General features: G+C 38.8%; 4 protein-coding genes across 9 annotated transcripts; 2 read left to right on the top strand and 2 right to left on the bottom strand.

Annotated features, from left to right (window-relative positions):
• The first annotated feature begins 41,219 nt into the window (after positions 1-41,219).
• Positions 41,220-96,050, top strand: CAPZA2 (capping actin protein of muscle Z-line subunit alpha 2). Its single transcript, XM_061165303.1, has 10 exons — positions 41,220-41,421; positions 68,734-68,797; positions 73,921-73,972; positions 79,506-79,569; positions 83,705-83,911; positions 85,355-85,434; positions 88,772-88,850; positions 91,125-91,196; positions 93,872-93,934; positions 94,638-96,050. The coding sequence occupies exons 1-10, from the start codon at positions 41,383-41,385 to the stop codon at positions 94,776-94,778; spliced, it is 861 nt and encodes a 286-aa protein (XP_061021286.1). The 5' UTR covers positions 41,220-41,382; the 3' UTR covers positions 94,779-96,050.
• A 31,879-nt stretch (positions 96,051-127,929) lies between these two features.
• ST7 (suppression of tumorigenicity 7) lies at positions 127,930-437,353 on the top strand. Of its 4 annotated transcripts, XM_061165296.1 has the most exons (17): positions 127,930-128,157; positions 268,103-268,185; positions 279,003-279,162; positions 288,456-288,510; positions 289,131-289,246; positions 289,872-289,947; positions 292,051-292,119; positions 294,029-294,183; positions 296,619-296,716; positions 320,555-320,669; positions 345,121-345,193; positions 346,670-346,772; positions 362,838-362,988; positions 373,163-373,255; positions 375,954-376,093; positions 386,660-387,896; positions 436,879-437,353. In XM_061165296.1, exons 1-16 carry the CDS (start codon positions 128,007-128,009, stop codon positions 386,753-386,755), a joined length of 1,734 nt encoding a protein of 577 aa, XP_061021279.1. In that variant the 5' UTR covers positions 127,930-128,006; the 3' UTR covers positions 386,756-387,896; positions 436,879-437,353. The 4 variants fall into 4 exon arrangements, with proteins under 4 accessions (XP_061021279.1, XP_061021281.1, XP_061021278.1 ...); XM_061165298.1 differs by lacking the exon at positions 292,051-292,119 and having other exon boundaries at positions 127,932-128,157; XM_061165295.1 differs by lacking the exons at positions 386,660-387,896; positions 436,879-437,353 and adding an exon at positions 377,135-378,169 and having other exon boundaries at positions 127,934-128,157.
• WNT2 (Wnt family member 2) lies at positions 419,572-468,096 on the bottom strand. 3 transcript variants are annotated; one of them, XM_061165300.1, is made up of 5 exons: positions 467,001-468,072; positions 464,669-464,895; positions 459,033-459,310; positions 442,560-442,824; positions 419,572-425,022 (listed from the first exon to the last, which is right to left on the bottom strand). In XM_061165300.1, the coding sequence occupies exons 1-5, from the start codon at positions 467,081-467,083 to the stop codon at positions 424,793-424,795; spliced, it is 1,083 nt and encodes a 360-aa protein (XP_061021283.1). In that variant the 5' UTR covers positions 467,084-468,072; the 3' UTR covers positions 419,572-424,792. The 3 variants fall into 3 exon arrangements, with proteins under 3 accessions (XP_061021283.1, XP_061021284.1, XP_061021285.1); XM_061165301.1 differs by lacking the exon at positions 419,572-425,022 and adding an exon at positions 437,630-441,460 and having other exon boundaries at positions 467,001-468,096; XM_061165302.1 differs by lacking the exon at positions 419,572-425,022 and adding an exon at positions 437,630-440,824 and having other exon boundaries at positions 467,001-468,075.
• Positions 468,097-495,237: 27,141 nt separating this feature from the next.
• On the bottom strand, positions 495,238-567,052 carry ASZ1 (ankyrin repeat, SAM and basic leucine zipper domain containing 1). The gene is made up of 13 exons (XM_061165299.1): positions 566,948-567,052; positions 566,422-566,521; positions 556,550-556,672; positions 554,598-554,709; positions 515,932-516,043; positions 515,255-515,389; positions 513,786-513,910; positions 511,880-511,955; positions 510,812-510,868; positions 509,531-509,640; positions 500,074-500,179; positions 499,141-499,254; positions 495,238-495,390 (listed from the first exon to the last, which is right to left on the bottom strand). Exons 1-13 carry the CDS (start codon positions 567,050-567,052, stop codon positions 495,238-495,240), a joined length of 1,428 nt encoding a protein of 475 aa, XP_061021282.1.
• Positions 567,053-576,716: the final 9,664 nt, after the last annotated feature.

The raw sequence follows: 576,716 nt of genomic DNA, 5'->3' as shown, positions 1-576,716 counted from the left end.
CTTCCTGATTATACTATAAAGCTACAGTTTTCAAGACAGTATGGTACTGGCACAAAAACAGAAATAAAGACCAATGGAACAAGATAAAAAGCCCAGAAATTATCAAAAAATGGGCATAGAAGGAACCTACCTCAACATAGTAAAGGCCATATATGATAAGCCTACACCAAACAGTACTGTATAATGAAATAACCCCATGCACCTATGGGTGTCTTATTTTTGACAAAGAAGCAAGAATATACAATGGGGCAAAGACAGCCTCTTCAATAAATGGTGTAAAAGAATGAAATTAGGACACTTCCTAACACCATACACAAAGATAAACTCAAAATGCATTAAAGACCTAAATGTAAGACCAGAAACTATAAAACTCTTAGAGGAAAACATAGGCAGAACACTCGATGACATGAATCAAAGAAAGATCCTCTATGACCCAGCTCCTAGAGTAACAGAAATAAAAATAAAAATAAACAAGTGGGACCCAATTAAACTTAAAAGCTTTTGCACAGCAAAGGAAACAATAAGCAAAGTGAAAAGACAGCCCTCCGAATGGGAGAAAATAATAGCAAATGAAACAACTGACAAAGGATTAATTTCCAAAATATACAATCAGCTCATACAACTCAATGCCAGAAAAGCAAATGACCCAATCAGAAAGTGGGAAAAAGACCTAAACAGACATTTCTCCAAAGAAGACATACAGATGGCTAACAAACACATGAAAAGATGCTCAACATCACTCATTCTTAGAGAAATGCAAATCAAAACTACAATGAGATATCACCTCACACAGGTCAGAATGGCTATCATCAAAAAGTGTACAAACAATAAATACTGGAGAGGGTGTGGAGAAAAGGGGACGCTCTTGCACTGTCAGTGGGGATGTAAATTGATACAGCCACAATTGAAGACGGTATGGAGATTCCTTAAAAACTAGGAATAAAACCACCATATGACCCAGCAATCCCACTCCTAGGCATATTCCCTGAGGAAACCAAAAGTGAAAAAGACACATGTATCCCATTGTTCATTGCAGCATTATTTACAATAGCTAGAACATGGAAGCAACGTAGATGCCCATCAACAGATGAATGGATAAAGAAGTTGTGGTACATATACACAATGGAATATTACTCAGCCATAAAAAAGGAACACAATTTGAGTCAGTTCTAATGAGGTGTATGAACCTAGAATTTATCATACAGAGTGAAGTGAGTCAGAAAAAGAACAATAAATATCATATTCTAATGCACATATATGGAATCCAGAAAAAATGGTTCTGAAGAATTTATTTACAGGGCAGCAATGGAGAAACAGACATAGAGAATAGACTTATGGGCATGGGGAGAGGGGAGGAGAGGGTGAGATGTATAGGAAGAGTAACATGGAAACTTATATTACCATATGTAAAATAGATAGCCAGTGGGATTTGCTGTCTGGCTCAGGAAACTCAAACAGGGCCTCTGTATCAACCTAGAGGGGTGGGATGGGAGGGAGGTTCAAGAGGGAGGGGACATATGTATACCTATGGCTGATTCATGTTGAGGTTTGACAGAAAACAACAAAATTCTGTGAAGCAATTATCCTTCAATAAAAAAATAAATTAAAAAATTAAAATTAAAAAAAATTTTAAAGCACCTGTTAAGGTTTCTTCTGTGCAAAATTCTCATTACTCTGTTGACTGTATTAGTCTGTCAGACTTTCAAAGAGAAAGCAGTTCCCAAGAGGTAAAAAGAGTAAGAAACAGGAAGCTATTGACAGAAAAGGAATTCTGAAAAGGGAGGAACAGAACTGGATGCAAAATTCAATCTACTTTTGAGTAAAGCAGGCCTCAATTTTTATGTAACAGATCTGGTGATGAAAATCTGAATATAAAGGAACCAGAGCAGTGGCTTTCCAATGTGATAAGAGTTAGGATCTGTTGACCTGAAACAGACTGCCAGATATTTCTCAGCAAAGAGGAGTTTGTTTGGCATCAGTTGTTCAGTTGCTCAGTCATCTCTGATTCCTTGCAACCCCATGGACTGCAGCAAGCCAGGCTTCCCTGTCCTTCACTATTTCCCAGAGTTTGCTCAAATTCATGTCCATTGAATTGGTGATGCCATCCAACCATCTCATCCTCCGTCACCCCCTTCTCCTCCTGCCTTCAATCTTTCCCAGCATCAGGGTCTTTTCCAGTGAGTTGGCTCTTAGCATCAGGTGGCCAAAGTATTGGAGCTTCAGCTTCAGTATCAGTCCTTCCAATGGCATCAGTAGAGAATTACAATTCTGCAACCATGGTGAGCCACAGGCAGGCTCCCACAGGGCAAGGGAAAAAGAAATCTTTTATAGAGGGAAAAGGCATTAGGGAGGTGTGTAGTAAACAAAGAGTCCATGGTTTTTCATTGACTGAGCCCTTGCCAGAAGAGAAGTCTTTCTTCTTGGGGCTTGCTGGGCCCTGCTGTTGTTGCAGGTCATGGGAACTCCCCCTTCTGGTTGCCCAGCTGTATTTAACTGAGGTTTCTCTTAATTCCTTTTTACAGATTAAGCCTCAAGAGTCTCTGGGGCTCAAGATGATTCTGTTTCCAAAGAAAATCATTCTTCGTGTTGTGCTAATCTTGCAGTGACAAAGACAGAATTCGTAAATTTTAATGACTTGCATAAGCATCAGAGATTAAAAGCAAATATAGAGTTCCTAGCTTGGAGTGGGCTTCATTTATAATGCCTTACATGGGACCTGACTGAATAAAACCATCTTACATTTGCATTTTCATTAAAAGTGTGAGAAAACCTTAAAAAAACAAGAACTCCACTTAAAATGTCAGAACCAGAAGAGAAACCCACAATAATGAAATGTTTTGCTTATGGGAGTTTAAGAAACAACATGATATACAAAACTGCCTGTACTTAGTACACCAGGGTCAATGAACCCCACATGTAACAGATTACAGATTTAAAATGGCAGGTACATTAGAAGGGATACCAAAACTGAATATCTAACATCCCTGAGGTAGAAAGGAGTGGGCAGTGTAGAAGCTGGAAGTGGAGAGATTATAGGCGGACCAGTGAAAAATTATTATTAGTAAATAAAGTCTCTTTACAGACACAGAATAGAGCAACTATTAAATTGGTTATCAAGATCAGCTGTTAACTGAAAATGTATTTATAAGGGCACATTCAAGGTTTTAAAAATGACTTTCAAAAGCTATAGCTAGCCTCCTAAAAAGAACATTAAGAGTAAATCTTTAATAGTGAATTGATGGTGACAATACTTACTGCCTAGAGCATACCTGAGTATATTCATTTTCTAAGGCTGCCATAACAAAGTACCACAAACTAGATGGCCTAAAACAACAGAAATTTATTCTCTCACAGTCAGGCAGCTAGAAATCTAAAATCATGTGTAGCCAGGGCTATGCCCTAAGGCTGAGTAGAAGCCTTTCTCATCTCTCTCTGTCTTCTAGTGGTGGCCATAAATCCCTGGTGTTCCTTGGTTTACAGCTACATCACTACAATGTCTGCCTCTGTCATCACACGGCATTCACCCCATGTGTCTCTTCACATGATGTTTTCCTTCTCTTCCAAACACAGCAATCATATTGGATTAGTATCTACCCTAATTACTTTATCTTAACTTGATTACATCTATAAAGACCTTATTTCCAAACAAAGTCACATTTACAGGTGCTGGGGATAGAACTTCCACATATCTTTTTGAGGGACACAATTCAGCCCACAAGACCCAGGATCCTTTCTCTTGATCCAGCTTCTGGTGATAATCTAAGATAGGTTAAGTCCTAAAATAAAATTGTCCCAACCTCTAAAATAAATATTCCAACCTCACTAATTCCAAATGAGACCTGACATCTGTCTTTCATCACAATCAATATTCTTTTGGTAATCTTATGAAACTAATCATATGGGCTCTGTTTCTAAAATACCTTTACCTTTGATTTACATATCATGTAAATAGATTAGTACTTTATACATTCATGTTTCTTTTGCTCCATCTATAGTTCCCTTACATGTGTCTATTCTTGTTTGTTAGCTCCCAGAAGGCAGTGACTAGTCAATGCTTTCTTCTCTCTTTCCTGGTAAGCTCTTTAGAGGGAGTCCTACAGCAGAGTTCTTTGGACCCCTAAAGATAAAATTCATACTTAGCAGCCTGGTGGGTTTGATTCTACATCGGGTAGGTTCACGTGCAGCCACACATTGTATTTGGAATCTTCTTTTACCTTCGAACTCGGACTTTGACCTAAGTGACCTAGGTACAATAACCCCTCTAAGTGAGTGAAATCGCTCAGTCGTGTCTGACTATTTGCGACCCCATGGACTGTAGCCTACCAGGCTTCTCCGTCCATGGAATTTTCCAGGCAAGAATACTGGAGTGGGTTACCATTTCCTTCTCCAGGAGATCTTCCCAACCCAGGGATTGAACCCAGGTCTCCCACATTGTAAGCAGACGCTTTACCGTCTGAGCCACCAGGGAAGTCCCCTCTACTCCCTTATAAAAATTTTTGTTTCAAAAATCCCATTGCCCTCCTTTTAATCTGTTTTCCCTAAACCTGTTCTCCCATGAATACATCAAGCATTTCTTTATATGACTAAACACCAAATATGGTCAAGTTCTCTCCACTGACACTCCTGTGGCCCAGACAAATTAAGAGATATAGTTGAAAATCTGCTTAAGTGGTCCAGGAATATTTTCATTGTCATCATTATCATACTCATTCCTGTCATCATTTACAAAGTACTTAACAAGTATTTTCTCACCAAAAGCCCTGTAAGACAGGTACTTTATCATCCTAATTTAATTTACAGACAAGGAAAACTAAAGTTCAAGAATTTTAAGTAACTCACCCAAGACCTACACAGCAGTAAGTGGCGGAGCACCAGATGTCATGGCGTCCAAGGAAGCTTACCTGCTTGAGGACATAGAGGACTTCAGGAGGCTCTTACCTAACTTCACCAACAAGTGGCTAGTAGCTAGGAGCCAGATAATATGTTGTGTTATAAAGAAAAGCTGTATGTATAGGAAGAAAAAATAAGTAGAATAGTATTGGCTGTAGGTTATAGAGGAGTTGACAACCTCCTGGTTAAGCAGGAAAGCTGTGCAAAATTAAGTTGAGAGAGGAAGAAAAATGAGGGACCTCTGAGGTCATGCTTCTCTTCCAGACAACTCTAATTTGCTCTGTTTCCTATTTGTTTTTGTTGTTGTTCTTTAGTTGCTCAGTCATATCCGACTCTTTGCAACCCCATGGACTGTAGCCTGCCAGGCTCTTCTGTCCATGGGATTTCCCAAGCAAGAATACCGGAATGGGTTGCCATTCCCTTCTCCAGGGGATCTTCCCAACTCAGAGATCAAAACCCTGTCTCCTGCATTAGCAGTTCACTTTTACTTCTGAGGATTAATTTAGAAACTAATTTCCCTAAAAATGTCATGAGTGAGCCAATACATAATAATGAGGAGAGAGGTGGGGAAAGAGTGAAAATAAAAATACTAAGTTTAAAATAATGTTAGTGCTACAGAAAATGGAAAGGAGAGAGGAGGAATGAAACTCGCTCAGTCGTGTCTCACTCTTTGCAACCCCATGGACTATACAGTTCATGGAATTCCCCAGGCTAGGATACTGGAGTGGGTAGCTGTTCCTTCTCCAGGGGATCTTCCCAACCCACGGATCAAACCCAGGTCTCCCATGTTGCAGGTATTCTTTACCAGATGAGCCACCGGGGAAGCCCGGAAAGGAGAGGAAATGAGGTAAAATGAAAATCTTTATAAAATCCCTATTAAAAAGAACCTAGAAAGGTTTCTTCCATGTAAACATTTACTCTCATTATTCTGCTGGCTGTGTTTGTCAGATTTCCAGAAAGAAAACAATGATATGTAAATTCCAAACATGTAAACCAAACAGTTTTCTGTTGCAAACAGAAGGCTATAGATTGTGTGTACTGCTCTGCATTCTCTTTGGAAGAGAAAAATATTTGTTAGTGTTTGTTTCTTTGTTATCAAAAACACAGCAGATCCTGATAGTAATTTTAGTAAATCAGTCATTTAAAGTATATATCAGTCTGCCCTCATTCTGGTCAATAAGACTACTTTTACTTTCTGTTTGAATACAAAAAATATATATATGCCATTTACTGATATATGGCTTCATTTTCAGAATCACTTTACATATGATAATGTTAAAAATACTATTAATATTTGCTGCATAAAGTCAAGAGGGATGGAATCAAATACTACTCTGTAACATTTACTAAAAATTTCATTTCAGGTGTAATTTTTTGTTTTGCTTTGTGCTTGTCCATTCTTCTTTTATTCCTTTCTTTTCCAAGAAATTTGTTTATACAATGAATTCAAAATATCTTAAGACAGAAGAGCTTCTGAGACTCTTTCTGCCAAGATCTGGCTTGATACAATCTTGACAGGTGAGAAGTTCACTTTGGTCTTTTACCCTTCTCATTTTTACCTCACTCTCTCTGTTTTTTTAATGAATTTCTCACCAAAGCTCTTGTTCTGTATATATGTTACTGTAATGAAGATATTTCAATTGTTTAAGTGAACTCTGGTAGATGCAGTGCTAAGCCTAGAAGAATAAACGTTGAGGATATTTAAATGGTTGAGATGATCAGGGAGATCTTTTTGGTGAGTGCAATTTTTGGTGTTCCTCCAATCCTGCCATGAAGGATTGTGCTATTCTACCTCCATTCCAGGCCTTGACTTGATTGCTCCTTTGACTTTAGGCAGGACTAAGTTAAACTTATCATATATATGCCTAGCAAGAAGTGGGCCTACTATCCATATTTCTAATCGTGATAACAGTAGTATATTTTTTTAAAAAAAGGAAAGAGAGACCCTGATCTGAGTTTGTTTCTTGAGTTTTTTTTTTTAATGTTAAAAAAATTTATCTCTTTATATTGGCTATGCTAGGCTTTTTGCTAGTGGCAGCAAGCAGGGAATGCTCTCTAGTTGCAGTGCAGGGGCTTCTCTTTGCGTTGGCATCTCTTGCTGCAGAGCATGTGCTCTAGGGCAGGTGGGCTTCAGTAGTTGTGGCACATGGGCTCAGTAGTCGCAGTTTCCAGGCTCTAGCGCACAGGCTCAGTAGCTGTGGCTCATGAGCTTAGTTGCCCTGCAGCATGTGGGATCTTCCCTGACTAGGGATTGATTCTATGTGTCCTGCATTGGCAGGTGAATTCTTTACCACTGAGCCAGGAGGGAAGCACCAACAGTATTATTTTTGAATTGTTATATTACATGTTTAAGACTTACAGAGAATAAAATAGTATCTATTCATCATGGCTGGTATATATTGAAACTTCCTAAATATCAAGACATCCTAGAATGTGAAGTCAAGTGGGCCTTAGAAAGCATCACTATGAACAAAGCTAGTGGAGGTGATGGAATTCCAGTTAAGCTATTTCAAATCCTGAAAGATGATGCTGTGAAAGTGCTGCACTCAATATGCCAGCTCATTTGGAAAACTCAGCAGTGGCCACAGGACTGGAAAAGGTCAGTTTTCATTCCAGTCCCTAAGAAAGGCAATCCCAAAGAATGCTCAAACTACCGCACAATTGCACTCATCTCACATGCTAGCAAAGTAATGCTCAAAATTCTCCAAGCCAGACATCAGCAATATGTGAACCATGAACTTCCAGATGTTCAAGCTGGTTTTAGAAAAGGCAGAGGAACCAGAGATCAAATTGCCAATATCCGCTGGATCATCAAGAAAGCAAGAGAGTTCCAGAAAAACATCTATTTCTGCTTTATTGACTACACCAAAGCCTTTGACTGTGTGGATCACAATAAACTGTGGAAAATTCTGAAAGAGATTGGAATACCAGACCACCTGACCTGCCTCTTGAGAAACCTGTATGCAGGTCAGGAAGCAACAGTTAGAACTGGACATGGAACAACAGACTGGTTCCAAATAGGAAAAGGAGTACGTCAACGCTGTATATTGTCACCCTGCTTATTTAACTTCTATGCAGAATACATCATGAGAAAGGCTGGGCTGGAAGAAGCACAAGCTGGAATCAAGATTGCCGGGAGAAATATCAATAACCTCAGATATGCAGATGACACCACCCTTATGGCAGAAAGTGAAGAGGAACTAAAAAGCCTCTTGATGAAAGTGAAAGAGGAGAGTGAAAAAGTTGGGTTAAAGCTCAACATTCAGAAAACTAAGATCATGGCATCTGGTCCCATCACCTCATGGGAAATAGATGGGGAGACAGGGGAAACAGTGTCAGACTTTATTTTTTTGGGCTCCAAAATCACTGCGGATGGTGACTGCAGCCATGAAATTAAAAGGTGCTTACTCCTTGGAAGGAAAGTTATGACCAACCTAGATAGCATATTAAAAAGCAGAGACAAAGGTCCGTCTGGTCAAGGCTATGGTTTTTCGAGTGGTCATGTATGGATGTGATAGTTGGACTGTGAAGAAAGCTGAGCACCGAAAAATTGATGCTTTTGAACTGTGGTGTTGGAGAAGACTCTTGAGAGTCCCTTGGACTGCAAGGAGATCCAACGAGTCTATCCTAAAGGAGATCAGTCCTGGGTGTTCATTGGAAGGACTGATGCTGAAGCTGAAACTCCAATACTTTGTCCACCTCATGCGAAGAGTTGACTCATTGGAAAAGACCCTGATGCTGGGAGGGATTGGGGGCAGGAGGAGAAGGGGACGACAGAGGATGAGATGGCTGGATGGCATCACTTACTCAATGGGCATGAGTTTGAGTAAACTCCGGGATTTGGTGATGGACAGGGAGGCCTGTTGTGCTGCAGTCCATGGGGTCGCAAAGAGTCGGACACGACTGAGCGACTGAACTGAACTGAACTGAAGTATCAACAATGTTCCAAGCATATGACTATTATTATCTCAGGTAATTCTCTCAAGAACCTTTTGAAGTAGAAATTAAGTTTACCATAGGAAATTGCTGATATTTGACTGCCTATAACCTATAAAAATGACAATTTCATATTTTAGAGTAATACTGTTACCCGATTTTACAGATGAGTAGACTGAGGCTTGTGAAGATTAAGGAATTTGCCTGAAATAAGTGATGGAGCCAAATATCTGAATCCAGGCAGTGTGAATTCAAAGCCCACAGTCTTAAAGATGACATAGTATATAACAGAATGCATTTGGACAAATATACACATTTTTACTTGTATAAAAATGCTCTGAAAACTGTTACATGTTCTTCATGCTCTTCATCAAGGATAGTTTCTCTTTTTGAATTAGTAATGCTTTTCCTTTTGATACCTGAATACTTAGAGCCAAAATTTTGAAGAAAACATCCCTATAATGAATTGTCCATTACTTTCCAAAAGATTCTACTCACCTAGTAATTAACCATTAGTCACTTTTCTGGCCTTTGTCACAGTAATTTTGAGGATTATCACAGGGCTCCACCAGCCTGGAAATGATTCATCCAGTCTGTGCAATTTGTTGGGTGGTTTGATTTGTAGGAGAGTGGGGGTTTAAGTAGATCAAACTTTAAGCCATAACCAAGATAGGGGAGACATGCATTACTGGTTACCACCTATGCAGGCAGCCTAGGAAGATTTTTGGCTTTGGGGTTTTTGTTTTTCTTTTTAATATGTATTTATGTGTTTGCCTGCAGCAGATATTAGTTGCAGCATGCAGGATCGTTAGTGTGGTATACAAACACTTAGTTGTGGCATGTGGGATCTAGTTCCCTTACCAGTAATAGAACCCATGCCCCCTGCATTGGGAGCACAGAGTCTTAGCCATTGGGCCACTGGGGAAGTCCTTGGCTTTGTTTTTTGGTTTTTTTCTTTTTTCTTTTTTTCAGATGAATATGAGATGATCACTGTCCCTGTTACCACTAAAATATACTCCTAATTCAGTGAAAAAACAAAAACCAGACAAGACCTTCTATGTGTGTTAGTCACTCAGTCATGTCTGACTCTTTGCGACCCCATGAACTGTAGCCCTCCAGGCTCCCCTGTCCATGGAATTCTCCAGGTAAGAGTACTGGAATGGGTTGCCATTCCCTTCTCCAGGGGACCTTGCCCACCCAGAGTTTGGGTCTCCTGCCTTGCAGGCAGATTCTCTACCATCTGAGCCACGAAGGAAGCCCCAAGACATCCTAAATATGGATAATTTGCTTGATCTTGAACATATTATTATTGAACATAGAATGCTAAAAAGTAGAGCAAGCTATAGAATAAAAGAGATGAACTGAAAGACTCTCAGGCTGAAGAAAGGAAGAGCCCATAGACCCACTGAGGAAATGACTGATTCATTTTCAGGATCTTTGGGTGAGGCAACTTCTTAGTGAAAAGAAGCAACTGAGAAAAGACATGTCTTGTTACATGCCTTATTATTTTCATTGCTGTTACATATGCTTTCTTGATCTCAATTTATCTTGATAAACAGAATAATCATTAAAAATAAAGCCACTTTATGCTAAATAAAATCATAATCATTTTGACATAAATAACTGGCACATGATGTACAACAGTGGTTTCCAGTTCTGTCTGCACACTGAACATTTAAAAATTACTTATTTCCCCTAAAATCAAATAATGCAGAATTTCTGAGGGTAGAGATAGGTATCTCTTCCCGAGTTATTGTATTGTGCAACCAACACTGAAGACCACTAGTCAACAAGAATATTTATTTCTATGGAAAAAAGAGAAACTGCAGAATTCAAAACTCTTTACAATTTCACTTATTTTCTATTCCATCCTACATTCAAATAGAAGCACAACCAATCAATATGATACCCCAAAAGGTATATTGATTCACAGGATTCATTTTCTTGTGATGAACAAATTTAGCTTAACTGCTAGCTAGGAAAAGCCAGCACTGACCATAGGATTCAGCCAACATAAAATAGAGAAAGCAGTAATCAAAATATATATATATATATCTGCACACCCAGCCCCCAGATCTTCTTTTCCAATACCACTCTTCAATTTAAAAAAAGAATTAGATCTTTTAGAGAAATGGCTGAGTCTGGGTCTGGGGCAGGAAATACACAAGATGTGGCTGGAGCATCTTCTAGTGATAAAAAGCAGGAAAACACCAAAACATGCACCCAGTAAGGAGGAATAAGGGAGTGGGCTGAAAGAGTTCCCAGTGAACAAAGCTGAAACAATCTGAGCAATAAAATAAAGTGGTATTGATTATAATCCAGAGTATTTTCTAATCTATAGATTGGTACTAACATAAATAATTGATTTACCCAATAAAGAAACTGGAGGAGAAAAGACAAATCTCTCATGCAGAAGAATTCCAAATAATTATATAACTACTTCTCCCTTGACGAGGTGGAAAATAACTCCCCACTCCCTGTGTGTGTTCAGAGCATCATGACTTCCTTCCAAAGGATACAGTTTGGAAAGTGACATGTATACAATGCTTTATAAATGTGTATAAATCACTGCACATATGTCACAAGTTGGGATCCCTGGGAAACAGCCTCTGAGATGGAGATTATCATGCCAGAGATTTATTTGGCAGTATCCTTGGAAAAAAACAACTGTGGAAGGGAATTGAAGGAAGTAGGGTGGACAGAGGAAGAAGTTGATCTGCAATGCAGTCTTAGTGGAGGTCTCAGCCAACCATCCAGGGAGTTTTGAAACAGAAATGTCCCTCCAGAGTTGTCCTGACTTGGGGGGAGGAGGCAGGTCTTTCTGTAACTACACTGAATAGTCATTGGATACAAGCCATCCTTGGGAGAAGGTCTTGACCTTGAGAGCAAAGCAGCTCTCTTCTACTAAGGCCATCCATGGGAGGTTGGTGGGGGCGGGTGGGGGGGGGGACAGCAAAATCTAAGGGCTTTTTACTGACCATGCTCCTAGCACCTGGGACCAGGCAGCACATCACAGTGTCTCCCACAACATGGTTTATGTGTGGTACTTTTCACAGTGAAAAAATATCTTAAAGAAAAGAAAATGGGCAAAGCAGGAAAGCCAGGCTGTAAAAGGGAAACATTTAGGAGTGTTGCAGAATCTTGGACAAGACAGGACAAAGTCAGGAACCTAATGTGATGAGGCAGGATGTGGAAGAAAACTGAACACTGAGTTAGGAATGTCCATCCATAGAGTAATAAGTGAGTTTTCCACTGGTAGAGGCAAAAAAGTGAATCGGATGTGACTGGGTAACATTACCCAGACTACCATGATTAACAAACAGTGGAATCAGCGGAGTGAGTTAGGTTGACAACTCCCAGGAAGTTAATGTTGCAAATTTGGCTTCTGCTTTGTCCCCATGAACTGTAAGGGACAAATGTGGATGAGAACTTTTATTCTGTGTCCAAGAAGATCTGTATTCCTTTGATTATACAACAGAAAGGGATCCAATATGGTAGTGATAGATATGTCAAGGATTCTAGTTTTGAAATAATGCTCATATGATAACAAGAAATCACTCTGTCTTCTACTGCCAATCATCTTGTCACAATAGATGTTATTTATTAGTCCCGTCACTATGAACCAGATACCATTTTAAAGTGCTTTATGAATATTGCATCATTCATTCCACACAACAGCTAAGTGGATAGGTGCTACAATTATTTTCATTTGATTGATAAGAAAACTAATCACTTACTCAGTGTCTCCAAGGGTGTAATAGGATGATTATTAGATTTAAGCAGCTTGGCCCCAGAGACCGTCTTCTGTCTGAACACGCAACTGCTTCCCAGAGATGGGAAGACATCAATGTAGGTGTTGCTGTTTGTTGTTCAGTTGCTAAGTTATGTCTGACTGTTTGCAGCCCCATGGACTACAGCATGCCAGGCTTCTGTGTCCTCCACTATCTCCTAGAGTTTACTCAAATCCATGTCCATTGAGTTGGTGATGCTATCTAACTCATCTTCTGCCACTCCCTTCTCCTTTTGCCTTCAATCTTTCCCAGCATCAGGGTCTTTTCCGATGAGTCAGCTCTTCACATCACTGGCTAAAGTATTGGGGCTTCAGCTTCATTTTCAGTCCTTCCAATGAATATTCAGGATTGATTTCCTTTAGGACTGACTGGTTTGATCTCCTTGCTGCCTAAGAGACTCTCAAGAGTCTTCTCTGAGAAGCACAATTCAAAAGCATCAATTCTTTGGTGCTCAGCCTTCTTTATGGTCCAACTCTCACGTCTGTACGTGACTACTGGAAAAACCATAGCTTTGACTATACAGACCTTTGCCAGCTAAGTGATGTCTCTGCTTTTTAATATGCTGTCTAGATTTGTCATACATTTCTGAGCAAGTGTCTTTTAATTTTATGGCTGCAGTCACTGTCCACAGTGATTTTGGAGCCCAAGAAAATAAAATCTGTCACTTCTTCCACTTTTTCTCCTATTTGCCATGAAGTGATGGGACCAGATGCTATGATCTCTGTTTAATGTTGAGTTTTAAACCAGCTTTTTCACTCTCTTCTTTCACCCTCACCAAGAGGCTCTTTAGTTCCTCTTTAGTTTCTGCCAATAGAGTGGTAACATCTGCATATCTGATGTTGTTGATATTTCTTCCATCAGTCTTGATTCCAGTTTGTGATTCATCCAGCCTAGCATTTTGCATGATATACTCTGCACATAAGAGGACTCAGTACTGATGAACCTATTTGCAGGGCAGGAATAGAGACTCAGACACAGGGAACAGACTTAGGGACACAACAGGGGAAGGAGAGGGTGGGATGAATGGAGAGAGTAGCTTTGAAATATATACATTACCATGTGTAAAACAGATAGCTAATGGGAAGTTGGTGTATAGTGTAGGGAGCTCAGCCTGGTGCTCTGTGATAACCTAGAGGGGTGGGATGGGGTAGGAGGTGGGAGAGAGGTTCAGGAGGGAGAGGACATGTGTATACTATGACTGATTTATGACGATGTATGGCAGAAACCAACACAACATTGTAAAACAATTATCCTCAAATTAAAAATGAATTAAAAAAAAAAAGAGTACTCAGGCTTCCCAGGTGGTGCAGTGGTAAAGAATCTACCTGCCAATGCAGGAGACAAAAGAGACATGGGTTCAACTCTGGGTTGAGGAGATCCCCTGGAGGAGGAAATGGCAACCCACTCCAGTATTCTTGCCTGGAAAATTACATGGACAGAGGAGCCTGGCAGATTATAGTCCATAGTCACAGAGTCAGACACGACTATGGCAAGGACTCTGAGGACCAGAGACAGCCTAACCCTGGCTCTCACTCTGATGCCACAGAAGCCTCCGGGAGCTCTACCCTAAGCCACAAACCCTGTTCTGTTCTGCTCCCATGAGCACAAAAATAAGAAATAATTATGATCATGACCTAAAGTTCTTATTTGAAAATGGATTTTAAGAGACTAAGTCATATAGTATCAGTAGACAGGAAAGAATGTTTTGAAGATTTCTCAGTTTCTTGGAGAGGCAGCAGAAACTGAGTGAAAAAGAAAGGGGAAGAAAATCTGTTCTCTGAATCATAAAATGTCAATACTGGGATAGGAACTTTTTGAGCTATCCCCATAAGAGTGTTTAAGAACCGGACTCTAGAGGCAGACTGGCTGGGTCCATGGCCTGACTCCACATTGAGTAATCAGGGAACCTGAGCGAGATCCTGAAACTCTGTGCTTGAAGCATGGAAAAGATGGCACCCACCTCACAGCACCACCATGAAAAGCTTATAGAGTTAACCCGGGTCGAGTGTTTAGAACTGGGCTTGAGCTGAGTTGTTCTAAGTACCTATGTGCTATTATTATCTCTTCCTGGGTAGCAGGGCATTGTTTGCCTTGACAATTCCATTCCGGTCTTTTTTTCTGCAGGAAATCAGGGTGTGGTTCTGAGATCAAAACCATTCAGAGTAACAAAGTGAGTAACCATTCTGTCTGGAAGGAAGGCAAGTATCCAAGGTAAAAGGCAGGCTATTTCTATTCTAATTCTAGAATAATCAGGCTAGTTCTAATATCTGGAAACACATCAAAGTTTATAATTTAAAAAACAGAAGACACAATCATATTCTTTGGCCCTCTGGTTCCTTATATGTGAAGTGTGGTGGGGCTTGTGGACTAAATTGGTGCCTCCCAAATTGGCTTCTGCAGAGTCCTGGTATTCCTCAGAGGCGTCAGAGGCCTCTAGGCGGTGTGAGCCATGCAGACGAGACCCCAGCTCCTACATCAGCGAGAGCAACTCCACTTGCATCTGTTTTACACGTGATTGTAACTGTAAGAACAAAACACCTGTAGAACCACAGTCCCTTGACTAAAAATATAATCAAGTTCTTCCCAGAATAAGAGCTTCAAACCTCTTTTTTTTTTTTTTGTAATTAAGGGAGCAGCCATTAAAATATTATACTCTTTTCTTTAATTCATAACAAATCCAAATGAGCATAATTTGGAAAGCAGCAGGGAGGGGAATGAAATTGAATTAATTCCTATGCTGAATATTCACGTTGTTGTTGTTCAGTCACCCAGTCATGTACGACTCTCTGTGACCCCATGGACTGCAGCAGGCCAGGCATCCCTGTCCCTCACCATCTCCCAGAGTTTGCCCAAATTCATGTTCATTACATCAGTGATGTCCAGCCATCTCATCCTCTGATGTCCTCTTCTGCCCTTGATCTTTCCCAGCATTAAGGACTTTTCCAATAAGTCGTCTCTTCTAATCAGATGACCAAAATACTGGAGTTTCAACTTCAGCATCAGTCCTTCCAATGAAATATTCAGGGTTGATCTCCCTTTAGATTGTCTGGTTTGATCTCCTTGCTGTCCAAGGAAGAGTATTAACATAGTGCCACAGAAAGGGAGATGCTTTATAAATTTAAGGCAGTTGGAAAATACTTTTATCCTGCTTAGGAATTTTGACAGCTCCGTGTCTGAGAAGTATTTTTCTCGTGGCAGATGTGTGTGGTTGGTCCAACAGGCAGGCCCACAAGGGATGACTTACACATTAGACACAGTAGGCACAATGCCTAGGGCCCATAGCACTTTTAGGGCCTCACCGAAATGTTTTCCTTTTCATCTCTCTTTTTTTTAACAAAAATCTTCATTTATGTTTGGCTGTGATGGGTCTTCTTTGCCATGTGAGGGCTTCCCCTAGTTGTGGCAAGCAGAGAATACTTTCTAGCTGTGGTGCTCGGGCTTCTCATTGCAGTGGCTTCTCTTGTTGTGGAGCACGGGCTCTAGAGCGGGCAGGCTTCAGTAGTTGCTGCTTGCAGGCTCAGTAGTTGTAGCGTCAGGCTTAGTTACCCTGTGGCATGTGCAATCTTCCAGGGCCAGGGATTGAACCAGGTCCCCTGCATTGGCAGGCAGATTCTTAACCACTGGACCACCAGGAAAGTCCTCATTTTCATTTCTTTTAAAATCAATAGAAAAATATATGTACATTATTATTGTTGATCTTACACAAGTAGACTGCCAGGTATTTCTCCAGTAAAGATGGGTTTATTCAGAATCAGCAGAGAATTGCAGTTTGGTGAGTCACATGCCAGTTTCCAGAAGGCAAGGGAAAGAAAGTGCTTTGTAGACAGGAAAAGGGAGCTGGGAAGGCTAGAGGAAACAAAGGGTCCCCAGCTTTTCATTGGCTGAGTCCTTCCCAGAAACAGAGGGGGCTTTCTTCTTCCTGTTGGACTCAGCTATGTCAAGGGTGTGAGAGCTCCCTCTTCTGGTTTCTCAACAGTATTTGAGGTTTCTGCTTACTCATTTTACATTATGTAATGTAAATTTAGCCTAGACAGTATTCATCTTTGTACCAATGATAAAATGTCAACATTTTTATGGAGGAAGGTGTCCACAAAGCAAACATGCGTGCAGCCCATTAATATCATAATACAGCCCTGATGCCAATAGCTCAGAGCAACAGGTCGCAAGGAGGACAAGATGTGTAGAGCCTCCGCCCAGCCCAGAGTCCCCTTGAAGGGCTAGATCCCCTTGTCATGGAACTCGATCATGGTGGCAGTCTTCCCTGTTTGTTCTGATGAATCCCTTGCCTAGCATGTTACGAGAACCTTCCTATTCAAACAGGAGTGGGAAATCAACAGGAATACCATCACCTGGGGACTTGTGAGAAACCAAAGCTCTCAAGTCCATACCAAGACCGAGTGCATCAGAACCTGCATCTTCACAACATTCTGAGTGAGTTATAAACACATTGAAATTTTTGAAGCACAGGACAAGGCCAGATGATTCAATTATAGGGAACAGAGGAATTCAGAGAGAAAAGTCTCACCCTGGAGCGAGATGAGCGTCTGAGAATCACCGGAGATTTCCTTAGTAGGAAAGGAGCGGCACAGGTAGAGGTAATTCTGAGGGCAGGGGAGCCGGGAAGGAAGGGGAGTGGAATTCAAGGGCATCTTTCAGAGGGGTTTTGCCTTTATGGTGCTTTCCCCACTGGACTCCGGAAAAGGCTCTTTAACTCCTGTCTGTGTGGAAAGTCAGAACACCTGACCATCCAGCATGTCGGTGCTTCAGTGGCTGAAGGCAAAGCACGGTAGAATCAACAGTTAACGTCACTGCATTCTCCTCGTTGACCTGGGCCCAGGAGAGGGCACCACATCTCACCAGGGCCTGTGCTCAGAGCTTCCTGAAGGTGACCGGTAGCAAAGGGAGCTGTGATTCAGGTGCAGTCAGAATCGAAACAAAAGATCAAGAGGCACCAAAGAACTGCTTCCCTCTAACCGTCTTAACAGGTATGTAAGACCAAAACGTCTGTTTTCCCACTGAGATCTAGACAAAGGGGAGGTAGACACTAGCCCGTAGGTTATACTAGGTTTCATCTAAGTTTTCTTCTTGAAGAAGTGGTTGCATTGTTTTAAAATGTTCAAAAGCTTTCTAAAAGGAATGAACTCAAATCCCCTCCAGCTATAACGTGGCCTTTTCCAGCCCTACTCCCCTCTGACTGGGAAGGTTTGGGAGCACTAGTCACCGCCTTCCGCTCTCCAGCTTCTGAAAGTGAAAGTCACTCAGTTGTATCTAACTCTTTGTGACTCCATGGACTATACAGTCTATGAAATTCTCTAGGTCAGAATACTGAAGTGGGTAACCTTTCCCTTCTCCAGGAGATCTTCCCAACCCAGGGATCGAACCCAGGTCTCCCGCATTGCAGGCAGATTTTTTATCAGCTGACCAGTTGAAAAATGTACACAGGGAGCCTGAAGATAATAAAAGGACAATACAGATTTTATCACTGGGGATGCTGAATAGTGAAATAAAAACAAATTTCCATACCCCTATAAGTGGCACTCCAATGCTGCTTGAAACCTCTTCAAGCCATCAACTCACCTCCATTAACGACTTTTAGAAACCAGCCAATCGGTTTTAATCCCTTTATCGAAAGTCAGCCAATCACAGACTCGCCTCAGTAGATACACCACAGCAGCAGCCAATCAACAGCCACAACCAAGTAACCAGACTTCCACAGACAATGTCTTCACTCTAAACGTCTGCAAAGCCACCAGTCTCCGAACTCTGTACTTACTGTGTAAAACACCAGCAGTCTGCTTGGAGAGACTGTGCCTCCTTTACTAGGATTAGCAATCAATTCACTTTTACAATTTTATTGTTTTATTACAATTTATTGCAATTTATTACAATGTTTTATTACAATTATTGAAGGAGAGTCACATCAGCCTTTGACACCTTTAACGTAAGAATTTGTAAGAATGCAATGTCCCCAACCAGTTGCAGGTAGAGAAGTTTAGCCAGCTAACTACATAGACAAAACAGCTGTAGCAGAGCCTAACATTCTTCCCAATGTGTGTATCAGCTAGAGGAAGAGAATGAAAACTTGGTTTTCACTGTCCAGGTGTCCTCTGAACTGTTTCTATTTCACCAAAACTTTTGGTTACTTCTCAGGTGAATGAGAACAGAAAAGAGGGTAAATGAGGGGATGAAGAGAGGAGGCAGAAATAGTACAGTAGGTTCCATAGATTGGAGCAAGTTCCATTCTGAGAGCCTGTTCATAAGTCCAGATTGTTCATAAGGCCAACAAAGTTAGTCTAGGTACCCAACTAACACAATCGGCTATATAGTACTGAACTATGATAGATTTATAATACTTTTCACACAAATAATACATAAAAGACAAACACAAAAATAAATAAAATGTTTTTAATCTTACCGTACAGTACCTTGAAAAGTACAGTAGTACAGTACAACGGTTGGCAAACAGGGGCTAGCACTGAGTGAACAGACAAGAAGAGTTATTGATTGGGTGAGGAGGTGGGAGATGGTACAGCTGAAGGATCATCAACAATGGGAGGTGGATGACAAGCTGTGATTTCACTCATGCTTTATGTTGATGGCACAGGTTCTGATTTCTTTCTGGATTCACTTCTATCTACCCTCTTGCTTCTGGACATCCTGGGCTTGAAATAAAGATACTGTACTACTGTAGTCTAGAGCACTGTACAGTGAAGTATACAAAAGCACAGCCTCCTGTAGACGATTCACACATGTGACAATGTATGCCAGACACACCCACTAACGTGACATGGGACAATCTATGGGACATGCAAATACACATTTGCATCTTTGAAAGTTCACAATTTGAAGGTTCCTATTTAGAGGACTTACTGTACTCCAAAGCTATTTCTTCCTGAGATTGGAGGCTAATCTCTTCACAGAAACAGGAAGAAGAGAGAATAAAATTTCCCCCTAAACATTCTCTGTATTAACAGCTTTGCAAACTGTTTACGGTCAGAAGATATAAATAAAATGATTGAGAAACACTTATAGAACAAAATAGTCTGAGAAAGACAATGCTATTGGGAATAAGATGGTGAGAAAAGATTTCATAGAGAAAATAGAATTTGAAGTGATCTGGGAAAGATGGATTAAATTCATCAAATGTGATCAGGTGTTTATCAAGCACAGCCTGTGTCAGGAAGTGGGTGCTGGGGTGTATAAACAAAGATAAGTAAGTCACTATCCCTTGAAAACTTACCATAAAAGAAAAAATAATTTGGGCTTCATTAAAATTAAGATTTCCTCATCATTAAAAGACACTATCATGAGAGTAAAAGGACAAGCCACAGACTGATGGAGATATTAGCAATGAATATATCTAACAACTACAAATGTACCTCCGTAAAGAATGAGTAAATAAATTGTTGTATGTTGACAAAATGGAATTTGTTGTTGTTGCTAAGTCGTGTCTAACTCTTTTGTGACCCCATGGACTATAACCTGCCAGGCTCCTTTCTCCATGGGATTTTCCAGGGAAGAGTACTGGAGTGGATTGCCATTTCCACTCCAGGGGAGATCCTGACCCTGGGGATTGAACGCAAGTCTCCTACATCTCCTGCATTGCAGGCAGATTATTTACCACTGAGCCACCAGGGAAGCCAAAAAGCACAATCATTAACAGTAAAAATGGGAAGGAAGAAATGACACTGGGGGACTCAAGGATGATGGGCAACAGAATTTGAATTTCCAACAGACTGAAGACACAAAGGCTACTACTGTACATCAGTTTCAAGATTTACATCTTTAGGACAGTATCAGTCACCACCACCACCGGGAACTTTGAAACAAGAAACCTTACTGAGCAACTGGGAAGGAACTTTTTTTTTTTCTGTTTTGGAGCACGTGATTTAGTAATTTATAATTGTTGTTGTTTAGTCGCTAAGTCAGGTCCGACTCTTTGCGACCCCGTGGACTGCAGCATGCCAGGCTTCCCCATCCACTGTCTACCGGAGTTTGCTTAAATTCATGTCCATTGAGTCAATGATGCCATCCAACCATCTCATCCTCTGTTGCTCCCTTCTCCTCTTGCCCTCAATCTTCCCCAGCATCAAGTCGTTTCCAATGATTCAGCTCTTTGCATCAGGTGGCCAAAGTATTGGAGCTTGAGCTTCAGCTTCAGCAACAGTCTTCCAATAAACATTCAGGATTGCTTTCCTTAGGATTGGTTGGTTTGACCTCCTTGCAGTCCAAGGGACTCTCAAGAGTCTTCTCCAGCACCACAATTTGAAAGTAACAATTCTTCAGCTCTCAGCCTCCTTTGTGGTCCAACTCTCACATTTGTACATGACCACTGGAAAAACCATAGCTTTGGCTATACAGACCTTTGTCGGCAAAGTTATGTCTCTGCTTTTTAATATGCCACCTAGGTTGGTCATAACTTTTCTTCCAAGGAGCAAGCATCTTTTAATTTCGTGGCTGCAGTCACCATCCTCAGTGATTTTGGAGCCCAAGAAAATATAGTCTGTCACCGTTTCCATTTTTTCCCCATCTATTTGCCATGAAGTGATGGGACCAGATGCCATGATCTTAGTTTTTTGAATATTGAGTTTTAAGTCAGTTTTTCACTCTCCTCTTTCACTTTCATCAAGAGGCTCTTTACTTCTTCTTTTCTTTCTGCCATTATGGTGTTATCATCTGCATATCTGAGGTTATTGATATTTCTCCCAGCAATCTTGATTCGAGCTTGAGCTTCATCCAGCTCGGCATTTTTCTTGACTAAAGTTAAATAAGCAGGGTGACAATACACAGCCTTGATGTACGCCTTTCCCAATTTTGAACCAGTCTGTTATTCCGTGTCCAGTTCTAACTGTTGCTTCTTGACCTGCATGCAGGTTTCTCAGTGACTAAACAACAACTGGCTACCAGGGTAACCAACCTTGTGACTGGGGAGTTGGAACTTTCAGCCCTACCTCTGGCAGGGCTGGAGATTGAGTTCGGTCACCATTGATCAATGATTTAATCAGTTGTGCCTAAGTATTGAAGCCTCCATTAAAAATCCAAAATTATGTCCGGGTTTGGAGAGCTTGTCGTTCTGGTGCACCAGAACACAACCACAGGCCTTGGTGCCAGGCCCCAAACCCCACAGGGACGGAGCTCTTTGTTGGGGCCTCAGCCTGGCTGTTGATTTGTATTCTTTAATACCCTTTGTAATGAATCAGTAATCTAATGAGTACGCTGGTTTCCTGAGTTATTCTACAAATTAGTCGAACCCCAGAAGAGGGTTATAGGAAGCTCTAATTTATAGCCAGTGAGTCAGAACCACAAATAAAAACCTCAAGTTGTAATTGGCATCTGAAGTTCAGGGTAGACTGAGTCCTTAACCTGTGGAATCTGATGCAATCTCTGGGTAGGTAGCGTCAGAACTGAGTTAAATGGTGGGACACCCAGCCATTGAAGAATTTACTGGTAGTGTGGAGAAATAACTCACTCGTTGAAATTGGTTGTCAGAATCATGGAGAGTAAGCCTAGGATATCCAGGAGGAAGTGTTTTATAAACAGGTGGAAATATAAATTTGAGAGAGAGCATAGGAGTTTTAGATAGACCCTGGAAAAAGGACTAGACCAGAAGTATGGGGAAGGCATTCAGGACTGGCTAAGGGGATGGTCAGAACTTTACCTGCAACTGGGACTACATGCCTTCCTTGGGACTGTTTTCCTAAATGAAGGAACATTTTCCCAGTTACGATTAATAAAATTTATAATATAACAAATACACATACATTTATTTGTGGAAATCAAGTAAGACTTTTTCTAGATCAATTGGTTTCACGCTTTTGTTTACAAAGAACTATTCTGGGTGACATTAAGAAAAAATATCTAATATGATTCTATTTTTTATTTGCTTGACACTTCGGTGTGTTCCCAGAGCCTTTGTCCTAGGGTGGTTTGTAAATGCTAAAAGAAGAATCTAAGTTTCTCAAGTTTATCTGATGAGAGAATTCTCTATTCTTGGAGCACTGATAACATCTCCTGGAACCAAGGTTTTGCTGAATCACTTGGAAATCACTGATCAAGATGAGGGTTCTAGATCTGCAGCAGAGTCAGTGAGGTGCTTCTGAAGTCAGATGCCTGCACTCTACCCAGGACCTGAAGAATCTGTCTTTAGCAGGCTCCCTCAGGTAATTCTAAATTGAAGTCAGCTTTGGAAACTGCTGGTCTAGATCCTTTCTAAGGCTTCTTATAAGACAAAATAAAATGTTTGGGAAAGGAGAATTTGGAAGAAGAAAAAGTTGTCAGAAATGTGTTTGGTACCAAACAAGCAAGATGAGGGACATCATTGAAAGTTGACTAAGACAAGGTCGAAATTACTTGGCATATTTGGTTCACATAAACTGAATTCTACCCATTTCTCCAATACTTTTGTTTCTCCAACACTCTTTTATCTGGTCACCCTTCCTCTTGTACAGAAAGCTATGAGAGAAAGTTGCTTAAAACTATTAGAGAATAAGCCAGAAGTGACCCATTTCTTCCCTTTGTATTTCTTTCTCTCTTCCTGCTCCCCATCCACTTGGCTGGCTCTTTTTCAACCATCAGACCTCAGCTCAAATGCCATTCCTCAGAGAAGTTAAGGAATGGGTCACCTGTGCAGACTCTTCTAGTTACATCTTGTTCCACTGTTTATTTTCCTTTTTGGCACTCTTAGAGAAAATTATTTTTTAAAAATAGACTCCAAAATAAAACTGGGTATTCTCTTAAATGCTTGACCAAATCCTTGATTTTAGTCATCATCTTGCTGCCAATGCCGCACCACCACCCTTCACTCTGTGTCTTGGATTTGTGTACAGACACCTTTCCCAAGACTTGGGCATGGATTTCTGGGTCTCTGGGATTTGTGTCAAGCTAGGGTTAAAGACTTTTTAGGCTGCTGGCACTTTGACTGCACTAGTTTCCTGTAACTACAGAGATTATGGTTTGCCTTCAGTCTCCCTTTTCTGTGAGCCACAGAGGGGAAAAAATAACCTCTGCCTTTTCCTCTTTCTGTTCAATCTTCCTTCCCCTCTGTAGCAATAGTGTCTCATACCCCAGGCTCCAGCCTCCTCCTACCCAGTCAAAGAAGGCCTCAGAAGGCCTTTCTTGTCTCCCAGTAGGCTCTGGACTCTAGTGAAAACAATTCTGAATTTGTAATTATATATATATATATATATATATATATATATATGGAGAGAGAGAGAGAGAGAGAAGTTCTGAGAACACAGAATCCCAGCTTCCTCAACCTTCTCTGTTTACCTCACAATCAGATTTTATATATAAGGATAAGCACCTTATATATAAAATATATATAATATATATAAATAATATAAAATATAATATATATAAAATGCAGAATAATTCTTATGAAATATAACCTCATTTGTGATTTGTAAGCATAGAAACACAATCTTTTGTTCCCATCTCAGATCCACTGAGTTTGCCTGCTTGATTTGTATACAAAATTGAGTTGCAGTAAATTCTTCCAAGCCTGTTCAGGCAAACTACTGGCTTGGTCCCCAGATCAGTACCCACTACACATCCAAACTGCAAGATACTTCACCTCAATGAAGCTATTGCCTTGATTTATAATGTTTAGTCTGGCACCAGTATGAGTTTCATAACTTTTTATTATGTTCTTACTTCACTCAGTTCGGTTCAGTTCAGTCACTCAGTTGTGTCCGACTCTTTGCAACCCCATGAACTGCAGCATGCCAGGCCTCCCTGTCCATCACCAACTCCCGGAGTTTACTCAAACTCATGTCCATCGAGTTGGTGATGCCATCCAACCATGTCATCTTTTGTCGTCCCCTTCTCCTCCTGCCTTCAATCTTTCCCAGCATCAGGGTCTTCTCCAATGAGTCCATTCTTCAAATCAGGTGGCCACAGTATTGGAGTTTCAGCTGCAACAACAGTCCTTCCAATGAACACCCAGGACTGATCTCCTTTAGGATGGACTGGTTGGATCTCCTTGTAGTCCAAGGGACTCTCAAGAATCTTCTCCAACACCACAGTTCAAAAGCATCCATTCTTCGGCGCTCAGCTTTCTTTATAGTCCAACTCTCACATCCATACATGACTACTGGAAAAACCATAGCCTTGATTAGACGGACCTTTGTTGGCAAAGTCTTACTTCACTAAAAATTAACAAAAATAAATTGAGTATTTTGCTTAAGTAAAAGATTGGAACATTTCAGGGTTTACACATCTCTAGTTATGTAAGTACTCAAGTATGTTTTTCTTTCTTTTGCAGTCATCACCATCTCCTCAAGAGAAGTAAATGTGAACCTCAAGGGCTCTCTTTAGTTCTAGGGTGGGATGGCTATGGGTAAGAGGAGATTAACTTGATTAAAATATGCCTTGCAATTTTGTACATTCTTTGGGCAGTCTTTACCTCCCACGAGTACTGGATTTAATTAGGAAACTCATCATATGAATTACTTTAGCAGAATGGTACTGTAAAATAAAAGACATACTACTACATTTTGAAGAATAGGCTAACCAGAAAGGGACTATGTAGTTGATTATTATCCAAGATGAAAATCATTGTTATCATTTATCAGTGAAAGGGAATTTTTAGATGTGATCATAATAGGGTTCCTAGGTTCCTAATATATATATATTATGTATATAATATGTATATTCCATTTATTTTATTTATCATACCAGTTGGTTTCTGTGGTTATGGAGGCCAAGAAGTCTCACAATCTGCTGATCTGCCAGGCGTAAGCCAGAGAACCAGGAAAGCCGATGGTGTAGTTATTCAGCCTGCATGCCTGAGAAGGGGAAGAGAGACAATGATTAAGTCTCTGAGTCTGAAAGCCCAAAGATCAGGAGCACCAATGTCTAAGGGCAGAAAAAGATGGATGTCTCAGCTTAATCAGAGAAAATGAATTTGCCCTTCTACTTTTTTGTTCTGTTCAATTCCTCAGTGAATTAGATGATGTCTGTCTGCACTGGAAAGGGGGATTTTTACTCATTCTACTGATTCAAATGCTAATGTCTTCCAGAGATACTTCACAGACATACCCAGAAATAATGTTTATCAGCTATCTGGCCAGAAAAAGCGCCCTAAGAGTAGACAGTGAGGCCACATGGAATGAGATCTTTTCCCCAGAAGAGATGACAGGTACTCCTTGCAAGCTTGAACTGGAGACACAGAGAGTATTAACCAATGGAACTGTGTGAAGGAGCAAAATCTTTGTGTAACCAGAAGCCCCTCAGGGAAGTGGAGGCCAGTAAGTGGCACTTATCTTCCAACCACATCCCCTCTGGCTTTTTTTTTTTTTTTTTTTGCTTTTTCAGACACCTAGGGTGGGAAGGAGTATGTCTAAATAATCTTTCATATCTTAATGAATAGTACCCATGTTCACCTAGTTGATCAAACCAGAAACCTCATTGTCACTTTTTTGACAATTCTCTTTCTTCACTCCCCAACTTTAATCCATCATCAAATGTTATGTCCTCTAAAATATCATTTGATATATATCTCTCCATCTTTACTACCTTTTCCCCTTTTCCTCCTAAGACTTTAGGTCTTTCCTGGACTTGGACAATAACCTTTTAACTAGCCTCCCCTCATCCACTTTTGCCATTTCCAACCCATGCTCCACATAGTATCTGGAGTAGGTAACTCCCCTACTAAAATTTTCATTGTCCTTAGAGAAAGTCCACAAGTTTTTTTTCATTGCTTAAAAGGCCCTCTGTGATCTGGCCCTTGTTCATCCCTCTAGCTTCATTCAGCACCATTTCCCCTGGTTTATATGGCTCTAGACACACAGCCCTTGTCTTTCATTTCCTCAAACCCACCAAATGTATCCAACATGTGTTTTCTTGGCCTGGAGATTCTTTCCTCAGTTCTTATCTTATCATTCCTCTTTACTCTTAAGGTATCAGTTTTATTGAATCAATAATTCAATAAATCAAAGTGTCTACTCTGACCCATGTTCTGTGCTAGGCATTGTGAATGCAATAGAAGGCAAGACAGAGCTGGATCCTATTCCACAAAGCTTATAATTTAGGTGAGGAAAGTGGGCACCAACAAATAGCATCCAGAGAAATGTAAAATAGCTCCATGGTGCTAGGAGATCCTATGATGGGGGATTTGACCTCGTCAGAAAGGTCAGAAGACAGAAAAAACAACTGAGTAGAAATCTGAAGAAGGATATCATTAAAGAAAAAAAAGGGGGGTTACAAGAAGAGCAAGTTGTACATGCAGAGAGGCCCAGTAGAAGAGTAATTGTGGGACTTACAAAGAGCCAAAAGAAAGCCAGTGTGGTGAAGCTGAGAGGAGGGAACTGTGCTAAGACATGAGCTAGAGGTGTCCAAGCATGTAAGACAGAGGCCGATGACTGCCACTCAGGGACTGGGCGGGTAATGTGAAATTGCAAGAGAGAGGCGCAGAACCTATGAGAAAATGAAGACTCTAAACCTTGCTTCTAACAGATTTGTATTTTGCAAAATGCAGTGTTTTGCAAAACTAAGAAAAATCAAAAACAAACTGGATAATATCCTCGTGTGGTAAGATATTACTCCCCTGCAACCAAAACAAGATGTGCTTTCCAGCTGCAGTGTAGTGAGTGGATGGGAAGTTCTAGGTGTGTTGATAAAGTTCATACATTTATCTAGTTCTTCCTCCCTGACAAAGCCTCACTAAAAGAAATTTTTTAAATTAATAAACATACAACAATGTGGAGGAAAAAAAGGAAAGGCTATAAAAGGCCAGGAATTTTGAGGCTGGAAAGCATGGGGACTATTGCAGCAGATTTAAGGACCTCAAAAAGCCAAATCCTAAACTAGTGACGGCAAAAACCAAGAATGAACCTCATTTGTACCCACAAAATCCTCAAGGGTCTGTGACTTTGATAGCTCCAAGCCCTTCTGAAAATGAGAAGGACTAGCTGAAGCCTATATAAGAATCAGGCAGATCCTTGGGTCCCCTCTCCTACTCAGCATTGCTCAACCACTGCCCCTTCCCCACCCTGGCAGAAGTCTAAAAGTTTATTCTCTGGAGAGGGTAAATTAAAGGGATTCTGAACTGGTGGATACCAAACATAGTTAAAGGTTAGGATATTATGCCAAAATTAGGAATTAAAGGAACTTCCGGATGGCAAAACACCCAGCCTTTTCCCTCTACTTGCCTTCTGGAATACTATAAGCCAGGCCTTTCCTCTCTGGCAGAAGATTAGAAGAGTCTGTTCTGGGGATTCTGACCAAAACAAGATGATCATTACAGAACAGCCCAATCAGATGTTCCTAAAATAAAACTAAACTAGTTAACATGAGCTGATAACAAATGAAAGAGAAACCTGGTAGTCAGGTTAGTCAGGGCTGTTATTTTAAAAAGTAGGGTAAAAAAGAAAAGATAAAACTAAACAGAAACAGAACACCAATCCAGGAAGTAGACTATTCAAATAACTAGAGTTGCAGGGAAAGTGGAAGAATGAAAATCTTCAATGAAATGATCTTAATAATTTCTCAGAACTGAAGGATATGACTTTCCAGATTGAAAGGACCCAAAAAGCCAGAATAAAATAGATGAGAATAGATCCACAAAAGTCAATTTTGTTGTGAAACTTCAGAACACTGAGCACAAAGAAAAAATCATAAACTGAAAAAAAAAAATCTAGAGACAACGGAGCAATACCTCCAAAAATTTGAATGAAAATGAATTCCAATCTAGAATTTTGTATAAAATTAAACTGTTCACTCAAACATGAGGATCAGGATAATGATGTTTTCAGGTGTAAAATTTTACCTCACGTGTGGTTTATACTTCTATATCCCTTTGCTTAGGAAGCTTCTGGACGATATGTTCTACAAATATGAAAATAAATCAAAAAAGAAAAATTATTGGATACAGAAAATAAGAAAGCTGACACAGACCTAACAGATTCAACACACAGTACTAAAGAAGTCTCAGGAGAAGGAAAAAGGGAGACACCAAAATGTTACCTAAGCACTTGAAAAAGAGGGACATATGTCCAGATTGGAGCACAGTGCGCCTCAAGAAATGGGACATGTTGAGAGAGCCATCAAGGTAAAAATGCCTACTGTAACCTGAGGGCTAAACGTGGAGGTGATCCTCTCAATAAGCTCTATGAAGTCAGGGACCATTTCTGTTCTGAGCATTGTTCCATCTCCAGTAACTAGTAAGTGCTGATATATAATAGAAGTATAATGAAAAATGTCTTGAAGAATTTGTGCATTATCAGCCTTGAGTACAATAAAGACAAGGCCAGAATATTAATGCCAGGTTGCTCATGTCACAGGGTATAATGTACTTTAATGACAATTCTTTATACTCATCCATCACTTTTTATCTTACAAAGTACCTTTTACACATCATTTCATTGTTTCACAATAAATCTTTGAATTAGATGAAGATATTAAGAGACTCACACAAGATCACTGGACTTCTTAACTTAAAAACAAAAACAAAAAACAGGGCTGAAACATGGGTATTCTAAACCGATACTCTTTCTTATAGTTCATAAGACCTTTTTGTCCACAATAATTACAGGGTAGGACAATGTCAAAGTAAAGTAAAGAAAATATCTTTTTTTTTTCCTTTTCTTTTCTTAAAGATGTTTTTGATGTAGACCATTTTTAAAGTTTTTATTAATTTGTTACAATATTGCTTCTGTTTTATGTTTTGGTTTTTTGGCCATGAGGCATATGGGATTTTAGCTCCCCAACCAGTGATCAAACCAGCAGCCCCTGCTTTAGAAAGCAAAGTCTTAACCACTGGACTGCCAGGGAAGTCCAGAGGGAAATATCTTTTTAATATTTTGTTTAAAAGAAAAGCTAAACATTCATGGCAATAGTTTAGATATTTATTATACTTATCACAGTGACTATGAATGAATACAATTCAGTTTCCATCAGACTATGAATTACAAATAGCAATGATTTATATGTTTATAAAGTATAAAATGGGCTTCACAGGTGGCTCAGTGGTAAAGAATCTGCCTGGCAGGGCAGAAGACACAAGAGATGCGGGTTCAGCCCCTGGGTTGGGAAGATCCCCCTGGAGGAGGAAATGGCAATCCACCCCAATATTCTTGTCTGAAAAATCCCACAGACAGAGGAGCCTGGCAGGCTATAGTCCTTAAACTCACAAAGAGTCGGACAAAACTGAGTGACTGAACATGCACAAAGTGTACAACACATACATATTTTTATCACAAAACACAATGAGGTAGATATCACTTTCGTTTCCCTTTTAAAAGGTGATAAAACTGAGGCTTAGAATTATTTCACTAATTGGCATAAATCACAGAAATATTTGCCCCATAAATTAAATACAGAAATATTAGACTGAAAATATGAAGCTTGCTTATAAAAAGAAATTACTCTCCCAAGATGTAGACATCCCTTTCTTCAATACTACTCAAAGCAGTACTGAGTAGTTTACTTATTCTATTATACTCTACTATACATTAGCCTCTTACTTTGTCTACCCTGTCAAATATTGTGAAATTAGGAAACTTTTCTAAGATAAGTCAACTCATCTAAGAAGTGGTTAGTATAAACTCATAGAAGCAATCACATGTATACATCTTTAGAGTATAGATTTTCTCTGGAAGCACTAAGACTTAGATTAAAAATCAATATTAATAGCTTAACATTGTAATATGCCTTATATTCACACTTTAACCATGAGATAGGCAGTGTAGCAGATTAAGAAATACAAACAGTAGAGTAGTATTCTCTATTTCCTCCTTTCGTCCATTGCTTTAATATGTTTTACATCCAATCTTATACATATAGGAAAACATTTCTCATTCATGCCAGTTATTTTGCACTCATCACATTGCATTGTAGGCTCATATTTTTGTAAGTCTAGCTTTCAAAACCAGAATGTAAGTTACTTTAGGATATGGATTATGTTCTATAATATAAAATTCTCTCTTGACTGCACCCCTTTGTTTTGCACAGTGTCTGACCCAAGTCAGGTGAGTTCCTGGCTTTGCTCTATTTCTCTCCATATTTAAAGTCACCTGCAAAATTAAATCTACTCTATTACCAGGGCTAATCTTACTGAGGCAAGAATCAATTAAAGTCTTTCCAAATCAATATTTTGGGGTTCATATTCAAGTGTTTCCAACCTTGGTGAGGTACTCTAAGTTTGATAACTGGCCTCCTACCCCTAAGTCTTGAGCTCCAAAGTGCCCTTGTATGCAAAACCTACCTTCTGTTCTATTGCTGTTCTCCTATTCCTAATAGAAAGCTTTCCATAATACCTCAGTCACTCCCAGGAAAGGCAGGAAAGGCAAGTTGAGATGGGATTTCTCCCTCAGGAGGAATCTGGATTGTAAATTATACCTCAGAGAAGTTCTGACCTGAGGCTTGGGAGCTGGGTTTTCATACACCATCATCTGAGAGCCATTGGTTGAGAGCTGATTCACGGCAGCCATGGTAGCCCAAGAGCCGTCCTGCAGAGAATGTTAGGTTCTGTGAAGTAGAGGTGAAAAACACTGGAGCACAGCCATAGTCAAAGTGATCCGAGGGGTACTTCCAATGTCTGCCACAGCTCAAGCCGTCAGAAGCAGCTCACCAGAGAAAAGTGCAGAAAGCTGAGTGCCCCACAGCCTGTAGCAGTGGCTGGGGATCACCCAACACCAACGTGCAATGGATGCAGCTAAAGTCACAGGAGAAAAAAGCCAGGTGGCATGAACACTGGGCCATCTGTCCCATGAGGGAGCATCAGGAAAGATGCCAGAGCGGCAGAATGAGACAGACAGAAGCAGAGGTGATAACGGCCAATGTCAAAAGACAGAGGAAGACCTCAGTGTCAATATTTCTGAATAGACATGAACCACTGTGGCACCTCCGAAGAACCAGGAGTTTGGGCAAGTACTCCTGCAGTTCTTTGGAGGCTTCTCTGGTGGCTCAGTTCATAAAGAATCTACTGCAATGCAGGAGACACGAGTACCTCCCTGGGTTGGAAAGATCCCCTAGAGAAGGAAATGGCAAACTACTCCAGTAATCGTGCCTGGGAAATCCCATGGACAGAGTAGCTTGCCGGGCTGCAGTCCTTGGGGTCACAACAGTTGGACGTGACTAAACCACCACTACCACAGAGCACAATGTTATTGTAGGTTGGTGTGGCTTGAGAAAACACAAACGACAAGCTTTTTTCTCTGCTATACTATTATTCTGCTATTACTGAGTCCAAATAAGGGTTAAAAATAGTATCAGACATTCAGGGAAAAAAATCAAACATTTTGGACCTATCCTTTTACTTACTACTAGCAAATCTATTCATTGTGTTTCTTCATTTTCCAGGTCAAGAGTCTGACTTAATTTTTACTCATGCCCCATAATTTACATTTGCCAAATAGGAGGAATTTTTTAAGTGAGAAATTAGTCTAATATTCTTTATTCATGTTGTTTTCAAAATCATGCAAGAAATCAGACTTATTAATTTGTTCCATAAACACTGTTTGAATTAGCTACCATATTAAGTGGATTAAAAAGATAAAAAAGAAACAGTCCTGTGTTGGGGAAAAAAAAAAGCATGGGAATGATGAAAACTAGATTCAGGCTAGCGGTTACTCATGGGAAGAAGAAATAGAATGGGATCTAGAAGGGGTAAAACATGTTTTTTCTTCATATATCTGACATCTTAATAATAATTAAGTAAATGTAAATAAATAAAAGCTTTAGTATTTTCTAAATACTAAAGTGGACTTCCCTGATGCCTCAGACTGGAAAGATTCTGCCTGCAAAGCAGGAGACCCGGGTTTAATACCTGGGTTGGGAAGATATCTTGGAGTAGGAAATGCCAACCCACTCCAGTATTCTTGCCTGGAGAGTCCCGTGGACAGAGGAGCCTGGGGGGCTACAGAGAGTCAGACACCACTGATACTTCCACTTTCAAATATTAAAGTAACCAATAGTTTAGACAACTATTTGACTTAGAACGTAATTACTTTGGCAATACACATGATTTCTAACATTTTTCTACTGCCATAAAGGAAATTATTTAAGAGCAGTTGTGTTGATCATGAGAGACTAACAACCAAATAACACCAACACTGGCAGTTTTTCTCAGAAGTGAGGTAAGCTGTATTTTTAAACTATGGATATTAGTTTTTCAGTGCAGAGATTAACTAAGAATACTAGTGAGTAGCCATTCCCTTTTCCAGGGGAAATTTCTGACTCAGGGATCAAACTCAGGTCTCTTGCATTGCTGGCAGATTCTTTACCATCTGAGCCACCAGGGAAGCCCCAGTATGGTGTTACATGAGTCTGTATCTGGTGCAAGTATCTAGCAGTTCCTAATTAATACTTACTGGATGTTTATCCTATTTTGATATCCTATCATATTTATGTGAGTATATATATAATATATATATGTAATTGTATATATAATATTATCTCCTCTGTACAAGGGATTTCTGGTCCCATCACTTCATGGCAAACAGATGGGGAATCAATGGAAATAGAGACAGACTTTATTTTCTTCGGCTCCAAAATCACCATGGACAGTGACTGCAGCCATGAAATTAGAATTGCTCCTTGGAAGAAAAGCTATGACCAACCTAGACAGCTTATTAAAAAGCAGAGACATTACCTTGCTGACAAAGATCTGTTTAGTCAAAGCTATGGTTTTTCCAGTAGTCATGTATGGATGTGAGAGTTGAAACATAAAGAAAGCTGAGCACTGAAGAACTGATGCTTTTGAACTGTGGTGTTGGAGAAGACTCTTGAGAGTCCCTTGGACTGCAAGGAGATCCAACCAGTCCATCCTAAAGAAGATCAATCCTGAATGTTCATTGGAAGGCCTGAGGCTGAAGCTGAAGCTCCAATACTTTGGCCACCTGATTCGAAGAGTGGACTCATTTGAAAAGACCCTGATGCTGGGAAAGATTGAAGGCAGGAGGAGAAGGGGACAACCAGAAGATGCGATGGTCGGCTGGCATCACCAACTTGATGGACATGAATTTGAGCAAGGTCTGGAAGTTGGTGATGCACAGGAAAGCCTGGCATGCTGCAGTCCATGGGATCACAAAGAGTCAGACATGACTGAGCGACTGAACTGAACTGATAATATTATGGGCTTCCTTGGTCACTCAGATGGAAAAGAATCTGCCTGCAATGCCAGAGACCAGGTTCAATCCCTGGATTGGGAAGATTCCCTGGAGAAGACTCCATTATTCTTGCTTGGAGAATTCCATGGGCAGAGGAGCCTGGTGAAGCCACAGCACATGAAGTCACAAAGAGTCAGACACAAATGAGTAAGTCACACACACACACACACACACACACACACACACACACACACACATCATATTAAGCTAAGAACTTGAGCTTGACCATCAGGACACTTGGATTCTAAAATAATATCAGCTAGATTGCAATTCTTATCTATTCATTTAATTTACCTAAGCTCAACTCAACGTAAAATGAAAGATTTGCATGAGATGTATCCTAAGGCTGATTCTATGAAATTAGGTAACTTCTGACTTTGACAAGCTTAAAATTAGTTTAGGGCATAGAGCTCATCCACAGGAAAATAGATTAAGAAGCATACAAGTAATTTAAAAACAAACACTAAAAACGGAAGAAATTTTTTTAAAATCAGCTTTTGGTGAAGTTAATTGGGAAGGTGAAGATTACACCACTAACAAGTAGAAGAAATGTGAGTTTATAAATTAAATGAGAGAAGGGTGTATGGGAAGAACATTTTTTTTCTTTTCTGTTCATCATAAAATAACTGATTATCAAGAATACCAGAGCATTTCTATTTGCAGACATGTAATGGTATTTCCATATATACACCTATTTTGTGTGATGGCTTGAAATCTTCCCAGAATTGCTAGAGTGTATGAATTTTATGATTACTTTTAATTGTATCAAAATTATGTATGGGTGATAATGGGAGGTTTTCAAAAGGATTATCAGAAACTATACATAATTGCTGATTGTGTCACTATCAGTTCAGTTCAGTTCAGTCGCTCAGTCATGTCCAACTCTTTGTGACCCCATGAATCACAGCACGCCAGGCGTCCCTGTCCATCACAAACTCCCGAAGTTTACTCAAACTCATGTCCATCGAGTCAGTGATGCCATCCAGCCATCTCATCCTCTGTCGTCCCCTTCTCCTCCTGCCCCCAATCCCTCCCAGCATCAGGGTCTTTTCCAATGAGTCAACTCTTCGCATGAGGTGGCCAAAGTATTGGAGTTTCAGCTTCAGCATCAGTCCTTCCAATGAACACCCAGGACTGATCTCCTTTAGGATGGACTGGTTGGATCTCCTTGCAGTCCAAGGGACTCTCAAGAGTCTTCTCCAACACCACAGTTCAAAAGCATCAATTCTTTAGCACTCAGCTTTCTTCACAGTTCAACTCTCACATCCATACATGACCACTGGAAAAACCATAGCCTTGACTAGACGGACCTTTGATGGCTATAGGGAACCTCGTTTAAAGTATCACCGAGTTTACAATTATCAACCTGCATGTGTGTGTGCTAAGTTGCTTCAGTCCTGTCTGACTCTTTGTGACCCTCTGGACTATAGCCCACTAGGCTCCTCTGTCCATGGGATTCTCCAGCCAAGAACACTGGAGTGGGTTGCCATGCCCTCTTCCAGAGTGATTATAAACATAGTATGACTCAAATTATTACAAAACATTACCAGATTTGGGAAAGGTTTCCAGAAGAAGAGAGCAGCCAATTAGTCAAGCAACACACTTTCTGAGTACCTGCTGTGTACAAATTATTGATGATAGGTGTTGCTGAATGAACAGAAACCAAAAAAAAAAAAAAGAAGAAGAAAACAGAAATACTGTTGATGAAGCAGGTTGTGGTGAATACAGGGGTGGTAGAGTAATCAACCTTCAGTAAATTTTATTTGATGGAGAGTGCCTCAGCTTTAGAGATGGAGAAGGATCTCAAGGTGGAAAGAACATGGGAGACATACTATGATGTTAGAATCTAATCTCAATTTAGTCACCTAGGTGCAACCTTGGGTGAGTATTTTTTCTCAGTTTTGTTCTCCTGTAAAATGGGATGTAATGCTGATACATGCCTTCCTTCAGGGGGCTGCAGTGAGAAATTGTGAAGAAATGATTTGTAAATTGTAAGAAGTAAACATATTCTTTATTTACATCCAGTAAATCCTTGACCAAACTGTGTGATATATTCTTTACCATGTCTTTTCACCATTTACCCTCAACAGGGCACTTGCTTTTTCCTGCATGTGTCAGCAAGGTTTCCCTTCCTGTTCTCTCCCCAAATGAACTATGAGCTTTTTAGTAGCATACCTTCTGTTTGCTTTCCATCGACAAGAAATGATGATTGGCACACCATGGCCTTTCAGTAAATTGTGTGTGCATGTGTGCTCAGTTGCTTCAGTCAAGTCTGACTTTTTGCGGCCCTATGGACTGTAGCCCACCAGGCTCCTCAGTCCATGGGATTCTCCAGGCAAGAATACTGGAGTGGGTTGTCATGCCCTCCTCCAGGGGATCTTCCCCACCCAGGGGTCAAACCGACGTCTTCTACGACTCCTGCATTGTAGGCAGATTCTTTATCTGCTGAGCCACCGGGGAAGCCCCCAGTAAATTACTTAATATTTAAGTTTTACATAGGAGCAATTATTTGAGCTCTTTAAGGTATTCTCAAATGTCATTTACATGCAGCTGTCATATTCATCTTGTTAGACATATTTCTGATGACGTCATGTCACTTCAAAAATTGCCAAGTGTCTCATTTTCTACTTAATGATGTCTTTTTTTAAAATATACTTTTAAAAATTGAAGTGTAGTTGATTTACTATGTTGCATTAGTTTCTGGTGTATTGTGAAGTGATTCAGTTACACACACACACAGATATGTGTGTGTATATATATATTCTTTTCCATTATGGTTTATTATAGGATATTGAATATAGTTCCTATGCTATTCAGTAAGACCTTGTTGCTTATTTATTTTATATATAGTGGTTTGTATCTGTCTACTAATCCCAAACTCCTAATTTATTACTCCTCCACTACTTTCCCTTTGGTAACCATAAGTTTTTTTTTTTTAATTTTTATTGAAGCATAGTTGATTTACAATATTGCACTAGTTTCAGGTATACAGCAAGGTTAATCAGTTATGTATATATCCACTCTGTTGTTTTTTTTTTAGATTCTTATCTCATTGAGGCCATCACAGAGTAGTGAGTAGAGTTCCCCATGCTATACAGCAGCTATTATCAGTTATCTATTTTATATATAGTAATGTGTATATGTCAATCCCGATTGCCCAGTTTATCCCTTCCCCCCTTGTCCCCTGGTAACCATAAGCTTGTTCTCTGTGTCTGTGAGTTTGTTTCTGTCTTGCTAATAAGTTCATTTGTGTCATAGTTTAGATTCCACATATTGTTGTTGTTGTTCAGTCATTCAGTCATGTCCGACTCTTTGTGACCCCATGGACTGCAGCACGCCAGACTTCCCAGTCCTTCACTGTCTACCGGCGTCTGCTGAAACTCATATCCATTAAGTCAATGATGCCATCCAACCATTACATCATCTGTCACCCATTTCTGCCCTCAGTCTTTCTCAGCATCAGGGTCTTTCCCAATGAGTCTGGTCTTCGCATCAGGTGGCCAAAGTATTGGAGCTTCAACTTCAGTCAGTCCTTCCAATGAGTATTCAAGGATGATTTCCTTTAGGATTGACTGGTTTGATCTCCTTGCTGTCCAAGGGACTCTAAAGAGTCTTCTCCAGCACTACATTTTGAAAGAATCAATTCCTCGGCGCTCAGCCTTCTTTATGGTCCAACTCTTACATCCATACATGACGAACGGAAAAACTCTACGGATCTTTGTCGACAAACTGATGTCTCTGCTTTTTAATGTACTGTCTTAGGTTTGTCATAGCTTTTCTTTCAAGGAGCAGACATCTTTTAACCTCATGACTGCAGTCACCATCCACAGTGATTTTGGAGCCCGAGAAAATAAAGGCTGTCACTATTTCCATTTTTTTCCCCATCTATTTGCCATGTAGTGGTGGGACCAGATGCCATGATCTTAGTTTTTTGAATGTTGAGTTTTAAGCCAGCTTTTCACTTTCCTCTTTCACTTTTATCAAGAGGCTCTTTAGTTCCTCTTCGCTTTCTGCCATTAGGGTGTATCATCAGCATATCTGAGATTATTGATATTTCTCCTGGAAATCTTGATTCCAGCTTATGAATCATCCAGCCCAGCATTTCTCATGATATACTCTGCATATAAGTTAAATAAGCAGGGTGACAATATACAGCCTTGACATACTCCTTTCCCAATTTTGAACCAGTGTGTTGTTTCATGTCCAATTCTAACTGTTGCTACTTGATCTGCATACAGGTTTCTCAGGAGGCAGGTTAGGTGGTCTGGTATTCCCATCTCTTTGAGAATTTTCCAGTTTGTTGTGATCCATACAGTCAAAGGTTTTAGCGTAGTAAATGAAGCAAAAGTAAATGGTTTTCTGGAATTCTCTTGCTTTTTCTGTGATCAAATGGATATTGGCAATTTGATCTCTGTTCTTTTCCTTTTCTAAATCCAGCTTGTACATCTGGAATTTCTCTGTTCACATACTGTTGAAGCCTAACTTGAAGGATTTTGAGCATTACCTTGCTAGCATATGAAGTAAGCTCAATTGTGTGATAGTTTGATCATTCTTTGGCATGGCTTTTCTTTGGGAATGGAATGAAAACTGACCTTTTCCAGTCCTGTGGCCACTGCTGAGTTTCCCAAATTTGCTGGCATATTGAGTGCAGCACTTTAACAGCATCATCTTTTAGGATTTGAAATAATACAGCTGGAATTCCATTAGCTCCACTACCTTTGTTCGTAGTAATATTTCCTAAGGCCCACTTGAATTCACACTCCCGAACATCTGGCTCTAGGTGAGTGACCACACCATTGGGGTTATCTGGGTTATTAAATCCTTTTTTGTACAGTTCTTCTGTGTATTCTTTCCACCTCTTGTTAACATCTTTTGCTTCTGTTAGGTCCAAACCATTTCTGTCCTTGCTTGTGCCCATCTTTGCATGAAATGTTCCCTTGGCATCTCTAATTTCTTGAAGAGATCTCTAGTCTTTCCCATTCTATTTTTTTCCTCTATTTCTTTGCTTTGTTCACATAGGAAAGCTTTCTTATCTCTCCTTGCTATTCTTGGGAATTCTGCATTCAGATGAATATATCTTTCCTTTTCTCCTTTCTCTTTCTCTTCTCTCCTTTTCTCAGCTCTTTGTAAAGCCTCCTCAGACAACTATTTTGCCTTGTTCCATTTCTTTCTTTTGGGGATGGTTTTGGTCACCACCTCCTGTACAATGTTATGAACCTCCATCCAGAGTTCTTCAGGCACTCTATCAGATCTAACCCTTTGAATCTATTTGTCACTTCCGCTGTATAATCATAAGGGATTTGATTTAGGTCATACGTGAATGGCCTACTGCTCTTCTGTACTTTCTTCAATGTAAGTCTGAATTTTGCAATAGGGAGCTCATGATCTGAGCCACAGTTAGCTCCAGGTCTTGTTTCTTCTGACTGGATAGAGCTTCTACATCTTCGGCTACAAAGAATATAATCCATCTGATTTCGGTATTTGCCGTCTGGTGATGGCCATGTGTGGAGTTGTCTCTTGTGTTGTTGAAAGTGGCTTTTTGCTATATCCAGTGAGTTCTTTTGGTGAAACTCCATTAGCCTTTGCCCTGCTTCCTTTTGTACTCCAAGGCCAAACTTGCCTGTTACTCCAGGTGTCTCTTGACTTCCTACTTTTGCATTCCAGATTCCACATATGATTGAAATTATATGGTATTTGTCTTTCTCTTTCTGACTTCCTTCACTTGGTATGATAATCTCTAGGTCCATCTATGTTGCCGCAGATGGCACTATTTCATTCTCTTTTATGTTTGCATAATATTCCATTGTATACATGTATCACATCTGGTGTATCCATTTATATGTCAATGGACATGTAGTTTGCTTCCATATCTTGGCTATTGTAAATAATTCTGCTGTGAACATTGGAGTACATGCATCTTTTTGAATTAGAGGTTTCTCTGGATATATGCCCAGGAGTGATATTGCTGGGTCATATGGCAACTCTATTTTTAATTTTTTGAGGGACCTCCATACTGTTTTCCATAGTTGCTGCACCAATTTCCATTCCCTTTAACAGTGTAAGGAGTTCCCTGTTCCCCACATCCTCTCTAGCATTTGTTATTTGTAGACTTTCAAGTGATGGTCATTCTGACCAGTGCATATGAGTTATACCTCATTGTAGACCTCAGTGTATACAATGAGTTATACCTCATTGTAGTTTTGATTTGCATTTCTCTAATAATTAGTGATGTTGAGCATCTTTTTATGTGCCTATTGGCCATGTGTATGTCTTCATTGCAGAAATGACATACATTTCATTTTTTTATTGTGTTGTTTGGTTTCTTGTTATTGATTTGTATGCCCTGTTTGTATATTTTGGAAATTAAGCCCTTGTCAGTTGCATAATTTGCAAATATTTTCTCCCAGCCTGTATTGAACATACTTTTTTATTGAGATATAATTGACTTGTAACATTGTGTTAGTTTTAGGTGTACAACATAATGATTAAAGTATTAATTCCTATCGAAACTCTAAGGCCTTGCTACTCAATCTGTGGTCTCCAGATGGGTAGCATTCACATTATCTGTGAGCTTGCTAAGAATACAGAGCCTGCAGCCCTATCCCAGACCTACTGAATCAGCAACTGCACTTTATAAAATTCCTAGCCAGTTTATATACACAGCTTTGACTACATCTTCATCTCTTTCCAAACTTAAAGATTCAGAAGTAGCTAATAAATTGACAGGCATCCAATAAAATTTGAAAACATAAGTAATTTTTTGATGTTGCTCAAATGTTCCACGGGAGAACACTTAAATTATATGTAATTCTATAAATTATACTCGCTTATCTGAAATTCAATTTTTTACTGGGCTTTCCCATATTTAATCAGGCATTCCCTATTCAGAAGGGTAGGATCTATGTTTAACATAACTGTGTATTGCGTTCGTTTAACGAAAAGACAACAAATTTCTTCAGAACTGAGGTTTCTTTGGGTTTTGCTTAACATTGTACATCTCCAGAGACCGCAGTACCCGCCATCCACCTCCCCCCCCCACCCCAATGCGCGCGCGTGCTCTCTCTCTCTCTCTCTCTCACACACACACACACACACACACATATACACACACACACATACACACACACACACAATAAAGGACCAACAGTCATTTCTTTAATGAATATATCCGAACATCTTCCAATTATGTACTGGGTTGTAAGTGCATATTTTAACTAAAGTCGAATATTTTTCTCGTCACACACACACAAAAGTGTTTAAAAGCTATTTGTGCACTTGTTCACATTTTAGCTGGCAGAGTTCAGGACTTGATGCGAACATAATCAAGGGCTCAAAATGTACTCGTCGCAGACTGGGTCCATATGGTCAACATGGGGAAAGAATTCTAAACTCAGGATGCTGACAAACCCGCAGCAGACGGCGGTAGGCAACGCCTCCCCACTCCCTGGCCGCGGAGACACCCGCGCACGCGCACAGCCGCCCTTCGGGCCCGTGGGCCGGGTGGAGGGAGGCGGGGCTCCCAGGGCGCGTGCGCGGGCGGCCTGGCTGTGAGCCCCTCCCTTGGCGGGGGCGCGCGGCGAGGAGGACCGCACGGAAAGGGGGAAGTCAGGTGCCCGCTACCGCCGCCGCCGCTACCGCGGTTTGTCGCCAGAAGAAAAATGGCGGATCTGGAGGAGCAGTTGTCTGATGAAGAGAAGGTAAGAGCCTCGGGGGCGGCGGAGCTAGTCGTTCGGGGAGCCAGTAGAGCCCCGCTGTATCGGCCCGGAGTCTGGCCGCCGGCGAAGGGCATTGGTCGCTGCCCTCGGCTGCCCTTCCTTCCCTTCTCCTCGCGGCGCCCGAGTGCCTGCCCCTGTCAGTCACCCGAGGCCGCGCGGGGGCAGGTCTCCGCCGGGCCTGCTCGCTCCGCTCCTTGTAGGGTGTGTGCTCCGAAAATAGGAAGCGCGAGCTGGGCGGCGGCGCTTGGCGCCACCGGCGGGGGCGGGGGGCGCCGAGGGCGGCGGCCGCCGGGGACCCTCTCCTGGCGCCTTGGCCGCGGGGCCCTGTGTCCGGGTCGGGAACTGCAGAAGGGTCTGGGTCCCGGCCTGGAGGCGGCCCAAGGACAGGACGCGGCCCGAAGGCCTGGCCGGGGTGAGGGCTGAGGGGGAAAATCGCTTAGGAAGCAGACCTTCACTTCTCTCTTCTACTCCCTCCTCCCAGTAGCAAAATGCTTCCTTTTCTAGGTTCTCTGGTTATTTTTTTCCCCTTTACCCGTGGAAGCCTTTTTTTTTTTCTTCCCCTTTTCTTTTTCGGCTTTAGCTGTAAGCTCTGCAGTTCCCATGTTCCCCTGGAGGCAGTGAAGTTGCTCACAAAAAGACACCCCCCTCCCCCAGTTGTTTGCTACCCGTGTCGGCAGCAGCCCTCCTGGGGGCCGATTTGGTGGCGCCCCATTGTACTGCTAGACTTCTTCGGAAAACGGGAGATTGTGCAACTCCTTTTACTGTATCTTAGATGCTGTGACAGCACTGGAACCAGATGAACTACTTAAGTTCTCAGGCATTTGAGGAAATCTGATCATTGAACTGGTTCTCTCGCGGTTTCATTTGGCCCCTGTGAGGTCCCACTCCCCAGTCTGTGTATTGAGGGGCAGGAGTACCCTACTAATTTTGAGTATATCCTGGGTAGATCCTTAATGTTTCTCAAACTCAGAAGTAACTGACATAAACTTTGAATAAGATAGAGTTTTCGAAGTGTCCATTCTTAATTTAGTAGGGCTCATTTTCTTAAGCTTCAAAGCAGTACTGTCATATATGAAACACACACGTACTGGTGTTTAAGAAATCTTGGTGTCAGCCTAAGGATATTTTCGGTTGGAACGTTCTGCTCCAAGTGTTTTTACATCCTGTGTTCTTGGACCGAAATGTCATGTTCTGTCTTCTTCCCTTTGTAAATGTGCAGCAGTCAGCCTCATCTTTAGTTTCGGGGGAAAAAGTTGTGTGTTTTTTTTTAACCTCTGTGCTCTTTGGTGAAAGTGATAATGAAACTACAAAGTGGGGAGAGCAACAAGGTTCTCCATAATTCACAGGCCTGTTAGGCAGATACTTATGTACATAGAAGTTGCTGCGCGGTATTCACCTGTGTAATATTGGTAAATAGCCATACATTGGTAACTGACAATGTAAGCAGGTGTGCATACACATTTAATATTAAGTAGTGCTAAAAAGTTTTTTTGCAAAGGGATTGTCATGTTGTTCTTTCTGCTGTTGGTAAGTGGTGATTAGTAGCTCAAGTGACTAGAAATCTAGCTGAGGAGAGAGTACTCAGTGTGGGAGTTAATATAGACCTGCCATGTGTTGTAAACGCCTAAAATAGCGAAGTTTTTTTCAAAATGAGATGACACGATTTCTTATTGTCCGGCGCTAAACTCCATAAAGTTGCGGGAATGAGGTGGGGGGGGTCTTATTCTTTACGCTTGCCCAACACCATGTTTTAAGAGTAAATGAATGAAAACTCGTTTGAAGGAATTTCATGGGTTTGTTTTTACTTAGAGTTTTGTAAGACTATTCTGAAGATATTTTACCTATAAATTTCTGATTACTTTTTTCGTGATTTAAGAAAAATATTAACTGTGTGATTAAATTCAAGGAACTGGTTAAGTGAAATTCTAACAGTCTTGTTTATTTGTTTAAATGTTCTTTTTAATCTGTTGGAGAAGGACCTTTCACATAGAATCGGAAATAGGTTTAAAGGTGATTTTTTTAAACTAATATTTGAATCATTTTACTTTTTTTGCACCTTGTTTGTAATTTTCAAGAATAAGGTTTTAATACTTCAGTGCTCTTGGAATTTCCATTACTGATTACAAAAAAAAGGAAGGGAAACTGTTAAGACATGCAGTACCATACTTTGTATATGCCTAACTCAGAAAATACTTTTAATTTGTTGTAAGTTTGAACTAGGTTTTATTACTACTATTTCACAAAATAATTAAAGTAAGTTTTGAAAAGCTTTAAGTTATTAACAGAAGGACATTTATGTAGGCAGTACAAATGCGGTATTTAAACCTTAGTTTGTCTGAATCAGAAGTTGATGCTCTTGTGACATTAGGCTTCCTTAACAATTGATGATAGAATCTGGACTTATAAGTTTTTTTTAGTTTGACAGCTTAATTTGAGAAAGGAGAAACAGTAGTTCTGTTTGGCTTTAATAGAAATTGTAAATAACTAAATGTTAAATAGTGTTGGGTTTTAATTTGTGTTTTGATCATTTTAGAACAAAGTTCATTTTTCTTTGACACATTTAAAAGTTTTATGCCGCTGGTATAGTTTCATATATACCTTGTGGTAGGAAGCATTTTAGAAATTAATCTAGAATAGTATCTTTGCTTTCTCAATCATGTACGGTTTCTTGAGGATACTATGAAATTAATAACTTTTTCTCCTTTGGCCACTAGGTTAATAGGGAAGAAAATTATTTGAAGAAGTACAGTGAAGTTCTTTGAAGTTATTTTCTGTGGTGTGTCCTATAGACCTTTTTACATAGTTACAGAAGCCCTAGCCCAGTTCCATGTTTCCATTCCTTGGTCAGCTACATTGTACAGAAAAGCATTCTTTGTGATTGAAATTATGTGAAATTGTGGCATAAGTCTCAAATGAAAAGAATTACTTCCAAACTGCTCTCTAAATGAGAAATCCTGAAAGTCACTCCAGGCTTTGGAAGACACCTTAGTTATTGACTCGAAAGGGTCTGCGGCCGCTAACCTCTCCCACCTTCCCCCAGTGAGTAGAGTGATCCACTCTGGTAGCTTCAACTTTTGTAACTTTGTAGATGTGTCCCAGGTACATAGCTCAGCCCTGCTTCTCTGCTTAGTACTGGTCACACATTTTTATCTGCTGGTCCTCCTCAGAGTAGAGATGCTCACAGTTAAGGAGATGCTCAGATGGAACCTGTCTAAAAATAAATTTATTAACCCCGCCCCCTTACCCAAAGCAGGGCCCATACCCATCTCTTCCTGCTCATTTTTCTCTCTATGACTGTTCTCATTATTCAAGTCCCAGGTTTTTAACTTCAGGTTTACTTTAACTATTTTCCTCTTTGTGCTCTCTGAACCTAACAGTCAGTTTCCAAACCTCATCTTTTCCATCAGAATATGTTCTATTCTAATTATTTCTTGCTTGAAAAAATTAATTCACTTATATTAATATTTTATTTATAACCCCTCAGTTGACCAGACCATTAACAATTTATGAATTACTGTTGTTTAGTAACAAATTTTTGTTGTATGAACAAAATGCAAATTGATTGTTCTGTGACTACACAGTTGAAGAAATAAATCTAAGAGAAGAAAAAGAGTTAGAAGAATGTCTCATGTCTGTTTTATTTGCCGCTGGTGGACTTTTATTATAAACTTTCTAGACAGATCCCTCTCTCTTCCTGCCATTTTTCTACTCCCCAACTTTTAGTTGCTGGATTCCTCCATTGCTTTTACAAGGAGGCCCAACTCTTGAAAATGGTGTTCGTGCCCTTGTATTCCATTCTAACCTAAATAGTTCTGACATTTCCAATATATACTGTTATTTAATCATGCTGTGACTTCAAAGAGACCCTCATGCTAATCCCCTTGTAGCACCTTGAGTAAATTGTTTCATTGCACAGTAACCTCTGTTTCCTCTAAAATGTGGGAATATAATAGAAGGTATATTCTCCATTAACATTCTGTAGGTGTGACTGTTGCCCGGCAGGTAAACACAATACATTTCACTTCTTTTTCTCTGCTCCTGACTGACCTGCTCTGAGAATTGGTACTGCTCCCCAGTTTCTCCCCTTTTTTGAAAAATGACATTACTCATCCTTCAAGATTTAGCTCAGCTCATTTGACTAGTTTTCTTTCTCCTGAAAGCTGTTTTCTCTTTCTTCTGAACCCTGTAACACGTCATTAGTATTAAATATAGTTTTGCATAGTTATTTGTTTACTTGGTTTTTTTCCTTATATTCTACTGGAATTCCTTAGTGCAGAAATAATGCCATCTTTAGCATCTGTATAATATATGTGATGAGTACAGGGGTTCAGTGAGTGAATGAACAAAGGAGTCACGAATTCACAGAATTAAGGAAAAAAACATTATTATGAAAAGTAGCAGCATATAAAGGCAGGGGTTAGAGGGAAAATCTAGTATGCCACATTTTTCACTTCTAAATAATGTGATAGATTGTAAAGATTAAGATAGTTAAATTCCGGGTGCTCTTTGAGGTGCAGGTGGTGATATTGGCTACATGCTAAGTATTACATGCTAAGTATTACACATGCTAAGTATTAGTATGCAGTTTACATACTTCTCCCTCAATCATAATTTGGCTTCAGAAGTTTTGTTTGTGTGTAAAAACAAGGTGAGCTGCCAGTATATCTCACCATGCTGGACTCAGTCTATCAGTCGTCTCTGACTCTTTGCGACCCCATGGACTGTAGCCTGCCAGGCTGCTCTGCCCATGGAATTCTCCAGGCAAGAATACTGGAGTGGGTTGCCATGCCCTTCTCCAGGGAATCTTCCCCACCCAGGGGTCCAACCTGCGTCTCCTATGTTGCAAGTGAATTCTTTACTGCTGATCCCCCGGGGAAGCCCCATATTTCGTCGTAATTCTTGTAAAGTCAGTATTGTTCTTATTAACTAAAAAAGTAAATCAACCAATAAGCTATTAATGTAGAAATTATGCATTCCTAATTCCATTCTGTAGGTGAATGAATCCTGTTATTGCACCAATAAAATGTAAAAATTCCTACAGCAAGCAGAAACTTGATAGTAGCTATAACATTCATGGAGTTTTTCAGACTTTGCACACTGAAGCAAATTTGTAGTACTTTTCCGTACATTGAGGAATCATTCCTACATAAATGTAGAGGTAGGAGAGTCATATACATAGAGTGTAGTCACATAAGAGTAGTCATATACATAGAGCCTTGCGTTTTATAAGGATTTTTTTTAAAAATTTTAATGTTATTTATTTACTTTTTGGCTGCACTGTGTGGCATACAGGATCTTAGTTCCTCAACCAAGGATCGAATCCAAGCCCCTTGTAGTGGAAGCATGGGATTTTAACAACTGGACTACCAGGGAAGTCCTGAGCATTGAGTTTTAGTGTAAGAACACAGTACATAAAAATTCAGACTTGGAGACTACCGAGTAGATTTTAAGGTTGAAAAGTATGATGGGAAAACTTGACTAGTGGTTCTGTGCTCTGACCTAAAAACTTAATTGCCTGAAGCAGTAATTTATTGCAAGAGACTCATATGTATCAAAGAAAATAGGGGTTTCATAAAACCACTTATAGTTGTCAAAAAAAGAATTTCATAAATTTTATTTTGAAGGATAGAGCTACAGTTTTCATATACCTTCTTTTAAGACACATGTTCTACTGTGAACCATGGATGAAAACTTTTCTTGCTCGTTTTATTTCAGATGTTGTACAGTGTTTCTACTGACAGTGAATGGAAATAATTTTTGTAAACTATCTTCATGTTCATTCATTTATCAAATATAGTAATACCATATTTCATTGGTTTCACAACTCATCATTTTCCATATTTTAAAATCTCTGAAATCAGGCTGCATTGTACAGTCGTGGCTTGTGAGACTGGTAGCATTTTTCCTTTTTTAGTGATCCATTAAATTATGCATCTTACATTGATTGTGAATCAGTGAAGCAAGGATATAATGCTATAAGAAACACACTGAAATCTAAACATGAAGACATTGGTGGTGGAGGCTTTGCATGGCCTCACTCATTCTTTGTATATCTAGTGTGGGTCAGCAGCAGAAGAGCCGTGATCAGTGAAGTCATATAGTTTCAGGCTCTTGGAGAATTTCGATCTAAATGTAGGCTTTCTGATATGGTTCCTACATACAATGGAATATTATTTAGCCATGAGACAGGATAGGATTTAGCCTGTCATCTGTGACAACAGGGATGGACCTTGAGCACCTTGTGCTAAGTGAAATAAGTGTAGATAAAGACAAGTACTGAATGTTATCACTTACACGTGGAATCTAAAAGAAGTTAAACCTGTTAAAACAATAAAAGGTGGTTATCAGGGAATGTAGGGTGGGGGAGTAAGATAAGGGTCCAAACTTCTGAGTAGTAAATAAACCATAGTGACTTGATCCTCAATATAATGACTATAGACAGTATTGTACTAAAATGATGTGAATAAATATTGCTTCAGTGGAAATCAAGGTATAGTATATAAATATATCCAAGTAACAGGCTGTACACCTTAAATCTGCAAAATAGAGCATATGAAATTTACCCCTGCCCTCAAAAAAAGTCTTAAGACTTTTTTTTTTTTTACCACTGTCCCCACAGCAGTGGGAAAGAAATGCAGTGAGTACCCTACTGGATTTTGAAGGTCTCTTCCCCCGCTCCTATCCCCCCTTCTCTTAAGAGACTTACTGCACTTCTGCTCAGATTTCCATTTTCTGAAGCAAGTCATATCTATAAACCTAATTTCAGAGGGAGCAGGGAAGAAGAGGAGAAATGCGGTACTTGTGAATAAATGAAACCATAGATTAAGTCTTATATTCACGGAAGGCTGGTGATGTGGTTGCCTGTTTAGTAGACACAATGTAAGACTATAGATAGATTCAGAGGTGAATCAGATGAATATAACATACATACTGCACAGAGTCAGAAAGCAGTAAGTTCTTGGAAATTCAGAAGATGAAAGAGTTATTTCTGCCTTGGAGGATAGTAGGCATCAGTTAGGGTACAAGCTCATGCCAGAGAGCACAACATAGGAAGAAAAACAGAAAAGTAGGAATGAGCAGGAAGTATGAGTTATATCTCAAGTATATTTTTAAGAAAGAAATGAAAAGACGAACTGTGCTGTTAAACAGCACGGATTTTCTCAGCCTCGGCACTGTTCACTTTTGGGCCAGGTAACTCTTTGTTATGGGCCTGTCCTATGCATTTTAGGATGTTTGGGCATCCTTGGCCCACATGATCACAAATGTTTCCTGTAGTTTGAAATTGCCCCTGGTTGAGAACCATGGGTCTAAACAGACTGGAGCTAGCTATTGAGACCAGTTGGGAAACTGACTTAAGTGTTAGGATGTGATTTAAAGTTGTTTTCACAAGACACAGAGGGAAAAAAGATAATGATGGCTAACATTTCAGGGTTGGAATCAACAAGACATGGTGAGTGTAGAGAAAGGAAAGAATCAGTGATAACTGTGAACATTAAAATCTGGTTGACTGAGGAGTGGAACCACCACTAAAAGCTAAAGAAAACAGGAGAGAAGATGCACAGCTTGGGCGAATAATAGTGATTTTGTTTGGGTTCTACTGAGTTTGAGGTGCTAGCAGAATGTCTCTGTAAACATACCTAGCAGATATGGAAACGTAGAAATGGAGTTTGGACTGGAGATCAAGCCCAGAGATTTTATGTATATTTGGAGATCCTCACTTTGTGGGTTCAAGAGAGATGAGAGTTCTCCTAAAAGGTTTTTAGGAGAACAAGTTCAGACATAGCAGAGGAGAGGACAGAAAGCATGTACTTTTGGATACTTTCATGTTAAGTCAGAAAGAGGAGAGAGACTGGAAGGTGAGGAGTGACCTTTGAAGTGGCACAGGGTAGGTGCTCCTCTCACAGAACCTGAGGGGAATTTCTAGAAGGAGCAGTGCAGTATTGTGAAGGGATTAAAAAGGAATACAGGATTGAGAAGAGCCTTTGGCTTTAAGAGAAATGGATGAGACACAAACTATCTATTATGTCCCAGTATCTACTGTATTAATTACTCAATTAATTGTCAGAGCAACCTTGTTATTATCCATATCTTGCATATGGTAAAGCTCGTGCAGATGAGGTAGACTGTTTTAAGTGGTGGGCATGAGATCATTAGTGACCTTTAAGAAAGCAGTTTACTAGCATTCTTGTCTTGTCTACATTGTACTTCAATAACCGGACTCATAGACATACCCTTTACATACCCTGGCCTATCTCTGTTCCCATAGTACTTTGTACATACCTTTGTTGTAACATTTACCAATTTTAGTAAGTGTCCTGATATTCTTATTTGCTATGTTCTTCAGGTGCAGGCCTTGTGTCTTATTTATCTTGGTAGTGGCAGTAAAGTGTATGGCATATATAGATCAGTGATGTAAACTCTGGCTGCACATTAGAATCATCTGGAGAATTTATAAACGAAGATGAATGCACAGACTTCACTCATGGGTGAGACCTGAGCATCTGTACTTTTTTCAAAAAGAGCTTCCCAGATGATTTGAAGATGTCACCAGGATTGAATTTCACTGTATTAGGTGCTCAGCAAATGTTGACTAAAGGATGAAAAGTGGAGACAGTAAGTATAAATAACTCTTTCTTCCTCCTGTGTTTGTCTTTTGATTAATTTTTAAGCTTTTAAAAATTGAAATATAGTTTATAATATTGTATTAGTTTGGGGTATACCATGGTGTGATACAGTATTTTTGTCACCACGATAAGTCTTGTCACCACACACAGTTATTACAGTATTATTCACTGTATTTCCTATGCTGCATATTATATCCCTGTAACTCATTTACTTTACAACTGGAAGTTTGTACATCTTTAATCTCCTCCGTTTAATTATATATCATTTGTGGAAAAAATTCAGTAGAGAAACCCAAGAGAAAGTAGAAAGAATAGATAGTACTTCATTTTTTCTGCTATTTCATTTTAGGGATACTTTTTTTTTTTTAAGATAGAAAAGATTTAGTAGTGTTTGTGGGCTGAGAGGAATGATTCAGAGGAGAGAAAGAAATTGAACATATAAGATAAACAGTAGTTTGTATAACTTTCTCAGTTCATGATAATACCTACTTTGGATTCACAGGTTTCTTAATATTTTAAATAAGTGGTAAAAACACATTAAAAGAACTAGATGTTGAATTCAGTGGATGACCTAGTTGTAGATTAAGTGATATGGGCCCTCTTTTTAATTAATTCAAAATGATTAATTATAAACGAAAAGGACTCAAGGAAAATTTATCAAAATAAATTACCTCTTACATATACTCAGTAAATGAGTCTATAACATGGACGTGCAATTGATAATCACTTGATCATAAACTATTTGAATAATGATAGAGTTTTTTAAAAACTATGTTTTTCTACTTTTACTTTACTTTTAGCTGTCAAAAAGGCATAGGAAGTTTTTAGAGAGTTATGGGAAATAATGTCAAGTAATTCTTGTAGTTGAAGTAGAAAAATTCATAATAGCTTTTTAAAATTTTACTGCTGGTCTCTAAGGCAGTGACCTTTTTTGGGGATCACATTCCTTGAGAATCAGATGAAACCTATGATCCTTTTCTTCAGAAGACTGAATGCCTCAAATTTTGCATATACAATCCCTTACAGACCAGTGGGTAACAATATCTGACAGCCAGTCACAGTCGCTTGGGGATATTTTCAGAAATAAGATTTCTAGGTCTCAGTCCTCTGAAGATTGATTCAGTAGGTCTGGAATGGAACATTAGAGCTCTCTCGCTCAGTCATGTCCAACTCTTTGCCATCCCATGGACTTTGGCCCACCAGGCTCCTCTGTCCATGGAATTTTCCAGGCAAGAATACTGTACGAGTTGCCATTTCCTTCTCCAGGGGATCTTCCCAACCCAGGGATTCAACCCTCATTTCTTACCGTCTCCTGCATTGGCATGCGGCTTCTTTACCACTGTGCTACCTGGGAATGGAACATGGAAATCTGTATTTTTTCAAAAACTTTGCCAGCAACTCTACTAGGCATCTAGATTTGGGAAATCTCTACCCTGTCTCTTGCCTTGATCAAGGAGGAAATGAGTATGTGGGGAAATGTCCAACATACAGAACTTAGAGGCGTTGTAGGTAGGGTTCTCAAACAAAATACAGGATGCTTAGCTAAGTTGAATTTAAGGTAATTTTTCATATAAGTATTTCCTATGCAGTTTACTTTGGAGCTCCTGTAGAGTGCAGGTCTGTTTGCCTCTAAATTTAATGGTTCTAGATAACTATTTTTTGTGGTGTGCATATGCTTTTCTGCACATGCACTGTCTGCTTTTTATACTTTTTATCTCCTTTTTCTCAATTGCTTAAATCTTTTTAAAATTTTTGTCAACTTAATATATAATTTATTTCTGCTTTGGAAACAGATATAAATGGAAGACTCCATTTCTTACTTAAGAATTAATGTTTTCCTCAGACAATCAGAAGTCTCCTGGATTTTGCCTTAGTGTTTGTAAAAATTTTGCCAATTCACAGTGCCCAGCAGAAGCATCAGAAAAATCTGGAGAACTCATAGACACAAGTTAACATTACTTATGCCAACAGCTTTTATAAATTTACCAATAGTTGATTGGCAACCCATGGTAAATTCCCCACTCTATTGTACTTTCCTGTTGTAGCTGGTGATCACAGAGTTGAAGTAGCACTGCCAGATGCTCACCTCTTCCAGTAACAGATGTATCTTAAAGAGGCAGTGTAGGCCTAGGGAATCTAATCACTTCTATCCATGGCTGCTGCTGCTGCTGCTAAGTCACTTCAGTCGTGTCCAGTGGCAGCCCACCAGGCTCCGCCGTTGCAGGGATTCTCCAGATAAGAACCCTGGAGTGGGTTGCCATTTCCTTCTCCAGTGCATGAAAGTGAAAAGTGAAAGATAAGTCACTTAGTCATGTCCAACTCTTTGCCACCCCATGGACTGCAGCCCAGTAGGCTCCTCTTGTCCATGGGCTTTAAGAGTACTGGAGTGGGTTGCCATTGCCTTCTCCTCTATCCATGGCATTTCACCATGAAGCTTGGCTTCACTTGAGAAGGGTGCTTTCTATACACTAATAGACTGACAGAGTCAAGGACTACAAAGCAGAAAGCCACGTATGGAGTTTATCAGCCCACTTACCCTTTCTTCTCCTTCCCTGAGAATTTTTTCCGGCTTATTCAGCAGTGTAGATAAGATGGTAGGTTTTAAGAGTATAGTCCTAAAACTACAGTCCAGGTAACACTCAGTGTAGTGTACTGTACTCATTGTATGATACTCAACGTGTTCTTAGAGATCACCCAAGACAGCAGTTCAGTATTCTGTTGATATTTGTCTAGATCATTAATCTATGCCCTACTCTTGCCAAGGGTTTTGATCACAGCTTCCTGTACCAAATGTGTTTATCTTCCATTTGTATCTGCTGCAGCATTGAGAGTACCACGGAATCAGAAATTCCTTTAGAAAAGTACGCCATCCTTGCTCCATGGGTTTAACCAGAAGTAGTCCTCTTTGTAAGCGTTGTGACTGATCTCGTTCCATCACTGTGGCAGTTTGGCTTCTACACATAGTGGTCCAACATAATGTGCAGGTGCCACATAATTCATCAGTATGATTTGTTTTGCTCATCACATAGTCTCTCAATCAAATTGAAAAATGTTCAGAGAAACATTTCTGTCTGTGGAATGCACTGCCCAATATGAGGGGCTTCAGCTCCTCTCGCCTGTAGCACATGAGGAATGCTTTGTGCAGGCAGCTTCCCAGCATTAACATAGCACTTCTTTCACTGTGAGACCCCTCTGGTCCTAGGTAACTATCTACTGACATTCACAAAAAGAAAGTAATGGCTGGTGGAGAGTAGTAGACAATTTCCTATAAGATTTATGAGAATGAATAGTATTTTTACTCAGTGGAGAAGATAGTATTCCCTCCTTTCTAGGGAAAGGCTTTGGTAAATTCTAAGAATAGTGGAATCAACTTTATTTGATATTGAAAGATGAATATCCTTACCTTTCCCTTGTCCGAATGATTTAATGCTTTACAACCATACTCCGTCCATTTTCTTTAGATATTTGTGAGGATCATGGTCCGAAGAAGTTTGAGCACATGGTAGAGTGTTCATTTTTGAGGAAGTTCATTTCACTTTCAGGCCTTCTGATTTGCTCTGTGGAAGACAATTTCTCACTATTTGTTTGTTTGTTTATTTATCTTGGACTGTGCTGGGTCTGCATTGCTGCATGGGCTTTTCTCTAGTTTTGGCAAGTGGAGGCTACTCTTTAGTTGCAGTGTGCAGGGTCCTCATTATGGTGGCTTCTGTTGCTGCGGAGCATGGGCTCTAGGGTGCCCTGGCTTCAGTAGTTGTGGAGCACAGGCTTAGTTGATCCATGGCATGTGTGATCTTCCCAGACCAGGGGTAGAACCCGTGTCACCTTCATTGGCAGGAGGATTCTTTACCACCGAGCCACCAGGGAAGCCCTATTTCTCATTATTTAATAAACTAACTTTATCTTCTTATTTCTGAACTAGCAAATAGTTTTCTGTAGGTCAAGGAGTAGAGAAGACTGGACGAGGTTGCCTAAAATTGTGAAAGAGCCTCTAATTCATCTTGCACTCCACTGGCCACATGCATAAGACTTTTCCCAATTACTCAGTCAACCAGTAGGGTTACAGTAATTCTGGAGATTTTGAAATGTTTAATCTACATCATCCAATAATGGAAAATTCTGATCTTTATTTTTATCTGAGAAGCCATGCAGCCATGCACTTGAAAGACGCTTGTTCCTTGGAAGAAAAGCTATGACCAACCTAGACAGCATATTAAAAAGCAGAGCCATTACTTTGCCAACAAAGGTCCATCTAGTCAAAGATATGCTTTTTCCAGTAATCATGTATGGATGTGAGAGTTGGACTATAAAGAAAGCTGAGGGCTGAAGAATTGATGCTTTTGAACTGTGGTGTTGGAGAAGACTCTGAGAGTCCCTTGGACTGTAAGGAGATCCAACCAGTCCATCCTGAAGGAGATAAGTCCTGGGTGTTCATTGGAAATAGTGATGCTGAAGCTGAAACTCCCAATACTGCGGCCACCTGATGCAAAGAACTGAGTCATTGGAAAAGAGCCTGATGCTGGGAAAGATTGAAGGTGGGAGAAGAAGGGGACAATAGAGGATGAGATGGTTGGATGGCATCACCAACTCAATGGACCTGAGTTTTAGTAAACTCTGGTAGTTGGTGATGGACAGAGAGGCCTGGCATGCTGTAGTCCATAGGGTTGCAAGAGTTGGACATGACTAAGCAACTGAACTGAACTGAGAAGTTTATTGATGTAAGCATGTAGTTATTCTTAAATAAAAATTCATGTCCTAGGAATTTTAGAGCTCTTTTTTTCAAGAGATTTGATTCCTATTTTTTTTTTATTCCTATAAAAGAACTTTGTTTTCTGCAGCCGTTGTCAGCCTGTTTTTAGTGTTGTAAGTATAACTGTCAAGCTTTCCTTTCCTTCAGATCCATGGAGGATGGAAAACTAGATAAGCATGCTTGTGAATTTATGTCTCAAATAAAAATAGAGAAGCTATATGAAGAATCTCATGCCCTTCTAATGTTGGAACTATATGTCAGCTTATTTGCTTGTTTAAAATATTGGGTTGGCCACAAAGTTCATTTGGGTTTTTCCTTATGATGTTACGGAAAAACCTGAATAAACTTTTGGGCTAGTCCAATATATTTTAAATAACTGAATTCCTTGCTTCTCAGTCCCCAATTAACATCTGAAATTCAAGCTTCCTAGAGAAGTGAGATCCTGTTTATCAGCCTCATCTTCACTCCATTGATGAGAGAGGGGTTCCTGCTATAGGCCTATAGGGATGGCTGAACACAACCCCTGACGTTGGAGAGATGAGATGGGTAGCAGTCTATTAATACATATACTCAATAGCCCAGGAGAAGAACGGGGACAGAGTGAATAAGCAGAGGCCATGGAGGCAAACTGCAGTATCAAGAGGCTAGAGTGATCCCTGGTTCCAGCAGGAGGGTGTGATTGACTAGTTTGAATAATTCCGCAGGCTGGCAGGGAACTGAAGCCCACTACCCAGGGGTAAGCAGGAACTGTGTCTGTTCCCTGTGATAAAGAGGGTCGTCTGGCTAGAAACCTTATCTGCAGGAGCAGATTGAGCATGGGAACTTGGGGTCAGGCTATTCAAGGTCCTCCCGTTTTTCCCCTAATGTCACGGCACACATAAAACTGGGCTTTAATTTTAGCCTTTATACTGCAGTTCTCAGTAGTAGTACTAATGTTTTATCAGAAGTATATGCTAATGACTGCTGTACTAAATACGTCAAGATGTTTTAATAGCATAATTTGATCTTTGAGTTTTTCTTTCTATGTGACCTTTTCTTCTGAAAATTTGCAAGGTTTAAGATATTTTACTGCTGTGTACAACTTAATCATAGTAGATAAAAGGTGGCCAAAACATATATGCAGTGATGTGGAAGCATGAGAGATGAGAGTTCTCATCTGAAAGAGAGAATGGAGTAGTGAGACTTCAGTACTGTGTATATGTGGGATGTTGTAGGAGCTAGGAAGTAGCATAAAAAGGTAATAGCTGTTAACTGAGTGCATGCTCTGTGCCAGGTGCTTTTCTAAATGCATTATCTTCACTGCAAGTGAGGGAACGGAGTTTAATATGTTTTTGGTCATGTAAGAGTCAGTGGAGCTATAGTCTGCATACATACAGTCTTATTTACGGTTTATGCTGTTAACAGTACATTTTACAACCTTCAGATTTAAAAAGGCCTTATATGTCATGCTGAAGACTTTAGACTTTACCTTGTTGGCAGTGGGCAACCATTACATAATTTAAACAGGAAAAAAAGCAATAGGAATTTTCATTGAAAAATACCAATCTGGTGGCAGAGTGGAAAATGACTTTTGGAGATAAGACTGGAGGCAAGGCAGTTGTAACAATCCAGAAAGTGACTGGGTCTGAATGAAATGGAATCAAACAAAAGGTTAGATTTGAGAGAGAGAGACACTCAATCATGTGACTGACTGTGGGAGAAAAGGAAAAGTGTAGCATGGTATCTGGGTGGTGCCAATAATTTCTATGAATAACAGAGGGAGTAGCTTTGGGTGAGACAAGTCTGAGATATCTTTGAGGCACTTAGTGGAGATTTCTAATAACTGAGTTATATTTAGAAATGTGGATCTTGATCTTGAAAGAGGTTGTAATAGGTATATAGGTTTTACAGCTGTTGTTATGTGTGGTAATCGAAGTAGTAGAAGTAGAAGAGATTGTCCAGATATTTGGGGTGTTTCTTCTGAACCATCATAGAAAGATTATGCTGTTTTGGGAGGCAGTTCCTAAAAGCCTTAGACTTCCTCTGAAGAAATCATTCAGATCCCAGTTCTCAATCTCTGGGGTTTTTTTTTTGTTGTTGTTGTTTTTCCATGAATTAAAGGTAGTAGCAGTTTTCTCAGAAGGTAACTGTAGATAATATTTTATCTTACAGACACAAGAGTTTTAAAAGGTTAAGAAATAATGATGTGTGTTATCTCCCTTAATTTGCCTATGAGAAATGGAGATTTACAGAAGTTAAATCAAAACGTGGGTGCAGACAAAAATCATTTGTCTTAGCTTAGATGAAAACCCACGGGTTAACTGTACATTGCTGTCACAGAACTAGAAACTAGCTTTTTCTTGCTGTTGCGCTGCTTTTTGAGTTGAGCAGAGTAGAAAGGGGAGGGATGAATTCCAGGGGAAGAGAAACAGTGTTGATGTGGAGAAGTGAATGTACTGCAGAAAACACAGAAATGCATGGGCATAAGCCACCGTTGTACCACTTTGATACATGTAATGTGAAAATGTCTGTATTCCAGAGCTAATTTTAAGAGTACTGAACTATACTATACTTTATTTTTGGGGGCTCCAAAATCACTGCAGATGGTGACTGCAGCCATGAAATTAAAAGACGCTTACTTCTTGGAAGGAAAGTTATGACCAACCTAGATAGCATATTAAAAAGCAGAGAGGTTACTTTGCCAACAAAGGTCTGTCTGGTCAAGGCTATGGTTTTTCCAGTGGTCATGTATGGATGTGAGAGTTGGACTGTGAAGAAAGCTGAGCACTGAAAAACTGATGCTTTTGAGCTATGGTGTTGGAGAAGACTCTTGAGAGTCCCTTGGACTGCAAGGAGATTCAACCACTCCATCCTGAAGGAGATCAGTCCTGGATGTTCATTGGAAGGACTGAGGCAGCTGAAGCTCCAATACTTTGGCCACCTCATTGTGAAGAGTTGACTCATTGGAAAAGACCCTGATGCTGGGAGGGATTGGGGGCAGGAGGAGAAGGGGATGACAGAGGATGAGATGGCTGGATGGCATCACCGACTCCATGGGCATGAGTTTGAGTAAACTCCGGGAGTTTGTGATGGACAGGGACGCCTGGCATGCTGTGATTCATGGGGTCGCAAAGAGTCGGACACGACTGAGCGACTGAACTGAACTATACTGATGCAAATGTATTTACTCCCTACACTGCTAATACTAATATTATTATTGATTCACCCAAGTTTACGTAGCTAATGAGTAGTAGAAATGAAAATCCAACTCACTCAGTGTGACTCCAAAGATCATATACTCTACTACTTCTTGTATTAGTGTAAGTTTTTATGGTTTTGAATGTATGTTATTTGAAAATTAACTGTCCACATTACAGAACTGCATTGGCAGTAACTCATAGAATGCTCTTTTGACGGAAATACTACATTCCCTGACCGTCCTAAACAAATGAGTTTATTCTTGCTTGTAAATTTATTCATCATGTAGTAACTACCTACCAAGTTTAGAATATAGGGTTGCCTGCTGATATTTTTAAATATTGAGACGTTCTCGAGGAAGTTACGTTTTTGCAGTTACTACCTAAATGCTGACAACTAAATTTATTAAACACTTTTCAGAAGGATCTTTGGAATTTATTAAAAATTACCATGTGTTTTTCATATCCCGGATTGGGGAAAAAAAAAGAAGTAACTCACATTGAAAAAAATAGTAAACTTTTCTTCTTTCTTTTATTTATTTGGTCCAGTGGGGAAGAGAAAAAAAATAGCAACAGGATGGTTTATTTATCTTTACGATAGTGTAATAAAAAATGAATCTCCATCCCACATCATACACAAAAGTCAATCTCAGGTGAATTAATGGCCTAAATGTAAAGAGCAAAACTTTAAAGTTATAAAAAATATTAGAGAAAATCCCTGCAATTTTAGAGAAGCAATTTTTCCCCCCACTCTCTAAATACTTCACTGTGTTTAGGACCGTGCAGTGATCAAAATCAAGAAATTTCATATTTATAACAGTATTAAATGTCCCATCTGCAGACCCTATTCAGATTTCACTAATCCCTGGTCCAGAATCTAATCCAGGATCATGTTGAATTTTGTTGTAGTGTCTCTCTGGTCTTTAATCTGTAACACCTCCTCAGCATTTTTTGTCCTTCATGAATTTACCACTTAGGAAGAGTGTAAAATTGTTACTTTGTGGACTCTACCTTGATTTCAGTTTGTTTGATGTTTCCTCATGATTAGATCTGCCAATGAATTTTTGGCAAGAACATAACAAGTGATGGTGTGTCCTCAGTACATCTTACTGGGAGGCACATAATGTCAGTTTTTACTCTTAAGATAACTTAGATCATTTGATAAAGGTGGTATGTAGCAAGTTTCTTCAATGCAAAGTTACTGTTTATCCCTTCTTAGTTAAGTATTGTGTAGAAAGATTCGCTCACATTTTATAAATTATCCTTTTAGACTGTTACCAACTAATTTTAGCATCTGTGGATGATAGTTGCCTGCAACAATTACTGTTGTTGCTCACCCCAGGTGATTTTCTAATTCAGTCATTACTTCTGCATTTATTAATTGAAATTCTGCTATAATGAAGAGCTTCCCTCCATTTGTTTATCCATTTCTTAATGTCAGTATGGACACAAGAATTCTTATTTTATTCTGTGGCTTTCCATCATTATTTAATTGGTTGCTTGAATTGTAGCCCATAAGAGAAGCAAAGTACCAAAAAGAAATTTAATAGTACTTTTGTGTTTAACAGTTGATGGGCAGAAATTATTTTTTCCTCAAGTAATGTGTACCAACATTTTGGGTGCTGTTTTGAATATACTACTCTGTCTTCTGCTTACCCTGGTGGCTCACTGGTAAAAAATCTGCCTGCCAGTGTGAGAGACACGGTTTCGATCCCTCTGTCAGGAAGATTCCCTGGAGAAGGAAATGGTAGCTTGCTCCAGTATTCTTGCCTGGGAAATCTCATGGACAGAGGAGCCTGGGGTGCTATAGTCCCTGGCGTCTCATAGTTGGACATGACTTAGCAACTAAACAGCAATAAGTAGCATTATAGTATCTGTTTTTTTCCCAAGAAGCACAAGAGTGGAACATACCATTTATGTTATGTTTCTTTTTTTGTATATTTTGTACAAAATAATGTTTGGATCCTAGAGAAAGCAAAGAAAAATATAGTTCTTCTAGCTTTTAGCTCTGTATTAAATTTTTAAAACTGTTCTCAATGTGATTATTATGAGGTATGCCTGTCAGCTGCCAGTCACTAACATAGATAAGAGAGAATCTCCCATCCAGCCAAACCTTCCCAACAAAACCAAGGCATTCTCCCTTCCCCAACCTAGAATTATAGTCTAAAAATATAGTGAAAGTACTAACTCCTGAATCCTACTCCAGTTTAGAAGGACTTGAACCAGAGATCAAATTGCCAACATCTGTTGGATCATCAAAAAAGCAAGAGAGTTCCAGAAAAACATCTACTTTTGGTTTATTGACTACACCAAAGCCTTTGACTGTGTGGCTCACAACAAACCGAAAATTTTTAAAGAGATGGGAATACCAGACCACCTGACCTGCCTTCTGAGAAATCTGTATGCAAGGCAAGAAGCAACAGTTAGAACTGGACAAGGAACAACAGTCTGGTTCCAAATCAGGAAAGAAGTATGTCAAGGCTGTATAACGTCACCCTGCTTATTTAATTTATATGCAGAGTACATCATGCAAAATGCTGGGCTGGATGAAGCACAAGCTAGAATCAAGATTGCCAAGAGAAATGTCAATAACCTCAGATATGCAGATGACACCACTCTTATGGCAGAAAGTGAAGAAGAACTAAAGAGCCTCTTGATGAAAGTGAAAGAGGAGAGTGAAAAAGTTGGCTTAAAACTCAACATTCAGAAAACTAAGATCATGGCATCCGGTCCCATCACTTTTTGGCAAATAGATGGGGAAACAATGGAAACAGTGAGAGACTTTATTTTGGGGGGCTCCAGAATCACTGCAGATGGTCACTGCAGCCATGACATTAAAAGACGCTTGTTCCTTGGAAGAAAAACTGTAACCAACCTAGACAGCATATTAAAAAATAGAGAGGTTACTTTGCCAACAAAAGTCTTGTCTAGTCAAAGCTGTGGTTCTCCCAGTAGTCATGTGTGGATGTGAGAGCTGGACCATAAAGAATGCTAAGCACCAAAGAATTGATGCTCTTGAACTGTGGTGTTGGAGAAGACTCTTGAGAGTCTCTTGGACTGCAAGGAGATCCAGCCAGTCCATCCTAAAGGAAATCAGTCCTGAATGTTCATTGGAAGGACTGATGCTGACGCTGAAGCTTCTGAAGCTCCAATACTTTGGCCACCTGTTGCAAAGTACTGACTCATTGGAAAAGACCCTGATGCTGGGAAAGATTGAGGGCAGAGGGGATGAGATGGTTGGATGGCATATCCCACTTGATGGACATGAATTTGAGCAAGGTCCGGGAGTTGGTGATGGACAGGGAAGCCTCCTGCTGCAGTCCATGGGGTTGCAAAGAATCGGACATGACTGACTGACTGAACTGAACTGACTTTGAATAATATCATGTGGAAGAAGATGATGGTTAATGTAGGAGATTTTGCTGTTGGCCTAGGAGTGTACCAGGGCTTGTCCAGAAAAACTGTAATATTCGCAGGTGTAGATTGAGTATAGCTCCATGTGTGTTAGAGAAACTTTGAGGAAGTTTGTGTTTGATTATTTTCAGACTTTAGTTCTACTCTTGAGACCTCTTCTTGTTAACTTGTATGACTTTTTTTTTCTTTCTTGGATTGGATGTGGGCTAGAATAAATAATTTTTCTTTAAAAGTTAGCTAGGAAAGATGGCTGTAGGGGAATGTTTAGTCTGTAGCAGTGCTTATAAAACCCTGATGATAAAACAGTTTCTCAGGAAGATAAGTGATCCTTTACTGTGGTGGACACATTTTATTTTCTTTAGCAGTTGAGAAATCCAAAAATCAGACCGTCTTTTGGAATTCACAAAGACCAGATGAAGATACTTCAGTTATAGCTGGTAAAGTCCAAGTTGTATTTTGGATTCTCAGTCGGCTCTCATGACTTCTAAATACTCAGTGGCACTTCTTTTGACCCACCATTCAGTTTGGTTATTGTGAGCTGTCTGTTAACTCTTTTTGGTTACTGTATGCATTTTATGCAATAACATGGGCAAATAAGTCTAAGATGAGAAAGTATAGAGCAGTTTTGCTTTCTTGGTAGAAAACCAAAATAGAACTGAATAAAAGTCTAAATGATATATATTTTTTATTGAAACAACTAAAATAAAACTCAACAATTAATCATTTCACTAAATATGCTATGTTGTGTATTATATATATGTATATATGTATAATATACTGCTTGCTATCAGTACTTTAATTTTGTCAGCTTATTGGTAGTGTATAAGTCTTTAGAGCTAGTAAAAACAATTTCTTCAAAATTCTAAAAGTTTCCAAAAGAAATATTTGATAAATTCATGAGCAGGTTACCACAATTTTAATTTGTTGCCTGTGGTAGTGATTAAGACTTTGTTTTTAATGCTTTCTTACATTTACCCCAATAGAAGAAAGAGGAATAAGGGAACAAAGGAAGTTAAGACATTTATATAGACATAGTAGATTCCAGTGTATGTTTAACATATGCTATCTTCCATTCCATATACCACCCATGCCTATTTAAAGTCACTTATTTTTTACATTTTGCCTTTTGATTTTAATAATACTTTTAAACAGTTTAGAAGAAAATAATTTGAAAACACATGAAATATATATTTTTAATTAGCATATAGAAGTGTGCCCTTCTGTTTTATGACTTTCAACATGTGTATAGATGCATGTACCTATTACCAGAATCAAGATATAAAGTGATTCCATCACCCCCCAAAACTGCCTCATTTTCTTCCTTTCCTTCACTTCTCCCATTGTGTTCACACCCACTTCTCCCAGCCCCTAGCAGCCATTAATCTGTTCTCCCTTGCTATAAAATATTGTTTATTTGAAAATATCTTATAAATGGAAACTTCTATCATTGCCGTGTAACCTTCTGAGACTGGTTTGTTTCATTCAGCACAAGGCTTTTGAGATTCATCCAAGTTGTTGCATGTATTGGTAATTTGTTCCTTTTCATTGCTGGTTAGTATTCCATTGCATAGATGCATTATCACTTACCCATTCACCCATATGTAGACATTTCAGTTGTGGATTGTTCCTGGTTTTGAGCAATTTTGCTTAGATTTTTATGGAAACACAGAGTTAAGATACCTGGAAGTGGGATTGTTGTGTCATGTGTGTTTAAAGAAATTGCTAACCTGTTTCCTATACCAGTTGTACCATTTTGCATTGCCAAAGCAATGTTTTAGAGCTCTAGTCATTTTGTATCCTCACCAGCACTTGGTATTGTCAGTCTTGTTTATTTTAGCCATTCTATTAGGTATATAATGGTGTTTCATGATTTTAATATTCATTTTCCTAGTAATTAATGATATTGCACATCCTTTTTTTGAGTTTATCTATCTTCTGTTATCTTCTTTGATGGAGTGTGTTCACGTCTTTTGTTTACCGTTTTCTTACTGTTGTATTTTGATAGTATATGTTCCAGATACAAATTGTTTATTGGATATGTGATTTGCTGATATTTTCTCCAGTTTATGGTGACTCAGATGGTAAAGAATCCACCTGCAATGCAGGAGACCAGGGTTCGATCCCCAGGTTCGGGAAGATCCCCTGGAGAAGGGAATGGCAACCCACTCCAGTATTCTTGCTTGGGGCATTCCATGAACAGAGGAGCCTGGCGGGGTACAGTCCATGGGGTGGCAAAGAGTCGGATATGACTGAGCGACTAACACACACTCTCCAATTTATAGCCTGTCTTTTCATTCTTTTGTTGTTGTTATTGTTCAGTAGCTCAGTTGTGTCTGACTCTTTGCAACCCCATGTATTGCAGCACGCTAGGCTTCTCTGTTCACCATCTCCCAGAGTTAGCTCAAACTCATGTCCATTGAGTCAGTCATGCCATCCAGTCATCTTGTCCTCTCTCATCCCCTTCTCCTCCTGCCTTCAGTCTTTCCCACCATCAGGGTGTTTTCCAATGAGTCTGCTCTTTGCACCAGGTGGCCAAAGTATTGGAGCTTCAGCTTCAACATCAGTTGCTTCAATGAATATTCAGGATTGTTTTCCTTTAGGATTGACTCCTTTGATCTCCTTGCAGTCCAAGGGACTGTCAAGAGTTTTCTCCAAAACCACAGTTTGAAAGCATCAATTCTTCTTTCGTTTTTTTAATGTCGATAACAGCGTAAGTTTTTAATTTCAGTAAGGTCCAGCTTGTCAGCTTTTTTTAATGGATTATGGTTTTAGTGTCACATCTAGTAACTTTTTGCCTAACCCCAGGTCATGAAGGTTTTTCTTCCATTTCCTTTTAATTTTTGTTAATTTCTATATTTTTCATTTAGAGCTATGATCCATTTTGAGGTAATTTTTTTTTGGTAAAGAGTGAGGTTGCAGTGTATTTTTTGCTCATGCATATCTAATTGTTTGGATATCATTTGTTGAAAAGATATTTTTCAACATTGAATTGCCTTTGTACCTTTGTCAAAAATCATTTGGCTATATACATGTGGGATATATTTTTTTGGCTGTCAGTTCTGTTCCATTCATTATCTATACCTTTGCCAATACCATGCTATCTTAATGACTGTAACTTTTTTTTAATACTTTTTATTAGTATATTTTTCTTTTTCATTGTGGTTTATTACAGGGTATTGTATATAGTTCCTTGTGTTCTGCAGTAAGACCTTGCTGTTTGTGCATCTTGTATATAGTAGTTTGCAACTCCTAATCCCAAACTCCCAATCCGTCCTTGGCCTGGTGCCCCCCAAGACATAAGTCTGTTCTCTGTATTTGGAGTCTGTTTTTGTTCGTAGGTATGTTCACTGGTGTCATATTTTAGATTCTATATATAAGTGATATTCTATGGTATTTGTCTTTCTGTCTTCCTTTCCTTAGTAGGGTAATCTCTAGGTCCGTTTGTGTTGCTACTGGTGACATTATTTCCTTCCTCCTTACGGCTGTGTGTGTGTGTGCCTCATCTTCTTTATCCATTCAGCTCTTGATGGATATTTAGCTGCTTCCATGTATTGGCTATTGTGAGTGGTGCTGCTATGACCTCTGTGGTATATGTATCATTTTCAGTTATAGTTTTGTTCAGATACATACCCGGGAGTAGGCTTGTGGTTCTTTGACAGCTCTATTAGTTTTTTTAAGGAACTTCTGTGCTGTTTTCCATAGTGGCTGCATCAATTTACAGTCCCACCAACAGTGTAGGAGGGTTCCCTTTTCTGCACGCCCTCTCCGCAGCATTTATTATTTGTAGATTTTTTTTAACAGTGGTCATTCTGACCTGTGAGGTGGTACCTCACTGTAATTTTGATTTGCATTTCTCTAATAATTAGCAATGTTGAGAATCTTTTCATGTGTCTATTGGTCATCTGTATGTCTTTCTTGGAGAAGTGTCTATTTAGGTTTTCTGCCCATTTTTTGATTCACTTGTTTTGTTGTTGAGTTGTATGAGATGTTTGCATTATATTTTGGAAACGAAGCCCTTATTGGTCACATCATTTGCAAATATTTTCTCCCAAATACGATGTTTTTTTGTTTTATTTATGATTTCCTTTGCTGTGCAAAAGCATAAAAGTTTGATTGGGTCCCATTTTTTATTTTTGCTTTTATTTCTTTTGGGAGACTGATTCATGAAAACGTTGGTAAGATTTAGGTTAGAGAATGTTTTGCCTATGTTCTCTTCTAGGAATTTTATGATATCATGTCTTATATTTAAATCTTTAAGCCATTTTGAGTTTATATGTGTTGTAAGCCATTTTGTGTTTTGATGTGAGCCAGTGTTCTAACTTCATTGATTTACATGTGGCTTTCCTAACACCACTTGGTGAAGAGACTGTCTTTTCTCCATTGTATATTCTTGCCTCCTTTGTCAAAGATCAATTGACTGAGGGATATGGGTTTATTTTGGGCTTTGTATTCTGTCCCATTGTGATCTGTATGTGACTGCAGCTTAGGTGGTGTGAACTCTCCAGCTTCGTTCTTTTTCAGAATTGTTTTGGCTGTTCTCTTTCATCTGCCATTATTACTTTGCGTTTATTACTGAAAGTGAAAGTTGCTCAGTGGTGTCCAACTCTTTGCAACCCCATGGACTATACAGTCCATGGATTTCTCCAGGCCAGAATACTGGAGTGGGTAGCCTTTCCCTTCTCCAGGGGATCTTCCCAACCCAGGGATCAAACCCAGGTCTTCCACACTGCAGGCAGATTCTTTACCAGCTGAGCCACAAGGGAAGCCCATTTATTATTGAGGGTGTGAATAATATTTTTTCCCTCTAATTTTCTAGCCAAAATCTTTTCTTTTATTTTAATACTTTGGTGGTGTTTATGGTTGTTCTGGACATCAGAATGATTTCTTGATCTTGCTTGCATTTAAGGGAAGCAGTATTAATACATAGCCAAAGTAATCTTCATTCATTGGATTCTTAAAATGTAGAAAATTAATAGTATAGGAAGCATTGGTGTTAGAATCAACTTGATATGTATCAAAGAAATTCTTCTTGGATTTTGAGTGGGCATTCATTGAATCTGTAGAATAGTTTGAGGAAAATTTGTTATTTTACAATAAGGAGACTTCCAATCCATGAACCCAGCATATCTGTTTATTTAGAGCTTCTTTGATTTCTTTCATCAGTTTCATGTAGTTCTCAGGATATTAGTCTTGCACATATTTTGTTAGATTTTTACCTAAGTTATAGGTTCTTGCTTGCTCCTCTTGCTTAGTCTTGTCCAACTCTTTGCAACCCCATGGACTGTAGCCTGCCAGGATCCTCTGTCCGTGGAATTTTCCAGGCAAGAATACTGAAGTGGGTTGTCATTTCCTCCTCCAAGAAAGTTCTTTAGGTCATTGAGTAGTTTTCTTTATTTGTTTAAGACTCCTTCGGATTTTTCATTGGAAAGAATCATGTTTGCAAGTAGAAAGTTTTATTTATGAAATTGCCTTTCATTCCTTTTTCTTACCTTATTGCACTAAGATCTCAGTATGATGTTAAATAGGAGGGATGAGAACAGACATTCTTGTCTTGTTCCTGATTTTAGGAGGGAGCTTTCAGTCTTTGACCACTAAGGATGATGTTAGCTAAAGGCTTTGTTGAAAATATCTTTTATCAGATTAAAAACACTGTCTTTTTAGTTTGCTAAGAATTTTTACCATTATTGGTTGTTGAATGTTATTAAATAATTTTCTGTTTCTATTGAGGTTGTTGTGGCTTTTCATCTTTAATCAGTTGATATCATGAATTACTATCGTTTATTTTCAAATATTGAAACAGCCCTAAATTTCCAGGATAAACTCCACTTGGTTGTGATGTGTTATCCTTTCTATATATAATTTAATTAAATTTGCTAATATTTTATTGAGAGGATTTTTGCATTTACCTTCAGCAGGGTTTTGGTCTTTGAGTTGTGTTTCTTATAGTATTTTAGTCTTTGGTATAAGATAATGCTGTTCTTTTTTAAAAAGTTGGAAGTTGTTTTCACTTCTGTTTTCTGAAGTAATTAGTATAGAATTCGTATTTCTTCCTAAAATACCTGTTAGAAGAAAACCTGATGTTTTTATTTGTTGAAATGCTTTTAACAATAAATTTGATTTCTTTACTTGATCTAGGACTATTTCTTTTTCCATTATTTTTAGTTTCCACAGCAGAGCAGTGACAAGTGGACAGTATGAAATAAGGCTTTTGTTTTTGCCAAGTGTGGTCCCTTAATTCAGTGACTACCTGAGTGGGTATTTTAAATATCACCTGGAAAGCTTCTCTCAGTAGTGTTTTCTGGGCCTCATTACCAGAATCTAATTCAGTTGGTTGGGTAGGGCTCATGAATGTACATTTCTGACAAGATCACTGATCAGCTTAGTTGAAGGCTATTGTATAGTGGTTGGGAAATTATTATAATTACTCATAATTTCTTCACTAAATGATAATACTGGGCTTGTCATCTAACCTTTCAAAATATATATATATATATATGTATTATGTATGTATTCATTAGTATTAATCTCTGTAATACAGCCTGTATTCTCTTGAAATACGCCTGTCAGTATACCTGTTGATGGCACTTTCCTGGTGGCTCAGACGGAAAAGAATCTGCCTGCAATGCAGGAGACCCAGGTTCAGTCCCCTGGAGAAGGGAATGGCAACCCACTCCAGTATTCTTGCCTGGAGAATTCCACAGACAGAGGAGCCTGGCGGGCTACAGTCCATGGGGTCACAAAGAGTCGGACACAACTGAGTGACTAACAGTTTCAATTTTCAGTTTCATACCTGTTGATATTTGTCTCTCACTTATTTTTGAGCTAAAATTTCCCAAGATTCATTCAGGTGTCATGTTCAAAACATTTTGAATTTATGCTTTCTTCCTTTCTACATTTTTCTTTTTACTAATTTGTGACTTTAAAGATAAGCACATCTGTGACTGTATAGACACATATATTTTTGTTGTTGTACCTAAGTGTTTCTTAATTCTTCATACATATAAATTTTCTTGATGGGTCGTTTTTTTACAGTTTAGTTTAAAAGAAAATTTTGCTTATAAGAAAATCTTTCTGTGTAGGCAGCTTTGAATCGTTAAATGCATTAGTTATATGTAATATGTATATTTTATCGGCATTCAGTTTATGCATTGTGGTTATATCAAATAATTAAAAGAGTAATAACCTTAGGGTGTTTGAGTGGAAAAAAAGTCAGTCTTTAAAATCTTAAGCCATTTTCAATAGAATTTTGAAGCAGTATAATTCCACATGGTTCTTTGGTTGTTTTAGCAGAGGCCTATGCTGTGTAACATTTATATCTTCCTTTCTGTTTCAGGTGCGTATAGCGGCCAAGTTCATCATTCATGCTCCTCCTGGAGAATTTAATGAAGTGTTTAATGGTGAGTGTTTAATTCATAACAGTAAGGCTTGATGTATCCAGTACTCATTCTTTAAAGAATAAATTATATAACCAGTAACTGAGCTAAAGAGAATGGGTAGAAAAATCTGTATTTTCTGAATTGCAATGAAAATTTTTGTCAATCTGCATTATGTAAGGTCTACAATATATTTATGACTTATGATTATTGTACCTGATAAATTTTAATCCTCTAAAAGAATAACATTAAATCATTTAAAAAGACAAGAAAAATTTAATTTTTACTATTCTTTGGAATTGTGTGATGCATTTTTTGTATTTCTTTTAAAGAAAAGCTTAGTAGATTAATAGGAACAGCCAAGAAAGGGAGAAACACTGTTTCACCATGCCTGTTTCACCTGCTTAGAAAATGATATCACGTGTAAAAAAATTTGTTGTTTAAATGATAGCTCATAAATCAGTTAACAGTATGCCTCTTTAAACCTCACACTATATGGCAGACAGTTTTATAATTGCTCACCCACAGATGAGAAATTTAAATATAACATAGTCTCCTGGTTGCTGTAAAAACTCTAAAATACTTCCTCTTTTAACGGAAAGAACAATGTGGATGAAACATTGAGACAGTCATGCAGAAAATGGCTTGTAGTGATCTTTATAACAAAACTTTTTTAAAACAGTTTTGAGAATAAGCTACCATAAGTACTTTTAAAAATGTGTTACTTCTATTTCATATATATTTATTTGGCCTTTACTATGTCTTAAAATTAAATTTATACATGGGTATTCAGTTTCATTTTTTAAACATTTTACTCCAGAGCAAGCTATTTAAACCTGTTTTTTAAGAAGTTTAATCATTCATTTTCATTCATAGCATAAGATACAATGGAATCTCACGTCAGAAAAGATTAGTTTTGAAAGTCAAAAAATGAGGCAAAAATTGTTGCTGTTGTGCAGTCAGTTGTGTTTGACTCTTAGCAACCCCATGGACTGCAGCCCAGCAGGCTTCCGTTTTCCTTCACCATCTCCCAGAGATGTGATGGACTCATGTCCATTGAGATGGTGTTGGCCATCCGACCATTTCGTCCTCTGTCATCCCCTTCTCCTTCTGCCTTCAATCTTTCCTAGCATCAGGGTCTTTTCCAATGAGTCAGGTCTTCACGTCGTGGCCGAAGTATTGGAGCTTCAACTTCAGCATCAGTCCCTCCATCCAATGAAAATTCAAGATTGATTTCCTTTAGGATTGACTGCTTTGATCTCCTTGCAGTCCAAGGGACTCAAGAGTCTTCTCAAACACCACAATTTGAAAGCATCACCACCACCTTCTATATGGTCTAACTCTCACATCCATACATGTCTGCTGGAAAAACCATAGCTTTGACTGTATAGACCTTTGTCAGCAAAGTGATGTCTCTGCTTTTTAATATGCTGTCTTAGGTTATCTTCCATGAAGCCAGGCGTCTTAATTTCATGGCTGCAATCACCATCTGTGATGATTTTGGAGCCCAAGAAAATAGTCTGTAACTGTTTTCCATTGTTTGCCCATCTATTTGCCATGAAGTGATAGGACCAGATGCCATGATCTTCATTTTTTGAATGTTGAGTTTTAAGTCAGCTTTTTCACTCTCCTCTTTCACCTTCATCAAGAGGCTCTTTAGTTCCTCTTTGCTTTCTGCCAGAAGGGTGGTGTCATTTGCATATCTGAGGTAATTGATACTTCTCTTGGCAATCTTGATTCCAGCTTGTGCTTCATCCAATCCGGCCTTTCACATAATGTACTCTGCAAACAAGGTGACAGTATACAGCCATATACTCCTTTCCCAACTTTGAACCAGTCCATTATTCATGTCTGGGTCTAACCATTGCTTCTTGTCCTGCATACAGGCTTCTCAGGAGACAGGTATGATGATCTGGTACTCCCATGTCTTTAAGAATTTTTCAGTTTGTTGTGATCCACACAGTCAAAGGCGTTAGCTTAGTCAGTGAAACAGAAGTAGATGGATGTTTCTCTGGAATTCCCTTGCTTTTTCTGTGATCCAGCAGATGTTGACAATTTGTTCTCTGGTTCCTCTGCTTTTTCTAAATCCAGCTCATATATCTGGAAGTTCTCAGTTCACATACTGCTGAAGCCTAGCTTGGAGGATTTTGAGCATGACCTTGCTGGCATGTGAAATGAGTGCAATTGTGTGGTAGTTAGAATATTTTTTGGCATTGCCCTTTTTTGAGATTGGAATGAAAACTGACCTTTTCCAGTTTTGTGGCCACTGCTGAGTTTTCCAAATTTGCTGGCATATTGAATGCAGCCCTTTAACAGCATCATCTTTTAGAATTTAAAATAGCTCAGCCATTTCAAATCCTAAAATACTCTAGAAAAACCCCCTAAATTATCCATAAACTGTATTAATGTATAATTTAGTACATAGCGTGACATATGGCAATTGTTACACATTTAAAAATTTTAACTACTGAGCTACACTCAGGAAGAATGGTAGTCTATATTGTGAAAAATCTGAAAGTTAAAATATTCTTCCTTTCAAGATAACTATAAAATCTAAAGCAATACGTTGGGAAATTGGGGAGAATTCAAAAATACTTCTGTTTCCTGTAGGGCTTAAATTCTGTTTTAATATTCAGCCTTTTTAATCTAAATACACGTTAATAAGTTTGATGGTTGGGACATTAAAGAAGACAGAGTCTCTTCTCCCTTGGGTCAAAATTGGTGTTTAACTTAAATTGATAATGGGGAAATTGCACTGAAGTCAGTGGCTCCCAAACTCCTGTACAATTTACAGAACCAGGAATAAATTATAATTCTGAGAGAAAGTTTTTCACTTACTGTTTTGAGTTAAATGCCTTACAAATGTGTTCATCAGAAAGACCCTTGAAGAATATATGAGTCCTAGAAATTGCTTTTGTAAGTCTCATTGGAACTTAATGTTGAGTTGATACATTCTGTGTTGAGGTTCAGTAGATTTGGACATTCAGGATAAGCCATACAGTAAGCCTGGCCTTGGGCTGTGGAATGTAAGTGGGGGATATAAGATATTATGTAGGTTTTAACTGAAGGAGTATTTTAGTGTTAAAAAGGAATTAAATATTTGAAGGGTCATATACATTTGATTATTTTTATGCTGTTTTTGTTGATAACATTAACATCAGAATAATTTCATGGAAGCCACAAAGGTTAGAAATGCAGAGTCATAATCTTGTCAAATTAGTGCTTCCCAAATGCTGTTTCCCAGATTGACTGTGTTAGAATCGTTACAACATAGATTTTTGGTCTTAGTTTTCAGGAACTGATGTGTTATCTGGGCAGGAGCTCTGAAATGTATACTGTTCTTTTGTTTTTTTTAGACTCCCACTCATCACCCATTGTTCTAATGTGTAGTCTGACTTGAAACCACATCCTTTAAGAGTAGTTTTTATTTTATTCAAATTCTTCTCTTTCTTTCATTGTATTCTACATATGATAAAAGTTTGAACTTTTTTTTTCCCAGAGTAAAGAAAACAGGATCAGTAGATTCTGCTTTTAAATTATTTTCCCATTTAAATGGGAGAAGAGACACTACCATGCAATACCACTGTTAATGCTTGTGCTTTAAATACTGAAGATACAGGAATCATGTGTCAAGTAGAATTGCCAGTTTACTTTGTGAGATAGGAATACCTATAATTTTAAATATCTTTGTTGTAGTTTTTCAGGCAGAAGCTTCCATTGTTTAAAATCAGTTAGTTTAGAAATCAAATTGGAGTTATATTAGTGGTTAGTCAAAGAGATTTTTTTAAAAACTTGTGACCTACTGCTGAAAAGAGGTATGTGAATAGGCAATATTTTTTCTTTTGAAATAACTTTATGTTTTTATTGATTCGTAGTCATTCTAAAATTTCTAAAGTGCAGAAGAGAATCTAGAATCACACAGAATTCTACCCTCTCTTCTCCACTGTTTGAATAAAATACTTTAAACATTTCGCAATTTAAATTTAGACTCATGTATATAACATTACATAAGTGTAGTACTATACATGATGAGTTTTGTCCTTCCTGTTTATTGAATATTTATTTCCATGTTGATAAATGCATATCTACATTATATCTACTAGAAGCCCAATTTTACACTATTTATAAGAACTATTGTCTGTGTTATATTTAACCAATTTCTAAAGTTATTTGTGTTATTTTCATTTAATGAAAAAAATTAGGATACTTTGTTATATGTATTTTTATGATAGCAATTATGTACAATAGCCAAGTGTATAGAGAAAATAATGAAAGAAAATACACCAAGACTAGAGTAGAATTTTGTTTGGTTTCTGGTGAAATTTTGTGATTTTTTTTTTCCCAACTAAAAGCTGTAGTTTTAGCTTTGTTTTAATGATTAATAGATACATGTCTGCATAGTTGAGTCTAAAATTAGGACAAAGTTAAGAATCAACAACCAGAATGAGATTACTCAATCAAGTAAAGTAGTTACCCATATCCAACTGAACACATTCATCTGTTGTTGAACATGAGATGTCTGAGAAACAAAATGCCTACATCTGTACAGTGTTCACAAACTGTTTCTTGTTTAATCACTTTTTCCATAAAGCAGATTCATTTGAGACTCATGGTAGTATTGTCACACTAACAGGCATAGTCCTCAATCTTTTGCATCCATAAGGCAGATTCATTTGAGACTCATGATAGTATTGTCACACTAACAGGCATAGTCCTCAGTCTTTTGCATCCATAAAGCAAATTAATTTGAGACTCATGATAGTATTGTCACATTAAGAGGCACAGTCCTCAATCTTTTTCAGGTCTGTTCACATCATCCTTTTGGTGTAGCTTATCTTCAGTTTATTCTTTGGAGACACAAAGAAGAAAGTTACAGGAATAGGTGGTTACAGTCTGCCTGCGTTTGAAATAACATTTTTATTTCGTTACATCTCCTATTTCCTTTCCAAAATCTTTTCTTTTCTTATTAATACCATGATGTGTTTCTGTGGTTATTTTGGTCATCACAGTAATATTTTGATCTTCTGTACATATTTTGTGGGGGTGGGTAGGAGGCTAATACATGACTGAAATAACTTAAATTCAGTCCATAGAAATTTCAAATATAGGAAAATAGTAATACTGAAAACATAATGTTTGTTTTGCAGATGTTCGGTTACTACTTAATAATGATAATCTTCTCAGGGAAGGAGCAGCCCAGTAAGTATTATGTATTACATTAACTTAACTAAAGTGAAATGGGAGAAACTTTTAAAGGGGTTTTAGGTACTAATCCTTGAAACAGATACTTGTACATCAAGTTCATATATATGTACTAGATTAGAAGAGAAATATTTTGACCACAGAGGGATATAGAGACACAACTATAACATGAAACTCTGTATTCATTGTGTGTGGCCTGTATACTTAATACTACATTTTGGCATTTGCACAGTTGGATAAAATATTTTAGAAACTTTGATTTTTGAAATTGTGACACTTTCAATTTTATGCAAGCTTAACTTTCTGTTAAATGATTGATCCTAATAGATATTTGAGAAGGACCGACTACTATATAGCACAGGGATCTATAGTCAGTATCTTATCATAACCTATAGTGGAAGATAATCTGAAAAAGAATGTATATGTTTGTATTCGTGAATCACTTTGCTGTACAGCTGAAATATTACAGATCAAGTGTACTTCAATTTAAAAGCTAGATTTTTGAGGGTTAGGAACTTATTTGTCCATAAATACCTAACATAGTATCTGAACCATGCTTACTTAATAAGCATTTACTAGATTTGTGAGTGATTCAAAGAATCACTAAGCAGTTCTAAATCTTAGTATGTCCTCTTTGGACCAATGACCACAATCATGACTTGCCACAACTATCTTAAGATTTTGGAGAAATAATTTGTTTTCTTTTCCTCTCCCACCTCCTTGAATAAGGCCTGTGGACCCATTTTTTAACTAACTTCTTTACTCATTTGAAAATGATGAAATTAAACTTTAAGATGCCTTACAAAGAGTGTTCAGTATCCATACAGCCACCTACTTTCATCTTAGAATACTACCCAGAATGTGAAATCTTGACTAATGGGGGAAATTTGCTCTAATTCTTTTTTTCTAAAGTTTGAAGGCTTTATCAATTAAATTTGTATTTTAAGAGTTAACTCTAATGAAGGTGGAAGTTCAGCAGACTTGCAGACATTTCTGATTTAAATTCCTATTATCTTTTCCCCACTTTTTAAATTGAAGTATACTTGATATACAATATTACATATGTTATAGGTATACAGCATAATGATTCACAGCTTTTTTTTTTTTTTTTTTTTTGATTCACAGCTTTTTAAAACTATATTCCATGAGTGATTACTACAAAATGCTGACTATATTCCCTGTTACACAATACATCCTTGTAGCTTATTTATTTTATACATAATAGTTTGTGCCTCTAATCACCTACCCTTTTCTTGCCCTACCTGCCTTCCCTCTCCCCACTAATAACCATGTTTGTTCTCCATATCTGTGAGTCTGTTTCTTTTTTGTTACATTCACTAGTTTGTCCTATTTTTAGATTATACGTGTAAGTGATACCATACAATACTTGTCTTCCTTTGACTTATTTCACTTAGCATAAATGCTCTCCATGTCCACCAATATTGTTGCAAGTGGCAAAATTTCATTATTTTTTATGGCTGAGTAGTATCCCATAGTACATAGTTACTACTACTTCTTTATCCATTCATCTGTTGGTGGACACTTAGGTTGCTTCCACAGCTTGGCAACTGTAAATAATTCTCCTATGAACATTGAGGTACAGGTATCCTTTTGAAGTAGTTTTTTTTCTTCTAATACAAACCAAGGAGTAGAATTGCTGGGTCATAGAGCAGTTCTGTCTTTAGTTTTTTGAGAAAGCTCCATATTGTTTTTCATGGTGGTTACACCAATTTACATTCCCACCAACAGTGTAGGGGGGTTCCCTTTTCTTCACATCCTTTCCAGCATTTGTTATTTATGTTCTTTTGGACACTAGCCATTCTGACAGGTGTGAAGTGATATCTCACTGTGGTTTTGATTCACATTTCCCTAATGATTAGTAATGTTGAGCATTTTTTCATATGCCTGTTGATCATCTGTATGTCCTTTTTGGAAGAATGTCTATTCAATTCTTCTGCCTATTTTTTAAGAATCAGGTGGTTTGTTTTTTTGTTTGTGATTTGTATCAACTTTTTATATATTCTGGATATTAATTCCTTATCAGTTATATATCATTTGAAAATATTTTTTCCTGTTCATTATTTGTCTTTTTGTTTTGTTGATGGTTTCCTGTGCTATGCAAAAAGTTTTAAGTTTAATTAGGTTCCTTTTGTTTACTTTGCTTTGGGAGATGGATCTAAAACTAGCTGCGATTTATATCAGAGTGTTGTCTATGTTTTCCTCTAGGCGTTTTATGATTTCCAGTCTTACAGTTGGGGCTTTAGAGTTTATTTTCATATATGGTATTAGAGAATGTTCAGATTTTATTGTTTTCCATGTCGCTATCCAGTTTTCCCACTTACTGAAGAGACTGTCTTTTCTCCATTGAATTTCTTGCCTTCTTTGTCATAGATTAATTGAATATAAGTATGTGGATTTATTTCTGGGTTCTCTGCTCTGTTCCATTGATCTGTAGAGACTTACTGAAGAGACTGTCTTTTCTCCATTGAATTTCTTGCCTTCTTTGTCATGGATTAATTGAACATAAGTATGTGGATTTATTTCTGGGTTCTCTGCTCTGTTCCATTGATCTGTATGTCTGTTTTTGTGTCAGCACCATACTGTTTTGATTACTGTAGCTCTGAATTAGATTGGCCCAAAGGTTCATTTGTGTTTTTCCTTAACATCTTACGGAACAACCCAAACAAGCCTTTGGACCAGCCCGGTAGCATAACTCTGAAATATGAGAGCATGGTTCTTCCAGGTCTGTTCTTCATTCTCAAGATTGTACAAGCTGCTAGGGGTCTTTTATGCCCTGTTATCTTTTAATAGCAATGTTTATATTTTATTTTTTATTGTGGGAAAAATATACCTAATATAAAATTTAACTTTTTAATGTTTCTTAAGCACACAATTCTTTGGCATCAAGTACATACACGTTTTGTATAACCATCACCATCATCCATTTCCAGAACTTTTTTTTAATTTCCCCAAAAGGAAACTCTACAATTTCCCATTCTCCCCTCCTCTTAGCCCCTGGGAATTATATTCTATTTTCTATATGAATTTGACTTCCCCAGATACCTCTTATAACTGGAATCATACAGTATTTGTCCTTTTGTAACTGGTTTTTTCTAGTTAACAGAATGTCTTCAAAGTTCTTCTGTATTGGAGCATGTTAAAATTTCCTTCCTTTTTAACACTTGCTGTGTGTGTGTGTCTTGTGGATAAAAAATGGATAAACATTTTGTTTTTCCATTCACCTGTCAATGAACATTTGGGTTGCTTCCACCCCTGTTAATGATTGACATGCTTGATAGAAATCAGTTTACTTGATATCTTTGACTTCAGTTATTAGTTTCTGAGTGAATGGCCTCTTATTCCTAAGTTCTTTAAACCTTCTAAATTATATATCCAAGTAAAATTAATTTTTCTTTCTTATAGCATATAGGATGTTGACAAAAGTCTTACAAAAATAAAGGAAATGTACATTGTTCATGACCTTTTAACAGCAGTACTTTTCAGAGTAATTGTTTCCTCTGAGTTCTTTGTGGTAAATAAATGTGGGTTGTTTCATGTAGGTGCAAAAATTAGTGGATTTTTTTTAAGTTAAGGAAATAAGAAACTTGATTTGTTGAAAGAAGTTTTTCCTGTGCAGAATAAAGTTTAATGAAGGTCACAAAAATATTCATAATTATATAAGTGGTATGAAATAGTCATACATTTGAATAAAGTATGATGAAAGCATTGAAATTTTATTTATCCAAAGTAGTATTTATCTGATGTTTGTTACTTTTAAATAAATTGAATTTCCTTGGAATGTGAGCTATATTTCTCTTTTGTTATAAACCAAATTTCAGGGACAGTCCTGGTCCATATTTTAAGAGGTATATACATTAAATGCCTGATATTCTAATCTTTTAAGATTAGTCCTTGAGGAAATCAGTACCTAGTGGTAAAAACAAAGTGTTTATAAGTATGACTTCAGAAAACATCAAAACTTTGAGTAGAAACATCAGTTTTTCTTGCATGTGGTTATAGTTGCAGTAAATGATTGCTAACTAGATGAATAAGAAGAGAAAGTATTGATTCTTTCTGTTGACTTCAGTTTTAATCTTTGTACAGAATTTCTCAAAACTCCTTATTCAAATTCATTTTGCAGATTTCTGAGGTTATCTGTAAAGTACAGAAATATACCTTAAACCATTGATTGACTTTAGAACTATATATTCTGATTTATACTGTCCTCTCTATGAAATAATTTTCAAACAAACATCGTGTTACCCCCGCCTCATTGTTCCCTTGATTCTGAATTACTTTTGAAGTATCTCCAAACCTGGTTTCATCCTCAAAAGTTAATGTATCACCTGTCCTTGAGACTGTCCAGAGCTATATAACGTAAGTTTGAAAAGCATTATAAAAACATTTAGAATGTAGCCCAGTGGCAGTTTCATCAGAGTAAGTGCATAGCCATCGTCCTGTTGCTGCTTCAATTTCATTTTTTTATATTGAATTTCTTTAAAACAAGCAGTCTCTTTCTCTGTACTTCTTTTCCACCTTCTGCCTTTTTCCTATTGCTTTAACTCTTTTAATTTTTTTTTAATTTAGTTTTGAGAAATTCCTGTCTTTTTGTAAGGGGAAGAAAACATGGGTTTTCTTAAAAAGTGGTTTTAATTGGACATCTTTGCTAAAAGGCATAAATTCAGTATATTTCATAGTAAAATTAGGCATACTGAAGACTTGGTACTCCTAAATCTAGAAAACTTCGAAATATCCAGAAATAGCCTTATATCTAACAGATGTATGAATGCCAGACTTTACTGTGATGATGAGACAAATAAACCTCTTAGGGATTTCCCAGTGGGGAGTAAGACATATTCAGTTTCTATCTAACTGAAGAAAGTATAGAGGCATATTGGAGCCCAATATCCAAGGCCTATGGAGCAGAAAGGAAGAAATTTAAAATTTCTATTTACAGATGATTTTTGAGCTGAGTTTAAATAATGAACAGAATTTGAACAATAGATAAGAGAAATTAGTGGAAATACATGGTGAAAAGTAAAAGATGTGAGTGACTCGTAGTAAAGGGCGTAAAAATATCTTAGCTACAGGAACAGGTGACTTAGAAATGGGTGATCGGGCTGTAGGGGCAGAGAAATTGTTGGTTTCACTATGTCTAACAGAGTGCTTAACACCTAAATATTTGCATGATGGAGAGGTAGGTAAATGGATGATGAGTGGGTAAATGGAGTGTTTTCTGAACTAGAAGGAACTTTGGAAGTCATCTAGTTCAAACCCCTCTTTTTGTGGATGTGATAAGTGAGGCCTATACTAGCTAAATATTGAGAGCTGGATGTCATTCATCAGTTTTTATAAAGCCATATCTATATAATATATACCTAATATAAGATCAATAGTGGAGAATTAACAGTTTTATTTAACTTGTCATGTGCAGTGCAGGAGACTTTTATTGACAAGTGAATTGTTTGTGATTTTTTTTTTAAGAGCATTAAATACATAATTTTAAATAACCGACCTTTTTCTTTTTTAGTGCATTTGCACAATATAACTTGGACCAGTTTACCCCAGTAAAAATTGAAGGTTATGAAGATCAGGTATGTACGTTTCACATAAACACAGAATCTGCTTTTCTTTATTTCACTTATAATGGTTAATGTATCCTGCAAGAATTGTAAAGTGGTATGTTTAAAAAAAATTTTTTTAAGTGTTTATTTTAACCATAGCCAATTGGCAAAGTAATTGAAAATGTAGTTTCTTTTGTTGAGACCAATAATGCAAAAAGTCCCTTTTAGAAATACTCAAATGTAATTTTTTTTTAAATGTAATTATTTTAAGCTTTTATAAGATAATTGCTTTAAATCTACCTTATTGTTTTTTATAGGGAAAAAATCAATCCTATGTTAATACAAAATCTAGAATATATAATAGTAAGATTTATGTCATAATTTGGTTACTCTGGAATTCTGCAGTTGTTCATGCAAGTAACTTAGCATTTAGTAATTATTAAATCTTTTCTTTCCAAAGTGCAAGTTGGAATTGCTAAGCAAGAAAAGCCACAAAAAGTCACTAGCATTCTAATTTTTTATTTTTTGGCTTAAAGTTACTAATAATTGGGCAGTAGTTGTATTCATATTATGCTTACATGAGGCACAATTTATATAAAAGATATGAAGAAGGAACTTGTAGATAAAGCACAACAGAAAGTAGTAACAGTCTCAGTGGCTAATTGAAGCTTGCATTTGGCATTATGCAATATGTGGTCCCCTAGTTACCTAGTTACAGGGGAAAAAGAGAGACTAAACAGAAGATGACTTATAACTGAAGGGAAAAAGTAAATCTGGATAGGTAGATAGGAAGACAAATAGATTTATGCATGGGTGTAAATACACACACGTATATTTAGAGGCTTATAGTGGGTTTCATTTTATAAAGCTGTTAAAATTTTTTTTCCCTTGGGAGATTTTAACTGTTATAAACAATACTGTGCTGAACATTATTATACCTCTGAACACACGGACCATCATTTTGTTTAGGTAAATCCCTAAAAGATTTGCTGGATCCAGGGAGTGCATCTTTTTAAAATGTTGGGTAGCTCCCAAATTCATTTTATGAACCTCTCATAATTTTAATACTTAAACCTAATAAATATAAAACAAAAAACGTACACTACACTAATTTCTCATATGACTGTAGATTTCAGAACTTTAAATATTGACAAACAGAATCCAGAAGTATATCAGAAGAATGATATGTCAAGACTAAATGGAATTTATTATGGAAAGTAGGAGTGGTTCCAAGACAATATATGGCTCTATCAGTTAGCCAACAAGTCTTACGATATATCAAAGGACAGTGAAAAGGGGTTTGAAAAATCCAGCAGCCAATCCTCATTACAAAAACCCTATGTAAAACAGAGGTGAAGAGAACCTCTTAAATATAATAGACTGTTTAACAAAAAGCAGTAGTAAATTACAAACACTAATGTGATTTTAGTTAAAATAGAAAACTATCTAGATATGTCAACTTGTCACCTTCATTATGTATCATCAATGGGCAGGTCACAAATGAGACAAGAGAATGAGAACTCTTAAGGCTTTTGAAGCAGAGAGAACTCTTAGGTGACATGATTTTTATATTTAGAAGTAGTGAGAAACTCTCATAAGTTAACCTCCCAACCAAAAGAATCTGTTAGACTTAAAAGAATTTTGTGAGATGGCTGAATTTAAGGTAAGTATACAAAATGCATTAACTTTCCTCTATTGTGGCAAGTAGGGACTTTACACTAGAAATAATTGGAGGGGGAGAGGTTTCATTTTAAATAGTGGTAATACTGAACATGGGACTTCCCTGGTGGCTCAGCGGTAAAGAATCTGCCTACCAATTCAGGAGACATGGGTTTGATCCCTGGGTTGGGAAGATCCCCTGGAGAAGGAAATAACCCACTCCAGTATTCTTGACTGGGGAATCCCATGGATAGAGAGGCCTTGTGGGCTACAGTCCATGGGGTTGCAAAGAGTCAGACATGACTTAGTGACCAAACAACAAATATTGAACATAAACCTTAACAGGAAGTGCATGGGATTGTGAAAAAAGTGATGGATATCTTCTTAAACATAAAATAGTTTCTGAGCAAATGGAAAAGCATAGTGAATTCCATTTTAAAGTAGAAAGTTAAATTATATAAAAACTAAAATATGAATTTAATGCAGTTTGATTCGAATCCTGATAGTTTTTTTAATTGGTCAAAATTTTCACAAACTTTATATGAAAACCATGCTTGAAAAAACACTTAGAAAAATGTTTCTTAAAGTGGCGAGAGACAGTTGTATCGCTTGATAGCAGAAGATGCTTTACAGCCAGTGTAAAGTCATATCAGAGTGGTATCGTGCAGACAAATAGATCAGGAGAGCAGCATATCAAGTTCAGAATTATAGGAATATTTGTATACATGACAAGGTTATAATTTGGACAGGTATATAATAAAGGGTATTGATACAACTGATTTCTATCAACTGTGTCTACCATGTACTTAAACCAGTCCTCTGTCACATAGAGTGTATAGAAATGAACATCAAATGGATTAAAAATTTGTAAAATGACTAGAATTTTCAGAGAAAAGCATCTACATGTGTAGTTTAAGGGCAAGGGAAACCACCTTAAGACTGGAAACCCAGAAATTGTAAAAGAAAAAGATGGGCATTTTGCGGCATATCAATTATTTTAACTGTAGAATAAAACAAATAACCGTAAATAAAGGAAACTTACAAGTTAATAAGAAAAAACCACTCAGATAAAAAATATTAAAAGGTATTTACTCACGGAAAAAAATGGGTCTACAAACTTAGAGATATTTAGATTCAGCCAGAGAAATACAATTAAAGTAATGAGATATATTTTATGCTCATCAGACTGAAGACAAGAACTCTGTGCTTGTTGATGGTGATAATATGAAGGGAAACATCCTCATTTATTGTTCTTAGAAATGTAGATTATCACAGCCATTTTCAGAAAGCAATCTAATTATGTGTTAAAATTAAAAATATACAAACTTTACCTACTGTTCTCACTGCTGAGAATCTAAGAGAAATAGAAGCATCCAATGGAAATAGAAACATTAGCAGGTTAGAATATATGTACAATAATACTTCAACATTTTTAATGTGCTTGATCCTCCCCCCAAAAAGATAACAGCCTGGAAATAAAGAGATGGTCCAACATAGTGGAATGGCAGAGTAAATTATGTTGTATCCGTATCAAGGGATAGTATGCAACCATTTAAAAGAATGGTGAGCAGTTTACCAGTTGACTTTGAAGGATTTCTATAAGTCATTGATGTTGAAAAGAACCACATGCAGAAAACTGTGTGTGCATTTTCATTCCATTCTCATAGAACAGTGACCAAATAAAACCCCTCCATGTGTGTCTGTGTATGTATTTATCTGAATCTGTGGAATAACATGACTGGAAAAAATTTAAAAGGGGTACCTCCTATGTTTGCATAATTTACTTCAGAGGGATGGGGGAGTCCTGATATAGGTATGGAGTCAAATATTGGGAGAGTTGCTTGGGAAAGAAAGAGTGAAATTTTTAAAAACAAAGCATAAAATACCAAATTTATGCATGTATGAAGAAATATATACATAAATAAAGAAATTACAATTTTTTTTTAAAATTCAGAAGTCAATTGAAAACAACTGTCAATGATAAGCTTACTGAAAACAATCAGCAGGCACTTCACGGTAGGTGAAATTGTGGCCCCAGAAGTAATGTAGGACACACTGAGGAGGATGCTAACTGGATTAAAATCATTCCTTTGTAGCCATTCTCATTAAAGGTTATTACCAGTTCCTCAGTTTTGGGGAACTGGAGACTGATAATAAAATTAGTAACCTGTTCGTAGGTCTCCAAAACCAAGCCAAACCTGACTCCAGCAGGATATTAGAAGATGAATTTTCCCCCCCAACTGGGTAGCTGAATGTTATACTGGGAGAAAATGAGATCCACTGATGTAAACTGAATAAGACCACCCTCACTGTCTTTATAGTCTAATTATTTGAAGTATTTTAGCTATGCCATATGGTTAGATCAGTTGCTTGGAGTAGAATTTTATAGTTTTAAAGAAAAAGCTTAAGGAATGTATATTAATATGACAGTGTATTTAAGTACTATTTTTTAAAGTTTTTTTTTTTTCCTTTTTTTTTTTCCCCAAAATTCATTGTATCATCGAAGGTACTGATAACAGAACATGGTGACCTGGGAAATGGAAAGTTTTTGGATCCAAAAAACAGAATCTCTTTCAAATTTGATCACTTAAGAAAGGAAGCAACTGATCCAAGACCACATGAAGCAGAAAATGCAATTGAATCATGGAGAACTTCAGTAGAAACTGCTCTACGAGCTTATGTAAAAGAACATTATCCGAATGGAGTCTGCACTGTGAGTCATCCAATGTGCACTTTTTTCTTTTGTCCTATGTAAATATGACAAGTGTTTTTGTAATATCTTGAAATTTATACTAACTTACAGAATAGACATTTAGTAACAATATTTCTTTTTTTGAAGTAAATACTTCTGAGAATGTTTACTAGTTTTTTCAAGAAACTTTAAATAGTAAATCTGTTGTAATCATTAAAAATGGAAAAATGGTTGTACCTTGAATTAAAGTCAAGTAGTAATTCTCATACGTTGGTTAGAGGAACATGATATGAGATTCTTTAATCTCATGTTCATGACTCATCTCCATCAGCTTACAGCAAACTTCTTTTCCTTAAATTACAAGATCTTAAATAAAATTATTGGAAGTAAAATCTTTTCCTTGTGTGTTTTATAACCAAATTTCTTATATTTTTAATGTGGTTTTTTTCATAGATTTAACCTGCTTTTTATTTTCAGGATAAAATAATGATATAGTAGGAGTACTTTTCTTTTCCTTCATAAAAGTGTACCTAGTATGCTTTTTAGTCCCCTGCATTTGTGCTTCTGTGATCTTGTCCATAACCAATGATCTTCTGAAATGCAAATCAAATTATGAAAATCTGCATAAAATTCTTCAAAGATTTTGCATTGCACTTCGGAAAGAGTCCAGACTTCTGGACATGGCTTTCAAGGCTCTGTGAACCTGGCCTCTGCCTACCAGTCTAAGAAGACTGTACATCTTGGTTAATACCTTCTGTCCCAACTTTGTTATTATTACCAATAGCCACCCCATTTCACTCTTAGAAGATGCCTGACTAGGAAAGAAATTCATATGGTTCCCTTAAGTATCTAACTCAGTAATTATTTGAAAAGTATAGCACCATGACCTGAAATACCGTACAGGTTCTTTCAGTTATAAGCATGTTGACTAGGATTCTTTTGGAAGAATAACACAAGGATAAGGTGGTATGGTTGAGTTAAAGTCCTCACTTGTCCCCGGGGGATTGAAAGACACAAATTATTCATTACTTTTAAAACAGTTGGCAAGAAATCAAATATTAAAACATCATCAACCCATTACAGGCATTCTCTTAGTGAACTTTCTCAGTTATAAGTAAATTAACTTTCTCGCTTCTGTCTCAGTACTTTTTTATTTTAAATGTCTAGAGAAATGACAACCCCTGAGATTGTGAAATGTTTTTGAACATATGAGGGTACAATTGGTTTTTTCCCAATAGGTTGTACTTCATCTGTTGTGTGCTATTTTATGTTTCACTAAGAATCTGTGATTCGATGTATAAGTACTTGTTTTCCTACCTACTATATTGGAGTGATGACCTACTTTGTATTCTTTTATATGTTCTTGCCACAGTTCTGTACAGTTTTCAATATTTTATAGATGTTTAAAGTTGGACATTCTGTGGACCTAAATTCACTCTTGTGTTTATTTTCTCTACCAATAAGGTATATGGTAAAAAAATAGATGGACAGCAAACCATTATTGCATGCATAGAAAGCCATCAGTTTCAAGCAAAAAACTTTTGGTAAGTTAAATTTTGTTTTGGGGAATTATGACCTTGCTTATATTCTTTGTAGTTCTTGCTTTGTTGATTGGGCTTATACCTTGTTTGTGTATTATTGACTAAGAACAGTACAGTATAAAACTTCAGCCTTTTGATATGAGAGAAATAACTGTTCTGTATTCCACCCAATCATTTAAAGGTAGCAGTAAATCTGTTGACACTCAGTGAAAAAAAGGTGGGAGAGGGAGGAGTAGTTTTTAGACTACCAAGCAGCATTCTAAGGGAACATGTGTGCCTATGACCAGACCAGTTGGCAGGCCCATATGTTCATCCTGAAAAGGGATTGTTCCTGAATGAGACTTAACATGGGGGAGGAAGACAGAGATACTTAATAAAGTGAAGGATGATCATTTTTGTGTGTGAACTTTAATGACGCTGAAGTAGATGTTTTCATATGGATTTCTTTGTGCCTGGTTGGCCAATATGAGAAAATAATGACATGTTTTGTACAGTGAGACGAATTACAATCATGCCTTATAATTTTTGTACAAATCATTTGATTATGCCTTGTAAAAGTCCAGCTCTCCAAAATACTGGTTTTCCCTACTCATCTTGAAAGTGAAAGTGAAGTTACTCAGTCATGTCCGAATCTCTGTGACTCTGTGGACTGTAGCCTACCAGGCACCTCTATCCATGGGATTTCCCAGGCAAGAATACTGGAGTGGGTTGTCATTTTCTTCTTCAGAGGATCTTCCAACCCAGGGATCGAACCCGGGTCTCCCGCATTATAGGCAGACGCTTTACCGTATGAGCCCCCAGGAAGTCCTATTCATATTAGACTTTTATTCATCAAGTTGTTGGGCCTTTTTATTCTTAGACAATCCTATTTCTGAGATCTTTCCTGTTTTAAAATTCTGTGGCTCTCCAAGACTTTAAGTTCGGAATTGAATGAAATCTTTACTCTTATCCCCATTTTTTGATAACACATGCTAAGCCCTTAAGAATAAGTATGGTTATAATATTTACCTGAAGTATTTTAGCCTTTGACTTGTTAGCCGAGTTGGTTGATGGTTTGTTAAGGGTACAATAGCATGTATCAGTAACCCCTGTGGACCAGTTTTATCCATGGTCCAAGGTTGCTCTACTGCTTAACCATCACAGAAATAAATGTAAGGTTACAGGAACATTTGGAGGAAAGCAGATCCGTTATCACTGAAGGAAAATCAATTCAATTTGTAGACATATGCCTTCTTGACAAGCTGAAGTTTCCTAGTTCTGTTGTATTAACTTACTTGTATGGCATTAATATAAATGTGTTTTGTCCATTTTGGGCCTAAAAATTTGTCGCATTGATTTACCAGTATCTTAAGAAATAGATCTTCACAAAATCGCTATTAATTTATGGTGTTTGTGCCAGGATACTTACAATGAAATCAATCTTGTTGAGATTTGGACTCATAACTCAGTTTTAGTTTAGAATATATTGAGAGATGTTATAGTAAAGTTACTAGTTTATAAATATAGTAAATTTACTAGTTTTCAGAAATACAGTTTGTGTCATCATATATAAAATGAAAATTATGTCCTTGAATTTTCTAGTCTGTTTCACTTCACATATCTAAATTTTTTTCTAAACTACTGTGAACATTATATTATTGAAGCTAAAATCACTTCCACTTTTTGGAAAAGATAATTTTGTATGACATTCTAAAGTACTAGACATCACATATCACAATATCCTCACTAAAATCTAAATATTTTGGTACAATGAAATTACTTCAGTTCACCTCAGATACAGATAGAATAAAGATCAGAAGAGTCTAGTCATGGACATTTCTTAGATTTCACTAGAGACATTCTTTTCTTGATCTCTACTGTTTTGGTAATGTCCAGCAGTATTGGGGGCTTAATAAATGTTTGTTGAATAAATTCACATTTGTAATTAAAGCATTAATAGAAGAGAAGGGAAGAATATAATCAAAGTCCAAGAAATCTTGACTATTCCGTTGATGAAAGGGTACTGTCTACACAGTGCAATATACTGTTACTGTGTATATATATAGTAATATATATATATAGTATATATGCATAGTATAGTATATATATATATAGTAATGCCTTTGGAAGGATCTTTTGAAACAGCTCTCAAAGTGGTACCATTGCTTGATTTGTAATTCCTTTTTTTTTTCCCTCTTCACAATCAGTGGTGATATGTGCATATTGCCATTATAAATCAGAATTGTGTATGCTTAGACCTCACTAGTTGTTGATACTAATACCTAGATAAGAGGAATAACCTCTTTTGGAATTGTGGAATAAAAATGAATAGATCTAAGTTCTTTTTCCAAAATGACTGAATTGAGTCACTCAAAATCAGAACATGTTACAAAGTTGTCTTTTATTTTGTAGAACACATGCTTTGTACTAATTATAGTACTTCTCAAATAAGTGTTGATTTTAGGTTTGAGAGTGCTATCACACTGTAGGTTTTTGTGATGGGTCAGATTTCAAGACTATTGAAGGGAACCCAGAAATAATTCTGTAGCAAAGCCAGTATAATGACCCATTAGCTCTGTAACTATTTACATATTGTTTAAAAAAAAAAAAAAACTGGTAAGTTTACATATCAGGATATGTCTTTAGCATGCAAACAGCAAATAGAACTTGAAAGCAAAGAAGTTGCTATGAAAAAGATGTCAGGAAAAAATAAAATCATTATCTGAGAGACAAAAATAAAATCATTATCTGAGAGACAAAAATAAATAACATGCTTGTTGCTTGTTTGTAATGTCACAGTTTCCTACCATTAATCTGTACTGATTTTTATACCAAATATCATTTTGAAATCTGTACCTTTTATGTGGAAACTAAATCTCAAATTAGAAAAGAAAAAAAATCTGATACTTATAACCCTTCTCCTTCCAAGTATCAAAATCTCCCTAAGAATGTTGAACTGTCATCCATTCTTTTAAAACTATGTACTTAGTATCATTCAGTGGATGGTAAACTTGTGAGAGCCCTTGATAATCTGAATATTTATTCAGTTTTTTCTTAATTAAGGCATAAGTGAGAAAATTGATGTAGTTTTGAACTGTATTTTAAGCCTTAGAATTCTGAAATTGCATCCATTATGTAGATCCTTATCAGTCAGGTGAAGATTAAATTAAATGTAGCTCATAACTAAACTTAACCTCTTGATTCTTTTGAATATTTCAGTGATTAAAAAAATGAATATACATCATCCATCCCCCACACTCTGTCATTATGTAGCGTAAATTTAAGTCTGGAATTTAAATAATTTAAAATTTATTCAAATATTTTCCCTACCTTATTTACAGCTGCTGTTTTTATTTTTAAGGAATGGTCGTTGGAGGTCAGAGTGGAAGTTTACAATCACTCCTTCAACCACTCAGGTGGTTGGCATCTTGAAAATTCAGGTATGAAATAAATTAGTTTGCTCATGTCTAGATGATTCTGAGCGGAGAAACAACTAACTCATGTATTTTCATAGTGCCCAGTAGCTATTTCTTCCCCAGGTCTTTGTTTACAGAGGCAATGGGGGAAAAAGTAGTGCTGATTTTATCTTTTAAATAACCTTGCAGTTCATTCCCTAGTCATCAGAAATCTGCAGGAGTAGTTGACCGATTCTAAACACAGCTAAGATTAGATCCGATCATTTGGGCTGCTCTTTATACAGTTTGTTCATCCAAGCATCTTCTGAGTTGAGTTGCGCTGTTCTTTAAAATTGGGGTGGAGTTGAATGAAGTATAATATTAATATATGTGTGTGTGTAGATGTATAAATATATATATTAATACATGTACATGTTATATATATCTTAAGTATCTTCTGTACTCATATTTCGCTTATGTGAAACCCACTAGAACTGACTCAATGTAAGCTCACATGTTTATGTAGAAGAAATCTGATAACTAAGAGGATTAGAATATAAATAGTATTAAATAAGTTACAGAGAGATACTGACTGGTCTCCTCTTGGTTCACTTATTTATTCGATAACATTTATTATATCACGAAACTGTCATGAAAGGTATTGTGCTAAGAGCCGTAAAGGAGTAAAGTTGGATCAAACACACTGCTCTATTATTTGACTCCAGAATATATTATTTCTAAGCTTATGTCCTATTACTTTTATGTCTTGATGTGACTGTCCCTTAAGGGCTAGAGAATAGAAATTATGAACATGGATTCTGAAACCACATTGCCTGAGTTTGAATCCCAGCTCTTATCAGTTGAGTAACATTGGGAAGTCATTTAAGCTTTTATTTCCTCATCAGCTAAGAAAAAAAAAAAAAGGAAGAAAAATAGTAGTAATGGAATAGCTCATACAGTTTGAAAATGAGTTAATATGGGCAAAGTGGTTAGAACAGAGCCAGGCATAAAGTGTTAATTAATGTTACCTGTTATTGTTGACATTATTCTTTCCTTCAGTCAGACCTCAAAAGCTCTCACCTGCATAATTTCTGAGATGGTGCCCCTGTTGGGCTAAAGCTTGTTAAGAATAAGGATTGTCTGGTTCTATCTTCAGCACTTAACATGATGCCTAGCATATAATGTTTACATGATTTTGTTAATTTGCTGGAGCCTTTGTCATCTCCTAATCCATTTTAGAGCTTCCCTGGTGGCTCAGATGGTAAAGAATCTGCCTGCAATGCAGGAGACCTGGGTTCAATCCCTGCATTGGGAAGATCACCTGTAGAAGGGAATGGCAACCCACTCCAGTAGTCGTGCCTGGAGAATGCGGTGGACAGAGGAGCTTGGCAGGCTGCAGTCCATGGGGTCACAGAGTCAGACACAACTGAGCAATTAATGCACACAATCTATTTTTTTACATTGCCATCAGAAAGATGATTTTTTTTAATTTAAATCTGGATATGTACTTGCCTCTTGAAACCATTTTAGTGGTACATTCACCTGCTAAATATTCCAGACAATACTGCATAGCATACACGGCCTACTGTTGACTTGTCCCCTACCTGTGTATTCTGTCAGCCACTCCTCTTCCTCCTCAAACTCACACATGCCAGTCCTAGGTACCTGTAGGCCTTTCTAAAGTATACTCTTCTCTAAGCTTAAGTTGCTTCATCTTCCCTAGTCCGTTATACTCATTTTACTAAACCCAAGAACAATGTCACCTCTTTTATGAAGTCCTTTTTTTAAGTTTCAGAGAGAGTCTGGAGTATTGCTAATATATTTTGTACATACCTCTTACTGTGTTGTGTTGAAATACAAGGTCAGGGATTGTCTTTTAAAAAGCTTTATGTTTCTGTAACCTCCTGTAGTAGCAGTCGTCTATATTTAATTAATGTTTATTGAATAAATTCATGTCTTTGGATTTGAGGGGTTAAATGGGTAGTGGAAATACACAGAAGATGACTGGTGTTGGGAGAGAACATTATGAGTTCAGTTTTGGAAATCAAGTTTAGATACTGGTAGAGCATCTGTGAGGTAAGGATGTCCTGCAGTCCAGTCAGTGGAGGGCTTGCCTGAGTAACTGCAGGAATTGCTGCCTAGTTCCTCACTAGCCTGAAGGCGGGAAGATACTCACTGAAGTTTAAAAGGTCAGGAGCTCAGCAGAGAAGACTGGGTTAGAGCCGAAATTGGTAGTCATCTGCATTGGTGTGATTGTTGAAGCCATGCGGATCTTGATAACTCCTGAAACGTGGTCACTGTAATTTCTTTTTCTAATAGGTTCATTATTATGAAGATGGTAATGTTCAACTAGTGAGTCATAAAGATATACAAGATTCCTTAACAGTGTCTGTAAGTAATTAATTCCAAAATAAAAGTTAAACAACCTAATACTTCTATCAAATCATAACAGTTTTGGAATTAACATTTAAAATAGTATTTCTACTGTAGATTTAAGTATTTTCGGATAGAGGAAAGATGGTAAGTACTTGGAAATTGGTACCTAACTTTTTTTTTTAAGCAGCTTTGTTTAAAGAGATACATTTCACCATTTAGTGCACCCATTTAAAGTATAAAATTTATTTATTTGTAGGTATATTAACAGGGTTGTACAACAGTCACCACAGTCTTATTTACAACATTTTCATCCTCCAAAAACCCAGTGTACCCATTAGCAGTTCCTGTTCCCTCCTACCAGCCCTTCCCCCAAGCCCCTCTCAACCCTAAGCCACAATGAATCTACTTTCTGACTCTATGGATTGTCCTATTCTGGACATTTTATATAAATGGAATCCTAAAATATGTGTTTTTTCATGATTGGCTTTTTTACCTAGCATGATATTTTCATGGTTCACCCTGTGAGAGATGTCAGTATTTCTGTCCATTTTATTGCCAAATAATAACCCATATACCATTATATATTTATCAGTTGATGGGCATGTGTCTTGTTTTTCAGTTTTTGTGCTGTGAACCTTCATGTACCATTTTTTGTGTAGAAATTGTTTTAATTTCTCTTCAGTATATACAGGGTGGTGGCTTTAGGTTGGTCAAGCCTTTTGAAGAACTGCCAGACTGCTTCCAAAGTGGCTGAACTAGCTCACTTCCTGTCAGTTGTAGTTTCTCCACATCCTCACCAAAATTTGTCTACCTGTTTTGTTACAGCTATCCTAGTTAGTATTAATCGTACCTTATTGTGATTTTTATTTATATTTCCCTGATGGATAATGATATTGGGCCTATTTTTGTGTATTTATTGGTCATTTGAATAGCTTCTTTGGAAAAATGTCTTTTCAGATCTTTTGTTTATTTTTTGATTAGTTATTTGTATTTTTTTGTTGTAATTGTTGCTTATGTATCCTGATACAAGTTGTGTGTCAGATATATGATGTACAGATACAGATTGACTGTCTTTTCACTTTCTTGGTAGTATCATTTGCAGAACAGAAGTAACTAGTTTTGATGGGGTTCAGTTTGTTTTTTCTTTTGTTACTTGTGCTTTTGGAATATTAGTAGAAACTATCACCTAACCCAGGATCATGAAGATTTACTCCAGTGTTTTCTTCTAAGAATTTTATGGTTTTAGCTCTTAAACTAAGGTCTGTGATCCTGTACTTAACTTTTAAGCCCTATGGTATTTTTTTCCCCTCTATTTGGATTAAGATTTAATGAAGTTTCTCTTGTTCAGCTTTCAAATTCTAGAAATTTTGAACTTAAGTTTTTTTTCTTGCAAAGTTCTTTCACACATTCTTTTCATTGCAGATACAACTATGTCTTTGTGGAATTTTTTTCTCCCCAGAGTAGTAATAATATAATACATTAATAATAACATTTCTGATAAACATTTGTATTGTATACCTAAAGCCATTCTTGTATTGTAAACATCAACTACTAATACTCAAAAATTTACAAATTTTTTTTAAGTTTAATTTTAAGAAAGCATTTAATATTAAGAAACATGTGAGACTATATTAGGCCAGATTCTGTCTGAAAAGAAATGAAAACTGTGGGATTTGGGGCTTTTCTTTCTTTTTTCTTTGCTTTTGTTGTTGTTTCAGTTTTTTGTTCACACTAAGGTGATTTCTGGTTTCTTGCTAAATGGTATTCCTGCAAAATTTGCCAGGAAAGATAATTACTGATGTCTGATTTTCTATAAGGCAGTCTCAATATAGTTCTGTGTCATGAGTATCTATGTAAAGTTACTTTTGTAGCAGGGTACTTGGTACTGTCTTCTTTGAGATTGAGTAAAAATTCTTCCTAAGAGAGATTTGTCTGCAAAATCATAGACTGGAGTTGTGCAAGATCTGGTTGTAGTAATTAAACTTGGCTAGTATGCCAGTTTGTGCTGCTTGTTTTAGGAATTACTTTTTTACTTCATCTTAGAGGATTTTCATTTGTTGTTTTATTGTTTTTGGATAGAAAAAATGTGCCCAATATATAAGTAATATATATAAAGAAGATATAGATAATTTTGTTAACATTTATTTATAAAAAAGTCTCACTTTCCATTAGCATTTACTATTAGGAAAAATACAAGGACACATTATATTGAAATGTTTTAAAAAATTTCCAGAAAATATTTAAACACTAAATTTAAAAATATGCTTTTTCTAATTGGTAATATTTTTTTAATGTATCATTATGGTGGTGAATATTGTTCAGTAAGTATTTGGCATATAGTCATTAATTAGAAATCTGTGACTAATTTCTTATCTGTAATGATTATCTATTGACATGTTTGTATTATAATTGAATTTTTCATCAGCATGCATTACTAAGATTTCACTTTCTTTAACCAGGGAACACTATAAACACACTCATTCTATAGATGTAAAATGTTTTTGCCTAATTGTCTTGGAATTTAGAATAGTTGATCTTACAGTATTTTTCCCTTTGTCATAATTTCTACCTGTGTTATTTAAATTGTACAAATCATTAACAGGACATCTATTGACATACCTATTTAAAAGTTAATAGTGATGTAGTTTTAAGTTACTATTTTATTTCTTTTGATTTTGTTTTTCATTCAGAATGAGGTGCAGACAGCAAAAGAATTTATAAAGATTGTAGAGGCTGCAGAAAATGAATACCAGGTATGAGTTTCAAAAATATTAAATAATCTATGTTTGCTTATAAATATTGGCACTGAAATTTTAATTTCAGTCATAAGCTTGAACTTTTTCATCATTTCACTATAATAAGATAGTCTTTTTTCATTTTAGTTCAAGTGAAGACTTGTGAAAATGTAGCAAAAACTCAGTTTTAGCCAACTGTAATTTCTGAGAACTGGTCAAAATAGACCCAAGATTTTAGATGGCTATTTTGTTTCTGACAAGAAATTCTAATATAGGAGGTATTTCCCAGAACAGTTAGATTATATGTGATCTGCTTAGATCGTAGTTCATTTTATACTCTGCTTTTTATAATACATCTTTATCAGCTTCTAAACTGCATTCTTGAATTTAAGCATTTATGTATTGGACATGTTTCCACTCCTTGCAAACAGTAATTTGTGAAATTGTTCTGAGAGAAATAGTAAAATAGATCCAAAATGAGAACACACAGAAAATTAATTTATAATTTCATTTTATTAAATTTAATTATTCAAAATGATTATAAGCTTTTTCTTTTAGCTGCTTTTAAATAGCTATTAAAACCATTTTGGGATTTTTACTTGACTTTTTAAAAACAATGAAACAGGCTTCTTAAATAAGGTGTTTCCTAAAATATCTATGTGTTTTCTACATTGTTCTGTTCCTTTTATTTCTTTAAACTTTTAACTACTGTTTTTCCTAGACTGCCATCAGTGAGAATTACCAGACGATGTCAGACACTACTTTCAAAGCCTTACGTCGACAGTTGCCAGTTACACGCACTAAGATTGATTGGAACAAGATCCTTAGTTACAAGATTGGAAAAGAGATGCAGAATGCATAAGATGAACATTGCATGACCGGATCATTTTAGTGTCTTTGCGTTAAAAAAAAAAATCATTGCAAAAGTATTCAAAACTGTCAAGCTACCCAGTCAGAGGGCTGTTGCCATTTAAAATCACTGTAATTAATTAGTTTGGTTAGAGCACAAAGCTTAGCTAATCAACCTTTTTTTAAAATTTCTTTTATTCAGAGAAGATTGAAAATCAGTTTAGTTTAAATGTCTTTTACTTTCTGTTATGTCTTTCTTTCTTACAATGAAGACATGATTCCTGTAGTTTAATGTCAAAAGTTTTTGAAGTGTTTGAAAAATGTTTTACACTGTAACCCTAAAGTTGTTGTCTTCTGGTCTATGAAGTGGGTAACTGTTGCTCTTTGCCCAGTCCTTTTTAATGGGGTCAATAATGGACATTCTAGTATAAGGTGGTTGATGGATTTAGCCATATATGCTGCTAAAGAAATTGTCTACCTTTCTCCCCTCACCTCTTTCATTTATGTAAGATTGAGATTAGAGGGAAAGCATTTTCTATATCAATTGTGTTTAAACCTTTCAAGAAGGTTATTTAGCTAGCTTAGTGTTTAACTGAACTTTTTTTAAACAAGGCCAAGGTCTAATGCTGTTTTGAGATTCTGAATTAAATGAAAATTCTTATTTCAGAAATGCATTTAATGCTTTTTTTTCCCTTGTGACAGTTATGCAAATTAGCTTGGATTCCATATGTCCCTGAGTTATTTTTATCATAAAGCCACAAATGTATTATAACAAGGCAAATTGTAATATATATAATCCTGAACTCATGACCATGTCTCAGTTTATTTTTTTCTTGGAGTGAAAAGTACTGAAATTCAATGTGACATTAAAATGAAAAATTTCGTATTTATTTGAGTATAAAAGTCACTTACCAGTGAATCATATACTATTTTAAAATACTTTCTTTGGATATTTGTGATTCTTTACTGGTTGTAAATTAGACAAGCTGGGAGTACATATGGTGTGCAGTGAGGTCTAAATTTTTCCATCTTCCTATGCATCATAAGCATGTTTGTAATATTTTAAAAAATACATTTACTGATGCTACAGGAATTTCAAGCCTGTGGTGAATGTTAGTATTTACTATAGGGAGGGTGGATTTGTGGTTTCATTGAATTGAGTTATTGCTTATTATACTCCAGTGGAATTCTTTCCTCACATACTCCTGTGGATGTCTGGGCCTGGAAATGTTTTTTTTAAAAACACCACTTTTATTATGTACAATAAAATATTTCATTAGCTTGAGTTGTATAGATTTTAAAAATTCTCTCAATGAAAGCATGTTGTTTAATTTCTTTTTAAAAAATCACAGTTGGGCTTTGAAAGCATTAAGAATATAAACATACATAAAATTATGACACTTCTGGTTAGATTGTTTTTTTCTAGCTTTAAAATACAAGTTTTCTCATATTGAGGTTCCAGAAGAAAATGAATTAATAGTGCTAATAATCTATTCCCTTTTTTAAAACACATTTTCAAAAGTCTAATAATGATTCTGAACTAAGCATTAGGTGAATTTTTAATTGATTAGCTTAATTATGTCAACTGGGCTATCATGAGTTTGTCATGCGCTGAAGGTTAATTATTTTGACTCTGTTCTATGGCCTAGAATGCTATGTTAAAAATATATGTAATTGTTTCTGAGGTGATGTTTTTGTAAAAGGTAATATTTATCGAAATAGAGCACAGTCTGAAATAACAGTTGTGTAATAGACTTAGTCTTTCATAGTCTAAGATTTGCATTTTATTAAAGTAGAAAAAGACTAGAAACACACAGTATCCTAAAACTCAGGGTTGTCTTTTTAGTAGGAGTCATAACTGAGTGACAGAACTGAACTGAATGCCTGCTTTGTTGAATAGGCCAAAGTGTGGAGGTAAAGGCAAAACTAGAACAATTATGCAGTAATGTGGTGGATAGAGAAAGCTGGCTTGGCCTAAGGTAGAGTAGGCTGTAAAGGTAGTGATTTCTGGTTATATGTCAAAGATAAAAGCATTTGGATTTGCCAGGATTGGTTGTAGATTGTGAGATAAAGGGAGATGGCAAGGACATTCAGGGTTTGAGAAACTACAGAAGATTCAGGGCCAGGGAGGGCTGGAAGCTTGGTTTTCAAGGGGGAAGTACCTTCTAGCAGTTAGATACTGGAGATAGGAGGTGAACAAATGCTCTAGACCAGAAGAACAGGAGAGCTGACAGACCTGTGAAACATAGTTGATAGCTAGGCAAAATGGAAGACTACTCAAGGTTAGTGATAGTGAATTTATAAGAAGACTGCAATTAAGGCAAGTGTTTTATCTTCAGCCATGTAAAGCCGCGTGAATGCAGGCCTAGCGTAGGTGAATTGGATTTAACAGAGGTTGCCACAGGAGTCTTACTGACCCGATGAAGAGGGTCAGTGTTGTAGAGATAGCCTGGGAACTTCAGCTAGGTAAACAGGGAAGGACAGATGTGAGAGGAGGAGAAAGAAAGTGAAAATGTGGCACCATCAATGGACCATAAGTCTGTTTAGAAAGAACAGTCTGGAAATGTAGGAAGTGAAGTTAGCATGATGTGTTTAAAGTTGAGAATTTGAGGAGTTACACTTAATCTGTTATGACAAGTATGATCAAGTATGATCAATCAGTCACTGACTGAGGTGAGAGAAGAGAGGAATTCAGGAACCGTGAAGTCTGTGCTTGCTGTGGATACTACAGCCAAGAATTACAGTAGAATTAGGTGTTCTGACGTGAGTGCTGTTTTCTCAGACTATCTAGATGTACATTTATAGTACATTTGATAGATAACTATGAGCTGTTTTCTCATTTGGGATTTTGGAAACTAAAATGGGGACACGAGCATTCAAAAGGTATCCTGGAAGTTCCGGTTCATTATAAATGTTCTTGGAAAGTGAAATTTGTAGGATAATAATTATGGACAATTATAGATATTTATGGGCTTCCTAGTGGCTCAGCAGGTAAAGAAACTGCCTGTAATGCAGGAGTCAACAGGAGAGGTAGTTTCAATCCCAGAGTGGGGAAGATCCCCTGGAGAAGGGCATGGCAACCCAATCCTGTGTTCTTGCATTGAAGAATCCCATGGACAGAGGAGCCTGGCAGTCCGTAGCGTCACAAAGAGTCGGACACAACTGAAATGACTGGGCACTCATGCACATAGATAATTGTATAGCATTTGAGTGGCCCTTCCTGTGATTAAAATCATTTTTGACTCTTAATCACACCAGAAGTCTTGGGGATAATGCAAGATCCTTTGAAAAGATCTTCCATACTGATCATCAGTTTATATCTTTGCCAGATACTGGTTATAAAATATAAAGACATACATTGCCAAACACAGGAGTTTGGTAGTGCATGTGTGCTCCTAAATTTCCTAAGAAGGTGTATTTCTGTTCACTTCTCTACAGATTATTTAAAAGCAGAATCACAATGTCTGTGCTGTTTGTCAGTTGTGTTTTGGAACAGCTTAACCGAATTTAAAAAAAAAAAAAAAATTTTTAAGGCAAGCCTCTTTGTATAAGCATCTTTTTTGACTTTCTGCATATTTTGCGAAAGCTTTATTTTAGGATTGGCTGGGAAATAGATGGGGAGACAGTGCAAACAGTGTCAGACTTTATTTTGGGGGGCTCCACAATCACTGCAGATGGTGACTGCAGCCATGAAATTAAAAGACGCTTACTCCTTGGAAGGAAAGTTATGACCAACCTAGATAGCATATTAAAAAGCAGAGACATTACTTTGCCAACAAAGGTCCGTCTGGTCAAGGCTATGGTTTTTCCATTGGTCATGTATGGATGTGAGAGTTGGACTGTGAAGAAAGCTGAGCGCCAAAAAATTGATGCTTTTGAACTATGGTGTTGGAGAAGACTCTTGAGAGTCCCTTGGACTGCAAGGAGATCCAACCAGTCCATCCTGAAGGAGATAAGCCCTGGGTGTTCATTGGAAGGACTGATGCTGAAGCTGAAGCTCCAATACTTTGGCCACCTCATGTGAAGAGTTGACTCAGTGGAAAAGATCCTGATGCTGGGAGGGATTGAGGGCAGGAGGAGAAGGGGACGACAGAGGATGAGATGGCTGGATGGCATCACCGACTTGATGGGCATGAGTTTGAGTAAACTCCAGGAGTTTGTGACGGACAGGGAGGACTGGCACGCTGCGATTCATGGGGTAAAGAGTCGGACACAAACGAGCGACTGAACTGAAGTCGTGCCAGCTGATAGAGAATATGCAAAATACTCACCAATTAAAATAACCAGCTAAACTTCTAAAAGGTCTTACTGGTATTAGAAATTAATATCAGTTCACTCATTACCCACTCCAGTATTCTTGGGCTTCCCTTGTGGCTCAGCTGGTAAAGAATCCACCTGCAATGCGGGAGACCTGAGTTCGATCCCTGGGTTGGGAAGATCCCCTGGAGAAAGGAACAGCTACCAACTCCTGTATTCTGGCCTGGAGAATTCCATGGACTGTATAGTCCATGGAGTTGCAAAGAGTTGAACATGACTGAGCAATTTTCACTTTCAAGATTAATCATGATGTGTTCAGAGGACTGTTCTAGGCAGTGCAGAGTCAGGATAATACAGAACTATTCCTTAAAGGAGCCTACAAGGTAGTCATGGGACTATAGCCATGTTTTCTAATTTTTTCACATCATAACCTCAATGGAAAATGGTGGTATTTTTAAGGCATTCTGGGAGAAACAGATGAGACTGCTTGCCAGCTGTCCTAAGGGTTATGGGGATCAGAATCTTTGTACACCTTGAGCCTATTTAGGAATATGTGTAAAATACTTGAAGATTGTTTACAAGATAAACTTCAAGCCTAACTTAACAAAGGTAGCTTTTAGAGGGATGTTAGGCCAAGGAAGTTGTCCTGGGAAGGATGAGTTGAAACTACTTCAGCCCAGTATTTTGATTAAGTGTGCATGTGGCTGGTAGGCAGGAAATCCTCTTGTATCTCATTGAAGTATCACAATACAGATAACAGCATATCAGTCTCACTGGTATATCACAGGTCAAATAGCATTACCCAGTTGAAAACAAAATCTGACTTTTTAAAAAATACATTTTGCAATACAAAATGAAGACAGCACAAGGGGTAAAATTTTAAATGTGTTCTTATAAAATTGGAGTATGACTAGTAAGATACTAAAGCATCTTTATCTCTAGTTTTGGTATAAGAAAATTGTACTAGTTAGTTTAATGTTAATTGTAATATGTAGCATTAAAAACTTAACCAGTTCTCTTTTTCTTTTTGTGGTGTGACTCTATCGGAGAACTTTTTTTTTTTTTTTGCTCACAAACTGACTAGAGAGCACATGGATGTCAAACCAGCCATTCATTCTAATAACAGATATTCACTATGTGAACTTAAAACTATCTAATTAATAGAAGCCTGTTAAGGAAACAAAGTTGGTTGGTATCTTTGAGGAGATGATTTCTTCAGGAGATTTATAAAATGCTCAGCTCTTAAACCAAGCAAATATTCAAGGAGTTCTCTTACTAGAAGATACCCCAGAAGCCTTACTGACTCAACAGTAAAAATCGCTGCCTTCCTCAGTGGCTTCAAGTTTTGGGCTGCTAACTTAGCCAAATCTGAACCCTGATGCAAGTCTCTTCCAGATTTCTACCTGAAAATGAGGCTTGCCCCTTGTTTTCCCAAAGAATGTTGAAGAGAAATATGAAGGAACTACAGATCTCTTAGAGATAGTTGACACTGAGACTTTAAGTCTTTTAGAATGCACAAGAAAATAATAGATCAATATTCAGGACACAAAGTATCTCAAAAGAGGAAAATGTAAAATTAAGGGGAAAAAAGGAAAAAATTTGGCTTATGTGCACCTATTTCCCCTTTGGGGGGCCTTTATGAAGGAGAAAGAAAAGAGAAAATGACAGAGACTTGCTTTGGCAAAATCTTAACGCCAGTCTAAATATCCAGTAACAGAGAACGATTAAAGATACTATGAATTGTTAACACTGAGATGGCATACAGCTTTTAAGAACTTACTAGCCAGAACTTCATATGCAACAAAATTATAAATACTGAGAGAAAAAAGCAAGTTCCAAAACGTAGAGTACAGATTTGAGTATAAATTGAAAACCTCTAAAACATGTATGTGTTTTGTGTATACCGTAAAAAGCTAAGTCAGGATAGTATATGTGTGGAGAGGAACATCAGAGAATGGCGTTGGGAAACAGTATTGAGAGATTGAGTTGTTATCTGTAAGATTTGTTTACCAAAATGGAGTGATAGGTATACAGGTCCTCATTACAGCATTACATGGATTTGTTTGTTTGTTTTGTCTGATATATTTTCTAATTTAAAATACTATACAACTTACATTGACACATTTGGAGCTTTAGGAAATGACTCAGTTTGAAGATAATAAAATGGCAAAGGTCAGAACTATAGAATCAACTGTATAGGAAGTGTATTAATACCTCTTTTAAAAGTCATTGAATCCATATTGTTTCATAGTGAATTTTATCAAACTTTCCATATTCAGATTATTTCTGTGTTTTAGAAGTAGATGGACCTCTATTTTATGAGCCTGGCATACCCTTAAATAAAAAAGCACCAAAAACGTTGATGAAACTTCCCTGTTTCCCTGTTAAGTTAAAAGCAAAATTCTTTAACACAATAATAAAAGCATACTTCATATGACCAAGTAGGACTTATCACTGGAATGCAGTGTTTCTTGATAGCAAATTTAGTAATGTAACTCACTACATTAACATATTAAAGGAGATGACACACATAATACTTTCAGTAAAAAAAATTTTTTAACCCAGTCCTGATTTTAAAGACAGCATTTCGAATCATTGAGGTCAAGATGAATTGTATTAGAACAATGGGATGGAAAGCTGGAAAAAACAAAGTTGAATTATATCCATACCCCAACAAGTTACACCAAGTTAAAACTGGGTCAAAGATACATTAGTACACGTTGCCATTAAAGTTCTTGAATAAATCATGGTAACCAGTTTCTAACTAGGAATAATACAGTATTAGAAGACAGATAAAACCTTCAGAATCCACATAAAATCAATGTATTTGATTTTATTAAAAAAAAAAAAAAGATTTTTCTGTAAACTTGAAATGCTCTAAGCAAAGTCAAAAGACAAACTACACACAGGAGAAACAATATCTGCAATTTATTTGACAGATGATTACTTTTATGGGCATGGATTTGAGTAAGCTCCGGGAGTTGGTGATGGACAGGGAGGCCTGGCGTGCTGCGATTCATGGGGTTGCAAAAAGTCTGACGCAACTGAACTGAACTGAACTTTTCCTAATGTCTAATGAGTATCTGCAACACAATAATTAAAGAGTCCGGTAGAATTGAAACCATTTACCTCAGATTGGGACTATAACCCACATGGCTGGGATTCAAATCCAGCCAAAACCTTGCTTAGGACTTGAACCCACGTGGCTGGGACTTGAACCCAGCCAAAACCCACAGTACCTGGTTTCAGGACCTAATGAAGCTCATGTTCTCGATGTCTCATGGCAGAAAGAATTCAGTGAGAGACAAAGTGATAGGTAAGAAGTGAATTTATTCAGATACAGAGAGAAGCACACTCAGTGTGGGCCATTGCAGAGGGCGAATCTGGTGGCAGTAAAATGTGGCAGTTTTTATAGGCTGGGTAATTTCATATGCTCATGAGTTGGAGGACTATTCCAACTACTTTGGGGAAGGGGCAGACATTTCCTGGATTTGAGCCACCACCCACTCCTTGATCTTTTAACAGGGCTTATTCATGGGGTCACAAAGAGTCGGACACGACTGAGCGACTGAACTGAACTGAACTGAACTAGAGCTGTCATGGCTCCTCTGGGTGTATCATTTCACTTGCTAATTCGGGATCAAGGTCTAGTCTTGTCTGCCACCTTGGTCCCATTTGATTCTAATCAGTTTATGTTGTGTCCTTGGGCTATATCATTCTTTCAAAAGTTGTGCCCTGTCCCTTTCCCTCCTGTTACAGAATGTTGAAAAGCAGATCCTCTGAAGTCTGAGTCCCTGACAGAGAGCCTTTGCAGTCTTGCTCAGCTTAATTGGAATTTACTAAGAAAGATGGTAGCTTCTTTAAGCCATTGCTGTTTGAGGCATTTTTAAAAGCCACTTCTGCTTCTCACTGTACACAGAGTTTGTTACCAGAAGTGGGATCCTCAAGACATGGCATTGGTTAGAGGCAGCGTACATCAACAGGGTTCTACTGATGTTTGAATACAGTGCAGTGTGCCCACTGTACTCTGTACTGCATTTATCACCTCTGCCTGCAGGCACCAAGTGCCAGAGACATCTTCTAATCTTAGTAAAAAACGGCTCCCTAGAAAAAGTATTGTTCCACTGGCTAGGGGGATTCCATAGGGCACAGATATTGCAAGCTAGAAAGCTGATGACCCTTGTTAGACCATGGCAAAATATTCAAATTCTTGCCTGTGAATACCTTGGAAGGTAGAATGACGTGGCTTTAATAATAGGCAAGATGACAGAGAAAATTGTGAATGGTGACCTGTGCCCTCAGGCTGAAGATAGCTCCTCTATAAGCTGGGTTGAAAGATAGAAGGAAGAGGTTAAGAGCTGTACTTCCTTAATCTCTCCCTCAACCTCTGAGATGCTTGTAGAGCCACACCCAATTGAATTTCTTGCAACATCAAATCTTGCAAGAATTGCCATGTACTAAATACCCAAAGATGTTGCCAAATCCACTGAATCTGATTGTCAGGATCATTCATTCTCTGACTTGTAATTTACAGATTGCAGTCCAAAGTGAGGACATCAACCAGATAAGGTTGAAGGCAGATAAAAAATAAGGATATTTATTGCCTTCTGTCCAAGCTTATTGTTTGAGAAGGTGTTTGGTTTTCTATTGCTGTGTAACAGCTTATCACAAAGTTAGCATCTAAAATAACAGTACAAGTTCACTATCTCAGTTTCCATGGGTCAGGAGTCCAGGTACCTGTTAGCTGGGTCCTCTCTTCAAGGGTCACCCTGGCTAAACTCAAGATGATGTCTGGGGCAGCAGTCTCACCCGAAACCTAAGGTCCTCTTCCAAGCTCATGTGGTTGGCAGGATTCAGTTCCTTGTGAACAGAGTTCAGGAATGAAGTAATTTATTATCCAAGCCAGAGTACTTTGAGCAGCTCTGAGGACATACCCCATGTCCAAGGGCAAAGGAGAAGCCCCAGCAAGATGGTAGAAGGGGTGAAATTGCATTTAGAATCAAACCCCAAACCCACCAGAGACGCTCAGAGGGTTCAAACAAACCTTGTGTGCACCAGGACCCAGGGACCCCACAGAGACTGAGAAAGAACTGTGTTTGAGTGTCTCCTGTGGAGGTACGGGTCAGCAGACTGGGTATGGCATAAGCCCTCTTGGAGGAGGTCACCATTAACCCCACCATAGAGCCACGAGAACTTACGAAGGACTGGGGAAACAGACTCTTGAAAGGCACAAACAAAACTTTGTGTGCACCAGGGCCCAGGAGAAAGGACCAGTGACCCCACAAGAGACTGACCCAGACTTGCCCGTGAGTGTCCAGAGTCTCCAGCAGAGGCGTGGGTCAGCGGTGACCTGCTGCAGGGTCGGGGGCACTGCATGTAGCAGTGCATGCAGGGGACCTTTTGAAGGAGCTCACCATTATCTTCATTACCTCCACCATAGTTTGGCTCCCAGGCAAATAATAGGGATGAACACAGCCCCACCCATCAACAGAAAGCTGGATTAAAGATTTACTGAGCATGGCCCTGCCCATCAGAACAGGACCCAGTCTCTCCCTCAGTCAGTCTCTCCCATCAGGAATCTTCCAGAAGCCTCTTATCCCTATCCATCAGAAGGCAGACAGACTGAAAACCACAGTCGCAGAAAACTAACCAATCTGATCACATGGACCACAGCCTTGTCTAACTCAATGAAACTATGAGCCATGACATGTAGGACCACCCAAGATGGACGGATCATGGTGGAGAGTTCTGATAAAACATGGTCCACTGGAGAAGGGCATGGCAAACCACTTCAGTATTCTTGCCTTGAGAACCCCATGAACAGTATGAAAGGCGAAGATAGGACACTGAAAGATGAACTCCCCAGGTTGGTAGATGCCCAATAACTCCAGAATAACTCCAGAAAGAATGAAGAGACAGAGCCAAAGCAAAAACACCCAGCTGTGGATTTGGCTGGTGATGGAAGTAAAGTCTGATGCTGTAAAGAGCAATATTGCATAGGAACCTGGAATGTTAGGTCCATGAATCAAGGCAAATTAGAAGTGGTCAACAGATGGAAAGAGTGAACATTGACATTTTAGGAATCAGTGAGCTAAAATGGACTGGAATGGTCAGATGACCATTATACCTACTACTGTCGGCAAGAATCCCTTAGAAGAAATGTCATAACCATCATAGTCAACAAAAGAGTCTGAAATGCGGCACTTGGATGCAATATCAAAAACGACAGAATGATCTCTCTTCGTTTCCAAGGCAAACCATTCAATATCACAGTAATCCAAGTCTGTGCCCCAACCAGTAACACTGAAGAAGCTGAAGTTGAACAGTTCTATGAAAAGACCTACAAGACCTTCTAGAACTAACACCCCAAAAAGATGTCCTTTTCATTATAGGGGACTGGAATGCAAAAGTAAGAAGTCAAGAAATACCTGGAGTAACAGGCAATTTGGGCTTGGAGAACCAGGGCAAAGGGTAATAGAGTTTTGCCAAGAGAACGCACTGGTCATATCAAACACCCTTTTCCAACAACATAAGAGAAGACTGTATACATGGACATCACCAGATGGTCAACACTAAAATCAAATTGATTATATTCTTTGCAGCCCAAGATGGAGAAGTCCCAAAAACAAGACCAGGAGCTGACTGTGGCTCAGATCATGAACTCCTTATTGCCAAATTCAGTCTTAAATTGAAGAAAGTAGGGAAAACCACTAGACCATTCAGGTGTGACCTAAATCAAATCCCTTAAGATTATACAGTGGAAGTGAGAAATAGATTCAAGGGAATAGATCTAACAGACAGAGTGCCTGAAGAACTATGGACGGAGGTTTGTGACATTGTACAGGAGGCAGCGATCAAGACCATCCCCAAGTAAAAGAAATGCAAAAAGGCAAAATGTTGTCTGAGGAGGCCTTACAAGTAATTGTGAAAAGAAGAGAAATGAAAGGCAAAGGGGAAAAGCAAAGATATACCCATTTGAATGAAGAGTTCCAAAGAATAGCAAGGATATATCATAAGAAAGCCTTCCTCAGTGATCAATGTAAAGAAATAGAGGAAAACAATAGAATGGGAAAGACTAGAGATCTCTTCAAGAAAATTAGAGATACCAAGGGAACATTTCATGCAAAGATGGGCACAATAAAGGACAGAAATGGTATGGACCTAACAGAAGCAGAAGATGTTAAGAAGAGGTGGCAAGAGTACAGAGAAGAACTATAAAAACAGATGTTCATGACCCAGATAATCACAATACTGTAATCACTCACCTAGAACCAGACATCCTGGAATGTGAAGTCAAGTGGGCCTTAGGAAGCATCACAACAAACAAAGCTAGTGGCAGTGATGGAATTCCAGGTGAGCTAGTTCAAATCCTAGAAGATGATGCTGTGAAAGTGTTGCACTCAATATGCCAGCACGTTTGGAAAACTCAGCAGTGGCCACAGGACTGGAAAAGGTCCATTTTCATTCCAATCCCAAAGAAAGGCAATGCCAAAGAATGCTCAAACTGCCACACAGTTGCACTCATCTCACACATTAGCAAAGTAATGCTCAAAATTCTCCAAGGTAGGCTTTAAAGTACGTGAACTGTGAACTTCTAGATGTTCAAGCTGGATTTAGAAAAGACAGAGGAACCAGAGATCAAATTACCAACATCCGCTGGATCATCGAAAAAGCAAGAGAGTTCCAGAAAAACATCTACTTCTGCTTTATTGACTATGCCAAAGCCTTTGACTGTGTGGATCACAACAAACTGTGGAAAATTCTTCAAGAGATGGGAATACCAGATTACCTGACCTGCCTCTTGAGAAATCTGGATGCAGGTCAGGAAGCAACATTTAGAACTGGACATGGAACAACAGACTGGTTCCAAAATAGGAAAGGAGTATGCCCAGGCTGTATCTTGTCACCCTGCTTATTTAACTTATATGCAGAGTACATCATGAGAAACGCTGGGCTGGGTGAAGCACAAGCTGGAATCAAGATTTCTGGGAGAAATATCAGTAACCTCAGAAATGCAGATGACACCACCCTTATGGCAGAAAGTGAAGAAGAACTAAAGAGCCTCTTGATGAAAGTGAAAGAGGAGAGTGAAAAAGTTGGCTTAAAGCTCAACATTCAGAAAACTAAGATCGTGGCATCCTGTCCCATCACTTCATGGCAAATAGATGGGGAAACAATGGAAACAGTGACAGACTTTAGTTTTGGGGACTCCAAAATCACTGCAGATGGTGAGTGCAGCCATGAAATTAAAAGACACTTGCTCCTTGGAAGAAAAGTTATGACCAACCTAGACAGCATATTAAAAAGCAGAGACATAACTTTGCTGACAAAGGTCAGTCTAGTCAAAGCTATGGTTTTTCCAGTAGTCATGTATGGATGTGAGAGTTGGACTATAAAGAAAGCTGAGTGCCAAAGAATTGATGCTTTTGAACTGTGGTGTTAGAGAAGACTCTTGAGAGTCCCTTGGACTGCAAGGAGATCCAACCAGTCCATACTAAAGGAAATCAGTCCTGAATATTCATTGGAAGGACTGATGCTGAAGCTGAAACTCCAGTACTTTGGTCACCTGATGTAGAGAACTGACTCATTGGAAAAGACCCTGATGCTGGGAAAGATTGAAGACGGAAGGAGAAGCGGATGACAGAGGATGAGGTGGTTGGATGGCATCACCGATTCACTGGACATGAGTTTGAGTGAACTCCGGGAGTTGGTGATGGACAGGGAGGCCTGGCGTGCTGCAGTCCATGGGGTCGCAAAGAGTTGGACACGACTGAGCGACTGAACTGAACAGAGTACTTTGAGAAAGGAAAACTTCAATAATTATATTGATAACATATGTAATCAGGTACTATTCTAGGCAAACTGCTGTATTTGAGCTTTGAAAGCAATGGAGCCCCAAATTGTAGCCAGGAAGGACTATGAACATTCTTGGGAAGAATGGGCAAGGACATCTTCCCAAAGAGCAAAATCATGGCCTTCCCATGGACTAACCTAGGAACAAATTCTGCAGCCAGCATAGAGTTGAAATTCCCACAGAGCGGTATCTGATACACAGTGACAATTAGTGATTGCCATTTTGTTCCATATTTGGATTGTGATTATTGGGTTCTGGTACGTCCATTTTACAGTGGGAGTGTTTGGTCATATAACATCTTTATGGTTTGCTGGACAGTGAGGAGATACATTTGCTTTTGATAAGGAGAACTGTCGACCCCGATGTCTTGGACTTTTACCTCACTGCAGTAATGGGATGATTATTTGGGGAGTCTCCCTTGGGGAGGGGTGAATATACTACTCTGTGGTAAATAGCATGTGTTTGCATAGGTTGAAGGGATAATCTGTGGCAGAAAAAGCTAGTTGTTCCCTAATCATTTTAGCGGCTCAGCTGCTCTTGCAAGATAAAGACTACTTTTCTCAGCTTTCCTAAGAGCGTGTACCTAAATGCTGGCTACCCGGAAAAACAAGTGTTACTTCTTGTAGGCTAACTGTGGGGAACTTACCTAGCGGTCTGAACCTATGTGCTTCCTACTCGTTTCCCTCTTGCTGTTGCCTGAAACTTCACTGCCTGCCTTTTGAGCCATCAGGTTCAAAATGGATCCAGGCACACATGGACCCGATTTGCTTGAAAGGGAAGAAACACTTTGGGTTTTCTGAGCTTAACTTTTGAGTGGGATGTTGCTGAAATTTTCACCAGCGACGGTTATGCTCGCAGTTCCCGAGGGAAACCAGTAGGTGTCACTGTTCTCATTCCAGGCAAAGGAAAGCTGTTGACAGAAATCAGGCCACAACGTGCTCTGACCACGTGGAGCCAGGGACTTGTCATGACTTGGCTGTTACTCAGCGGAAGGACACTACTTATTCTAGGAAAGAAATATTTCAGTTAGCATCTGAGGCAAGGGCACTTATGATGTGGAAATGTTTAGCAATAAATTAACAGTTTTGCCCACTAATGCTTCAAGGCAGAGTACAGCCTTTCCTAACTTTTTAAAGTCAAGGACTGCTTTGAAAATGAAGGAAACTAAGATACCTTTCTCAGAAAAGTGCATGTGTCTGCACATTCAGACTTCTCTCTCTCTCTCGGCTCTCTGTCAGCATACATAAACACTTCATACTATACAATTTAAGGGCGTTCATAGTCCTGGTAATCTAGTATTTCCTCATCTGAGTCCTATTCCAATATATTTTATAGGAAAAGTATTTTGTAAAACTCCACTATTGGAGTTAAATTATTATTTTGGGGGGTTAAATTATTTTTAATTTATTCAAATTAAAATTATTTTAAATCATAATTCATTCATTTAACAAAATTTTCTTCAACTCCTCCTAGTGCCCAACACTGTTTAGGTATTTGCCAGTGTGGCGGTCAGTTAAACAGTGAAGTCCTTACTAGTGGAGAGATGGGCACTAAGCAAGTAAATTAGAAAATACCAGTTAGTGATAAGTATATAAAGAAAACAAAACATATCTTAATAAGTTCACTTCTATTCCTGGTATTATCACCCTCACACAAACCATCTAGACTGTGGAAGCAGTCTATGGGTTTTTGCTTCTCTTATTTCTCATTGATCGTCTTCACTCTTGTGGCAAATACTTCTGGGTACCTATTCAGGTGCCTTTCTCTTTCCTCTTTTTCCTTCTCCTGTCCCTCTGTCCCGTCTTTTCTTTCTTCCTTCCTCCCTTCTTTCCTTATTTCCGCCACCCCCCCCCCCATTTTTTAAAAATTAATAGACCTCAGAGTATGTTGAGGGTGGCAGTATGCCTTGTTAACATGTGTATTTGCCCAGCTTCCTTTGCAGTCAAGGATGGACAAGTGATGAGAGGTGAACGGAAGTAGCTGGATAGGGCTTCAGGAAACGTTCTTTAAAGGAAACGACTCTTCGGATTCCCTCTTTGGCCTTTTGCCCTCTGCCCTTCTCCCTGAAATGTGGACCTGTTTCCTGGAGATGCTGCCGCTGTCTTGCAGTGATGGGAATAAAAGCTACACTCTGTACTGGAAACACAGCAGACCTTTAGAAGAAACAGGACTTTGATGACTTCCTGGAGCAGCTTTATAAGCCCTGGACTCTGAACTTCAAGCCGTGTGAGAAAAAGAATCCCCCTGTTTGGTTAAACCACTTTGTTAGATTGTCTGTTATATCAGCTGAACAGTCTTAATGAGAACAAACCTAAACCCCTCGCTCCTAGAATGGGACCAGTGTAGAGGGTTCTCAGTAGTTGTTTGTAGAATGGATGAGTCAAGTGCACATGCACCACTAAAACCTCAGGCAGCGGGGAGCTGTAAGGTAGTAGCGGGCTGACGCCAGGCTGCAGCCCTCATATCCTCGTCAACAGCTCTCCTGAGGCCGCATCAGCACAGTGTGGACACTGCCCCAGAAATTAAACAGTAGGGGACACTGTCCAGGTCACCCCACATGAAAGTAAATCATAAATGAATAGACTTCATTTAAAAGCTCTTGCAAAGTTCTTTAAAAACTCACAGATCTCCAAGAATATCCCAGTCTGAGAGCAAATGTCCAGAAGGGCACTGTGGCCCTGAGATTCAGTCACAAAGAGGAGGTCACATAACCCATGAACGGTGGGTGCCCCCTTATAGCATATTTTATTGGTAGCCATGATCAGTGATCAATGTAAAGAAATAGAGGAAAACAATAGAATGGGAAAGACTAGAGATCTCTTCAAGAAAATTAGAGATACCAAGGGAACATTTCATGCAAAGATGGGCACAATAAAGGACAGAAATGGTACGGACCTAACAGAAGCAGAAGATGTTAAGAAGAGGTGGCAAGAGTACAGAGAAGAACTATAAAAACAGATGTTCATGACCCAGATAATCACAATACTGTAATCACTCACCTAGAACCAGACATCCTGGAATGTGAAGTCAAGTGGGCCTTAGGAAGCATCACAACAAACAAAGCTAGTGGCAGTGATGGAATTCCAGGTGAGCTAGTTCAAATCCTAGAAGATGATGCTGTGAAAGTGTTGCACTCAATATGCCAGCACATTTGGAAAACTCAGCAGTGGCCACAGGACTGGAAAAGGTCCATTTTCATTCCAATCCCAAAGAAAGGCAATGCCAAAGAATGCTCAAACTGCCACACAGTTGCACTCATCTCACACATTAGCAAAGTAATGCTCAAAATTCTCCAAGGTAGGCTTTAAAGTACGTGAACTGTGAACTTCTAGATGTTCAAGCTGGATTTAGAAAAGACAGAGGAACCAGAGATCAAATTACCAACATCCGCTGGATCATCGAAAAAGCAAGAGAGTTCCAGAAAAACATCTACTTCTGCTTTATTGACTATGCCAAAGCCTTTGACTGTGTGGATCACAACAAACTGTGGAAAATTCTTCAAGAGATGGGAATACCAGATTACCTGACCTGCCTCTTGAGAAATCTGGATGCAGGTCAGGAAGCAACAGTTAGAACTGGACATGGAACAACAGACTGGTTCCAAAATAGGAAAGGAGTATGCCCAGGCTGTATCTTGTCACCCTGCTTATTTAACTTATATGCAGAGTACATCATGAGAAACGCTGGGCTGGGTGAAGCACAAGCTGGAATCAAGATTTCTGGGAGAAATATCAGTAACCTCAGAAATGCAGATGACACCACCCTTATGGCAGAAAGTGAAGAAGAACTAAAGAGCCTCTTGATGAAAGTGAAAGAGGAGAGTGAAAAAGTTGGCTTAAAGCTCAACATTCAGAAAACTAAGATCGTGGCATCCTGTCCCATCACTTCATGGCAAATAGATGGGGAAACAATGGAAACAGTGACAGACTTTAGTTTTGGGGACTCCAAAATCACTGCAGATGGTGAGTGCAGCCATGAAATTAAAAGACACTTGCTCCTTGGAAGAAAAGTTATGACCAACCTAGACAGCATATTAAAAAGCAGAGACATAACTTTGCTGACAAAGGTCAGTCTAGTCAAAGCTATGGTTTTTCCAGTAGTCATGTATGGATGTGAGAGTTGGACTATAAAGAAAGCTGAGCACCGAAGAATTGATGCTTTTGAACTGTGGTGTTAGAGAAGACTCTTGAGAGTCCCTTGGACTGCAAGGAGATCCAACCAGTCCATCCTAAAGGAAATCAGTCCTGAATATTCATTGGAAGGACTGATGCTGAAGCTGAAACTCCAGTTCTTTGGTCACCTGATGTAGAGAACTGACTCATTGGAAAAGACCCTGATGCTGGGGAAGATTGAAGACAGGAGGAGAAGGGGACAACAGAGGATGAGATGGTTGGATTTCATCACCCACTCAATGGACATGAGTTTGAGCAAGTTCCGGGAATTGGTGATGGACAGGGAAGCTTGGCATGCTGCAGTCCATGGGATCACAAGAGTTGGACACAACTGAATGACTGAACTGAACTGATTGGTAGCCATTAGCATGATTTGCTATCTTCTAGTTTTGTAATTTCAAGAGACAGAAGAAAGAAATAAAACATGCCCACATGTGCCTGCCCTTACTAAATGTCTTCAGTTCAGTTCAGTTCAGTTCAGTTCAGTCGCTGTCATGTCCAACTCTTTGTGACCCCATGAACTGCAGCATGCCAAGCCTCCCTGTCCATCACCAACTTGCGGAGTTCACCCAAACCCATGTCCATTGAGCTGGTGATGCTATCCAACCATCTCATCCTCTGTCATCCCCTTCTCCTCTTGCCCTCAATCTCTCCTAGCATCAGGGTCTTTTCAAATGAGTCAGCTCTTTGCATCCGGTGGCCAAAGTATTGGAGTTTCAGCTTCAGTATCAGCCCTTCCAATGAGTATTCAGGACTGATTTCCTTTAGGATGGACTGGTTCGATCTCCTTGCAGTCTAAGGGACTCTCAAGAGTCTCCTCCAACACCACAGTTCAAAAGCATCAATTCTTCTGCACTCAGCTTTCTTTATAGTCCAACTCTCACATCCATACATGACCACTGGAAAAACCATAGCCTTGACTAGACGGACTTTTGTTGGCAAAGTAACGTCTCTGCTTTTTAATATGCTGTCTAAGTTGGTTGTAACTTTCCTTCCAAGGCGTAAGCGTCTAAATGTCTTAGCAACTTGGAATTTCGGTGTCAGCATAGTTTAGTGCACAGGATAGAACTATACTCTTCTTTCAGTCATAGCTACCTGACAATTAGCACAGTCTATTTTATTTATTCACTCATAAAGCCCTATTCATCTGCAGTAAAACATAAAGCTGTTTTTGAATTCTAAATATAGGCCTTCAAGTGTACAGTTTATTTTTATTAGATACTCTTTAAAAGCAATTCTTTCCACCTCCTCAGGGCACCTATGAATATTTGCAAGAAACAGTACTCAAGTCACTCAGCAAGGTAAATCATTACCTTATGGAATTAAGCGAAAGAAAATTATTAAGGTGTATGGAAAGAGATTATTGTCTCTTTCCTCCCACTCCTACAGGGTGCAAGTTCTAGGATGCAAGCTCCAGAAGGGCAGAGATCTTTGTTTTGTTCACCAGTGTAGCCCACTGACCTACAACAATGACCAGCATTCAGTGATCCTTCATGATGAATGAGCGAAGAAACTGGACAGAAGGCAGCACAACTGCATACTGTGGAGACAACAGTCTATAAGGGACTGTTGTTTGAAATGCAATAGACTATTTCATCCACAGAACTGAATATATCCTATGGTAACTTACGAACTATGCAGAATTATCCCTGGAAGTATTTTCACAAACCTGCACATGTTGTATAGCTCAGTTTCACGCCATACTTATCCCTTTGCTGAGTTGCCCCTGTATTTCTACCTGTATGCCCTTTCTACAAGTCCACCCAGAGCTTCAGGCCTGGTCCAAAGGCTACTCCCTCCAAAAAAGCCTGCAAACTAATCTCTTTCCTTTTTTGAATTCTTATAGCATTTGATTTGTACTTGTCTTAAAAGATTCATCCTATTATAGTTATTTTGGGAAGATTTTAATGAACTATGACTCTATTTACCATCAGACCTGAAGCAACAACAACAAAAGGGACAAAACATATGAAACAACAATTTTCAAGATCTAAGAACTCAAGGCAATAATGGGCAGTGATCCCTCAATGGTTGAAAGACAAATGACCCCAGTCTGTGGCCTTCACAAAGTTCCCAGGTCACAGTGCATGGAAGGAAGACCAGTCCAGAGCCTGGCAGACCTCCTGAATTGAGGTGACATTGCTGAGAGTCTGGGGAGGCCAGGATAGCTAAGTGTCACAGGGAGGAGTGGTAGAGAGGAGAGACCTACACAGAAAGAAAACCCTGGAGATCCGCAGAGGGGTCCCTGCAAATACCCAGCCGAGTACTGTGCAGTGCATGTGTGGGGAGCGGAGCACCCTAGACTAAGCATTAGAGAAACCAGCACCCATGCTGACATGAGGCTAGGATACTGCCTATTCCCCTCAGCCAAACTGGAGGACCTCATAATTTACAGAACTTGGCTAGACTACTCACCAGAGTCCTTCTTCAGCACTGGGGAATAACTAGCTCTCAACTAAACACAGCTCTGGTCCCACTGAACAAATGTTAGAATCAAGACCCTAAAGGGTCAAGTTGTTTTTAAATAGCTTAACTGTATCCCAGAACAAACCTTAAGAACACAATTAAAAGTAAATTCACAATGTCTGGCATTCAGTGAAAACTTATGAGGCATGCAAAGAAGCAGGAAAAATGACCCATAATGAGGATTAAAATCAATCATTAAAACACCAGAGACTGACTCTTATGTTAGAGGAGCAGACAAGGACTTTAAAACAGTTGTTTTAACTGTACTCCATATGAAAATGCAAATTAAAGACACAGAAGATTTGATAAAGAGTGGACTCAAACTTTTAGGGATGGAAACTGTATTGTCTAGAATGAAAAATACACTGAATTTGCACTCAGTGGACTTGAAAGCATAGCAGTAGAAAATACCCAAAATGGAGCTAAAGTGAGAAAAAGTAACAGAGCCTCAGTGAGCTATGGAATAACTTCAGGTGACCAAAAGAGAGAAGAGAGAGGGATCAACAGCAATATTTGAGGAAGTAATGGCCACACATATTCCAAATTTGATGAAAACTGTAAACCTATAGATAAAAAAATCTCAATGAACCCTAAACCTAAGAAACATGAAGAAAATTACACCAGAGCACCTTATAACCAAGTTACTTAAAACCAGAGATAAAGAGAAAAATTTAAAAGCAGCCAAAGAAAAGACAGTGTTAAGTATGGTAAAAACAAAGATAAGGATGACATTCGGTTTCTCATTAAAAGCAGTGCAGTGAGAAGTTAGTAGAGAAACATCTTTAAAATACCGAAAGAAAAGCCTATCAACCTGTGATTCTATATCCAGTGCAAACATCTTTCAGAAAAGAAGAAAAAATAATAATTTTTTTCAGATGTAAAAAGTCAAAGCAGTTTATCACAAGCCAGCATGCATTACAAGAAATGTTAAAGGACTTTCTTCAGGATACCAGTTGAATATGTATATCTATACAAAGGAATGAATACCACTGGAAGTGAAGGCTACATGGATCAACACACAAGGATTTGGGGGTTTTGCCCTATTATTTAACTCTCTTTATTATTATTTTTTTTATTTAACTCTCTTTAAAAGATAGTTGACTATTTAAGCAAAAATGATGTAGTGTGGTGGGTTTACCATGACAAATTTATAACATACATGAAGTGAAATATGTCAGTAGCATTAATACAGAAGAAAAATATGTACTATTCTAAGATTCCTATATTTTATAAATGTCTTTGTAACAGTAGTATTTTTCCTGTTAGAGTATGATCCCTTTATCTTTGGATCCTAATTATTTGTCTTTCAAGATTATGTGGTATAAAAGAAGCTACCATACAGTGAATTGTCCTTTGCAGACAAGATTCCTCAATTCCTGTTTGTCTTCTAGGTGAGTGAATGGCAGGGAGAAGAGCTGACTACATGAGAGATGGGGGCTTTGCTTGTCTCAGGAGAATTACTGGGAAGGCTGTTTTCAATGAGCCCCTCTTCGAGCCAGTGAACACACTTGTTTGCTTATCTGGGTCTGCTACTTACCCTTAGGCTAAACTGCATTACCAATGGTCCTGGCAAACCCAAAATCTAAAACTGTGGAAATAAGAAAAATAGCAGACAGAAGCCATTAAAGAAATTAGCTAACTCATAAGGACCCCTATAACCAGCTCCTCAGGAAGGAAGAGGAAACTAACACTTATCCACATCCAGAAGTCACACAGAGGAACTCACTTAATCCTATGAGTGATGCATTGTTCCAGCTTGACAGATGAAATAATGGGGATTCAGAAAAGTAAAGTACCTTGTCCAAGATTACATAAAGGATAGAGTTTTACCTCCTTAAATAATCCTTGTACCTTTTAGATAAGATGAAAAACCAAAAGCAATATTTTAAAGTGAGGTTTTCTGAATTTTACTCAAAAGTCTATTATGTGTAATTACTTCAACTGGCTTATATATTCCTTTATAAAGCAAAAGTGAAACTATAAGATCTTCAGAAATGTTTAGAAATTCTTGAATTTTATGCATACTTTTTTTTTAAGCAACTTAGTAATGTCATGAAGAGAGTTACCATATTCAAGAAAGGCAAAATATTTTTTGAAGGCAGAAGTTCTCTTAAAAGGAAAACTCAAAGGAAATATCAGGATTAATGGAATGAAAATGATTAAACAGTAAATAGTATTATCTGTGATGTAGAAATACATCATATTTCTTTGTTAATTTGAAATGCTCTGTGATTGCTAATGACTTGAAGAGCTTTTTAAAGGACCAATGTTAAAAAAAAATCTAAACTGGCATTTGGTTAGAATAACCTAATTTCTTTTGTAGCCATAAGGTGAAACCAAGGATAATAGCTCTTTTTATTCATCTTTATTTTTAAATTGAAGTATAGTTGCTTTACAATGTTGTATTAATTTCTGCTATATAGCAGAGTGATCAGTTATACATATATATACACACATATGTGTGTATATACGTTATTTTTAATATTCTTTTCTATTATGGTTTATCATAGGATATTGAATATACTTTCCTGTGCTATACAGTAGCATTTTGTTGTTTAAATAGCCCTATATTGTAAACAGATTTCACATCTTCAGACTGTTGTTCACCATTCAAAAAGGAAGAACAAGAGTCTGCAGGGTGAATGTAATGGAGGTTGGATGGTGGCTGCCCCCTCCCTCCGCCAAAAGATATGTTCACATTAAATTCCTAGAACCTGCGGGTATTAATTTATTTGGAAAAATAGTCTTTGCAGATATAATTAAGATAAAGATCTTGAACTACGGAGATCATCTGGGGTTAACTGAGTATATCCTAAACCCAGTAACACATAAGCTCATAGGACAAAGGCAAAGGGTATTTAGCACAGACAAAACAGAAGGCAGAGGAGAAGACAATGAAAAGATGAAGAAGAGATGGAGTTATGCTGCCACAAACCAGCAAGAGCTAACGGGAGCTGGAAAAGGCAAGAAAGGATTCTCCACTAGAGCCTTTGGAAAGAGCAGAGCCCTACTGATGCCTGATTTCAGGCTTCTGGCCACGAGAACTGTCAGAGGGCAATTCTGTGTTGGTTTAAACCCACAAAGTTTGTGGTCATTTGTTGCAGCAGCAGCCTTAGAAAATTAATACACATAGGGTGTAGTTTAACCAGTAAAACTTGTTTCTGTGGAAGGTTGCTTCTCAGAGGGAGTTTTATTGACTCTTTCCTAGCCAGTGAATAAGTGCAAACTCTTGAGAATAAAATGTGATTTCCAAGGGATGAGGTGTCTTTTGATGATGAACAGTTAAGTACTGCCTGCAGTGCACAGTGACTTAAGTTTGCAAATTTTGGAATTTATCTAATGGACTGATGGAAAGTGTTGTTCTCTGAGCATTAAATTATTTTCTATTACAGTTTATGAGAAATTTAGGATGGAAACGTGTTCCTCTTATCAAGTCCACAGTCATATTTCCCCAGTTTCCCCCCACAATGTCTGTTACATAACTTTGAGTAAATTAATGGAAATGAAAATCTAGTTACGATGAAATTTAGGGAACTATCTGACCAGTAATACTCCTTATGCCACAGGTAAGGTTTATTTTAATCACAGGGCAGAACTCATAATGTATGTTGTACAATCATTTTAAACCATGCTAGAAAGTTAAAACTATGGTCATTTAGGATTTCATACAGTCAGGATGAGTGGAGTTTTTATGAACTGCTTTTGAAGAGAAACTGGGCAGCACATATCAAGGAACATGTTCTTAACTTTGACCACTGAATCCACCTCTGCAAATCTATCCCAACAAAATAACCTTAAATTAAAAAATTAACAGTTATAAATGCAGTGATATTCATTATGGAATTACTCAAAATAACAAAATATGAGTAAGTTTAGTCATGGAATGGTTTAAAGATTCTTTGTCATACGGAATATCATGCAATCATTAAAAATATGCTTTTGAAGACTAATAACATAGAGAAATCTTTTAATAATAATATGTAAGAGTAGTCTGCAACAATAAACTTAGAAGCTCATTAGAACAATGTAAACAGTATGCATGGAAAAACTAATTGAAGGAAGTATGCTACAAAGCTTACTAACAGAAGGTGTATAGGGTCATGAGTCTTCATTATTTTTGTCTAATTTTCTTAATTTCTGAATGTTACTGTTATTGTTCTGGCTCAAGTTGACCAAAGCCAGTTTGAGCATGTGCACTGGATTTTTTAATTGTTGATATCAATTGCTATGAATAGTCACATGTAAGCCATAAGTCTTCCCCATCTCCTTTCCTTATAGCTTCAACATCCTAGCTACCAGGTAGTATCTTAAGATGAAAGGAGGAAGTTAATTTTTTTTTTTTCACTGTTGGCCGAAGTTTGGAAACCATTTCTCTAAACCTACATATTCATGGACTAAATTTCATGTTGCTTCTACTTTATCATGATTCAGATCCCACTATATAGCTGCTGAATATCTGGATTTGGAGTTTCATTTACTTCAGGTTTATCCATCTATAATTTCTTGGAATTCAGGTGTCTTGTGAACTAGACTAACATGACAATCTTAATTTGCAGAGGAGAGAATAGACGGTTTCTCAAATTTGTGTCTTTCCAGTGTATTTTTATTAAACCTTTGCCTATTGCTGTTATTTGTTTTCCAGTCTTAGTAAACAATAACACAGATGAATAAAAAATTAGCCAAAAGAAACAGTAAGGTAAAGATTTTTTGGGGTTGACTGCTTGTTGTTTTTTTAATGTATACATGCTTTTAGCTATGATTTTTTTCATTGCAAATGCATAATATACACATATATTTATTTATTCTTACTTTGTATGCTGGAATTAAACTTATCAGCATATAATAAGGTTCTTCAAGGTGCTAGACTCCCAAGATATGCTGATGCCTGAGGACAATGAGAAGCATCATTTTATTTTACGGCTTTGATGTCTGGTATCTTTTAATAGCACTTGGAAGAGTAACTTTTTCAGTTGACATGAATTTTGTTTACATGTAAATGAATCAGTAGGAGAGCAGATTTTGAGAAAAGACAAGAGAAGAAAATGAAGGCACTAGGCAGCTGAGGAAGAGAGAAGGCCTGCTAGGAGGTGTGGAAAATAAACATCCTTCTACCTCCCAGTTTGCCTGGGGTAGGCCCTGCATCTTAGAATCTTACGACTTGAAAGAAAACTCAGAGGTCATTTCGCCCAGCTGTGACTGAGGGGATTCCCAGGACATAGGACTTTCAGTTTTAAAACTGGGAAAGTCCCAGCAAACCTTGTGCAACCTCCCACCTTCTGCAAGGATCCCTTCCTACATGACAAACAAAAGCTATCATTGTTCCCATTTTACAGATGAGGCTGCTGTCAGCCAAACATGTGGTGATCTCAGTGATGGGAAGCCAGCTAACTGGTCTGTTACAGGCTTCCTCCTCAAACAGAAGTATTTTACCATCATTTACATGCCTTGGTATTTTCTTATATGAAAATCACACAACACTTACATTTTTAAAGTCTAGAAAACCAACTTGAGATGTCAAAAATCAAGTAACCCTAGCCCCTCACTCTTCAGCTCAATATACATAATTGTTTTTTTTTTTTTCTTTTTTAATTTTTATTATTATTATTTTTTTTCCCCAGTGGGTTTTGTTACATAATTGTTTAAATTCAATTTAGCATTCAAGGTCTGTGTTAGACTCTGGAGGGTATCTGATAAAAAAAAAAAAAGAAAGACTGATGAATAAGTCTATAAAGAATACTTGGTTAAATGTATCTAAACATGATAGCCCAAGATAAGAGCTTCTGTTGGAATAAAAGTGTAATACATGTATATGAGAAATCCAAATGCAGATAATTAAATCTAGGCCAGGTCAAGTTATTTCCTACAGTGTGTCCAATCAGCCACACTTGACAAGTTAATTCAGATTGGTTTAATTATTTGTACATCGTTACCTCGAAGGGTGAATGACAAACTTTGATCAAAGAGAAAAAATTATACTATAAAAATAATATTATAAAGATAACTTTGAAGAGGAGGAAAAACTCAAGGGAAGCCACAGTTTCCATTATAACCCATATTCATTAACTGTCATTATTAATGAGGAGATAAATCCTGTTATAATTAAATGTGTATAAAGTGCTAAATTTAGCAACTGTGCAATAGCATTGCAACTCAGAATAAAAGGGATGCCTGGAATAAAAGGGAAGCCTGGAATAATTTTTTCAAGACAAAGAAGAGAGCTTAGAATTAATATTAGAAATACAATTAATTTCTCTGGGGCAGTCAAATGCATTACTTAATACCAGCCTTAAATGTGCTTTTAGATAAAAATAGTCTGAATTTTCTTTCCCCTCTTTTTAGATTAGGTTTCTACACAGGTCAAATACACCAGATGATTGTGAAATTTTCACTTTAATTTGCATGCCTTAGTTTCACATTAGAAATGAGAACAAAATGCAATGTAACTGACACAGTGTAAGGGAATACCTCTTGGTTAAAGAATGGAATTAATTATCAAAAATTAAAGAATAAATGCTCTGTGTCAGTAAAAATAAATTTAAGCTAATTCCATGACTATCACATTTTTCTTAATTCTACCAGTAATTCTATAACATTAGTTTAACCCAATTTCTAGATTTTTCTGAATGCAACAGATTGTTTAACTGAAGAGTCAGTTGCTTTGGAGGTTAATGCATGAACTTGAAATTTGAAGTCAAAAATCACAAAATAACATGCCATGCACTTAGCCAGCAAAGAGCATATTATTTTTGTACTTCTCTAGAAATTATTTTATATGATGGCTGTCACTAGTTCTGAGTATTTTTGAAAACTTGTAACTTTTAGCAAAGAGATGTGTAGATGTGATGTTGGTTCCTGAAATTCTAGCCAGTCAGGGGCCAAAAATATGCAGTTTCAAAATAAAATAATAAAATTGGAATAACCAATGATATTTTACATATAAAAAATTTCAGACAATGGATTTTAATTTTGATTAAAAGTGTTATTTAAAAAAAAACCCTTTTGAGTTTGAATATCAAGATTAAAAAGAAAATATATTGCTATCATTTCTGCACTATTTAAAGTGCAACTGAAAAACCAGCCCATCTTATAGTATCTTCCCAAGAGTAAAAATATTAGGTAGCATTGTAAAGAATAGAGTATTAAGATAAATAAGAAGTAGGAGTGTAATGTACAACATGATAATTATAATTAACACTCCTGTATATTATATACAAAAGTTGTTAAGAAAATAAATCCTAAGAATTATCATTGCACACAATTTTTTTTCCATTTCTTTAATTTTGTATCTATATGAAATGATGGATGTTCACTAAACCTTATGATAGCAATTTCAAGATGTATGTAAGTCAAATCATTATGCTATACTCCTTAAATTTATATAGTGCTTTTATGTCAGTTAAAGCTCAATTAAAACTGGAATAAAGTAAAACAGTAAAAATAGTCAGACTAAATAGAGTAGGTAATGTTACCTCTTATGATTGGTTAGTCTAGGAAACAAAGGATCAGACAACTTCAGAGGATTCCTTAATGTATGTTTCCATCTTATTTTTCTTGACTATATCTGATCTCTATTATCTCTCAGATTTTTTTTTTTTTTAATATCAGTTATCTTTTCCTGGTCTCCTCTTCTGATTATATTTCAACAGTGTAAAGGAGTAAACTCTGGGAGATGGTGAGGGACAAGGAAGCCTGGCATGCTGCAGTGCATGAGACTTGACAACTGAACAACAACAAAGAAGACTGTATTGGTTCTCTACTTCTTTCCAAAGGAATTTTATTTTCTGTTTTTCTTTGAAAACAGGGAGCCATTCTCCACTGGCTAGAGTAGGTTTTTAAGGTGAAGATAGGAATAGATTGTCTTCAGTTTCTTTATATAAGACTCTGTTCTATTTTGCATTCTTGTTATCAGAATTATTCTGTATATCAACAAAACTTATCTTATTAAAAGAGCTTCCCTGATAGCTCAGTTGGTAAAGAATCCACCTGTAATGCAGGAGACCCAGTTCCATTCCTGGGTTGAGAAGATCTGCTGGAGAAAGGATAGGCTACCCACTCCAGTATTCTTGGGCTTCCCTTGTGGCTCAGCTGGTAAAGAATCCACCTGCAATGAAGGAGACCTGGGTTCGATCCCTGGGTCAGGAAGATCCCCTGGAGAAGGGACAGGCTACCCACTCCAGTATTCTGGCCTGGAGAATTCCATGGACTATAGTCTATGGGTCACAAAGGGTCAGACACAATTGAGTGACTTTCACTTTCACTCTCTTTAAAATAAACTTGATTTTTAGAATAAATCAGGAAGGTTAAGGAATGTCACTGAGTATTGACATGTCTGTAAAAGGTTTTACATCAGTCAGTTCAATTCGGTCACTCAGTCATGTCCAACTCTTTGCGACCCCATGGACTGCAGCATGCCAGGCTTCCCTGTACATCACTACTGAAAGATGAACTCCCCAGGTTGATAGGTGCCCAATATGTTACTGGAAATCAGTGGAGAAATAGCTCCTGAAAGAATGAAGAGACGAGCCAAAGCAAAAACAACATCCAGTTGTGGATGTGACTGGTGATGCAAGTAAAGTCTGATGCTGTAAACAGCAATGTTGCATAGGAACCTGGAATGTTAGGTCCATGAATCAAGGCAAATTGGAAGTGGTCAAACAGGAGGTTTTGCATAGAAACTAATATATCTTTTTTAAGGGGGCAGGAGGAGAAGGGGATGACAGAGGATGAGATGGCTGGATGGTATCACCGACTCGATGGGCATGGGTTTGTGTAGACTCCGGGAGTTGGTGATGGACAGGGAGGCCTGGCGTGCTGAGATTCATGGGGTCGCAAAGAGTCGGACACAACTGAGCGACTGAACTGAACTGAACTGAACAAAAAGTAAATGTGATTGTAATTCATCACATAATATCTAAGTCTAGTCATTGTGAACTTTTCACTGTAAGATAATCATGTGTGTGTATATCAGTTTTATGGAAGTGCATCCTTCCTTAAATATGCAGTATTACATCTTGGGGAGAACTGGAGAATTCTTTTTCAACCATACAAGGATTATTTAAATTTTATCTCTTCAGTACTCTATGAGAAATTATGTTGTCTTAAAAGGTAGAAATGGCAAATTCCCTCTAAATCCGTATGTCTGTTTGACTGTCTCTCAAAACTAAACTAGGGTGAATTTGCATTTACTCAGTTCTAGGTAAATAGCTAAGTAAGGATAACCAGTTAGGATGATATTCATGAACATAGAATATTGACTAATTCATAAATTCAACCAATGAACATGGGTGAGATTAGAAGTTATTTCTTGCATTTAAACCTCAGATAAACTCTGAAAATCATTTACAAAGATATATTAAACTTATAACAAGGCATAAAATTATGACAGCCAATGTATGCATATATATTTCCAAACACCACTTACAAAACAATACAAGAAGCAACAGAGAAGTAATTTAAAAAAAAACTTTTTATTTGTTATTGTTATAGCCAATTATCAAACAATTTTATGATAGTTTCAGGTGAACTGGGAAGGGACATGGTCACACATACGTTTGTATCCATTCTCCTCCAAAACTCCCCTCCTGTCCAGGCAGCCATATAACATTGAGCAGAGTTCCATGTTCTATACAGTAGGTTCTTGTCTGCTATCCAGCTTACACATAGCAGGGTGTACATGTCCATCCCAAACTCCCCAACTATCCCTTCCCCCAATCCCCCCACCCAAACCCCTAAAACCATAAATTGGTTCTCCAAGTCTGTGAGTCACTGTTTTGTAAGTTCATTTGTATCATTTCTCTTTAGAGTCCACATATAAGCAATATCATACAATATTTCTCCTTCTAACAGAGAAGTAATTTTAAGTTCTTCCTTAACTTGGTTTCTTGGTTTCCTTTCCTTGGTTTCTCACTCAATTCAGATAGTTTAACAAAAATGTAAACCGATTTAAAGGAATTTAGTAATATGTTGTTATGGAATAATTCCCATAAATGGTCATTTAAATCCTATTATATAATCCACAGTTGGTTACACTTCAGAAACAAACTTTCAAGGAAGCTCACCATACGGTGGAAGACCAAATCTTAACTCTCATCCCTAAAGTAAATCCAAGTATAGTAGTCTTTGTAAGATTTGGAATTTCTTTTGATGTAATTGATTTTTTATTCCTTCATACAATATTCTGTAAATATTAATATTTATTGAGCAGGTACTGTGTGCCAGATACAGCACTATTTGTACTAAGAGGTAAAGAGGTCTAAAATAAAACAACAAATTACTTAACTCTAAAGGCCTCAGTTTGCAAACAGAGAGGCAAGACATCAACTAGGCTTTGTGCTAAGCATTTCTGGTAGGCATCTCATCGGGACATATGTAACAGGGGGCTTTGCAGGTGACTCAGTGGTAAAGAATCCTCTTGCCAAGCAGCAGATGTGGGTTCGATCCCTGGGTGGGGAAGATCCCTTGGAGAAGGAAATGGCAACCCACTCCAGTACTCTTGCCTGGGAAATCCCATGGACAGAGAAGAGGAACCTGGTAGGCTACAGTCCATGAGGTTGCAAAGAGTTGGATACAACTTAGCAACTACAGGACAACAAATGTAACAGATACACAGTATAGCCCTTTGTGCAGGTGAAGAAAGTGACTCAGGGAAAGTTACTAACTTGTAAACACACCCTATTGTTGGGTTGCAATTGGCAGGACCAGGAGTAAAGCCTGTCATTGCAAGGCTTTAAGCCTGTGCTTTTAGAGCCCGTGATAAGCTTTGTGGTGCTGCAAACTCAGGGAAGAGAGAACTATAGGGTGGGGAGGGAGCTGGTGTCACACAGGAGGTAATATTTTAAGTGCATCTCTAAATAAGTTGTGGCAAGGAGAGAAGGTTGAGGTGGGAAGGATAGCACAAATAAGTGTGCTCACAAATAAGTATGCTACAGGCAGGTCCTGTGGAGTAGCTCCAAAGAGAATAGTATGTTTTCCAAAATGCTGGTGGTAAGAAGAGTGTTTAGGGTGGGATATGAGGCTAAAGAGGTTGATAGGAGTGCCCTACAAAAGGCCTTGTGTACTATCTACAGTTTATCCTTTAGGACTGGAGCAGAAGGAGCCTCAGGTTTGTGCTTCAGAGGTAACTCTGTTAAAGAAATGTGGAAGAAGTTGGATTCAGTGGGTGGTGAGGCAGATGGTGGTGGTTGTTCTGGTGGTGGGGAAACTGGAGTCAAGGAGCCCAACTGACTTGTTCTCTGTGAGAGATGATCAGACTGTAGAAACTAAAAGCTATTGAAGGGGGAGACAGAAAAGTGACATATCTGACACATACCTTGATGTATTGATGCCCCCAATTAAATGTGAGGAGGAAAGGAGGTGAGGGAGGGGGAAGAGTCTAGATGATGTGATCCTCAGATTCCTGAATTAGTGAGCTCAGAGGGTGACACCCACTCCCTGATGGAACTTTAGAAAAGCAGTTAGTTGATGGTGAGGAAGTAATTAGTTCACTTTTGGATATGATGAGCTTGGGGTGACTGCGTGCCAGCCCACTGAGAGATATCAACCAATTAAGGGACATATCTCGGGTGTCACTATTTCATGAACGATCCCACTCAATAGCCACCCTTCACTCTTTATTCTTTCCCTGACTATCCTATCAGTAACCAAGTTATGTCAACGCTACCTCCTTGGTATGTAATTGCCACTTACATAAATCTTGGTCATTTGGATTAGTGTGTGCAATGCCAAATAACTGTGAACACCTTAACATTTCTACAAGGCCCTTCGCAGTCAGACACTCTCCAGTTTTATCCATTTTGACACCGCTCTGTGTAGAGCCTGCATTCCAGCCATACTGAAGCAGCTGCAGTTCCCAAGAGTTCTTGTTCTCAGTCAGTTCTGCATCCAACCACAAAGACATGTCTCCAACTCCAATCCCCATCTCTGGCTGCACACCAGGGAGAGGCAATGATGAGTAAGACAGACTGGCCCTCCCGGAGTGCCTAGCAGACAGTCAGAAAACTGGTTCAACTGAGTCATGTTTATGTCCATTCCTTGAGGTTCACTGAGCAAAAGCCAGACTCCAGGATAATCACTTAAATTAAATAATCCTATTGCAGGGAATCTGGTGGGTTACTTAATCATTACATAAAATAGATCTTTCATGCTCTCATGTTGTTTTATTCTACTGAGAATCCAGGCACCATTGTTAGATAAAAAATTGTTTTGTAAATGCTGCAATAAATATATATGAAAAGGTACGGGTGTATCAATTTCTCTTATCCTTTCCAGTATCTCACTGCTTTAGTAGATCAAATGTATCAGAGATACCAGTAGCTGGGAGTGAGGCTTGGAATTAGTGAAAATGTAGAAGTAGTTCTATTATGTAAGCCATAATACATAATATACATGTAAAAAGTTAAAGGAGCTTGTTTTATTATGGAGGAAATAACAAATAAGCAAAAAAAAAAAAAAAAAAAATTATAATAAAATGTTCTGCTGAATGCTCAGAATTTCAAAAATGTCTTGGCTGTAGATTGGATTACCTGCAACTGCATCATTACCATCCGATACATAGAAAGTGAAATTATTTATGGACAGAAACAGAAAATTTTATTTGGTGAAGACAACGTTTTACTCAGTACAGATAAAAAAAGTTTACAATTATTGTTTAAAGTAGCCAATTCAGAGTAAGCCAAAATTATCCCAGAGAACTGTTTATATTAAAAACAGGTTGAGAGTTTTTTGAACTGTCATCGCCCCCAAATTGGAAGATAAAGGCTCTTCTTATGAAGATTTCTTTCAAAACCCCTAGTATGGCTTCAGGGGAGACAAAAGAAAGGTAAATAGCGTGCAACCCACATATCCTTTAACAGAATGATTTATTTTTCAGGCCTACTAATCGGTGACAGGAATACATCTATTTTTTTCTAACTGCTCCGGGTTTAGTCATCCCTCTGAATCTAAATTCTGAGAGAAAGGAGAAAAACGTTGGTTTTAAGACCTCGGGCGCTAGCATTCATCATGCTGCAAATGAATTTCGGCTCCAGCTGAAGGTAAATTGCTCACTTTGTGCCTCAGTTTCTCTTATCCATATAATGGGGATTGTTGAAGGATTAGGTGAGATTGTACAGACAAAATAGGAAGCCCTCAACGTAAGTCAGTTACCATGAACATGTCAAAGGTTTCCCTGAGTACGCCACTTAGCTTTTCTTTTTAAATATTAGCATAATATAAATGGCATCAGAACGTGAGGGGCAGGAGCCACGTGATCCTTCCACGAAAGCCACTTGTAGGGGCCTTCAGAGAGTTAGCAATAAAGCTGGGAAAGAAAGGCCCGCGCGCCCGCGGCCCGCGCGCGATTTCCCGCCGCGCCCGAGTCCCCGGCGGCGGGCGGGCGGCCTCCGGGGGCGCCCGGGCCGCGGCGGCGGCGGCGGCGGCGCGAGCGGCGCCTCCGGGCCGGTGAATCATCCCGGCAGACACCGAGAGCCGCGGCAGCAGAGAGCAGCGCCGAAAAATGGCTGAAGCGGGCACGGGCTTTCTGGAGCAGCTCAAGTCCTGCATAGTTTGGTCTTGGACTTATCTCTGGACCGTATGGTTCTTCATCGTCCTCTTCCTGGTCTACATCCTGCGGGTGCCCTTGAAAATCAACGACAACTTGAGCACAGGTAAGGCCCGGGCAGCCGGGCCCGCGGCGCTCGCCCTTCCCCCGCCCCGGAAAGTTAGTGCAACTCGCGCGGGGCCGCGACTGGCGGGGGTGGCGGGGCGCGCGCTCGGGGACGCGCCGGCGCCCGCGCACCGGACGCCCGCGGCCAGCAGGCGAGGACTCGGCGCCTCAGCCTGGGGGGCCGGGCGGCGGGGTCGACGGGACGTGCGAGGGCGGCCGGCGGCCTTCCCGGCCCCGCGGCCCAGTGACCCTGCGGAGGAGGCGCCGCGCCGTGAGGCTGCCCGGGCCAGGAGGTTACCGCTCCTCCGCCTGAGGTGCTTGTCGGCGGGCGACTGAGGGGACGGAGGTCGGGAGCGAGGGAGTCCCCGCGGACGCCCCTCGGCTGTCTGCGCGTGAACCCCGAGGGTTCCTCAGAGTTGGAACGTGTCCTCCCTCACACGCTGTCTGCCGCCAGCGCCGAACATCCGAAGTGTAGTCGGACGAGGCGTCCCTCCCGACACCCGCGCCACTCCGCCGGTCGCGGAGCGCCCCCGTGAGGGTGCTACCCGTCGGCGAAGCCCCCCGAAGGCGTCGACCCCGCACCTGGGGCCGGGACTGCCGAGATTCGAGCGCGCCCCCCCCGCCAGAGTTGCGAGTTGCGGGGATAGCGGCGTCACTTATAGACGGGAGAGAGATTCTCGAAGGTACCATGAGGGCTATAGATGACGTGTCAGGTTGCCGGAGGGAATGTCACAGGGACAAAAGCAGAGACAGGAAATCTGGAATTTATGATTGTTAATGGTCTCAGCCCTTCTCTCTCTCCGTGTTCCCGTTTGCATAAGGCTTTGGTAACTAGTCTTGTTCAGGATCTTAGATAAAGCCCCACATGCTAAGAAGGGAGCCCCGCAGGTCTTGTATCCACGGTCGTAAGTGCCAAAGGTAATTAGAACAGGATCTTAAACTTGCAACCAGCCGACTGAATCATTAAAAAACAACCACAAAGAAAACACACACCAGCAGTAACACCCCAGAGACAAATCAAAAACACAAAGTATATTTTGCAGGAAGGGCTATAGTTCTTGAAATCTGGAAATACTTGTGGGAATCGTTAGAAAACTCTCTTCTTTTTTTTTAAAGTTGACAGTAATTTGGGAAATCCTTTCAGTCTTAACTGAATATATATGCATTCTGCTTAGTGTGTGATTTACATAATCAGAGAGTCGGGGTCTGGAAATGCATTTTCCTGTGTGGTGGTAACTACACTAAAATAATTTTTAGAACACGAGGTAATGTACACATTTTGTTAGGTACTTGTGCTTTTAAATGGAAATCTTGATTACTTTAACCTGAACTCATGTTCATATTTATATTTGTTCTGTAATATCCCTTGGGGTCTTATTCCTGGGATGCAGATGAATTCTGCACCGTAGAATCATCTTGCCATTTTTATAGTTGTTGTTCAGCCTTTGGATTCAGTTATCCTAGTGATAATGGCATTCTGACTTTTCATCTATTATGAGTGGCTGCTTATCACAATACTGTCTCCTTGCTTGTGGCAAATATATCTCTAAGATAAGTTCTAGTCCCAAAGTTTTGTTATTTTAAGAAGTTGCTTGAATATATATGGCAATGAAATCTTGTATTTGTTGGTAAGTGGTTTGATTTTTTTTTCTCCCAACGAATTCATTTTGAGGCTTAAAAAATGTGAACCTTTCTCATTTAATGCACATTTAAAATTTTAATTTCAGAACACACATTTGTTCAGTTCAGTTACTCAGTCTGTCCAACTCTTTGCGACCCCATGGACTGCAGCGCATCAGGCTTCCCTGTCCATCTCCAACTCCTGGAGCCTGCTTAAACTTATGTCTGTCAAGTTGGTGATGCCATCCAACCGTGTCATCCCCTGTCATCCGCTTCTCCTCCTGTCTTCAGTCTTTCCAGGCATCAGGGTCTTTGTAATACTTTGTAATACACATTTGTAATACTACATTTTCTTCGTTGTTCAGTCACTCAGTTGAGGCCCCATAGACTTTAGCATGCCACTATCCTCCTGGCATGCCTTTGTCCTCCACTGTCTCCCAGAGTTCGCTCAAATTCATGTCCATTGAGTTGGTGACACTGTCTAATCATCTCATCTTCTACTCCTCCTCCTTCCTTTGCCTTAAAGTAGTTTAAATAATCATCTGTGAGCGTATCTGTGTGCATGTGCCCATAAGTGCCATAAACCAGTGTTTTATACACCACAGGCAAGGAGCAAAATTGGGAAAAAGCAAAAATTTTAAGGAATAAAATTGTTAGGGCCTCTCCCAACAACTTTAAATCTTCTTCTCAAACTCCTTTGTTAATTTGTATTAGCATCGTTAACTCACTTAGGCTTATAAAAGATAGAGAAAACATGAAGGTGAAAAGACCATCTGCATTGAATCTCATTAGACACATGATGGAACCTGAGACCATTTAGCTCAGTGATGCTGGGCTTCTGTTTTCATTGTAGTTTTATGTAGTTTTAGTCATACAGGAAGGTAAAAGAGAAGCACCCAGAGACTCATCTCTCTCTGCTACTTCTGTGCGAAGGTGAAGGGAGAAGTCTCCTCCTATGTGAACTTGTCCTGCCAGGGAGATCTAAATGGGTTTTAAAGGGACTCATTTTGCTGTTCCTAGGCCCTGTGGTGTTTGCTTTTCTTGTGTTGATGAAGGTACATATCCCTGAAGAGGCAACAGAAGCTAGAGCTGCTTTTAGGAAGCTGTGGGTGGCCCAGGCCTCCTTCCTTAGGCAAGCTGATACCATTGGTTGATTTGTAAATATTGAAAAATCCTTGCATCTGTGGGATAAATTCCACTTGATCATGGTGTGTGATCCTTTTAATGTATTGTTAGATTCAGTTTGTTAGTATTTTGTTGAGGATTTTTGTGTCTATATTCATCTGTGATATTGGCCTGTAATTTCCTTTTTTGTGATATCTTTGTATGGTTTTGGTGTCAGGGTGATGTTGGCCTTATCGACTGAGTTTGGAAGTGTTCCTTACTCTGCAGTTTTTTTGGGAAGAGTTTGAGGCGAACAGGTGTTAACTCTTCTCTAAATGTTTGATTGAATTCACCTGTGATGTCATGGGGTCCTGACTTTTGTTTGCTTGAAGTTTTAAATCGTATAATGAAAAATGAATTTTAGGAAAGACAAAGGAGAAAACAAACATATTAGGAACACAGTGGTTAGCTTTGAAATTAATTTGTGACCACGTTCTGCCTTGAGTTGGATAGAAGAATGTTAAAGTAGTTCTATGATTTATTGAAAGTATAATGAACTTTTAATAAGATTTTTGAAAACCCCAAATTATATTGTTACTTGTCAGTTTTCAAGTGAATTAATTATCCTAAAGCAATGCTTTTCCAAAAGGACAGAACATTAATTGTAGTTAGGAGCAGTCATGCAGGATGTTATTTGAGAAAAAGCAGTAGCATAGATTAATGTTTAAAAAATAGCACTGTAACTTGCTATGTATTGTGGTGTTGATAGCACATTCTCATCTTCGCTATGTTCTGAGGTTTTTAGATGCTGAATTTGAAACACTTTGTGCCTTTTCTTAAATGTACACCTTTTGACATTTTTGTACCAAGAAGCTTAAGTGATTTTCCAGTTCTTTTTCTGTTTCTTGGAAAACAAGTTTTCAAAGATCTTTTAAATCCTATTGTATTCCTTTTGGAAAGCAAATATATTAGTCTAACCTAAGTTTGATTGTTTTGTTATAGAACTCTTTTTTGGTGTTAATTAAGATGATAAATACAGATGCAAAACTTTTACATTACTGAATGGAAATATACATAACTTAGGTGCAGTTCAGATTTGCATATTTTCATATTGGAAATAGTTGCTCTAAACTTAATTAACACTCTGGATTTCTTGTCCTGAGGGCCTTGTTGTAGTTTACTTAGGCTTTTTGCCCCTGATGTACCTATTGTCTAAAATGTTTTTTCCCACCTGTAAATCCCATCCATGTTTCAAGGACTAGCTTGAATGCTGCCTTCTGGTTCTCTCAACTGAATGTGATATTTCCTCTAGTTTTCATTGTACATTATCTGAGAGGCATGTTGACAGTTTTTACCTTGCATTAATTATGGTTGTGTATGTTTAATATATTTTGTTGGCCAAATATTTCTTTCAGGTTTTTCCATACGGTATTACAGTAATACCCAAACAAACTTTTTGGCCAATCTAGTATGTTTCAGTGTTTGTATATGTGTGTCTCTCTTTCTGTATACATACTAGACTACTAGACTCTGGTTCTTCGTTTTCCGCTGTACTTCCTTGCACATAGTGGTTCCTTAACATTCATTGCATGAATCAGTCTCAAAGTTGTGGTGTACTCAGTGAGTTGGGATTAGAACAATGAAATTGATCAAACACATCACTGGCTATGTGCCTTATTTAAGTTTATAGCTTTAGATAGAAGTTGGAAACCATCACAAAAATTTAAGAAATTCCATGGTGAGTCATACGTATCTAATCCATGGTGGTCCAATTTATGAACACATAAAAGGACAATTTTATGATTGTCAGCTTTGAGTTGAGGATAGATCCCAGACGTCTTAGTTGCCTTTACTTACTTTTGGAGACATTTCTCTCAGCCATAATGAAGCAATCTGAATGATGCTTTTTTTTTTTTTTTAAGACCCTTAGTTTCTGTACATGTTTAACGACAGCTTTATATTCCTTAAGATCCTTTCTAGCTCCAGAATTCTGCGTCAGTGCCTTGGGATAAATTTCATTGAGTGCAGAGTCTGTAACTGAGCAAATACATGGACTTGAAAGAGTTAGTCACTCAGTCGTGTCCAACTCGTTTTGATCCATGGACTGTAGCCTGCCAGGCTCCTCTGTCCATGGGATTCTCCAGGCAAGAACACTGGAGTGGGTAGCCATTCCCTTCTGCAGGGGATCTTCCCGAACCAGGGATTGAACCTGGGTCTCCCGTATTGCTGGAGAAGGCAATGGCAACCCACTCCAGTGTTCTTGCCTGGGGAATCCCAGGGATGGGGGAGCCTGGTGGGCTGCCGTCTATGGGGTCGCACAGGGTCGGACACAACTGAAGCAACTTAGCAGCAGCAGCAGCTCCCGTATTACAGGCAGATTCTTTACTATTTGAGCCACCAAGGAATTCTAATTCTTAGTAGATACAAGTCCAGATTTTATGTGTTTTCCTTCAGTGGCTTTCCATTTCACTAAAAATAAAATCAAAATATGTTATCCTGGCTTACAAAATCTGATGACATGACCCCTTCCTACCCCTCCTGTCTGAACTTTGCCACTTTCTTGAGGTCACTGTCTTCCAGATGGTTGTGATATTTTCTCATTCTTAAACTTGCTTTGCTTGTTCTCGCCTTGTGGCCTTTGCACTAGCTGTGTCCTCAACCTGGAATGTTTTCCTACTTGACTTTTATGCAGTCATGTTTATACTATTCACATCTCTGCTTAAATTCACTTCTTTTGAGAGGTTTTCCCTGATGATCCAATCCACAATGACCAGTCACTATAAATGTCACTGGATTTGGATTCTCTGTATATCACTTAGCCCTGTTTGCAATAGTTTTTACTTGTTTATTTGTTTATTGCATTCTCATAGTTTTCCTCCATGTGATTGTAAACTCCTTGAGAATAGGGACCTCATTTGTTGTTATGATTTGTCTGCTTTCCTGTGGGTCGTCAGGATCTTGAACAGTGAGTGTTTGGACCTAACATATGCTTAGTATGTATTTGCTGAATGGATGAAAATCAATGTCAGTTGGTTGTGGTGACTCAGAAGTAACACTGTCCTTTAGGAAATTATTTTGAAATATATGTGGTAATTTCTTATAAGATTTAGAATTGTGTTTACTGACTCTAAATTATAAAGATTACCTTGAAATGTTTACTGAAGTTCCAAAATTTTAATTCATTTTGATCCATTTTCTTAGGGGCAGAGTTTACAGAAGGTTATTCTGGTCCATACTGTAAAGTATGGCTGTGATGCGCAGCATACAGAACTTCCTTGACCAGCATCAAACCTGTGCCCACTGCAGTGGGAGCAGAGTCTTAACCACCGGACCACCAGTGAAGTCCTATAGTAAAGTAAATTTATATAAGAATGTTAGAAGCCCCAAAATTGACTACTTTGGAAGCCAATTTGTGTAACATAACTTGAAACTTCAAACAAAGGAATTTGCTGAGCTAAGTGCCTCATATTATCTATAAGGATGGAACTTGGGGTTCTACCTCCATGGAAGAAATACTTGTCTGTATGGAAGGATAGAGTAATAGAAGAAATATTTGATTGGGACACTCTTAAGAACAATATTGTCAGGCATTATGAAACTTCATAGAAACATAATTTGAAGTGATTAGAAACAATTAAGCATAATTAATTTAGCTCATATATTTGCATATTTCCCTTCTCTAACCATAGAAACCATTTCTAAGTTTATATGAGAAGCCAGAGTGAACATAGTGTTAGCATTACAGAAATTTGCCTTATTGCCAATTTTATTGAAATACTTTTTTCTCCATGAAGTATTGTATTTATGAAAGAGAGATATCATCTTTGATAAGATGAAAGGAACTTTGGATTTAGAAGATTTGAGTTCAAATTCCAGGTTGCCAATTGTTGGGAAACTTGGACAAATTACTTTGTAAGACTCTTTCCTCATTTGTAATATGAGAACAGAATAGAGAATAATCTCTATTTCATAGTTTTATTTTGAACTCTAAATGAGATCTTTAGCATTGAGTCTTGAGCATAGCACATAAAAATATTAGCAGCCATATATCATGTACCTGGTCCCAGTCCATTTCATTGACTCTGAACTGTGTTCATTCATTGGTTAATTCATTCATCCACTGGTTTGTTTATTCATTTACTTTGAGCAGCAGATGCCTGTAAAATTGAAGTTATTCTTGTTAATTATTATTTGGACACACAGTCTTGTGTCAGTTATACTTCTAGCTTCTGCAGTTATTTTGTGTGCTGAACAATGAAAATCCTCTAATATATTGCCTTATTCACTTGTGCTTCTAGATATATTTTGTTACCTTTGATTAAGGATGCTGCATGGTAGAAGTCACACCTTAAAAATAAGATTGAAAATCTGCTGGCTGAAACTAGGAAGGGGTGAGGGACCAACCTTTATTGAGTCCTTACGTGATCCAGGCCCTGTGCTGCTTGCTTTGTTATGGGTTGTTATGCTCCCTGGGCTTGACAACAAGTCTGGCTCTATCCCATATAAATAGCTATATAGTTGATATTCTCTTTGTATATGTGAAATGAAAAATGTTCAAACAGAACAAGTATTGCTATAATACTAGTTGTCCCATTAAAGGAAGCAACACAGGTGAACCCATTAGAAATGTATTTTGATGGGAAAGCAGCTTTATGAATGAGGATGAGAACTTGGTGGAAACTTTTGAAAGGGACTGTTTCTGGAGTATACTCAAAAGAGCTTGAGAAAAGGGATTATGAGTTTTTCATCTTTATATTTCCATCATATGTCATTGCTCATGATGATACATGGAAAGATGAATGCATGAATGACTCTGGGTGTTTTTGAGGCTTTCCAAGATCGATGGCACCAGTGGTCCTTTTCTTAGTTCATTTTACCACCTAAAGTTTTCTTTATCTTGGTTCGTGGGCATATTGCTAATACTCAGCACTCAAGACTGGATTTGTTATTTGGCTCACAGATGAAACTCAGAGATAGAAGGATTCTTATGAGGTAACTGGAGCAAGGGTTTGAAGACAAGGGAGGGAAAAGAGTGTTCTTGTGTCTTCAGAAGAGGTGAATGCCTGAAGTGGAAGTAATGGAAAAATTCAGAGCAGGAGTACACTAAAGGAAAGAAGGGTTAGTGTGGTATAAGTTTGATTAGGATAGCTTAGTGATTGTCTAGATGTGGAGCTGGAATGGGATTGACAAAAAGTGTGTACCTGGTCAAATGTCACAAGTTGTGTGACATTTTTTAAATACACTGTAATTGGCACAACCCTGGGCATTCTATGAATGTTTTGTGTGGCTTAGATAGCTGCATTTGGCTTTCCAGCTTGGTGCAGAATGGGAAGACAACTTCATATGAGATGGTAAAATGAATGAGAAAGTGCTTTGTAGATTGTAAACTACTATAGTCCAAGGCATTAATAGTAGGTTGTAAACTACTATAGTCCAAGGCATTAATAGTAGGTTGTTTCTTTAGAAGTCTCTATTCTCTAGGCTTTGTCTCTCACAGTGAAATGACAGGTTAAGATATATAGTGGGATCTCTTTTATCCTGGCTATTCTTTCTAGAGAATAATAAACTAGACATTTTTCCGAAGAGGAAATGCAGATGGCCAATAGGCACATGAAAAGATGCTCAACATCATTAATCATCAGGAAAATGCAAGTGAAAGCCACAATAAGGTATCATCTCACACCTGTCAGAATGGCTATCATCAAAAAGAACATAAATAAAAAATGTTGATGAGGACATGGAGAAAAGGGAACCCTCCTGCATTGTTGGTGGGAATGTAAATTGGTGCAGCCATTGTGAAAAACAGTATGGAGGTTTCTCAAAAAATTAAAAGTTAAAAAAAAAAAAAAATTAAAAGTAGAATCACCATGTGACCCAACGGTTCCACTTCTGGGTCTGTCCATGTGCACCCGTGGCTGATTCATGTCAGTGTATGGCAGAAACTACCACAATATTGTAATTAGCCTCCAATTAAAATAAAGTTTAAAAAAGATAATGTACCCCAATATTCATATCAGCCTTATTTACAGTTGCTAAGGTATGGAAGCTACCTAAGTGTCCATCAATGGTTGAATGGATAAACAGAAGTGGTATATATACAATATAATACTACTCAGCCATACAACAAATGAAATTTTGCCATTTGCAACAGCATGGGTGGACTTGGAAGGTAATATGCTAACTGAAATAAGTCAGAAAAGAAATATACTGTATTACATCACTTACATGTGGAACGTAAAAAAATACAGCAAACTAGTGATTATAATAAAAAAGAAGCAGGCTCATACAGAGAACAAACTAGTGGTTACCAGAGGGAAGGGGGAAGGGGCAATATAACGGTGGGAGAGTGGGAGGCACAAGTTTTTGGGTGTTAGATAGGCTCAAGGATATATCACTTAACAGTGGGGATGTAGCCAATATTTTGTAATAAATGTAAATGGAAAGTAACCTTTTAAAATTGTATTATAAATAAGTAAATTATTTAAAATATAAATTGAAAGAATACCAAAGACTTGCACTAAGCAGAACAATGAATTATTATTGGATTGTTTATAGCCACACTATTGAATATCTGTTTGTTGATAACAGGAAATAATATCTACCAACCTCCTTATTGTATGTGAGATGTCATTGTAAAGTTATCTAGAGAGGATTTTGTTTCCTGGTAGAGAGGGAATATATAATAATATTCATTTTTTGTGTTACAGCGGAGCAGGGCAGTTTCTCATGTGTTATTGTTAGTAGTCATTCAACTATGGCAAGCTTCCCTGAACTATCTCCTGTGCTAAAATAAGAAGCTGACAGGGTCATTTAGCTCTAGCAGTATGTCATATTAGCTATGGCTGGGGCCAGAGAGTCATTGTTTAATTGTAGTTACTAAATCTCTCAGCAAAATAAGGCAAAATTTATCTGTGGGAGTATTTGTTTTCCCTCTAAATTTTGAGAAATTGAAGGTGTTCTAGTAATAAATATACTTCATGTAGAATCCTACATTGGTTCCATAAGTTGACTTCCAAGTCTAATAAAGGATCTTGGTTAAGTGTTAGTCTTTCTGAAATTTTGAGGAAGCCTATAGATAACTTTAAAGGAATCTTTAGGTCAGTGAGTAAGGTCTTTTTTTTTTTTTTTTTTTTTTTTTAATAAAAAAGCTTAATTTAAAATAGCAAAAACAATTGACAAACTCTGAGGCAGAAAAATCTTTAAAAAAAAGAAGTGGCTTTATAAAAAATAAGCAATTTGAATCTGAATCTACATATGATCTAGAAGTACAGGGGCTTTTGTTTTGTTTCAAAGTCTGCTGTAATACCATTCTAAAATGCTATTTTATTTTGTTGTTGTTTAGTTGCTAAGTTGTGTACATCTCTTTTGTGACCTCCTGAACTGTAGCTTCTGAACACCAAGCTTCTGTCTATGGGATTTCCCAGGCAAGAATACTGGAGTGGGTTGCCATTTCCTTCTCCAGCTATTTCATTAGCAAGTAGGTATCCGCTGGATCATCGAAAAAGCAAGAGAGTTCCAGAAAAACATCTATTTCTGCTTTATTGACTACGCCAAAGCCTTCAACTGTGTGGATCACAACAAACTGTGGAAAATTCTGAAGGAGATGGGAATACCGGACCACCTGACCTGCCTCTTGAGAAACCTGTATGCAGGTCAGGAAGCAACAGTTAGAACTGGACATGGAACAACAGACTGATTCCAAATAGGAAAAGGAGTACGTCAAGGCTGTATATTGTCACCCTGCTTATTTAACTTATATGCAGAGTACATCATGAGAAACACTGGGCTGGAAGAAGCACAAGCTGGAATCAAGATTGCCGGGAGAAGTATCAATAACCTCAGATATGCAGATGACACCACCCTTATGGCAGAAAGTGAAGAGGAACTAAAAAGCCTCTTGATGAAAGTGAAAGAGGAGAGTGAAAAAGTTGGCTTAAAGCTTAACATTCAGAAAACTAAGATCATGGCATCTGGTCCCATCACCTCATGGGAAATAGACAGGGAGACAGTGGAAATAGTGTCAGACTTTAATTTTTTGGGCTCCAAAATGACTGTAGATGGTGACTGCAGCCATGAAATTAAAAGATGCTTACTCCTTGGAAGGAAAGTTATGACCAACCTAGATAGCATATTAAAAAGCAAAGACATTACTTTGCCAAAAAGATCTGTCTGGTCAAGGCTATGGTTTTTCCAGTGGCCATGTATGGATGTGAGAGTTGGACTGGGAAGAAAGCTGAGCACCGAAGAATTGATGCTTTTGAACTGTGGTGTTGGAGAAGACTCTTGAGAGTCCCTTGAACTGCAAGGAGATCCAACCAGTCCATCCTAAAGGAGATCAGTCCTGAGTGTTTATTAGAAGGACTGATGTTGAAGCTGAAACTCCATTACTTTGGCCACCTAATGCAGAGTTGACTCATTGGAAAAGACCCTGATGCTGGGAGGGATTGGGGGCAGGAGGAGAAGGGGACGACAGAGGATGAGATGGCTGGATGGCATCACCGACTCTATGGGCATGAGTTTGAGTACTCCGGGAGTTTGTGATGGACAGGGAGGCCTGGTGTGCTGCGATTCATGAGATTGCAAAGAGTCGGACACGACTGAGCAACTGAACTGAATAGTAGAATGCTTACAGTTCTCCCCCTTGTTAAGCTTTTCCAATTTCTAGTCTCCTTCTCTTGGAAATAAGAGAATGAAATTTACTTCCTTACCAAATTGATCTTTTCTTTTATTAGATAGGTGCTGTTTATTGGGCATTATTAGTAGAACTTAAAAAATAATGCTCTTGTGGTGTTTTGCAAGTTATTACACCCACTTTCCTCAATTGGTGACACACATTTAGATTTCCTGTAGTGTCACATAGTAAGAACTGGTGCGATCTAGTTTGTACTTTTCCCCTGGACATTGCTGTAAGGGAAAGAGAAATACTGTCTTCTATCATTGACTTGTTTTATTTAAAATAAAGCAAATTATACTTTCTCAGTTCAGACTCAGAGTACTTGACAGTATGGTTTAGAGGAAAACCATAGCTCTTTAGCAAAACCATAGCTCTTTGGCTCTTTTAGCAGAGAATGTTTTTTTATGGCACCCTTACATTTGAGAGATGAAGTATGAGAGGTTAAACTGCAGTTTTTAAATATTAGAAACTTGCTTCTCAATTGTTTTTTCTCCAAACTGAAAGTTGTATATACATTGTCATTCAATAAAAGCCTGAAATGTAAAAAAAAAAAAAAAAAAGTCATTATCTTAAGAATAATTCATTTTCTTTTACATAATTTGAACAATCAGTTTTTTCAAGGGAAAGTACATTAATGATGACAACATAACATCAATTAAGTCTGAGCAAATATATGCAGATGTAAATTAGTTTTAGCTATAAAAATATTCCTAAAAATGGTTTTTACACTAGCAGTTAAAAAATTTTTTTTATTGCTTGCTTACAGAAAGTGCAGCAATTTCTGGTAGATTTTAAAAACAGTTAAAGGAACTATAATTCTTTAAAATAATTACTTTTAGTTTTAACCATGAGAATATATTGATGGAGAAGAGTAATTCAAATATTTTAAAATTATAAGATAAGGAACATGTTACTCTTCAGGCTGGTGAGGATCGAAATTCAAAGCTTGTGTGAGAAACTGCCAAGAGGAAATAAAGATTTGCTTAGTCCAAAGAGAAAACTTAAATAATATTAATAATATTAGTAAGTACAATGATTGCAGGCTGGGACTAGCTGGGGAATGGAGTTGTAGCAATGGTCACAAGCAAGAGCTTTTCTCTACCATGTCTTGAGCATTATGACCATCTATTGTCTCATGTCTAGCTCACTTTCTAGTGAACAAACATGAGCTAGAAGTAAAATATAAAATACTTTTTAATGTATATAATTCTGTTTGTAACACCTGCGAAAACCAAAGAAGGTATAACAATATTTAGACATCAAGACAGTATTAATACATTACCTGCCTTTGTTATAATCATGTATTATTTTGATAAAATGTTATATTTCATTAAAAATATGCTATTGATATGTGAATGCTCTTGATACTTGGCTTACAGAAATCTCTTTTTAACACTGACTAGTGGCAGCTAGACTGTGTTAGTCCTTTCAAGTTGCTTTTCTTTTAAATAGTTTAGTTATAGTTCACATGCACTCCTAGGCAGGAAGTCCATTTGTCTTTGTGAAATGACATTATTTCCACTTTGGATTTTAGATGAAAACCCCTCTCTCCCAATTTGGGCACATTGCTTTCACCTCTTTTCTTAGAGGCACCAGAGAAGTAACGATTGCTTGCAACAATGTTGTGTGCCCACATTTAACCTGTCCTAGTTTTCTTACCTCAGGTTGCCGCAGATTATCCAAAATGAGATGGTAAAATTCTCAAATTAATGAGAAGTTAATGTAGCATGTGTTACTATTAGAAATAAGATGAGTGTTCCTAAATCAAACCACCTGTGATCAAACACTTTATGTGATAAAGTGTTGCAAAATATCAAGGGATTCACTTTGCTACTTATAGGTTAGCTTGCTCCTGATTACAAAGTAACTCAAATCTAAATGTTTCAGGTTATACTTGCCTACAGATGTCAGACTGAGGATATGTTAGGATGAATAAGTAGTAACAATTCTGAGCCCACAGGGTCCACCAGGGCCCCTGTGCCCCTTATGACTGTTGTTAATACCCACTCCTGCCCATGAGTGCTCCAGGGGGGTGCTGTTGTTACCTGGTGTTCAGGACTACTGTCCGTTCTTTCCTTCCCACTGGTACCCATTGTTGAGGACATTAAAGAGTGGCCTTGGTCAGGCAGCCTGCGTGTATGAATATATACAGTAGTTTGCACTTGCTAATCCCCACCTCCCAATTCACCCCTTCCCCACTCCCTGCTTCCTGGTGGTTTGTTCTCTATGTCTGCGAGTCTGTTTCTTTTTCATAGGTAAGTTCATTTGTGACATATCATTTGTAACCAAAGTCTGTACTTCACATACTTAAATTTCCTTAATTTTTACCAAATGTTCCTTTACTGTGTTCCAGGCTCCCATCCAGTATCCCACACTACAGTGCTGTCACATCTCTTTAGATTCTTTGGCTGTGACAGTGTTTCATTCTTCTGTTTTGATAATCTTGATAGTTTTGAGAAGCATTAGTTAGGAATTTTGTAGGCTGTCCCGCAACTGGGATATGTCAGGTATGTGTCTCATGATTTTTCTGGGATCATAGATTTGCGGAGGGAGAACCACAGAAGTAAAGTGCCACTTTCTTCACATATCAAGGGTACATGCTATTAATTTATCACTGTTGATATTAACCCTTCTCACCTGGCTGAGGTGGTCCAGTGTTTCTTGAGTTCTGCACTGTGAAGTGACTCCCTTCTCTCCTTCAAATACCATACTCTTAAAACCGAAGTCACTTTGCCCAGCCCATACTTCTACAGTGAAGAGTTTTGCTTTTCCTTGTGAAAATGAACAGAGACCACCTAAAAGAGAACAAGTAAAGGCTATTTATTCAGGGCTTCCCAGTTGGCGCTCGTGGTAAAGAACCTGCCTGCCCATAGAGGAGACATAAGAGACACAGGTTTGATCCCTGGGTCAGGAAGATCCCCTAGAGGAGGGCATGGCAACCCACTCCGGGATTCTTGCCTGGAGAGTCACACGGACAGAGGAGCCTGATGGGCGACAGTCCTTGGGGTGGCAGAGTTGGACATGACTGAAACAACTTAGCACATAGGCTATATATTGCAAATTACTCCTTTGAAAATGTGACTGGTATTACAGAATATGCTGATGTTGTGAGTTTCAGTAAATGGATTTCTGGGGCATTTCTCTGGGAAGATGGCTTATTGTCACTGCTCCATCTGAGAGTGCTTACAGGTGGGCTCCATTCAGGTGAGAGGGGTGGGGAGGAAGAAAGGTACCCACAACATATTTTTTTGCCAGGGAGGGGAAAGGCTCATGGGAAGGCTGGTTTGGGGCTCTGGGGTGTCCAGTTCTTCCTGTTGCCCTAACAACCCCTAGCTAAACAAACCCCTAGCTAAAACCTAGGGGTTTTATAAAGAACGCGGAAAGGAGGCAAGGCCTTCAAAGAGACAGCCAGTGAGGCACTCGTGGTTTCTCTGGGACTGAGAAGTCTTGGTGTTGACAAGCCAGGTCTGTTCTACAATAGTATGTGGACTATGTTTCTTCTTTCCTGCAGGAATAGCACTTTTTTTTTTTTTTTGACTGCACCATGCAGCATTGGGATCTTAATTCCCTGACCAGGAATTGAACTTGTGCTCCCTGTGGTAGAAGCACTGGACCGCTAGGGAAATCCCCAGCATAGCACATTCTTATGTGACCTGATACTCAAATGTTCAGGTCTTTTCTGTGCGATTCTTTCACTTTTCAGTGTGAGTTTTGGAAATCCCATGGCTTTGTTTTGGTACATCCCTAACCCAGCCCCCCCCTTCCCCCACGCATATCCCACTCTTTAAATACCTTTGGACAGTTGTCATCGTTGCAGCAAAATCGGGGCCAATGTGCCTGCCTAGCTTGGTCCTAGAGGGCTGATTTTAATCTGGGGTGTAGCTGACTGGGGCACTAAATCCTGAATGGTAATGAGATCTTAATCTCGAGGCCACAATTTCAGCCCACAGGGGGCTGGCAGTGCCAGAATTCTCTTTGACAGGCTAGTGGTTGGTGACGTGCTACATTCTTCAGCATCACTTATGTTAGGAAAGCAGGGAAAGCTTAATTTTTGGTGCCAAGGGCTTAGTTGAGTCATTCCTTGGCCCCTTCTGGCCATCCTCACATCCTTTGGTAAGACAGGTATGCTTACTGGCCACTGTCCATCTTCAAAGAGAGGAACAGTAGGTCAGGAAGGCTGGGCCACTGTACATGGAACAACACATTTTTTTTTTGCCAGGGAGGGGAAAGGCTGCTCCCTGATCTGTCAGTGTGAGCTTTTCTGATGTCTTCAGATCTGCTTTTTCTTGGAGGCTCAGCTTCCGCAGGGGCTAGTGAGGATGAATCCCAGTTCTGATGTCTTAGAAGCCAACATCTTCAAAGGCATCAGAGGAGACCAGAGATAGAATGGACCAGTTAGCTAGACTAGATCCTAGACTAGAATGTTGTGTAGGATTTTGAGTGGGGGAAGTTAAATGCTTTGCTATATGTTACGTGTATAGTTATTGCTGGCAGAGATGAGGGCACTGTCTTGTTATGGGTTTGTTTATCTGTGGCTATGCTAGGGCTTTGTTGCTGTGTGGGCTTCTCTGTAGTTGCAGTGAGTGAGGCTGCTCTGTAGCTGTGGCGCACAGCCTTCTCACTGTGGTAGCTTCTCTTGTTGTGGGACATGGACTCAGGGGCATTTGGACTTCAGCAGTTGTGGTTCCTGGGCTCTAGACATAGGCTCAGTAGTTGCGGGGCACAGGCTTAGCTTCTCCAAGGCTTGTGGGATCTTCCTGAAGCAGGGATCAAATGGGTGTCTCCTGATTGACAGGCAGATTCATTGCCACTGAGCCCCAAGGGAAGCCCCAAGGGCACTGCCTTGATGAAGGTCTCAGCAGGAGACATATCCTATGCTCAACCTGTTAGCTGAGAAGAATTTAATAAATTTGGGGGCAGGAAAATAATAAAGGAAAATTTATCAATAATGATAGTGCACTACTTTGGAGCTGGCAGCAGCGGGGAGTCATTGCCATCGGCAGGTCCACAGGAAGTAGCAGATACTGGAACCTGGAGAGATGGCTGTACAGAAGGCTGAGGTCTTTCTAGAGAGCAGGGGCCACTCTGACTCTGAGGTGAAGCTGTATGTTGGGAGCCAGGAAAGAATGTCCTCCCCCTCTTCCCTGCCCGCTCTTAATCCCTTGTTGGGGTCTCCCATTAGATGGATCAACTAGAAGTCAGAGGGTAGGGTAGAGAAGGTGGGAAGTAGAAGACGGGCAGATGGAAAATGCCTGACATAAGGTACTTTGCTCTACCTCCTTGGACCATTTTTTAAAAAGGGTTTCTTTTTCCTAACAAGAGGCATTTCTCAAGATTTTGTTTTTAGTCATCTTCTCTTCTTATGCTGTACCCTTGAGTAATCTCTTGTACATGAAACTCAGATGTCTTATTTCTTTTCAGACCCTGTCTCAGCTTCTAGGTTTGCATTTTCAGTGGCCTGTTGGATGTTTTCATTGAGATACAGATCACTTAGCCTTTCCTCACAGCAGAGCTCAGTTTCTCTTTCTCACTTTCAGGACTCATGATTATCTTTATCTGTTAATATTCTGTCCTTTACATGTGTCTAGTTGACAAATGCTGTCAAATTTTAGTGCCTCATGACTGCTCTTCAGTTCCTACTTCTGTCTTTATTTCAGCCTTTATAATCTTATTATGATAATCTCCCAACTGATCTTCCTGCATCTAATCTCTCCTAATCTATCCTGCATACTGGGATTTTGCTTTCAAATCCTTTAATGTCTTTCTGTTGTCTAGTAAATAAAATGGAGACACCTAAACCTGATATTCTAGGACTTCTTCCATTAACTCCAGTGAACCTTTCTGGTTTGATACTCACTACTATCCTTCATATTACATGCTCCACTCAGAATATACTTCATGTATCATATTTTCTTTATGCTAACTTATTAATTACTTTAAAAATTCCACACTTTTTTTCATTGTGAAGACCAGATGACACCTGTATGTTTACCTGACTCTAAATAGTTCCCCAAATCACCAATTCTAAGTGCCCCCTAAAATCTGTATATCCCATTGGCTGTTTTACCTCCTTGCCCTGTGCTTCCTGAGGACCTTGATCCTTCCTTTCAGAGTCTCACTCCTACTCACGGTACCTCCAGGCCCGTCAGCCCCTGAACTCTGGGGGCCTTCAGTCCTGTCCCCCACAGTGCGTGTTCCTTTAGAAGCTGAGCCCTTCTGTTTGATGTTGTTCACAAGGCACAACTGACACTCAGTATGATTCACTAGCACTCATGATTCACTTTTTTTAATTAAAATTTTTGTTTTAAAGAAGTCTCAAATTTATGGAGAAGTTGAAAGTCAGTACAGTTTTTTTTTTTTCTTCCACAATCACTAGAGAGGACATTGCTGATGTGATTCCCTACACTTTCCTTAGTATTCCCTACGAACAAGGGTGTTCTCCTTCATGACTATAGCAAAATCATCAAAATAATTGATTCTGCTAACCAATTTAATCAGAAATTGGCACAGTATTGCTATCTAGTTCTCAGGCCCTGTTCGAGTCTCACCGGTGGTTCCAGTAATGTGCTTTATGGCAAAATGATCATTTGCAATTGCATTTAATTGCTGCGTCTCTTTAGACTTCTTTAATCTTGAAGAGATCCTTAGTTTTTTCTTGACTACTGGGACCTGGATCCTTTCAATGACTACATGCTGGCTATTTGATAGAAAGTGCTTCAATCTAGGTTTGCCTAAATTGATTAAATTTAAGTAAATTCAGATTATATATGTATCTTGACCAGAATTTCACAGTAGCAACACTGTTTTTTTCACTATGTTCTGTCTGGTAGCTCATGATTTTTATTTGCCCTCTTACCGATGATGTTCATTTTGGTAATTTGAACCCTTGTGTCTGCAAGGATTTGCTACTGTAAGGTTATTCTTACTTCTTTTGTAGTTAGTAAGTATTTTGTGGAGAAGAGCTTTGAAAGTATATAAATTATTCCTCAGACTTTCAGTGTATTCATTTAGTTCCTCATGACAGTATAGACTCCTGGTTTCCTGTGTTATTCAGTGGGTTATAATTTGTTATTATCACTATTATTATTTTGATACTCAAGCTGTGAGCCCCTTCAATCTGTTCTGTATCCTTTTGACATGTCCCTGTCATTCCTTGAGATCTTGATTATTTTCTAAGATGTTCCAGTCTCAACTTGTACTTTACATGCTCTAGCCTTGGAATCAGCAGTTTCTCTAAGAATCCCCTTTTCATTTTAGCGGAGAAACATATTTAGACGCCAAGATCTGGGCCCGAGTTGTGCTTATTGATGCTGGGGTTTTACTGCTCCCAGTCCTCTCATGATAGAGCAGGGAATATATGTATATATGCATATATAGAGACAGGCACATTTATATGTGTGTATCTGTTTATTCCGTATCTCTCTTGAAATCATGAGTTCACATTGATACCTCTTTCTCATCCCTATAGGGTTCATTCCAGTTTTCTTTCTTTCTGTATTTGTTTCTTCACTGACAGTGAGGAACCGGGGTCCCAATATCCTCAATATACTTCCTGTTTGCTCAGCATATCTGTATGTACCCGCATCTCTTAACACTCCTTCTCACCTTCCTCTGACTCGGACACGCTTAGTTCTGAAACCACATGCTGACCAGTGCTCCGAGGCCCAGCTCGTCTTGTTTGGATTTTAACCCCCAGTCCCTCTACATTCCTCGCCACCCTGCCCAGGACAGTGTGTTCTTCTCACTGTTCAGCTCTGACCCCATATCGGGGGCCACCCCCTATTCTTATGCCCCCCTACGCTGCTTGGGCTCTGACCCCCTGAGCGGAGGTGCTCCCACGTTTGGATGCTCTCCTCACCCTGCTCTGGGCCACCATCATTGTGTGTTGCCACGCCAGCAGAGAGGCCTACCTTGCCTCGCACCCTCTGTGAGTTTTGCTGTTGTTTTTCAGTGGCTCAGTTGTGTCCAACTCTTTGCAACCCTATGGACTGCAGGACACCAGGCTTCCCTGTCCTTCACTATCTCCCGGAGTTTGTTCAAACTCATGTTCATTGAGTCAGTGATGCATCCAGCCATCTCATCCTCTGTCACTCCTTTCTCCTCCTGCCCTCAATCTTTCTCAGCATCAGGTTCCTTTCCCATGAGTCAGCTCTTCCCATCAGGTAGCTGAAGTACTGGAGCTTCAGTTTCAGCATCAGTCCTTCCAGTGAATATTCAGGGTTGATTTTCTTTAGGATTTGATTGACTGGTTTGATCTCTTTGCTGTCCAAGGGACTCTCAAGAGTCTTATTCACCACAGTTCAAAAGCATCAGTTCTTTGATGTTCAGCCTTCTTTATGGTCCAACTCTTATATCCATACATGACTACTGGAAAAACCATAGCTTTGAGTATATGGATCTTTGTTGGCAAAAGTAATGTTTCTGCTTTTTAATATAATGTCTAGGTTTGTCATAGCTTTTCTTTCCAGGAGCAAATGTCTTTTAATTTTGTGGCTATAGTCACCATCTACAGTGATTTTACAGCCCAAGAAAATAAAATCTGCTACAGTTTCCTGTGAGTTTAGGATGAAATTATTTAGGAAGAGAGAGAAAAGGTACAATCACATTTAAGGTTATCTACTCCCCTTCTTCTTTCATTTTTATTTTTCAAACAATTCAAATAATCTTAATCAATTATGGCAGACTTGTCATTTCAGTAGACCTGGCTCCAAAGTATTATCCTCTTCTGCCAGGTACCATCATCTATTTTTTATATATTTTCAATTTTTAAAATGGAAGTGATCTAAATCTGTGAAGATGTAAGGCCCTGGAGAACTGAACTTTGTTGCAAAGGGTATGTCTGCTGGAAAGCAGAAGTTTGAATTCAAACCCCAGTTTGCACATGTTTGTGTGTGTGAAAGAGAAAGGGTAGAGGGGAGAGGAAAGAGGGGAGGAGAGAGAGAGAAACATTTTGAAAGTTGTGATGAATAACAAATGAAAGCCTCTCTTGTGAAGGATCCAGTTTTTATGCAATAAAAACAAAATTCTGAGAAACTCCTCCTTTTTGCCCCAAACCAGGTTATGGATTAAGAAGCCCCTCCAGCTGTGCCAAAAGGACCCACTGGTCTGTCACTTTCTCTTCTAGACTATGATTTTTTCAAGGTCAGGACTGTAGGCTCTTTGAGAGCAGGTCGTATCTGCCTAGAAACTCTTGTGTCTCCAGCCCCAGCACTGTGCTCTGCTGTGTGGGAGGCATTCTGTCAATATTAGTTTGTGACACTGGTTTTACTTAGGCCTGACACCAAAGTCCATGAACTTTCCACTGCACTTCACTGTGTTCAGGACTAAGTGGGCTTTGTCCTCTTTGAGGTAGCAGTCTGATTAATCTCAAAGTCTGAGGGATTATCTGTCATCCCATAGCATGTCTCTCTTTTCTATGTTGGAGTCAGTTACATGTGGCCCAAACTAGTGCTCAGTGAGTTTGTATATACTTCATCTATTGTATTACTTTAATTTTCCTCCTAAGGATCCAGTTACAGTTAGAAGAGCAGTGGACGGGAAGATGACTTCATCACTTCTTTCTGTCGGACTTAAGAAGTTCTTTACTATATGAGGTTCAGCTTCCTCATTTGCACAGGGGAGACTTTAATAACTTCCTTACTGGGCTGTTGTGGGGATTAAACGAGATGTAGCATATGTAAATATGCCCAACACATCGCAGAGTGGGGCCTGAAGGCAGGCGTTCGTTCACTTCCTTCCACTTCAGATTGAAGAAAGTCATTCAAGAGTGTTAAAACAACTGAACCTGGACTGTCTGAATGACCATTTAGTTTTAATCTTTGTTCTTAAAACTGGTACTACTCTTGATTTAAGAGGCACATTGTTTAACAGAACTGGGTCCTAAACAGCGAATGTCTAATATTTAGATTTTGGGTAGTATTTTCATTTAGATCTGTGCATGCATGCTCAGTTGTGTCCATCTTTTTGTGACCTCTTGGACTGTAGCCTGCCAGGCTCCTCTGTCCATGGAATTTTCCAAGCAAGAATACTGGGTGGGTTGCCATTTCATCCTCCAGGGAATTTTCCCTACCCAGGGATCAAAGCTGCATCTCCTGCATTGGCAGGCAGATTCTTAACCACTGTGCCACCTGGAAAGCTACTCTTTAGATCTACTGTCAATGATCTCTTTATCTGGAGTAATTCTTTTTGCCACTAGATGGTGCTTGTCCATACATTTGTGAGGCTTTCCTGTATAAAGTTATTTTATTTGGGGGAAAAGACATCTTGTTACTTTTGAGACTTGTGTATGTGATATTGATACTCATGTTCAACTTGTTGATTAAATATTTTAAAGTTAAACTAGAGGTTGGGGCAAAAATCACTGAGAATTTAAAAGTTCCTTTAGATGATTCTATTTGTTTATATAATTCCCTAATTTAAACATACAACATTTATTAAACAAATAACGAGATGAGAGGCATTAGGTGAGTAAATATGGTATTCTTATTTTTGAGATGTACATAAACTTTGACCTAGGCTAATTCATGAATTAGTTATAAATATCAAAGTAATAAGCACTTTGTAGGCCTATGTATAATTCTCTTGATTTTTCAGTATCATCAGAAAGACTGAGGAAACAGTTCATCCTCAGATGTATTAGTAGCAGATAATTAGCATCATATTCAGCTCAGAATACTTGTCATTTGAAGGATGGTGATTGTTTTACAAATGTGAAGCATTTTCTGTATTGCTTTGTGATAAAATTCAGGAAACATTTGTCAAGCCTGCCTGTCATGAGGATACAGAAATGAGGAGATCCATGGCTCTTTCCTCTCATGAAGTCATGAATAACTAATTATGTTTGGCTGAGGTTAGCTGCTTTAATAGAGATTGTGTGGGATCAGAGGCAGGGATTATCAGAATTTGTGGTATAGGACTTTTTTAGATGAACCGCAGGGGGAATCCTGTTAGAGATTTCCTATTCATTGTGTTTTCCATGGATAACTGGACATAACCAGTTTGGGAATAAATATTTTCATCAGTGAAAGATAATTTTAACTTTCAGAATTTCTCAGATAACATAGAGGACAGTTCTGTTCATGTGTGGGTAGAGTCTGTTATAACTGAAAGTGGGATAACTTTGCTTTTTCATCATACCTGTACATAGAGTGGAATAGAGAGGACAGAGTTTGGTGACAGATTGGGAGTTGGTGGTGGTAAAGCCAAGTCAGTGAACTGACAGCTGGTGATTATATCCAGTAAGGGGTTTTAGTTGCAAGCAGCAGAAGCAGCCTGACCAATTTAAGGGAAAGTGAAAATGTTCATAATCTAATGAAAAGCTGAAGAATTAGATTTCAGAAAAGACAAAATATAGCACATCTCCAGGGATCTACGTATCAGGAACTAATGGATAGTTATCTCATATGCCACTGTTGAATGAATGAACATCAGCTACTTCAGTTTTTTGTTTTTGTTTTTAAAAAATACTACTAAATATCAGATTGCTTGGAGAGATTATCCATGTAGCCATCCCACTCGGCACCAAATGAAATGAGGACAGCTAGTTTGAGTGAAACGAGGAGCAGGTTTGGGGGGAAGACTCGTTTGGGGTGTGTTAACTTGGAAATATTCAGACATTCAAATGGGAGATATAAGGTAGGGAGTTGGATATTTGAGTCTGAAGATAGAGATTTTGGATACAGTTTATAGGTAGTATTTAAAGCCATGACGTTAGATAAGATTGTTGACAGAGTGAGTATAGAGAAGAGAAAAAGCTCTAGACTGATTCCTGGAGCTTTTCAATTCTCAGAGATTGGAACGAAAATGAGGAACCAGCAAAGGTGATCAAGAAGAATGTTTAAGGTCTTCTCTTGCAGCTGGGCCTTTTACTGAGAATTCATGTGCATGTTTTCATCCACTGAGCCCTTTAAAATAGTCCATATTCCCTCATCTCTAACCTCTTAGCCACCAATGTTTAGTATTACTCCCTTCAAGTCCTTGATCATCCAGCAGGACATTAGCCAGTGTCCAGAAATTTGTGTAAATTCTGAGCCTCAGCCTTCTCTTCTTACAGATGTGTCATTTGAAGTTCTGCCTGCCCAAAGCATCTCTCTTCTTCCTTATCCTCAGTCACTCCAGAGAAGGACTGTAAACTGTGAATGAGTGCTAGTGGGTTATGTGGAGCCATCTAAATAGGCTTAGTGTTTTTTGTCTGTATGCATCTTAGTGGTTCTGGGGAAGGAAACCATGGGCAGAAGTGCCTCACTGGGACCATGCATTCTCCTCAGACCTTTGGGCTTGCTGTAGCATCACTGGCCTGGCTGTTCAAGACTGTAGCAAGAAAACTGCTCCAACTTGGATTTTCTATGCTTCGTCTCATATTCTTGTTCCTGAAAACTGGCCCCTGCTTTGGTTCTTGACTCTACACCACCCTCTTGAATTTTGTATGTATTATTTCCCATAACATTGCTCTTGGCACTCAATTCTGCAGATTCATTACTGACCTTACTCCTTACTCAGACAGACCTCACAGGAAGCCTGTCACCCAGGGGCTTCTCTTGTTCCCACATCTGGAGTCAGTTTCTATCTAGTGTTGGGACACTCGCCCATCATGACCACACTCCTCTTTTCTTATTTTCCAAAATTCCAGAGCTAGTCCTGTTACTAAACATTATCCCTTTGCTGCTTTAGGAGTATTGGCTATTTAGCCCTTGTTCTGACCTTAAAAATTCAAAGTGCTGGAGGCATTTTTATAATTCTTTAAAAGGATTCATAAGTACTTTCCTAAATCAGCTCATTTCTTAACTTCATTGGTTGCTTTGATAAATCTAATAGAGTGTTTATTTGGGTATATTTGGGGTGATGTTGGTGGGAAGATTAGATTTCAAGTTTGCCCACTTGAGTAAAATTGAGTATTTATTGATATTTTTAAAAATAATACTGAAGAATATTTTCTAGTTTCATTAAATTGGTTCGTTTAAGGCCCACATTTTAGCTATTCACAGAAATTAATTTTTTACTATGTTTTTTTCTCAGTCTTTCAGCATATTTCCATGTACAGATTTCATGGTTTATTTTAATTTTTTTTGTAAAGCAACTTGATCCCTCTGGACAAATATATTTGTTCAAATACTATTATCAGTGCTAGAAGGCAGTCTTTAAAAAATGATTTTCCATTTTTGTCCTTTGTTGGTTAAAGTATTTGTGGTATACTTTATAGATGACAATTTTTTCCTCTTTACACTGTTAGAATCCGATGACCACTTTACTCACTAGCCTCAGTTATTTGAGCAGCTGCGATCACAGAGATCCCCGAAACCAAGAAATGAGGAAATTTGTTTTTATTGCCTCTGTTTCTTCCGTTTATCTTTTAGAAAGAGGTGATTTTGTTGTTTTTGTCACTGTTTTTTTCCTGTTGGAAATTTTCTCTTCACATATCTGGTAATATGTGGCTGATAGAAAGCTGTGTGTGTGTGTGTGTGTGTGTGTGTGTGTGTGTGTGTGTGTGTGTGTGTGTGATGTTTTCAGGAGTGGGGAAATTGGTGATTGTTTAATGTTGACTTCACTGTAAAAGTCAATCAGTAAGTGAAATGAGTAATTTCTCCTTTTACTTTCTTTTATCTGCAGTTTGGACAGCTTTCTTTCTGGTCTGGGTTTTTGACTTTGACTTTTGTTTAGCATGCTAGCAGTGTTTGTGCTTAAGAACCTCTTTTTTCTGAGGAGTCAGACTTGTTTTGTCCTGTTGTGTTCACATATGGGGAAACAGCCTTTTAAAAAAATTACAATTATCTAGGTTGTTATAATTGCACTAAAATAAGGAAGGAAGGTAGAAAATAGGTGGGTAGTTTTCTCTATGTCACATAAACTGCAGTTTATAAGCACAGGTTGAACTATGTGTTCTAGCTACAGTCCCTTAGATAGCTGCATGGTTCACACCCTCACTTTTTGAAGTTTCTATTCAAATATCACCTTTTCAGTTCAGTCTTCCTAGACCCTTGAAAATGGTAAATCTCTTACTTTACCTTTCTACATACCCATTCTACTTTCTGCCTCTATGAATTTGACTACTTGAAGCACCTAATATAAAGGGAATCATACAATATTTGTTCCTTTGTGACTGGTTTATTTCACTTAGCATAATGTCTTCAAGGTTCTAAATTTTTCTTTAGAAGCAAACAGATATGAGGATGTTCAGCAATTCCACTCCTGGGCATATATCCAGAAAAGATGAAAACTCTAGCTTGAAATATACATGCACCCCAATGTTTATAACAGCACTATTTGCAATAGCCAAGATATAGAAGCAACTCAGGTGTCCATCAACAGATGAATAGATAAAGAATATGTGGTATGTGTATATGTATATACACACACAATGGACTGTTACTCAGCCATAAAAAGGGTGAAATATTGTCATTTGCAACAACACAGGTAGAACTCGAGAATATTATATTAAGTGAGATAAGTCACATAGAGAAAGACTACTATGATATCACTTATATGTGGAATCTAAAAAAGTAATACACATGAACTTATTTACAAAACAGAAACAGACTCACAGCCATAGAAAACAAGTTTATGGTTACCAAAGGGGATAGGAAGGGAGGGATAAATTAGGAGTGTGGGATTAGCAGATACATACTACTATATATAAAATAGATAAAGAACAAGGATTTACTATATAGCATGGGAAACTGTATTCAGTCTGTAATAAACTATAATGGAAAAGAATGTGAAAAAGAATATATATAACTGAATCATTTTGCTATACACCTGAAACTAATAATATACGTAGTTGAAGCTAATATTACATTAGTTTCAACTATACTTCAGTTGAAAAATGGAGGATGTTTTGCACTTGATTAATATACTTAACTTTCTAGAATTTAAATACTTCTTTCCAAAAGTATGAAAGAAGCTTTCTAAAGATACAATTATTTGCCAAAAAATATAATGTCTAATTGATCAATGATTTTTGTAAATAATAAATAATAGAATCATTGACTAAAGGAAATAACTATAATAAAGATATTCTGATATTTATATTAGAATTTCCTAAATGAGAAGATATATTTACCTCCAAACAAAGAGAAACCGGTGGACACAGTGTTTTTAGATTAAGAGAAAATCCTTGGTGATATTTTTATACCAAAGACTATTAAACAAATTCATTAAGGCACTAGAAGGAGTACTTTGACATGAAGGAGATCTGACTTAGTGACCACCATAAAAAAGAAATAAATATATAGTTCTTGAGCATGAAGTGCTAGTAATAATTCTGTAGAGAAATTGATGCTGGAAATATATGTGATATCTTTTCTCCTTTTAGATAAATAATTAGAGATAGCATAATGTACTGGTCATCTTCTGTTTTCTCCTTCACATTCACTTTTTTACCCTCACCTTCTATCCTAGGAGGTGACTAATATAGACTTTTATAGTGAGATGTCTGGTTTCTGGTTGGGTTAGTCAATGGGAAGAAGCCTGGTAGGGAACTGGAGGACCTAGGGAGAGTGAGTTACCTGGCTGTGTCCCTCTGTAAAAGCCGCATTACCTCTATATGAATTTCACTGTCTATATGGTTTTCGCTTTCCTGGTTTTGCTAATTTCTTCTTGGCTCTTTCCATCTTGGGGATGGTAATGGTTCTAGGGAATGACACTATTCCTTATGATAATTCGACGCCCTTTCCACATCACTGTAAATAGTTCTTCTATTAATCTCTGCCTAAAGTATTCTGATCTTGGTGTGGTATCTTCTTCCTGCCACGGCCCTGCCTAATATACATAATGAAATTTAGTGGGTAGTTGGAAGAGAGGAAAGAACCACCATCCCAGGAGATCTGGATATTAGCCCTGGTCCTGAGTTGACTTGTGAGAAACTATAATCTCTTTTGGGCTTGCCTGGTGGCTAAGATGGTAAAGAATCTGCCTGCAAATGTGGGAGACCTGTGTTCAATCCCTGGGTCAGGAAGATCCCCTGGAGAAGGGAATGGCAACCCACTCCAATATTCTTGCCTGGAGAATTCCATCGACAGAGGAGCCTGCAGGCTATAGTCCATGGGGTCGCAAAGAGTTGGACATGAAAAAAAAAAAAAGAGTTGGCCGTGACTGAGTGACTGCACTACTGCTGCTGTCATCGCTTACCTTTGACAGGTCAGGAGTAGGAGTGTGCTTTGTAGGTGTCATGACTTTCCTTCCAAGGAGCAAGTGTCTTTTAATTTCATGTCTGCAATCACCACCTTCAGTGATTTTGGAGCCCAAGAAGATAAAATCTATCAGTGCTTCCACTTTTTCCCCTTCTATTTGCCATGAAGTGGTGGGACCAGATGCCATGCTCTTGGTTTTTTGAATGTTGAGTTTCAAGCCAGCCTTTTCATTCTCCTCTTTCACCCTCAGCAAGAGGCTCTTTTTCCTCTTCACTTTTACCTCCGTTTGCCAAGCAATCTGCTGCGTAAAGTCTCAGAGCCTGTCAGTTTGTAGAGGATCAGGGATGGAAATCAGGCATGCCGGTGCTGCACTGCCTTCCAAATTACTTTGAAATGCCCCCTCTTCCACCTTTTAGTGGTGGACGTATTAATAAACTTCAGTACACCAGAAGTTTTGGGAAACTTATTTATACAGAATTACAACAGAGTTACTTCTCTAATCTTAGAGTTTCCAATAGTGGAGAGGTAGAAAAATACATTTACAGTCTTACCACATGCTCTTTCAGGAATTTGCATACTAAACATTTTATATAGTTGTAGTGTATCCTCCCAGGCCCCTCCTTGGACTTAATTCCAAGTGTGGTAAGCGTGCAAACTACAAATCCTGTGAGCAAGAGCACCCAGGGACAGATAAAAGAGAAGATGAACCACCTCTGAATTTGGGAGGGAAAAATAGGAGCAAATCTATGCCTCTGTGGCTCCAAAGGGCTACACGGAGCCTTGTGGAGGGCATACTAGCCACCAGACAGTTGTGTTAATAAAACAAAATTGTGACCTTTAGTAGATGATGATTTGGAAAAGAAAGATTAGATGCTTTCCTAGTATTATTCCACTGGTTAGTGTCATCTCGTAGAACTGTTTGTGAATATTTTAAGAAAGCTGAACCATTCTGTAGCTACTAATCAACTTGGTCTAATATTGAAGTTTCTGTTTTTGATGTTGCCCATGTCTAGAATTTTGTTCCAAAAGCTTAACTGTTAAAAAGAGTTTGGATTTGAAGTATGATTACAGAAGTGTTTTCTATCACTGCCACTGAAGAATTCTATGCCTTTGCTGTGAATTCCCTTCAGAATGGCAGTGAGATACCCTGTCATATGCGTAGGAAGCTTCAGAGCAGTGCTTCTCAATAGAACTTTCTGTGACAGTGGAGATGATCTAAAATAAAGCATCTGTTGAACATATGTGACTGGTATTACTGAGGAACTGAATTTTTAATTTAAATTTAAATAGCCATAGTTAGCTAGTGGCTACCATATTGGATAGGAAGGCCTCAGAGGTAACTTTAATATTAGTATTTTTATAAGTGACCAAGAAACAAAGTGACCTTTGGGACTTTTTCAAGTTGCATGTTAAACATTCCTTCAGGGCTTAGTTCTATATCCAATATCATTTTCATTTGTATCTCCATTTAGTTCTGTAGCCTATCAAAATAATAAAGCTATTAAGAAAAGCTTATTCTGAGCTTTGTGCAACTTCAAATTGAAGATGGTAGGGAAATGCAGTGTTAGGGTTGGGAGGGCAGTGCTGTCCCAGAGCAGCCGTGTAGAAATGTGTGTGTGTGCTCTGCGTTGTCGCAGTGACTGGTTGTGGCTGGCCTTTAACGCCTGGGGGCCAGGGATGTTAACTGTAGTGTCATCCTGCTTAAAATACTCACAGTGCCCTCACTGAGAAGTACTGTTGGATCTTTTTGACGGTAAGAGTTATATTACAGTTGAGAAATCCTAGTGTCCAAAGGCTTATCTCTTCTCTGAAAAAACTCAGACAATTTTTCTCTGAAAAATTTGGAAGACATTCTCTAAAGCTTCTGGCTATGAGGTTTTTTCCTGTTCTGTAGCCTATGGTGTTGTGACTCTAGGAGTTCTTTTCAGCACCAACCAATTAATAGAACACTTAGATGTTGATGTTGGAAAACACTGAAGAGCCTTTTTGTCACTTGCTTAGCGCAGAAGCTGTGAAACTGGAACCTTATCCAGTGTGCGTAAAAATCCACAGGGCAGATTGAAAAAAATGTTCTGCTGCAAATGAACGGAAGCAACAGGAGGTCTAGTCATTGTCAGCTGAGTCCTCACCCAAACAGGGCGCACCTCACTCTGCTTTAAAGGACCTGTCAGCCAAACTACTTGTAGTATTATGTGGAGATATCCATATATTTATAGAATATATTTCCAGATTTAAAGGCCACTTTCTTCCTGTAAGAACAAAGTAGAAAACTTCCAATGCTAAGTGCAGTTGAATGGTTTTACTGCTGTTTTCTGTTATGGTCCCTGGAGCTCAGGTGTCTGTTTTCCTGGGAAGGAACCTTTCACTTGATAAATGAGCTGGAAAGAGAGGCTTTTATATCAGTGTAGTTACGGAAAGGACTGCTGCTGCTGCTGCTAAGTCGCTTTAGTCGTGTCCGACTCTGTGCGACCCCACAGACGGCAGCCCACCAGGCTCCCCCATCCCTGGGATTCTCCAGGCAAGAACACTGGAGTGGGTTGCCATTTCCTTCTCCAACAGAAAGGACTAGTGGTTGGTAAAGGTGATAAAATTGCAGGGATCAGGAAGTGATGCTTTCAGAAGCAATCCATGTAGGCTTGTTAACAGAGCCTACAAACCTTCAAGATTGTTTCTGGGCCAAGCTTGGCAAAAGGTGTGTCATGTAGAACTGTCATAGTAGCCAGAGACAATTTCTGATACATTCTTGTTTCTTGTTTTGCAGTGCTTTTTTCCCCCATTTCTTGTAACTATGGGTGGTAGATTCATCAGTTTTGGGGGTATATTGACTTTTCCTTATTTTCCCCTCAGTGCCATAGAAATGGCAGAATCCTTGTCTTATTCTAGCAGAACATAATCTGATTTAATCTTGCTTAAAGGCAAAATATAATTAAAAACATATGGAAACCTGAAAAGATGTCATGTTTAATAAACATACTTTCTTAAATATTGAAGTTTCACTAAGTAATTTTTGCTGAAGATCAATCAAGAAAGAATATTTTGGGGAGGAGATTTCAAATTTCTAATGCAATATTGTTGTTTTTATACAATATTTGGTTATGCTTATAAGCTTCTTAATTACCTTCAGTTGATAACATTATTAATGCAGCCTATTTCAAATTGACTTAGGTACATAGAATTTCTGCTAGTTCCCTAAGGGCCACAATGTGTGTGTGTGTGTGTGTGTGTGTGTGTGTGTTAAAGGTAGAATCCCTTCAATGAAAAAATTATGCAAATCAATAATAACAAAATCTTACTCTTTTTTCTACAGTGACAGATTAATTTACTGAATTAGTTTTTTAAGAATGTGCTTTTAAAAATGTTTCTCTGGAAGGAGTTCTAAATGGGTTGTCTATCACTCATAAATTGCTGCTATATTGATCGTGACACATGGAGAGTGTCTTTGCAGGGTGACTACAGTCTTTAGAGACCTCACTTTGATTTTCAGTGGTTTCTGCAAATTTAAGGTGAGGGTCTCTCAAAATGATATACATCATTATATATTTGTCTAATTTTTAAAGTGAGAAAACTGACTTTTATGGTATCCCATTTTAAATTCTGTTTAGGTTCTTTGTTCTCAAAGTTTCTTAACATTCGTGTGGATGAGTGTTGAATAGTATGCATCATGTCTCTTTGACAGAATAACTTGATTTGGGTGGAAAATGGTTATATTGGATATATAGTAAGAAAATTATTAAATTGAGGGAAAAACCCAGTGTCCTGAAAACAATCTCTTGGACAGTGATAATCAGAGATCTAGGGAGACAGTTAAAGGATTCTTTGACCTTGTTTTTGTATTATCCATTTGGCTCAGAATTTTACCATTTTGTCATGTTGCCCATGTTCCCTGAAGAGAAATGATGAAATATTCAACTTGTTGAATCTCTTAATTCAGAAATATGTTGAAAAGAAATGAACAGTGTATAGAAATTTTTAAAAGCTCTGGTAAGATTTAGAGCTTTTGATTGGCCCTTTTTTATGCCCTTTAAAAGAGTCCATTATAATTTTATAGCAAGATGGAGACAATGATTGTGATAATGTAATATATGACAGTTTCTATCATAGTATTTCAATGTCTCTGATACACATACTAAAGAACTCAATAAATGTAAGTTGTTGTCTTGTTTTTTCTTTCTTTTGTTGAAATGTAAAGCAGTCATTTTTTTGGACAATATTATATAATTTCTAAAGTTATATTTTTTGTCACAATTCAGACAAATACATTTTGTATTCTGCCAAAAAAGGGAAAAAAGCCTCAGTCCTCAGACATTAACTCCAAATTCAAAAGCAGCATGCCTCCTACGTACTTCCCCCTAATTTTTTGAGTGGATTTGGAGGACTGTGTAACCAAGTCCTGCTCTGTGCTCAGGGAGAAAAATGTAGAAGTTATAATTGCACTATCCCCCAAATGACCTCAATAATCTATTCATCTTTAAGAAATCTGTCGTTGAATATGCATTGATTCTAGTTGATGAGTATCTGAAAATAGGCTTTTGATTATAGAAATAAAACATTTTTCTTTTTTATGCATTTTAGAATGCTGATGTTTATGTCTGGTATTAAGAACTGTCTATGAGCCTTTATTTTTATCTTGCAATGTTTTAGCAATAAGTGCTTTACAGAACTTAAAAAGAGTACTTAATTTTTAAAAAAGTGTAAGTTAGTATAAATAGTTAAAAATATGACATTTTTCATGGACTATTTTGAATAGATTGACAAAATAGCCTAAAATGTCTCCCATTTTGTTTGATCACTATTATTCATTATGATGGCAGATTTTTTATGTTAGTAATTCATATTATATAAATATAAAATGTAATATTATTTTAACATTGTACAGAGTGGAAAATCTAAAATCTGTTGATTCTAAGTCTAGTCTTGGTTTTCAATCTACTTCACCTTCAGTTATCTCCTGTGGTGATGAATCACACATAGTCCTTGTTTTTCCTCTTTGTCTCTGCATTGGTTGTTATCATTAATATAAAAACATTTCCAGTTTTCATGATTAGTTATGTATATCAAATTTTTATAAAATGCTATAGAACATTACTGATAATCCCATAAGATTCAGTTCCTTGTTTGCGTATTATACTTCCTGCCTAAGTGCTGATGGGCTGTGGAAGCAATGACTAATATGAAGCACTGTTTTAAGATACGGTATGCTGAATTCCCAGACATAAATTTAAAAATAAATTATATTCGTGAAAAGTATGTAAGGCATGTTTCTGCTAAAAAAAGGTCCTGGGAAAAAAATCTGAGTTGAATCAAGGAGGTGGAGTACCAAGAATGATTCAAAGGACAGATATATATATATATATATTTTAATCTTTAAGGCATTTAACATATTCAAAAAGCTGATATATGAACAAATACGTAGATCATAAATAGAAATGTTTCAGACATGTTTCCCCGGAGAAGGCAATGGCAGCCCACTCCAGTACTCGTGCCTGGAAAATCCCACGGACGGAGGAGCCTGGTAGGCTGCAGTCCATGGGGTCGCTAAGAGTCGGCCACGACTGAGCGACTTAGCAGCAGCAGCAGCAGCAGACATGTTTCCCCGGTGGCACTAGTGGTCAAGAACTCATCTGCCAATGTAGGAGATGTAAGAGATGCAGATTTGATCCCTGGGTCCAGAAGATCCCCTGGAGGAGAGGGGACTCCAGTACTCTTGCCTAGAAAATCCCCATGGACGGAGGAGCCTGATGGACTACAGTACATAGGGTCGCAAACAGTCGGACACGACTGAAGCCACTTAGCATGCAAACACACACAATTAATTTAATTAATAATAATAAAGGACTTCCTTGGTGGTCCAGTGGTTAAAACTCTGTTCTCCCAATGCAGGGGACACAGATTTGATCCCTAGTCAGGTTACTAAGATCCTGCATGCTGCACAGCCTGGCCATTAAAAAAAAAAAAAAGAAAAAATAATACTAATTCCTGACATTTTACCATTTACAGAATGGTCTCGCATATGAAATATGGGTAATAGATTGCTGAGAGGCTCATATCTTTCATATCTGAGAAAACTTGAGGTACATTGTTGCCTAAAGTAGAATTCAAAATTGGATCTTGCTCTAATTCCAAGTAATTTTTCCAACTCATGTCTTTTTCATAGTTGATTTATAGCAGAGTTGATGCTATTTATAGCAGCATCCAATAAAATAAGGACAGTGCCTTTTTAAAGGACAGTGTCCATATTTGGCCTTCCCTAGTGGCTCAGAGGGTAAAGAATCTGTCTGCAATGCAGGAGACCTGGGTTCAGTCCCTGGGTTGGGAAGATCCCCTGGAGGAGTGCATGGCAACCCACTCCAGTATTCTTGCCTGTAGAATCCCCATGGACAGAGGAGCCTTGGGTTGTAAAGAGTTGGACATGACTGAGCGACTAAGCACAGCACAGCACAGTCCATATTTTATTGGAAATAGTGAAGTTTTCAAAGGAGGAAAGTTGTTACAAGTCTGTCACCCTTTTCTTTACATCTTTTAAAGTTTCAGAGTGAACTCTTTTCCTTTCCTATTTTTTTTTCTGTTTTTTTGTAAATACAAAGGGATGTAAATACAAGGGATGCTGCCTTCAGTTGGTAACAGTGTAATATAATTATATATTCTGAATGCTGTGTAAATTTACTGAGATTCAAGGAGTTGCTGTCTATTCAGGTTTGTCCACTTATTCACTCAAGTGGACATGAGCATTGCTAGGCACGGGAGTTAAGAGTGAAATTTTTATTCTTTATATGCTGTTTCATTCAAATTTAAAATTTAAACAAATTTTGAATAAATGCCATTTAACGTTATTTCCCTCCAAATTTAGTAATACGAATATATTTATTTTCACCAGTCCTTTATCATTCTTTTAGTAAGCCATTCTGACTTTGATTATATGTATAGTTCCTGGTGACTGCATTTAATCTTAATGTGTTTCGACTAGATGAATATAGTTCCATGTGCTTATATATATTCTTTTTCAGATTATTTTCCCTTATAGGTTATTATAAAACATTGAATATAGCTCCCTGTGCTATATAATAGATTCTTTTGTTTATTTTATATATGAAAGTATATCTGTTACTCCCGAACTCCTAATTTATCCCTTTCACCCTTTTCCCTTTGGTAACCATAAGTTTGTTATCTATGTCTGTGAGTCTATGTCTGTTTTGTAAATAAGTTCACTTGTATAATTTTTTAGGACTCCACATACAAGTAATATCATATAATATTTATGTTTTTCTGTCTGACTTCACTCAATCTGATAATCTCTAGGTCCATCCATGTTGCTGCAATGGCATTATTTCATCTCTTTTTATGGCTGAGTAATAGTCATAGATAGATAGATAGATAGATAAATAGAGAGATCTCACATCTTATTTATTTATTCATCTGCTGATGGGCATTTAGGTTGCTTCCATGTCTTGGCTATTGTGTATAGTGTATTGTAAACATGGGGGTACATGTATCTTTTCAAATTATAGTTTTCTCCAGATACATGCCCAGACGTGGGATTGCTGGATCATATGGTAACTCTATTTTAAGTTTTTTAAGGAACCTCCGTGTTCTTCATAGTAGCTGCACCAGTTTACATTCCCATCAAGAGTGTAGGAGAGTTCCTTTTTCTCCACACCCTCTCCAGAATTTATTTTTTGTAGACTTTTAATGATGACCATTATGACTGGTATAAGGTGATATATAGTTTTGGTTTGCCTTTCTCTAATAATTGATATTGAGCATCTTTTCATGTGCCAGTTGGCCATCTGTATGTCTTCTTTGGAGAAATGTCTGTTTAGGTCTTCTGCTCATTTTTCATCGGGTTATTTCTTTTGATACTGAGCTATATTAGATGTTTGTAGATTTTAGAAATTAAGCCCTTGTCAGTTGCATCATTTGCATATATTTTCTCCCCTTTAGGTTTTCTTTATTTTGTTGATGATTTCTTGTGCTGTGCAAAAACTTTTAAGTTTAATTAAGTCCCATTCATATATTTTTGCTTTTGTTTCCATAATTCTAGGAGACAGATAAAAATCTTTCTGTGATTTATGTCAAAGAGTGTTCTGCTTATGTTTTCTTCTAGGAGTTTTAGAGTAACCAGTCTTACATTTAGGTTTGTAATTAATTTTGAGTTTATTTTTGTATATGGTATTAAAGAATGTTTTACTTTCATTCTTTTACACATAGCTTTCCAGTTTTCCCAGCACCACTTATTGAAGAGACTGTCTTTTCTCCTTTGTATATTCTTGCCTCCTTTGTCATTTATTAATTGGTCATAAGTGCATGGATTTATATCTAAGCTTTCTATGTTGTTCCATTAATCTATGTGCCTGTTTTGTATGTGTGTATGTGCCAGTACCATACTATTTTGATTGCTGTAGCTTTGAGTATAATCTGGAATCAGAGAGTGTGGTTTCTCCAGCTCTGTTCTTTATCAAGATTATTTTGGCTGTTTGGAGTCTTTTGTGTTTCTATACAAGTTGAAAATTTTTTTGTTCTACTTTGTGAAAAATGCCACTGGTAGTTTGATAAGGATTGCTTTGAATCAATAGATTGCCTTGGGTAGTATGGTCATTTTAACATAGTGGTTCTCCCAGTACAAGAAATTGGTATATCTTTCCATCTGCTTGTGTCATCTTAAGTTTCTTTCCTCAGCATCTTACAGTTTTCTGAGATCTCTTGCCTTCTTGGTTAGGTTTATTTCTAGGTGTATTATTCTTTTTGATGCCATGGTGAATGAGATTGTGCCCTTAAATTCTCTTTCTGATAGACATTAGCATATGGAAACAGCAGATTTCTGTGTATTAGTTTTGTATCCTGCAACTTTGCCAAATTCATTGATAAGCTCTAGTAGTTTTCTGGTGGCATCTTTAGGATTTTCTATGTGTAGTATCATGCCATATGCAAACAGTGAGTTTTACTTCTTCCTTTCCAACTGAGATTCCATTTATTTCTTTATCTGATTGTGATGGTTAGGACTTCCAATACTATGTTGAATAAAAGTGCTGAGAATGGGCATCCTTGTCTTGTTCCTGATCTTAGAGGAAATGCTTTCAGCTCTTCACTGTTGAGTGTGTTAGCTGTGGGTTTGTCCTGTATGGCCTTTATTATTTGAGGTATGTTCCCTCTTTGCCCACTTTTTGGAATTTTTAAAGTCATAAATAGATGTTGAATTTTATCAAAAGCTTTTTCTGCCCCTATTTCAGAAGATCATTTGTTTTTTATTCTTCAGTTTGTTAACATGGTGTATCACATTGTTACACCATATCAAATCAATACATTGATTGATTCATAGATATTGAAAAGTCCTTATATCTGTGGGATAAATTCCACTTGATCATGATGTATGATCCTTTTACTGTATTGTTGGATTCAGTTTGCTAGTATATTGTTGAGAATTTTTACCTCTGTGTTCATTAGTGATATTGGCCTGTAATTTTCTTTTATCTTGTAATAACTATAATGGATGAGAATCTGAAAAAGAATATATGTACATTAAAAACCAAATCACTTTGGTGTACACCTGAAGCTCCCACCACATTGTAAATCAACTACAATTAAAAAGAAAAAGACTAATTGGACCTTTAACTGGTAGATTTTTACAGTTTTCAGGCTTTTAGGCTTACTTTACATATAAAAATGAAAATCCTTTTTTTCCCCCTGGGTTGAATGTTTTCCATGGTGAACTCATTCTGCTTTTGCAGCAATGACAAATCATATAAAGTAGAAAGTGAAAATCGTCAGTATTATACTGCCAAAGGAATCCATTGTATGCTTTTTTAAAGTGTCTTAAATTTTATTTAAAAATTTACTGAAAATTTTAAATTGTGGGAAAATTTACATATGTTAAATTTACCATCTTGATTAGTTTTTAAGTGTGCAGTTCAGTGGTGTTAAATACATTCACATTGTTGTGTAACCAATCTCCAGAACTTTTTCTTATCTCACTGAAGTGCTATGTCCATTACAATTCCCCTCTCCCCTCCTACCAGCCACTGCAACGACCCTTCTACTTTCTTTTTCTATGACTTTATCTACTATAGATATCCCATGTAAGTGGAATGATGCAATACTGTGTCTTTTTATGACTGACTTATTTCACTTGTTGTTAGATAATGTCCTCAAGATTCATCCATATTGTAGCATGTGTCAGAATTTCCTTCCTTTTTCTCACTGTATGCTTTTCAAAAAAAAAATCTAAAGTATTGCATATTATTCCTATTTTTTAAGCCTAACAACATATCGCAGGTATCTTCTCAAGAACATCAGTATTTATATACCATTGTGTATGTATCATTTCCATTGCTACCAAGAACAGTGTTCTTGTTCCACAGATGGGGAAAATAAGACCTGGAGGTGAGTGAGTACCTTTCAGTTTACAAGTAGCAATGGCAGGGACTAAAATTCAGTTTTGCTTGGTTCTAGAGGCAGTTGAAGCATGGTTTATATAGACAAAGGATGTGATTATTGTAGAAAAATGAAGCAGTTTTAAAGACAAATTTCTGTGGTAGCTAAAGGACCTGATGTGTGCTTTTATTAATGGAACTTGGATTTTATAGTTGCAGCAGACACAAATATGTGTCTCTGGAAGCATCTTCCAAGTATTATACTGCATTACATTTTCTCTTAAATCACTTATATCTGTGTTAAGAATGGGTATTTCTAAGGAGGCAGCAACTATGCTAATCAGAAGTGTATTTTCAATGGCCTTTTTAAAAGCCAGAAATAAAAGAGCAGAGAGAAAATTATCTGCTTCTCATCTGAAGGATAATGAAAAGTGAAAATCGCTGAAACTCTCAGTGAGTTACATCAGATGTCATAATTAATGTACATCAGATATCCTAATTATGTAATTGTATAATTACATAATTAATGTAAATAATTAATGTAGCTCTAAAAATTTTAGAGCTAGAAAAGTACCAAAATAATCTAAACCTACTTCTTAATTTCATAAAAATGAGGTGCTGTTGTGAAATAGCTACCCAAAGTAGTTGACTATGCACTAAGTCTTGAAATCTAAGTTTCTTATTTCTCAAGAATTCTCTTTCAGCTACTGTTGGTGAATGGGGTCAGATTTTTCCGTACCAAACTAGCTGTTATTTGTATTTTATACTCTGAGTGTACTTTGTACAAAGTTTCCTGGCTTATAGTATAATTGAGGTGATTTGGAGGTCTTAATGATTTCCATTTTTATATAATTTTTGAGGGCTATAGATGAACCTGGGTTGGAAATGTTTTTGTTACACTGTGAAAGTTGTTGACTTCTTACAAGTTAATTCAGCATTTATCACTAATTCTAACATGATGGACAGTGAACATGTAGTGTGGGCTGTCAAGACTAGGTGTTACTCATATCATTAAAATGAAGGGAATTGGAATAGAAGTTTTCTTGAATTTCCCACCTTGATCCATCAAGCTGTTGTTGATGGAATCCATTACCTTTGTGAATTTTGTTAATGGCAGAGACCTAACTGAAAATCACTTCTTTCAAAGAAAGGTCAAATTAACTATAGTAGAGATTATAGAACTGGGCTGGCAGACTATAGTCTGCGGGCCACCTGTTTCTTCAAGCTAACAATATTTTTAAAAAATATTTTAAGTGGTTAAAAAAACAAAAGAAAAAATATTTCATGATATATAAAAATTATAAAAAATTTAGTTCCACGGTCTATAAATAAAGTTTTATTGGAATAGACTACATATACTCATTTGTTGATATGTTGTTTATGGTTACTTTTGCACTAAAATGGCAGAATTGAGTAGCTGTGAGAGACTGGATGGTCCCATGGAATCTAAAATATTTCCTGTTTGGTTCTTTGTAGAAAGAGTGCTGGCCCCTGTTAAAACATCAAGGTTAGTTTATGTTTTGGAGTACATATGGAAATTTGTGACTTTCTTTGCTTACCAAAAACTCTAGCTGAGTAATGCTGCATTTTTTGAAGGATTCTCCACTGTGTGTTTTTTTTTTTTTTTTGTCTCTGGGACAACCCACAATAATCCATTTATGACTATTTTTCATGACTTCCTTTGCTTATTTTCCAGTGGTTCCTTTTGCCAGCCAGGTGAACAGACTGAAACCACACAGGTCTGTGGTTTTTCTAAAGAAGTTTTCTACAGGAGGATATGTTTGGCTTGGGCACCCCTCTGTTTGTTGTGGAAACCTGGATTTGCTTGTGATCTTTCCATTAGAGCTTTGATTCAAGCATATATAAAATGACCCTCACTTTCAAAGTATAAAATTAACAAATGCATTTATTGTTAGATCCATATTCATGGGAAGAAGATCTTAATCTTTCATGTTTTTACCAGCCATTTTTTTCCACCCTGCATCCCCCTCTCCTTTACCAGGCATTTTAATAATGTTAGCTATGTTTCTCATGACTCTTAACTCTATGTCAGTGTTAGTTGGTGGATTTCTCACTGGTTAACTTTAAACCTTTAAACTGATGTCTCTTTTTACAATACTGTTCTGACAGCATAAAAGCATCAGTGGTATTCCACCTCTTATAAAAGTTATTTTCCCCCTCTCTCCAGCTGTGGTTACTTGATATCAGTTTTTTTGGAGCTGATGAAAGCAGGGAGTGACCCTCCTACTTCATAAGAGGTCTGAGTTTTGCAGCTACTGAGAGCTTTGGATCTTGCCACCAATGACCTTATTCTTTTCAAATATAGCAGAGAAGTTGTCTATCTAGAAATAATCCCTATCTCAGGGTTTGGAGTTGGGTAAAGTAGATCTTCTGTCAGGTTTCACCTTGCCTTTGGTCATAATTGTGCTTTTGTGGTGGGTGAGGATGATTGTTAACTTTCTTGAAGAATATATAGCACTGGTCTTGGTCCATGGTATTGAGTTGAACAGTTCCTGTCCTGTTTTGTTATCTGGTTGGTGCTTGATGCTGCTGTGTCTTAGTTTATTAAACATTTTGAAGTATGGTGAGCACACTCATGCAAGGAGATGGGCTAATGCTTTTAGAATTTTCTTCAGTCAGAGAACCCTTTTTGCAGTGGAGTCTTCTCACATATGGGAGGGACTGTGTGATAATCATGCAGACCTGTAAGCAATGAAGGATGGCAGAACATGAAAAGGAAATACTGATTTTGCATATAGGGTTGTCGTTACCATCTTTCTAAATTCCGTATATATGTGTTATGTCGTATTCCGTATATATGTCGTTACCATCTTTCTAAATTCCGTTATATATATGCTGTAATGTTCTTTATCTTTCTGGCTTACTTCACTCTGTATAATGGGCTCCAGTTTCATCCATCTCATTAGAACTGGTTCAAATGAATTCTTTTTAACGGCTGAGTAATATTCCATGGTGTATATGTACCACAGCTTCCTTATCCATTCATCTGCTGATGGGCATCTAGGTTGCTTCCATGTCCTGGCTATTATAAACAGTGCTGCGATGAACATTGGTGTGCACATGTCTCTTTCAGATCTGGTTTCCTCAGTGTGTATACCCAGAAGTGGGATTGCTGGGTCATATGGCAGTTCTATTTCCAGTTTTTTAAGGAATCTCCACACTGTTTTCCATAGCGGCTGTACTAGTTTGCATTCCCACCAACAGTGTAAGAGGGTTCCCTTTTCTCCACACCCTCTCCAGCATTTATTGCTTGTAGACTTTTGGATAGCAGCCATCCTGACTGGCGTGTAATGGTACCTCATTGTGGTTTTGACTTGCATTTCTCTGATAATGAGTGATGTTCAGCATCTTTTCATGTGTTTGTTAGCCATCTGTATGTCTTCTTTGGAGAAATGTCTGTTTAGTTCTTTGGCTCATTTTTTGATTGGGTCATTTATTTTTCTGGAATTGAGCATAACCCTATATGCAAAACAGAAAAAGAGACACAGAAGTACAGAACAGACTTTTGAACTCCATGGGAGAAGGTGAGGGTGGGATGTTTCGAAAGAACAGCATGTATATTATCTATGGTGAAACAGATCACCAGCCCAGGTGGGATGCATGAGACAAGTGCTCGGGCCTGGTGCACTGGGAAGACCCAGAGGAATCGGGTGGAGAGGGAGGTGGGAGGGGGGATCGGGATGGGGAATACGTGTAACTCTATGGCTGATTCATATCAATGTATGACAAAACCTACTGAAATGTTGTGAAGTAATTAGCCTCCAACTAATAAAAAAAAAAAAAAAGAAAGAAATATTGAGGCTGATGCAAGCTGGAGTGTGTTGGTAGGAAGCATGGATAAGCAGTGACTTCTTAGGTAACCTTTGTTCTCCCTCAGAGTAGATGGAAATTGGAATGAGGCATACCGTTAAGGCATTTTCACTTAATGACTTGGTGAGGAGGATGCGAATAGAGACAGAAGGGAAAACCCCATCTTTTCATTTCTGGAATAACAGAGTGAGCATTTATAATCCAACCCTGGGCCTGGGGTTTTAAAATGTGTGATAAAGTGAGTTATTCTATCGGTTGGAAATATGATGTAAGATATTATGGTTCAATTATGGTAAATGGTATTCAGGTTTAAGAGGAAAGTGTAAAGTGGGAGCTCTGTTCCTTCTCTTTCTCTAAGGAGGAGAAGGGCTATGGGCTCACATAGCAGGAACTACTCCAGATAGGAAAGCCATGACGAGGAAAGCGAGGAGATCTCTGTTTCAACCCTGAGCTGTCATCTGTAGAAAGCTTGGCAATTCCTGTCCAGTCTGTCTCAGTCATGTTTTGGAAGGAAGGGTCACGTTCAGAAGCTTTATTGCTGGTACCCAGAGCTTGTTGTCCTAAGAGGTATGAACCACCAGACCATGAACTCACCAGTAAGCAAGGCCTTCAACTAGTTGTTTCTGTTGTGTTTCGTGAATGTTTGTATTTGTCTGCTCACCCCTATGCTGAGTTACTAGGACTTGTCTAGAGAGGAATAGTGTCTGAACGTTTGGATAAATTAGACATTCAATGTAAATGCCCTAGATTTCGACAATACCTGCTAGGTCGCTGGTTTCCTACCCTTAAGGTGGGGCTGTTCCCAACACCCTAGCACAGTGGAGGAGGGGGTGACGTGGGCTGGAGGAAAAGGAAGAGCTCCCTGCTGGAAGTCACTTCAGTTTGCTCATCCAGCTATAATTGGCTTAAAGTAGAATCCTGTATCGTTAGAATTGCACAGGGTTTTAGCGATCATTCAGTTCAACCTCCTCATTTTACCTATGAGGAAATAGGTAACACACATCTGTAAGTATTCCACAACTTTTCCAAACCAGAGAAGTAATGAGTAGCAGTGTTGATTCAACAGGTCTGTTTCAGTAATTTTACTTCTTCTGGCTTGGACCATGAAGGGATAGATTATAGCCCGAATCTGGGATGGGTTTGGGGATGCAGTGTGGGCAGCTCCTGAGTCAGGCAGTTGCACTTAGGACATTTGTCCCTCGGCTGTAGACTGGGAACAGATGACTTGCACAGAACCTGTGACTCCCATGACTTGTAAGTATGTTTTGGGGAGGACTGTGATGTAATTGTTTCTGTGTCTGAGGGGTGCATCTAGGCATACTAGTGAGTGAGTCTCCTTTGCTGAGGGTGAGATGAGGCTAGAGAACTCTTGGGGAGAAAGGCAGGAGGATCTAGCTGAAGGTGCTGTCCTCCTGAGTGAGCTTTGAAGTTACAGTCAGAGGAAACTGCTCAGCCTCTTTAGAGGCCAGCTAAGTCGTATCTTCTGTGACATTTGGAAACTGAAAAGTAGAGGGGGAAGGAGGGACTTAGTGGTTGCTGGGAGAGTGGGGTAGTACACAGTACAAGTCCTTTTACGGTTATAACTGTCTGCACTTGAGTACTTATTTCTGCTTAACTGGCTAGTGCAACTCTCATTTTAAGCTATCACAATGACTTTAAAAGATGTTTACTCCTTAGAAGGAAAGTTATGACCAACCTAGACAGCATATTAAAAAGCAGAGACATTACTTTGCTGACAAAGGTCAGTCTAGTCAAAGCTATGGTTTTTCCAGTAGTCATGTACGGATGTGAGAGTTGGACTATAAAGAAAGCTGAGCACCAAAGAATTGATGCTTTTGAACTGTGGTGTTGGAGGAGACTCTTGAGAGTCCCTTGGACTGCAAGGAGATTCAACCAGCCCATCCTCAAGGAGATCAGTCCTGAATGTTCACTGGAAGGACTGATGTTGAAGCTGAAACTCCAATACTTTGGCCACCTGATGCGAAGAGCTGACTCATTTGAAAAGACCCTTGTGCTGGGAAAGGTTGAGGGCAGGAGGAGAAGGGGACAACCGAGGATGAGGTGGTTGGATGGCATCCTGACTTAATTGACAAGGGTTTGGGTGGACTCTGGGAGTTGGTGATAGACAGGGAGGCCTGGCGTGCTGCAGTTCATGGGGTCGCAAAGAGTCGGACACGACTGAGCGACTGAACTAAACTGAATGACTTTAGACATTATCCCTTTCATTCTGTGTATCTGCTTTTCTGTGTGTTGGGATTGAATATAGACTATAAAGAGAGTTTTTATAAACTCTAAATTAAAATATTTGGCAAACTGCAGGACTGGTTTTAATGGAAAGAATGAACGTAGTTTTTGGAAATGATCTTTCTTGTTCTCCTTCCATTTATTGATCATCTATCTGTGGAGGTGGTATGTGTAGTGGAAGCACAAGAAATCTAAGTGAGGCTACTTGGGTTGAATCCTTGCTTTGTTATGTATGGTGTGTGACCTCGGTCAAGTTACACACCCTCCACACTTCAGTTTCCTCACCTATAACATGAGGATAATACCTCACAGGGTTATCGTATGGGTTAAGTAAGTTATTAATGCATGATTTAGAACAATGCCTGGCCACATTAAGTGCTGTTTGCATACTAGCTGTTGTCACAAACCAGATGTTGATCTAGGCCCTTTGTCACTTAGTTGAGATCAGAGAGATTTAAAAACTTGCTTCAGGTCATCCAGTTAAGGAATGACTTAAACCTTGTCTGTCTGACACAAAGCCTGGCTCTTAACCACTCTGCTGGCTTTCTGAGTGTGAATCACTTAACTGTGGACTGTAGGTTTTAGAGCCATCTACCCATCTATCTGTCTTCTACTTTCTAATTTGGATTTTTCATTATGTTCTTATTTGTGAATAAAATGCATTTCCTTAAAATATCTGTGATTTAAGAGTTATATAAAGGATAAAAATAATACAATTATTCTTAAAATAATGGTGCTCAAATCCATGCTGACTGTACTAAGTTGTGAAACGCTTAAAACGCCATTTCATGTGACATCTGATAATGGCTATCAGTATTTCCACATACTTGTAAGTTGTGTGGAAATTAAGACAGCTATTATTAGGAATTTTTAGCTTACCATTTTAAAACAATCAGAATGTTTTAGCCATTTGCGCATTTTAATTACCAGGAAAAAAGTATATCAAATTTTTATGGCTCATGGAAAGCTCCCCAGTCAGTACCCTAGATTGAGATAAAGAGAATTAAAGCCCCAGAAGACAGGGCTGCTTAGCAACAGTGACAGGTGAGGTTGATGGGAATTAACAGCTTTTGACTGTTAGCAGAATGGTGGTGTGATGGGATCTGCTTATGGTAATGAAGCATCGCCTAGATGGCTGAATGTAATGATGCTTTCTCATTCATTTCATAGAATTATAGATGATGTTGGGCTCAAAATGTTTAGATTTCTGTACTATATATATTTCTGATGTTATATTGAAAATTAGAATCATATTGTTTAGTATCATCAGCTTTGTAATTATCTTATGGAGAAACTTATTCCATGGAAAGAAAAGTAGCAAAATATCCCACTACAATAAAACCACTCAAAACATCAATACTTTTCTTTCCCAAAGTAGTTGCAAGTAGTAGTTGCAGTTGTAGTTGTAGTAGTTGCAATTACTATATTTATAAACTGGAAATTATCCAACCATTCAGGTTGCTGAAAAAAAAAAAAGACAGCTGATAAAAAATTTAAAAATTTGTATCTTGTCTCTGGGCAAGGTCTAAAGAATTGTGTCAAGATGAAGTAACCATTCTTAAGGTTTCTTTAGCCAGGACATATTCAAGATGAAAACAGTTGGTAATGAAGGAAAAGATGGCTCAGTGCATGTGGCAATGTGACATGAAAGATTACATCAGATGCAGTCTGTCACAGGAATGACCATATGTCCTTTTCATCTGATGTCTGTCTCAGGACTCAGACAAATGAGTTAAAGGTTTTAGATATGCTTTAAAGGATTGTTCTTTCATCACCTGTATTAGGTTTGTTTACAAATCAAATGTGTTTCAAATAGATCACATGTGCATACTATCAAAGGAATGAACATAATGACAAAAGACTATTTTTCCTAAAAATTTGGTTGCTGACTCCTTTCAGGTTATGCTGCTTGGTAACACTGAGTACTAGGATGAAGTACACATATTTTGAGTTCTTTTCATTTAGAGAAAGAAGGAAAATTTATTTTTTCCCTAGTTTTAAACTAATAATGGAGGAATGAAATGGGAAGAAAAATACTTCTTTTCTAAGAAAGACTTTTCTAAGGATGACTTTAAAAAAACAGGCAAAGGAGAGCAGAGCCATGACCGTTGCAACTTGAATAGAGATAAGCAGAAGTGTGTGTGTGCTCAATGTCACATGGCAGGAGGCTGTCCCCAGAGCAGTTTGCCTGTCCAGGGAGCTGTTTCATTTTGAGTCTGATAGAGTTTTACTTTGGAAAATACCCAGTTCCCTGCCTACTGCTTCTCTATGGATTATACAGGTAAAATTAAATTTTAAAATATTTTCCAGCCATGTAGAATTACTTTAAAAATATACTATTTTGAATTAGTATTTTTAAAAGTACATTGGTTATGTTTTTTAAATGAAGGTATTTAAAAAATTATTATGCATGAGTTTACTCCTGTTGTATGTTTTACTTTGTTGTATACAAATCATGATTAATTTAGCATACATATATACTTAAGGGAATTTGTCAGACATATGCTTGTTGTTTCATGTATTTTAGTTTGAGTCATACTCAAACAGACTTAAAATAAACAGCAACTTATATTTAATTCACATTTTGACCCTCTGGTCAAGAAGCTTTAGAGTACAGACATCTGAGTTCAGACTATGCCACAGAGAGAATAATATATACACACAGTCTACGGAGCCTGTAAAACATTTTTGACATTGTGGTGGTGGTTTTGTACATGTGTGTGGCCCCATCTTTTAGATGGAGTTGACATAGTGAAGTGAATTGGAGAATTTCAGTTTTTATCCTAAATTTCTGAGTGTAACTAGCCTCTTCTTTTTTTAAACTGATTAACCTTGTTCTTAGTTTCTAGTTTCACTGAGTGGTAAGTTGGTACAAGAGTAAAGTTAAGGTTAAGTTAACCGTGGGTGGTGGTTCTTGACGAGTAAGTAGGGGATTCCCTTAGATTGGATGGGGTGAAAGTGGGGTTGAGAGGTGAGGTGGTGATAAGGAGATAAGGGCATGGATCTTTGCTCAAAATTTGTGCAACTAGTTCAAAATTATATTTCCCTAAATTTGAACTTTTGGGTTATGGTGACACTTTTCTGACATAATCCTTATAAACTGAACAACAAAAACTTTAGAAGATTTTTCTACCAGGTCTGAGACCTATTTTCCGTACCCCAAATAATGACAGAATCCTAGTGTGCATTTAAATTAAGCACTTACATGTTCTTTATAAATGATCCCTTTTGCTCTATGGATAGGTCTTTGGCAAGATAACTAATTATGGTGAAAATCAAATTATTGTGAAATTGCTAATAAAATGCAAATTTTAGGTGCTTGCTATGTAAAGGACTTTTGTGGTGAATATTTTTTTGAAGCTAAAGCATTTAGAAGTAATTAATTATCCCAAATACCAAAATACATTTTTTCTATAAATCCATATTTCCTATTTTAGAGTTCTTTAAAGCAAATACAATAATAGTATCTCTCTCTCTCTCTCTGGATTTTGGATTTCTTTTCCTTTTGACTTTACTGTACCAGAATTTTGTGCCAGGACTCTGAAATAAAATATACTTATTTGTTAGAAGGCTTGCATGTATGTTAGAAGGCTCTATGTCTGTTTCTGTGTTGAAGCAGGAAGGGATACACTTTATAGACATACATAAAGAAATAAAATTTCTGAAGTCCTACCAGGGAGCTTCACTATACATATATTTTAAATTATAAATTTGTAAATTTTTTTGCCCAAAGAACAGAATCACTGATTTTTAAAATTTTTCTGTAGTTTATATATTGCCATTAAAGCACTTCTCTGTTGTTTTTTAAGTAATAACCCATACATGGTATTTTTTTCCATAGATGATATTTTAAAAGACACACAACTTTAACATGCTAAATAAGCATCAAGAGGAATACTAAGAAAATAAAACTTTAATGTGAACAAAGGATACAGCTCCAGAGGAACTCCAGATATGACACTTTTTAAATTGCTGTATATCCTCTTAAGAGAAAATGAGGTTTAAATTCTTACCAAATTAATAGAGATAATTAAATTAATTAAATTAGTTGTCTGATGTGGTGGGAAGCTATTTTGAGTGTTGTCTTCTACGGTCATTTTTAAAAAATATTTCCATATTTGCTAAAATAGATATGTTTGGTATATTAAATTTTGATGAGAAGAACACATGTTTTCAGCTCATGGGAGAGTGAATTCTTTTGCATTCGAAAATAGAATTTATTTTGCTGTCAGCACAGTTCAGCACAACCGCTTTTGTATTAATACTAATAAGAGCATCACAGCACTAGAGGGGTTAACTTCCAATAGAAAATTGAGTCTTGATTATTTAAGAATAGATTTATTTTGTTTTTCTGGAAAGTTCTTTCCCCCATGTGGTTTCCATGTTACCCATGTGGTTTCCTCTCAGTTTTTCAAGTCTCTGTTGAAAAGTCATCTTTTTAGGATGACATTACTTGACAGTTTTACCTAAAATAACCCTCCCGTTCAATCACTCCTCATCCTCTAATTCCTCTTATCTTTCTTTATAACACATACCCTCACTGAATATATTGCATATTTGTTTGTCTGCCTCACCCTCTGGAATATAAGCTCCATAGAGGAGGGAGTTTGTTAAATGGCTGTACCCATAGAGTGCAGGAACAGTAGGCTTTCAGGAAATAGTTGTTGAGTCAATTTATGATTCAGGTTTCTTCTAAAAATTACTATTGACCTACTTTAAGATTTTACTATCATTTTTCTCACAACATTCTAGTTTAACAATAATTATTTTGACCACTAAATTATTTTGAATGTTGATCTCTTCTTTCATTACTAATTTTATCCTGAAATTAACAGTACTCACTTTACTAATAGAAGGGCAGGGTAGCAGGCAGGCAAGGTCACAGGCAGGCATAATTGGACATAATTGATAATCCAAAGATCACTTTGGTTTTAGAGTATATTATGTGATTTTATGAAGGAGTGTGGAGGACATTAGTCAGTTTTATTCTTCCTTCATTTCCTTTCTTTACATTTTCCTCAGGTAGCATATTAAAATTTGTCTTCATTCTCTGAGCTCATGCTAGTTGCCCAGAGGAGAGAATGGGAGCAAACTAAAATTTCAAAATCTGTATTTTCAAAGATGGGTCTTCAACCATATGGATCCCAACCTTCCGGAGGTATTTAGAAATACCTCTGACATCTGAAGGTTATAGAGACCTTAACAGAAATTAGAGGCTATCATATGTGTCCAGGTTTGCGGCAGGTGAGACCTAATGTTTTTTAACATACTGACCCTGCTATGCTGTGCTTAGTCGCTCAGTCATGTCCAGCTCTTTTCGACCCCATGGACTGTAGCCTGCCAGGCTCCTCTGCCCATGGGGATTCTCCAGGCAAGAATACTGGAATGGGTTGCCATGCCCACCTCCAGGGGATCTTCCCAACCCAGGGATTGAATCCAGGTCTTCCACATTGCAGGCAGATTCTTTGTCAACTGAGCCCTAGGGAGGCCTGATCCTACTATAGTTATCTAAAAAGTAGATGTCTTGAAAAATAATGCAGACTTTAACTTACTGTTAGAAGTCTTTGCCAAGAAATAAATATAGGCACTCAGAAAATGTACTTACATATGCACATATACACTTTCACATATGAGCTGAAGAGAGGAGCTACATCAATGAGTTGGCAAGAAGTTGTTGTATATAGACTATGGAGAGTACATTTGTCACTCAATATCTGCAGGGGATGGTTTCAGACTACCTCCAACCCCAAATCTGCAGATGCTCAAATACCTTATATAAAAATTGTATAGTGTTTGCATATAATCTACACACATCCCCTCTGCATATTTTGAATCATCTCAAGATTACTTATAATACCTAATATGAGATAAATGCTATGTAAGTTGTAAGTACAATGTAAATGCAATGCAAATGCTATGTCAAAAATAGCATTTTTGACACACAAAACTGTGTCAAGTTCAAGTTTGCTTCTTGAACTTTCTGTAATATTTTTTTCCTGAATATTTTGATCCGTTGTTGGTTGAATCCACAGATGTGGAACTGGTTAATATGGAGGAATAACTATATCTGTTATCCACGAATCCTTTGCTTATTCTGCTTTTCCTTTTGCCTTTCTTGTGGCCACATCCACCCCCTTTTGTGTGACTATTCATGTGCAACATCTTGTATACAATTTAAAACAGATCTCATGTAAGATAATATTCTGGTTTCAACCCTTTTGAAGTGTATAGCCCTTTCCCACTTCCTACACCTGTATATACCAGGACCGTTATTGATACAGGCATACCTAGTCTTCTGAAGCTTCTTTTTGTTGCTCTTTGCAGAAATTGCATCCTTTTACAAATTGAAAGTTTTGGGGAACCCTGCACCAAGCAAGTTTGTCAGCACCATTTTTTCCTGACAAACTTGCTCACTCTCTGTCTCACATTTTGGTAATTCTCACAAACTTTTCATTTTTCATTTTCACAAATTTTCTTCTCAGAAATATTTCAAACTTTTTCATTGTGACATTTGTTATGATGGTGACCTGTGATCAGTGAGTGATCTTTGATGTTATTACTGCAACTCACTGAAGGCTAGGTGATGGTCAGCATTTTCTAGCAATTAAAGTATTTTAAAATTGACATTTTTTTAGACATAATGCTGTGGCAGACTTAATAGACTATAGTACAGTGTAAACATAACTTCTGTATACACTGGAACACCAGAAAGTTGTGTGACTTGCTTTACTGTGGTGGTCTGGGACAGAGCCTACAGTATCTTTGAGGTATACCTGTGTTCTCCACTGGTTGTTAACCTGGATTACTTATTTTGGGAAGGTTGCATTTTTCTTAATTTTTGCAATTTTCTCTCATTTTTAGTGTTTCTGGTGACATTTTTCTTTTAAGACCTTTCTTCTCCATATTTTCTATTGATTTTCATTTTCCTTTTATTTTAGTTGAATTCTTAAAATATAATTTTGGTAATTTTTTTTTTTTCAAGAGACATTATAGATGAGTAGTTAAGAGCATGTGTGTTGAAACCAGAGTGCCTGGGTTTGAATCCCAGCTTTTCATTTAGTAACCTGCATGAGCACCATCTATCAAATGTGGATAATAATGGTATCTACCTTGTAGGATTGTTACAAAGATTAAGTAAGCTGATATATGTGAAGTTTCCAAAATAATACCTGGCACATAGTAAACATGCAGTAAAAATTGGTTATTATTATCTTGTGTGTGTGTGTGTTTTTTCGGTCACTTCAGATGTGTCTGACTCTTTGTGATCCTGTGGACTGTAGCCCGCCAGGCTCCTCTGTCCATGGGATCCTCCAGGCAAGAATACTGGAGTGGGTTGCCATGCCCTCCTCCAGGGGATCTTCCCAACTCAGGGATCAAATCCACATCTTCAGCATCTCCTGCATTGCAGAAGGATTCTTCACCACTGAGCTACCAGGGAAGCCCTTATTATTATCTTTGTTAACGTTAACGTGTTAGTCACTCAGTCGTGTCTGACTCTTTGTAACCCCATGGATTGTAGCCCACCAGGCTCCTCTGTCTGTCCATGGAATTCCCCAGGCAAGAATACTGGAGTGGACCGCCTTGCCCTTCTTCGGGGGATCTTTCTGACCCAGAGATTGAACCTAAGTCTCCGGCATTGCAGACAGATTCTTTACCGTCTGAGCCACCAGGAAAGCCCCATTATTATCTTACCTACAATAAAACATTTGTTCTTATGTAGCATCATTGCAGTTTCTCCGCAATGATTTAGCGTTTTTGGAAAGATGAAGGTCAAATTACCTTTATGCACATCCATACAATGGACTGTTATGTAACCACTTAAAGATGAGGTGGATGTACATATACTGACTGAAAGAACTATTAACGATATTTTTAGATGGTAATTTGCAGTTCCACAATCATATAAGAATTTAGTGTTTAAAAGCTGTGTTATATAAAGACATGTCTATAAACTTTAGAAAGTATTAGAAAAAGTATATACCTTAGATAAATGAATGGAAAAGAAACTTGAGCTTTTGAACTTATTGTTTTATATAACTTTAACAATGGGATTATTGAAAAATAGCCACACTTTTTGTGCATTTCAATATTTTTTAAAATACTGGAACAAACGTTCTTTGCTTGTGTTGTATTGATATTCTAAGAAAAGCCTGTGCATTTATAGCTTTTAGAAAAAAGTAGATTTCTAAGAGTAAAGGTAATGCAGGTAATGAGTCAAGAGACAAAATAATAATATCTTCTTTGTCTTGGTGGATGAAAAATATGATTGTTAATCATATATGCCTACTTGCACACAGGATTACACAGATGTGTGTGCACAGCATTAACATTACTGAGTTACCCTGGAAAAATGACAGGAATTCTCATAGGGCAAAATAAAGAAAAATAAAGCAAAGAAAAATAGGATAGGAAAAATATGTGTACATACACATATTCCTAGAGTAGTGGTTTTCACACTTGAATAATAGTTGTAAAATAGCTAATAATGTATTCATTAACATTTGAGTGCTCACCGGGTGTCAAACAGTGTTTTAAGCCCTTATAGTGTTGTTTTGGAGAAGGAAATGGCAACCCACTCCAGTGTTCTTGCCTGGAGAATCCCAGGGATGGAGGAGCCTGGTGGGCTGCCGTCTGTGGGGTCGCACAGAGTCGGACACGAAAGAAGTGACTTAGCAGCAGCAGCAGCAGCAGTGTTGTTTTACTGTTACATTTGCTTGTGAATTTATATGCCAGGATGTGTGTGGAATAGTGTACATATTTTCACATACTTGTGATTGAGTGTACAACCCCTAATCTGTCAGTCTCCCCAAGCCTACTGAAAAAGCAATGAACTCTGGAGTTATTTTAAAAGGTAGGTTATTTTTCTCATTTCTCATATTCTTAATTCCCTTGAAAAGTTCTACTTGCTGCATAAAATCAAGAACCCTGATTTGCATATCTTTGTGGTTGGTTGCTATAAAGCCAATATTTAAATTTCTTTGAGGTTTCTTTTAGTTCGTGGTATCTCAGATGAAGATCTTGTCAGGAGGGTGAATATATATGTGAATATGTATGTGGCTCTTGGTCTTGTGCATTTTGTGACAAAGGAATTCCCCTTTGAATTGCCTGCTCCCCTGAAGCCCCTGGAGCCTCTGGCTCAAGCCGCGCAGTCGATCTGTGCAGTGTCTCTGACGTCACCAGTGTATGCATAAGCCCTGCTATTGTCTTACTGCTATAACTGGGCTGGGGATTGCAGTATCCGCTGTTGCTGCTGCTCCCAGTCTTGCCCCCGCTGCTACCTAGTCCTGCCTCCCTGCATCCCAGAAGAGCCACGTCGGCCTGCCTTTCCCTATTGGATTTTCAAAAGCAGCTCTTCGGTTTTTGGTGCTGTAGGAGACCTTGCTTTTCAATCACACGGGAGAACACTGAAGCTTGTAAGAGGAGAATCTGGCAGCTGGACACAGTTTGGACTGCATTGTCTGTCTTCATGACCTCTGCTGTGTAGCAGCTCATCTCTCCACTCTCACACGTACACTCTCCTCGATTTTTTTCTTTCTTCCTTCTTTCCTCCATTCTTCTAATTTTTTAAAAGCAGCCTCTGGAGCCAGCCATGTTTGGCACTGAGTCTTCATGTAAGTAAATGGATCTCACTTTGCTGTTTAGAAATCTGCTTGCTGTCATGGTTTCATTGGCTTGGAGTTCATATCACTTTGCCTTAGGTCATTACCAGCCTTTGTATTTTGACTCTAATTACAAAAAAAATTGGTCTCAGGAAAAGGACTTCCCCTTAACTGGGTTATTCATCCTTAAGGCCAGGGATGTCAGTGTGGTCAAAATCAGGCCTCCAAGAGGGAGGGAGGAAGACAGGAATCTAGGCAACCTCCCCAGAATGTGTTAATTGGTGGGATCAAGTCTGTCACTGATCTATTGTTGTGGTTCTGTAATGGTCCTTAAACCCTAAAATAGATACTGTGAGGATCTGACATGATAGTGTTTATTAAGAGAGTAAAAAAGGCTCACATTTTTTAATCTAAAAGGAGAAAGAGGTATCATTATATCTTCTTCCCATATTTTACAGAAACATAGGGGCAGACATTATATGTAGATAAATAAAAATTAAGCTTTTTTTAAAAAATGGATTTTTTTTTTTTTTTTTACACAATGGCTTCAATTTTGATTTGCTGGCTAGTGCCACAGTCCAGCAGCAGCATATCTGTCTTAAAACTTATACAATGAAATTGCTTTGGTGCAGAGCAGGCCCCGCACAAGGGGCTGGGCTGGATGGCACTTGTGGACAGCTATAATGGGTATTTGAAAAATGATGACCAGCCTAAGTAACGTGGATTATTTAATGTTGGATGTAGAATAGTATAACTTGTCAATGCAGTTATACAGGCTCTGCAGAATATTTTGTCATTATCCATAAGCAAAGGTGACAGTTCAGAATTTATAAAGAGACTGAACCTGCTGACCTAGGGCTTTAAACACTGGCAAGACACTGGCTTTGTGGGGAGAGAGGGTTAGGGCAGGAATTTAAGAAACACATTTCTTATGAATATATAATTCAGTCTCTCCTTTCTGGTTTTGGGTGATCAGTGTGATTATTTATGCATAGCTGATGATTATTCCAGAATAGCAGTATTTCAAGAGAGCTAATACTCCTCAGGTCTTCTGTTTCTTGATTGGCTATTTTAAAGGGTGGATTATTTTTGTTGTTTTACCTAGAAGCATCCCATTTCTGAAATTACCACAATGCCTTATCAAGGTCAAGATAGAATAACAATGAGATGTGATGTCCCATTCAGGATGTGATAGTTTTATTTTTTTTAATAATTTAAAAATGTTTTTGGAATTCACTTAAGTGATACATTTGGAATTATTGTCACCCAGGATTGGAAGCAGATTATTTAGTGGCAAAGACCTTCCAGTTTCATTTCAGTCATTGAATTTTGTTTAAGTAGGAATTTAGGTAGAGTAGATAGAAGTATTTACATCCTAAAGGAAAATTAGTCTTATTACTTTGTTTAGCTGAAAATGGAAGAAGTTGAAACTCAGTGTGGGAACCTTTGGGTTCTTGACATAGGAACTCTAACATTGTCTGGCCAGGTTTACCCAGCAGACAGCCTTTCTTGATCATTAAACCTCATCTTTTGATAATATCACCCATGTGCTATGATCTGTGTTTGAAAACTGCTGGTTGCTTTTGGTCTCCATAGCTACCAAATTACTGTACAGATAGAATGTCATTCAGAAGACAGAACATCATCATGTAGGCTTTTTTTTTTACTTTACTGAGTATTAAGTTTTGTTTCCTGCTTGTCACTAGAAGACCATAGATAGATCTGTATTGTCAGTGGCTGCAAAATGTTGAGAATGGACTGCCTTCTTTAGATAAGGAGATTCCTTAAATGTGTACTCAGAGTTGAGACAAGTGTATTTTCTTTGTGTTTTGAGGCATAGCTTTTCCAGGCCTTTAATTTCCATCTTTTGGAGGCTGTTTTATAGACTGAGACTATATTTAGAATATTAAGAAAAATAGTCACATTAGAAGTTATAGTTCGTTCAGAAGGGATCTTCTAAACCACCTGGCATATTTTTACTAAATTTTTACAGTAAATACTCGTTTAGCTATCTATTCTGTGTACAGTGCTATGCTAGATCCTGAAAAGGCTCATTTTTTTCCCTAACATATTCTGATTTCATAATTCTTATCCTTAATTTCTGGTTGCAGTACCTTAATTGTATTGGATGCTTTTACTTTTAAATTGAGGTATGGTTCACATACAATAAAATGCATAAATCAAAGTGTGGAACACATTGAATTTTTGCCTGTTTACACCTTGGAACTGCTACCCAGTTTGAGATACAGAACATTGCTTTTACTCCAGAAAGTTCTTTTGTCAATATTTCTTCCTAGTCAATATTTCTTGTCCCAGTATTACTTCTGTTCCTCACCAAAAGGTGATCACTATTCTGAATTCTGTTGATATTGTCACTTGTACATGGTTCTTTAAAATTTTCTTTCTCTGCTTTTAACTCTTTGCCTATAAGAGAAAGAAATGTCAATAGCAATTTCCATGCCTTCATTTTTCAAGTACTGGATTGAGTAAGTTGACTTCATGTTTCAGGTCAGGAATTTGAGGTAACCTAGGAATCACATTATAACATATTTAGTCTCACTGAAATCATATTACTTAATGTAAATGCCCAAGAAGCACCCCTCCTCCCCCCAACACACACACATTTTAAGAGCCTTAAAAATGACAAAAAAAACTTACCTGGAAAAGTAAAAAGTTTATCAGAGTTAAAACTTACATAGTTATGGCAACAGAATTAATAAATGCTCTGTCTGACCTCGCTTCAGTGAATATCTTCTTGATTCACTTTACAGAAGAACTCCAACAGTGTTGGAATCTCATTTTTTCTAACTTGGTGTATCTGAATCTCCCATAGTTATATAAATTGGCCCAAACTATTTTCAGGCTACTTTGAAATGAAAGTGTTCTATGTTATGTGTAGATTAATCATTAGGACAAAGCAAGAAGTATAACTTCTGTAATCTGTTACCATCTTGATGTATTTCACTGAGCTTTTTCCTTTACTGAAATTTCCCATGTCTAAAAATGGGAGTAGTAGGCCTGCCCTTTATCTGCTATGAGGAGATGCAATTTTAGTCTGGTCAAAGTAATTTAGGCTTAGGATGTAAGTACTAAAAGAAAGTTTTGTGAGGGGAGTGGTCATTTAAATGCATATGTTGAATGCTTGATTTAATGATAGTTCATATTTTAAAATCAATGGAATTCACAAAAATTAAAATTTCTTTTCCTTTTAAAATTTTATAACTAGAGAAAAAGTTCATCTTTTCTTTTTGTGGCGTAAGGGACACTGACTTTGTCCTGCTGCCATTTGGTTACATCCTTCATCATAAAGCCAGTTATTCTCCAAAGAGTAAGTACTTCAAATACATGGACATTTATTCAGTTAGTGTTTTTCTAGCTCAGTCCTCCTCCTGTCTCCCCTCCCGTGTTTAAGTTTTTTAGTCCTCAAGGGTACCATTTAAGATGTGCTGTGGTGGGAATTGTGCTGTTTTCTAATAAGTTAATGTATCTTTAAAAGCACCTACCTTATTAGTCCAGTGAAGAGAGCAACATCCTACCTTTTCAGAAACAGTATACCCTTGGGGCAAATAGTGTCATTTAATCCCTCCTCTCAACATTTTGTTGTAGTTGTAACATATTAGAAAGAACATCTACTGTATCTTGAAAGGGAAAGAGAAATTACCCAAATCCTAGCAGAGCAGTAGTATTTGGGAGTTTAGTGGTGATGGGGATATGGTGGACCTGTGTGTCAGATTGTCAGTTCTCTTTAGCTGTGGTATGACTGTCTTGCCAATCTTCCTTGCCATTTTCTGCATGCCCATCTCACCTTCAGTAGGCAGCTAGATGCTGGAAAGGATTTGGGGTATATGTGCTGCCCCATATGATTTTCTTTGATGCACACCAAAAGGGCAGCTGTTGCTTTTTATTTTCATTACTGATGAATGCATTAATTTGGAACTGACAGCTTCTCAGTTTTAATAGTGAGTGTGATATCATACTTCTAAGAACAATGTAATTATCTCAAATTTTGAGCCATTATGTGAGAGAGAGTAAAATGAATATACTCTAGCAATATTAGATCACCAAGAAACTGTATAATTAAACAGACAACTCTTTTACAAAAGAATAAATGAGTCACATTCCCTTTTTATGTATTTCAGGGCCATTCTTGACAACCAGTCATACGTGAGATTAAACTTGGGTCTATTGTTTTGGTGTAATTTCTGTAAATCAGTTGAGATGTTAACAGCAACTATGGTCTTTCAAAAATGGCTGTTCACAACTGGACTGTTCTGCAGTATAAGCCCTAGTTCTTATTAAATAATTGTATGACACTGCTGTTTTTGCTGTTAGTATGGTTGACATTTTAGTACTATATCCCTCCCTTTAGTAGTTTTTGTCATATGAAGCTAGGTAATTCAGAAAGAGTCATTTTCCTTTCCAAATCTTTAATTCAGCTGTTATTTAGCTGTATTGAATTTTAGATGCTTTCATCTTACTTGAAATACACATACTTAAATATACACACAAAAAATTACCTCTAACTCTATACTTAGAACATTAAAGAAAAAAAATTACATGACTTTAGATAAATAGAAAATGGCTAAAGTCACAATAAAGAAAAATAATTATGAATCACTGGAATTTACACTGGGACATGGTCATACAGGAGCTTGGGAAGTAAAGCTCATATAATACTTTTGACTTGTCATACTATATTATTGTCTTTTCTTTTCTTCTGACAATGTTAAGTCTGATGTGAAATTTCCTTTTGGGTTTCTTGCCTGTTAATAGTTGGCATCATAATTTTTAGAATCAAGGGAATATTTTAAACGAAATAAAGATAGGAATTTGGTTTTTTTCCCCCTGATTCTGCTAGTATGGGAATGGAATGAAAATACCCAGTGTTATAAAATGTTCAGAGTACTTATTTTCACTTGAGTACTGGTTTCCTTAATTGTTAGTCTGGTTTGTTCAGCAGAAATTACACATGAGTTTTCAGTGATCTGTTGTTTTCATTGTCACAATGGACCAGATTCATATCCTGTATAAACTGTGGGGAGTCTATGGGGAAAAATTACCATATATGGAAACTTTCCTCATAGAATCCCCATGGAGTTACACAGGATGTGAATAGAACTGTTATGGATTCTGGGTTGAATCCATATCAGTTACACTAATAATGTGTATTTTTAACGTTGAGTAGTCACCACATTAAATTATGTTCAAATACTATTACATGTTCAATACAAGACCATATGGAACATGAGAAAATAAATTATATGGTCAATTTTACATTTTTTGAAGTGTATTTATATCCCACTATTTTTTCCCTAATAAGTGTAAAACATTCGTTAACATGCTTCTTAGTGTGTCTTTAATTAGAAAATGCTAGTTTTGAATTATTTAAAAGCCCTGTAATGTCACATTTGCTGTGTGAGTAGTAAATTGTAATATTTTCTGTGTAGAGATTTTGCTTTTATTAGTAATGGATTCAGTTTATTGTGAACTGAGGGACCAAGATGTATGTTTAATGCATGTTGTAGAAATGGCAGCAGCCACGTGCCTGTTGCAGTGACTTAAGTGCAGAGACTCTGGTGCTCGATTGCCTGGATGCAAATCATGGATGTACCACGTTCTACCAGTGTTTGGCCATCTACCATCTAAGGTCTCCAGGCCCAAAGTGTGACTTCTCTGACAAACTCTTGAGTGTTAGGGGAATCTGCCTTTTTGGGCCAGGACATCTGCACCAGGGTAGGGCTTATTAAGGGTCACTGTGGAGATTGGACTCTGGCAGTGGGAAAGACTGGCTGAAGAAAGGGAAATGTCACTTTGTAAGACTGGGTGGAAGTTCCATCACGAGGATCTTTGAAGGTACGCAGTAGGAGATCTGAAGGGGAGAGACTACATGAAACTGATGAAATAGGTCAGGGTTGACAAATGCCCCATGTTTTTCACTACTAGTCACCGCTGCAGCAGCTATCACCCAGTGGTTACAGCACTTTTGTAGGATGGCTTTAAGCCACTAAGAGTTGAAATGTTTTCCTCTTAAAACACTTGTCTCTGCAAGTATTTTCCACATTAGTGTGAAAAATAATCACAAGAATAAATGTTTAAATAAACTTGAAAACAGTTATAGAGTTAAGAAGAAGGATTAAGAATCTTAAGTGTTCCAGTAGTATCCCTTTTGGTTTAAAATAAACATACCATTCTGTGTCACATTATGACTCTCTGGAATATCAAAATAATTCAGAGCCACTTCTGTCTTTTAAATGAAATTTACACCAGTTGAAGACATATCTCCAGAGTGTAGCAGCATACCTAACATATAGTAAGCACTCATTCTTTGAAATTTGAATCCACTGTAGTTTAAGGGAATATTGAAAATATGATGTATCGGCTTCATAGGGGATTGATATTCAGTTTAGTTAAAATTTTCAGGTTAAGGAGTTTATCACACATAACTGGCACATATTGGAAATATTGTCAGTGAACAACTCTTAGCTGTCACCCCTCAGGCAGGAGTAGGCAACAATATGGACTTCTATTACTAAGTCCAGATGTATTAGCAGTAAACTGCCATATACTGATACTTGACTATATAGTGACCTAACGACTACATTTCACCTAAGTTCACATATCAATTTAATATTATCAAGTAAAAATAAAGAGGAATTATAATCATCAATTCATTTACAGCATGAAAACTGAGAATTGTTTCTTTGCCAATCCTGATGTTATTTTAGAAATTAGAAAAATTATTTTCTACTTCTTTGTGAGAATTTCAGAATAAGATTCAGGCATATTGGCATATTTTGGGGGACTGTGAGTCTGATTGGAATGCATACAGATTGGGAAACCACAGTGGCTCCATTAGAGTATTATTTACCACTTCCTTCATCCATGGCTACTTCTAGAACACCTAGGCTTAGTGGAGACTTTAGTAGGATTTGACCTGTTGATATGCATGGATAGTCCAAGCATGGGCTTGACTCAGAAGTCTAGAATTTCTAACCTGAAACTTTCCTAGATTTGTTTTAATATAGTGCTTTTTCAGTTCTCTAATGCCATACAACAAACCACCCCAAAACACTGTAACTTGAAATAAGCATTTATTATTCTATTCAGTTCTATTTTATTCTATTCAAGTCTGTTTAGCTTGACTGATTGATTGGAGCTGCTGGTGGTGCTCATGTAGAGTCTGTGATGTGGTTGCAGTCAGATGTCTCTTGGCTGCAGTTATCTAAAGGCTCATCTGAGCTGGAGGTCCAGAATAGCTCTCTCACATGGATATCAGTTGAGGCTGGCTGTTGACTTAGGGCTCAGCTAAGGTTGTAGGCAGTAATACCTATATTTGGCTTCTCGATGAGGTTCAAGCTTCTCATATCATGATGCTAGGTTCTCAGAGAAAGCATCCTTTAGCAGAGTATCCAAGAGACCTAGGAGGAAGCTAAAAGGTTTCTTATAAGCTGATCTTGGAAGTCTTAGAAGTCACTTCCACTATATTGTATTGGCCGAGCAAGTCACTAAAATGAGCCCAGATTCAGAAGGAAGAGAATTAGATTAGACTTCTTGGTGAGGAAGCGGGAAGAGTGCATTTGTAGAAGAGCGAGTAGAATGAAAAATATTTTAGTGGTAATCTTTCAAAATATACTGTGTCATAAGTAGTTTCCAAACTCTACTCCATGAAATTGGTACTATGAGGATTTGTGTTAAACAAGGAGTCTGCAGACTTTTCCTATAGAGCCAGATAGTGAATATTTAACATTTGTGGACTGTTCAGTCTCTTTTGCAACTACTGAACTCTACCATTGTAGCACAAAAGCAGCCATAGACAACTAAGTGTGGCTGTGTTCCAATATAACTTTATTATGGATATGGAAATTTGAATTTTTATATAATTTCACATATCCAAAATATCTTTTTTTCAAACTCTTGAAAAATGTAAAAAAGAAAACATTTGTAGGTCAAGAACTGTACAAAACCAGGTGGTGGGCAAGCTCTGGCCCTTGGGTCTTAGTTTGCTGACCCCTGCTTTTACTATTTGATTTGAATTTCATTTTTAGTTGCTAAAAAACCTGAAAGAACAACAGATACATTCGCATACTAAAAATAACTAATTTTGATACATTGGGTACTGCTGATAAATGAACTCAGGTTCTTATTGGTTGACTTTATTATTAAATATTATAATTCAAACCTATAAATGTACATCTGTTTAACATATTGGGCTCTGGCATAATACTTTGTTTGAAAGAAGGTTGTGTTAAAGTGAGTGAAAGAAAAAAATAAAATCATAGGACATTTGAAGGCTTAATTTCTATTCTGTTCTCAAGAGTAACACTAGGAAAGAAAGACCGTGGAGAACTTCTGTTTGACTTAATTTCACAAATATTTATGGAGTATAGAGGAATTGCCCATGATAAGCAATAAGAGGGGAAAAAAACTTTCAAGAAATTTAAAGTTCAACTGGATATGGTGCAGTGAGGCAGTGAGAGGAGAACTGAGAGGGTTATAATATTGAAACTGTATGTTTCCCTTTCAGTTAAGTCAGTGTAAATTAGATTATTTTTGACACAGGTACCCATGAATCAAACTAAAAATTGGATGTCATTGGAATTGGCATTGTATAATATGGAGAGTATGACAAGAGAAACCAGCTTTTTCTTAAAATAATTTAATTGGTGAACAATATGTATATGATAAGATGTATCCATTTTTAAAAAATGGATCCATTTAAAATGTACAGTTTGATGAATTTTGAAAAATGTATACCTATGTATAACCATCATTATCAGTGCGATCCAGATACAGAACATATCCATCACCTCCCAAAGTTACCTTGTGCCACTTTAGTTAATCTCCATGTTTCTAGACTTTCACATAAATGAGGTCATACAATGTATTCTACTTTTGTGTATAACTTCTTTCATTTAGCATAATGTTTCAGTCATGTTGTTATGGCTGTTTGTACTTCGTCTCTTTTTATTACCAAGTAGTAGAAAAAATATATAATTGGCTCAGCCATTTGCCTGATGATACTGAATTGTTTCCTGTTTTTGGTTCTTATGAACAAAGCTGATGTAATTACTCATGTATAATTCCCTGTGTTGAAATATGTTTTCACTTTTCTTGGTTAGGAGTGTAGAAATGCAGTTGTTGACAAATCGCCAAGCTGTTTTCCAAAATGGTTATACTTTTTTGCATTCCCAGCAGCAATGTGTGGGAGTTCAATTGCTTCATATCTTGGCAATACTTAATATTGTCAATCTTTTAAATTTTAGCTAATTTATTGAGTGTGTAGTGATATATTATGAATTTAACTTGCATTTCTCTCATCAGTAAAAATGTTGAACATTTTTTCAAGTGCTTGTTGACTATTGATGTATCTTCATTGATGAAATGTCTGTTCAAATATTGATACTTTGCCTTATAATTGGGTATATTTTTTAAAAATCACAGCATCCGAGAAAGCCGTGCAATCCATTTTTTAAATTTGATTAAATAACTCACTGATCTATTTATTTTTGGCTGTGCTGTGTCTTCATTGCTGTGCAGGCTTTTCTCTAGTTGTGGCCCGTGGGCGCTGATCTAGTCATGGTACCTGGGCTTCTCCCTGCGGTGTCTTCTCTTCTTGCAGAGCGCAGGCTCTAGGGCCTGAGGGCTCCAGTAGCCGTGCATTGGTCTCAGCAGTTGTGGCTCCCAGTCTCTAGAACAGAGGCCCCGTAGTTGTGGCACATGGGCTTAGTTACTCTGCAGCATGTGGGATCTTCCTGGGTTACGGACAGACCCTGTGTCTACTGCACTGGCAAGCAGAATCTTATCCGCTGACTACCAGGGAAGCTCTATGATTGAGTTTTGAGAGTTCTTCATATATTTTGATATGATCTTTTAAAAGATATATGTCTTGACAGTATTTTCTTATAGTCTGTAGTTTTTTGTTTTCATACTGATGTTAAGTTTTTAATTTTGATAACATACAGTTGCTCAATTTCTTGTGTCCTGTATAAAATTTTCTGCCTACCCTAAGGTCATAAAATTTTTTTCCCTGTATTTTCTCCCAAATGTTTTATATGTTGTGCTTCTATGTTCTATGATCCATTGTCAGTAAATTTCTGTGTATGGTGTGAGGTAATGCTGGCCATTTACTTCTTTTTGCTTCCCCACCAAAATTCAGTTGTTCCAGCACCATTTCTTGAACAGACAGTCCTTTTCCCATTGAATTGGCAACTTTATCAAAAACCAACTGACCCTGTATTTCTATCCTATTTTATTCCAGAGATCTCTGTGTTTATCCTTAGGCCATGGTATTATAGTTTTAATTGCTACAGCTTTATTATTCCTTTTGATATCAAGTAATGTAAGCCCTCAGGTCTGTTCTTTATCAAAAATTTTTGGCTGTACTTGATTCTTTCATCCCACAGAAATTTTAAAATTTGCTTGTCAATTTCTACAGAAAGACCTCCTGGTATTTTGATTAAGAGTGTATAATTTAAAAGCAGTTTGGGGGAGTTGATAGTTTAACAATTTTTAGTTCTCCAATTCATGAACATGGTATATCTGCCCTTTCATTTGAGTCTTTTTTAACTTTTCTCAGCAATGATAAAATGAGTTATGAAATTCCAAGAGTTAGGTTTTCTTTTTTCCCCCACTGACAAAAGAATACTTATCTGGAGTAGAGTAACAATCTCGAATATGTTTCTAGGGAAAGCATTGTAAAATGTAAGTTGGTGGTATTAGTAAAATCTCATTAATTCAAATTTGAAGGACATGCTTGGATTTGTGAAAAGTCTTAAGTAGCCTGAAAAATGAGACTTTATTAAACCAACTGTTGCCATGTAGAAGTATTTTTGGAGATACGTTTTAACAAGTAGATAAGCAGAGTTGTATGTTTATGTAAAATGCTATTTTTATAGCACTTAAAGCATTTGCTTTCTCACCAAGATGAACTGCTTTCTTCCTTTGTTTGTTATCTTAGGAAATCACTTTCTTATATTTTAGAAGTGGTTTTACTCCCATTTTTACCTAAATATTCATGTTTGTTTAATTAGAAGGATCTGAACTTATGAATTTTTATATTTAGAAATAGAATCCCTCTTCTTATGAAACTGCTCCTGTAATCCTATTAAGTTACCATCCTTTTTAGGAGTCTATTAAATCTATGGATCCTTATGATTTCAAGAGAATTGAAGCCTAAAAATACATTCAGGATGGCATATCACCTTTAAAAATTAAACTGAATTCAAATTGATTTTATTAAGAATGTTTTCTAATTATTTGACATTAGTTGTGTTAAATCTTCAAACTTCATGAAGCCAGATTTGGTAGAGATTGAATTGATCTGACATAGCATATTATGTATATATGTTATAAATATGAATCTATAAACATTTATCTAATGCCTAAAGCAAGTAACATTAAACTCCACCCTTGTTTTAAGCAGTTTATAAAACAATAGTCCTGTGGGATGGGGGTTACAAGGGAGGCTCAAGGACGTGTATGTATATGTATACATATCACCAGATGGTCAATACAGAAACCAGATTGATTATATTCTTTGCAGCCCAAAGATGGATAAACTCTAAATAAGTCAGCAAAAACAAGACCCGGAGCTGACTGTGGCTCAGATCATGAGCTCCTTATTGCAAAATTCAGGCTTAAATTGAAGAAAGTAAGGAAAATCACTAGACCATTCAGGTATGACCTAAATCAAATCCCTTGTGTTTTTACAGTAGAGGTGACAAATAAATTCAAGGGATGAGATCTGGTAGATGTACTGCCTGAAGAACTATGGAAAGAGGTTCATAACACTAAAAGAGGAGGTGACCAAAGTCATCCCAAAGGGAAAAAACACACAAGAAGGCAAAATGGTTGTCTGAGAGGTCTTACACATAGCTGAGAAAAGAAGTGAAAGGCAAAAGAGAAAGGAAAAGATATACCCGACTGAATGCAGCATTCCAGAGGATAGGAAGGAGAGAGAAGAAAGCCTTAAAGTGAACAAGGCAAAGAAATAGAAGAAAACAATAGGATGGGAAAGACTAGAGATCTAGTCAAGAAAACTGAAGATACCAATGGAATGTTTTGTGCAAAGATGGGCACAATAAAGGACAGAAATGGCAAGGACCTAACAGAAGCAGAAAAGATTAAGAATAGGTGGTAAAAATACATGGAATTATGCAAAAATGGTCTTAATGACCTGGATAACAATGATGGTATGATCACTTACCTAGAGCCTGACATCCTTGAGTGTGAAGTCAAATGGGCCTTAGGAAACATTGAAAGTGAAAAAGAAAGTGAAAGTGAAGTTGCTCAGTTGTGTCCGACTCTTTGTGACCCTGTGGACTGTAGCCCAACAGGCTCCTCCGTCCGTGGGATTCTCTAGGCAAGAATACTGGAGTGGGTTGCCAGTTCCTTCTCAGGGGATCTTCCCAACCCAGGAATCAAACCCGGGTCTCCCACATTGCAGGCAGACACTTTAACCTCTGTGCCAGAACGAACAAAGCCAGTGGAGGTTTTCCAGTTGAGCTATTTCAAATCCTAAAAGGTGATGCTGTTAAAGTGCTGCACTCAATATGTCAGAATATTTGGAAAACTCAGCAGTGGCCACAGGAGTGGAAACAGTTTTCATTCCAATGCCAAAGAAGGGCAATGCCAAAGAATGTTCAAACTACCACACAATTGCACTCATTTCACATGCTAGCAAGGTAATGCTCAAAATTCCTCAAGCTAGTCTTCAACAGTGTGTGAACTGAGAACTTCCAGGTATGCAAGCTGGATTTAGAAAAGGCAGAGGAACCAGAGATCAAATTACCAACATCCATTGGATCTTAGAAAAAGTAAAGGAATTCCAGAAAAACATCTGCTTCATTGACTATGCTAAAACCTTTGATGGTGAGGATCACAACTGTGATCCTCACTATCCTAAAACCTTTGATGGTGGAAAATTCTTAAAAAGATGGGAATACCAGACCACCTTATCTGCCTCCTGTGAAACCTGTATGCAGGTAAAGAAGCAACAGTTAGAACCATGGAGCAATAGACTGGTTCACAATTGGGAAAGGAGCATGTCAGGCTGTATATTGTCACCCTGATTATTTAACTTATATGCAGAGTACATCATGCGAAATGCCGGGCTGGATGACTCATAAGCTAGAATTAAGATTGCCAGGAGAAATATCAACAACCTCAGATATGCAGATACCATTTTAATAGCAGAAAGCAAAGAGGAACTAAAGAGCCTCTTGATGAGGGTGATAGAGGAGAGTGAAAAAGCTGGCTCTAAATTCAACATTCAAAAAACCAAGATCATGGCATCTGGTTTCATTACTTCATGGCAAATAGGTGGGGATAAAGGGAAACAGTGGCAGATTTTATTTTCTTGAGCTCCGATATCATTGCGTATGGTGACTGCAACCACAAAATTTAAAGACACTTGCTCCTTGGGAGAAAAGCTATGACAGACCTAGATAGCATGTTAAAAAGCAGAGTTGTCTTTTGCAAACAAAAGTCCATCTAGTCAAAGCTGTGTTTTTTTTCAGTAGCCTTGTATGGATGTGAGAATTGGACCATAAAGAAGGCTGAATGCCAAAGAACTGATGCTTTTGAATTGTGGTGCTGGAGAACTCTTGAGAGTCCTATGGACAGCAAGGAGATCTCAAACCAGTTGATCCTAAAGGAAATCACCTGAATATTCACTGGAAATACTGATGCTGAAGCTGAAGCTCCAATATTTTGGCTACCTGATGCCAAGAGCCGACTCATTTGAAAAGACCCTGATGCTGGGAATGGTTGAGGGCAGGAGGAGAAGGGGATGACAGAGGATGAGGTGGTTGGATGGCATCACCAAATCAATGGAAATGCGTTTGAGCTAACTGTGAGAGATAGTGAAGGACAGCGAAGCCTGGCGTGCTGCAGTCCATGGGGTTGTAAAGAGTCTGACAACTTAGTAACTGAACAACAATAGCTGATTCACATTGTTGTACATTGGAAACAGAACATTGCAAAGCAATTATACTCCAATTAAAAAATAAATAACCCAACAGTCATGTAATAACTCCTTGTTAACTAGTGTAGTCTTTTGAAAACTATGGGGATAAATATATTTAATGGATTATGAATTAATCTGTACTGACATTCTCACCCTTTCTCTGAGTTAGTTCCAGATAACCCTACTTTGTTAATTATTTTTGGTGTTATTGTACAGCACAGTGTTTCAGAACCTGGGATTCGAGATATATAGACAAGGGTGCCTATTTTACTGTGTTGTTATAGGTATCATTCAGCCTTGGTTTGTTCATCTGTAAAATAGGTATAATAGGAAACCTCATGAGATTGTTATAATGCATAATGAAATAGGTCAGTAGGGGGGACAAGCCCTTAATAGCACATAAGCAAGCAGTAGTTTAATTATTTTTAAAGTTTTTCATACCAGAATTATGAAATTCTGAAGTTATCAGAATTATGAAATTATAGGTATTTTTCATACCAGAATACCTATATACATTTATATTGGTTATGAGATAGAATATAATTGAAGATAAAATGGCAGCATCAGATGCATAAAAGTTGAAAAAAATGAGAAAAAATAACTTGAAAAGAAAAAGTTATTATTTGGTCCCTGTCACCTGGCAGCCTGCATTCTCAGGGAACAAGATAAATTGTATATGTCCCCCATTCTCAGGGGACAAGATAAATTTATATATTATACATATATATATATATATACATACTTTATTTTCTCATGGACTTCTGTATTAGTCACCTTAACTTGTCTTCTTAGCTCCCCTTCTACTGTGCTAGGTGAATTTTTTGACTCTTAAAACAAATTGAGATTTAACTAACATACTATAAAATGTACAGATATTAAGTCTTCTATTCAATGAGTTTTGACAATTTTACATGAACCTATAAGCACCACCAAGCTTCAACAGTACATGAACCATGAACTTCCAGATGTTCAAGCTGGATTTAGAAAAGGCAGAGGAACCAGAGATCAAATTACCAACATCTGTTGGATCATCGAAAAAGCAAGAGAGTTCCAGAAAAACATCTACTTCTGCTTTATTGACTATGCCAAAGCCTTTGACTGTGTGGGTCACCACTAACTCTGGAAAATTCTTCAAGAGATGGGAATACCAGACCCCCTGACCTGCCTCCTGAGAAATTTGTTTGCAGGTCAAGAAGCAACAGTTAGAATTGGACGTGGAACAACAGACTGGCTCCAGATGGAGAAAGGAATATGTCAAGGCTGTATATTGTCACCCTGCTTATTTAACTTATATGCAGAGTACATTGTGAGAAATGCTGGACTGAATGAAGCACAAGCTGGAATCAAGATTGCTGGGAGAAATATCAATAACCTCAGATATGCAGATGACACCATGCTTATGGTGCAAAGCGAAGAAGAACTAAAGAGCCTCTTGATGAAAGTGAAAGAAGAGAGTGAAAAAGTTGGCTTAAAACTCAACATTCAGAAAACTGAGATCATGGCATCTGGTCCCATCACTTCGTGACAAGTAGATGGGGAGGGGAAACAGTGACAGACTTTATTTTTTGGGGGCTCCAAAATGACTGCAGCCATGAAATTAAAAGATGTTGGTTCTTGGAAGAAAAGTTATGACCAACCTAGACAGCGTTTTAAAAAGCAGAGACATTATTTTGCCAGCAAAGGTCCGTATAGTCAAAGCTATGCTTTTTCCAGTAGTCATGTATGGATGTGAGAGTTGGACTGTAGAAAAAGATGAGTGCCAAAGAGTTGATGCTTTTGAACTGTGGTGTTGGAGAAGACTCTTGAGAGTCCCTTGGACTGCACGGAGATCCAACCAGTCCATCCTAAAGGAAATCAGTCCTGAATATTCATTGGAAGGACTGATGCTGAAGCTGAAACTCCAATACTTGGGCCACCTGATGTGAAGAACTGACTCATTGGAAAAGACCCCGATGCTGGGAAAGATTGAAGGCAGGAGGAGAAGGGGATGACAGAGATTGAGATGGTTGGATGGCATCACCGACTCAATGGGCATGAGTTTGAGTAAACTCCGGAAGTTGGTGATGGACGGGGAGGCCTGGTGTGCTGCAGTCCATGGGGTTGCAGAGTCAGACACCACTGATTGACTGAACTGAACTGAACTGATAAGCACCATCCAAGTAAGATATAGAGCATTTCTCATTACTTCAGAAAGTTTTCTTGTGCCCTTCCCAAATGGTTTCCCTCTTCACTAGGCAGTCATTTTCTGATTTTTATAATTTAAGATTAGTTTTGTCTTGGACTTAGTATATGTGGAATTACACAATTTGTATTCCCTTGTGTCAGCTAGCTTGATCATTTTTTCTAGGGCCCAACACCTGTTCAAAACACTCTCAGTGATTCTTCTTTGCTTTTTGATCTAAATATAAACTTTTTGCCTGGGTGTCCAAGCTAGCCACCATATGGTTGCCACCTTCCTCTCCTGGCTTAACTCCCACTACTACTCTGCATTTATTATTTGCTTTTTCCTGAGTCCCTTTTCTCATGCAAGACCTTCTATTTGGCTCTTACCTCTGTTTCCAGCTATTCAAATCTTAATCATTTGAATGGATTCTTTGAAGTTCATATCAGGTACCAGTATTTATGAATTTTCCTGGTTCTCCTAATGTGATGGTTCTCAAGTGCTTTTTTCTCTCTTTTAAATCCCTCATCCCAAGATCATCATAGAAACCTCTTTTGCACACAGAACAATTATTCTCAACTTTTCAAACATCATTCTTCCCCTGTCCTCTGCCCCTCTAATCACTGCTCCCTACAAAATGCATCCCACATTTTTTGAATACCCTGTTGCACTTTTTAATTGAGGATGCATGGTTCCTGGTTTCTATGCTCTGAAATCTGACTGTGGGGGTTGAAATTCTCATTCTGCCAACTGTATAGCCCTGGGTGGATTAACTAACTTCTCTGCATCTAGTTTCTTCCTCTATAAGATGGACATATGTATTATATACTATGTCATGGGCTCTTGTGAGCTTTTAAATATCATTAAATGCTTATTACTTAGTAAAGACTCGGTAAGTGATACCTATTATTGCTAGGTATTATCATATTGGAGTCTTTATGTTATTGCTTCATACTATCAGTTGCATTGCATTTTCCCTGTGACTTGGGTGTATTCATCTTAGTGGCTACCAAACTAAACAATAATAGTAACTTATCCATTTAATAGTTTTTTGTACAAAAGTCAATGATGTGTTGGGAGATTTATTTATTTTTTTGCCTATAAGGACTTAAGGATCTATTCTCCACTCCTCCTCTTATAACTCTCTCTCTTTTTTAAGAACCTAATTTTATTTCAGGTTTTTTTTTTTTTTTTGGCCGTGTCACGTAGCATGTGGGATCTTAGTTCTTGGACCAGGGATTGAACCTGAGCCCCCCTGCATTGGAAGTGTGGAATCTTAACCACTGGACTTCCAGGGAAGTCCCTGGGAGAGTTATTTAAATACAGAACAGTAGTAGTTCTGGATTTTATGCTTACTTTGCCAAATCTCTGTACTTAGTTCATCTCATTTTTCAGCGTCTTGCTTATTAAACACAATGATATCAGTGTCCTTCTCTTTGTTAAGGAAAATGTAAATGGACTTCATGCCTTTGTAGTGGTACCATATGTTATCTTATCTCAACCTTGATATTTAAGGACAATCTTTAAATACAAATAATTATTCCCTAATATTTCTAGTTTATATGTTTGTGGTTTTTTTATATTTCCTTAAAGTCATGCATGTCTATAATTCTTTTTTTTTGTTTTGTTTCATGATATGAATGCTGCACATGCTTTGCATTGCTTATCTCTATTTAAATGGATTAATAGCATTCAATAAATTCTTCTTGATTATTAATTAGAAGGACAGAATTATCACTATTTAAGGAGGACTAGTAGGAAAATTAAAACCTGTAAGTTTACTTTGGGGCTTATTTTACTGAGTTTTATATTGGCACATATCAGAGATGTTCTTGTTTGTTTGCGTAAAGGGGAGCAGACAGCAGCATTACCCCTCTCTGCAAAATTTGTGCATATTATGAAAGACTTTTACTGTGGTGTTGCAGTATGCCTTGCTTCCCTTCAAGCTTTCATAAAGCAAATACAATCTGTGCTTACATTTGATTTCATGCAGAGTTAGTTTTTTATATATAAATACCTAGGTCCCTGAGTTCTTGGGTCTTCAGATGCTGGGTGTTCACCAGCTGCCACCTGACTATCATGCATTTGTTTTTAATATTAAATTGACCTTTTCCAGGCTCTCTCGTTGAGGAAGTTGGAGTCTGCATAACACCAGCTGTGTGTGGTGTCAGAATGGAACAATAACTCAGGGATACAGAGTATGCCTTGCCTTTGTTTCCTGAAATTGTGCCTTGATTCCTTTTGTCAGTAGAATATTTCAAATGAATGAAAGCAACATTTTCTATTTTTAGTTTTTGGGAGGAGGGATACACTTCTTTACAAAGCAAATAGTTGGCCTGAAAATTCAAATTTTATTTAGTACGTCTAATTTGCTTAAAGTAAAACACACACAGGAGAGATTTTAGCTGTCTTCACTGTCATGGTTGTCAGACCCTTTCTCTTCACATTAACTTGATTATTTAAAGTTATTTTTTAGACTTTTTTATTTTTAATAAAATATCTCCATTCTAACTCAGGCTGCCAGCATGAGAGCAGGTTTTTGTTTTTTTTTTTCCATGAATATTTTCAGGATTATTTTCTGACATTTTTAAGTAGATAAAAGTGGATAGTGTTTATGGAGTTAATATTTCCTTTCCTTTGGCATTAAATGTACTATTATTTGTAACTTCCAAAAACTAGGATTAGTCTAGTTTTTTTTTTTTTTTTCTTCTTTGCCTGAGTAAGTTCTTCATAGAACGGTTCTCAAAGAATTTGTTAGTTCAGAATCTAATATGAATCAATAAATATTTTCTGATAGCTAATTTGAACAACCAGATGATTGGGAATTCTTGAGAAGCATACAAAGAACTATATAGTTTCATGTGTGTTTTATAAATCATTCTGGTGATTTCTTAGGACATTGGCATTAAAAGCCAGAGGTACTGATTTTTCTTTTTCTGACCTCAACTGCATTTGTGGAGGTCCCAGGATGACAAGTAAAATAGTTCCTTTCAGTTTAGTAAATCTCTCTGGGAATTGTTTATGGTGATTTGGGAGGCTCATTCCATGCATTAAAACGTGACGTTCCTGCGTTTTATGTGAACTCCTTACTCCTGAAGTGTTAAAATTTCTGCCACTGAGCCACCTCCTTACTAGAGGCCTACTAGAGACATTATCAATGACTGGATGTCAGGCGACGTGATGTAGCATGTTTTGTTTTATCATTTCTTTTGTGTAGGGCTCTCCAAAACATCGTGTCTGGAATAAGGGGCAACTTATCATGAATCAGTAGAACCTGGAGAGGAAATTCCTCATTGAACTGACTCGACTTCTATTTAATTTTTTGCTTTTGAAAATTAGTAGTAGAAACAAAGCTAAATACCAACTGTGCGAGGTTTTATACTCTTAGTTTCCTTATCAGTCACTTTAAAAATGAGACATGATCATTTAAGCTGTGTGTTCAAACAACCTTGTTGAAAAGAAAAAGGAACTGGGGACAGAGCATTTAGGTAATAATTATATCTTTTCCTGGGGCAACCATATATCATATTCATACACTGCTGTGTTTGGCTGCCTATTTTGTATTCTGAAAAAGTAGTTGCATAATAATAAAATGTTCTACATGTAGTGGAAAGACCATGATTGCTTGAATCTCCCAATCCAATCTTCATTTTAAAATCCTGTCCTAGGGTTGGGAATAGACTTGATAACAGTGTCAGACTTTATTTTTTCATGCCGTTTTTCTAGCGCTTCAGTCTGAAGGTCCATTATATTCTTACAGAGTGCAGCAGATGACTTGGTAATAACCAGATTTAAAAGCTGTTGGTTGGACCCAGCATTCTGGCTCCAGGAACGCTGACAGTCCAAGCAGAGAGCCGCTCTGCCCCGGACAGCTGCCGTGGAAGCCGCAGGGGCAGCCAGTGCAATTTCCTGGGCCGTGTTTTGCGAGGCAGCCTTCCCCTTAAACACTGGCATTTTATGCTGGTGATTAGAAGAATTTGGCATTTGGGAGCAAGGTCCTGTGACCTTCTGTTTTGTATGAATATGCACAGCATTGCGTTTTTATGTTACACCCTTAATATACAGTCCAAACACAAAAGCTTCCTGAGGAGAGCCAATTTAAGGCCGAAGAGGAAAAGATTTTATGATGCTATTTAAACTGAACAAGGCTCTCAAGTGTAATGGATTAGAATGAAGTGTAAAACAAACAAGCCTGTGGTAAGACAGATCCAAAAAGGTTGAACCTAGCCTCTGACCATCACCTCTTGCATTGATTAGGCCTGATTTATCAATAGATAATTTCTTTCAGTCAAGATAATTGAAGTGCTTTGATCTTTTCAAATTCTGCTGTTGGAGATGGAGGGAATATTTTATTCAGTTTTCACGCAACTATTAATTAATTATCTGTTATCATGTTCAGCATACTGTGGTGCACTTAATTAAAGATTTTATTTTAATTGTTCGTGTTCTCTAAGGGCTTTTATTGCTAGCTCATACTTCTGAAATGTATGAGGGTGGGATCAAATGAGATTTGTTTTAATTACACAACAAATAGCATAACCTTGAATTTCATTTTTAGATAGAGATGAAATCCAATATATGACATTATAGTTTAGCTCATTGCTTCCCAGCATTTAAACTGTCTAGACAGTGGTAAATGGATGTTTTGAGAAATAATTTACTGTAGCAGATTCTGGAGAACATTAGTGTTAGTCTATAGAGGGGCTTCCCTAGTGGCTCAGATGGTAAAGAATCCACCTGCAATGCAGGAGACCCGGATTTGATCCCTGGGTCAGGAAGATCCCCTGAAGAAGGGAATGGCTACCCACTCCAGTGTTCTTGCTTGGAAAATTCCATGGACAGAGGAGCCTGGAAGGCTATATAGAGTCCATGGGGTTGCAAAGAGTTGGACATGACTAAGCGGAGATTAACACAACACTATGATTAGAAACAGGGCTTCCCTGGTGGCTCAGATGGTAAAGAACCCGCGTACAATGCGGGAGATCTGGGTTTGATCCCTGGGTTGGGAAGGTTGCCTGGAGGAGGGCATGGCAACCCGCTCCAGTATTTTTGCCTGGAGAATCCCCATGAACAGAGGTGCCTGGGAGGCTACAGTCCATGGGGTCGCAAAGAGTTGGACATGGCTGAGCGACAAAGGAGAGTGACCCCAGGCTGCCTTCAAATAGTTGTTTCAGATGTTTGTGCTCAGCATGTGGAGATGTTGAGGGGAGTTTTTGAAACAAAAACTCTTAAGTGCCTATTGTTTTTTAAGGGGGACAATTGGGGAAGGAGGAGGCTAGGCTTTCTATTACTACAACTTAAATGAAAAGTACCTGATAGATGTTAAGTGCTAAAAGAGTAGTCTAATATGACAACTTTTAAAAGAGATACTTCTAGGTAGATCTAATGTGTTAACTGTTCTGTAATTTGCCCAGAGTCCTCTTCATTGCCAATGATCAGTCCTAAGCTCATTGGGAAGGAGTCCCAGTTTACTGGGAGTGGCCAGAGATGGGCAGTTTCTACTGCTAAAAAAGGCTTTTTCACTTTGGTTCCTACATTGACCAATGTTTCAGTTCAGTTCAGTTCAGTCGTTCGGTCGTGTCTGACTCTTTGCGACCCCATGAATCGCAGCACATCAGGCCTCCCTGTCCATCACCAGCTCCTGGAGTTTACTCAAACTCATGCCCATTGAGTCGGTGATGCCATCCAGCCATCTCATCCTCTGTCGTCCCCTTCTCCTCCTGCCCCCAGTCCCTCCTAGCATTAGGGTCTTTTCCAATAAGTCAACTGTTTGCATCAGGTGGCCAAAGTGTTGGAGTTTCAGCCTCAGCATCAGTCCTTCCAATGAACACCCAGGACTGATCTCCTTTATGATGGACTGGTTGGATCTTCTTGCAGTCCAAGGGACTCTCAAGAGTCTTCTCCAACACCACAGTTCAAAAGCATCAATTTTTTGGTGCTCAGCTTTCTTCACAGTGCAACTCTCACATCCATACATGACCACTGGAAAAACCATAGCCTTGACCAGACGGACCTTTGTTGGCAAAGTAATGTCTTTGCTTTTTAATATGCTATCTAGGTTGGTCATAACTTCCTTCCAAGGAGTAAGTGTCTTTTAATTTCATGGCTGCAGTCACCATCTGCAGTGATTTTGGAGCCCCAAAAAATAAAGTCTGATACTGTTTACACTGTCTCCCCATCTATTTCCCATGAGGTGATGGGACCAGATGCCATGATCTTAGTTTTCTGAATGTTAAGCTTTAAGCCAACTTTTTCACTCTCCTCTTTCACTTTCATCAAGAGGCTTGTTAGTTCCTTTTCACTCTCTGCCATAAGGGTGGTGTCATCTGCATATCTGAGGTTATTGATATTTCTCCCAGCAATCTTGATTCCAGCTTGTGCTTCTTCCAGCCCAGCGTTTCTCATGATGTACTCTGCATATAAGTTAAATAAGCAAGGTGACAATATACAGCCTTGACGTACTCCTTTTCCTATTTGGAACCAGTCTGTTGTTCCATGTCCAGTTCTAACTGTTGCTTCCTGACCTGCATATATGTTTCTCAAGAGGTGGGTCAGGTGGTCTGGTATTCCCATCTCTTTCAGAATTTTCCACAGTTTCTTGTGATCCACACAGTCGAAGGCTTTGGCGTAGTCAATAAAGCAGAAATAGATGTTTTTCTGGAACTCTCTTGCTTTTTTGATGATCCAGTGGATGTTGGCAATTTGATCTCTGGTTCCTCTGCCTTTTCTAAAACCAGCTTGAACATCTTGAAGTTCATGGTTCACGTATTGTTGAAGCCTGGCTTGGAGAATTTTGAGAATTACTTTACTAGCGTGTGAGATGAGTGCAACTGTGCAGTAGTTTGAGCATTCTTTCGGAATGTGAAGTCAAGTGGGCCTTAGAAAGCATCGCTATAAACAAAGCTAGTGGATGTGATGGAATTACAGTTGAGCTATTTCATATCCTGAAAGATGATGCTGTGAAAGTGCTGCACTCAATATGCTAGCAAATTTGGAAAACTCAGCAGTGGCCACAGGACTGGAAAAGGTCAGTTTTCATTCCAGTCCCTAAGAAAGGCAATCCCAAAGAATGCTCAAACTACCGCACAGTTGCACTCATCTCACATGCTATTAAAGTAATACTCAAAATTCTCCACACCAGACCAAGATTAGTCCTTCTTATAAATAAGATTTTCCCCAGTGAGTATTGATTGAAACCTAATGACATTTTTATTTCTCAAGGCTAGGGTGAGAGCTATTTTAAAAACACAAAACCATTTAAATCTTTTTAGTATACATCTGCTGCTGTTATTGCTGTCACATCAGTCGTGTCCGACTCTCTGCGACCCCATAGACGGTAGACCACCAGGCTCCTCCGTCCCTGGGATTCTCCAGGCAAGAACAGTGGAGTGGGTTGCCATTTCCTTCTCCAGTGCATGAAGGTGAAAAGTGAAAGTCTAAAACAACATGTTATTTCCTTAGCACACCAAAGTTCATTTTCATTGTGGATATCTTAAATAATACAAATAATGAGAAAAGGGAGAGAGATGAAAAAGAAGGCCCTGAGTTCTGCAGCAAGGAGGACTTGGGATTGAATCTTGGTTCTACCCTTTACTGGGCAAATGATCTTTGGTAATCTTATAATGAAAGTGAAGTCGCTCCGTCGTGTCCAACTCTTTGGGACCCCATGGACTGCAGCCCACCAGGCTCCTCTGTCCATGGGATTTTCCAGGCAAGAATACTGGAGTGGGTTGCCATTTAATAGAGAACAATACCCAGCCCATGCTGAAAGGTTAATGAGATAGTAAATGCAAATAGCTTAAAAGAGTGCTCCACATGTAGTAAGTGTTGAATATGTACCTATACAAGTATAAATGCAAATAAATATGTATTGAGTACTTATAGATTGGTATACTGAGAGTTTTACAGTACAGATAAATCTATAGAAAGGTGTATGTATGTGTAAATTCTCGTGAACATCTTCAGCTTCTGTCTTTAAAGCAGAGTGCCCTGCTCAATAAATGGAAGGTTTTATGATTATCAATAAAATCCCCAAAATCCTCTCCCTTGGTAATAATTTCTCTTAATTTCTTTTTTTTTTTTTTTTTAAATTTTCATTATAGTTTATGCCACTTAATTATTAGGACAGTCTAGTAAATTTCTCTTAATTTCTTTTAACATAAAATAGTGAATGAGTGATATACCTATAAAAGGGTATCACTTTCTAGATACTTCTTTGCACCTACTTTTTAAAATTACAACTAGTTTATAAATATGTTGTCACAATGCCAAATTTAACAGCCATTCAGTTTATACATTTATTTATTAAATTTTTATTGGAGTATAGTTAATTTACAGTGTTGTGTTTCAGGTGTACGGCAAAGTGAATCAGTGGTTATGTGCATACATATATCCACTCTTTTTTAGATTCTAGCCATAGATTATTTTGTTGAAGGTTGAAACATTTTTAAACTAATCCTTTCTTTACTATTGTTATTGTGTGTGTTTTTTTTTTTTTAATTTTATCTCCTATAAATATGTGATAAGCATTCTTATGGTTAAATCTTGGCACATAGTGATTTTTTTTTCCCCTTTAGGATAAATTCCTAGAAGTAGAATTGGAGGACAAAAGGCATGCAAGAGTTTAAAACACTTACAGATTACTCTGGGAATTTGTTTTCCTTTGGTATATATTTTAAGATATTTTCGTGTAAAATCAAAAGTTATAAGGTTATGGAATATTTACTTCCTTTTGTATGATAAAAACTTTTAATCTTATTTTTAAAAATTTATGATTTTTGTGTAAGAGAAAAGTAGCTGCAGTGAACCGCTTCTCCCTGTGCAGGTCCCGGGGGGTCGTTGGGGTCCTTGGTTGGGTGGTGGTCCTGGAGCATCTGACGTGAGCTTAGTTTGGTGCAGTTGTCCCACCTCATAGACCATGTTGTCTATCCTGGCTTGTCATCCTGTAAAACTTATCTACCTTGGGAGCTAGAGAGCCCAAGAAGCTTCATTAGTTAGGGCTTGCTCAGGAAAACAGTTCATTTTAAGAAACTCGGACACTATCAGTTGGTAAGAATGTATCAGTATTTGCACTATGCACAGTAAACTCCCTCCCTGGGCAACACACTTAGAGCAAGTTGTTTCATAAGTCTCTAGGGAGTGGTCATAGGTAAACTATTTTAAAGGTTGGAGTCTTAATCTGCTGATCTGGTTCAGTTCTTTACCAATGGGCATTTGGATGTATCTGTTTGTCACTCCAGACTGTTGACAGGTGCCAGTTTCTTTTGGGAAGCCATCACTGGTATGAAAATTTTCCTGATATATTTAGACTTCCATATTTGCATTTAGTATAGCCTGTGCAATAATATCATTGCCAAAATGTCTACAGTTAACTCTGAATTAATCTAGTGTCTTGAGTAGTATTTTTCTTATTTTATTCTGTAAAACTTAGTTCATGGAATTATATACACACAGATGCACACACACCATCAAATCTTACTATTCCCATTTTTTTTTTCCTTTTCTCCTTTTTCTACTATGTACTCCACCCTTTTTTTCTGCATTGAGTTAGGGTTACCTTCAGTAAAAAGATACCTTCTGAAAATTCAAGGCTTTCTCTAGGAAAATCTGTAAGGACCAAATCTACTTTGTGGTATGAAGATTCTGAATATGAGCAAGAAAGCCTGGTTGATGTCTGTGCATGTGTACTAGCTAATTTCTATTTAAAGGGCTTAGAGATGTTTGATTCTGAAGTGCAGGATTGAATTTTTACCGCATATTCATTTTTTCTTCATGAGGATGGATGTGATTTTGGTAGGTGAGTGAGCAGATTGGGTATTCATTGCAAATCCTGCTGCTGCTGCTGGAGTGTTCTGCTTTTCTGCTTTTCTGCTGCAGTGAAGTCTGGGGATGTTCATGTGCCAAGGAATCATGGTGCGGCAACCAGTGAGAGCTATGAGACAGTGGTGTGGATACTTTTAAAGAATTGATATTAGCAAAGGGTGAAAGTCTGAAAAAGGAGTTGCTGCTGGGAGAATTAATGCTTGATTAACACTTGGTGCTCACTGGAATGTTTCCCTGTTTTCCATACATTTTCCTGTTATTTCTCTTGCATTATTACTACATATATGTATTCTTTTAATAAGATCACTTTTCTTACACGTATATTCCCCTTCTGTCTGCACACCTATGTTCCTATTTTCTTAAAATAGCTGTATAGGCTATTTCAGCAAAGCATATTTTGCTTTAAAGAAAGATAGGACTTTAAATGGAGAAGGAAATGGCAACCCACTCCAGTATTCTTGCTTGGAGAATCCCAGGGACAGAGGAGCCTGGTGGGCCACCGTCTATGGGGTCGCACAGAGTCGGACACAACTGACATGACTTAGCAGCAGGACTTTAAAGTCCCTTTCCCTAAATTGCATGCTCATACTTGTGATGAGCAGAATGATGGCCTCCAAAGACGTCTACATCCTAATTCCTGGAACCTGTGGCTCTATTATATTAAATGGTGATGGAAAATTAGTGTGTCAGTTGGAATTAAGGTTTTTAATGAGCTGACTATAAAATACAGATTATATCCTGAATTATCTAACTATTCCCAGTATGCTCACAAAAGTCCTTTAATGTAGAAGAGGAGGTAAAAGAAGAGGCCAGAGTAATGCAATGTGAGAACTCAGCCTGCTGTTGCTGGTTCTGAAGTTGGAGAAAGACGGCCGTGAGTCCAGGAACGTGGGTGGCCATACGTAAACTTCCAAAAGTACTCTTGTGTAACAAATGCATGCATATTTTTTCTTCCTTTTATTTTGCACAAATTGAAATTTTTTTAATCTGTACTTTTATATTCCTTGAGTTATTGCTTTTTAAATCAGGTATTGAAAAGATATGTGGGCTTCCCTGGTGGCTCAGTTGGTGAAGAATCTGCCTGCAATGCGGGAGACATGGGTTCAATCCCTGGGTTGAGAAGATCCTCTGGAGAAGAGCATGGCAACCCACTCTGGTATTCTTGCCTGGAGAATCCCCATGGACAGAGGTGCCTGGCTAGAGACTATTGTTTAGATCAGTTACATTAAAAAAAAAAAAAAAAAGCTTCATAGTTTTCCTTTATATGACTGAATAATAGTTTATTTAAATAGTCCTCTATTGATAGACTATTAGGATGTTTTCAGTTTTGGTTGTTACATTGTTGTCTTAAACCCCTGAGGTTTCTATAACAGAATACTATAGTGTAGGTGGCTTAGGGACAACAGAAATTTATTTCTCACAGTTCTGAAGGTTGGGAAGCCTAGGCGCTAAGATCAAGGTGCTAGCATGGTTGGATTCCAGTCCCTGCTTCTTGTTCATAGATGCCATCTTCTTGTTATGTCCTCATAGTGCAGAAGGGCAGAGGAGCTCTTTGGGGTCTCCTTGGGGTTAAGATTCATCCTGTGAATTTGGGGGTCACAGACATTCGGTCAATGGCATAAGTCTTTGTGAACATGCACAAGTATATTTTCAAGATAAATTCCTGAAGTGGAATGGATGAATAAGTTTATGAACTTAAAATTTTGATGGTTATTGCCAATTTAACTCTCTGAGGAGGCCATCCACGGTCTACTCTGTTTTATAGCCTCTCTCTGGGCTATAGTGTACCTTACCTTTTTAGTTGTGGTGAAGTGGAAAGTGCAAAACACTAAGAGGCAGAGATCAGACTCTCACTCTTTATTCCCTATTAAACACTATGTCAAACACTGTTTTCCTGATTTCTGGCTTCAGTTCTGCAAATGATCTGGGTCTTAAGGCCAGTGTGGTTCCATTGGCAGTGATGAGAATGGGACGGCAGTTGGAGTGCCCATGTCCTGCAGCCTAGTTCCTGTGGGATGACCGTGCGACTCTAGCAGGGGAAGGAATGGGGACACATGTCCAACCTTATCTTTTCTCTTATTTGGGATACTGATGGACGTAGAAATACAGTATTTAGCTAGTGTGCATGATTCCTAAGTTAGTTCTGTCTTGGAAATATGCAACCTGTCTCTAGAAGGGGCACAAGGCTTTGGCATATTAATTTTTCAAGACAAGATATTTGCCTCATAGCTGAAAAAATCATGTAGCACTTGAAGGGGCCATGACAGTGGGATATAGGACATTTTTTTCCAGGAGTCTTCCATAACACTTCGTGAAAAATGATATATAAACATACCTGCTCACCCCACTTTAATCAACTTAAAGTTTGTCTGAACAGACTTTAAAAAATGACAATTCTGCCACTTCCTAGCTCTGTGATGTTAGGATGATCACAGTTTTCTCACTTATAAAATGAGGATAATAGTACATTGGAAGCATGATCATTTTTGCAGCTATTACGGCTACTCTTTGTCAACCTGATGAGTGAAAATAATATCTCATTTAACTATTTCTTTAATTGTGAATGAATTTGAACATTGTTAAATATATACAACATTTTTTATTTCTGCATAATTGCTTATTTTGTGTTAAATAGGTTAACTGCTTTCCTGTCATCTGTTTTTCAAGTGATTTTTTTCAGTTTGTCATTTGTCTTTTGTCTTTATTCATGGTGTTCTTGTCTCATGCAGATATTTCAAATATTTGTGAAGTCAGTTTATATATGTGTGTGTGTGTGTGTATCTTTTTCTTTGTGTCTTGCCTACAAAGACCTTCCTTTCTATAAGATTTTTAAAAAATTATTAAAACCTCCCATATTTCCTTTTAGAACTTTTACACTTTTCTTTTTTTTTTTTTTTTACTTTAGAATCTTTGATCCACCAAGAGGTTTTTTTTCTCTTTTCAAGGAAACTTATGAAATTAAATATTAGAATGAAATTTGGCATAATCTTTGTGTTAAATATATAGTATGTTTTAACAGAGTGGTACTGCTCAGTATATATTTTTCCATTAATGATGATAACTAATGAATAATTCTTTTTTCTTTTGAAGGTTTCAGTATAATGATATAGGGGTGGGATAAGTAGTGTTTTAGACCATAATTACAACACAAAGCAAATCCCTTTTTGTTTTTAAGTTATTATAGTAATCAATAAAGAATTAGACATTCAACAATGAGTTGTTGAAGCATCATAAATCACGCTACTATAATCAATCTTCAGAACACCTTCTGTTATCTAAGTCTACTTTGTCATGTCTGATTATAGCAGTTTGGAAGTGAGAGTGTTAGTTGCTCTGTAGTGCCCCACTCTTTGCCACCCCATGGACTGTAGCCAGCCATGCTCCTCTCTCTATGGGATTCTTCAGGCAAGAATACTGCAGTGAGTTGCCATTCCCTTCTCCTCCTTCACCTTCATCAAGAGGCTCTTTAGTTCTTCTTTGCTTTTTGCTATTAAAGTGGAATCACCTGTGTATCTGGGGAAGGCATGAGTTTGAGACAAATTAACTTTTTACGTCAAGAAATATTTTTACTCCTATGTTATTTCTGTTGTAACTGCCTCATGTTCCCAGGTCAACAGGACTCAGAGGAGGTCAGGGAGTTTCTTGTGTTTAATTTCCTTTCGTCTACGAAGATTTGTTGAGTGGAGTCTAAAAGGGAGCCTTACATCATCTCCCAAGATGAGGAAGTGATTGTCTATACCATCATAATACATAAACATTGTTATTTATTGAAGTCCCTCAGAATATTCCATAAATGTTATTTCAGTTTTCAGATTTCAATATTAGTGCTATTATTTTTAAGTCCAAACTTGCAAAATAACACCACCGTATCCCTGTGAGATAGCAAATATTCCCATTCACTGTTGCAAGAGATTCCAATTGAGTATTAGCGTCTGCTTTGCCTGAGAATGAAGGTACCAGTCCTGTGTTTCTTAGCTTTCTAGCCTGTTTTCCTTAATTACATTTACATTTCTCATAGTCTGCATTTCTCAGGGTCAAAAAAGTTTTGAGAGGATAATAGAAAAGAATACATTCTTAGCAGCTCTGAGGAAAGCAGTTTAAAATGTTATATCTCTGGACTGCCTCGCTTGTTGTCATTATTTAGTTTTCACCCTGTGTTGTTCTTTGATATTGCACGACCCTGGGATGGGTACTTAATGCCTGCCTTTTCCTTTTCCTTCCCTCTCAGATGTCTTTTCACCTTGGCTTCATAAAGGAAAGAAAAGGGATTGTTACATTTTTGATTAAGGTATCTGATTGTTGTTGTTTAGTCGCTAAATTGTGTCTGACCTTTTTGTGACTCCATGGACTGTAGCCCACCAGGCTCCTCTGTCCATGAGATTTCCCAAGTAAGAATACTGGAGTGGGTTGCTATTCCCTTCTCCAGGGGATCTTCCTGATCAGAGATCGAACCCACATCTTCTGCATTGCAGTAGATTCTTTACTGCTGATCTACCAGGGAAGCCCACATACCTGACAGGATGTTTCATTTTAGGGGGAGAGGGAGAAGGAAATGGCAACCCGCTCCAGTATTCTTGCCTGGAGAATCCCATGGACAGAGGAGCCTGGTGGGTTATAGCCCAGGGGGTCACAAAGAGTCAGACACTTGGCACGTAAGGCATGAGGGAGGTGGAAGGAGAACAAGGGAAAGAAGAATCTTATCTTTCTAACAAAACAAATTGGATAACATCATTCATTTGCTTAAAAATCTGATAACCCATACCATTTGACAGCTTGACATATACCAGGCACCATTCAGGAGCTTTGTGTTCTTAATCCATTTAATTCCTAGGTAGCTTTTATCATTTCGCACAGGAGGAAATGAATTCAGAGAAGTTTTAAAGAAAGTTTCCATGGTCACACAGTGTGAGAACCAAGACTCAAGAAAGAACCCTGTGACTCTAAAGTTAGTGTTTGTTTATTCATCTATTTCTTATATCTCTAAATACCATTCATGTTCAGACATCTCTCAAATTTTTTATTTCTAGATCTCTTGACCTAGTCTGAACTGCTCTAGTCTAGACCTTTAGTCTGGTCTTGAGTTTTTCTCTGAACTCTAGACCAGTTCATCCAGTGGCCTAACTCAGCATCTCTGCTTGAGCAGCCCATACATACATCAAACTCTTGATTTTTAGTGCCTCATCCACCTCCTACTCATCCATTTATTTCCTTCTCAGATCCTGACTGCTCCATCCTTCTACTTGCTCAGGGCAGAAATTCCTGAAAGTCATCCATAACCCCTTTATTTCTTACATTCCACATGTACTCTGTTAAGAAGTCTGTTTGACTTTATCTTTAAAAATTACAGACACCATTTCTGCCTGGATTACTCAAAGGTCTCCTGGCTGGTGACCCTGCTTTCACTCTTGATTCCCAAGTATATTCTAAACACATTAGTATAGAGAGACTTTTTAGTCAAACTTCTTTTCTGCTCAAACCCTCCTGAAGCTTTCCTTCACCCTCATAGTTAAAACCCTACAGGATTTGGCCCTGGTATGACCAACCTAGATAGCATATTAAAAAGCAGAGACGTTACTTTGCCAACAAAGGTCCGTCTGGTCAGGGCTATGGTTTTTCCAGTGGTCATGTATGGATGTGAGAGTTGGACTGTGAAGAAAGCTGAGCACCGAAAAATTGATGCTTTTGAACTATGGTGTTGGAGAAGACTCTTGAGAGTCCCCTGGACTGCAAGGAGATCCAACCAGTCCATCCTAAAGGAGATCAGTCCTGGGTGTTCATTGGAAGGACTGATGCTGAAGCTGAAACTCCAACACTTTGGCCACCTCATGCGAAGAGTTGACTCGTTGGAAAAGACCCTGATGCTGGGAGGGATTGGGGGCAGGAGGAGAAGGGGACGACAGAGGATGAGATGGCTGGATAGCATCACCGACTTGATGGGCATGAGTTTGAGTAAACTCCGGGAGTTTGTGATGGACAGGGAGGCCTGGCGTGCTATGATTCATGGGGTTGCAAAGAGTCGGACACAACTGAGCGACTGAACTGAACTGAACTGAATTGAACACTCTGATCTGATCTCTTTTTAGGTTCCCTTTGCTGACATGCCCTAGCCACACAGGCCTTCTTGCTGTCCCCTGAACCACCAGGCTTCTGTAGGGTTTCTGCACTTCATGTTCCTTCTTCCTGGAATGACCGCCCCTCAGATATCTGCAGGGCTCACACCCATTTCTTCCAGTCTTCTCAGTGAGGCTGATGAAACAAAATTTATATTTTAAAGCAAGATAAGAAAAACTGAACATAGACTTCTGTCTGTGTGTTTGTTCAGGCCTCCATCCAGTGTGTAGCTGTGTTACACATTAACCAGAGATCCTCAAAGATGGGAATGCCGGCTTGAATGTTAAGAGCTATTTTTTCTTTTGACCCTACAGTGTCAGAACTTCTGTGACAGTAACTTTAAAAAAAAATAACTTTCTTTCCCAACTCTGTTGGGACTCATGGTGACTTGCTGCTTGCTTTGCATATTTACCTGGACTATGTATCCTTGGTGAACTTTTTATAAAATATCCGTGTGTCATATTGATGTACGATCTTATACCTGAAAAATGTATATGAGTGTGCCTTTGACTTCTAACAGGTGAAATAATTCTCACAGCTCTCTGAGAATCTACTTCCTGCGTTATAATCCTCAGTTTGGTTCAAATAAAATTCCTTTTTCTTCCACTGCACTTATAACCTTCTGAAAAGATTTTAAAATTTACTTGTTAATGTGTATTATCTATCTCCCCTTCCTGCTCTTTCACTCCCAATTGAAAGATCCACAAATGACAGGTTTTTGCTTTTTTTTTTTTTTTTGGTTTGCTTCGTTCGTTTTGTATGCCTAGCAATTATCTCAAGGCCTGGTACATTGTTAGTGATCAGTACAATGTGGGGAATAAACTTATTCACAAATGTGTCCAGCTCAGTGCTAACAGTGAGAAATACAGAGGCCTTCCCTGGCTCTCAAACTTTTAATTAATCCATTCTTTGAGGATTTCTGTGTGTGTGCTGAGTCGCTTCAGTTGTGTCTGACTCTTTGCGACACCATGGTCTGTAGCCCACCAGGCTCCTCTGTCCTTGGGACTCTGCAGGCAAGAATACTGGAGTGGGTTGTCATGCCCTCCTCCAGGGAATCTTCCTGACCCAGGGATTGAACCCATGTCTCTTACATCTCCTGCATTGGCAGGCGGGTTCTTTACCACTAGCGACACCTGGGAAGCCCAGAAAGAATCAAACTCATGTCTGTCTGTCTCCTCTTTTTCCTATGCTGCTCACAGCCTCTCCGACAGCTTCCCATCACCTGTGAGGTGAGCCCCGTTTCCCAAGCATGGCATATAGCACCCTTTCAGCCTACGTTCAGCCTGTGTGGCCAGCCTTAGTTTTTCTTTCTCTTCTGGGTCACTGCCAACTCCAGCTTCTGTTTATTATATTGATTGATTTGTGGATATTAAAGAATTCTTGCATTCCTGGGATAAAGCCCACTTGGTCATGATGTATGATTTTTTTAATATGTTGTTGGATTCTGTTTGCTAGAATTTTGTTAAGGATTTTTGCATCTATGTTCATCAGTGATACCAGCTTCTGTTTAAAAACTTGTTATTTACCTAATAGGCCATATGCTGTAGTTTCACACCTCTGCAAAATGTTTTTCACTAACTCAAATGCTTCTTCCCATTTCTACTTGGAGAATCTATGCTTGTCCTTGGAATCTCAGCTCTTGTGTTACTTCCTCTGTGAAGGTTTTTTTTTTTTTTAAACCTCAGTTGGGGAGGCAGTTGGTCACTGCACCCTGCTTCCCAGAATGCCACCTAGCATGTGGCTTACTTACTTATACTTTCACCATGTTCTGTTTAATCTCCAAGAATGGGGCTTTCTTCTCTTCTTTGCTTTGCCGATACCTAGTCCAGGGCCTATTCACAGAATATACAGTACACTAAGAAAACATTTCTTCCATCGCTTAATGATGATATGAGTTATAATGGATAATGCAGACATCTAAGGATTTTGAATTTAAAAACAGAAAACTGTCAGCTGTAATCTGAGAAAGTCTAGAAGACATCTCATAAATGCTCTGTGGATGAAGCATTCATTCGTCTGTTCACTGCCATAGAGTAGTTATTAAGTACAAGGAATTAATGGGTTCAGCACCTAGCCCTGCTGCTTGTGTCATGCTTAACCTCACTGAATTCCTTATCTCTCTAAACCTCCACCTAGTCTATGAAGTGGAGAATAATATTGGTGCCTACCGATAGTGTTGGTGGGAAGATTTAATTGCAATGAATATAAAGGGACTGCCATATATTCATTACTAAATACATAAATAAAGTGGCAGTAAAGCCTTCTGGAGGAGTTAATATTTGTACAGCATGATTTTAGATTTAAATTGCATTAAATAGATGTAGCAAAATGCTAAAGCAAAGACATCCGTTATTTACCCAAAAAAGCCACTTTTTTTGTTACTTTGTGTGTTCATCCTTCAGAATTATTTCTGACACTCATCTTTTTTTTCTGTATAGAGACCTCATTTGAGGTCATAAATTGAATATTTTAAACGTTTAAATGAAGAGAATTTAGAAACGGCTATTATAAACAGTTATAAGCTGAGAGTTGTATGTTTCATCAGAACCATTTAATTACAGCATGTGACAGTCTTAGTGTTGTTTATAAGATGGGCTAGGAAGAGGTTTTACCAAGTGGAGCATTTGATTGCAAGAATGGAATCTTTCCCAGAATGTATGGTGGTCCCAGTGATATTGTGTCCAGATGACAGAACTTTGTTTAGAGAGTATTCTATTAGAAATTTAAAACCATGCAAATGTGCATGTCCAGCTGCAATATGATTTTACATTGACTGATGTCGGGCACTTTATGCACTCTGTGCATTGTCAGAAAACTTCCTAAGCTGGCAATAATTAAAGGATTTGGATTAAATAGATGTAATGTGAAGTCTGACATCTGAGGGTATGTTAGCCAGCTCAATGCCAGGTGTTTGGAGGCTAAGGATGTTTTTTATGGTTATACGTCTCCATGGCAAATTTTTATTCTAGAAATTGGTGTGAGAGAATACACTGAGAAGATAAATGAAGACACGAAAAATGATTTAAGAAATCACCTTGGAAGTCAGGGGTTTATTTTCCCTGTCCCACTCTAATGTACTTGCAGAAATACCACCAGTACAGATGAAACAAAGTATTCTTTAATTCATTAAAACATATTGTGTTTAGCTGCTAGAGATCCAACAGATTACAAGACAGAAATAGCCCTTCCCTCATGAAGCTTATCAGTCCAGTTCAGTTCAGTCACTCAGTCGTGTCTGACTCTGTGACCCCATGGACTGCAGTACGCCAGGCTTCGCTGTCCATCACCAACTCTCGGAGCTTGCTTAAACTCATTGCAATTGAATCAGTGATGTCATCCTCTGTCGTCCCCTTCTCCTCCTGCTTTCAATCTTTCCCAGCATCAGGATCTTTTCAAATGAGTCAGTTCTTTGCATCAGATGACCAAAGTATTGGAGTTTCAGCTTCAGCATCAGTCCTTCCAACAACTATTCAGGACTGATTTCCTTTAGGATGGACTGGTTGGATCTCCTTGCAGTCCAAGGGACTCTCAAAAGTCTTCTCCAACACCACAGTTCAAAAGCATCAGTTCTTTGGTGCTCAGTTTTCTTTATGGTTCAACTCTTGTATCCATACATGACTATTGGAAAAAGCATAGCTTTGACTAGAGGACCTTTGCTGGCAAAGTAATGTCTCTGCTTTTTAATATGCTGTCTAGGTTTGTCATAGCTTTTCTTCCAAGGAGCAGGAGTCTTTTAATTGCATGGCTGCAGTCACCATCCCCATTGATCTTGGAACCCAAGAAAATAAAGTCTTTCACTGTTTCCATTGTTTCCCCATCTATTTGCCATGAAGTGATGGGACCGGATACTGTGATCTTAGTTTTCTGAATGTTGAGTTTTAAGCCAACTTTTTCACTCTCCTCTCTTCAATTTCATCAAGAGGCTCTTTAGTTCTTCCTCTCTTTCTGCCATAAAGATGGTGTCATCTGTGTATCCAAGGTAATTGATATTTCTCCAGGCAATCTTGATTCCAGCTTGTGCTTCGTCCAGCCCAACATTTCGCTTGATGTACTCTGCATATAAGTTAAATAAGCAGGGTAACAATATACAGCCTTGACGTACTCCTTTCCTGATTTGTTGTTCCATATCCAATTCTAACTGTTGCTTCTTGACCTGCATGAAGCTTTTAGTTTGATGAATAAAGCAGACAATAAATATTTGCCAAAGTGCCAAGATAATCAGGCTATTGCTACAGATAAGGCGGTCAGAGAAAGCTTTTCTGTTGACTTGAGAGGTGTGGTGCAGGATTCCAGGAAGTTAGCCTTGTGAAGAGTTCAGTGCGTACAAGGTTGTGACAGGGCAGAGAACCTGAGTCTTGTTGGTGCAGTAAAGGGGCCGGTGGAGCAGGAGTGGAAGTGGGAGGCTACTTAGGAGGCTGAGATGTAAAATAAGAAGCTGTGGTGGCCTGGATCAGGGTGGTCATGGTGACAGAGAGAGTAGATGGTGTGTACAGGATGTATCTGAAGGGTGGAACTAATGGGGTTTGTTGAATTGGGTGTGGGAGTGAGGTTAGATGCAGAAATCAAGGATGACTCCCAAGTTACTCACTCGAGGAACTGAATGGATGGGAGTGCCATTAACCAACACAGAAATCTATCTGAAAGAAATAGAGAACAAACAACAGAGGCAAAAGGAAGTATGAAGGTTGGCAGCTCTTAGTAGAGTCTAGCCACCCATATGTTTTTATTCCCATTCTCTTGCTCTGTACCAAAATAAAAGCTTTTCATCTGCTGTAGACTCTGAACACAGTGTAACCTGTGTGTCATCAATAATTTATGCAGCGTTCCCAGGTAAACGCACTAGTGTCCAAGGCCTTGTGATTCTGATCTGTTTTCTCAGAATATTTCACAGGGCAAATATGAAAGGGAAGGTTTAAAAACAAAAAAATTGCCATCTTTTATTAGTATGGCACAATTTAAAGGGCTATAATTAAATTTTGCCTATGGTAACTCATCTTTTCTTAGGTGTGTCTAAAGGTGATTGTTCTTCCAGGACCTGTTATACTAACACCTGTACTCTGTTTAAAGGGCCCCGAACAGCTTGATTGGTATGTCGTGCTTTCAGTTGATTTTTTTCCCAAGTAAATCACCAGAAAGACTTTTGGAGGTAAACTTTGTAACCTTCCACCTGACATTGGATGTAATATAGTTACATTTCCAGGGAAAGTAATTATTCTCATCTGTTCTTATTCTTTTAATAATAAATAACTTTTCTTGTTATAAAAAGTATCTTCAGTGAAGGTAATTTAGAAAGTACAGTAAGTTATACAGTCATTTATAATTTCGATACCAAGAGGCAATAGTTTTTCCAGCTTTTAAAAAAAATTTAATTGGTATGATGCTAAATATTCTGTGCAGTTTTGTATCATCCACTTTTTTTTTTTTTAAACACCTAACATCCTATTGTGACTTTCTATATCTTATTAAGTATTACTGAAAGACAACATCTTAAATGGCTGTGTACCATTCCATAGCGTGGAGCTATCATTTCCCTGTTGTTGAGTATTTAGATTATTTACCGTTCTTTGTAGGGAACTTTAAAATGAAGAGAAAAAGTCAGACAGTTTTTACAGAACACAAAGTTTTAACGACAGTTTTTATACAACACAGAGGTTTATCGAAAGAAGCACATCTTCTATTCAAAGAAAAAGTAGTTTGTAAAACTGTAAACTTCTCCAGGCAGCTTTAGAAGAATGCTTGGGGCATCTGAACAATAGCAGTAAAAAGCCCTAATCTCTGGGCTCTCTGCGCTTGCAGTGCTTTCCTGTGTCCCGGAGGTGCCAGAGATAAACAGGGTCTCCCTTTGCCAAGCTCCTCAGCATTGTTTCTCACTGACATCTTCTCCCTGGTCCTTTGGAATCTCTCTTTCCATTTGTAGCTGGCACCTCTGAATCTTGCCTGGCAGCACTGGAAGGCAAACCCTCTTATGACAGTTTTGGGCTACCAGTTGCATGGCTCCATCCTCAGCCCTGTCCTCCCCTGGGGCAGTCCCTACAGTCTCAGCAGGGTGCCTCCTTCTAGTTATCCACGAGGGAACCCAGTAGCTAGTATAGATTATAGCTAGTATAGATTACTGTATATTGTATTTTAAAACCTATGCACATACCCATTTGGGTATGAATTGCATCTGTTAAAACTATAAAATGAGACAGAAGAAGCCAATCAGTGAAAAAGAGGCATTGCTTGGTAATGTTGTTTCTCTCTGCTGACCTTTTCCATTATTGGAGTTATCAGTCAGGCTAGATCCTCAAGTGCCATAGTGCAAGGCTGTCAGTCCTTCAGGGATCAGAAACTGCTCTGCCCCACTGTCAACAACTGGGGTCACATGTAACGTGCGCATGCCTCATGTTAAAGGTGGTGATGGGTAGAGCTGGACTTGAAGTCTGCCTAGAAGGTGACAATTATTTTTGCATTTCCCTCCTCTTCTTAAGGGCTTCCCGGGTGGCTCAGAGGTAAAGAACCTGCCTGCCAATTCAGGAGACTCAGGTTTGATCCCTGGGTCAGAAAAATCCCCTGGAGAAGGAAATAGCAACCCACTCCAGTATTCTTGCCTGGAGAATCCCATGGACAGAGGAGCCTGGTGGGCTACAGTATATGGGATTGCAAAGAGTCAAACACGACTTAGCTACTAAACAACAGCAAACCTCTTCTTAAAAGGACATAGTGCTTCCCTGGAGGCTCAGTGGTAAGGAATTTGCCTGCCAATTCAGGAGAAGCAGGAGATGAGAGTTCAATCCCTGAGGCAGGAAGATTCCTTAGAGGAGGAAATAGCAACCCACTCCAGTATTCTTGCCTGGAGAATTCCATGGACAGAGGAGCCTGGTGGGCTATAGTCCATGGGGTTGTAAAACGATCGGACATGACTTAGCGACTAAACAACAACAACAATGAGCTAGAATATAAAAGAGTTTTGCCTTTGTCTGGTCATTCTTTTGTCACACTTGGTCTGTACTATAAATGTGCTGTCCTTCAACACTGAAATACAAAGGATCATAAGAGACTACTACCAGCAGCTCTATGCCAATAAAATGGACAACTTGGATGAAATGGACAAATTCTTAGAAAAGTATAACTTTCCAAAACTGAGCCAGGAAGAAATAGAAGATCTTAACAGACCCATCACAAGCAAGGAAATCGAAACTGTAATCAAAAATCTTCCAGCAAACAAAAGCCCAGGACCAGATGGCTTCACAGCTGAATTCTACCAAAAATTTAGAGAAGAGCTAACACCCATCTTACTCAAACTCTTCCAGAAAATTGCAGATGAAGGTAAGCTTCCAAACTTATTCTATGAGGCCACCATCACCCTAATTCCAAAACCAGACAAAGATGCCACAAAAAAAGAAAACTATAGGCCAATATCACTGATGAACATAGATGCAAAAATCCTTAACAAAATTCTAGCAAACAGAATCCAACAACATATTAAAAAAAATCATACACCATGACCAAGTGGGCTTTATCCCAGGAATGCAAGGATTCTTTAATATCCACAAATCAATCAATGTAATACACCACATTAACAAATTGAAAGATAAAAACCATATGATTATCTCAATAGATGCAGAGAAAGCCTTTGACAAAATTCAACACTCATTTATGATTAAAACTCTCCAAAAAGCAGGAATAGAAGGAACATACCTCAACATAATAAAAGCTATATATGACAAACCCACAGCAAGCATCACCCTCAATGGTGAAAAATTGAAAGCATTTCCCCTGAAATCAGGAACAAGACAAGGGTGCCCACTCTCACCACTACTATTCAACATAGTGTTGGAAGTTCTGGCCACAGCAATCAGAGCAGAAAAAGAAGTAAAAGGAATCCAGATAGGAAAAGAAGAAGTGAAACTCTCACTGTTTGCAGATGACATGATCCTCTACATAGAAAACCCTAAAGACTCTACCAGAAAATTACTAGAGCTAATCAATGAATATAGTAAAGTTGCAGGATATAAAATTAACACACAGAAATCCCTTGCATTCCTATACACTAATAATGAGAAAACAGAAAGAGAAATTAAGGAAACAATACCATTCACCATTGCAACAAAAAGAATAAAATACTTAGGAGTATATCTACCTAAAGAAACAAAAGACCTATACATAGAAAACTATAAAACACTGATGAAAGAAATCAAAGAGGACACAAACAGATGGAGAAACATACCGTGTTCATGGATTGGAAGAATCAATATTGTCAAAATGGCTATTCTACCCAAAGCTGTCTATAGATTCAATGCAATCCCTATCAAGCTACCAACGGTATTTTTCACAGAACTAGACCAAAGAATTTCACAATTTGTATGGAAATACAAAAAACCTCGAATAGCCAAAGTAATCTTGAGAAAGAAGGATGGAACTGGAGGAATCAACCTGCCTGACTTCAGACTCTACTACAAAGCCACAGTCATCAAGACAGTATGGTACTGGCACAAAGACAGAAATATAGATCAATAGAACAGAATAGAAAGCCCAGAGATAAATCCACGAACTTACGGACACCTTATCTTTGACAAAGGAGGCAAGGATATACAATGGAAAAAAGACAACCTCTTTAACAAGTGGTGCTGGGAAAACTGGTCAACCACTTGTAAAAGAATGAAACTAGAACACTTTCTAACACCATACACAAAAATAAACTCAAAATGGATTAAAGATCTAAATGTAAGACCAGAAACTATAAAACTCCTAGAGGAGAACATAGGCAAAACACTCTCCGACATAAACCACAGCAAGATCCTCTATGACCCACCTCCCAGAATATTGGAAATAAAAGCAAAACTAAACAAATGGGACCTAATGAAACTTAAAAGCTTTTGCACTACAAAGGAAACTATAAGTCAGGTGAAAAGACAGCCCTCAGATTGGGAGAAAATAATAGCAAATGAAGAAACAGACAAAGGATTAATCTCAAAAATATACAAGCAACTCTTGAAGCTCAATTCCAGAAAAATAAAAGACCCAATCAAAAAATGGGCCAAAGAACTAAACAGACATTTCTCCAAAGAATACATACAGATGGCTAACAAACACATGAAAAGATCCTCAACATCACTCATTATTAGAGAAATGCAAATCAAAACCACAATGAGGTACCATTACACGCCAGTCAGGATGGCTGCTATCCAAAAGTCTACAAGCAATAAATGCTGGAGAGGGTGTGGAGAAAAGGGAACCCTCTTACACTGTTGGTGGGAATGCAAACTAGTACAGCCGCTATGGAAAACAGTGTGGAGATTCCTTAAAAAACTGGAAATAGAACTGCCATATGACCCAGCAATCCCACTTCTGGGCATACACACTGAGGAAACCAGATCTGAAAGAGACACGTGCACCCCAATGTTCATCGCAGCACTGTTTATAATAGCCAGGACATGGAAGCAACCTAGATGCCCATCAGCAGATGAATGGATAAGGAAGCTGTGGTACATATACACCATGGAATATTACTCAGCCATTAAAAAGAATTCATTTGAACCAGTCCTAATGAGATGGATGAGACTGGAGCCCCTTATACAGAGTGAAGTAAGCCAGAAAGATAAAGATGATTACAGCATACTAACACATATATATGGAATTTAGAAAGATGGTAACGATAACCCTATATGCAAAACAGAAAAAGAGACACAGAAATACAGAACAGACTTTTGAACTCTGTGGGAGAAGGTGAGGGTGGGATATTTCAAAAGAACAGCATGTATACTATCTATGGTGAAACAGATCACCAGCCCAGGTGGGATGCATGAGACAAGTGCTCCGGCCTGGTGCACTGGGAAGACCCAGAGGAATCGGGTGGAGAGGGAGGTGGGAGCGGGGATCGGGATGGGGAATACGTGTAAATCCATGGCTGATTCATATCAATGTATGACAAAACCCACTGAAATGTTGTGAAGTGATTGGCCTCCAACTAATAAAAAAAAAAAAAAAGAAAGTGAGCAGCACAGAATCCTTCAGTTCACCTCTTAATATCCCTATGTTGACAAAGAGTAATTTTTCTTCTCTCTCTCTCTTTTTTTTTTAAATAAAATAGCAGCTTAAACTGCAAAAAAAAAAAAAAAAAAAAAATACTGTCCTTGAGGGCAGGGGAACATGTTGTGCTTTCTTTTTGTTTGATAATTTGGCAGATAAATCTTCATGGGAGAGGCATAAGATGGTTTAGCTTGCTAAGCTCTGTGTGAGCATTTTCTCAACACACTAATTGTCTAAAAAATCCCCACAGTATTTCTGATGGACATAGTTGCTATAGTTCTCTACTGGATATATCAGGGAAGGACAGCAGAGAAATAAATTCAGATTTTAGCAGTACATCCATCTCATATTCCTTTGCAGAGATGAAGAAATATGGGCTAGTTAAAAAGAAAAGCAGTTGGATTAGGAAGGTCTTATCTTTAGTGATGATGTGGTATAAGGAAGCCTAGACACGATTCACATTGGTCATGTGTTAACACCTCTTATTAGTCGTATGAATCTGGGATTTATAATCAGGTCTTTATAACATGCACCAACCACTACACTGTAGTTAACCTACCTACCTCCCATTTTGCTTAGTGGGGTAGTGGGGTTTTATTTATCTGATAAAATATTTGTATATCTGATAATTGATGTTCATATTTTAGTAAATTCCAAGTACCTTCCTGGTGCTCTTCTTTCTTTTTGTCCAAAATTGTGAGTAGGACTTTTTGTTCCAGCATAACAATCTAGGTGAGATGGGAATATTGATTTGTGCCAGGTGAAAAAGAGTTTCAGTGCATTTCTGAAGAGTATATTGCTTGCTCAGACTTGTGAGAATTATGCAAGATTAAATAGGATGAAAATAGAAGAACGTGTAAATTGGAAATAGCTTTGAGCATAAAAGGGAGTCTTTTACAGCAGTATCACTTGGGTGGATTCTGGTGGTATACTGCAGGGTCCTAACTTTGATCCCACCCATTTCAACACTGTATCAATAGCCGGAGTGAAGAAAATGGATACTGCTTATCAGCAACTTGTGGATGATCTAAAGCTGTAGATTTAGTTTTCATTGATTCCTTATGTTTTATTTTTTTCTAATGATTTGAAAGGTAAACTTAAAATCTAGTGATTTTAAATTGTGGCCAGTTTAAAACTTTTTATAAATATTCTTAGAGATATATTTCACTATTTATCTCATCATACTTATATATTCATTATTTTTTCAATTGAGGTATGATTGATGTATAACATTGTATTAGTTTTAGATGTATAGCATAATGGTTTGGTTTATGTCCAAATTCATTCACTCTTAGTATATCTGAAAGTGCCTTTCTTTTGCAATAGGAGTGATGGAAGACTGGTCTAGGACAAAACTAAAACAAGAACTTTAAATTCATTAGACCAGGGACTGTTTCTTCTACTTCTTTGTTTTTCATATAGTTCTCAACATTATGTTTTGGATGTAATTGATATTCTTTCCATAATGTTGCTTTGATGTGATTTTTAAAAAAATAAGTACTAAGCCTTAGGGAGTTGTAAGATATTGTTTACATGCTTTGAGTTAGGGCTCCTCCTAGTAGACTGTTTGAGTTATGTACTAACACATCTGTGCTTGATTATTTGGCATCAGAGGCCTAAACATAGTAAATATTAGCCCAATTGAAGACCTCTGACATCCACTAGTTATGTTATTTCAGACCCATAGTAAGCCATCAATTTGAATATAGTATATGGAACTTCTTTATTGGGAATTACTTTTCCTTTTGACAGAATGCTTTTGAAAAGAAGTGTGTAGTAGAAGAGTCGGGAGGCCTGACCTTTGTCACTATGCCATATGTGATGTCACTAGTCATATGCATGACTAGTCACAACATGACTTGTCACTTCTTGGGATCAAGTATTTGTGCTTGAGGGTAAAGTAAGAGGGTTAAAAATTTAGATCCCTTCGGACTCTTTTTCAAGTCCTGTTACCATCTGTGGAGTCTGGCAGCTACAGTAATCCTATCAAAGTAGGATGTTTTGCAGAACCCCAGTTGGTTTGAGGCAGTGCCTCTGACTCCTCTGACTTAGGGTAACAGCTGTTTCTTGTGTGTGGGCCACAGATCCTAGGATTTATGTAAGCTGTCATTGGAAAGCATGCTCATTTTTCATGAGTTTTTATTTTGAAATTCTTTATAAATTGTATTTGTGAGTGTCAGGAGTATCAGGAATGTTGCCTAACTTGTGAGTGAGTGACTGGAAACACATCTGCTTTTGCTTTTTGAGAATAGACTATTCTTTAACTCAGGTTATCTATCTAAATAAGACAGGCAAATCCATAACACATTTTCTTTTTGCAGAAGAGCAATTATTTCTCATGTAACTTGCATGATGGAATTTTTTTTGTTTTTATTTCCCACTAAAACAGAACCTTTCTTTAGCCTTATCTGTTTAGAAATTAATGATCAGTTTACATAACAAAGTTAATGTGGAAAATGTAAAATGTGTTCTACTCAATACCCTTTGCTGTACATCTTTTCTTTTGATTGTTAATGCAGAACTCTTTTTCATGAAGGAACATTGTACTTCTTTACTCAAAGGCTAAATTTCCTTTGATTTCATGGTTCAATGTGGTGAAATTGCGTATCAGAACCAAGTGCTAGTGTTTCCTGCCTCTGGTGAGCACTCTCTCTTCTGGCTTGCAGACAACCACTTTTTTGGTATATCCTTGCATGGCACATGCACACACACACACACACACAAAGAGAAAGCTCTCTGTTGTCTCTCCTTATTAGGGCACTGATTGCATCATGAAGGTTCTACTCTCATGACCTCATCTAAACCTAATTATCTCCAAATACTCTCACATTGGAGGTTAGAGTTTCAACATACAAATTTAGGGGGACACAGTTCTGTCCATAGCAAATGGTAATCTTGCCAACAGGACCCTATCTTATATTTTTTTAACCTTAAAGCAGAGAGCTCATTGCGCATGTACTGCCATGGAGATCAGAGTCATTATTGATTAATTAAAAGTGATAGCTTTTAATTTTTTACTCATTGTGATATGAAATTCAATCACACTTTCATAGTAGTCCATGGTATTTATTTAAAAGAGTTAGTCTCCTGTTAGAATGCTAAGCAGCAATAGATCAGTTCACTTGTTTATTTTTTTCCCTTTTCTAACATGTTTTAACTATGCTAAATTTTCTAAGATGCAATAAATCTGTGAGATTGCCTCAAAAGATGTAATACCACTAGTTTATGATTAAATCTAATTTGCATACTTTGAAAGAAAAAGTGACTGTTTATGTACTCCATACATCAAACATTGGATAGACTTCAGCATGAGAAATAAAGGAAGAAATCATACATCCTGAGCTTGGCCAGCACACCTTGTGGCCAACCTAGTGTATCTATTTTGTGCCAAAGTAATGGGTTAGTCCTGTCACTTCAGGTGGTAGTATTGGTGCCTCAGTCCTCCGCTTAAATAATCAGACACAGTGGAGCAAAAACTCCGAACTTTCAGTTTTTTCATCTCTCAAGAGGCAGAAAAGTTAAGAAATCCCTTGTTTTTTACTTTTGCTGACTCTCTCAGCAAGACTGGGAGCTGACCGTGGCTCAGATCATAAATTCCTTATTGCCAAATTCAGACTTAAATTGAAGAAAGTAGGGAAAACCACTAGACCATTCAGGTATGACCTAAATCAAATCCTTTACAATTATGTAGTAGAAGTGAGAAATAGATTTAAGGGACTAGATCTGATAGACAGAGTACCTGATAAACTATGGAGGGAGGTTTGTGACATCGTAGAGACAGGGATCAAGACCATCCCCAAGAAAAAGAAATGTGAAAGGCAAAATGGCTGTCTGAGGAGGCCTTCCAAATAGCTGTGAAAAGCAGAGAAGTAAAAAGCAAAGGAGAAAAGGAAAAATATACCCATTTGAATGCAGAGTTCCAAAGAATAGCAAGGAGAGAGAAGAAAGCCTTCCTCAGTGATCAATGCAAAGAAATGACTATGCCAAAGCGTTTGACTGTGTGGATCACCACAAACTGTGGAAAATTCTGAAGGAGACGGGAATATCAGACCACCTGACCAGCCTCCTGAGAAATCTGTATGCAGGTCAGGACACAACTGTTAGAACTGGACATGGAACAACAGACTGGTTCCAAATAGGGAAAGGAGTATATCAAGACTGTATATTGTCACCCTTCTTATTTAACTTATATGCAGAATACATCATGAGAAATGCTGGGCTGGATGCAGATGACAACACCTTTATGGCAGAAAGCGAAGAAGAACTAAAGAGCCTCTTGATGAAAGTGAAAGAGGAAAGTGAAAAAGTTGACTTAAAGCTCAACCTTCAGTAAACTAAGATCATGGCATCTGGTCCCATCACTTCATGGCAAATAGATGAGGAAACAATGGAAACAGTGTCAGACTTTATTTTGGGGGGCTCCAAAATCACTGCAGATGGTGACTGCAGTCATGAAATTAAAAGACGCTTACTCCTTAGAAGAAAAGTTATGACCAACCCAGACAGCATATTAAAAAGCAGAGACATTACTTTGCCAGCAAAGGTCCTTGTAGTCAAAGCTATGCTTTTTCCAGTAGTCATGTATGGAGAGTTAAACTATAAAGAAAGCTGAGCACTGAAGAGTTGATGCTTTTGAACTATGGTATTGGAGAAGACTCTTGATTGTCCCTTGGATTTCAAGGAGATCCAACCAATCCATCCTAAAGGAGATCAGTCCTGAATATTCATTGGAAGGACTGATATTGAAGCTGAAACTCCAATACTTGGGCCACCTGATGTGAAGGACTGACTCATTAGAAAAGACCCTGATGCTCAGAAAGATTGAGGGTGGGAGGAGAAGGGGATGACAGAGGATGAGATGGTTGAGTGGCATCACCGACTTGATGGACATGAGTTTGAGTAAGCTCCGGGAGTTGGTGATGGACAGGGAGGCCTGGCGTGCTGCCATCCATGGGGTCGAAAAGAGTCAGACACAGCTGAGTAATTGAACTGAACTGAACTGAACTGTTTTTGATTTGCTGATTCTCTCATTCATCTATATTTAATGATAGTTTGAAGGAGATTTTTTTTTAGTATACTGTGATAGGGGCATTGTCCTGTACATGGAAAAATATCTCAATCAGAATTCAAAATAACTGAAAATAGAATCTTGTATTTGCTTTTTAGTTTGTTTGCTTTCATTTTTTATTTCACTCAGTTCTCTTTTGAGGCTCTAGGCAGAATTAAATTAGAAAGAAAATCTGTGTGGTAAGGTTCTTTTTATAATATGACTGATGATTTTATGTAAATGATGAAATATAGTTCCAATTCTTTTCTTTTCTTTTGTTTTGCCTTAAACCAGAACAAAGATCAAATGTTTTCAGGATGATAAAACTTTTGTTTCTTTTTATTTTGTTTCCTTCAGTTGAGGGATAGTGGAGAAAGATTTTTATGCTTACATTTGTATAATTTTATCTACTGTTTTCTTGGTTTCTTCTCTTTTTCTATAGGAGCATAGTTTATTTGCTTCTAGGAAGGAGGCTGGATTTTAAAGAACACAGAAACTCATAAAATACTTGTGGACACTGTTATCCTCCTAGTGTCCCCTTCACCCAGCTGACATAATTTTATGCATATGTGTGCAATTTATAGCAATTTCCAACAGGCATTGTTTATATTAATCTGTATCAGTGTCTGTGTAGAGGATTTGAAGTTCAATAATTTTCAGAACGTTAAATCTCTATTCTTGGAAATCATTAGATTTCCTACTATTTATTCAATAATTAATACAGCTATGAAAACATAATATGGCATTTATTTAAAGATACTTTTTGTTTTGCTACTTTTGGCTTTTTAATATGCTATTTTATTAAGACATAAAATTCTTTTTTTCCTGTTTAAGATAAAAGTTTATGGGACAATATATATATGAGAAAGTGTTTCTTTTTTTCTCTTTTTCATTATCTGATTAAACATGTTGGTAAATAAATACATAACCCTTTGCTTTTGCTTTAATTAATGCTTTCTTGGAAGACTTTTAGGAAGAAATGTGATATAATTATAAGTGAGCAAAAACATTAATGAACTATCAAGGTAATTAAAAAACTACTTCCCTATATGCTTCTATCAGGGGCTTCCAGAAAAGTCTCAGAAGAATTTGCTTTCTTTTTTTTTTTTTACAATTGTTTAATTAACTTGAGAAAAATCCCAGGGGTACTCTTACTACAAGTATACTTCAGAGAAAGTGGGGACTCTAATGTGTACAGAGGTGTCTTCACCAGCAGGAAGACCAAAGTGTTGTGTTTTTCAGGTAAAATTTGGGTATAATTTATTTCAGCAGCAGTTTAAGCATGTAAACAAGATCATTGTGTCATTTACTTTGCCACATATTTCTTAAAACCAATCATTATATTAGTTGCTTCATAAACCTGTTTTATAGAAAATGTTCAGTGCTTTTCTCTATGTTCATACATTCCTTGGCCTGGACTTCTTTAGGGAAGAGTTTTCCTTATAGAACTTTCACTCCCCAGGCTGTGTCTTTGGGGAGTCTTTGACTTTTTATCTACAACAACTGTATGGTTTTCCCAGCAAGTAAGTGCTGTAGAACAATTAGATGGATTCCTGCTGTCTTCTCTACAAGCCCAAGTATTTTGGAGAAGTTTAGCATTTCTGAAGTGAAGCTTAGCACTCACTGAAACAAGACAAAACAAAAAACAACTTGGCCTTAAAGAGAAACAAATAACTAATCACAGTCTGTGCTTTGTTTGTTTGGGGTGTATCTCTTAAGCTGACTAACGCTTATCACTGCCTGACACTCTGCAGCACTTTCACATGTAAGTCAGTTAAGTCTTAGAGTACCTTATGTCTACCTGTGAGGTAGAACTGTTATTCTGATTATTCTGATAAGCCACAAAATTAAAAGACACTTGCTCCCTGGAAGAAAAGCTATGACAAACCTAGACAGCATATTAAAAAGCAGAGATATTACTTTGCCAACAAAGGTTCATCTAGTCAAGGCTATGGTTTTTCCAGTAGTCATGTATGGATGTGACAGTTGGAACATAAAGAAAGCTGAGTGCAGAAGAATTGATACATTTGAACTGTGGTGTTAGAGAAGACTCTTGAAAGTCCCTTGGACTACAAGGAGATCAAACCAATCAATCCTAAAGGAAATCAACCCTGCATATTCATTGGAAGGACTGATTCTGAAGCTGAAACTCCAATACTTTGGCCACCTGATTCCTAGAACTGACTTTGTTAGAAAAAACCCTGATGCTGGGAAGATTGAAGGCCAGAAAAGAAGGGGATAACAGAGGATAAGATGGATGGATGCCATCACTGACTTGATGGACATGAGTTTGAGTAAGCTCCGGGATTTGGTGATGGACAGGGAAGCCTGGCATGCTACAGTCCATGGGATTGCAAAGAGTCAGAGACAACTAAATGACTGAACTGAACTGAACTGAAGGAATTGAGGAGGAAGTCTGCCAAGACTGTGTCGCTGTTTGGCAGTGGAACTAACTAGGAATTTGAGGGCTTTTGGTTCAAGTCTGGTATGGTGTGCTTTCTTCTACATCATGTTCACTCTTCCTTTGGTGTTCTGTTCAGTGCCGGCTGCATGGGTAGCACTGAATGGAAGGGATTCTGCTGCAGATGCTTGTTTCATTTCTGTATGTCTCAGCGCTGCCTACGCTATTAGGATCTCTACCACAGTGGAATCCCAGGTCACCTTATCTCTTCCCTGGACAGCACACCAGTAGCCTTCTTCCTCTCAGAGCAGCCAGGGATCTTCGGAAATGTAATTTGGATCATGTCATACTTCTGCTTAAAAGCCTTCAGTGATTTTCCATTGTACATAGAATAAAATCCAAAATATTATTTTTGTCTATAAGAGCTGGAGCATTCTGGCTTCTGCTTATCTCTCTCTCACTTAAGTGTCAGCTGATCACACATAGTTCTTGGAAGGCCTCAAGCTCTTCCTTGCCTCAGGACCTTTGTACTTGTATTTTCCTTTGTCTGTTTTTCTTTAAGTCTTTTTGCCTTTAGCTGATCCTTCACATTTTAGCCCAAATGTCATTTTCTGAAGTGATACCTTCTACAGCTTCCCGACCTAAGCCCTCTTGTTTTATTTATATTCCTTCTCTCTCCAGTATTTATGCTTTGCTTTTATAGTTATTTAATAATTACTAACATTCAGGAAGTCCTTCCAATTTGCCAGCCACTGGGCACTTGCCTTTTACCCTATTTATAGATGAGGAAGTAAGACACTTTCCCAGATTACAGTAAATTGTGAACCAGGGTTTAAACCCAGCCTTCCTCCACAAGACTGTAAGCTCTGGGAGGGCAGGAACCATGTCTTTGGTTTATTATTTTCCCAGTGCCTGGCATAGGCCCTCAGCAAACACCTACTGAACAGACAAACCTGTGGAAATGACTTATTTATTTTTTTAATAATGCTTTGTGCTGTGCTTAGTCACTAAGTTGTGTCCAACTCTTTGCGACCCTATTAACTGTAGCTGGCCAGGCTCCTGTGTCCATGGGGGGACTCTCCAGGCAAGAATATTGGAGTGGGTTGCCATGCCCTCCTCCAGGGGATCTTCCCAACCCAGGGATTGAACCCAGGTCTCCTGCATTGTAGGTGGATTCTTTACCATCTGAGCCACCAGGGAAGTCTCTTAGTGTAGTTACAGTAAAATATATCCTTTTAAAGTATGCAATTCAGTGGTTTTTAGTATTTCTAGAGTTGTACAACCATCATCACCATCTGATTTTAGAATGTTTGCATCACCCCCAAAAGAAACTCTGTGTTTCCCTGTCCCCTCACTCCCTGGGAACCACTAATCTGCCTAATGTCTCTGGGGTTTCTTATTTTGGAAACCTCACATAAGTGGACTCATGCAACATAACAGTCTTTTGTGACTGGATTCTTTCGTTTTGCCTAATGTTTTCAAGGTCCATCCATGTGGTGGCATATTTCAGTGCTCTGTTCCTTTCTGCTGTTGAGTATTGGTCTTTTGTATGGAGATACCACATTTTCTATATCCATTCACCATTTGATGGGGATGTGGGTTACTGCTAGTTTCTGGCTTTAAAAATAATACTGCTGTGGGCATTTATGTACAAAGTTTTACAAGGACATCTCTTTTCAGTTCCTGTGGGTATATGCCTAGGAGTGGAACTGCTAGGTCTTGTGGTAAGTCCGTGTTTAACATTTTGAAGAATTGCCAAACTGTTTTCCAGAGTGGAACAATGACTAAGCCCTCTCAAAGAAAACCAGAGCTGGACAATAGTTAAAGCAGTAAAAACAGGGACTATTGCAGTAGGGTGAAAGAGATCTCAGTATAGAACTGGGATCAATTCTGATCACAACAGGGAAAAGTGGGGGTTCATTGTCAAGGAACAGGGTGGATGTGGGGATTGGTGGGTAGAAAATTACTAAGAGGGTAGGGCAGTTCTTTGCTAAACTGCTGTAAAAGGATTCTAAAAGAATTCTTGCTGAAGACTGACCAGAGTGATCAGTTATTGTTCTGAGGGGGTGGGGGAGGTGAGAAACTTGGCTAACTATTAAGGGTGATCAGATATCAAGGGTGGGAGATTCTAGTTAAACCTTTTTAATAAGATTCTCGCTAAAGTTGAGCGATGCAAAGACAGACATGCCAATGTGAGAGTCAAGGCCTAGTTGGGAGAAAGATTCAGAGGAGCCTGTTTAAAGTTAGATTGGTCAAAGAGAGACTCTTTGTCAGAGCCATAACAGATGATTCAGTATTACCCTTCCGGAGCTTTTCTTCAACTGTATTAGCAAGGAGGCTTCTAATCAATTCTCTTAAATTCCCTTCAACTCTAGCCAGTGACATTTCATTTAGCATCCAACAGATATTTATTGACATGATGTTGACTGAGCTGGGATACAGTTTTTGGAGTATTTTCTTGAAACTGGTAAAGCTGTTTTATTTTCTGTTTCATTCTTACAAATTAATATTTTTGTTTTTAGAAATATTTAGCAGGTCTGATAGCTTAGGCCTCTTTGGAAGTCTCATTTATGCTGTAAAGAGGGAAAAGCAACATCATATATTATCATGAGCTTCACAGTTTAAGACACTGGTTCCATTTAAAGTAAGTTGCTATTTCTTCCACAAATACACTTTTTAAGTGTGAATATCTTTTTTTCCTTCTTTTTCTTTTTTTTTTAATTATCTTTTCCTTTTATAGAAAACATTTTCTTTCTCTGCTTCCGAGTGGTGTCTCCAATCCTGTGCTAAATTGTTTTTATTACTACTATTATTTTATCCCACTTATTGAAATATTGTTGAGAGTAGGTTGTTTATAAATCAAGCAGCAACTGCAGGAATGATTTTAATCTTCACATAAACTGTTTTGTCCTCTGGTTTTTCTACTTTACCACTGTGCATCTGTAGTATGTCACGGATCGTCAGTTAATGCAGATTCAAATTTATTTTGAGAATTTAGCAATGCTCCTGAAAACAGTTGACTGTCTTAGGGAGCTGAGACCCTAGCACTGTTACTCACTCAGTTGGAAAAATGAAGGCTTCCTCTGAGTAACTCAAGCAGAGCTTCCTAACCTTCACTGAGGTTAACTGCTGCCTCCTCTGTGCAGTTAGTAGCTGATGTGTGCCAGCTCCCATTGTAGTGATTATCACTGCTTGGGTTACATTAATATTCATGGCGCATGCCTCTCACCTTACGTGGTGCTCATTCCCTGTGTCTTTGACTAATGTACCCTTTTGCATCTCATGTTGGCACGGGGAATCATGACTTTAGAGGATGTGAAGCAGAGAGCAGCTGGGGGAAGAATGAATACCCAGCACCCAGTGCCAGGATGAACATACTGATGCAGATATTCTGAGAAGAGATCTTTTGAGACGCTATAAGTAAAGGCCAAGTGGAACCAAAGCTGATCTTGCCCTGGCACATGCTAGTCGAGGAGACGCTTAGCTTTGTTCTGTTTTATGTCGCTCTTGGGTTGCCAGCTGCTTCAAGCCAGCTGTTTAGGCACAGTTAAACTAAGGGCCAGAAATCACCTTTATGATATTTGAAAATATGCCGGTAATTTCTAAAGCTTAGAAAGTTAGCAGTAGCATATGGATGAACGCTAAAAACTTAGAGATCTAAAAGGAAAATAGCTTATCTCTCCTATCTCTGCAGAATTATTTTTGCAGGGCTGGAGGAGAGGGGGAAATGGAGAGTTGTGGTTTAATGGGTATAAAGTTTCAGTTTTGCAAGATGAAAAGTTCTGGAGATTGCACAACAATGTACATATACTTAACATTATTGAGCATATCCTTAAAAATGATTAAGATGATAAATTTTTTTGTTATGCATATCTTACCACAATTGGAAAAAAAAGATATTTTTAGGACTCCACTCTTTAATAAAGATAAATTATATATTATACTCCTCTTCTGGAGAATTACAGGTATTCAGCATATGGAAGCTTTTGAGACATCCTGCACACAAAAAATTCTGCTTTAACCCAGTGTTTCTCAAATTGCCCCTCCCCCAGTTCAACTAACATCTCTTAATAGTCTATGGAAATTATATTTGAAGAAGTTCCATTTAGGAAGAGGTAATTTGAGGTCTTTTCCAGCTCAAAAATGTTATCATTCTACAGATGGCTAACAAACACATGAAAAGATGCTGAACATCACTCATTATCAGAGAAATGCAAATCAAAACCACAATGAGGTACCATTACACGCCAGTCAGGATGGCTGCTATCCAAAAGTCTACAAGCAATAAATGCTGGAGAGGGTGTGGAGAAAAGGGAACCCTCTTACACTGTTGGTGGGAATGCAAACTAGTACAGCCGCTATGGAAAACAGTGTGGAGATTCCTTAAAAAACTGGAAATAGAACTGCCATATGACCCAGCAATCCCACTTCTGGGCATACACACTGAGGAAACCAGATCTGAAAGAGACACGTGCACCCCAGTGTTCATCGCAGCACTGTTTATAATAGCCAGGACATGGAAGCAACCTAGATGCCCATCAGCAGATGAATGGATAAGGAAGCTGTGGTACATATACACCATGGAATATTACTCAGCCATTAAAAAGAATTCATTTGAACCAGTCCTAATGAGATGAATGAAACTGGAGCCCATTATACAGAGTGAAGTAAGCCAGAAAGATAAAGAACATTACAGCATACTAGCACATATATATGGAATTTAGAAAGATGGTAACGACAACCCTATGTGCAAAACAGAAAAAGAGACACAGAAATACAGAACAGACTTTTGAACTCTGTGGGAGAATGTGAGGGTGGGATGTTCAGAAGAACAGCATGTATATTATCTATGGTGAAACAGATCACCAGCCCAGGTGGGATGCATGAGACAAGTGCTCGGGGCTGGTGCACTGGGAAGACCCAGAGGAATCGGGTGGAGAGGGAGGTGGGAGGGGGGATCTGGATGGGGAATACGTGTAACTCTATGGCTGATTCATATCAATGTATGACAAAACCCACTGAAAAAATAAATAAATAAATAAAGGAAAAAAAATGTTATCATTCTTTAAAGACACCATATGATAATATGGACTATGTGAAAATAAGCCCTGGAAAACAAAGATTAATTTAGGGCTTCTCATTGTTTTCCATATTGTGACAAGCACAGGATGTAATGATATTTGAATGGTACATGTGGGTAAACAGACAAGGTGGCTCTGGGCTAGGAGCTCTGTAATCCAGTCAGCACACCAGTTGGGTGAAAATCTGGCAATAAGATCTTTAAAAAGTTATTATTGAACAAGCTACATGAAATATGCTCTTCAGATGTCAGGTTAGCCTGTGAAAGAAGCATTAGAGGCAGAACACATTGTACTCTGTGTTCCATTTACTTTTCATTGGCATCAATTTTCCACTTTAGGTAAATCAGAAACTCCTGATGGTCCGCATGGCTGTGTTTATTACTGGTCATTAGACATAACTGGAAATCTCCAGTGGGTATGTGAGAGTGAGCAGTGAGGGTTTTCTAGCAGGTTAATACCTTTCCACAGTTTGTTCAATATACCTAAGTGATTAATTCAGCAACCTCTTATTTAAAGTGAGAGCACATGTACTAATGGCATTAGCAGAGTAGTTCCCACTTAATGGGAAACGTTTTGTTTTCAACTTCTCATTTCCTAGAGAAATAATTATTTGGGGCAGTGATGTGGATTGGATGTGCTGGAGAATAGTATATTCTTATTAATGCATTTTTGTAAGAAATATGGTATAGATCAGTGAGGCCTTTTCCACTTAAAGCCTTTGAAGTCTTCCTTGTCTCTCACGCTTCACCCTATTCCCCTCAGTGATGTCATTCTGCAATATTATATCTTTTAAATGGCTTGCTTTAAGATCCTAGACTGAAGGAAAACCCAAGAGAATAGATTATATTTGAAAGTGACCAATATTACTGTTTAGTTAGTGTTTCTGTTTAGCTTACCTAGAAATGAAGATTAGTCACCATCTACCTAGTGATAGGTATTTTGATTGTGGAAACGCCAAATCCTCTCTTATTGCCTTTTTTGCCATAAAACGACTCTTACTATTGCCTTTATTCACTCTTGATTGTTTTCTCTAGGAACCCTACTGGAGAAAGTTCAAGTTTTAAAACTAAATATAAAATTGCATCCTTGCTTAGCGGCAGGGATCCATTGAGAAATCCCATTGACAACCTCTGCTGGGCTTTTAAAGCAGAATTTTAATTACCACCTATTGATTGAGCTTGGTTTGTCACTTCTTGGCATCTGGCTAGGCAGAGCTATTCTTTCTAGCTGAGCAAGGCAGGTGGATAGGTGCCAAAATGGGGAAAGAGATGTAGCCACTGCAACTGGCCAGCTTCAGGTGTGGATGAAGGAAGTGAAGTGTGTCAGATCGAGGGACCAAAGAGGGGCTTAGGCAGTAAGGGCACATGGTAGGCCACTGTGAGAGGGAATTTGAGACAAAGCAACAGGAGCACAGTAACTCAAAATTTCAGGCTTACCGTTTTCAGAAGTCCAGGCAGACTATGCTAGAACCCCACCCAGGGAGCATTGAGACTGAGCCTTTGTCTTTGAAGAATAGGACTGAAAAGGGGTGGGGTTTTAAGGAGGTTACTGGAATAAGACCCAGAAAAAGAGCAAAAGAAACTCAGCAAATAAAAATCAGAGAAATCAGTAGGATATTTAACCACACCCTGAGGCTTCACACAATGTAATGCTGTTGCAGCATTTAATTTTGCTTATTTATTTTAAAATAGAAGTACGGCTGATTTACTATCAATATACTGTGTTAATTTCAGGTATATAGCTATGTGATTCAGTTATACACATATATGTATACAGTTTCTTTTCCATTGGAGGTTATTACAAGATACTGAATATAGTTGCCTGTGCTGTGGGGCCTCCCTGGGGCTCAGACAGTGAAGAACCTGCCTGCAGCGCTGGAGACCCAGGTTTGGTTCCTGGGTCAGGAAGATCCCCTGGAGAACAGAAAGCCTACCCACTCTAGTATTCTTGCCTGGAGAACTCCAGGGACAGAAGAGCCTGGTGGGCTACAGTTCATGGGGTCACAAAAAGTTGGATCAGACTGAATGATTAACACACACACACAACTGTGCTGTACACCACATCCTTGTTACTTATCTATTTTATATGTAGTGGTGTGTATCTGTTAGTCCCATACTCCTAATTAATCCCTTCCTGCTGTTCCCCTTTGGTAACTGTGACTTTATTTTCTGTGTTTCTATTTTTGTGAGCCTACTTCTGTTTTGTAAATAGATTCACTTGTATTATTTTTAGATGCCATATATAAGTGATATCATATAATATTTGTGTTTCTCTATCTGACTTCACTTAGTATGATATTCTCCAGGTCTGTGTTGCTGCAAATGGCAATATTTCTGTCTTTTTTATGGCTGAGTACACACACACACACACACACACACACACACACAGAGCACAGCACATCTTTATCCATTCATCTGTTGATGGACATTTAAGTTCCTTCCATATCTCTGATCTTGTAAATAGTGCTGCTGTGAACATTGGATGCACGTATCTTTTCAAGCTAGTTTTCATTTTTTCTGGATCTATGCCCAAGAGTGGGATTGCTGGATTATATGCTATCTCTATTTTCAGTTTTTGAAGGAACCTCCATGCTGTTTTCTGTAGTGGCTAGACAAATTGACATTTCCATCAACAGTATAGGACAGTTTCCTTTTCTCCACATCCTCTCTAGCATTTATTATTTATAGACTTTTTAATGATGGTCATTCTGACCAGTGTGAGGTGATAAGTCATTGTGATTTTGATTTGCCTTTCTCTTATAATTAGTGAGGTTAGGCATCTTTTCATGTGCCTGTTGGCCATTTGTGTGTCTTCTTTGGAGAAATGTGTGTTTAGGTTTTCTACTCATTTTTGATTGGATTTTTTTCTAAATATTAAGCTATATGAGCTGTTGCAGTATTTTGGATATTTTGTCAGTCACATCATTTACAAATATCTTCTCCCATACCACAGGTTGTCTTTTTGTTTTGTTGATGGTTTCCTTTGTTGTGCAGAAGTTTTTAAGTTGGATTAGATCCCATTTGTTTATTTTTTCTGTTATTTCTATTGTTTTGGGATACAGACCTAAGAAAACATTGGTACAATTTTGTCAGAGTGTTTTGCTTATGTTCTTTTTTAGACGATTTATGATGTCATGTCTGGTTAAGGTTATTAAGTCATTTTGAGTTTATTTTTATCTTTGGTGTGAAGAAGTGTTCTAACTTCATTGGTTTACATTTAGCTGTCCGGCTTTCCCAACACCACTTGCTAAGGAGATAAGTCTTTTCTCTATTGTATATTCTTGCCTCCTTCATCAAAGATTAATTAACCATGGATGTATGGGCTTATTTCTGGGCTCTTTATTCTTTTGATGTATCTGATTCTATGTCAGTGCCATGCTTCTTTGATTATTATAGCTTTGCAGTATAATTTGGAGTCTGGGAGGGTTATATCCCCATCTTTGTTCTTTTTCATCAAGATTGCTTTGGCAATTCTGAGTCTTTAATGGTTGGTTCCATATATGTTTTAGGATTATTTATGGGGAAAGATTAGAGATCTCTTCAAGATTAGAGATACCAAGGGAACATTTCATGCAAAGATAGGTTCAATAAAGGACAGAAATGGTATGGACCTAACAGAAGCAGAAGATATGAAGAAGAGGTGGCAAGAATACACAGAAGAACTGTATAAAAAAGATCTTCACAACCCAGATAATCACAATGGTATGATCACTCAAACTTACCTAGACCCAGACATCCTGGAATGTGAAGTCAAGTGGGCCTCAGGAAGCATCACTACAAACAAAGCTTGTGGAGGTGATGGAATTCCAGTTGAGCTATTTCAAATCCTGAAAGATGATGCTGTGAAAGTGCTGCACTCACTATGCCAGCAAATTTGGAAAACTCAGCAGTGGCCACAGGACTGGAAAAGGTCAGTTTTCATTTCAATCCCAAAGAAAGGCAATGCCAAAGAATGCTCAAACTGCCATACAATTGCACTCATCTCACACGTTAGCAAAGTAATGCTCAAAATTCTCCAAGCCAGGCTTCAACAATATGTGAACTGTGAACTTCCAGATATTCAAGCTGGTTTTAGAAAAGGCAGAGGAACCAGAGATCAAATTGCCAACATCTGCTGGATCATCAAAAAAGCAAGAGAGTTCCAGAAAAACATCTATTTCTGCTTTATTGACTATGCCAAAGCCTTTGATTGTGTGGATTACAATAAACTGTGGAAAATTCTGAAAGAGATGGGAATACCAGACCACCTGACCTGCCTCTTGAGAAACCTGTATGCAGGTCAGGAAGCATGAGTTAGAACTGGACATGGAATAACAGACTGGTTCAAAATAGGAAAAGGAGTACATCAAGGCTGTATATTGTCACCCTGCTTATTCAAGTTATATGCAGAGTACATCATGAAAAATGCTGGTCTGGAAGAAGCACAAGCTGGAATCAAGATTGCCGGGAGAGATATCAATAACCTCAGATATGCAGATGACACCACTTGAAGAAAGTGAACGAGGAGACTGACAAAGTTGGCTTAAAGCTCAACATTCAGAAAACTAAGATCATGGCATCTGGTCCCATTACTTCATGGGAAATAGATGGGGAAACAGTGGAAAGAGTGACTGACTTTATTTATCTGGGCTCTAAAATCACTGCAGATGGTGATTGCAGCCATGAAATTAAAAGATGATTACTCCTTGGAAGGAAAGTTATGACCAACCTAGATAGCATATTAAAAAGCAGAGACATTACTTGTCAACAAAGGTCCGTCTAGTCAAGGCTATGGTTTTTCCAGTGGTCTTGTATGGATGTGAGAGTTGGACTATAAAGAAAGCTGAGTGCCAATGAATTGATGCTTTTGCAGCGTGGTGTTGGAGAAGACTCTTAAGAGTCCCTTGGACTGCACAGAGATCCAACCAGTCAATCCTAAAGGAGATCAGTCCTGGGTGTTCATTGGAAGGACTGATGTTGAAGCTGAAACTCTAATACTTTGGCCACCTGAAGCTGACCCATTCGAAAAGACCCTGATGCTGGGAAAGATTGAGGGCAGGAGGAGAAGGGGACGACAGAGGATGAGATGGTTGGATGGCATCACTGACTCAATGGACATAAGTTTGGGTGGAGTCCGGGAGTTGATGATGGACAAGGAGGCCTGGTATGCTGTGGTTCATGGGCTCTCACAGAGTCAGACTTGACCGAGCAACTGAACTGAACTGATTCTAATTATGTGAAAAATGTCAAGGGTGATTTAACTTAACATTCAAAAACTTAGATCATGGCATCTGGTCCCATCACTTCATGGCAATTAGATGGGGATACAATGGAAACAGTGAAAGACTTTATTTTCTTGGGTTCCAAGATCAATGGGGATGGTGACTGCAGCCATGCAATTAAAAGACTCTTGCTCCTTGGAAGGAAAGCTATGACAAATTTAGAGAGCATATTAAAAAGCTTTGCTGACATTACTTTGCCAAGAAAGGTCTGTATAATGAAACCTATGGTTTTCCCAGTAGTCATGTATGGATGTGAGAGTTGGACCATAAAGAAGGCTAAGCACCAAAGGATTTGTTGCTTTTGAACTGTGTTGTTGGAGAAGATTCCTTGGACTGCAAGGAGATCAAATCAGTCAATTCTAAAGGAAATCAACCCTGAATATTTGTTAGAATGACTGATGCTGAAGCTGAAGCTCCAATACTTTGGCTACCTGATTTGAAGAGCCGATTTGCTGGAAAAGACCCTGATGCTGGGAAAGACAGAAGGCAGGACAAGGGGACAACAGAAGATGAGATGGTTGGATGGCATCACCAATTCAATGGACACGAGGTTGAGGAAGCTCTTGGAGATGTTGAAGGACAGGGAAGCCTGGCATGCTACAGTCCATGGAGTTGCAAAGAGTCAGACACAGCTAAGTGACTGAACAACAAATTTAGCAAGGATGGTTTTAAGTTTGTAGATTTCTTTGGATAGTTTGGCCATTTTAAGAATATGGATTCTCCCACCCAAGTACTATCCAGGCTCGATCCTGCTTAGCTTCTTACATCAGACAAAATCAGACTTGTTCAGGGTGGTATGACTACAGATAAGAATATTGCTTCTTTCAATTCAAGAGCATGGCGTATCTTTCCATTTCTTTGAATCACCTTCAGTTTCCTTTATCATTGTTAGATAGTTCTCAGCGTATAGGTCTTTCATCTCTTTTGTTAGGTTTGTTCCTAGGTATTTTATTTTTTTGATGCAGTTTTAAATGAGGTTTTTTTCTTTTTTTGTCATACATTGATATGAATCAGCCATAGATTTACACGTATTCCCCATCCCGATCCCCCCTCCCACCTCCCTCTCCACCCGATTCCTCTGGGTCTTCCCAGTGCACCAGCCCCGAGCACTTGTCTCATGCATCCCACCTGGGCTGGTGATCTGTTTCACCATAGATAGTATACATGCTGTTCTTTTGAAATATCCCACCCTCACATTCTCCCACAGAGTTCAAAAGTCTGTTCTGTATTTCTGTGTCTCTTTTTCTGTTTTGCACATAGGGTTATCGTTACCATCTTTCTAAATTCCATATATATGTGCTAGTATGCTGTAATGTTCTTTATCTTTCTGGCTTACTTCACTCTGTATAAGGGGCTCCAGTTTCATTCATCTCATTAGAACTGATTCAAATGAATTCTTTTTAACGGCTGAGTAATATTCCATGGTGTGTATGTACCACAGCTTCCTTATCCATTCATCTGCTGATGGGCATCTAGGTTGCTTCCATGTCCTGGCTATTATAAACAGTGCTGCGATGAACATTGGGGTGCAGGTGTCTCTTTCAGATCTGGTTTCCTTAAATGAGGTTTTTTAAACTTTCTCTTTCTGATATTTCACTTAATGTAAAGAAATGCAACAAATTTATGTATATTAATTTTGTATCCTATTACCTTGCTGAATTCCTTTGTTAGTTCTAATAGTTTCTGTGTGGAGTCTTTAGGGTTTTCTGTATGGAGTATCATGTCATCTGCATCCTATTCTCTTCCAGTTTGGATACCTCTTATTTCTTTTTCTTATCTGATTGCTGTGGCTAGGATATTTCGGTACTGTGTTGAATAAAAGCGTTGATGGTAGATATCGTTGTCTTGTTCCAGAATTTAGTGGGAAGGCTTTCAGCTTTTCACAGTTGAATATTATATTTGCTTTGTGGATATACTATATTATGTGGATTTGTCATAAATGGCTTTTATTATGTTGAATATTTCAGTATTTTAAATGAATGAGATAGTGCTGGATGTTCTGAAATGGAAAACTAAGTGAAAATACAAATTATATTATATAACATGTATTTTGAGGGCAAAATGTACAATCCTAGCAAAAAGAACCTTGGGACATGGTAAGGCAGAACTCTGTTTAGATAAATGATAGAAAAACCTTATGCATACTTTATGGGGACAGATAAGTTGCTTGATTTTTGTTTTCATCTTTCTACCTACCTGAGAATGTCCAAAATTATTGAATAAAACTGCCTAAAGCAGCGAAACGTCACTGGTCCTCATGAAAACAAGGAACATATCATGGAGGGAATGAGTAGTATGTTAGTGTTTAGGGCACAAAATTCAGATCTAGACTAGCTGGGCTTAAATTTTGATTCTGCCACTGATTACTTGTATGACTTTAAGTGAGTCATTTAACTTCTCTGTGCCCATTTCCCCATCTGTAAAGTGGAAACAATGGTAGGACTTTATAGGGTAACTATGAGGATTAAAATAGCTAATATTTGTAAAATATATAGAACAGTGTCTGGCACATAATAAGCTCTATACAAATGTCTGTTAAGCAAATTAAAAAAACTTTCTCAACTTCCAGAATTAGTCAGAAACTGACTTCAGAATTAATTTTTCATTTCATGTAGGTATCTTTTCTTTAGGATATTAAATTTTTAAAAAAAGCATTGTTTGAAAGCACTGTGGGAAAAATACAGTTAAAATTCTTGTCAGCAGATTACTAGATTGGAATTTTGACCTTAATCCTTCTGAAATTAAGAAAAAAATCACATTAGTTACTTTCAACTAGTTTTTCTATGCATTTACACACTAATGGCTTTATAAGTAGATATTGTTACGTGCTTCTTATATACAGTTAATTTAGTATCTAGTTCAGATGGCTGGTCTTTGTTCCCTCATGAGTAGTGCTTTGGAAAAGTACCACACCCAAACTGTTTCTGGACTCCTTCCATATATACACAATGAGCTAGTCTGACAGAAGATAATGTGGTTCGTACATTGTGGATAGCCAGGCCTGACTGTTAACATGGGAAAGAAAAGCCGTTAGGTACACTGAGACTTCAAATAATGAGGTAGAGTAATGGGCTTTTGTTTTAATAAGGCTTTGAGAGATTAACCCCCTTAAACCTTTGTAATGCTCTCCAGTAGAGTTAGGAAAACCTGCGCTAGGTAATAAATAAGTAATGGTGTTCTAGATACGACCTTTCAAAATTTGGAAATCTGGCTCTTCCTAAGACAATGAGCTGTACTTAACTGACATTTTTGTTGCCCGTGAGTAGTGATGCTATGGTGAATTATGCTCTGTTTGCATTTGTAGTCTTTTGGTACAGTTGTACAGCTTGATAGAATTACTTCAAATTAATCAATATTACAGCTTAACTATGAAGCCGATGTAACAATTTGGGTTGTTATTGATTTTAACTGTAGTTCATTCTTCCTAGCTTAATTCCAAGAAAATGAACATTTGGAAATTATCCCTTGCTGAAGGTGATGCCAAGGGTATGCTGTTATAGGTTAGAATGATTCTTATCCCTTCCTGAGGATTTTTATGAAAAATAATGATGGCAATAATTACCGTAAAATGTATTGCAAATTTATTCAAATATTTTCTATCCTTTAAAATTTATAATGACTAGTATTCTTTATGCTGCTTAGGTATGTAAGCATCTATAGTTTAAAAGTTTGTGATTTATAATTTTGATTATATATCTTAAGCCCATTGAACTCATCATGGTGACAATTTTTACTTTACTCCATGGCATAAATCCTACTCACGGAAATAATGGAGTGGAGGTGAGTGGAGATAGATTGGAATGGAAGTTAGATAATGTAGAGACTGTGTTTCTTTGCTCCCAAATTAAGACATTTGGACTATGGGGAGACTGAGAAGTTGAGCCTTTCCATCATTCCTGGACATGAGGAAGAAGTCAGGGAAGGAAAGATGTATTTCTGTGCTTCCCTCTGTTGTGAGCTGCCTCCTGCACCCAGGCCTGTCTGGTGGGATGAGACCTGAGCCAGTGTGAAAAGAGATCTGAAGAAGGACATTCATCCTCTCATCTCCCAGGCCTTTTTTAGAGTTTTCTAGAACAGTTGCTCTGTGAATTGCAGGGGATTCTTATAATTGATTGCTATTATCATCCTTAGAAATACTGAGGGAATTTCAGAAGATCCCATTTAAAAAATGAATTATTATGCAAAGATACAGAAACTATCAGGATAAATTTGTGGTAAAATTGAAAGTAGATTTTTCACTTCCAGATTATCAATTCAGGATTTAGCTAATCCAGTATGTGTGTGTGTCTGTGCATATATAGCATATACATAAAACTCCTTTTCTTGTTATTCAGTCACTCAGTCGTGTCCAACTATTTGTGACCCCATGGACTGCAGCATGCCAGGTTTCCCTGTCCTTCACCGTCTCCCAGAGCTTGCTCAAACTCAGGTCCATTGACTCGGTGATACCATCCAACCATCTCATCCTCTGTCGTCCCCTTCTCCTGCCTTCAATCATTCCCAACATCAGGGTCTTGTCTAATGAGTCAGGTCTTTGCATTGGGTGGCCTAAGTATTGGAGTTTCAGCTTCAGCATCAGTCCTTCCAATGAATATTCAGGGTTGATTTCCTGTAGGATTGACTGGTTGGATCTCCTTGCAGTCTAAGGGACTCTCGAGAGTCTTCTCCAACACCACACTTCAAAAGCATCAATTCTTCGGTGCTCAGCTTTCTTTATAGTCCAACTTTCATATCCATACATGACTACTGGAAAAAGCATAGCTTTGGCTAGACAGACCTTTGTTGACAAAGTAAGGTCTCTGCTTTTTAATATGCTGTCTAGGTTTGTCATAGCTTTTCTTCTAAAGAATAAGTGTCTTTTAATTTCATGGCTGCAGTCACCATCTGCAGTGATTTTGGAGTCCAAGAAAATAAAGTCTGTCACTGTTTCCATTGTTTCCCCATCTGTTTGCCATGAAGTGATGGGACCCAAAAAGGAGTATTTCTTTTTGGATATTCTGAATCATTTATAAATATTGTCTTATTATTTTCTATAGCATCCTTGGAGAAGAGTAGAAGTATAAAATATACATGTATGACTAGGTATGGCTAGCACACCAATTTATTTAAGATCCTAAAGGACTTCTCTAGGGTCAGAGTCACATTTTGGGATCTAACAACTCTGCTTTTGTACTGTTGCAGATGTGTATTAAATGGGTATTATAAGGTAAGCCATAAAGGCTACAGATTAGATTTTCATGGAAGTTAACAATTTAGAGAATATATAGTAATAACAATAATAATTGCTATTATTATAGACAGCATTTAGCATTGCTGCATTTTAAGTAAATTTGAAAGAAATGCATGTTACAAAACTTGGATTTTTGTCAGATTCTAGTCAGTGAAAAGGGGTTAAGTATTGGTTTCTTAGAACTCTTTATTAGTGAATTAGCCTTTTTGTGATGTGACTTGCAAAGTTTGTGGTTTGTAGCTTAAATCTTGTGGTAGGTTTGCTAGTAGAGAATTGTCATTTATCCTTGAGTTGAAAAGGACTTTATAGTCGAAATCCCTCAATTTGTAGATGAGAAAAATTCCCTCAGAGACAGTAAGCTGTTTTGGCTCAAGAGAGAACAAACCTGATCCCATATTTTCTAGGAGGAGGTATTCCATTTGCGAGGAAGGCTTGAAGGACAGAAGGAAGAACTCTTAGTTGCAGCCGTGGTTAGGTAATAGTTTTATACAATGTTGACGCAGACGCCAAAGCATAGTTTGTAGTTCTTTAGTGTTGAGAAAGTGCAACTGGTGTGCAATGCTTTGTCACTCAGTCATGTCACACTCCTTGTGGCCCCATGGGCTGTGGCCTGCCAGGTTCCTCTGTCCATGGGATTCTCCAGGCAAGAATAATGGAGACGGTAGCCATTCCCTTCTCCAGCAGATCTTCCTGACCCAGGAACTGAATCTGGTCTCCTGCATTGCAGGGGAATTCTTTACCTGCTGAGCTACCAAGGGAGTATGCAACTGAGCATTTCAACAATTTAATTGTAGGATAGAAAAGGCAAGGATTTCAAAAAACAAAATCATTTTTTTTAATAATCTTAGTTTTAGAAACATTGCTGACTAGATGTTATGTTTTATTTTTCTTATTACAGTTCAGTTCAGTTCAGTCGCTAAGTCGTGTCTGCCTCTTTGTGACCCCATGAATTGCAGCACGCCAGGCCTCCCTGTCCATCACCAACTCCCGGAGTTTACTCAAACTCATGTCCATCGAGTCGGTGATGCCATCCAGCCATTTCATCCTCTGTCGTCCCCTTCTCCTCCTGCCCCCAATCCCTCCCAGCATCAGGGTCTTTTCCAACGAGTCAACTCTTCGTATGAGGTGGCCAAAGTACTCGAGTTTCAGCTTCAACATCAGTCCTTCCAATGAACACTCAGGACTGATCTCCTTTAGGATGGACTGGTTGGATCTCCTTGCAGTCCAAGGGACTCTCAAGAGAGTCTTCTCCAACACCACAGTTCAAAAGCATCAATTTTTCGGTGCTCAGCTTTCTTCACAGTCCAACTCTCACATCCATACATGACCACTAGAAAAACCATAGCCTTGACCAGACAGACCTTTGTTGGCAAAGTAATGTCTTTGCTTTTTAATATGCTATCTAGGTTGGTCATAACTTTCCTTCCAAGAAGTAAGCATCTTTTAATTTCATGGCTGCAGTCACCATCCGCAGTGATTTTGGAGCCCAAAAAAATAGTCTGACACTGTTTCTACTGTCTCCCCATCTATTTCTCATGAGGTGATGGGACTAGATGCCATGATCTTAGTTTTCTGAATGTTGAGCTTTAAGCCAACTTTTTCACTCTCCTCTTTCACTTTCATCAAGAGGCTTTTCAGTTCCTCTTCACTTTCTGCCATAAGGGTGGTGTCATCTGCATATCTGAGGTTATTGATATTTCTCCTGGCAATTTTGACTCCAGCTTGTGCTTCTTCCAGCCCAGCGTTTCTCATGCTTGTACTCTGCATATAAGTTAAATAAGCAGGGTGACAATATACAGCCTTGATGTACTCCTTTCCTTATTTGGAACCAGTCTGTTGTTCCATGTCCAGTTCTAACTGTTGCTTCCTGACCTGCATACAGGTTTCTCAAGAGGCAGGTCAGGTGGTCTGGTATTCCCATCTCTTGAAGAATTTCCTACAGTTTATTGTGATCCTCACAGTTGAAGGCTTTGGCATAGTCAATAAAGCAGAAATATGTGTATAATTTTTAAAGGTTACTTTCCATTTTCAGTCATTGCAAAGTTTTGAGTATATTCTCTGTGTTGTCAATACATCCTTGAGCCTGTCTTAGATCCACTGTTGTTACTGTTGTTGTTTCATTACTAAGTCATCTCTGACTCTTTTGAGTTTGTATCTATTGTGTTTCCCACCCCTATTCTGCCCCCTGTCCCCACCATGGGTAACCGCTGGTTTGTTTCCTGTGTCTCTGAGTCTGCTTCTTTTTTGTTATGTTCACTAGTTTGTTGTATTTTTTAAGATTCCACATATAAGTGATATCATACAGTACTTGTCTTTCTCTGTCTGACTTATTTCGCTTAGCATAGTGCCTTCCAAGTCCATCCTGCAATTTTGCAAATTTTGGTAAAATTTTTTTCGTTTTATGGCTGAGTAGTATTCCTTTGTGTGTGTGTGTGTGTGTATGTGTGTACACCACTTTATCCATTCATTCATCTGTTGATAGGCACTTAGCTTGCTTCCATATCATGACTATTATAAATAGTGCTGCTATGAACATGGGTGTGTGTATCTTTTCAAGTTAGAATTTTCATCTTTTCCAGATGTATGCCCGGGAGTGTGATTGCTGAATCATATGGTAGTTCTAGTTTTAGATTTTAGAGAACCCCCCATACTGTTTTCCATGGTGGCTGCACCAATTTACATTCCCACCAATAGTGTAGAGAGGGTTCCCTTTTCTTTACATCCTTGCCAACATATTATTTATGTACTTTTTGATGCTAGTCATTCTGACAGGTGTGAGGTGGTATCTCACTGTGGTGAGATAATTAAAATTTGCATTTCCCCGAAGATTAGTGATTTTGAGGAGCTTTTCATGTGCCTATCAGCCATCTGCATTTCCTCCTTGAAAAAAATGTCTGTTCAATTCTTCTGCTCATTTTTCCTGATTAGATGTATTAATTAATCCAGCCATCTGGGAACACAAATTAATTGTACTTACTGGGTTATAATATAAGTATTGTGAATCCAGGTTATCTTGTTACTTTTATTCTTTCTTAATGGCATTATTGTGCAGTTATCAGCTTATTACCATGCAGTAACTCACATTATTTAAACAACACTCCTTAAACCCTGGGATGAAGCATAGAAATTCACGCGTGCCCAGCTGGAGAAGTCTGAATGCCAGCTACATGGTAGCAAGATAGATGCTTTGCATCAGGGTCTTTCCTACTATTGTAAAGCTTGATAAAGAATAAACAAAAAAATGTCGTGGCTGTATGGATGCCTTTATGGGTGATAAAGTTTAAATTAGCATATGCAGGACATTCTAAGACAGTGAATGTCTACTCTTAGTTAATTGGTTGGGGTGAATTCTCTCTTATTGCTTCATTTGCTGTATAATTGGCTTTAGCTCAGCGATTGAGTCGCGGCACCAGCCCCCTGTGACACTGAAGGATGGTGGCAGTGCTTGCGTGGGTGGCCCTGCTCGGGGCATGGCAAATGAATTGCTGGCTTCCTGAATGCTCTCCTTCTCTGGCTTAGGAACAGTCTTTCATGTTCTTGAATAAATCTGTGTGCTGTTCATATGCAATTATAAATATACTGAAATAATTCCATAGAAGATTTTGTGACTAGCATTGTAATCATTAAAAGATGCTCAGTGTTCATCTTTATAAAACTGAAATTCAGATACATATAAACTTCTCCTATATAGTTCTCTTTGAAAACTTAATAAAAGTAGGAGCATTATGTTGTTGTTGCTCTTAATCTATCAACTTATCTTGAAATATCTTCTTTTAAACTAAAATAAATAGACATGTTCTTTAAAAAATACCCTTAAATAAGAAAATATCTTATTTGTCAAAATTAAAAAGTAGCATGTATTGATTGTGTTAAAAGCACGTTTGAGTGATTATCAGAATAATACATGCATATGTAAAAAATGTAAAACAATAATGTAAAAAGTACAAATTGCAAGTTCTCATAATCTTACTCTTCAAAGATAACTACTGCACCATATGGTTTTTAGTTTTATGTCATACTTTGAAAATCTCTTTTTCCACTGATTAAGAGAAAGAACACATATAGTAGAAAATTTCAAGTCTATAGTGAAGGAAAAAAAAAAATCACACATAATTGCATCACTCAGAGTTGAGCAATACTGGAATGTTTGTTTTCTATCCTTCAGCTTTTCTTTGCGTGCTCAGAAACTGTACTTATGTAACTACCAGATAGTAGATGTATAATCTATGAATTTTTTTTACAGAAAGTGTCAAACTATACAAACTTATATAATATGATTTTTAAACTAAAATGTGATGATCTTTTTTCCTAATGTGATTTTGTAGCATGAATTTTCATGGCTGCGTGGTATTCCGTCACAGTAATATGTAATATGTAGCCATTTCCTTTGTTGGATATTTAGTGGTTTTGATTTTGCTTTTATAATTAACATTACAAATTTATTTTCCTGAATATCCTTGAAGATAAATATGTGCAGAAACCCATGATTATTTCCTTAGGATCAACTCATAGGTGTATAGTGATTTAAAAAACAACGAAAATGTGCTCAATTCACATTACAAGCTCCAGGGATTGACAAGTGGTGACTAAGATCTCTTCATATTTTTAGAGTGATTTTAGCAAGTAAATTTGCAAATTCTAAATTTTAGGCTTTTAATTTATGTAGATAATCTTTTAGGTTCAAACATTCTGGGTTTAGGTAGTCACATCCTGTGTTTGCATAACCACTCCATTTGTGCAAGGGAAGCCTATTGTGTGTGTTTTAATATTTGTATTTGTATTTATATAACTGAATTTTACATCTGTTGAATGTTTATAATTATGACTATCACATCAAATTCCAAATCCAAAATGAAAACAGTCAAACATAGATTTTATGGATCAGTGACAAGTATAACAAGATTTCTTGGAGAGAAAGGATATGGTGATTTTCCAAGATGCTCTAAACTTCTTTTCTTGTTTTAGCAGATTTTACTCTAGGAGCAGAAAATAAATTATGTTTTTTGTTTTTTGTTTGTTTCAAGATAAAAATAATTATCATAACTTAAAAAATGTAAAAGAGTACTTCCTCAAGTGTTGACTCAATCGATATATGTTTCTATCAATATATGATTAGAATAACACTATAATTTTATTCAGGTAATAACCGTAATAATTACTATATAGAGATTAGGTGCCCAACTCAGCCCTCAGAGCTTCTTGCCACTCTTATTAACCTTCACTAAGGCCAGAATAATAATGTATATATGGCAGCCTTGAGTGCTTTGGTTTGAAATGTTTCTCAAATTATTCATTTTTTTGATGTTTTGGATGCAGGAAATATTTGGGCGTCTGTCTACAGTTTGTTAGACTTTCAGTGAATTTAAATTTCTTTTAGACTATGGCATTTTCATAGAAACTGTTTCAAGTGTGATTGTGCATAACCTGTAGCAAAAGTTTTAATAATTTTATCTATCTTCTTACTGCTATAGTTTATTTAAGACTTTTATACTTTACATGAAAATTCAGTACTTTATACTCTCAAGTAGGTTTTGTTTAGCTTAATTTTACTCTTTTAGAATTTGTGGTTTGCCAGAGGGAAGTGAGGAATTCAGATGTAATAGGAGTGATAATATAATAATGTGACTATAAAGTAATGAGTTTCATTTCTAGGTGGCTATATTTATCCAAGGGATTGATGTTGTCTAAAATGGTAAGTATGAAGACAGAACTAAAATTATTTTTGAAATATTTTCAGACTTGATATATCAGGGTTCTACTAGTAAAACAGAACCAGTGGTAGATTCCTCTGTGTGTGTGTGTGTGTGTGTGTGTACACATACATGCAGGGGTGGGGGTGAGGAGAGAGAAAGGGAGAAGTAGGGAGCTAGCTTACTTGATTATAGGCTGCCTAGGTGAGTCTAAACTCCTCAGGACAGGCTGGAACTGCCATCCACAGGCAGAATTTCTTCTTTGTCAAGGGAGACTTCAGTTCTGCCTGCTGATTGAATCAAGTCCATCTAGATCATCTAGGACAATCTTCTTAAAGTTAACTGCTTGTATACTTTAATCACATCTACAAAATACCTTTATAGCAATACTTAGATTGGTGTTTGATTAAATGACTGGAGATTGTAGCCTAGACAAGTTAACACATGCAAAATAATGTCTGATATCTGAATCAGTGCACAGGTCATATAAAAGAACCAGCTTCATAGTTTATCTATGAACTGGTAATCATAGTTTGTCTGTGATAAAAACCAAAAATACCAGCTTAACTAGCTAACTCAGGCACTAGTTTGGGCCATACAAAATTTTACATGTTACCAAAGATAAAATCTACCTTCAAAGTGCTAACATCTACCAGAGTTGAGATTGTTGAAAAGAAAGTACATCAAGCTACAATTACAATTTTTAAAAAGTTTGGAGGAATGGCAGCATTGTTGGAACACTGATGACTCCCCAACAGGATGTAAAGGGGCAAATGGTTATTTAAATTCATGTTTCTCAGACTGGGGTTCATGACTCCACTTCATTTTCTTCTGCCGTTAAGGGATACATCAATAGAAAATACCAGAGAAACACTTTTTATTTAATGTAGGCCAAGGGTCAGCAAACTGTTTCTGCCAAGGGCCAAATAGTGCGAATTTTCAGCTTTACAGGTTGTAGAGTCTGTCACAACTGTTCAGCTCGGCTCTTGTAGCGTGAAAGCAGCCAGAGGCCACACGTAAACTAATGAGCACAGATGGAAAGAAATGATCCGACCAGCCACTTTGGGTGAGGGCTGTTGTGCAGTCCCTCCAGTGGAAGATGCCCGTAGAACAGTGATGAAGTACTCAGCCTTCAGAGCCAGTCGCATCTGAATTTATGTCTTGGGTATGTCACTTTCTAGCTGTGTGACTTTGGATGAGCAAGTTGATTAATTGTTATATGTAAAAATGGGCAGAATAATAAGACTCTACGAGTCTTGTGAAGATCCCATAAACATTTTCTGCTAGTCAGATGTCAAGTTTCAGAGCCAATTGAAAACTTTTAGCCATTTAAAAATTATGATTATAAAAGTCTTTATAAATTCTCCACAGCTAGGACATACTCTATTTTTAAAAAAATCTGTTGAGAATAAAGATAAATTTTATGTTTTTACTTTGATCAAATGTATTAGGAGTGAATCAGTTTTAGACTGTCATTTTTTTCTGTTTCCTGGTTTTATTATTGAACATAAATACCTGTTCTCTATCATTTGGGTATTCCATCTTTGTAATGTTTGAGTCAGCAATAGTCATTATTCCTAAGAAAGAGGAAATAAGAGACACGTATGTAGCAATTATGTACAAGAAAAAGAAGAAGGGGAAAAGGACCAAAAAGGAAAAACAAAGGAGTACTTCAAGTCACTAATGCTCTGTGGCAAGAAGAGACAGCGTTTCCCTCTCATACTAAAATGAGGTAGACAGTTTAAGGTATTTTTAACCCCAGTACTCTGCAAGTGGGATTTTTTTTTTCCCTAAGTGTTCCCTTTCAACAGTTAGGTCCCTCACTTTCCCGTTTTGAGAAATTATTTGATTTTTTTCCTGCAGCTGTTGACTTGTTTCATGTTATACTCCCATCATTTTTAGATCTGGTTTTGTCTGTGATGCTCCCCAAAGAATTAAAAACTAGAGAAAATAAACATGAAAAAATTTTTGCTTAGCTAGTAATCAAAGAAATAACTCCCTACCTCTCCTTTTCTCCCTTTCTGCTTGCCTTCCTTTCTTCCTTCCTCTCTTACTCTATCTTTTTCTTTCTCTGTGTCTTCCCTCCATCTCTCCCTCTCCCTCCTTTCCTCTCTACTAATTTGGGAACACATAATGCTTAATTTGATGAGACAGATGCTCTCAAACACTGCTGGAGTGGAAAGCACCACAACCATTTTGGAGAGTAATTTGACAACTTGAATTGAGACTTTAAAATGCTTGTCACCTTTAGGTCATTAATATTACTTCTAGGAATCCATTCTAAGGAAATCATTAGAGATGCCTATCAAAGCAATAGTCACTTTCATTTTAATAGCATTGGTAACGTCAAAAAGTTTAGAAACAACCTAAATTGACAAAGCAGTTTATATAAATTATATATAAAAAAAAAAACTTTAGAAGTAAGTACTCTTACACAGCCCTTAAAATCATGTTTTCAAAAAATGTTTAATGCCATTGGAAAAAGTTCACACTGTAATTTTAAATGAAGGAGCATGAATGGTGCCTAATAAAGAATCAGAGAGAGGAGCCAGGTCTACCAATGTTCATATTTATGTCTTGACCGTGAGATGGTGCTGCCTCTTTCTCTGTGAAATATCTGATTCTGGATTTTCATCTTGACCTATAGTAATTTAGGCTTCCCTCATAGCTCAGTTGGTAAAGAATCTGCCTGCAATGCAGGAGATGCCGGTTCAGTTCCTAGGTTGGGAAGATCCTCTGGAGAAGGAAATGGCAACCCACTCCCGTATTCTTGCCTTGAAGAATCCCATGGACAGAGGACCCTGGCAGGCTACAGTCTATGGGGCTGCAGAGTCCGACATGACTAAGCAACTAAGCACAGAACATAGTAATTTATTTATTTATTTATTTTTAAATTAATTCATTTATTTTAATTGGAGGCTAATTACTTTACAATATTGTAGTGGTTTTTGCCATATATTGACATGAATCAGCCATGGGTGTACTACATGTGTCCCCCATCCTGAAACCCCCTCCCAAGAACATAGTAATTTAAATGGGCAATATACAGAATAAAACAGAAGGCAGAGCAGAAAGCATCAGAATTTGCAGATGTCATCTTTCATTGTCTTGTCTTGAGGGAAAGTCAAAGTCATTTAACATGAGGTTTGTGTGGTAATCAATGTCTCAGTAATCAGCCACCTTCACCCTCACCCTCAACTTAGGAAGTCACATCAGGGCCTGCGTGCCCCTGAGGCTAAGGTTTGGGGCAGTCCTTTGCTTTCAAATCCTAATGGGCTCCCTGAAACCAGTCTTAGGGTCTGGCTCTGGAGCAAGTGCCACAGTGCCCTTTCAAAAGAGACAGTAACTTTGAAACCTCAAACAGCAAATCTGAAACAGGCATTTCTGTTTTACCTCCCCAAATATGGTATCAGCTACCCCAAAGAAAGGTATGTGCCCAAGAGGAAAGATCACAGGCTTTGGGGTCTGGCAGAGTAATGTTCAAATCGCTCATAGCTGCATGTGCTTGGACGAGAATGGGGTAATAATATATTTTGTGGATCTGCGGTGGGGATCAAGTGATTAAAGATCTAAAATGTTTAAAATGTTTAACCTAAAACAGTGCCCGACACATAGTAGCCCTAGTACATCTCCTGAGTAAATATTAGTCAATCTTTCTCTCTACACTTTGTTGAACTAAGTATTTTAAAGTATGGCCTGATAAGAGACTTTTTTTTGTCCTCATAATAATGGTGTTAGACATCTTGCAGATAGTGATCTGATTTATACTAAAAGTGGCATTTTTGCAAATCACTTTCTGTACTTGCTTACTGAGTAGTTATGTTACATGTTGCTTTGTGCTTTAATCTCTACATCTGTCAGTTTGCATGATTTTATCTTAGCAATTATTCCTAAGAAAAACTTGGTCTGTGCAGGTTATCATTAGCAGTGCGATGTATGCTGGTTTTTCTTTTCTTTTTTTCCTCTCTCCTTTTTTTTTCAGGGGGAAGATTAATTTTTTTGTTTGTTTTTCAAAAAGTTTTGGAAAAATAGCCTTGAAAATTAATCATTTTCTTTGGTAATTAGAAAAAAAATCTATTTTATTTTGGCTGTGCTGAGTATTTATTGGGCTTCCCAGGTGGCTCAATGGGAAAGAATTCATATACAATGCAGGAGACGTGGGTTCAGTCCCTGGGTCAGAAGGATCCCCTGGGGGAAGAAATAGCCACCCACTCCAGTATTCTTGCCTGGAGAATCCTATGGACAGAGGAGCCTGGGGGGCTACAGTCCATGGGGTCGCAAAGAGTCAGACTCGCCTGAGCGACTGAGCACACACGCTCGGGCATTCATTGCTGTGCGGACTTCTCTCTAGTTGCGGAGAGTGGGGGCTGTTCTCTAGATGTGGTGCACGGGCTTCTCATTGTGGAGGCTTCTCTTGTGATGGAACACAGGCTCTGGGACATGCAAGTTTCAGTGGTTGTGACTCCCGGTCTCTAGAGCACAGGTTCAATAGCTGTGGCCCATGGGCTTAGTTGCTCCTTGGAATGTGGGACCTTCCTGGATCAGGGATTTGAACCTGTGTCTCCTGCATTGGCAAGTGGATTCTTTACCACTGAGCCATCAGGGAAGCCCCTGTTTTTTTCTTTTTAAATGTGGTAATTTTATACTAGTGTTGCTTGGCTTCCAAGTGGTAATACCCATTTATAGTACAGGTGGCCAGGGGTGCTCTCTAGTTTGTGGCACAGGATTTCTTGGTATGGGATTCACGGACTCATTCAGACTCAGGACAGTGACCTCATTAACCTTGGGTTTTAACCACTCCTGACCCACCTGTAGGTAAATGCTGGATCCTAAGGAATGAGGCATTAGACAATGCTAATTAAAACATGCACATTTCTCTCTTTCTTTCTTTTTATACTATAGATGAGTGGGTCACTCTCAGTGAGGGATGACAATGTCTGAAAACTATTTGAGATGATAAGAATAGATTTGGAAGGGAAAAAAGGCCATGCAACAGGCACTAGGAGCATTTGTATTAGGGACGGCATAGGGCGTCTGGAATTTAGATACATCTTTAAAAATATATTTTTTTTACAAAAAAAAAACTGGCTTAGTAGCATTTGAAAATACCAGTGTTCCAGTTTCTATTGACTGACACCTGTAGACGTTGATTCAAGCTGGTTTTGTTTGCAACTTAGTGCTCAGAATTTGCTGCCAGCCCTGGACCTGGGAAGATAATTTTAAGTGTCCTCTGGAATAATAGCTGATGCAAATATAATAATAATCTCTGCAATAATAATCTGATGCAAATGCAAAGCTGAAACTAGTTACTGGAATGGAAAATAATGAATCCAAAGGTTTATTGTGGACCTTTGGAGCTACTGAATACCAAAATATTGGTCTGGCTAGTGGTTTCCCCTGCGGCTTCTTTTCTCTGTGGGTTATGTGTCCTCACCAAAAAGGAAATAGCCCAACTTCGCTTCCAGCAGACCTTCTGTTGTGCGGCAGCTGTTCACTCAGAAGTAGATTAGTCATTGATTTGTGGAGAATATAATAAAAAGAAACACCTGACTTAATTTTCATTTTACTGCTCTGTGCCTATAGTTGCTTTTCTGGCCCAAACTGTGATCTTCATGTGAGCAAACTCTGAGTTAGCAGAGGGTTTCGAAACAGAGCACGGAAATTATTAGCAAGTACAAAAATCAGAATAAATAGAATAGAAAATAATTTATTTTTGTTTTGTCATTTAATCCCAACTGATAAAACAGGAATGCACATAAATGTAATTGTTAGGTTCAGAATCATGTCAATTAAAGTACTTCACACTGTTTTAATTATTCTTTCAGATGTATGTAAAAAGAAAAATCTGAGAGAAAGTAGACACATTTCTAATGATTAACTATATATCTTTAAAAGCTTGGTATAAAAATGAACCAGTATTGGATTTCTTAGGGGGGCTAATATCACTGCAGTAGAGTAAAGGTTTGAGTTTTATTCCTTCCTAGTTTACTGTTTTCTGTTTTCTGTACTTAAGTCACACTTAGTGATAAATGCTCTTCTTTCCTTTCCTGCCAGACTTCCTGTTGAAGTAGCCTGTGCCTGCTGCTGTAATTTCCTTACCGCTAACTCACTGTCTTTAATCACGTGCCATTTGACTTTGGCTCCATTTTGCCAACAGTCTCTAAACTCTTACTCTTTGTGTCACATTGTTAAGAGCCAAATCCCACTGAATTTACCTCTGCAACATCTGATATGCCCAACTGCCCACCCTCATGGTATTACAGGAGCTCTCTTCTGAAATAATTCCCAAAGCTCTACATTTTACACACTGCTTCATTACTACCAGACACACCTGTCTTGCTCACATCTTTGTTCATGAATGGTGAGTATGTTCTCACTGTCTTCTGTGTAAAGTCTGATTTTCTTGGCTTGGCATTTGAGTTAACATTCTCCCACTGCTTCTCCTCATCTACCTCGTACTCCAACCCAATTTCTTTGGGTGTGTTGTCATGTCTGTCTGGAGTCCTACACTATCTTTTTTCATCTCCAACCTCATGCTTTAAGCTTATCCTTCTTTCAAAGCCCAGAAAGAAGGCCATCTGATTCATTAAGTTTCTCTCATCCTTCTAGAGGAAAGTGATATTTTTATTCCTTTAAGTTTTGTCTGTACCTCTTTTCTGATATGTTTCATATTCTGTCCTGTGTTATTTGTGTGTAGGCATCTTATTTTCCTTTCTCTAGGTCAGTCTCATTATTTTTTAATTTCACGACCCCAGTGTCTAGTTCAGTGTCTTGTACTTTTTATAAGCCAAGTACATTTTGGATAAAAGAGTGAACTGACTAATATTAATAAGTATAGAGAACTTGCTGAAAGATGTTTTAGACTGTGTTTCCCTTACTCTTGTTAATGTTTGTCTTCCTTTCTTAGTTATTTCTGTGCATCTTAGGTTTATCAATTATCTATTCAGACTACTGGGTTGCCACAAATATTTTGAACACTTCTAGGTAGTATCTCTATTCTAGTCCTTTAGGTAATGAATTTTGCAGCATGTAATCTACTTAAATCAAACCATTAGGGCTTCTTTTTAAAAAAATAACTTCTAGTAAAGTAAGGGTGAGAAACTGATGACCAAATTTTTATCAAGATGATGGAAAAGTCTAAACACATTTTGCATGACTGATTCTGTAAGGAGCCTTTTGGAGTCCTCCATTGTGAACACAGGGATTTCCCTGGTAGCTCAGACGGTAAAGCATCTGCCTACAGTGTGGGAGACCCGGGTTCGATCCCTGGGTCAGGAAGATCCTTTGGAGAAGGAAGTGGCAACCCACTCCAGTGCTCTCGCCTGGAAAAATCCCATGGATAGAGGAGCCTGGTAGGCTATAGTCCATGGGGTCGCAAAGAGTCGGACACGACTGAGTGACTTCACTTTTATTGTGAACACAAGAACCACCAGGAGTGTTCTTATATTTACAATACTGATTTCAGCCATCTTATAGATGTGTATATTATAGCTCACTACAGTGATACTGGACCTTTCTAGAACTCAGCCATCCAGTCATTTCAACTCCTCAACCACCAAGCTATATATATATATATATATATATATATATATACATTTATATATGTATATATATACATTTTTTTTAAGCCAGTGTATATAGCACATACAGATGAGCATCAAAGAATTACCAATGGAAGATCACAGGTCTTATTTTACATAGTTCTAGTGCACATCCTTTGGCTTTGCTTAGCAGTCTTGTCAAAGGAACATTTGTTAATGCATATTCTATCTCCTACCATACAGGCCATGGGGTCGCAAAGAATCGGACATGACTGATGCGACTTAGCACGCACACATGTATCCTAGCCCAAGGCTGATTTAGGAGTACCAACTTTCTATTTCCAGAGTAATACTCAGATTAAGGATGGCCTGTTAATTTGTTTCCATGCCTGTTTCTTCCACAAAATGCAGAGCTCCTTGAAGATAAGAACTATGTATTATATATCTTTGTATCCCCAGCATTGTACAGTATTTGACATATATTGCATACTCGGTCGTGTCCAACTCTTTGTGACCCCATGGACTGTAGCCTGCCAAGCTCCTCTGTCCAGGGGATTTCCTAGACAAGAATACTGGAGTGGGTTGCCATTTCCTCCTCCAGGGGATCTTCCTACCCAGGGATCGAACCATGTCTTCTGTGTCTTCTGCATTGACAGGCGTATTCTTTACCACTGCAACACTTGGGAAGCCCTCTTGACATACATTAAATATCAGTATTTATTGAATGACCAAAGTTGATTACCTGCCTTTGAAGGAACTGTAGATTTTTAAGTAGCTTATTAAAAAGGAGAGAAAGCAGTTTGAAGCAGGCATACAATGACAACAAATAATAGTATGCCAGATGACAAAAATATTATGAGAAAGACTGAAAAAACACATTAGTCTCGGATCACTTCATTTTGGAGGGAAAGAACATAGGGTACTGAAAGGGCTTCTAGAAACATTGCTGAATGCTAGAACAGTACTCTAGTTTATGTTCACTTTGATGACTTACAGTCATCAAGTAAAGATTGAAATATTTTCTGAATATTTTGTTTAAAGATACAGTCAAGTATGTAATGCATTTTGGAAAGATTTCCTTATAAAATTGCCTTAAAAAAGAAAACTTCTGATTTTTATTAGGGTAGGTCCTTAACTAGGGCTTTCATGGTGACTCAGATGATAAACAATCTGTCTGCAATGAAAGATACCCAGGTTCACTCCTTGAGTCTGGAAAATCCAGGGAAGATCTCCTGGAGAAGGGAATGGCTACCCACTCCAGTACTTTTGCCTGGAGAAACCCATGAACAGAGGAGCCTGGCAGGCTACAGTCTATGGGGTCGCAAAGAGTCAGACCCACGACTGAGCAACTAATACATTCGTTTTTACTTTATCCAAAATAATTCATTACTGAGGGTTCTATATAGCCAAGGCCTTACCGTGTGAGGATAGCGTAAGTCTGTCTGGACTTTCTTGCTTTAGCAGTGAGCAGTAGTCATTCAATCTACCTAATAAGCATCTCACAATGTACAGGCACTCTGGGGACAGAAACGCACACACACATTCCCAGAAGAACAGGTCACAGCCATTAAAGAATTTCAGTTTTTCTAGACTTAGGAAATTTTTTTTTTTAAATCAGAAGTCCTGAGGAATGGTTGTTAATGACTTTATCACCTACCACTCTTCCCTTATGCTGTCCTGCAATGTTTATCAAACGTTGAGTAGCCCTGTGGACCAGGTTCTGTGCTGGGCGCTGGATGATGGAGACACAGTGACTGCTTGAGGTGAGAGGAGGCCTGGGCCTGGAGGACCATTTCTCCATTAGGCTTCTGTCTTGTTGCAGAAGTTTCTCCCGTTAGAGGCAATTATGTCTTTTTTTCTTCCTGATGTCAAACAGTTTATGAGAAATAAGAAAAGTCATAAATCTTCAACTCAAAATTAAAGCATGTTTTAAATAGCTAAAAATGTAAAAGACTTACACTAGCTGCTCTCCTGTTCTTGGCTATAGTCTCTCATCATGAGCCTGCTTGTAAATAAAAGGGAACAGGTAATCTGAGATCTCTCTTCTCTAGGTCCTTTGGGTTACCAAGGTTTATATGTGACTGGGCTTTGGACAGTCCTTCGTTGTTGACAGATGGACTCCCTCCAGCAAGGGACAAGGAGCCATGAAGGTTGAGCATTGCTTCAATGTAGTTTCTCCATCACAACTGAGGAAAGAAAGAATGTGCTCAGCTCCACTCCTCAGTAGAGCCAGACGCCTGATAAAGCAGAAACAGTATACCTGTAAAGTTGCCAATGCAATGTCAAGGGTAGAGGGAAGAGTTGACAGAATGATTTATGAGGGTTTCTTGCAATAAGAACATGTCTAAAAATATACTTCCATGCCTTTCTCCTCTCAAGGATAAATGCTACAGAATATATCCAGGGAATTGTGATACATAAAAGCCTGAGGCCTTGTCACAGCCTAGGGAGACCAGGGTGAAGGGCAAGGAGAGGGGAAGCAGAAACAGCAAACGAGAAAGCATGCTCCTCATGCTTTTAATCTTCTATTGAACTGACGTGGTTTTACAGATGTAAAACTGATTTTTTTTTTGAAACATGCAAATATTGTAAATTTAATATGTGGCCTATTTAAAAAAAACAGAAAACATTTACTGGGGTAAAATGAAGATACTTGGTTTCCAGATTTAAAAAAAATTTCCTTTGAGCTTCTACTTTAATATCAGTAGATCTGCAAAGACAGCCACAGATTAGCATGTGGAATAGCTTGCTCTCATGGAAGCGGAGTTTGAAGCTGCATTTTATTTATGAACAGTTGAGAAACAAGCTCTTGGAGCAGATAGAGTTGGCTTATCTTAACACCCTTTCTGGGCTCACTGCAGTTAGCCAGAGCTATTGGATATCCACATGGATTTCTTTGCCTTCTGTAATGGCTGCCTTCATACTCACCCTCAAGTTTACTTCCATCTCAAGCAGCGAGAATCCAGTTCAAAGGACCCTTCTGTTAACTGACTCTGTTTTGTAGGACATCCGTGTTTAGCATAAAGACAAATCACAGTGCAGGTGATCTATTTCTTGGGCTGTGGTCTGTACCACAGTGCTTGGCATACAGGAGGTGCTCAGTAAATGCTAGGTGACTACTGTTCCTACTTTTATTTATACGTTCAGCTCAGTCTCCTCTGCTTTCTATGCCATAGTAATAGAAGATGCCCAATCACAAAAGGAAGAGTAATATAAAAAACAACAATAATGTTATTTGATGACATCTACTGTGCTACGCAATTTATCTAAACTATCACATTGAGTTCTCACAACAACCCTGTAAGACACATAGTATTCTTATGTTGTAGATAATGAAACAGCTCCAGAATCATAGATTTTCAACTTGTATTGAAATAAATTTTACTTATATTTATTTTCTAAGAAAAGTAAGAATTCAGAGTTCCCTATTTCTTCAGTATTCTTTATCTACTCCCTGTATAAAGTCACTATAAAGAAGTCCTTGATAAATGATTTTGGAGAATACCAAAGAGTGGTAAACACCTTTAATTTTGAGAAGTACAATCTGAACTCATTTTCATTTGTCTCTGAGAATAGCCAATACAGCCCTAAGTAATCTCACTGGGTAACTCTTGATTCATCCGTCAGATGGGATGCTTACATTTGGCAGACATTTCTCTTGATCTCCTAATCCCTTTGAGTGCTGTGTGTCCTCCTAACTCCCTCGTGTGTTCTCTTAGTGGTTTACTTACCTCTCTCACCCCTTGGATTGTGAGTCCCTTGGAGGGGCTCTGCTCCTTGATCTATCCCCAGCACCCTGCCCAGGGTGACACTCGGCAAGTATGAACTGATTGTGAGGGGTGAGGAAAGGTCTGTTTCAGTCTGAGCCTCAGAGAAGCTCTGGGAGGGTGTCAGAATTTCCCAGGGCCACCACTGCTGCTGGTTTCAGTTCAGAGACCAAGTCTCCTGACCCCTCTCTCTTTCCCAGGCATGAAACTTTTACACAAAATCTCTCTCTCTCCGCCCCCCCCCCCCCCCCCCAATACAGCTTAAATAGATTTAGTTTCTTTAACCTTTCTTCCTAGGGACTTTAGTCCTAATCTTTTCAGTGATTGCTGATTGTCATAACTTTCGAATTCTTTCTACTTCACATGTCCTATTTTAGCAAGGCATTAAATGGCACAAGGGACAAAGCAGACCCATGTTTTTGGGTGTTGTAGATTTTATCACACTGCATATTCAGTTCTGTCTGGTCAGTACCTCCTAGTCTTTGATGCTGCCTTAACCTATTCGTTCAAAGGCTTGTATGAAGTAGAATATATCTTGAGGAGCGAAACACTCTTTAAGCGTTACGTGTTGAGGGTGTTCTCCAGGAGTATAGTTTGGGAATTGTTTGTGCTCTGAAGAATATGCGGGAAGACTCTTGCTGTCACAAGGGCAAGAAACAGGGCTGGCTCCTCACAGACAGGACCTCACAGGGCCACACACGTGACTCCTGAATAAGCCCTCTGGTATTCTAGTTCCCGGCTCACAGGGGTGATTCTTGACTTTCCACAGTTGACATGTTGCATTATCTTCTTACCTCCTCTCTTCTGTGATCCAGAGAGGTCACTGAGTCTTCAATTCATTTACCCACCCCTCCGACCTAGTTTCTTCTCAGACTTGTACTTAATTCCAGACTGTGCCAAGTTTTGACTTCCCTGGTGTCTCAGATGGTAGAGTCTGCCTGCAATGCAGGAGACCTGGGTTTGATCCCTGGGTTGGGAAGATCCCCTGGAGAAGGGCAAGGCAACCCACTCTGGTATTCTTGCCTGGAGAATCCCCATGGACAGAAGAACCTGGTGGACTACATCCATGGGGTCACTAAGAGTCAGACGCGACTAAAATTCAGCATCTTCAGAACGCCTGAAGAAACAGTCCCTGAGGCTGGCCACCCTTGAATAATTGATGCAATATTCTTTGAGTAGTGACCTGTTAGTGTGTCCAGCAAGGTCAGATGAAAAGCATTCTAACTAAGTTTTTAATTTTATGAGTTGATTCTTACCAAAGCTAGATTAGTCTTTACCATTTGTTTTGCCCGAGTCCCAGCAGCTGTGGAGATAGTATTCCTATATCTATAGATGTCAGGAAATATCCAGTTTATGTTTCAAACTATACTCCCCAAGGTTTTCTGTCTAATTTTTAGGTATTTCAGCAGGCCCTCCCTCATATTTTCAAAAATAATTTCTAGTGACTCTGATGAAAGTAGGCAAGGTATTCCTAGGTTTAAGACAGTCTGGTTTGCAATGCGCGGCTCTCATTTAACGGAGGAATATTTAACTAGACGCTTCCTTTCAGGGTGGCATCCTGCCTTCTCCCGCCACCCCTCTAGGCCCCCCCAATCCCCCCCCCACCGGGGGAATAGCAGTAAAATCATCCATCTTTTAGTATCTCTCCTTTAGAGCTTCCTCTCCCTTTCAGATGCACGACTGCTGCTTTCCTTTTGCTGTTTTATTCCTTCATGCTTCTCAGCTGTGTCCTCATGTGCACCCTTGATAACATGAGCCTGAGCTCTGGGGGCTGGATAACTGTGTTAGGGCTTTGCCCAGCCACCAGCTATGAAATAAGATAAATGATAATATTGCCCTCACAGAGTTGAAGTGAGCATTGAGTTCTCCAGTCTGTGAAACTGCTCTTGTAAACTTTAAATACATAGATAAATTCAAATGGCAAGTACTAATTATTGATATTTGTGCCCAGAATTGCCAAATGCCATGTCTTAATGTTACCCAGAATATCTAGTAAGACTATAATATTAGTAGGTTATTAAATGAACACCTTCCACTCTCTATAAATGCTTCTATCTCTACTTCTCTCATTCTCTGTCTGTTTCTTTTAGTACCCCCCTTTCTCTCTCCCAGCTCTGGTGTATATAACTGGATGTAGTAGCGAAGCATGCTTTAGTTGTTTCTGATGGTTGCTATATAATTTTAAGTAAAACTGAATGTATAGAATGTTTATTTTTCTCTCTTTTAAAAACTCACATAATTTTTTCACTTGTCAATTGGTTCTTCAATCTTTTATCTCTAGTGGATCAGTAATTTTTCAGTAGCCAATCTTTTTCTGTCCATTGCTTTATGCTTTTAGCTGGACTACCAAAGCACTTCACAATTCAGGCAGTGCTTTCCCTTTTTCTTTTAGAAATGGATTCCATTGAATTCTGTGTCCCCAGAAACTTACTGAAAAGTGTATGGTACAGATATGAATGTCCATAATTACAGAATAACAAAGTGAATGGTCGACCTATTTTGGTGACTTAAAAAAAAAGGAAATGTTGAATCATTCATAGTGTGAGGAGGGGAATTTTGAGACTTTTAGGCACCTCAGAATCAGACTGTCAATTACAAGCTTTAGGTTTATAATTAGAATTGTTTGATTTTTTTTTTTTAATGTTTTTAGAAATCTGCCTCCTTCTATTTAGACTGTTATGTAGAAGTGACAAACCACAGTTTTGTTTTTTTTTAATGGCCAAGTGCAAAACCACATTTCAACTGTACCTCTTTTGTCTTACAGCCCTAGGCCCATCCCTCCTTCTGTGCCTTCCTCTACTTCCCTGAAGGAGTCATATTGTGGCTTTTGACTGAGCACTTTGTTAGTCCAGATTTGTGATGGCAAATGATAGACCACGAGTCCCTCAAACCGGTTTGATTAAAGTAGGTGTTGGGGGAGGAGGGTTTGCTGAGACCAGGCCCATTGTCAGGAAAGATGGAATCAGTGCATCCTTCTACATCTCTGCCTTTGGGAAGGTCCACAAATATCTGGGAAGGCTGTGCTATTTCCCCAGGGCCTCAAAGCAGACCCTGTCCTTCGCTCACATGGCCCTCCTTTCTTCCTCCTGCCCACTTTGGTGTGGTTAACTCCTGCCTACTCTCCTGGACGTCTTCCTGACCCCCCAGACTGAGATGCATACCTTTTAGGTGTTTTCATAAAATTCTGTGCACAGGACCCTTCTATGCTCTTATCAAAACCGTCTGGTGATTGTTTGTTTACTTGTCTGTTCCCAGCTAGACTCTGGCCTTCTAGAGGGCGGGAGCTATGTCTGATTCATGCTTCCATTCTTTGTCCACAGTCTCATTCATAAGCAGAGAGAAGCGTTTGTTGAATGAGAGAGCATGGGATCTCTGTTCATGTTGGTGACTTTGCTTTCTGGGCTGAGCTCGGGACAAATGCCAAAGTCTTTTCCCCTAATGACATAAAAGTCCTACTTGTAATGTTCTTCATTGAAACAGGACTGGATATGATCCCCTTCCACAAACACTTCAGTTAAGAAATGTGAATATGCAAGCAAAAAACCATTTAGGTCAATTGTTGTTTGGTTTGCAAAGTTTTGTGCCATTTCTAGGTGTGAATAATGACTTAACATATACTTATAAAATGTGTAAGTGACCTTGCTTAGTGGGCAACCAGATCTGCTGTAGTATTGATTTGAACAGAGTGGCAGGAGCTAGTCTTACCACTGTACTTCCATTTTTATTGGTTTAGTTTTCATCTTTTCTCCACTGAATCTGATTACTTTGATGAGCAGTCTAACAACTTTATAAGTTAGTTGAAAAAACTGAATTAATATATGCTAACATTTCTTTTTCAGGGGTGATCATAGTATTAGGATCTTTAATAGATCTTTAATATAATTAATTTTAGTTTGTTTTAAGGTTGAACTACCACTTGTTGGCTCATCAAAAACTCTGATGTGTAGGTCCCACACATCAGATATGTTTTATATTAGGGCACCTTCCATTCCTCTTAACAGTTTAGTAACCAGCTTTGATTTGACTCTTCAGTGGCTATAAATTCATGAAAATTGTTCACAACGATAGTTTTCAAAACTGCTCTTTCTTTCTTGTATGTAGTTGTTTTAGGATATACAACTTGAACCTAGTATTCAGAGCCTGTGTGATGCTGAAACATTTTAATGGCACTTGGCTATGATTCTAATAACTCTTGTCATCAGAAACAAATGATTTCACCAGAAAGAAAAATGAGAGTTGGTTTTACTGATGATATACTGATGCATTCCCTGTTCTTCTCCCTCTTTCTTATTTTTCAGTGAGCATGTTTTTGAACACATTAACACCGAAGTTCTACGTGGCCCTAACAGGAACTTCCTCACTAATATCAGGGCTTATTTTGGTAAGTGGTGGAATTCTTCCTATTTAAAAATGTGCTGATTATTAATATATGTGTTATATATGTGCAGGAAAAAACTCTGCAAGAATACACAGCAGCAGCTTACAATGATTGCATGTCTGTGTATGTTGGGTGGGAGACCTGATAGAAGCCTTGCACTGTCCAGATTATGTTTTTAAAATATATATGAAAAGAATTTTTTTTTAAATTGTATGCTACTTTTGTTGAAGGGAAAACCAAAATGTAGGCAAAATGGAAAATAAAGGAAGATGTAATTCTGTGTCAAATTCTAATGTCTTAGATACTCTATAGCAAGTGTGACTCAGTTAAGCTAAAGTGTTTTTCCTTCATTACTGTTTTCAAAATGGATTATTGGACATAGTCAAGATCAGGAGAAATATAGCTCAGTTTCTTTAGATGTATTGACATAGGTGGCAGTGCTAAGCTTCCCCCCCTTCATCTCCTTTTCTTCTAAAATTTACATATATTTCCCTATTGCTTCCTTGAAAAAAGATCCCAAATAGGCAAAAAGCAGTATGATAATCATTTTCATTATCACATTGGTTCCCTTGCCTTATGCTCTAAAACAAATAGTGAAGTGTAATAAGTTATAATACTTACAGTAATTTTCTTTAAGTGACCTTAAAGGGAGCCATCTAAACTAGTGGAATCACTCTAATATAGTTAAATTTATTTTAAGAATCTTTGAGGATAAAGAGGTTTTAGAAAGTTTTTTCCCCCTCTGTACATAATGCTGTGATTACTATTAATTATAGAGACATGGGCAAGAAAAAAATACAATGAGGTAGCTACTAGTATTGTTTTCATTTTACTAATACCTAAGTTAGATAGGAAGTAACCTGCCTTAGATCACGTAGCTGGCAAGTGGTGGAGCAGGATTTCAACCCAGTCTGGCTTGCACCTGAGCCTGTGCTTTTATCGCTCATTTCACCACCTCTCTGGTTAAGTGTGTGTCTCAGACGTTAAAGAATCTGCCTGCAATGCAGGAGACCTGGTTTCAATCCCTGGGTCAGGAAGATCCCCCAGAGAAGGGATCAGCTACCCACTCCAGTGTTCTTGCCTGGAGAATCCCCATGGACAGAGGAGCCTGGCAGACAACAGTCCATGGGGTTGCAAAGAGTCAGACCCGACTGAGTGCCTTTCACTTTCACTGGTTCAGTTCTCAGCTGCTTTTCTAGCTTCTGAACAGTGGCAGGCCTGACTTTTGTTGCAGCGGTATCTCGGTGTGGGTTCACCAGCCTGTACAGTAATCACCAGCGTGAAGGTTGTTTCCTCTCACTCTGGTGTGTGTGCTTAGTTCAGTCGTGTCTGACTCGTTGCAACCCCCTGGACTGTGGTCCACCGGGCTCCTCTGTGCATGGGATTCTCCAGGCAAGAATACTGGAGTGAGTTGCCATTTCCTTCTCCAGAGGTTCACTCTGGTGAGCTAAGCCCAACAGTCATTTTCCCTTCTCATGTAGGGATGGTAACGTTCCATCCACCTGCTTCTCGCCTCTGAATAAAGGGGTTTCCTTGGACCATGACCACCTTTGCAGACCTAGGCTGGCGACGCTTTCTCCCTGTGTGTGGATTGCAGTTGCTGGTGCCTGATGCTCACTGCTGTGTTGTTTTATGATATATTTGCTTTGTTGCTGTCTTAGTAAGTAGAGGGTTCTCCTGACTGACATAAAGCTTTGTGCAAAGGAAATCCTCTGATGTGGGAAGATTTTGAAAGGCCTTCTCAAAAATGCTTGGTTTATACTGAGGTCAAAGTCACTACCATGTGTGGAAATAGCTCTCGTTTGCTTTAGGCTCCTGCTTTAGAGATTGTTGACACTGGGGCTATCGACTCTTGGGGACGCAGCTTTGCTCGCCCTTGAAATACACCCTGGGCTGAGGTTTCTCTTCAGCTACTGTTCCTTTCTGTCAAGTGCGTTTCATGGAGAGGCAGCATTGGAATAAAGGAGCAGGTGCTTTGCGAAATAGCCGTGTGCATAGAGTTGCATAGCGGTTTCCTGGCACCAGAGAGACAATTACCTAACTGCTCTTTCCTGAGCAATGTCAAGGGAGCCGGGGGATGAACACAGAAGCTGCGGGGCTGCCCCTGAGGAAATTTCTTGTTTGGGGACCTCAGGATTCCTATGCTGGAGGCTGAAGTTATCATCCAGTGTGATGTCTTAGGCAAAGAGAGCTAAACACAAACAAACAAAACCCCTACTATTTTTACCCTATGAAGGAAAACTCAATTAACTGAACAACATACATAGAAATAAGATGTGTTTGGCAAATGTTGCTTTCTTTTACACTAGTTTAAAAATAAATGAGAACTTAGCAGCATGTATTTTACTAGATGTCACTGCTATCTCTTAATTTTACAAGTTGAAAGCCAGCAATGAGTTTGTTACACCACCTACTTCTCACTCTTCCCTTACAGTTCCCAGGCCCATACCCCATCCAGGCACCTCTATCCTTGCTGAACTTCACGCTGCCCCTCTACCCACTTGTCACAATACTTCTCATCTCAGCCCAGTTCCAGCCACAGGAACTGCACCTGTTACCACAGTCCAAACCCACCAATGTAGTCTTTTATCTGCTCTAGGAAGGACAGGCCCAGTCTGCTTGACGTGGCCTCTGTGGGTGATGTTTATTTCTATGGAAAACATTTTTGGGTTTTATTTTTGCTTTTGAGAATGGAAAGGTAGATATGTGGAGAAAATGCTCCCCTTAATTTCTCAAAATGTTGGTAGAATGAGAAAATGCTGCCATACTGACATTTATAATATACCCCTGTATCCCCAATAATGTGTTAGACATGCTCCTATGCCTGCAGGTTATGCATATATGTTCAATAGAGGGATATGGGAAAAGGCAGTCAAAGCATAATTTTTAAAAATGAGAATCAAGAATAAAAAAGAAAGTTAAAATAGTAAATAAAAGAGTTAATTCAGGGATCCAGTGTAAAACAATAGTTTTCAGGAAGGTGAAAGAAGAGATAATAATTAGATAGGAATCAGTTGTAAATAAAGGCCCTTTTGTTGTGTTTTCGACTCTATGCCAGGTACTGTTTTAAGCACTTTGAATATATTATTTCATTTAATTCTAAGTGAATTCTAATATTAACTTTATTGAAATTCTAAGTGGTTGAATAGCCAGTGCCTCTATGCTGTTGAATATTTTTGTTGTTGTTCAGTCACTCAGTCATGTCCAACTCTTTGCAACACCATGGACTGCAGCACACCAGGCTTCCCTGTCCTTCACCGTCTCCTGGAGTTTGCTCAGACTCATGTCCATTGAGTTGGTGATGCCATCCAGCCATCTCATCCTTTGTCATCCCCTTCTCCTTCTGCCTTCAGTCTTTCCCAGCATCAGGGTCTTTTCCAATACGTCAACTCTTTGCATCAGATGGCCCAAGTATTGGAGCTTCAGCTTCAGCATCAGTCCTTTCAATGAATATTCAGGGTTGGTTTCCTGTAAGATTGGCTGGTTTGATCTTCTTGTAGTCCAAGGGGCTCTCAAGAGTCTTCTCCAGCACCACAGTTCAAAAGCATCAATTCTTTGGCACATGGTCATTTTTGTTGTCCAGCTCTCACATCCATACATGACTATTGGAAAAACCGTAGCTTTGACTATACACACCTTTGTAGGCAAAGTGATGTCTCTGCTTTTTAATATGCTGTCTACATTTGTCATAGCTTTTCTTCCAAGGAGGAAGTGTCTTTTAATTTCATGACTGCAGTTACCATCCACAAGTGATTTTGGAGCCCAGGAAAATTAACTCTGTCATTGTTTCCATTGTTTCCCCATCAATTTGCCATGAAGTGATGGGACCAGATCCCATGATTTTCGTTTTTTGAATGTGGAGTTTTAAGCCAGCTTGCTGAGCATAAACCGACACAAAATTTACGTAATTTTGCCAAGAATACATATAACAGACAGATGGTGGGATTTGAATTTGGATCTGTCTGACCATGCCCTCTGTCCCCTCCTGTTTAAAAGTAAGGGAGTGGGACTAGAAGATTGTTATGGCTCCTTTCAACTCTTTTTCATTCATCTAAAATCTTGACCTCCACTTGACTTGAAAATAATGCAGCTGCAGGGCTAGAGGAAGGAACCCTCAGAAGTCATCCAGTTTAAGTCAGTAAAAACCTAAGGAATAGGCATCCAGAAAACCTATGACTTGTCAGGTCACCTTGCTGGTAAGAGTATAAGGAAGATTAAATTTTCACTGCTTTTTCCCAGCATCATTGTGCATCTCATAAATGTGTTGAATAGGAAGATGGGTTGCAGCAGTGCCTAGTGGGTGATGTGTTCCTTTTAACAGACCCACAGAAGTGGACCAGGCAGATAAGAAAGCAAAATGAAGAAAAGGAAAAGAAAAAAGAAGGAAAAAGAAAGAGGGAGGCAGAGAGACTATAAACATCTCTGGAGGAAACTTTTTCCAATCAGCTGTGGCTTAGGTCAGATTTGGTTAGTCTAGAACATAAAGCATCATTTACCACAATTTATAATTTCATTTATGACATTTATGATCATATCCTCTCTGTGATGGAAGCATCATATAGGCTGAAAATATATCTGTGTAATGCCTTGCTAATTCTTAAATATGTGTTGAATGCACATAGATTCAGTGAGCAAATGAATTAACTGACTGTGTCTGGGAATTATCTGGGAGCTTGTTTAAAGTGATGGATTCTGAATACCACTCCAGACTAACCAAGTCAGAATCCCTGGAAGAAAGCTAGCCCCCAGGATTAGCTGACAGAGCTTTGGGCATCATGGCAAAGGCTCACATCTTCCAGTTGTCAGTGGTCGCTAGATGACTTTACCCCAGGACAGTGATCCTCTTGTTGAGGTTATAGTCATTAATGCTGCAATGCAGACACTGAGGTGGGGATGGATCACTGGCTGTTGACCTTGAAGAGAACCTCAGTTCTCTGTCTTTTTTATTTTCTTGAAGCCTTGGCAGTAGGAGGCCAGGAACGGAAGTGGAAGGACATGAAGACAAGTTCTTTACACATCCCCCTCAACTGGTTAGGGGAACAGATGGCTGCTGGAGCGATTGGCTGAGGTCAAGGAGGCAGAAGACCAAGTCCTGTACCATAGCTCTTCAGTATTTCTAAACAAAATAGGAAGGAGCCAGGAGTGTTTTAAAAAAAGAAAGAAAGAAAGAAAGAAAATTGTCATGAGGAATTGGGAGGGACTTTGAAACAGTTCGTGGTACAGAGAAAAGGGTCTACTTGAGAATTCTAACAGGAAACTTCTAAAAAGGTTTCAGATATTACCATAACACATGCCAATTGCCTTGGTTTATCTTCTTTAAGCCTAGAAGATTGCCTCTTGCCAAAAATCTGTTTACCACCAGATGTATTTCTGAAGACTTAGAGCAGGTGTCAATTTTGCAGTCTATTTGAGAGTAGACTGCCAGAGTTTCATATTTCCTTTTCAGTCTCTATCATAGCTGTATCTATCCTGTGATATCACCATCTACTTTAGTCCTTGGGAAACACATAACCAATTTCAGTCTGTGACATCTTTGTGTTTCCCATGGGTTTAATGGAATTGGTGTGGAATCATCATGGTGCTTCTCTGTGGAAATCTTGAAGCATTTAAAAAAAAATTTTTTTTAAAGCATTTTTGAGTAAGATAGGAAAGTCCCAATAAGTGAAGAGAAAGAAGTGTTATATATGTAAAACATGCAATTCAAGAAGAGAAGGTCTTAATGGATAGGAAGAATCTAGGCATCTTTAGGAAAGATTCAGCTTTTAGGTCTGCAAGACAGATGAAAGGTCCATATTTGTTTCCTCTTTGCCAGACTTTTGTTCCTTCCTTGCAGGTAAAAATGAGGTGTTTGCATCTTAGGCCAACTGCAAACCTGAATCTCCACTAGCCTGCAGCTGCAGGGCTCCTTGATCTGATAGTAATGGAGACTGTTACAAGGCCTAGAGAACTGGGTTCCTGACAAATGAGTCTTTGTTTTAAGTGTGATCTGGGCCCTGAGTATAGCAATGGCCCTTTGGTCCTACAAGGTATAGATCCAAACCATTGCTCTAAATCCTCACATTCCCAATTCCACCCCCGCTTCCCTTTTTCTCAGACGATAACCCTTATCTGCATCTCCACTGAGATCGCTGTCACCTACTTTTCATCCGTTTGCTGCCTTCTTCCCTGTGAGACGGCTCATCTCACGCTCTGCTTCCCAAATAGGATGTGTCTGTGCACTCATGCTGCCCATTCATCCTGTCTTAGAGGAAGAAATGGCAAGTTACCTTACTGAGGCAGGGTAAATGTTCTTCCTGGGCTCTTGGTGTCCTGCCTTTTGGTCACTTGTACTCTTTTGCACTTCAGTTTCTCTCGTTCCACTTGATTCTTTCCTTTCCAACAAATATGTGTAGGTCTCTCTTTTTTATAACTAACAGAATGAACACAAAATCTCTCATTGGTCCTGCTCTTTATTTAGACAGTATCCCACAAATCACCAGACCAACCCTTATCATCCATCCGTTCAACCTTTCAGCCGTCTCTCCATTCAGTTTTCAACCATCCATCCATCCATCCAACATTAACTGAGTGACTTTATTTTACACATTATATTACTGAGCCCCAGAGAATCAAGAGTACCAACTAAGGCACACAACTTGGCGTCTTGCAATATATTAGGGCCTTTACCTTTCAGCAGGATGGTAGGGTCGTATTTACTTCCCAAATGACAAATCTAATTGGTGCTTTTCAGTTCTCATCTTACTTGATCTGTATAGTTCTTGGTGTAGACAGATTACATTTTAAAAGACTATGAAATGTGTAAATTTATATTTTAATTTTATGTTTATTTGTCAGATTTAAAAACTGTTTTGTTCCACAATGGCAATTCCATTAAGCTACTAGCATGTCTAAGGGCTAATTTTAAAATCTAAATTTGTTTATGAGAGCTTTGCTGTCTACATTGTAGGTTTTGCACCAGGGAGAATAATTCAAAGTGACACCAGATATGTGCGTGTTAAATAACACCATCTGCCCATTTGGATCTGTGCAACTTTTTAAAAATACTGTGAGGTTCTGGCCCAAGCCTGCTGTGTTTCAGGATATCGGACAGATCATTGGTGCTAAGACCCCAGATTAGAGGTTTTGGTTTGAAGTTTAAGAAGGCTTTAAGTTCTGTCCCACTTCCTTTAGGTAGCTGTTCTTTTAATTCATATTGGAGTACCTGCCCCATGGTATTGTGGGCCCAGTGTAAAGGTCTGAACTGGGTAAGAAGCTCCATCTACAGCTGTAATAGGACAGGCTTGAGAAGACCCTGCCTTCCAAACAGCTGCGTGAATAACCCAGTCTTCACTAAAGTCTATTATTTTTGCGTTAGAGATACTGGGTGGAAGGTCTGTCTCCTATTATAATGCAAATACTCCCATTAATATGAAGCATTTATACCTTGGGATGTATTATCCAGTCCCGTTTGATAGACATCTGGATTACGTTTGATAGCTAAGAAGGCAAAGAGACAGTTGAATAGGAGGGCATTTGGAAGTGAAGATTTGAAAAGGAAAATGAGGGGTAAAATCTGTTAAAATGAGCAAGAGATTTATAAAAAGATGTCTTGTTTTAGGGCCCTAGTAAGATTAGTGGCACAAAAACTGAGGCTTCAGGTTAAATAGCGACTGAGTTAGCTTTGTGACTTTGGACTACCTTAACATGTAGCCCTCATGCATTCTAAATAAAACGGTTCATGGGCCTTGAGGGCTCCTTTTAGTGCTGGGGTTCTCTGATTCGACTAGATACACAGAGAAATCCTAGAGAGTCCCAAAGTGGGGTTTTGTGTGTGTGTGTGAGACGCACTGTGGGCCTGTGGCGTGGAGCGGTAGTGTCAGGGGCCCTGTCTGTGCTCTGTGACCCCGGAGCACAGCCTGTGCTTGTTACGGAGTGTTCAGTGCTGTGCTGCTGGATCAGTGAAGGCCTGGCAGGTGCCCAAGCAGCAGAATATAAAAAGCAGAGTCTTGGGGCAAAGAAAGCTCTTTCCCACAAGTGATTGAGAGCCATTGCCAGTTCTGTGACCGTTGTTCTGGGTCCTTTGGAGCCTTCCTTCCCTTCAATAAAGACAAAGCCAAAAATCTTTTTTTTTTTTTTTTTTTTGGGTGGTCAGGACCAAATGGTGAGCAGCCTCCTTTTTCACAATGATTACCAGGCCTTTCAGCCAACCATTTAGTAGCAGACAATATGCTGTATTAGCCTAAACTGTCGAGTAACAAGAGGGGTGTGTGAGCTGTGCTGCCTAGGGGAGGTATGCACAGCACCAGTGTGATAAATAATAGCTTTGCTGTTCTTTCGAGAACCAGCTATGCAGCAAGCACTGAACTAAGTCTTTTACATGGGGTTTGAATCTGCGTGATTTACATGAGTGTGAAATTAAGGACACTCAAGGATAAATAACAAATGTGATTTTCACTTTATAGTTGAGGAAACTGATATTAAAATAGATAAAATAACTCACTTGAGGTTACAAACTCCCTTCTGGATCTATGGTTCGTAAATTTACCATTCTTGAATGCTGTTCTTTCTTCAAACAACATCTCTTATTCCTCCTGTTCCTACATTATAGACTAGTCCTATCCCTTTTACATCATATTCTCCTTGTCTGTCCAGTCAGATTACTTAAATGTCTTAACATGTGAAAATTCATAGAGTCAGAAGGGGTAACTCCTTGGCATTAAATCAAGTGTCCTGTTACAGGATTGCAAACATTTGGTTTGATTGATAGTTCCTTCTGGTCATTTGTAGATGTTCTTTCTGTCTTTTAAAGGAATTTTTGGTAGAACAAAATAGAAATACCAATTTTTAAATGATAGCCCAAAGTCTATTACAAAGAACTTACTTTTCCCTTCTTTCATGCATTAAAAACTAATTAAGTCCTCTCTTTCGGGAGGCCAGTCTAGCTAAAGGTTTTGTCACTTTTGTTGATCTTTTCAAAGAACAAATTTTTGGCTTCATTGATTGTATATTACTTGTTTTTTGCATTCATTCATTAAGTATTTATCAAATCCTGGATATACAATCATGAGCAAAACATGTTTTCTACTCTCTCAAAACTCTTACTCTAGTGGGACATGTAGATATTAAATAAACGTCATAAATGCTGCCAAGAAGAAAAGCAGGGTGCTTTGAGAGAGGCAAGAGAAGCCGACTGTAGATCTGGTGACTAGGAAAGAGCTCTGAGGAGGTGGCATTTAGACTGAAATGAAGGGATGCGAGGCATCATCTTGTTTTTATGAAATAAGTAAGGATAAAGGTAATTAATTTTATGTATTTCCACATTCTCTATTATAAAAGTTGTTCCTAGGAGATTCTGGGATATAGTTGATTCTTAAATTTCTTCTCTGTAATGATTTGTGACTGCTTACGGAACAGATTCAAAATTAGACAGGGAGGCCAGGAAAGGATGTGGGGAGAGCAGCGTCAGACAGGGGTGGAAAGTGTTCAAGGGGAGGTGGGGCAGGTGGGAGGGGTTGGGGGAGATCGCTTGCTTTCCCCTTGCTTAGGAGTCCTGATTTCAGTCTAGTCATGTGAGCATCATTGTTTCTTTCCTCTTTTAATGAAAGTTATTTCTTTTCTTCTTTGCAAACAGCACATTATTGGTAGGCTTGTGAGCTAGCAAATGTTAAAGGTGTACAATAGATACTAGTGTTTATAAAGCACATCTCAGTTGGCAAACATTAGTGAATCTCTCAGCCGTTGGGTGTCAGAGGTCCATGAAATGGGATAACTATTACTCTTCCTATAAAGCTGGATTTCTCTAAGGAGATGCTGGGTTTTGTTTTTTGTTTTTTTTTAAATGGAATTTTGCTGTCTTAAAAGTCTTATGCAGGTATGACTTTATCAGAATATAAAATGCCAAATACTGGAATATTTCATAAGCCACACTTTTTTTTTTTTTTAAACTAAGCAGACTTTATTTTTATTATTATTTTTTTAACATTTTTTTTTTTTTTTTTATTAGTTGGAGGCCAATCACTTCACAACATTTCAGTGGGTTTTGTCATACATTGATATGAATCAGCCATGGATTTACACGTATTCCCCATCCCGATCCCCCCTCCCACCTCCCTCTCCACCCGATTCCTCTGGGTCTTCCCAGTGCACCAGGCCCGAGCACTTGTCTCATGCATCCCACCTGGGCTGGTGATCTGTTTCACCGTAGACAGTATATATGCTGTTCTTTTGAAACATCCCACCCTCACCTTCTCCCACAGAGTTCAAAAGTCTGTTCTGTATTTTTGTGTCTCTTTTTCTGTTTGCATATAGGGTTATCGTTACCATCTTTCTAAATTCCATATATATGTGTTAGTATGCTGTAATGTTCTTTATCTTTCTGGCTTACTTCACTCTGTATAAGGGGCTCCAGCTTCATCCATCTCATTAGGACTGGTTCAAATGAATTCTTTTTAATAAGCCACACTTTTAAAACTAGCTTCTTTGTATTTATTTCTGGAATTGTTTTTCAGCTATGGTGATTTTATTATCAATATTATATAAATTTGGAGGAAAGTAATAATGAGCAACTCTTAACAAAGTTTTTTTACCATGACTGTGTATATAAATTTTCCTTAAAAGCCAGTATTAAGTGGATAAAACAACACTGAGAAGTTAAAATGTAAATGGTATTTACTTTTGTTAAATTTCTTAATTTTTAGAATTAAACAATTTTTTAGGAATAAATATGTTTAAACCACTATTTAAGGTGGGTATAATTAGTAGATACAACATGTTTTATGAGTATGTACAAAATTATAGCTGGTAACAGGACCGTAATCATGCTTTCTATTTTTCTGTTCTAGATATTTGAATGGTGGTATTTTCGCAAGTATGGAACATCATTCATTGAACAAGTCTCAGTAAGCCACTTGCGCCCCCTTCTGGGAGGGGTTGACAACAATTCCTCCAACAATTCTAATTCCAGTAACGGGGACTCAGATTCCAACAGGCAAAGTGTCTCAGGTATGGAAAGTCCTTCAGTTTGCAATATTTACTTACGTTTACTACATTATTATGACTATAAGACAGAAAGAATATTATTATTTAAATATTAGACTTCAAAGAAAAATGCGATTTATTTTCCCAAGGAGTTGACAGCTTCTGCCAGAGAAGTTGAGTGTAAGCATCCCAGGTAAAGGAAATACGTATTTTGTTTAATTTGACTTTTTCTTCCCTGGTGGCTCAGTTGGTAAAGAAGCTGCCTGCAGTGCAGGGGACCTGGGTTCAATCCCTGGATTGGGCAGATTTCCCTGGAGAAGGAAATGGCAACACACTGCTGTATTCTTGCCTGGAGAATCCCATGAACAGAGGAGTCTGGTGGGCTACAGTCCGTGGGGTTGCAGAGTCAGACGCAGCTGAAGCACCTGCGCATGCATGCACGTGAGCTGCTTCTGTATTGCCAGTCCTGAGTTCCATCACAGTCCTTCCCCCGTCCTTTTTATTGTTTGAACATGCTGTGTTTTCTCACAATCCTCTGCCCAGAGGCCTGCTTGCCCTCTGTCTGTGCTTATTCATCTTTCACACGCACACGTTCTCAGTCACTTCCAACTCTTTGTGACCCCATGGGCTGTAACCCACCAGGCTCCCCTGTCCATGGGATTCTCCAGGCAAGAACACTGGAGTGGGTTGCCATTTCCTCCTCCAGGGAATCTTCCCGACCTAGGGATTGAACCCACGTCTCCTGCATTGGCAGTCAGATTCTTTACCACTGAGCCACACAACCCAACTCAAATGCTACCTCCAGGGAAACCTTCTCTTGAGAGACTGTGCACTCTCTCTCCACCTTTGTCGACTCGTAACATTTTTACTTTTAGCAACATTTATTAAATTATAATGAAATTTTTAACCTTATTGCTTAATCAAAGTATCTCTAGCATTTTGAATAGTCTCTAGTTTATCATTGAAACTCAGTAGATGAAAGAATGAGGACATACAAGACCTGTAATTTCTTCCCTCATAAAAGAAGAGGGATGAATATAATTTCCTACATTGGTCTCTTCATCAATTCAGTAAACATTTCCCAAATCTCTAATGTGAAACTGGCCTGGTTCATATGAATATTATGGTTTAAAAATAATGCCAGAGTCCTTGCCCCCATCAAACTCTTGTGTCTGTTGAAGGAAACAAAGTGTTCAGTGCTGTGATTATATGAGGGAAACATGCAACCCTACGGAGTACAAAGGAAGGGATCCCAGTCCGAACTGGGGGAAGAAGTTTGCTTCTTGAAGGAGATGGTACCAGTTCTGAGACTTGAAGGGTGAAGAGGAGATTAAAGAACTAAGTTAGATCTTTTTTTCTTTCCTCCCTAAAATAACTCAGTCCATATTTCATAACTGTCTAGGCAAGTGATAGACATCAGTGAGTGTTGTGTGTATGTGTGTGTGTGTGTATATATATGGAGAAGGAGATGGCAACCCACTCCAATATTCTTGCCTGGAAAATCCCATGAACAGAGGAACCTGGTGGGCTACAGTTCAGGGGGTTGCACAAGAGTCAGGCACGACTTGGGACTACACAACAACTACGTGTATGTGTGTGGGGGGGCTTCCCAGGTGGCTCTGGGTAAAGAACCTGCCTGCCAATGCTGGAGGTGCAGGAGGCTCGAGTTTGGTCCCTGGGTTGGGAAGACCCCCTGGAGGAGGGCCTGGCAACCCACTCCACTGTTCTTGTCAGTGAAATCTCATGGACAGAGGAGCCCAGTGGCCTGTAGTTCATGAGGTCACAGAGTCAGACATGAATGAGCCACTGGGCACACAGCACATACGCACGCGCACACACACACATACATATATATTTATGTATATATACTATACCTGATGTTGATTCAATGCTCTTTTATTAATAATATACCCTTTGCCAGCCCACCACGGTAATGGGCACCTCTATTTCACCTCTGTTTCATTCTAAAGGGTACATGTGTGAGAGATGGTACCACTGAGGTAACAAAATTGTCTGGGACTTTATAAACTCATTCATTTTGTGAAAGACACAGAAAGAGATCTGAGCAAAGTAAAATACTATGTTGGCCAACTATTCTTACACGGGTGGCATATTATTCTAATGAGGAATCTTGATCCTACAGTCATTATCACATAAGCAGTTGTGGATAATCACCATCACTCTTCATCTGTTGGAACCCTGCAGGTTAAATGTACTCTGTCTGACCCAAGTTACTGTAGTCTTCGGATGACACAGAACATTGTAGAAAATTAATAGATTGAACACAGAAAGCAGCCTCATTTATTGTGAATGTGTTTTTATTTTCATTAAAATTCTTTCTACCCAATTTAAATCTCTTGACATCATTCCTTCATGTGACAAAGAGTTTATATTCTCCTTATTGTCACTGTTACTTTGCTCTCTCTCTCTGTGGGTGCCTTGAACAAACCTTATGCATTATATAAATCTTGATGCTACTCTTAGCGCTTGTATAGAAGCTTTTAAAGGGAAAATTATAGTCCTTTATAAAAATACATTCTACAATAATGATCATGGAAATTCCCAGTTTTAATTGTACTGAGTTTTTAACCTCATTAAGATTGAGCTTTTGAGTATTATTATTAGTTCTCTTCCTCTAGTATTGGCTATGTCTACTACTATGCATTCAATATTTCTATTCATCTCCTGTAACAGTTACAGCATTTAAGATCTGATTTCATAACAGCATTCAAATAATTATATTTAGGAAAACAGAAATTAATTTGTCCTAGTGGTTTAGGGCTCCCTCAGCCCACTTCTCCTTGATATTTGAGTTTCTACTGTTTCACTAACTCAGCTCAACACACATGTATGTTGGTATGGAAATGCCAGGTAACATGGGACTAATACCATTTCTCACTTCTCTTTCCTTGTGGTGATTTTTATTTTTGAACAAGAAAAATGCTATTATATGAAAGTATGTTGTCTCTCTATAGCCCTACCCTTAATGATTGTCTACTTCATTGTCTTGGTTTCAGCTAAGTATAAAGGAAAAAGAAGATCCAAAGCTGAGAGTAATTAATATATTTTATTGAAATGGAGGAATTTGTTTCAAAATTTATACTGCCTTAATAATAATAAAATTACTATTGCTTTAATAAAAGAATCACCATAAGACATTTCTTGGCTGAATATTATAGGAAATAAACATGGCTAACCAAGTCCCATGGCAAAGGCAGTTAAATAGTATTCCTTATTTGAAAGAAATCATTCGGAAAGCTAAAACAGAGAATACTATTTATATAAACATTGGACTATATAAAAACTCATAGTATAGCTCTTTCCTTAAAGAATCATTTATTTTATTAAAAGCTGAAAGACCGGGCCTACCTAAGAATAATTTGCAGTGGAGAAATGGGAAATGATTGTTATAGGACAGACTGTTCATATGCTGTTTAACATTTGGATCTGTGTAAATTGGCCCAAGTGCAAATCCTCTCAAAATTTGTAGCGATCTTTATTTATGGACCAGAGCAGAAATGTATAATTAATAATTCAGCTTCTTAATCTAGCAAAATTTCTGATTGTTTGGCTTAGGTTAGCATTTGTGACATTTCACTTGTCTCAATTTATTTGGGAGCTAAATGGCTATTTTTGTCACAAATACACAATTTCTGATAAACCCTGCTGATGTATTTTCCATATCACCATGTTTTCTGTAGCCATTTTTAAAAATTCATTACATCTAATAGCATAATTAATAACCTGTGATCAGAATTATACAAAGGAAAGCTGAATATATTTATTCCTGTCTCCTCTTTCATGATTTGACATATGCTTTTGAATAAATTCAGATGGTTTACTTTCATCCTTTTTCCAAATGACCTAGCTGCACAAAACTACTTAGACACAACTAAGTCTCTAAGTGAGCACTGTCTCATGGAAATATAATGCTAACTATGAGTGTAATTTTTAGCATTTTTAATAATCATGAAAATAATAAAAATGTACAGTGAAATGTGTATTTTCTTTAACCAAATAAGTCTAAATATTTTCATTTTAACATGCATTCAATATAAAAATTATTAATGGCGTCCAGTGTGTATTTACACTTACTCTTGCTGCCATTGCTTAATTCATCCTAAGTTATGAACTGATGATGCATAGGGATTTAAAATGTGTTCACCTTCTCCCTATCTTAAGGGAAGGGATTCTCAGGGTCTAAGAACATTCTGAATTTGGGTTTATGGGAATATCTGTTTGATAATTTTCCCTGTTCTCAAATAAGATGCCACAAAGACAAAGTTTGCAGTGTTCACCTTCTTCCAGATATTTACAAAAGTGCAGGGTGCTCCATCACGTAAGTATTATCCTTGTCAAAGTCAAGTTTAAATTCTCTGAGACACGTTAATAGCCTCTTGCATAGAACTAGATCTTTAGACAAACTCTGGTTATAGTCATTTGGCATACTGTTGCAAGTCATCTCATTTTAATCTCACTTTATTTAAGATAAATATATATCATATCTTTTTTTGACCCTATGGACTGTAACCCGCCATTCTCCTCTGTCCACGGGATTCTCCAGACAAGAACACTGGATTGAGTTGCCATTTTCTTCTCCAGGGGGTTTTCCCAACCCAGGGATTGAACCTGTTTCTCTTGAGTTGGCAGGTGGATTCTTTACCACTGAGCCGCTAGGGAAGCCCATATCATATCCATTTTTATATAAAACTTTTACTAGGAATTTCACCTGGAATTCTCAATTAAGGTTCATTACATCACTAGAGGCAGTTCAAGCACTGGTTTAATACAGGTAACAAATTAAAGAAAAGCAATGGAGATGAAGAAACTCATAGATTGTAAATATATATCCTAAGACCAGGCCTTTCAGAGCTTGCATTTCAAATATATCCGTTAGTAAAATTTCAAGTTGCTATATGTCCAGGGCCTTTAGAATTGCTCTCTAATAGCCTCAATCAGGGGAAAGTCAGTTTATACTTGCCAAAATCTATTTAAGTGTTGAAAATTATTCTCTTAGGCAATGCTTATTACATCTTTTAAAGTCTTTTGCCATTAAAAATGTGTCTTCTAGGATAGATTAGCTCTCCAGTTGACTGGTGAAAATTCCTCAAAAACACGTTTGGCTCCTGGTGAATATCTACTTAATAAATATTTTACTGTCTTCATATTATTTGATAGAATTGATTGACTTAGATCAGAAATGACCAACCAGTGAGAAATGTATGAGAGACACAGAGGTTAGCCATTTTAGCAATATTCTTAAAGAAAGTTGTACACTGTCTTGAATAAAGCAGGTCAATAAAAATGATCTTAAAACTCATAATTATTTGTACCTTTTCTCATTCCATAAAAGAATTTGAAAGGGTAATATATTTGTTGAATTGGAAGCTACCTATATATTATTAATACTTTGTGCCTTTACTTCTAGTAATCTTTTCAAAATAATTATTTCAAAATGTTATGAAAACAGTTAAAGCTTAATTATTTAAGAAAATGGATATTTTGTTATTCTTAGTGATTGCTTAAGATGGACTTGTATTCACTGAGTATTCATTTCTGATATAGCAAAGCTAATAAATGCAGAATCACATGTTAGAAATTGACTAACTTGAGGTTATCTTGATTGTCATAATATATCTGATGGAACATTATTTAGAGCCCTTTTCTGTTGTACTTTGGAAATAAAATATTTTAAAGCATTATTTTCGAGTGCCTAATATTTTCCTAGAGGAGTTCCAAAACTGTTTCTCTAGTAGAAAATGTAATGGATGAAGTCACAGGATTTTTAAAATATGATGTTGCAGGGTAACAGATCTGTTGTATATTGTAGGTAATTGTTAGGCAGGCTGGATACCAGGCCTTAATCTCACTTACTTTTCCTTGGGGAAATTATGTAGCTTTTCTATGCTTTACCCTTTACTTATATAAAAAGGGACTACTCTGTGACCCTCCCTAGCTTATGTAAGGAATATAGATGACTTGAACTTTAAGCTTTTTTGTAGAAAGGCTTGTAGCTATGACAAAGTTGCTATTGCTGCTCTTTGTACTATAATGGTATTACTGTCATCATTACATTTTGGATCCAGGGATGAGGTGGTAAATTTTAGTATAGTACATCTTCCTAGACTATAAATTAGTTATATATTTGAAAGTCCTAGGAGTGAGGATTCTTTCTATGTCTATATTTTTAATTTTAGGATAAAAAAGTTTCCAGAGTTAAAAAAAAATTGGATATAGAAAAATATTTTCTTCCATATAATGATTAAAAGCCCTATGACTTTTGGTTTTTCCAAGAATTTAGTTCTCTTTTTACTTGAGGACTGTGATCAAGGGAAAGTCTACGGTTCTCTCAGTATATTTACTCCTTTTTTAAGAACTTCTTCATATGGATACCAGACAGTAGTTTGGTACCTTTTTCTTTTTCTACCAATGTATAAGTGTGTTTAGGTCATAAAATGTATCTTTTGTCGGGGGGGACCTAGGACTTCCTACAAGACTAAGGCATAATAGCCATTCTATTCGTGCTTAAACCCCTTAGTTCAGTGAGTGACTGGGGCGGGGCGGGGGCGCTTTCTGGGGGAATATAAAGAGGCAGGAAATAAGTATCCACTGAGATGGAAAGTTGTGCTAGGGAAAATTTATTTTTTTTGTATTATATGTTAAATACAAACCTTGTATCTTACTTATCTTAACTTGTATCTTTTATCTGCTGAAGACCTGAGTTTAATTTCTTGACTTAAATCTTCATATTATGATAATTTTGGCATTTACAACCTTTGTCTATGTCATGAAACCATCAGAAATTTATGGGGTATGTTCCCTAGAATGATTCCAGACAAAGAGAGTTTTTGTAGTAAAGATAAAATCATGAAACATAGCAGCAAAAAAGAAACGAATGTAGCTATAAGCTAATTTGAAGTGAAATTTTACATGTGTTCATATTAGACCTCTAGATTGCTTATTTCTTAAAAGAAAATTGTACCTTCTCTGCACCCTCAACTTGAAGGATACAGCTCATGAAAACATTTCTTACATATTTCTTCATCATGTTCATTCTCATTCAGAACATTTAACATCTGTTACAGTTGCTCAGACACTCATTTCTAAGTTTTAGAAGTAGCTGAAGAAACTGTATACAGACCATACGTATGACACTAATAGTAACGATGATTTTTTTTTTTAAGATCAGTACTCTTGAAGTCATAAAAACAATATTTCAAAATGTTTGCAGCACCCCCTGCTGGCTATACCTTGGCACTTCCTAAATAAAGATGGCATCTTTAAATACTGCTAAGTAAAGCTTTAATTATACACACCCTTTCTCTTTGGGGTTATTTTTATTTAGAAATAATTTCATTTGCATCCAATGCATAATAGAGTTAAAATTTTAATGAAAGATAATTTTCTTTATAATTTGTAAACTGATATTTGAATAGCACTTATCCTCCCAGGCAATATCATGTCTTTGATGGAGACAAAATTTTTGCCATAACTTTTTTACTGATATTTCAGATGAAATTTGTTAGGGGAGAGGCTTCTACAAATGTCCCTATTTATTGTAAATAATGTTAGAAATGACCATCATTGAATACAGATTTGTATGCCTGTTTATTATATATTAAATACAAACCTTGTAATATTCATGAAGCTTTCAGAAGATTTAAGAAGAGCATTTGGAATCTTAAAAGACATCATCTTAGGAGAGATTGGGAGGGGTGGGGACCTCAGAGCCATAGAAGCCATAAGTACTGAGATCATGGTTGTTTGGCTCACCAGTTGTTTCAAGCAATAATTTGAAGTACGTTAGTGACCCCACTAAGGAGCTTCATGTCTGGGAAAAAAGTCTTTGCTTAAGGGAAGTGTAATTTTCTAATTAGTGGCATACGAAATGACAGCCACCAAATTTCAGTTTCTCAAGAACAAAATTCAATAATGCCAAACTAACTGAGCAAAGATCATTTCTTAAATGGCAAGTTAAGCTAAGTGACAAAAAATTTAGGACCATTGTTTCCAAACATAAAGTAAATTTCAGGTGGGATCTTGCCCTAATTTAAAGATAAATTTATTTTTTAAAAAATAAGAACATGACTTCCTATTATGTGTACACCTTTCATTTGCTGTTTTTAAAAAATGTATTGAGATTGCACATGGTGTTCCCATAGTGCTTTATGTTTTCCTCCATTTTCACGCTGCATTGTAACCCATGGTTTATGCATTTGTTTCACCCACTGAGTGCTCAGTTAATGTATTCATATATTGGATGGATGGATAGATGAATGAATGCATGGATGGATGTTGAATGTAACAGGACTGAGGGTAGAGTCTTAATGAATCATTCATGGCCTTTAATATTCTTTCAATTTCTGCAATAATTGCTCACTTTTGTGTGTCTGTGTCTTTGGGTGTGTTTTTTTGGCTGACAGCACACATGGATTTTTAAATACTGTTAACTTATTTTATTTTCTAATAAAAAGTTATTCATCCAAAGAAATATTAATAGCATTCTGAATCAGTAGAAAGTCTTAATCATAGACTGTTTTAAAAGAATCACAGCTTATTAGTCACAGATTTACTATAACTCTCTCAAAAAGCTAATGGTTTACTTTTCTAAACTAAAGTCCTATGGTTCTGCCTGTGGTTCTTGTATAACAAAATGTATAATCTATTAGTACATGTTAGCATTATAATATTAGTATGATGATTAATTACCTGTTTCTGCATAAGTAAACCATGGTAAAGTATTTGTAAACAACTTTTTTCATAACATTTCTCCCTACAGTGATGGTAGCTTTAGTATTAATTTTCTTGCCACTCCTTTCCAGCAGTATAAAAGCAACATGGTGAATTATCACAAAATCAATATTAACATAGGCCCTAATTAAGAGCCTGAGGTTCTTTGCACATTGTACTCTGGAGCTTAAATGTAGCTTGTTACATAGGTAGACATTGTAAGATATATTTTAGAGTTGTAGAAAGTAGTTTTACCTCTAACTATCATTTAGAAATAAATTTATAGAATGTATTTTGATCTCTTGAAGTGACTATGGAAGTTATGAACTAGCTGATTTTGGCATTTGCCTTGATTTAACAAATGAGGAAACTTCAGTCCAGAGAGATTAAGTGAAACTTTCCGAAGTCCTGGTGCCTGAACTACATTTCCTGATTAACTACCCAGAGTTTTTCCACATTGCTTCCCATGTAGAAGATAGAAAATAAAATTATCTTATCAAATGGCCAGGAAGGGTGTTTTGCTGAATTAATTAGCTTGTAGTGTCTCTGAACTTCTGTGTAACATTTTCACATTCTCTTTGTTGCAGAATGCAAAGTATGGCGAAATCCACTTAATTTATTTAGGGGTGCTGAATATAATCGGTAAGCATTTTGACAGCTTGGAAAATTAATGGGTCTAGTTCAGAGAGCAAAGACAGCAGTAGATGTTTTTGCAGGTTCATTTAGGGGTCATTTAACAGTCTGTTTAGTACTTCCATTTTTTGATGCTCAAATATTTTGATTTTTCTGTTTTATAAATATTTTAGCTTTGAACTTAGGAAAACATACAAACCTGTTGTTTTTAGAGATTTTTCTATTAGTTATTTTTTTCAATATATATTATAAAGTCAAAATATTTTGTAGCTTACCTGGAACATGGTTATAAAGGTGCCCCAGAAATAATGTTAGAATTTAATTTTGTAGAGTAGGTAGGCAAATCAGAATTTTCATAGCTTTGGGGAAATCTCTATTCATAATACTAATTAGGGAAGGTTTTCACTAGCTAGTGCTACTAAAATTTTAAGACAAAAATGTAGCAGAATTTTAAAACTTTTTTCTGCTGATATACTTCCTAAAATGAGACTAGCATGATTATTTTGTTCTTAATATTGGCAGTAGTACTTAGTTAATGGGTTATAGTTCAACACCTATGCAGCTTAATATTTTGTAGGTCTTGCTTTCCTCTCTCAGAAGTGTCTGATCATCTTACTTCTCTTTTACAGGTACACTTGGGTGACTGGACGAGAGCCTCTGACTTACTATGACATGAATCTCTCTGCCCAGGACCACCAGACCTTCTTTACCTGTGACTCCGACCATCTGCGTCCTGCAGATGCAAGTATGGAAAATCCTTTAGATAGTTACTGAGTGGGAGGGCTTTTGGTTTGCTTTAGAGATCAAGGTTACTACTTCTAGAATGTCTGCTCTACAAAAACCCTGATGAATAAAATATTAAATTGGAGATTGACCAGTAAGACCCAGAAAGTTGCTACTTAAATAAAGCTTACTTTATTGGCTTCATTGCCATGAAGTGTTATTGTAGACATGAGTTCTCTCATTATAATTGAAAATGTTATTTTTAAAACATATACCAAAGTTGGATTTACTTACTTTTAAGAAGTATAGCTCTTATATGAAGCTAACTAAATCCTTGGTTGAGACAGAATGAATGGTCATGTCTCCCAGATTAAGAAATCTTAATTAAGTCTCTATGATTATAGACTATGGGTTAGTATATAAGATATTAGGTCTCTAGTTTTATGATCCTAAGAAAGATTTTATATCAGCTGTTGAAGGACAATGGAATAGCAAATTAGAATGTATTTGTGTGACTTTAGAGTTTTGGGCTAACCCACTTGGTAAGTGAACTTTTCTTTTGTAATTCAAGAGGAAAGCTATTAATTTAGCTCTTGTACTGAATCTTCCTGAGTATATTTGACTTCTTCTCTCTTTTTCTAAAATAGTAATGCAGAAAGCCTGGAGAGAGAGAAACCCCCAAGCTAGGATTTCTGCTGCCCACGAAGCCTTAGAGATAAATGAGTAAGTGGGGGAAATCTTGCTTTGCTGAATGTTTTCAGTTGCCATTCATGGGATACTTACACTAAACTATGTATTTGAACTTAAGGATTATTCTGGGGGCATTAATTTATTAAAAAAAAATTTAAAGGATATCCATGTGAAGGTAGTTTTAGTCATTTTAGAGAACAATTTAGTGGCTTTGCTATGGTCCTAAATTAAATCATTTAAGGGCTAGCTGTGGAATACTGTGTGGACATAAAATAAATACAGTGCTTTCATACCTAACACATTATGACAGGGACATTTTTCCAGACATACAATGCTCATTTGTGCCATCAGATTTTCTAAGTAGAACTTCTGCTGGGGGGAAAACATAGTAAAAACATAAAGTGAAGAAATTAACACTTTAAAAAATATTTCAAGATCAAGACAAGGAGGAAATGATGTCCTTAGTGTTGTTAAACATTCTGTGGGTCACCAAGGAAGGCTGGAAACTCTCGTCTGGAGATCTCAGAAAATGAGAGATTCTTAAAACTGGAGTCATAAAAGCTCAGGGTTGGCAGAGGCCTTAAAGGTCATGTAACTCAAACACCCATCTGGTGCTTGAATCACCTCAACACTCTCCCTGCCAAGTGGTCATTGTTAAACTATTTTATGATTTTTCTGAAGAAGGGTACAGAATCTTCAGAGGTCTTAGTGAAAAGATTCACTTGAGAGTTGGAAATCCTGCCAGTGTAACCTGTTGATCTATTTGGTTTCTGATTCTGTCATGCAACATATTTATTTTCCAGTTTCTTGTCATCTACAAATTTGATATGCCTGCTTTCTATGTGTCATCCATGTTTCTGATAAAAGTGGCAGGACCAGGGAAAGAGCCCTGTGACCCTACATATAGAAACCATTCTCTGGAGTCATGTTTTCATGAATCATCATTCTTTGGGTTTTTATTGTACAACCAATTACTAAGCCACCTAGTTACACCATGATTCAGCCTATATTTCTGCGTTTTGAGATACCAGTTGTAGCTATGGATCTTTAATGTGCAGTAAATCCATTAGAGTACATCAGGTTAACCAGCCTGATTTATTTATTCTTAGTGAATTTAAGCTAGCTTCCAGCATTCACTACTTTCTTTTTAAAATGCCTAGAAACTATCCCTTTAATAATCCATTAGAATATCTTTCCAAATCAGAACCAAATTGTTCTGTAGTTTGGGAAGCCTGCCTTCTTCCCCCTTTTGAACATTTTTACTATATTTGTCATTTCATCTTCTAGTACCTCTCCATTGTTTGTGATTCCTTAACAATCCGCAGAGAGCAATTCCGTGGGCTGCCTACAAGATCTGTTGGCTTTCTGGGATTTGCCCATGTAATTCATTTAGCATAGATCAGTTACGTGCTATCTTACATCTTTTTAATTCATTTTAGAGTTTAATTTCTTCTCCCTTTGTCAGCCTGACAATCATTCTTCCTGATGGAGAAACCAGGAAGAAAATAGGAGTTAGAGAGTTTTGTTTTCTCTTTATTATCTGTTGCTACTAACTATAAACTTTCCTCGTTTCGACGTTGTTGTGTTGTTTGTCTTTTTTGCTTATTTATATTGTCATGGTTTTGGAGAAGTTGGGGTGGTTACAGGGCCTTAAACATAATATGAAAACAGGGAATAGATGGTTGTTTTTAGCACTTTTCGTTTTGCTTTTATTTTGTTTTGCGAGCTTCAGCTAATGTGAAGTTGCAGCTCTCCTAACGTTATTCTTATAAGTTCATTTCACTCTCTTATAGCCCTTCATCACATGCCCTCTTTCCATCTTTTTTTACATGTCCTTTAAAAATATGATCTTGTCAGCGACCTCTGTGCAGCCATAGTGGTTGCTTGTCACCCCTCTTTTCTTCCTGAGAGGATCATTTGTGATTGCAGTTATGATTAGACATTTGGAAGCTGCCAACTCTCTTAAACCATTTGCCTTCTGCGTCTCATGCCATTGAATCATGCCTCTTTTCTTTGAATTTTTTGAAATCCACCTTACCTTCTTTTACTATCCTAAACTCTGAAATGACATAGTAACTCTCTCTGAATGTTCCTGTCAATTTTCATTTCACCAACTATTTTTTTCTTCTTGGTCAGAATTAGGTCCAGAGTTGAAGTTCCCCTAATTGCTTCCTCTACCATCTGGGAGATAAAATTGTTACCAAAGTAAGTCAAGAACCTCTTAAGTGCCCCCCTTCTAACCAAATGAGACGTCTTCTAGCAGATATCTGGATGGTTGACACCCCCATCACCATACTTTCTTGCTTCTGTATGTGTATTGTGTTGTGACAAAGACACATCATCTCTATCTTCCATTGAGCTGAGCAGTCTGTTCTGTCCCCACCAACCATTAGCACTTCTACTGCTCTTTCCTTTCTCCTTCACCCATAAACTCTTAGCATGTTTCTACCCCAGACTCATGAGTCTCCACATAGATGTATGTTTTCTTGGCCAGTAGTGCTACTCTGCCTCTCCTCCTAAGAGTGCTATTTGCAATATAAATAAACAAAGCAAGCAAGCTAGCCCCAACCTGTCTTGAGTTCCCAGCCCACCAACTATAATCTTATGGCTAATTCCTCTGATACTGTGTCTACCACTCAGTATTATAATCTCAATTTTCACTTTATAACCCTGGACCCATATTTATATGTCGGCACCTAAAACGTGAAGTATTGCTTCGTGATTGCCCAACCCACTTATTTTCTCCAGTGAATTACTGGGCAGTTTCAGCATCATAATTGTTCTCTCCAAGTCATATCTGCTGCCTTCCACAGTAATTGGTTTTACAACTGTTTTTTTTTCTGGGCATTTTTCCTCCCTACCTCACCACATTCAGTTTAAAGCCCTATTGATCAGTCCTGCCTGAATTTATAGGGATTGGCTAAAGAGTTACAAGACCCCTCCTCAAGGCTGAGATTAATGAGTAACCCCAAATCTCATATTAGTCATGAATTCAGCCTCCATTTCCTAGCTGGCTGTTGTAGTTTATGAATAGTAGAAGTAACATTTGGTTTCCCTTTCTGTTTTTCTCTCCTGTGGTCTGTTGAAGGCTCTGATAAATAGGGAAATGACCACGAGAGAGGCAGTGGAGAAAGCCAAGGGATATTACAGATCAGGACCTGTGTGGTCTGCTCTGGCCTCACCATTTCCTTATCACATTCCCTTTCTTTGGCAGTTGAGTTGTTGTTCTATGATTTGGAAGGTTTAAATTTTCAAGAGTCCCCCTTTTTCATTAGTTGACTATTTATCCTTTCTGACTTTCTACGTCAGAGGTTGTTGAAAGGATTAAATGAGATGATATGTGTTAAGTGCCTGGTACAGTCCTTAATATATACTAAGCATCAGGTGGTAGCTATTATTGTTGAAGGTATGAAATTTAACTCTTGGTTGCTACTGAGGCTGAATCAAATTTTGAGCTCTTCTGAAATAATTTCTACCTGTAGGTTCTTCTAGGCTTCTTCTCTGACATAGGAAACCAGTGCTAACTGTAATGAGATGCTGAAGCACTGCTTGTGAAACAACTTACTTGATTTAATGAATTTCTCATTCTGAATAAATCCTAAGACTAAAGAGAATCTGTGTGTAGTAAATAGAAGTAAGCTTTCTGGTATTTCTAACTTTGAGTGTCAGAAGGAGATGTTTAACAACAGCTATTACCATTGCCATCATTAGTTGACATTATTAAGCATGTACCACATGCTGGCTACTACTGTACTGAGCACTTTTCATGCATCACCTTACTTAACCTTCACAACAATGCTGTGAACAAGTAGATTCTGTGTTGTTCTCCATCAGGAAGGCAGAGTAATAACTTGCCCCAAGTGGCACACTAATCAGGGGCAGAGTCCATGTGTAAGCCCCATGCTCCTAACACCACTCATCCTCCCTTTCAAGCTAAAACATGGACGTTTCTTTTGTACCATTATTTTATGTCAACAACTGCAAACAGGGGTGCATGAACCAGTTGCCGCTCTGCATGTTTCGGCGTTAACTCCTGCCCTTCTGCATGCACTCCTATAGCTGTTACAATGTCCCTGGATTTGTAATTGATGACGGCTGTTATCTGCATGGACAGGTGTGCAACTGCTTATATTCTCTTGGCTGAAGAAGAAGCAACAACCATTGCTGAAGCAGAGAAGCTGTTTAAGCAGGCCCTGAAAGCTGGAGATGGCTGTTACCGGCGCTCTCAGCAGCTGCAGCACCATGGATCCCAGTATGAAGCCCAACACAGTAAGGTTTCCTCCATGCTGATGTGTTGGGGGATCAGAACTGCAACATGATTAATCAGAGCAAATTTTCAGGCCAGTTCAAAATATGATTCTCTGAGTTTAGTACAAATGTAGTTTTTGGCCTTTCTTTGTTTTTATTTTTCTTCTCCATAGAGCACAGTACATAATTAAATTATAGTTTCATTATTGTTCATGTTTTCTTTCTGCCCCATAGATATTTAACTCTAGAAATAAATGATAATAACCTTTAACGGTGAACCCTTTTTTTCTCCTCAGAATTCTTACACAGTTCTATATACCAGTTTCTTCTCTGCCCCATAATTTTGTCTTAGTTGGCAAACAGGACTTAAATTTGTGTTAATGCTATCAGAGGTTTATCTCATTGTGTCTTCTACAGCATGGATTGAAATAGGACAGCTAAGAATTTAACAGCGATTGGTGATTGTCTTAGTATTTAGCTATCGTTTAGGAAGCACTGTTGCTGGCTTCTAGGGAGGAAGAGTCCTAAATTCCTAATTATTTATCTTTTTTATGTTTAAAGTGATGACTTCCTATATTTAACACAACTCTTTAACACGAGACCTTTCATTTTAGTACACTAAACTGAGAGTCAGTGATGTTTGGGGGGAATGGTATAAAAACAAGATAACAAAGTCATTTCTGGAATTCCTTGAGCTCCTTGTCTTGTCAGTTTGTTGGTTGTTTAAGAAGAAATTTAGTGATCCTTGTGAGAGAGAATGTTTTCATTGTCTAACCAAACTTGGAAGTGTTTCTTGAAGATGATATTTCTCTCAACTCATGTCTCTCTCCTGCGTCTTGGAGAGTAGGAGTGTATCTCCTTCATATTTGAGATTATAAAATTAAGTTTTATTGTTAAGCCTGAATTTGGTGCAGAAACTGAGTGCATTAGTCCCTATGGCTAAAGTACAGTGAGATCTTTGCATTGTGGCCCATGTACCTGTAAATGTGTCCATATAACCCCTCAATGCACAGGTTTTTATTTTTATTCTGTAGTAGTGTATATGTTGTGGCTTAGACGGTAAAGAATCCACCTGCAATGTGGGAGACCTAGGTTCAATCCCTGGGTTGGGAAGAACCCCTGGAGGAGGGCATGGCAACCCACTTCAGTATTCTTGCCTGGAGAATCCCCAAGGACAGAGGAGCCTGGCGGGCAACAGTCCATGGGGTCGCAAAGAGTCAGACATGACTGAGCAACTAAGCACAGTGTATATGTTAATCAAGTCTCTAATCATCATGTCTCTCTCGCTTTTTTTTTTTAAAATATGTATAACAGTGACTTTTGTAGACATATATAGTAAATGTCTGTTTTGTGAACTAAATGAGGATTAATACATAAAATTACAAAATCTGTAATATAACTTGAGAAATTTTCTTTATTTCTTTTCTTCTGTAAATGAATCCTTTCAAACTGTTGCCCAAATCTATCCAAAAATATAATCACATCTTTAAAATAATTGGTAGGTATCTGGCAAATTTTCAACACACATCTTGTTCTCATTGTTTGAAACTTGAAATGTTAGGACTTTGGTCTTAACATCTTTTAATAGCTGCGTATTATACATATACTTAATCTATAACAGGTGTGTCATATTTTTCTAAAACATGGTAATTTTATTGAGGATTAAGTACATGCATGTTCTCACTGGTCTGAAAACATATCCAAAAAGACACATAATTAAATAAAGAGATTAAGATGAGAAGTTGTTAATGTGCTTTTTAAGAGCCATTTTGGTGACTATTATTACAACTATTTAGCTTGTCAATACTTTCTCTAACACTAGGGTAGTTTTTCATTTTGTTGCATAGTCTGTTGTCATATCTGGAATGTGTTATGTTGCCATCTGAAATTGACTGCTTTGGGGACCTGGAGATGATTATGATGTCACTAGTGTTAGGGAAAGAATAATATAAAACAGAAGTTCAAGATGAGGCTTCTCTAGACTTATTGTCAAGAAGGAAAGAAATAATAGTTCATCAGGATGCAACCTGAGATTCACCTCTTTGCATCTTCGCCAAAGGCATGCACACTAGAAGAATGTGGAATTTTTGCTTGTAAACCTCATGCAATGTGGATATGTCCATTTTCCCAGCACTTTGTGGCAGATGATTTTATTTATCGAATATTCAACATCCTAACTCAAAGGCATGGATTAATAATCAGTCACATGCTTTGACCTTGGAAGGCTAAGTACTTTGACTTCATTCTGTATACCTTCTGCTATTAACAAAGTTGTCAGTGCTCCTCCAGTAAGGAAAAATCAAAGAAGCAGACTGTTCTCTGAGGTTTTCCTTCAAGGGCATGGAAAATACGCCTCTGTATTTCTGTATTTTTATTTTTTCTTGCTGCTCAGCTGAAAGTTCTTTTTTTTTTTTTTTAATTTTTTAAGTTTTCATGTTTTATGTCTCCCTCTTCAGGACGAGACACCAATGTCTTGGTCTACATCAAAAGAAGACTAGCCATGTGTGCCAGAAGACTTGGGAGGACCAGAGAAGCAGTGAAAATGATGAGAGATGTGAGTGTGAAGTGGTGTTTGGGAGCAGTGGCAGGCACCTGACCTGGGGAAGGAGCAGTCCGCCGAGCGAGGCCATAGCAGATAGTAGCGCTGGTGGCCTGCCGCTCCCAGGGCGCCGGGGTCCTCTTCTCAGCACAGCTCGTCAGTGAGTGAGCTCCACAAGTTACTCAGCTTCTTTGTGCCCTGTTTCCTCATCCGTAAAATGGGGATAACAATAACTTTAGCAATAGCAACATACTAATAATAATGATTACTACTTAGGATCGTGGTGAAGATTAAATGAGATAATACATGCAAGGCTTTTAATAGAATGACTAGCCTGTTAAAGAAATATCCTTGTTATTAGACCTTTGGGGCTGTAGCCAGAAGCCAAGAATGAGATCAGCCATTTTAGCTAACTGACATTTTTTGTATTTAGTTGTTAGGACGATTTGAATAAACTATGGCTCAAATTGCTACTCTCAAATTTAATAACATTATGATCTAATCTTATTAGAGTCATTTCAAGCATTTTCCTAGGTTCTTGAATCAAGACATTTTATTAATAGTAGTCAACATAATAAGAGAGGAAATAGGTGAGAGTTTTAAAACAAAAGAGAACCAAAGGAGGTTATTATTATGTAACTTTAAATAAAAACAGTGGTTTTAAGGGAAACCAGTTGAGGGACTTTTACTTCCACTTTTTCTTTTTTTACAGTAAGAAATTCTTTTCATAAAGAAACAGACACCAGTGGGGATTGTATTTATAAACCATTTTCTTTTGAAAAACAGTCTCAGAAAGCCTTTGTCAACATTTCATTCCTTTACTGTCTTACTTAGGCATAGGTAAACTGCCCATTATAAAAATAAAAGAAACATGAGGGAAGATAAAAGTGGTGTCTTGCGCAGGTCTCAGCTTTTGGGTTGAGAGCAGGACTGTGTAAGCCCAGTGAGCCCTTTCTCAATTTGTCTCTGGACCGGTATTATTCATGTAAATTCTCAGTTACTCTTTGGCAGTGGGAGTCTGCACTTCAGGATCACCCCTGGTTGTTTCTGCAAAGTTACAGCATAATGGGATGACACAAGTGAGACCCATGCTTCTGGCTTGGGTTCTGGCTACTCCACTAAACAGCAGTACAGCCACCAGACCTGAAGAGAGGATCAGAGGAGGGAGATTCCAAAATAACTCTAACTTGACTGAAGGTGATAGATGTTTCTAGGCAAAGCCACTGCAAAGGGAGCCTCCCAGGATTAAATTCTTTTTGTTGAAGGAAGAACTGAAAGAATGTTTGTTATATAGTATAAGTGCTAAGTTTTAGAAAAGGCGATTTCTGTAGAGACATGACTTGCTCTCAAAGCTTTTTCACTTGTGGAAATTCCAGCCTTTAATATAGTGAAGAAACACTGCCAGTCCCTGAAAGAGCTGAGAATTTTATGAAGGATAGGGTATTTCTATGTGTGAAAGTGGCCCAGCTACATTAAACTGGCCCTGACACATTCAGCCTTTAACAAGGTGTTTTATATTTATTGCCTTTTCTCTTAACCTTAATTAGCCTGGGACAAGCATGCATGGAGGAACAGATTCTGGTGATTTTCTTTATTATATGCTTAAGCAACTTCATGGGAAAAACAAACTCAGATGATTTTAATTCCAGTTTTTTTCAATCAGCCTCATTCTGATTGTCATCATTTTTAGTATATACATATAAAATTTCACATGATTAAAACCAATACATCTATACTGTGGTTTAATTTTTGTTTAACATTATTTTATATTTGCAATTCCATTTAATGACATAGTCTACAAATAGATCTTGGGCAGGGGGAGGGGTAAATCTGGGATCCAATAAAATAAATGCTGGGCAGAGAGTAAAAAAACCTGCAAGTGAATTTCAGCTTCGTTCTTCATTAGCTTTGTGACTCAGGGCAGCTTTCTCCCCTTTCATGGGCTTTTCATTTGTCTTGTAAATCAGGGATAATGATTCTTGTCTAAAAGCATAATTGAGGGAGTGATGGGGAGAATGAAGTGACATAATGTGAAAACACCTGACATATAATAGATTCCCTTTTTTGCCCTACTTTTTCTCCATTATATAATTATGTCTTCAATTTGCTGAACTGTTCCTCTGATGAGCATTTTGAGATATTTCTGATTTCCTTTCCTTGAATGAATCAGTCTTTCTCTTTTTATATGTGTATAAATATATATATATATATATACACACGTGTATATCTATATTTATATGTATATGTTTCTTGGGTTCCTTTTCTTTAAAAAAAATCTGTCGTATTATTAGAATACCAATACATGTTGTCTTTTGACTGGGTTTCTGGAGCATCCAGTAGATATGGGCCCCAGTGTTGTAACAGTCCTGTGAAGGACACTGTCAGACATGGTAGAAATGTGTTTTGAAGAGAAATATCCAAAATACTCTTTCCTTCAGAAGCTCCTGGAACCTTAAGTGGAGGAGGGAAGATTGAGGCCCCTCTCTGGTAAAGCTGCAGCTGGCCCCAGCCCTGCAGGAGATAGTTGGTTGGTCCTGACTCCTCTTAGGTCACGGGTCGTGCATAGACAGGGGCTTCACTGAGGGGGTACTCCTTTAACAGCATATGCACATAAGCCGTCTTGCTGGAAAGCTTCCTTTGATAAAACAGCGCACTGGATTCCAGGTAGCCTGCTGATAAAGCCTGAGGGCAGAAGGACCTAAGTTTTCATTAAGACACAGCCATCCTACCCCATATGCATTAGTTGAAACTTTCCTAGAGCAGATTTTGAAGTGGAAACAGAAATGGTAGAGTCAAAATGCCTTCCATGTAGAAAGTAGACTCTTTAAAACATTTCTCTGGAAATCTCTTAAGAAAGGGAAAATTGTTAAAAACTGTTAATTAGTGATTTATCCTGAAAGAGAGTGAATGGATTTCTGGGAAGGCTAACTGTCGATGGCTGTGGATCCAAATATTGATCCTCCAAGTGAACTATTGATGAGAAAAGAAAACATAGGCTCCTTTATGTCAAAATTCATGGTTTCTTTTTTAAAAGCAAGACATTAATTATTTTTAACTCTCAGGATGTTTTCTCAAAAAACCCACTTTAATTAGCTTCCTTTTGCAGTCAAGAATACAAGAGCACCTTCCTTGTTGAAGAGTGTTTGGCAGCAAGCAGAGCTAAGAAAGCATGGTGGCTTTTGAACTTCACTATAAGGTGTTATTTAATATTCAAAATGAAAAGAGTTGTATTTTCTGCTTTCTTAACTTAAAAGTCTGTTTGCTTGTTTTCATTTAAAAGAATTTTGTCTCTCTTGTTAACATTTGGTATATAGCACAATTTATTTTCTCTTTTTAACTTTTACCAATGAGCTAACCTCAGGTTTTTCCTCTATCCTTCCCTGGTCCTGTTTGAGTTGATTGGAGATAGAATTCATGAGACTGACTGGTCTGGCCCCTAAGCCATGCTCCATCTGGCCCCTGGTATGGATGGGATTGCGTGCCTAGATAAGAGAACCTTCTCAAAGCTCATCTTACCCCAGGTCACTGAGTCTAGGGTAGGGTTTCCCAGCCTTGGCAATCTTGACATTTGAGGCCACCTGTCTTTGTTGTGTGCATCCTGTGCATTGTAGGATGGTCAGCAGCATCCCTGGCCTCTACCCACTAGATGCAGTAGTTGTCCTCTCGCTTGTTGCTTCCCCCAGCATCTTTAGACATTTGTCCCCCGTTAAGAACTGCTGATGTGGAGAATCCTGAAGTGAGTAGATGTATTTTGGGGCAGACATCAAATTTTTATTTACTTTGCTTATCTGTAGTCTGAGTTTCCCCTGTGGTAGGTACAAGCCTCTAAAGCATCCCTGGGATTAATCAGTTCCTACTAGAACCCTTGACTGACCTGGGACTGTGCTAGTCTGAGGAGATGAGTCTTAGATGGGACTCACTGAATAGGGATCTGAGGGGTGAAGAGTCAGTGAACTTAAAGATTTTGGTGGGGACCTAGTTGGGGGGGTAAGAGAGAGGCAAAATAAAGGCTAATGTGGGTAGTGTCTTCCTTGGTCCTTCCTTGGTCTAAATCATCATCTTCCTCTCTTCCCTAAAATGTATAGCTCCTTTGAAAGTTGACCGTAGGCTCTCAGACTTACCACCTGTTTCTCCTCCTTTCAGTAGTTTTCTACAGACCTCTGAGTCATTATCCCTGACTCTTGTTTCATCCTCTCTCTGCAGCTCTACCTCTTTTGCTATCCTGGCCTCTCATTTGACACAGGTCATCACAAGCTTATTAAAACATTTTATTTCTTTTAGGAAACCATGCTTCTTAGTCCTCATGAAGTCTCAGTCTTCCTGGCTAGTTTCTCCTCATCTTCCTAACTTCCCAAATTTGAAGTGTTTCCTGGCCTGTTCTAAGCCTTTTTGATTTCCATGTACGACTCTGGAAAATGACATTTAGACTCAGAGGTTTGAATGCTGATGAATTTATTTGCAGTGTTTATTATGTTCTAGGTATTATTTTAAGTGCTTTACAAATATAAATCACTTAATGCTCATAACAGCCCTTGATGTAGGTGCTTGTTCAAGGTTGCATAGCTAATGCATAGTTCTGAGAAGGTGATCTTCCAATCACCTGCAACAGTAATACCAGGGTGCTAGTTGAGTACCTACTTCATAGGATTGGTGTAAGAATTAAATGGAATAATTCCTGCAAGGCACTTGGCACAGGACTTCACAAAGAATAAGTACTCAGTTAGTGTTGCTATTCTTACCATTACTGCCTAAGGTATATTGTCAAGTGATAAGGAAAGGTGTAATAATAGATGTAGTTTGATTCCATTTTTTTCAATGAAAAATAGATGCTAGTATCAACCCATGGTTCTCAAGCTTTTTGGTCTCAGAGTCCTTTTAAAATTACTAAGGACCTCAAGACTTTTATTTGTGTGGGTTTATCTATTGATGTTTATCATTTCTGAAGCTAAAACTTATTTATGTTCTCAAAGAACCTGTTTCCAAGTAAGGTCACTTTCGTGGGAACCAAGGGTTAGGACTTCAATATAGTTTTTTGGAGTACGCAATTCAATCTATAGCACCAGGTTACAAATAAAAGCAAAACTCTCTGTCAATACTTTCATTCTTTCAAATTTCACCACCTATATCACATTTAGCTAAAGACATGTTTTTTTATGCTTTTGACCATGTTGAACCTTTTCTCAGTCTAGATGATAGGGTTATAACTGCTAAACATTCTTCTTTTGTTCTTAGTCAGGGTTCTTTATAAAAATTAGTGAGAGGAAACTGCAGTTACCTCATCCCTGGATTGTATCCTTCCTATATTTTCAGCCTCATTTCTGCAATTCCCAGTTGAGAACTGGAAGGTTTTCAGTTTTTTTCATGTAAGATCATATTGAGTATTACTATGCACCAGACACTTTGCTAAGAAGTTTACATATACCATCTCATTTAATTCACATACCATGGGTGTCCTATTAAACTGGAAGAATAATTTTTACTCACTGTAACAAGTCAAGAAATAAGGACGTTATTTTCTTTTCTCCACTCCTGCTATTCCATCTCACTAAGGTAACACACTCATGAGTCAGTGTACATCTTTACACCCCCTTTTCTTTGTGCCTATAAATTCATATCTGATCATGTAAGGATTTTGAACAGAGTTGATTTGTATCTTAACCAAGTTTCCATATGAGAATTAAGTCTTCTTGGGGATGTTCAGTTTTGAGCTTCTTCCCTAAGGGGTCTCCTCCACAAGTTTTGAGGTAATACAGTACCATTTTCCCTGACCTCTTCTTTTACAAGTATTTTATCCCTGTACTTTACTGTTCTCAATTTTTATCTCAAATCACTTATTGAGATGATCCCTTCATTAGGGAGAAATTAGGGCCAATGAGCAGAGAGAGACAGGTGTTTTGAGCCAAATTTTAATAACATACAAAAGGGATAAGTGAAGTTCATTAGATTTTGAGCTTCTTGAGTGCTGGTGTGGTCTTTAGTTTTCTCATGTGTCCCTCCCAGCACACTGCACAGTATCTTGTAGACAGACAATCAAGAAAATATTTGAGTCTGTGAATCGGAACTGTAGCATACAGATTCCCAGTTAGCACTTTGCACCTGTGACTTTTCTTTCCTATCCTTTGTTAAGACACCTCTTTGGTAATGGTTTAATTCTACCTTCCTTGGAAGTGGTAATGTTTATTTTTAAACTAATGTGAATTAAAGTGAGTTCTATTTAGAAAATTATTGTAGATGTTCATTATATATAACCCCTTTTAGGTCATTAGAGGTATCCTAGGGTGTAAGCAATTGACCTTTGGGGATTAATTTAATAGTATTAATAGCAAGAGGGTTCCCTTTAAATGATTTATGAAGAGAAGCACTTCTGGTGAAAGCACACTTTAGAAAATATAAACCTCTGGGACTAATCAGACTCTGGAATATTAAGGACTATTGATTTGTGTTTTTGTTTACTTATGGTTATGAAGAAAAATCTTCATGAAATTAAAGATTAAAAAAAATTGGTATGCCCTTCTCAAATTATTTAAAAAAATTAGAGAATATTCTGTAACAGAAATTCTGTTTTATTGCACAGGTAAAAAGATCTTTTCAGAAGAAAAATTTTAAATGAATGTTTTACCAGTTAATTTCTATTCCTTTTTCATCTCTTTTTCCTTATTCTTAAATGCTCTAATTTTATAAGGAATAAAGCTAAAGCATTTAAGGTCACATGATTTCCATTTTATCACTATATCCTTTTTTTCTTGAAATTTGTCTTGGATTATTATGAATAACTTGATCGATGAATTTATTTAGAAGATATTGATTGTTGAGAGAAGTCAAGTACCATTATGTGGACAGGAGGCATAGGAGTAGCATTTTAATAAGTTTAGGCAACCGAGTATCATTTGAGCACAGTTCCATTCAAGCTTTTACAGCAACCACATATATCATTGAACTAAAGACAAAGTGTGCAGCAAAATATGTTAATTCATAGTAAGTGTTCCTAAAGTGTTTGTTGTCATGTTTTCTAGATTCTATTTTTGCAATACTTACAAATAAAGAAAAAGTGAATTTTGAAAGCAAATGCTGTAAATAGTAACACACTGATCTTCAGAGTTTATATGACTTTGAAAACTTTATATGACCTTTGCTTTTTTATCATGATTTGTTTCTCTGGATTTGCCTGATTTATTGAGTTATCTTATTTAATAAGTTATTAGAATTAGTGATTATATAGAAAGGAAAGTTATTTAACTAATAAGCAAATAATAGATTTATTGTTTATTACCTTGTTGCATCAGTAGTGATGAAGCACAGTTTCATCAGCATTATACTCTATATTCACAGTGAAAAGCTGGTGACAGATAATCCCTGAGGCAGATGAGAGTGTTTTATTTATTTACACATGTCATACATGAAAGTTTTACTTGTAGCATAATAAATATATGGCTGATAAGCTAACTGTCAGTGTCAGGGTTTTTCATATATGTGGCCCACATATTTTCATGTGGAGAGTAGAATCCACTATTGAGCTGAGCCTTCAATATATATGCAATGTGAAAAAAAAGAGAAGTCAAGGATGTTTCCAAGGATTTTCCCATGGAAGAAGAGGAGTTCCTATTAGCTAAGATGTGGAAACCTGCAGGTTTGGGGAGGGGAAAGATTAGGAGTTCAGTTTTTAACATGCTGTATTTGAGAGAGCACCTTACTCATTTTTATCATATGGCATCTTGATCTTTTTGTGAATCATAACAAATCTTCACTTTGCTGAGGTAAGGAAACCATTTTATAGAGGAAACATAATGGGACCTCTGGGTTTGATGGAAGAATCTGCCTGTAATGCGGAAGACCTGGGTTTGATCACTGGGTTGGGAAAATCCCTAGGTTGGGAAGATCCCCTGGAGAAGGGAAAGGCTACCCACTCCAGCATTCTGGTCTAGAGAATTCCATGGACTGTATAGTCCATGGGGTCACAAAGAGTCAGACATGACTGAGCAACTTTCACTTCACTTCTAAAATATAGTTGATGAGGAACTCCAATTGTCATACCTTTCATTTAAGAAATCCCAGGAAAGTAAAACCTAGTTGATTTTAGAGAGACCAGGACCATCACAGTCTTGCAAAATATGTAATGCAGTATGTGTTTAATTTATATCTCTATAGATTTTCTTACCATTTTTACTCAATGTTATTTTTCAGGCCTATCTATTTTTACTTCTTATACCTCTGGTATATGTTTGCAAGTTCTAACTTCTGTGTTATATTGTCTCTTATACTCTTACTCTATTTTACTTATCCTTTCCTCAGTGAAGGCCCCCACATGGCCTCCAGTTTCACATTATCACAGCAGTGCCGCAGTGAACATCCTTATAGACATGTGAGAAGCCTTCACTGGGTGTGTAGCCAGGAGTGGATTGTTGGATGTTAGGCATATGCATATTGATTTTAGCATGTCCTGCCAGTACACTTCCCAGAATGGCTGCCTGTGATTGTTTAAATTCTCATCAGCAATACATGACTACGCCCATTTATCTCTGTACTAGGCTGTTTTAAGCACTATATATATGTTATATATATTTCAAATTCATTGCATATAGCTTTTTATAATGTTATTTCGTAATCTGAAAAATATTCTGTCTGTAGTTCCCTCCCTTTTCATTTTGTGTTCTCTTTGTCTTTTTTAACTTTTATTTTTGCTGATTAGTCTTGACAGAGGTGTGTCTTTTTTATAAAACTTTTCAAAAGAACTAGGATTTGGTTCTATTTATTTTGTCAACTTTTTGTCTTTATTCCAGTTTTTCTGGTCATTCTTGTACATTTCTGTTCCTCCTGCTTCTCTTCCTCCCCTCCCCCATTCCGTTTGTTGGCTCTTTACCAGTTTCTTTTGTTAAACACTTAGCTCCCTTTGATTCTAAGTAAGTATCTCTTTATTTCTTTATAATTTCATCTTATTCTGCATAGTATGTTTTTAGCCCCTAGTCGTTGATTCATAATCTTCTTTATATTATCTTTAGAGAACATAAATCATATGATATTGATTTGGGGAAAATTTAATGGAAGCCTCCTCTGAGGTCTAGTATATGGTCAGTTCATAAATGTTATATCTGTTTGAAAGGAGTATGTTTCTGTTGGTTACAAAAGTCTATGTGTTTACTAGTTTAAGTGTACTGCTAATCATGTTATTCACATCTGTATCTGAGCGTATTTTATTTGCTTGCTGTATCAGTTTTTGAGAGGTGTGTGATTGATTATTCATTTCTCATTGTGGTTATGTTATGTATCTCCTTTTTTCTATGTTTGATTAATTGTTGCTTTATATACATTGAGGCTATATTGTTAAATACATTTATGTTGGTAATTATTTTGTCTTACTGATTATTGAGTGTTATAATGCCCCTCTTTGTCCCTTTTACTTTTCTGCCTTGATTTTCTTTTTAACTTGGGTTAAGATGGACTGCTTTGGCTTATTTGGATTTGGATTTGCCTAATATATGTACTTACATATTTTATAATCAAGTTCTCTGTAACTTTTTGATAGACCATTTGGATCTGTAAAATGTTTTGCTGAATATCATCTTTATTCATATCTGACAGTTTTTTTATTTTGGTTCGTATGTTTTTCCCATTTGTGTTTATCATCATTATTATTCTGTTTAGAGTTATTTTTGCTGACATATTCTGTATGTCATACTTTCCCTCTTTGTTTCTTCTTTTCTATTGAATAGGTCTAGTGGTTCAATATTTAAAAATTCTGTTCTATTCTTGTTGTTGTTGTTGTTCAGTTGCTAAGTTGTGTCTGACTCTGCAATTCTATGGACTGCAGCATGCCAGGCTTCTTTCTCTGTCCTTCACTATCTCCCGAAGTTTGCTCAAACTCATGTCCATTGAGTCAGTGATGCCATCCGACCGTCTCATCCTCTGTCAGCCCCTTCTCCTCCTGACCTCATCCTTTCCCCAAATCAGGGTCTTTTCCAATATGTCAGCTCTTTGCATCAGGTGGCCAAAGTATTGGAGCTTCAGTTTCAGCATCAGTCTTTCCAATGAATATTCAAGATTGATTTCCTTTAGGATTGACTGGTTTGATCTTCTTGCAGTCCAAGGGACTTTCAAGAGTCTTCTCCAGCACCACAGTTTGAAAGCATCAATTCTTCATCACTCAGCCTTCTTTATGGTCCATTTCTCACATCCATATATGACTACAGGGAAAACCATAGCTTTGACTATATTATTCTTGTGGTCCCTACTAACTAAGGATCCATGCTTATATTTATGTTTCTTGATCAGCTATTAAGTTTATCAGTGCCTGTACCATTTTCCCAAATGATAATTTTCTTAGCCTGTACTTGCACCTTCTCTCATTCACACCTCAACCAGGGACTTTTGTAAACAGTTTCTCCCTCTGTGAGATGTACAGGGAGAACTGATGTCTGAGTCTCTGCTCTCTTGGCCATGCTGCTTCTGTCACCAGGAATCAGTGAAGCTGTTGACTTCTAGGGTGAACAGAGAGATGATTATTGAAAAAAGACATTTTGGCTGACCTGGGCCAGGGGGAACAGAAACCATGAAGCAGGCAAAGCCAGCAGTGCATGTGATGGCCAATGGGAGGCCAATGATCTGGGTCTTTTGCATTCCCTTTTTAAATAATCAATACATAAGCATTGAATATATCTCCTTTCTGGTCAATTGTCTGTCCTGCTTGCTAAGAGCAGATACTCCCATAGCCTTCTGCCTCGCCATGGGCTTAGAGATATTGCCTCTGTGACTCAGGAGTCCACTGGTACACAGGCTGCTTTCTGAGGTATGAGTCTGTCCACATAGAAGCTAGGACGAGCCGTTTAAAACATAGTCATTCTTTGGCTTAAAACCTTGTAGTGGTCTCTCATCTCATTCTTAACTTAAACTCCGTGAGTGGCTTAGAAGGCTCTACATTCTCCAGCCCTCCTTTCTGCTCTGTGCTCACTGTGCTCCAGCCACACAGGCCTTCTTCCTGTTTGCTGAGCGCGCCAGACTCACTGCCTCTTCAGGATCTTCACTTGCTGGAAGCCTTCCCTGGAATTCTCCTCTTCCAGTCTCATGACTGGCTCCCTCACCACTTCAGTTTCTGCTTAAACATCTCCTTCACAATCCCACCTTCTCTGTCCTCCCTCTCTGACTACTGTATTTAAACCCGCCTCTGCCTGCTTTGCCAGCATTCCTTAAAACCTTTCTTGGCTTCATTCATTCTCCTTAGAATGTGTACCACCTGATAGTCTCTCCATTTATTTATCTGCATATTTACTTTCCACCTTCACTAAAATGTCATTTTCAGGAAGGAAGGTTTTTTTTTTTTTTTTTTTTTAATGTTTACTACTGTACCCCAGGAGAGCAATGCTTGGCATGTAGAGCCTCTCAGTAACCAGTTGAAAAATGAGCCACTGAATGGAATGGATGTGGAATGAAAGAAATTGTATAATCAGGAAAACCTAGGAGCCCACAGGTTTTCAGCCTGAGCGGCTTCTTGATGGTCATAGCATTTATAGAAAGGAAGACAGATAGGAGAGGAACAGAGTTTCAGGGGAAAGCAGGGATTCTGTTTTGGCCACATTAAATTTGAAATGGCCTTTTTACCTCCAGGTAGAGATATCAGGAAATGGCAACCCATTCCAGTGTTCTTGCCTTGAGAATCCAAGGGATGGGGGAGCCTGGTGGGCTGCCATCTATGGGATCACACAGGGTCGGACACGACTGAAGTGACTTAGCAGCAGCAGCAGCAAGGATATCAGGAGGACAACTGGGTATGTGTCTGGAACTCGGGGGTGAAGAATTTGGGAGTTATCAACATATATGTAGGAGTTAAAACCCTGGTATTGCGTGAAATCATGTGTGCAGAGATGAACAAAGGTTCATCTCTATATGAAATCATGTAGACAGAGAAGAAGGTTAAGAAGTGAGCTCTGTGGTCTCCAGCGTTGATGGGTTGGGTTGAGGAGAAGCATCCAGTGGCTTCTGAGAAAGAGCACCTGGAAATGAATGAGATCAGTAGATGCTGGTCAAAGAGTTGCATAGATGAGACTCATCTAGATGTCACAGTCTGGAGTTTGGCTATGACCTTGGATTATTTAACTACAGGAGAGGGACAGTCTTTTCCTTAGAGATGGCAAAACAGTTGAGGATCTTGAATACTAGGTGGGATGTTTACACGGACTGTAATCATCTACATGGAGGGTAGGACTTGAGATTAAGAATAAGAGTTGGAGACAGGTGGCGTCAGAATCTTCAGTGTATGTCTGTCACCTGGTAGAAAACCCAGTCTGATGGTGGCAGGTGCTAGTGCTTTATGGTGTGCGCTTCAGAGGAGTAGGAAGTGGGCCCCAGGGCTGAGCAGTAACAATCTAGATGTGCTTTGGGGAACTAGGAGAAGCCAGCCTTGCATCCTGCTGGTGACACAAGCTTTGTCTGGGAAATTGACAGAAGCTGTGAACTCAGACTCATGTTCTGTAAATAGCTAATGGATGTGTTGGAAAATTTGTAAGTCATGGACTCAGGTTTCAAAAGGGTAGAGTAGAAAGATTTGGGGAGGAAGAAGAACACTGGAAGGCCAAAAGATTACAGAGTGGTGTGTGGATGACTGTCAGGGTTGGAGTACTGACCTGTTGCTATAAAAGCATTTCTGATAACTGTAAACTTTCAGCATGACCCTGTTGTGAAATGCCTGTCAGGATGACTATTTGTTCACTGTGCCTGAGATAACCAGATGAGTTAATCTTCTGACTAGAGTTATTTACCGTTACCTGTGTGGATGTGGAAGGGTGTCTGCCATACACAGTTATTGTGGTTTTGACATAAAAAGTCCTTTCTGGCAGTAACTGTTGGCCAGTATGTTTAGCTGCTCCTTGAGGCCACTCCTGGAACAGGAGAGCCACGTCATGTCATCACAGATGGAAGGATGTTTATTGTCTTATTTCCTGTTACCAGGCTTGTGTCCTACCTGTTTGAAATAGGCATCAAATTGTTCAGATTTGTTCATGATTTCAGGGCTAGGGCACAGCCCTATTTGAAGCAGTTTAAGATGATAAAGAAAATGTTTTACTCAATGTGTTCCCTCTCAGTTTTGAAGATCGGTATAGATTATTATTTACCCAAGACAGGATAAGGCTGACTTCTCTGCCCTCTTCTCCAGCTTCACCTTCAGGGTTCCTGAAACTGCAGTTTACCCTAGAGTTTAAAGTAAGGAGAAATTTTAGATGTATATTGACAAAATATTATAACATAGATGAAACAGTGTTACTCTCAAGATCCTTGCTTTTGGAAAGGAATGTTAGAGGTCTTGCATGCGTGTGCATGTGTGTGTGTGTGCATGTGCATGCTCAGTCATGTGTGACTCTTTGCAATCCCATGGACTGTAACCCGCCAGGCTCCTCTGTCCATGGAATTTTCCAGTCAAGAATACTGGCGTGGATTGCCATCTCCTCCTCCAGGGGATCTTCCCGACCCAGGGATCAAATCCGTCTCTCTTGCATCTCCTCCATTGGCAGGCAGATTCTTTACCAACTGGGCCACCAGAGTGAGGTGAAAAGCAAGAAGGTCACTAAGGAAGGTAGAGGTTGAGGAAGAGAATCTTTGAAGATTCCTAAATTATGACCAGGGCTGCCTTTGTTTTATCTTTAACTGATTGAGTAACAAATGGAAGAGAAAGTTGTATATTGAAAATATTTTTATTAGGATCTGTATAAATCCAAAGCTTGTCTCGTTCACTAGAAATTTTTAAGGAAAATTTCTTTCTCTGTAATGAACTGAGCATAATTCTGATAAGAAAAGTAGGTAATTAGATAACCTTCCATCCCTCTGAATGTTTGTGAGGGACAGGGTGGGCGGCAGTGGGGGGGGGGTGTCATACCAAGCTGTCATTGGATGATTCACCATCATCCCCACACAACTTCCACTTCCCTTTCCAGTTCTTGGTGATGAATATTTTTATATTATGTGCTCAGTTCAGTGAAGAAGTAGTTAACTAGTGATTTAACTAACTGTGAATATCATGCATTGGTCATATAACTTTGCAATAGATGCAATTTAGTATATTCTTTTAGATTCACTCTGAAAATGACATTTTCTTATTGATGTATGTTTATGCCTCTCAGGACTGCATTTTATAGAGATCTGTGTAACTGAAACTCTCAGGGGCCTCTGAGGACACTAGTAAACAATTGTTTTGCTTTCATGGCCCTCAGTGTTGGTAAAAATCAATGACAAAATAATAGGCATGCAATACAGAGTGTATTTTCTGTTTATGTCCTTATTTGAAACTGTAATTAAGCCATATCAAACTTGCAACTGTAAGAAAATAGTATCTGCTGTTTGAATATAATACAGGCCAAGTTCTATAAACTTTAATTAGGCCAAGCTTGCATTGACCTCAGTAGGAATCTGGCTAAGAATCTCTTTTAATTACCTCTGCCTTGAAATATGTAAGAATTTTCACATTGCTTTTCTCACTCAAAGAACAATGCATGGATAGCTAAACTACTAAAATGTTTAAATAGATACAAATCAAACTTGAAAAGTTTAAACTGTTGTTTTCATCCTGTAAGTCAGCTGAGAAAGAGCATACAGATTGTAGTTCTAAATTATGTCCATAGAGTATTTCAAATCCAGTAAATTAACTCTCCTTTTTTTTCCTCCTACTTGAGCTCATAAATGTTAACCTTAGAAGTGTCTCAAATTCTTTCATTGAAATAAAGTTGAACTGACAATAGCCAGATGATGTAAAATTGAAACTGAAATTCTATCCTTGGCCCATCCCGTGTTCTTCTCCCTAGGTATTAGAGGAATCATAGGAGAGTTAATGTTTTCATTGTACATGAACTGTAATATTTGGGCAAAACAGGGCATATAAATTTCTTACTGCCAGGAGAAAGCAATTACCAATGCAGGGAAGATAGCTGACAATAAACAAACAAAACTATACTAGATAGGAGTTTAAACATTTATGTAGAATGACTTAGCTTATAGAAAACAGGCCTTTGTAGTTATCATATGCCTTCATTTGAGTTTCTTAGTAGGAAGGCTAATTATGTCACCAAGCTATTTTTTGCACATTATTTTAAAATAAATAAATAAATCAAGATACGTTCTATTGTGCAGTTAAACCCCAAAAGGAAACTGTCGCACACAGCAAAACAAATAGCTCACTTTTCCAGCCCCAGCTTGTGTCTGGGTGCACTGTGAGCTGCATATTGTCCTTCTCTTGCAGATGAGAAAAGTCAGCTCACCTGGTGCCAGGTGAGCTGTATGGGCGCCAGGTCTGTGGTGACCCTGCTTTGGGATGTGCCGCCTCCCCGCACTGAGTTGTTTTCAGCAGCCCCCCTGCCATGCCCAGTGCCTTCTCCTTTACTTTGAAAACAGTGTGTCCTAGGAATCTTTGTGGTTCTGGAGAAGAAGCAGGAAGGAATTTTATGACAGAAGAGTTTTCTTGATAGGTGGTCTCATCTAAGTCTAACCCCAACCTCAACTCCAACCGCAGTCCCAGGACTAAGGGGATAGAGAGGGAAGGAACTTACAGTCATCTTAACTCTGAAGCATCCTTGAAGGTAAAACAATAATTCATATAGTTCTTCACACCACATCTGTCCATGGCCCTACTCTCTGGAACTCAGATGGAGGAGAACTGGGTCTCTAAGATGTGGTTCATCTGAGATTAGCTATCATTATCTTGTCATTATTATCAGATTCAAGTGCAGAACATTAAAATCTATTAGCTCAAGTTTTTTTTGTTGTTTGTTTTTTGAGGAAATTCTCTAAATGTTGTTTAATCAGACACTGTCCTTTTCTTAGATGCTAGCAATATTTTAAGGAGCTATAGTCAAACCCCCAACAGGAAGAAGTTATTTTGCTTCAAAAGGCAATTAGAAAATAGGAAAAAAATTAAAGTCTAAATGAGTAGTATGAAACTCCTGAGGAATTACAAATGTAAAGTACATCTAATGAGCTTCCTATGTTTGAGGAAGCGACTTTATATATAAAAGTTTAAATACATTGAAAAATAACCTCACTACTCATAATTAATTATAGTTAATAATAAATAGTAGTAAGTTAATAATTAAAACCTTTATCATAAAACAATATAAAGCTATAGACCCCCATGTGACTGCCGTTCACAACCATCCATCTCTCCTTAGGTACCAGGAACTTTGTTTGTTCAGTTAGTTTTCATATGTTTATATATAATATACCCATGAACAATATGTAGAATCATTTTGTGTGCATTAAAAGTTTTAATTGTTATACTCTACAGGCTGTTTCCTAGAGTATTTCTAGAGAACTCAAAGCTGCTTTATGTTTGTCTACATTAAGATATATTAAACATAATATATTATTCCTTTTTTCCTGCTGAATAGCATTTTGTCATGAGTATGCCTCATTTGATCTATCCATTCAGCATGTTTATACAGTGCTCCTCCTCCTGTGTGTGAATCCTCAGAAATGTGTATGAATGGTCTCTAGGAAACGGAGCTGGAAGAGGAAGTGTTGGGTTGTAGAGTAGGCCTTTTTCCATTTTACTATGGTCTGTCAAACCAGCTGTGTGTAAGAGATGTTCTATTTTTCAAATGTAATATCACTATGATACTCATTTTATGAAGACTTTTTGTTTTTTGAAGCTTATTCCTGTTAACCAGGGGCTGGCAACTTAAGGCCTGTGGCCAAATCTGATCTGTTTCTGTAAGTTGTTCCATTGAAACCTAGCCTCACTCGTTCATTTATGTACTGTCCATGGCAGCTCACATGTTGTACTGTCTTGAGTAGTCACAACACAGACCATATGGCTTCCAAAGCCCAAAGTCTTTACTCTCTGGATCTTTACAGAAGAAATTTTGCTGACTCCTGAAATTATAGTATTACCTACTGTCACTCTGTTTATTGTTTTGCTCTTTAAATTATCTAGTATTCAGCTACATAAATAAATATGATAATTTCAGAATATGAGAGAAGCAATGGAAAATGGTTGAGTGAGCTGGTTACAATAGATAGATGGTAGAGAGAGTCTGGGAAGATGCCATTTGAACCGAGACCCAGGAGATACGAAAACTGAGGCTCAGCGAGTAATATGTACAAAATCACACAGATAGTAAGAGGTGTAAGTGGGATTTAAGCTCAGGAATAACTCCAAATATAGAGGGCTCTTTCCTCTGTAATATAGCCATGTTCATATATTCAAACAAACACAATACCAAGCAAATAGGTAAGTGTTATAACAAAGAAGCATCAGCAAAATTGTTTAGTTCTCCTAGACTTGGCAGGCCAGAGACAAGGTTTTGATGTATTGAAATTTGGAATCGGTACTGATGACTAGGTTTGAATCATAGTCCCGGCACTGACTTGGCTGAGTCACTTAAATTTGCAGCCTTCATTGTTGTTTGGAGGGGTGGGGGCAGGCGGGAGCTGTCTGTAAACTGAGGAGGGTGTTTGGATGATCTCCACGGGCTCTTCTGGCTCTCACTTTCTATGATGCTGTGACTTTAGGAGGTGGCATTTGATCTAGGCTTTGGAGGGTGGGGTGATTTTGACAGGCTGCCTTGTAAATGAAGAGAAAAGGTATTCCAGGTGGTATGAAGAGTCTGAACAAAAACACAGTGGCTAGTAACTGTAGAAAGAATTCTACGGATGGTTATAATGGTCTGGTCTGACAAGGCTAGAGTTTAATCCTGAGAACACAGGGGAGGCAGGAGTCTGGCACTGAGCAGAGGGAGATCCTGAAAGTTATGCTTCAGAGCTGAGATGTTTTCCCTTGGAATTAGAGGATTTAAAAGGTCCTCCGCCTTGAGCATCCCTGCCCAGTGACCAGCCTCTCTCTTGCTATGAAATTTCAGTGATGGAGACTTCTATAGACCATCTGTTCGTTTTCTGACAACTCTAAGAAAATTCTTCCTTACCTGAGTCAAAGTGTATGAGTTCTAGCTATACCTTTTACAAGAGGCAGTTTATGCACAGTCATTGGAAGATTTTAAATGGTAGAGGAACATATATACATACATATATGAAAATATGCTTATACATATTCTTTTCTAGATTCTTTTTCATTATAGGCTATTACAAGATATCAAATATAGTTCCCTAGGCTATGCAGTAGGTCCTTGTTGTTTATCTGTTTTATAGTAGGTCCTTGTTGTATATCTTTTATATATAGTAGTGTGTATCTGTTAGTCCCAAACTCTTAATTTATCCGTCCTCCCTCCTTTCCCCTTTGGTTAATCACATGAGTCTGTTTTGTAAATAAGTTCATTTGTACCATTTTTTTATGTTCCACATGATATCATATGAAATTTGTCTTTCTCTGGTTGACTTGCTTTTCTTAATATGTTAATCTCTAGGTCCGTCCGTGTTTCTGCAAAGGACATTATTTCATTCTTTTTATTTCATGGCTGAGTAATATTCCATTGTATATATGTACCACATCTTCTTTATCCACTCATCTGATGACAGACACTTAAGTTGTTTCCACGTCTTGGCCATTGTAAATAGTGCTGCTATGAGCATGGAAAGTGAACTGAAAATGTTAATTGCTCAATTGTGTCCAACTCTTTGCAACGCTCTGAACTGTAGCCACCAGGCTCCTCGGTCCCTGGAATTCTCCAGGCAAGAATACTCGTTGCCATTCCCTTCTCCAGGAGATCTTCCTGACCCAGGGATCAAACCCAGGTCTCCTACATTGTAGGCAGATGCTTTACCATCTGAGTCACCAGGATGCGAACATGGGGGTGCATGTATTTTTTTGAATTAGTGTTTTCATCTCTTCTAGATCAATGCCCAGGAATGAGATTGCTGGATCTTGTTGGTAACCCTGTTTTTAGTTTTTGAAGGAACCTCCATGCTGATCTCCTTAGTGGCTGTACCAATTTACATTATCACCAACGATGTAGGAGGGTTTCTTTTTCTCTACAACTTCTCCAGCATTTATTATTTGTAGACGTTTTGAGGATGGCCATTCTGACTGGTGTGAGGTGATATCTCATTGTGGTTTTGATTAGCATTTCTCTCATAATAGCAATGTTGAGCATTTTTTCATGTGCTCATTAGCCATCTGTATCTTTGGAGAAATGTCAATTTAGGTCTTCTGCTCATATTTTGATTGGGTTGTTTATTTTTTTGATAATGAGCTGTATGAGCTCATTGTATAACTTAGGAATTAAGACCTTGTCAGTTGTGCCGTTTGCAAATATTTTTTCTCCCATTCCATATGTTGTCTTTTTGTTCTGTTGATGATTTCCTTTGCTGTGCAGAAATTTCTAAGTTCAAGATCCCATTTAAAAATTTTTGCTTTTATTTCTATTGCCTTGGCAGACTGACCTAAGAAGACTGCTATAATTTGTCAGAGAAGATTCTGCCTATATTTTCTTTTAGGAGTATTTTGTGTCATGTCCTATACTTAAGTCTTTAAGCCATTTTGAGTTTATTTTTGTATATGATGTGAGGGAGTGTCCTTGCTTCATTAATTTACATGTGGCTCTCCAGCTTTCCCAGCACCACTTGCTGAAGAGATTGTCTTTTCCCCATTGTGTACTTTTGCCTCCTTTGTTGAGGATTAATTGACCACAGCGGGGTAGATTTATTTCTGGGCTCTTTTCTGTTCTGTTCATCCATATATCTGCTTGTGTGCCAGTACCGTGCTATTTTGATTATTGTAGCCTTGTAGTATTGTCTGAGGTCTGGGAGGGTTAGACCTTCCACTTTGTTCTTTCTCAGATTGCCTTAGCAATTCTGAGTCGTTTGTGGTTCCATATAAATATTGGGATTTTTGTTCTTGTTCTCTGAAGAATTTCATGAAGGATTGCATAAAAATTATAGATTGCTTTGGTAATATGCCCATTTTAATAATATAAGTTCTTTTAATCCAAGAGCATGGGATTTTTTCCATTTCTTTGAGTCATCTTAAATTTCCTTTATCAATGTTTTATAGTTTTCAGAGAAGTCAATATTCTCAAAAAGAGTTTTTCCACCCCCATCTAAAGAATGTACATATATTTCTTTTAAAAATATTACAACTTATGGTAAATATGAAGGAAGCAATAAAAATCACCTTTAATCTCATTAACTAGAAAATAACTACTGGTAAAACATTTTGGTCTATTTCTAACCAAGTATGTCTCTATGCATAGATACCAAAGAAAAGCTTGATATTATTGTCAAGTTTTGTTCGTATCTTGCTTTTTCTAATGTAATGTCACATGTCTACATTTCCCAGGCCATGCCATTAATAATTATTTGATAATTTAGCTACTAATGACTATATATTGTAGTCCCAAAGATGACTATATCTTATTTTATGTAAATGTCTCATAATAGATAAATTTTTAAGTTGCTTGCATTTTTCATCACTGTAAATTATGTTGTAAAAAACAGTCTTGTTTGTCAGTTTGTATTCACATCTGCCTGTTCCCACACCAGTGGTTGCTTTTTAAGCAGGGTTGTGATGGACTCAAGTGTGTTTGTTTGAAAAATTGTTATGAAAGTAACGTGAAGAGTGGGTTGGAAAAAGTTGATTCCAGAAGTAGGCAGAGGAAAGATGCTGTTTGAGCAATTTAGGCCAAGTATAAGAGCATAAGCTAAATTATTGGTAGCAAGGTCAGAGAAAAGAGGAAGCGGTAATGTTTCTTAAAGTGTTTGTTTTATGTTTGTTTTTTTGCATGACAGAATTTTCTTTGAACTTGATGAAAGCTGGCTGCATTTCTTTTTTACATATTAATTCAGGGGTTTAAAGACCTCTAAGGATGTGGGTATAGTGGGCACGCCATAGAGATTCTTAATGCAGGGCTTAATGGTTCTTTTCCAAAATAGGAAATACCAAGGGGACGAACAGGTTTGAAGGGTTGGCTTTGGAAGGAGAAATTTATGAGCCTAGTGTTAGATGGATCGGGTAAAACTGTCAGGGAGAGAGCTTATGAATTGATGTAATGGCTTAGGAGAGAGGTCAGAGCAGAATATGAGGATGTGGGAGCCATGCCAACAAAAGTGGTGGTATTGAGACCCCGGACATGAAAGTGTCCTAGAGATCAGCGTGTTTATGCAAAGAATACTTGGGACATACCCAGGCAGACAGCTTACTCCTAAGTAGCAGAAAAGGGGGAAACTAGAGAAGGAGCTATAAGATGAGTATGAAGAAAACCAGAAGAAAATGGGATGGAGGAAGCCAAGAGAGACAAGAGTTTCAAGAAGTCATCAAACTGTCAAATGTTGCAGAGGTCAAGCAAGAAAAGGACTGGAGGGCGTCCACAGGAGCAATTTAAGTCACCTGGAAATGTGGGATGAGCAGATTCAGAGAAATTGTGGGGCTGAAAGCCAGATTGTAGCTTACGGTGAGGAGTGAAGGGAGCGGAGGGAGTAGAATACTCATGGCTCTTCTCTAAGAAAGCCTGTTGTGAAAGGCTGGAGAAGGTCTGGTGATAACTGGAGTGAGATGGGGCAGTGGAAGGTTCACTGTTTCTTCTTGTTTATATTCAGGAAGCAAAGCTAGATTTCCAAATTGTAATATGACTTTGGTTGCCTTTCCAACATTTGCTATTTGCTATGTTTAAAATTCTTTTATTGGTGATTGTTTTTTGGACATGATATGTTCTGTCCAAGCATCCAGTGAAAACATTGCTGCCCAACTCCTAGCATCTTCAAGTTCTATTTAAACAAGCCCAGACCTCCATGTTTGCTCATAGTTTCATTGGATCTTTTAAATGTATTTATTTATATTAATCAAAGAATAATTACTTTACAATATTGTGATGGCCTCTGCCATACGTCAGCATGAATTGGCCATAGCATACATGTGTTAGATTTTAATTAGATTCCCCTTTCAGTTTTTAAGCTTCAACATACTAGTTTTTGGAATTGCGGTTTTTAAATTACAGAATATGACTTGAGTCCTTGAAGTTTGACCTCTACCTAAAGAATTGATCAAAAATGGTTAATGTTTAAATGTTGCAGTTTAGTGAATGTCTTTATTGTATTGCCAAATGCTGAGTGATGGAGAGATTTAATTCTAACAAGCACTAATTAGAAAGAGAAAAAAATTTAAAAGTGATGTGAACCAGAATCAGAATAAACCAGACAAAGAATACTTTTATTGGTTGCAGAACATCAACAATGTATGATATAGTCTTATTCACTTCCTTTACTAGCAGTGGAAATACTGCAGGCTGTCTCTAGGGGGTTTAGACAGGCTTATTGAAGACATAATCATTTTGATAGGTGTTATTTGTTGGTAATATGATGCCTTGAAGCTGCAGAAAATTATTTGTTTTTAGAGATATGCTAAATGGTTCTTGGATTTTTTAAAAAGAAAACAATATGGCAAAGGTTTCTAACTTGGAAAAAGTGAATAGTCATTGCAGTGTTTCCACTGGTTTCTTGTTTAATAATAAATTTGTCTATTTTGAGGGGTATTATTTCTCTCAGCACAATTGCTTTAAATATGTTGACATCAAAAAAATAAGTATTACTTCTTTAGAGGTCACTGTGTTATAATAGAAAACACTTATCCATTTAGTAAATTAAATAGAGGGTATATATGTATACGGGCTTCCCTGGTGGCTCAGGCAGTAAAGAATCTGCCTGCAATGTGGGAGACCTGGGTTCGATCCCTGGGATTGGAAGATCCCCTGGAGGAAGGCATGGCAACCCACTCTAGTATTCTTGCCTGGAAAATCCCCATGGAGAGAGGAGCCTGGTGGACTATAGTCCATGGGGTCACAAAGAGTAGGATATGACTGAACGACTGTGTGTGAACACACACACACATATATGAATACATCACTACATACTTACACATGTATATATGTGCGTGTGTGACTTTGCTTTGTAAAGAACCTGGTTGTCTTTTCCTTAAGGTGAGATTTACTTTTCTTGAGGATAAGATTTTACTCTGAAATTCTTGGTCATGTCCTTTCTTCTTTCTCTTTGTTTTCCAATGAGATTCATTATCATAGCTTTTAACTGCCTTTGGACCTCTCTTCCTCCGGTTGCTGTCTAGAACCTGAGCCTTTCCTTTAATCGTTCCTTCACCATTCTAGCCTGTTCTCTTGCTCCTTGACTTTTCATTGAATCTAATTCAGTTTTCCCAGGCTAAATCTCATCGTTTGACATCTTTGCCACTGTCCTTGGGCTGCTGAGCCCTGAGCTGAAATTTGACAACAGTGCCAATTGAAGACTCTCTCAATCCGTGGTCTCCAGTCTGTTGGGGCCCAAGACAGCCTCTGTAATCCTTGATTGTTCCACACTTTCACCACCGTCTTCCTACTTCCTCCCTGTCACCTGTTCCCTCAGTCTTGAAAAATAATCTTGACTCCTGTTTTATTGAGACCAACAGGCAGGAACTCCTTAACATCATCTTCTTTTACTGCCATTCTTTATCACTACCTGCAAATTTTCTCAACACATGTCACCTTCTAGTTATTTTCCTACATTTTGTCTTTAACTTGGCTATCAGGCTGCTCAAAAGAGCAATGCCTTTTGTTTCTCCTTCTACCCTCTGGCTTCCATCCAGAACTGCTGTTAACACCTAGGAGACAGTTTTCCACCTTCACCTTATTTGGCCTTAAAGGCATTTTAACATTCAGTACTACCTCTAATCATCTTCCTCAGTGTTCATAAAACTCCTCACTTTTGGATTTTTCTCCCACCTTAGATTCTCACAAATTCAAAGTCGCTGTTCCCAAAATAGCATGAAAAAATTTAAGCGTTTAATGCTTTACAACATAATAATTGATGTGAATGCTTGTAATTTAGTATTAATTGTACTTCTAAAAATTATACTATACTTTATTTATATATAGTATATAAATAACTCAGTATTAGTTATACCTTAACAAATAAGAAACATTAATTTTTCCTTGGTTTCTTCTTTCCTAGTTAATGAAGGAGTTCCCTCTCCTGAGCATGTTCAACATCCATGAGAACCTTTTAGAGGCTCTCCTGGAACTACAAGCATATGCTGATGTTCAGGCAGTCTTAGCAAAGTATGACGGTAAGTCCTTGGGTACTTTTATCTACTTGAGTATTCCTCTCTTCTTGATGTATTTCAATGATTAGATGAGAAGGATCATTTCAAATAGCACAGCACTTTGATAACTATTGTGTTGGAGAATTTCTACCTGATTTCCATGGTCAGGAATCACTCAGAACCTCTGCAGGCAGCACATGCCCTGTGGGAACAGCACTGCCCCCCAACTGGTTGACTGTGACCACTACCTGTTGGTCATGTAGATCTTTGAAGCAATACAACAGCTGGGTTTTGTTATTGTTTAGCTGCTAAGTCGTGTTCGAATCTTTGCAACCCCATGGACTGTAGCCCACCAGACTCCTCTATCCATGGTATTTCTCAGGCAGGAATACCGAAATGAGTTGCCATTTCCTTCACCAAAAACAGCTCGTAGCTTCTGCTACAAACTTGTGACAGTTCAGTAATGTTTGAAGATGAAATCATGGCCCCTTCACCCCAGGTCTTCTCTTCTTTAGCAGAATAACTCCCATTTCTTCACATGAGAGCCTATGCAGTCCCTTTGCCATTCTATCCTACTCACCCATGAGCTTATTTTATTTTGCTTTTTCTTAATAAACCAGAAAAATAAGCTGATACCACCAGATATTTGAAAAATCTTCTACTCAATTGTCATTGTCTTTGAATTTACTATTTGATTAATTATACACAATTTTCTACATAGTTAGCTGCTAGAATCTCTGCAGAATTTCATACCATTCTGCCATGTTCCACTAACTCTCTCCCCAAAATAAATATATTTGTTTATAAAATGGATGTTAGGAAGTGATTGTTTATGTTACATGATTTTTTTTTTACTTTATAAAATATTCTTTATTAAGTAAGCATTTTTAGTGCATTTAAAGAATTATTGACATGTACACACTGCTACATTTAAAATAAAATGCCTTTCCATGAAAAAAGAAAGAATTATTCAGGTCAAAATTTCTAGCAATTCATCAAACATGTAGAGCAAACTATACTATTTGAGTCTTATTTTTGACATACAGTTCCTCAAAAGGTGTCTCTGAAATAGGTTAGAGTCGTTACCCACTGCAGCTGGAGGAACTGAGGCATCGTGAGACTGTTTTCGTTTTGCTTTATTGTTAATTCTTGCTCAGACTGATGGAAACTAAAAGCCCTCAGCCAGTGATGGCACCGCTTGGCCTGTGCAAACATGAGCACCCTGTGTAAGAAAATATATGCTACCTAGTATGGAACTGATTTTAGAAAGAGAGAAGAATGTGGCACGCTTTACAGTAAACAAAATAAAGACTGTTTGGCCTTCATGTCAGCTCACTTTGTTCTCTGTTTATATGCTGGAATCTCACTGTTGGGCTGACCTTGGGAGTCTAAGCCAGGAGACTGCCTTAGAGGCAGAATGCTCGTGGTACACTGAGGGCCTTTTGGTACCCGAGAAACCCAGCACGTGGATTCAGGTGGCCATGCACCGTCTACATACTACCTCAAAGCCAGCAGTGTCATGGCAAGGCTTCAGTGTTCTCATCCCGAGAGTCAGCCTGCACTCAGCCTGCTACATCAAGACGTGAGAAAAGGTTTAGCCAATAGAGCCTTTGGGATCTCAGGTCTCTCCTAAGGCCCCTTTCATGAAGATCTCAGTTCATTACAGAAATCATCAGCTTTGTGTTACAGACTGATTGTAAAATAAAGCAATGAACTCATTTGGAGCTTTCTGTCGTCTGTCTCTATCCCATTGCACAGTCTCCATGCCACAACAACCGAAAGCTGATTTATTAGATTCTGATAACATATGTTCACATTATTTGTTACAAGAGCCTGTCCCACCCTCCACTAAAACTTGGCTCTCACTTTGCTAAATTCCTTTGTTGCAAATGGACAAACTCACTATACCAAGGCCCTGTGTTGAGCTTTGTTTATGTTTGTACCTGGCAACAGAGATGATGTTCTTTCTCATTATTCATGGAAAAAGAGCCTCATTAGTGGCAGGACACATACTGTTGCTGAGATGCCTCGTTAGGGGTTTGGAGTTCAGCAGTGGTCAATAGGCTGCAGATGACCTAACCCCAGCTGAATCCTGGAGGGTGTTTTGGCTCAGACTTGGCTTAGGCCTGTGTCATTTACAGTAGAAATATAATGAAGTGGCTGCTGAAGTTCCTGTTCTCGAGGAGTGAGCTGCAGCCACACCAGACTATTAAAAACATGCCTCTTCTTCTCCCTGGACCAGAAAATGGGCTCTTTCCGGCTCATCCCTGCAGCTTTTCCTGGAGACACAGAGGACCTCGACCCAATTCTTATCCAATTTTCTTACTCTGTGTGAGGAAGTGCAAGCTTCAGAGGGCTTGGAGTACAGACAGCAATTGGGGCGCCCTGTTCTTCACCCTGGTTCTGATGTCATCATTGTAATCTGTGAGATGCTGGAGACAGCACTTTGAACCCCAGCCTCCCCATCCCTCACCATTGAGCCACACCCAGAGCAGCAGGATTAGATGTTATCTTTGCAAATCGGAATGCTCTGGTTGGGTAGCTGTTTCTTGGATGTTTTATGGGTAGAGCAATCCTTCTTTATTACATTTGCTAGGTGGCTGAATTTTTTTAAGTAGTATGAGGGGAAGTGACACAATGGGATTGGTGCCGCTTCTCTGACCTTTGCAAAAGGATTTAGAAATGTGGCAAAGCACAGGGGAAAAAACACAGCATGTTCTGAGGAAAGGAGGAAGGCGGCATATATTCCCTTTGCCTCATTCTTATTCTTCTTCACTTCTATTTTTTTTTGCTTTGACTTTTTGAAGTGACATTTACAAGTTCTTTTATAGGGAAGTCCTTTGGCAAGCCTGGATTCCAAGCAGGGATTACCAATTAACTGGTCACCCCTCCTTGTAAACTGCAATCTAATTTTTACTTTCCCCTTCAGATAGCTTTTGATCTCATATTATCCCAGCCATTAGTCTGAAATGCTGTCTGGCCATCCTCAGGAGTTTTCATGGTCTTCTGGTTTCAGTCTGTTAACCAACATTATGGATGAGCAATTTTTATCCAGGTGGTTGGTGTTGGTTTTGGAGGGTCCTTCATACAATGACTGAAAAAACAGCAGCAGCTAACATTGAGTTCTTATGATGTGTCATGGTCAGACATGATCCTAAGCTTGGCATGGATGGACTCATTTATTCTCGCCACGGCATATGAGGTAGATACTGTTATTAGCCCATTTTACAGCTGTGGTAACTGGTACAGAAAAGAGTTTAAGTAACTTGTTCAACTGAAGAGCCTAAGATGTCACACTAAAGCCATGGAGATATTATGTTGTGAGAGAAACTTAGAACAGCCTTTGTTCGATACGATGTGAATTCTACGAGGAAAGGAAAGCAGGAATAAACTGAGGTCGTCTGACCCCAGGCCCATGCTCTTAACCATCATCCTACTTCCACTGTCTCTGCTGTTGGCAGTATTTTTCATTGTTTCTGTTAACAATCTTCTTGCTGTTATCATTGGTTCCAATTTATTGAGAACCTACCATGTGCCAAGTGTATTATACACATTCCCTATAACCCTTACAATGTCCTTGCAAGAAGGTAGTTATTCTGTTTTAGCAGATGCAAAGTTGAGGCTTGTGAATTTAAGTAACTTTCAAAACCACATTCCTTTGAAAACTGCAAAACTGCAGAACTGAGATGCAAATTCAGGTCTAGCTGGCTTTAGGAGTCCATGTGTTTTTCATAAACGTAAGCCTCGTTGAAGTGACTTTCTTTTTCTCCCTCCTCTTATAAAGAATGAATTAGGCAGGCTGGAGCCATGGTGCAGAATTTCAGTGATGCCAAATTGTCTTTTAAGATTTTAAAAAAATTATTCCTTAAGAACTGGGCATATTTGTATTTATCTATCTTTCTGAAACCATCTCCAATCACCTTTTTCCTGATTTCGTTAGTCACAAAAGGGATTTGATGTATGGTGTTCATTCAATTTGTGATTTATCTTTTTTTTTTTCAGTCATACATTAGCTATAAAGAATTTTTTTTAAGATCATAAGGTCATTAGAACCTTCTATTCAAAGCCATTGAGAAAGTTGTTAACAGCTTTGGATTGCCTTTCAAAGACATTTATAGGCCACGTAGCTTGAAACTTGTCTGAAGATTAGGGTGGGAGTGAGGAAAAGAATTCACGCGTTTCTTATCCATTATCATTTGTGCATTTGAATTTTAGAAGACTCTCACAGAGCAAGTGAACATGAATATGAGTGCTCCCTTTGTGAGCGTTTCCTTTGGGAGTACCTAGCTCTGTCTCTAGTTAATAACTCCTGAGGATACCCAAGGCAGTCCTGGTGGTGGGGCAGAGGACTAGCCCTGGTGTCAGCCAGCTGAAACCAAGCCCAGCTCTGCCTTCCACTGGCTGAGTGAACTTAGTTCAGTTCTATTCAGTCTCTCAGTTGTGTCTGACTCTTTGTGACCCCATGGACTGCAGCACGCCAGGCTTCCCTGTCCATCACCAACACCCGGAGCTTGCTCAAACTCATGTCTGTTGAGTCAGTGATGCCATCCAACCATCTTGTCCTCTGCTATCCCCTTCTTCTCCTGCCTTCAATCTTTCCCAGCATCAGGGTCTTTTCCAATGAGTCCGCCCTTTGCATCAGGTGGCCAAAGTATTGGAACTTCAGGTTCAGCATCAGTCCTTCCAGTGAATGTTCAGGGTTAATCTACTTTAGGATAGACTGGTTTGATCTCCCTGTAGTCCCAGGGACTCTCAAGAGTCTTCTCCAACTTCACAGTTCAAAAGCATCAATTTTTAGGCACTCAGCTTACTTTATGGTCCAACTCTCACATCTCATGGATGTGAGGGTGAACTTAAGCAAATCACTTAACCTTCCAAACTTCCATTTCTTTCTCTGGAAATGGAATCAAGGCTTAGAAAGTCTAAGCAACTTGCCCAAGATCACATAGCTGGTAATTTGTTGTGAGGATTAAAGCAGTTAATCAATGGTGCCTCAGTAGTAAAGAATCCACCTGCCAATGCAGGAGATGCTGGTTCAATCCTTGGATTGGGAAGAACCCCTGGAGAAAGAAATGGCAACCCACTCCAGTATTCTTACTTGGGAAATCCCATGAACAGAGGAGTCAGGTGGGCTACAGTCCGTGGAGTCACAAAAGAGTCAGACATGCCTTAGCAACTAAACAACAGTGTTTAGAAAAATGTGGGGCACACAATAAGAATTCGGTAACTATTAACCACCATAAAAAGACAAGATGACCACTCCTGAACTTCACCACTGTTCTCAACCCATTTTGTTCAAATGGAAAACCGTATATAAAATGTCAATTAAAATGAGAGCATAAGAACCCTGTCTTGTGTCCCCCTAAAAAGTATTATGGCCTCTTGTTAAAATTAATTATACATCTAACAGGACATGTGAGCTGACTCATTGGAAAAGACCCTGTTGCTGGGAAAGATTGAAGGCAGGAGGAGAAGGGGACGACAGAGGATGAGATGGCTGGGTGGCATCACTGACTCAATGGACATGAGTTTGAGTGAACTCCGGGAGCTGGTGATGGACAGGGAAGCCTGGTGTTTTGCAGTCCGTGGAGTCACAAAGAGTCGGACATGACTGAGTGACTGAACAATAAAATAGGACATGTATGTAGATATTTAATAAGAATGGAAACACTTAGTTTTATCTCTAAAACAATTCTTAAACATTTGGAAAACTGAAAAATAAAAATTGCCCAAGATTTTCACTCCTGAGATAAAGACAGATCATTTCAGCCTCGGGGCAATTTGTACCAATGGAAATACAAATTCAAACTCTTCTGGATACTTACTGCATTACGGCATCTAATGATTGCCCTAAATTAGGGATCAGAAGCTTCCCTGTGAAGGACAGCTGGTCTTTTTATATAGTCACGAATGTTATATAAATGCAACAGCTATGTCAAGACCATTTTTACTGGTGCCATCAAGCCCATCCTAAATCTACATTCTTATTTACTATCTGGTAATGTACAGAAGAGTTTCCCTGGTGGCTCAGACGGTAAAGCATCTGCCTACAATGCGGGAGACCCAGGTTCAATCCCTGGGTCGGGAAGATCTCCTGGAGAAGGAAATGGCAACCCACTCCAGTACTCTTGCCTGGAAAATGGCAATGGGTGGAGGATCCTGGTAGGCTGCAGTCCATGGGGTCGCGAAGAGTCAGACACGACGGAGCGACTTCACTTCACAATGTGCAGAAGGAATACTTCTAAGTACAGGGCGTGTTTGTAACATTGGGGGAATATTTTCATCTCAGTAGATTGAAAGCAGAAATTCTAAAGAAAACATGAGGGACTCACTCTCTGCTGAGACCCTTCAGAGAGTAAACTTTCTGCTGATCATTGTTTTACAGAGTCAGCATGTAGTTATAAATAAAATTTTGTACACTTTGTTCATTGCCCAGGACCTTATAGTTAGAAAAAGTTACTCAGTGATCATCTCCATTCCTCTGAAGTGGTCACTGGATACCCTGTCTTTTGGCTAGGCTGTTTTTCACTTATATTTGTGGAATAAGTGAAATTTGAAATGCCAGAAGGACCACTGAAAAGAATTTGTATTGAGGCTGTCAGCATCAGACTGTCAGATTAGGCTGTCCAGACTTCCAAAATGGTGCTTTTCAGTCAAGTGTATCTACAGATGTGAGTTTTGATACCACAGGCACAAGCAGCTTCGGAGACATATCCACTGCAAAATTAGGTTGCATTCAAGAAAGAGGATTTGAAGTGCTGTCAGTCCCAAGTGACAGACTTTAAAACTAGTCCAGCTCCCTTCTTTGGCCTGGTTCTTATGGAAAAGATCAAGGATACCAGGCAAATGTTGAAGAGAATTTTTGTGTAAAAGATGGGCAGATAATCACATTGCTGCTTCAAAAAAGAAAATAATTATCCACCCCGACACCATGGACCATGGCTTCGGGCTGGTAAGCATAAGTCTCTGAGAATTGATGGCCCTGTATAGCTTTTCACTGAGTACCCTGCTGACTGGGAAACCAAGAAGTAGGTCTCATGAAGGCTGGGCCTTTGAGGTTATAAAGTGGTTGGCTGTCATATGATATGTGCAATGAGCAGGGCTTCTCACAGATGCTATTTCAGAGTAAAGACTGTATATGTGAAAAGTTTCTACAATTTCTGATGATCAAAGACATTTTATGAATGCATACGTCTATAATTCACAGAGTTGGCATAGGAACAAACCCTCTAAATTTATGCTGGCTTTAGTACTCCTTATGGCCCAGTTATCATAATTTACCAAGGTAACATTTCTCCTTACCTGGCCTTTGCTCTAAGTTACTAAGATCAATAGTGTTTTCTGATTGAATCATTGACTTCCCAGGTGGCACACCTTTTTGAGGTTCTTTTTATTTTATATCAGTCCTTTTTATTTCTTCAGTGAAGCTTTCTCCTTTAGTTGAAAGGGGATGACCTTAGATTAACTTTTTGAAGGTGGAACCAAACAACTTCATACTGTCTAGAATCCGCCCCCCCCAAATCTAAGAACAGAATTATGCATATCTGTTGTTGTTTTCTTTGCATCATATCATGAACAGGAGAAAACGGAGAAATCTTATTGAAGACAGTCACATGGAAGATAGAATCACATCATGGTACAGTAATAAGACATTATGGTCCACAAACAGAAAGGAGAAATGGGCTGTATTTTCATTAGTTTGTTTTTCACTTTTGTTTGTTCAGTTGGTCTGTTCATGGCTCCAGAAGAATCTGTCAAGGCCACATAAACTTCAACTGTATCAACTTGGTCTCTGACCAAGAGAAGTGATACTTGATACTCTGTAATCTTAGGTGGTTACAGGGAATAATTAGGTTAATTTTTTCAAATTAATTCAGCAAGGATCTAGCAAACCTTTACGCTGAAGATACTTTTAGGTGCTTCCAGATTTGAAGATGAATATGATTTATTCTGTGTTGCCAGGACGCTTTCAGTCTGTTGGAGAAAGAGGTTAAAAACAAAAAATCAACCCATAATGAATCAAGGTGGGGTGAATCTGTGCTCAGTGAATCAGTTTGAAACATGCTGCAGGGAGTACTGAGAAAGAAACTCTTTGAGAGCAAGCCCTGTGTCCTCTTCTTGGACACTGATGTGCTACGGTAGATGTTCAGAGCGTCTGTGGTGAATGATCGACTTGTTAGATGGAGCTGCACTGTGATCGTGCTCTTACTTGTGAGGTGCTTTGGGACTTACTCATCTACTGGCTGCTACCCTTGAAAACATTGTTTTAGAGTTTTCAGTGTGAAATTGACCCTCAACTGACCAATATCATACATAGGAAGAGTAATGATACTTTTAAAATTACATCTTGATTATTATTATAAATGAACAAAGGGAAATTAGGCAAAAAGATCATCACTGGAAAAAATTCTATACTATCTGAGGTTTTTGCCCCATGGGTTTTCTGAGACATCAAAATGACAGCTTTACTCATAATCACATAACTTTGTCCCAAGATTATTTCATTGAATTTCAAGTTTGTTAGTATGAGCCATTCATGACTTTAGAAAACTTAAGAGTCATCTTCCCTGAGATGACCTTTCTTTCTTTCTTTTTTTTTTTTTTCAGTAGCACCATTCTCATAAAGGGTACTTTGGAGTCAGAAGAGGCATGGTTTGCTTTCTTTGTTTCTGGACAAAAATTTCACTTTTGTTTAACCTTGCTTCAGCTTTTACTCTTGCTCTTCCTGCCCCACTTTCCCACTATACTGCTTTGTCAAATGGAGATCTAGATTTAGAGCACAATCCAATGTCATGCATTCTGCTGGAATGCTGTGCGTGCGTGCATGCTCAGCTGTGTCTGACTCTTCCAGCCCCAAGGACTGTAGCCAGCCAGGCTCCTCTGTTCATGGAATTGTAAGCAAAGATAAATGAAGTATACATGTTGAGAAATAACACATTTCTGACTCCCTCTTAAAGCACACACATCAATACAGATCACTTTTGGCTCCTGGAAGCTAAATTAGAAGTAAATGTTTGCATGTAGAAGGAAGGTGATATAAAGTGATTTAATATGTTACTATGTTAATTTAGGATTTTATTCAGGAAACACTGACCACCAACTATGTTTCAAACATTGTTTTGTACTGTGGGTAGGAAGTGATGAAGAAACACAGCTTTAACCCCTAAAGCACACCATGTGAATAGGAAAGGGAAATGAGAATGGACAGTTGATGTGAAGTGTAAAGACCGACAGAGTTTAACTCAAGATGGAAGGGACACCTCACCCACGGTGATGAGAGAAACCACCCCCGTGGAGGTGGGATCTGTGCTGAACTAAACAGTGAAGGTCCTGGAGGCAAAGAAAACACATCCAAACACATTTGGGGCAGGACTGACACAGCTTGTGTGGAGAACATTGTTTCCCACAGAGCAGACAGGTGGAGGAGGGCTGCAGCAGAAGATGCACTGGTGAGTTAAGCAGGAGCCAGACCTCAAAGAGCTTTGATTCTAGTTTGGATTTTATTCTAAAAACTATGGAGAGACCTGAAGGCAATTTCAGCAGAGGAAGGGCTTCAATCTGCCTGCAAAGTGAAGAGTGGCACAGTGAATTCAGACTCGGCCTAGTTTTGACTTGAGGTGGGTCGGGAGGTGAACACAGTGTGAAAGCCCTGAGACCTGGAGGAGTAGGATGCTGAACTCCTGTGGCAGAGCTTTCAGACTCTGCAAAGAAGCAGAATTCTATCCTTCAGGGAGACATTTGCTAGGTTCTCCAACCAAGAAGTGTAAACGAGTTATTAATAGAGTTTGGTTTTTCTTCCTTAAACAACAAATGGAAATCCCAGTGCAGAAACTTTTTATTTCATGGAATCAAAACTTTTAAACTATAAGCACTTAATTTCATTTGCTCTCTGGTGATCTCTTTCTTAACTCCAGGAAGTCAAGACCTATATAGATCAGGAAAACCCTTAGATAATCTGTTTTTCCAGGGGAATGTAACTAAGATGTTACATTAAGAGTCTAGCAGGATACATGTATCCTACCTACTTTCATCAATACCTACATACTTCTCGGTGATAGAATGACACAAGGAGGGAAAAAGGGAAATGTGAGGAAGAGGTGGAAGGTCTTTAGAGGGATCTTGCTTCCTGACACTTTAATTACAACTAATGTAGACAAAGTCAGAGTAATTAATACCTTGGATTTAATTCTTATCAAAAAGAAAGAACTTTCAGTTCAGTTCAGTTGTTCAGTCATGTCCAATTCTTTGCGACCCCATGGACTGTAGCACGCAAGGCTTCCCTGCCGTTCACCAACTCCCAGACCCTACTCAAACTCATGTCCATTGAGTCGGTGATGCAGTCCAGCCACTTCATCCTCTGTCGTCCCCGTCTCCTCCTGCCTTCAGTCTTTCCCAACATCAGGGTCTTTTCAAATGAGTCAGTTCTTCACATCAGGTGGCCAAAGTATTGGAGTTTCAACTTCAGCATCAGTCCTTCCAATGAATATTCACAACAGATTTCCTTTAGGATGGACTGGTTGGATCTCCTTGCTGTCCAAGGGACTCTCAAGAGTCTTCTCCAATACCACACACAGTTCAAAAGCATTAGTTCTTTGGTACTCAGCTTTCTTTATAGTCCAACTCTCACATCCATACATGACTACTGGAAAAACCATAGCTTTGACTAGATGGACCTTTGTTGGCAAAGTAATGTCTCTGCTTTTTAATGTATTGTCTAGGTTGGGCATAGCTTTTCTTCCAAGGAGCAAGTGTCTTTTAATTTCATGGCTGCAGTCACCATCTGCAGTAATTTTGGAGCCCCAAAAAATAAAGTCTGACACTGTTTTCACTGTTTCCCTATCTATTTGCCATGAAGTGATGGGACTGGATGCCATGATCTTAGTTTTCTGAATGTTGAACTTTAAGCCAACTTTTTCACTCTCCTCTTTCACTTTCATCAAGAGGCTTTTTAGTTCCTCTTCACTCTCTGCCATAAGGGTGGTGTCATCTGCATATCTGAGGTTATTGGTATTTCTCCCAGCAATCTTGATTCCAGCTTGTGTTTCTTCCAGCCCAGCGTTTCTCATGATGTACTCTGCCTATAAGTTAAATAAACAGGGTGACAATATACAGCCTTGACGTACTCCTTTTCCTATTTGGAACAGTCTGTTGTTCCATGTCCAGTTCTAACTGTTGCTTCCTGACCTGCATACAGGTTTCTCAAGAGGCAGGTCAGGTGGTCTGGTATTCCCATCTCTTTAAGAATTTTCCAGAGTTTGTTGTGATCTACACAGTCAAAGGCATTGGCATAGTCAATAAAGTAGAAGTAGATGTTTTTCTGGAACTCTCTTGCTTTTTCAATGTTCCAGCGGATGTTGACAATTTGATCTCTGGTTCCTCTGCCTTTTCTAAATCCAGCTTGAATATCTGGAAGTTCACGGTTCACATATTGCTGAAGCCTGGCTTGCAGAATTTTGAGCATTACTTTGCTAGTGTGTGAGATGAGTGCAATTGTGCAGTAGTTTGAGCATTGTTTGGCATTGCCTTTCTTAGGATTTGGAATGAAAACTGACCTTTTCCAGTCCTGTGGCCACTGCTGAACTTTCCAGATTTGCTGGCATATTGAATGAAGTACATTCACAGCATCATCTTTTAGAATTTGAAATAGCTCAACTGGAATTCCATCACCTCCACTAGCTTTGTTTATAGTGATGCTTCCTAAGGCCTACTTGACCTTGCATTCCAGGATGTCTGGCTCTAGTTGAGTGATCATACCATTGTGATTATCTGGGTTGTGAAGATCTTTTTTGTAGAGCTTGTCTCTGTATTCCTGTCACCTCTTCTTAATATCTTCTGCTTCTGTTAGGTCCATACCTTTTTTGTCCTTTATTGAGCCCATCTTTGCATGAACTGTTCCCTTGGTATCTCTAATTTTCTTGAAGAGATCTCTAGTCTTTCCCATTCTATTGTTTTCCTCTCTTTCTTTGCATTGATCGCTGAGGAAGGCTTTCTTATCTCTCCTTTCTATTCTTTGGAACTCTGCATTCAAATGGGTATATCTTTCCTTTTCTTCTCTGCCTGTCACTTCTTTTCTCACTTCAGTTCAGCTGAGTTGCTTAGTCGTGTTCGACTCTTTGCGACCCCATGAACTGCAGCACAACAGGCCTCCCTGTCCATTACCAACTCCAGGAGCCCACCCAAACTCATGTTCACTGAGTCGGTGATGCCATCCAACCATCTCATCCTCTGTCATCCCCTTCTTCTCCTGCCCTCAATCTTTCCTAGCATCAGTGTCTTTTCCAATGAGGCAGCTCTTCACATCAGGTGGCCAAAGTATTGGAGTTTCAGCTTCAACATCAGTCCTTCCAATGAACACCCAGGACTGATCTCCTTTAGGATGGACTGGTTGGACCTCCTTGCAGTCCAAGGGACTCTCAAGAGTCTTCTCCAACACCACAGTTCAAAAGCATCAATCCTTCTGTGCTCAGCTTTCTTTACAGTCCAACTGTCACATCCATACATGACTACTGGAAAAACCATAGCCTTGACTAGACAGACCTTTGTTAGCAAAGTAATGTCTCTGCTTTTTAATAATGCTGTCTAGTTTGGTCATAACTTTCCTTCCAGGGAGTAAGCATCTTTTAATTTCATGGCTGCAGTCACCATCTGCAGTTATTTCAGAGCCCCCCAAAATAAAATCAGCCACTGTTTCCCCATCTATTTCCCATAAAGTGATGGGACCAGATGCCATGATCTTAGTTTTCTGAATGTTGAGCTTTAAGCCAACTTCACTCCCCTCTTTCACTTTCATCAAGAGGCTCTTCTAGTCACAGCTATTTGTAAGGCCTCCTCAGACAACCAGTTTGCCTTTTTGTATTCCTTTTTCTTGGGGATGGTCTTGAATCCTGCCTCCTGTACAATGTCACGAACCTCCGTCCATAGTTCTTCAGGCACTCTATTAGATCTAATCTCTTGAATCTATTTGTCACTTCCACTGTATAATTGTAAGGGATTTGATTTAGGTCCTACCTGAATTGTCTAGTGGTTTTCCCTACTTTCTTGAATTTAAGTCTGAATTTGGCAATAAGGAGTTCATGATCTGAGCCACAGTCAGCTCCCAGTCTTGTTTTAGCTGACTGTATAGAACTTCTCCATCTTTGGCTGCAAATAATATAATCAGTCTGATTTCGGTGTTGACAATTTGGTAATGTCCATGTGTAGAGTCTCCTCTAAAATGTCAGTGTTCACTGTTGCCATCTCCTGTTTGACCACTTCCAGTTTGCCTTGATTCATGAACCTGACATTTCAGGTTCCTATGCAATATTGCTGTTTACAGCATTGGACCTTGCTTCCATCCCAGCCACAACCACAAAGGGGTGTTATTTTTGCTTTGACTCCGTCCGTTCATTCTTTCTGGAGTTGTTTCTCCACTGATCTCTAGTAGCACACTGGGCACCTACTGACTTGGGGAGTTCATCTTTTCGTGCCCTATCTTTTTGCCTTTTTATATTTTTCACAGGGTTCTCAAGGCAAGAATACTGAAGTGGTTTGCCATTTCCTTCTCCAGTGCACCATGTTTTGTAAGAACTCTCCACCATGACCCATTCATCTTGGGTGGCCCTACATGGCATGGCTCATAATTTCATTGAGTTAGACAAGTCTGTGGTTCAAGTGATCAGATATTTAGTTTTCTGTGCCTGTGGTTTTCAGTTTGTCTGTACTCTGATGGAGAAGGATAAGGGGCTTATGGAAGCTTCTTGAATGGAGAGGCTGACTGAGGGGGAGACTGGGTCTTGTTTTGATGGGTAAGGCCATGCTCAGTAAGTCTTTAATCCAGTTTTCTGTTGATGGGTGGGCCTGTGTTCCCTTCCTGTTATTTCAGTTCAGTTCAGTTCAGTCGATCAGTTGTGTCCGACTCTTTGCGACCCCATGAACTGCAGCACAACAGGCCTCCCTGCAGCACACCAAACTCCTGGAGTCTGCTCAAACTCATGCCCATCAAGGCGGTGATGCCATCCAGCCATCTCATCCTCTGTCATTCCCTTCTCCTCCTGCCCCCAATCCCTCGCAGCATCAGGGTCTTTTCCAATGAATCAACTCTTCACATGAGGTGGCCAAAGTATTGGAGTTTCAGCTTCAGCATCAGTCCTTCCAATGAATACCCAGGACTGATCTCCTTCAGGATGGATTGGTTGGATCTCCTTGCAGTTCAAGGGACTCTCAAGAGTTTTCTCCAACACCACAGTTCAAAAGCATTAATTCTTCAGCACTCAGCTTTCTTCACAGTCCAACTCCCACATCCATACATGACCACTGGAAAAACCATAGCCTTGACCAGACGGACCTTTGCTGGCAAAGTAATGTCTTTGCTTTTTAATATGCTATCTAGTTTGGTCATAACTTTCCTTCCAAGGAGTAAGTGTCTTTTAATTTCATGGCTGCAGTCACCATCTGCAGTGATTTTGGAGCCGCCAAAAATAAAGTCTGACACTGTTTCCACTGTCTCCCCATCTATTTCCCATAAAGTGATGGGACTAGATGCCATGATCTTAGTTTACTGAATGTTGAGCTTTAAGCCAACTTTTTCACTCTCCTCTTTCACTTTCATCAAGAGGCTTTTTAGTTCCTCTTCACTTTCTGCCATAAGGGTGGTGTCATCTGCATATCTGAGGTTATTGGTATTTCTCCCAGCAATCTTGATTCCAGCTTGTGCTTCTTCCAGCCTGGTGTTTCTCATGATGTACTCTGCATATAAGTTAAATAAACAGGGTGACAATATACAGCCTTGACATACTCCTTTTCCTATTTGGAACCAGTCTGTTGTTCCATGTCCAGTTCTAACTGTTGCTTCCTGACCTGCATACAGGTTTCTCAAGAGGCAGGTCAGGTGGTCTGGTATTCCCATCTCCTTCAGAATTTTCCACAGGTTATTGTGATCCACACAATCAAAGGCTTTGGCGTAGTCAGTAAAGCAGAAATAGATGTTTTTCTGAAACTCTCTTGCTTTTTCCATGATCCAGTGGATATTGGCAATTTGTTCTCTGGTTCCTCTGCCTTTTCTAAAACCACCTGGGGCTAAACTATGGAGGCAGCCTTGTCTAACTCAATGAAACTAAGCCATGCCATGTGGGGCCACCTGATATGGACTGGTCACAGTGGAGAGGTCTGACAGAATGTGGTCCACTGGAGAAGGGAATGGCAGACCACTTCAGTATTCTTGCCTTGAGAACCCCATGAACAGTATGAAAAGGCAAAAAGATGGGACACTGAAAGATGAACTCCCCAGGTTGGTAGGTACCCAATATGCTACTAGAGATCAGTGGAGAAATAACTCCAGAAAGAATGAAGGGATGGAGCCAAAGCAAAAACAACACCCCGTTGTGGATGGGACTGGTGATAGAAGCAAGATTTGATGCTGTATAGAGAAATACTGCATAGGAATTTGGAATGTCAGGTCCATGAATCAAGGCAAATTGGAAGTGGTCAAACAGGAGATGACAAGAGTGAACATCGACATTCTAGGAATCAGCGAACTAAGATCTTCACGACCCAGAAAATCACAATGGTGTGATCACTCAACTAGAGCCAGACATCCTGCAATGTGAAGTCAAGTGGGCCTTAGGAAGCATCACTACGAGCAAAGCTAGTGGAGGTGATGGAATTCCAGTTGAGCTATTTCAAATCCTGAAAGATGATGCTGTGAATGTACTGCACTCAATATGCCAGCAAATTTGGAAAACTCAGCAGCAGCCACAGGATTGGAGAAGGTCAGTTTTGTTTCAATCCCAAAGAAAGGCAATGCCAAACAATGCTCAAACTACTGCACAATTGCACTCATCTCACACGCTAGTAAAGTGATGCTCAAAATTCTGCAAGCCAGGCTTCAGCAGTATGTGAACCGCAAACTTTCAGATGTTCAAGCATGTTTTTAAAAAGGCAGAGGAACCAGAGATCAAATTGCTAACATCCGCTGGATCATGGAAAAAGCAAGAGAGTTTTAGAAAAACATCTATTTTTGCTTTATTGACTATGCCAGAGCCTTCGACTGTGTGGATCACAATAAACTGTGGAAAATTCTGAAAGAGATGGGAATACCAGACCACCTGACCTGCCTCTTGAGAAACCTGTATGCAGGTCAGGAAGCAACAGTTAGAACTGGACATGGAACAACAGACTGGTTCCAAATAGGAAAAGGAGTACGTCAAGGCTGTATATTGACACCCTACTTATTTAACTTATATGCAGAGTACATCATGAGAAACGCTGGGCTGGAAGAAGCACAAGCTGGAATCAAGATCACTGGGAGAAATACCAATAACCTCAGATATGCAGATGACACCACCCTTATGGCAGAAAGTGAAGAGGAACTAAAAAGCCTCTTGATGAAAGTGAAAGAGGAGAGTGAAAAAGTTGGCTTAAAGCTCAGCATTCAGTAAACTAAGATCATGGCATCTGGTCCCATCACTTTATGGGAAATAGATGGGGAGACAGTGGAAACAATGTCAGACTTAATTTTTTTGGGCTCCAAAATCACTGCAGATGGTGACTGCAGCCATTAAATTAAAAGACGCTTACTCCCTGGAAGGAAAGTTATGACCAAACTAGACAGTATATTAAAAAGCAAAGACATGACTTTGCCAACAAAGGGCCATCTGGTCAAGGCTATGGTTTTTCCAGTGGTCATGTATGGATGTGAGAGTTGGACTGTGAAGAAAGCTGAGTGCTGAAGAATTGATGCTTTTGAACTGTGGTGTTGGAGAAAACTCTTGAGAGTCCTTTGGATTGCAAGGAGGTCCAACCAGTCCATCCTAAAGGAGATCAGTCCTGGGTGTTCATTGGAAGGACTGATGTTGAAGCTGAAAGTCCAGTATTTTGGCCACCTGATGTGAAGAGCTGCCTCATTGGAAAAGACACTGATGCTAGGAAAAATTGAGGGCAGGAGAAGAAGGGGATGACAGAGGATGAGATGGTTAGATGGCATCACCGACTCAGTGAACATGAGTTTGGGTGGGCTCCTGGAGTTGGTGATGGACAGGGAGGCCTGTTGTGCTGCAGTTCATGGGGTCTCAAAGAGTCAGACACGACTGAGTGACTGAACTGAACTGAACCTCTGGCGGAGGTAACAAAGATAATGGTGACCTCCTTGAAAGTTCCCATGCTCACACTGCTGCACTCAGTGCCGCCGACCTGCAGCAGACCACCTGCCGACCCACGCCTCCGCTGGCGACTCCTGGACACTCATGGGCAAGTCTGGATCAGTCTCTCATGGGGTCACTGCTCCTTTATCCTGGTCCTGGTGTGCACAAGGTTCTGTTTGTGACCTCTAAGAATCTATTTCCCTATTCCTGTGTAAGTTCTGACAGCTATATGGTGGGGTTGATGGCGACCTCCTCCCAGAGGGCTTAAGCCATACGCGAGTTTGATGCACCCAGCTATACCCAAGTCTACTGCAGCCTGAGGCCCTGCTCCTATGGCAGTCCACTGCTGACCCGTCCTTCCGCAGGAGACACTCAAACCCAGTTCTGTCCCAGTCTCTGTGGGGTCTTTGGGTCCTGGTGTGCAGAAGGTTTGTTTGAGCCCTCTGAGCATCTCTGGCAGGTATGTTTGATTCTAAACACGATTTTGCCCCTCCTGTCAACTTGCTGGGACTTCTCCTTTGCCCTTGGACATGGGGTATCTCCTTAAAGTCTCTCCAGTGCGATGCAGTTTTACCTGTCGTAACTATTAATAAATAGTTGCAAATACAGGGTGATCTCTAGAATACCCTTTCTGGACTCTCTCCTTGGTATTGCTGTGGCCAGTATGTTTTTAAGTCAGACCTTGCTGACAGCATAGCACAGTTAACAAGCATGTGCTCTGGGGGAAGCTCATATTTGTTCCAGGTGTGTCGTGTTGTCATATTTCTTAACTGTTCTATCCCTCACTTTCCCCATCTGTAAAACAGGGCTAGCAGTAGGTCCTATCTTATAGGGTTGGTCTGAGGATTAATGTGTGTATGTGATTAACACCAGTGTCTCGGTCTTAAATAAGCCCTCAGTAAATGTTAGCTAGCAGTAATTTTGATGATGATAATAATCATATAGGAAGGAAGGTATACTTATGACGTGTATGGAGCAAAGCTGTAGGTGGATAGGTAGAGTTACAACTATGACTGATAGGCTGGAATGATATGCTGAAACCATTACTATTTAATAGTTTAGATTTTATCTTAAGATTTAAAATGTAATGGAGTCATATGTGGCAATCCTGCTCATAGATTCAAAAATTCTCCTGGCTGAAGTAATGGAAGACCTGGCTTTGGGTGAAATTGGTTCGGATAGAATGTGGAGTGAAGGTTTGTTGACCACATAATCTTAGGAACAAAGTGCTTCAGTTGCTAAACTTCAGGGCCATCCTTGCTGGTACCCAGAGACAGGGCAGTGGCCATGGGCTCCTCAGGCTGCCTGTTTCCTTGGCTCTGTACTGGTCAGGTTTCAGGGATCCAGAGGATTATTTACAGTTGTAAATCTCATATTTTGAAATCACCCATGGCTCTGTAATAAAAATAAGTGAGAAGTTCTGAATACTGTGTCTTCAGTTAAAGGGCTAGAAGTATTTATTCTGGAAAAGATTAGGTTTAGAGGAGATAATGTAACCATCTTAATAGTTGAAAGGTCAACTTGAGAAATAATCAGATTCTGTGTATTAAACTAAGAAGGAATTTTTAGATAAGGATGCATAGAGGGAATGGAGGGGCCAAAGTGATGAAAGGCAAGGGAGAGAAGACAGCTTCAGGATCATAGATTTGGCTTTTTTTTCCCCCCTCCTTTTTTTAATTGAGATATAAATTACATGCAGTAACATGCACAAGTCTTAAACATAGAGCTGGATGACTTTTCAGTTATGTATGAGTGAGTGAGTGAGTGAAGTTGCTCAGTCGTGTCCGACTCTGTGACCCCATGGACTGTAACCTGCCAGGCTCCTCACTCCATGGGATTCTCCACAAGAATACTGGAGTGGGTAGCCATTTTCAGGGGAGCTTCCTGACTCAGGGATCAAACCTGGGTCTCCCACTCTGCAGGCAGACTGTTTACCATCTGAGCCACCAGTTATGTATACACCTCTGTGATCACCACCCAGGATCATAGAATTTTCCATCACCTCAGAAAATTGCCCCTCCAACCCAGATGTAACCATTTTTCTGACTTATCTCACCATGTATTAGTTTTGCAAACTTCACACAACCTCTTTGAATTACTATCTACCAGTCATTTATCTGTCTTATGACTAAATTCCATCTCCAGTTATATATCCAAGAAAAATGAGGTTTTTTTAATTAAGAAAAAACATACATAAGAATGATAACAACAGCTTTCTATATAATAGTGAAAAACTGGAAAACAATCCAAATAGCCCTGAGCAAGAGAATAAACGTATTGTGGTATATTCACACAATGAAAAACTACTCAGCAGTAAAAAGGAATGAGATACTGATGTATGCTACATCCTTGCTACACGTGGGTGAACCTCAGAAATATCATTTGGAATGAAAGAAGCCTGACACGAAAGTGCATACGCTATGATTCTAATTCTGTGGAGTTCAAGACTGTAGCTTTTAATTAAAGTCTTTCATGTCTGTTTGATTTTACATGCCTAAGATGCTTAGAGAAAGTTCTTCCCTTTTCATAAAAGGATCTATATGAAGCACAAGATAGCAAAGAAGTGGAAGGAAAATTAACACCAGCAGTTCAGCTTTGCTTAAGTGAGAAACATCAGCATTCCTTCTTTCTATAATGAGTAATGGAAATATGTGATGTCTCATTATTTCCTTTCATTTCCTCCTTGGATTCTAATCCTTTAAGAGACTTTCTGGCAATAGTGGTAGCTACACACCATTTAGAAAGACAGAAAAGCACTGCATAGTTAGAGTCTCTTCATACAAATTGGACTTAGAATAATTTCGAGTCTCTTCCTCAAAATAAAATTTCTGAATAAATTATAAGAAGTATAGGAAAGCATCTTATTTGGTGTTATTTCCTGCTTCAAACTTCTGATACTACCATTTTCATCACTACTCTTAGTCACTCTGTTCCCCTTAGCATTATATTCATTTCCCTGATTGCAAAAGCATAAAATGATAGTAGGCAGACAAATTTATGGAGATAAAGAGCAGATTAGTGGTCACTGGGGGACAGGTATGGGTGAGAAGGGTACAAATAAAGAGCCAGCATAAGAGAATTCCTTTGGGAAAGTTGTATGTTTTGATAGTAGTGGTGGTTAGATGAATCTATCCTTGGGATGAAATCACATGGAACCACAAACTCAGGAATGTATGTAAAAAATGGTGAAAACTGAATGAGGTCTGTAATTGACTTCATAGTACTATACTAGTGTCAGTCTCTTGGTTTTTTATATCATTATACAGTTTTGTGAGTTGTTACCATTTGAGGGAAGCTGAGGGAAGCTTCACAGAACACTGTATACTATATTCACAACTCCCTATGACACTATAATTATTTCAAAATAATAATTTTCAAAATTATAATAGGCAGCAACCAGCAAGTCTCAGTCTTTTATTTTCCCTACAAAATGAAAAAGGCAGTGCTTATGGGGCAAGCAGCCCATAGTAATTAGCTTTCTCCTAAAGGTAGTGTATATGGTTTTTCTTAAAAACTGTGCCAAAACATGCAGTTCCTGCCTCTGATTTAGATGTTAGGCAGTTATTAGATCAAAATATGGTTAACAATTGCACACTGCAAAAGAATACACTAGCTTTTTAAAAGGCATGTAAATACATTTTCTAGATCTGCAGGGCTGACAGCACTTTGTGTAAGTTCTGCCTTTGTTTATGCTGTCTGTGTCTGGCTCTACCAATGTATTTGCCCATGAACTTGCTTCAGGCAGTTAGTAAAAAGAATCCTTCTATTTAGCATCATCATTATCTTTAAAAAATTTACTTATTACATGTACATCACAGGAAGTTTTGGAAATGCAGATAAGCAGTAGAAAATTATCTATAATCCCAGCACCCAGAAATAAAACTAAATATTTCATATGTATAATTCCAGGCTTTTTATCTCTCTGTATATAAATGCTTTTCTTAAAATATGTGAAATCATAATTTTTGTAAACTTGTTTTACTTATTGATGTGTACACAATAATGCAAAACTTCCCCAGCTCATTAAATACTTACCTACCGTACAACTTAATGACTGCCCAGAATTGCACCTTGTGGATGGTGTAGCACCTTACTCCTTCTCCTATGATTGGACATTTAGGCTGTTTGCAGTTTTATACTATTAGAAACAATGTCATGATCAACATCCTTAAGGTTAAATCTTCATGCACAATCATAAAAACGTCCCTTAAGATAAAGTCTTAGATGTAGAATTGCTGGGTAGGTAAAATGTTAAAGCATTTGATTTATATTGTCAGAAATAAGTGTCATTTGCAAAAATATGTTGTAAAAGAAAGCCTTGTTTGAACAAGATGCTTTATCTGAACGGATATTTAGGATCAGTTTCTTTATAATGATTCATCCCTCCTTAGAGACAGATTGCCATTACCAAATAGATGTCTTGCTTTGACAGAATTAAAAGAAAAGTATTGAAACTATGTAAGTAAGTTATGTAAGAATTGTTTACTAGTTTTTCATTTTTGTTTAACAGTGAAAGCAAATAGTATACTAACGAGATAACAAATGAAATAAACTTGCCACTAGTGGAAAATTGTGGTATTTATATTTTTCCTTCTCCCATTTGATACTGACTAAAATATATTTTTCTTTATTAAGTATTATGATCATGCACATATACTACAAACATCTTCACCTACAATGAAGGAATAAGGGTAAACATTTTTTAAATGGGGAAAATACCATGGTAGTTATAATGTTGCAGAGGTGTGAATGTCTTGTCTATAGGAGTGAAAGGGTTAAAGACTGCCTTTGATTAGATATCTCTAATACTCTGCTGGAACACCTCAATTATATATATGTTTCTTCATTTCCAACTAGGTGAATGTGTTCCTTTGCTTCAAAACAACCTGATCCTTCCCCCTGAGAAGCTAAATCCTTAGCCACAGGTTTTCTTTAGTTTTTCAAGTGAGGCTTCCTGTTGTGCTGCCACCTTCAAATAATTTTGACCATTATTTTCAGTTTCAGCTCCTTTCTAGTGCTAATCCTTTGTTCCCATTTCATAGAAAGGTGCTAGATTGACACAGAAGGAACACAGATCACTCTAGGAAGGGTGAAAACAGGGCTTGTGTGAGTGCTAAGTCGCTTCAGTTGTATCCAACTCTTTGTGACCCTATGAAATGTAGCCTGCCAGGTTCCTCTGTCCATGGGATTCTTCAGGCAAGAATGCTGGAGTGGGTTTCCATGCCCTCCTCTAGGGGATATTCCCAACTGACCCAGGGATTGAGCCCACTTCTCTTATGTCTTGTGCATTAGCAAGAGGGTTCTTCATGAGGGAAGCTCTAGGGCTTCCCTCATAGGTCAGCTGGTAAAGAGTCTACCTGCAATCCAGGAGACGCCGGTTCGATTCCTGGGTCTGGAAGATACGCTGGAGAAGGGATAGGCTACCCACTCCAGTATTCTTGGGCTTCCCTTGTGGCTCAGCTGGTAAAGAACCCACGTGCAATGCAGGAGACCTGGGTTCGATCCCTGGGTTGGGAAGATTCCCTGGAGACGGGAAAGGCTACCCACTCCAGTATTCTGGCCTGGAGAATTCCATGGACTATACAGTCCATGGGGTCACAAAGAGTCAGACACAACTGAGCGACTTTCACTTCACTCTCTACCACTAGCGCCACCTGGGAAGCCTGAAAACTGGGCTTGGATAATGTTTAAGTGAAAGGTCTAAACTTAAGAAAAAAAAGGTTTAAACTTTTAAGTAGAATATGTATTATCTGCAATTTTTTTTATTATCTTACAATAACAATCAATAAGTGGACCCTAGCAAACAAGACAATTGATTCCTGGACTGATTTCCCATACTGTTGTTGTTCAGTTGCTAAGTCCTGTCTGACTTTTTGTGACCCCAGGGACTGTGGCACACCAGGATCCTTTGTCCTTCACTACTGGGAAGTGATTAAATGATTAGATATTGGAAAAACAACAAGACAAATCCATGAGTGTCTGACCTTTTTTTTTCTTAGTCACAAGCACATTTTATACTGTGCTTATGGTGCTGAAGTTTTGTTTGAATATAACTTATGAGATCAGGATTTCAGAGACATCTGACCCTTTCAATTCTGTATTGGTATTTTCTCTGATTATTTGTATTTTATCAACGTCATTGAAATTTCCTTGAAAGAGAAATTCTTCATGCTGGAGTTGGTGGTAAATATTGGTTATTGAATGAGAGATTGTTTTTCTTTTATGAAATTATTTTCTCCTGCTGCTGTCTTTTGTTTAGTTATGGGCTTTCCTTTTCATTCCTACTTTAATGTCATACTTCTAAAGTTGAAAACAGCCCTACAAGAAACTTGAAGAGAATTCCAAGTGTTAAGAGTTCTTCTAACCTAGAGTGAATTTTGTAGCACCTTAGAATGGCATGTTTTTACCTGGTCTGAATTAAGAAAGTATTTCTGTGCCATAGTATAAATTACTATGAGTGTTTAAGAAATACAGTTCTGATACAAAATAAGATCATAATTTAAATATAAATCTGCCCCCCATAAAGGGACCACCCTCTTTGAGTTTAGCTACTCTTAGTTGCGCTCTGTGCTTTTTTCCCTGTAAATTGAATCTGGTACCCATCCTCACTCGTCCATCTGAAATTATCTATACAAACCAAAAGGACCTGTTCTTCTGGGCAACAGATTAGGCTTCATAATTTGAAAGGGGCTTTGTCATGGGTTTTTAATGAACAAAAATTGTATAGTTTTATAAAGATTTCATATGTATATATAAATGTATATAGCTTTATAAAGATTTTTCTTCTCATGGTTAACAAAAAAACTGAATATAAATTTCTTGAAGCTTAATGCAAAGGAAATCTGGTTTAAATTTAAACCAGATTTAAATTTTTAAAAAATAGTTTTTAAAATAAATTGATTTATCACTAAAATACTAATATTTTTTTAAAAATCCAGGTAATATTTTTTTCTTCACTTCAGTATTTCATATACCTCTTGAGAAATTTTATAAGTAACAAAGAGGTCCTATTTGCCTTTCTTGATATCAAGGCTATTCATGTAATATTTATTTTATGTGTTTATAGCTATTCTCTGCTTAACCTCAACATATGAAAATATACGTTTTAAAACAGAAGATGATTGCCAAACAGTGTGGTGGGCTTTAAACATGAATTACTTACAGAGAAATGAATTACCTTGTTTGTCACGTACCACCCAGATACATAAGAAACAGCTGTGTACTGCATACATTGATTGATATATTCTTAACTTATGCTTTATTAGGCTTATATGATTAAAATGCTGGTGTATTTAAAATTATTGCTGTTTGTTTCTACAAACATATAACGGCTCCTACTTTTCTTTTCTCTCTGACAGATATAAGCTTACCAAAGTCGGCAACAATATGCTACACAGCTGCCTTGCTCAAAGCAAGAGCTGTTTCTGACAAGTAAGTGGATAGTGACCTGGTGGTACTAGGTGTTGGTCTGGACCAAAGGAGACGTGTTGTGTCTGAGGGTTTCTCTGGAAGTTTTCCTTAGTCTATGAGACCCCTGCTTATGAGCATGCATTTTCCAAAACCTGCTGATCTTTCCTTTCACTACTAGAAGGAGGGAATGCATATCCCCAGGACTTGTAATGGTAAATGGGTCCCTAAAGAGGGATTTGTATGAAATTCCATGCCTCTGAGGTGACTTTTTTCCTTTTTTTTTTCTTTTTTTGCCAGACCACAGATACCAAAAGGCCTGCTTGAGACTTACACAAAAATGCCTTCTTTGATTCATTTTTTTTTTTTTTTTTTGCATATTCCTCTTCCTCCAGCAGTCCAGGATGGGGTAGTGGTCATAACAGATGTAATACAGTAAAAGGGGATGGTCATCCCCCATTCTTTATCTCAGCAATTCCAAACTGACTCCCCACCCAGGGTTCGTTTACCTTGAGTCACCATCTCGGTGGGACCTTGGCCCTTTTTATTCAGGCAGGTGACATGGCATAGAGAATTTCCATAAACCAGGTGACTGGCAGGTGAAAGAGAACAGATGGCTTAACTGGTTTTGAGTTCATAAACGCTTACATGTCCCAAATCCACTCCCTCTGGAGCATTGAAAAGCAGATACCAGGGAAAGAACACAGCCTCTGCTGTGTCAGACAGGTTTGCTGTTCAGTGTGTGTGCACTTCAAGACCGAAGTAATTTTCTTTCATTCTTTTTTATCCTGTAGATCGCCAGTACCTACTGCAACATCTTTTCTCCCTACACAGCGACTCCAGCTTGGGAGGGCAGGGCCAGGGTTGTCACAGCTTCCCCTGTGGTGTCTGCCTGCCAAGCACAGCTCTGGAGTTAGCCCTGGGTGTGAGGTGAGAAAGAGATTGCATGGTCTGGTTTTTTTCATTCACTCGGGCAGGTGTCTTGCCCGCAGTTTGGGCATGCACACGCCCCCTGCCGGAACGGCCCCCAGCAGGCTCACCTGCTGCTGAAGCTGCAAGACTTAACCCTCCATCGCAGCACTGACATGGGGTTGGGAGCCTCCTTTAAAATTCTCCCCAGTTCTGTTTTTAACCAAGTGCGCTCTTCTGTAACCTAGTTTTCTCTTTTTCCTACACTGTCCGCCCTTGTCAGTCCTCCCTCCTCCCCTGACCTAAGCAGGTACCTCCTAGAAAACTTAGATTAGCTATTTAGACAGAGAGACTTGACAGCTGAATTGAATTCCTTTCGCGATTAGACACAAGAACGCTTTCTGCTTCTGCTGGGGTTTTTGTTGGCCTCTGTCTGAAGGGTCTCTCAGAGGTCTGATGCAGTGGAGGTTTGGAGAGCTCATGCCTTTGGCTCGCTGTGGTTTTTCTGGGCCCTTGATGTGTGGATGCCTTTCTGGGTTAATGCCCAAGCAGTGGTCCCAACTGGATGGTGTTTGTCTTTCTGCTTTTCAGATTCTCTCCTGAGGCTGCTTCTCGGCGGGGGCTGAGCACAGCAGAGATGAATGCGGTAGAGGCCATTCATAGAGCTGTGGAATTCAATCCTCATGTGCCAAAAGTGAGTCGGTGGAATCCCCGTAGGAGCTCGTTATGAGAGCAGAGAGTATGTGGTGACCACAATGTCATGTCTTAAATACACCCAGTTCTAAAAAGACTGAATTGCAACCAATGAATTTTGGTTGAGGCCCTGCATAGGCTATGCTTATTGGCCTCATTTTTAGGCAAAAGCTACATTCAAGAGGCCTTGGGGCCCATTCTCGGGCTTCTTATAGTAAAGGTAAATTGATAGATCTAGCTTAGGCAAGCCAGGTCAGGAAGCCTGAAATTGGCAAAATATGGAGATCCCCAAGGATGTGCATTTGATAGGAATTGCACATCATCAGTTATGGTCTTACTTAGAACAAACTCAAGAAATGAACCTTGCTGTGAATAGCAGTGGTAAAAAAAATGACTAATATGAAATTCTGTGCCTCCATAAGTGAAGTGAAATAAAAGTCATGCAGTTGTGTCAGACTCTTTGTGACCCCATGGACTATGCAGTCCATGGAATTCTCCAGGCCAGAATATTGGAGTGATAGCTTTTCCCTTCCCCAGGGGATCTTCCCAACCCAGGGTTCAAACCCAGGTCTCCCGCATTGCAGGCAGATTCTCTACCAGCTGAGCACAAGGGAAGCCCAGGAGTACTGGAGTGGGTAGCCTAGCCCTTCTCAAAGCAGATCTTTCCCATCCAGGAATCAAACCAGGGTCTCTTGCATTGCAGGCAGAGTCTTTACCAACTGAGCTATCAGGAAAGCCCATGAGTAAATGATAATTAATCAGTATTGGCCAGCAAATAATGAGGAAAACCTCACAGTATGGAGTAGTTTCCTTATGACTTGTGACTGCTATTTTAATAGGAAATATTTGTCTTATTAAGCACAAGAGTGATCAATTTATAAATATGCAGTATTTCCCATGTATTTTTTTGTCAATTTGATTTTAAGGGAGACAAATCATGGCAGAGGATATTTCTATAATCTTTTATTCAGAAGGAGAGTGTGTGTTCATGAATTACCTGTATTTGAGTACCCGCTCCATGATAGGTTCATTGCTGAGGGCCATTTTCTGTTTCTGGATATTATAAAGCACATTTTGATCTCTAGGAAACCTCCTGTAGTTCACATCAGGTACAACGAGACCATTTTCTTGACAGAATGTGTAATGAAAATTTATGTTGGTGAAAAATGACGAAATAAGGCTGTTTTCTTGTTTTGTTGCAGTACTGTAGCAAAAGGGTGGGTTTGGGGTGTGTGTATGTGTGCCTGTGTGATGACTTATGGAGTTACCTGATTTAATTTACTTTGTTGATCTCCAGAATGACAGAGATAGGTGATCTCTATTATTCTTAAGGTTTAATTCAGATCATGGTCATCTTTTCACAAAACAGGAAATTGAAGAGGGGTGCACAGTGCCACATTTGCAGAAGGATATATTTATCCACTGGAGTTTCAGTAGATAATGAGCAGCGTAGTATTTGTAGACTTAGGTATTGTATATAGGGTGGTATAAAACATGTATCTATTTAATATCTTTTCAGATAAGTTAAAAATGTATTATCAAGTTTAATTAAAATGTAAAACTAATCATGAAAATATTATCCTGAATTACAGTAAACTTAGGTCATCGGTTAATATTTATTGAATGCCATTCTCTAACTACATAGCTATTTTATAAGCACACATAAGTCTCTTTTACGAACAGTATTGGGCAATTGAGTCCTAGATTCTGAGACAAAAACTTGGGTTCTAGTTCTGATTCTGTCATTCACTAGCTGTGGGATCTTGAGTTTAGCATCTCTGAACTCAAAGTTTTCCCTTGTCTTCCAAGTGAAGATAAAAATATAAGCCTCTCCTAAAAAAAAAGAATAATAAGCCTCTCCTATGTTCTGTGATAAAGATCAAGTGAGATAATATATTTGAAGTTCTTTGAAAATACTTGAGCGTACCATATGATTGTAAATCATTAAAATTATTGATATTTGGCTTATTGGCAACTCTTCAAGTATGGGACCTGAGTCTTAACTTTTTCAGTTATACCAGCCTAAGCCTTATCATCCTGAGACACAGGCTAGAAAACTGCAGCAATCCTTGGAACAATGCTTGTTGGTTAGACATAACTGAAGCTGTCATTTAATTCTAGATAATGGTCTTAAATGGTTGAGCGTCCAGAAGAGTAGTAAGAGCCCTAAGAAATGGTTTACAGCTGCCATGGAAGAATTTGACTCAGTCAACTAGTATTCTAGTTTCAAAATAGAAGTCTTATAAAAGTGAAAATAATTAGAACAAGTTGAGAATATTTGATTTCACTCTAGCGTCCAGTCATTAAATCAGTAGGGCATGGGAATAAAGTGCTTCTCCACCACTTTGCTTTGTTGATGATTGTGCTGAGGAGAAAACTTGTTTCCAGATCCTCCTCATTATTGATGTTTCTATGGGGAAAAAGCCCCCTGAATCACTGACCTCATGTGCAGTGAAGTGAAGTGAAGTCGCTCAGTCGTGTCCGACTCTTTGCGACCCAATGGACTGTAGCATACTGGGCTCCTCCGTCCATGGGATTTTCCAGGCAAGAGTACTGGAGTGGGTTGCCATTTCCTATGTGCAGAGTTAATCACAAACCTCTGGTACATGTGTACTTACGCAGACTGCTAGTAATATCTTTTATACATGTTCTGTTTGTTGGGACTATTTCCTAATACTTTAGTAGACATGCACACACAAATGTGCATGTGTGCACACATGCATATGTGTGTGTGTGTGTGGGGGGGTGCCTTTTCAGGCAGAGAATAGCCTTAATTCTAATGAGACATCAATGGAGGATGTAAACACTTAAGATTCTTTTAGTAAGAAGGGACTTTAAATGTCATGTGGGACACCTCCCAGATTTTAAGCTTAAATCTTTCATGATACTATGAAAGTTATGTTTATTATTGGTGTCTGTTAATGTTTACTATGTGGCAAGCACAGTGCTAACTGAACCACATATACCATCTCATTTATTTTTCATAATGACACTGTGATACTTTTATCCCTGCCACATAGAAGAGCGCACTACAGGTTTGGAGAGGTTAAGTAATCTGCTGTTGGTTATACCACAAGTAAATGACAGAGCCTGAACTGATTCTGGGTTATCCAGTGCTTAAACATCTCCCTCCACTGTCCGCCAGATCCCACCAGGTGGCAGACCAGCCTAGGCACGAACCTTCAAATGATGGCAGCCACATCCCTTCCCAAGGCACTCAATTCCTGTGGACAATCCACATTTCTTCAGGGTCTTAGTTACTTCCATAGTTTCTTTTTCTCTTTCACAAGAAGTTTTCAGTGGCCTACCCCTGGAATTTTCAGTATATACATGCTGTTTTACCCAATTATAGCCTACTTGGAAAGAGAAAAAATACCAACTATGATAACTATGAATTGCCTTCCATAGATTTCTAGTTTAGTTCCAACCCCAGTAAGAATAGTTAATATTTCAACTTCCAGTGATAAGTATTAGTTATTTACTCCAGGAGGGTTATTCCTAGGAACGCTCTTCACCTGCAAACATGAAGAATAGAGAGTACTGCTCCTAACCACACCACAGGACTGAGAAATAAATAACAATAGTACAAAGTTGTGGATTTCTGTTCTGAAGGGGAGCCTCAAAGTTGTTTGATTACAAACATGATTTCTAAAGCTTTAGATTGCAGCAGAGTATAAGGAGGAAGCACCCCATAGACTCATACTGCCATCAAATTGTGTTACTCCCTTCCCGAGGAAGTGCAGCTGTGTCTCCAGCCCTACAGAAGGTGTCAACTCCTTGGATAGTTCTTCAGGACTGCTTATGATCTAATCCAACTTGTCTTTTCATTTTTTCATAGTTCCTTCCAATAGGCCATCCTCCTCATCCTTCACCCCCACCGTTATAAATGACCACTGGGAAGTGTGTATCTCCCCATCCCAGAATCATTCTTCCCCTCTGGTCTCTCACTACAGCGCACTGATCATGTGCCTACTGGTCACCTCTTTGGAGTTTGATGAGGGGTCTTGGGATCTTAATCATGCTGGTGATTTTCAAGACCTGGGTACACAGTTCAAAAAGACAAAGCTTAAAGTCATTAGAGGAGTTTCCCATTCACTGTGCTTAAAATAGGGGTTTTGAATTTAAAGAGTTTCTCTGTTTTTTAAAGAAAATTTCACTCACGTTGTTGTTGTTCTGTCTCTCAGTTGTGTCCGACTCTGCAACCCCATGGACCGCAACACGCCAGGCTTCACTGTCCTTCACCATGTAATGCTGGACCAGTGAAGGGCCAGCTAGGTTCTATATCTTGTATTGTTACATTGTACTGCTATCTATTGTTTAATGGATTTTTAGCTTCAGTTGTTTTCTTCTGCTTTCCCTACAGATGTGCTTTCCCACCTGCCCTGTTCTTGCTCAGCCTGACAAGGAGGGGTACATTTCTATCAGTGATCCATTACTTTACACAGATTAAGTTAATGAGTGCTTATGTGCTCTTAGTATGCCACACCTCCATCTCAAGGCTCTCCCTGTGAAGAGACACATTTTTGGTTTGGAGCATGTTGCATTCACTCCTTCAGGGTGTTAAAGATAAATTTCACTTTGACAAGTGTCCAAAAAATGACTAAATTATTGGTTTAGTCAAGCTGCATTAGGTATGGTTTTTCCCTCCATAGTTGTATTATAATTTTTTAAATATATATTTGAGAAAAGAGTAAAGAAATCATTCGTAATCCCTTCATATCTAGTCACGGTGGTGCTGGTTTAGTCACTAAGTCATGTTTGACTCTTGCGACCCATGGACTGTAGCTCATCAGGCTTTTCTCTGTCCATGGGATTATCCAGGCAAGAAGACTAAAGTGGGTTGACATTTCTTTCTCCAGGGGATCTTCCCAACCCAAGGTTCGAACCCAGATCTCCTGCATTGTAGGTAGATTCTTTACCAACTGAGCCAGCAGGGAAGCCCCCATATCTAGAAGGAGTAAATACATCCCTAATTCCCAACCATATACTCCAACTGAACAGTCCCATGTTAATTTTCAAAAATATGAATATTCTGTGTGATTGTGATTCCTAAGTATTAAAAAAAATGCATAGAAAAAAGGCAGGAAGAAAACAGTCTTAAATAAAATCTTATGGTTGGGAATCAGGGTATGTTTACTCCTTCTTGGGGAGGATCATTAGATTTTCAGAGTTCTTTGACCTTAAAATGGTTATCCTCTAGCTTCACAGTAAAGTCCAAGACTTTAGCCACGTGCTTTCAAAAATTTAACAATATTTTCTGGATTATTTACTTCCTTTTTCATTATAAAAAGTATATAACATAAAATTTACCCTCTTAACAAAATTTTTAGTGTAAGCATAGTGTTGTTAACTATAAGCCCATTGTAGTACTGAAGATCTCTAGAATCTTTTCTTCTTCGTGACTGAAACTTTATGCCAATTGAACAGCAACTCATCATTTCTCCTTCCTCCCAGGTCCTGGTAACAATCATTCTACTTTCTGCTTCTATGCATTTTACTACTTTAGCTGCCTCATGCAGGTAGAATCATGTATTATCTGTCCTTCTGTGACTAGCTTTTCTCACTTTGCATGATGTCCTCCAAGTTCATCCATTTTGTTGCACAAGGCCGAATTTCCTACCTTTTTAAGACTGAACAATATTCCAGTATGGTATGTATGTGGGTTTATATGTACACACTACATTTTCTTTTTTTATGCATTCATTGATGGAAAATTAGATTGTTTCCACTTCTTTACTACTGTGAATCATGCTGCAGTGAACATGGGAGTGCAAATATCTCTTCAATTCTGTTTTCAGTTCTTTTAGATGAATCCCCAGAAGTGTGGCTGTTGGGTCATATTTTTTAGTTTTTGAGGGGTCTTCATATTGGCTGTCCCATTTTACATCCCTCCTCAACTGTGCACAGGAATTCTAGTTTCTTCACTTCCTTGCTAACACTTGTCATATTCAATTTTTTGATAGTGGCCAATGTAATATGTGTGAGGTGGTATCTCATTGCAGCTTTGATTTGCATTTTCCTGATGGTCTATGACGTTACCTTTTCATGTACCTGTTGATCATTGTATGTCTTCTTTGAAGAAATGGCTATTCAAGTCCTTTGCCGACTCTTAAATCCGGTCATTTTCACTGAGTTGGGGTTCCATTATTTATTTGGATATTAACTTCTTTTCAGATATGGTTTACAAATATTTTCTCCCATTTCATAGGTTGCCTCTTGTGTTGTTTCCTTGGCTATGCAGGAGCTTTTCATTTTAATGTAGTCCCACTTGTCAACTTTGCTTTTGTTGCCAGTGCTTTTGGTATCATATCCAAGCCATCATTGACAAGACCCTGTGTGTTTAAGTCTTAATGCCTTTTTAGTTGATTTTTGCCTATGGTGTAAAATACAGGTATAGTTTTATTCTTTTGCATGTGGATATCCACGCTTTCCAGCACCATTTGTTGAAGAGAATCATTTATTCTTTGTGTTCTCTAATTGTAGACATCAGTTTGAAGTCATCTCAACTAGTGAACGTCTTTGGGCATAAAGATTTTTTTGGTTTTTAAGATTATTAAATTTATCTTAGGATAAATTTACGTAATAAGAATGACTGAATAACATATAGAAGCATTCAGGGTTCTTGATATTTATTGCTGAATTGCTTACCAAAAAAATTATAGCAGTTTACACTCGCATCAGCTGGTGACTCTTACTTTTCCATTTTATCACACTCTCACCAGCATGGAGCAGTTTGTCTAAAACCAAAAAAAAAAAAAAAGAAGGAATATAGAAGTTATGATTTTTATTAAGTACAGACATGTAATTCTGTTCTTTTATTTTGTATTTCTTTGCCACTGCTAGTAACGTGGAACATCGTCAGCCATGTATGTTTCCTGTCTGAATTGTCAGGCCCAGTATGTAAAGTTCCTGTTATTACTGGGAAAATGTTAATTACAATGATGATGCAAGGGGTATGAACATAAGTAGGCAGACTCATCAAATATTATTGGAGGAGTTCAAAAGTGTTTGAAACAAGAGCTCCCACTTCCTGTCCACAAGACCAGAGGAAAGTATGGGAAGGAAGAGTTAATTAGCTCCCCGCCAGGTTTCTTTTTGATAAAATGGGGATAAGAATAAAGCCTTCATAAGGCTGATGAAAAGTAAGTGGAATTACACTGAGTAACTTGTTCAGAACATAGTAGGTGTGCAGTACGTGCTGGCCCTTTCATCACGTCTTCCCTTGTACCTTCAGCTGTTTCTGCACTTGCATGCTGGGCACAAGTACAGGCTGCTTAGAAACACACTTTAATGATACTTCTTAGACTGCCATAATCTGAAGAAGTATAGCCAGAGAGAGTAACAGTGGCGCTACAGTGCCCCGACCTGGAGTGCCCACAGGTTCTCCTCAGCCTCCTGACCTGGAAGAGGCTCTAGCACGTTCCGGCTGCAGCTGTTGTCTTCATGAATTTCTAGTTTGTAACTGCTGGCTAAGTCCTTCACTTGTGACTGATTAAGAGTTACCCATTTCTGACCTCTGCCTTGTACCCTTATTCTAGCACAGTCATTCCTACTTGCCACCACCAAAAAACTCCCAAACCAAACACCAACAAACTAATTAATAATGATTTATTATTTTTATAGCAATAAACAGTTTTTTTCCCTCCTATTACAATCTTATGTGAATCCTCAGTGAACAAAGTAATTAAAAGTAGAATCACTCTGGTTGAAACTGGGACGAGAAGGCTGGTAGCCCTGCAGCCCCAAGGCACCTCTTAATACAGTTTAAAAAATAACAGAAGCCTGGGAGCCATCCCCATCACCACAGGACAATCCCAAACTCGTGAGGTCCCACCCATAGAACAGGAGACCCCACACCCATTCTGAGCCCTGGGCGGGTTGGAGTACTTGGGTGCTGTGGGTGAAGCTGTTGAGGGAGAAATATCAAGAAAAATCACCAGGACCAAAGGGGAAAAACTTTCCTCTTCATCTAGCCCCAAATCCCAGTGCTGCTAAATCTCAGGCTTTTCTTCCTGGGCGCCCCCCAGGACCCTGAAGGGGGTGCATAGGCATCCTGAGGGTGCTGGCGGAAAGGGGCTTGCCACACTCCTGACCCTTAGTCAGCAACAGGGCAGCCTGGGCGCCTGCCACAGAACTTTGAGGTGAGGGTCTAGTTTTTAAATGACAAAAGGAGTATGCAAGGAAAGGCTTAAGAAAATGTAGAGGGAAGAATGAAGAATGTTATGACAGAAATGCACTCCCATTAAAAATTTGCATTTTTTTAAAAAGAAAAGTTCATCTCATGTTAATCTAAAATTTCATGGGGATTTCTAGAGATTTGTGGGGAAAAGCATCCTGGTAAATGTATATGCTAATGGTGTATCCATGGGACCTTGTTATAGTGATGGAAATTCTGTTTCTTGCAAACACTAATGTAATCCTCCCTTTATAGCTTAGTAAAGCTGATTGACAGAGTATAAAATTGCTTTTTAATCGAATTTAGGAAACAAAATGTGTCGTGGGTTTTAGCATTTAAAAGTGCTTGAAGCATGGAAGCAGAAACTCAGAATACCCTGGCAGATTGTCTATGATATTGTATGTCAATGGCACATTTCAGAAATATTATTATTTCAATATAAGTTTCTTTGACTTGAGTCATATTTTGTTCCAAAGCTTTTTTTGGATTAGAGAAAGGAGAATGTATTGTGGAAATAGGACCCAGGGAAAAATGAACACAAACCAGTTTTTAGCCACATTTCTCAAAAACAGAAAGTTTCTAAGAGGTCTTTCTCTTTAACAAAAAGCAGTGTAGCTGCTCCCACAGAGGACACTCTCACCGAGAGCCCCGCCTTCCCCCGCTCATCCTGTCTGATGTTTCCTCAGCCTCTGGTCCCACTGACCACTTTCTATATCGAGGTCATCTTGGCTCCGTGCCACCTTCTCCCTGTGCTGCCTCTCTGGGCTCTGCTGCTGCAGCACTTCCTCCCTGCCCTCCCTCAGGGTGGTCCTCAGTCCTCTCCTTTCCTTCTGGAAGCCCTCCTGGGAGACCTCGTGTACTCCTGCGTCTTCAGCCTCTCTGCTCCCCGCACAGCCAGACCAGCATGCCTTCACTCCTCCCTTCAGGCCATCACTCCAGAGGTGTTTTGTAGGCACTTCAGCTGTTTTTGTTTCCTTCCCACCACTAAGCCTCTTCCTTCTCTGGTGTCTTTATCTTAGCTGATGATCTCCCATTATGGTAGTTTCCTAAACTAGAAATATCTCAATCACCTTGAGTCCTTCTCTTATCCTTAGACTCAGCCAGGTGGCAAGTTCAGAGGAAGTCCCGCTCTTCAGTCTCATCGGCCCTCCCTTGGACAGGAGCTTTTTAAGACTTTGCTAACCTTAATCTGTTCCCTATCTGGTGCTGCTACACATGACTTGCCCGTTTCTTTATGGAGAAACTTTGGTACAAACTGTACCAACTCTCTTCCCAAGGCCTACTGCGGGGGTTTTCAGACTCTGCCCAGGAGCTATTGGAGTCTTCAGTCCTTCTTGGGTGCTTCCCTAAGATTCCCCCACAGCTTTGTTTTACATTAACTTCACATTCTGTGTTACGTTTCTTTTTTTCTTCAAAACAGAATTTTCAGGGTCTCACAGTTCGAAAACCACAGAATAACTCAGGGCAAAGGTTGTACTCTGGGGCAAATCACGCAAGGCCTTTTACATCCACGTTTCCTGCTTCACTCCCTGGAGAGTAGCATGAAACCTGAGTTCCAGGATAGGTTCCATCACACACAAATCGTGCAACCCTGGACAAGCTATTTAACTTCCCAAAGTGTCCGTTTTTTTCACCTGTAAAATAGGAATAATAGTATCAGCTCCCTCACACAGTTGTAAGGAGTACCTGAGATAAGTATGCTTGACATGTGTTAGCGCTTCATCAGAGTTGGCCATTCCCGTCAGCTTAGTACTCAAGCCCTTCAAGACGCAAACCCATTATGGCCTGTGATGCTTTGGCCCAGCCTTACAGTGGCTTCTGCCTCCCCTCATCTTTACAGTTAAACTCTTGTTTATTTAGTAAGACTGACTCATATTTTCCTCTTTCTGTGAAGCTGTCCCAGAGACAGTGTTCCTCATTTGCTTCCTTAGTACTAAGTATATGCCTCTTACTAAGACAGTCATCATGTTGAATTTTATTGTTTCTTTGTACATGTGTGCACACATGCATGTTTACACACACACACTCTCTCTCACTCTCACACTCCTACAAAGATTAGAGGTCACCAAGGTGGGGACCTGACCTGATCATGTCCATGCACTTGAGGTGACTTGTGGATGTGCCCATATCTGTGCCCCTGGGGTAGACTATAGGGTCCTCCCACATGTGTCATTGGAGAACACTGTGGCCCCTGCTATGGGCTTCCAAGGTGGCACAGAGCCTGCTTGCCAGTGCAAGAGCTGCAGGAGATCCGGGTTCCATCCCTGGGTCAGGAAGATCCCCTGGAGGAGGAAATGGCAACTCACTCTAGTATTCCTGGTCTGGAGAATCCCATGGACAGAGGAGCCTGGGGGGCTACAGTCCATAGGGTTGCAAAGAGTCAGATACAACTGGGCACGTATGCATAACAGTGACCACTGCTACATCTGTGCCCTTGGGGAACAGCACGCCCATAACTTTTCTTGGGATATACCGTGGACATGCTGTATTTTATGAATGAAGCAAAGTAGCTGATGAATAGATAAGTGAACCAGCAAGAAGCAGCGAGCTTGAGAAGAGGACACCTGGGTGGTACTATAGCTCACCCGGCTGAATTTGGCATTTCAGCTTTGCTTTGTGCTTGTCTTCACACTGGTCAGTTGATGACCCCTGGCAGCCAGTTCTCTTTAGCTGAACTGCTACTGCTATAAAATTGCCGAAGTGTTTTACCGAGAAACAGATTAAATCATCTGTGGGACATATATCCACAGGAAACACAACTTCCCTCCACAGTAATTTAAATACTTCATTTGTTTGTTGGTTAGCAAAAAATAGCTTTTATTTAATGAATACTCCTGTGCCAGGAACTGTGTGAATACTTTGCAAATATCATCCTATGTAGTGTACAGAAGTTAAAGCAGCAAGAGGGTATTGTTATTATTCTGTTTTAACAGATGAGCAAACTGAGTTTGAAAAAATTACATAACTTGTCCGAGGTCTTTTAGAATAGTGGAGACGGGATCCAAGCAGCAGTTTAAGGGAGCAGGGAGCAAATGAGCAGTGGAACGGGGCGAAGGACTGCCTGAGGCCCCACTGCAGCATGGTCAGAGCGAGCCGTGGTCCCTTTCAGGCATCTCTGTTCTATTCCAGCGTGTGTCTTGCTGACTCCAGGGAGTGGACATCACTGAAACTCAGAATATGCAGCATGGCTTCTCAGTCAGTCAGTCAGTCAGTTCAGTCGCTCAGTCGTGTCCGACTCTTTGCGACCCCATGAATCGCAGCACGCCAGGCCTCCCTGTCCATCACCAACTTCTGGAGTTTACTCAAACCCATGTCCATCGAGTCGGTGATGCCATCCAACCATCTCATCCTCTGTCATCCCCTTCTCCTCCTGCCCCCAATCCCTCCCAGCATCAGGGTCTTTTCCAATGAGTCAACTCTTTGCATGAGGTGGCCAAAGTACTGGAGTTTCAGCTTCAGCATCAGTCCTTCCACTGTAGCACTAGTTTATTCTCTGAGCCCTTTACTGATGTTTTTAACACATCATTTCTAAGCTTAATGCCTCTTTCAGAGCCAGTTGCACCAAACATGAAAAATTGATCCCCTGGTTATCTTGTTTGTTTGTGTGGTTTGCTTTTTATGTTTCTGATGCAAGTCTAAAAAATAGTTTTGTTATTATATACACACACACACATGCACATACATATATATGTAGAGAGAGAGAAAATATTAAAATGCTTATTACAGAAAACTTGGAAAGCATAGAAAAAGTGGAAAGATTAATCTCCATAAGATCAAGTATTTTCCACCATTAACATTCAATCTGTGACCTTCCAATGCTTTTAATTACTACATGTACATTTGTATTATCAAAATCACAATCTGTATGATACATTTGTTTTGTTCTTTCTTCATTTAGTGATATGTCATGAACATTTTCTCATGCTAATAAATATTCTTCCACTACCTGATTTTGGATGAGGAACATGATAGGCTTCATCTAAATGTATTGTAGTCTAATTAATTTGTTCTTTCTCATTTTCTTTAATCCCATGTTTTTGCCAGCTATTTTCATAGGACTTCTGCTGTTACCAGTGTTGAAAATCCAAAAAGGGAGTATGGACTGTTTGGCATTAATATCTGTGTGAAGGAAACATGTTGGAATCATGTTCACTCTAATTATTATAGAATTTTAAGACCTTAACAGAAGAGATCTGAGCAGTCACCTGGGGTAGCCTGTGACAGGGCACCTCCCTCCTACACCATTCCCGACAGGTGAACCAGCCTCTGCTCACAGACCTCCATAAGCAGACACCACTCAGCTCCTCTTCATCTGTGCTAATGTGTTATGTTCCTATCTTGAGCTTAGGAGCAAGATTCTGACACAAATAGATTTTGAAAAGTTGCTTCCGAAACCTTTAGAAGCATGTGCTTCAAGTGCAATGTGATTTGAGAATCTGGGAAGGAAGTCAGAGGCAGGATGGCAGGCAAGATAGCGCAGAATGCTGGCCTAGCTAATTGAAACCAAGGCACTGCTGCAGACAGGCAGGGAGTGTTCTCTGATTTGCAAGCTACAGTTATTCTAATTGATTTCTGCATAGTTGTGGATAGGGATCTGCCCTTTCCATTTATTCTTCTCTTGACAAGTAAGATGTGAAATGTTGTTCCATGCCTTTCTAATTTAAATGTTGCACATGTTGAGAACTAATCTTGCCAACCATTTTAAACCAGGCCAGAAACATAACACACTGTTGTTATTAGTCTTCATTATTTGGTTAGAGCCAACATTTTGTTTGAAACCATGCTGCAATATAAATCTCCTTTATAGACAAAACCTGCTTATGCCATAAAGTAGATGCAATGGGAAGGCAGCTGAGTTTTCTTGGTGAGCTGCACTCCTTCGTCTCATGAGGCTGTTAAGGCCAGGGATGCTCATTTTGAGAGACTTCTTGGGAAATGAGATTCATGTTCTTTGGGATCTTTTACCTGAGCTGAGACATATAACTAATCTAAGGTGGTGTGTGAAGAGTACACATACACAGAGATCAGAGGGAGTTAGAGGAGAAACAGAGCATTACCTCACAGCCCGCACTGGGGGCTGCGGACAGTGTCCTGGAAGCCACATGCACCACGTTCAGTCAACAGGCTGAGTAAACCAGCTGTCTCATACACTTGTGCACTACTGCTTTCCAGATATTATGTAGACACCCTGGTGGCCAGTAATATTTTTAAATGAATTCTTGTATTATTACTATTTATTGTAACTTTCTGCCTTATTGTGTATTTTTGATCAGTAGATTTGACACACATCTGTGAAATTTTTTCATGTTATAAATGGTTTCGATTACTTGAAGATTAGAAACTTCCATTGTTTGAATCAATGCTGTCCACTAGGACTTTCTTTTTTTTTTTTTTTTTTATTAGTTGGAGGCTAATTACTTCACAACATTTCAGTGGGTTGTTATCACGGAAATATCTCTGCCTTGTCCAGTAGTATAGTCACTAACTCCATACAGCATTTCAGGACTTGAAATATGGCTAGTGGGAACTGAGGAACTGAATTTTTAATTTAATTTTATTTTAATTAATAAATAGATACACATTAAATAGAGGATACCACATTGGACAACACAGATCTATTGTATCCCTTTGTAGATAATTTTCTAGAGGTCCTCCCTCCTTCCCCAAGTTCTTTCTGCCACACCCCTTCCTGGTTTGTTGAGGCTTCTACCCACTTGTGGGTGTCTACCAGGCCACTTCTTCTCAGGTGCTCCTATTCCTGAAGGTTCTTTAGCCCAAGAGAAGGGTTCTCTCACAGATGCTTAATGATATGATTTTGAAAGCCTTTCCTAATCATAGAAATGAAAAGGAATGGTAAGTTACACTTTTCTTTCAACCACCATCCAATCCTTAGGAATTTGAGGTTTCTATTTTCCTGGGATACATGAGATAGGGGTTTTCATATTTAGTTTGTTTCAAAGGTCATATAACATGATCTTTCTTTAAAAGTTGACTGCTTGGTAGGCCGTAAATAATTATTAGAAACTCAGAAATCAAAATCTTATTCTAGGGCACTCATTAAGCAAGAAATTTTCCCTTTCCTTTGCTCTCTTGATGATTATTGAGAGTGACCAGAAGGTCTTCCTTCTCTAACTTTGAAAAAATATCAATACAGCTCGGAGCATTTTATAAGTTATGACTCTTGGGACCTTCTAAGATCATCATGGCAGTGGCACCATATGATATAATAACTTCTGTTAAGGTAAAATCACAAGATGATAGCCAAATATCTCTGAATGTAAAATTCACCTTTGTATTTATATTATGATTGATATTTATTATAGATACAGTGCTAGTACAGTTAGTAGGTAATTCAAAATCATTATCTTTCCCAAAAGATGTGTGTTGTGCAGTGTTTTAAAGCAAGATGAAGGCAGAAAGCAATAACATGTAGAATTCAAAAAAGCATATGAACTCATACCCAGGGAGCTCTCATCAAACTAATGACCACCTTTCATGGACCAGCCTGGGAAGAGGTGTTTCCCTGGAGGAGGACCTTCAAACCCGCCCGCTCCACAAGGGTGAAGGTGCAGGCTGCTCTCTGCTGCCCTCGGTTGAGCCTTCTCACTTCCTGCTCTTCCTACTTTGAAGCTCTGAGTTCTCTTCAGATATCAGACCCAGAGCAAGGGAAGTTTCATTTGCTGAGCTCAGAGGCCAGAATATGTCCACCCGGCTCCTGCTGGGCAGTGTGCCCTGACACCGAACACGCCGAGAGGCAAGGAAGCTTAAGGCCACTGCACCCCCGGGCCCAGCGTGCACAGTGAGATGAGAGGGAGACGCTGATGGGTGTCTCGTGATCTCCGTTCTGTGTCTTTGGATTCTTCCACTCTTCACCCTCTCTCATAAATTTCCTCCAACACATGAATCCAGACAGTTGTTTCTGACATTAAAGTTGTGTTGGACTTCTCATAGCACCTCCATTCGCCGTGGTGGTGCTGTTTTCATGAAACACATGCCTCTGTGGCCTGCTAATCTCCTTTTGATAGGAGATACCTGGGTTGTTGCGACTGTGGTTGGCAGTTGGGTGTGTGTCTGTGTGCTGGGGACAGATCCCAAGGGGAGGCGGTGAGGAGTGGAGCATGGGGAACGCCAGCCAGCAAAGACCAGTGAGCTTTTGCAAATATAAAATACCAGCCTGAATTTGCTTCCCTTTCTATTCTGTAGTAAACACAAAGGAATACAGATGGAAACTTAGTCTTCTATGAGCCCCCAGGAAGAATATCTATCCTCTCCCTGTGCTCTTGAGGCCCCTGAAGTGTTTGAAAGGAGCCAGAGGAAGAACATGCTTTGGGGTCTATTCTGCTCCCTCCGTCTGGGCCTTCCTGTGCCCAGGCTGCCACCCCTCCTTCTCCAGCATCTGAGGAGCTACAGGTGACCCTTTCCACAGGACTCTGGCCTTCTCCGTGGTAGATCTGTGTAGGGAAACTAATGGGCAGTGCTCGGCATCCCTGTCTCTCTACTTCAGTTGGTTTAGACTTATGACTTCTTAACCTTCATGTGTTTGCTTCATGTATTTTCCTTCTGGTTACAAAATTATGCCAAATGATCGTATCTTCTAAATTTTCCTTTTTCTGCTTGAGTCTATATGTATATATTTCTTTGATTAGAATATCTTAGCCTGAAAGCCTCTGATCTTCACTGTAGGAAACTAGTACAAGGCTAATTATCTGTCAGCAAACTTTGGATTGCTAGATGTTTCCGTAATTGCCCTCAAATGTGGTATTGAGGTTGCAGGTTTGAGGAAACACTTATGAACAGTGGCTTTGGGGAAATTAACCTTCCATTTTCAATACTGAATTCCAAATTACTGTGTATTAACGCATCTGTCTCCTGCCTCTTTTAAAATTTCAGTACCTACTAGAAATGAAAAGCTTGATCCTGCCCCCAGAACACATCCTGAAGCGAGGGGACAGTGAAGCGATAGCATATGCGTTCTTCCATCTGGCTCACTGGAAGAGGGTGGAAGGAGCTTTGAATCTTCTCCATTGCACATGGGAAGGCAGTAAGTAATTTTCTTTCTTTGAAACATTTTGCTTTAAAAGCATCAAAACATGCTAAAGCTGTTTTTGCCCTGAGCATTTGTGATGAATGATGAAGATTTACATATCTATAGCTGTGCTCTGTGATATTCCATCACAGAGATGTGGTTAATTACTCAGGCTCTCTGGTTTCCCAGTGGTGGTGGGTGTTATTGTGGTGATGTTGCCTCTCCACCTCAAAAAGGCACGTTTACACAGCGGAGGGGTGGATCTGGGCTCCAGCAGTCATGCTGTGCTTAGGTGCTCAGTCGTGTCCGACTCTTTGCAACCTGCCAGGCTCCTCTGTCTATGGGAATTCTCCAGGCAAGAATACTGGACTGGGTTGCCATGCCCTCCTCCAGGGGATCTTCCCAACCCAGAGATCAGAGGAGCACTCTACTCCTGCAAACTCTCTTTGGAGACCCAGACAGCCCCTCGGCATCATGGGAGTCTTTGGCATGGAGCCAGGCCCCTTGCTGGGCTCTGATGACCCCTTCCAGATGGCCTTTCTGGGAGGGCTGGCTGAAGAGCCACAGTTATCCTCCAGGAGAGCTTGGTTGGCCAAACAAAAGGGAGCAGCAGTTATGCTTCAGGACAACTGGACCCTAGTATGGTGGCAGGGGTAGCCTTGTGTGTTGAGGAATAAGTGCCTGTTAGATGGATGTGGGGATACATTGATCTGAGCAGCTGCTGGCATCATTCTGTGTGAGAAGAAGTGGCTGCAATGGTGGGTGAGACATGCTCCCGGCCCCAGAGAAGCATCTCATTCAATTGGAAGGAGTAACCAGCAGCATCAGCAGCTGCTCAATGATTTTTCAGACGGGAGAGACCTATGGGGTGGAGCAGTCATGGGTAACCTTATGGGTCATATGAGATTTGAACCAAGCCTTGAAGAACTAGGACAGTTTTATAAGCAAGGACACTGTGAACAGTGCTAAGTGTGTGTGGGGGGGAGCTGTCAGGGAGAATGAAAAGGACTCAAGATTGTGAATTATTGAATATGTATATTGACACTGTTATCATAAATTTAAGCAAAACAAGCATAACATGTAGCACGGGTTTTTCCCCCTTCATGGGGGAAAAGAAATTTGAGTCTTCTGATAATTTTTCCTTAGTTCACCCCTATTCTGATCAGCCTCACAAGCAAAAGTCTTTTTAGTCCCTTTCACTGTTTATTTTTGTTCCTTCCATTTTCATTTTGCCAATCTTCTACTCTTCCCTTTTCCTGCCCTTCCCTAACCCAGCAGGAATCTAAACTGGTACAGGAAAGGGGCGGGAGCAGTCAAATGAGACAGAGTAAAAGTAACTTGACAGAGATAGGACTCAAGTTGATTGCAAGTTTTTTGTTTAGTTGTTTTGAAAATACTTTTTCAGAGAATTGTAGCCGGTCTAGTTAAATCATTTACTGTTTATAACTTGAGGGGTGGTGACTTGGTAGATATTTCTACACTCACTCTGTAAGTGTAATAACCTACTCCAAGTGTCCTGGTCCTGGTATCTGGATGTGTTAAGACAGCAGACTCTTGCTCAGGGTGTGTGTGGACACATGTACAGTTCTCTCTGGCTTGGGCTTATTGTTGCATTTATGGTGTTCTATACAGATGAGACAAAAGGAATTTTTATTTAAACATGAGAAAGAAAGAGATAAAGCCCAGCAAGACTGAACATGAGAGGCCTTACCTAGTATTAGTCATGGTAAAATTAAATGGACAAATTGGCTTACCAAGTAAGAACATATGTATAGATTCAGTTCAGGCGCTCAGTTGTGTCTGACTCTTTGTGACCCCATGGACTGCAGCACGCCAGGCCTCCCTACCCATCACCAACTCCCGGAGCTTACTCAGACTCATGTCCTTTGAGTTGGTAATATTATCCAACCATCTCATCCTCTGTTGTCCCCTTCTCCTCCCGGCCTCAATCTTTCCCAGCATCAAGGTCTTTTCAAATGAGTCAGTTCTTCACATCAGGTGGCCAAAGCATTGGAGTTTCAGCTTCAACATCAGTCCTTCCAATGAATATTCAGGACTGATTTCCTTTAGGATGGGACTGGTTGGATCTCCTTGCAGTCTAAGGGACTCTCAGGAGTCTCCTCCAACAGCACAGTTCAAAAGGATCAATTCATTGATACTCAGCTTTTTTTATAGTCCAACTCTCACATCCATACATGACTACTGGAAAAACTAAAGCTTTGACTAGACAGACCTTTGTTGGTAAAGTAATGTCTCTACTTTTTAATATGCTGTCTAGGTTGGTTATAACTTTTCTTCCAAGGAGCAAGTGTCTTTTAATTTCATGGCTGCAGTCACCATTGCAGTGATTTTGGAGCCCCCAAAAATAAAGTCTGTCACTGTTTCCATTGTTTCCCCATCAATTTGCCATGAAATGATGGGGCTGGATGCCATGATCTTAGTTTTCTGAATGTTGAGTTTTAAGCCAACTTTTTCACTCTCCTCTTTCACTTTCATCAAGAGGCTCTTTAGTTCTTCTTTGCTTTCTGCCATAAGGGTGATATCATCTGCATATCTGAGGTTATTGATATTTGTCCCTGCAATCTTGATTCCAGCTAGTGCTTCATCCAGCCCAGCGTTTCTCATGATGTACTCTGCATATAAGTTAAATAAGCAGGGTGACAACATACAGCCTTGACGTACTCCTTTTTAGATTTGGAACCAGTCTGTTGTTCCATGTCGTTCTTACTGTTGCTTGTTGACCTTCAATGTATGGATTGGTATCTTGGAAATATAGTAATAGAAGCTTATTGATTGGATCTGATTGATAAGATAGTTAGTCGTATAGAAAAGGTCAGAAGAGGGGTGGGGCAAGAAATGATAAAGACACAGTATTAGGAATGGCGTAACTGTAAAAATAAAAAATAATGAAAAAATTCTGTTTGGAAGTTAGTTACCCCATAAATCCAGATAACAATGGGGAGATGCTTTGGAAACAGTGGGAAGGACAGTGACATTGTGAGAGATGGGAAGTGACACAGTGATCCCCACATCAAGCAGTGAGGTACCATTGGGGGGGATGTAATTACCTCAAATTAGATGGGTGGAACACTTTATTAGAATAAAAAGAAATGGTGAGTTTTTAGACATAAAACAGCATGGCAGGGCAGTCAGGGACCTATATGGAAGGCAAACTCTGCATTTAATACTTATAGATAATTAAGAACCAAGCCAGGAAATTACACAGCTGTTCGGTTTTCAAAAAGAGAGTCATACCATTCAGTTTTAGAAAAGAGAACCATGAGAGTGCTTACCAGGTGCTGACTACCTTAGTAGTTAATTAAGGACCTTAGTAGAGGACCCCAAGAACCTTGAAAAGTGTTTGTGTAACAGTGTAATTCACAGAGGGTTTGCATTTCCATCATTTCATGGACTCCTGATAAAGTTCTGAGTCAGGCAGGACAAAGATGGCCATCTTAGATGTTCAAGAGAGAAGCAGGTTCATTGAAGTGAGCAACCTATTGAACGTCTGCAGGCACTGATGTTAGAATCAGGTTTACTGTGTCTTCACTGCTCTTTTCTGTAATGCCAGCTATTTAGGCCTTACCTGGATAGACTAAGTAGAAGAGGAGCAAGCCAGCTCTGAAACATTTCTTTAGAAGCCCTCAGTTTATACCACTACTTACATAAGACTGGGGTATTCCTATGCCCTTTCTAATGTTTTGAAAGCTTATCATTCTATATAAAATTATATTTTGTTATTAAATATTGGTTTAAACATTTAAAATACAGAATGAGCCCAATTTTATATAAAAAATACATTCTATGTATGAACAAAGGTAAAAGAGGTTAGAAATAGATATACCTTTAAGTAGATTTTTAAGTGATTTTTTTTCTTCATATTTGTATTTTTCAAACTTTCTACAACAACCATATATATTTTCTTCAAGCATAAATACTTATGTGTATATATGTACGTGTGTATATATGTATATACATGTATTTAAAAAACAATCTTTCATTACAAACAGTTTTGTCTTTGTTTAAAAAAAACAAAGCTATAAATCTGTCTTGAAATTTAGGAGAAAGAATTACCGCTCCAACTTCAGGCAGTTGTGTGCAATTGTTTGACAAGACTTCTAGATCTGTGTCCATTCTAAGTTAAGTGGCGGCATCAAAGCTCTGGATTTTAAATCAGAAGACTTGGACTGGAATTCTAGCTCAGCTACCCACTTACTGCTATTAACGTGCCCATTTTTTGAAAACTGTGAAGTGCTGATGACATTGAATGCCACCGCCCTATTCCAGGTTGGTGGGCTTCAGGGCAGTCGCTCCGAGGGCTGCTACGTGCAGGAAGCGCTCCTTTTCCCTCTCTGGAGGTCAGTGGGGCTCCCCTGGGCTGCCCATGCCCAAGCTCAGGAGGCTGCACTTCCTCCAGTTCACCACTGGGTGGCGCCTTTTGACATCTCCAGTCTCATAGTCTAGGTTTTCACCTTTAAATCATTTTTTTCTTCATTCTGAAATTTAAGACCATTCCCCAACTCCCTTCCACTTCCTCTTTTTCACTAGAAAGAGAATCCAGGGAGGAAGGTAACAGTACCTAATTTCACTAGGTTCCATGTTAAAAGTGAGTATTCTTTCAAAAATTCACTTTATCTTTTAAAAAAGAATTAGAAGCCTTACTTATGTCAATAGTGTTGGTTAGGGGTGGGGATGAAGTATAGTTTTCTTTGCTTTTTAATGAGTTTATTATGTTGGAGCATTAGTCATCTTGTGGAATTAAGTGAGTCTCCCACCAATCAGGCTGAAATAACTCACATTTTTGATAAAACCCCAAAGTCCAGCTGATGCATGGCAGAGATTGTTTGGGTTTGAAACATATGGTGGTTTGAAAAAAAAAACCTGAATCCTCAACCACAAATACATCAGCATTTCAAAGGTTTGTAAAATGTTTGATTCATCACTGTTCCAGCCCCTGAAATTACACAATGTGTTTCTCAAAGTTAAGATAATCAGGAAAGAGGAAAAGTTTTAATTTATTTAAGATTTAAAAACATATTCCTAAGTTCATTACACAACCGCCATATTATCTGAATTATATTTATTTTAAGCACTGTTGGTTCTGGTTATCTTCACAAACATGTACACACATGACTGCAAATATATGTTGAATATAAAAAACATACATGAATGAGGAAACTCATTTGAACTATGTCTTTAATTACAATGGTATTGCGCCTTATAGTGCCCTGTTTTAAATGGCACATCTTCTAATTTACCTGTATTAAATTCTGATGTGGCCTTATCTCCTTCCTGCCTTGATATTTTCAAGGCTCTGATTTGGCTGTATTTATTTTATAAAGTGAGGTAGTCTGCTGACTGCAACTGGAGAAGATTTAATTTTCAGGTTCCCTATATCAGAAGACTAGAATACCATGGGGTAAATCACTTAGCTTTTCTTTGTTTACATTTTCTTCCTCATTTGATCTTTATTTTCTTTTTCAAGATTTTTTTTCCCAAAAAATTCACTAAATAATGTATAAGATTTAACGGTGGTGTTTCTTAGGGGGATTAAGGCAAATCTTTCCTTTGAGAGGAGAAAATGGCCCATTGTTGAAGCAAAGGATGAGATTCTGATTCTAATTTATTCTCTTTGAACCTGATGGTAAATGCTACTGGCTGTAAGATGTGATCCTTGGGGCATTTCCTCTAATCAAACCTTTCCACCGAAAGCCTGGCACCTTTGGGACTGCTAAAAGAGAAATTCTCCCACCCTTCAGCCCATGGATCCAAGGCCAAATTTTATAATTTGGAAGAAAACAATGGCAGCTGAAGTCCCTGGCCATAACCAACTTATACTAGTAGCTGGACTCCAGATATTGTATGATGCTTCCCCACCTACTGCCCAGTAGAACCAGCTTGCTTCTTTCACTTATTCAGTTTTGAGCAACTGACCATAATTTGGATCCACTGGGGCTTTTAAAGGGAAAATTGTCTCTTCCCTACTGTGCATTAATTTATTCATTCCTTTATTCAGTGAACATTTATAGGTATTCTTTTGGGGATATCAAGATAAGTAAGACTCTGAAATGCTTTGGGAGAAACAATGTGTGTGTGTGTACACATATACTCACATACACGTGCACATGTATGTGTAACATATAGTGTGGGCAGGAGCAGTGCCATCATGGAAGCAGGAACAGAGCATTAGAGTGTTACAGGTCACCAACAAGTTAGTGACTCTGCTCCTTAACTCTAGAATTTTTCTTTGAAATTGGAATAGAACATTATGTAATCTAAGAGGAAAGTGGTTTTCCAAGGCCATATAACTAGATAGTGAAAAAATATAGATCAGAATCCAGAGTTTTGACTTCTGAATTTTTTTTGTTGTTGTTCCCAAAGCCTCACAAAAGACAGAGAGTTTTTATGGCCATTGCCAATGTTATAGTCAACAGAACGTAAAATGTAGGTTTTGATGATAATTTTCTATTCTATCATTTGTACTTCTAATTGTTCACAGATAAGCAGCATTTGTACTTACAAGCTAGAGTTTGACCTGATAGAGCAAGTAGGAGCTCGGGGTTGGTGGGAAGGGAAGGTAAAGAGAAAACTAACCTTCCCTGAGCAGTCAGGCACTATATGTAGACACCTTGAGCTCTGCTGTCACACGTAGGCCCTTTAACGGCCTCTCGAGATCCTTGGTGTTCTCATTTTTATGGACATGTAAAATGACCCACTGGACACAGAATAATGACCCACTTGAAGTCATACAGTTGTCAGCCTGGTCCAGTTTGGCTCGTCATGAGCTGTCACCTCCACTGCTACCCCATTAGGTATACTCTATCACAGGGGAACTTTCTCACTTGTTTTCATGATTATTGTCTCATCTGTTTCCCACCCTGACCAGTCAGCTCCATCAGTCCAGAAACAGGGTGTGCTTGGCTCACATTCCTGCTATACAAGGAAGATACTCACATTTTGACCATGTAGAGCTGGGATTCAAACTCAGTTCTTGGTATTGCAAACAATCTGTATAAAGTTCTCTGAGATCCTCTTTGAAAATTCATCATAGGCAAAGTATCAAACATTGCCTTCTATCCTTGCCTATATTGTGGATAGGATGAAAGGTCATTAGAATTCAGTGGGAAAATCGTGAGTTAACTTGTTCATGTATCCATCCTTGTGTCCATTCTTTGGTTCTCTTGATTCTTTATCCAGAATTGGTCAAGTCTCTGATGGGTGCAACACTGATATAGGCTTGAAACCTGTCTAGAAAATGTGTCTGGGTGAGGCCAGAAGGCAGTAGTGTAATGTCTCACACGTTATTGTGGAGGGCCTGCTGTGTTCACTAAGCAGTTCCCAGTTTCATTTTGCCTCTCCCACAAAGGCGCAGTGGAAACCAAGGTAGGGGAGGAGATGGCACAAAAGGAAAATGCAAGAATGCCACTGGGTTCCGTGTACTAACACTGAATAGTCCAGATTTTTTGTTTTTTTTTCTAAACAAATGCACGTACATTTTCATATATTTCTTCTGAAATGTATGGGTTTTTTTTTTTTTTGGATGGAAATATTTTAGGAGGTTTTTAGTCACTCATGAAATAGATCAAATTCATAAAACAGTTCAAATGACCTTTTTTTTCATTCTCACTTGCCCTGCTAAATCAGTGTGTTACTACTTGCACTTGCAAAAGTTCTGGCCATTCAGCTAAAGCCACAAGGTCCTTGTGGAGCAGTTATACGTATTTGCATTGAAAGGACCAGGAGGTGGGGGGTGCAGCTGGCACAGCTCATCTGGTGCCTCTTCCCGCTCTTTCTAGATCTCCAGTGCTTATCTCACATTTTGCTGGACCCCACCCAGAAGGGTGGATAAAGGATAGAATTGCAAACAGAAATTGTGTTTGCTTTTGTTTAGTGAAGCCAAAAGTCATAACATTATTTTATGAACTCGATGTAAATGACAACTGACATGAGAAAGAGAAATTTTAAGGGCACATAAGCATCCTTACTATCACGGGGCTTGGGGGCAGAGGATGGTACAGGAAGAGTGTGTGTGTATTCTTTGTTGAATCATATAATCAGTGTCTTTACCCTCTCCAGAAAGACCAGAACTGATTAGAAGGGAAAGAGGAACTTGATGCACAAAATTTGTATGCATGCCAAATACTGGAGTAAAAAGCATTTGGTATCTGATTGAAAAGACACCAACCAACCATTTGATTTCTATGGTTGAACACTCTCAAGATCTCGCACTCCTATATTTCATTTAAAAAATTGTTCCCTGAAGTGCAAACTGACTTCAGTTTTGAATAAAATTTAGCATTCAAATTTATAGCCACTTTGAAAACTGAGGGTTTATTTATATCATATGAACCTGGACAGATTCTTAATTACAGGAGCCCTAGTGCACATGAAAATCTGGATTAAAAAAAAAAAAAAAAAACCTTCCACATAGGTTTTTCTACATTTTTGGGATGCTTTCATAGCAGCCATCATTTATGGGAAATGGTATTAAAATCCTGCCATATTGCAGTTTAAATGCCCTGCTTCCCAGAAGAGAGTTTAGTGTATCCTATAAAGCACTAAGTGAGTTTTTCGTTTTTTTGGTTTTGTAATTTTTTCCCTTCTCTTGAAAGCCTAGTTCTACTGAGAGAAATGCTGGTTCCTCAAGTAATCTTTGTGTGTTAACAACTTGTGCAGGGAACCCCTCTCTTACTTGCTGTAATGGGCAAAAGTCATCTTGGTTTGCATGAAAGAGAAGGTCTGATTGAACTAGGGTGAGCCTTTCATTTTAAGAAGAGTTAAAGTCTGGGGTGTTTTTAATGTTTTAATCTCTGTTTAAGAGGTTTCTGTTACAAGAGGAAAATTGATAACATTTTTACCTCAGCCAACTGCCAGCAAACTGGCTCTGCTCTAATCCCACGTTGTAGTGATTTATATTCTCCGTGGCAACGTGCTGTAACCTCAGAGTGATAGCACTGTGGTGCAGATTGACTGCATTCCAAATGCTGGGATCACATACATAATGTTTTTACTTTTAAATAATATTCAGACACCAGAATAAATACCATATGTGCACTGATGCTGGTTACAATGGAACCTTGTCATGTCTCGTGAGGGAGAACATTCTTTGTTTCTGATTTCTGTTTGAAATAAGTATGCAAAAGACAAATATGTACATTGACAGCATTTTGAGAAGACTTTGGTAATTACACAGCTGAGGACATAGCTAGGAGTCCTTGAAATGCAGCATTTGAGGCTGAAAGGTTTGCTGTGTTGCCACCATCCCTCTTTGCCACACATGAAGGCAAGGATCGTAATTCGACATTCCCAGTGTAGGGTCTAGTTTTTTTATATTTCATATCTATGGCATGCTGTAGTTGCCGGACATCTGTGGAAGAAAAATTACCTCCTCGAGTACTGTTCATAGGAACAGTGAGACTAACATGCTGATGACATTGTAACAGGGAGAGTAACGCATGTGAAAATGGGAAGAGATGGATTGACTGGAAAGTCATAATTCAGTGTGAGACCTAATGTTATCTGATGCCCCAAAAGCAGAGCTTACGTGGCCTGACATCCTCAAAATACAGATACTCAATCTCTCCAGATCCATTTTTTCCCCCACATGATGTTGAAGATTTAAAAGTTTCATAAAGTTTAGAAATACCTCCCAAGTCATGCACTTTTAGATTCTTGTTTTTATCCATCTTGGTTGGAATTCTAATCCACCTAGACATATTTTTAAAATAGACATGCTAGAATGCCTTTCATATTTGTGCATCTGTGACATGCTCCCACAAGTCAGTCCACGTTGCTTCTTGGGGAAGCATTCCATCCAGGTTTGTGTTATTACTATCAGCTGAGCTATATTGAATTAGTGCTCATGACATTTTCATAATATTTTATAGCTGAGGAAACCGTGGGCATTGGAATTGATGGCTTTGCCTCCTCCTCTGCACCCCCATCCCCACCCAGTGTTGTGAGGTTTGTCCAGATATGTAGTGTGAGGTTAATGTGTGAGTCATTTGTCATAACACATCTCTGACAATTTCTCTGGCACATGCCTCAGAATTTGGGTAAGTCTCGCATCCTTTCTGAAAGTTACTTGTAGAAATGTTCACCATTATAAAAATGCTCAAAATGCTCTTCGTGAAGTTGAGATGTTATGAGACAAATATTGTGCCTCTAACATGTTGTCTCTCCTTTTCAGCTTTTCGGATGATCCCTTATCCCTTGGAAAAGGGGCATCTGTTTTATCCCTACCCCATCTGTACAGAGACAGCAGATCGCGAGCTGCTTCCATGTAAGTCTCCCCTCCGTATTCCTCTTCTGGGCTGGGGAGGGTGGTGTGCCGACAACGGGGATAGAAAGAGGTGGGAATGATAAATGTTTATGATGTTCCTTGTCTTCTATTACTCTTCTCCCAAACCCTGTCCTCATTTGATAGCATAAGCATTAAAGTGAGTTATGTGTGTAGGCTTGGCTTCTTGCTGCTCCACGTCTTTCCAGATTCATCAAAGGGAAAGACCCCTGGTGACTGAGGTTTAGATGAAGAGGCATCATGTCCTGGCCGGTCTGAGCACAGAGACCCTAGTTTGAGGCAGATGCCCCTTGCTGGGCCGATCCACTGTGCGGGGCTTGGCCTGGGCTCTCCCGCTGGTCAGAGGCAGTCTGCACACACTGGAGTCTAAAGGAGAAGCAGAGGAACTGCAAAACAGTCTGGCGGGGAGAGCAGGGCAGCATGAGGCTGCTGGCATTGCCACCAGAAACGGACCTGCGGGCCAGGTGGGCATGCTTCCTGCAGGGATGAGTGCTGTTGGCTGGCACGATTTCCCGCGGGCATCTCTTGGATGGCATGCAGTGAGCTGGGGGGGTGTGTGCAGGGCACACGGGCAGCCTCAGCCCAGTCCACAGCAGGCAGAGGGCAAACCCTACCCTCGAGGGCCTTACCAGCTGGCAGTTGGAGGGCCTGTACCGCACGTGGAAAGTATGATTTGGTTTACTGTAATCCAACATTGTTTTGACAATTCCAGCTAAATAGTTATTATCAAATTATACTGTGTGTAAGGAATTGTGTCCAGGCCCTTCATGTGGCCCTGCCTTAGGACATACTTTTCTCCCTCAGATAATAAGCTCCAAATTTTGACTATTCTCTCTTTCCTGTATGCTCTCCTGCCACTCCCACCCTGCACCAGCCCCAGTTCTATCACATCTCATAGCTCTAACATAGTTAGATGATTTGCCCAGAGGACCAGCTGAACTTTGGAGCCCTGGGTGCTTGTAAACTGTCCAATGGCCACATTTTTTGAGACAGTTTTAAATCTCCAAAATGGTGGGGTCCAGGTGCAAAATGAGCTGCCGTCTCAGGATGAAGGAGCAGAAGGCAGCTCTCTGCTTTCTTTGCTGTGCGATGACTTACCTCAGGAGCTGGCGGCCTCAGTGGTATGGTGTTCCTCACCATCTGCATTTACTGTGTCAAGGGGTTGGGTGCCTCACTCTGCATTAGATTTGCTTTCAGAAACAGGGTCTGTGATGGGCCCACACTTTTTCCTTTCAGCTCTCCCTTCAGGGAGATCCTTATTAGCATTTCTGATTTCTGGTAAGAAAGGCAGTTTTCTAAAAAGTACATTGTTTTAAAATGTTTTAATTGTGTTCAAACATGTTTCCATGGGGGATAGCTTCACTATTAGAACAAGATTATAGTTCTTAAAAGATAGTGTCTAGGAATAATCTTTACGGTCCTAGAATAGAAAATTATGACTCACGTTGATTTAATTGAACACAGTGGTTCAAGTCTGATTTCCCTTCACAGTCCCTGGGTGTTTCGGGTAACGATGAGAGGAACTTGTGGGTTCACATGTTCCCCGCGTTCAGCATATTAGTGGTGCGGCGTCCACAGTGGCCCTGAGCACACGTCCACCCAAGGAGAATCCGAACAGGATGACATCCCTGGGTTCAGGTTGAGGTGCTTGTTTGTGTTTGTCCCTCCCTGGCCCTCTACCCTCTCTTGTTTTGGGCTTAGAGTTGAAAGGTCGAGGAAAGGCTTGAGACCTTGGGTTTCCTGAGGAAGATGGAGACCCTTGGTCCTTTGGTTGGAATGGCAGTGTTGTTCATACACAGCCACACGGCTTCCTTCCGCGGGGCCAGCCTTTGGTGCTTTTCTCTCTGTGCAGGTCACTTGATTTAAAAGTTATGAAAAGCTCTAAAATCTCCCATCATTGATGGATGGATGGTCCTTCCTAAATGTCTCTCCCTCAGGGTGGTATCCTCCACTGATATAGTTAGATTGTACCAGGGAAAAATACAAGCTACACTAATATCTGGGCTTCCCAGGTGGTGCTAGAGGTGAAGAACTCGCTTGCTAATACAGGAGATGCGTGTTCGATTCCTCGGTTGGGAAGATCCCCTGGAGGAGGGAATGGCTACCCACTCCAGTATTCTTGCTTAGAGAATCTCATGGAGAGAGGAGCCTGGCGGGCTACAGTCCATGGTCACAAAGAATTAGACACGACTGAGTGACTTAGCATACACACATACACACTAGTATCTCCCTATGACAGTGATTTAAAGATTACAGGACAGTGACAACCTAGAGAGAAGAGTTTTTATTTCAGGATACTTGATTTTGGATTTTACACGTTTTGTTCAGTGAACATGTGTTTTATAATTTGAATAAAGTTCTGTTTGTGTTTCCTTTTGAGAAAGGAATACTGTGTATTAGGTGTAGATAGTGTCACTGTCCCTGCCCACGAACGTGTGACATCCCCATGTTAGCTCCATCATGCCCTGGATAGAGTCCTGAAGGGTAAATATGGACTTGGGAGAAGCACTAGGTCCCAGAGGCTGGCGGAGATGTTGGCACTCATTCATGCAAGGGCCCTACGTTTTTCCTTTCCAAAAGGCTTCAGCCAAAGCTCTGAAGAGTCCTTCCCACCTAAAGAAGTTCCCTGAGAGTGCATTTCACTGCAACTCTAACACTTCCCTTTTGTTCTTCTCCACAGCTTTCCATGAAGTCTCAGTTTACCCCAAAAAGGAGCTTCCCTTCTTTATTCTTTTTACTGCTGGATTGTGTTCCTTCACAGCCATGCTGGCCCTCCTGACACATCAGTTCCCGGAACTCATGGGGGTCTTTGCAAAAGCTGTGAGTATTTGCCAACGGGGAGGCCTCAGGCAGGCGGCAGGGAAAGTCATGAAAAGCAGCATAAGAGAAACGGGGGAGGGTTGTGTAAAAGTGAGTGTGCTTGTACTGATCCTTTGCTCACTGATACTTCATCAGTGGAATCAAAATGAGAAAGTGTAGCTTGTTTATTACTGCATGCCTTGCCTCAAAAAAATTCTCAGCAGTTCCCCCCAAAATGCGTGAGTTCTAAAAGAATTACATAAAGAATTAAAGAAATCCTAGCAAATGAAAAATATTTGGGAGGTTATTCAGTTTTATATAAATTGAATGACATTATTTCTAATCTTTAGGTATTGTAGGTCTTTCCTTCAAGAAGGATAGAATTTACATTTTCAAAGATGATTTAAATTTTAAAAGTTGTAATATCGACAAATTAAATTGTTTGGGGAATGAACTGAGAAGGTGTGAAGGGTATATAGTATTAATAAGTATAGAAATATAATGTTTAGAAATATCAGAATCCATTAAGACTCTTTAAAGAAGGTTATGGTATATGTGTAGCTGATTCACTTTGCTGTACAATAGAAACTAACAACACTGTAAAGCAACTATACTCCAACAAAAATTTTTAAAAAGAGATGCACTGAGACTATAATATATACACCAAATTGCAAACTTAGTCTTGGAAAAGAATATACAATATCTCATTAGTTACTGTACTGAATTCATGTTAAAATGGTTATTTTTAGATATATTGAGTTAAATAAAATGACTATTAAATTTTTTTCTAAAAAAAAAAGATGGTTATGGAGAAGAGCTTTAATAAGAAAAGTCATCTGCATTGACAACCAAGAACCAGTGTTTCCTTGATGAAAACTGACTATTTCCACCTGCACACACAGTGAGGATAAGTTTACTAATTTTGCCACAGAGGAGTTTCAAACAGAAGGAGTCAGAAAAAGAATACCAATTGTTTCCCTGGAACTCCATTCTGATTTCAAGGCAAGTGGAGTCAGAAAGGATGATTTCTAACTTGGCTGGGTTGATTTAATCCCTTTCCAGATGATTGACATTTTCTGCTCGGCAGAGTTCAGGGACTGGAATTGCGAGAGTATTTTCATGCGTGTTGAAGATGAACTGGAAATCCCACCGGCACCTCAGTCTCAACATTTCCAAAACTGAACTCATCACCCTCCTCCCCCACCACCAAAACTGCTCCTCCTCCCGTATCCCTGACCTCCGCCAGTGGCTCTGACATCCACCCAGTCACTCAAGCCAGAAACTCGGCAGCCCTCCCAGACTTCCTTCTCTCACCCCTTACATCCCATCTGTCTCTGTTTCCACAGTCTGTCGGATCTAACCTCCTGAGCCGCTCGGCGGTCAGTAGATGGAATTCACCTCTTATCGTCCTTCTTCCCCCATGACTGTCTCTTAGTTTAGATCTCTGTGATTTCTTGCAAGAGTCTTAACTGGCCTCCTTTTTTCCAGGCTTATCCTCTGCCAGGATTTCCTTTGTACTGACCCAAGAATGATGTTTTTTAGAAAATCTGAGCATGTCACTTCTGTGCTTGAATTTCCCCAATGGTTTCCCCCCAACATCAGGATAAAGTCACAGACCTTTAGCATGGCACACAAGGTCCTTTGTGATCTGGCCCTTTGCTTGCCTCTTCAGCTTGTCTCTCTCAACTCTTGCCAAGGCACTGCTCTTGGGCCACAGTGGATTTCTCACCATTCCCAGATGCAGCAGGCTCTTGTGCACCCCAGAGCTTTTGCACTTTCCGTTCGCACTGTGTGGAATGCCCTTCCCCATTCCCACCAGCACTTGTCCAGTCTACTAATGCCTCTTTATTCTTTTATACTCGGCTTTCCTTCTGAGTTCCTCCTAAGCTGAGTTAGACACCTTTCCTCTCTGACCCCACCCATGAATACCTATATTATTACATTATTGAACTGTATTATAATTGTTAAAATCTTGTCTGACCCCCTTTTAGAATGTGAGCTCCTTGCGAGCAGGACTGTGTCTTCCTCATCTTTGTATCCCCACAGCTTTGCCTTGCACATAGTAGGTTTTCAATAAATGATTATTAAATGAATAAATGGTAGTGGTTTCTGCAGAAAGAATCAGAGTAAAAACTCAGATACAGCTTAGCATTTCTTCTTTTATAATTATAATCATAGATGCTAAGAGTTGAAAGGGACCTTAAACAAAGCTTGATGGACATCACCTAGATGCATCTTGAATACTTTTAGCCATGGGGCACTCACCTATTCAACCTGGAAGCCTGTTCCATTATTGGATCACTCAGAACTCTTCCTTTTATTGGTCAAGTCTGCCTTCCTTTAATTTCTACTCATGTTCCTATTCTACTCTCCAAAACTATAGTGAACAACTCTACTTCCTCTTTGAAATTCTTGAGGCAGTTACTACATTCATGGCCACCTCTTACTTCTAACTTACTACCTTCTGTTTTCTCCAGACAGAATATCTTAAAGTTCCTTAACATGATATGATTCCTGAGCCCACTATCATCTAAACTTCTACTGTGGATACTCCCTAGTTTATGAGCCTATGCCATTCATTATTTATTATCCCATATTATCCCAAGCCAATCTCTGAATTAAAGTAGCTGCCAAAATTCTGGTAGATTAGAGTATAATGTAGTGAAATTTAAAATAAGAGTATATTCACAACATTAGACAATGTCATTGGCCCAGTATTCTTCCTTAAACTAATACACAGCTCTTGGTGGGAGTTTGGGATCAGGACAGTGATTCTTAACCTCTGGTGTGCACAGAATTCACCCGGCCCCACCACTGGGAGTTCAGAGTGTTGAGTGTTAGCACCCAGGAATCTGCGTTTTTAACAAGCTCCCTCCCCACCCACCACTCATTATGAAGATGGATGGGTTGAGGACTATTCCTTCAGAGAACACTGGCCTCATGAAAGCCAGCCTTCTAGCAGCCATCTGTGGATGCGTGGTGCAGTGTCAGAGCCATTGAGGTGACGACTTTCTAGGAACCAGTGGTTTCACCCTGGCCGCACCTTCAAATTATCTGGGAAGCTTAAAATTTACTGATGCCTGATCTTCCAACCCAGGGGACTCTGACTTAATTGGCCTGGGGTGCAGCCTGGGTATCTGAGTTTTCAGATGCTCCCCCTTGGTGATTTGGGTGTGCAACCCGGGCTGAGGACCACTGTATTATATGGAGTGACTGCCTGAAGCTGCATTAACCAGGGACAGGGCTAGAAGGAATGGCAGATAGTACATAGACTACAACTGGGCATTCCCTAGGTTAGGCTGCGTCACTGCCACAATATCGCAAAGATGTGTTCATTACAGATTAGACCAAGGGCCACTCTCCTCATTTAATGTTTCCAAAGCTTTAGTTTTGAGTCAGAGACCAAATGATTAAATAAAATATAAATTTGCCTTTACAGTCCTCTTATTTTATATGCTACCAAGGTGTGATAGTTTGGTCAGCTACTCACAGTTTTCAAATGTAGTTCAGATAAATTTGCTTTTAAACCTCTGCCTGGAGGATCACATTCATCTTCCCCTTCATTAAGGTTTAGCAGTTTCCAAAATGTCTGGAGAGATTTTGTGGGGAAGGAAGATGGATAGCCTGAAGGAGACAAGCCCCGTCTCCTTCCTCCTCCCCCCACCCCCTCCTCCCCGAGTCTTCGCCACATTTTCACTCTTGTCACCTCATCAGGCCCCTCGTGAAGACCCCCACAGGTTATCACAGCTGCCCTAAAGGCTGCCTGCAACCATTTGCAGCTTGTGAAAATGATTTTCTCAGCCCTCGCCTGAGATAATGTCCCTGGGATAATGACTTAGTAGATGGAGAGAGATTGTACTGCCACCCGCCAGGCTGCGTGCAGCTTGGGAACTCTCCAGCGTGTTTACATGTTGGTACGCAGCCAGTGAGGAAGCCCGCAGCCAAGGGTGAGCCACTGGAAAATAGTAAAATGAGAGGCTTCAACTGGCTCTCCCCGCCTAATCTAATCTACCTCAATGACTTAGAACTAACTCTTCCTAGAATGTTTGGTTACCAAGATAAGGTTGCTCATATAAATAAGTGATCGTTCCAAACCCAGCCCCTCGCAGAATGTGGGAAGGTCAGCATGCTGACCTCTTCTGCTTGAAGGGCCCTGTCTTTACTCCTCTGGTCTCTCTCCTTCCCTGAGATCCAGCCCCCTGACTTCTGACTCTCGTCTTCAACTTATAGGCCCTGACCTCTTTGAAGTCTGATATTGATTACAGTGAAATGTCAATTGTCTGATTGCAATAGGGCACCTGGAACTTATTCAGATAAGCAGAGGCTTTTCAAATGTTAATGAAGCATGTTGTGAGCCGTGACCTTCTTCTAAATGATGGTGTTTTGGGAAAAGGAGTATCAGGCAATTGAAGTGTCTCTCTCTTTTATTATTAGTTCAGTTGCTTTTTCTCACCACAAGACACTGATTAAATTACAGTGGGTGGGTTTTGGACCATGTATCTCTGCCCTCAGGACAGGAGTTTTGGACATTGAGATAGATGAGCTGTTCCAGGGTTGCCTGGTGTTGCTCATTCAGACTTAACTTTTCAGGCAATAACATTTCCCAAGTCTCTCAGTGAAACTGTTGTTTCTCCATGTGCATTGGTTGAGTTTTGGGCCAGAAAGTGTTGACTGATTTTCAAACTTGCAAAGAAATATAAATGAGCATCCCAAGGAAGTAAGGCATGTTCCACCAAACTTTTTTTTTTTTTTTGTAGTACCTCTTGATGAAAGCCACCGACCTTTGTCTAGCTACTAAGTGAAAAGAGCTTATTGGTTTCAGGCACCTTATTACATTGCTGCTTCTTCCCTATGGGTGAGGGATGGGGAAGAGGACATGAGGAGTGCTGCTGAGGAGGAAGGTACCCTAGTAACAAAGGGTGCGCATCCCAACTGGGTGAATGTGAGAGAACTAGGATCTCTAGGAAACAGTTCAAAGGATTCTTTTCTCAATTCTCCCAAGGATAGAACATCCTAGATACAAGGAAGAGCAGTTAATGATCACATACACGGGAGGTATCAGGACTTATTTCTCTTGTGGAACCTGGTTGAGAAGCACAGGTGTGGTCTAGACAGGTGTAGGGTTCATTGCATCTTGTGGCACAGTGTGGAAAGGGGTGCTGGCAGACCTCAAGCTGAGCAAGGCTTGCCACTGAATTTCCAGAGGCCCTCCTTTTATCCAAGTCAGGTCAGTGCCCAAAACAAAGCAAATAAACAGGCAAGCCTTTATTTTGAACCAGCCTTGTAACAGCATCTTCCTTCGTTCTTCTACCCATGCCGTGGCTCCCTGTGTCCCCACCACCCCCAGTTAGTTAGAAAGCCACCCAAAACTCAGACTTTGAGTGGTGTCTTTCATCTAACCACTCTGGCTCACGATAATGCATCAGTCATTCCTTCCCACCTCAGTCACAAATTTGGTGGTTATAAATCTGTTATTGGTCAGGTTTTCAGGATATGACAACTTCACCAGCAAAATGTTCATCGGGCCCCATCTTCCAACTCTTGCCAGGATGCCTGGGTCATCCAGACCAGTTTAGCACCTAGCTCCTCTTCATGGGACTACTACATACAGGCAAATATGTGTTATGGAGCCTTGACAGTCTCTGATTACAAACAAATACTATGTATGTATATTTTAAATTCTGCAGTGTTACTATGTTGGACTGATAGAGTCAGGAGACTTATTCCATATTACACTCTCAGAACTAGGATTTTACAGTCTCTTTCAGAGGCAGCGTGGACAGTAATTGTTTATTCCTGGGTCTGGGATCTCCCACAACTGCATCCAGCTCTGAACTGAGATGTGCAAGCCATCCAGTTATTAGGGTGAGCAAGCCATGTGGTGCTGAGCGCCCAGCCAAGGACAGTTTCAGAAAGCCAGGCATTGCCGTGCGTTAGCACCTACTGGAGTACAAAGCCATCCTTCCTTCACTCGAGAACTATTGAGGCTGCCTTATTCCTGTTTGCTTTTTTTTTGAAGATGTATACTAATTTGTTTTCACATGAGCATGGGTGGAAATTAGTTATTTTTGAAGGAAAAAAAATGCAGAAATAGATAATCATATATATATGTACATATATATATATTTTTTCAGCTTATTTTCCCTTATAGGTTGTTATGAAATATTGAGTATAGTACCCTGTGCTCCACAGTAGTCCTTATTGGTTATCTCTTTTATGCAGAGTAGTGTGTTGTATTCATCTCAAACTCCTAATTTATCCTCCCCCTTCCCCTTTGATAACCATAAGTTTTTTTCTATGTCTGTGGGGCTATTTATGCTTTGAATATAAGTTCATTTGTATCATTTTTTTTAGATTCTACATATAAGCGATATCATACGATATTTGTCTTCCTCTGTCTGGCCTACTTCACTTAGTAAGATAATTGCTAGGTCCATCCATGTTGTTGCAGATGACATTATTTCATTCTTTTTATGGCTCAGTAATATTCCATTGTGTAACTATTCCACTTCTTTATACACCCATCTGTCAATGGAAATTTAGGTTGCTTCCAGGTCTTGACTATTGGAAGTAGTGTTACAGTGAACATTGAGATGCACATAGCTTTTCAAATTATGGTTTTCTCGGAATACATGCCTAGGAGTGGGATTGCAGGATCATATGGTACCTCTATCTTTAATTTTAAAGAAATTTCTATACTGCTTTTCTGGAGAAGGTAATAATAATAATGATAATTCCTGCTGGCTCAGACGGTAAAGAATCTGCCTGCAATGCCTGAGACCTAGGTTCTATCCCTGGGTTGGGGAGATCCCCTGGAAAAGGGAATGGCTACCCACTCCAGTATTCTTGCTTAGAGAATTCCATGGACAGAGGAGCCTGGCAAGGTGCAGTCCAACGATCACACAGAGTCGGACACAACTGAAGCAACTTAGCATGCATACACACGTATTCCTCTCCATAGTTGCTGTACCAATTGACTTTCCCACCAACAGTGTAAAAAGGTACCTGTCTCTCCATACCCTCTCTGACATTTATTATTTGTAGACTTTTTGATGATAGCCATTCTGACTGGTATAAAATGATACTTCATTGAAGCTGTGATTTGCATTTCTCTAATAATTAGTGATGTTGAGCATCTTTTCATGTGCCTTTTGGCCATTTGTATGCCTTCTTTGGAGAAACATCTATTTAGATATTTTGCCCCCCCCCCCTTTTTTTGAGCTCTATGCACTGTTTGTATATTTTGGTCATTAATTCTTGTTGGTTGCATCATTTGCCAATATTTTCTCCCATTCTGTAGGTTGTATTTTTGTTCTGTTTATGGTTTCCTTTGCTGTGCAAAAGCTTTTAGTTTGATCAGGTCCCATTTGATTATTTTTATTTTCATTAATTACTGTAGGAGACAGATCCAAAAAGATATTGCTTTGATGTATGTCAAAGAGTATTCCACCTCTGTTTTCCTCAAAGATTTTTATAGCACTGTTTTTATATTTAGGTCTTTAATCCATTTTGAGTTTGCTTTTTGTGTATGATGTTAGAGTGTTCTAATTTCATTTATTTACATGTAATTGTTCAGTTTTCCCAGCACCATTTATTGAAGAGACTCTTTTCTCCATTGTATATTTTTTTAGTTAATTTATTTTAATTGGAGGCTAATTACTTTACAATATTGTAGTGGTTTTTGCCATACATTCACATGAATCAGCCATAGGTGTACATGTGTCCCCCACCCTGAACGCCCCTCCCCCCTCCCTCCCCATCCCATCCCTCAGGGTTGTCCAGGTGACCAGCCCTGAGCGCCCTGTGTCATGCTTTGAACCTGGACCGGCGATGTATTTCACATATGGCAATACACATGTTTCAGTGCTGTTCTCTCAAATCATCCCACCCTTGGTTTCTCCCAGAGTCCAAAAGTCTGTTCTTTATATCTGTGTCTCTTTTGCTGTCTCTCATATAGGGTCATTGTTACCATCTTTCTAAATTCCATGAAGTGAAGTGAAGTGAAGTTGCTCAGTCGTGTCCGACTCTTTGCGACCCCATGGACTGCAGCCTACCAGGCTCCTCTGTCCATGGGATTTTCCAGGCAAGGGTACTAGAGTGGGTTTCTATTTCCTTCTCCTTATATATGCGTTAATATATTGTATTGGTGTTTTTTTTTCTGACTTACTTCACTCTGTATAATAGGCTCCAGTTTCAGCCACCTCAGTAGAACTGATTCAAATGCTTTCTTTTTAAAAGCTGAGTAATATTCCATTGTGTATATGTACCACAGCTTTCTTATCCACTTGTCTGCCGATGGACATCTAGGTTGCTTCCATGTCCTGGCTATTATAAACAGTGCTGTGATGAACATTGGGGTGCACGTGTCTCTTTCAGTTCTGGTTTCCTCAGTGTGTATGCCCAGCAGTGGGATTGCTGGATCGTATGGCAGTTCTGTTTCCAGTTTTTTAAGGAATCTCTGCACTGTTCTCCACAGTGACTGTACTAGTTTGCATTCCCACCAACAGTGTAAGAGGGTTCCCTTTTCTCCGCATCCTCTCCAGAGGCTGCCTTATTCTTAAGTGCAAGTCCAAACTGACACTCAAGGCCCTCCCCAGCGCTCTTCCATTCACTTCTTAACACTCTTCCTCTATCCCTTCCAGCAAAACCGAACTGTTTATTATCTTTTGGTCTTCCTAGCTGCTTTGCTTTCCCATTTCTGTTCCAGCTGTTCGTTGAGCCTGGAGGCCCCCACTCCATCCACCGCCCCCACCCCCCGCCTTGCTCACGTTTCTTTCCTTACTATTCTTATCCCATCTCTGTTTTTTTCATACCCCAGCCATCCACTGGGGACTATTTTAGTCACGTCATTTTCAGCTTCTCCTGTTCCTTTCAACAGAATGGATTCTGTCCCTTTTTGACCTTCCCGGTGCTTTGCTTGTTCATCTGTCTTCTGCTGCATTATGGTCCACCTGGTACTGTTACTTTGCTGGGTACAGTTCTTAGTAGCTCCCTTCCCCCTCCCCCAGGCATTGACCTTTCTGACAGTGGGACTTTTGTCCTAGACACTTCTATATCTCACCCAGTACTTAAGTGCCTTACTTAGTAAATATATTCAATTGTTGTGAAAGAGGCAACATAGAGAAGACAACATAGAGAAAACTCTCGAGTTTTCATTACACAAATCTCACCCTTGATGATCCTGCCATAATGTGGTACAGGCCTTCCCAGTTTGTATTCTACTGGTTCTTTTTTGAAAAAAGAAGAAAAGATTTTGAGGTCAAGTAAATTTTGGAAACTTGCCTACCATACTTCTTTCCGAGGACCTGCAGTCCGTAGAACATGTGACCAGTAGAGGAGCCTGTTTTAACTTGATTAAATGCATATCTGCCAGTTTGGCCTCAGAACTATGCTTTCTACTCTGTGTATGGTCTCTTGTCTCACACTGCAGTTCTTGGGCAATTCTTGGTGGTGTAGACTGTGCTGTACTCTCTACAGGGGACTGGGACAAAGGACTCCACAGTATGAGGACCAGATTCCTTGGTTCTGAACAGAGAGCAAGGAATCCATCCAGATACCCATCTTATACCTGGCTGGGTTTAGGCACTTCGTCTGCAAGCTGCTGATGGCTTGTGGAAAGAGGCTGATTCTTCATGAGAATATAATAAGAACAGACTTGAAATCATGTTAAATGAGTCTTAGGTGAGGCACCTGGCTTTTTTAAAAGGCGCTTTTCAAGAATATTATTCTCTACGTGAAAGAAAGGAACTCAGTAACCAAATGAAAGAGATTCTGAAGGTCTCTTCAGAGGAGCATCTTTTTCACAAGGATGTGTGGTCCATGGAGTGGCTGGCCTGCTACCTTCGCCCAGGCTCCCATGGTGCTCACCGCTGAGCAGCTGTTTCAGAAAGAAGCATGGGCTGCAGGTGTTCGGGAGATCATAGGATCCCAGAGCAGCTCACAACCATCCCACAGACTGGACTTTTTGTTGTTGTTGCCTTTTCCACTTAAAGCTCTATAACTAGACAAGCAGGTGGAGGAGTTGTCGCCATGTTTTAGCTCTTCTGCTCACTCACCACCTGTCCTCTGTCCCTTTGGATGGCACTGGTCATCTCCATGGGCAGCCTCATATCCTGAAGACTAGTTGGAACGCCTCAGCTCTGAGGGCAGCTGTCCATGGAATGAAGGGCCTGTCAGCCAACATTTTTTCCCCTTGTCCATCAGGACTCGGGGTGGGGGTGATGGGGTTGGGGTCGGGGACAGAAACTGGAATGCAGGTTTGTCCATCAACCAGTATTTCCTACAAACATAAATATGTAATCATAGTGTTTGGGGACTTTTTATTATGCAGAGACTTAATACACAAGCATGGGTTGGAGAGGTTGGTTTTATAGTCTTGAACAAGATCTCTCCTGAGGGACTTCCCTGGTGGTTCAGTGGTTAAGAATCTGCCTTACATGCAGGGGACGTGGGCTCAGTCCCTAGTCAGGGAACTAAAATCCCATATGCCATGGAGCAACTAAGCCCACGTGCCACAACTGAGACCCGATGTAGTCAAAGAAAAAACCAGATCTCTCCTGACTGTGTGCTCTTCTGGTTTGTCCGCAGTTCCTCAGCACGTTGTTTGCCCCCTTAAACTTTGTCATGGAAAAAGTGGAGAGCATCCTGCCTTCCAGCCTGTGGCACCAGCTGACTCGGATCTAGGGGAGCCCACCCGTCCTCCCTGTCACCGCGCCCAGCAGGCGCCACCGTCTCCTTGTGCCAACTCCTCGCGGACCGCAAGAAAGCATGACTTTGAAAAAGGGAAGCCATTCCAGGATTTTAAAACCTTCATGAACTGTCTGTTCCATATTAAAAGCTGTTTTTGTTGTACAAAATTCACTGATGTTCAGTTCTATTATATTTTGCCTTCAGAAAAGAAAAAAAGTCAAAAATAAACTTTTGTGTATTGCAGCAACCAGTCGTGTCTCCCAACCCTAAAATCGTTGGTATCCAAATAAACCTATAGGTTACATTTAATTTGCTAATGCCCCCAAATCTGAATGCCACACGATGGTATTCTGAGCTGAGGGGACTCATTTCAGCAGGCCATTGGCACTCTTTGGCTTGGAAAATAGACTCTCTTTGGCTAAAAAGCACCATCTTTTCAGCTCCAAACTGTGTGCCCTCATAGGCCAAATATGCAAAGAAACTTCCAGCATGAATGACAGGAAGCATGAATGAAAAGTATGTGCCATCACAGGTTGTTCTGGTTCACAGACTCTACTCACAGAGTAGAGCTCAGCACTGTGGTTCAAGGAATCATTTTGGTTCAGCTTTCTGAAATTTGTTGTGAGAAGAAAACTTCTGATGAGAAGATGCTAACCCAATTGTCTATTGTAGAACCTGCCCACTTTTCAACATTGCCATTTTTAAAATATTTTCTCATAAGGGTAATTTCTGTTTTTATCATCTTTGCATTCTTGATGCGTGCATGTGAGCGTTCCTTGAGTGTTTTCGTGATCTGAACCAAAGTGGTCGTTTGTCTTCACCATCTTTGAAAGCCTTCTCCATGAGTCACACCTGCCGAGCATGCATCTGGCTTTACTTAAGCAAAAGAGAAAAATAAATAACCTTGACTCCTCTTCTGAAGTGAAAAGTACCTCTATTCAGAATCTCAATCTAGTGCTATATAAAAAGGACTGTCCTTTACATGGTTTGTTTTCCCTTTTGTTTAGAATCCTGAATCTTTCCCCATGAGCGTTACAGTAGGCAGAGTTGGGGAAAGCACCACACAACAGCCCCCTTGGCATTTGGACTTCCTGCAGCCTCCTGGTCTCCATCCAAGAGCAGAGTCAAGAGGCAGGTAATGTTTAGGTGCACAGGCCTTTTCATGCTTCGGGCAAGCTTTTTTCTCTACCTCCTTTGTGCAAAGCCACGGCAGGCATATGCAGTTGGCTCTTGCCCTATCTTAGAAGAAACTAAACCCTATATCCACATCAGTAGTGCTGCTCTTGGGGGCAGGGTTGTGTCTGCTTTGTTCACCGCTTTGCCTCTTCTTCCTCTGGCACAACTCTTGACCTGGAGTGATGCTTAAATGATCTGTTGGACAAATCAATGTAATTATGATAGGTACAGATAAACTTTTATTCATTTTCAGAGTAACGAGATTGGTTCCAGCAGAGAAGGACCAGGGAAGCCTTAGAATTATAATTTGGTGCTAAAAGAAAAAGTAGTAATTATTTCATGCAGTTACTTAACAGATGAGGAAACCAAGGTCGAAAGAGATTTCAACCTGTTCAAGTTGAGACTGGATTGCGATAAGCCTTAAGTGAAAGGTTCAAGAGCCTGTAGGTGATGGTAAGTGGAAATGGCCCAACACGAGTTGTTGTTAGAAACCCCAGTTGCAGGAAATACAGCAAAGAAATGTAGCACACAAGGATCTGAAAGCACCTTGTGAATTTGATAATTAGGACTTTAGAGCAGTTCCACAGAGAGGGGAGGCCAAAGTTAGACTTCGACGGGTAAGGGGAGTGAATGGGAGAGGCAAAGGTGGAGAAAAGATGGTGACAGAATAAAGATTGTGAGGGAATAAGAGGGAACAAGAGGGACTTTAGAGGAACGAGTCCATGGTCCAGGAGAGGAGCTAATCATGTGGGCTAACCCCTGTCTTCTGCCTCTCTCTTCAATACTCTGCTCAACTCTCAGGGCAACCATGACTCACTCTCACCATTCTGACCTCCTTGGGCCTGGACACCAGGAAGGTTGCTGTATTCCCAGTACCTGTCTTACATTGCTGCTGCTGAGGACAAACATTCAGGTCTTTTTAAGGGTTATATGCAAATCTGTGGAGAGGCAAAACCAGAGCAACCAGTATGTCAGAGCAATTTTTAAGATGATTGATTTTACACAGTTATTAAATTTCTTGCCTAAGCACCACATTTCCTGACTTCATAAGATGGCAACTGGAATTCAAGTTGCATTTCTGCCTTCTGCTTTTGTTTCTGTTTAAGGGGACATCAAAATCCATCCCGATGGGCTTTCCTCTATAAAGACACTTCCTCCCAGCAGGACAGTAAGTGTCCCATGAACTCAACTTATATGTGTTTTTTGGAATACAAATGCACACACTCTAAATATTAGCAAATTGGATCTAGCAAAATATACAAGATACAATGTGACCAAATGGAAAGGTTGCATTTTTTTTAACTTCTTTTATCAGTATTTAAATATAAATATCATTCTGTCTTTATAAAAGAATTGGGGAGCTTTCCATATCTTTATATGGCCCAGAATAATTAAATACCAACATTACCTGCTCTTCACCAATTAGATAAAACTCAGACATGAAACATCTAATTTTAGTGCTTTGTTAATGGTAGGTCCTTGATCATCATTTTACTACCTGTAATGGCGATTGGTCTATGCAAATAGTCTACTTTTTTTGTTTGCCTAATTTCATGTTTGCTAGGAAATTAATGCTTTCTCTAGGCATCAGATGTATTACCACGAAGTTACCCAGGTATATCTTTTATTGTATATTTAGTCTGTCCTGCATTTGTGGTAATTTCACTTTTCTCATTCCTAACTTTGTGTATTTTTCCTCTTTCTCTCTTTTTCTGCTCTTTAATCATCTTCTCAAAGTTTATCTTAAAGTTTTTGGATCTGTTGATGCATTCTTACTTTTTATCTTGTACTTTACTATTTCTTCCTGATTTTCCTAATTCCTTTAGATGAGTACTTGGTACATTTTTATATTATTTTAGGAAGGAGGTATTTAAGGCTATGAATTTTCCTCTAAACGTAGCTTTCTTGTTCCATAGATTTTGTTATTAAGCATTCTTCACCCTTTGCTAGAATTTTGTGTTTTGGTTTCTTTTATCCAAGAGGAATCATTTTGGGGACATTTTTCTAGTAATTAGTTCTCTATTACTGCCTTGAAGGGATTTATTTTTAATATTCCTCTGAAATAGCTAATCAAAATATCAAAGATGTTCAACTACTACCCCCAAATACAGTAGACACTGACACCTCATGTCCATGGACTACTTCTAAGTAAACTTTTGATCCCTGTTTCCAACATTTTAAAAAAAATTACATCTTGCTTCAGTGTAAACCTTCAGGGTGGTGTTAAAATATCTAAACCATGCTTATGTCTCTTCCACTGTTTCTGTTATTCTTATTCTCTCTGCCTCATGGCCATGCTCTTCACCACGCAAAACCAGGTTCCCATCACATATTTGTCTTCTGCTCTGCAGTCATGATAGCTCAGGCAGTACCAGGAATTGAAATGTAAAAGAAGGTGGTGGGGGCTAGACAAGGGCTTGAAGGAACTCGTCTTGAAGTTCTGGCTTTTGAGGGTCAAGAATGGCTGAGGTTAAGTGGGCATTGGCTGGAATGAGAACATCCAGGCAGAGGTGAATTAGCTCTCTATCAGGAATGCTTGGAGTGCTCAGGGTCTTCATCTTCATAATTTTGTCTCCTTCACTGTGAGTCTCCAGCAGGAGCAAAGAGCAGAACGGAAGCAGGTTTTCTTCCCCTCTTTCTCCAGCTTTTGTTTTGACCAGTTTGTCTCTTGTTTTGATCAATTCAAGTCCATTTCATAGTCCCTTCGATCCTCAGCCTTGAATCATGTGTGTGACCAATCTTAGGAAGAAAATCTCTGGAATCAAACTCCTCAAGTGACTGTCATCATTAGGCAAGCAAACTTCAAGTGAGTCTCTTTTTGTCCAGGGGAGGGGCAGTAGGTTTTGATTTTAGAGAATATGTAATACGTTCCTGAAGTCTGATGGCTCTTGGCTTCTGTGCATATGGCTGTCAGACCTGATGCGCCTCCCCCAAACAGGCTCCCCATGCAAGCTTTGCTGCCTCCTTTCTGAGTCTGGGTATGGCTTGCAGGCCCATAGGCCACCCCTTGGTGCCTCTCAGTTTCTCCACACTCCCTCAGGTTACCCAGTCTCTTCAGTGGAAGCATGTCCTTCCAAAGTCAGGGCACTTTCAGCTGCTTTTCTGATAGTTTTCTGGGGCACAGTACTACAGAATCTGGACTCCTGCTTGAAATAACAGAAGGGAGGATGCTAGGAGAAAATATGAATTAACATCTGAATGATAATCTGCTCTGTAAATCAAAGATAACCTCCTTCACATCCAGTATAAATTAGTTTCATTTGCTCTCTCATTCCTGTAAGTGTATTGAAATGTGAAGTGAAAGTGTTAGTCACTCAGTCATGTCTGACCCTTTGCAAATCCATGGACTATAGCCCGTCAGGCTCCTCTGTCCATGGAATTCTCCAGGTATGAATGCTAGAGTGGGTTGCCATTCCCTTCTCCAGGGGATCTTCCCAACCCAGGGATTGAACCCAGGTCTCCTGCATTGCAGGCAGATTCTCTACCATCTGAACTACCGGGAAAGCCCATATTGAAATGTATTGAAGACCTACTGTGTGCCAGGGGTAGAATCATGCTCTCCCCACTGCACCTTGAACTGCAGCTTTGATCACTGTGCATTATTTGTACGTTTACTTGCCTGTCTCATGCAAAGAAAACTTAAGTTTTATATTATACACAACCTTGGGATCTGGAACTGGCGATTCTGCATTCTAGAATATAAAAGCTCAATAAATGTGAGCAGGAAGATAGGACAGACAAGGTAGAGGAGAGAATGATGCTAAATCAGGAGTGAGTACCCTTTTATAGAAGTCCAGGGCAAAGATTATTAAAAGGAAATAAAATGTATTTATCCTGTTCTTGGGATAGCAGCTTAATGAGGAGCTTTTGTGAAAACTTTGCCCACTTATCATTATCTCTGGGACACATTACTTCTTCTTACTCTATGTTCCCCAAATAATCATTGTTCGTTTTTATGGTGTATCAGATACCGCATCAGGTCAGGGCCTCTTTGGGTCCCTCAAACCATGTGTGGAGTGGGTGCAGGTGTCCCGCCGCTGAGCAGCTGCTGAGTCAAGGAGCTGGGTTTGAGCCTCGGCACTGGGGGCCCCTGGTCTTGACGCTATGTGGCAACAGGGTAATTGCTTGCCTGCTTCTAATTGCCCACCCATCTGGTCTTTCCAGCCAGAGGCAGAGAATTCATTCACTGCCTTTAGGCCAGGGGGACACTGCCTGTCAAACATCCCAGAAAGAGGCAGATCCTGAACAGGTCTCTAAAGACAAAGTGGACTTCATGTTTTTCTTCACTTTTCAGCCATGTGTGTTATCATGGGAGGCAGGGAACAAAAGTTTCTAGAGTAGATGATATGAGTACAGACCCTCAGTGGATTTTGAGAAGCATTAGTTGGGTGAAATGCTCTCAACGATAACAGGACAGTTAACCATTCTCTTGGAAATTCAGTGTCATAAGCCCTGAGAATTCTCGTGATGAAGAAATCCATTTAACTCAGCATTTCTTCTCCTACTCATCAAATCATAGATCACCCTCCTCTTTCATGAAGAAGACTTATAAACATCTCACAGTATTCATTTTGGAAAACACTGGACAAGACCAGTGCTGAATAAGGATCCCACCGACAAGGCGTGTGCCCCTCAGGTGGGACGTGGTCATATATCCTGACCAGGTGGGACCTGCCTGGCAGATTTGGGGGAACTCAGGGTGCGTGCAGCCTCGAACCCCTGCCATGCTCCCTAGCTGGCATCAAGTGCTCCGTGTCCCCTCCTGAGTCTCCTTGGTTCTGGCCATGGGCCCCCAGGAGGGTCCTGGGTCCCTTTAACTGTCTCTGGATATCAACACAGCTGAAAAAAGGGGAGAGATTAAGGACTGGGGTAGATGTCGTAATTCAAGTGTTCTGTTTTCTCTCCAGTTATCTGAGAAAAACCCAGTGAGAGAGCCTGTTAAGAATTGGTTTTTTGGCCATGGTGACCAGTCAGTAACTGTCACTCTCTTGCGGTTCCCACAAAGTGTGATTTTTCAGCAACCCCACGGCCTATAGGTCTTATATCTAACAAATTATATTTTACATTATTTGTTTTAAAAGCTGGTTGGTGACAACTAACATTGTCCCTCTGCAATTAGAATCTGATGTCAGAGTGAGAAAAATCCCTTGTTCACTGGGAACTCCCATGTCACTCATTCTGAATTAATGGTATTTATTCTCCCTCGTTGTTTTATTCCTAAAAAATGGCTCCCCTGGTTACAGTGTTATGTTAAGCATATTACATGTGACTCCAAAATCAGTTCATATATTACAGCTCGGTATGCCCCTTGGGTATACACTTCTGAATAGCTCTCACTCCACAGTTACAGATCTGGATTAAATATGGTCTGCAGTAGTGGAGCCTGAGAGCGTTGTCTGTTCCTTCCTGGCTCCTTGTTTTTCCTGGAAGTTTTCTTCTCCTGTTATTTTATACTCCTCAGGGAAGATGTGCCTTCCAGTGGGAAAAGTATACCTGTGGAAGGTGGAAAGTATTTTTATCTAGAGTTTTCTGGAGAGGAGATTAGAAAGTGGTGGCTGTTTGGGACAGAAAGCTTGTGGCCTTCTGGATAGTTTGGAGCATGCGTGGCTGCACTGATTAAGGGAGGCAGGAGATGGTTGTGGCAGAATCCATCAAGACCACTGACAAAAATCCACAATATCTTTCCTTCTGCAACATAACATCAAAATGAGTTTTTGTTCTCTACAGTCATCAAGGCTTTGTCTTCTGAGGCAACCATGCTCTGAAGTGTCTGTATTGTAGTGTCATTTATAGACATTTACACTTTGGGGGATTTCACAGGATGTAATCTTCAATCACATCAATAAATCCACAATGACAATGTATTTTTACCCAAGCACAAAGTTCTCGTGAGCCACCAGCTTCTTTCTTTGCTCCGTCACTCCTTTCTTCAGCATATGTGATGCATTGAGTTCCATCAATGAACAACAACAGAAAAATCCATTGTGCTCATGCTGGTGAGCTTGTGACCACAACAAGGGCCACAGTCCTCTGGGGAAAAAGTCCTCGTGGGCCGTCCATCTCTCTGGCTGGGAGTTCTCATGTGGCACCTGATGCCAGGCGACACCTGTAAGTCTTCTCTGGGGTGTCGCTTTTCTGAGTAATAAACAAACACAGTGGAATAGCCAGCATGTCGTATCCAAAGGGGCTTAGGAGACTACTCTCATTGGGCCCCAAAGACTCTCAAAAGGTGAACAAGTCAAGAGCCACTTTTCTCCTGTGAACTTTGCCAGCTCTGATTTCCCCACATGCTTTCTTTCAAACTATCTTAGCCACTGCCTTGCACAGTGTGATGAGCGCCAGGCACCTCTCTTCTTCAAGATAAGAGGACTCTTTAGAGGAAGAGTGACTGCCTCGGGTCCAGGGCATGAGAGCCTCTGGAGGCCACTGCAGCCATCTCCGTCAGCTACAAAGGCGAAGGCCTGAGACCCTTGAGAAATGAGAATCAGATTGTGTCCAAAATACATCGCAACCTCTTGGGGCTGTCTGTACCCATATAAGGACCTGGTCAAGAACTGTTTATCAGAAAGGTTCTTGAGGGCAAAGAGAACCTACAGGGCACTTCAATTAGCTGAGCAGGCCCTGACTCAGCTCTGATGTGCCTGCAGCTGTCACTGGGAGGGGGATCAATGGCATTGCTACTGAAGTCTCATATGCAAGGCCTACAAAAAGCCCCTTTCCCTCTCCGCAACTCCTCTGAACATCTTTGCCCATATTTGCACAGAGCCTTGGACTCCATAAAAATGTTAGAGTATAAAAATAGCCAGGCTATAGGTAAGTAGGTGTTTTAATCGCCTACTTTAATCAAAATGTCAGATGAGATTGTCCAATGATCACTGGTCATTACAGCCACAGACATGCCTTAAAGGATCATTCAGTTAATCCACCTGCTTTCCCAACATGATCCAAATAAAAACAGAGAATATGAGTCATGACAGCTGCCCCAGGGCCTCATTTCTCTGTCTTGCTCTACTGAGATCATATCCACTGACAGCCTCCCACCCAAGCATCTACAGCAACACAAACAAACTCCATTTGGCTTTCAGAAACATCTCTATATATGTGGACTTTCAGGACTTCTGTATATTTGCCTTCAAAAATATCTTTAGATGTGTTTTAGTTCAGAAGGTCTCACTAGACACTTGAAAAGCACATTGGATTTTCAAAAATTAGGAGCTGTCATATCCCACAGTCATTTTTCCACCACAGTAAGGAGTGATCTATGCTTTGAGATATTAGTTTCAATTTTAACTCTCCAGGATGCTTTCTTCATTTCTCTTATGAAATATCTGAATCCTGGTTTGATTTTCCCTGTCGGGTATAGGAGGCTTTTTCAAAAAATTTCCCTTTATGACTGCACTCAGAACTGCATATTTAATGCCTCTGTCTGTCCTCCTGTCAGATTATTAACTTATTCATCTTTGTATTCTCATTTTTTAGCACGGTATGTGCATTGCTGCTGATCAGTAAATGCTGAGCAGAGGAAAGAGGCAGAAATGGGGCAGGGGTTAGAATTCTAGAAGTGTTTTCTTCCCAAGCTGTATCATGTGAGAACTTAAGATCCCACAGTTCAGGGCTGGGGCACTGGCACCCTCTTGTACACTGTAACTTGATAGTTGGAATTGAAATATTTTGTCAAGTGTGTTCAGAACCAATTTACAGGAGTCACCTGTAGCGTATCACTCTCTCCACGTGTTAGTAGTAAAAGGCAAGACCAGCCTAAAGAAAGGTGTGAGGCTGGGACTCCTGAGAAATCCCAGATCCTCTTCTTGATCCCCACATCTCATCCACAGTCCACAGTCTACTGTAAACCATAGACTTCTGGAACTGGAAGACATGTAAGGAGTTGGAAGGCTAAATTGAACTATTCAAAATAGGAATTAAGAAAGCAATCTCATTTACTGTAATAAAATATTTAGGAATAAACTTAATGAGGGAGATTTAAAGATGTGACTGCCAACTATAAAACATAAAAGAAAAAAAGCTAAAGAAGATACAAGTAAAGAGAAAGACACCCATATTCATGAGTTGAAAGATTTAATATTGTTAAACTGTGCATACTATCCAAAGATCTGCAGATTCATTGCATCCCTAACAAAATCCCAATCACATTTTTACAAAAAGAGAAAAAACAATAAAATTCATATGGAATTACAAAGGACCCCAAATAGCTAAGATATTCTTGAGAAAGAATAGAGCTAGAGATATCACACAGCCTAATATCAAATCATATGACAAAGATACAGTAATTAAAATAGCATGGTACTGTCTTTATAAAGACAGACGTATAGACCTACTGAACTGAATAAGGAGCCTAGAAATCAACCCATGCATGTACACTCCACTGACCATCTGCAAGTGTGCCAAGAATAGACACTGGGGAAAGGAGAGTCTTTTCAACAAATGATGCTGGGAAAACTGGACAGCTAATGCAAAAGAATTTGATTGAACCCTTATCTTACACCATACGCAATCATCAACTCAAGGTGGATTAAAGACTTAAAAGCAAAACTTGAAACCACAAAATTTCTATAAGAAAACAGGGTAAAATTTCATGATGTTGGTCTTGGCAATGATTTCTTGGACATGATACCAAAAGCATAAGCAACAAAAGCAAAAATAGACTAGTAGGACTATACAAATGGAAAAGCTTCTGCTCTGCAAAGGAAACAATCAACAAAGTGAAAAGGCAACCTATGAAATAGGAGAAAATATCTGGAAACCACGTAACCAATGATGGGGTTAATATCCAAAATACATAAGAAACTCATACAAGTCAATAGCAAAAAATCTTAATAACTTGATTTAAAAATGGACCAACAACTCAATTAGACGTTTCTTTAAAGAAGATATACAAATGGCCAACAAGTATATGGAAGGATGTTTAGCATCACTAAACATCAGGTAAATGTAATTTAAAGCCAATGAAATAAAAAAAATAAAAATCCCACATTATTTCAACCTGTTAGGAAGGCTATTACCAAAAACAAACAAATAAAAGTTACCAAATGTGGGAGAGGATACAGAGAAACTGAAACCCATGTACAGTGTTGGTGGGGATGTAGAATGGTACAGCTGCTATAGAAGACAATACAGAGGTTCCTCAAAATAATTTTTTTAAGTACTAATATATGATCCAGTGATACCACTTCTGAACATTTATCCAAAAGAATTGAAATCAGGAGGTTGAAGAGATATCTGTACTCCCATGTTCATCGTAGCATTATACCCAAGAGGTAGAAATAACCTAAATTGTCCATCAATGAATAAATGGATAAAGAAAATGTGGCAAGATAGATATACAGTGGCATCAGCCATAAACAAGAAAGAAATTATGTCCTTTGTGACAGTGTGAATGAACCTTGAGGCCATCATGCCAAGTGAAATAAGCTGGTCATAGTCTGATTCTATTATATTAATATGAAATAGCATAAGTACTCAAACTCATAAGCAGAAAGTAGAATGGTGAGTGTCAGGGAATGGTGGAGTGAGGAATGGGGAGTTGCCGTTCAGTGGGTATAGAGTTTAGTCATGCAAGATAGATAAATTCTAGAGATCTGTTGAACAGCATTGTGCTTGTAATTAACAATGCTATTGTTCAATCTCTAAGTCATATCTGACTCTTTACAACCCCATGGACTGCAGCAAGCCATGCCTCCCTGTCCTCCACCATCTGCCGGAGTCTGCTCAAGTTCATGTCCATTAGGTCTGTGATGCTGTCTAACCATCTCATAACAATACCGTACTGTATACCAGAAACTTTTTCAAGAGGGGAGATTTCATGTTATCTGTTCTTCCTACAGTGAAAAAAACCAGTCCAGAAGGGTGTGTCCTTCTCAAAAATTTATCCTCTCATGGTTCTGGAGGTCAGGAGTTTGAAATTCAGGTATTGGCAGAGCCATGCTCCCTCCAGAAACTTCAGGGGAGAATCCTTGCTTGTCTTTTCCTATTCCCAGTGCCTCCAGGCTTTCCTTGACTTGTGGGTGCTTCACCCCACCCTCTGCCTCTCTCTTCTCATGGTAGTCCCCTCTGTGTATCTCTCCCCTGTGTGTCTCTTGTAAGGACACTTGCTGTTGGATTTAGGGCCCACCAGGCTAATCCAGGATGCTCCTATCCCATGACACTTACCTTAATCACATCTAAATAAGGTCACATTTATAGGTTCTCTGGGATGTGAGTATCCTTTGTTGGAGGGCCCTACCAGCCCATTACATACTCAAACAAAGGTGAATTTTGTAAACAAAGAGACTGATATTTTTTATACTTTATTTTTTAAAAATATTTGAAGTCAATAAAAATTTACACAAAAGTTGGGAGCGTAGTCCAAAGGCCTTCCTTTGAGATTTAGTTGCTCATATGCTGTCCCATCACCCCCAAAGACTTCAGCGTGCATTTTCTATAAACAAGGATGTTCCTCTACGTAACCACAGTGTGACTGTCAAAACCAGGAAAGCGACGCTGACACAGAACAACTTCACTTATCCGCATCAACAATCCCATCTAAGTTCCTCCAATTGTCCTAATACTGGCTTCATAGCCAAAGGACCTGCTTCAGAACCAAACATGGCATTTAGTTATCCCATCACTTCACTTTTCTTTACCTGAAACAGATCCATAGTCTTTTTTTGAGCTTCAAATCCTTAACAGTTCTGAAGATTGAAGGTTAGTTACTTTGTAGAATGTTCTTCAATTTGGGCTGTTACATCCTCATGATTAGATTCAGAGATATGTCTTTCTCAGGACCACCCCCAAAGTAATGCTGTGTTCTCATTGCATTCTACGCATAACCTATGTTTTCAATTCGTATGATCACTGGCAATGAAAATTTTGATCGTTTGATTAACGTGTATCTCCCGGGCCTCTCCCCTTATAATTAGTATTTTGTGAAAAGGATTTTTTGACTTTGTGTAAATGTCCTATTCCCAACTTTCAATTTATTAGTGTATTTATTTGTATCTGAAAGGTTTTAATCTGTTAGAATTATTGTTTATTTTGATCCTCAAATTGTGCTGTTTAGCTAGAAGGAGCCATTTAGTCTGGTTCTGTGTCTTTGTGACATGTCCCCATCATTCTGTGATCACTTCCTTGCTTTCTGGCACAAGATAAGATATTCTAAGCTTATTTTGTAATTTCTTTGCCCCTAAAAGGAGCTCTGGTTCCTTTCAGTGGAAAAAAAGCATTTCGAGAAACGTGTTTGCTCTGTGCGTTTTTCCAGGCTGTTGTTGTGACAGTTTCTCTCTGTTGCTTTTCTCTTCATTCCTTCCACATGCCGTGTTTTTACCACCAGTGTGCCTTCCCCTCCCTTCCTCCCCAGCTCTGCCCCCACATAGGCCATTCTGTCTCTCTGTTGATACTTGGGAGCTCTAACTCTGTGAAGCCAGCAGCCGTACGATAACAACCCTGTACCCTGGGAAAGGCTGGTATGTTGTTGGCAGGCATGCTGAGCAACCAACTGACCCTGGTTGGAGAAACTTGGCTTGAGGACTTCACGGCAGGTAGCTCAATGAGCTTCAACATCTGATACGTGTGAGGCGTTCCTAGGCACAAGTGAGGATCAGGCCCAGGGGCTGATCTGCCATTTTACACTGTGAGAACAACTGGTTTCTTATTTTATCTTAGTTCAGCTTTTCCTGGGATTGATTCCTCTGACTCTTTGAAGTTTGAATGTTGTTGCCTGTTCTTCCCTAGCTAGCATCCTTGGAGAAGGAAAAACTGAAAGTCTAACTAACCTAACCGTCCTTGCTTCTACTTAACTAGAGAATTTTCACCCAGACTATGCCATGGGGTGGGGCCAGTTGGTTTCCTCAAGACTGTGAATGGAGCCTGGGGGCTACCATGGGCTAGCAGTCCACGTGGTGCTCATACACAGCTGACCCGGTCCTCCAGCCTATGCCCCAACTCCTACCTCCTGGATTGGCCAGGACAACCCAAGATGTAGCCCCCAATGTCTGGATACTTTATCCCTCTCAGCCTCTCTGTCCTCTCTGACCTGCCCTTAGGTCTTTTTCGCTGAAGCCTTCCCTAGCATGTCTTCCCATACCCTCTCCATCCCTGGAGTCAGCGAAATCTTGGCTTTCCCCTGGAGCTGTTCATACCTAAATTTACCATCCGTCACTCCAGCCTCTCTTGAAAGTGAAAGTCACTCAGTTATGTCTGACTCTGTGATCCCATGGGCTATAGCCTGCCAGGCTCCTCTGTCCATGGGATTCTCCAGGCAAGAATACTAGAGTGGGTTGCCATTCCCTTCTCTAGGGGATCTTCCCAACCCAGGGATCAAACCCAAGTTTCCTCTGTTGCAAGAGGATTCTTTACCATCTGAGCTACCAGGGAAGCCTAAGAATACTGGAGTGGGTAGCTTATCCCTTCTCCACCAGATCTTCCTGACCCAGGAATCGAACTGGGGTCTTCTGCATTGTAGTCATATTTGAACCCTGTGAAGCTGCTCAGGAGGGGAGACACTGACCTCTGGGCAACCAACCCAGAGGTGAGCAAGAGGACCTTGACGTACTTGCTGAGAGGGCTCGGTTCCTTTCCTTCATTGAACTAGGGGAGAGGAGAGACAGGTGAGGGAAGCATGATGTGGGATGAAGAGCTGGAGTCAATTGTCAGGCTAGACTGAAATTTAAACAAGTGAAGGAAGAGGCTAAGAGGGGGGAAGAGAAAGCTGAGTTGCAGAGAGGCTGTTAGCCTGAATGATAAGGGGAGAGTAGCTACCTTGGTTCCCAACATCTTTCTAAAAACAAACATTATTTCACTCAAAGCCCAACTGTACTTTGCTTCATGTTCAGGAATTCTCTCAGATTTGTATAATCTTACAATAAGTGTGCCCTTTTTTGTCTACGATTTATTTGTTGCCACCAAAAGAGCCTTTCTTGAATATTCTTGGTGAGGGTTTTGCCTTCAAGATCTATCCAGTGGAGACAGAGGGGTCAAGTTGAGATGTATCTATAATATCAACCCTGGGAGAAGGATTCTACTCCTCTTACCTCAGAGTGCCATTTCCCAGATATTTCTGCAACACTTCTGTTAAACAAACAAGGTCATCCTTCCTTTTAGGTCCATGTCCAGACAAGGATGTAGTGTCTTCTTTCCTGTCACCCGTTGATATCTGGACACTTTGGTGGTTTAGTCACTAAGTCATGTCTGACTCTCATGACCCCATGAACTGTGGCTCACCAGGCTCCTCTGTCCTTGGGATTCTCCAGGGAAGAATATTGGAGTGGGTTACCATTTCCTTCTTCAGGGGATCTTCCCGACCCAGGGATCAAATGTGGGTCTCCTGCATTGCAGGCAGATTCTTTATCAACTGAGCCACCAGGGAAGCCCCTGGACACTGTTCCATGTTCCCTAATAAATGTAGATAGAAACTTCCCCTCCCCTTCCTTTCTTTGCCATCATCTTGGGCAACTTCCATGTCTACATGGACGATTCAGGCAACAGGTCAGCTCTGCAGTTCCTCGCCCTATCCACTCCAAAAATAATGAAAACAATACATAAAAAGTGATTAGTATTTTATAGGCTAGGAAATATTTTCCCAGTCATAATCTCACTTTGTTTTGGTTTTTGAACTGCACTCCCAAAGCCAAATCATAGACTCATCCTTTTATAACTGGAGTATTTTCAAAACCTGGATGTCTTGATTTTTCTTCCCTGAAGACAATTTCTTAGGCTCTTATTTTTTTCCTTTAGTTTCTCCCAGTAAGCGTGCCTTTAGGATTCATTAAGACCCTTTGTCTTTTTCCTTACCTAATCTCTTGGGCTCCCAGCTCCCTTCAGGTTTCCTTGACAGTTCAGCCAGCCCCATGCTTGGCCGTGACGACCTGCATGGATGTAGCACCACCACAGCTTCCCTCGTTCCCTCATCTCCCCTGCGCTCACCTTGTGCATCTTGGCTTATCACAACACTTGCTCTTGTGGCTCAAGCTCTCTTCCTGCAAATATATGCTCTTTCCCTCTCTGTTTTTCCATCCCTCCCTCCCAGTCTCTTTCATTTTCTCTCTCAGCCCAGGTGGGCCCCAAATACCATTTAATAACATTGTATTATTTCTTTGAAAACTCCTGACCTCTATTTTCCTCTTCCCAGTCTAGATTCTCCTTCTCATCCAGCCTCTGACTCTCCCCCAGGACAGCCCACATCAGTTTTCCTCTCTTCCTCTACTGTCTTTGTTTCAGGTCACCTTTTCATTGATCTGAACAAATAGTCGAGTATTTTTCTAGAAACCAACCATTCTTCAATCTTGCTTCTTCCTGAAGTTGTCATTTAGGACCTTCCAACCCCTTCTTTAGATTCATACTCAGTGCTCTGTCCCTGGTTTCCCTTCACATCTTCTTTCTTCAACCCTCCAAACTTTGCTGTTTCAGAATCTGCTCTTTCAAAAGGGAAACAGTGACAGCCCAATTCCCAATTCCAGTATGATCACAGAGCCCCAGGAACTCTCCTCCTCTGACCTTTAAGACACTTCTCCAGATTCTCCTTGAGGCTCTCTGATCTGTTTTCCTTTCCACTCTATAAAAACATGCCCAAGGTCTCATCTTGTCCTGGAGGGCCTTCTTGCTTCGCTTCTGGGCCATCTTATTCTTTCACATAGCTTTACCCGTGTGCTGCCCACTCTCTCCACCCACCACTACTCCACCCCATCTCTTCTGAGCGCCTGACCTACATCTCCAACCACCAGCTGGACCTCTCGCTTCAAACCTGGCGTGTGTCAAACAGTACTTACCATCTTTACCCTAAAAATCCCCCATCTTGTGTAAATGACACCACCAACCAGCCACACACATGGAAACCCTAACAGGTGAATTCCCACAGGTAACCAATAGCTCATCCAGCCAGGTGGCCAAACGGTTTTGGGTCCATTCTGCAATGGTGGGCCTACACCTCTGCCTTCATCAATTGCTATTACCTTTGCCTGACTTGCCTGCCTCCAAACTTCTGTCTACTCAAGCTTGAAACACAGGTTGTATGTGTGTGTGTGTGTGTGTGTGTGTGTGTGTGTGTGTGTGTGTGAGTGTGTGTATTCAGTCACTAATTCATGTCCAACTCTTTGTGACTTCATGGACTGCAGCACGCCAGGCTTCCTTGTCCTTCGCTATCTCCCAGAGTTTTCTCAGATTCATGTTCATTGAGTTGGTTATGCTATGTAACCATCTCATCCTCTGCCAACCCCTTCTCCTTTTGTCCTCAGTCTTTCCCAACATCAGGGCCTTTTGCAGGGAGTCTCTTTTCACATCAGGTGGCCAAACTGTGGGAGCTTCAGCATCAGTTCTTCCAATGAATATTAGGTTATATCAGACCATTTCCACTCAGAGATAGCACAGATTCCTCCTTGTATGCAAAGAAAGGTTCAGACTCCCTGGAAGGGCGTTCAAGGCTTTCCCCAAATCCTCTGTGCCCTATCCCTGTCACAACATTGTTTGCTAATTGGCTATTCTCCAACACAAAATACAAAGTTTAAAAAAATAATAAATAAAATAACCTGAAATTATAAAAAGGGGAAAGTGAATGAAGCATGAGTGACCCAGTGAGGATTTTTTCCTGGCAATTTCTGATACAGTGCGTAAGCTGTGACAGCCTGCCATGGGAACACCCTTGAGGACTCAGGGCGGTGGGGGTGGCGGTGACTGATTGTTACCATGGTCCACACCTACTACGTATGCTTCCCCTGCAGAGCCTCGGCTTCTCTTCCCATGAAGATAGGCTCTGCCTTGGGATCAGTCTGTAAAGGCAAAACATGTCAACGTGCGGCTAGCTGCTAGAGTGATGAAAAAGATGAGAGGAGCGCGGGTAGCATGGAGGCAGGCATCTCTCACCAAAGAAAGGCAACTGAGGATCAATTTGTGAAAACTTAACTTTGGCCTGTGCTTCCTAACTTCTTTATATTATTTTGGGAAATTTCATTGGAAATGAATTTGGGGCTCATATTGACCAGATAATTACTTTCTTTCTCTGCTTGTTTTTGCTTTTGAGTTTGTACCAACCTTAGAATTTAGGGATGAAGTGTCAGTGGACCAGAAAAGCACATGGAGACAAGATTGAGTGCAAAGATGTATTAAACACACTATGTGCTTAATGCTGGGGGCGTGCCGAATGGCCTAGCACAGTCATTTCCAAACAGTGCTGCATGTTGGAATCACTGGGCAACTTAACAGATAAATCAACACATCCCAAAGTCTGGGTTACACTCCACATCAATTCAATCAGAATGTCTGGGTGGATCAGTAATTTTTAAAGATTCTTCAAGGTGATTTCCATGTACAGTGAAGATTGGGAACAACTGGTCTGGAGAAAAGAGACTGAGCTTTGGAGCAAACTGGACCCACATTCACATTCTGGTTCTTGCCCTTACCAGCTGTGTGACCTTCAAAATAAATGTAACCTCTCTGAAAATTCTGAAAGAGATGGGAATACCAGACCACCTGACCTGCCTCTTGAGAAATCTGTATGCAGGTCAGGAAGCAACAGTTAGAAATGGACATGGAACAACAGACTGGTTCCAAATAGGAAAAGGAGTACATCAAGGCTGTATCTTGTCACCCTGCTTATTTAACTTACATGCAGAGTACATCATGAGAAACACTGGGCTGGATGAAGCACAAGCTGGAATCAAGATTGCCAGGAGAAATATCAATAACCTCAGATATGCAGATAACACCACCCTTATGGCAGAGAGTGAAGAAGAACTAAAGAGCCTCTTGATGAAAGTGAAAGAGGAGAGTGAAAAAGTTGGCTTAAAGCTCAACATTCAGGAAATGGCATCTGGTCCCATCACTTCATGGCAAATAGAGGGAGAAACAGTGGCAGTCTTTATTTTGGGGGACTCCAAAATCATTGCAGATGGTGACTGCAGCCATGAAATAAAAAGATGCTTACTCCTTGGAAGAAAAACTATGACCAACCTATTAAAAAGCAGAGGCGTTACTTTGCCAACAAAGGTCCATCTAGTCAAGGCTATGGTTTTTCCAGTAGTCATGTATGGATGTGAGAATTGGACTATAAAGACAGCTGAGCGCCAAAGAATTGATGCTTTTGAACTGTGGTGTTGGAGGAGACTCTTGAGAGTCCCTTGGACTGCAAGGAAATCCAACCAGTCCATCCTAAAGGAAATCAGTCCTGAATGTTCATTGGAAGGACTGATGCTGAAGCTGAAACTCCAGTACTTTGGCCACCTGATGGGAAGAGTTGACTCATTGGAAAAGACCCTGATGCTGGGAAAATTGAAGGCAGGAGGAGAAGGGGACAACAGAGGATGAGATAGTTGGATGACATCACCGACTCAATGGACATGAGTTTGAGTAAACTCCGGGGGTTGGTGATGGACAGGGAGGCTTGGCATGCTACAGTCCACGGGGTCGCAAAGAGTCAGACATGACTGAGTGACTGAACTGAACTGAACCTCTCTGAGCCTCCGTTTTCCTTCTTGGCAAAGAGAGATTCCCGCATTGCTTTGAAGAGTTGTGGTAAATATCAAATGAGGTGATAAGAACAAAGCGCACATGTTACTCAGTAAAGGATTGTTAGTAAAGAACTTGTAGCAGAAATAAAAATAACCAGTCATTATTCCAGACAGAGTCAACTAAGTCCTAACAGTAATGCATGAGGGAAGACAAGAGCAGCAGCTGGCGATTCTGCCCAGAAGCTTCACAGAAAGGATGGCCATTGAGTGGAGCAGAGTTCCCTGCACTATACAGCAGGTCCTTGTCAGGTATCAATGTTAAACACAGTAGTGTGTACATGTCCATCCCAAAGTCCCTAACTATCCCTTCCGTCCATCCTTCACCCTGGCAACCACATTTGTTCTCCAAGTCTGTGGGTCTCTTTCTGTTTTGTAAGTTCATTTGTATCATTTGTCTTTAGATTCCACATATAAAAGCTGTCATACATTATTTCCCCTTCTCTGTCTGACTTATTTCACTCAGTATGACAATCTCTAGGTCCATCCATGGTGCTGCAAATGGCATTATTCCATTCTTTTTAATGGCTGAGTAACATTCCATTATATACATATACCACATCTTCTTTATCTATTTGTCTATCAGTGGGCATTTTGATTGCTTCAATATCTTGGCTATTGTAAACAACACAAAGTGAACACTGGGGTGCATGTATGCTTTAGGATTATGTTTTTCTCCAGATATATGCCTAAGAGTGGTATTGCAGGGTCAGATGGTGACTCTATTTTTAGTTTTTTTAAGGAGCCTCCGTACTGTTCTCCATTGTGGCTGTACCAATTTACATTTCCACCAACAGTGTAGGAGGGTGGTGGTGGTTTAGTTGCTAAGTCATGTCCGATTCTGGCGACCCCATGGACTGTAGCCAGCCAGGCTCCTCTGTCCATGGGTTTCTTCAGGCAAGAATACTGGAATGGGTTGCCATTTCCTTCTCCAGGGGATCTTCCCAACCCAGGAATCAAACCCGGGTCTCCTGCATTGCAGGCAGATTCTATACGACTCTAGGAGGGTACTTGAAATAATTTTAGTATAGCCAAATTTATGGAAGAAAATTTGAAAACTAGACTACCTCTTTAAAATGTTTGTCCCATTTAAGACTATTTATAACTTCTAGTATTAAGTTCCATCAGTTAGGAACCATCACGTGATAAAACTGCTGTGAATATACATTAATTTTCTAATGAGTAGGATCTGCATTCTTATAAAATTCTATTAAAGCTTCTGTTCTGCTGCATCTAAGGAGCAGACAACTCAAAAGACCTTTCAGCATGTGTCAAGGCCGTAAAACTACTCTTCTCAGATGGTATTAGGTTCAGATGTTGGTCACTGCTAGCTATTATCTAGAAAATACTAGAGGTATGGACATCCTTTCTATATGCTCAAAATTCTGGCTTAATTATATAATTTATTCACCAAACTTTATTTGGAGTCCTCCTAAGGTGTCCACACACACAGTGTCTAAATACAGAGCCAAGTAGTATTTGTTGTCCAGTGACTCACACAGGAGTGTTGTTTTATAAGGATGCCTGAAGCTAAGTTAAATGGTCTCTGTTAAATGACGTACTTAAGAAGTAATGAGGGAGATGCTTCAGGGCCTCCAGTGATTGAGTGCGAAGTGAACAGTCCAGGCGGGCGGCTCCTTGTGGAAGGCACATGAGAGAGTCAGGTGGAGGCTGTGCCTCTCATTTTGAACCCCAGCTTCTTTGACTGCAAGACAGGAAGGTCATACCAGAAATTTATTTCCAAGGTCATCCCATTTCTCATCTGTGGCGAGTCTGGGGGTCTGTAAGAGTTCGTGGGATGGGCTGGCCGTGCAGCTTCTGGCAGTGAGGTGTGTATATTCAACTGGGAAGAGGGGAAGTGTCGCGAAGGCTATCAGCCACACCAGTCAGGAAACACACACCACCCCAGTTGTATTAACAGGCAATTTAATAGAGAGAATTCCTAAGTGGGTTCTGGAGAACATAAGGGAAATTCTGAGGTATTACAGAGACAGGAAGTGCAGGAAGCAGCTAGGGGTAGAGGAACAAAGGGAAAAGGTTGGGATCACTAGAAACTTGGAGAAGAGGCCCTGGAGCTGAAGCAGGGCTCCTGTCCAGATGGGACTGGTGTCGCTCAGGGTCACAGTGAGGCTGGTTCTGGAGTGTGGGAAAACCTGCAAACTGGAAATAGCTGTGGCTTCAGGAAGAACTGCTGGAATAACACCCACGGGAACATCCCACGGATAGGAGCAATCTCCCTCTAGTGCCTCCTTCTGGAAGAGCCTACCAAGGAGCAGCTGGCAAAGCAGAAATGGAGTTTGCAGCCTCAGCCATGTGCCCCAGCCAGGAGGGTGGGCTTGGAGCTGAGAAATAACTGTCTAGTAACCAGTTCTAGAGGGGCAGCTCAAGCAAGGGATGTAGTTGACGCAAAGTAGTAATCATGTCTACTGTGTCCAAGCATCCACTTTCTATCGTTTTACCCTACTCGGTCATAAATCCTCTCAGGCATCTTATGACATGGTCAGCATTGTTATTCACCTGTGACCAAGGAAGAATTGAGATCAGAGAGGTTAAATAACACCCCCTGTGCGTGAGGGGCAGAATGGGGATCTGGACACGACTGATTGCAAAGCTCTTCCCTTCACAGGATCCAACGTTTGCTGAGAAGGTGCTTGGTGGATATATTTGGAAAGGTGAGTTCTGGCTCATTTGTGGAGGGGTAGGGAATTTTGGCCTTTTAGGTGATGGAACCAGTGAAAAATTTGGAAAATGGCAGTAAAACGGTGGACACATGTTTTAGAGAGTTTTATTTGGACAGAGTGTGCAAGATGGATTGACGAGAGAGGAGTCTGGTGCCAGCAAGCCTCGTCATGAATTAATTGTGCTAAGTTTGGTTTGGGTGGCAGCAATGAGAAAGGAAGGAGAAAGGAGAGATGTTTTAGAAGAAAGAATGAACGAGAATGGCTGGACATAGATACTGCATGAAAAGTAGGACTCAAAATTCCTAAGTTGGGGGATCTAGAAAACTAACAGAAGAGTGACACTGCTTTCAGAAATAGAAATTCTGTGAATTCTGGAATCTTTTCTTTTGGAAGATGACCTTTGCCTGCCTCACTCCGTCTGGTCTTCCAACACCTCCATGACAGTATGAAGAGCAAAAGAGTCCCACGTTCTGCTATCGTGCCCTAGTTATCATCAATAAAGCTGCTAATTTAGATTAGCAGTAACTACGTACTCTGTAGTCAGGGAAAACGTGAGATTGGGGATGAAGAACTGGATTCTACTCCCAGTCTGTTGTTACTTGCTATGTATTTTACTTTGTCAGAGTTATTTCAGTGTGACGAGAAGCATTTATTGGGATAATGGATAGCCCTGGTTCTCTGACTTCAGTATTCATCATAATCACCTGAGGAGCTTTTAAGAAATACCAACACCTAGACTCATTTTCAGAGTGTCTGATTTTATTCATCTTGAACCTGATATTATTTTTTTGCTGAGGCTAAGACCTGTTTGGGGTGGGGCCCCAAGAGGTGGAGGTTTAGGAGGTAAGGTGGAGGGCGTGGCCAGGACCTGGTACTGTTTTCTTTCTCTTTTTTTTTTTTTTGTATTATCATTTCTGGTTATCTACTATCTGAGTGCTCCCTCATGTGCATTCTTTGTTGACCCCAGAGTGTTTACTAATGCAAACCTCAGGCTCAAGTGTTGTCTCCACCAGAAAACTCACCTGGAACTGCTTTGCCCCATTAAGGAGGGTGGTGAGCACTTTGCAAGATGAGTCCAGAGAGGAAAAGACCTCTGCTTGCCAGTAGAGACACAGCTTAGTAGGCATTTTGGATTTTCATAGCCTCAACCAATGAAAACTTATTTAAATTTCCCACTGGACTTAGATGAGAGCAAGAACCTGTCACTGTTTCTAATGTCATGTGGGTACAATGGGGCTCCCTGAGAGGATAGGTATGTACTACTGCCATTCTTAGTGGGGCAGCATAGTCCGTTTAAGTGATCCAAACTGAGGAGAGCTCCAGTTCACCCAGAGGGTAGGTACTGCAGTGTCATCTGAACGCCCCTTGAAATTCCCTTCCAGAAGGGAAGAAATTCCCATCCAGAAGATGGTAGACCTCTGCTCACATGGTTCAACACAGCTTCTCTAGTGTAGAAGCAGACTGCTGCCTCTTTCCTGAGCCCTTAAGGGGTGGTTGCTGTGTGTTTAAAAAGGGCCATTTGTACCTGAAAACTGTGAGTTGTCACAGTAGGAGGCTTCGCCTGCTCTGGCCTTCTGCACCTTACCTGAAAGCAGAGAGCACAGATTAACTTTTTGTTGCTATTGTTGTTTCACTGTTGTTTATATTTTTTATTTTTATTTTACATTGGAGTATAGTTGATTTACAATGTTGCGTTAGTTTCAGGAGCACAGCAAAGTGATTTAGTTATATACACGCATATATCTATTCTTCTTCTGATTCTTTTCCCATATATGTTATTACAGATTATTGAGTAGTGTTCCCTGTGCTATATAGTAGATCCTTGTTGATTATCTATTTTATATATATTAATAGTAGTTTGGGATTACCAGATTGGCTTTTTAAGCTCATGTATCTGAGTACTGTAACTACTATGTATAGAACTGTAGACGAGAATCCGTCTGGAGCAGAATTTCATTACAAGTGGAAGTTTTTGTGTACCCGGCCTCAGTTAAGCTAACGTGAAGGCATTGGACTCTGCTCACCCTAGAGGGAGGATGTAACAGAATCTTAAAAAAATTCCTGTGGCTTATCAGTTTGCAAAAAGAGTCCTAGAGGCTTCTGGTAGGTAAGGAATGCCGGACCCCATGCTCTTCTTTCTGAGAGTTGAAATTAGAGAAATCTGTTTCTAAGAGTGTGGCATCTGCTGGCATGAGAAAACTTCAAGAGCCTAAAGGGGAATTCCTTAGAGGTGATGCAGGCTCAAAGAAGGGTTCTGGCAAAACATGTCGACGAGGCTGAAGAACCTCAGGACCGACACACCATTGTCTTAGAGGGCAATGACTGACCATGCGGGTGAAAATGAAGAGAGTGATACCCTTGAAACCCAAGTGTGAACTTTGGGTTGTACCAGGATCTGGTCCAGCAAGAGTGTCACCTGGTCCTAGAGCTAGAGTCCTTTCAACTTTACAGGATTAGTGAAGTGACAGCACCTTACCTGAAAAAGTCACAGAAACAATGATGCCAAGGCCGAAGAGACTTACCAGTTCTGCTGCTTTAAAAGTACTGACCCATCTGGGCTTAGTGAGTCTGCGGGATTCTTGGACAATTTGAAGTGGGAACTCCAAGAGAAAGAGCCTGAATTTGGCTAATTAGGATATGTAGATGAATAAGCGATAAATTGAGGGAAAATATGTAAAGCTAGGTAGGAAGGTTATAAGAGTAATACTAGCTTTCAAGCTCCAGTTATTCATCTGTGATGAGAAGAGGGATAAAGAGTATGGGGGAATACAATTCTCAGTTACATGCTAATATTAATGTGTCTCAAGACAACCAGCTCTCAGGGACCATTAGGCATTTGGGATCTTTTTGATCATCTACAGGAAATGAATGTGAGTGTGAATTTCTGCTGCTTTCATGAGTAGATCATTGTATTTATAAACCTGAAGATTTACTTGAAGACACCTCCTGAGCCACACAAGGAATAGGAAGCTATAGAAATTACTGTATAAAAATCAGAGCTTTGTTGAATTTAAGATGCATTTAGAAAGTATTTAATGGGTATTTAATGATTTTCTGTTCTTATACTTCAGTTCAGTCGCTCAGCTGTGTCTGACTTTTGTGACCCCATGGACTGCAGCACGCCAGGCTTCCCTGTCCATCACGAGCTCCCGGAGCATGCTTAAACTCATGTTCATCGAGTTGGTGATGCCATCCAACCATCTCATCCTCTGCCGTCCCCTTCTCCTCCTGCCTTCAATCTTTCCCAGCATCAGGGTCTTTTCCAGTGAGTCAGTTCTTCGGATCAGCTGGCCAAAGTATTGGAGCTTCAGCTTCAACATCAGTCCTTCCAATGAATATTCGGGGTTGATTTCCTCTAGGATTGACTGATTTGATCTCCTTGCTGTCCAAGGGACTCTCAAGAGTCTTCTCCAACACCCCAGTTCAAAAACATCAATTCTTCAGCACTCAGCTTTCTTTATGGCCCAACTCTTTCACTTTCACTTCACTTTTGCTTTGTCGGTAAAGTAATGTCTCTACTTTTTAATATGCTATCTAGGTTGATCATAGCTTTTCTTCCAAGGAACAAGCGTCTTTTAATTTCATGGCTGCAGTTACCACCTGCAGTGATTTTGGAACCCAAGAAAATAAAGTCTGTCACTGTTTCCATTGTTCCTCCATCTATTGGTCGTGAAGTGATGAGACTGGATGCCATGATCTTAGTTTTCTGAATGTTGAGTTTTAAGCCAACTTTTTTATTCTCCTTTTTCACTTTCATCAAGAGGCTCTTTAGTTCCTCTTCAGTTTCTGCCATAAGGGTGGTGTCATCTGCATATCTGAGAATATTGATGTATCTCCCTGCAATCTTGATTTCAGCTTATGCTTCATCCAGTCTGGCATTTTACATGATGTACTCTGCATATAAATTCAATAAGCAAGGTAACAGTATATAGCCTTGATGTACTCCTTTCCCAATTTGGAACCAGTCCATTGTTTCATGTCTGGTCCTAACAGTTAGGGCCTGCCTCTGTGATTAACTGAGTATACAAACCTATTGTAACCTGTAACTTTTCTGTCATTTCTATAGCTGTCCTTTTCTGCTAAGTTTTTTTTCCTTGACAATAATAAAAATCTCCTCTTACCATTACTAACTGTGTTGCTGGAACTCCCATAACCATCTTAGTTTTGTGGCTTGGCTAAATATTGGCCTCTACTATTATAAGAACCAGAGCTTCTACCTCCCAGGTTTCCTTCCTTTATGATTCTAGAATTTGAAGGTTTATTGAATAACTGTCAAAGTCATTGTAGCTTTCATCACCACCAAAACTACTTCCATTGTTACTTCCACTGTTGTCATCAAGTTCACCACCAACATGGCTGCCAGCAAAGCCATCACAACACTGAAGTTTCCTCCATGACCAAAACTGCCATTCCCTCGAAAACAGCCTCTTCAACCACTGCTAAAATCTTCTGAACCATTTTGCATTGGATGAGGAACTGTCCATCTTTTGCTTACCCAGGGCTGTCCTTATTTCACAGTTACGGCTATTCAAAAGATTGCATTTCTGAATGACAGCCTTATCCATGGAGTTGTGGTCACTGAAGGTTACAAACATAGAGGCTGTCTTTTTGTCATTTCCCTAGTAATGATTTCAATCATTTCATCCTTCCTATACTGCTCAGATTAATCTCTTACATGATGTTCTTCAGTCTTGTCTTCACTGACTGACAAAGGTCTTTTTCATAGGTAACTGGGCACCTAATCTTTGAAAACCTTCTCTGAAGACCTTCTGTGGTTCACAGCTCTTCCATCCACCTGTGTGGCCTAGAATTCATGATGCATCTGCCTGCACCACAGTGGCGTATGTCAGATCTTCCGTTACCACCCAGTCTGTGGGCGTTCCCATGGCTCCCCAGTCTCTCACTCTTTTGTTTTTTTCCTTTTGAAGTTCATACCTTTAACCAAGAGTTTATGTGGCTCTTTGGGAGACTCAATTAGACATTATGGCAGTAGAAGGAAGACTGTAACAATGCCCTCTCAGCTGTGGCCACAGGTAGAAAATCACTTCGTTTTTAATATCAGTGGTGATGTTTTTGCTTCTAGATGTTTTAAAAATTCTTTTCAATTATCTTTTAGCTTTATCTTTTTCCTGTAAGTATTGTACCTTATTAACATTTATTATTCATTTTAAATTTTCTTTTATTATCTTTACACAGGTTTGTTTTATAGTCTATGTATGATAATTTTATTATCTGAAATTCTTGAGTATCTGAGCCGATGGTTTATTTTTTCTGTGACTCTCAATCTTGGAGGCTTATTCTGTGGCATGTTTTGTATTTTAGATTATAAACTCAAGTTTGGGGGAAGTTTTACCTGAGAGAATCCTTTGCAAGCCTGGTGGACAATGTGACCTGCTGAGAGGTTTTGTTCTTGCATCTCTAGGTACATCAATCTAGAATTTTTTTAAGGATAATTTCTTGGGTAGGCAATTCCTAGAATAAGTTGTATAAATTCTAACTTCAAAATAAGATGAGGAGAGGCTGGTTATCGTAATTAATTGATTAATTTATCTTTCCCTACACAAATCTTAATACTTAGCAAACAGGGTCCCAGCTGATTCCCTGTGCTAGTGGTCAGGTCTGTCCTTTAGTGACCGTATAGCCCTTTGAAGGTTCTGACTCTATGTGGGGAAGGATTGAATATTGTGTCCTAGTTCTCATTCCTCACTTCAGAAGGCCCCAAACCTTGTTCCCTGCACTGACGTGACCAATTTTATAAAGAGGGAGATCAGTGAACCTCCACTGAGGCACCAAAACTTGAGTTTTCAGCTTCCTCTTTACTTTTGGCCTTTGGAACTTTCCTGTATTTGAGGGTGGGTGTGGGGAGAATTCACTGACACATTTCAAAGGATGTTTATTTTACCTTACATTGAATTTCTAGACATTTTGTAGCAAAAAGTTTCTTTGGGGGCTATTTCATCTGCCATATTATTAATATCTGAAAGATAAATCTGATTTATTTTACCTACCTTTTCAATGCTGTTTCTCTAACACTGAGGAAAATATCATTTGGTAGATGGTAAATTGTGCCAGATATTTATTGAATAAATAATTGTTGAATTAAGGAATAAAGCTCAATAGTATTCATGCATTTTAAAGGAAAAGTCCCTAAGATAGTTTCTTCATCCCTAAGCAGCACTGGTAAGGGTGAGAATTTAGGCCCCATTCTAGGACAGTGAGAGGAAATGACATTTAGGGGTGAGTTGTTACCCTCACAATTGTCTATATAATCTACCTAGGGATCTTATTCTGTGATAGTTGTATAAGGAAAAATGCTTACATGTTCAAGAAATATGAAAATTGCTTTTGGACATCATCTCACTCTATTTATTGCTCCAAAAGAATGAATCACGTTCTAGGCAGGATTACTTTCCCTAGATTTTATTTACTTATTTATTTTGAAGACCACCTTCTCCATGATCTCACATTTCTTAGCAGTTTTCTCACAAATTAAAATGCATATCTAGGGACAAGTTTTTTTCATCATGAATAAACATGAGTGTAAATCTATTCCATACACTTTTAAAGTAATAAAAATTCTCCACCCTCTCCTCTCCCCTAATCCATTGTTTAAAATTCCATTTAGACAACAATTCTCTCTTACTCCCCTACACTCCCCAGATATTCATGTAAAGACTTATTCTTGGTTCCCTTACATTCTGAAGAGAATTTCTTTTGCTAATTTAGCCACCATCAGAAGTAATCCCAACCACAAGGCTGGACTGAGTAAGTTGTAGACTAGAAATGAATTGAATGTCAGTTCCAATAATGTGTACTACCCCAGTTCTGCTGGACTGTTTCTAGACCAGAAGGTAGAGAAGAGATCATCTGTTGTTTCTAGAACATTATCTAATACTCTAGAGTTATACAAATCTTCCCAGTTTGCTTTATGGAGAGAAAGACCACCTAAACTTCTTGTTAAACAAGGTAAAAATGTCATTATTGCTACTAGATGCTAATATCATCTTCATAAGCACTTTATACCTTTAAAATATTTTAAAATACAGTCTTACATTTGAATACAATTCTGAAATCTTTTTCTTGAATACTGTTGCTAAGAAAATTTAAACCATCTCCCTATTTTAGGGTAATAAGGCAAGACTATTATGAAAAATATTTTAAAAATTATTGACATGTTAATTCAACCTGAGTAATCAAGCATTAGATAGGAATTTGGTGAAAACTCTTGAATAAATCATAATCCATGTCATGTTTGAATTGATACATAGTATTTTTGAACCCTCTTCAGTTATGGAGTCAATCTCCCCCTAACAGAGTAAATAGACTTCTTATGACCAGAAATCTTATATTTTCTGGAAGACTCTCAAGACCATTGTATTTTAAATATAAGTACCTTGTTAGATGTATAACTAATAGTCACTTTCTAGAAGAGCTTTTTTACATGTGACTGCACAGATGATTTGCATCTGGCTTGCACATAAATGAAATCAGAAATCCTCTGGCAGTCCACATGTCCACTGAAAAATATGTCATAGAACCAACTAAGTAGTTTTCACTAACCCCTTGGACAGAATACTTTTTGAGTTTTTTTTTTTATTTTATTTATTTTTAATTGGAGGATAATTGCTATACAATATTATATTGGTTTCTGCCATACAACAACTGTTTACAGGGAAGAAATGGAGATGCAGACCTAGAGAACAGACTTGTGGACACACAGGGGAAGGAGAGGGTAGGATAAATTGAGAAAGTAGCATTAACATATATATACGAGCTCCTTGAGTTTTAATCAAGGAGCTGGCATGCTAGAGAGATCAGTGGAGTGAGACTTGCAAATGAATTTTGAGTCCAGATTCTCTCTCTTATAAGCCTTTTTATGATCTTGAGCAAATTACTAAATCACTTTGAAACTTACCTAGAAAAAAAGAGGATAATCGTATCTATATCTAAGGGTGGCTCAAAGGACTAAATCCAGCCACGCATGTGGAAGTGCTTGTAAAGTAAGAAGTGAAATATACACGTCCCGTGTAGCCCCCCAGAAGCCTCTGGGCGAGGGAATGTCTGTGTTTCCAGTATGTAGCACTGTGGTTGACTCACCGGAGATGCTTAACACAGACTGATGGAATGAATAGTTGTTCTTCCCTGAAGATGATTCAGTGTCTTGCTTACATCACAGTTCAAATCGGTGACATTTGTTTTGTTTTCCCATGAATAAAATGAGGAGTTGGGAATAAATTATGTGCATCGTTCCTTCCAACTGTGGCATTCTGTGATTCCATGAATTTTAGGAGGATTCGTACTGCTCTGCTGAAATCCTATATCCATATGACAGAGCAACATAATTTTCAGAAACTCTGAAACTTAAAGTTGTTTAATTCTATGTCTACAGTATTCAAACCAGAGGGATCATCTTGACCCAATCAGTCAGCTCAGAAAAACATTGATAAATGAAAATTACCAGTGAATGATGGGTTAATAGCCAGAAGACATATTCAGATTCATTTGTCTGTATAGACAGTCTTCTGAGTAATCCTTACTCCAGTTACTAAATGCTGTAGAGGAGGAAAATTTCTCATCTGTGAATCATGAGTCTAATAAAATCTCTAAGGGCTGGTGTAAATACTTTAAAAAACATGAGCGCTTATTATTTCATGAGAGTTGTTGAGAAGATAAGGCATTGTTTATAGTTACGGCAATATATAAGAAAATTAAATCCCTACTCCTTTCTTCTTCTAGCTGTCCTCTTAGGCTGGGAATATTTGTCTTGATTAAGCACAATTCAACAGTGACGACTTAAGAGTTCAAGGCCTTTCATGAAATCTTCATTACTGTTGGAGAAAAATGGTCAAGGGGCAGATGCCAAAGTTTATGTGGGTGGGTAGACTTTTGGAGACTACAATTCAAATTTCTTTTTCTGTATTTCCTGATACTGGTTTGGCTGGTGTGCAACCTCCACCTGTAACATGAAGCCCCTAAACATTTACAGATGGGTTTGCCAAACTCCCCAGCCTCTGCCCAAGTAACCCGTATGAGCAAGCCAGCCAGTGGATACTGGATGCATCTTCATCACTGAAGCATTTGAATTGAGTTTACAGGCAGTAATGTGATTCCTCTCATGCATGGAACTTAGGAAAGCCTACAGTGCTATTAATATAGGATCGTGTGGACTGCCTGGGGAAATCCAGAGCCTGTGATTCAATTACAGGGGCTTTCACACGGTTAGTCAGTACTCGGAAATTACAAAATCAAGCTGAGTCCAAAAATAGTCTAAATAGTAGATTGATCATGTTGATCAGATTTTACCCATGCTGTATTATCTAAAACTGGATCATAGCATGAAGGAACAGATGAAGAGTTCCTTTGTTCATCCAAGTGGTTCTCATCTGCTCTTTACTTCTGTGTGTAGCCTAGATATAAATCCAATTTGACCCATGAAAAATTGTCAAGTAAAAGAAAACAGGCTTTCCATGTCCTTCCTTCAGCCAATTGTCATCCTACCCAAGTTCTCCAGTCAGCTGGGATCATGCTTCATGTTGTCTATAACCAGTATCTTTCTTCTTCCGCTCTGCCCCACCTCACATCCAGCACGTGGTGGCCCTTTCCCACCTTCGTTGGCAAATGTTGGACAGCTTTCTGAATGCATTCACGTCACTAAAATATCACCCACGCAAGGTTAGGGTACTTGTAATAGGGACAACTGTGTGTTTTATGATAGGTTCTGTGTGTTTGTGTGTGTACAATGAACAACCTGCAGCTGATACCCACCCTGGTCTTCCACTGAAATTTTTCACTATCTCTTGGCTTGAAACTCAGACTTCCTTCATCTTGCCATGTCCCCTGTTGGACATTATCCTCCTCTGTCCTGAGAAGCTCAAAATTACTCAGCTATCATATTTTGGGGCTTTTTATTCCTATGTTGTGAAACTGAGAAGTTCCTAAGAAAAATTCTGCTTCCAGCTTCTAAAACCACATTATTGTTTCCTCTTGCTGACCTTTTATCCTGCCTTTGATTCCTGTCGGCAGAAACCCAGGAGCCCCGTGCTTTCCCACCCTCCCAGGACACAACAGCGTAGGTCTAAGTGACCCACAAGTCCCAGCCTGGCTCATTCTCTGTCTGTGTTGGGAAGTGCTGTGACTACATCCTTTCCCAAATCTCTCTTCTCAGCTGGTCTTAATACTGAGAATTAATCCCATTAAACTAAGACTCCCAAGGAGATGTTCTACCTGACAATGGCAGGAATATGTGTGACTTAATTGTAATAAGAGGACTTAAAATGATGGACAGGGAGGCCTGGTGTGCTGCAATTCATGGGTTCGCAAAGAGTCAAACATGACTGAGCGACTGAACTGAATTGAACTGAAAATGCTAGATCCTCAGTTCTCAACCGGGAGCTGTTTCACTGTCACCTCTCACTCCCCCCACCCCCGAGGGCATCCGACAGTGTTTAGAGACCCTGCCAGTTGTCACAGCGGGGAGCAAGGGAGTTGCTCCTGGCTTCCAGAGATTAGAAACCAGGGTTGCTTCTAAAGATTCTCCAATGTACAGGACAGTCCTCTTGTACAAAGGCTTAGATAAAAGGGGAATTTCGTTGACAGTGTCTGGGCAAAAAATATTTGGGGGAAATGCCCTTTGAAAAACACATGCAGACACATGTTTTGTGTTGCCACCTCTTCTTCAGATCATTCAAGTGCGGGAGTTTCTAGAAGGAATGAAGGGACTCTAGAGGGACCAGGCGAAGCCCAACTAGGGGGCTGATCACCTTGGGGTGCTTGAAGTACACTCAGTACCTTGCTTAGTGAAAGTGAAAGTGAAGTCACTCAGTCACGTCCGACTCTTCGCGACCCCATGGACTGCAGCCTACCAGGCTCCTTCGTCCATGGGATTTTCCAGTCAAGAGTACTGGAGTGGGATGCCATTGCCTTCTCCTAGTTGCTTAGGTCACCCCAAAACATAGTTCATCAAGGAAGAGAAAATGCGTGGAGGGGCGGATTTCCCTTGCTGTGGGAGCGTTTATTTCCATTTTCTGAATTTTGCTGCTTGTATGTTAAGTGGCACACACAATCCGGATGCACAGATTTCAGTGAAGTCGTTAGAGATCTTACATGTTTTTAATTAAGCTGAGGGAAAAAAAAAAAAGTTAGCCAAGAGCAAGCACTGATACAGACAATAACAGAGAGAAGTTGATGGGGCGGGGTCTAGCTGCCATGGAGAAACCTGATAAATGCTACCAAAGCATGGTGGTACTGAGAGGTGGTGAGCACTTAGATGACAACCCCAGGAGAACACAGGTGAACATCTGGAATAATTCTAGACTATGTCTTACCTGTGAACTCACAAGATAGTGAGTTTTGTTATCAGTGATACCGTTATCAGTAAGGTATGCCTTCCCTGAAAATCTTTACAGATTGAAAGACACCTGTTAATCAAGTTGTTAAGTGTGATCCTAAAAAAAAGACAAGGGAATAATTTCCATAACTTCTTTTTACCAGAGGATTTGGCAAGACTATCACAAGTTTAGAATAACAAAGTCAACACTGAAAATTTGCTTTAATATGTTTTGATTTCGCAGAAAATGTAGACTTGTAAATAACAATAGTTCTTTGTAACAGTCTGCCTGACACTTTTATTAGCTTTTGGACGTGGGAGGTTTGGTTAAACAAGAATCTATGTGAATATCAGGGGGAAAAAAAACTAGATCTGGAACAATGATGATTTAGAAAAATAATGATCATGTTGGGCTTTGCAAGCCACCTGTCACCTTGCTGATCCCCAGAAAAATGTAAAGAACATTCTCATGGATGAGTGAAAGTTTTCTCTGCCTAGGTAAGGAGGAGGTTAGAATCAGCACGCCTTAGTTGTCAGCTTACACCAGCGGACCGCTTTGCAGAAGGTCAGTGCAGACCTGACAAGAGCAATTTACCCGCTTTGGAACTGGGAGGTCTGTTTGTTGACAGTGCAACTCTTGCTGTTAAGATAAGGAAGCTCAGGTTGAAGTACAGTAAACAGACAAAAGAATGGTTCTGGTCCATTGGATACCTCTCTGAGCCTTTATTTTGAGAGTGGGCAAGAGGGGAGATGAATGTTCTTTAGCTGAGCAAGACATCAGCCCTGGGCCAGCCTTTAATAAATGAGAAGTAATAACAATATCCTGGCCTGAAAATACCATCAAGCCCAAGCACGTGTATAGTCACGTTGGCTGTCCCAGCAGAGAGAGGCCTGCTGTAGGTTTTGTAGAGTCAATGTAAGATTCTTTAATAAGTTAATAAGGCCAAGAAATGCCGATGTGAAGTTAGATTTTTCTGACTTTAAAGCTACCTTCTTTGAAAAAGAAATATGATACCTGATGTTTTCAAGCTTTGTAATGACTCCTATAAAAAGGCAAATGGTTGTGACAATTGAAAACATCTCTTGAAATTAACACTGGCAGCTGGGAGCAGAGCTGGACACGAGGTATGGACAGCTGAGCAATGGCCTGAGGCTCAGGGCCTCCAGATGCCTTAGAAGTCAGTGCTGGGAGGGGACAGGGATGCAGCAGCAGCAGGAGGCTGGAGGTTACCCACCAGAGCTGAAAAAGCCACACTCCACCATTGCCAAACTCAGCTGGTCTCTTAGTTACAATAGTTACCTGGCTCTTTCCCTCTCACTTCTCCTCCCATGATCAGGCCATGTGCAGATTAAATTGCCATTTTTGGTGGATCTTCTGGGATGCTGTGTCCAATCTAGTGACACCCATCGTAAGGCAGAGCAGATAGGCAGTGTTCTATGCCAGGGGTGCTTGTACCTCTGCTCCCATCCTGAAGCAACTGTGGTCCAGTAACAGGTCAGGGTCCCCCATCCCTGAGGGGCACAGAGTCAGAGCCAAGTGTGATCATGGCTCCAGGGGTGCTTGTGCTTGAGTTTAAGCCATTTAAGGGGATAAACTTCTCTCTCCTTTTCTTTTCTTTATAATATTTATTTAGCCACTCTGGGTCTTAGCTTTTGGCACATGGGATCTTTGTTTCGGCATGCGGGATCTTTAGTTGTGGCCTGTGAACTCTTCAGTTGTGATGTGTAGGATCCAGTTCCCTGACCAGAGTTTGAACCTGGGCCCCCTGCACTGGGAACACAGAGTCTTAGCCCCTGGGCCACAGGTAAGTCCCTAACTGGTCTCTTAAGGCAAGGTGTTAATGCTTTCAGAGCGACCGTCCAGGATGCTGTAACTAGAATGCACCTTGACAAAGGGTGTTCACAGAATAAAAAAAATCAGTTGGCACGACAAAGCAAATGAACAGGCATGATCTTGGGCTTAGAAAACTTCCATTTCTAATAAGATTTTTTATTGAGGGGGAATTCATAAGGGGATTTGACCTGAATGGAGTCTCTCATTGTTTTATTTTGGGTAACCTGTGCCGTATATTCCCTTAAAAGCCTGGATAATCAAGAGTTTAGTATCTTTTAGAGTCATGAAACATTGATCCTTTACCAAGTGCTAGAAAAAATGAGTTTGGAATTATCTTCACCTTTTAAAAAATCTGGAGAATTTCCCCCAAAGAATGGAGATTTTCTCTTTCATAAGTAACAGCCGGTAAAAATATTTCACTCTCTTATTTTGCCCTCCACAGTGGCTTCATCTACTGCTGCTTGAGAAGGTTGCCATAGTCTCTCTTACAAATTAGGGCAATTTATGCAGCAAGAGGCAATTTATGAACAAGGGAACATGGACATGCCTTGTCCCCTTGTTCCTTATCGTGAAGGATACATTTCAGCATAAAAAGAAAGTCAGATCTAAACATGCCATGGATAAACAAACAATGAATGAACATCCCCTCAAGATGTTAAAATTGCTTAGAATCTACTAAGTTAATTCGGAGACAAACTAGTTTCATTTAAGAGATAAAGTGCCTAACTCTCTTGAAGACTTTGAGTATGTTTCTGTTTATAGGAGCATCAGGGTAATGACTGGTATTTCTGTGGATCCCTTTACATCTTTTGGTCTTAGTCTTTCCAGATACAGGCTGAGGGGAGCTAAAATGTCCTCCAAAATCCTTTCCATGTCTAACTATATCCATTGATTTATGACTTCACAATTTATCCAGCAGGAAGAGATGTGCTGATGGTTTTGGGGTCCCTGAGAAAGACTCCGTATCTTTCCACATAAGCATCAGTGTAACTAAGACTGAGTCTCACTGCTCCGCCTCCCAGGAGACCCCCAGGCCCACATTGGAACCATGACACTCCACTCCTTCCCTCTGAATCCATAGAATGAAAAGAAGGAATAGCCACTTTGGAAAAATTAGACGGTAAAGCATCTGCCTACCATGCGGGAGACCGGGGTTTGATCCCTGGGTTGGGAAGATCCTCTGCAGAAGGAAATGGCAACCCACTCCAGTACTCTTGCCTGGAAAATCCCATGGGCAGAGGAGCGTGGTAGGCTACAGTCCATGGGGTCACAAAGAGTCAGACATGACTGAGTGACTTCACTCTTTTTTAGGATTTGGCAGTGAGGGCAAAGAGATAAATCCTGTCATTTTTGAGAAGGGTGATTGCAGCCATGAAATTAAAAGATGCTTACTCCTTGGAAGAAAAGCTATGACCAACCTAGACAGCATATTAAAAAGCAGAGACATCACTTTGTCAACAGAGGTCCATCTAATCAAGGCTATGGTTTTTCCAGTGGTCATGTATGGATGTGAGAGTTGGACTCTAAAGAAAGCTGAGCGCTGAAGAATTGATGCTTTTGAACTGTGGTGTTGGAGAAGACTCTTGAGAATCCCTTGGACTGCAAGGAGATCCAACCAGTCCATCCTAAAGCAGATCAGTCCTGGGTGTTCATTGGAAGGGCTGATGTTGAAGCTGAAACTCCAATACTTTGGCCACCTGATGCAAAGAGCTGACTCATTTGAAAAGACCCTGATGCTGGAAAATATTGAGGGCAGGAGGAGAAGGGGACAACAGAGGATGAGATGGTTGGATGGCATCACCGACTCAATGGACATGGGTTTGGGTGGACTCCGGGAGTTGGTGATGGACAGGGAGGCCTGGTGTGCTGTGGTTCATGGGGTCACAAAGAGTTGGACACGACTAAGCGACTGAACTGAAACTGAAGGGACAAATATCATTGTGCCAAAGGACTCCATAAGGTTGATATCTATAAGCCTTGGTCTAAATGTCCTGCTCTAAAGCAAGGATCGAGAACATGAAAGCCAGAATATCCAAGGATGAGCAGCATCGGTGATTTGACACAAGATGCCTAAAGGGAATAATCCTGTTAGTTAGCGTAGCTGTGTGAAGAGATCACATTTAGATCTAGAACCTAATTGGACAGGGCAGAAGGAGTACCTTCATGTATTTCACCTTTCCTTCATCTGATACATTAAGTAGGGCAGGCAGCCTCTCCATTTCCCCTGGATGTCAATTTTTGGTTTAGGGCAGAAGCTGGCCATAATTTGCTTATTGATGTTTCCATAATTATAGCTGGGTCTCTTAACTATAGTCTCCAAGTTACGATTTGTTTGCAATATAATACACTAGAGTTACCAACTTCATAAGCAAAGTTACATGTCATTTGCTTTAGGTTAGGGTATCTTGTCATCGTATAAGCATTAAATGGCACAATTAAATATGACAGGTCTTAACAGTGTGCTTGAAGGGAGATGAGTACTTGCTGATGCTCCCTTGTCTACGTGGCCAACTTTTAGGCATCTGCTTATGGTAGAGGCTGTCTGGGCATGACTTTGCTTTGGAAACCTCTCTGTCAGCATTTTGGTTCCCTGGTCTTATCATTTCAAAAGTGTTCATTCTCAAAGCCATTTCAGTTTCAAAATTCCATGGGCCACAGGCATCACACCAAGTAGGAATTTTATTCCCCACTTTCCCCCTTATTTGTACAGATACGTTTTCTAACCTTCCACTCTCTACGCTACTTTCCTCCATCTTCACCCAGTAGTTACAGAATACTGCCAGATCATCAGTCTCCTTTGTAATTCTCTTCAAATCTCATTCCCTAAAAGGTTCTTTGTATTGAGCAAACAATAATGCAAAGCAGTCACTTTCTGAGGCTTTTGCTATTGCACAGATTCCAAACTGTACCAAGGGACAACAGACCCACCTTGTCACATCAGATTTTAATATGGCAACAAATGCCTTGAAATACATGCATTTGAAACCTGAAGTTTATTGAAAGCCATTTTTCTCTAGCCAATTACCGATTACCCCAGAGGTAGCAGGCTGTGAAAATCACTTCATCAGGCAAAAGCCTTGCTTGGTCTTTTTAAAAATTAAAGTTAAATCAGTGGGTATTGATCCTGCTTTCTTTACTTTACCCTCCAGAGAGAAGTATAGAATTTCTTAACTGTGAACATTTGTTGAAAAACACAGAGGAAGCTCATTTGAGACACTTCTTCTCTCTGGTCATCTGCTCTAGAAAGAGGAAATGTCTAGGGGGCTGGGAACAGTGACCTGGCCCCTCCGCTCCTCTAACAACCTGTTGTGACCAGGAAGAGACTTGTCCCAGGATGCCAGAAGTCAGAGAAAATAGGGCAGACTGAGTGTGCAGCATGTGGCCCCAGTCCTGGGCCCCCAGGGAGGGGGAAGGGGCTTCTGTGCCTCAGGAAGTGTCTCCCAGAGAGAACCCAAAGGCCCAGCGTCCTTGCAGATCCAATGAAGTCCTTGTGGGAGGGAAGATGGATGGTAGCCTCCTCCGGGGTCATGTCGGAGCCGCCCAGTCGGGGCTCTTCGGGGCCTTGCACGTGTGCACGTCCAGGGCCTCCACGCAGTCCTGGCAGCGCACGGCACAGCACCAGTGGAACTTACACTCGCACTTGGTCTTCCGGGTAACGTGGGAGGTGTCGTAGCCTCTGCCACAGCACATGACTTCGCAGCTGTCCATGCCCCGGGAAGTCAGGTTGCACACACGGCCCGCTGTACCCAGGGAGCCTGGAAGACAAGTCAGGGCATGTTACTGAATTGGTGGGGGTGGAATACAGCATGCTTCTGAAGGAAGGGTTCCGAGATCATCCTCCAGGACGGGGCCCTGATGCCACCTCACCACAGCCCAGGGCTGGACCACGCAGCACGTGTCAGCCTCGGGGGCAGTGGTAGCGGCAGCCACATCCAGGAAGGATGGACATGAAGCCCTAGGGCTCTTCTGGGCATCCTGACTCCAGCACTCCCACTGTAAGTTGGATGAACTTTTCTGCTTACCCTTACCCAGCCTTGGACTGATGGGTCACTGAATGGCCAAGGCCAGATCAGAATGAAAGAAGGACCTGTTCTGATCCTCCCTCTCCTGACCTTAAACTGCACTAAGGAAGCAGTGGCCTAAGTTAGCTCTCTTGGAATCTGTCAGGGTATGGAACTCTTGCAAGGGAGGAGATTCTGCCTCCCTGGACCTGATTAAACTGGCTTATAAGAAAGATTAGAGAGCTCTGCTTGCTGAAGGGGATGTGTGGGCACCATTTGTGTAAGGCCTTGAGGAGGGAGCCATACTCAGCCTGGTTTATCTTTTGTGCTTTGGTCTAGTGGGCCATTGAGATGTGTGTGAGACACCTGGTTGAAGACAGGATTCTAGGTCTTTGATAAACAAAACTGGCATTGCCAAAAATGGCAATTCATATTTACGTATTTGTTTCTCCAAGAATTTCAAAGATAGGAAGCCTCTTAATTGTTCTTTTCCTGGGGAAGCACTCAGAATTCTTTTACAAGAGTGTTATCAGACAGCAGAACCAAGTGTAGTGGACATTTTTAGAGGCTGCTCAGCTTATAGTGATCCTTTGTGCACAGAGCAGGGAGCCTGGCAGCAATAGTAAACGACATGACTCTTCTGTCTTAGCGGCAGGTGACTGGGCCAGGGGTGGGCACTGACTTGAACTGGGCCACTCAGGTAGATTTCCCTGAGGATTTGTGCTTCTGATGGAGACAGTACAAACTCCAAGTATAAACTCAGTAGCCGTTGGCAGCTGTGTACCATGATGTGGTCTGTGGATGAGAAGACATCACAGAGACAAGACGAGACAGATGTCCAGAGACAGTGAGGACAAGACATGGAATGAGAATGCTGCCCAGATGCTGGACTGTTTTCTGGACATTTCTCTCTGAGGTCTGGCTGCATTCCAACATTTGGATTCCTAGACACCCTGTATCCTTATAATAAATTTCCCCTTTTAGCTTAAACCACTCAAGTTTCTATTACTTGTGATTGACAATCCTAAATAATCTACAAACCTAGAGAAGCTAAACTCTTTACTGAAAAACTAAAAAAAAAAAAAAAAAAACTTTTATCAGGATGAAAAGGACAGTGACTTCATTTTCCGTTTCTCCATTATTTAACTAGGAATTTCTCCCTCTTTATAACTCCTCCAGTGCCTCGTGACTCTGTTTATCACATTCCGCCCTGTGTTCCAATTATCTATATAAATGTCATGTTGCCCTGACTGTCAAGGATGACCAGGGAAGCAGCCAGGTTCAAGCAGGGCACGGGGTCAAGAAGAAGAGGAGGAGGGGCAGGACTTGCTCTGCGTGATCAGGCCACGACCGCAGGAAGACAGGCAGGGGAATTTCATAAGGACAGGAAGGATGGCAAAGGGCTGGGGTCAGGGTGGCGGGTGGGTCAGCCAGGGATGGCTCGGGGCCTACCTCCTGCTGAAGAAGCAAAGGGTTAGAAGAGACAGCAGCTGGGCCCAGATTCGGGGCAACCACCAGGACAGTACTCAGAATTACTGTGCAGAAAGGACTCACTGCCACATGCTGCCTCTTAACAGCATACCCATTTATTTAATTCAGTAAATATTTAGTGAATGCAAATGTGTAAGACATTGTGCAACTACTTGAGGTTTTGGTGGTGATGATGAGGAAATAAAATAATTAGGATTTTAGTTCAGTTCTGATTCTCAGGAAACTCATAATACAAGGAAGAGATAAATATGTAAAGAGGTATTTCCACTGCTTCAAGATAACTGCTCCATTTGCTGAAGACTTTCTATAGCCAACGGTAGGGTTTTGTGAAAATAGCACTGTAAAGCTCAAGACAATAGAGTGAGGTTATTTAGGGCTTGGACAGATCAGGGTTCAAATCCTAGCTTTACCATGTATGACTGTGTGACCTTGGGTAAATTAAGTAAGATAAATTTACTTAATCTCATTAAGCTTCAGTTTCCTCCCATGCAAAATTGGGATAAAAACAGTTCCTTCCTCAGGGGCTGTGGTGAGGATGGAATGAGATTATGCCTGGAGATGCCTGGCATAATAAGTGCTCAATAAATGTTAACCATTCATTCGCTTGGGCTCAGATGGTAAAGAAATTCCCTGCAATGCAGGAGACTTGGGTTCAATTCCTGGATTGGGAAGATCCCCTGGAGAAGGGAATGCCTACCCATTCCAGTATTCTTGCCTGGAGAATCCCATGGACAGAGGAGCCTGGCAGGCTACAGTCCATGGGATCACAAAGAGTAAGACACAGCTGAGTGACTAACACTTCACTTCACTTCATTCACTTAGCAGGTGTTTAACGAAAGTGCCTACTCTGTGCTAGGCCTAGTTCTGGGAGCTTGAGCTGTGTCAATGAACAAAACAAAGATCCTGCCTGCTTTGAGGAGTTTATGTTCTAGGGAGAGAGCATGAAGCATATTATCATAATGATATTTATTAATATTAATAGTAGCAAACAGGATCAGAAAAGGAACTGTTAATGGTTTTGTAGAGGAGGTGGCATTAGATATAAGACATGAAGGATGAATAGAAGCTTGAAGGGAGAATGGGGTGACAGGCCCTTCTGGCAGGAGAGAACCTCCCAGTAGAAACTCGGAGGTCAAGTACACAAGAGACTGTGGATTCAACATGACCGAGGCAGAGGTTGCATGTTAGGCAACGAGCGTGGAAAGGGAGGTTGGAGCAACAGGTCAGAGAGTCTTCCTGCTTTGCTGCAATTGGGACTTTATTCCGTGGTGGGCGGTGAGCCAGTCCAGATTTTTATTCAGAGAAAAATATGTCAAAATGATAAATCTGAAAGAGTGGCTTGGGGCAGGGTGGTATCTTGAGTCCTTTGGATTAGTCCAGGCAAGAGATAATGAGCGGAGGCAGAAGACAAAGGCATGAGGTGTTAAAGAGGAAGGATCACTAGGTCTTGGTGACTCACTGGATTAAAGGATGAGTTGTAGCGGGTGATAATGTGTCAAGTAGGAAAAGACTAAAAACTGTTCATTTGGTTCAATAATAAGGGAGGTAATGAGTGCCCTTTAATGAGAGCAGCCTCAGTGGGACAATATGGGTGGATGCAGTGGGCTGAAGAGTAAACAGGAGGAAAGGCCAGGTGGTGACTAAGTGCAGGCAGTTTTTGAGAAGTTTTTCAGAAGCTTGATGATGAAGTGAATGAAAGAGCATAGCTGAAAGGAGTGATGTGGCTGGGACTTCCCTGGTGGACCGGTGGCTAAGACTCTGTGCTGCCAATGCAGGGGGCCTGGGAACGAGATCCCACATGCTGCAACTAAGAGCTTGTGCGCCACAACTGAAGATCCCACATGGCACAGCCAAGACCCAGTGCAGCCGAAGAGTACATTAAAAAAAAAAAAAATAGTAATAAAAAAAGAAGTGATGAGGCTGAAGATGGAACTTCAAGGTGATTTCAGGCCATTAAGTTGATTGGCAGTTTGTTGTGTAGCAGGATATCTCTGATACATTGTGTGTAGGAGTTCGTTATATAAAGTACAAAAATGGGGAAAACTATGCTATTAGAAGTCAGGGTAGTGATGTCTTTTGGTGGGGTGTAGTGAAAAGACGTGCAAAGGAGACTTCCAGAATACTATTCTCTTCAAGTTCCGGATCTGGGCACATGTTATTTATACCCAGAGGTGCTTCTTTGAGAATTCACTGAGCTGTCACGTGGGATACATGCACTTTGCTGTATGAGAAAAAGAAGAGAAGGGGGAAGAGGAAGCGGAGGCAGAGGAAGGAGCGGCTGAGGCCACAGGTGCAAAGACTTGGAAATGTGTGAGGAGCAGAAAAGTGTTCACTTTGGTGAGAAGCTAGTGCTCAAACAGGGCAGTGGCAGGAGATGAGCTGGTCAGGTGGGCAGAAGCCTGGGAAAGACCTTGTGTCTCAGGTTCAGGGGTTCACATGTTAGCCAAGGGCAGTGGGGTGCTCCCTAAAAGGGTGACGTGATCTGATTTACATTTCAGGAGAATCACTAGGGGTGAATGGATTGCAGGGGCCAGGGTGAAGGCCAGCAGACAAGTTAGAAACCAATGAAACTCTGGGCAGGACACGACATGGCTTGGATGGAGACAGTGGTGGTGGGAATGGGAGAGGCGCTGAGGAGGAGCATCTCAGGATGTGCTGGCTGACGGGACCAACAGGTGAGAGGATTCGACTGAGAAGTGCTGCCGGGCTTCTGACAGGAGTGCTTGGGTTTACATGGGGACATTCTCGGAGGTGGGGAACACCTGGGAAGGGCAGGCTTTGAGGAAAGATAACGGGCTTAGTTTGCAGCATGTGGAGTTGGGTGTGAATGTGGGCCATCCAGGTAGGAATGGTCACTGAAAATCCTCTTGGGACTCAGGAGAGAGGTCAGGATGGAGACACAGATTAGGACATCTTTTGCAGAATTGGCAACTGAAGCCTGGGGTGTGAATGAGACCCCGAGCAGGTGTGAAGAGTGTTCTCACCTGCCATCTCAGAGGAGACTCAGAATTTTTACCTTTTTTGTGTTTTGTTCATAAGCCCTGCACACTGATAAACATTCCTCACTTCCTCTGATATGCTGTTATCAGAATATAAATCCATGACAATGCAGTTCGAATTCTTTACCCACTTTGGGGTTGTGGGGCACAAGTGCCAGGGCAGGGAGACAAAATGTCTCCTTCCTGAATCAGGCTGTGGGCCTTTTACTGACATCACACTTGGTGGTCATCCCCTGGTGGCTGGTGAGCGTAAGGAGGTCTACGCTGGTGGTCTAGCTCAGCCTTGAGTAATGGCCCTGGTGGGTTTTGTCCCCCAAATGCAGCAACTGGACTAGACTCCATCTGGACAGACGGCTACTCAGTGAAGGAATCTCCACATCATCCAAACTCTGAGAGAAGCAGACAGAGCGATGGCCACTGGCAAGAGCTTAACTCGGAAGTGGTTTCAGAAAAAGAGACAGAGACTCTGGCACTGAGCTGTCTCAGCAGTTCAGTGTTCAGCTACAGAATGCTGGAAAACACTATGACTCTGAACAGAAGGTTGAGAGTCACTGATGTGAGAGTGCTGCGAGCTTGCAGCCCGGAGCGGCCACAGCCCTTCTGAGGGATGAGCAGCACCAGGACGGGCCGGCTGAGAGAAAGGATGAGGCTGCCTAGGAACAGACTACCAACCGGCTCTGCTTTGGGCTTTGGATCTCATTAGATCTGAAGACAGACTGTAGGGAGGAAGGGAAGTTCTGACACTTGCTGTAATTTGGGCAGAAGATATGATTGGAGGATATCACTAACTCAATGGACATAAGTTTGAGCAAACTTCAGGAGAGAGTGAAGGACAGGGAAACCTGGAGTGCTGCAGTCCATGGGGTAGCAAAGTCAGACATGACTTACTGACTCAATAACAACAGAGCTATTTCATCAAAACCCTGAAGAGAGTGTTTGCCAGAGTGCAGAAGCTATATAAAACTTGTTGGTATTGCTTTCCTGTATCAAAATTCGAACAAGGACTTGGTATTATTGACAGCAGTAGACCTCTATTGTCTTCGGGACCTCCCGTTACCCTTTCAAGACAGAAAACATCACCATCACCATCATTCTTAAAAAGAATCAAGACTATGCATTTGTGCATGTGTGTGTGGGAGAGAGAGTGAGCTCATGTGTATGAGAAGGAGTCACTGAGTTATATGATCTGACTCCTTGTTTAGTTCTGAATATTTGGGACATATATTTTAGATCTTTTATTCTAAATAATATACCAACTTATTAAATAATGAGTCACTTATTACATGATCTGATGACCCCCACCTGGGCCACAAATAAAACCAGCTACACTACCAGATTTAAGCCCCAAAGGGCCAGTTTTTACATTTTCAAAGCCAGATAGAGCTGAAGTTCATCCATCCTTTCTTTTCTCCTCTCTTTTACCCCTCTTCTTTTTTTTCCCCCCCTCTACATTTTTTCTTATCCTCTTTATCTTCTTTTTGTTCATAACTGGGGCCAATATTTATGGAGCACTTATACAGGCCAGGTCCTGTGATTAGCCTTTGCCTGCATTATCTCATTTAATACTCATAAGCACTTATAAAGTAGGTACTATTATCATCACTGTTTTGGAAATCAGGAAAGAGAAGGTCAGGGAGATTAAGTGATCACATGGCAAGCAGGTGGCAGGGTCAGAATTTGGAGAAGGCATATCCGAGCCCAGAGATGGAGGCCTTGACCTTGTGACTGGGCCTCGTGTCCCACCGGAAAATAGGAAATAGGCCCAGAAAGCTGGCTCATGTGTGACAGTATGTGATCAGTTCTTCTACCTATTTCCTGCTCTCTCCCTTCATTATTTTATCAACTGAAGAACTTGCAAAGGTCCTGACATGTAGCTCTTTTGGAGGGGAACTTTTTCTCCAGCACATGATATGTCATCAACAATTATAAGACATATAAAGTTATGTAAGAAAGTAAACAAGGCTGGTTAGCATGGTGCTTATAGCTTATACTGCATTCTTCCTTTATAATATTCCTGTTGAATTCCTGTCACCTTTTTGAGGAACTAGACAGAATGAATATTTTGTAATAGCAGGGTATACATCTCTAAAACATGTGTGCCCTCAAGGTCTTTCTAATGTACGTCACTCATGTGACTGAAACTCTGGAAGGAGCGTCTCTAAGCTGAATTCTCTGGTTTAGAAAAGCCTGTATCATCAGTTGGGCTTCCCCGGTGGGTCAATGGTGAAAAATCCACCTGCGATACAGGAGACTCAGGAGACACAGGTTCCATCTCTGAGTCCAGAAGATCCCCTGGAGGAGGACATGACAACCCACTCCAGTATTCTTGCCTGGAGAATGCCATAGACAAAGGAGCCTGGCAGGCTACACTCCAGAGACATGACTGAAGTGATTGAGCACAACACAGCATACATAGCATCAATTTGCATCTCACTAAAAATGAAATGGCATCACTTGATCACTTACCTAACTCTTCTCAGACTTCATTCTGAGATTCTCTGTGCCATTTTCAAATGCCAAATTGGTCTTTATGGGTCACATATTTGCATCATACAATGTCTACAATAGCCTGTGTGGCTGGCTCTAAAAATCCTTCAAAGGAGAAATTTTAAAAATATTTTTGCGTAATGGCCCTAATATCAGCCTCCCAAATTGATATGCTAAAAGGATAAACATATATTTAGATGCTTCAGATTTGATATGCTTATTTAAAATATTATTTACATTGCTTTATAGTGTTATTTCTTACTACACTTTGGTTTACTCAGTTCACTGAAGAGAAGTGCCAAGTTGGAAACTCTTTTCCCTGACTTCCCTTTGCTTTAGGTTTGTGAAATGTGCCCAGATGTGTGGCCTGCTGGGTTCAGATCCCAGTGCCCAGAGTGGTGCAGACTCAGGCCCAGCAGACCCAGCCTTCTATGGTCTTCACACTATGCCATAGTCAGACCATCTGCCTGGAGTCAGTGCCTGGGAGATCCAGGCTGTCTGCAGCCATGGGAAGGTGTAGGTTCCAGCCAGATCGACCTTTCTCCTCCCACAGGTGTTGTCCTCATCCTGACCCACACAAGAGCTCACAAACCCGAGGGGGAGAAGGATAAAGAATTGGAGCTTCTAAATTGCATAAGTTTGGGACCATGTAACACACCTTCGGTGGAGCAAGGCTGAGGGAACGTTATAAAATCAAGCATGCCATCCCCAGAGCTATAAAATTAATAATGGAGTCAAGGTTCCCAGCGCAGAAACACTTCTGTCTCCACTGACATGCATCTTCCTGACAGCAGAGGAGGATGGGGGGCTTGTGCTAATAGTTCCCAGACCCACACCTCAGGGACCTGGAGGAAGGGCGCTCTCTCTATCTCTCTCTCTGGATGGGTCTGTATCTCTGGAAATTCCTGCCCTCCAGGCTGACAGAAGCCCATATGTTGACCATTAGGGCATAAAGCAAGATTCACTTAAGCCCGTCATCCAATAGGCTGTTTCTCCTCTGGCTGACTTACATGTTGTCATTCACAACACAGATTTATCGAGGGGAGAAAAGAATGTTAAAGAGCACATGTTAGAGGCCGCACATTCATCTGCTTGGAAGGCTTCCCCCTTCCTTGCATCAAGGATCGTAAAGCTACAGCTGGGACAATGTCTCTCCACTTATCTCAAGGCATTTTATTCAGCATTCTCATAATCACTAGGAAAGGTTTGACTGGCACAGGAAAGAGCGTCCCATTAAATTAGCGAATCCTATCCTGGAATTAAAGTTGTTGAGTCAGACTCTTTGAGGTTTTCTTTATCTGGCACTAACTAGCCTAAGCCAAGTTTATTTCCCATCACCCACACCCTCATCAAGCTGACTCCTCACTGTCCTACTGAAGTGACTTTCTGATGTCACAGCCATGTAGACTGTTTGTAGAGTTACCCTCACCTGCTGCACGGGACGTTCCCCTCACTCCTTTAGACTGAAGTCTTCCCACCCTTCAAGATTCAGGGCCTACTTGCGCACCTTGCATCGAGCACTCTCTGTCTGCTCCAGGCCCACCTGGACCGTCTTCCTAAGCCCTGTAATGTTAGCACGTCAGGCTGTAGGGCTCATATGCTGTTTTGGAATGTTTGGTGATTTCTCATACATCTTGTTCCCTAAGGACAGCACTAGGTCTTATATTACTCAGGTGGTAAACACATACTTCCTGATTTATTAAGTACTAAAATCAACTTCTTACAAATTAATATCAACCTTCCCTTGCCAAACAGGGGCATACTTCTCCAGGAAGGGCTCACCCAGGGGTGCTGTGGTGAGGACAGAGGAGCTGAGAACCTGGTTTTTATTTGAAATATCTCACTCTTGATATATAAAGAGAACATATACAAGAAATATGGCACATTTTTAAATGATAGAAATTAACATGACAGGAGAGTCTGTGGCATCAAATTCAGGTTCTGTTATTGCACGCTTAGAGTAAGATTAATTAACAACCCATTCATTCGTACATTGAGTCATAGGAACCTTAGGAATTTCTAAGTGAGATACATATCTTAAGAGACCCAGAGAAGTGAATTTGTCCAAGACTACCCAATTAGTAATCAGTAGAAATAATCACAGGCAGCATCCATCTCCTAATCTATAATGCAGGGCTATTTATTATATGAAATTTGCAAATTCATGGGCATATGAAATTTGCAAATTTTAAGAAGAGATTTACCACAGCAGCACAAAATAGGTTTCATGGGAAAAGCTTAAAGGAAATATGCAGATACATTATTTTAAAGTACTTTAACATTCTTTTATTTGTAACACATTAATATAGTAATCAGAAATAATCACATATTAATACAGTAATTAGAAATAAATTTTTTCTATTTCCAAAAAAGTAAAGGATATCTATTTGATAAATTCTTTGTTGTTAGTAGTTAAGTTATGTCAAAGACTTAGAAATGAGAAAATTAAATTTTCTCCTTTTTGAAATAAAAAAATCTGTTAAAAAATACTTTACAAATTCAATCTAATTGTCACCATCAAATCAGGGTACTTTTTAGTGTATCCTAAATGTATAGTAATTCTTGCAAGCCTGTATGCTAAAAGGAAATGCAGATTTACAGATCATGTCTATACTATAAAATAGCATTGGCTGTAAAAGGTATTTTGGTATGTTAACAATGAAATCTGTAATCCCACTGATAACAGTAAATGAAAAAGGCCTCCCAAAGACTAAAAGAACTGAGTATTTGGTGGCAGCTAAAAGTAACATATAGAGTCTGCTGCTGCATTTATTTAAGACCTTTTATCTCATCCAAGGAAATGGGTAGCCAGAAGCATCTTAGGCTCTGTAAATGCCCCACTAACACACTTGAATATAAGGAAAAATTCCATTTAACACTTATGCTTAAATGGGAATTTTCATAGGCTGTGTGTTATTAAATAATCAGTGATGAATTAAGACATGCTGAAAAAAGAAACCAAATTATCTTTAAGCTAGACACTGTACCAACATAAGTACCTGGCTAATATGATGAACATATTTTATGTTGTTTATAACTTGCCATTCAGTTCAGTTCAACACATGTTTATGTACTAGGTGCCAGGGATTTAGTGGTGAACAGACAGATATATTAATAGTTCCTGCCATCATGGAGTCAGAATCCAGTGGGACAGACAGGTAGTGAACAAATATTTAAACAAATAAAAACTTCTGGCACATTCTAGGAATGAAAGAAGAAGGCTTTCTGTGATAGATGCTTTGTACATTTTAAGAGGACATGGTGATGGACCAGATGTGGAAGTGAGAAAGCAGTGTAACAAATGATGTGTGGGTTTATGGCTTGACCGATGGAGTGGACAGTCATGTTATTTTCTGAGAAGGGGAAACCTGGGAAAACATGTTTGGAGAGTGGGACAAATCTAGAGCTCAATTTCTAACAGAAGTAGGTTGATAAAAACATGCGCATGCTGGAGCTGTTAAGCAGGGGGGTGAATACAGAATGAGGAGAGAGGAGAGGACACAGATGAGGTCTGAGATAGCAGTTAGAACCATATCAGTGGAGGAGGCCACCCAGGGAGAAAGTGCAGAGGAACCAGTGAGAAGAGACTAGATCAGGCCCTGAAGATCTTCAAGGTTTAGAAGTAGACAAAGAGACACTAACAACTGAAATTGAAAATCAGGAGACTGTGGTGTTACAGAGGTCAAGGAAATAGTGTTATAAGAAGGAGGGATAGGCTATCTGCATTATATGCCACCAAGAATTTGAGGGTCCACCAAATAGTATTGATATAAATTATATAAGATAATCAATAATTACCGTGAAAATGGTGACTTAAAAACCTCACCGATATATTTTCGTATCATTCTCGCCTATTCTAGCTGTCTTAGCACTTTTTGAGATATCATGAAATTTCTACAATAAAGCTTAACATAGAAAGGGATAAAAAACTTATTCTTTAATTTTCAAAGTGACAAATGTAAGGTAAGACCTCAAAATAGAGCAATGGAGTAAGAGCTGAAACCTAAGAAAATCACATTTTGGCCCAGGTAGGGTTTCCTAGCACCCAGCCTGCATCCCCTGCCTGCCACCCACCTGGATCATCCACAAGGACCGAAAGGCCTAGGAAGCCATGAGGGCAAAGACCAATTCTGAATACTTCATTTTTGCATTCCTGGGGCTTATCGTAGTTTCTGGCGTATAGAAGGGGCTTAATAAATATTTGTTCCATGAAGAGATGAGGAACCTCAGATATCCTGGTGGGAATTGTACATTTCGGATCAAAATAAGGTCAACCCACTGCTATTGGCTGACATGGTGTTCTCTTGTTTTTTTTTTTTTTTTAATCAGGTCATAATCACAGCATTCAGAGGTTCTGCAAGCTAGTCACACCACGGGGTAGGTCTAGAACATCAGTCTGTGTAAGCCTTGGTTGGGGTTGTGTTCCCATAGGTATTGAGCTGTTTGCTAATATGATTTATGTGGGAAGAACCACGATACCCGAGAGCTCACATCGTTCACAGCCTGCAGCTGTCAGGCAGGTAAAGCTCTCCTCTGATTTCTGAGGAAGTTCACTTTATGCATTTCACTTTGCAGAAAGTCCTACATCAGTACGTGTTTTTGCTAACAGGGAATTTTTGCTTTACCAAAAAAGGTGAAAAGTGAAAGTAGCGCTGAGCCTTTGTGTTTGGAGTAAGCTGGTACAGAGGCAGCACCCACCCAGAGCAACAAGAGTGACCCTACTCAGCTCCTTCCCCAGGACCTACACTCAGCATCTCAGCCTCAAGGCGCCATCACCTGGAACTGAGTTTGTGAGTGTCCATGCTTTATCTCCATGGATTCTGTGTATCTCTGTTAGCAAGATGTGTCCTAAGGTAATCACTTCTTCGCTTTTTGCCATTTCGGCTTATGAAAGTTTTTATAGGAAGGTTCTACTTCTAGACAGCAAGGGAAACCTGTCTCAGGCTTTCAATAACAAGTTAAACAACTGGTGAACTCCATTTGCTTTCTGAACTTGACAGGAGGATTGCTTGTTTTCTACAGCGGGAGAGGAGACCTCGTGGTGACCTCTGGCCCAGGTCAGGGTTTTTACAGAATAACCAGTGCAAGTGGCCTGTGATTAGGTGCAGGCCTTCTCTGGAGAGACAGCAGCATTCCTTAGCCAGAGATGCACCTATCTCTAACTGAAGGGCTTCTTTGATTTACAGATGCCGGGGCAATAACCAGAGGAGATAGCCACACAACCACCCATCCCCGAAAGCCCAGTTCCTGGATCTGGCCTCCAGTTCGGCCTGCAAAATGTCACACGCACAGCATCACACGGCTGTACCTACTCTCCGAATCTCTAGGAAGTATTTATAGTTGAACATCAGAGCACTCAGCTTCTTCAATGGAAGACTGGGGGGTAAAAAAGTCTTTTGTCATTATTGTTGCCGTAAGAAAATCTTCCTTTACAGGTTTTCAAGCTTATCATTTCTTAGGAGCAATTGGAGACGTTAACACCCTCCAAATCTGAAAGGGCTTGTAATTGAATGGGGCTTCTTGGCAACGTGAGCTGAATGAGGTTGAAGCTTCCCCACCTCCCACCTCCCTGCTTTGCGGGCACCTCATTCCATTATGTTCTATGTCCTCATGCTGCCTTTTATTACACAGCCCCCCAGTCGCTACTCTCAAGTTTCAGGAAGTAAGGTAAGAAAGGTATAGAATTTTGTTTTGATTTTATTTATTTTGTTTTGTTTACAACTTACAGGCCACAAAATCTTGGACAAGTTACCTTTTCAGAGGCTCAGTTTCCTTCTCTATAAATAGAGGTAACTGCTGTGAAGATTTAGAGAAAATGCACACAAGGCTTGCAGCCCAAGGCCTGATTCTCAGTAGGAGTTCACCCAAAGTTCCCATTACCTCTCCAAACTGAGGTTTGGGTCTGTCTTCACCCAGGAATACTCTAGGGTCTTGACTCACCCTTCCATAATTCTCACCAAAATCCACTAGTCCTGATATCATTGTTTCAGGACTTCACTAAAGGGCTGACTTGATGATCTCCGTCAAGCTAATTCCAAGGAAAGTTTTGATGGATGAGATCATTTCAGACTGCTCTTCCCGGTAAAAGAGGGTCCCAAAAAATGCCTTAATGTGAAAGAACACCCTCTTATACTGTGTAAGTCAGGGCAGGGATATTTTTGAGTGACACTCATTTAGAGCTTTTCAAATAGAAAAATTTCTTTTTCCTTTGTAAGAGATCAGATATTTAACAACAAAAAATCTCTCAGGTAAGATTTCTTCATACCTGATACTTATAGAAAATCAGGGAATTGTGGATTCCCTGAAAAGTGAAGTGACAGTGTTAGTTGCTCAGTTGTGTCCAACTCTTTGTAATTTTATGGACTGTAGCCAGCCAGGCTTCTCTGTCCATGGAATTTTCCTGGCCAGAATACCTAGAGCAGGTAACCATACCCTTCTCCAGGGGATCTTCCCAACTCAGGGATCAAACCTGGGTCTCTCTCATTGCAGGCAGATTCTTTACCATCTTAGCTACCAGGGAAACCCTTTGGATTTTTCAAACTTTGATGTGCTTGAGTGTGAAAAGCATACAGAATCTCATGAAAAAAATCCCTGAGATTCTGATCCAACAGGTCTCTGAAGAAGTCCTCACTTTGGAAAATAGAAGACTAGACCTACAGACTTTATCCACTTCACAAATTGAAATGACAAAACAAGCCAGCTCACTTCAGTCAGATATGAGTGGATTTGAACAGGAAGAAGCCTCTAACTAACAAGAGTAAAGTCTGCCAATTCCAAATATCTATGACTTGACAATATTCAATCTTCTCACCACCATTGCTTTTCTAAGTGCTGACAAAGGGAAGTTGCCCAATCAGTTGAATATTAAATGTACATGATATTTTTTTAAAGAAAGCAAGATAAAATGATCACAACACAGCAGAGTGGGGTAGTTTGTGATGAAATCAAGGGAAAAGTTAGTGTCAATTTTAATAGAGAAAGTGAATATATATATATATATACACATACACATGCACATATATATATATACACACACACAAATATATTTGGTTTAAATTTTACTGAAAACTTCTGACTTATTTTAGAGCCTGGATAACTCTGATGGTAACCCATTTCTGAGAACAGGGAAGCTGGTTTGTGCAGTCCATGGGGTCTCAAAGAGTCAGACACAACTTAGCAGCTGAACAACAACAACTCATGTTGAACATGTTCCATTTACCATAAAGCAGATCTGACGTCGTGCAATCACACGGAGAGACTCTCTCAGTGATGTCCTGACTCGTTAACTGTCAGTGCTTCTTAAAATGTACACCAGCGAATGTTAGCACTGACCCAAATGAAGGCGGAGAGCCCAGAGAAGGAATGCCACTGAGTTAGATTCAGGAATCTCCCCCTTCTCACAGTTCTCAGACTCTGTCATATCTCACTGCCTGCACAATCAAAAGTTGGGAGCCACTCCAGGAAGATTCAGAACTATACACTTTGACCGACTTTTCAGAGCACATACCACAGAAGTCTCTACTAAAAGTAGTCTGGAGAAAGTCTCATCTCTACACAGACCAGGGCAAGGCCCTCAGCAGCCCTTTGGGTTAAAGGAGGCTGTCTCAGGGAAAATCTGCATCTCATATGTGTGTTATTTGTAAGTGTTTTTGTCCAGATATGAACAATGAAAAAATACTGTCAGCAACCCAAAATTTCTCCACATAATATCAAACACTCTAAATCATATTTTCACTAAAACAGTCATCTGATGGTCAACAGAACTAAAAAGAAATATTGCAAGTTTTCATAGATGACTTTGGCATTTTTCTAGGCTTAGCTAAAATAAAAAGGCCTTAAGTATAGTTCAATTTATGAATAATCTAGGAATCTTAGTGGAAATCTGATCTAAAACAATGGAACTGGCTACTTAAAAAAATAACAAGGTGTCTCCTGGTAAATCAATACCAACCCAGAACCAAATTCACGTCTTTTTAAGTCAGAGAAGCTAAAATAAGCCTAAAATAGAAGGGAAGTAAATTAAGAGAGTGAATAAATTATATAACCTCCCTCAGAAAGTCTGGACCTGCAGCAGTAGGCCTTGTGGCTGGTGCATTTGGAGGCAGACTGAAATAGTTACAAGGATGGAGGGACTTGGATTCAAGTCCCTGCTCTGCCTCTTACCCATTAGAGTCCTTGGGAGAAATCTGTAACCTGTCTGAGCCTCAGTTTCCCCTCCCATGAAGTAGGATAATAATATCCCACCTTACTCAATGAGAGAATATGGATCAAGCCCTAACATGTGGTGGGTACTGCAAATATGTTTGCTATTTTAGGATCAAGAAACAGAATCGTGTTCTAATATATGGGAGTATAAAAAGCAAAGTGTACAAGAATAACTTAGTATCCTGAAGAGGCAGCAGGGATTCAATTCAGAATCTCCCTATTGTGAAGAAAGTAAGGTCTTTCTATCTATATGTAGCAATTAAATGGTCATCATGCATAACTAGTTCACTGGGCAAACTGCTTCAATTAAAAAAACCAGAAAAGATGTCCAGGGGAAGCAGGTCCTCTTATGTTTGAAGTGAGGTGCTTCAAACCTGGGAGAAAGACAGGAGCAAGTTGTAATGTCTGGGTTAGGAGCGCAGGCCATGGGGTCAGACAACTGGACATTCATCCCCTCCAAGACCAGCCAGATCTTGAGCTGGTTACTCACTTTCTCATCTGTACAATAGGGACAATGATATCCAGGGTGCTTAACTGATCTCAAAAATATAAGAGGTGAATTTGGTTCCTGGTTGATGTTGATCAACCAGGAGCCACCCTCTTCTTAATCATTTTTATCTTTTTTCTTCAATAATCAGTTCCAGTGCACTGATGTCATAGGGTGGTTCTAAGGATTAAATAAGACCATGTGTGCAATGGTCTTAGAGCAGTACCTGGCACACAGGAGTCAGTACATCGTTCCTAAAGTGATCCTGATGTCATCAGCCCCATGCTTGTCTGAGCAGCCTGAGGTTAAGCAGCTAGTTAATGGCAGAAAGGAACCCAGACCTCTGGGACCCTCCTGTACCAAAACACAGGTTTCTTGGGGATTCGGTGGAAACTTTGGCCTAACAGGTAGGATGACTTGTTAGAGGTCGCAAAGCGTGTGAGGAATGCAGCCGGGCACAGCATCTGGCCCTTTCGCTCAGCAGTTGTTAATCCAGGGCTGCATGTCCAAACGTGCTCCGGGGCTGCAAAGAATCAGCTCATCAAACCATGAAGGCAATTCAACCACTCAAGGACAAAGAAGAGGCTCTGGACTTTTTGTGACATCCCCTGATAATCCTGCTCAGACCTGTGATAGGAGCTGCTGACGTCCGCTCTGTTTTACTGTTTCCTTTGCAATTACTTTGGAATGAAAAACAAATTCAGAATTTGAATTCGAGGATGTTTTTCCTGGTAATGAATTCCTTTGCTTTCTACTAAGTCTGAGAAGTTGGCTTGAGATAAGTTGGCTGTGGGCTCCCCATCACCTCCTCTCCACTGAGACGTAGTGGTCATTCTTATTCTGTGTCAAAGTCTTTAATGGATTTTGTGCTAAGCCCGGAGTTCAGGGCTGACCAGGAGGGGCACGAGGGGAGAAGCACACGTGTGAAGCCCACAGGTGGCACCCGCTGTACTGAGGCTGGTGGAGCTGCCCTCTGATGAGTTCGGGACAGGGAAGGTGCCGTCAGCGAGGGAAGCGTGTGGCTTTAATAAACCTAGTGCCTCTTACGCAGCCCTCATCCACCGGTCTCCGACAGCTGAGCCAGTGGGGATGAATTCCTGCTTTCAAGTATTTGGCAACTTCAGAGCATTTTGGAAAGAGCGAGGGAGTGTGAAGTACGGAGGATTTCAGAACAGGCTAACTGTAAAGCGTTGGGACCCTCTTCCATAATCACAAAGGTGGGACTTAAAGGGGCAGATACACTGCAAAGCTGTCCTCCCCTGAGCGTCAAATCACAGGGAAGATGCTGGGCTTCTATACATAGTGGACATGATCCCACCAATTAGAGTTCTGCCCAGGCTGAGGACTTTTGCTAATCTGCATATTTTGACTTTTTGCCACGTACATTCTTGTTGGGTTCCCATTTCTCCAGAATCTGCACATTATCAGTGAATTTCTCCAGTTGCTTAGGAGAGCTTTCTGTGCACTTAAAATATGAATGCTAAAGAACCTGAGCTTTGAACCTGAAGACAGCAGGCTGTACTTAGAGGACTAGCAGGTGGAAAATACAGTACTGTGCTTAACTTGAGGAGTGCTGATTCTTGGAAGAATTAGATACTTTGAATAAAGTGTTTTGAACTTACCTGCATCTCGGTCCCTGATACAGTAGTCTGGAGAATTCTCAAAATACACGAGGTCATTTTTCGTTGGCTTTTTAAACCTCTTGTTAGCCACAGTGAAACCAGTGCCATCCTGGTTCATGACAACTTGGATGGCCCCATTGTACTTCCTCCATAGATAATTGCCCGTTTTCCTGAAGTCAGCCATGGCCAGCCAGCAGGTCCTCAGGGTACAGGAACCGCTCACGCCATGACACTTGCACTCCTGTTTCAAGAACCTCTTTACAGCCTGTGGGAAAGGACGGGTGAGTTCAGTGGAGGCAGATTCAAATATACACACACGCTGCCACTTTTCTTACCTCCAAGCAATCAGGAAGTGACCATAAACCATCAGGGTAGAAAATATGAAAAAGAAGGTATATATATATATGTGTGTGTGTGTGTGTGTGTATAACTGCATGACTTTGCTGTGCAGTAGAAATTAATACAACATTGTAAATTAACTACACTGCAATAATATATATATATATATATATATATATGTTTTAAAAGGCAGAGGTGGGGGAAGGAAAAGGGAAGTAACTGAAGACCCAGGATCCTGGAACCCAGAACTGGGAGATGTTGCAGTCACTTGCTGGTCGCTCTGGGCACACTACATGGACTGCAGCGGGTGGGGAGGGGCAGCATCTGACTGTGAACCTGCTTCCCTATGGGCATTAAAAAAAAGCCTCACTAATTTGAATTTACTGGGGTGTGGGGCCAATTTGAAGAATGAGGGAATGAATTAGAGTATTTTCTAAATAAATAAGTTTTACTATGTTGAAAATGTATATTATCACTCAAATGAACAAATAATTGCGAAGCCTGTTGTCTTTCGATAAGCCGATAATAGTGATTATTCCTATTTACGAGGTGTTTGCCATGGTCCAGGCATGGTGCTGATGCTTCTGCACTCTGTCTCGATGACCTTGATCTTCACAAGCCTGTGTTACAGGATTCATTTGCAGATGACTGAGGAGCAAGACTTGCAGAGTGTAAAAGCACTTGTCCAAGGTTACACAGCTGTAAGGACAGAGTCAGGGTACACTGGAAAGTCAGTCAGTGACCCTGAGGGTGACATTAAATTTGGGGGATTATCACTCAGCTCTGGGTGAGTTACTCTGAATAACTCAGTGAGAGCTGAGCTCGCTCTGTTCTTTTGGAGAGAGGAAATAGAGGCAAGTGGGATGAGTAGGGTCTCCCTCATCAGCTCCCCAGAGCACTGTGACACTCATTTCTGAGTGAGAGAGGCTGTGGGAGAGAGCGACCTTGGAGACCTCACCGAGTCTGAGCCTTTGGTCCTCAGCTCAGGCACAGAGCAGAGGATGAGAAACCTGCCTTCTGAGGGCCTCCGTCCTCTCCATTTGCGTGCCTAAGCCAAGGGGTGTTGCGAATGGGAGGTATAGGCAGAAGGGGAGTGAAACCCCTCGGTGAGATTATCTGAGGCGGTACTAGGAACAAAATTCTTAAGGTAACGCATTGACAGCCCTGTTTCTAAGAACTTGGAGCTGATGGTTGGAACTCTGCCCACTCTCTGAGGTTCTTAGTTGGGGTGGGTGGGGATATGGGGGTTGGCTCCAGCACAAAACTGCGGTAGAGCTCCCCACAGCACCCCAGCTCACCCCCACACCCCACCTCACAGAAACCAGTGTTCCAGGCTGCCTGTCCCTCCCCAGGGCCTCACCCCAGGTAACTCTACACAGGCTTTGCCTCTTCCACAGACTCAGTTTCCATCCAAGGCTATGGTAGAACCAAGCATGCAGAATGTTCATCATTGCAGAAGATCAGTCCCACAAAAGCAACCTAGAAGGAGCCGGGACAGCATGGGGGCTCCATGGTTATGCATCCCCTTCTTGGCTCAGGCCGTAGCACCACACCTTTCCCACTTTGCCCCCCATGAGGACTGTGCCCTGTTACATTTGAAGTCTGACCTGTTCAGCATAAGCCAGCTTTGGAGGGAAGCACACAGGAGGAAGGAGAAATGTCCTGAGTGTGGTCCTCCAGGTCATGGGTCTCTGGGCATCTTTAAAGGGTGTTTCAGAATGGACTCCTTTTCTGGAACTACACTTCCCTTGTGCCCCCAACTCTGCCCTCTATCTTGATATGGCAGGTGTTTGGTATGAGACTCATTAGGTGACCTGGACAGCAGGCCCCTGCCAGAGAAACACCGCTAGGAGGACCATCTTGACTCCACCCGCTCTGCCTCACTTGGGTCACCTGTCCAGGAGCTTTCTGTTCGAAGATCTTGATGGAGCCACACAGAGCTCACTCTATGCCAAGCGTTTGGGAACTGACTATGAATGCTTATTCGTCAAAGCTTATTCCTTTAAAAGCTGACTTATTTACTCACAAGTAATACTTCTGTCTTTGAAAATAATGGGATATATTACTCTCCTTTGTAATATTAATACTAAATTTCCAGGCTACAAAGTTAGAACTTGGTATTTTTATATGATTAACTGAAGGGCTTGCATATTAATTTAAGATACACTTTATGAGTTCTTACAGGCACATGCGGCAGCGGTACACCCTGTCGATCATCACTGTCACTCACTGTTCAGTGGCTGTGGCCACTTCTCTCTTCCTTCTAACTTCTGTTCAGGTGTTGGGTAGCCATGTGCTTCAGAACTGGCTTGGACTCTTTCTGACCCAGAACAACCCAAATCATTAATACTAATTGCACTGTTCTGCCACTGATTTTTTTTTTTTTTTTTTGCATAGAGTATGTAGTGATACAATTTGGGCCAATATGATGTTACAAATAATCTGTTGGGAGGCTTGTAGGAAAGGTTCCTTCACTCTTTAAAAGAGATGAATGTCCTTTTCTCTGTCTCTGGATGCAGTTTTCTGCAGCTGCCTCCTTGGGACATGAAGCAGCCAATGCAGGACAAGCAACAGGCTGTAGACAGCAGCCTGGAAAGGCAGGAAGAACTAGCTTCCAGAGGGCGTTGCTGAACTGCTTGAATGAACCCACCATCGCCCTGCCCTCCTTTCAGACTTCTTGTGATCCAAGATACTAAGGTGTCCTCATCTTTTAGTGTCCCGGGGTCTGTTACTTATAAGTGAAAGTATTTCCACTGGAACCATGATCAGTTCTTAATTGCGGTTTAATCACAGACTCTGACAATTAACCAAGGGGGAAAGTGAAACACCTTCTCTGGTACTGGGTTTGCTGGCATCTCCAGGTCCCATCCCTAACATGCAGTCCAAGCAGTGCTCAGTCACACTTGGGGGCTACCTCTGCCTTTTCTATATACTGAGTTTTCAGACTTGACATTCAAATCTTTAATCTGGAAGAGGGAAACACCCACTCCATCAGAGAGGCAGAGGGCAGGGGATCTAAGCCTAGGTGGCCTGATTTAGAGTAAGAAACTCACAATAATGTTTCTTAGTTTAGAAGAACTCCAATATTCAAATGGTATAATAACATTATAATAATAAGCACAGCACTGTGTGCCAGGCTCCACACATTGTCTTATGTAATTACCATGATTAGGCAAAGTAGATTATTATTCCCATTCTACAGTTATGGAAACCAGGGCTCAGTAAGGAAAGTCAAATCCTCAGAGTCACCCCGAGAGACAGAGGCAGACTATTAAAAAAATGTGAATCAGATATGTCTCACCCACAGATCTGTGCTCTTTCTACAAACACATTTTAAATATTCCTGTAAATTGTGTTTTTCTCAAATTTTGAATTGTGCATACTCTGCTTCCCTCTATTCTTTTGACTAAATCAAGAATTAAATGGATAATGTTATAGACCTATTAGAGCAAAAAAGAGGTAAGGAGGGAAATAGGAATTACATTGCATCTTCCAAACTATTGTCATAAAAAAAAACCTATGAAACAGTTCATTCATAGGAGAAATACGAAGTACTAATAACAAGATAAAAAGATGTTCAACTTCACTAGGAGTAAGACAAAGCAAACTTGAATAGTGTAACACTTTTTTTTTCTTTTGCCTAGCAGGTTAGCAAATAATAATAAAAAAATCAATGATTTGATAATATTTGGTGTTGGTAAGAGCGTGGAAAGGAGATGCTTTAACAAACTGTTGGTGAGAGATTAAATCAATATGTCACGTAAAATAGCATTTTTGCAATACTTGTCAAAATTTTAAATGTACAGTATCCTTTGACTTTGGTGATACTCTCAAAATATTTGCACAAGCTTTGAAGGATACAGACCCATATGGATGTTCACTGCAGCATAATTAGCTATAGCAAAATATCAGGAAAAACCCAGATGATGTCAGCAAGACAATGGTATGTGCTTAATAAAGGATATGATATGGCTTTTGATTAATTAATATCATTCTTACAGGCATAAAAGGAAATCAAGTGAAAAGTAAACTGCAGAACAATGTAAGTGGTATGATGCACTTTAAAAAGGCTTGCATATGTGTGCATACACAGGGAAGGAAGGGAAAGAATGCTCATTTACAATCTGGATGCTGTCTGAGGGGCTGCATAATCCGAAAGAGGGAAAAACAGTCAAACTACTCCTCAGGTTAAAAGAAAACAAACCAACCAAGAATCTGGGGATTATTCTCTGGCAACTAGAGAGAGCAGAGCAGAGTACAGCCGTGCTTCTCTTCCTGGTTACACATTAGAATCCACCTGGAGACTGCCTCCATCACAGAGCCGCTGACCTCTCCTGGAGCGGAACACACCGCCACCTGGGTGGGTGGGGGTGGGCGGGGCCCACCTTGAGGGCACTTCCGGTCCGGGTGCCTCTAATACACAGCCAGGCCGAGAGTCACGTCCACACCCGGGAAGGTGGCGGAGTAGGAAAGGAGTGCGCGCCACGGCCAGAGCAGGTGAGACATTCACGTGCAGAGCCAGTATTACATTTCTAGAAACTGGGATATCCGAGGACTGAATTAGAAGTTGTGTCATATCCAATGTCTCCAAAATGTCCTGACCTCCAGGGAAAATTTCCCACCAACAGCCCTTTGCGTTAGTGTTGCTTTGGGACAGGCTGCCGCGCCGGGCCCTGCCACAAGGATGCTCCTCCGGGGTCTCCGGAGGCGCGGGAAGAGGGGCTGGGGGCTTCCCACGCAGGCAGCTGTGAAGCTGCAACAGACTTTTTATTTGCGCTGTGAAGAAATGAGGGAACGAAGCAGGGGACCTGGGGACATCCAGGACTGCCAGCCAGTCTGGGGCTTTCTGTGTTTGTTTTTATATATGACTTTTGAATTCTAAAGTTAAGTATGTGCACATGGGGTTTCCCAGGTGGCTCAGTGGTAAAGAATCCACCAGCCAAGCAGGAGAGGCAGGTTTAATCCCTGGTTGGGGAAGATGCCCCGGAGAAGAAAATGGCAACCCACTCCAGTGGGTTGTCCTGGGAAATCCCGTGCGCAGAGGAGCCTGGCAGGCCGCAGTCAATGGGCTCACAAAGAGTTGGACACAACCGAGCGACTTAAAAGTGGGAGCCGCAGCAGCATGTGCACATGATTTAAGAAAATTAGAGTCCAGAAAAGAGAATAAAAAGCAGTAACTCTGCTGTGCCCACTCCACCTCTCCCCTCCCAGTCTGCTTGGCACAACCCCAGAGCCGTCATTTTTAATGCATTGTGCCCTTGTGGTGGTTCATTACATGCCTGTAGAACAAGGTCTGTACTAGTTTTCCTCCAGCTTTGTGAGAAACAATCCCATCCTCAAGGTATTTTATGGACATCCACCAGAAAGTTCTCTTAATAGCTAAACAAACCTGAATGCCAGTGAATGGAGCCCTCTGGAGAGGGGTGCCACGCACAGTTGGCACAACTGAGCGTACAGTTCTGCCAGTCACTGTATTTTCCTTCCAGTCAATGTTGTATAGTCCCTGATAGACTTCTCCTTATGGGAGAAGGTGAAAACTTGATTCACACCTCACTAATTTTACCCTTCCCTCCCCACTCCCAACATGGTTCTATCAAGGTTGGTTCTGATGACTTCTCCAACTTCAAGAAGAATCCTTATACCTCTTCTAGTTCCAAAAGTCACCAGTGCTCTCTTTTATGAGATGAGGATATTTGCAGCCCCCTCCGTTCTCCTCCCCTTCTACTTCCCAGTCTCCGTCAGCATGGTCTGTCCTTTTGTGGTGACAAAGATTAGGGCATTAATATTCTGTAACCATAATTAAGTCTCTCGTGGTATGTCTAAACATCAAATCTAAAAACTGAAAACAATAAATATTTGTTGTTGTTCAGTGGCTAAGTCGTGTCTGACTCTTTGCAACCCCATGGACTACAGCTCTCCAGGCTTCCCTGTCCTTCACTATCTCCCAGAGTTTGCTCAAACTCATGTCCCTTGAATGGATGATGCCATCCAACCATCTCATCCTCTGTCACCCGCTTCCCCTCCTGCCTTCAGTCTTTCCCAGCATCAGGGTCTTTTCCAATGAGTCATCTCTTCACCAAAGTTTTGGAGCTTCAGCATCAGTCCTTCCAATGAATATTCAGGGTTGATTTCCTTTAGGAATGACTGGTTTGATCTCCTTAGTTAACTGCACAACCAAGGACTGTGCCAGGACTGCATTTTATAATCACTGATCCAACTGCACAATGTCTGTGCTGAAGAATGTTGCTAGAGTGAAGTTTGGTGTTTTCTTACTTTACTTGTTACTAAGTGCACTTACTGTAACCTAATGTCTTCCATTCTCATGCTAATTCCACCTGTTCCATCACTTCCCCTTCTTTCCTGGGGGGGTTCTGTGGCCCTGAATCTTCTTAGTCTCACCTGGACACAGCTGGGATCATGCCCTCCTAGAGAAACACACAGCACTGCCAGATGCCATGTTTTCTCTCTTTCTTTTGGTTCATTCCTTCTCTTTACTGCAGTCCCCTTTTGAGTAACTCCTTCAAGGTGCATGGGGGATGCATTGTCTGAATCTTGTGTATTATGAAGTCTTTATTCAGTCTTTACACTTGACTAATAGTTTGGCTGGTGATAAAATTCTGGGTTGAGAATAATTTTCCCTCAAAATTGAAGGTATTGCTCCAAGGTTTTGGCTTCTAGTGTTACAGATGGGAAATCTGATGTGCAGCTGATTCTCTACCAACCGATTTTTGTTTTCATTTCACTTCTCTCACCCACTACATGAAAGGCACTAGAAACTTGCTTTTATCCTTGGTGTTCTGAAATATCACAAGGATGTATTTAGAAGTTTTAAAAAAATTAGTCCTGTTCAGTCCTCAGTGGGCCCTTTCAATCTGAAAACTTCAGTGCTGAGATGTTCTCTTAATATTCCACCCCCTCAACACGCCACAATTTTTTAGTCTCTTTATGGCATTCTAATTAGTCAAGTTGCTGAACCTTCTGAATCAATACTCCATGTCTCTTATATTTTCTCGTTTATAGTTTTAATACTTTCTTCCTGGCTTCTTGAGGAAGAAATTCCATTAGAGTAACACTCCTGGCTCTCTCTATCCCCTTACTCATTTCTCCCCAGGGGAGGACAACAGACTTTTCCAACTGGTGAGTTTAGAGGAAGGAGCAGGGCTTGTGTGTCTGGGTCCCTTCTCTCTGGGCACTTGCCAGCTTGTGGAGAAGAGGAGCTATGATCAGCTCCTGCCCTCCAGCAAGGGCTTCCCTGCAGGGCCTGGGTATGCAGCCTGGGACAGCGTGAGTAAGTCTGCCCAGCTCTGGAGTGGAATCGAAGCTTCAAAGCTGCATCCTCCAGGGCTGCCTCCCCCCCCGCCCCCATTCTGCAGCAGCTGCTGTTACTCCTTATATACCTCCCTTGTCCACTTTTCAGCTGGTTTCAAACTCAAGTGGGAAAGAGAGGTGATGTTATGACTCTCTCTCCTTTTTGTTTTACTTTCTGGGAGATTTCTTTGACTTTCTCTTCCAAGTGCTCTCTTGTTTTCTCATTGTCACTTTTTGAAAGCATTCATTCTTGTTGCTCATACCTTCTTGGATCTTCTTCATTTTTAAAAATTTCTCTTCTTGTCCCTGACTTACTGCTTTTTTTTTTTTTTTTGGTTTTTTCTTTTATGCTTCTGAATTTAATCAAGTATATGGTAATTCTTGGACATTCTCTTCATATCTAAGAGTGAAGTCATAAAAAGATATGTAAGAATCTGGTTATATGGTAGGGCTTGTCGACCAGAGGTTTGGTTTCTAGTGACTAAGTAGGACACTGTTTGTTTGGGGGACTGCAACTCCAAAAAGCCTAGAAGATTTGATGCTAAACTTCCAGGAGTTCTGCCTAGGAGTAAAGGGGAGGAGATGGGGCTCTTTATGCCACCAGTGGATTTTTCAGTTAATCCCAATTTTCAGACCTATGCTTCTCTCCAGTGCTCATTTGTATCTGAAATTTTCTCAGGGCATCTTGGTTTCCATGTTCCTCATCTGCTTTTTCCCCCCTCCTCATCTATTCTGCTAGACTGAGGCTTCTCCGTCCTGCTTTATCAGTTACAATTTCTTCATTCCCTTTCCACTTTTCAGAAATTTGTTGAGTTCGCTCATTTCTTTGACCATTCTCTTTATTGTTGGTTTAAGCCATGTCTATTCCATTACTATGATTTTAATGAGGTCTGAGGGAGAAAGAAGTGAAAAAGTATATGTTCTATCCACAGCCTTGCGTCTAATTGCACTTTGAAATGTTCTGGAAGGAGACAAGGATTGTGAGGGGAAGAAATGTTCTCATTTTATGATACACACTTCTGCACTTCTCTGTTTGTTACTTTTGTTTGTATGAGTATTGCTTTTATAACAGAAAGAACATGATAAAGAATCGATTACAGTGACTTGCTGTCTGTCTTCAATGTGTGATACTGAAAACTTCTTTCAGAAACGTAGGCCTCATCCCATGACACATTCAAGTCCTGTTTCCTATTTTGTCTTGAATCTTTTCTAAAGGGTTTCTTCTACCACTTCCTTCTTTGATTCTTGACATGGGCTGCTGTCAAAGTTCCATTTTTTGCCTCCTTAGGCTCCTTTTTCGACAATCTCACAGCCCTTATAGCTTTTTATACCCTCCAGGCAGTCAGCACAATTCCTCATCAGCCCCCTCTCACCATTTGTTTAGTCCCATCAGGGTTTGTGCTGTGGCATCTCATCACTAAACCTCATTTGACATGACAACGTTTAAAAAGATGAATAAATATGACTGCTGAGGACAGCATTACTCTTGGCATTTAGCCTTGTAGAAACCATTTTAGCTTAATATGTAACTGTTCCCAATGAAAAATCTTCAATAAGCTCATCGTTCCATTATTGCTAGAATTTTACTTAGTAGATTGTGGATGGTCCTTAAATCTTTGACTTTCAGCATTTTAAGCCTTCAGGTCTACAGAAGTTATGTTCTACTCTTAGAATTTAAGAAATTTATAAATATTAGTCTTCTCTACCGCAGAAACAGAAGTCTGATTTTTTTTTTTTAAAAAAAAGGTATAGAAGAAGGAAATACATGCATTGTGCAACATAGAATAATTCTGTTTTATATTTATCTGTCCCAACTAAAGGTCAGAGCATAATAATGAGGCATAGCATTCATTAGGCTCTTGGAATATGTTAAGCCATGCTAAGCACTTGATTTAAGCACTTTTATTTAACCCACTCAAGCATAAAAGGCATATACTATTTTCATCCCAATCTTACAGATGAGGCTATTGAGATACCTAGATGCTGAGGACCTTGCCTTAGGTCTTACAGGCAATATGGTTGAGGCAGGATGCACCCCAAGCCTGTCAGACACCAGGTTGACACCTGAAATCACTCTGCCAGCCTTTCTTATGAAGTTCTGAGAGGTTCATTTACTCTGGTTTCAGTGGTGGGTTCTGCAAAAGTTTCTGCATTTAGTGTTTTCACATTAAATTAGTCCACAAAGAATTATTTTGACAGTTTTAAAGACAAACTTCTCCCAAGGAGAGTGAAATTTTAGTCTCTTAACTCAGCCTTTTTGAAGACAGAACTCAAGCAATGCCGGGGTGTCTTTATAAGACTTCTTTGTAGATCACGAGAGTTGTCTGTTTTCTAAGTACCTGCTTTGCTAAGTTTATGACCCTTGTATTGTGGCATACTGATTCTCTCCCTATCAGAGAAAAGGGCAGTCCACCTCACACCATGTGAAATCTGTGCAAACTTAACTACTGACCTTGCCTTAGAAAGCCTACTTAGGATTTATTTTAGTTTGATATATGTTGTATGTTTCAACTAAATTATTTAGTTTAACTTGAGCATTTGAAGAAGTGTTAGCACGTCACTTTTTAGTTGGGTGTTTGCCACAAAACCACCATATTTCTGGTCCTATATCAATTTTCCTGAGGGAAACACACATTAAAATCATATTATTTAATTTTCAGATACTGGCTGAAAGCCAAGTACATTTATTAACAATTAAATCCTTTTGACAGGTCCACATCTCTGAGAGTGAAAACCAGACCAACATATCTTTCGAACATACATGCTCTGGAACTAGGAAAACAAGGAATATTTATTAGCAAACTGTGCAGTTGATTTGCTTATGCAATCAGTTATTAATTTAAATAAGACACTGTGATTTCTTGAGCACTGTCATTCTTTAAAAACAGTGACTGTGGGTGGGCTTAGCTAGGAAATATAAGGTGTGGAATTTATATTTGTGGAATTCAAGAACTTTACCGTTGACTAACCATATATATAATAGTTCTTACTGACTAATGAAGCTAGTCTAAAAAATATTTTATATGAATAATAGAACTTTACCTGGAACGTAACAATTTTGTTAAGAGTTATTCTTTGCTTCAGGGATTTAATTCTGGTTAGTTTTTGATTCATACACAATAAAAGATCAACAGTATCAAGAACATACTATTTTGGAGTCCATTAAGACAGAGATGAGGCAGGGAAAACTGATCTAATTTTTCAAAATGCATTTAATTTTATGAATGGAGAAAACCAATCAGAAAATAAATCTGTGCTAAGTGTAAGTTGGGCTTCATGAAGATGCTCAACAGGAAGGGAAGATGAGGATATATAGGAGGTTAAAGCAGTTTGGCTCTAATTCAGTTCAGTTTTATCACTTTCTTTTCTACTGCCATTCCTTACTTTTAGAGAGTGATTTCTTTTTCATCACGCCCAGTTCTCTTGGTTCAGAACCATTATGTATTATTTATCTTAGGTGGCATTGTAGGATCTATTCTTGGAAGCCTTTGTTAGGCCCACAGTTTACTTGCCTGTAAAGTTGTGCTTACATCTTGTACAGTATCCATTTGTGTGACTTTGGAGGCATTTCCTGTGGTCAGAACCGGGAAGTATCTGTTCTGTGCCGCGCCCCAGTGGGCTAAGCTCAAGGGCAGGCCCAGCGCTCCACAGCACTGACCTTGCTTGGTGCTGGCCTGGGCAGGGCAGAGAACTAAAGCTCTGGATCTTCACCCTCCAAACTTCTCACATATAAAATACAGGCTATCAAAATATATAAATAAAAATTACAGGAGGCTAGGTTAAATTTGAATTTCAGCTAGGGAATAAATTCAATTCTGGTGGGAATTGGGTAACAAGTTGAACGTATTCCCTAACTGAAATTAGTCTCTTCATATGCAAAATATGGATAATAATGATACCTATCTTCTAGGCTTGCTTAAAACCTGCTGCATATGTATATGTATTTTACGTAGCAATCCTTGCTAGGTAACCTGTCCAAGATTGTGCTCAAGTTTCAGAACCAGTGTTCTAATCCCAGAGTCCCAGCCTCCATGCTGCCTCAGCCAACATGCTGTCAGTAGCTGAGCACCCCTAATGAGCTAATAACAGTGTGAGTCTGTCCATGCTCGTGCTCAGGTGGGCAGGTGGGTCCCACTCTTTGTGACGCCATGGACTGTGGCCTGCCAGGCTCCTCTGGCAGAATACATGGGCTTCTCCAGGCAAGACTACTCTAGTGGGTTGCCATTTCCTTCTCCAGGGGCTCTTCCCAGTGCAAGGACTGAACCCGTGTCTCCTGTGTCCCCTGCACTGCCAGCAGGTAGATTCTTTACCCCCTGAGCTATAAGAGAAATGCCAATAACAATATAAACATTATGTTAAAAATATAATAGCAATAGCAACATCGGTTGCCATATGCTAATTTTTAATTACTACTCATCAGGAAGCTTACTATTTGTATCAGTCTTTATATGTATAGGTAAGGCTGAAAATAAAATTCAGGGAGGTAAAAAGTTCTCATAAATTTCCTAGTGAGTCCATTTTTTAAAGTTGTTCATTCAAACCAGAAGATTTGAATTTTGAAATCTATCATTCTTTTAAAGTGGACTCTAGAGAAATTAACAAAGCATAGAAATAAAACTTGAGAATTTAACATCTCCCCTTTCCTGTTCAGTACCATCTTGTTCAGTACTTTCCTGTTGCTTCACAGCGGCATCTGAATCTCTCAGCATGGCATTTGAGGCTCTCCACAGCTGGCCAAGACTCAGATTTGCAGCCTCAGGCCATATTAATTCTAAGTCATGAGCTCCTCTGGGACCCTTGTCATTCCTCACTTTTGATGTTTTTTCTGCTTTCATATCTTTCTGTGACTTGGAGGCCCTTCATCCTGGAAAGCGTTTGCCCTATCTCAGTCATGGGAAACCTTTCTCTCCAACATCCAGTTCTTTTATGACATAGCCTTTCTCTCCTCAACTGACTGGCTCTGTTGGGTGATTTTTCTACTATACCATATAGTATAGGGCTTCCTCGCAATTGTATTTCACTTGTCTCCCTGACTCAGATTTAGTTTCTTGTGGTCGGAACTTTGTTTTATTCTTTTCTCCATGTGACATAGTACCAGAAGCAGTGCTTTCCCCAAATTTAACCCAACAGCGCCGTACTTGCTGTGCCTTGAGTTGAAATTTTGGGAATCCCACCAAATAAGGCTGAGTTGCTTTAGGCATGCTCATGGTGACTAGAAGTTATGTTTTTTGGCATTTAAAACAAAGTTTTCCCTTTTATTAAAAATAATAATACATATTCACTGTAGAAGACTTGTGAAATTAAAGACACACAAAGGGGAAAAATCATCAGTAAACTACCTTCCAAGGGCAGCAGCTGCTGCTGTTTTTGTTTTTAATTTTTTAAAATACAGAAATACTGTGTGTTTATCTTTCTCAACAGAAACAACACGGAAAGGTAGATAAAGACAAAAGGGTGAAAGCAGAGGGTTTGAACCCCCAAGCCCAGTACTTCATGACTGTGTGCCCATGTGTTAGTCACTTGATCCCTCTGAGACCCAGTTTCCTTATTTGAAAAGCAAAAATACTAATACTATTTTTTATTCCTATAGGGGTTTTTAGAAAATCAAATTACAAAGGATTTTGATGGTCTTTTGTACACTAGGGAATACTGTATGCCTATTTTTTATTAGTATGTCAGACTGTATTTGAAGATGAGTCTCTGGGTACTTGCAGAGATCAGATTGAATCCTAAGTACCAGCTCAAACTGGATTTGTGCCTGATTCTGTACCCCAAATTACAGATAACCTTCATATCACAAAGGGAGGAAGAGGGGGGACTAACTTTTACTAAACACCTACTATGTGCCAAGTTCTCTTATGTTCACTTCCCTTGTCTTTCCATAGCATTCTGTAATCCCTTTTACATCTGAGAGAGCTGAATTCAGTGATCTAAGCCACTGGTATTGCAGGGTTAAAATGAAGGTAGGTCTTGCTTCACATCCTATGTTCCATCTTCACTATGGTAAGAAATACTTTTGCAGGAAAATATCTTTATGGAATTCCTCTTATTATGGAAATGTCCAGTGATTGAAGGGCAGTATTTGATTGGGTACATGGACTATTTTGAGACAGATTCTATCAGGAACTGTAAAAGAAGTTGGGATTGCTTCATACAGAAAGAGTGGATTACTTTAAAAGCCATTTTCTGGATCCTGAGAGGAAACAAGTGGTGGATATCAACCAAGTACCTTTTGCTTGTCATTTACCTTAACCTACCTTACAATGAAGTTTACAAGCTTTCATAGTATGGCTTTTTAGCTCTAAAAAGAACTTCTGAGAGAAGCTATGGAATGTCTTTTCCTATAAATGTTTGTTTTGAACAAGGTAGCTTTATCTTTTCAAGACTTATTAATAGCCCTATTTGGAGGTAGAAAACTAGACTCAAGATGAGTTTCAGGAAAACATCATTAGAAAGTCTGTTGAAGGTGTGATGAAAATAAAATGATATAACAGTACAGATATAAAATGATATTACAGTACAGAGACACATGAGGGTGCTCTAACCAGCTGTAAAATAAAGGAATTAAACTGCTCAAATATTAGGGAAGTTAAGGCCTGTTGTGATGGCACTGTTGAATTCTCATGTGTAGCATTGGCTAAACAGAACAATCTTGGAATAGATGGCTTTTCTTTTAAAATGTATTGGCCCAACTCCTCCCCCCCACCCCCATTTAAAATAGTAGAAAATGTTCATATTGGACAATTTGGGAAATACTGAAAAGCAAAGAATAAAAAAACAAATGAATCAATGTTGCTGTCAGCCTTGGAGGCTGGGGTTTACTAGAGCCAGGCCAGTTGGAGGCTTAGCTCAGGAGGTTTGCCTTCAAACACAGCCCAGCCTGTTCTCATTTTGATTCCACAGACCTTCTGCTGGTAAGAAGGGGGAGCAGAGGCTGGGGGTCTAATGACCGCAAGAAGAGAATTAGAGACGCATGTTTATCTCAATACATTTACTCTCATTAAAGTTCATATTCACTGACATCATGCATCTCCTTGAAAAAGTCTGCCCACCCACCATTAATTAAAGCCACATTTTAAAAAGTCAGTGTGTGCACTTTTATTCCAATCAAAAGTAGCCTCCTAAGTTTTGCAGAGTAGGCAGGAGAATATCTGAGGCCTGACAGCTGTTCACCTCTACCCAGTGAGGAATCATGTGATTTACATTAAAAGTCATATTGATTCAGAGCCTACAGTATAAGAGCTGAGATCTATTGTCTTGAAGAATGGAAACATTCAATATCTAATGACCTACTAGGCAAAATTAACACTTATTTTGACGAGTCAATGTTATTTTGGATGCAGTGTATGACCATATGCTCTTATCTTACAGATAGTCTGAGAGATCTGTCTATTGTACTTGAATAATTGAGCAGCATTCTCCTATCAAAGACACCACACTTTATAACCTATATATGTGGTATCGATGTCAAAACAAAGGTCAATGTAAATTTTTCCTTATCTGAGCCATTGCATAAACAGTAATTACCAATAGTTGTAGGATTGCACAACCGTAGTCTATATTCTTGGCAGTAGTCACTGTAAGTTCATAAATTCATGAAAATAAGGAATGTTGATTTGCAAAGTTCAAGAAGGTACTATTTGTAAACAGTTCAGGTCACACTCATCTTATTCCATGTGCTAAGCAAGACTTCTTTCCTTCCAACTTCCTTTAAATGAGATCTGTTCCCTCTGTGAGCCTAGTAAAAGGGTTTTCATCCAAACAGATCTGCATTCTTTTCTATTCTTTTTCCTATTAAAGCCCCCCTGGGGACTTTTCAATTTTATGCTGATCTTTCTTTACATATTAATATCAAGCACATTTTTATTTTGTGTTGATAAAAGACAAATTATGGTTATCTCTTCTCATTGGCAATTAGGTTATTTTAGGATGGTTCTGACTGAGTGATTAACCCAACTGGTTTATGCTTTCTTTACACAAAGGCCTAACATGCAGCATTCAGATTCTCTAGTTATTCTCGTCATGCCACCATATCCCAAAACATGGCTCATCAGTGGATTAAGCACTGGCATTAAAATGGTTTAATCCTAGGCCAAACCACCCTGAGGCCGGAAGGTGGAACCTGAATTCTAGTCCTGACATTTCTTCTGATTCTGCAGGTGACCTGAGCTCTGGAGGGTCTGTTTCCTCATCTAACAGATAGGGGTTAGGGAATGAATACTGACCAGATAACCAAAAAGGTAGGTAGGACTAGCGGTTAAGGGGCCAAAGCGCCTCTTTGGGGCATGTCTTCCCCTGGTGCATTTACTCATCCAGTAACAGAAAACCCAAGGTGGGGCTTTCAAGATGGAAACTGGGGTCTGGTTCTAAAAAGAGCCTCCCTGAATCTAGAAGAAGCCAACAAGCCATGCCTGGTGAGCTGCTTTCATGATAAGTTTAAGAGAAGATGTTCTTGGTCTTGACACCCCTTAGATACAAGCATTCACGTCCCATCGGTATGTGGGATGCATCGCTAGTCTCAGCCACAGATGCTGTCCTGTGACTACATGGCACAGTGTCCAGAGAGACCAGACCCTTGACTGTCCACACTGCCAAAAGCAGCGGGTAGGCTCTTTCACCTCCGCTGTGGTCGGGAAGGTGGAGTGCAGGGGGGATATTTCAGCCCAGTCGGTGGTATTCTGTAGAGCAAACAGCTCTGGGCTGGGGGACAGTGGGAAGCTGTGATGATAAGCATTTTTGTAACTCTCGGAAAGTTTAAGATAAGCTTGGCTTAAGTGATTTATAAGGCCATGCAGTCTACACAGTGAGCACTGTCGCAGTCCATACCTTCCTGCCGGCTCGGTTGTTGTGAAGATTCATCAGGGCTCTGGCATCCTTGCCTTTCCTTTCCTTGGCGTCCACAAACGCTCGGGCAAACTTGATCCCATAGTCAATGTTATCACTGCAGCCACCCCAGTCAAAAGTGCCCTTGTTGTCCTTGGCGGTTCCCTTCTTCTTTGGGTCACAGGAACAGGATTTTAATTCTCCTTGGCTACAGGCCCTGGTGATGGCAAATACAACTCCAGCTGAAGAGATGGCGTAAACAAATGCAGATTCCCGGCTACCTGTAATAAAAATGCTGTTCTTAAAAGTAGTCTGGAATGGCTTGTTGGGAATGACTTTCACACGATGGCTGTTCAATTCTTGTTCTGCCTCTGACAAAGAATTCTTGAAGGATTCTTTCCTAGAGCCAAGGCTTGCTCTTGAATATGAATCACTGCACTTATTACAAGCCTTTGTCAATTTGGATAACTGTGTAACAACTATCCTTAAAGTAGATAGAGTATAAAAGAAAATGCAGAAGGAGCCTGCCCTGCACACGTTAGTCTCATACATATGCCTTCTTTAACCTAGAATCTCATGTGTCTCAGAAGAGAGGCGACAAATGTATCTAGGCCTTCGTTTCCTCCTCTGCACCATACAGTCTGAATTTTACAATTCTACCGTTCCATAACATATTTTGGTATTCATGCCACTACAGCTCTCCTGGAAAAAACCTTCCGGGCATCATTGAGGACACTTATATGCATGTAAATGATTATTACTGAAATGCTGAATTCAAAGTAATCTAGGGGCTGAGGTGGGAAGACAGTTCATGGCAGTAACCATCCCCTCTTGGCATCAACTTGCACAAGTTAAGGGAGAGATTTTTGGAGGCAGTATGCAATATCCTTGAGTTACATGCTACGTCTAACTATTAAGGTGAATTTACTTTCTTCTGGAACACCTGCACTAATCACTGGTATTGGGTGAAAGACAGTGAAAAGCTTTTCTTTGGTTTTTCTGGAAGGAAACAAATTTACCGCTTATAATTAGACCTGGGCAAGAACCCTTCGGGGTGCTTTCTTAGAATTGTTCTTTATTAGAGCACAGGCTACTTTCACTTACAGACTGAAAGGTACATATTTCAGTGCAATAACTACATTAAATTATTTTAATAATCTGTAGTAACTCATAACACGGTGTTGTGGTATAGTGACAGATATAAGGCTCTTTAGGGTCTGTGTGCACCTCATTTTTCAAGTGGAGCTGTATTTCATTGTTATTAGCATGCCTTTTTATTAATGGTTGCTGCAGCAAATATATTAACAATCAAACTAGAAGCTGAACAAGCTAATGCCAATGCAAGGCAGCAAATGGTGAGCCATTTGGTGACTCAGTATGTCAAAACAAGTGTGACTTTTTGAACCACGCAGCTGGGAGAACAAACCACCTTTTCGCATCGAAGCCCTACTTGTTTCCGCTTGTCAGTCAGTGCTAAAATTTATTATTCATCCCTTGCAATATTTGCTCTGCTAGTCTCATTATTAAAAATCAGGAAAACGTATCTACACCATATTAAATGGCACTTACCTCAGCCTTCAAAAAAATCTCCCCTGAAACCTCTAATCATCAAACAAACCAAGAAAAGGAATCAATCATGCCTTGAAGTTAAGTAGAATCAATTATATGAATATTTGCCATAGGTAGCAGGTAGTGCTCTCCGGAGAGAAATGTGATGGTCATGGGAGCTGTTTTAGAATTCCAGATTATATTATAAAGATCACAGATTATTTTCTAAGTGAAACTGAGATGTTCTGTAAAAAATGGTGACTAATAGATGGAGATGTGGCTTAATCTCTGGTAGCAGCTTTCAGATATATAAAATTTTTATCTTACCCATTTTACCATTTTCTTTTCATTTTACCCATTTTCTTAAAATACCTTGTCCATAGTCATCCCATTGGTCTGCTAAAACCTGGTTTTGAATTTGGAGTTCGGTGCCCATATTTAGAGATATCACATGGGGGGAAACTCTCAAATGCATAATCTATTTACACTAATCTTACTTTTTAAGGAGAAAGAAGAGAAACTTTAGGAGGTGGTCTTTTAGGGGAAAGCTAGGGAAGATGCAGATGATAGAATGTCAGTGACCAGACAGTATTTTGCAAGTTGGTAGAGGAGTGAATTGCCTACTCATAGACTGCATCCTGGCTTAACTTGCAAACAAGTACATTGACTTATTGGCTGAAAGAAAAAAAAAAATCACTCAAAATCAGCTACATTTCAGAAATAATTTCCAAAGCAAAACCATCACCTTTCTGAATATGTGTCATTTATTATTCAAACTCATTACTAAATAGTTAGATATTTGTTTATTTAAATAAAAAATAGCACATGGAATGACTTTTCATTTTACCTCCAGATGTTTTGGTATCATGTAGATACAGCCTTAAGATGTTTTCAGTTAAGTGTCTTAGATGAATCACTTAAATGCTATGTGCAAAATAGTAGCACATTTCAAGAGTTGGCTTTGTAACAAAATAAATTTTGATCTTAGTCCTCTTAGAAAAACTGATTCTGCTTAAAGCCATTGCAGTATTAAACAAAATCCAAATCTGAATGGTGATATTTAGACTTCCTATTATGTTACTATTGAAGTTTCTCTAATTTTTGGTTTGAGATAAGTCAAGCAGTGTTTACTCAGTGTATAGGCTAGCATAGGTGACTGGGAGGGCAAAACATTAGAAGCTAGGCTTTCTGGAAGGCTATGGATTGTGCAGCTCTTTTTTAAAATGCTTGCTTCTTTTTTAAAAGCAAGGATGCTACCTAATGAACTTTTTTTGTTTAAGGCTTACTCTAGAATTCTGGCTGCTACTGCTAAGTCACTTCAGTTGTGTCTGACTCTGTGCGACCCCATCCCTGGGATTCTCCAGGCAAGAACACTGCAGTGGGTTCTGGAGGTATATGCAAATTCTTGTAGGATTATTTTTAAGTTTACTAGTTCTGTCTTTACATATCTCTGCCCATGTCTGGGGACAGCCAGTTCAATGAGCAAATTACAAAAGTTCCTAAAACTTGTTCTGGTCTTACTGTTGTTCTCTGAAGCAAAAGAGGCAAATATCCTCCATTTCTCTGTGACCACAGGGTATGTTAGTAACTTTTATGTTCTCCTCATCTATGGTACTGCCGTTTGTCTTTCCTATTCATCTATGAGAATATTTAGGTTTCCGAAGGAGAGTCCTTTACAACTCTAAGATATGAGTTTCCCTCCAAGCAATTAATTGTAAAACTCTTTGGATAGCTTCATTGGAATTTTGTGATTATTTCCAGGATAAGCTACCTTAGGCCAAATTCAGCCTTCCCATAACCAACACAAAATCATCACTGACAGTCACAGGAGTTTACATAAATGTCCAGGAAGAAATCTGGCCTTCTGTGAAGATTGGAAAGAAATTGTGTAGCATGAGTGTTCTAAGTTTTGAGTGCTTTGGCAGAGCATTCGGCTTCATATGAAAGAAATCTGAAGGAAATACAGTTATAATCTCTAATTTACCTGAAGCCTTCGATTGAATCAAACTTGTTATGCTTTCTCTATTTATTACCTTTTCCCTCTCAGCCATGGTACAGCTCTGAAGAAACAAATATTGCTGGTATTAAGTTAAAGTATTTTATGAATGAATCTCCAGCTTTGGGAGATATACTGTCTTTAGGATCAGTGGTCAAACTTGCTTCCTTTGATTTGTGATCTGGAGGGGTTTTTTTCATTATGGAGATTTTCATAGACAGACTCTGTAGGTGATCATTTTATAAATAAGAGGTACTCTTAATTTGTAACCATTGGAGATGGTTGTGAGAACTCTGAAAAGGAACACTCCTAATACATCTTAAATACCAAGAGCCTGTACATAATATATGCAAAGATTTCTTGTGCCAGATATTTGCAAACTCTCTTTGACAAGGTCCAGCACTTTGATTGATTCACTGGTGAGCTAATCTAGGTGAAGTCTTAAAATTCCATGTAGCTGAAATTTATTATTATCATCCTCTCAAAAATTTTGCGATGTCATATCGAAACTCCAAAAGGAATGCAGAAGAATATAGTTCTTAAACTAGAGAATAAAATTGCAGAATATCGCAGTAAATTAACTTTAGGGATACACTAAGAGTGAGAGCACTACGCCCTTGGGGGATTTTTAGAGACATTCAGTTATGCGTTTGGCCTCATAAAACCCTAAGGCTATGATGATTACATGATAGAAACACCCTCTGTTAAGCATTACCAAGCGCACAGCCCAAATGATTTTCTTAGGAAGGGGGTAGGGGAGGGCGGTGGGCAAAAACAAGAGGAAAGTTTCCTCTTTCTGGGGTTCACACATAGACTGTTGTGTTTTCAGTCAGGTTTCCCAGTAGCAAATGGGATGTGTGGCTTCTTGAAGAAGCTGCTAAGGCCAGGTTAAGGGATGGGTTTTTATTTTTTAAAATGGGATTTGATTTTCAGTTAATTTTCTCTGCTTGTATACAAGCTAGTGAGCTACTTTCCACATTCAGAATATTTAAGTTTATTATGTAATTAGATAATTTTCAATGTGCTTGCTAAAAAAAGTAAAGAAACCACAGGCGTACCCCATTTTATTGCACTTTATTGCCCTTCATAGATACTGTGATTTTTTTTTTTTAACAAACGGAAGCTTTGTGGCAACCCTGCATTGTCAGATGACAACATTTTTTGAATAAAGTATTTTAAAATTAAGGTATGTACATTGTTTTTATAATAGTTAATAGACATGTATACATAATACAATATACATATATATAATTTAAACATACCTTTTATATGCATTGGGAAACCAAAAAAATTCATGTGACTTGCTTTACTGTAGTGACTAGTGATCCAGAACCAAACCTGCAATATCTCCAAGGTCTACCTTGATGTATTCATGGTTCTCACCCTACCTTCTATAAATATGCTTCTGCCTAAAAGGTACCTGGAGAATAGGTACTCACTGCAAGTTTATCCATTCATTCATTCGACCATTCAATGAATGAGTGCTGCCTACAACATATGAGATACAAGCTAGGTGCAGAGAAGGCAGAATGAGCCCCTGCCTTACAGAATCTACAGGTTACTGAAAAAAAAAAGTTTAGGAACAGAGTGACCCAAGACTGAGTAGCTGAATGGGAGGTCAAAGGTGACAAGCAGAGGTTTCTCTTTGCTTCTCAATCACACTGATTTGTTATCGTAACAATGACCATTTATGGCCAATAAAAGATGTGGGCATTCTTTCCCAATCTTCTGCTAAATCCTTCTGGAAGGGTCAGGTCCCAGAAATAAGAGTTTAAAAGTCAAGAGTGCTCTGTGGCTGCTGCTTCCTTTTCTCCTAGAGACAAAATCTGAACCTAGAGGGACAGGCAGGGTTATGACGGGACACGGATGGACAGAGCCAAGGGACCTGACCCATGACCAGCCTCCTCCAAAACTTTAGACAGGCTTCTTGATTTCTCGAGCCCACATCTGTAAAATAGGGCCAATGGCACCCAACAGAACAAGCTTCTTGACTGAACAGAATGTGAGACAAGACGGGCAGGGACTGTGAAGACCAAATAAGGGTGTGTGCATGTGAGCGCAGAGCCCATGAGCTGTGTGAAGGCGAGAGACTTACTTCGGAGTAGGACCCTGCCGAAGAGGCTGTGATCCCTGTCCAGGGTGTTGCAGTTCCAGCGGTGCTGGCGGAACTGGTGCTGGCACTCCATCGTCCACTCGGTCACGCCCAGGCTGATGGCACGCATCACATCCGGGTGTCGGTGGCAGAGCTGCCGTTGGTGGCTCACCAGGCCTGGCACGTTGTCACACATCACCCTGGAGGAGCCACTCGTAGCTCTCATGTACCTGGGGAGGACCAACGTTGGGGAGAGTACTGAACAGCAAGGCCGTGCAGGGTGTCTCCCCGGAGTGGGATAAGTTCAAAACAGCATTTTAATATGAATTCTTTATCCTTTAGGGGATATTAGAAAGCAAAATTTGCTTTGTTTTGTTTTTTTAAACTAAAGTTCACTGGAGAAGTGGCATGGCAGGTATGGTGAGTGATCTGGTAGAAGCCACCCCAAAACCAAGTGCTGACTGTTTCTTGGCTGTGAAGCCAAGGCCACCAGATGAGGCTCTGGGCAGAGTGGGAGAGGCGAGGTCTGCAGTCCAGGAATGGGGTGAGAGCGGAAGGGCCAACAGGTTTTCGGAAGACATTTTTCTCAAGAAGGCTCTGATCTCAATACACAGTGTGTCCAGACTTGGCTTCGGAAGAAGTGGACCTTTAGAAGCTCTTCACTGCCATTTTGTTGATCTGATGTTTAAGTGTCTTAAAGAAACTGTCTGTCTAATCAGCCCCTGATGCTACACTCTCTGCACAGACATGCCATTCTTTTCCTACTAAAGAATCCTTTAAATATTTCCATTTTCCAGCTCTTTTTGGCTTTTATAGAGAACCCTTGGAAAAAAATCTTTCTATTGTTATTAAGGATACTAAATGTTTGGAAGAATCAAACAGTGTTATAGCTTCATAAAGTACTTTTGAAAAGAAACTTTAACAAAAAATTACATCATCATCTCTACCCAGATGTTCTCTATTAGTTGTGAAATGTTTAGAAAGGTACCTTTTATATAACCCAAGCTGCCATAGGTGTCTTTTGAAGCGATCAAACAGGGAGAATGTCTTTTTCTTGTATTTTCATTATTTTATATGATCATAAAATTGTTACAGCTGTGACTCCCCAAAAATATATTTAAGTGACAGCTGAGAGACAATGTGACAAAAAGCCTGGGCAGTAAATAATGTTTATACACCCATGGAAACAGAAATAGTCATTTTATTGAAAAATGGTCACTCTGATAAATCAATCTTTGATCCTGTGTCAGCAATGTCAAGGCTAAACGCCTTTCTGTTCAAAGCAGCTTAGGAAGGAATTGAACCCCTCTTCCTATCAACCCTTTGCCTTGCTTCTTTGGAGAGCTTGTGTCTTCCTAAAGTTTCCTGCTCTAGTCTTTCATTTGGCCAAGATGCCTTACTTTTGCCAGATTCTTTAAAAAAAAAAAAAAAAAAGGCACTTCATAACAGATAACCGATCTTTCTAAATCGAGTTTTAAGTGTCTGTTCTGAAGTTTTTAGGTGCAAAAACGTTAGAGTTCTCAACTCTCTCTTCTCAAGATCAGAAGGAGATGGAGAAGAGTTTGTGGGTGGGGAGAGCTTCTCCCCTTGTAACATTTAAGGATGATAACCTGTTGAGTTTCAAAGTTCCTTCACTCTGCAAAATAGACAGAAGGTCACCATATAAAGGCACAGCAGCAAAGTTACCCTTTGAGATGACTGGTTTCTAACGGGGTAACGTCTTAGAGTCCCCGACCTCCGGAGCTTTCTATTAAGGCGGTAGTCTCTACCTGGGGGCAGCAACACGTTCTTCCGCCCCACTGGGATGAAGCACTAGGAATGTGGAAGGACGAGAAATAATGCAAAATCACACGCAATGGGTTCTACGGCTCGCGCCTGCCTGAATTGGCCTGTCGGTGTACCTTGAGGGTTTTGCCGGGTGGGAGCAGAGGGCTACGATTGTAGTTTTGGAGGTGAGTTTACACGCGCGCGCGTGCGCACGCAGACACAGACGTCTGTGCTAGTGGAGCCGGAGACCCGGCTAGCGCTTGTCTAAAAGATCCCGATTTTGCTGTCACTCAGCTGGATCCAAATAAACCAAACATCCGAGCTCTCGTTTGAGGGGCAATGTGTGTGTAGTGGGTGGGGGTAGTGGTGGAAGGATTGGAGTTGTCAAAGCCGGAATGGCCTTCCGAGGAAAAGCGAAGGGATGATAGGAGAGGGCAGCCGCTGGGATCGGGTCGGAATCCGTGACTGCCACGGCCGCGAGGAAGCGCCGCCGGGAAGGATCTGTGTGACCAGTGCGGTCTCCATTCCCATCTCCAAAATCCCTCGGCGCCCGTGCGCGAGGACTTACCACCATGAAGAGCTGACCTCAGGGCTGAGCCAGGTAAAGAGCAGAGGGAGCCAGAGCCAGATTCCAACGAGACAGGCGTTCATATTAACCCCCTTGCGTCCGCATCAGGTCAGACTCCGTGTGCGGGCGCCATGCGTGCCCGGAGCAGAAGCGCTCAGCGCTGGGAGCGCCTCGTCACGGCCGCCGGCGCCTCGCCGCGCCCCCGCCCCCCGTTCGCGTCTGCGGCGAGTGGCGAGACTCGCTGATAAAGTTTCAAGCGACCAGCGGGGCGAGCGATAAAGGCCAGCTCGGGCCGCCTCGCCCACAGCCAATTCCCTAGGCGCGGCGAGAGCGGGCTGCTGGAGAGCTCTGAGCGCCTCCCGCGCGTCCCGGTCCCTTCAGCTCCCTGCCCGCCCAGGCGCAGCCGAGGGAGGGGGCGCTGCGCCGGCTAGGGTGGCGGAGGCGGTGGGGGGGCGGTGTTTTATATAAGGCTGGATGAAATGATGGCAGGAGAGGTCTGTGGGTGAAGTGAGAAGTGAGGTGGAGAGGAAGAAACAGCTCTGCGTGGCCTGGAGCACCCGCGGAGGCAGGCACCTTTCGGGAAGCTCCGGGTCAAAGAGCATCAGTGGGTTCCCAGCTGCGGGACCGAGCGCTCCGGATAGGCGAGGCTGCAGAAGTCCCCCAGCGTGCAATGTGGGGAAATGAGGCAGAGGGAAAGGAGACAGCTGTGTGCTGGAGGCAGAAAGCCAGAGCTGATTTTCAACTCGTTCCGCCGCTTCTCTCCCTAACACCGAAAGGAAGAGCAAACACTTGTAAATTTGGAGCTAAGCAGAGCAAGGTTGGGGAGGGAGGGGCCAGGCCTCAAGAAAACGAGGACCTGTGGCCTTGATTCCTCCGTGCTGGGCTTATATACAGAGCTCTCTGGGAGGGGAGCCAGGAAGGTCCCTGACCCTCCGGACCTCACCCGGGCGTACTCAGCCATAGCGTCTGGGGAAGATGCGGCTTTTACGCACACCCAGCTCCTCCCTGGCGCAAAAGACCACGCAGGGAGGAAGCGAGGCAGCAGGAGCCTGCCGAGGGTCCGCGCCCCAGCCCGGGTCGCACCTCCTGTCGCCCGGGAGCTCGGCTTTTGCGCCTGGCGGAGGTAAAGGGGCCATCGGTCCTGATCTGAGCCCCCGGAGGGCCAAGAGAAAGAGGCTTGAGCCCGCGGGTGGAGCATCTTGAGCAGCAACTGGCTTGTAGCCCCGCCGTTTATCACCGGAAAGGAAGGAAGACCAGGAACTCGCGGCGGCCGTGAACTGTTCCATTGCTCTTTTCCTGGGGCGGGGGGGACCCGCCGCCCGCCCGCCCGCCCGCCCGCGGAGCATGCCTTGGGGAATGTGTGTGCGTGTTGGGGGTTGGGTGGGCGCTGTATTGTTCGCAGGGAATGGAGGGGTGGCGGTCCAGATAGGAAGGACAGGCTCTCCCCACACCCTACTCCTAGAGCTGAGACTGGCCGGAGCATCAGCTCTCGCTCGGCGCGAACGAGGTGAGAAGCTGGACGGGACGAATCTCAGAAAAGCCAAAAACCTGAAAGATGCTGTCATCGCCACCCCTTTCCCCCCACCCCCTTCTCAACCGCTGGTCCCTGGCAGGTCCGGCCCCTCCCAGGCTGACCCAGATACATCCCCGTTTGGGTCCGGAAAGGGAGGGGAGGGAAGCAAGCACCGCGCCACCCACGACTCGGGAAGAGCAGGGCCCCGCGCCAGGGCCGCTCCATATCGCTGGGCCGCGACCCAGGGGAAGTTCTGATCGGTCTGTGCCGGGAGGGAGGGAGGGGCCGGGGAGGCGCGGGTTGTGTTTCTGCTGGTTGTGTGTGTGTCTGTGCGCGGCGTGGCGGTTACGGGGAGGAGAGTGATGTGAAAGGCACCAAACAGCAAGAAATATCTCATTTACGTCTATGCTTTGCTCATAAACCTTTTTCCTGGCTGAAGCAGAAGAGTAAGCTAAAGTTGACTTCCATTCTCCTTTGTCCACGGTCCCTGCACTTCTCCCAGCGACTAGTGAATACTGTAGAGGTGTGGGTGTGTATTTTGGGAAAGGTAGGCAGTTGTACGCTTTTCTCCTGGACAGTGAGATCTGAAACTACCTGCAAAACTCAAGTTCCATCCACCTCAGCGCATCTCCCAGCTGAGGGGAGTTAGATATACATGGAGGGTGACTATCAGCTTAGAGGCCTTTCCTTCCCACCCAGGAATTATGGACTGGCCAGGAGATCTGCCCTTCAGTTGTAGATGAGGCCAATGGAATGACTTAAACCTGAAACAGACCTCCTGGAATGAGATCAGGACCATCCCCAAAACTAATGAAATCCACTCCAAAGGACTTGATCCCGGGGCAGGAGAAGTACCTCATGACTTGCAGAGAAGAAGTCAGCCTTGGTGAATGGCAAAGGCTAAAAAAGTTCAAGAAAAGCTAAATCCAGATGTGAGAAAGGTTCACATAGACACTTCTTCCTGTCCTATCTAGAAGCAGTCTGGACCAGGTGACTTGCCCCTTCCAGGCCTGTGATTCTGTCTCTAGCATTCTCCACCCCTATTCTCTTATGATCAACTGTTAGCCCTGTACAAATTCTCTTCCTGCCCAGCAGGTCTGACTTTCCTCCCACCTCCTCTGTACTGAGATGGAGTGCTCACTACTAGAAGCTGGGAAATGCTCAAGAAAATTAGGAGGAAAGAAAGTTATTACAAACCTCACCTCTCTTCCAATGAAAACTACCATTCTAAGGAGGAGTTAAGTAAATTGCACATGATTTCCACCTTGCTATAGCAGCTGATGAGTTAGGACAGACAGAGTTCAGAGTGCCTTTAGATCTGTGTATTTAGTATCCCATTTTTCACTTCTCATTGAATTGATTGTAAAATTCATTTACTGTATACAGAACCCAATTCTCTTTCTGGATATTAATGTTACTTTGCTTGTAACTTTAGTATAGCATTGTAGCCAAATGAGTCAGTCTATTTTCTTAGTTAGATCCATTGTTTGTCTAATCTCCCAGGGCAGAGAGAAAACTAATTTACTAGCAAGCCATCTCCACCCATTAAAAATGGACAGTTACTTCTTTAACCAAATAGTCATTTGTGTTTCAGTCTGAACTGGCTTCTTCCTAAGGCAGTGACCCCGATTTAGCTACTCACTAACCAGTGATTCAAAAGTCTAGTATTTCCAACTTAGAATCAATGATCTTAAAAGAGAACATTGTGTATTAACAGAGCAGATCAAGGAGGGGAAAGAAAAACTGTATTTATTTTGCTTTCTAAATCTAGTATTATTGTATATATGTAATGATACAAATAATGTATCAAATAAAAACACAGAATATATGTCATTAAACCTTTTTCATTGCTAAATCTGTGCATCTAAGAGAATCATATGCATAACAAATTTATAAATAAAAGAATCTAGGAGTGACTAAAGGGAAAGGGAGCAAGCCCTTAAGGGCAATGAAAACACTCTTCAAATTTCAAACTTAACCTTTATTTTTATTTAGATGATTCTCTTAGATGGATACAGTTAGCAGGAAAAAAAAGTTTTAATGATATATATTCTGTGTTTTTATTTTATATACTCTCTGCATTCATAGGACTTCCCTGGTGGCTCAGACGGTAAAGAATCCACCTGCAGTGCAGGAGACCTGGGTTTGATCCCTGGGTCAGGAAGATCCCTTGGAGAAAGGAATGGCTACCCACTCCAGGATTGTTGCCTGGAGAAATCCATGGACAGAGGAGCCTAGCGAGCTCCAGACCATGGGGTCGCAAAGAGCTGGACACGACAGAGCGACTAACTTTCACTTTTACCTATTCTTTGTCAGAAATTGCTTTTATGAAAATTTCTAATATCAATCATTTAAATCTCAATGTGCATTTAAATTAATGGGCACCCAAGACTTGCCTATTACTTACCTATTACTTGCCTATTACTTAGAAAGTAATAGGTACCTGACTTGTTCTCCTACTGAAAAAAACTATAAGACCTGCACAAAATGATAAGGCAGATCTTTTCAAGCACTGGGTAATAGGCAGCACACAGCTATGATCTTTGACAGACAGAAAACACATGAAGTGTGCTCCATGAACATCTCATAACTGTCCTGGTTTTTGCTGAAGGACACTTATGGGGGAGGGGGTGGTGCAAGTAGAGCAGTGGTCTTAGTAAGAAGGGAGGGTTTGGAGGTCTGGGCTGTTGAAGTGCCTGAAATGGGCAGGGTAGAATATCTGAAATATCTGAATATAGGTATCTATAGATATCTGAATATCTGAAAATATATAGCTGTGAAAAAGAAGGCCCAAGAAATCTGCATGGAAATTAACCCCGAGTCCTTGGCCAAGAGCTGAGCTGAATGTAGCCGTGACAAGATGATGCAAGGCCTAGCAGAAATTGCTTGCTGCATGTCATGCAATGTTGCAAGGCATTGGAGTTCCAGCTCAGTGAGGTAGAGAGAACTAAACACTTCCTTGAGATGCGACAAAGACCATCTTTAAGGGTCATACCTTAGTTAAAAAGTATGTTTTAGAACAAAATTCAAAATTTTGTTTCCCCGTATTACAAACAGTACAAAGAATAAAAGTCAGACAGGCCAAGGGGAATTTACAAGGATAGCACCGACACCCACTGAAGGAAGACAACAGTGATCTTACAATGTTAATACAATAAAAAAACAATAGGCAAGTGAAAAACCAGAAAAAACATGATCCATACTTAAGAAAAACTAGTCAAAAGAAAATTCCTTTGAGATAGCCCAGTTGTACAAACTGACAGGAAGGAATTTTACAGTAACTCTTAAAGCTATGTTGAAGTATTAAGGTCACAATGAACAACTAATTGGAGAATCTCCGTAGAGAAATGGAAGCCATTAGAAATAAATGAAAATCTAGAACAAAAGTACAATGTTTGAAGTGAAAAAGTCACTGAATGGGCATCACAGTGGAATGGAATTGACAGGACAAAGGGACAGTAAACTTAAAGGTTGTTGTTTAGTTGCTAAGTCATGTCAGACTCCTTTGCTACCCCATGGACTGTAGCCCACCAGGCTCTTCTGTCCATGGGGTTTTTCCAGTGAAGAATACTGTTAGAAGTTACCTAATCTGAAAAACATAAAGAAAAGACATTGGAAATAAGCAATAAAACATTAAATAACTGTGGAATAAGACCAAGCAGTCTAAATACTTGGAAAAGTGGAGTTACAGAAAGAAAGGAGAGGAAAAAAATGTGACAAAAATATTTGAAGCTATGTTACATCAGATTTGTCTAGTATCATAAAACATATCAATTTACGGACCCCAAAACACCAAGCAACATAAGTATACAAAGCATATTACACCTTCGTACATCATGATCAAACAATTTAAACTCAAAACAGGAGGACAAAAGTCTTTAAAGCAGCCAGAGGGGAAAGATACTTTAAATATAGAGGAACAAGAATATGTGTCATAAACTGACTTTTTACTAGCAATAATGGAAGCCAGAAGACAGTTCAGCAACATCTTTAAAATGCTGAAAACAAAAAATGGTTCACACTGAGTTCTATAATCAGTGAAAATATCTTTCAAAATTGAAAGAGGAGGTCTTCTTTTGTTCTTTCCCTTACCTTGGGAAGAGGCTACAGTTCACGAGCAAGGGCAGAATTGAGACAGGGCAGCCCAGTGAAGTCTAAAACCAGCTTCTGACAGGACCAAACCGGTCATGGCTTCTCTGTTTGCAAGACAAAAGAAAATGCAGCCCTGCTCAGAGGAACATAATTTCATTCTGGGTCTCTACAAATTTTTATCTATTATATCTAGCATCAAATCTAAAAGTTACAAAAAGCAAAATAAAACCCCATAAGCAAATCAACAGGAAATAGGGATAGACCCACAAATAATTTAGTTTTGATTTATCTGGGGACTGCAAAATAACTAAAGTTTAAAAGTTCAAAAAATAACAGATAATTTTAACGGAGAGCTGGAACCCATGTTAAAAGGCTTAAATGAAAAATCCTAGAACTGAGGGTGGGGGTAGGGGGGAAGTTAAGACTGAAATTGAGAATGGGTGGGTTGAAGAACTTTCTAGAACCAGCAGAACAGTGGACTGGTAAAGAAGAGAAATGAATAAAAAGTATTCAGGTTAATGCACAGAGAGAGAGAGTTAAAAGGGTATAAAAATACAGAACATAAGATATAGCATAAGAATGTCTAACCTAGTTGTAATTCAAGATCTAGAAGAGTAAGAGGAGAGAGAGAATAGGACTAGAAAATATTTCCAAATAAGATTTTCCAAATTGCTGAAAGAAATCAAACCACATATTCAAGAAATCTATCAATTTCAAGCAGAATAAAGACAGGGAAAACCAAATCACACAAATGACTGACAAAGATGGGGAAAATATTAAAGCTGCATCAAAAGACAGACACAATGGCTTCATGAGAGAAATCCTAATATATGACTGGCTTTTCAACAGAACCTACTGAAATCAACAGAAATTAGAAGATAGTAGAATGATATCGTAAAAAGGAAAGATGAAGGACTGCCAAACTGGAATTCTATAATCATTGTAAAGATCCTTCAAAAATGAAGACAAAGATGGTTTCAAACAAAAGCTAAGGAAATAAGTATTAAGTCTGTTCTTTAAGCTGAAGGAAAATTATACCAGATGGTATTATGAAATTGCAGAAAAGAATGAACACTGGGAAGGGTAAGTCTATGGGAAAATATAAAATAATATTGACTATTGAAACAACTATAATATCTTATAAGGTTTAAACCATGTAGCAGGAAAACATATAACATTATCACAAAACACAGGGACTCTGATTCCAGGTAAGATGGAATAAGTACAATCTGTTCTGTTTCTCCCACTGAGTACTGCTATAAAATGTGCAAGGAATGCAGAGGGAAGCTATTCGATGACTCTGAAAAGTGAATGGTAGCAGTGAAGCATTCACTTTGAAAAGTGAATGGATTAAGAAACACTGCCATTTTAAGTTGACTAAGTGATGATAAGTTTCTTATTTTGTATCTCCTCTGGTATCATGCAGCCTAGACCCAAAGCACCCAAAAGCTGGAGTAGGGTGGAGAGATCTACAGGGACAGTCTCTGGAATTTTGATTCAAGGAGCCTAAAAGGAACTCCTAACATACTCAGAGAGAGTGGGGGAAATCCCCTCATTTCCCCCACCCAGCCCCCAATGTCTCTCATACCTCATGCCCTAGAAAGTTGATGTTGGCAGTAATGGTGTTAGCAGCAGCAAGGACCCACATGTGCCTAAAACTCTTAAGAGATGGGAAAATTCCTCTCCACACTGAAGAACTTGGTACCAAGAAGGTGGGACAAAACTTCTTTGCTTTTCTCCCCTTTCCCTTTCTCTCCTGCTGTGTGGCTCCAGAGGGTATAGTCACAGGAAGCATATGACAGACTGAAACAACTAAAACCACAGTTTCTGGACAGAGGACCCAAAAGTATCTAGAAAATCACATACAGAATGAAGAAAGTAATCCCACAAAGTTATATGTGAACTCCTATGCTTGCCTCCCAGGGTATGCACATGTGGATCTGACTCTAAAAATCATACTTTGAGAGAAGAAAAATGGGTTATACCCCCGTCAGGTCCCAGATAAACCACTGGGTTTTACACATGGGAGGCAGGCATGAAAACAGCATTACAAAACTTTGAAAACTGAAATGTTAATAATACCAGAGCAAGAACCCACAGAAAAGTAAGGTGGTCAGAATTTTTGGCCTGAACCCAACTCGCTTGATTATGTGCTACAACAGGAATATCAACATTCTTCATAGGATTTAAACAAGACCTAGAGTCTCAACATTCTATTCAAAATGTCCAGGATGCCAAAAAATTACGTGACATATAAGGAACCTGTAACATTCCAACTTGACTAGAAAAGACAATGGACAGACACTGTTTCATAGGTGACACAGATGTTGAAGTTATCATAGACTTTTGAAGCAGCTATGATGAAAGTGTTCCAAGCAGTAAAGATGAATACTTTGGAAACAAATGGACAATAGGAAACATCAGGAAAGAAATAGAAAATGGAAAAAGGAACACAGAAGTTTTAAACTGAAAAAATATGTACCGTCTTCCACAGTGAGACAGCGAAATATCTCACTGAATAAGGGCAGTAGCAATATTGGGATGCAGAAAAATGTGAGTGAACTTGAAGTCATATCAGTAAAAATTATCTAGTCCTAACAGAAGGGGGGAAAAAAAGAGTGAAAAGAAATGAATAAAGTTTCAGGAATCTCTGAAACAATTCCGAAAGTATAATGTGTCATGGGTCCTAGAAGGAAATGAGAAACAGTCCATTGCAACAAAAAATATTTGCAGAACTAATGGCTAAAAACTTCATAAATTTGGTCACAGGCATAATAAACCTTGAGATTCAAAAACCCCAAACAGGACAAACCCAAAGAAATCCATGCCATGGCACATAACAACAAAGCTACCAAAACCTAAAGACAAAGACAAAATCTTATATGACAATAGAGACAAGTGATAACATTACTTATGAGGAACAAAGGAGAATGATCATTTGAATGACTGTAGATTTCTCATGAAAAATTGTGAAAGCAGAAGGAAATGAAACAGTCTTTTTTTAAAGCTCTGAGATAAAAGAGCTCAGTCCAGAATTCTATATCCAGTGAAAATACATGAATGAATGAAAATGAAATAAAGATACTCTCAAATGAAGGAAAACAGAAAATTGTCAGCAGACTTGTTTTTAAAAGAAATGGCCAAAGGAAATTTTTAAGTTAAAAGGAAAATGATCCAAGAAGGAAATTTGGAAAAACTAGTATGAAAAAAAAAAGGCCAAGAAATGGTAAATAGATGGATATATATTATAAATTTCTGCTTCTCTCCACTTCTTTAAAATATGATGATGGTTGATGGTTGAAAGCAAAAATAATAACATTGTGTGATAATGGTTTCACTATCACACAAATTTATGTGTGGGGTTATATGTGGAATTTATGATATAAATTTATGTGTGGAAATTATGATAGGGATTGCATTGAATGCACTGATTTGGTTTGTGTTGTGTTCAGTTGCTCAGCCGTGTCAAACTCTTTGTGACTCTATGGACTGTAGTCCTCCAGGCTCCTCTGTCCATGAATTTCTTCAGGCAAGATAATTGGAGTGGGTTGCCATTTCCTTCTCCAGAGGATCTTCCTAACCCAGGGATTGAACCCACATCTGTGTTTCCTGCATTGCAGGTGTATTCCTTACCACTGAACAACCAGGGAAGTCTGTTTTGGGTAGTATAGGCATTATAACAACATTATAATGCCCATTTATTTATGTTTTCCTCTAATTCATTCATCAGTGACAGCTTTCATTGTATATGTATCTCATCTCCTTGGTTAAATTTATTCCTAGGTATTTTATTCTCTTATGTAATTTAAAATGTAACTGTTTTCTTATTTTCCCTTTTTGATAGTTCATTATTAGTATATAGAAATGCAACTAACTTTTGTATATTGATTTTATATCCTTCAAGTGCATGGAATTCATTTATTAGTTATAATTCTTTTGGTGGAGTTTTTAGCTTTTTTTAATATATAATATCATGTCATCTGCAAATAGATGCAAATTTCATCTTCCTTTTCAATTTGGATGGCATTTTTTTCTTTTTTTCTTGACTATTACTCTGGCTAGCACTTCCAATGTTGAATAAAAGTGGTGAGAGTGGGAATTTTTGTCTTTTTCCTGATCTTAGAAGAAAAGCTTTCTTTTTTAAAAAAAAAAAAAGCCATTGAGTAAAGTGTTTGCTGTAGGCTTATAATATGTGGCCTTTATTGTGGTAAGGTATTATACATTGCGTCTAAACCCACTTGGTTGAGTATTTTTATCAGGGATGGATGTCAGATTTTGTCAAGTTCTTTTCCTGTGTCTGTTGAGAGGATTCTATGATTTTATCCTTCATTTTGTTAATGTGGTACATCACACATTGGTTTGTAGGCATTGATTGAACCATCACTGCATGCCTGGAATAAATCCTACTTCATTATGGTATAAGTTTATGGTAACAATATGGTTAATCATGTGTTGTTGAGTTTGGTTAGCTAGTATTTTGTTGAGGATTTTTGCCTCTGTGTTTATCAAGAATATTGGACTATAATTTATTTTCTTGTCATGTTCTTGTCTAGTTTTAGACATTAGGTATCAGAGTAATACTGGTCTTATGCAATGAGTTTGGAAGTGTTCTTTCTTCTATCTTCTGGGAAAAGTTTGAGAGGGATTGTTATTAATTCTATTTAAAATGTTTCATAGAATTGACCAGTAAAGCCATCTGTCCCTGACTTTTATTTGTTGGGATTTTTTTTTTTTTTTTTAATTCCTAATTCCATCTCATTCCTAGTAATAGATCTGCTCAGATTTTCTGTTTCTTCATGTTTTAGCCTTGGTATGTTGTATGCTTCTAGGAATTTATACATTTCTTCTAAGTTGTTCAATGTTTTGGTGTATGTGTGCTAAGTTGCTTTGGCCATTTCCGACTCTTTATGACCCCATGGATCGTAGCCCTCTGGGTTCCTCTGTTCATGGGGATTCTCCAGGCAAGAATACTGGATTGGGTAGCCATTCCCTTCTCCAGGGGATCCTCCTGACCCAGGGATTGAACCCATGTCTCCTGCGGCTCCTGTGTTACAGGTGGGTTCTTTACCACTGAGCCATTGGGTGAGCCCATTTTGGTGTATAATTCTTCACAGTAGTTTTTATGATTTTTTGTATTTCTGTGGTATAAATTATGTTGTCTCCTCTTTCATTTCTGATTTTGTTTGAGTTCTCTCTCTTATTTTTGGTGAGTCCAGATGAAGGTTTGTCAATTTTGTTTATCTTTTCAAAAAACCATTTCTTAGATTCATTGATCTTTTCTTCTTGTTGTTGTTGAGTTGCTCAGTCATGTCCACCTCTTTGTGACCCCATGGACTGCAGCACACCAGGCGTCTCACCATCTCCCAAAGTTTGCTCAAGTTTATGTCCATTGCGTTGGTGATCTTTTATATTATCTTTTAAATCTTTAATTCATTTATTTCCACTTTGATCTTTGTTATTTCCTTCTACTAACTTTGCGTTTAATTTGTCCTATTTCTAGTTTCTTGAGGTATAAAGTTATATTGTTTATTTGAGATCTTTATTGTTTCTTAATGTAGTCATTTATCACCATGAATTTCTCTCTCAGAACTGCTTTTGTTGCATCCCATTAGTTTTGATATATTTCCATTTTCATTTGTCTCAAAATGTAGATAGCTAGGTTGCTTCCACATCTTGGCTATTGTAACTAATGCTGCTATGAACACTGAATGTTTTACAATTGAATGAATTACATGAATCTTTTCAAATTAGTGTTTTTGTTTTCTTCAGATGTATATGCAGGACTAGAATTCCTGAATCATATGATAGTTCTATTTTTCAGTTTTTTGAGAAACACCCATACTTCCTTTCCACAGTGGCTGTATCAATTTACATTTCTACCAACAGGGACCTAGGCCTCCTTTTTCTCCCCATACTCACCAACGTTGACACTTGTTGTCTTTTGACTATAGTCATTCTGACAGGTGTTAGAGGATACCTCACTGTGGTTTTTATCTGTATTTTCCTGATGTAGTGACGTGAAGCATCTTTTCCTGTGTCTTTTGGCCATCTAGCTGTAGGTCCTGGGGTCTCAGGTCTAATGACTGTGCCCTGGTGAGTGGGGTCAGGGCCACGTCCAGGGTCGGCTGTGAGCTCGGGTGGTGGTAAGGCAGCCTATCTGCTGATAGATGGGCCTGTGTCTCCACCCAGTTAATTGGTCTGAGATACCCTAGCACTGCTGCCTACAGGCTGGTGATCTGCAGCAGGACTGGGTCCTAGGGTTATAAGGTAGAGGAAGGGTTCCAAACTTGCCAGCCCCTGTGTCCATGTAGTAGAAGGAGCCCCCCAGAATGGCTGCTGCCACTGTCTGTGTCCCCAGGGTGAGCTTCAGTTGCCTACTGCCTTTTTGGAAAACTCTCTCAGTCATCAGGTTTCACCAAGCTCCTTTCAAATTAGTACTTCTGCCCTGGGTCCCAGAGCATGTTAGGTACTGTGTGCTCTGCTTAAGAGTGGAGTCTCTATTTCCCACAGCCCCCTGGGTCTGCTGGAAGTAAGTACCACTGGCCTTCAAAGCCAGGCATTCTGGGGGCTTGTCTTCCCAGCATGGGCTCTCCACTCTGAGGGTCCCAATGTGGGCTCGTACCCCGCACTCCTTGGGGAGAACCTATGCGATTGTAATGATATTCTCTAGATGGTGCGTCACCCACCTGGGGTACAGGTCTTTACACTGTGCTTCTGAGACTCCTACCCATTTCTTTGCAGTTCCTTCTTTTTCTCTTTAGTTGCATAAGATCTTTTCTGGAAGTTCTGGTCTTTTTCACTGTTATTAGTTACGTAAATACTTGTAATTTTGGTGTGCCCACGAGAGGAGGTGAACCTCAGGGTCTTTCTACTCTGTTGCCTTGGCAGTGTCCCTCTTTTGCTGCTTTTAAGAATCTCTCCTTATCTTTTAACTTTTGACAGTTTAGTTATAATGTGTCTTGATGTGAGTCTTTTGGATTCCTTTTATTTGAAATGTTCTTAGGCTTCCTTGATCTTGATGTCTGTTTCCATCCCGAGGTTAGGCAAATTTTCAGTAAATATTTCGTCAAAAAAACATTCTGCCCCTTTCTCATTTCTCCTTCTTGGTTTCCCATAATGTGAACATTGTTCCTCTTGATGTTGTCCCACAAGTCCTTTAAGCTGTCTCCATTCTCTTTCATTCTTTTTTTCCTTTATGTTCCTCTCACTGGATAAGAAGCCTGTCCCTCAGGCTGAAGGTTTTAAAATAAGCAAATAAGCCTCTTTTCGTGAAGGAATGGTGTTTCAGTCTACTGCCTGTGTTGTATGCTCTGAGAAGAAGCCAGTGAGTCTGTGTGAGCCTGTTAATAACTATCTCTCCATTCACTATAGTCTTGTAGATCTCATGGATGCAAACCTGTTGGCTTTCAAAGCTAGATGTTTCAAGGACCCATTTTGAGTGTAGGAAGGTAAAGCAGAAGAACATGTAATATAGGAGATACTGTTGTGGCTGTCGCTGAAAAATACAACCTTCCACACCCTTCTCTCTGGCAGAAGTAGTTCACATTATTTTGCATGCACAAAACCTTCACTCTCTCCCACTCTTGTTGTATTGAAATATAGGATTGGTTTGAAGTCTAAGACCTTGTTACCTAAATTAGTTGTAGTACAGATAAGTCTCTTCAGGTAGTGATTCTAAAATGTATATGAAAATGCAGCAAGCTTAGAACAGTCTAATACATTTGAAGAAGGACCAAGTTGGGCTGTGGGCTCTCAAATTTACTTAATAAAAACTATAATAATTAGAGTCAAGTGATAATTGCAAGAATAGTCAAGTAGAAACAAATTAAAAATAACAGAGTCCCTAAATGGGGCCCTACATACAGAGTCAACTTGTTTTTCAGCAAAAGTGCAAAGCAATTTAATGGGAAAGAAAGTTTCTTTCAAAATTTGGCACTAGAGCAAATGGATAGCTGCATGAGAAAAATTAATCTTTAACCCTACCTCCTATAATATCAAAAATAAGTATTTTTTTACATGGATCATATTTATGACATGGATCATAAATCTTGATATGAAAACTAAACAACTAAACACAATCAAGCTTCAAGAATAAAACACAGGACAACACCTTAAAGACCTTTGTATGAGCAGATATTTCCTAAACAGAACATTAAAAGCAGTGTGAGGGAAAAGAGAAACATGTTGAACTTAATTAAGAACTTCTGTTCATCAAAATTCACCATTAAGAAAGTTTGAAAAGCAAACCTCAGACTAAGAGAAGATATTTGCAATATATATATATATAGGACTTTTCTCTTGAATATTGTAAGAATTCCTGCCAGTCAAAAAGAAAAAGGTAGACAATCCAATTATAAAATGGGCAAAACCTTGGATAGTCATTTCACAAAGAACATATTCAAATGTCTAACAAATATAAGAACAAGAGCAACTAAAACAAAAGGAGAATGGTCAGAGTTAAAGTTTTCTGGGTTATAATTTTAAGAGGAAGGCAGAGTTACTGGTTCTCCTTAGATTTTCGATCTGTTATGTTAAAAATTTAAGGATAATCACTAAAAAGAATATGTAATTTACGATATGGTTGAAAAAAGAGGCGGACTTAAAAAACTCCACAGGGAATTCCCTGGTAGTCCAGTGGTTAGGATTCTGTGCTTTCACTGCCAAGGGCTCGAGTTCAATCCCTGGTCAAGAAACTAAGATCCCACAGGCCCTGCAGTGCAGCCAAAATAAACAAAAAAACAAACAAGAAGAACAAAAAACACCAACTTCATAAATCAGTGAGAAGTAGGAAAGAAGAAAAGCTTAATAAAAGCCAAAGGGATGGTGAAGATAAATATAAATACACCAACAATCACAAGAAATGTAAATTAACTAAACTTTCCATTTCTTCTTTTTTTTTTTTAATTCAGAACTGATTTCCTTTATTTTTTTTTTTCAGTGGGTTTTGTCATACATTGATATGAATCAGCCATAGATTTGCACGTATTCCCCATCCCGATCCCCCCTCCCACCTCCCTCTCCACCCAATTCCTCTGGGTCTTCCCAGTGCACCAGCCCCAAGCACTTGTCTCATGCATCCCACCTGGGCTGGTGATCTGTTTCACCATAGATAATATACATGCTGTTCTTTCGAAACATCCCACCCTCACCTTTTCCCACAGAGTTCAAAAGTCTGTTCTGTACTTCTGTGTCTCTTTTTCTGTTTTGCATATAGGGTTATCGTTACCATCTTTCTAAATTCCATATATATGTGTTAGTATGCTGTAATGTTCTTTATCTTTCTGGCTTACTTCACTCTGTATAAGGGGCTCCAGTCTCATCCATCTCATTAGAACTGGTTGAAATGAATTCTTTTTAACGGCTGAGTAATATTCCATGGTGTATATGTACCACAGCTTCCTTATCCATTCATCTGCTGATGGGCATCTAGGTAGCTTCCATGTCCTGGCTATTATAAACAGTGCTGTGATGAACATTGGTGTGCACATGTCTCTTTCAGATCTGGTTTCCTCAGTGTATATGCCCAGAAGTGGGTCATATGGCAGTTCTATTTCCAGTTTTTAAAGAAATCTCCACACTGTTCTCCATAGTGGCTGTACTAGTTTGCATTCCCACCAACAATGTAATAGGGTTCCCTTTTCTCCACACCCTCTCCAGCATTTATTGCTTGTAGACTTTTGGATAGCAGCCATCCTGACTGGCGTGTAATGGTACCTCATTGTGGTTTTGATTTGCATTTCTCTGATAATGAGTGATGTTGAACATCTTTTCATGTGTTTGTTAGCCATCTGTATGTCTTCTTTGGAGAAATGTCTGTTTAGTTCTTTGGCCCATTTTTTGATTGGGTCATTTATTTTTCTGGAATTGAGCTTCAAGAGTTGCTTGTATATTTTTGAGATTAATCCTTTGTCTGTTTCTTCATTTGCTATTATTTTCTCCCAATCTGAGGGCTGTCTTTTCACCTTACTTATAGTTTCCTTTGTTGTGCAAAAGCTTTTAAGTTTCATTAGATCCCATTTGTTTATTTTTGCTTTTATTTCCAATATTCTGGGAAGTGGGTCATAGAGGATCTTGCTGTGATTTATGTCGGAGAGTGTTTTGCCTATGTTCTCCTCTAGGAGTTTTATAGTTTCTGGTCTTACATTTAGATCTTTAATCCATTTTGAGTTTATTTTTGTGTATGGTGTTAGAAAGTGTTCTAGTTTCATTCTTTTACAAGTGGTTGACCAGCTTTCCCAGCACCACTTGTTAAAGAGGTTTTCTTTTTTCCATTGTATATCCTTGCCTCCCTTGTCAAAGATAAGGTGTCCATAGGTTCGTGGATTTATCTCTGGGCTTTCTATTTCCATTTCTTTTTAAGGATAGGATTGGCAAATTTATTTCCTTTTAGGACACAGGAAAAAATGAAAGTATAAGAATAGTAAAGGACATATCAGGAAAATAATAGTTTCTTAAAAAGTATACCTTTACTAGTATCAGAAAAAAATAGATTTTAAGGCAGAAACATTAGTTAGGGATAAAAAAAAAAAGTTGATCATGTGATGATAAAAGATAAAATCCACCTGTAAGACAAAAATAATTTCAAGTTTAATTCACGTAATATTACAATCTCAAATCTTCATATAAAGATGATCAGAAATACTAGGTTAAATTTAAAATCTTAGTGAGAGATTTTTAACCCATTGCTGTCATTAACTGACTATATCATTTTTTTTTGCCATTTAACACATAATTTAAAAATTATTTAACATCATAATTTAAAATTTTGATGCTTATGCTTAAAATAATAGCCATGTATTAGCTATTTTGTGAAGCAGAAATGTAAACAGGTTTGAGCTGGGCACTTTTTCTACCAATTTCAAATGGGGCCATGCGTTTGATGGCCTCACTGTCATGTCGGTGAGTTTGCTAGAGTGAAGGATAATGGGACCAGGGTTATTTCATTATATTAAGCTATCCTGAACTTGATGTGATGGAGGATCAGAAAAGCAACAAAAGTGGAAAGCCTGAGGCACACCTAAAGCAAAGCCTGAAGGCTTTCTTTCCATCCTTTTTGCTAATGTCCCACTGGCCAAAAAAAGTCAAATGGCCAATGTGGATGCTGAGGGTTATGAAAGAGACTCCACATGCTGTCCCATTTCCAAGGCATAAATACAGGGAAGAAATACTAGGAAGTATTAGAAATAGTCCCCAAATTAACAAGAACATCCATTTTGACTGCTATTATTAACCCTGGGACTGAGGTTCTAAAATGTTCTAAGGTAAAGAAATAAGTATAAGAAATAGAAAGAGGTCAAAATTTCATTATTTGCAAATCTCTATATAGAAAACCTGAAGCAATCAGTGGACAAAATTATTAAGATGAGTAAGACAGTTCAGAATCTTGATTTGAATTTAAGATCAAGCACAGAATTATGTTTCTCAGTCAGCAATAAACAAATTAAAATGCAGTAGTAAATTACTGTTGTGCTACTAGATATTAAGATATATTATAAAGTCTTGGTACTTAAAACAGTATGATATTGGCAGCAAACAGATGCATGGAATAAAACATAAAACTCAGATCCATAAGTCATTAGAAATTAGGCATAGATTAATAAGTACTATTTCAAATCAAGGAGGAAAAGATTATTTTAAAATGGTGATGTGAAAATTAGCTCACTATAAGGAAAGAAATGCTATTGGATTTGTGTTTCACAGTGTGCACAAAAATAATTTTCAGCTCTGTTAAGGTCCAAAACATAAAAATTAAAACTTTAAAACACAAAAAATATAGGTAAGATTTTTTAAATGTTTGGGCAACAAAGAACATCATAAACAAAAGATAAGCAGTAGGTAGAAATCCAGTACATGTTACAGATAAATGACTGATATTTCAAATATTTGAAGGAGTAAAAGCCAGTAAGAAACAGTTCAGTAGAAAGATGAGCAAATGATAGTAGAAAACAATTTATAGGGAGAAAATGGCCTGTAAATCTAAGAAATGCTCTGTTACACTAGTAATCAGAGCACAAAATAAAAAACAATGAATTTTATTGAATCCATCAGGTAGGAGAAAAGGAAGTTAATGTTAAGCATTGGTATGGCTGTGTGGGAAGGAACACTCTGGTGCATGGCTGGTAGGTCTATAAATTAACACAGACTCCTGGAAGAGTGCAGAACAGCAGTGATGCAGTCAGGCTCTCACCTGGAAACAGATGGCATGATAATTCAAGGGGATTTGATTTGCAAAGAGACTATTTTTGAGAGTGTGGGCAGAGAAGCTGTTACCACCCCCAGACCAGAATGGATGTGGAAGGAAGAAAAGTTTCCAGGAACTCAGGAGTGAATCTTGAGATTGTCTTGAGACAAAGCCTTCAGTTGAGGGCACAGGTAGTAATCTCGCAGGAAGTACTGCCAGGTGAATAAATATCTACACCTTACTTTCCTTCAGATATTCTGCCACTGGATAAATTCCATCAGGAGTTGAAGGGTCCTTTGATGTATTTAATAGATTCAGCTTTCCACGGTGGAGTGAGGTGGAGAGAGGATCTCAAGGGGGCAAACAGAAATACCCAGCAATATCAACAATTAATGAAATAGAAATTGAAGATTTTTGTACCTGACAACTAGCTATTCCACTGTTAAATGTAGTTAAAGAAACTTTGTCATATTTACACAAGGACACATGTACAGTATATATGATATGATACTGTTGAGAAGAGTAAGTCCAAAATAACTCAAAATTTTATCAGTGGGGGTACAAGTAGGTAAAGTGTGGGATGGAATATTATATAATGGAATATTGTTGAGCAGTTAAAAGGAATTCATTAATCTTCACTTTTTAACATGGATGTATCTGAAAATAGTGTTTATGGAAAAAGCAAATTGGGGGATGAGGTACCATAGGTATAACCCTGTATCAGTTGGGATGCCTTTGACACCGTTAATAGAAAACCCCAAAAGCTGGGTTAACTTTTCTCATAATGTAGAGGTCAGTAATTCAGAGCTGGAGCAGCTGCTCCAGGATCTATACTAGGACGGTTCTTGCGCTGTTCTTAGTGTGGGCTCCATCTATGGCTTTTGGGTGTGTGGGAGCAGCCTCAGATCTGTGCTTAAAATGAAACCATTTCACATGGTTTATCATTTCAGTTGGCCCAGATTTTACCATGTCTTTTGTATTCATTTTCAAGTAGACATGAAGTAGGTAAACATTTTAAAAATCAAGTGAAGTTAATAAATAGCTGAAAAAATGTGTCCTCCTCAGGTGGACAAACTGGTGGCCCTCATGATGTGTAAACCATTTCTGGGAGAACAGGTCCTCTTTCTGGCTTGAGGTGAAAGTGTATTAGGGTGTTATTCTCAAGCTGACAGTCTGACCAGGACTGAATTACACACCTCCTCAGTTTTCATCTATGGGATGATAAGAATGCAAATTCTAGCTCTCACCATCATCAAAAGAGGGCTTAATAAACTTGGCTTTATAGACAAACGGTTTCTGCTTTTGAGCATAGTACCACCTGTTAAAAGGGAAGAGGGGAAATGGAATCTTAAATGATTTATCTGCTTGGTTTATTAAATATTGTCTTGTGGATTGTGAATGTATCTGTGTTAGCTTAGACAATTTAAGTATTTTTAATTCTATGTCACTATTTTTAATTATATGTCACAAAAATCTGGTCCTGGCAATTATAAAGATCTGATTTTTGGTACAAATCACTTGTAGTGAATGCTTTATGATAAATTTTAACAGAAATTATACTGGCTACCATTTATTTGGTGTATGCTATATACCATGCATTGTAGAAAACTCTTTATAGTGCCTTACTTCATTAGTCCTTATAACAACCTTATAGGTTTAGTTAAATATGTCTGTTAAAATATAGGTTTTTTAAAATTAGCCAAATGACTGGCATATAGTAAACACCCAATTAAATCAGTTATTTTTAATCTGATTATTACTGTTATTCTTATGTTATGGATGAAGATCAGAGAGTTGGAGATATTTGGTAGTGTTCTAAAAGTTGTACAGGTAGTAAGAGGCAGAGCTGAAACTGGAACTCACTGTTTAGCCACAAGTCTGCATTAACTATAAACTCTACAGTCACTTGTATGTTACTCCATTTAACATTTCAACAACAACTCTAGTTTAGAATGAGCTTTATTTTTCAGATTAGGAAACTAAGTTCTGGAGAAGAAGTTATTAACAATGATCATACATTTCATGATTTATGCAAGGCTCTGCTGGTCAGTTGACAGAACTGGGTTCCCTGGAAAGCAAACACTGAAGTGAATGAAGATTAGCATACAGGACATTTATTAGGGAAAGCTCTGGAGAGGAAAACCTGTGCAAGAGAAGGGAAGGAAGCAGGACTGGGTAGAGGGAGAAGACGGATTATGATAGTCTTTAAAAATAAATTATTTATTTAGGTGTGCTGTGTCTTGGTTGTTGCATGTGGGATCTCGTTCCCTGACCAGGAACTGAACCCAGGCCCCCTGCCCTGGGAGCGCAGAGTCTTAGCCACTGGACCACCAGGCAAGTCCCTGTGATGTCGTGTTGATGAAGGCCTCAGCCAGCCCCATCAGGAGCTCTGAAAGTGGGATGGTACTTTGGAGTTCATCTTGATTGGGGCTGAGGGTCCTTGAAATTGGGGCTTTTAAAGCCCTATGTTGATTAGTCTTTGCTGGGAGTAGGACATGCTTTTGGGAAGGCGTCTTTCATTAGCGGAGAAAACTTCTAAAAGAGACCTTTCTGCTAGCTGCATTCCCAGCAGCTGTGGGAATAAGTTCTTTATTCCTAAAGAGCAATCTGGGAGTTATATCACAGCATATACTTCAGGAAACTAAACCTTATTAACAACAAAATACATAATTTTCCTTTCATTCTATGATGCTATTCCTATTTTATCTAAAACTGACTGAACTTTCTACTAACTCTTTCATTTCTACATTTTAAGTCCAATTTTCATTTGCCACAGCTAACCCCAGTGTTAATGTAATACTGCCACTAACATGACAATTGTAGTTCTACCACTAACTATAGTTAATTGTTATACTACCAGTAACTGGATAGTCAATAGTACTGCTACTGAATATTCTAGGTGTCTGATTTTAATACTTCATATTGACGGCACAGGAAATTGTATATATGCAACTCCAAAAATTGGTTTAGCACAATGAATCTTGAATCCATGATAAGTAGAAGCTTACTTTATCAGTACTGTTATTTTAATATTTACTTATTTATTTGGCTGTGCTGGGTCTCAGCTGAGGCACACGGGATCTTTAGCTGTGGCACGTGAATTCTGAATTGCGGCATGTGGGATCTAGTTCCTGACCAGGGACTGAACCTGGGCCCCTTGCATTGGCAGCATGGAATTTAGCCACTTAATGCTAGGGAAGTCCCGCTTGCTTTAAACATGGTCTAAATCTCTTCTAGATTTCACACACTGGCACTTAACCAATTTTCCCTTTGTTGCTGTTTTTTTGTTTGTTTGTTTATTTGTAGGAAAGCACTGATTGAGGTTGAGTGAGCCCTTCTCCCATAAGATAAGTGAATCTGTCACTGCATTCTCAACTGTGGAAATTAAAAACAAAATGTTCAACCATACCCTTTCCATGAAAGAGTTTACAAAGTGGCTTTTTTTTAAGTTTATGTCCTTAAGACAGTATCCTCATTGTCTCTCTTAATAATAGCAAAAGTATTTGAGTTTTCTATCTCATATAAAACATGTAATATATGGGTATATTAATGTCTTATACATACTAAGCACTCAATAATTGTTTAATGAAATGAAATGTAATTACTAGTAATTTCCTCCAAATTTATTATAAAATATTGGCAACAACCAAATGTTAAGATCAATTCTCTTATCAGATCTCTGGATGTGAAATCAAAAGCAAAACCACTTATGAGGGGTTCAGTGTGTCTAGGAAGCATTGATTCTCTTACATAAAGTCCCTATGATTTTATTCTAATTTCAGAACTCCAAACTGGCCCTATTAACAAGGAGGCATTATTCTTATTCATTTGGTCTTTAGAACCTATTTTACAGATGAGGAAACCAAGGCTGAGAAGGTACAAGGTAATGCAACAGGGCTAGGAACCTAGGCTACCTTCTGCTTTACCTCATTGTCAACAGAAAAGTGAAGGCTTGAGAGGAAAGAGGCAGCGTGTAACAGTAGGCAGACTTCAAAAGGAAAGAAAAGAAAGATGGATAAAGTGTTAGAAAGATTCCAGGAAGGAAGAAAATTCATGGAAACAATTATGAAAGATTAGTTGCAAAGAGAAAAGGTGAATAATACTGCCTTCTAGAGATAAGTCCAGAGATGGTGACACTTTCAAAAATGGCATTTACTCTCTCCCCAAAATTGTTATGCAGTATTAAAAATTTGTTCACTTTGTTTAGACTATTGATAGGATAATATGAATTTATAGGTAGAGAAATATAATAGAGCATTGCTCAAATAGTTTAGAATTACTTTCTTTAATAACTAACAAATGTGTCACATAAGTCCAGTATAACATTTTTATTGGCACTTGAAATAAATGTATTACTCACTAGTGGATGTGCCAGAAAGAAAATCCCCACCCTATTTCCACCCCCACAGAGCTACAAATGATTATTTATTAAGCAGTGACAGAGTGACTTGGAGTGCAAATCAGAAGTCATTGTGGTTATCTGTGTTTTTAAAGATTAACTTTTGAATAATGTTAGGATAAATAAAAAAGGTTGTCAGTGTAAAAAGTCACATTAAAAAACAAACTCAATCTCAATTCTGGTGCTTGAAATTGTAGCTGGCTTCATTAGACTTTTATATATCCTGTTTCCTATATTTAATGCATATAATTAATTTAGGTATTAGCTTAAATACCTTCCACAGGAAAGTTTTCAAAATTGAGAGTGTAGCCTTGCTTTACCCATCATTTATCTACTCATAATGTTTCCTAGTCAAACCAAAGTGGTCTCTTTCTTTTGCTTCCAACAGAAGTACTTTTTAGGTGCTCTTAGAATTTTAAGCATCCTGTGATACTGACCTGGAGGGAGGTAAAGCTTACATGAAAGTATTTAGCTGTTTCCGGCTTAAAAAAATTCTTTCATACTATTCTGGGCCAAGTACTATGTTAAAGGACGTAGCAGATACCCTAGAAATACCGGTGTAGGAGTTTCACTGCCAGGGTAGAAGTGTAAAGAGCAGCATGGACATACTCTCCAAAGAAGCAAAGCTAGAGAAAGCTATAAACACACAACTTTACTAAAAATCCTTGCAAAGAGTCCTAAGGGCTCAGAACAAATGGAAAAATATTTATTCAAAGAAACCTACCACAACTCTGTATGAACACTGATCTATTTTCTCCCTTACTACCTGTCTCCTGGCAACCCAGAGTCAGGTCAGCTTGGCAAAAGGTCCACCCTGAGTAGATGTGGCTAACAAGATGGGGTTCCGTCTCCCCTCAGCTCCCAAATAAGGGTTCCCACATCTTATCTCATCTCAAGGGCAGTCCTCCAGCTTTTCTAAGGCCTTCTGACTCTAAGCTTAAGCGGCTAAATTCTGATGAGTGTGGCTGAGAGGTGGAGGGCTCTCTCCTTTCATTGAGCTCATGGGATGAGGGCTTTACCCCAAGAATGGCAAGGCCAGACACTAAGGCCCCATCTTCCTTATGCCAGCTCACTCACAGGACTGGAAGAACAGAACTCTAAGAAACAAACCCAAAAGACCAGAGGCTACTGCCCCACCCAGCACTCAGAGGAGTGGCTCAGAGATTTTGTCCAGGGAAAGAAGCAGTCCATATGAAAGGAGAGTTTCATTCTTCTCCCCAAAGGAACTGACTTCATTTGAAAGAGAATGTGGAGAAAATCAAGCCCAATGGCACTCTTGAAGAAAACATTTCCTCTTAATTAGGAGCAACAAGCTAAACTGTAGGCCAACTAGTTCACCGGAGAACCAGGGAGAGACAGCCGAGAAGGACTGTGCCCTGGTCAGAATATGCCTCAAAAGCTGGCCTCAAAAACTATCCCATCCAAATGTAATTCTATCAGACTGCTGAGCAATGCATGCCCCAGGGCATGTCAAAAACAATCAAGCAATCGACCAGTAATTGGTGGAACCTAAGGGCTGGGTGTCCTGGCAGAGAGCATGACAACCCACTCCAGTATTCTTGCCTGGAGAATCATCATGGACAGAGGAGCCTGGAGGGTTATAACCGAGTGGGTTATACAGAGGGTTGCAGAGTGCAATACGGCTGAGCGACTCCACACAGCACAGCAAAGCAAGCGCTGGGTGTGATACCAAATGAGGCAGCCAGCCTGTTAGAGAGATTAGAAAAAGAGACAGTCAAAAAGAGACCTGCTAAAACCACTGCCATACCAGGGTGAGTGTGTACATGCCTAAGACTGCACTCTCTGAAAAGTGACATCAGGGGCTCCACACTGTGGGGGAAGCAGGTTTCAGTAAAATAGACCAGCCAAGTCACTAAACAAAAAAGCAAAGAGCAACAACAGCAGCTCCTTGTGGGGAGGGAGAGAGAAATCCCTTTCCAAAATAGCCAGTCTTTAACAAAAAATTATGAGACATGCAAAGAAATGGGCAAGTGTGACCCATACATAGGAAAAAAGAGGAGGCAACAGAAACCGAGAGGGGCCAGATGTTATTTTTAATAAATACTTTCAAAGATGCCACTATAAATATGTTTAAAGAACTAAAGGAAGGTATGAAGAAAATGTTTCATCATAGAGAATGTCAATAAAGAGGCAGAAATCATAAAAAAAGAACCAAACAAATTATGAAATTTAAAAAGCACAATAATTGTAATAAAAATTATAGTAACTAAACAGTCGACTTGAACTATAAAAAGAATCAGTGAAGATAAATGGATGAACATTATGCAACCTGAAGAGACAGAAAAAAGAATGAAGAGAAACAGAAAAAAATGTTGGATACTTTTGGATCCACCAATATAGGTGCAATGGGAATACCAGAGACTGAGAAGAAAGAAAAAGAAATAGAAAAAACATTCAAAGAAATCACGGCTGAACATTTCCCAAATTTGATGAAAAACATTACACATCAAAGCTCAATGAACTCCCCCCAAGTTGTATAAATAAAGAAACTCAAACACATGCATATCATAGTAAGAATGCTAAAAGACAAAGAGGAAATCTTGAAAACTTATACAAGGAAGCCCCCAAAGTTCAAAAGCTGACTTATCATTTTAAAAAACGATGAAAACTAGAAAGCAGTGAGACAGCATATTCAAAGTTCTAAAAGAAAAAAAATCCCTGGCAGCCTAGAATCTTGTATCTAGAAAAACTTTCTTTTAAAAATAAAGGCAAAACTTAAAAGAGAACTGCTAGCAATCCACCTTATAAGAAATACTAAATAAAGTTCTTCAGAGTGAAAACAAGTAAACTCAAACAGGAATCTAAATCTTTAAGAAAAAACAAAATGCAGTAGTAAAGGTAATTATACAATTATAAAAGACAATATCCTTCTTCTCCTTTATGATTTAAAAAGCAGTTGTTTGAAGAAATATGTACATAACTGTACCACTGGGTTTGTAACTTAAAGCAATGTACTATGTGTGACAGCAGTAGCACAAAGGAGGTGGGTGCGCAGAGCTGTGGTGGAGTAAGCAAGTAACACCAGATGGCAGCTTGAACCCACAGGAACAAATGAAGAGAACCAGAAGAAAGAAAGTTAATGACACATTCTGTAAACTTGATGGTCTTCTTTTCTGTTTCTTCACTAGACACAGAATTACACAAAACGATAATTAAACACTATATTGTTGGGTTTATGATATATGTAGATGTAATATGCATAACAATAACAGTGTAAAAATGGAAGACAATGAAATAGAGCTCTACAAGAATGTTTCCGTATCTCACTGAAATTAAGTTAGTGTAAATCAGAAGTAGATTCTTGTAGGTTAAAATGTATATGGTAAGCCCTAGAGAAACTGAAAAAATAACTCAAAAATGTGAAAAATCATTAATTTTTTAATATATAAAAAATTAAAATAACAGATATTTCTAATATTCTAATAATAAACCAGTAACACTGAATGTGAGTAAATAATTCAATCAAAAGGCAGATTGTCAGGCTTGATATTATTTTTATTTTTAATTCATATTTGTAACTGTATGACATTAGACTGAGGTTGGCAATCAATAGCTTGGTGGGCTAATTCCAGGAAATCACCTGTATTTGTAAAGTTTTATTGTAGCACAGCCACATCTATTAATTTATGTATTGTCTACAATGCACTACAGTGGCGATGTTAAAAAGCTGTGACACAGACCATATGGCCTGCAAAAGCTAAAATATTTAGTATCTGGTCCTTTACAAAAAGAATTTGCTGACATAACTAAAGGAAACCCAATGTGGAAGTTCCTCTTTAACTGATTCTGTTTCCCAGGACATTAAGAAGCAAGGCCATTATTTAAGAATGAGATCAAGAGAAAGAGGTCTTAGAAGTCTGATTGAGAAATAAAAAGGTGAGTGAATATACCAGGGACGTGGAATAGAACTGCTGGAGGGCCCTAAGTATGGTGCTGGAGGAGAGTGGCAAGCAAGCATACTTTTTTTTTGAAAGATACCTGCATTCTAACCAGTGCTTATAATGAGTTATTTGAGCTTCAAAGTTTATTCCAAAGGTACAGGAACATTTTCTGATCCTAACTAATTACCAATTAATAAAAAATAAAGTTTTATTTTTTTCAAGTACATAGAATTAAAATTAGGTTTACACCACTTCTGTCTGTGGTTTTAGGAAGGTTCTCCACTGAGTTTGTTCTATAAAAGGAAGATAAATGATTTTTACTGAGCTATCTTATAAAAGAATGAATATTCCAGAAGTTATACCCTGCCTCCCTCATAGTGAAGCACTGTAATTAAGTCAAATAATCAGAGTAAAAAGGGACTTAAACACAAGATAAAATAACTAATTTTAAACCAGGAGAAAAAGTTTATTTTACCCAGGAAGAAACAATTTAACTAATCACAACAAATGCTGCCCTACTTATTCTCAGTCTGTAATTTGAAAATTATACCATATTTGTCAAGGGAATGAAAATACTCAGAAAATGCAGATACAATGGACTTTACAGTACTTCTTTTCCCTGAATGGCTAATTATATTTGACATATACTGGGACAGATTATTATTACCACCGCTACTACTAAAACATCAATATTTTAAGGAATTGTGCTATATATCCTTATGGAAAGCAAATATTTTATCAATCTGCATTTTCATAGTTTGTCTTACTATTTAAGAGATGCATAGTTTGGTTTGGTTAGGGAAAAAATTTAGCAATGCATCCAGCCAACTGATGGTCTTTAAAGATGAACTGATGTAAGAGATACTGTAAATAAACAGGTAGTATGTCTGTCACTTTCCTACAGGTTTTTTCTTTTTTTTAAAGGAAACTAAAACTAACATTTATTAAACACCTCTGTTTGCCTGAGCACTGGGCTGGTAGTGAAACATGATCTATGTTAAAAGAAGTACCTATTATCCATTCTCTACTTTAGTTCTAAGACTTGAAGCCTTAAATTTAAATGAGGGATATCAGAAAAAAAAAGTCTTGCTGTGGCACTTAGGTTAAAATGTCAGACACCAATTCCTTCCAAAAATGTATGGTTGAGTAATTCTCAGAAAAAAAAAAATGACTCAAACCTTGCTGCTTTGGTATAACCAAAAGCTACTAGTGCTACTAATAATATTCCTCATGCTGTTCTTTTCCACAATTTTCTTCTTCTTTGTTTGATGTTTACCTTTCAATAACTGTGTATAAACTGCATCTAAGTATGGTACTAAATAAAGCTAGATTTAACTACTATACTTCTGCTAAATTAGGCCTGCCTTTTCACTTTTATAATCTGAATATTATTTTTGATTTTGAAAAAAAAAACTCATAAAGAAATCATGCATTACTTCTTTAGATTGGTATGAGAAATTATATGCCAAATGCCATTCACTTTCATACCATCCCCAAGAATGTTACACGCAGTACATATGTTCCCAAAAGTACACTACATAAAAAATTCTAATGTGCTTTGGGCTTTCCACACTACTCTCTAAATTTTCTGCTTTTTAAAATTTACATTTAAAATATTTTTCCTGTTTTTAATAAATGATTAAAAATTTTCACATTTTATCTATACTCTGCATTCTCTAAAATATTCTCAAATTAATAATTTCTACATAATGATATATAACTAAAAAAACTAAATAAGAAAGTCCTTACTACATAATAACAGAAAGGGAAGACACAGACTAAGAGAAAGCTACTGTTTATGAACACTTTACACATTCTGTAGATTCACTGTAACAAACGAACATACTTTTTTAAATGTCAAAGAATATTAGATAAAACTTTTATTTTGAATGTGATTTACAGTCATAGGATAGGATTAAACTTAAAAATCACTTATAATTTACTGCTTGATCAAAATGAACATAAAAATTTAACAAGTTATATTTTCAATTCAAACTGACAAACAGAAGACCATCCTGCTCTACACTATCATAATTCTTCCTACAGAGTTCTGGCAAAGAATGTAGTTACAGTGTGACAAATAGTTAAAAGCAACATTTTTAGGTAATTTAAATAAAGAACACATAAGTTATTCAAAACAAATATTAGGGTTATTTTCTCTGAAAAGTTAGCTTGCAGATGAAAAGAAGAAACCCAAATCCGCATACTGTAATAGCTGTCCTCTTCAAAATTCTACTATTCCATGTAGATACTTCTTCCATTAACGGTATATGAGTTGGATCATTTTCTCGTTCATTTTGTAACTAATGTTTAGCATGGAAAAAAGAAGAGTTAATGTACAGTACACTGAAAATAAAAATATCTTTGATTTAAAAAGTATCAAAATATCCATGTTAATTCACTTGATTTAGATGTAACCTAAATGCAAGATTCACGCGGAAGATTTAAAGTCTTAAAAGATAGTCTTTCCTTCAGCCAGGATCCGATTATAGGAGATTATTAGTTTTATATGAAAAATAAATGCTTCTACAGATGACTACATTTTAAAATCACATTTTTATGTCAGGAGATAAAGTTCCTTTAATGTCAAAGTTTCTACCTTTAAGGAAGTTTTTTTTTCCTTCTGTTTAAATTTTTTTTTCCTTCTGTATTAAATATCAACTGATTTTTTACAAAAAAAGCAAACCATTCTTATAGAATACCTACAATACATGAAGTTCAACAAAAACTAGAAGGTTCGATGCTAATGCTAGAAGTATAACTCTTTATTTAAATACAGTTGCAGGAACAAATGTTAACGAAAATTTCAGTGGTTCTTTCAGCACTTTCCAGCAATGAAATTACACAACTCAGTCAGTTTCTAAATCCCCATATTAGAACTTTCTTGCTAAAGAAGTCCCCTCATCTTGAGTGTGTGTGTGATGGGGGGGGAGGGCGGTGAGGAGAAGATAGTTTAGTTGTTGGGGGAGAGGCAGAAGAGGGAGAACAAGCAGAAACCAGAAGATCCTTAAAAGATAAAAAGAATCAGGCACATTTATAGAGTGATATTTACTGGTAACATCCTGTGCCGGAGTGGTGACATAAATACTTTGAACCTTAGAAAAAATAACTACTTCTCAAATCTACAGTGTAAATATTTAATTAAAGAACCCTGCAAAATTAATTTTAAATTTATAGTAGAAGATGGACTTCAGTGCCAATCTCATTAATACTGTATTCTTGGTCTAGCTTCCAAATGGCTTCATTCAGCAACAGATTCCTTTTTGACACTGATGCTCCATTTACTGAATCCTGAGACAGTCATTCCTTTTATTAACCAATTACTTAGAATGACCCTTTCTGACAAGAGCCTGTCCGTGTGTTGGTTTGAAAGAGAATGATGTGGTGTGAGTCTGGCCTTGACCTCTCCCACCCTCTCTCTGTTACCTCCATATACTTATCTATGATAGCTCATATGTTTCTTTTTTTAAAAAAAATCCTTTGTTATTATTGGTAAACTCTTAAAATATTGTAAGTTTGACAGGCATGATAGCATACTCCCAAACCTGGAAGTCCTCACAGTTTTTTAAATAAAATCTTACTTTGGTGATTATTGCTTTTTTAAGACTAATTCAAAAAAAAACAACAAGCACTAGCTTGCTGCAGAATTAAGACTTTCCTGCCCAAAGAATTATATCTATTGTTATTAGGAACCAATAAATATGTTTTCAAGGCTAGTCCTTATATAGAAATGTATAGATTCAATGTAGAAAAGACCAAAGAAAAAAGACCTTCCATTTAGCTAAAGAAAGCTGAAAAAGCTCTCTATAGGTATACATTATTAAAATAAACATTATTGTACCTGACTCAATTGTTTGTGTTTTAGAATCAGAGTTACACTTGAAAGCAGTAACTTTTTCATCCCTTCAGGAAAAATTGGATCTCTCTCTAATTTCATCTTACTCCTCTATTTACTCTCCCTCCAAATGTTTTTAGTTCATCTTGGAGAAATCAAATAATTACCAATCCTGAGACAAAGATGTCTTAGGGAATATCTTACACTAAACATGAAAAGTTGATGCTTTGCAGAAAGTTTTACATAAATCCTTCCAAACTTCCCTTGGACCCCATGAAAAACACCATGCTAATAAGTAAAATCAATACCATTTCTCTTCAATTTTTCTGGATGATGGATATAGTGAAGATGAATAGTGCTATAATTTTCATGTTGTCATCAAGTTCAGAAAGTATAAAATCATATTTTTGCATGAGAAAGTTTATTTGGGGAGTGGAGTGGATTAAAGAAACACAAAAGTTGAAGTAGAGAGCATGATTAGAAAAGTAATGTGTAGCACAGTTGCCCGACATACAACAGGCAATCAAGTTTGTTGAATGAATAATGTCAGAGATAACACAACTTCTAAGATGACTTTCTCTGGGCAGGAGTTATTGTCTACAAAAACTTTGAACTATATTTTTCATTTGCCCTATTTTACATGTCTTTATTCTCCTATAATTTTGCAGAATGTGCTTCAATTTTTAACTAGACTCCTTTTGACTGAACATATGTTAATAGCTAGAATGACAAATTATCTGGAATATGTATAAAGTTATTTTGAGGAAAATAACCTTTTTGAATAAAATATTAATGAAAATATTAAATGATTATGGGATGAAACTATTAAAATTTAATGCATAATCTTATGTTCACATCAAATATTTCACAACAACTTTTTAGATACCAAATATATTTATTAGACTTAGAGAACTCAAAGTGAGTTCTTTAGTAAAGTGAGTGTTTTCCTTTATTATCTACCTTCAACAGTTATCTATTTTACCAGCTTAGATATTGTTATACTCAATTTTCTTAAACATGGGGAAAATCACCTGTCCTTAAACCAAGATATATACTTCTACATGAGTACAGAAACAAGAACCAAAAAAAGCCCACACTCTTTTAAAAAGTTAAATTTAAAAGATACTGGGTTGGCAAAAAAATCCGTGTGGGTTTTTCAGTTACATCATATGGAAAAACATCATATGGAACAAGTTTTTTTGCCAACCCAGTATTATAAAAAGTCTAGAAAATAGAAGGAATATTTCATCTACAACCCTATCTCATTAACAGAGCTAATGAACGTTTAATTTTTGGTAATTTTTTTATATTTACACATAAATAAAAATTAGAAATACAACATTTTGCCTTTAACAAGTTGATATTTGCTTTTCATTATATTTTTCAACTGGCTGCATACCATTATGACAAATGGCCATACCATAATTTATTAAATCATTTTCACAGTATACTACACTTCCAGTACAAACAATTTTGGAATCATTAGACTAGTATTATTGAAAGATAAAAGCATTTTTACAGTCCTTGCCACATCCAGCTAAGCTGTTCTTGAAAGCTGTTTTAACATCAGTCTTACATGAAAATATTAGTTTGTCATACATGTATGACAAAACCCACTGGAAAAAAAAATAATAATAATAATAAAAAAAAATATGTGAATTTATGTAATAAAATAGAGATCTTATGTATAAAATAAAATTTATGTAATAAAATAAAAAAAAAAAAAAGAAAATATTAGTTTGGTGAACTATAACCAGTAATGAGTAGGGTAATACATTCCCTGCTAATTTATAGGATGAAAATGATATATCATTATTCTTTCAGTATGCATTTCATTAGTGACCAACAAAGTGTCTTTCCTATGTAAATTTCTTTCTTTGGAAACGGTCCTTTCCCCATCTGTCTAGTGAGAACTTAAGTTGCTCTTGTCAGAATTGCTTCACTGTCTAACATGTGCTTAGTCGCTCAGTGGTGTCTGACTCTTTGCAACCCCATGGACAGTAGCCCGCCAGGCTCCTCTGTTCACGGGGATTCTCCAGGAGAGAATACTGGAGTGGGTTGCCATGCTCTCCTCCAAGGGATCTTCCCCACTCAGGGATCAAACCCAGGTCTTCTGCACTGTAGGCATTCTTTACCATCTGAGCCATCATGGGAGCCCTCATTGTCTAACATACTGTGCTGTAAATAATTTTCCCCCTTTTAAATTTTAAATAGATACCTTCTGAATTAAGTCTTTTAGTTTGCAGACCTCTTCACTCAAATCTTCAACATTACTAACAAGTTCTTCACAAACAGAAGTAAAATTCCGGGGAGAAGCCCATTCTAGTACTATCTGTTAATAGTTTCAAAAGTTACATTTTAAACAATAGGAAACAACTTTTCACAACTTTATATCCACAAAAGTTATACAATACTATGAAACATTAAATTATATAACTGAAAGCATTTTTTTAATCAGGGTAAATCCTGACACCAAAAGAACTGAGTAATTTTATACAAATAATTGAATCAGTTTCCTGAATGCATTTATTAAATACATGTATATGTAACTATGGAAACTAATATTAGTAATAATATTTATGGTGAATAAATAAAGTCATGAAGGTTTGAAGAATGACATGATTTCCATGTCAGTATTATACAAAAATCATTGGAAAACAAATGCATTAAATATTTTTGATTACATACAAATAGCTAAAATTAAATCACATGAAAAAAACAAAACAAGTTTGCTTTAACGGGTCACTTACACTTTCTCTATTTAAAATTTCTTTCATTAAAAAATCCTTATATTGATATGATTTTTAATAACACTCAACACACTGTTTTGTTTCAACTTTCACTTGGGTCTCCTGTCACTTTATATTTTAAACAATTAAATTCCCTTTAAGAACAAATGATGAGTTCAGTACACAAATCAGTTTAATTTTTGGTCTGACTCATTTCTTTTCTTGAGGGCTGGAACATTAGCTTTTCAATTATTTCATATAAAAAGAAGTAATATTAAATAAATTGACTTATTTAGGTCTTATGTGATTTTGTAGAAGATACAGTTTTACTGGATCATTATTATTTACTGAATTATCATTAACTTATCTGTAATGTTATTTGCATTTATACTTGTCTTCACTTAATAATTTTTGTAGAATACCTTGTGAGAATTTACAGGCAACTCGGTAATAATGTTCTGTACAGCTGTTATTAAATGGCCACACTGTTTGTTTAATTTCAGAAGAAAGTTGAGGAACTCATCACCACTAAAGAGAGGAAATAAACAAACAGGAATCACTGATATGAACAATTTACTCCATTTTACTTAACTAGTTATTTACTGTTGAGTCATACGATTTATTATATTCTTTAAAAAATATCTGTAGAATAATAAATCTGTATTAGCAGATGAAGTAGACATTAAGCATACAAAGGAAACCAAGTATCCAATCTTGAAGATCTCAAAGTTCAGGATGAGAGGCAGACGTACTATTATAACCTAATTATTCACAGGGATATAGGAGGAACATAGGAACATATATAAGACGGAACACAGAAGTCCCAGTATTTGAGTGTCTATTATGTGAAGTCACTGCATTTGAATTTACATTTATTATTTTAAAAATTCCTTCCAACAGCTCCTGTAAGGTATATGTTACTAACAGTAGTTTATAGTTGAGATATCTAAAACTCAAGAGATAATGAACCTAGCATAAGTTGGAGTGAGGCATCTTCCCTGGTGGTTCAATGGTAAAGAATCCGCCTGCCGATGCAGGAGATGTAGGATATGTGGGTTTGATCCTTGGGTCAGGAAGATCAGATCCCCTGGAGAAGGAAATGGTAGCCCACTCCAATACTCTTGCCTGAGGAATCCTGTGTACACAGGAGACCAGAGGGCTAAAGTCCACAGGGTTCCAACAACAACATAACTGGGAACAGGGATTTAGTAACGTTTCACAGAGTTCATACTTGAACTGAGTCTGGAGCTTAAAAATAAGCTTGTCAAGTACATAGGAAGAGAAGAGATTCTGGATGGAGAGAATAGCAGGTGTGGAGGTACGGGGTTAGGAGGTCTTCAAAGTATAACTAAAGCACAATCGTGAAAGTTGTAAGAAAAGAGGTTATATGGGATCATTTATGTAAGGAACTTTTGTGACATGCTAAGGAATGGAATATTATCTTCTGGATAATGTATAGTTACTAAGGGACTTTAAACAGGGAAGTAGAAAATCAGACTTCTGTATGAGAGTTTATTTGGGGTATGGTGTGGATTAAAAGGAAAACAAAAGTGGAAGTATAGAGAATAATTAGGAGATAGTTTAAGAAATGTTCAGGAGAATAAGCTGAGAAACTTGGTGATGGACTGCATTAATAGGAAAGGAAAGGTCTAGGGTGATTCTAACTTCGTTGGTTTCAGTGGAAAATGGCACTACCCAGCAGGGAAGTGAATTTGGGGGTGGGTGGTAAAGAAATAAGTGGGTAAAGAGAAAACAATATAGCATAATAATTAAGAATATAGACTCTAGCATCAGGAAACCCTAAGTTTGAATTCAGTTTCCACAGCTTTATGATCTTAGGCAAACCTAATCTTCAGCCGAATATTGCTGTATCTCTAGAACTGAGATAACAGGACTGTCAGGAGGACTGAAAAGTCAAAGTCGCTCAGTTGTGTCTGACTCTTTGCAACCCCACGGACTATACAGTCCATGGAATGCTCCAGGCCAGAACACTGGAATGGGTAGTCTATTCCTTCTCCAGGGGATCTTCCCAATCCAGGAATTGAACCAGGGTCTCCTGCATTGCAGGTGGATTCTTTACTAGCTGAGCACCAGGGAAGGAGGACTTAGGAGATGCTATATGAAAAGCACATAGTATTTAATCTAGTACATAGATGGCATTCAAACAAACATAATAATGTTGATGATGGCAATGATATGAGTCATGTAGGTGCACTGATCAGTAAGTAGTAGAAAATGTCAGTCTTGTAGGTACTTATCCTGGGGTCCACAGACTGACTCATGAGGCTGCAAAGAATTCAGGGATCTGGTGAACTTATATGGGGAAAAATTACATCTTTATTTTCACTAACCTCTAAAAGAATTTCAGTATTACCTTCAACAGTGAATATAGGCACAAACAACAGCAGTATTAGAAGTGTCTATAATTTGCTAACCAATAGAAATCAAAACAATGATCATGGAGAAGGCCACCAAGAAAAAAGATACATATTGTGAAGAGGGGCAAATTGATAGCGGTATAAGAAAGAAAGCTATCAAAGTAAAAGTAGCCTAAGAAAAAGAAAATCAGGAGCAATTTCTTTTATGAAAGGTAAAGAATGGAATAGATTCAAGATGGAGGGAAAAAGTCAAGCATGTTAAATAATCAGAATTAATCCACTAATTCTGACAATGAAGAGACACTGATGATTAGTTTCAAAGACAGAAGCCAACTTATTGTGAAACCTACAAAGAAACTAACACAAGCTAAAAGAAAGGATAATAGGTAACTCAAAGAAAAAGAAAAAATGAAAATTTAAATGGATAATAAACATGGAATTATAATAAAATAAGATGTTATGTTCCAGTGAAATGACAAAAATTAGGAAGATGATTAATATCAAGAGTTGACAAATTTGCAAGATGACCTTTCTGGAGTGTTACTTAGTGGTATCTATTATAATAAAAACTCACACAAATTCTAATACAATAGGACCACAGTTCAAATAAGCAAATGCTATTATAAACAAAATTACATAGTCTTAATGAATGAAAGACAAATATATACCTTTCTTGTGATGTATACTTTTCAGGGCTACTGAATATGGATAGGCAAGTTATAAAAACACAGCTCAAGGGTATGCCTTTTATCATCACTGTGTGAATGGATACCCAGCCCTCACCCTAGAGCTGTAGAACCTACATACCTTTCCATGGAATGCCTGATAATTCTGTACTTATTTAAAGAGTTCCAGAGAAGCAGATATGGCATAGGTATGGTAGACTATATTATTTGATCAAATTGTCATGTCTCTTTCTACTGAGCCAGATACTACCAGGCCTCTCTCTGCCAGAGGATTACATTTCATGTCCCAAAGACATGAGGCTTGGCCAATGACTTGCTTTGGCAAATAAAATATGACTGGAAGTGATTGTGTCATTTTTGAACAGATGCTCTAAGAGCCACTGACTGGTTCTGCCACCTCTCTTTTCCCTTTGCCACAAGAGCGGTATGTCTGAGGTGGGGCTGTTTCTCCAGCCTATTCGCAGAATAAGAAGGAAGAGATTCACTGCAGCTAATCCATGATATAGATGGATCATATCATATTTCTGATGAAGAAATAAATTTTGTTACTATAAGTCAATTCAGATTTAGAAGTTATTTGTTACTGCAACACAAAAAGTATAAGTTGACTGAAACAATAGGCCACATTTAAAAATTTTGAAGTTAAGGATGAGGACAAAATTTATATTTTATACATTTTTTTTGTATTTGGGTATAGTCAATTAAAAAACAGTGTTGTGATAGTTTCAGATGAACAGTGAAGGGAATCAGCCATACATAAAACTTGTATCCATTTTCTCCCAAAATACAGGTACTCCAAATGGAAGAGCCCTGTGTTCACTGTAGACTGTCTGGGAAAATTAAGATAACCAATACTTTAATCACACAAATATAATGACTGGTATTATTTTCTTCCAGAATATTACAAGGGAACTAAGTATTTCTCATATGCATACATACAACTGGCATTATAACTCACACTCCATTTTATACTTGCCTTTTCTATTACTATGAGTATTTTTCCATGACATTAAGTCTCAAAATAATTTAAGTGACAGAATAAAATAATTATATTGATGTAATGTAATCCAACCATCCACTTAAATATCTGTAGTTTCCAAGTTTAGAATAGTTATAAATCGTAGATGTGAACAATGTTTTTATGTGAAAATTTGCATCTATATAGTTTTTTTTTTTGAAGGAGAAATCATTTTCTAAGTAGGCATAATTTTGAGATGCCTTTGATACATTCAAGTAGATATCAGGCTTGGAGAAAATGTTTGGGCAGAATGGCTGAAAATGTCAAGACATGGGTGAAACTTAGTTATTTCTGTTCAAAAAAATATCTCAAAGTAGTAATGAAATGATGATCAGTATTTTTAAATTGCATTCTCTAATTCTGAAAACATACTAAGGCTAACTGTAGAAGAAAGTCAATGTACTGTGCATGGGTACTCTTGTAACAGACTATTTTATAAAATTGAACACATAGAAGAAAAGTATTTTAAAACAAATCAGTAGCTAAATTGTTGAAGTCACATTACCAGAAGATTATAATCAATCAGTTCAACTTTTCCTGCTGTTAGTTTTCTTATGACTTGATGACTAATTTCTTCTTTAAAGAATGACTTTGAACAAATGGAAAGTAAAACCTTTTCCATAACAGCATGTAAACAAAGTCTGTGATTTAATAAGAAGGTCAAATTCCTGAAATATATGTCTGCTAGTTTTATTTTTTAAAAAATTTAGCAGCTGTAATAAGTGAACCATTCAGGATTCTATACATTCTTTAAATCTATTAAGCCTCACAGTGAAAATTCATAGAGGCAACTCTGACATCCTATAAACAAGTTATATTAAAAATTTAATTTGCAATTCAGTCATGTAGAACTTAAAACATTCCTTTATAGAAGCAATACATTAAAAAAGTAAAGACAGTGAACAGAAAGATGCACGGTTTTCTGATTTAAGTCATCATCGCAACTGAAATCCTTTACAATGTACTTACATACTTAAGAGTTGTGGTTATTCTGAAACAGTGATGAGACATTATTTTGAATATAGATCATCTTGTTATAAGGAGGTATAGTTAGAGAAAGGGAAATAATTTCGCAATAACATTTTTAAAGAAATCTGGATCTAAATTATTCCCTAGAAGACTTCTCTGAATTCTAAAATGGTATGGAAAGTTACTATTCCTGTGTTTAATTAATGTTTCTCAAAGTTACAATGTTAGTTTTAGGCAGGCTACACTAGTGATGCTACTTTTATGCATTTTATGCATTTGATGCACTTTTATGTGTTATATTTTACAGCACAGAATTTGGATGAACCTCAGGGAAATTAGACTGATAGAAAAAAAGAAAACAAAACGGAAAAATACTCCAGGTTCGATGCATGAGGCAGGGTGCTCAGGGCTGGTGCCCTGAGAGATGGGATGGGAAGGGAAGTGGGAGGGAGGGTCAGGATGGGGAACACATGTACACCCATGGCTAATTCATGTGAGTGTGTGGCAAAAACCACCACAATACTGTAAAGTAATTAGCCTCCAAATAAAATAAAATTTTAAGAAAAATGGAAAAATACTATATGACTGCATTTACATTTATGTAACGTTTGTGATATAACATCTTTAGAAAGATAGATAAAAATTATTGATTGCTAGGAGTTTCAGGGATGAGGAGAGGTGGTGGGAGTTATGAAGAGGTAGTATGAGGTAGCCTTGTGGTGATGGTATGTTAAATATATTGATTGCGACAGTGGTTATGTGAAGCTACACACATGATAAAATTGCAGAGCTACACACACACACACACACACACACAAATGAGCACAAGTATAACTAGTGAAATACAAATAAGCTATGTAAATTATATCAATGTCAGTTTTCTGGTTTTGTTAGTGTACTATAGTTAGGCAAGATATTAGGACCAGGTAAGAAGGGTGAAGAAGGGTGCAGAGAACATTCCTATACTTCTCTGCAATTTCTTGTGAATCTATAATTAATTCAAATAGAAAGTTTTAAAAAATCATTTAATATTGTGCAATATGTTTAAAAAATCAAACACTATTATTTTCAAGGCAATTTTAATTACTAATATTACTAATAATCAGTGCTTCACAAGTTTATAATATTAAAAATGAACTTTATTTTATTTATTTTTTAATTTTTTTATTTTTTCAGTGGGTTTTGTCATACAGTGACATGAATCAGCAATAGATTTACACGTATTCCCCATCCCGATCCCCCCTCCCACCTCCCTCTCCACCCGATTCCTCTGGGTCTTCCCAGTGTACCAGGCCCGAGCACTTGTCTCATGCATCCCACCTGGGCTGGTGATCTGTTTCACCATGGATAATATACATGCTGTTCTTTCGCAACATCCCACCCTCACCTTCTCCCACAGAGTTCAAAAGTCTGTTCTGTACTTCTGTGTCTCTTTTTCTGTTTTGCATATAGGGTTGTCGTTACCATCTTTCTAAATTCCATATATATGTGTTAGTATGCTGTAATGATCTTTATCTTTCTGGCTTACTTCACTCTGTATAATGGGCTCCAGTTTCATCCATCTCATTAGAACTGGTTGAAATGAATTCTTTTTAATGGCTGAGTAATATTCCATGGTGTATATGTACCACAGCTTCCTTATCCATTCATCTGCTGATGGGCATCTAGGTTGCTTCCATGTCCTGGCTATTATAAACAGTGCTGCGATGAACATTGGGGTGCACGTGTCTCTTTCAGATCTGGTTTCCTCAGTGTGTATGCCCAGAAGTGGGATTGCTGGGTCATATGGCAGTTCTATTTCCAGTTTTTTAAGAAATCTCTACACTGTTCTCCATAGCGGCTGTACTAGTTTGCATTCCCACCAACAGTGTAAGAGGGTTCCCTTTTCTCCACACCCTCTCCAGCATTTATTGCTTGTAGACTTTTGGATAGCAGCCATCCTGACTGGCGTGTAATGGTACCTCATTGTGGTTTTGATTTGCATTTCTCTAATAATGAGTGAGGTTGAACATCTTTTCATGTGTTTGTTAGCCATCTGTATGTCTTCTTTGGAGAAATGTCTGTTTAGTTCTTTGGCCCAATTTTTGATTGGGTCTTTTATTTTTCTGGAATTGAGCTGTAGGAGTTGCTTGTATATTTTTGAGATTAATCCTTTGTCTGTTTCTTCATTTGCTATTATTTTCTCCCAATCTGAGGGCTGTCTTTTCACCTTACTTATAGTTTCCTTTGTAGTGCAAAAGCTTCTAAGTTTCATTAGGTCCCATTTGTTTAGTTTTGCTTTTATTTCCAATATTCTGGGAGGTGGGTCATAGAGGATCTTGCTGTGGTTTATGTCAGAGAGTGTTTTGCCTATGTTCTCCTCTAGGAGTTTTATAGTTTCTGGTCTTACATTTAGATCTTTAATCCATTTTGAGTTTATTTTTGTGTATGGTGTTAGAAAGTGTTCTAGTTTCATTCTTTTACAAGTGTTTGACCAGCTTTCCCAGCACCACTTGTTAAAGAGGTTGTCTTTTTTCCATTGTATATCCTTGCCTCCCTTGTCAAAGATAAGGTGTCCATAAGTTCGTGGATTTATCTCTGGGCTTTCTATTCTGTTCCATTGATCTATACTTCTGTCTTTGTGCCAGTACCATACTGTCTTGATGACTGTGGCTTTGTAGTATAGTCTGAAGTCAGGCAGGTTGATTCCTCCAGTTCCATTCTTCTTTCTCAAGATTACTTTGGCTATTCGAGGTTTTTTGTATTTCCATACAAATTGTGAAATTATTTGTTCTAGTTCTGTGAAAAATACCGTTGGTAGCTTGATAGGGATTGCATTGAATCTATAGACTGCTTTGGGTAGAATAGCCATTTTGACAATATTGATTCTTCCAATCCATGAGCATGGTATGTTTCTCTATCTGTTTGTGTCCTCTTTGATTTCTTTCATCAGTGTTTTATAGTTTTCTATGTATAGGTCTTTTGTTTCTTTAGGTAGATATATTCCTAAGTATTTTATTCTTTTGGTTGCAATGGTGAATGGTATTGTTTCCTTAATTTCTCTTTCTGTTTTTTCATTGTTAGTATATAGGAATGCAAGGGATTTTTGTGTGTTAATTTTATATCCTGCAACTTTACTATATTCATTGATTAGCTCTAGTAATTTTCTGGAAGAGTCTTTAGGGTTTTCTATGTAGAGGATCATGTCATCTGCAAACAGCGAGAGTTTCACTTCTTCTTTTCCTATCTGGATTCCTTTTACTTCTTTTTCTGCTCTGATTGCTGTGGCCAAAAGTTCCAACACTATGTTGAATAGTAGTGGTGAGAGTGGGCATCCTTGTCTTGTTCCTGATTTCAGGGGAAATGCTTTCAATTTTTCACCATTGAGGGTGATACTTGCTGTGGGTTTGTCATATATAGCTTTTATTATGTTGAGGTATGTTCCTTCTATTCCTGCTTTCTGGAGAGTTTTAATCATGAATGGATGTTGAATTTTGTCAAAGGCTTTCTCTGCATCTATTGAGATAATCATATGGTTTTTATCTTTCAATTTGTTAATGGGGTGTATTACATTGATTGATTTGCAGATATTAAAGAATCCTTGCATTCCTGGGATAAAGTCCACTTGGTCGTGGTGTATGATTTTTTTAATATGTTGTTGGATTCTGTTTGCTAGAATTTTGTTAAGGATTTTTGCATCTATGTTCATCAGTGATATTGGCCTGTAGTTTTCTTTTTTTGTGGCATCTTTGTCTGGTTTTGGAATTAGGGTGATGATGGCCTCATAGAATGAGTTTGGAAGCTTACCTTCATCTGCAATTTTCTGGAAGAGTTTGAGTAAGATAGGTGTTAGCTCTTCTCTAAATTTTTGGTGGAATTCAGCTGTGAAGCCATCTGGTCCTGGGCTTTTGTTTGCTGGAAGATTTTTGATTACAGTTTCGATTTCCTTGCTTGTGGTGGGTCTGTTAAGATCTTCTATTTCTTTCTGGTTCAGTTTTGGAAGGTTATACTTTTCTAAGAATTTGTCCATTTCATCCAAGTTGTCCATTTTATTTCCATAGAGCTGCTGGTAGTAGTCTCTTATGATCCTTTGTATTTCAGTGTTGTCTGTTGTGATCTCTCCATTTTCATTTCTAATTTTGTTAATTTGGTTCTTCTCTCTTTGTTTCTTAATGAGTCTTGCTAATGGTTTGTCAATTTTGTTTATTTTTTCAAAAAACCAGCTTTTAGCTTTGTTGATTTTTGCTATGGTCTCTTTAGTTTCTTTTGCATTTATTTCTGCCCTAATTTTTAAGATTAAGATTAATATGTTTAAAAAATCAAACACTATTATTTTCAAGGCAATTTTAATTACTAATATTACTAATAATCAGTGCTTCACAAGTTTATAATATTAAAAATGAACTTTATATATTGATAACCTAATTTCATGAATCATTAATGCTGAAAATAGAGCTGAGCTAATGAGAAACACTTTTTTACTGCCATAAGCAAAAATAGTACCTTTAAATTTTCAACTTGACACTTAAATGATTTAAAGGGAGTAAGAGCTACACTATGAAAAATGTGAGATCTTTTAAGTAACTTGTTTAACAAAATGCAAAGAAAAAATAAGACAAAAATGTTTCTACATGAATTAAGAAAATGCACTGTTTTGCTTCTTGGTATTGGTAAAACCTGCCTTGTAAAGTACTTTCTATCTCAGAACACAGTATACAGCAAAAGGAACTACTGATATCTCTGGAAAAATGACGGTATCAAGTAAAATAACTCAGACATTATCAAAATTCAACTAAAAAGAAAAGGTGGTTCTAAACAGTATTAATGTAAACCAATAAGTTAACTTTACCTGATTTCCAACTTTGCCACTTCAGGTAATTCTCCAAATTTTATCTCTTCTACTTCCAGTTCTTTAAGGGCAGCCATAATTTTCTGCTGATCTCTACTGGTAATTCCATTCTAAGCAGAAATGATTTCAAGGTGCAGTAAGGTAGTCATGAAGAAGTGAAGTGAAAGTTGCTCAGTTGAGTCTGACTCTGCAACCCCATAGACTATACAGTCCATGGAATTCTCTAGGCCAGAATACTGGAGTGGGTAGACTTTCCCTTCTCCAGGGGATCTTCCCAACCCAGGGATCAAACCCAGGTCTCCAGCACTGCAGGCGGATTCTTTAACCAGCTGAGCCACAAGGGAAGCCCCAATGTAGTCATACTTGTATAAAATTTGAAATTACTGAACAAGATCTACCTGATTAATTCTCATCTTGAAAAAAATGCATATTGAAAAAAAATCATACTGAAAGATACACAAATTTGCTTGTAATTGGACTGACAAAGTTACATCAGTAAAATATTTAGATACATAGTGACTACAGTCAATTTTTTACATTACATAACAATGTGATGGATTCTAAAAACAAATGACTAGATTTTAATATACAATATAGTCTTTCCAGAAAATCATAATAAAATAATTTTTCCTACAAAATATTATCAGTGATTAAGTAAGAATTAAGTCTTCCTTTTGCCTGTGTTCTACCTTTAGTACTAACTAAATTTTCTATCCTGGATTTAGCTATGTAGTATGGTTTGATTTTCAGTGATGCTGAAGATTTCAAGTTTCCAATGTGTTCATACAGGAAGATCATTCCTTTTTATTAGCCTATGTATTAAAGTGTCTTTGATGTTTCCCACAGCTACTTTCAGATTGTTACTAATAATAGTTGATGGCAAAATAACTGATCATTTGAGAAGCTAGCAAAAGGCAATATTTGAACAATACATTTTTATACCCACGTGTATAAAAAAACCACCTCTTATTTCTGAGTAATTTGTTTTCTATGGTTTTATAAATCTATTTCATATTTAGAAACACAGCACCAGTTTTAGTTGAGATGTCATAACTAATATGAAGGAAAAAAATACCAACTTTATGTCTTCAAATATTGAGGCAACTTAATACTATAATAGAAAATTTTAGATATGGTTATCCATAAGCATATCTAATGAGGAACCTAGCAAAAGAAAACTCACAGTCTACAGCTGTAAGATTTTTAAAATAGAAAATGAAAAGATCCAAAAGATGAAAACTATGAAAGATAATGTCTGGGGTTTTTGAAATTGATACTAACCTTTGCAAGCTCATCTTTCCTCATGGTCAAAAGGTGTCTTAAAGTTATTTCCCTTTCCTGTAGAAAAGGAAAAAAATGCCACCTTCAATATAAATGAAATAGTGTCAGGGGAAGTAGGCAAGTATACACATGAGTTAGTCAGTTCTATGCTGCCCTCCAAACACCTTTCAACTTTCTAGAGGAGACAGCATGTGCGGGTGTGCAGCTCTATTACTGGGGAGATAGTAGGAAGTGTGATAATATGTATAATGACCTAAAAAGCATAGGTATAGCTAGTTTTCCAGAGTAAAAAAAACTGTTACAACATTTACCTGCTTACATAAAAAATAGCTCTATAAAATTTGATAGAAATTGTGTTTTATGAGTAGTCAAAGTTTATAATTGTATAAGATTTAACAATCAATAACACTTAGTTTTATTAAATAATTCTCAAATAGGAAGTTTCAAGATTGTACAATGAAAACCAATTCTAAACAACAAACAACCTAATCGAATGTGCATATTCCTAGGGAAAGCTTATCTAAAACAGTGCTTTACTGCGGCAGCATCAGCTACATGGCTGAGAACTGTCATCGACACAAACTCCATAATGCACGCTTAAAATACCTACAACAGTGCTTGTCATATGATCTAATTTAATATTTATGACACTCCTACACTAGGCATTACCATTCTTATGGAAAAAAAAGAGATTTAAGTAACACATTTTAGTTAATAATCATTAGAGCAAGAATCCCATACCAGGTTTATTTGGTTTAAAATCTTGCTGCTCCTAACATTCTATACAGGAAGATCGGCAATTCAAAAACACACTAAGGGTGTAGAAGTACACGGAGTTCTGCAAAGCTACAAGCAGTGGGTAAGAGCCTGATTCTAATTTCTGTAACTTTTTACAATACATTTTCAAAATGCTTCCAAGTTTAAAATGGGATGTACTATAAGTTATGGAGAAAAGTGCATCTGTCACTCTTTCATAAGCATGCTTATGAATTAATGTTAATTTAATGTTATGTTAATCAATAAATAAACATGCATACACAGTTCATTGTAGTTCATACAAAATCTTACCTTCAATAAATCTGTCATATGTTCAAGTCCAAGACCATGTAAAAATAATTCCAGATCTCCAAATGCTGTATATGAACTATACATATTGATAGCAATGTCAATTTCAGAACAGACTATAAGTGTACATATAATAAACATATATTTTAATGCACAAAAGAGAGTAATAATGATTGAGTCTATGTATAATATACAGGTATACCTCGTTTTATTGTGCTTTACTGCTTTACTTGCAAACATTTATTTTTTATAAATTGAAGGTTTGTGGCAACCCTCTGTCAATCAATGGCATTTGCTCATTTTGTGTATCTGTGTCACACTTTTGTAATACATGAAATATTTCAAACTTTCTCACTATTATTATGTTTGTTATGGTGATCTTTGATATTGCTATTAAAACTTGCTGAAGGCTCAGATGATGGTTACCATTTTTTAGAAATAAAGCATTTTAAATTAATACATGTACATTGTTTTTGCGGGGCCCTGGGAGCTCAGATGGTAAACAATCTGCTTGCAATGCAGGAAACCCGGGTTCAAACCCTGGGACAGGAAGGTCCCCTGGCGAAGGGAATGGCTACCCACTCCAGTATTTCTGTCTGGAGAATTCCACGGACTGAGGAGCCTAGCAGGCTACGGTCCACAGGGTCACAAAGAGTCAGACACCACTGAGTGACTGACACTTTCACTTTTTCACATTGTTTTTGTAGACAGAATGCTACTGCACACTTTAATAGGCAATGTGCATGTGTGCTAAGTCGCTTTAGTCGTGTCCAACTCTTTGCGACCCTATGGACTGTACCCGCCAGGCTCCCCGTCCATGGAATTCTCCAGGCAAGAATACTGGAGTGGGTTGCCATGCCATGCCCTCCTCCAGGGGGTTTTCCCAACCTAGGGACTGAACCCACATCTCTTAGGTCTCCTGCGTTGGCAGGTGGATTCTTTACCACTGGTGCCACCTGGGCTACAGTATAGTGTAAACATGACTTGTAAATTTGTGTAACTCACTTTATTATGATATTTGCTTTATTGTGGTAGTCTGGAACTATACATCAATATCTCTGAAATATGCCTATATTTGCAAATTTGATCTATGTTATATAAAGGAATAAGAAATGTTTCTTGAATGAAGATTTAAGTAAACAGAGAAAATGGTGATAGTAAAATGAAACTCATCTTTCCTAAGAAGGAAAATATTTGCTAATATTTATACGATGAACCTTGGAACAACACGGCTGGGCAGGCCCATTTACACATGGATCTTTCTCAGCAGTAAACACTACAGCCGCATACAGTCCTGGATGTGAATTCATGGATGTGCAACTGCAGACACGGAGGAACCTTGGATACAGACTTTCCAAGGGGGAGGGTCAGCATCCCCAACCCCCAGAATGTTCATGGGGAAACTGTGTTCCTTAGAAGAGCTCTGGACGTGAAAATCTCTTTAATTGCAGGAAGTAAAAATTTACTAACAATTTAAAAATGTAGGTAAGTAGAGAATAATGTTGTAGCCATGTATTGAACAACTGTGTTTGGGGGAGGTGGGGAACGTATTTTTATTTTTAGCTTATAAAATCGGAAATCTGCTGTAAAGAATTAGAAAGCAAAGTACAATCTAGTTTGAACACTAACAAAACTGTAACCTTAGAGCCTTTTAGAAATAAACTGTATTGTTGATATTTTATTTAAAGTAAAAAATAATTCTCTTTGCTGTTAATACATAGATATAAAACTTTTCTAAAATTCTGGAGAACCAAACATTTAAAATTTATACATTTCTAAGTAGTATTTTAAAATACTCGTAAAAGTTTAAAATACTGTACATTTTAAATGTCATCACATTTACTATAAGTAATAAAAACACACAATTTTTACTCATTTATAGGTATTGAACAAAAGCATGCTATGTTACCTAAATAAGTGATCTTTTTCTTTATCAGAATCTGTTCTCAATAGTTTACAAATAGACTCTTCTTTAGTTATCTGGTGAAACTTTCCTTCCAAAGAACTTAAAGTCAAGGAAAGCAAATTGAAGATCTGAAAAAGTTATAATAAGAATTAAAGCAAGATAGTAATTAATAATATTTTCAACAAAATATAAAACAAAACTAAAAATTCAATCTTGGTAAGTAAGTCAGAAAGACTAAGTACTCAGGTAGTATTTTAAATATATTATTAAACAGAGAGAAAGAAAGAAGCATGACTAAGGTACATAAACCTCAACTGTACACCTAAAAGATGTGAAATTCCTTAGTTTTTGAAAACTTCTTAGTTCTAACTTTTTAGTAAGTCAAGGTTAAGTCATATTATCAGTCAAGATACAAAATCAAATCTCACTTCAGGAAACAATTTATGACTCAAAATAATCTTTGATATTCATAGATTTCTCAGTATGTCAAATTCAGTACCATCCACCCTAAATTTAATAATGCAGTATATTAATGAAAAGTTTTCAAATTTTCAAAGATTAGGAGAAAAACTGTAAATTTCTTTTTAAAGTCTCACAGGGCTTCAGTGATTAGCACTTACACCAGAATAATACTGGAAATGTAGATATGAATTATAAAATGATAGGCATGTTTATAGGCTGCTTTTTTAAGGAAATTATTTAGAGGAAATTATTTTACATGCAATAAAAATGACATGGTCTGATTATTGTATGGTGGAAACTTTGGAATATCATAAGCTTCCAAAATCAGAAACTCAGTTTTAGAAGATCTTGAACTATATAACTTAGATTTAGAGTTGTACTATATTTGATCCTTGCTTAGAAATTACAGACCTTTGGCTGAAAGCTTTCATATTTAGACCAAAAGTTTATATCAATAAAATTATTTAATGTATGGCAAATATTTACTATTGACTTTATTATCTGAATGACAGTAAATCATACACCAAAATATGTTAATACTTTACTATATACCTTGTCAAATGTATAGGAGTAAATGTAGTTCAAAGGATTTCATTTTTAAATTGTCTAATATGTGTTAATTAAAATTTAAAAACAATAGTTTACATGTGCAAATTTTGAAATTTTACTAGCTATGTCAATACACTAATTTTTGAAAATTAATTACTTTTTGAAAATCAGCTGGAAGTGTTTAAATAAATAGTCTGTTATAATTTTATTTCTAGGACCAGATAAGACTTTATCATCCCTTTACATAGCTTTAAAATTACCACATTATAAATGCCTCTTATTTAGTAAAAAGATAAATACTCTAGTAAACTAAAGTTTTCATTACCTGGCGGGGAGAAAATTATACTGAAACATTTAATAATAGATAAATTATCATTATAGTAGTGAGTTCTAACAAAATCATACAAAAGTTTTACAAACAGTAATGTAAACTAAGAAAAATCAGCTAAATAACAGGATACCTCTAGATGTTTATTTCTTTTTGCAATTTCACTTGGTGTCTTTCCATCTTTGGTTTGTATCATTTTATTAGCTCCAAGTTCAAGCAACTTCAAAACTACATTTTTATGACCCTGACGTGCTGCCCATGTTAAAGCCTGTAAGTGGGGGGGGGGAAAGATTGTTTAAAGAGAGGGAGTATATATGACATAGAGAAGAAAAGTTCTCAACAGTATTTATGGCACAATAAAAAAGTGAACATGGTTAATTAATGGAATGATGCAATCTTATCATTTCACAATATAATGTAAACATATTTCCAATGTTGTAATTGCAAAGCAGACTGCCAGTATTCACTGATTTTGTAAAACCAAATAATGTCTTACTCAGTCAAGTGAAGTTACAGAGTAAAATGATTTATCTCCCAATCAGAGAACTGTTTTCTATAAAAAGGAATTCTATTTGTATTCTAATAGAATCCAGGCTTTGCTATGTGTTACAGTTTCTTTTGTCAAGGGTGCCGACCAACAGGGGCAGATAATTTCTTTTTTCTCATTGAAACTGTTGCTTTTCTTTACTGAACAGCAATTACATCCCAGCCCTTCTGTAATTTTTACTTCTTAAAACCTTTCTGCAAACTACTGATAGTAAGATATCAATGGCCTAGAGATAAAGAGAACTCTGTAGAGTCGGTTCTCACGGTATAGCCGTTCTCATCCTGGGTATTAACGTCTGCTCCACGAGCAACAAGGAGAGCAACCACCTGAGGATGGCCGTCACGGGCAGCATACATGACCGGTGTCATACGCCTCCTGAGGAGGAAGGAAAGAAACACTGTCAGTGCTGCCCTTAACAGTTCTTCAAAGGCTGAACTTTACCATCACTACTGTTCTGAGAGCAAAGAAATGGGAAAGCTTTTCACAAATCAGGGGAAAAAATCCAAAAGTCCAGTTTACCAGCAAATAAAATATGAAGGAGATTACACTCTTAAAAGTGTTGAATGCTTACATAGCACCCTCTAGTGAAGACATGTGTCTTCAAAAAAATCACTAAATGAGCCCATACTTTTTAATATGAGGCTTCATTAATTTACCTATTCACATAACAAAATATCAGAGTGCCTCACTATGCTTATGCTGGGAAAATAGTGATGAATGACACAAACAAGTCCCCCCCGACCCCATGTTCTCAAAATTGCTCATTTTATTTATTTTTTTCATTTATTTTTATTAGTTGGAGGCTAATTACTTTACAATAAATGTAGTGGTTTTTGCCATACATTGACATGAATCAGCCATGGATTTACATGTGTTCCCCATCCCGATCCCCCCTCCCACCTCCCTCCCCATCCCATCCCTCTGGGTCCTCCCAGTGCACCAGCCCCGAGCACTTGTCTCATGCATCCAACCTGGACTGGCGATCTGTTTCACACTTGATAATAGATATGTTTCAATGCTATTCTCTTAGATCATCCCACCCTTGCCTTCTCCCATAGAGTCCAAAATTCTGTCCTATACATCTGTGTCTCTTTTTCTGTCTTGCATATAGGGTTATCGTTACCATCTTTCTAACATTCTAAAATTGCTCATTTTAAATGCTTATTACACTTTAAAAATTGTATTTTATTTAGTAAAAATGTTTAAATCTCTTACTTTTTAATGTGTTCTATTATAATTCTACTTGAAGACTAAGAGAATTTTACCCTGAGGCTTATTTTAATAAAGAAAGACATCAGTCCAACAGTTTTGCCAGACTCAAGACTATGTTCTGGGAAAACACAGTAGTTTCCCTCTAGGGGATCATTTCCCCAAATTAGAGATTCAATCCCTCAACTCCTAGAAGTCATTCAGCTTCTGAACCTCATTACAAAGGATACCAGAAAGGTTCTCTTATTTCTACTTGGGCTGAACTTAGTGTCACAGTCTGCTTTAAAGGAGATAGAGGGTTCTGGGCTCAACCTTCCTGAGTCACCACCAGTGTCTGATCCATACACAAAGACCTGCACAAAACAACAGTAAATTAAATAATTTCGCAATGCTCGGTTTTGATCTCATTAAGGGAGTCTGTCTTGATTACTCATATTATATATACTACATGTAAACAATATTTCTCTGTAAGATTTGTTGACATAGAGTATACCCTTAATCTGGTCACTTCACACCAATGTCTTCACACAGAAGTTTCACGCACTTACCTGTCCCTTCTATTCTCTAGTATGTTACAGTTTCAATTTTTTATTAGAACTACACGCTAAGGTAGTTTGTCAAGCACTGCCTTCTCTACCTTGAATTTCTCCTACACAGTGGCTTTATTAGACAATCTTTACAAAGTGAAGTGTGAATTTCTGGATAGCTTAAGCAAATAGGGAGAATATATACCAGTAGAATGAGCTTGTTTGAGTAAACTGGTTATTCAAATTCTTTCCTAAGTCTAAATCAGACCGCTTGATGCTTCTCTTCCCATCTTCCTGACAATAGCTCAAATCTGCTCCTTCCAAGGTTCCCTATCTCCCAGAGCTTCCATTAACCAAATAACTCAGCCTAAAACTAAGCATCATTCATGACTTTTCTCCAGCACTCCATATACAAGTCATCAGAAGGTCCTGTTCCCTATTTTCCTATCATATTTTGAATCTAATCATGTCTCATCAACTTGTTAGCCACTGTAAGCAGTCCAAGCTATCACTGTATTTCTCTGATTTGTATTTTTGCAGTAGCCTTGTAACTGCTCTCCATGCTTCTATTCTAGCCACTTATTCTTTTTGAAAATGCCAAGTTCTTCCCCTCTTAGAGACTGTGCAAGTGCTGTTCCTTCCACCTTTCCCTTGACCTTCATACAGTACACTCCCTCATCTTTTCCAGGGAATGTAACATGAAAGTCTGAGGGTCCCATCTCCTTGAAACTTATTATTGAAATTTTCTGAATCTGTACTGAAATTGTATTGAAAATTGAGGTTCTTCTAAATATCAATTTTTCTTAGAATCTTGGAAACCAGCAGGGATATAATTTTCAGTCTGTAAATTAACAGACATAAAATGACTTTTATAAATGCTTATGTCATCCTAGATAATAAAACTACTAGACTAGTGTAGTTTGCACACTAAGATGCTTCAGATCATAACTTAATATGTGTTATAACAAAACTTCACTGATTTCTAACTTCTAAGTTGAATTTACTGAATGGGATCGCAAACTCCTATAATGGAGTCTAGACTATCTAGAAGGTGTATTTGTTGTTCAGTCGCTAAGTCGTGTTCAACCCTTTACGACCCCACAAACTGCAGCACATCAGGCTTCTCTGTCCATCACTATCTCCCTGAGTTTGCTCAAACTCATGTCCATTGAGTCAGTGATGCCATCCAGCCACCTCATCCTCTGTTGCCCGCTTCTCCTCTTGCCCTCAATTTTCCCCAGCACAAGGGTCTTTTCCAGTGAGTCGGCTCTTCCCATCATGTGGCCAAAGTACTGGGGCATCCACTTCAATATTCAGTATTTCAGTGTGTTACTTAGCTTCTGAAAATTATGAGAGTTATTGGTACTATCAGTAATGTTGCATGACCATTTTGAGAGGGGATAGAACAATTCTTACAGTGGTTTTTTATCTATAGAAACTTCTAACATCTATTGTTTCCTGCCTGTCACAGATTAATGAAATCTAAATTAAGTCTTCAATCTTACAGACACTTATGAACTTATAAATGGTCTTATTATAAACTCTTCAGGGAAGTTATAAAACTTTTAACTGGTTTAATCAAATGACATGATAACTATCTGTGCTGATAACCTTACTTTCAATATTAATTTCTATCTTATTTATTTCCTGAGATTTAATACTTTACTTTAATTCTTTACTTCCCCTTCTGTTTTGTTCTGCCTGCTCCTTTCAATACATAACTGCTTTGGCAAAGTTCAGCAGTTACTTGAACTCCTTTCATTTTTCTAGCATTTAAAGGTATGTATTTCAAGAGGCTACTGACCTCAGTGTTCTTCCCTTTCCACTACCTACACAACATACCCGTATGGTCTCACCTACTCTCATGACTGTTGTTAATGCGCTGGTGGCTGCTGGATCTCTATCTCTAGCCCAGGCTTTGCTCTTGTGCTCCAGATCATATCTGTCATTTCCACCTGGGTACCCCAACAAAATTCAGAATCAACATATACCTAAATTTGAAGTCACCACCTTCCCTCCAACACACAGGACTCTCTGTTATTACTTATCTCCGTGAACAGCATCACAGGTCAAGCATGACCCAACCCAGAAGCCTGAATGAATTATCTATGACTCCTCATGTCCTCATAGCTAATCCAGCTTTCCTGCCAGTTTTACCTCCTTCCCATCATTTGTACCTGTACTTTACACTCGCCTCCTTCCTTGTCTTCAAGTCCTCATCACTTCTTACAAGGATTACTTACTGCATGCAACAGAATCACAACTGGCCTCCTTGTCTCCAATCTTTCCTCTACATTTGTAAACCTCATCAAATAAATTCAGTTTCAACTTTTCAGGGTTGCACCTATGAGGCTCTTCAGAAGTCCCCTGGCTACCTCTCTACCTTTCAGTACCTGTCATCCTATTCCATCCCAGGAGAAGGCTTCAGTTCTGCAGGCATGGATTCATCTCTCTCCTCTGCCTATTTTCAGAGCACTTCTGGTCGAAATGTCCCTTTGCTTTTCAATAAATGTATTTATAATCTACCTCTGGGGTTAATCTTAGAAGCCAGCATGCTCCACCGCCCCCCCCCCCCAATTTTTTGATGATCTGCCTCATCTTATATAGCAACCCCACTCTCCTCTATGTTCTCATAGCACTCTGTGCTTATGTTAATCAGGTCACCTTTCATGTCAAAGTAGTTGTTCAATTCATCTGATTTCTCAACCAGAGTATCAGTTCTTTGAGGATAATGATCCTGAAAGTGTGAAAGTGAAAGTCGCTCAGCTGTGTCCGACTCGTTGTGACCCCATGGAATATAGTCCATTGACTTCTCCAGGCCAGAATACTGGAGTGGGTAGCCTTTCCCTTCTCCAGGGGATCTTCCCAACCCAGGGATTGAACTCAGGTCTCCCGCATTGCAGGCGGATTCCTTACCAGCTGAGCCACAAGGGAAGCCATGATGGCCCTGACTTGTCTCTGTATCCACCACCCGGCAAACCATGCAGTAACTAGTATAAGGGGCTGCTTCTCTGGTGTGTCGTGTGTACGCTTAACACAGGCAGGGTCTTCTTATCTATTACATCATCTCATGTCTACTGATTGTGTCAGTCAGCTCGTCTATATCCTTACTCAATTTACATATATTAGATTTGTGTAATGAGATAAATACTGAAATTTCTTCCTATCACTGTATTTGGATCTACTTCTTGAATTTTAATAGGTTTAAATTTATGGGTTTAGCAGTCATGTAGTGGTGTGTCCAGGTCTGTGTTTGTTATATTTTCATTATTTTTTTTTTTATTATAGTACAAAATTTGTTCTGTTTACTGTATATAATATTAGTAATATCTGATATCGATAATCCTGATTTCCACAGGTTTACCTCCACCTGTAATGGGATATTTCATACCCATTTTCTTCTAATTTTCTTGTAATAGCATTTAGCCGTCTTTTGTTTTTAAGCCAATATTCAGTTGAAAAATTCAGTCCATCCTCATTTAGCATAATGACTGTTAGAACTGACAATACTTCTCTTCTGTTTTGTTGGTGCAACAAAACCACCATTCACTACATTTCTCCCCTTGAAAATCTGATTCTGCTTTTCCTTTTTAAAAAATGCCATTAAACATTACCCTAGTAAAACACTCTTATAGGTAAGCAAGATGAGACTTGTTTCTCCTAATAAGATTATGGTTTCCTTGTCCACCAGGACACATTCTCCCTACTTGTATTCAAACAGAATAAAGCCTCCTGCATACTCTTAATTCCCTTTCTTCTCCTGGGTACCCCCCAACTCACTGCAAACTATAGCTCTTACAATCTGTTGGCATAATCTAGTAATTATTAGAATTTTACTTGCATTTTGTCTTGCCATTCCCAGAATCCTTATTTAGCACTCACAGTTCACGTTCCCAGTCTAATACTATCTATTAAATACACATTTATCAAAATTCATCCCTCTTCAATGCTTTCTCTTTATCCTCCACCTTCATGAGGTCTCTGGTTCTTTTTGGTTTGGCTAGTTTTTTTACAGGCATTTTCCTCAGCTTGGGTGCTTAGGTAATGCATTTTCTGAGTTCTTGCATATCTTTGACAATCTTTTCTTTCGCCCTGAGAGGCACAGCTTGGTTGAGAATAAGATCTTTAGGCTGTATACCTTCATCTAAGTGAAAATGTAACTTCATTCTTTTCTAGTTTCAGCTGTGCTCATAAGAAGTCAGAAGCCACTCTAATCTTTCTACTTTCCATTGTTAAAAACCTAATTCTTTCTGCCTGGGAACTTGTAAAAATTTCCTCTTTGTCTTTAGAGTTTACACATTCTAATCAGAATTTATGCCTAGGAATGTCTTTTTTTCCCCCCTCCTGTCAGTCCAAACTAAAGCTTGAGAACTGTTCCAAAATGTAGGGTTTTTTTTTTTTTTCTGTTTGTTTGTCTTGATATGCATTTATGATAGTTTTTCAGCTTAAGAACAATTTCTTTTTACTAGAATGTGTTTTATTATTACCAGTCTTCCATGTTCCTTTTTCTTTCCTGAACTTTGAATTGAAATGCCACAATTTTTAAGTTTCAAGAGATCTGTCTTCACGCTGCATTTAGATCTCCTTATGTGCTCATAATTTTTAATTCAGGTTTTTGTCTTTTTCTGTCAGCAGTTTTATCATACTAGGCAAATATTTTAATTGTCAGTCTTTTCACTAGCTGCTGGGAAATTTGTTTTTTTTGTATTGGCTCTTTAGGGCTCAGGTCTAGCAGTTGTAGTATTTTTAAAGGCAAAAATCCTTATAGATATTGAAAATCAAAGAAGTTTCTTATGCAGTGGGTCTATAGTTTAAGGTTGTTAGCTCCCTCCAGAAGTACCTAGAATATTGCTCTGCTTTCCTATCTTCCAGAACGTTCCCAACCTCTGGGATAACTAAGCCCACTTGTTTAAGTGGCTAAGAGATAACTTAGCCCACTTATTTAGCTCCAAGTCTTTAATAAGAGTCTGGAAACCTAAGACATTCACGCAGGATCAGCTCTACTCCAGGTCCCAGATGTCCTAACTTCAAACTTTTGTGAGGTCAGCTGCTCTCCATCTAAGCTTACGCATAATAACTTCCTACCCTTGGGGAATGGAGCTTTTATGTTTTGCAGGGATAGGAACATAAGCCTGAGTCCTCATCAGCACCCAGCTCCCTTAAGGTCTTATCAGCCCAGGGCTTGGGAAAGGCACAGCTTGGAGTTGAGAACATAGAGGAAGAGAACGACGTTCCGGTAGCCAAGTTTCCAGATATCCTGTGTCATGCTTATAAAGACCACTGCCAAACCAACATATGTTCATCCACATTTTCATCTAGTAATTTTATTAAGCATTTGTGTGACTTTGTTATTTTTTAATTTTTAAATACTTTGAGGCATATGAAACTACTCTGGCATGAGACTGGAGCCATGCATTTTTTTTGGCCGTACCATATGGGATCTTAGTTCTCTGACCATGTATTGGACCAATGTCCCCTGCACTGGAAGTGTGGGGTCTTAACCACTGGACCGCCAAAGAAGTCCTCTTGCATTTTTTTTTTTTATTCTTCTCCTACCCCACCCCCTTGGCAACCACCAATCTATCCTCTATATTTGTGATTCTTGTTTCTGTTTCATAGATAGGTTCATTTGTGTCATACTTCAGATTCCACATATAAGTGATAACATATGGTATTTGTTTTTCTGACGTATTTCACTTGATATGATAATCTCTAGTTGCATCCATATTACTACAAATAGCATTATTCATTCCTTTTTATGGCTGAGTAGAATTCCATTGTATATATGCACCACATCTTTATCCATCCATCTGCTGATAGACTTTTACGTTGTTTCCATGTTTTGACTATTGTGAACAGTGCTGCTATGAACATCAGGGTGCATGTGTCTTTTTGGACTAGAGTTTTGTTTGGATATATGCCAAGGAGTGGAATTGTTGGTTCATATGGTAATTCTATTTTTACTTTTCTGAGGAACCTCCATACTCTTTTCCACAGTGGCTGTACCGACTTACATTCCCACCAACAGCGTAGGAGGGAATGTAAGTTTTCCCCACATCCTCTCTGGCATTTGTTATTTGCAGAATTTTTAATGATGGCCATTCTGACCAGCGTGAGGTGGCAGCTCAGTGTAATCCAGACTTGCATTTCTCTAATAATTAGCACTGTTGAGCATCTTTGCATGCACCTATTGGCAATCTATATTTCTTCTTTGGAGAAATGTCTCTTTAGGTCTTCTGCTCATTTTCCAATCGCATTGGTTTTTTTTGCTTTTGTTTTGTTGTTGTTGAGTTATATGAACTGTTTGTATATTTTTGGAAATTAAGCCCTTGTCAGTCTTGGATCATTTTTTCTTCCATTCTGTAGGTTGTGTTTTCATTTTTGTTCAAGGTTTCCTTTGCTGTGCAAAAGCTTGTACGATTGATTAGGTCCCATTTGTTTATATTTGTTTTTATTTCCATTGTCTTGGGAGACTGACCTAAGAAAACATCAGTATGAGTTAAACTTACCAGAGAATGTTTTGATATCATATGATCTCTTATTGGAGTTTTACGGTGTCATGTCTTAAGTCTTTAAGCCATTTAGAGTTTAGTTTGTGTATGGTGTGAGGGTGTGTTCACATGCAGGTGTCCAACTTTCCCAACACCACTTGCTGAAAAGACTATCTTCTTCCCATTGTATAATCTTGCCTCCTTTATTGAAAATTAACTGACCAAAGGTATGTGAGTTTATTTCTGGGCTCTCTATATTCTGTTCCACTGACCATATGTCTATTTTTGTGTCAGTACCATAAAGTTTTTGATTACTATAGTTTTGGAGTATTGTCTGAAGTCTGAGATGGGCTACTTCTCCTGCTTTGTTCTTCTTCTTCAGCATTGCTTCGGTAATTCTGAGTCTGTAATCATTCCATATGAATTTTAGGATTATTTGTTCTAGTTATGTGAAAAATGTCATGGGTAATTTGATAGGGATCATGTTAAATTTGTAGACTGCTTTGGACAGTGTGGCCATTTTAACAATATTAATTCTTCCAATTCAAGAACATGGGATATCTTTTCATTTCTTTGAATCATCTATCAGTTCAGTTCAGTTCAGTTGCTCAGTCGTGTCCGACTCTGCGACCCCATGAATCACAAACACGCTAGGCCTCCCTGTCCATCACCAACTCCCAGAGTTTACTCAAACTCATGTCCATCGAGTCAGTGATGCCATCTAGCCATCTCATCCTCTGTCGTCCCCTTCTCCTCCTGCCCCCAATCTATAGTTCCCCTTATTAATGTTTTATAGTTCTCAGTATATAAGTCTTTCATCTCCTTGGTCAGGTTTATTCCTAAGTATTTTATTTTGGGAGATAAGATTTTAAAACATATATATATATATGTTACATTCTCTTTCTGATATTTCATCACTGGTATAGAGAAATGCAACCAATTTCTGTATGTTAATCTTGTATCCTATTACCTTGCTGAATTCATTTATCAGTTCTGGTAGTTTTTGTGTGGAGTCTTTAGAATTTTCTCTATATAATTATCATATCATCTGCATATAATACAATTTTATCTCTTCCCTTCCAATTTGGATACCTTTTATTTCTTGTCTGATTTCTGTGACTAGAACTTCCAATACTATGTTGAATAGAAGAGGTAAAAACAGGCATCTTTGTCTTGTCTCCTATTTTAGTGGGAAGGTTTTCAGTTTTTCACCATGAGTATGGTTATATTGGCTATGGGGAAACCAGCATTTTTTACTCCTTCAAATAGCTGTCTAAATCCCCAGCACCAAAATGATGATCCACTTTCTCCCCACTAGTCTGAATGCCACATTAATAATTTAATAATTTCATGTATTTGTGGATTTCATCCCAGATTTTCTTTACTGTTTTACTTTTAGGGATTAGCAATCGAGTTTTACATTAATAACACACATTTTAATTATCGTGATTTAAAAATACAAGGCAAATTATATACTACTCTTCTTTTTTAAATGACATATTGATTTTAAAAAATTACTTAACTTACACATATGTACTCTTCCCTTAGAATACTACAGATAATTACTGATAAGTGTTGGGTATCTTTCCAGATCTCAGCAAACAAAAAGAACAAATTTTACATATATAAATGTGTGCAAGAAAAAAAGACATTTTAAAATATAAATAATATCATGCTGTTTATGTAGTGTTTTGACTTGCCAATAACTGATTTTAAAACTCTTAAGTTCCCTTTGAATTTGCTTTGTGTGACTCACACAGGTTTTGATATCAATGTGATATAATTGTTGTTCAATTATCACTTTTCTTTAAAGTCCTTCTTAATCTAGAAGTTATTAAAATATGTAATTTAAATACATGTTTTTATGCATTAAGGAGGCTTTTGGTTGTTAAATTCTAAGTTTGTTACATTTTGATTAGTGAAAGTGTTCTACATAACTTTTTAAAAGGGAATTTATTAAGGCTTCTTATATGGCCTGGGACACTGCTATAAAAATAATCCATATGTATTTGAAAATAATCTATATAAGTTATGTTGGAGTCAGAATTCTAGACAAATATGAATTAGACATGCTTGTTAACTGTTATCTGAATCTCCTATATCTTTACTTTTTGTCTTAATACATTTATACTAAAGACTCAAATATAGATTTTCTATTTCCTTTCCAGTTCTATAATTTTCATTTCATATATTTTAAAGCCATTTATATTAAAACTGTCTTGTTAAATTTTTTGCTTTTATCAAAATGAACACTTCCTCTTTGTTCCTGTAAATAATTTATTATCCCAGAGAGTTTCTGGTTTTTTAGGTCTTCGTATCCACCAGGTATAGGTACTTTCTAAATGAATATTTTTTTATCATTTTATTTTCAACCTTTATGTATTATTGTATTTTAGTTGTGATTTCATTGGCTTTTGGTTTTAGCCATGGGCTTCCCTGGTCGCTCAGCTGGTAAAGAATCTGCCTGCAATGCAGAAGACCCTGGCTTGATCTCTGCGTTGGAAAGATTCCTGGAGAAGGGAATGGCTACCCACTCTAGTATTCTTGCCTAGAGAACTCCATGGATAGAGGAGCCTGGCGGGCTATAGTCCATAGGGTTACAAAGAGTCAGACATGACTAAACACAGCACAACAACCCAATACAGCCAATTATCTTTGTTAAAGAGCCGGACACAACTGAGTGACTTTCACTTCACTTCACTTTAGCCATGTGTGAGTTAATATTATATTTTAATCAGTGAGCTTTACCAACTTAACAGAGTTAAACTTATTTTTGACATTATATTTTTGCACTTTTTATTTATCACGTTTCCATGATAAACATATACATTTAAGTTTCCTTCTAAGTCTTGTTGGACTGAATCAAGTTCTGTATGTTCTATCCACCCTCTAGCGCCACTGCTGCCCCCTGATCTGAACACTTTTAACAATCCTTCTTTTCTTCTAGTACAAGAATCCCTCCTTATCCACAGGGGATACGCTCTAAAACCCCCAGTGGATACCTGAACAGTGGATAGTATCAAACCCTACATATACTATGTTTTTTTCTATACTAACGGGAGGGCAGCATACACAGTGTGGAAATGCAGGACAAGGCGATGACTCATGTCCTGGGTGGGACAGTGAGATATTTAATCACATTACACGGAACGGCATGCAATTTAAAACTTATGAACTGTTATTATTGCAATCTTACATTTCATATTTTCAGACTGTAGTTGACTACAGGTAAGTGAAACTACACAAAGCAAAACAGCAGATAAGGGGGGAACTACTGTGCTTATTACTTTTAAATCCTTTTCACCTTTTTCCTAACACCCTTCACCTTACCATTTAACAACAACTAAAGTGAATAACTTTGGTCTCATCTGAAGGGAGAAGTTTACCTTTATTTTGCTTCATTCTTTTATCAGCCACCCACATTCCAAACTTGTTATTATGAAAATTTAGTATACCACATACTCCTTTTCTCTCTCTCTCTCTTTTATGGTCAATAGCAATAGATTTACCAATATATTTACTGATATCTTTGTTCAACATTATATCTTATATCTCACTACCTCTGAGTTTATTTTCCTTTTTGTAATTAACTTTCAAGATTTATTTTTAAGAGTCAGTTGAACACAATTCTTGATTGATAGCACTTTTCTTTGAAATATGTGGGAGGTATTTTAGTTTATCAAATGACTGGAATCACCTATTGGCATTTAATGAGTGAGGGCAAGGGTTACTAAATATCTTGTAATAAACAGTATAATCCCACTCAAAATGTCACTTGTCAGTTGTACCTTTGCTTAAGATGATAACTTTAAGTTTTTGTAGATAAGAAAATGTCTTTATTTTTTCCTTCACTCTTGAATGACAGAATGGCTAAACAAAGAATTATAGTTCCAAGTTTATTCCTCAGACCATTTGTCTTCTCCCATATATAATTGTTATTAAGAATTTTAGTGTCAGATGGTCATTTCTTGATAAGAACTGTCTACTAACTGTCTTTTCTATAGATAACATGTAGGCATTTTGCCTTTATTCTTGATATTTTAAAGTTTATTATGATGTGTCTCTGTGTGTGTGCTCAGTTATGGCCGACTCTCTGTGAGCCCGTGGACTGTAGCCCGCCAGACTCCTCTGTCCAAGGGATTTCCCAGGCAAGAGAGTTGGAGTGGGTTGCTACTGGAGTGGGTTGCCATACCCTCTTCCAAGGGCTCTTCCCAATCCATGGATCAAAGCCATGTCTCTCCCATCTCCTGCATTGGTAGGCAGGTTCTTTACTACTGTACCATCTGGGAAGCCATGATGTGTGTCTATATATTTTAAGTTAAAATGTAAGTTAAATATCTTCATCATTATGTGTATAAATTTTAGTTTGCACTTGGTAGATCTTTCAATCCTAAGGATTTGTGTGTTCAGTTTGGGAACATTCTAGGCCATGACTACTTCAAATATAGTTTATCTTCCATTTCCTCCTTCTGGAACTCTTATTAGGGTAGATGTTGTAATTTCTGGTGAGGTTCTCCATGTCTCTTACCTTTTCCTTTGTAACTTTTTGTGTTGTATAATGCTGGAGATTTCCTCACATCTATCTTCCAGTCTACTCATTAGCTCTTCAGTTGAGTGTCATCTGCTATTCTTTACACATACTTAGGTTAATATTCAGTAACAGTTTGTTTTTCATAATTCACTATTTGTTTCATAATTCCTGTTTGTTATTTTGTGGAAGAAAATCCCTCTTTTATTCCTCAGAGAAATACAGTCCTTTTTAGATTCTCTTGTTTTTTCCACAGTATCTAATCTAAGTGAATCTTTTGTTAGATTGGTTGCCCTTGTTTTGCGATGCTTACATTCTCTAGGTTTTGATGCTTTGTGGTTATGATCTTCTCGGCTTCTGGGTGGAACAGTGGTAAAGAATCTGTGTGCCAATGCAGCAGATGCAAGAGATGCAGGTTGATCTCTGGGTCAGGAAGATTCCCTGGAGTAGGAAATGGCAACCCACTGCAGTATTTGTGCCTGGAAAATTCCATGGACAGAGAAGCCTGGCAGGCTATAGTCCATAGGGTCAAACATGACTGAGCAACTGAGCACACCCATCTTCTGGCCTAAAAAGACCCCTTCAGCATAGAAATTTCAAGCCAACAACCCTGGCCTGAGCTATCAGTAATGCAGTTCTTAGGGATTACCAGAGAGGGTTCCCATTTGCTTCTTTCTTTAGGGAGTGACTCCTTTTCCATTCCAGAGATAACTCCCTTTCTTGTTTCAAGCAGAAGTTTATTAAAACTTTAAGGATGTCTAAAGTTTGCCTTGGAAGGGCAAAACTTTAACATATGTTCAGTTTAACATCTTGAAGTCATAAAATTATTTTTCAGAAAATTCCTGGTCTTTTATTGGTCATGTTTTTCTTTCAGAATTTTTAGAATCATTTCATCAAGTTAAAACAATTCCCCTCGCACTCTGAATAAGATGTTTAATTTTATAAACTAATTTACATTTAATAAATGTCTTTTTTAATGCTGAATCACCCAGCCAAGGACATGACATGGCTGTTTATTCAATCTCTTTTTTTTTTTAAAGTCAGTATAGTTTTAAACTTCTCTTCATTTGAATCCTTCACATTTCTTTTTACATTTACCTTTAGATATTTATGGTTTTTATTTTCTTTCTGCTTGTGAGACTTGGATCTATTCTCCAATTCTTCTAAAGCTGGCTCTTATTTGCAAATTGGAACCTGATTGAATTTTGCGTATTAGGTAAAAGAAAACTATCTGACTTTATGATTATTATTTCGAACAGTTTCTGAGTTCATGCTTGGGTTTACCAAGTATATATTCATATAATCTAAACTATAAATGTGTCTCCTCTTTCCTAATAAAAAAGACCTTCACAGTTTGATCAAAGGTAAGATAGTTCAATGGCTTAGAACAGTGGCTGGCAATTTTTCCTGTAAAGGGTATGAGAGTAAATTATTTTAGGCTTAATGGGGCATATAGGGCTGTGTCAAAACCACTCAACTGCTACTGCAGCACAAAAGTGGTCACAGACAATACATAAAGGAATGAGCATGGCTCTGTTCCAATCACACTTTAAAGGACTGCAGAAATCCTAGTGTAGAGTATAAGAAGTATATCTAAAAGTAAAGTCGATCAGCCAAAGTTAAAATCTAGTCTTCAGTATTTATTGGCCATGTATCCTTAGACAAATATCTTAAACTGTCATTGTCTCAGATTCTACAACCTTACATAGTATAAAAAATAGTGTCTACATTTGTGGCACCTATTGGTGATATTATCATAATCTGTGATAATGAAATAATAATGTTCAATAATCAGAACAGTACTAGGCATAAAATAAATGCTCTGTCATTATTAGCTATTTCTACTACTATTTGTATCTCTTGTTTTCTTCTCTTACATGGCTAAATTACCTTATAGTTCCCAAAACACTGTAAGACAAAAAGCTTATAATAAGCATCCTTGAAGAACTATTCATCTAATCAAATTTTACTAAGGTTACAAAAATCTGAATAAGATTTTAAGTTTTATAAAAACACCATTCTGGCATCTATTATAATGATTACCTCCTTTTTAAAAAGCTCTTGACATATTTATAAAATTTATTTTCCTAATATTGAAACATTTTCCTCTGAAATAGAAATTCTGACATGAATCCAACTTGATAATTATATATTAATTTATTGTGTAGATAACATTCACCTTGCTGATATTTCATTAAGGAATTCTTGTATTTATAATCATAAATGAGATTGATTTATAAAGTCTATTGGAGTGGATAATTTTTTTACTGGATTTCAAAATTAGAATTATGTTTGTTTTATTAAAAAAACTGAAAGGCTTCTCTTTTTATACTCTGGAATTATTCAAGTTGTATTAGTGTAATCTATTCCTTAGAAGTTTAAGAAATGACCTGTTAAACTCTGAGTCCAGGACTTTTTTTGGAAGTTAGCTTTATGACAGTTTTTCTCAAAAGACAGATAAAAATCACAGCATAAAATCAGAAAAAACAGAAGCAGATAAAAAACCAAACTATAAATAGCACCTTCAACACATGTAATAAACTAAAAGATTCAATATACAAAAAGGTCTTATAAATCAATAACACACATGTGGACCATCAAATAGAAAAATGGTCAAAAAAGGTGAGACACAATTAATAGGAAAAGAAATACCTATAAGTCACTAACAAAAATGTGGAAGACTAATCAACTATTATTGAAAAGCATACAGATGATAATGAAGTACTATTTACAAATCATACTGGAAAATCTAGAATATCAAAATATCCAGTGCTATCATTATGTAGGTTCTTTCAGATACTGTGGGAGGTAGTATAATGTGATTCCATTTTTCAGAAGACAATTTGGCAGTCTATCACAATTCTAAATATACATATATCTTTTAGTCAGAAATTCCATTTTAGGAATATATTCTATAGAAAACCTACCCGAGTTGACAAGAGATGTTCACTGTAGCGTTTTTATAATATTAAAAACCTGAAAATAACCCAAATGTTCTTCAATAAAATATTAGGTTAAGTAAGGATATCACATCCATATAGTAAAATATAATGCAGTCATTATAAAGAGAACTATATCTATACATACTGGCAGGTATAGGGTCCATGAAACACTGTTTAAATAAACCAGTTGAAATATAGTACATAGGATAAAATCCCATTTAAAAACAAAGGAAAACAAAAGAAAAATGCTAACACATAGAAAAAGTTCTGTAAGACTATATAACAACCAACTATATTATATGGAAAGCAGAAGACTTTTCACCTAAGTTAAATATTGTTTAAAAAATGTAATAGGGATCTTTTATGACCAGAATTTTAAATCAAAATAAAATTTGAGAACTATCTGGAGGTATACTGGAACTAATCTTCAAATTCAGGCAAAATTACTTGCTAATTTTCTTTGGTAAGAGCAAGTCTTTTAGCTGGATCTCCTGGCTCCAATTCATCCTCAACTGCTGACAGAATAACCTTTATAAAATACTAATATGTTCAGTCTTAAAGTTGTTCAATAGCTTTCAGGATGAAATTCATATATTTCAGCATGGATCACACAGGTTACAGGTTATATCTAGCCACTGCTAAATTTTGATTTATTTTCTACTCTTATGTGGTCTGCTTACGTAACTTAAAATTGCCCAAATGAATTATGCTCTTGCGTCCTTCTCTGTCTGTACATGCACCGTCTTCTACAGTGAATATTCCATTCTACCATCTTCAGCTGGCCAAATCCCACTCATTCTTCAAATCTCAGTTCAAAAGATAAATCTTCAGAGAGCTTTTACTTGTCTTCTACATCTCAGTTAAATTCTAATTTCTATTCTCAGAAACACTCTTAATCATCTCTAATCTTACAATGTTGTAAATTGCTATAGTATTATAATATCTTCTATTATATTATCAAATACAGTAGAGGCAGGGACTGAGTCTTTTATCTTGTATCTCCTAGTACTTAGCACATATTGCTTAACAAAACCTAGTTGAATTTACTAGTGATACTAAGTTTGTTTGTTAATTCAACTACCAAATGTCCTCAGAACTGTTAGTAATCAAGAGTTGGTTAAAAAGAATAAAAATTATGCAAAATTTTTTTAGTGGATGATAGATAGAGCCTTTTATACATCTTTCTAGTTATTTCTTTTCAATAAAACCTCCACTAGAGGGCATACAAAGAAAAGCAGAACCAAAATGCTCAAGTCTGACAGCAGGAAAAAAGTACCTTCTTAGTGGTACCTTTATTACTTCTCTGCACCAAGGGAAAAACAGCTAGTTTGTCTTCCTGTCACATCTTTTACTGTACAGATCAATGTTACCTACTATTTTTAGTCCCAGCTTTTAGTGGGGAGATTAATGAAATAACTATGATAAAGGAGATTTTGAAAATCATAAAAATCTCTGAATTGAACATTCATTTCCAGTTATTACAGTAGTTTTATGGCATCAATGTTTCCACTAACCAAGGCTATTAAAGCTGATAAAATACAAAATATGTCTGAAGGCACTGTAGTAGATCGAGGCAGCTAAAATATGAAAAGTCAGGATTCTGGAGAGAAAAGAAGCATTTACTAAATTGAATCCTACATTCTCTGACAGGTTTTCCCTTGTGACATTTGCCAATTCCTGGGTGGCGTAAGTAGGCCTTATTTTAGCTAGAGACAGTCTGGAATAAAGGGAATAGCAGAAAAGTGGCCCTGCAGAGAAGGGATCTTCTGCTGGGCTTTTACCTTCAAGGCATTTTTAGATTCTTAAACTACACAAAATATACGTAGGGAGGGAGAAAGGCAGACCACAAATGAGATGCTAAAAGGCTGAAAAGCTGAGAAGGGCTTTCAGAGAAGTCACTCAGTCTTGTCTGACTCTTTGCGACCCCACGGACTGTAGCCATCAGGCTCCTCTCTCCATGGGATTTTCCAGGCAAGAGTACTGGAGTAGGTTGCCATTTCCTTCTCCAGAGGATCTTCCCGACCCAGGGATTGAACCCAGGTCTCCCGCATTGCAGGCAGACGCTTTACCATCTGAGCCACAGCACTCATAAAATTGAGGTGACAAAATCCGGCACTCATGACCCTCAAAGGGAGAGGGTGCTGGAGTAAACCCCTAAACTTGAGTTGAGACCACTGAAGGAGTATGGGGAAACAGACTAAACCCAATACCCAGACATGAACCAATGTGGAACCCTGATCTAATCAGGGATTAACTGCCAATCAGGAAAAAACTAAGTATTTTCTAGAAGCAGACAGACCTATACAAATATTCATACATTATTCAATCAAAAATAATCAGGCATATTAACAGACAACCAAGTGACCAAAAGAAAGAAATGATAAAAACAGACCCATAGAAAATATGAGAAACACACTTTAAAAATTAGTGTGATTAATAAGCTTCAGAAATAGAAGGCAAGTGAAAATTTTAATTGGAAACCCGAATTTCAGGGAAAAAAGAGAAGAAAGCAGAAATTTTGAATGGAAAATAGGATTACTGAAATTAAGAAGGTAACACATGGGTTTAATAGAAGAAGAGCTATAGGAGAAGAGGATTAGTCACCTAGAAACTAGTCCAGGAGAAAATACCTAGGAAACTACTGTAGTAAATGGAGAGGAAAAAGATGGAAAGTAAGGAAGAGACACATACATGATATGGGTGTAATGGCCTAAATCCCAGAAAGAGAGGAGAGGGAGCATGAAACAAAAGCAGTTTCTTAATACTAAAAATATGATGAAATATACCAAGCAACAGATTCAAGTTCTATGAATCTCAAGCTAGACAAATTCAAAGGAAAAACCTAGGGATATCATACATAGCAAAGGTGCACAAAACAAGAGACAAATAGAAAATCTTAAAATCTATCCTAAAGTCAACACATTCAAAGCATCAATAAGACTAACAGCTAGCTGGCTTTTCAATAGAAACAATGGAGGCCAGGAGACAACTGTAATAGCTTTAAAATACCAAAAGGAAACTAACTCCTAACCTAGGAATCTATGCTCAATGAAAATAACTTTCGAAATTAAAGTGAAATAAAAAGGTTTTCAAACAAAAAGACTTTGTCACCAGCAAATCAACTAAAGAAGGTTTTCAGAAGAAAATGACCCCTGATTAAAACGTGAAAATAAAGGGATGACATGAAGAGCATCAGAAAAGATGATTACGGGAGTAAATCTAAGTAAAAGTAGATAATAGTGACAACACAGTTGAAAACAATAAAATGATGATAATAATATATTGTGAGGTTTAAAAATACAGATAGATTTGGAATACATGACAACAGCACAAAGTGGTGGGATGGACAAATTAAATGGAACAGATACATTAGAATGTACCTTAAATGCGAATGGACTAAATATTAAAAGTTAAAAGTAAACTATTATTAAGCAATCTGGATTTAAAATGAACTATACTGCTTACTTTATATAAAAATACATAGAAAGGATGAAAGCAAAACAGTGGAAGAAGATACATTATACACACACTAACTAAAAAAGCTGACATAACCACACTAGCATTAGAGCACTAGATATTATAATAAAGAATTCCTAGATATACAGAGGAGTACACTTCAAAAGAGTAAAGATGTTAATGCATCAGGAATATGATGACCTTAAGAACATAAAAGCAAAAGTTCAACAAAATACAAATCACAGTAACTGGTAGAGAAAGCAAGCAAAAATATCAGTAGTCATTTAGAAGATCTGAGCAATGAAACTAATAAATGTTGCCTAATTAATACACATAGACCATTTATATCCAACTATTACCAAATTACATTCTTTGCTAGTGTACATGAAACATTTGCAAAAACTTCCATAGGCTGGGCCATAAAGAAAGTCTCAACAGATTTCAAAGATCTGAAACCATACAGAATATGTTTTCTGACAACTGTGGAATTTGGCTAGAAATCAATTTAAAACATTAAAAAAAAAACCTAGGAGTTAAAGAATTCAGACACAAATGCAAAATTAAAAAAATTTCTAAAAAGAATTCATATATTAAGAATTTATAATGTGTGAGGTACTAATCAAAAACACTAAACCAGCGCAGAGAAGAAAAAACAAGAGTGGGTGCCTTTAGGGTTCAGGAGACTCTCTCAGAAAGCACCTTAAGGAACTTCCGAGGGTGATGGAAAAATATTCTCCACTTGAAAGGGATGTGAGCTACACTGGTATATACATTCATCATAATTCAAATTTACACTTAAGATTTATGTATTTCACTTTGTAAATCAGATGCCAATCAAAAAATGGAATTAAAATTATGCAAAATTTTACTATATGATGTATACAGATGGATGGATGGATGGATGATTATATCTATATACATGTGGCTAGATAATTTTATATTTTATCTATTTATCTATATAATTTAACATGGGCAGGAAATATGCACACAAATTATAATACTGGTTGCCTCTGGGAAAGAAAGAAGGAAAAGTGAGTATGACTGGGGAGGATACAAAGGGGCCTTTGTTGTTGTTCAGTCATTAGGTCATGTCCAACTCTTTGAAACACCACGGACAGCGGTACACCAGGCTCCTCTGTCCTCCACCAACTCCCAGAGTTTGTTCAAATTCATGTTCATTGAGTTGGTGATGCTATCTAACCATTTAGTCCTCTGCGATCCCCTTCTCCTTTTGCCTTCAGTCTTACCCAGCGTCAGGGTCTTTTCCTATGAGTCGGCTCTTTGCATCAGATGGCCCAAGTATTGGAGCTTCAGTTTGAGCAAGTCCTTCCAACAGATATTCAGGGTTGATTTCCTTTCAGATTGACTGGTTTGATCTCCTTGCTTCCAAGGAACTCTCAAGAATCTTCTCCAGAACCACAATTTGAAAGCATCAATTCTTTGGCACTCAATCTTCTTTATGGTCCAGTTCTCATATCCGGACATGACTACTGAAAAAACCATATAGCTTTGACTACACAGACACCTGTCGGCAAAGTGATGTCACTGCTTTCTAACATTCTGTCTACATTTGTCATAGCTTTCTTTCCAAGGAACAAGCATCTTTTATTTTCCTGGCTGCAATCACTGCCTTCAGTGACTCTGGAGCCCAAGAAAATAAAATTTGTCACTGTTTCCACTTCTTCCTCTTCTATTTGCCATAAAGTGATGAGACCAGATACCATGACCTTAACTTTTTAAATACTAAGTTTCAAGCCAGTTTTTTCACTCTCCTCTTTCACCCTCATCAAGAGGGTCATTTGTTCCTCTTCACTTTCTGCCATGACATCTGCATATCTGAGGCTGATATTTCTCTCATCAATCTTGATTCCAGCTTGTGTTTCATCCAGCCTGGCATTTTGCATGATGTACTCTGCACAGAAGGTAAATAAGCAGGGTGACAATATACAGCCTTGTTGTATTCCTTTCCAAAATTTGAATATCAGTTGCTCCATGTCTGTTGACTGTTGCTTCTTGACCCACACAGGTTTCTCAGAAGACAGGTAAAATGGTCTGTTACTCTCATCTCTCTAAGAACTTTCTACAGTTTGTTGTGCTCCACAGAGTCACAAGCTTTAGTGTTAATGAAGCAGAAGCAGATTTTTTTTTCTGGAACTCCCTTGCTTTCTCCATGATCCAAAGAATATTGGCAATTTGATTTCTGGTTCCTCTGCCTTTTCAAAACCTAGTTTGTACATGTAGAAATTCTCAGTTCACATACTACTGAAGCCTAGTTTGAAGGATTCTGAGCATAGCATTGCTAATGTGAAATGAGCTCAGTTGTGGGGTAGTTTGAACATTCTTTGGCATTGCCCTTTTTTGGGACTGGAATGGAAACTGACCTTTTCCAGTCTTGGGGCTACTGCTGAGTTTTCCAAATTTGCTGACATATTAAGTCTATACTTAACACTTTAACAGCATTATCTAGAATTTGAAATAGCTCAGCTGGAATTCCATCACCTCCACTAGCTTTCTTTGTAGTAACGCTTCCTAAGGCCCACTTGACTTCGAACTCCAGGATGTCTGGTTCTAGGTGAGTGACCACACCATCACGGTTATCTGGGTCATGAAGATCTTTCTTGTACAGTTCTTCTGTGTATTCTTGCCACCTCTTCTTAATATCTTCTGCTTCTGTTTGGTCCTTATTTTTTCTGTCCTTTATTGCGCCTATCTTTACCTGAAATGTTCTCGTGATATCTCTTAATTTTTTTGAAGAGATCTCTAGTCTTTCCCATTCTATTGTTTTCCTCTATTTCTTTGCATTATTCACTTAAAAGGGTTTCTTATCTCTCTTTGCTATTCTCCGGAACTCTGCATTCAGATGGGTATATCTTTCCTTTTCTCCTTTGCCTTTCACTTCTCTTCTTTCCTCAGCTATTTGGAAGGCCTCCTCAGACAACCACTTTGCCTTCTTGCATTTCTTCTTTTGTAGAGTTTTGGTCACTGCCTCTTGTATAGTGTTATGGATCCCTGTCCATAGGTCGTCAGGCACTGTCTACCAGATCCAATTCCTTGAATCTATTTGTCACTACCACTGTATAATCATAAGGGGTTTGATTTAGGACATACCTGAATGATCTAGTGGTTTTCTCTACTTTCTTCAATTGAAGCCTAAATTTTGCAATGCTCTGAGTCACAGTTAGCTCCAGGTCTTGTTTTTGCTGACTGAACAGAGCTTCTCCATCTTCAGCTACAAATAACATAATGAATCTGATTTTAGTATTGACCATCTGGTGATGTCCATGTGTAGAGTCATCTCTTGGGTTGTTGGAAAAGGGTGTTTGCTGAGAGCAGTGTGTTCTTTTGACAAAATTCTGTTAGCTTTTTCCCTGCTTCATTTTGTACTCCAAGGACAAACTTGCCTGTTACTCTCTTGACTTCCTACTTTTTCATTACAATCCCCTATGATGAAAAGGACATCTTTTTTTGGTGCTAGTTCTAGAAGGTGTTGTTAAGTCATCACAAAACTGGGCAATTTGAGCTTTTTTGGCATCAGTGGTTAGAGGACAGATTTGGATTACTGTGATGCTGAACGCCTTGCCTTGGAAACAAACTGAGATTTAATTAGTCTATATTATTTTATTTAAAACATACTTAAAGCAAAATTAGAATCACTGGGCAAAACATGGCTTTTCAGAGATGATATGAATTATAGTTTTGATATATAGAAGTTTTATATGATTTTTCTTAATTTTTAATGTCTATTAGCTTTAATAAGTACTACTGGATATTAAAAATGAATATCTTCAAAGATTAAGATCCAGTAAATTCTTCACTAAACAAAGGTCCTAATAATTGCACAGTTCCACAGAGACACAGAGCAGATATTAAGCTTTCCTGGCAAAAATGGATTTACTTCTGTGTATTTGTTGACTTACTGCTGTAACACTGGAATGTGGGAAGACTTTCCACATGAAAACAAAATCGTAGCACCGTTCTTTCCATTAATGAATATGTCATCTATATGTGTGTACAAGGTAGTATAATGAAAAATATATTAATTCTTTATGTCTTATGCTTCACTTGCATCAGCAACCATCCTTCTAACATTCTTTAGCACAGACCATTAACATATAAAGTTAACCTATTCTGGTGAGAAAATGCTGAAATAAGAGTATATTTAAATAAAAAATTTTACTTTTTGAAAGCTAAGAAATATGAGAGTAAATTTTAAATGTTATTTTTATACCATTCACTTTTCCCAGGACTTCTAATATCACTGGATATTCCTGAATACACAAGTTCAAACTAAAATAAGACTACTAAAATAGGTAAGTAACAAGTTATTATATTTTATTAGATCTAAGACATCATCAATAATAGGATGCATACCAATTTCGGAAATGCTAATATGTGAAAAAAGTGTCATAAAACATGAAATATGGTTGGTTTTTATTTCAAATTAATTTTTGTGAAAATATATCTGGTGACATAAGTATAATCATTACCAAGGTTCAAAAAGAGACTTCTGAAGAAGATGGATTAGAATTTCTACTTACAAAGCATCTGAAATAATTATATTCACTACTTGGGTAATCTTTTTGAGGCATGTGAGGCAAACTCCTGATTAACTTAATTCATTTTTTTTAACAGAACAGAGTTAAAAGACTGTTAAAATCAGTACCCATTTAGACAGTATCCTGTATCTCTTCGCTCTCTCTCGGTCAGCTACCAGAAAGGTAGTTTACATTTGTTCTTTCCACACCCCCCACTCTCATTTATTGTCTTCCCTGGGCTTCCCTGGTGGCTCAGATGGTAAAGCATCTGCCTGCAATGCGGGAGACCCAGGTTCAATCAGTCCATGGGGTCGCAAAGAGTCGGACATGACTGAGCAACTTCTCTTTCTTTACCTCAATAAGACTCCAGATTTTTTTTTCACATCAAAATAATCATTTCAATGTTTTATCACAACAGATTGGAACACATGCGTTTATGTTTATTTTATTAAAATAATAAATGTTTAAAGAAAAATAGTACTTATTTGTTTTAAAATCAATCAAAACAAACATCTTAGAAATCATGGTGCTTATAACACAAAATAGCAAGTACTCCCAACTTAGGTAAAAGTAACTTTTGGTAAGGGGCTTCCTGGAGACTAAGCAGTAAAGACTCCTCCTGCAATGCAGGAGACATGGGTTTGATCCCTGGGTGGAGAAGATCCCCTGGAGAAGGAAATGGCAACCACTCCAGTATGCTTACCTGGGAAATCCCATGGACAGAGGAGCCTGGTGGGCTATCGTCCACAGGGTCACAGAAGAGTTGAACGTGACTTAGTGACTAAATATTTGGTAAGCATCAAAACTATCAAATGGCAGCATGTTAATTTAAGTCCTTTCATATTTATTATCTTGTTTTAATTCTCACAGTCATCTTGCTAATTAGCTAGGTATCATCTCAATGACAGAGGAAATTGAGCCTCAAAGATTTCCAAACAACTTAATAGTCATATTAGCTTGGACAAGTCATTGAGGTAGTATTTGGACCAAGATTTTCAGGCTCTAAGTCATGCTTCAAACTTTCTGCAGTATAAATTAATTAATATATTAATTACTTCACAAATGATATGTTTTAGTCAAGTTTTATAAATATATAAATGACCATTCTATATCAAATATACTAATTCAATAAAGAACTTGATAAACATAACATGAAAGAATTAGGAAGGAAATAAAAAACACCATAGTAGTCAAGCAGCTTACAGTAAAATGAAGACTTTCACATATTAAATGATGCAAGAATGAAAGAGAACAACACATGACATGTATAAAAATGTGCTAAACAAAATAATCACCTACCCAAAATCATAGCCTATGAACAAAAAGCACTCTTGTGGGCTGTAATAAAATAGAAAAGTAAACAAACTATTAATCTGGCCCTTGATGGCAAAATGTGAATGCACCATGAGGGGATGAAAGGATGTTCCAAACTGAAGAATAACAAAAGGAAAAACAGAGGCAGAAATGGTTATGTATCTGAAGAATATCACTAAAATTGTATAAATGAAATAAAAGTTAGACATTAGGGAGATTAAGTTTAAGATTTCACCTAACAGACAAAAGGAAGTGTGTTCTACAGGTAACAGCATATAGGACTGACTAAAGCACAGAAATAGTACAGTCAAAAATACCAATTAGGAGGCTGTTTAAGTTGCCCCTGGGTTCCCAGGTAGCTCAGTGGTAAAGAATCTGCCTGCCAACGCAGGAGACACCGGATCAGTCTCTGGGCTGGGAAGATCCCCTCGAGAAGGAAATGGCAACCCACTCCAGTATGCTTGCCTGGAAAATCCCATGGACAGAGGAGCCTGGAGGGCTACAGTCCATGCGATCTCACAAGAGTTGGACATAACTTAGTGACTAAACAACAACAAAGTTCCCCCTAAAGTGGGATGATAAGTACCAAAACTGAAATGAATCTAAGAAACATTACAGAGAAAGAATAAATTATATATAAAAGTGAATGGAAAAGTTTGAGATAAGTATCTATTTTTCTTGGTATAAATTTATGTTCAATATTCAGAATTAACTATTGCTTTAAGCATACAGTAAATAGGAAATACAATTACTACAGCCATGAAGAAAATACATTTAGAATAACATGGTAAGTCATCAGGGCTGCCCACCCAATACTGCTGATTCTTCTTTTGTGAACACAGTAAGACTGAACTTCCTTACTCCCTTGAAATTAGATATGACTATGTAACCATAATTAAACAGAAGAAATGACATGGGTCTCTTCCAGGTGGGAGCTTTAGCAGCCAGCACACAATTTACCGTCCATGCTAGACATAAATAACACAAAGTCAAGTCAAAATTGAAAGGTTTCTGTCCTAGTTTTTTTTTAAGTCTTGGTTTCTGTGCATGTGTCTTGAGAGATGAGTGTCAAGGGCTTTCATTACCTAGCTTTCCTCACCTCTATCCTCTCCATTCTGTGCTTTCAAAAGGACCAAGCAGATTTACACATATATGGATAAGCAATATCAATCCTATACCTTATATATGCAAGGAACACTAAGATATTTGTCACTGTTTGCATGTGAAACTGATAACAAAAATCAGGTCCTAAATGCAGATAAATAAAAGACAGGTAAATAAAAAAATAAGTAGAGGATGTTAACAGGCAATCTATAAAAAAAGAAAAAAGAAAAAAAATCACAAAATAACAATTTTTGGTGATGTTTTCTAAAAAAGGTAAATTTTTTTTTCTGAAAATATTTTTGTGACTAGTCTATGCTTTCAGAGCAAAAATAAGTCACATCATTACTTACAACTAGAAAACAAGTTAATATTGTAATCTAAAATTACACCTCAATCTACCAAACTGCTCCAGTGACATTTACAACCAAATTTATACTGTGATAAAGAAAGCAACATTTTTCCCAGAGTATTTCCTCTACTGGTAATAACATTCAACAAGTTAACAATCACACAAATGATTACGTCAAAACCTTGGACATTGGTTCATATGTACAGTCTTATCAATGGTAATAAAACATCTATTGAGATGAAAATGCCACATCATTTTACAAAACCCTTATCTCATGACTAAGCACAGCACTGTGATTGTAACAAACTCCTCTGCTAGAAAAGTTGCCTTCTGAATGTAAAGAAAATATATCTTTTTTTTTCCCTAATGTAAGAAAATGCTTTAGCAAACTAGGGGGAAAATACAATTTCTAAAAACAGAAATGTTAATTATATGCATTTTCAAAGGCTTATTATTATTCAAACAATAAAAATATCAATTGCAAATTTAAGGCTAGACTGAAAAGTATTTAGAATTTCATTATGTGTCCATACAGACCTTTAAGACTTTGATAATTTATATCATCTGTTACTGCATTATAGATATAAAAAAATAAGGAATAATAAAATCCATAGTATAACACAGACGCCAAGTTCCAATTAATTTACTTGCAGGCTACCTTGTTTTCAGAGCTAAAAGCGATTACGCTGCTGAATTACAAGTGATAATATTTTATGTTCATATATTTTCCTTTGCAATCTGTGGACTTTTCAAGTAAAAATATTCAAGTACCTACAATAATTTAGGGAAAGAGGAAAAAATATCCCCAAATACAACTCAATTTAAGATGTGTTTTGCAACAATTAGAAAAGACATGATGTTTAAACTGGTTGTGCTGAAAAAATCCTCAACCTAAACAAGATGGGGAATATAAATATATTCCAATGGTGGAACCTACTCACATCAAACTTGTAAATTTCCTTACCAAACCTCTGCTACATTCAAAGGCTCAAATGTTTGATTGCCACCTTTCTGTTCTATAAAAATAATGGATACCATCTACCACTGAGCAGTAAGGATTACATTAAACAACAAATTTAAGAGCAAATAACACAGTGCATGCTACACAGGAAACAATGAATAAATGTTTCATTTTAAAAAAAATTAAAAAGCCTAACCCAGAAACAAATTCTAAAACTCCAAATAAATCAGTATTAAAATATCATATGTGCTAGACATAGTACACTAAGTATTGTGCAGCAAGATCCAAGAGAAATATAAAACATAATTTGTATTAATTTAAAAACGGCTTTCAAGTTGTCAGATTTTTTTCCCATTAGTCCTACAGGATAGAAAATAAAATGAATTTTTAAAACTAAGAAAAACTAATAAAAGATCAAGGTAGATCTATATGTACTCACACTGAGCTGATTATTTAATAATAAATCAATACTATTTCAACAAGATTTGATAAAGGAAGATACATAAATAAAAAAACAATTAAGAAATCAAGAAGATGCTGATTTATGTTTCTAGTAATTGCAGGCTAAATTTGGATCAAAACGTTGAAGGCTTTAAAAATAGCTAGGTTTTTTTTTTAAATTTCTTAAAGACTGAAGAACTAATATGATATCAAAGAACTACTGAACCAAAATCTATATGGCAAAAACATAGAGGTAAATAAACTCAGCATTAACAGTTAGCTTTTGCCTTGAGGGCATTTGCCAGTTCATAAGCACTGGTCATAGCAAACACCTTCTTCCAACAACACAGAGAAGACTCTACACATGGACATCACTAGACGGTCAACATCAAAATCAGACTGATTATATTTTTTGCAGCCAAAGATGGAGAAGCTCTATACAGTCAGCAAAAACAAGACCGGGAGCTGACTGCGGCTCAGATCATGAACTCCTTATTGCCAAATTCAGACTTAAGTTGATGAAAGTAGGGAAAACCACTAGACCATTCAGGTATGACCTAAATCAAATCCTTTACAATTATACAGTGGAAGTGAGAAATAGATTCAAAGGATTAGATCTGACAGACAGAGTGCCTGAAGAACTATGGACAGAGGTTCGTGACATTGTACAGGAGACAGGAATCAAGACCATTCCTAAGAAAAAAATGCAAAAAAGCAAAATGGCTGTGTGAGGAGGCCTTACAAATAGCTGTGAAAAGAAGAGAAATGAAAAGCAAAGGAGAAAAGGAAAGATATACCCATTTGAATGCAGAGTTCCAAAGAATAGCAAGGAGAGACAAGAAAGACTTCGTCAGTGATCAATGCAAAGAAATAGAGGAAAACAATACAATGGGAAAGACTAGAGATCTCTTCAAGAAAATTAGAGATACCAAGGGAACATATGCAGATGACACCATCCTTACGGCAGAAAATGAAGAAGAACTAAAGAGGCTCTTGATGAAAGTGAAAGAGGAGAGTGAAAAAGTTGACTTAAAGCTCAACATTCAGAAAACTAAGATCATGGCATCTGGTCCCATCACTTCATGGCAAATAGATGGGGAAACAGTGGAAACAGTGGCTGACTTTGTTTTTTTTGGGCTCCAAAATCACTGCAGATGGTGACTGCAGCCATGACATTAAAAGACGCTTGCTCCTTGGAAGGAAAGTTATGACCAAACTAGATAGCATATTAAAAAGCAGAGACATTACTTTAACAACAAAGGTCCGTCTAGTCAAAGCTATGGTTTTTCCAGTAGTCATGTATGGATGTGAGAGTTGGACTATAAAGAAAGCTGAGCACCAAAGAATTGATGCTTTTGAACTGTGGTGTTGGAGGAGACTCTTGAGAGTCCCCTGGACTGCAAGGAGATCAAACCAGTCCATCCTAAAGGAGATCAGTTCTGGGTGTTCATTGGAAGGACTGGTGTTGAAGCTGAAACTCCAATACTTTGGCCACCTGATGCAAAGAGCTGACTCACTGGAGAAGACCCTGATGCTGGTAAAGACTGAAGGTGGGAGGAGAAGGGGACGACGGGATGAGATGGTTGGATGGCATCACCGACTCAATGGACATGAGTTTGGGTAAGCTCCGGGAGCTGGTGATGGACAGGGAGGCCTGGCGTGCTGCGGTCCATGGGGTCAGAAAGAGTTGACACGACTGAACTAGTGAACCGAACTGAAGGGAACATTTCACACAAAGGACCAAAAAGGACAGAACAAAGGACAGAAATAGCATGGACCTAACTCATTGGAAAAGATCCTGTTGCTTGGAGGGATTGGGGGCAGGAGGAGAAGGGGACGACAGACGATGAGATGGTTGGATGGCATCACCGACTCGATGGACATGGGTTTGAGTAAACTCTGGGAGTTAATGATGGACAGGGAGGCCTGGTGTGCTGCGATTCATGGGGTCGCAGAGTCGGACACGACTGAGCAATTGAACTGAACTGAACAGAAGCAGAAGATGTTAAGAAGAGATGGCAAGAATACACAGAAGAACTATACAAAAAGATCTTCAAGACAAAGATAATCACAATGGTGTGATCACTCACCTAGAGCCAGACATCCTCGAATGTGAAGTCAAGTGGGCCTTAGGATGCATCACTACAAACAAAGCTAGTGGAGGTGATGGAATTCCAGTTGAGCAATTTCAAATCCTAAAAGATGATGCTGTGAAAGTGCTACACTCAATATGCCAGCAAATTTGGAAAACTCAGCAAAGGCCACAGGACCGGAAAAGGTCAAGTTTCATTCCAATCCCAAAGAAAGCAAATGCCAAAGAATGCTCAAACTACTGCACAATTGCATTCCTCTCACATGCTAGTAAAGTAATGCTCAAAATTCTCCAAACCAGGCTTCAACAATACACGAACCGTGAACTTCCATGTTCAAGCTAGTTTTAGAAAAGGCAGAGGAATCAGAGATCAAATTGCCAACATCCGCTGGATCATCAAAAAAGCAAGAGCTCCAGAAAAACATCTATTTCTGCTTTATTGACTATGCCAAAGCCTTTGACTGTGTGGATCACCACAAACTATGGAAAATTCTTCTAAAGAAGGGAATACCAGACCACCTTACCTGCCTCCTACGAAATTTGTATGCAGGTCAGGAAGCAAAAATTTGAACCGGACGTAGAACAACAGACTGGTTCCAAATTGGGAAAGGAATATGTCAAGGCTGTGTATTGTCACCCTGCTTATTTACCTAATATGCAGAGTACATCATGAGAAATGCTGGGCTGGATGAAGCACCAGCTGGAATGCAGAATGCCTGGAGAAATATCAATAACCTCAGATATGCAGATGACACCACCCTTATGGCAGAAAGTGAAGAAAAACTAAAGAGCCTCTTGATGAAAGTGAAAGAGGAGAGTGAAAAAGTTGACTTAAAGCTCAACATTCAGAAAACTAAGATCATGGCATCTGGTCCCATCACTTCATGGCAAATAGATGGGTAAACAGTGGAAACAGTGGCAGACTTTATTTTTTTTTGGCTCCAAAATCATTGCAGATGGTGACTGCAGCCATGAAATTAAAAGATGCTTACTCCTTGGAAGGAATGTTATGACCAACCTAGACATAATATTAAAAAGCGAGACATTACTTTGCCAACAAGTCTGTCTAGTCGAAGCTATGGTTTTTCCAGTAGTCATGAATGGATGTGACTGAACGCTGAGCACCAAAGAATTGATGCTTTTGAACTGTGGTGTTGGAGAAGGCTCTTGAGAGTCCCTTGGACTGCAAGAAGATCCAACCAGTCCATTCTAAAGGAAATTAGTCCTGAATATTCATTGGAAGGACTGATGTTGAAGCTGAAAGTCCAATACTTTGGCTACCTGATGCGAAAAGCTGACCATTTGAAAAGACCCTGATGCTGGGAAAGACTGGAGGCAGAAGGAGAAGGGGACGACAGAGGATGAGATGGTTGGATGGCATCACTGATTCAACGGACATGAGTTTGAGTAAACTCTGGGAGTTGGTAATGGACAGGGAGGCCTGGTGTGCTGCAGTCCATGGGGCTGCAAAGAGTCAGACATGACTGAGCCACTCAACTGAACTGAACTGAAGAACCCAATGGGAAATTAAGCTGCGGCTTCGGCAGCTTCAAACTTCACGATGAACACAATTCAAAGCACTGGGCCTAAACAAAATAGGAAATTTACTAAATTATAATAAAGACACATTTTGCTGGGCCTCTAAGTATATTTAGGGTAAGGGTGAACCAGAAATAAACATGGTGTTTAGGTTTAGGTTTAACTTACATCACCAAAATACTCCAGGGAGCTTCAACTCCTGAACTTAGATTACATGAGTCCTGGGTTGATAAGTGCCCCAGACACCTTTAGAAATATACAAAATCCTCTCTGATGGATCATCCTAGGCCTCATATTATTCCAACAAGTTTTAAAATGTAATGACTAGCACCTAGTCATGAGTGAGAAGCATAAGAAACTATTGTAAACAGAGACAAACCCACAAAAACCTCAGATACCATAACTGTTACATCTACACTATATGTTTACCATATTAAAGATTTGGAGCTTGATTTTTTCAGTGAACAAGAAGTTATAAAATCTTTATAATACTTTATAACTTCCTTATAATGCTGTCAATTTTAAAAATAACCAAACAGAATTTCTAGAAATAAAAAACTAACTGAAATTATGAACCAAATTGAGGAGTTTAACAATAAATTAGAAGGAAGTGAAATGAGACTCAGTAAGCTAGAAGGCAGATTAGATGCTATTATCCAGAATGTTGCACGGTGAAACAAGATGATGGAAAATAAAGACAGGCATTGAGGTTACAGTGAGAAAGGTCTAACAGATATACATATAGTCACAGACCCCAAAAGAGAAAAGAACAGGGCACAGGTAATACCTAAAGTGACAATGAATGAGACTTCTTCAGAACTGCGGCACCATCCCCAAATTTAGAAGCTTTTCATAATAATGCTTGAAATGGCATATAGAGATGCCTTAATGACAGATATCTACCACATTAAATTGATGTTTTCTTCATTAGCCATTTTCAAGATGAAACAGAGAAACATTAAAAGAAACTATGAAAATTTTGCCGAAATACATGTATTAGCAGATTTGAAAGTCTACACACAAAGTTTGGGAAGAATATAAAACTTCAAAGCAGATAAAACTTGCTCTTTTAAATAATATTTATCTAATAAATTTGAATATTATTAAGTGTTTACCATAATAATGAACCAGAATGGCTAAGGAAGTAAAATAAATGTTGAAAATTATATAAGAGCAATTAGTGATATTGATGTGCAGCACACATACCCAAATCAAACAACAAACACCAATACGTATATGCATTCAGCAGAACAAAGAAGCAGACAGTCATAGCTATCTGAAGAACTGACAAAACGCTCATCTCTGTTTAGCTTAACTCAGAACTCAAGTCAGAAAAGCAGGCATTGCTCAAAAAGACTCCCAAGTGTCGGATGCCTCGGGCAAATGTTTTAAGAAAACACTAACTGGTACACATAAAAAATGGTTAAAACAGCAAATTTCATATTATAAATGTTTTACCACAATTTTTAACTTAAAAAAAGGAGGGGGACAAGTAGGACTTAATAACTTTATGGAAACTTTAGAGGAAAAGACACAGGAATCTGGAGCAAGTTCAAGAAAGGAGTGACATGAAGAACACTGTGGAAGAGAAGCTAAGGGATGGTTACAGGTACTTGGGCCAAATACCAAGAGCTGCTAGGGATACAGAATCATGAATTACATTGTCAGCACTCATGCTGCCTTAGCACAGAGCAAGCCATAATATGCTGTCAATTCTGCCTATTGAAGCATTCTAACAGTTTCACAATCTTTTAAATACACTATTCAGTATTTTCTTTCAATTTCCAAGCGAATCAACTTTCTTCCTGATTGGGTCAGACATTTTGTTAGGCCACGAAGACTTTGTCATACTCTTATTAATACAGAATCTCTATACAATGGAATACTACTCAGCAATAAAAAGTAACAAATTTTTGACACATACAACTTGGATGAATCTTTAAAATATTATCCTGAGTGAAAAAATTCTGTATAATTACATTGATGTAACATTTCAGAATAGCAAAAAATAGTTTATAGTGATAGAAGTAAGTTCTACAGCACTGGGGAGGGGCATGAGGGAACTTTCTGGGATGACAAAAATATTCTGTGTTGAGATGTGAGTTATATGAACACACATTTTTCAGAACTGATTCAACTGCACACTGAAAATCTGAATTTTTCTCACATTTATGTTAATTATACACAATAAAAAAACTTTAAACTATTAAAGAATTTCCTCAGTACATTCAGCAAGACCTCTATAATTAAGTTTAAGGCAAAATGACAGAAAGTAGGTGAAAGAAAGCAATTTGGCAAATGGCTAAGATTAAAATAACATCAATATATGAGTGCTCATTTTCTGCAAGAACACCAAAATTGCAACTAGCTGAACAACCATAGACAGGCAAATGTTGGAACCCACCAAAAAAAAAGATACCCCAACCAAGGGCAAAGGAGAAGCCACAACAAGATGGCCAGAGGGATAAAATCAAACCTCATACCCGCCAGAGACCCTTGGAGGGCACAAGCAAAACCTTGTGTGCACCAGGGCAGAGGAAAAGGAGTGGTGACCCCCACAAGAGACTGAGCCAAACCTACCTTTGAGTGTTTGAGGGTCTTCTGTGGAGGCGTGAATCAGCAGTGGCCTGCCGCGGGGACAGAGGCTCTGGCAACAGCAGTCCTGGGAGGCATGGTGTATAGCCTCTTGGAGGAAATCACCATTAACCCCACTATAGAGCTGCCGAGCAGGCAACTCACAAACTGGAGAACAAAGTTCTCACACTGCTGCAAAAGTTCTAGGCCCAACAACAGACTTCCCAACCTGGGGATCCATCAAAAGGACTGAGTATCCCCAGGGAATCTTACTTTGAAGGTCAGCAGGATTTGATTACAGAACTTACAAAAGACTGGGGAAACAGACTCTTGGGGGGCACAAACAAAATCTTGTGCACAGCAAGACTCAGGAGAAAGGAGCAGTGACCCAAGAAGACTGAGCCAGACTTGTCTGTGTGTGCTTGGGAGTCTCTGGCAGAGGCGTGGGTTGACGGTGGCCTACCACAGGGTCAGGATACTGACTACAATAGTCCTAGGAGGCCCGGTGTGCTGGCAAAAGTCCTCTTGAAGGAGGTTGCCATTATCGCCATTATTGCCATTACCCCTACCATGGTTTGGCCTCAACTACAGGGAGGGAATACAGCCCTACACCCATTAGCAGAACATTGGATTAAAGAGTTACTGAGCATGGCTCTGCCTACCAGAACAAGATCCAGTTTTTCCCACAGCCAGTGCCCCCCACTAGGAAGCCTGCAGAAGCCTCTTATCCTCATCCATCAGAGGGCAGACAGAATGAAAACCACAATCACAGAAATCTAACCAAATGATCACATGAACCACAACCTTGCCCAACTCAATGAAACTATGAGCCATGCTGTTTAGGGCCACACAAGACGGATTGGTCACGGTGGAGATTTCTGACAAAATGTCCACTGGAGAAGGCAGTGACAAACCACTGTAGCCTTCTTGCCTTGAGAACCCCACGAACACTATGAAAAGGCAAAGAGATATGACATTGAAAGGTGGGCTCCCCAGGTTGGAAGGTGTCTAAGATGCCACTGGAGACGAGCAGAGAAAGCTCCAGAAGGAAGGAAGAGGCTGAGCCAAAGTGGAAACAACGCCCAGCTGTGGATGTGTCTGATGGTGAAAGTCAAGTCTGATGCTGTAAAGAACACTACATGGGAACCTGGAATGTTAGGTCCATGCTGCTGCTGCTGCTGCTAAGTCGCTTCAGTCGTGCCCGACTCTATGCAACCCCACAGACGGCAGCCCACCAGGCTCCCCTGTCCCTGGGAGTCTCCAGGCAAGAACACTGGGGTGGGTTGCCATTTCCTTCTCCAAGGCATGAAAGGAAAAGTGAAAGTGAAGTTGCTCAGTCATGTCTGACTCTTAGCGACCCCATGGACTGCAGCCTACCAGGCTCCTCCATCCATGGGATTTTCCAGGCAAAAGAGTACTGGAGTGGGGTGCCATTGCCTTCTCCCGTTAGGTCCATGAATCAAGATAAATTGGAAGTGGTCAAACAGGAGATGGCAAGAGTGAACATCGACCTTTTAGGAGTCAGTAAACTAAAATGGACTAGAATGGGCAAATTTAATTCAGATGATCATTATATCCACTACTGTGGGCAAGAATCCCTGAGAAGAAATGGAGTAGCCCTCGCAGTCAACAAGAGTTCGACACGCAGTACATGGGTGTAAGCTCAAAAACAACAGAATGATCTTGGCTCATTCCAAGGCAAACCATTCAACATTACAGTAATTCAAGTCTATGCCGCAACCACTAATGCTGAAAGAGCTAAAGTTGAATGGTCCTATGAAGACTTACAGGACCTTCTAGAATTAATACCAAAAAAAAAAAAAACCCAAAACAGAAGATGTCCTTTTCATCATCTGGAATGCAAAAGCAGGATGTCAAGAGATACCTAGAGAAACAAGGCAAGTTTGGCCTTGGAGTACAAAATGAAGCAGGGAAATGCCTAACAAAGTTTTAGCAAGAGAACCCCCTGGTCATAGCAAACACCCTCTTCCAACATCACAAGAGACAACTGTACATGTGGACATCACCAGTTGTCAATACTGAAATCAGACTGATTATATTCTTTGTAGCCAAAGATGGAAGAAGCTCTATATAGTCAGCAAAAACAAGACTGGGAGCTGACTGTGGCTCAGATCATGAACTTCTTATTGCACAATTCAGACTTAAATTGAAGAAAGTAGGGAAAACCACAAGGTCATTCAGGTATGACCTAAATCAAATCAGTGATTATACAGTGGAAGTGACAAACAGATTCAAGGGATCAGATATGATAGACAAGAGTGCCAGACCAACTATGGACAGAGGTTTGTAACACTGTACAGGAGGCAGTGATCAAAACCATCCCCAAGAGAAATAAATACAAAAAGACAAAATGGTTGTTTGAGGAGGCCTTAAAAATAGCTGAGAAAAGAAGAGAAGCAAAAAGCAAAGGAGAAAAGGAAAGACATACCAATCTGAATGCAGAGTTCCGGACAATAGCAAGGAGAGATAAGAAATCCTTTTAAGTGAACAATGCAAAGAAATAAAGGAAAACAATAGAATGGGAAAGACTAGAGATCTCTTCAAGAAAATTAGATATACAAAAGGAATATTTCATGTAAAGATGGGCAGAATAAAGGACAGAAATGCTAAGGACCTATCAGAAGCAGAAGATATTAAGAAGAGGTGACAAGAATAGACAGAACTATACAAAAAAGATCTTAATGACCTGGATAACCACAATGGTAGAATGGTTATCACTCACCTAGAGCCAGACATCCTGGAGTGTGAAGTCATGTGGGCCTTAGAAAACAGCACTATGAACAAAGTGAGTGGAGGTGATGGAATTCCAGCTGAGCTATTTCAAATTCTAAAAGATGCTGCTGTGAAAGAGCTGCATTCAATATGCCAGCAAATTTGGAAAACTCTGCCATGGCCACAGGACTGGAAAAGGTCAGTTTTCATTCCAGTCCCAAAGAAGCGCAATAACAAAGAATGTTCAAACTACTGTACAACTAAGCTCATTTCACATGCTAGCAAAGTAATACTCAATATCCTTCAAGCTAGGCTTCAACAGTATGTGAATGAAGAACTTCCCAATATACAAGCTGGATTTAGAAAAGGCAGAAGAATCAGATACCAAATTGCAAACATCTGCTGGATCATAGGAAAAGCTAGAGAATTCCAGAAAAACATCTACTTCTGCTTCACTGAATATGCTAAAGCCTTTGACTGTGCAAATCACAACAAACTGTAGAGGATTCTTAAAGAGGTGAGAATACCAGACCTGCCTCCTGAGAAGTCTGTATGCAGGTCAAGAAGCAACAGTTAGAACTGGACATGGAACAACAGACTGGTTCCAAATTGGGAAAGGAGTACATCAAGGCTATATATTGTCACCCTGCTTATTTAACTTACATGCAGAGTACATATGTGAAATGCTGGGCCAGATGAAGCACTAGCTAGAATCAAGAATGCCAGGAGAAATATCAATAACCTCAGCTATGCAGATGACACCACCCTTATGGCAGAAAGCGAAGAGGAACTAAAGAGCCTCTTGATGAAGGTGAAAGAGGAGACTGAAAAAGCTGGCTTAAAACTCAACATTCAGAAAACTGAATTCAAATCATGGTATTTGGACCCATCATTTCATGGCAAATAGATGGGGAAACAATGAAAACAGTGACAGACTTTATTTTCTTGGGCTCCAAAATCACTGTTAACGGTGACTACTCATGAAATTAAAAACTTGCTAGCTCCTTGGAAGAAAAGCAATGACAAACCTACATAGCATAATAAAAAGCAGAGACATTACTTCCTGACAAAGGTCCATATAGTCAAAGCTATGGTTTTTCTAGTAGTCATGTATGGATGTGAAAGCTGGACAATAAAGAAGGCTGAGCACTGAAGAATTGATGCCTTCGAACTGTGGTGCTGGGGAAGACTCTTGAGAGTCCCTTGAACTGCAAGGAGATAAAACCAGTAAATCCTAAAGGAAATCAACCCTGAATATTCATTGGAAGGACTGAGGCTGAAGCTGAAGCTCCAATACTTTGGCCACCTGATGCACAGAGCTGACTCTGACACTGGGAATGATTGAAGGCAGGAGGAGAAGGGGGCAACAGAGGATAAGATGCTTGGATGGCATCACTGGCTCAATGGATATGAGTTTGAGCAAACTCCAGGAGATGGTGAAAGATAGGGAAGCCTGGCGTGCTGCAATTCATGGGGCTGGAAACCAGCAGGACTGAGCGACTGAACAACAAAGGGAACTCCACAGCTTCCTCTTAATTTTCATTCTTCTCTTCACCTTTAGTGCAACCAGAACCAAGTGGTACATCTGACTAGTGAATCACTTCCATTTTAAGATCTAGAATTATCTTCCTGTCTGTAATACAGGTAAAATTCTCTTTTTCTTTTTTTCATATTATATACAGACTGTCATTTTCATTATATCCACAGAATACAGAAGGGCTTCCATGCTACTTTACACACCGAAACAGACTTCTATTGATAAGTGTTTATAAAGAGAATGCTAAGAGGCTTTACTATTATAGCTCAATTATCATATTCTTTTGAGTGTGTAAGTCAAAGGAAAGTGATACAGTTAATAATTGTCTTTCTTCCTCTCTCATCAACTTCTTAGGACATTCTTTTAAAATTAAAATATAAAAGACTACTTTTGATGATATACCTGTCCTTTGATATTCTTATACAATTGGAATCATGACCTTATGACCTATTTTTATTCATCAGTTACATGGCCAAGTAAACACACATTGGTTATGATTTTTAAAAAATCATGCTGTCAAATGTTTAACAAAGAAAAGACTGATAATCAAAGAAAAGTATATCTTCATCATTTTTGAACAAACGGTAAGATTCTTACCTACAAGCGACATTTGGATCAGCATTTCTTGAAAGTAGTAGCTCTACACACTTCAAGATCTTTTCCTCTGAGCCACGAGCAGAACATGCAGTAATCAAAACAGTTTGCTTATCTATAATGAAAGGAAAAGTGAGGAAAACCCTGCACACATCAGAAATCGTAACTAGCTGACTTCTTTTATCACTCAAAACATTCTAAATATTTATCACATTCTTAAACTTCTGTAACTTATTCCCAAATCTCTTGTTCTTAACAGGTAGTTTTGTATTCCTTCATCTAAAAATGAGATGAGGGATGAACAATTTCCAAAGTATATCTACAATTCATTTACTAATTTCCTTTCCCTATTCTCATTTCTTCAAGAGAATAGGAAAGTGGTTCAGAGCATGGGCTCTGTGCAGATTTACCACCTGGAACTGAACAGTTTTTGGTTGATTAAAATTTGCCTTGAACACATGGATAAAAAACAATGATTGATATTCTCTGATTTCACTTCTTTGCTTCTCACTTATTTAACAACTCACTGAGCTCTGGCTTACGCCCAATCCCTCCTACTGAAGATGTCCTAACTGCTACACCTATTGGTTTCTTTTTAGTCCTTGCCTACTTGATCCCTCTCAGCTCATCCCATTTCCTAAAACTCTTCTTCCCTTGGCTCCTATGGCATCAATGGAGATCAGGGCTAATTAAAAGACAAAAAATAATTCTCAAGTAAGAACTGGGGAACTTAAACTAAGTCATGCCAGCCATGGTTTATATTTGTGGTTCATTATTGACCAAACATAGAAATCTAGATTCTGGTCCCAGTTCTGTCACTGATAAACTATGACTCCAGTGATAATCTTAGTCTCTTAGTAGATTTAACTTACAGTTGAGAAGCTAATGTCTGCCCTCTACCTGAGTGGGCCTATGAGATACATAAAATAATTTATGTTGACATGCTGGGCAAAATATGTTTTATTAACTGTAAGGTATTCTCTGTTTACAAAAAGCAAAGAAAGAAAACTACTGATCGATTTTTTGGGCAGAACATTTTACACTTTCAAAAATTTAAGTATAGCTTTCATTAAATGATATTTTAAATGACATAATAAAAAGAAAAACCTACCACAGCAACAGATTAAACATAAAACTGTTGCTGACATGAAATTATATAAAATATATAAATGAGACAACAGACTAGAAATAATCTTACAAATATCAAATGCAGTACAAAGTTAATTTGAAAATTCTCACATGAAAACTATATCTGAATTAAAAAGTAAATCTGTCTATTGTAAACATGTAAAAATATTCAATATAATAATTAAATAAGATTTGCACATACACTCTTATTCAAAGCAATAATGAGTAGAAATTATTCAATAACAAATAAAGAAATGGATTTAATAGTTATCTTTGAAACAATTTTTAAGTGATATAATTCAGAATTGAGTTTTAAATTCAAAAGACTGATTTTCAAGCAATTTTCCACTAAGTTATCAGTTTTTCAATGTTTTCTTTCACTGTGTTTTACTGTAAAAATAACCAAAACTCTCTAGCACAGATTTTAAAGGTACATATTAATAACACAACCAATTATAATGGTAATATAAATGGAATCTACCTCTTCGGAAAGAAGGTTTTTCAAAATATCTATGGTTTCTAATTTGGTTTTCTGTTTCTGTAACTAACAGGAAGATATTTTTTTAAAAACTGCTCTAAGTTTTTTTCACTTTGCATAATAGTTGTTTGGGGATCAAGAAAAACACAGTAAAAACAATCAGTTACCTCAAACATTTTACCCTTGTTATGATTTTTTAAGAGCCAAGTTTTTATTTTGAAGCGAATATATGAAAATAGAGCATGGAAAAAGTATATATCACAACCCCAAAGAGAATATAATTTGGTTTCTAAACAGATAAGTATACAAAGTAAATGCTCACATATTTTAAATATTTAAGACATCTTACCCTTATCAAAGCTTGCGTTAGCACCTCTGTCCAGAAGGACCCGAACCAGCTCCACGTTGGAAACACTAGCAGCATACATTAGGGAAGTCCACCCATACTGAAAGCTGGTGTCAACACTGATGCCTGTCAATTCAAAAACAAGCTTTTAAAAGCCTCCTTCACCAAAACAAGCAAACAAATCCCCGTCACATTAATATGTTAAAAGTACTGCACACAGTGACATACACCATGTACTTCACAATGGAAGGGAGTTTCTTGCTAATAATGGCTTAAGAAAAACAGAAAATAATTATATGTGAACTATAATAAAATAGCTAACTTCACTTTTGCTACAGTTCACTTCCATGTCACTATGTTTCAAGAGACTGGATCTGTCAAATATATTTTTCATATATCTGTTGTTCAGCTGCTTAGTGGTTTCTGACTCTTTGCAACCCCATGGACTATAGCTTTCCAGGATCCTCTGTCCATGGGATTTTCCAGGCAAGAATATGGAATGGGCTGCCATTTCCTTCTCCAGGGGATATTCCTGACCCAGAGATTGAACCCACATCTCCCACATCTCCTGCATTAGTGGGTGAATTCTTTACCACTGAGCTACCAGGGAAGCTTGTTTTCATATAATATGTTATCTATATTAGGACAGGTTTTTACATGCTACCTTTTCCTTTCTATGGCAGTTGGGAAGTTTCACAGATGTAAAGTGTCTTTTTAGTTAGAATATTATCACACATGTCTATGGTGGCAAATATCAAAAATATTCCTTATTAAAACTCTCTTAACTTCCTTCCAAATGCAAAATTTAACCATGGGTTACTGGCCAAACATGAGGGTAAAAAGGTAGGTTAGGGTTTGATTATGAAAGCTCTGTTAAGAAATGTAGACTGTACTTTGTGATCCAGAGATTTACATTATTACAACTGTATTATAAAAAGACAATTTAGGTACCTCTGCTGAGAGTGGGATAGGAGGCAGGGAGACCTGGTAATGATGCTAGAAGTCCAAGCAAAAGTCAGAGCAAGGGCAGTTGAGAAAGAGAAGGAATACAAAAGGATAATTCAAAGGCAGGGTTAGTGGAATGTAAAATTACTTTGAGGAAGAGGAATGTTAGAAAAAAACAAATAGAAAATAACTATGAGATTCTTTGCTTAAAACTTTTGAGGAAGGGGTACATTTTTTCAGCTGGAATTGCTGAGAGGATGGAACATGAATCTAATGCTGTCAGAAGCCTTCTGTCCATCTAACTGGAACAACTATCATAACTGGAAACAACACAGGAAGAAGCAGAGCTAAGAGGTGGAAAGACTCTTGAGAAGGCCCAAGAACAGAATTTAAACCATGGAGCAGAACTTTTCAGAGATCAAGCCCTGAGTCTTTGGAGTAGGAGCACTGACTCCAAGACCCTAGACTACCAGAGAACTAACTCTATGGAGTATCAAATAGTTAGAACTCACACAGAGGAAACCATTTGAATACAACAGCCAGCATCACCCAACCACCCTGTGTAGGACACCTCATCTAAACAGCAAACAAAACAAAAATACAAACCCAATCATCAGCAAACAGGATTACCACCTAACTCTGCCACGGCTATCAGAGGAAAAACAAACAAACAAAAAAACTCAGCACAAATCTCACCCTATACAAACTTACACAAACCACTGGACCGACCTTAGGAGGGCAGAAACCAAATTGAAGAAAGAATTCAGCCTTGAAGCCTGGGAAAAGGAGACCTCAAACACAATAGGTTTTAAAAAAATAATGAAAAGACAGAGAAATACTACACAAATGAAGGAACAAACTAGAAACACATAAGTCCAAATAAATGAAGAGGAAATAGGCAAACTATCTGAAGAAGAATTCAGAATAATGATAGTAAAGATGATCAAAAACCCTGAAAACATAATGGAGAAAATTCAAGAATCAATTAACAAAGACCTAGAAGAATTAAAGAATAAACATACAGAGACAAACAACACAATTACTGAAATTAAAAATACTCTAGAAGGAATGAATAGCAGAATATCAAAGCAGAAGAACAAATCAGTGAGCTGGAAGATAAAATGGTGGAAATAACTTCTGAAGAGCAGAATAAAGTAAAAACAATGAAAAGAAGTGAGGACAGGCTCAGAGTCCTACGGGACAATATCAAATGCACCAACATCTGAATTATGGGAGTCCCAGAAGAAGAGGAGAAAAAGAAAGGGTATGGGAAATTTTTGAAGAGATTATAGTTGAAAATGTCCCCAACATGGAAAAGGAAATAATCAAGTTCAAGAGGCACAAAGTCCCATACAGGATAAACCCAAGGAGAAACATGCCAAGACACTTACTAATCAAATTAACAGAGACTAAACACAAAGAAAGAATATTAAAAGCAGCAAGGGAAAAGCAACAAGTAACATACAAGGGAAACACCATACATTTAACAGCTGATCTGTAGAAACTCTGTAGGCCAGAAGAGAATGGCAGGATATATTTAAACTACTGAGAGGGAAAAATCTACAACCAAGATTACTGTACCCAGCAAGGATCTCATTCAAAACTGATCGAGAAATAAAAAGCTTTTCAGACAAGCAAAACTTAACAGAATTCAGTACCACCAAACCAGCTTTATAACAAATGTTAAAGGGGCTTATATAGTCAAGAAAAACAAGAGAAGAAAAAGATCTACAAACTCAACCCCAAACAATTAAAGAAAATTGCAATGGAACATATATATCAATAATGACTTTAAATGTAAATGGATTAAATGCTCCAACCAAAAGACAGAGACTGGATGAATGGATACAAAAATAAGACCCATATATATGCTGTCTACAAGAAACCCACTTCAGACCTCAAGACACATATAGACTGAAAGTGAGAGGACAGAAAAATATAGTCCATGCAAATGGCAAGCAAAAGAAAGCTGGAGTAGCAATCCTCATATCAGACAAAGTAGACCTTAAAATAAAGAATATTACAAGACATAAGGAAGGACATTGCACAATGATCAAGGGATCAATCCAACAGGAAGACATAACAATTGTAAGTACCCGACTGAAGCGACTTAGCAGCAGCAGCAGCAGCAGCAGCATGCACCCAGCATAGGAGCACCGAAATACATAAGATAAACACTAACAGACATAAAAGGAGAAACTGACAGTAACACAATAATAGTAGGAGACTTTAACACCCCACTCACACCAATGGACAGATCATCAAAACAGAAAATTAATAAGGAAACACAAGTCTTAAATGATACATTAGATAAGCTGGATCTCATTGATATCTCAGGATATTCTATCCAAAAGCAGAAGAATACATCTTCTTCTCAAGTGCATATGGAACATTCTCCAGGATAAACCACATCTTGGGTCACAAATCAAACCTCAGTAAATTTAAGAAAATTGAAATCATATCAAGCATCTTCTCCAACCACAATGCTATGAGACTAGATATCAATTACAAGAAAAAAACTGTAAGAACACAAACACATGGAGATTAAACAGCACATTTCTAAATAACCAACAGGTTACTGAAGAAATCAAAAGGGAAATAAAAAAATTTCTAGAAACAAACAACAATGAAAACATGACAACTCAAAACCTGTGGGATACAGCAAAAGCAGTTCTAAGAAGGAAGTTTATAGTAATACAACCCTACCTCAAGAAACAACAAAAAAAACATCGAATAGATAACCTAACTTTGCACCTAAAACAACTGGAAAAAGAAGAACAAAAAAACCCCCAAAATTAGTAGAAAGAAATAAATCATAAAGATCCGAGCAGAAATAAATTAAAAAAAAAATGAAAGAAACATAGTAAAGATTAATAAAGCCAAAAGTTGGTTCTTTGAGAAGATAAACCAAATTGACAAGCCTTTAGCCAGACTCATCAAGAAAAAAGAGAAGAATCAAATCAACAAAATTAGAAATGAAACAGGAGAGGTTACAATAGACAATGCATATATAAAAAGGATTATAAGAGAGTATTATGAACAAGTATTAGGCAATAAAATGCATAACCTGGAAGAAATGGACAGATTCTTAGAAAAGTTCAATCTTACAAGACTGAACCAGGAAGAAATAGAAATTATGAACAACCCAATTACAAGCACTGAAACTGAAGTGTGATAAAATATATTCCAAAAATCAAAAGCCCAGGACCAGATGGCTTCACAAGAGAATTCTACCAAACACTTAGAGAAGTGCTAATGCTTATCCTTCTAAAACTCTTTCAAAAAATTACAGAGGAAGGAACACTTCCAAACTCATTCTATGAGGCCACCATCACCCTGATACCAAAACCAGACAAAGACAACACACAAAAAAGAAAATTACAGGTCAATATCACTGATGAACACAGATGCAAAACTCCTCAACAAAATTTTAGCAAACAGAATTCAGCAACACATCAAAAAGTTCATACACCATGATCAAGTTGGGTTTATTCCAGGGATGCAAGGATTCTTCAATATATGCAAATCAATCAATGTGATACACCATATTAACAAACTGAAAGATAAAAACCATATAATAATCTCAATAGATGCAGGAAAAGCCTCTGACAAAATTTGGCACCCATTTATGATTAAAACTCTTCAAAATATGGGCACAGAAGAAACCTACCTCAACATAGTAAAGGCCATATGTGATAAGCCTACAGCAAACATTATTCTCAATGGTGAAAAACTGAAAGCATTCCCCCTAAGATCAGGTACAAGTCAAGTGTATCCACTTTCACCCCTATTATTCAACATAGTTCTGGAAGTCCTAGCTATAACCACCAGAGAAGAAAAAGAAATAAAAGGAATCCAGCTCAGAAAAGAAGTAAAGCACTCACTGTTTGACGATGACATCATACTGTACACAGAAAACCCTAAGGATAATATGAAGAAATTACTAGAGCTAATCAGTGAATTTAGCAATGTTGCAGGATACATAATCAATATACAGAAATCACTTGTATTTCTATGTACTAACAATGAAAATCAGAAAGAGAAATTAAGGAATCAATCCCATTCACTATTGCAACAAAAAGAATAAAATATCTAGGAATAAACTTACCTAAGGAGACAAAAGAACTGTACACAGAAATTTATAAGACACTACTGAAAGAGAGCAAAGACAACATAAATAGATGGAGAGATATTCCATGTTCCTGGGTAGTAAGAATCAATATTGTGAAAACAACTATACTATCAAATACAATCTACAGATTCAATGTGATCCCTATCAAATTACCAATGACATTTTTCACAGAACTAGAACAAAAAATTTCACAATTCATATGGAAACACAAAAGACCCCAAACAGCCAAAGCAGTCTTGAGAAAGAAAAATGGAGCTGGGGGAATCTACGTCCCTGACATCAGATTAAGCTACAGTCATCAAGACAGTATGGTACTGGCCCCAAAACAGAAATACAGACCAATGAAACAAGATAGAAAGCCCAGAAAAAAACCCATGCACCTATGGGTACTTTATTTTTGACAAAGGAGGCAAGAGTATACAAAGGGGCAAAGACAGCCTCTTCAATAAATGGTGCTGGGAAAACTGGACAGCTACATGTAAAAGAATAAAATTAGAATACTTCCTAACACCATACACAAAGATAAATTAAAAATGGATTAAAGGCCTAAATGTAACACCAGAAACTATAAAACTCTTAGAGGAAAACATAGGCAGAACACTCAATGACATAAATCAAAGAAAGATCCTCTATGACTCACCTCCTGGAGTAATGGAAATAAAAACAAAAGTAAACAAGTGGGACCTGATTAAACTTCAAAACTTTTGCACAACAAAGGAAACTATAAGCAAGGTGAAAAGACAACCCTTTGAATGGGAGAAAATAATAGCAAATGAAACAACTGACAAAGGATTAATTTCCAAAATATACAATCAGCTCATACAACTCAATGCCAGAAAAGCAAACAACACAATCAAAAAGTGGGAAAAAGACTAAAATGGACATTTCTCCAAAGAAGACATACAGATGGCTAACAAACACATGAAAAGATGCTCAACATTTTTAATTATTAGAGAAATGCAAATCAAAACTACAATGAGATATCACCTCACACAGGTCAGAAAGGCCATCATCAAAAAGTCTACAAACAATAAATTCTGGAGAGGGTGTGGAGAAAAGGGAATGCTCTTGCACTGTTGGTGGGAATGTAAAGTGATACAATCACTACAGAAGATGGTATGGAGATTCCTTAAAAAACTAGGAATAAAGCCACCATATGGCCAACCAATCTCACTCCAAGGCATATACCCTGGGGAAACCAAAATTGAAAAAGACACATGTATCCCATTGTTCATTGCAGCACTATTTACAATACCTAGAACATGGAAGCAACCTAGTTGTCCATCGACAGATGAATGGGTAAAAAAGTTGTAGTAATATTCACAAAGGAATATTACTCAGCCATAAAAAGGAACAGATTTGAGTCAGTTCTAATGAAGTGGATGAACCTAGAACCTATTATACAGAGTGAAGTTAAGTCAGAAAGAGATAAATATCGTATTCTAACACATATACAGAATCTAGAAAAATGGTACTGAGGAATTAATTTACAGGGCACAAATGGAGAAACAGACATAAAGGATAGACTTACAGGCATGGGGAGAAGGGAGGAGAGGGTGAGATGTATGAAAAGAGTAACATGGAAACTTATATTACCATATGTAAAATAGACAGCCAACGGGAATTTGCCGTATGGCTCAGGAAACTCAAAAAGGGTCTCTGTATCAAGTGAGAGGGGCGGGATGGGGAGAGATGGGAGAGGGGTTCAAAAGGGAGAGGATATATGTATACCCATGGCTGATTCATGTTGAGGTTTGACAAAAAACAACAAAATTCTATAAAGCAATTATCTTCAATTAAAAAATAAATTAATTAAAAAAATATTAAAACCTTGGATACAACTCATAATATGAAAGTTAATGCCTTAATAAAATATTAAAATTGCATCAGGAATACTTTTCTGGCATTAAAAATAAACAGTGACATAAAAAAAAGAAAATAACTATCAAGTTTGCTTTGGACAAATGAATGAAAGAATGAGCTAGAGTAAGAAGCACAGATGAGATATCAGGCCTGAGAAGTAGCATAAAGTTTTAGATAGCCACCATCCAGAGTGAGACAGGAAGAGATGGAGGATAACTGTTAAGAAAGGATGAGAGAGACCCAGCTGCCCTTAAAACCCTCAAATCAATCATTAATGGTACACGTCCATGAAGTCATCTAATTTTCCCCAATATCACTGATTGGTTTAGTCACATAAAAAAACTGGTGAACTAATCTAGGTTTGGATCTAAGACTGGGGAGGAGCATAGAAGACATGACACAAAGACAAAGTTATAACGAGGTAGTGAACATAATCCATTAAATTTATGTAAAGCCTTTGCTATATGAAGAGATCAATATTTAAATAGTGAAGTCTCTCTTGAACCTAAGAAATATCTGCTAATTTTTAAGAAAAGAAAGAAAGTAGAATATCTTTCTATTTCAAAGAAGGAAAACTTGCATATGAAAAACCACTGAATACAGCCTTCTCTTAATACCTTATATTTGACAGGTTTTGTAGTCTGGCTATAAAGTGTTTCATCTGCAAAAGGTCATATCACTGAAGAAAGCAAACTTGTTAGGGAGGACTCACTTTATTTTGTGAAGACTCAGTATTTTTCTGTAGGAACACTAAGGTGCTGAAAGATTATTTGTCAAATTCCCAGTTGTCTAACTTCAATTGATATAAGGTACATGATAATTCCTTGGAGAAAACATCAGAAAAATGTCTAAGTATTCTATAAACAATATACTGCTGTCCCAACTTGTCTTCTCTAACAAATTTTTCTCTTTAAACTGCTGCAACTGAAAGCATATGAATAAGATCAGAGAAAAGATCATGCTGTTTTCTCATTATTCTTTCCTTATTGACATTACTGCTCAAACTGTGACAGCAAGAGTAAAAAGGAAAAGATGTGAAGATAAAGATAAGCAAATGTGGCATTTTAGAATAAAAATTCTTAGTAATCATCACCTCTAAACTCAAAAAAGTAAATTATTAAACACATGATGTTCTAAGCATAAGTGCAAAAAGGTAAGTTTAAAAGAATTGACACAAGATATTTTTATATAGCTCACAAAAAAACATTCAAAATAACACTATATAGTTTGTGGATATATACACATATGGTAAAAGTATAAAGACATGCATAGGAATAAAAAATACCAACTAAAGGAGAATGCTAATCTCCAGGAGGAAAAAGTTAAGTCTCCATACATTTTTGAGTGTCCAAAATACTTAATAATTTAAAGAGAAGTAAAAATGTTAGTGCGTAGCAGAAAAGCAAAAACCAGAGGTATCTTTGGACTACTAAAAATGGCTGACTCAAAAGCTTTCATTTTTTTATTAAGATTTCCAACTCGTACAGAAATATGTATGACTATGGCAAAAAATTAAAAATATTTTTTAAAGTGTTAAATGATGACCTCTGTGAGGAAATCAGGAGATACTAAAACAGGAGTTACACGTTAAAGTGAGACTTCTTCATGTATACCTGTGGCTGATTCATGTTGAGGACAGTAGAGGTGAAAGTGGGGACAAAGGTATTCTTCTACTTATACCTATTTGTTATTGGTGTTTTAGAAGGAACTTAAAATTTTTTGTAATTAAAGACAAATTTTAAAAGGTTGACAAGGCTCTTTTCAAGTCCTTTCAAGAGACTCCTTCACTTCACTGCATCTAGTCCCACTACTCCCAAGACAAGCTCTCTTTTCTAAAAGAAATTTCTGCCTATTCCATCTCATCCAACACTATGCACACTCCTGCATGTGTTTATATCCTAGTAATAGACCTCTTTCAATTATTCAAATTTTATTTAATTCTTTACCTATGAACTCAAATTCCATTGTCTATAAAGTCACACAATCTTTACTTGTTACAACAGTTAATATTTATATAATGCCTATATGTTCTAAGACTTGTATATACTCTCTCATTTTAATCTCTCCTCTGCCCCAAAAAAATAAAAACCCTTTGATACAATGCATCTTGCTTTTGAATATGGGGACATTGAAGCTTAGAAGTTTTCCTAACTTGGTCAGGATTACAGAGCCAAGTGGCAGGCTAGTAATCAAACCCAGAACTGTACTGTTTCCCAAATGATTTACTTTCCATTAAACCATGCATCTCTAGCATAGAAGAAAAACATTTTGCTATATACAATTTTGTGTGGGAATGTTTTGTATTTACAAGCAGGATGCTTATTAGTCCTTTGATTAATTTCAGTCAATATCAACAATTCACACTTCCATGTCAAGGTAATTAAAAAAAAATATTTAGCAAACAGAAAAACGTCATGGGACCCAAGACATAATTAAGTTTTATAGAGAAACAGATGCTCTGGAAGTCTAAATGACTTTCCCAAAGAAGCACACCGAACAGGCGCTAGGCAGGAAAAGGTATCCAGATAGATTCCTACTTTGTTCTCATTCACACACTGACACAACCAACACAGGCCAAGACTATAACTAAAATGTACATAACTGGGAACAACTCTTGAGAAACACACAATCAAAATTATAGACAGATAAATGTTGAGAAAAGTGAGTCAAGATTATCAAAGCGGGGTAGGATTAGGTAGACCTTTCGAAGGAAGTGGGAGAACTGATGAAGGTAATCAGCAGTAGCATTCCAAATTTGTATCAGAGAAAAAAATAAGGCAGAGAGAACTCAGAGTCAAGTAAGATATGCAGGACACTTGATATGACTAACATTCACTGTGCTTCCATTATAAAACCAACTCAAATCTTTTAAAACACGGAATCCCTGTGAATTGAAACAACTGTGCCAGGTTTGAAACCATCCCTTGACTCTCACCAGAATCTAGGAGCTCCTCGACCAACGAAATATTGCCTGTGGTCAAAGCCTTCTTAAATGTTTCCTGCCTTTCTTCAACAGGTAACGGTCCTTTTAATTTCTGAGAAAGCAAAAATAAAAAAAAAAAAATTTCTTGTTATACATATTTTCATTCCCACTGCATTGGGAAACAATAACGATTGGTTTTAGGTACATCACTTTAGAGGCGGGGCGGCGGGGGGGGGGGTAGGCAAAATACAAAATTTGTGTCTAATTCATAACTAAAAAGGGATCTTTACAGGGAATGGGTAATGAGGGGTTCAAATCCAAGTGAAGAGCCATACTGACAACCTAAAAAGGCGTATTTGATGGAAAACACAGTAGGGAAATGAGAGGGAAACCGCGAGTCTGTTTGGAGTCCAAAAGCCTGTATTCATGCTGGAAAAAAAAAAAAGAAATTTTAGGGAAACACAGGCAAGGAAGTAAGAGGTTTCATGGCCAGGGAAGGCCGATCCAGGTGCGGCCAAGACAAGGCCTCCTTTGCTACCTGAGCTGTCCGGTCGAGATACCCAATCTCCCAGCCGTCATCCTCACTCTCGCTACTCTCGCCTCCACCGGCCACTGCTAGAGCGCGTAGGGGGCCCGCCGCCATGCCACCCGGCCCTCTCCGCACGGCACTGGCGGGCTGCCTGCCCACCGGCTCCATCTGCGCCTGCGCACTGGGGAGTGCGTAGGCCTGCGCGGGAAAGGCTGTGCGGGCAGGCGCGACGCGCGAGCGCTGGGGCCGTGGACCCTCCAGCGCAGGCGCGTGAGCGCGCGCCGCGGCCCTGAGCCCGTTCTGTCAGTCATAAAACCCTCGGGAGAGGAAAAACTGGCCAGCGTGACGGGCTGGCAGACCTGACCTTCTGGCCAGTGCTGCCAATACTTTTCCGGGGCGGGAGTCTTACCATTCTTTCTTCTTAGGGTATTTGCCTGATGAAGTTCTTACAGTTTAAGGAATGCCCCACTTGTGGCAGGAGCAGAGTGGGGTTTCAATGTCACGAAAAGTAGGCTTTTGCTCCCATTCCTTTCACCAGTACCGCCCCGCCCCCCCCCCCCAAATCCGCTGTCAAATGTGCGTCCCTTGGCCAATGCTGTTGGCCAGAATATTTCCTCAAGGAGCGTCACCCTCCCATTCAAGTAGCGAGCAGATAAATGGGAGCGGACAAAGGAATCAGGAGAATTCTTCCTTTGAATTTCTTGTGATCGCGATATCGTCGTAAATTTAGAAACTTAAGGACATCAGAACACTTTCACAGATAAATAATATAGAACCCTGAAAGGAAATGATCAAGAAAGGGGACATCAAGAGAGTGGAACAGACAAGCTGGGAAGAAGAAATGATTTAAACTTTCAGAAAGTAAGCAGTACAAACAACTGCAGGTGAAAGCAGCCCAAACTCACTTTTCTGCATCTACTCTAATTTCTAGATGAAATATTTGTAACACAGTGATTATCTTTGCCAAAATAGACCTATCAATGAATAGGGCACATGCATGTACCCAAAGAAAATTTTAAAAGAATGTAGCCAGGCAGCAGGGCTTCCCTGGTTGCTCAGCTGGTAAGGAATCTGCCCGCAACGCGGGAGATATGGGTTCGATCCTTTCAGGGTTGGGAAGATCCCCTGAAGGAGGGCATGGCAAGCTACTCCAGTACTGGAGTGGGAGAACCCCCATGGACAAAGGAGCCTGGGGGGCTACAGTCCCTGGGCTTGCGAAGTGTCTGACAAGACTGAGCGACTGAGCACAGCACAGCCACGTGCCATTCTTAGGACGCATTACAATCCATGTGGATTTTTCGTTAGGGAGTCTTTGGTGTTAAGATTTTGAAATTACTTACTTCAGAGATTTTCACAGAAAAGTATTTTTAAGTAGTGTGGTTATTTGGGGACAAGATCAGCCTTTCTAAGTGAATTCATTCCATAAATGTTCTGGATCATTGAGCACAGTCAGGCATAACCAAGTTTGGGGAGACAACATCGAAGACAAACTAAGCTGCCTCATGGAACTCACATTCTATGAAGAAAGACAGAAAGCAAGTAAACAAGCAGGACCGTTGCAGATTGTAAGTGAGTCAAAGAAATAAACAAGTGCTCCGTTTTTGAAATCAAGTTATTTGGGTTGTTTCCCATCCGAGACACTTACTACCTGGAGCTGTGTGCTCCTGGGCAGTTACTTAACCTCTTTCTTCTTCTGTCAGTTCTCTTATCTGTAAAATGGGGATTATGATAGTACTCATCATATAGGGTTGTTTGGAGGATTAAATAAAGTAATGAGCTTGGAATAGAGTCAGGCTCAATGTAAGAGATTAATAAATCTTAGCTACTATTTTTATTATTTTATTTTTATTTATTTATTTATTTATTTTCATTTATTTTTATTAGTTGGAGGCTAATTACTTTACAATATTGTAGTGGTTTTTGCCATACATTGACATGAATCAGCCATGGATTTACATATGTTCCCCATCCCGATCCCCGCTCCCGCCTCCCTCCCATCCCATTTTTAGATGGAGTAGTTGACCAGAGCAGAGTCATAAATGACAAGGAAGGAGCTAACCATAAGAATTGGAAGAGCAGCGCTTTCTTGATGGAGATGACTAGTACAGAGTCCCTAAGGCAGGAAAAGCTGGGACCCAGGACTGGACTAGGGTGGGTCAGTTGAAGGCTCTAGGAAGCAAAATTTAAGACACTCACTCTCAGGGCCCTGTAAGTTCTGTTTTGCACTCTCGGTGTCTCATTCACTTTCCTTATTCATTGCCTTTGGACCAGAAAGCCCTGAAGCTGGAACTTCTTTGAAGGAAGGGGTATGTGATGAGAGGACCTTGTTGGCCTTAAGCAAGAATTTTTTAGATTTTACTCTAACAGCAATTGAACACTGAAATATTTAAATTGATAAAAGACATGTTCTGGTGTGTGTGTGTGTGTGTGTGTGTGTATGTTTCTATATAAAGATACTCAAACTCTTGTAAAGGAGGTTTTTGGTGCCATTGACTAAGATGAGAGAAGATCAAAGGATCAACTTGACATGAGCATCCCAAAATTAACATAGTCAAAATAAATACTATTTGTAGTTGTCAGATTGGTAGTTGTGTGTTTAGCTGTGGAGCTCAAAAGAAAGGCTGGTCTTATAGATATAAATTTTGGAGTCATCTACACATAATTGATTTTTAAAATTAGAATTTATCTGGCAAGATTTTTTTGTAAATATAAATGCTATAGACTAAATGTTTGTGTCCCCCAGGACCCCCTGCTTCCCAAAATTCATATGTTGAAACCTGATCCCCAAATTATGCTATTTGGAGGTGGGGCCTTTGGGAGGTGATTAGGTCATGAGGGCAGAGCTGGCACAAATGGGATTTGTGCCTTTATGAAAGAGACCCCAGAGAATGCTCTTGCCCCTTCTGTCATGTGAGGACACAGCAAGAAGATTCTTTATGAACCAGGGAGTGCATTCTCACCAGACACTGCAACTGGCAGCAGCTTGGTCTTGGACTTCCCAGCCTCCAGAACTGTGAGAACTAAATTTCTGTTATATTAAACCACCCAGTCTGTGGTGCTCTATTATAGCAGCCTGAACAGACTATAACAATAGATAACATTAATCTAAAACTTACGTGGAAAGGCAAAGGAATTAGATAGCTCAAACAATTCTAAGAAAGAAGTATAGAGTAAGAGTAATTCTACATGGTTTTAAGACTTATCGTGTAACTAACATAATCAGATTGTGTCATATTGGAGAAGGAATAGAACAGAACAGAACACAGAACCTAGAAATAGGCCTATGTAAGTAAGACCAAATGTTTTTTGACAAAGGTGTAAGAGGAATTCAATGGAGGAAGGATTGTCTTCAACAAATGATGCTGGATCAACAGAATATTCACATGTTAAAAACAAACAAACCAAAAAAACCCAAAAAACTAGGCCTAATTTTGAAAATCTCATGTCTTTTCAAAAATTAACTCAAAATAGGGCTTCCCTGGTGGCTCAGTGGTAAAGAATCCACCTGCCAATGTGGAGACACAGGTTCAATCCCTGATCCAGGATGATCCCAAATGCCGTGGAGGAAATAAGTCCGTTCACAACTATTGAGCCTGTGCTCTGAAGTTCAGGATCCACAACTACTGAGTCCTCTTGCTGCAACTACAGGCTTTAGAGCCTGTGCTCTGCAACAAGATAAGCCACCTTGACGAGAAAGCTGTGGACTGGAACTAGAGAATAGCCTGGGCAGCAACAAAGACCAAGCACAGACAAAAATAAATAAATAAAATTATTTTAAAATAAATCTTCTAAAAAATTAATTCAAAATAGATCATAGATGTACACAAATGTTCATCGCAGCATTGTTCCTATTACCCAAAAAGTGTAAACAACCCAAAAGTTCTTCAACTGATGAATGGATAAACAAAATGTGGTATATCCACACTATATATGTTAGTTTCTCAGGACAACCATAACAAATTTCTACAAATTGAGTGGTTTATAACAACAGAAATTTATTCTCTGACCATTCTGGAGGTTAAAGTCTGGAATCAAAGTATCAGCAGTACCAATTCCCTCAGAAGTCTGTGGGGGAAATCCTTCCCTGTCTTCTTATAACTTCTGGTGGTTGCTAGCAATTCTTGGCATTCCTTGGCTTGTAGTAGATACATCAGTTTAATCTCTGCCTTTGTATTTACAAGGTATTCTCTTCGGTGTGTCTGTGTCTCTGAAGGTCTCTGTCTCTAAATTCCCTTCTTCTTGTAAGGATATCGATTGTATTGGATTAGGGCTCACCCAAATTCACTGTGACCTCACCTTAACTTGATATATTTTCAAAGACCTTATTTCCAAACATGGTCACATTAACGGGTTTTGGGTGGACATGAATTGGAGGGGGCACAATTTATCCTGATATAGCATATATATCACTTAGCATAATGTTTTCAAGATCCACATTGTAACAAAATCTGTACTTCATTCTCTTTTATGCTGAATAAGCTATGGTATTGATTTCAGAAGTTTTTAGGAGGTGGCAGGACCCATTATAAGACTGCTATAACTGTGAGTTGGAGAAGTGGCAGGAAAGATGGAGAGAAGAGGATGCATTCAAAATTTATTGTGAATTAGAATCAGTAGGATTTGGTGACTGTATATGAAGGACAAGGGGACAGAGGAGTCAAAGATACTGTGACAAGAGCTTTAGAAGAGAAAACATTTTGAGGGAACAGAGATAAGTTTTGTTTTGCATGAAGTCTGAAATGTCTGAGGAACATCCATGTCCAGATAAGGTGGAAGGCTCCCAGAGAGTCCTGAGCTATCAGTTCAGCTTTAGAAACCATCTTCCTAAGAGGCGATAATGAATATATTAAAGGCATGATATTGCCACTCTTGCCAAAAAGTGAGGTGGGTCCGGCTGCTTGCTGCTGAAAAGACAATAAACAGGCTAGGTTGGTGGAAAGGAAGGTTTACTTTATTTTAGATGCCAGCAACTGGTGGGGGTGGGGGGAGGGCACATCTGTCCAAAGGCTGACTCCCCGCAGCTGGCGACCAGTGGAGCAAGAGTCTTTACAGACAGAAGGAGGGGGCTACATGCAGAAATAGCAGTCATCTCTAACAGCCATCTTCAAATTGGTCATAGATGGTCTGACCAGTGTCATCTTGATTGTTTTAGGTACTGTTAATCTTCAGTTCCAGGGTTGGTTTGTTTCATTTCTTTGAGGCCAGTTCTCAGAATTGTGGCTGCTCATGTCCTGGGTACAGTCTGGACATCATGTAGTTAACTTCTCCACCTGGGGATTCAGTATCTGTAAGATAGCTTACAGGATATGGCTCAAAATATTATCTATAGCCCTCGAGAAGGAACTTAAGGTCCTTGACTTGGCTTAATGACTATACTATTATTATTTGGTTGCCTTTGACTGATTTCCTTTGTTTCTACGTTTCTCATTTCTCTGATTAAACTTATTCTTTGACTAAAGTTTTCCAAGGACAAAAGATAGGCAGAGTACATGGGGTTAGGTGTGGGGGCAAAGGACCATAGAGTCTTGCTCCATTTTACCACGGAAAATGAATAGGCAGATGAGATCAGTTGGTCAATAATACATCCTTGTGAAATGACTGTTCTTTTGGAAAGCAATCAAGGGGCCTGAGAAATAATGTCAAAGAAGCAGGAGACTTGGAAGGGATCAATGTCTCAAAAATCTTGCACTGAATTATAACCTAAGATAACATTAATAGTAACAGCAATAATAATGAAACTAAATTCATTTTATAGTACTTCCTATATGCCAGTCACTGTTTTCAGGACTTTACCTATATGAAGACACTTAATACTTATACAACCCTATTGAGGTAAATCTGATCTCAATTTTTCAGAAGAGAAAATGGAGACACAGAAAGTAAAGTCACCTGCTCAAAGTCACCTACCTTGGCAGGGCTGGAATTCAAATGCTGGAAACAGCCCTGAAATTCACGCTTTTAGTCATTACTTTCTAACACTTATGCAGAAGTTTCCTGTGCCCTGACACTTTTCTAAGTATCTTACATCATGTACTCCTCACTATAACTTTTTGAGGTAAGTACTATTGTCTCCATTTTACAGGTGAGGAAACTGAAGTACAGAAAGTTTAGGTAAACAGTCCAAGATTATACAGCCACTAGATGGGTGGTCAGAATTCACAGCAGACTCTCTGGCTCTGGAATGGGGCTCAGGTTTAACTCAGGGAAGTGTGACACCCACAGAAGCACTCACTCCCTAGATGGATACTTGTTTCTCCCGTGTATTTCACACTGTCACCCTCTCTCTAAAGCACTCTTTTGCAGAGCAGATTTCGTCTTCTGATTAGTAAACCAGACTCGGAAAAAACCTCGATTCGTTTTTACAGGTTAATCACAAGCTTCACTTCATTCCTGTCCAGATAAGAAATGGGTCATTTGATTTTGTCTGAAAAGATTTGGGAATTCCCCCAGGGTGACTTCCTGGAGTGGGTCAGAAAGCCACCTACCTTCTTTGTTAATGACCACAGTGTTCTGCTTGGTTCAGTGATGACAGGAGACTGCTAAAACAAAGGGCAGGAAACCAGCAGTATCCGAGAAATAAATATTACTCAAATTTAGGCTCCCCTTAGTTCCTGGGTGGTTTTTTTTTTTGTTTGTTTTGCTTTGCTTTGTTTTAACTTTTAAACTTTGATTCAGACGTTAGTGATGATTAACTAATACAGTTTATTTTGCCAGTACCTCTGATGATGCTATATTTGTGGGGAACTTGTTTTAAATTTAATGTTATCACATCATTATAATTCTTACTTATTTTCTATAGCATAATATTGGGTTGGCCAAAAAGTTCCTTTGGCTTTTAAGTAAAAATAAGAGACACATTTTTCATTTTCACCAAGAATTTTATTGAACAACATAGTCATCATTTTGTTCCACTAACTTCTGCCATCTTCCAGGCAACTTCATAATTCCATCTTCCCAAAAGTTTTCATCTTTTTGAGCAAAGAACTGTACCAGGTTTCTTTTATGGTATTCCAGGGTATTGAAATTTTTTCCATTAAGAGAATTTTGTAAAGAACAAAATAAACAGATATCTGAAAGTGCAATGTCTGGTGAACAAAGCAAAGCAAAGCCTTTCAGTCATGTCCGACTCTTTGCGACCCCATGGACTGTGGCCTACAAGGTTCCTCCGTCCATGGGATTCTCCAGGCAAGAATACTGGAGTGGGTTGCCGTTTCCTTCTCCAGGGGCTCTTCCTGACCCAGGGACCGAACCCAGGTCTCCCACATTGCAGGCAGACACTTTACCCTCTGAGCCACCAGGGTCTGGTGAATACAGCCGATGAATCAGAACTTCCCAGCCAACCTGTAACTGTTTTTACCTGGTCATCAAAGAAACATGCCGAGTTGCATTATCCTGATGGAAGATAATGCATTTTCTGTGACTAATTCTGGACACTTTTCACTGAGTGTTCATTCATTGCTTTCAGTTGGTCAAATTGGGAATACTACTTACTGGAATTAATCATTTGGTTCTCCGGAAGGAGCTCATAATAAAGGATTCCTTTCCAGTCCCATCATATATACACCATATCTCTGGATGAAGACTGGCCTAGTAGTGGTTATTTGTCTTTAACTTCATTTGAAACAGTTTTTTAGATTGTATTATGACAGCTATCGTTTCAGCGTGCATTAAAAAACTTATCAAAAGTGATGAATTTTTACATAGCCGTTTTAATATTGAAGATGGAAGAAAAATAACATTTTTGGCATGTTACACTTCATCATTTCAAGAAAGGAAAAGCACAGCTGAAACACACAAAAAAATTTATGCAGTGTGCGGAGAAGGTGCTGTGACTGATGGAATGTGTCCAAAGTGGTGTTTTTCCTTTCTTGAAATAATAAAACATGCTGAAAATGTTGCCTTTTTCTTCCATCTTTGATATTAAAATGACTTTGTGAAAATTCATCAGTTTTGATGTTTTTTTTAATGCACGCTGATATGACAACTGTCACAATACAATCTAAATAAACTGTTTCGAATGAAGTTAAAGGCGACTAAGCACTGCTAGAGCCATCTTACAGAAAAAAACAAACATTTTGTCCAGCCCAATATATATAGTACACTATACGTTGGACTGCAAGGAGATCCAACCAGTCCATCCTAAAGGAGATCAGTCCCGGATGTTCATTGGAAGGACTGATGTTGAAGCTGAAACTCCAGTACTTTGGCCTCCTGATGCGAAGAGCCGACTCATTTGAAAGGACCCTGATGCTGAGAAAGATTGAGGGCAGGAGGATAAGGGGACGATAGAGGATGAGATGGTTGGATGGCATCACCAACTCAATGGACATGGGTTTGGGTAGACTCCGGCAGTTGGTGATGGACAGGGAGGCCTGGTGTGCTGCAGTTCATGGGGTCGCAAAGAGTCGGACATGACTGAGCGACTGAACTGAACTGAACTGAATACTTTCTAGACACGGACAATGTAAGAAAGACAGGCAAGATTCTTGACCTCAGAGTGTTTATAGTCTAGTAAGAAAAAGAACCAAATACATAATTATATATCATAATTATAAATATAATAATTATAAATCATAATTATATATATAAATATATATATATATTAATTCTATAAGGAAAATTTAACTAGGTGAAAGGAAGAGACATTAGTGGAGGGAAATGGGAATTTGAAATAGGGATTTCAAAGAAAGCCTCTCTGAAGTGTTATTCATAGTGTTATAAGGAGTTACAAGGATTTGACTTCCCATTTTCAAAGGTCATTCTGGCTAAAGGGGGAAAAGACTGTATGTAGGGGAGAAAGAGGAGAATCAGAAACTCCAATTAAGAATCTGCCACAATAGTCTGGTTTCTCTGCATATTAGTGTCCTCTGGAGATGATTCTAGCCAGTCCCAGTCTAAACCAATTATGTAAAAAAATCCCTGGGAGTTGATATTTCTCGAGGCTCCTGTGGTGATTTTAACATGTAGCCAGGGTTACATAAGATTGTACAAGAAAGATGCCAAGCTAGCTCTAGGGCACTTATCATTGTCCAGTGGGAGAGTATAAAAATCCATAATGATGAGATTAAACTATTAATATAGGAACGGATTCTTATTTGAATTTGTTTTCTTCCTTAAAGATTATGATTAGACCAGAGAACTAAACCAATCCTTAAACAAAGAGTTAAAAATCATCAGGAAATGATGGAAATGGGTATTTGTTAAAAGAAGCTTTAACCGATATAATACAAGGAAGTAATGGTTCATGAAAATGTTTGTTTGTGTCATGTTTATTTCTTCAAATATTCTAATACATAACCTAGGTTTGAAAATGATTGTAGAGGATAGGTCAAGAGGAGTTATCTTTGGAGGTGGCTAGATGCCAGAGGCAGGGTATATATGTATTTTGTGGAGATAGCAGATAAGAACTGCTAATATGACATCCAAGTTTTAAGCCTGAAATATTAGGTAAATGGTGGCTAAATTTACTCCAGTGAAGGAAAGTGTGTGGAAAGCAGGGATATATCTGTATATGTGTCAAGGAGTATTGAAATCAAGAGTAGTGGTTTACTCTTCATAATGTAGGGAGTGTCAATAAGCTCTAAAATGGAATGTTCTGTAGAGTTGGATACATGTTCACAACTGAATGGTTCCCTGGAATAATTTTCTTTGACTTGATATCTGTTTTTTGTTTGCATTAACTAAGAAATTTACTCAATAATTTACTTAGCTTATAAAGTAAGTTTTAGAACGTGTAGATTTTTTTTATTGCTCTTATAATTTTATTTTTTCTTCCTAC

Source organism: Dama dama, chromosome 18 (assembly GCF_033118175.1).
Source record: "Dama dama isolate Ldn47 chromosome 18, ASM3311817v1, whole genome shotgun sequence".
In the NCBI taxonomy this organism is placed as follows: Eukaryota; Metazoa; Chordata; class Mammalia; order Artiodactyla; family Cervidae; genus Dama; species Dama dama.
This window is presented reverse-complemented; position numbering and strand designations above follow the sequence as displayed.

Coding starts and splice junctions, on each gene's coding strand:
- WNT2 (XM_061165300.1), bottom strand. CDS start 467,083: ATGAACGCCTGTCTCGTTGGAATCTGGCTCTGGCTCCCTCTGCTCTTT. Junction 459,311..464,668: donor CGGCAGGGTCCTACTCCGAA/GTAAGTCTCTCG, acceptor TTTTTATTACAG/GTAGCCGGGAATCTGCATTT. Junction 425,023..442,559: donor TATCAGGGACCGAGATGCAG/GTAAGTTCAAAA, acceptor CTTGTCTTCCAG/GCTCCCTGGGTACAGCGGGC.
- ASZ1 (XM_061165299.1), bottom strand. CDS start 567,052: ATGGCGGCGGGCCCCCTACGCGCTCTAGCAGTGGCCGGTGGAGGCGAG. Junction 566,522..566,947: donor ATCTCGACCGGACAGCTCAG/GTAGCAAAGGAG, acceptor TTGCTTTCTCAG/AAATTAAAAGGACCGTTACC. Junction 515,390..515,931: donor AGGATGAGAACGGCTATACC/GTGAGAACCGAC, acceptor CCCCACTTACAG/GCTTTAACATGGGCAGCACG.
- CAPZA2 (XM_061165303.1), top strand. CDS start 41,383: ATGGCGGATCTGGAGGAGCAGTTGTCTGATGAAGAGAAG. Junction 88,851..91,124: donor TTGGCATCTTGAAAATTCAG/GTATGAAATAAA, acceptor TTTTTCTAATAG/GTTCATTATTATGAAGATGG. Junction 91,197..93,871: donor AAGATTCCTTAACAGTGTCT/GTAAGTAATTAA, acceptor TTTTTCATTCAG/AATGAGGTGCAGACAGCAAA.
- ST7 (XM_061165295.1), top strand. CDS start 128,007: ATGGCTGAAGCGGGCACGGGCTTTCTGGAGCAGCTCAAGTCCTGCATA. Junction 279,163..288,455: donor CAACAGGCAAAGTGTCTCAG/GTATGGAAAGTC, acceptor TCTTTGTTGCAG/AATGCAAAGTATGGCGAAAT. Junction 296,717..320,554: donor CAGTGAAAATGATGAGAGAT/GTGAGTGTGAAG, acceptor CTTCTTTCCTAG/TTAATGAAGGAGTTCCCTCT.